We start from the raw sequence: 576,716 nt of genomic DNA, 5'->3' as shown, positions 1-576,716 counted from the left end.
CTGCTGTGGCCTCTCCCGTTGCGGAGCACAGGCTCCGGACACGCAGGCTCAGCGGCCATGGCTCACGGGCTCAGCCGCTCTGCGGCATGCGGGATCTTCCCAGACCGGGGCACGAACCTGTGTCCCCTGCATCGGCAGGCGGACTCTCAACCACTGCGCCACCAGGGAAGCCCTTAAGTGCTTTTTGTAGTGCTTGGCACAGAGTTCGCATTTAATGAACACTATTATTATTATATCAATACATTCAAAAATTGCTGAATAAATGAATAAATCAATCAAGCAAGCAACTAAATGGACTTCACAATGGAGAAGCGGGCATACAGAGTGCTAGGTCATACACAGAGACCTAAGGGTGGGGGTGAGGAGTGTGGCAAGAAGGCGTGTAGCAATTCAACTCTATCTTTTCTTCTCAGCACATTTTCAAAAACTCATCACATTTAATGGGACACCTGACTAGAACAAAAGTCTTAAAACAGCACTAAAGTAGCAATAATTTAGACTAACAATGTTTCACAATGTCAACACCATGCACTTGTCATCCTTCAGCCCCATGTAGCTGTTTAAGTAAAACTATGTATGGGCTCTCTGAAATTCTTATAAAGCAAAGCCACGACATGCTCCAGTAAATACATACTCTTTCTTTCACACTTTCACACACATGTCACACGACATGATGTTAGTCGGGCCTCTGACCTCATGCAGGTCATGTTATACTCCGTGCTACATCATAAAGAAGTGATATTTATTGAGAGCTTACTATGTACTCAGCATGTTTCTAAGTACTTTAAATGAAACTATTTATTTAATACAACTCTATGATATATGTATTCCTTATATGGAAATAATCATTATCATCTTCAATTTACAGATGAGGAAACTGAGGTACATGGAATCAAATAACAGCAAAGGTCGCAGAGGTAGCAAGGGCTGCAGTGGATATTGGAACCCAGATGGGTGGACTCCAGAGTTCTTAACCACTATGTTAAATGCCCCACAAGACACACTAGTTCCACCTGCCTATTACAGGCACCGTCCTAGCATATTTGTATACTGCTAGTATACAAATATACATAGCAGTATCTGTATATTACTTTGTAGTTAATAAATTTTTCCCACTGGTGGAAATATAGCTGTGTACCTGGGGAGGATCTGCACCAAGAGCATGAACCCTACCGGCAGAGGCACAGTACCCTATAGGCAAATTCTACTTAAATCACAAGTACACCAAGGATCAACGCGCCAAGCTGCGGAAGTGGGGCAAAAGTTGACCACATTCTCAAACATATAATTCCCAAAGGAAATGTTGCCTGTCGTGAGGTCTCAGCAATAATCCCATTTCTACCGACACTGTTACTGAGGGCTTCGTCAACCCAGTTTCCAAATTTCCTGCCAATGGGGCGGACCTACAGGGAGCAGCTGGACAATTGTGAAGCATAGCCAGAGCTCCCTAAAGCCTCCTACCTAAACTTCCAGCAATTCCTCTCTCAATGATCTTTGCTTAAAAATAAACTTGAGCATGACAGCCATTGAAAGAAAGCGCAACAATTATTGAAGACAGCAAGCAACATGGGAATACAGAATCTTCCCTTCAGATTGTGTTCTGGGCCCAGGCCTGTGCACCTGCCTGTGTACCAGTAAGGTCTTGTCAGTGTTGTCATACACCAAGTTACCGCCTTTAGGAATTTTTCTCACACATACTTTATATTTGTGCATGAGCTGGTTAATCAGCTCCCCATTTTGATTTCTTGCCCTTGGACTGATTATTTCTAGATGTTAGGATTCAGCAGTAGCATCCATTTTCTATTTTCTGTACAACAGCAGGATTCAGTAACTCCTGCCTAACTGAGATTTTTTAAACTACTGCAACTGTACACTGTATTGCATCCAAATAAAATGTTAGTTTCTGTCCTAGAATAGGCAGATTGGATTACATATTTATTAAAATTTGGAAAACAGGCCAAGAACTTTGGGGAACTCAACTTTGTTACTCCTGGGATCTTTAAGGTTGCAAACTACCTCTCTCCTGAGCTGAAACAGTCATGATCAGGAATGGAGAACTGGTAAATTTCTTTGAGAGCCTCAGTTGAAAAGTTCTTAGTCCTTGGAATACTTTTAATGTTGCTTATCACCTTTCATCTCTAGAGCTGCCCTGTTGATTCATTCATCCTCTCTTCTGTCTCTTAATTCAGAGGACATTATGATCCTTAAAAACAAGGAGCATCCCCACTTGGCAAATGGAGAAAATGGGTTTCTGATTGGTTCTTCTCTACTCACATAACCAGTATTCCGGAAAATCATGCAGCACAGGTAGAACCCATGTCACGCCTTGAGTGCCAATTCAAAAATCATCCTCATCCTCAGATCCCATTACGGTATCTTAATACCTGGGAACAGTATTTGCAGTAAGATAAAGACTGTAGAACTCTACATTTGTCATTAAGCTTCAAATATCCTAGTGGTGCACCCAAGGAGTGGTGACTGGTCCAGAGGGATTTCTGCCCCTCTTATAGCTATATGCCCTTAACAGGAACCAGCTAGAAAATCGACACCAGAAAATAAGGACAGAGGAGGGTAACATTAGTCCAAGTTATCATCATCTCTTACCTGGATGATTATAATACTTTCTCTGCCACCATTCTTGCCTACCCCAATTCTTTCTCTTCATATAGACCAGGGTTATTTTTACAAATACCGTATCAGATGATACTCCCGTCCTACTTAAGACTTTTAATGGAATCCCATTACGTGAAGAAAAAAAATGCTAATTCCTTAGCATGGCCTACAAGACACTATAAGCAGCCCCTGCCAACCTCTGCAATGTCATTTTCAGCCCTTTATCCCTTCTCTCATATGTTCCAATAACACGGTCAGCCCTCCATATCCATGGGTTCCGCATCTGCAGATTCAACCAACTGCGATGGAAAATACAGTAGCCAAAAAAAAAAAAAAAGGCAAGTTCCAAAAAGCAAAATTTGAATTTGCCCTGCACAGGCAACTATTTACATAGCATTTACATAGTGATAGGTGTTATGTGTTATCTAGAGATGACTTAAGGTATGCAGGAGGATGTGCGTAGGTTACATACAAACACTATGTCATTTTATATAAGGGACTTGAGCACCCATAGATTTTGGTATCCAAAGGGGGGATCCTGGAACCAGTCCCCCATGGATACCAAGCGGCAACTGTATTCACTACCTGTAACTTCCTGAGCCATGCCAAACCATTTCCCAAATCAGAACACAAACTTTTCCCTCTTCCTGGAACACATCTTTCCCCTTTTAATTCCCCCTTCCAGATGACTGCCCTCCCTCTGACTCCTCCCATGAATGGCATCTTATTTTTCAGGTTTGAACTTTAATGTCCTTCCTGAGACAGGCCTTTCTTTATTAACCTAGGCAGATCTCACCTACTCTTCCCTATCAGAACATCTTGTTCATTTTTTTAACAAAATTATTTTGTGTACTAGTATGTGCCAAAAACTGTGTTAAGCACCGTGGTTACAACAGTAAACAAAACAGACAAAAAATCTGTGCCTTCGTGAAGCTAACATTTTAGTCAGAGAAGCAGAAAATGGGCAAAATAAGTAAACATTTATATACTCAGTTTTCTTTTAGATATAGGCTGGAGAAAGTTTTACTGAGAGGTGACTTGCGAGAAAGGACAGCCGGGGTCGGGGGTAAGCCTTACTACCCCCCAAGGAAAGAGGCAAAGGCCCTGAGGCAGGACAGTGCCTGAATTGTCTGAAGAAGGCAAAGAGCTGAACTGGTGAAAGCGAACTGAGGTGGGGGACAGTTTAGGAGATGAGGCTGGAGAAGTAACCATAGAGTCAGATAGAGTAGAGCCTTGGGTGTCGCCGAAGTGCGTTCTTTGGCTTTTACTTTGACTGAAATGGAAAGGCCTCGGAAGCTTTTGAATGGAGGGTGATAAGATCTGCTTTGCATTATAAAAGGATCACTCCAGTTGCTCCTTGGGGGGAATAATTTGAAGGAGAGAGTTATGGAATGAATGTTTGTGTTCCCTCCACCCACAATCCATAGGTTGAAGCCCTAACCCTCAAGGGGGTTCATCCTTGGAGTAAGGGCCTGTGAGGAGGTCATAAAGTTAATGAGGTCATAAGGGTGAGTCCCTAATCTGATAAGGCTGGTGCCCTTATAAGAAGAGGAAGAGAGCCAGAGCTCTTTCTCTTTGCACACAGGCACCAAAGAAAGGCCATGAGAACACACACCAAAAAGGAGGCCAGAACCTAACCATGCTGGCACCCTGATCTCAGACTTCCAGCCTCCAAAACCGTTAGCAAATAGACGTTTGTTGTTTAAGCCACCCAGTCTATGGTGTTTTATTATTGCAATTGAAGCTGCAATATATTTTTATTATTTATTTTTATCAAAGATGGGATGCAAGAATGGAAGACCTTCTTTCCTTCATAGCATTTAAGAGAATGTGTAATTTTAATATCTGCCAGTGCGTACCTGTTTTAAACATTCTCCAATCAACTGTAAGCTTTAAGAGGCTGGGCTCTTCGTCTCTCTCAATCACCACTCTACCTTCACTTCCCAGTACTGTACCTGGCAGATTGGAGATTTATAATCATATTGCCTGACTCAGTAATTTGATGAGTTTAGGGTTTCCTCTAAGGGCCCATACATTTAAGACATGCACTTTCCAATTAAAAACGTTTTGCTTTTGTTCAATTTATTTATTTAGAGACTCCTGTGAACTGATACTATGACACTTTATATTAATCAACTTTCCCCTTTTGCATTCTTTCATTCATTCCACAACCATTTATTGAGTACCAGCTATAAACCTGGCACTGTTTATAAACTGGCACTTCCCAGCCAGGGCTGGGAAGGAAGGATGCACCTTCATTGTTTCCTTCAAGTTGTTAACAGATTTTTATGTTTGTATTATTTAATATTATGCCACTTACTGATAATTCGATATGCAAAACAATGCAACATATTTTTACCAAAGCTGCGTAGCTTTAATTTCTGAAACAGTTTTTACTGGACTACTTAGCAATCGCCTCTCAGAACTCAGATGGCACCTAGTCAAAATGTAACTTTTGTACACAGTAGGCTACAGTTTTAAAATCTGCATCACTTTCATAGACTCTTGTATTAGTTTCCTAGGGCTGTTGTAGCAAAGTACCACAAAGTGGGTGGCTTAAATAACAGAATTTATTGCCCCACTGTTCTGGAGCTAGAAGTCTAAGATCAAGGTGTCCGCAAATTTGGTTCCCTCTGAGGTCTGAGAAGAAGAATCTGTTCTATTCCTCTCCCCTAGCTTCTGTGGATTGCTGGCAACTTTTGCCTTTCCTTGGCTTTGCAGAAGCATCACCCCAATCACTGCCGTCATCTTCATACGACATTTTACCTGTGTGTCTGTGTCCTAATTTCTCCTTTTTTATAAGGATACCAGTCATGTTCGAATAGGGGCCTATCCTACTTCTGTATGACCTTGCTTTAACTAGTTACATCTACAATGACTTTATTTCCAATAAAGTCACATTCTGAGGTACTGGGGCATTGGTTCTTCAACATATGAATTTCGGGGGTGTGTGTGACACAGTGCAACTCATAACAACTCTTAATAAAGGAATAAGCAAAAAGTTCTTCTCAAAGACTCCTCCACCTTTCAGCCTTTAATGATTATTTGTCTTTGGTAAGTGCTGGGGTTGAAAAATAAAATTCTGAACTCTACAACTTTCCTAAGAAAAGCACCATATGGTGTAGCCAAGAAAACACTCTAGCAGGAGTCATAAAGGTCTGGCCTAGTCTCACGTATCTGATAATATCTGATTCAGCTAATCTTATTGAGGGTATCAATGCGTTTCCTCATACATGAAGAGCGGAGTCAACTTTCATGATCAATAATGTCTCAAACTGTCCCAAAAGTATTATTATTTTTGGTAGGCAGAATTCTACAATGACCCCCGTGACCTGCACCTCCTTGTGTCAGCTCTGTGAAGGTTCCTTTGTATGGCAAAAGGAATTTTGCCGTTGGTAATTAAGGTTACCCACAAATTGACTTTATCATAGGGAGATTATCCCTATGGTGGGCCTAAACAATCACATGAGCCCTCTAAAAGCAGAGTTTTCCCCCAACTCATAGGTGAAGAGAACATCAGACAGATTCTAAGTGTGAGGGGGATTCTTGTGAGGGAGGTTCTCCATTGCAAAGTTGGGGGAGGGGAGGCACCACGGGGGGCAAGGACCTGAGGGTGGCCTCTAAGAGCTGAGAGAGGAATCTGGCCAACAGCCAGCAGGAAAGCAGGGTCCTCAGTCCTACAAATAAGTGCAAGGCACTAAAGCCTTCCAACAATCTGAACAACCTTGGAAGTGGATTTTTCTCCAGATAACCCAACATTTTGAGACCCTAAGCGGAGAACCCAATCAAGACACCCACCTGGACACTGACCTATGGAACCATGAGCTATAAAGCGTGCTGTTCTAACCTCCTAAATTTGCAGTAATATGTTATGCAGCAACAGAAAACTAAGACATTATTACCTTGTGCTAAGGAGAGGAATAGCGCAAGCAGAGGAAAAAAAACAGGTAAAAACTGAGAGGACAGGGCACTATCAAAAGAAAGAAGCGAGGAAAGAATAAAGACAGAAGGAGATAAGATATGAAGTTATCCTAAAGTATTTCTACTTGGTCAGAGCTAAAACATGCTTACATTTGTTTCTTTGACTGCCCTCCTTTTTGTATGGAGTGGTGACAGTGGATCTGACTTGAAGCACATAACGCTCTGTACAGTTAAACCAAAATCACACTCAGTTGATTACCTAGGAAAAGATCACGTAATTTAAAAATGGAAGGGATACAGTGTGCTTTTTGCACACATTAAGAACAGTAGAGGAAAAAAGAGAGATTAGAAAAGAAGAGATGAAAAGACGTAAGAAAGGGAGAAAAAGAACAGAAGGAAGGAAGGAAGGGAAGGGAGGGGAGAAGGGCAGGAAAGTGCGAAGAAGAAAACCTTTTTTAGACAAATATAAAATTCTGTATTGAAAATTAGACTAACGTGTGTCAGGGACAAGCATGGTGGTATCAAATTTCTCTTGAAGTTCTCCAGAAGCAATAGAGAAATGCTGTTTCCATTCAGCTATTTCAGCCTTTTTGAGCTTCACTGGTTCCCTGGCTGCTTAAAACAGCCTTCAATGCCATCAAAGGAAGCGAAAGCTCCAAGACTCCACAACCATGATGTTTAAAAAAAAAAAAAAAGTCTTTACTTCACGTAGGTATTTCTGAGTCCAACAATTAAGAAAACACAAAATCACATCTGTTTGAAAGAGATGGGCAGGCCAATAGCAATGTTAGACATTTCCAGTAAAATTCAGTAATTGAAAATAAGTTTTATTAGGAAAACATCATTTCTGGATTTTCCCTCAGCAAGGCAGAGAAATAACTCTGACATGGTCAAATCCCAACGAGATGTTTTTCCTATGTCCTTAATGGTTCTGTGGCTCCTTTAGAGTATGTGGGGACATTTCACCCCATGTTCAATGCCCAGTGACACAGACCAGCATCAGCTCATTGAAACAAAAACACACAGACCAACCTGGTGGAGAATTTACAGTAAAAAACAGTAGTGAGAGAACCAAAGTGGCCAGTCAATTAAACAAGCACACACAAAAATGAGCAAGCTATGCACAGACTTCCACTGCTAGTTTTATATGTAAGAATTCTTTTTTTTTAATTGAGCTATTAAACATAAAAAAGAGTTGAATACACAGGACAAAGTTCAGCTATACAAACTGGCATCCAAATAATGAATAAGAAAAAAGTGAATATTCATCTAGCAACTTCTGTTCTGGGTTCTAAGGAAATACCAACTCTATTTGCTTTGTTGAGGACTACCAATATTATTTGTAAAGCATTCTCAACAAGTTGGTTAAACGAGATCTCTTTTCTAGCAAGAGGTGAAAGACCTCTAATGGAAGTGTGCTTTCAGTAGCTCCTCTTGCTGTTCTCAGGAAATTCTGCAGGATTACTGCCATTATTTCCTATGTAGACGACTATTATATAATTATCTATTCCCTGTCTTGTGGCCTTGGGAGGACTACTGATGTGATGGTTGATGACCAGCCAAACCCCAAGACTGTCAAGTGACCCAAAGAGTTGTTTACGCCAATCTCAGGGAGGAAAAGTACCACATAATTACAAAATAACATATTTAGACGAGGGGTCAGCAAACTTTTTCTGTAAAGGGCCATAAAGTAAATATTTTAAGATTTCAGGGCCATGTGGTCTTTGTCGCAACTACTCAAGTCTGATTGTAGTGTAGCCATAGATGATATGTAAATGAAGGAGTGGGGCTATGTTCCAATAAATCTTTATTTGTGGACAAAAATTTGAATTTCTTGCAATTTTCTTGTGTCAGAAAATATTACTCTTATTTAGATCTCCTTCTTAAAAATGCATTATAAAAAACGATTCCTACCTCACATCCAGACAAAAAACAGGTGGTGGGATGGGACTGCCAGGAGGGTCCTAGTTGCCCACTCCATAGTTATACTATTTTATGTGTTTCCAGAATATAAATACATCACTTAATTATATTTATAGATTGAATACCTAAAAAAAAAATAAAAATTGTTTACAGTTATATACAATGGGTACCAGATGTACATTACTGAATTTTGTGAAATATTAATAGAAGTTTACCTTTTCTAAAATGCTAAAATTCTATTTACTTGGTGTTTATAGAGCTTACAGTCCATGAAGAAAACACACTGTAGAAAATTTGAAAGTCCCAAACAATTTGACTACCTGTCAACTGCCAACTTTTTGACACTGAAATATTGTGTAGTGTCATAAAACCCTGAGATTTGTTTTCCAGCGGACAGAAATTATCTCAGAATTATTTGGTGTTATTGATTCAGCTGAGAAGTATCTCAGAATTAACTGATGATTTATCCTGTGCAGTAACACAATTACAGGTGAGCAGTAGTCAACATCTGCCTTGCCCTTAGTCCTCTGATATCAGTGATAGAATTAAATGGATAAATCCAAAGAATCAAGGTTAACTTCATTTGAAAGCCCTGGAGACAGCTGTAGCAGGAGTTTTAATGTAGCTGTTCCCATTATCCACACAGTGTGATTCATAGTTTAAGGCAACACTAGCTATTGTTGGGGTGGCTCTGTTTGTATGTGTGTTAAGTTGTTCAACGTGTATGGCTTCAATTCTTCATATTAACGCAAAATAAGGTGATTGCTAAAGAGCTGTCTAAACTAGTTCAACCCTATCGGTTAATTAATCAACAAGTATTTGCTAACTCTGTGACTTATCCAAAGCTTCACAAAATTCCATTTGTGCCTTTTTTCCCCTAACATACCAGTGCAAGTTCTCTCTTACTGTTCAGTAGATCAGACAATTATTCAATACTTTTCCCAAACTGTCATTTCTCTCTGACAGCTTAATAGAATTTAAATTTCAGGGATCTAGCTAGGCTCCAGTACCAAGAGAACATGATTCAAGTGTTTCAAAAAGAAGACAAATCCTAGCTTTTCAAGCCCTTTCATTCTCAGAAGGAAAATGTACCTTCATCTTGGTTATAGAGAACAAATGCCATCATCTTTTGTCTTTATCTCTGATTTATTCTCTCCTTCAGTTCTTCCTCATGGTCCTTCACTGTGTTTCTCTAACTTCCTTTTCTTCCCTTCTTTTATAGTCCCCAATTTTTCTTTTTTCCTTTCATATTTTTCAATCTTTCTTCCTTCCTACAGACACTGATTGACTACCAGGCCCTAGGCTCAGCACCAGAAATACAAAGATGAACAAGACACAGATGTATGATAATAGGTGGTGACATAAAGTGTACCAAAGAGTAAGATGCAGTTTGGACCTCAAAGTCTACTCCTCTCTTCAATCTTGAGACCCTGTATGCCTCATTTTCAAGAGGCCCATGTCGTATCCCCCATGTCTTCAGTCTTGACATTTTCCCCCTTTCTTAGCATCCGCTAACTTCAAATATAATTATGCCTCCCCAAACTGAAAAACACTCTTCACTTTCATGTTTTAATAAAATATTTCAAACATGTATAAAGTAAAATAGCAAGTCATCCACCACCTTAACGAACATGTTAGTGTTTCATCTTACTCAATTCAGACTTTAAAAATAAATAAAACATTCCCAGTTTAAAGTTTTCTTTGTAGCTCTCCTTGAACACATTCTTACCTAACATCTCTGCCAACCCTTCCCCCCACCAAGTAACCACCACCCTGAATCCTTACCATTCAGTTTTTTATGCTTTTGTTACATATGTATGGGTTTTATTATGTAGCTTTACTATATGTATACTTAGTTTTTTAAACAGTATCCTTTTGATCCTTTTGTTTTTAAAGTACATTATATCACACTATATGTTTCATTCTGAAATTTGTTCTTTAAATATATTTTATACATTACATACTTGAGATGTATCCATATTATTGATACAGATTCAATTCATTCATTTTACCTGGTAAGTACTATTTATCATATAAATAGAGCACAAATTATTTATCTTTCCCTTACTGATGGACATTTATATTAATTGTTCACTACCAAATATAATGTCAGAGTGGACATTTTAGTTCATGTCTCTTTGCGGACACGGGAAAAGTTTCTCTAAGGTACTTAACCAGATGTGAAATATCTGGACCTTATGCCATGTGCGTTTTCATCTTCACTAGATACTGTGGATAGTATCAGTTGCCCCTCCAAAACAGTCGTTTCAGTGGGCTCTTCCACTGTTAATGTATGAGGCTTCTTTCACAGCCTTGCAGTAATTGGTATCATCAGATTTTTACATTTTATGGTGTCTAATGGTTTAAAGGTACCTTATCATTGCTTTCCAATCTGGTTTTCACCCTTATTTAGCTATAAATCTGTTCTTTCCATGGATATCTAATAATCACATTCTTGCCAAATCTCAAAGACTTCATTTGTACTCATCATTCTGCTTGACCTCAATGGCATTTGGCCTACCAGTAACCACCCAGTCCAAACTCTCTGCTCCCTTTGCTTACATTTAACAGTATTCTGGGGAAGAAGAGGCAGAAAGCAAGATGTTCCCTTAGAAGTTCAGATGTAAATCTGGTAGATAAGTCAGGCAAGGTACTCTTTAAAGAAATATATTTAATAAGAGAACTGCGAATTTGGAAAATCAAAAATATATATACAGGTAGCTTTCATAATATGAAATACAAAAAATTGATATCAAAACAAATACTTCTAAGTTTGGGGGGTATGCAGAAACAGCATCAGAATACATTCATAATAAGCACTACTTTTAATGTAACACATAGTAATTATTTCTTAATTATGTTCCATGTAGCTTATGTGTGTGATACATTTTATGTTGATAAGCTTATTGCTTATTAAAAATACCAAACATTTAGTGTTTTATATTTGAATCTACCACAATGTTCAAAAAAGGGGGCTATGGTTCTCATAAAGGTTCTTTATGATGCATCTCCCATTTCCTTTCCCATCAGCTATAGTTCATGCTCTATGCAAGCTAGAAAACAGATTTAAAAATAAGACCATTTGGATCTGGTCCTAGGAACATTTAAATGGGTCTACATGGGTAGCTATATATGGAAAATTATCTAAAATATTGCTTATTGGATGATCATGCATACCTGAAGCAGCCAGCCCCACCACTGACATCATTGATGACAGACTAACAAATATTCATTTAATACATTCATTCAACAGATATTTTCTGAGCATTGACTCATTGATTCTTCTAGGTAAGGGGATTGAACAATAAATAAATCTCTTCCCTCACACAACTTAGATTCTAGAAAAAGATTCTGTGAAAGTAACTCCAGGCTCTGATCAGCATCTCCAGACTTTAGAAGTTTTCTGAAGGTTGAGGGATGGAAAGTTTTGTTTTGAGGAAACATTAGGGTAGCTGATAATGTTGGCAAAAATAAAATTCTTAAATGTGATAAGGCTCATATGAAGTAAACGGTCACAAACATTGTAAAAAGCTGATATCCAGATTTCTCAGTATAGTCTAAAAATGCAGAGCAAGGGAACCAAACAAACTTGAATGATATTTGAGTAAAGAAGATGCGGCACATATATACAATGGAATATTACTCAGCCGTAAAAAGAAACGAAATTGAGCTATTTGTAATGAGGTGGATGGACCCAGAGTCTGTCATACAGAGTGAAGTAAGTCAGGAAGAGAAAGACAAATACTGTATGCTAACACATATATATGGAATTTAAGAAAAAAAATGTCATGAAGAACCTAGAGGTAAGACAGAAATAAAGACACAGACCTACTAGAGAATGGACTTGAGGATATGGGGAAGGGGAAGGGGAAGCTCTGACAAAGCGAGAGAGTGGCATGGACATATATACACTACCAAACGTGAAATAGATAGCTAGTGGGAAGTAGCCACATAGCACAGGGAGATCAGCTCGGTGCTTTGTGACCACCTAGAGGGGTGCGATAGGGAGGGTGGGAGGGAGGGAGATGCAAGAGGGAAGAGATATGGGTACATATGTATATGTATAACTGATTCATTGTTATAAAGCAGAAACTAGCACACAATTGTAAAGCAATTATACTCCAATAAAGATGTAAAAAAAAAAAATTAAAATTAAAATCATACAAGTCCTGAAAAGTAAAAGACTATTCTCTGCCCAACACATGAAGTTGGCAATTACTAAAACCTCTAAGAATCTTCAAAAACTGTGAATATTTTATAAGAAATAGCCCCTATAATTGCAAAAGTAAAAACCTTATTTCTTTGGTGACTCTCGTCAAACCTTGTATTCAGAATGTTTCCAAAATGTTTCTAATAGTGTTTCTTTATGGGAAAAGTAGTGTTCTATATCAAAGAACATTATGGTGTTTCTTTGTGTTAGTCTTGTAATCAGTCTTTAAACAGATAACTCAGCAGAGAATACCACAATTCAAGTTTGTCAAAAATGCAATCATTACCTTTTATTTTCTTTGTTTGACTTGTTATGATTCTACCAGTGGGAGAGTCAATTCAACTATTAGTTTATTTTGAATATTTAGCTAAATATTCTATGGAATAAAAAATGCTCTTTTTTCAAGCCTTGGCAACTACCAAAAAGATGAATTATCTTCATGGTTCTGTCAAAGTTTTTCTAAATAAAGGAGCAGAATTAGGGAGGACGATGATTGTAGTATATGCTTTTACTATTCTAGAAATTTTGGGTTGACAATCTAGATTGCTAGCAAAAAAAAATTTGGAGTGAAAGAAAAATCATTGGTTTAGATGCCCTATACCATTTGCCCCCAAGCAATGATTGTCCAAATGCTGCCAAGATCTTATAAAGAAGAATTCGCCTCACTATCAAGATAATCAATCATGGGAATAACAATATACGAAACACCAGATTTTCTCCTTTGCTTTGTGAAGATACATATTTGGGTTAAAAAATGCTTATGTTCTTTGATTCCCAAAAGGAACTATTCTTGGTTAAATTTATGAGCTGAAAGACCAAGTGGCCTATTTTTGGAACACCAAAGAAAAGATCAACTGTGTCAAACCTGAAAAAATTATAACTGTCAGTGGATCTTGGCTGTTTGGCATATATACTTTAGGCATTGAGTATACTGAATCTGAAATTTCAAGAGAAAATTTCCAACCTCATTTCTCATTATAATAAATTTTAAGCATTTATAGCCAAAACCCAGATATGGATACAGCATATTAATGCTAAAAAAATCTAATTATTGTCTCAACTTGGTGAATATTTCAAGGACAATATCTTAAAAGTGATTTTTAAGGAGGGAACATTGTGTCTCATCTACTCCTACTGTAAGAAAAATGTGGATGGTATTTTCTTGATGTCATGGCAAAAATCCCTTTTGGAAACTCACAAGAAATTTTTTGTAGGATTGGACCATATACAACTAACTCTGAATATTTTTAAAATTATGCTTAATACAGTTTCCAAAATTAATTTTTATATAATCATGAGTGGAATAAAATATCACCCTAGAGGAAGTAAACAGGCTTTGCTTGTCACTATTCGATGTTCATCAACATAGACATGACACACATTTTCTTCACTTTTGGTCAGCAAGAAAAATAACTGTACAATTGATTTAATATTTAAGCATACTATAATATCCTTCATTTTTCACAAAACCTACCATAGAAAAGTTTAAAGCAAGCACGCATACTCACTTCTCACATAATCAAATTTTTAAATTATTATTTAGATGATTAGAGGTAGTTTTTTCTTCTGAAACTACCACTGAAATGTTGTCTTTATCTAACATTTTTAAATTGTAGAAACGTTATGCATTAAAGCTACTATCTAATTGATACCACTTTTGTGGGTTCCTTATCTTGTTACACTTCCACACTAGAAGACTTTCCCAAGACTTGGTCCTTGGTCATTTTCTTATCCTTCTTTCCTTCCTTTCTTTTCTTTCTTTTGTGACACTCCTTCTAAAAACTTACCACTTACCACATTTTGAACTATGATCTCTGTGCAGAGGACTTCCAAATCTGTGATCTTAATGTTTAACAAGTTCTCCATTATTATATATTTATTTATTTCGAGTCATTCACCTAATATGTATAGGGCACTTACTGTATACAGATCTTTCCACAAGTAACAGAACACAAAGCAGTCAGTGCAGGTACAGTACCTTCGGAATCGTCTGCCAATGAGTAACCTCTTAGATGTCTGCTCAGCACATTGTATTCGACATTCATTAATTAAAACTCACCATCTTCTGTTCTACTTGCACTCTTTCTTAATATTTTTTGTCAGTACTATAATCACTCTCCTATTCATTCAGATGTGTAACTGTGGGATTAACTTGAATATTGGAAGGAAGTACAAGAGAGGACTTTAGTTTCCACTCCACAACTATCCATTTTTAAATTTCGTATCTGTTCTTTCCTATCATTTTTTAATTGACCCCCTTGCATTCAGGGTCTTCTCATTCCAATCCACTCTGTATAAGGCTGGCACATTATTTTTAGAATATCATCCACATGATGTCACATCCCTGTTCAAAACCTTCATTGGTTTTCCACTATCTATGGAATAAAATCTAAACCTATTATTCAAGCATTCAAAACAGCCCACAAAGTATAAGATACTTCTCAACCTTATCTCCTATAACTCTCCAATATATGTTTTCTGCTATAGCCAGACCACTCTCCTCACAGTTCACAAAACATACTTTAGCATTTTCACCTCCAAATTCATCACTTCCTGGCATGCTCCAATTTTTTTCCCTAGCTGACCAGGTTTCACCAAATTTAAGATAGACCTGTAGTACCACCTCCTCCTGAGGTTTTTCTTAACTTTTCCAACCAACATCCAACTCTCTCAGAGAGCATGGACTATTTTGTCTATCTTGGCACTCATAATGATTTAGCTTTTCTTAGAATGAATATATTTTACCTCTGAAATCAAATTCAATGTCTTTATGTTTGGGGCCTTTATTTTTTTACTTTTTATCTTACAACTTTTAATGTTGTGATTCTGTTTGTCTAAAGGTTGACATTATAGAATGACTTGGCCTTTTATAGATGTGGATTTTCCACAGACTATTCATATCCTCTTAAAACTGTGCACAAGTGAAGTATCATGTAAGATGTTTAGCTTTTTATGAGGAGCACAGTTGCATCCCCTTACAGCAGTGTTTTAATGGGATCTCCTACATGACAGTATTCCTTCTGTTAGTTTTAGGTCTCAAATCAAAGAATAATTCAGTGCCCCCATCCATACCATCCATAATGATCCAATCAGTATGGCTTTCATGTCAGCTGTAGAAAATTAGACACTATTTCCCATCTTTTACGTGACTACAGAACGAACAGCAAGAATTGAATTTTGATTTTATGTTCTCTTCGTGAACTAAACTTAGGCATTTGATTCTATTAACTGAATTAGTATGTGGAAAATCTTGTGAAAGAAAGTATATAAACACCATTTGCTCCCTGCCTAAAGGAGGAATGGTGAGAGTTACAGATTAAGGAGCAAATATCAGATGCATTTACTGTGACTAACAGCACTAACACGGCCCCGTTCTTGCTCCATGACTGTTTATTATCTGCTTTTCAACAGTGCTCTGCACTTTCTCCAAAGATTCTGATTTAGAGACAGGCAGAGTGTCCCTCAAGCAAGAATACACTCAACGTGCAGTACAATGATAGCAAAGTGCTGATGGATGTTATTCAAGAATTTTGATATGTCAGGAACTGTACCCCTCTGGCTCGTAATGGGAATCAAATGCAGCTATTAGATTGATTTGCCTTCGCCACACTTCACTTTACTCTGGCTGACAGTACCAGAAAAGACAGAGGTCCTCACCCAGTACCTCCCAATTAATATGTTTACAATTCCTGTCATTCGACTAAGCAGCTTGTACCTGCACGTCACAGATAATTCTGTGGTCACAGTAACCCTCTGAAAGAAAATTAGTGTCCAGTTGGCCAGTAATGTTTCTGAATGGACTCCAAAAGACTTGTGAAAAGGTCATGGAACTAAGATCAGCATAATCTAAAAGAAGAGAAATCTAGGCTGGACCAGAACAAAGACAATTCCCTAGGATATAGGTTTTCAACAGTTTTACATTAAGGAAGAACATGAAGCTTTATTAGAAGTTTATCTTTTTAACAGCTTTATGGAGGTATAATTTACACAGTGTTAGTTCACCCATTGTGAGTGTACAATTCAGTGGTTTTTAGAAAATTTAGAATTGTGCACCTATCATCACAATACAGTTTTAGAACATTTCCATCACCTCCAAAAGTGCCCTTGTGCCCTCATTTGCAGGTAATCCTATTCCCATCCCAGCCCCCAGCAACCACTGATCTGATTTCTTTCTCCATAAAATTTGTCTCTTCTCAATGTTTCATATACATGAAATTATATTATGCATAGTCTTATGCATTGGAATTATTTCACTGAGCAAAATTATTTTGAGGTTCAATTATGCTGTCGTACATACAGTAGTATACTCCTTTTTATTACTGAGTAGTATTCCATTGTATGTTTCTTCATTCACCAATTGATGGTCATTTGAATTATTTCCAGGTTTGGGCTATGATGAATAATGTTACTATGACTATTCATATACATGTCTTATATTTGTGTGGATATGTTTTCACTAAAAATCACAATAATCTTTCTCCCCTCAACACTGGGTTTTTTTCTAAATGTCATAATTCTATTGGAATGGTCAAAACCCACAGAAAACAGTACCACCAGCAAGATTTAAAAAGAATGAAAAGCTGGACCTGATTCATTTCACTCTGCTGAATTCTTTACCTAACTCTTCCTCATTCTATGTCAAGGTCAGTGTACTCAGAGAAATGACACAAGGTCAACTCAAAATGCTAGAAAAGGTAGCCTTTATCAAGGGTTATGTACTTTTTTCTTCCAAGTGTACAACTGTCTAAATAACACAATAAAAACTTCTCTGGCATGAACTCATTCAATGCCACAGACTTCTTGAGGCAAACAGAACAACAAATCTATTTAGACTTGATTCCCAGTTTAAATAAGTATTCTAAGAAGTACTCAGCTATATGCTATTCATCTCAAAACAGAAAAATTTGCTACCAACTTATGGATATACAGAGCATTTTCCTGGCAGGTAGACTATTCCTCTTATAGACTGAATGCTGTGTTCCCCCAAAATTCATATGTTGAAGTCCTAACCCCCCAATATGATGGTATTAGGACATAAAGCTTCGGGGGGTGGGTAATTAGGTTTAGATGAGGTTATGATGGTGGGGTCCTCATGATGGGATTAGTGCCCTTATAAGAAAAGACTAGAGAGCTTACTCTTGTTCTCTCTGCCATATGAAAATATAGCAAGGGACAGCCATGTGCAAGCTAGGAAGAGGGCCTTCACCAGAACCCTAGCATGCTAGCACCCTGATCTCAGATTGTCAGCCTTCAGAACTGTGGGAAATAAATATCTATTGTTTAAGCCACCCAGTCTATGGTATCTTGTTATAGCAGCCTGTGCAGACTCCCTTTCAATAATCCTCACCCAACCAACCCTAAGAGAATTTCTTCTTTTCTCAAGACAAAACAAAATAATATAAACAAAACTATAAAAAAATTAAGATGAATATTATTTTATTGTTTGTGTCTAGTGTAACTTCTTATCTTGAAATTTTATGAAATTAAAGAAGTTCCAGCAAGGTATTTCACTTATTTCTGGTATCTTGTGGGTAATTTTTCAGAGGTCCCTCTTTCATAATAAATACATTATTGCAGGGTTTTTCACGTTAAAGAATGATTTTAATTTGCCTTAGTGCCAATATTTTTAATGAGGGCACACATCCTTGAAATTATAATGCAAATCAGTAGGAAAATGTGATTTCCTTTACAAACTGTGTTCAGAGTGATCCTTGAGAAGCATAACCCTTGGTAAATTGATGTGCACCCACAATGGGCATCATCACTCTAGTGTATGTAGATTTAACTGAAGCCTCTGATAAATGTCCCTTGGTTAGCTGGCAGAAGATGCACAAGGAAAGAATATGCTATCACCACATGCCTCTTGGGACACTCTGCCTCATAAGCCTAAACTATGTCAAGCATTACCACAGCAGTGACTTTGTGTGTGATAAAATATAGAAGTATGTCAAAAATTCTGTACAACCAAAAGAGTATTTAGAATATTATCAACAGGATATATCTCTGGGACAATGAGGAAACAACTAAGACTGTGGGAACACCTCTTGTAAAGGCACATGGCCAGACAAAAAGGATACAGGAAAACTTCAGTCATAATCAGCATATTTACCTTTCAAAAACAAATCATTATAATTACAAAAACGCTACTGTCTGCAGCCAGAGAACATTTACTTGAGGAATAGGAGTTTTAAAAGGAGTTCAATCTTGCTTCCTTTATCATATTCTTGGTTGTCAGAAAAAAATAAATGGCATTCTTTTTGTACTCTGCTGGTATAGGAGCCACAGGGGTTTAGGCTATATTGAATATGAGGTGGCCATAGGATATCAACATCAGGGAGTCTATCATTGGAAATACCCGGGTGGAGCTCAGAAGAAAAATCTGGCTGGAGATTTGCAATTGTAGTTCATCAACATAATGTCAACTGAAGCCATGGCAATGCATACACCAGTGAAAAGATAATTTTCAGGCTGAGCGAAGAGCCAAGAGAAAACCCTCCAAAGTATTCAGATATAAAAAGCATGCAGAACAAGAAGAGTCTGGGAAGGCTGGCAGGCTGTCTCAGAAGCCAAAGGAAATGAGTGTATAGAGTACATGGATGAGGAGGGGTGCACCAGTGCTGCCAAATGCTAGAGAAAAGTCACGGGTGAAACATCCTGCAACGCAACCATTTGATTTAGCTGTTAAGGGGTTGTTAGTAATCTTAACCAGACCACAGTAGAAGGAGAAGTGGAGACAACAAAGAGATACAACGAATGCAGATTATTCTTTCAAGATGTTTGGAAAGAGATATGTCAATAGCGGGAGGAAGAGAGGATATGAAGTTTAAGACACTTACTTAGTGATTTATTTAGCTAAACTCAGTAGACTAAAAGAGGTTTGGGTACTAATGAGAAAGAATTAGAGAGGGAAGGATGGAAGACACATGAAGGAGAGGGATTCTTATAAATTTTAGATACTCAACAAGTAACAAGCATAAACATGAGGGATCCCATTCAATGCCTCTCCATTTTAGATACAAGGATCCTAGAGCTCAGAGAGATTAGTTTATTTAACTAGTTATGCTACTAATTAGTGGCAGAAACAAGGTTCCATCACAGGTCTTACCATTTCACATCCCAGGGCATTCCCCACTGTACCACTTCACAGTATTTAATCCTAAGGATCTGCCAGCTTGTGCATCCTGTGGTGAGATGGTGGATAGAGCAGCGTCAGTAAGATCTGAAGAGGACACACTCTAAAAAGTCTAAAAATTCCTGATTCCTGTTACAACCAGGAGCTCTAACAGCTTCCCTATACTGAAACAGGTTTCTCCTAATTTTCAAGATCCTCTTAAATCCCAATTCATTGTGTATGTTTCTCCTTGCCCCTCAACTTGCCTGCCTTGGACCCATGACTCTACCTTGACATCTACATGTGTCATACTCTCTAGGTAAAATTCTGTCATATAAATACAAATTATGTCACATAAATAATAAAATTATGTCATACTCTAATAGATAAAGTTTAGGATGCCTAGTTAAACTTGAATTTCCAATAAACAATATGTATGTATTTAGTATAGATATGTCCTGTTCAATAATTGGAACAATATACAAACAGCTCATACAACTCAATAGCGAAAAGACAAACAACTCAATCGAAAAAATGGCAGAAGACTTAAATAGACATTCCTCCAAAGAAGACATACAGATGGCCAATAGGAACATGAAAAATGCTCATCATCGCTAATTATTAGAAAAATACAAATCAAAACTACAATGAGGTACCACCTCACACTTGTCAGAATGGCCATCATTGAAAGTCTACAAATAACAAATGCTGTAGAGGGTGTGGAGAAAAGGGGATCTACCTACACTGTGGGTGGGAATGTAAATTTGTGCAGCCGCTATGGAAAACAGTATGGAGGTTCCCCAAAAAACTAAAAATAGAGTTGCCATACAATCCAGCAATCCCACTCCTGGGCATATACCTGCAAAACTATAATTCAAAAAGATACATGCACCCCTGGTTATAGCAGCACTATTTACAGCAGTCAAGACATGGAAACAACCTAAACGTCCACCAACAGAAGAATGGATAAAGAAGATGTGGTATATATACACAATGGAATATTACTCAGCCTTTAAAAAGAATGAAAGAATGCCATTTGCAGCAACATAGATGGACCCAGAGATCATCATACTAAGTGAAATAAGTCAGAAAGAGAAAGACAAATACCATATTGATATTACTTTTATGTGGAAACTAAAATATGACACAAATGAAACAGAAGCAGACTTCACATATAGAGAACAGACTTGTGATTGCCAAGGGGGAGGAGGGATGGGGGAGGGAAGGATTGGGAGTTTGAGATTAGCAGTTGCAAACTATTCTATATAGAATGGGTAAAAAACAATCTCCTACTGTATAGCACAGGGAACTATATTCCATGTCCTATGATAAACCATAATGGAAAAGAATATGAAAAAGAATATACATAAAATAATATATATATAACAATCATTTTGCTGTACAGCAGAAATTAACACAACATTGTAAATCAACTCTACTTCAATAAAATTTTTAAAATAATAATGGTTGTAACGTATCTATTTATGCTATAAAGATATTCATGTTTATCTGATATTCAAATTTGAATGGGCATCCTGGTCTTGGTTTGGTTTGGTTTTTACTGTTGTTGTTTTGCTGAATCTGGCAATGTATCCAGGGACCAGGTAGCTGATGGACTTTCTCCTTCCCATCACTTCTACTCTACAGTGTGCAGCAGTTAGTTCATAACCCTGTTCCACAGTCACGACTACCTGAGGCCCAGGTTGAGAAATATTCATAAGCTCTGCTGGTATAGAAGTCTCCCAATAGCTGATAAACCCTAAATCACATGTTTGTCTTAATGCAGTCTAGGATTTTTTTCTAGATTTGCTTCTTTACTTATGTGTGGTTTCAATAGATATTAACATTTCTTCTAATTAATGGCAGATAAAGTCTATAGAAATGGCAGGGAGGAGAAGAAACTGCCTCATATTTTAATTTTTCAAGTAATTGACAAAGCAAATAAGGAGTGATGATCACAATCACATTTAATCCCTGCTGATTGGCTGATACACAAGGGGCAGTTTAGGCAAGAAAATCTGGGTTGTATCCTCCTCATCTGGTCTCAGAGGACTGCCTGGAGGTCAGCAACTCCTGGCACTCACAGTTGCTGACCCAACATGATGGCTTAAATAATAAATACGATGAAATAAGGGCTCAGTTAATTTATGCAATCCTGCCCTGATCTGTTAATCCAAATATATACTAAGTGCAAATGGGAAGGAGCAGAAGTTCATGGTGTTTGGCCTTTAAAAAAAAAACCACAAAACACATTTTGCCCCAAGCATTTTCCCCTTCATTTAAAAGTTAAATTGTGTATTTCAAAGATAAATCTAAGCCATGTGTCTCACTTCTTCCCTCTAACAGCAAACTGTTGTGAAAGAGCTCACTGTCATATCAAGGACTTCTAGAATGTCATTTTTATTCCAAATGAGAAAACTACATTTTTTTCTAAACACACAACAACATTCAATCTCAAAGCTACATACATATGGCTTCAACTCATATCTCATGGAAGCAGTAATAACCCATTTTCAACTGATCAATTTATATTCTTTCTGAAGTTACTTGTCATCTGATCAACAATGTCAGCAGTTTAACATTTATTAAGAGCCTATTACATGCCAAGCACTAGGCTATGTACTTTACAAACATTAGTTGTAACCTCAGTCACCTGGTGGGGACATATTATTAACCTACATAATAGATAATGGTACTAAAGTCTCAAGGGGTTATGTAACATGTGAAGCAAATGAGAGGCTAGCACAAGTTCTGCCTAACACAGAAGCCCATGGTCTTCCCATTTTCCCAGATGGTAGTATGTTCCCCTATAGGTAAGAAAGGCTAAGTCAGGACTTCCCTGGTGGCGCAGTGTTAAGAATCTGCCTGCCGATGCAGGGAACACGGGTTCAATCACTGGTCCGGGAAGATCCCACATGTTGTGGAGCAACTACTAAGCCAGTGCTCTAGAGCCCGTGCACCACAACTACTGAGCCCACGTGCCACCACTACTGAAGCCTGCGTGCCTAGAGCCCATGCTCTGCAACAAGAGAAGCCACCACAATGAGAAACCGGTGCACTGCCACAAAGAGTATCCCTTGCCTGTCGCCACTAGGGATAGCCTGCACGCAGCACCAAAGACCCAACGCAGCCAAAATAAATAAATAAATAATTTTACCCTTAAAAAAAAAAAAAAAAAGGCTAAGTCATCCTTATTTTCTGTAAGTTGATAGTCTTAACAAAAGACTTAAACAAGAACATATTAACACAGAGTTGACTAACCCATATTTAACTCAGTGGAGAACAATGCACTAAGATGATACGTGCATGTATCTCAAAAATCAGCCTTTTACAAGAAATTAGACTGTAAAATTCACAAAAATGAAACACCCAGATTTTCTTTGTTAAGATGACATATAATAAATCCTATCTCCAGTGCAACTTATTTGAGGGGTAGTAATTATGTACGGATTATATTTTTTGGTATTATGAGGGTATAAGGAAAGAGAAAGTCTTCTTAGTTTCTAAGTGTATGCATTACGGAGAGCCAATAGGGAGGAGTGAATAAAAACACAGGTTCAGGATCCCGACACTCTTGGGTTCCAAACCGAGTAATGCGGCTTGCTTGCTGGTCATTCAATTATGGGCCCTTTGCTCAACTACTCAGTACCTCAGTGTCCTCATTTACAAAATGGACATAATCATACCTATCTTATAGAACTGTTATAACAATTAAATGAGATTATATTTGGAAGATAATTGGCCTAGTGCCTGGGTCATAATTAGCATCTTACAAATGGTGGTTGTGGTTATATCTAAACAATTGAGTAGAAAACTTTGGCAGTCATACTACAGTCATAGGGGCCAATGAGGCGACATTTTCAAATAATCATAGCCCGTGGGTAGGAAAAGGAGAAACCTGGCTAAGTGCTTGGCAACACTGGGAAGAAGTGAGGGAAAAGGTGACTGTCAGAATTGGCACATGTAAAGACAAAAAGAGCTTGACAACAACAAACTTGCTATGTATAACAAAGACATGCTACTTATATTTTGACCATAAGTGAATGTTCCATATAGAAAGAAAGAAAAAAAAAAGACATTAAAGAGAAAATTTTCATTGGATTAGGAGATCCAGAGTTTATATGGCTTAGCCATAAAAATAAGCATTAACCCATGTGCCTTTTGCCTAAAAGTAACCATGGGAATCATATATTGGAACTTTCAAAAATGGAAAAGGTACGTAATTGTCTTTATTTTGTGTTTATTTAGTAATAATGGAAATCTGCCTTCAAGAAAAAAACCTGAATATAACCACTTGTTATTTGTGTGTTTTCTTAGAGTAAGAGCTAGCAAACTACAGCCTGTGACCAAATATGGCCCACTGTCTGTTTTTGTAAATAAAGTCACAGCCTCATTCACTTTTTTATTTACTGTTTATCGCTGCTTTTGTGCCACAAGGGCACAGTTGAGTAGTTGTAAAAGACTGTATGACCTGCAAAGCCTAAAATATTTACTCTATGGCCCTTTACAGCAAAAGTGTGCCAACCCCATTCTCAGAGCTTTGAGGTAAGTATTCTGCCTCAGGCAGCTCAGGCTGTTGTAACAAAATACCACAGACTGAGTGGCTTAAACAATAGGCATTCGTTTTCTCACAGTTGTGGAGGTTGGAAGTCAGGGTGCCAGCAGGGTGGGTTTCTGCTGAGAATTTTCTTCCTGGCTTACAGAAGGCTGCCATTTCATTGTGAGCTCACATGACTGGTGAAGGGGGGTGGGTAGGGGCAGGGGGAGTGAGCTGGAGCATCCCTGATGACCCTTCTCTTAATGACAACAATCCCATCCTATCAGGGCCCCACCTTATTACTTTCCTTAACCTTAATTACCTCTTTATAGGCCCTACCTCTAAATACAGCCACACTGTGGGTTACAGCTTCAACATATGAATTTTGGGGAGACACAATTTATTATATAGCATATTCAAGCTGACAAAATCTGATTTAGTCTGAAATATCCATGGTCTTTCATTCCCCATGTACCTGTCTATAGGCTCTTCTAAACACATCTGAAAAATAAGTTGAAAACAAAGTACAATGCAAACCTTCCCCACTGACTATGAATAAAGAGACTATCCTGAAATCTTACCCCAAATATTACCCTTAGCAAAGTATTTGAGCTTGGAGAAAAATAGAGATGAAATGACTTCTGAAGGGCAGAACAAATTCCTCCATTCAGAAACTGAAAGACTCCTATAAATCCATACCCCAGATGGCAGTTTCCATCATACTGATGCCCTTTTATCTTACTGAGGAAAACAGCAGTGAAAATACTTGGGGATAATCTGTGACCAAGTGGGGTTAAAAGATTCAAATAAGCATTGATGGGTCAAAGTCAAGTTGTAGGCCTCATCGTTCTTGCACTATTTGTAAAGAGGATATAACTCTATTTTTCCAACAACCACAGCATATTTTAAGAGTCACTACTTCATTCATCTTCTGAGTACCCTTTGATGTAAGTGTCCCATATTTTATTTCTATTTTATAAGTGGAAAAACTAGGGCAGGGAGCAGTTATATGCCTCTCCCCAGAGTGAATCAATCACTAGAAGAACTAAAGATAGAACAATTTTAAGTCCCTTGTTCTTTATGCATTCAACCACGAATTAGTGTATTAAAGATCTCTCCATAAATAAAAAGTGTCCTGTGCTCATTGTATAGGTATTACTCACACTATGATCATGGCATGTATTTCCTGCCATGCTAATATGGTGGATGACTCTCTCAGTCTGGCACTTTCAAGGATTCCCTTCTCAATTTTAAGCAGAGAAACAAGAACAACGATAGGAAAGAAATGTTAAACCAAAATAGACTGTGGCCAAATCACGAAAAGTAATACTGGATTGAGCTCCTGGCACCATACTGCTTCATGACATGGAAATAGGTTCTAGCACCATCTAGTGGGAGATCAAAGTAACTCATGGTTTATTAAGAGGGTTGTCTGTCATCCTGAGGGTTTCTTTCATCAAGAGGTTTGGATTATTTCCAGATTAAAGCTTCCTTGGGTTTACTCCTAAATAAGCAAGTGTATCTTTCATTGAAGTCATTGCAAAAGTACACCAAGGGTTGGTGTCCACAGGGTTGGTTCTTTCTGAGGACGTGAGAGAAAGATCTGTTCCGGGCCTCTCTGGTTAGCTTGTAAATAGCCATTTTCTCCCCGTGTATTCTCATATTATCTGTCCTAATTTCCTCTTCTTCTAAGGATACTAGTTTTATTGGATTAGGGGCCACCCTAATGACCTCATTTTAATTTAATTATCTCTTTAAAGACCATATCTCCAAATACAGTCACATTCTGAGTCACTAAGGGCTAGGACTTCAACATAGGCATCTTTGTGTGCGTTGCAGGTGCTGGGTATAGAGGGGGCACAGTTTAGCCCATAGCAAAGCACAATAAGCAGACAGCCACACAGCATGTGAATAGTCGAGGCAGGGTAAATCCCAGACTTCACCCAGCATGACGCAGCCATGCTGCCTCCGAGAGTCCTAAGTAGGAAAATACAGTTTTCCAGATCAAATGAAAGATCCCGTCTACTTTCGTTTAAGGAGAACTGTGAGATCTTTTTCCTCCAGGATCACAGGTTTCTGAGATAAAAGGGCCTCTACAAGCACAACAATGTTTTGTTGATTACAGCAGGCCCCTCAGGCACCCCTGGCAAAAAAGTAGGCGGAATCGAAACGTTTGTTCCGTCCCCTAAATGGATTGAATCCATGATTCCGGAGTTATTATGCTACCCACCAGTGCTAAATCCACTTTGCGAAACTTCATTTCAGCATTTAGCTGACTCAGGAAAGGCTTTTTGTAACTTCTAGCTAATCTATAGTACAGTTCAAAATGTTCAGCTGCTAAAAAACTGCACTCTCCAGTTTTTATTCTAAAAAAACTGTCTGCCAGCACTTTCAAAATATGTTCTGTGAGGTGCACATATGTTAATATAAGTATAGCAAAGATCGTCCACCTCGTTGCTCTCCTATTAAGCAGATTTCCCTTTACAATCTCCCACATAGCCAGCCTCTGCACTTCAGGTTTAGAGAGAACAGAACTGCAATGCGTTCCTGGCCTGCTGTACCGTGACTTTACCACCTTTCTCTCCTTCCAATCTCTCCACTACAGCTATTTGCGTACTTGGTATCCAGTCTTCCTCTGCCTCGGACCAAACAAAAAGTCATAACAATAAAACACAAACAGGAGTTTCGGAATCCCAACCAATTGCACTCTCTGGTTTTCATTATCATTATTACCTCCGTTTATATTTTAAGTGACTATTTCAGTTGACTTCATAAAAAGAGAGAAAACTCAGTGCAAAGATAGAAATATCAAGCAGTACTCGGTTTTGAGAATCCAAATGAAAGTGGGCCTGAAAGGTCAGCTATGAATTTTTCTGGTAGAATGGCATATCATACTCCATTTCAAGGGTGCTTGTTATAGATTTACCTCAGGGTCTCATAATCAGTTTTACATGCTTGTGTTGAGTGGCGATGCCTATTCATGCACCGTGCTTCACGTGGGTACCCAGTAGGTGCCAGGCTTTACCTCCAGCTTCAACACAGCGTTCAATCCTCAGCTATTGTGGAACCCACTTCCTTGGTTCTTTTCTCCTCTTTATTCCACTTGACAGCTGATCTCATCCTTTCCCTGAAGCTGACATAGTCCCACTATGCAAACATTACCGCTTTTACACCCAAACCTTACTGCTTTTACACCCAGCACCTAGATACTGGTTTCTAATACCATTCACCAATGAAATAACAAAAACTGGGGCAGATTCTAGGTCTGGGACAGGGGGTACACAAGATGAGCCTGGAGCATCTTGAAGGGCCAGAAAGTACTCAAAGAAAAAAAATTTTTTTTAAAGGATGGAGCCTGTCAAAGAAACAAAGGAACCAACCTGAAAGAGTTCTGGTGGCCAAATCTGGGACAATTTGAGCAACAAAATAAAAAACACAGAATTGGATTATAAGACAAAGTTTATAAAATAAATGTACACAGGTCCATACTGATATAAATAAATGATCAAATACATGTAGGAGAAGAGACAAATTGTTTCATACAGAAAATTACAAATAATGTATGTAAATACTCACCCCCTTGTTATGGACTAAATATTTGTATCCCCCCAAAATTCATATGTTGAAATCTTAGCCCCCAATGTGATGGTAATAGGAGGTGGGGCTTTTGGGAGGTGATTAATTGGAGCCTTCATGAGTGTGATAGTGCCCTTATAAAAGAGATTCCAGAGAGCTCTCCCTGCTCTCTGCCATGTGAGGATACAATAGGAAAACAGCTGTCTATGAACCAGGAATTGAGCTCTCACTAGACACCTAATCTGCCAGCACCTTGACCTGGTGCTGGACTTTCCAGCCTCCAGAACTGCGAGAAATAAATTTCTGTTGTTCGTAAGCCACTCAGTCTGTGGTACTATGTTATAGCAGCCCAAACAGACCAGGACACCCTTCCCAAAGGTAGAGGTTAATCTCCCGCACACCCTGCTCTGGATGTGAGCTGGATTTATGACTTATTTCCAAAGAATAGAGTATGGAAAGACAAACTTAGAGTGGAGAAACCTGGCAAACTCTAATTTAAGCAAGTGATCAAGATCACTATTCCTGGTGTTAAGTCATATTGATACCATGTACCCCTCCACATGTGTCATAAGAAAGGGGTGTTACCTCTGATATTGTCCCCCAAGCACATAACTCCAGTCTAATCATAAGACAAATATCAGACAAACTGAGGAACATTTTATAAAATACCTGAACAATTTTCTCCAAAACTGTCAAGGTCATGAAAAACAAGGAAAGAATGAGACTGTCACAGATCAGAGGAAACTAAAGAGATGTGACAACTAAACGCAAAGTGTATCCTGGATTGGATCCTGGTACAGAGAAAGGACATCAGTGGAAAAAAAGCTGTAAAATCTGAATAAAGTCTAAAGTTTATTTAATGGTAATATCAGTGTTAATTTCGGGTCTTGGTCCAAAGGCTGTGTAAGATGCTGACATTAGGGGAAACTGAGTAAAAGATATACAGGATTTCTCTGTATTATCTCTGCAAATTTTCTGTAAATCTAAAATCACTCTAAACTAAAAAGATTATCTTTAAAAGTTAAAAAGCAAAAATAATTCTTGTTTTTTAACATTTTGTTCATCTATAACTTTAGTTTACTACTATAGAAACCTCCTTTAGGAAAACATAGTGAAAGGTAGACAAATGAAGAAAATGACTAAAATGAAGACAGCAATAACTTTTGAGGATGGAAGCATGCTCACCTCTATAGATACAGACGTAAGTCACATGCCATAAAATGACACTTTTAAAGTCTACAATTGATTGGTTTTTAGTATATTCACAAAGTTGTGCAACTATCACTACTATCCAATTCCAGAATATCCCTTTAAGGTCACAAAGATTCACACCTGTTCTTTTCCAAGACTTTTGTAATTTTAGCTCTTACAATTAGGTCTCTGATCCATTTTGAGTGCATTTTTGTATATGGTGTGAGGTAGGGGTCCTCTACAATACAGTTTTTAATTTTAATTTTTAAGTTAATTTTTATTGGAGTATAATTGCTTTACAATGTTGTGTTAGTTTCTGCTGTACAGCAAAGTGAGTCAGTTATACATATACATATATCCCCTCTTTTTTATATTTCTTTCCCCTTTAGGTCACCACAGAGCACTGAGTAGAGTTCCCTGTGCTATACAGTAGGCTCTCATTAGTTATCTATTTTATACATAGTGGTGTATATATGTCAATCTCAGTCTCCCAATTCATCCCAACCTTGGTATCCATAAGTTTGTTCTCTACATCTCTTTCTCTATTTCTGCTTTGCAAATAAGTTCATCTGTACCATTTTTCTAGATTCCACATATAAGTGATATTATATGATATTTGTTTTTCTCCCTCTGACTTACTTCACTCTGTATGACAGTCTCTAGGTCCATCCACTTCTCTGCAAATGGCACTGTTTCATTTCTTTTTATGGCTGAGTAATATTCCACCGTATTTATGTACCATATCTTCTTTATTCATTCCTCTGTTGATGGACATTTAGGTTGCTTCCACATCCTGGGTATTGTAAATAGTGCTTCAATGAACATTGGGGTGCATGTATCTTTTTGAATTATGGATTCCCCCAGGTATATGTCTGTTTGTCTATGTGGTATCATAAGCAATCATTTGTCTTAGAAGCAAAATGCCAAAGCTGAAATGTCAGGTCCAGCAGTTACCAGTGTTAAGGTGTTTTCCTTTCTTAGGTTTCCATTTTCTCACCAGCATTGTAAATTGAACATCCTCTGTGGAACCTGTTTCAATTTTACTTGGGATTTTTTAACCACCCAAATTTCTATTAATTGCAGAGTACATATGGGTTCATCATACTACTGTCTGACTTTTTTTAATATATTGGAAAAAATTTAATGGGAGAAACTGATACTCAGAATTGCCAATATTTTAGGCTGCCAAGTAAAAACATATTTTAAAAACACTACCATCTATTATAATTATAATTTCATAAAAGAATGGCTTACACCAAATAGTAGGGGGAATACCATCTTTATATAAAGGGAGTTTTTTCAATGTGGGAAAAAAATAGCTCCATAAAAAACTCATTGCCCTGTCCTTGTATGTTTCACTTAGCCATGGACCAGTACTGATCCCGAGTCTCATATCTGAGAAGCACTGAATCAGATTACAGTTCTGAGGAGTTAGAACCATATAGGCTCAGGCATATGATTCAGTTGATTTTTGATAAATACAAAGAACAATAGCATGAGTGGGGGAACTAGATGTTCTCGGGTAGAATCCTGTCGATGCCAAGCTGTCAATAAACCAGAGAGTGCTGGGCTGACGAGCAATAAGCTTCAGCTTTATTCACCATATAGTAAAACTTCCATGAAGCTCTCATGACTACGGATTAAATCACAGTAACTGTGAGGCAGGGAGAGAGAGAGAAGGGAACTCTCATCCTTTATTGGGGGGGGTTTATTAGTTTTATTATGGAAATTATGCATGGGCTTGTAACCGAAAGTGGGGTGCGGCTGCTCACCACTCAAAAGCCAATGAAGAGGCCAGGTTGGTAGAAAGGAAAGTTTGCTTTATTTTGGAGGGTGGATGCCTGTCCAAAGGCTGACTCCCCACCACCACTGACAATCAGGGAGCAAGAGCTTTTATAGACAGAGGGAGGGGCTACATGCAGAAACAATACAGTCAGCTCTGACAGTCATCTTGAAATTGGTCATCGGTGGTCTGACCAGCGTCATCTCGATTATTTTAGGTACAATTAATCTTCACTTCCAGGGTCGGTTTGTTTCCATTTCCTTGAGGCCAGTTCTCAGAATTGTGGCAGCCTATGTCATGGCTACAGCCTGGTCATCATGTAGTTAACTTCTTCCACCTGCTGGGGGTTTCAGTATCTATAAGACAGCTCACAGGATACGACTCAGAATATTATCTGTAGCCCTTAAGGAGGAACTAAAGGTTCTTGACTATGCTTAATGACTAAGCTATCATTATTTGGTCTCCTTTGACTGTTTTCCTTTGTTTCTGCATTTTCTCACTTCTCTGATTAAACTTATTCTTTGGCTAAAGTTTTTCCACAGACAAAAGGCAGGCTGAGGACATGGTGTGGGGGGCAAGGACCACAGGGCCCTGCTCTGTTTCAGGCTCAGATGCATTGTAGTAAGTCTTAATTCCATGTCATTAATTGAACATTAATAAAAATTCTAATAATATACAAGAGTAAAATCCAGCAGTAGAGATCATTCATTTATAAAATCCAACATACTAGAACTCTTTGTGTTATAGAAACCACCGTAATGTGACAGTGTTGATTTATGAATGCTTTGAGGAAACAGAATTATAATTTTCAAAACAAAAAAGAAATTGGATTTTTCTCTTCTTGTCTTTGGCCTCCTAATGATCTCTAGACCAATAGCAAGTTAGAGTCTCCACTGGCTCAATAAATTTTAAACCCTTTTTTCCAAGCAAATTCTGCAAAAGTAAAGTTGAACATGATAGATAGATAGATCACTTGAACTCAAGATTGAAATGGACATTAAACCCATACAACTTTGAACCTGTCCTAAATGTCTTTATATCACTAGCATTTAGTATGTTATATATTTCCTAGGTAATTCTCTGAACCTTCATATTATCCCTTCCATCACATCTTTTTGGGATTATCAAGTCTTATAATCTTTACTCAGGAATTCCGAATTTACAAAATACTTATTCTTGAATGAATAGTGTAATATTGCAAAATGAATCAGTTGTAATGTATACATTTTATAGCTGAGAATTCTGAATTATTGAAAATGTCAATGAGATGCTTTTCTCAACTTCCTCCCTTTTCCTACCCCTGTGCACAACTTCCAGCCAGCTCTCCTTTGAGTTTAGATCGCTTTCAATTAATTATTCAGCAAATATTTATTGGGTACCTACCAAGTGCTAGGCATTATTTGTGTTCTATGGATACAGCTGTGAAAAACAATAACAAAACATGGAAAAGGCCCCTGCACAGATGGAGCTAGCAGTCAGGGGGACAAGACAGACAATAAACAAAGGAATAAGATAAATGTAAGTATATACTATGAAATATGTGAGTCATGTAATGTGCTATGTGGGAATTAAGAAGAGGCTGATATGATAGAACATAACTGAAAGAGAGGTATGACTCTCAAAGGGGTGGTCAAAGAAAGCCTCTTTGAGGAAAAAGCATTTAAGCCAACAGTTGATCGTTAAGAAAGAGCTAATTAAAGATCTGGGGAAGGCAGAGGGACCTGCAAGTGCAAAGACCTTGGGGCTGGAAGGAGTTCAGCCAGCATGTCTGAGAAAGTGGAAGAAGCTGAGGTCAGATTGTCAGGGCCAGGGCATGCAGGAACTCATCCAACATGGTAAACAGTTTGCAATGGGAAGACATGGGAGGGTTTTAAGTCCAGAGAAGAGAATCAATCCATCTTTAGGGGAATATAAGGAATTTTATTTCAGTAACTCATACAACTCATCACTAATTTAGCCTTCTAGTTAGCCCTACTATGACCTTATGTCCTATATTTGGTTCATGAGCTTTTCTCTTATACCCTGATACAGGTTCATATCTTGTACCTTTACAAATAGTTTGTCTCTATGTAACTTGATATTCCAAAAAGATAATGGAGAGGATAATATGAAAGTTCAGAGAATCACCCAGAAAATATTTAACTGCTACTAAATGCTCAAGACATAAAGAAATTTAGGATAGGCTCAAAGTTGTACTGGTTTAATGCCCATTCCATTCTTGAGTGCGAAGTGATATATAAAGCAGAAAATGTTCAACCTAACTTTTGCAGAATTTATGAAACTTATCATCATCGTGCTTGGAGAAAAGGTCTAAAATATATTGGGTTAGTGGAGACTCTAATTTGCTATTGGTTTAGAAGTCATTAGGAGGCCAAAGAAAGAAAGATATGACTCTCAGATCCTCCAGGCAATACTTTTATGGGATTCCTCCCTTAATTTTTCTAGCCCATTGAAGGCTGGAGTCATACTGACTAAATCCCCATCATTCAGCTGGTGCCCCATAACTCTTGCCAAGATCCTTCTTTGCTGGATCACTTTAACACTGATTGGCAGCTTAATTGTCAAGTGCTATAAATAGCACATTCCCTTGCTTGGCTGGGCATCTTCCACATCTGTTTAGAATAGTTCTAAAATACCAACTCCCCACCTGCCCACCCAACCACCTGAGAGGTTGGGGTTTAGAGGTGAGTTCATTTTGCTGGTGTCTAATCCTCCTGGTCGGGCTGTCTCTTAAGCTCAAAATGTCCTTCTCGAATATAACCCATGCCTACAGACACAGGCAGAAACCCAGATGAGATTACCAACCAAAACTCAAGAATCCCTTAAATAAGCTCAATTACTGATGCTTTCCCAAAGTTTACAACATTCTGCCTTGGAAATTTGGCATTATCTAAGTGAATGGGTATTAGAACTTTCCACTCTTTTGACACCGAAGTAATGGCTATATTGTAATTATTCCACTGGATTAAATTCAAACATTTGAACATGCAAAAACAGGATTTTATTCAATAAATTTTATAGTATTCAGAAGAGAAGTTATTCCTAAATTGTGGGTGCCAAGAACAAACATCAAAGAAATAATTCAATAGCAGTGGCCTTATCAATTGAAGATGGGGTTTTTGAGGTCAGGGTTGAGGTATTTTGGCAGCAAATGGCATGCACATGGGTCCACAGATCACAACCTCCCTGACCATGCCAGAGTCACTTTGGTTAGAATATTACAAGGGTGGGGGATGGGGACACGTATCTAATCATGGCTCTAGAATGAAATAAATCAGCTTCATCTCATTACCATTTTGTCTTTTTGTAAAAAAAAAAAAAAAAAATTTACTCATTTCTGAAAGACAGTAATATGGGAAACTTCTCCAGCATCCAAATGTTTGTTAGAAAATTTGTCTCTCGATTACCCTCCCCATCCACTCTCCCTTCCCCATTCATAGTTTTGCTGAAGCAGCAACAAGCAGTGTCTCTTAACCCATAGTGAGGCAATAAGTGTGGCACTGCTACAGAGAGAACAGACAGAAACCAGAAGGCTAACTGGACGAGTGTCTGTCAAAGTGTGACCACTTCAGAATCATGTTTATGAAATGGTTCCCAAGTGCCATCTGAGACCAACTGAGTCAATCAGAATTCTGAAGATGGGATCAGGATGGCTATATTTTTGGGAGATGGGCTTCAGGAAGTTAACCTTGCTGACTCTAAAATATTAAAGTCTGAAAAGTATTAATAGCAAAGACAGAAGGGAGCCCTAGGGGTGAAGCTGGTATTAGTAGAAAGTAACTGACTTTGGCAGAGAGAAAAGGTTCAGGAAGCTTGAACTGAGCGTAAATAATAATAGCATATGTCATCTTCTTGGGTCATGAAAAGGGGTCTTTGCTCACACATACTTCAGAGCCTGAAGGAATAAAGCAAAAATTGGTAGAAGACAACACCCTTAACTTAGAGCAAGGGTCCTTACGGTCCAAGTTGCTAGAGGAGGCTTGGTCTGGGAGAGGTTATTACGGGGTATAAGGAAAGAAGTAAGGGAAAGAGGGATAAACTAATAGAAATAAGATGGATTGCCTTTGTGGTCATAAAGCAAATAGCCAAGGAGTGAATGTCTATTGCGTTTTTTGTGACACCAATGCAAAAGCCACAAAAGTCTTCAAGAAAACAGCAAGCATAAAAAAGATACTCTGCTCAGGGTAAGGCAAAATCCAGGTAGAATGACTTTGCTCAGAGTAGCCATACTGTCTAAAATTCAGAACCTCCTTTGATTTGAAAGCAGAAACAAAGCAGCACATGTTTCTACAGTGATGTTGTCTATCATACAGACAAGGTGAAACTATATGAGGAGTTTAATTTCTCAGTGTGTATTAATGATTAACCTACTTATTAGGCTTATTACACAGGATTAGTAGTACCTAATTGGAGCAGAGCAACCACAAGGCAAATTATCAAAATAACAGATGGAAATTTCTTTCTTGACTTTAAAAGATAAAGCTTGGCAGCTCCAGATATTTACGTGTCTAGTATGAGAAAAGAATGGAGAAGTTTTGGTCTTGAAGAACTGGAAAGTGTAACCGCTTTGAGATATTCAAGGAAAGATTGGATACTCTGAGTACTGAAGTAGGGTTTGATACAGATGCTGGCAAGAAAGAGTATTTTTTAAGTACATATTTTATCTGGTGGGGGATGTTGATAATGAGGGAGACTATGCACGTGTGGGCTCAGGGGCATATGAGAAGTTTCTGTACCTTCCTCTCAATTTTGCTATGAACCCAAAACTGTTTTGAAAAAAGCAGTTCTTAAAAAAAAATAGATATGTTTCTATGTATTGACATAACAAGTCCTCTACCTAGCACGTGAGGCCACCAAATTGCTGGTCACTACTGATGCCATAGTGGTAAGAAGACCACAACAGTGTATGGGTATAGGAATACATTTATGTAAATTAACTTTTAAAAACTATATTTGACATGGCTTTGGTCTCTTGAAGTCTTCCAGACTTAATAAATAAATAAAGGTGTCTTTCAAAAATCCACCCTTGAAATTTTAAACTAGGATATTGAGGAAGAACAAAGTTTGCCAAATACAAAAATAAGTGATATTAAAGATGATTGCATCTATTATTTTATCTTACCTTTTCCTGCCATCCCAAATATTACCAAATACTTTTAAAGCATTATGAACTATGGCCCAGCTCTTTTTAGATTCTGGGTTATCTTTGCTGATTTATGCCCTACAATATTACAGATTTTAAAAAATCAAAATAACTCTTTGAAAAATGCCTGGCTCCACCGATTTTGTGGAGAGGCTCTTGCTTGGCTAAATTTAATTTAAATGTAGTTCTTTGTTATTGCTTCAAGAGGATGACAGTCATTTCTAACAAGCACAAATTATTCAGAGCATGACCCTAAATGCTGTATTTCAAATAGCAAAAGAAAACAAGCTATCCTCTAACCTACTTCGCATTGCAGGAAGAGAAGCTGTGTGAAAAGAGCTGCAAAAGGACAACCTGACCCAGAGAGATTCGCCCTCACCGGGGCCCTCCTCCCAGCTTTAGTGGGTCTCTGGATGGGCCAGTTGCACAAATACAAGAAGATCAGGCCAGCATCCTGGAAGGGGGAGGGGGCTTGGTATCACCCTCCTTGGATTGCTGTTTGCCAAGTTCTAGTTAACCCAGTTACAGTAAAGCCATTGTGGACTCTTTAGTGGAGCAAGCCTCAAATCTACATGGCATTCACGATTTTTGATGGCCATGGCCACAGCCAGTAACTGCAATTTAGTGGCTTACACATTATCATGAAAGGGGGCGGGCAAAGGCTCAAGAGCAGTGGATTTTACAGCAATAGGAAATAGGACACATTTTGTGCAGTCGCCAACTCCTTTGCATTTCTGAGGATGAAATGCCCCCTAGATCAAAGTGACAAAGTGGTTAGGATATTCACGGGACAGAAGACAAAAGGAGTTCATTCACTGCCAAAAAACAGCCTTCTGTTAAGTATTTAGAAGTTTAATAACAGTACTTACATGAGAAGCAGAATGCAGGAGGGTAACTTGAAAGTGTGTGGTTTAACAGAAACTGGTCGCTCTTCACGAAGCAGGCAGCCCTCATTCACGCATTCACTCAGCACACAGATACTGGGCACCTGCTACACGGGGCCTGCGTCAGGTATTGTAAAGAGTATAGGAATGCGTAACAAAAGCCTCTGCCTTTAAGGAGCTTGCAGGCCTATATAATAGCATATAATACATATTTATACAAAATAAAATAAATATGCACAAGTCGAGGTGTCAGACCACCTATACAGTACTTGCAAAAGACAGGGACAGGGATAGAAGGTGATTTTGCAATCTTAGCCCCACCCCCTCCTCAAGAGAATACAAGGATTGTGGTTAAAGAGGAAGGGAGAGAGAGAGACAATTCGTTTGGAGGATCTGTTGGTATTTTGTGCATTTCCCTCTCCACATGCCCTTACCCTGCCAATGGTGCATCGTCCTCCCTCTTTACTTCAAGTCAAATGAAAGAAGTTTCAAGAGAACTACTTGGGGAGCTTGGCCTGTATCCTTTTAGAGTTTTGGAGGTACAGGGTCTGATGCAAGACACGTACTCAAAAAAATCTCTAGGCAAGACGCTGACTAAAGCTGCCTATAGTGTGATTTGAAGGCTGTACTGAGCGCAAACTGTTCTTCCACTGATGGCAGAATCAAGGACGCATACAAGTTTCCCAAGTACTACACATGGTCCGCGGCACATGAGAAAGGGCTGTCCTAGAGTTATTTGAGGTCCTTTACAAAAGAGGCTACGTAGAGAGACAATGGGTTTAAAGAATGGAGGAGGATTCGGGGAGTGGAAAATAAAGATGCCTTCCGTCTGCAACCGATGGAGATGAGCACACTTCGTTTAGTACTTGTAGTACATTAAGGTAGAAAGTCTAAATCACTTTAAGATCATTATAGACAAAGTGTTATAGGGAAAATGTTTTTAAGTCAGCTAAGACTTGTTATACACTACTAACGTGTCACTGAATAAAGGCTGGATCTAAGAAGGTTATACCTATTGACCCAACTAGCCAAATAAAAAGTGAAATTTTAAATTGTTATCCAGATATTTAGCTTGCAAGACTTCAAGGTGTTAGAAACTTACAGAGTTTGGAAGTTTGGGAGACTATAATTTTTATCTACGTGTCTAACATATGAAGATATGACATGAATAAAGAATGCAGGTTCAGACTTGATCCAAATGTATTTGGTCCTTTAGCATAAAAACCCCTTAGAGCGATGCCTTTTAAGGGTGAATCATATAGGGAGTTATAGAGGGCTTGCATCCCCTTTCCTGAAGGAGCTGGGATGGAGCAGAAGTAGGAAAGGCAAAAAGGCAAAGCCAGCTTCTCTAGTGTTAGCCCTACTCCTTAGAATGGGGAGGTTAGGACATTCGGAGAGCAAAGGACAAAGCCTGCCTCCTTACCCCCAGCTTCTCTCCTTCTTTACCCCATGGGAAAGTTCCCCTCCCCACTGCCTTGCTTCTCAACCCCCTTGACTGCTCAGTCAAACAGGCCATGGCTCTAGTAGTCCTCTCAAGGCTGAGGCCATGGTTTGCTGCTGTCCACAGACAGCTCGCATATAATCCGGAGGTCATGAGGTCTGCACCTCTCTGTTCTAAGGCTCAGAGAAGTTAAGTGGCCCACACACCACAGCATACTGGTTGGTGGCAGTGACAGAAGGAGAATACTGATCTTCTGCTTCTCTAATAGGGCTCTTTTCTACACTACATTAAATGGAACGTGCAAGAAGGAGTGCGGGTCACATGTAGATATACACACACCCACAAAACAGGTAAACACTGTCCTGCCCCATTCCACACTGTAGTTAGGGGTCGCAGTTTCAAGCAATTTTATTTGCAGCAACCAAAAAAAAGTACTTTGGAAACTTCAGAGAAATTTATAGGACCACTTCATATGCTATGAAATTGTACCGTGTGCCATGAATCAAAAAAACGATTAAATAAACTGGGAACGTCATGAAAGTTCCATTAGTGCTCATGTTATCTCTGCCTAGAAAAATCACTAGATTAAGTAAATTCTGGAAAAAAAAAAAAACATTTTCATAATCTCCAGTCACCACAATTCTTAGTATATAAACATATGAATCTTATGTGGTTGCTGTCCAGTCTAGACTGATGTTTCAGGCAAAGGGCCACGGCGTTGTCTGCAGAGCCTGCATGAGACTTAATTTAGCTCTCTGCAGGGTTCCCATTCCTACGATGGCGCATGGGTCCACAATTCCTAGGAACCATTCTTAGATAAGAGTCAAGATCAAGACTGGCTGAGTTCTCACTCTGCAGTTTTCCAGCCTCACACCAGTGCGGCAGCCCTTCACAGAGAGTCCTTGCTGTGAAAGCAAAAGGCTGAACGAACAGAACCGACTGCTAAGAGAATCTCCTACACTTGGGGGCGCATTCCTTTATTTCATCAAGGAGATAAAACCAAATAGCTCAAACACATCTCAGTCTTCCCCTGCCAACTCTTCTTTCAATGGCAAAAAAGCAATTTTTTCCATACCATGAATAATTTAAAAAATAGGTACTAATGAGATTTACGCAATATTGGAAAAAAAGGATTAAGACTAGATAATTACACTTTTAGGAGATTTACAGATTTCAACCAGTTAAGCCCCAGGGTATAATTATCTCATTAGTCCTGTGCACTCAGAATAAATATAGAATCGGTTGGGTATGACCAGTGAACACCACTTTTTGCCAAAAACTTGTAAAGAACAAGCTGTGGATTCAGAAGGGTATGTAACAAATGTTACCCAAGTGGATTTCATGCTTACGAAAGGCAAGCGGCGCCTGGCAGAGCCAGCTCTCCACGTTCGGAGCCATTCACACATCTGCCACGTTGCCAGGCTCCCAAACAAACCACTTTGTCTCATCCCCATCCTGGGCCTCCACTTCTCCAAGTACTTCAAGTTCTCCGTGTGCCGTGCTGAAAATACTGACCTACCTCTCCCTCAGGCCTTCTCTGTGGCTTGTTCCTTCAGCTGTCCCTGGAAATGAATTTATTCTCATCCACTCTTACTCCTGGAAGTCACAGGAGCAGTGTGAGCCCTGGCGGCCCCTAAAAGTTTAAACCTACTATTTTGCTTCAATTAGATCCTACTCTGAAAGAGTTCTCGTGAAGAGGGAGAGCTAGGAAAGGCAGAGGAGTTCTGCTTGAGAGAAATACTCATTAAACAAAAAGACTGAAAAAAGAAGTAGCAACTGGTCAGAACTGGTAGCACTCCTACATCAATAATGACTAACACTGAATGATCCCCTATATGTGCCAGGCACTCTTCTAAGAGCTTTACTTACGTCGAGTCATCTAATTTTTCTCAACAATGTCATGAGATAAATGCTCCTAAAATCCTCATTTGCAGAGGAGACAATACAAGTACAGAGAAATAAAGTCAATTGTTCAAGATTAGAATGTTGGAGCCAGACAGTCTGCTCAATAATCACAATAAAATTAATCGAACGCTCAATTGGTTCCATTACTGTTTGTTATACGCCAGACATTGCACTATATGAGTTATAGGTATTATCTCATGAAATCTCTGCAAGACCCCATGAAGTAGGTACTCTCATGATGATCATTTACACATTGTCCTTATTTTACATCTCAAGTTTAGAAATGTGAAACAAGGGAGCCAGGACCCAAACTAGGGTTAGAGTAAAGAAAGCCTTGGGTTTTTTTTCTCCTCACTATTGCCTCTACAAAGTTATACCCAGCTAGTCCCTAGAGAGGGTGGGTGGGATGCTTCAGAAGACATGGAGTGCCCTGTTATCGGAGATGGACAAGGAGGGGTGAGACATTTACTCAGATGGGGTGGCCTTTTGAAGTCATTTCCATATTTCCACATCTTAGGGATATATCCTTACCTTCATTCACGTTTTTTCCACGTCTTGTGTTCTTTTCCTACCACGTTTCTAATTTTTCACCTTGTGGCTGCAAACTGCCTTTTCTTTTTCATTTTTGTTTTCCCACAATGTCTGGGTGCCATGTTCAATAATTCTTGCTGCAGCAGCTAAGAAATTTAGGATTACGGAAGGCCCTGAAAAACAAGTCTGAATTGTCTTCTTACGAAACAGACATTTTTCCTTGCTGTGGGTTTTCTGCCCAGAGCAAGGATCACATTGTTCAGACTTGTAATGGACTGGGTGCTCCTAAGACAGCAACACCGTCACCACACCCATGTGTTACCTCAGGGGTGTTTGTTTGCTTTTCCTTCAGATTTGGATCTATAGGATGATGTTAGGTCCTTGTATACTTGGAACTTTGTGATCAGTCACCAATTAAGGAGAAAATTGTTCCACAGTGATGGCAAGTCACTAGGTTCTGAATCCATTATTGTAATGGAGTCAGTTTCCCCAAAAGGGAGGACATCAAAACGAGTATAAAAATGATCATAATTAATATGTATTACACACTAACTGTGTGCCCCTCACTGAGCACTTTACATTTATTGTCTCGTTTAATCCTCACGTGCAAAAGAAAACTGAAAGAAGTACTGAGATCCATCACGATTTACGGGTAAGGAAACTGAGACTTTGGAATATTAAGAAACTATCCCGGGGTCACACAGCTGTGGGAAATGGAAATAGTATTTTAGAACAAGCACTGCCCTTCGAGAATCCTCACCACCATCCAACGCGGCTTCCCACCATCGCAGTATAATCGATGGACTCAGCATCACAAAGCCGCACCAACACAAGAGCACTGCGGATGCTGCTCATAGAACTCTATGAGAGCCTTCAGAGTGGGAGCAATTTCTCACTGGAGCTAAGTTCCTGCCACACGGATTGCTAGGCCAAAACGGCCTCGAAGCAATCAGACCCTCACTGGGTAGGATCTTACTGTTCTTCCAAATGCCATCAAATCCATATACTGTGGATTTAAATGCACAGAATATGGCTTAAAGCCCATCTTTCATAGGAGCTTCCTCTCTCCTTATATGCTTATGTCCCATCATCCTCAGAACTATAATTTGCTGAGCTGGAGACAGGATCTTCTATATACTACAAGGGCCTCATTTTTTTTTTTTTTTTTTTGGCGGTACGCGGGCCTCTCACTGTTGTGGCCCCTCCCGTTGTGGAGCACAGGCTCTGGACGCGCAGGCTCAGTGGCCATGGCTCACGGGCCCAGCCACTCCGCGGCATGTGGGATCTTCCCGGACCGGGGCACGAGCCCGTGTCCCTTGCATTGGCAGGCGGACTCTCAACCACTGCGCCACCAGGGAAGCCCCTAAAATTTTGGTCGTTTGTTTTTTACAAAATAGTTTTAGGGTATACCTTGTGGCACTGATACCCTAAAACCATGGAAGTCAAGGAAATTTTAAAATATTATATACAAAAGGACAATAACCAACTAGATGGAGGTTTAAACTAAATATATAAAACATTAAGACTATGGCGATAGAGCCAGCAAACTAAAGATATACGGAATCTAGACTCTAGATTGGCTCGAAATGACAATTTTATGGAATTTTTATCCTAAAACTCCCTTAGAAATGAGCTATGCCATCACCCCCCACTACCAAGTGAGAAAAAATGAAGCCTATTGTGTTGGGGAGACTGGTTTAGGATCACAAAGGTAGTCAGGACCAGAAGCAGGGCCACATTTTGTGACTCTTTGTCAGGCTTGTCACTTATACCACTTATGAGTTTTTGTTTCCTATTTTGTTTTATCCCTGACCTTCTCTCACTTCCTTCATGAAATGATATTTTTCATTAAAGAGCATCCTGGCCCATCTGGCAAGAAATCCACATTCAAGTTCCACCTCTGCCACTAACGTATTGTGGGACAAACTTCCATGGTGCTGGCCCCTTGCTGTAACTTTGCTCAGCGGCCTCTCTCTCTCTGGTTCGTCCCAAACCAAGGGCAATGACTGCATTGCTGATGGACGAACCCTAGAGCACAGGCTGCATCAACAGGGACAACTGACTCACTGTGAATTTTACAATTTGGGAAGCCCTTGTATCTCAGCCAGTTCCTTTTTTAAACACCTGGAAGCTACAAGTGATGTAACATGTTCACTTGATGACAAGCCAGAGACGAGATTAAACATTGGTCTTTCTCATGGACATTCAGCCAGAAGTCAAACAGTACCTTCCCCCTTTACTACGGTGAAGTAAAATATTTGTGCCTGATGGTTTCGGTGTATTTCATCACCCTAGATTTGATTTTTCCTTTTTTTTTTTGCATAGGAACTCTTCTGTCAGAACAGACAGTGCTCGTCAACTGACGCCAAGTTCCTCAATAGCCAATAGCAGAGACTCTGCCCTAGATGCTCCTCTTGCCCTCTTCACGCCACTGGGGGAGCAGAGGGGACTCTTCACAAGCGACAGCGAGGAGGAGAGGGGTTTTTGGACTTTTTGCCGGCATCAGAAATCTTCTCATACTGTCTCAGGCAGTGTCCCTAACTACCACTGGAGATGGCACAGAGAGGAGTGCCAGCTGGTAACCCACCTGCTGGCTGGCACTCTGCAACAGGTTCAACTAGTTAAATCCAAGTTAATGGCCAAGCCAAGATTATCCTGACCCTGCATTGGAAAAAAGGCCGAAACCCTGCCGCTGAAAGGAGGTGGCAGGGAGCACGGAGAGGTGCTTCTGGGTGCAATGATTCTGGCTGAGCAGATGCATCTTTTGCTCACTAGCTATATCTTACTGGATCATGTTATGGTTTAATTGAGTCCACCAAAAAAGTCGTATATTAAAGTCGTAACCCCAGTATCTCAGAAAGTGATCTTATTTAGAAACAGGGATGTTACGGATATCATTAGTTCAGATGAGGTCATACTGGAGTAGGATGGGCCCCAATCCAATGTAACTGGTATCCATATAAGAAGACGCAGATACACAGGGCGAACACCATGCGAACATGAAGACAGAGATCAAGGTGATGCCTCTACAAGCCAAGGAATGCCAAAGATTGTCAGGAACCACCAGAAACTAGGAGAGAGGCATGGAAGAGGTTTCTCCCTCCTAGCCCTCTGAAGGAACCAACCATGTGGACACCTTGATCTCGGACTTCTAGTCTCCAGGTAATAAATTTCTGTTGTTTAAGTCACCCAGTTTGCAGTACTTTGTTATGGCAACCCTCAAAAAACTAGCACAAAGTTTTGAGAAACTTAATACAAAGCTCTAGCAATCTGTACATTCCAGTAGCTAGCTGCTAAAACAGAAGGTTTATAGAATTCATCATAATCAATATTTCTCCTTATTGCGATACACTGTTTGTCTATTTCTACCCAACAATACCATCACTTGAATGTCTCAAAATAAACTAAAACAACAAACCAAACCACAAGCTTATTAATAAAACTTAGGTCTCTCTGCATAATTCTTTCCAAAGCAGAGCACCATTTCCAAAGTATAGTTAAGACCAGCTAAGGACTGCCCATGACTCAGCTAGTACACTTGATATATATTCTTTCCTGTCCCACAATAAATACTGTGTATCTGCTGTATACCAGTCACTATGAAAGGTATTAGAGACACAATAGTGGTCAAAACAGGTAGTCATTGTCTTCACAGTGGCCTATGTGCATTGAGGAAGACAGATATCAATCAAACAATCACTCAAACATACACAACTATTAACCATGACAAGCGCAATGAAGGAGAAGTACCACCACACTTCGTACGCAGCTACCTCCCCTATGAACTGTGGACAGACAGAGCGAGGCAAGGCTAGGCATACTCTGTATTCCATTTGAAGCCTGCAATACTATGAGTTTTCTCCCATGAAAAGAAAACACTGAATATTACATTCAGAGAACCAAACCATCCGCCAAAAATAATCATCTTAATAAAACATGGGCCCAAAGCGAAGGAGGGGATAGGTGCTGAAAAGTGGTAAAGAGAAGCAAAGTGGCAAATAGGACATGGAGAGAGTTAAATAAATAGAAAACTCAGGGCAGAATGCTGACATCCAGCCCCCCCAGCCCCCCGGGATTCAAGAATAAGCGAGTGAGGACATATGCCCAGCACTGTGAGTGTGGCAGTGGTGAACGGCATGTGGTCAGGCATGAGATTTTGTGCAGTTGAAAGGATCTTACCCGAGATAAAAGCCTACCTTTGTCTGAAGCTCTGTCTTTTTAAACTGGAACATCCCTGTTCAGCATGCTCCTTGCTCTGTGCAGTTGTGAGCACTTGAGGCTGCTGCCAAACGACGTAGCTGGTCACCAAAGAAGCTGCCGAACGCTGCTGAAGACAGGGAAGAAAATCCATTGAATTCATCCCGAACATGGCAACAGCGGCTGCCTCTCTCAATTACTTTGTCAAGTGCCATTATAACTGTAGCTTTGATCACATGCAAGGTTTTCCCACGGGTGGGGATAGAGTCAGGATCCTCAAAGTGCCGGCATGTCTCCCCAGGCCACTGTGGACAGGTCTGCAGCCACTATGTCACTTGCCCTTGGTGGAATTTAACAAGATAAACTGCTTCCTTGGCATTTATATTACACTTAGCATGGGTTGTGTTTACACCTCTTGCCTCTTGGTGATGACCAACTTGGATTATCTACTTTGAGATCTCCCAAACAACCTAGGCATAACTGATTTGAAAATACCTTTAAAACAATAAATCCATCACTGTATGAAAACATACACTTCTGTTTTCCAAGGTAAGTATTCAGGGATATATGATAGTTGGGGGTTGGGTTAATGAGCAAACAATACCAGTAGGGCAAGGAACTCCACCATGGAACAGAAATAAGCTTGTAGCCCAGCACAGAATTCTACTATGACCCTTGATTCATCCTTGTCTGAGTTTGCATAATTCCAAAGTGTGGCTGTGATAGGTGAAGATGTCAAACCATCCTTAGGTAACTAGTTGCATCACTATGATGCCCAGCTGAATAATGTGAAAGGAAAACTATTTTGAACGTTATTATGTTAGATGGTAAGGCTTAAGTATGTTTGGCATATTTAGCATCAGATTTGAAAATGGTATCAAAAGAGAAAAAGAGAAGAGAAATATACTGCCTGTGAACAACAAAAAACAGAATGTTCTGGGAATGGGAATTGATGGCTGGTTAGAGCAATGGTTCTCAAAATGTGGTCCTGGGACCACCAGCAACAGCAACACTGGGAACTATTGGAAACACAAATTAGCAGGACCCTCCCTAGAACGAGAGAGAGAGGGAGAGAGGGAGAGAGGGAGAGAGGGAGAGAGGGAGAGAGGGAGAGAGGGAGAGAGGGAGAGAGGGAGAGAGGGAGAGAGGGAGAGAGGGAGAGAGGGAGAGAGAGTGAGAGAGAGAGAGAGAGATTAGGTAGGCGGGGGAGGAGGGGATGCCAACAAGCCATAGTCTAATAACCCAGCATACTCACCTTTGAGAACCACTGAGTTAGGGCATGAAGACCAAAGCACATTTAAGAGAAAAACAAAACAGAGCAAACCATTTTCCCCTAAGCCCATTATCAGGGCAGAACTTTAATGACTCCAGGAAAAGAACTCTAATCCTGGAGTCTGTAAATTATTAGGGGGCCTAACAATGTAAACAATCATGATAAAGAGATGAAAAAGTCATTAAAGTAGACAGTTAGATGGCTCTTCGGCTGAATGGGTGACAGACCTGATCCCTGTCCTAGTGACATTTGCAGAATTTCTGCAAGTTCACTACAAACAGTGTTTTCATCCCCAGATTCCTTAGTGACTGAAATCAGCCTTAAGCCCAGGCAGCTGAAGTTTTTGTGGTCTGGCAAGTATTTGGTATGACTCCCTTCACCTGAATCTGAGCATTTTCCTTCTGAAACCTTCACTGAGTGAGAAGAATTTGAAAAGGAGTTAATAAAACACATTCTTTGAGGTTGGAAAAATACAATCTCCTCTGATCATAACACGGGTAGGCCAGTACAAGCAAATGACATACAGATAAGAAACACAGAAGACTTCTGAACTGTGTAGTCTTCCAAATTATTATACACACCTGGGGAAATCCCTAGCAGAGGTCACTGGTCAAAGCCAATGTTGAAGGGATTGTAAATCCAGGAAAGAAAAAATATATTATAATAAAATTGTAGAGTTAATGTGGCTTGTCCAACCTAAAGCTGAATGCCAGAGATATTTCTCCACCCTCCTCACCTCCGCCAAACTTACAAGCAACTCTTAGCTCTGGGATATTAGCAAGAAAGAGTTTTATGTGAATGGAAGTTTCTTTTTCTTTTAAACTCTTTCATTTAGCGTGCACCAAAAAGACACTTGTGTGCTTAAAAGTGACATCCATTTGCTAGTTCAGTTCCCCCAGGCTAGGAAAATAAATGGATGTTTTGGCAAAAGTCTTAACTAGCACTTAAAGTTGGATGCTTGAGAAACACTATTCAGTGTTCCCCCATAATGGAAGGTGATGCAAGATTAATTTTAAAAAGGCTGGAAATATTCTAATGAAATTTCTTTTTTTGATATGCCTAAATTTTTTTAAAATACTATTGTGAACCTCTTATCTCTACCACAAATACACATTTCAAAAGATCCCTTAAAATGATCACCCAAAGGTGTTAGCTTCAGAGCCATCAAATCAATTTAATTCCAGCTTGTAGAAGTTGTTTCACTGAAAAACTAACATTTGCTTAGCCAGTCCCAACTCTTTGAGTCCAGGTCCTGATTTTTCTCCTAAATTCAACTCTTTTTTTTTTTTTGGAAAACAAGGGCAGCAGCCTATAGTCATATCTCTGCCAAAACTTTTGAGGGCACAAGAAAGAAAAGTACAAGAATAGTAATTTAATATTTTCCACCTGTAGATATAACACTTCTTTAGTACTTACTGGTCTCATGCTGGCAAGACTCGTATGATGCTTTTGATGTACCTGCATTTTTAACTTTCCCTACTGTCTTACTCATTGCCAAGAATATGCTAATTGTTCATCTCTTGTTTTAAGACAATGCAACTTTAGTCTGGGGTGCCATACCGACTCTATGGATCATCAGCCAAAGCTCTAGTTTAACTTGTTCACTAGTGGTCTTCAAAGCTAAGATGGAAAGGGAATTACAGTTTGGATACTACAGATCTCATGACAGCTACTGATGGGATCAGTCCAGAGAGTTGCTCAAAGGCATTCATAAGTTTGACCTGGCTAAATATCCTTTGGGACTTAAAAAGCTGACCAGTTATTTGAACTGATTCATAGCCAGCTTTACCATGATCTTTTTCTTAGACTCCCTAGGCAAGTAGCTTTCATGTGATTTGAGAAAGCCAAAAACCTCAAAGAAAGGAGGATTCAGGTATCTCCCTCCCGCCCCCACCTCTCTCCCTCCCTCCCTCTCTCTCTCCCTCTCTCTCTCTCTCTCTCTCTCTCTCTCTCTGTCTCTCTCTCTCTCTCTCTCACACACACACACACACACACACACACACACACACACACACACACACACACACACAGTGTCTAGGAACTCAAATTCCAGTGGTGGGGTATTTCTCAACCTCAGAGGCACGGTCCTCTTTTGTTTTGTTCCCTCTTCTTTCCATAATCAACTAAATGGGGTTTGAAAGTAATTGGAGCCACATGGATTGTTGTGCTTCAGATTTTGTCAATTATATAAAACTTACTTTCCTTTCTTCACTTTCCTCTAAATTTGCACTTTTACCATATACATGGTATATGTTGAATCTCATTACAATAGAAACCTTTGAAAGACATCCCAAACTTCTCAATCGTGAATATTTTTTATTTTTTCAGATAATACACAATACAATAAGCTTCCCTATAACAAAAAAATTATCTGGACAGTCTTTGGGAATTAGTCCGAAAGAAATTAATAACCAGAAGTAAACAAATAATCTGAGAAGAAACTAAGTCTTGCCATTGACATAGCACTCATTTTTTTTTTTTAATTGGGGTATAGTTGTTTTACAATGTTGTGTTAGTTTCTACTGTACAGCAAAGTGGAGTTCCCTGTGCTGTACATTAGGTTCTCATTATTTATCTATTTATACCTATTAGTTAGTGTATATATGTCAATCCCAGTCTCCCAATTCCTCCCACCCCACCCCTTTCCCCCTTGGTATCCATACATTTGTTCTCTACATCTGTGTCTCTATTTCTGCTTTGCAAATAAGATCATCTATACCATTTTTCCATTGTATATATGTACCACATCTTCTTTATCCATTTGTCTGTCGATGGGCATTTAGGCTGTTTCCGTGACCTGGAGCACTCATTTTCTTAATATTGATACCATTCCGTAAGTTCTGAGTATTGTTTACTGATTTACTTGGAGATACAATATACAGGAATGTTTTCAAGTAAACCTCACTTTGCCCTCCATACTGTCTCCTGGTTCCATTACTAGTTTATATAAATGATTATATCTCCCTTGTACAAAATGAGGCTGTTGGCCTATGTTGTCACTAAATTCTTTTCTGAGCCCCCAAATCTCTGATTCTCCTCTAATAAGCTCAAAGATTCGCATTCTTCAGGATATTTCATGAACCTTCCCTACCAAGTTCAAGCTACTCCATTTAATTCAGGTAAATTCATTCATTTAGTCATTTAACAAATAAATATTGCACATCTACCTATGTTCTAGGCATTCTGCTAGACACTACCCTTAAGAAGTTCATAGTCTAGAATCTTATATGTTTTATATTTGATACATATTTATTTTTAAAGAGGATGTATACACTCTTATGTAGCACATCATCCATTTTGTTTATGTGCATCAGTGCAAATATGCCCAACTTGGTCTAGCACACTTAAAACTAAAGACATCAGACTTCCCTGGTGGCCAGTGGTTAAGGATCCACCTGCCAATGCAATGGACATGGGTTTGAGCTCTGGTCTGGTAAGATCTCACATGCCATGGAGCAACTAAGCCCGTGCACCACAACTACTGAGCCCGCATGCCACAACTACTGAAGCCCACGCGTCTAGAGCCTGTGCCCCACAACAAGAGAAGCCACCGCAATGAGAAGTCTGCACACCGCAACAGAGTTGCGTGTGTTGCCCCTGCCTGCCGCAACTAGAGAAAGACCGTGTGCAACAACGAAGACCCAACACAGCCATAAATAAATAAATAAATAAATTTATTTTAAAAAAACTAAAGACATCTTCAAGTGCAGAAGAATATTTTATGAATTTTGGCACCATTAAACAAAGAGGTTGAGACAATCTATATATTTAGCATAAAAACAAAACATTAACTTATTCAAGCAAATTAAGGAAATACAACAGATATTTTTCTTAAAATTTCCAGGTAAGATAGAAATCAATAATTCAAATCCCTGATTGTGAATACAATTGGAATGAAATTCAAATGAGCTTTGAGGAATATATTTGCCAACAGGTTATTTCTCACTAATCCTTAACAATTACCAATTATTACTTATATTTTGTGCAGAAGTCCAGTATAAGGTTAGATCAATTAGGCAAATAAATTCAGATTTCATTCTGATAACTTTTAAAATGAAATTCTAGTAGGTCTTAAAGACCATTAGTTAGATTTAGAATTCTAATCTAAGTGCTATGAAACCCTATAAAGTGAGCTTATGAGTTAGCTTATCAGCATTCCTAGGTATGTCAGAATATTATCTTTTTATTGTTCTCCATCTATATCTTAGCAAACATAGAGCTGTTCATAGGTATAGAAATCTTAACTACATCAGATTTAAGAAACACTAGACAAACCAACATGCCTCTGAATATTTCCCCAACCTACAGAAAATCATCTAATTTCTCCATTAAAGGTGGCTTCTTTTGGGTTCAGACACTGAGTCATCAAGGGTGGCCTGATTACAATAATGATGTCCATTCAGTGAGTGCCTAGTCCATTCTAGACACTGTGGCAAGTGCTTTACATACTTATTCCCCAAAACATCCCTGTAAAATGAAATCTTTTCCCAGATGAAGGAAGCGAAGGTAGAGTGGTCACCTAGCCAATAAGTACTGAAGCCAATATTCAGCCCCTATGTTCTTCCACTGTGCCACCCTGAGTCCCTGTATTAATCCATTATCACTTTTGGTGGTCTATCGTACGGAATTTTACGATATTACACTTCAAGATAGCTGAAAATTATGAGAAACAGTTTTTACTGGAGTACAGTTGATTTACAATGTTGTTTTAGTTTCTGGTGTATAGCAAAGTGCTTCAGTTTTTTATATATATATTTATACTTTTTTTAGTATATATATACATATAGATACTTTTTCAGATTCTTTTCCATTATAGGTTTTTAAAAGATATTGAATATAGTTCCCTGGGCTATACAGTAGGACCTTGTTGTTTATCTATGAGAGAAACATTTTTAATAGCAGAGAAAAAATCAAGTGATACATCTGGGGAATGGGGCATTTATCATGGTGATAGTAATAGAATTGGTCTCTTTAGAGAAGAGTGGTAGAAAAAAGGTATACACAAGGCTGCACAATTTTGAGGACATTAATATAACAATAATTATTATAGCTAGCCTTCACTGAGGACTTAAGGGTGCCCATTCACTGTCCTAAGTATCACACATATCTTATCTGATTTAAACTCCCTAGATGAGAGAAGTGTCTCAAATTTGGAGAAATCTCAGGGAATCACGGTGACAGGGAAACTAAGACTTGCCCAACAAACTTTGTCTACTTCAAGGACATTCCTTTTAGAAAGCTACCTTGAAAAGCCACCTTGTGATTATCTGGACACATCACAGGCTTCTAATCTAGGACCTACAACCTTAAAAAAAAGTGCTTATAATAGCCATTCTAATGGATTTGAGGGGGTATCTCATTGTGGTGTTGATTTGCATTTCCCTAATAATTAGTGCTGTTAAACACCTTTCCATGTGTCTGTTGGCCATCTGTAGGTCTTTGGAAAAAATGTCTATTCAGCTCCTCTGCCCATTTGTTAATTGGGTTGTTTTGTCGTTTTTGTTGTTGTTGAGTTGTATGACTTCTTTATATACTATTTTGAAGGGTATTATGCTAAGTGAAATAAGTCAAATAGAGCAACACAAAAACTATATGATTTTATATATTTTTTAATATGTAAAATACTAAATAAATTAAAAAGCAAACAAACAAGAACCAAAACAAATGCATAGATACAGAGAACAGAGTAGTGGCTACCAGAAGGGAAGGAAGTGGGGAGACGGCAAAATGGGTAAAGGGGGTCAACAGTATGGTGATGGATGGAAACTAAACTTTTGGTGGTGGTGAGCATAGTGAGGTGCACACAGAAGTAAAAATAAAATATTGTACACACGAAACTTACATAGTGTTATAAACCAATTTAAAAAGTACTTATATAATGAGCAGGGACAGATCCAGGTTTGTTAGGCCTAAAGTTTATGTAATTCGGGGGTCCTTATTTTTAAAAAACACACAAAATTGTGAATACAAAATTGTTTGTGAAACCACACAGTGGTTAAAACTAGTCATGGTTAGATTAGCTTATATTTTCAAAAGTTACAAACACATGTGATCACGTGAACACACTGTAAGAGCTCTTGCCAGAGACTTGGAAGGGGTTTGTGTGAGGGGTCTTAAAGCTTGAGTCTCACTGGATTCACTGTCTCTCACAATGAACAAGAGTGAAGTGAGCTCTTGCCAGAGACTTGGAAGGGGTTTGTGTGAGGGGTCTTAAAGCTTGAGTCTCACTGGATTCACTGTCTCTCACAATGAACAAGAGTGAAGTGAGTACCTTCAGCAGAATGTTGAAAAAGTAGTCATCAATGAAGTTGTAAGTGGAGGGAGGATATCCTTCAAATTAACCACTTGCAGCCCATCAATTTAACAAAATGAACTTTATAACCAGTAGATCTTGGGAACTGAGATAAATGTTGCAACTGATCATCCAGCTGGAGACTGAGGCACATGTTATCAGGTTCAAAAGTGAGGGTAAAGGTACTTGACTGGCAGAATGACAGAGTGGCTTATTGTTACACTCCTTAAACCCCTTCTGGGAAGCAGCAACCACCTCTCCTGCCTGAATGTGTCAAAACACATCAGAGCGTTAGACAAACAACTCAGACGTTTCCCACATTTCCATTCTTGTATATTGACCCAAGGGACAGGGAGCAGCAAGGCCTGGTGAGGCAGTGAGCATCCTGTTACACATGACCCTCCCAACAGCGCACAATTCATTTCTTGAATTGCTATCACACCCTGGGCCCCTTTGTTTCTCAATAACAGACTCATTTTTCCCTCCACCTTGTAAAATCCACTTAGAAGAAATTTAATGCAGTCAGAGAGCATTAAAAAAAAATTCCTTAGTGGGACCACCCATTAATAATGTTACCCTAGAAGAGATAAAGAAAAATGAAGTATAGATACAAGAATCAAAGAGATCAGGTGAACCAGATGCTAATGGCTTTCATAGAGAATGACCTAATGAAATGCACTGGCATGGTTTTCCTTTCAAAAGCAATCTTGAAATGAAAGAAAAATATCTTAGGCAGGCTGAAACATACATTTTTAGATGATGGACACAGACTGACTTCCTTATTTGCACCCTTAGAGTTTTTGGAAGGCCAAAGAGATTGAACCCTTCCCTGCTGTTTATTTGATTTGGTCTGAGTTGAAGCCAAGAGATGTGGTGATGGAAGTTTTGGAAAAACAATTAAAAAGAAATGTATGCAGTGGTTTTTCTGGGATCCTAATTAACTGGCCCATTTCTAGGTAACATTAGGGAAGTTGTGGGCAGTGATTATTATCTCTTTAAAGTCCTAATTAAAACGTCGAACTGTAAGATAGAATGTCTTCAAAGCTGCATGTAATTTGATTGTGTTGGCTTACTGGGAAAATGGCCTTGGAAATACAAATAAACCAGCCACTAAAAAGATCCCAGAAGTCCAGGCTTTATTCCAGAAGTATAATCTGTTGAACCAATAGCATTTCATAACTAACCACTCACCAAGTGGTAGACATCCAAATGTCAAAGCCAGTTTCATAACACGGTTAACACATAACATGCTGCACAAGAATGCCTCGCCATAGCACACTTGGGTTTCAAAAGGGTGTTTGGGGTTAGTTCACCTAGAAATTCTTATCAGCCAGCTTTAAATGTTCTCATTTGATGAGTTTCAGAAATGGCTGGCACCCTATCCACTTTTTAATTAGCTCTAAAAGAATTCCTGCATACAATGGCAGATTTCTGTTACTCTCAAGCATTAAGATCTCAGGCAGACTGGAATCCCTATCACATCTGTGCATGACCATTAGTAAAGCTGTCCTTCACTTAAGAAGGTTATGACACTTTGGAATGCAAATAACAAAAAAGCCCATCAAAAAATGGCTTAAACAATAAACATTCCTGTTGTATATCAAGTACAGCAGTTGATTCATACAGCATCTCAACAACGTCAACAATGATCCATTTTTCCACACTGCCACTCTCAGTATGCCAGCTGCTCCCCTCACTGTCACACTTTGTTTGCATGAGCTCCAGCATCACCCCCTCATATAACCACATCCAAAGGGAGAGAAACAGGAATGTTGCCTTTCATGCATATCCTTTTATCCTTTCCTGGACACCCCGCAGCAGGCTTGCCATAACATTTCCTTGCCCATAATTGCATCACATGCCCATGCCTAAACCAAACAGTGTCAAAGGGAACTACTATGACTGGATTCGCTTAATCAAGGCTCATATGCTACCCCCACAGCTAAGGGGAAATCCAGTCTCCCTGATGCACATGTCATACTGATGCTGCAAAACAAATCATAATTCTCTTTGCAATGGAAAAAAATGGAACAGTGTCCACCCCAGAGGTAGCATGTCTATCGCACCACTGGCAGTAGGGTTGAACACTGAGTTGCATTTCCAGTGATGGGCAGATTTACTGACACGTTCACTCATATTCTCTCTTCTGTCCCCACTCATGGCAACACTTATACAAAATACCTAGTCGAGAGCTTTGTCCATGAATACGAGAAGAAAACTATTCACACCTTAGAACTCATCCACTCATTCACTTGTTTATTCACAAATGTAGTTTGAGCATCTACTAGGTGATGAGCGCTGTATTAGAGATATAACAAGAACAAGTCAGACATGGTCTCTAATATCAGAAAGCTTATAGCTGAGTGGGGAGAATACATAAAGGCAAACAGGCAGAATAATATCATAATCCCTGATGGGGAAAACACAGTACAGTAAAGTACCTGAATACTATAGTATCGTAAGTGCTTCGATAGCAGAAGTCCTGGGCACTATATAGATGCACAGAGAAGATGTACCTCACCCAGTCTCCTAGAGGAAGAGATTCCTGAGGTAAGAAATGAAGAATGATATGAGGATGGGTTGTAAATAGAAAGAGTTAAAAGGAGACTAAATGAACCCCACAGCCTTGGCCCTCATCTAATTAATACTGAGTAATTATTTCAAAACTTCTCATATATATATACACCACTAATTTCTCAAGGGTACCTATACCACTAAAACAGGAATTCTTAATCTGAGGTACATAGATGTAATCCAGAAGATTAATGAATTTGGAGAAGAAAAAATAGATCATCAGCCTCTAACTGAAATTTAGCATTTTCTTCAATAATAAATATGAGCAAAAAAACCCCACAGTCGTGTTATCATCACCCATGACTTTGGTAACAACAGAAATCACAGGTATTTCATATTACTCTACAAGATGATGCCGATGTATTAAAAGTGTTCAAAATTGCGGTACTTAATGACTACTGCTAGATATTGTTTTTAAAGCATTTATTTTAAAGAACATGATGGCTTTTAAACATTTTGACTGCTGTATTTCAATATAATTGGCTTCCTTTTTGATTCTATATATTTTATTTTATGCATCTAAAAGCAATAGTCTGAGAAAGGGTTCATCGATTTCACCAGACTAATAGGGGTGCATTTCTTCCCAGGTCAGACTCAGTACTTGTACATGAGAGACTTGTGAAAGCTATGAATTTAACTTTTGCTGTAATTGTTCCTTATGCCCAATTAAATTTTTTTTTTTTTGGCGGTACGCGGGCCTCTCACTGTTGTGGCCTCTCCCGTTGTGGAGCACAGGCTCTGGACGCGCAGGCTCAGCGGCCATGGCTCACGGGCCCAGCCGCTCCGCGGCATGTGGGATCTTCCCAGACCAGGGCACGAACCTGTGTCCCCTGCATCGGCAGGTGGACTCTCAACCACTGCGCCACCAGGGAAGCCCTGCCCAATTAAATTTTGTATTTGATTCTCAGCAATGATAGCCCAGTGGCTATAAAAAATATTATTTTAGGGCTACAATAAAGGTCCCTGAGTCTCTGGGTTTGTTGTTTTCTTTCTGTACGAACTTCAGAACAATCAGAAAATCTACCCCACACAAAGTCCTTGGAGTCGTCATTACCATCATAATGGTCAGCTTCTTGGGCACATGCTGTAGTAGGCACTTCACCACAATCAACATTGGTGATAATTTGATTAAATGAGATGTGACTGCACACCATGGATTACTAGTACCTAATTTCAGCATTGTATTCAAGTACAAAAACATGACCAAACCAATCCTCAAATCCCCATTTGGAGTGTCCATTTCCCGGGACCACGTGTGGAACCAATATTTGTATCAGTCAGTGTCCAAGCAGGATCTAGAAACCACGTCAGTTATATGAACAGAGAGAATTTAGTATAAAAATTTTTTAATTTTTATTGTAAACTTAACTAAAAAGGCAAGAGTAGAACACTGTGGCGAGGTTCAGTAAACTTGTTGTACAAAGAGCCAGACAGTAAACATTTCAGTCATATGGTCTCCATTGCAAGTACTTGACTCTTATAAAGCAGCCATAGGTAACACAAACACACGTTTGCCTGCCACTGCATTAAGGGATCATGGAAGTATCAGTAGCAGGAGGCAGCCACACACCTTCGCCTAGCAGAACAAATAGGAGAGGCTGGAATTTTAAAAATCCCGGATCTAGAGGAAAGACCCAGTGGAGATGAAATTCAGACTTCTGAGAAGGTGCTAGCTGGTGCTGCTATCTCTGAGGTGGTGCCATAACCCAACTCTGCCAGCGTTGGAAAATCTGCAAAATGAATCCAGCTGTTGTTATGGGAAGATAATGCTGACGCAAAGGTGAAGAAGTATGGCACGGTCATAGGAAATAAACAGGAAGCCCATATACAACAGACAGGAAGGAAAAAAAATCCCTTCTCCCTCCCCCCGCCTTGCCATCTCCCTCTAGTGGCCTCCTTTGGTATAGCCTAGTAGGGAGCCAAGTGCCATGCTGAAACGTGGTATGGAAAGTCTTAGCTTCACCATCACAAAGTGATGTTTAGAAGAGTAGGCTTGGAGCTAAGAAACAATAGCTTTATACCTGGCACAGGAGTTGCTTTATAAGCTTCACAGACTGCTAAAGGATGTTCAGTATATAAAAACCAGTTCAGAATGAACTGGCTCAACTTTTACATGAACTCTGATTACTGAATAAGCCTATTAAGTAGACTACCTGAACTCCTTACCTCAGTAAACATTAATTTTTACCAAAAGAGTATTAAGAAGTATTGTCTCCCTTGTTACCAATTTGAAAGAAGAGAAAGAACTATAATCAGTAAAGGCAATGACTCTATTCAGGTCACTTTTAAAAAAGAAGAAGGCACCAAAGCTGAGGCTGGTTCTCCTGCTATTATAATTACCACTTCTGGGCATATACAGATGGTACCATAATCTCTTCAAAATCTACTGGGAAATTAAAAAGAATACTAAATTAATGGAGCATTTTTAATAAAATAGTAATGTTTTTTAATGGAGTCCTTCATTGCTATGGGTGGCAGAAATGAACTGGAGACAGAGAGATGATAATTAGTTAGCTAATTTCTTTATAGAAACTAGTCTTTGGTAAAAAGGACCACACATTTTTTGCCCTAGGATAATCTCCACTATTAATAATCATAGGGATTCTGAGAAATAAAAGAAAATAAAGTACACTCCAGGTTGACATGCCATGGTTGGAGGATCCATCAAATATTCCAGATTCCAATTTTCCCAAGGATGTTTACACCAAACAACACAGCAGACCATGTGATATTTGGAATTTTTTCCCCTATTTCTCATGCTGTGTCTTTGAAGAAAGAAAAAAAAAACCTTTGCAAAATTATATTACCCTCCTGAAACTATCTCTGATTAGTATCATTCAAGGCTTGATCACTTCCCTATACATTGCATCACTGTGACATTTTTCTTTTTTAATATGGTTTCTTCCTCAGTCACAATCAGAGGCTGTGCTAACTGCTCGGTGCCCAGCATTGCCTGAGGTACTATAGGATTCTTAGAATGGCTCCCATTGTCAAAATGTTTACTATATGGTTTGGAAAGCAGAATGGAAACATATGAAACTACTGGACTCAACAGAATGTTAAATGAGGTCATTTCTTTCCCAGCATCCTAGTTAACAGGCTTATATCTTGGCAAAGAGAAAATGAAGAAACATTCATGAGCTGAAGTATGCTGCCCAAGGTTTTAAGTTAAAAATATGATTTAGACCAGGCCTTGAAGGATAAGTAGAATCTAAACCAAGGAAAGTGGAGCTGAGGAAACAGCTGAGCAAAAGCACAGAAGCAAAAATAAAAATTCTGACTTAAGTGAGACAAAGGCTTATGATTTGCGAAAAGAACTGTGTGAAATAAGGTTCATAACAGTTAATGGAAGCACTCGAAAATGGTTAAGCATGAACTTGAAGCAGGAACTTCAAGTAGGCAGGATCACACATGCTGAAAGTGGGGCTTTGAAAAGATTGATCATAAGTATAAAAAATAGTTAAGCAAAAAGAGGGCAGGCCTTGTAAGGGATGTCAAACAGGGGTCTACTCTAGTGGCCCAGGCATACGTAGGTAATAATCCTACTAGAGTAGTAGCCATGAGAATAAAGAGTAAGACTCTTGGAATCCAGAAATTGAGGTCACAGCGGAAGCTACACACCAGTAGTTGACTGCTTTGATAGCATGTTTCTCAGCACCCTGGGTCCCCTTCTAGTCCATCAGCCTTACCATGCCCCTTCCCAGCCTCATATGTCGATTGCTCCAGGATCCAAAGACAGCACCGTGCCCCTGGAGGGAGACGATGAGCTCTTCTGAGGGTCGTGCTGATGCACAGCTTTTAGTCTTTTTTGCAGTGTTTCCCCACTCGGTGTTTATAGATCCTAATAACTCCTAGAAATCTTCCCTTCTTTCCCCTAAACCGAGGGAATGATTATCCTTCCTGCTTTATGATTGGATGGAAAACCAAGGGACACAGGAGAGCATAGCTGATCCCTCCATGCTTTCTTCTCAAACCCCCATCTTATCCAGAACATCTGGCTCTTTGCACGACAGGATACATTCTTGTCTTACCTGACTTTTCTAGTCACTACCCTCATAGCTCTTCAAAAGTATCTCCACATATTATATAGGTACTCAATGTTTTGGTTTGGTCTTGGTCTTAAGCAGTTTAGTTATATAAGGCTGTGCAATACATTTTTATACTATATCATTATAAGCTTGTTTTAGTCTATTTTTTTTTATTTATTTTATTTTTGGCTGTGTTGGGCCTTCATTGTTCCACGTGGGCTTTCTTTGGTTGCGGCAAGCAGGGGTTACTCTCCCTTGCTGTGCACGGGCTTTTCAGTGCGGTGGCTTCTCTTGCTGCAGAGCACGGGCTCTAGGCGCTTGAGCTTCAGTGGTTGTGGCACGCAGTCTCAGTAGTTGTGGCTGGTGGGCTCTAGAGCACAGGTTCAGTAGTTGTGGCACACTGGCTTAGTTGCTTGGCGGCATGTGGGATCTTTGCGGACCAGGGATCAAACCGGTGTCCCCTGCATTGGCAGGCGGATTCTTAACCACTGTGCCACCAGGGAAGCCCTAGGTGTTGCCATTTTGCATCTCAATAAGTGAAAGTAAACATGCTAATCTTTTGCATGTTTACATTTCTTGCTAAGGTGCTAGAGATGCAGAAGTAGGTGTCTTGATAAGAAACTTTAGAATTTCTAAACTTTAAAAGGCATGGAATTTACTAACAGGTGAGTAAAATTTCATAAGAGCATCTTTCTCTTTAATATGTGCTAAGAGATAAATTGTATATAGGCACCTCAGGATTTGAAATGTCACATTTTGAAAAGGCCCCTACAGTATTCCTTGGAAAATAACTTTAAAGGAAAACAGAAACCAATCTGAAGATGCTTCTCTCTCTTTTTTAAACAGTGTCATTTATTCTTTAGCACAGCAATCCCAAAACAGCAATTTATAATACTGTACACTCTAGTCTCAGACTATTCACAGTTAATAACCATTATCTTTTCCTGTTTGATTCACCAGGCATAGATTTTCATGAATTTTCTCTCCTAGTCTTTCAGAAGGTTCCTCCCCTCCCATTCTTTAAATCAGCTTGTTCCTCATAGTTTCCTACCTCTGAAATCTGTCTACTAAACACACCCAATTTCTCAATTTGTGTGTATCGAGTTGCAAGATTTTGTTACTACCTGTGATGATTGTTTAGACAAGCAAAAGATATTCATTCAATCCACCTATAAACTTACAAGAAACTAAACTTTTACCAACTACATTTGTTTACCAACCCTGCACTATTTAAATAACGTATTCTTAAGGGCTAAGTTCCTGATATGCCCTTCTCTGCCTGGATTAGAAAGGAAAAAAAAGATGGCTTGAAATATCTTTGATAATTAGAAGTAATAAATGTAAAATAGAGTTGGATAAAAAGAATATACAAAAAAATTTAATGCTATCAAAATGTGTGTATATAGTAGTTTTATATAATAAAGGCATATAGAAGGAAAGTAATCAAATCATCTTAGATATATCAGGGAAGTTTAAGAATGAATACTTTGTTGCAAAGAGATATCCAGTCATTTAAATATTCTCCCTAATCACCTTCAGGTGAATGGTCCTGTTGTAAGTATCCTGGGTAGCCTATGGAGATACCCAGTAGTAGGCTCTTTTCTCAAAGAATCTGACAATTCAGTTGGAGAGAAAAACAAGTAGAATAAATATTAAATTAAATTAGAAAAATCTATCACAGGTGCATAACTTTTGACCCAGATATGTTATTTCTCAGATTTTGGCCCAAATAAACAATGATGTATAAAACCATATGGGTTTATAGAATAATTTTTAGAATAACTAATCTTGGATAAATGACAAGATAATTTTAAAAGGTGGCCACATGCAATAAAATGGCATGTAGCCACTACAGTGGTATACAAAAGACAATTTAATGACAGACAACTGTTTGTGGTATGTTGGGTGGAAAATCAGGCTAAAAATTAGCAAACCTGATATGATCCCCTTGGTGTGAAAAATATACAAAAGGTCATTTACATAAAACCCACAACTAACATCATATTTAACAGTGTTAATGAAATTAGAAACTAGACGAGGGTGTCTGCACTTTCCACTTCTCTGCAGCATTGTAGTCGAGGTCCTAGCCAAGGCAATTAGATAAGAAAACTAAATAAAAGGATCCAGATGGGAAAGGAAGAAATAAAGCTATTTCTATCTGCCAATGACTTAATCTTGTAAATAGAAAATCCTCTAGGAATCCACTAAAAAACTATTAGAGCTAATCAATGAGTTCAGCAAGGTTGCAAGATATATCAAAATATGAATATTATTTGTATTTCTATACAGTAGCAATGACCAAATCAAAAATGAAGTCAAGAAAATAATTCCATTTAAAATAGAATCAAAAAAAATATTTAGGAATAAATTTAACAAAGGAAGTACAAAACTTACACTCTAAAAACTGCAAAACATCATTGAAAGAAATTAAAGACCTTACTCAACAGGAAGACATTTGTTTTCATGGACAATATTTATTGTTACAGTTGCAATACTCCCCAAATCGATCTACAAATTTAATGCAATCCCTATCAAAATACCAACTGAATTCTTTGCAGAAATGGACAAGCTAATCCTCAAATTCATACGGAAATGCAAGGCATGCAGAACAGTCAAAACAACCTTGAAAAAGAAAAACAAGGGACTTCCCTGGTAGCGCAGTGGTTAAGAATCCACCTGCCAATGCAGGGCACACGGGTTTGATCCCTGGTCTGGGAAGATCCCATGGAGCAACTAAGCCCCTGTGGCACAACTACTGAAGCCCGCGTGCTCTAGGGTCCATGTGCTGCAACTACTGAGACTGCGTGCTGTAACTACTGCAGCCCACATCCCTAGAGCCTGTGCTCCACAAGAGAAGTCACTGCAATGAGAAGCCTGTGCACCACAATGAAGAGTAGCCCCTGCTCACCACAACTAGAGAGAGTCCGCATGCAGCAACAAAGACCCAACACAGCCAAAAAGAAAAGAAAAACAAAATTAGAGGACTCACATTTCCCAATTTCAAAACCTATTACAAACATCCATTAATCAAAACAATGTGGTACTGTTGTAAGCACAGACAAATGGAATAGAATCAAGAATCCTGAAATAAACCCTTATATTTATGATCAATTGATTTTTAGTAAGAGTGCCAAGGGTTGGACCATATATACATATATCAATACATCACACTATACACAAAAATTAATGCAAAATGAATCAAAGATCTAAATGTAAAAGCCTAAACTATAAAACTCTTAGAAGAAAAGACAGGAGTAAATCTTCATGCACTTAGATCAGGCAATGGTTTCATAGATATGACACCAAAAGCATCAGCAGCAGCAACAACAAAAATAGATAAATGGGAAATGTGCCATGTTTTGGTTAGTTTTCTGTTTGTTCTCTGTTTTTAATTTCTGTTTCCTTTTTCTTGTGTTCTTATGGGTTTCTGTAACAGTTTTTAGAAACCCATTTTAATTTATCTATAGCATTTTTTAGTTTCTTTGTTCAGATTTGTTAATGGTTGCTCTAGGTATTACATTGCATATACGTAACTTATCACAGTCTACGTGGTATTGTCATTCTACTAGTTTAAGTGATATATACAAACCTTATCTGGATTTACATCTTTATCCTCCCCGACTTATAACTGTAGTATATATTTCCTTTACATATACTTAGAGCCGTTATCAGACAGTGTTATAATTTTGTTTCAATCATCAATTTCTGCTTAGAAAACTTCCTTTAGTCTTTCATTTAGGGTAGATTTGATGGCAACAAATTCTCTTAGTTTTCCCTCATTTTAAAATGTCTTGATGTCTCCCTTCATTCTGGAAGTGTTTTCTCTAGGTATGCAATTTGGGGTTGTAAATTCAGATTCCTAGGCCCTGAGCGTTGCATGGGAAGGAGAAACCGCACCTTAAATTTTAAAGGGTCACAGACTTTTCAGTGGTAATCAGTGAATCCCACACCTCTGAAAGCCTAGCTGGCCTTGCATAACACCTGTAAATAAGGACGGAGTCCCAATAATAACCCAGCATGAATGTATCACTATCTCTGTGGTATCGAAACTTAGGGTCAGATTTAATTTGGTTTGATTTAAAGGGAATAAAGTAATATTATATGCCTTGCACACTTAGCTTTGTAAAATACAATTTAAATCTCTTATGTAGTTTTTATTTTTACCTAATAAAAGAAACAGGAAGCTTTGATCCCAGAACAATTATCCTTATGCCTTCCTTTTATTTTTTTCTAATTTGTACATTTAATTTCTAGATCACTGTAGCCTTCTGTGATAACTGTATGCTCTTGGTTTTAAAAAACACATCTAAAATACATCAGGTTTTCTTACAGAGCTAGCATTACACACTGTGGAACTACTTTAGCCTGGGCCCCAGTGTTCAAAGGAAATTTATCAAAGGGGACATGGGTTTCAAGTGTGATGTTTCTCTCACCTTGTAGTGGAATGTCATCTGTGACTTTAAAGGTAAAAATTCCTCCTTTTATACTCTCTATTCCCTCTGTGGTCTGGGAAGTGCAGACATTGCCTAGACAATGTGAATCTACTTTTGTAGTTTTACAGACATAGTGGACATTATTGGTTCTACCTGAGATTTCTGGTGTACCGTGTTCTCTTCCCAAGGCTGCATTTTCTACAGTTATTTTCTGAGTCGTCCTGAGACTACCATTCTCTTCTTCTGCTTAAAATCTTTTTAAAGCTATTTTTGGCTCTCATTATTTCTAGTTATTTTCTCAATTATTAATTTTTTAAAAATGTGGGTGCCCCAAAGATACCAGAGTTATAAATATACTCCTGACTATCAGATATTTATCTCAAGGTTAAGTCTGTCTCTGTCTCCCTGATGTCAGAACTATATAACCTCTCCTGCTACATATGGAAATCTCCTTGGGGATGTAGCAATTATACCTCAGGCTCAATACCTTCAAAACCAGACTCTAACTTTTCCATTAAAATCAGTATCCTCCTATGATCCTCATCTCAGAAAATGGCACCACTGTTTATCTAGCCACGTATCCAAGCTATCTCCTCACCCACTTCTAAATCAAACTGTTATGAAGACTTAAAACCTAAATATCATACAAAATTCTTCTCCCCCTCCATCCCCACTGCTACTTCCTTGGTTTAGCTTCCAACCATTTCTCATCTAAACATACTACTACTTTTACTGCTATTTCTCCTCTCCCTCCTTGTGCTACTACTGCTACTACAGCTACTAATAATAGTGCTAATAAAATACTATAGTAATAAGAGCCAACATTTATTGAGCACTTTCTATGATCCAGTGCATAACATGATTTGATTGGCACTCAATAAATACATGTGATTGAATAAGAGAATTCCTGTGGACTGAATTCCTGAAATCAAGAGTTGATTAAAATTAGTTACAATTAATTTCTACTAGCTTGTACACATCAGAAGTCAGCAACTTCTAAAACAATTCTCAAAGTGAGGTCCCAGCATAAGCAACACCTGGATACTTGTTAGAAATGCAAATTATGGAGCCCCATCCCAGACCTAGAGAGTTAGAAACTCTAGGGGTGGTGCCCATCCATGCATTTATTAGCAAGTTCTCCAGGTGGATTTGAAGTACAATAAAGGTTGAAAGCAACTGTTCTTTATATATTTATGTATTTATTTATTTTTATTTTTGGCTGCATTGAGTCTGCGCTACTGCATGCGGGCTTTCTCTAGTTGTGGTGAGCAGGCGCTACTCTTTGTTGCGGTGCGTGGGCTTCTCATTGTGGTGGCTTCTCGTTGCGAAGCATGGGCTCTAGGTGCGCAGGCTTCAGTAGTTGTGGCTTGCGGGCTCTGGAGCGCAGGCTCAGTAGTTGTGGCACACAGGCTTAGTTGCTCCACGACATGTGGTATCTTTTTGGACCAGTGCTCGAACCCGTATCCCCTGCATTAGCAGGCAGATTCTCAACCACTGCACCACCAGGGAAGCCCAAAGCAACTGTTCTAAAGCAATGGTTTGCAAACTTGGCTGAACATTAGAATCACCTGGTGTGTTTGTGAGTGTGTGTGTGTGTATTATTGACTGAATATTTGTATCCACCTAAAATTCATATGCTCAAGCCCTAATCTCCAATGTGATGATATTTGAAGGCAGAGTTCTTGGGAGATTATTTGGTTTAGAGGAATTCATGAGGTGGAGCCCGTTCTCATGATGGCATTAGTGTCCTTAGAGGAAGAGACTGAAAGACTAGACCTTTCTCTGTCTCTCCCTCTCTTCTCTTCTCTCCCCCTCTCTCTCCTTCTCTTCCTCCCCCCACCTTCTCCTCTCCCTCTCCATCATCCCCCACCACCAGGTGAGAACACAGAGAGAAGGTGGGCTATCTGCAACCCAGGGAGAAGGTCCTCACTAGAACCCGACCATTCTGGCACCCTTATCTTTGACTTGCAGGCTCCAGAACTGTGAAAAATAAATGTTGCTGTTTAAGCCACCCGGTCTATGGTATTTTGTTGTAGCAGGCTAGGCAGACTAGCACGGTGTGTGTGTACATATATGCACAGACCCATACATACATATACATATATATCAATCCTTGGTTTATCCTCAAAGAGCCTAATATAATGGGCATGGCACAAGCACTGCTATTTCCTGGAACTCAGAATGCTTGGGGTAAGTCTCAGAACTCCCACGTTTGTTCTAAGAAGCAGTTTATGTTCTGAAGCTCACAGATTTTTACTATTCCCCAGAGCAGTGCATTTTCTTCTTCTCTCCCCTTCATCCTTCACTTCCTTATTTTTGGACGCACTGTGTGCTGGGATAAAAAGAACATGGACTTTGAAGCCAGAGACACAGATCTTGTACATATCCCAGCTTTACCACTTAATGGCTTTGTGAGCTGGAGAAAAGTCACTTAGCCTTTCTTAGCCTCAGTCTCTTATCCAGAAAAAGCGGGGTGGGGGTGGATAATGGGATAATACCTACTTTCCAAACAATGTCAAGATTAAATTAAATTAAGATAATGTATGTAAAATTCTAGCATAGCATATAATGCAAAGAAAATGCCAGTTATCTTATAAATAAGCCTTCCTCTTAAAGATATTATAAATTTAAAGGCTTCCCCAAATTCCATAATCATAACAAAAAATAAAAGGGATATTTTTGTCATTTCTGACATGTGCATATTTCTTGATAGTTTTTAAATTAAATAATTTAATTTTTAGTTTTTATTAATTAATTTTAATTTTTACTTTTGGCTGCCTTGGGTCTTTGTTGCTGTGCGCGGGCTTTCTGTAGTTGTGGAGGAAGGGGACTACTCTTCGTTGCAATGTGTGGGATTCTCACTGCTGTGGCTTCTCTTGTTGTGGAGCACGGGCTCTAGGCGCACGGGCTACAGTAGTCGCAGCACGCAGGCTCAGTAGCTGTGGCTCACAGGCTTAGTTGCTCCACAGCACGTGGGATCTTCCCAGACCTGGGAATCAAACCCGTGTCCACTGCATTGGCAGGCAGATTCCTAACCATTGCGCCACCATGTAAGTCCCTAGAATTACTTTCTGAATTGGAAGCAATATCTCTGATCAACCAATATAATTCCTGCCTCATAGAGATGAGAAAACTGAATCTAGAGACTATATAAGTGACCCAAGTTCACACAGCTGGTTGGTAATAGAAATGGTACTAGACAACAGACACCTTGAATGTGAGATGGTCTTTTTTCACTAACTCATGTCAGACCTCAGTCCAGTTCTAGTTTCAGGTGGATCACTCCTATGCATGGAGAGGTAGGCATCACTGTGCCGTTCTCCAACAACCTTCTTAGTGCCTCTCATATTTTTTGTGCTATTCTAAATATTTTCTTTCATCATGGTCTTAAAGACTGTCTTTTCAACTCATTACCAGGTTCTCAGAGGTTGCTCTCCAGTTGCTCCCTGACTACTCTCCTCACCTTTTAGCACAGTGTGGAAGCTTATGGTACCCTGTTTACTGTTCTTCTGTACCCCATTGGAGGATATCTTGGTATTTCAGCCTTCCCACTCTGCAATGAAGAGCTGCTTCATTAAGCAACCTAAGTGTCCATCAACAGATGAATGGATAAAGAAGATGTGGCACATATATACAATGGAATATTACTCAGCCAAAAAAAGAAACGAAATTGAGTCATTTGTAGTGAGGTGGATGGACCTAGAGTCTGTCATGCAGAGTGAAGTAACTCAGAAAGAGAAAAACAAATACTGTATGCTAACACATATATATGGAATCTAAAAAACAAAAATTGTTCTGAAGAACCTAGGGGCAGAACAGGAATGAAGACACAGACATAGAGAATGGACTTGAGGGCACGGGGAGGGGGAATGGTAAGTTGGGACGAAGTAAGAGAGGAGCATGGACATATATACACTACCAAACGTAAAACAGATAGCTAGTGGGAAGCAGCCACATAGCATAGGGAGATCAGCTCGATGCTTTGTGTCCACCTAGAGGGGTGGGATAGGGAGGGTGGGAGGGAGATGCAAGAGGGAGGGGATATGGGGATATATGTATATGTATAGCTGGTTCCCTTTGTTATAAAGCAAAAACTAACACACCATTGTAAAGAAATTGTACTCCAATAAAGATGTTAAAAAAAATAAAGTTGCTTCATTAGACCAAAATCCTGATAAAAATGGTGATCCTTTCTTCCAGAACAAGCATGCATGCACAAAATAGGCTATATTTCTTGTTAATTTTCATACAAATTTCTATTAGTAGAGAAAAACATGCTTCAGTATGTTTAGATTTACATTTATTTTTGGCACTTCCTTCATAGTAGAATTGTGTACTGTGGAATATCCAGGTCCCAGCAGACAATGTAAATATAAGTTTGTTAGTCTTTCTTCCTTTCATCTCCCTCTCTCTCTCCCTCCCTCTCCCTCTCTTCCTCCCTCCCTTCCTTCCTTCCTTCCTTCCATCCTCCCCCAGCTTTTCCTTTTTTAATTTTATTTACCGTGACAGAAAGAATTCCCATCTTCTCTGGTAGACTGAATTACTTCTCTTGTTTGTCTAAACTATGCCCAAGGTATATGCAGCATACCTTCAAATTGTTAGACTTGCTTGTTTTTACATCCTCTCTGGCATGTTAGACATTGTTATAGCTGCTGAAGATTTCCAGTGCATTTTATGCAATTATTCCTGTTATTATTTTGTTGTCTTTCTGAAGGGTCCTCTTGAGATCTGAAGACCTTCATCTTCTTCTGTTAATGGTCTTTTGGTTTGCCTTAATGTTGTTTGATCTTTGTTATTACCAATTGTTGCAGAATCATCTCTCCCATCTTCTTCCTCTCTTCTTCCTTCTTTCCCTCTCTATCTCTCTATTGCTTGCTCTCCCCTTCCTTCTTTCTAATGTAGTGATGAGAGATGAGACACTACCTATAAAATGCTTATAATAGTATCAGTAGATATTCAAAAATGTTAGCTTTTACTATTATTTTAGGCAAAATAACCTCCTGTCTTACATCGTAGACAGATATGAGAATTTTTAAGACTACACAAGCTTTGGCAGTGCCTTCCTTATCCTCCTTTCACAATTTAGTCTCCAGTCCTGTGGATAACCAGGATAACCAAGAACCCTACTCCAAGTGACTGGGTTAATGTGCCTTTGGTCAGCACAGATGACTTTATTATTTTCCTCTCTTCTTTTGTCTGCTAGGTAAACATCATTTTTCTAAGGTTTTTGTTTGTTTTTGAAGACTACTCTTCTTAATACATTTTTTTCCTTGATCTATTTATAATCACACTGCTATCCTTGACTTAATGGTTGACTTTTACCTAACTACAGAGTCATAGGTGATGAGCTCTGGTTGGGGCCACACCGTTCAGAGAGACCATTGTACATTTTCTTAAACCAACTTTAGTTTTTCAATACTGCTTGAAGTTCATGAAAATTATGCTTTTTTTGGTCTCTCTTTCCAGCCACTTATGTGGATGGGAATCTCTCAGTGTTTTAAAGCTTTTGGGTTTACCTATTCATTGACACCTTTTCTGTATGTATTTTTAATTCATGTTACAAAGTTCCTGCATCTTGCTCCCATGTTTTCACTACTTCCTGGTATATCTAACACTTTTCGTTTTGGTTGTATAACTGTCTCATTTCTAAGCTTTGGGAAACTGATTTTTTACTATACTGTTGTGTGAATGGAGAAGACAACTCAACATTTCATTAGGCTCCTTATCTCTTTCCTTCCAATCTGTTGTATTTTTTCCCCTGGAAAGAAGGGAAGGACTATGCAATTCCAGACTTTTTGCCTTTGATCAGTTACAATTAAATTTACATTTGTGGGGTCTTCCAATTTAGATTTCAGGTCCTTTTGACTTCTTGGGCTGGTGGGGCTTACCTCGCCCTTGGAGCCTCCCCTTGGAATCTGGGCACCATGTCTTCCTCTGCGTATTCAGATTTGTTGTTGAATTAAAGCAACCTCCACTTTTTCTTCTCTCAGAGCTGGGCTTCTAGCCGTTGGTATTTAGAGCTATTTCTTTTGTGTTACATGTTTCTATCTGTACTTTTTACATTTTAATTACTCTATCAAGACTTCTTTTGAATATTTTCCCCGTCTCCTTTGATTCCTCTTTCTGCGTTGTCCATTTATCTCAGGCTGAGTTGCTACTATCCCTACAATAGTTCTTCCTTTCATTTATTCAATGAATGCCTTGAATAAATGAATGCCTACTATATGCTAGGCACTGACCAAGGACTTGGAGATACAAGGGCAAACATGGCAGACAGGATCTCTGCTCTTATGGAGAGTTCATTTTAGTGTGGAAGACATATAAATGAATAATGTGATTTCAAATAATGACATACGCTGTAACAAAAATAAGGTAGCATAATGAAGTAGAGAGCTAGGTTTAGTTGAATATGTAAGCTATTCTTTTTAATAGGATGATTAAGGCCTCTCTAGAAGGTGACTCTGAGCTGAGAAGAGAATGACATAACAACTGGGGAAAGAGCATTCTACGTAGCGGGAACAATAAGAATGAAGGCATTGAGGTGAGAAAGGACTGTTCAAGGAACATAAAGAAGGCTACTGTGGCCGTAGTGTAAAGAGGGTAAGGTGGACAGGAGCTGAGGTTGGAGAAGTGGACAGGGGTCAGGGTACACCGGATGCTGTTGTCCATCTTACTGGAGGCCCCTATAGAGTTGCTTATAGAAGACAACTTATAGAAGTCTTGGTACTGATTTTGGAGTTTATTCTAAGGAGGCCACCAGATGATTTTAAGCCAGGGAATGAGAAGATCACTTTGGCTGGTGTGTTGAGAATAAACTGTGAGGGGAAAGAGGAGAAGCAGGGGGATCAGTTGGAGGCTACTCTTTTTAGTTAGAAAGGTATTTTGATTTGTTAAATCCAAGTGACACAGACTGACTTACACAAGGACGTGTTTCATTTCATATATAAGAAGTCCAGTTGCAGGGTGAACTCCAGGGTTGGTTGTTTCAGAAACTCCATGATGTCATCAAGGAGACCCCTCTGCCATCCCTGGATTTTGTTTCATTCTCATGTTAACCACAAAATAGCTGTTATGCCTCTGAGAGTTATGCTCCCAAATCACCAAGACCAGAGGTAGGAGAGAAATTAGTATATCATGCGGCAATCTCTTAGCAAGTGTCCTCTCTTCTAAATTTGCCCCATACCTCTTTGGTTACTCCTGAACCTTTCACTGACAGAAGTTATGGAATTATTAGTATTTACTTGGGCTAATACTTTGGGGTTGGAATGGATAATAGGGAGTCAGCCTCTGCTGCTCTAGTCCAGAGAGAAATAAATAATGAATGGCTAGCCAACTGTGTGTATATAGCAGGACCTCAAATAAAAGTAAACCAAAATCAAACAAACAAAGCAACCCTCCTACTTTGGACCCTTCAGAAAAAAACAATATTCCCCTGACATTTCTCTTTCCAAATTGTGCTGTCCTCCTTGTAACATACAAGAAGATATTCAACTAACTTTTCAAGTTTGCTTATAAAGAGAGTGAATATGTGAATGTCTCTTATATGACAGGTAATACTCGGGGAAGTTTACAAATGAGAACTGTGTTAGACTTTACAAACATCTTATTAAGTAAGTATTTCTAAATCCATTTTGCAGAACAAAAAGCTGGGCCTAATTAAATTGATGAAGGTCACACAGCAATTTTTACCATTCTCCAAAGTCCATGTACGTTCTTCTACAATTTTAAGAATAAAATAAAAGAATATGTATGGCTATAGTTGAATCTGAATGCTTGAGCCTTTTTTCAGGATTCTGCATAGATAGCTTGCCTAGATCTTGATAGCTGGATCTCATTTTTAGCTTCCAAGGGCTCACAGGCAATATGAAAAGCAATAATCTTCAAATTTGAACTAATAAAGGTCAGAAGTGATATATATCACCCAGAAGCAGACTCCAGAGTCATATCTCTTTCTGTTTGGCAACTCACCTGTTATAAAGGTAGTGCCTAATTATTTTAAAAAATCCTTAGGTGGGAGGGTTTCCTTGTGGATGTTGAGATGCTAATCTTTTATGTAGTGGGTATTATGAAAGCAAAGTCGACAAAAATACAGACTCTTTCCACCTGAAGGCAAGTTATTTATTCCACTCAGTTTGGGGTTTTCTCTTTGTGTTTTTAACCTTTGCCTCAGCGTATACTCTGCACAGATACTGACCAAATCATAGCTGCTGGGATGTGAAATTAGATGATTTAAAGATTCACTTCTGATTCCCAGGCTATGCTTCAGGACATACTGTGATGTGCTTTAGGGCATGAAATGATCTTAAGCTGAGGTTAAGGGGGAAAAATCTCTGCAGTAACAATAAATATTGCACAGTGGTAAGGTGGTTAGAAAATAATGTTCTTAAATTTCTTCTGAACAGCTAGCTATACTTGTCATAAAATCAAGTTATAAGGCAGGAAACCAAACTGTATCAACTGTTGGTTTATTATATATTGGAAACTCCTTAAGTTATTCAATATGTTGTAAATTGTTCTCATCAGTTCAAAGATGAAATTCACTTTGTTTTTTTCTAAACTAGCTTTGGACCAATGTGTAGAGCTAAAAATAAATATAAAACTTCTGGGAGAGTTTTGATACACCCAGATTTCAATTTGTCCATGGTAATGAGGGAAAAAGGAGATGGTAGCTCCTGAATGTCCAGTTCTAAAGAATGGAGTATTGGTGTAGAAAACAAGATAATTCTTCCAGGGCTTTGATTGATCTGTCATTTGCATAATCAGGAGTAAAGGACAATCTTAGAGTATAGTCTCCCAAATAACTTTTATCTGTGTTACCAGAAAACAATGAAACATTGACTCAATGCTTCCTGAACGTGTTCCTTTCTACCCTCTGGCAGAGCTTCTAATAAGTGAACTGATCAGAAAACAGTGGAGGAAAGTAGGCAGAAAGAGAAACAAGGAATCTGGGTTAATTTCCAAACTGAATAATCAGCTTCCTACTAAAAAAGAGAATTGGCAAGGCTGTATGGAAGGTTCCATGATTCCTTCATTCCCATTGTGGCAGCAGTATGTGAGCTGGCAAGAGAGACCTGCAAATACTATGGATAAACCTAATCATTTCTCAAAGGCTCCCATTTAACTCACTATAATTTAAGATTACACAGCCCTACTTGCCCTGCATACATCCTCTTCTGTGTTGAGTCTACAACTTTGCTTGAGAACCGAGCAATCATTGCCCTGAATGGTGTGTTAACATGGAGTGCTTTGTAGTTGGTGATACACTTGGGAATTTGCAAGCTTGGCCCGGGAAAAAAAATTCTGTCCTCCCTCTCTGAATCTTGGAAAAACTTGGCCACTATCCCAGTGGCCCATATCCCCTGATTCCCTACTCCAGCCATCTTTTTATGATTAAAAAAAAAAAATCCTGCTCCAGGTTGGTGTAGAATAAAGATCTGGGTGGGGCTAATGGGCTTCTGTCCCACACAGCCTAGCTACTGCTCAACAGAGCAGAAATTACTGAAATCCTTAGAAAGCCTGCATTGCTCTATTAATACACTGAGTTTACATATAAGGGAACAGAACTCAGAGCATTTAAATGACTTACCCAACTTCACACAGTTAGTACTGGAGTCAGAATTCAGACACACACGCTGGTCTGACGCTGAAGACCATACTCTTTCCGCTACACCATGCTATCTTCCAGATGTATATAAAGGGAAAAATGTAAACACGAAGAGGTAATGTGGAAAGTTTTCTCTAAAAGGTATGTGGCATGTAATAAGCATTTAATAAATATTTCTTGAAGAACTGTATTAACAATTGATTTTTGGTTTTTTTTCCTTTATACTTGCTAAATTAAAAAAATGAATATTCACTACTTTTACAATTACTAAAAAGAAGGAAATGAAAGAAAGAAGAGTTGCCCTTTTCCACAGATGCAGAAAGTAGTTCCAGAAATTAAAAATGCCTTTAAAGAAATTTTGGATGAGAAATATTCTTTAGAGGTCAAATCATCACTATTAGCACAGGGTCATTTATTGTTGGTTTAATGGATTCAATTCTTAGAATGGTCAATGTCACACAGTGACCTTGTGGTTCTCTTTCCCTTGGTCTCTCCATCTGTGAGCAGATTTTAATCCCTGTCACCTACCCAGGAGAATGAGATGTTCTAGTGAGTACAGAAATATAAAGTACTCTCCAAAGTTTGGATGAAAGGCCTTGGGATTAGAGAAAAGTGTTAAGTTGCAAGCCAGTACACATTCAACAATTACTTGATTTATAGTCCATAAAGATTTAGACAGATCATGGAGAAGTACAGAAGGGAAAGGAATGACTGCCAATGTGCATCCACAGACCTTGATATTTCATAATTGCATAAGAAGAATTACACTCTGTGAAAAGTCAGCCTTTGTCTTCCTAATGTAGATGGAGAGCCACATCTAATCTTTGGATCTCAAGCATAAAGTAAGAGAGATACACATAGATTCTTGAAATTTGGAAAACAGAATTTTGGAAGGGAAATCTCCTCTCCCCATGATCTCTAAATTTAGAGATGTGTCATCATGGAAAATACTGGGAACAGAAGCTTAGCTTAACAAATCACACAAATGACTTAGGGCAAAAAGGCTCAACTCTACGCAATGCTATCAGTTGCATGAAAGATTTGTCCTGTTGTCTAGAGCAGCACTGTTCCACAGAACTTTCTTTGATGTGGGAAATGTTCTCTTCTGAACCATCCAAAACAAAAGCCACTGGCTGTGAATGAGCAATTAAACTGTGGCTGGTGTGACTGAGGAACTAAAATATCAATCTTACTTAATTTTAATTGATTTGTATATAAAGTTAAATAGCCACATAGTGCTAGTGGCCCAGGTCTAGAGACAAATTAATATACCAGAAGTTTCGATTTCATCGCTTCTGGCTTAAGTAGGATTAATTCCAATAGCTATGCTGGCTTGTCAAACTCAGTTGGGTCAGAAGAGCCCTCTCAGAAATTAGACTTCAATGGGAGAAAATTCTCTCTCCATTATTCCATGACTCTAGAAGTTCTTAAACCAGGGCATCCTCTCACAGTAAGGAACACAAAGGCCCCTTCAAGCAATTGTTGGCTTCTTTATTGAGTGGCTACTTCTCTGTAGATAACGCTGAGAGACTGACATAGGACTTCTCAAGAATATTTATTCCATGTGAATCATTCTGTATCCATTAGTATTCATACACACATTCATTCATTCAAAAAATATCAAGTGTCTACCATGGGCCAGATGCTGTTCTCGCAAAGATAATTTTCCACTGTTACCATATTGATGTGTTGCCTCTACCTCATACGCACGTGTTGGGGCAGCATGGCATGGAGGAAGGAGCTTTGGAATCAGAACAACCTGAAATAGCACTATTTCCTAGAACAGAGTTTGGCAAAATTTTTTTTGTAAAGAGCCACATAATAAATGTTTTAGGCTCTGTGAAACACAAAATTTCTTTCACATCTATTCAACTCTACAGTTATGTCAAATAAACCATGAACAATACATAACCATATGAGCTTGGCTGTGTTCCAATAAAACTTTATTTATGGGCACTGGAATTTGAATTTCATGTATTTCCTGTATAACAAAATATTATTTTTCTTTAGATTTTTTCAATCATTAAAAAAGGTAAAAATTGGGCTTCCCTGGTGGTCCAGTGGTTGAGAGTCCGCCTGCCGATGCAGGGGACACGGGTTCGTGCCCTGGTCCGGGAAGATCCCACATGCCGCGGAGCAGCTGGGCCCGTGAGCCATGCCCGCGGAGCCTGCACGTTCGGAGCCTGTGCTCCGCAACGGGAGAGGCCACAACAGGGAGAGGCCCGTGTACCGCAAAAAAAAAAAGGTAATTATTTCTTAGTTCATGGGCTGTACAAAGACAGGTGGCAAAATATGTTTAGCTCATAGTTTGCTATCATAGTTTGCTGACCCCTGGTTTAGAATATAATAAATGAGAAAGTGTCTATGATATAATGCAACTAAAAACGCTTTATGAACATTTTAGTGTTTCTTGAATATTCTATCCTGTGACTGTGTATGTAGAGTGTGTGAGTTGATTTTCTTTATTTTTGGATTTTTAGGATTTTTCTAAGTTTCAGTCATTAAAATTAAGATGAACATTTGTTCATAATGACTTTTATTGTGGATTATTATGCAAGTTGGAAGGTGTAAATATTTTAAGATTTTTATTATGTTATTGCCAGCTCACTTTCAAACAGTTTGTACAAGCTATGTTCTGCAATAGCCCTCAGTAGTCTTTTTCAAATTTCATAAGATTTAGCCTTTCTGCAGGTAGCTCTGCAGCTTCATTACCTAGATTCTTAATTCTGTATTTTAGAAGGTCCTTCAAAACTACTCTAAAGACAAGTAGACTGAAATATCCTAGCTAAAATTTTCCCAAACAACTGAAAAATGGGTAAATATTTATTAAATTAAAAAAACTCCTACTAGGGGGCTTCCCTGGTGGCGCAGTGGTTGAGAGTCCGCCTGCCGATGCAGGGGACGCGGGTTCGTGCCCCAGTACGGGAAGATCCCACATGCCACGGAGCGGCTGGGCCCGTGAGCCATGGCCGCTGAGCCTGCGCTCCGCAACGGGAGAGGCCACAACAGTGAGAGGCCTGCGTACCACACACACACAAAAAACTCCTACTAGGAATCTGGGTTACTGGCTGGGTTAGAAAGATTTAACAGTGTATTAAGGGTCAGAGAATGTGACTTTGCTAACTTTGAAGATGGGTAAGAAAGTAATATACATACCGTAAAAGTCATCTGTTTAAAGTGAAAAATTCAGGGAATTCCCTGGCGGTCCAGTGGTTAGGACTTGGCACCTTCACTGCCGTGACCCGGGTCCAATCCCTGCTGGGGAAACTAAGATCCCGCAAGCTGTGCAGCACAGCCAAAACAACAACAACAACAACAAAAGTGAAAAATTCAGTGGTTTTTACCATGATTACATATGCTGTAATTGTGTCCCTACAGATTTGCCTGTTCTGAACTTTATTATAATAGTCATACAATATGTAGTCTTTTGTGACTATGATGAGACTTTATGTGACTTAATCTAATGTTCTTGAGGGTTATCCATGTTGTAGCATGTATTAATACTTCATTCCTATTTATTGCTGAACAGTATTCCACTGTATGGACGTACCACATTTGTTTATCCATTCATCAGTCGATGAGCATTTGGGTTATTTCTACTTTGGGGTAATTATGAATGATGCTATTACTATCCATGTGCAAGTTTTTGTGTGGACATAGGTTTTCTATTCTCTTGGATATAACTAGGAGTGGAATTTCTGGATCATATGGTAACTCTATGTTTAACATTTTAGGAGCTACCAGATGGTTTTTCAAAGTGGCTGCACTGTTTTATATTTCTACCAGCAATGTATGAGGGCTTCAATTTTTCCATATTGTCACCGTCACGTGTTGTCTGTCTTTTTAAATTTTATTCATCCTAGGGGATGTGTAGTATCATATCATGATTTTTATTTGTGTTTCCCTGATGACTAATGATGTTCAGCATCTTTTCATGTGCTTATTAGCTATTTGAGTAGTTTATTTGGAAAGCTAGTCAGATTCTTAGCCTACGTTTAAAATGGGTTATTTACTTTTGATTGTTGAGTTGTAAGAGATTGTCTTTATATTTTCTAGATGAAAGTCCCTTGTAATATATATGATTTGCAAATACTTTCCCCCATTCTGTGGGTTGTCTTTTTTACTTTCTTGATAGTGTCCTTTGAGAGTGTGAGTTGTTTGTGAAGTCTAATTTATCCAATTTTCCTTTTGCTGCTTGTGCTTTTAGAGTAATATCTAATAAATCACTGCTAAGCCAGGTCACAGACATGTATTCCTTTGTTTTCTTCTAAGAGTTTTATAGTTTTTAAAACCTATTTTAGGTTTTTTATTACATTTAGGTCTCTGATCCACTTTGAACTAACTTTTACACATGATGTGAGGTAGGTGTTCAACTTCATTATTTTGCATGCAAACATCCAGTTGTCCCAGAACCATTTGTCAGAAAGACTATTCTTCTATTGCATTGTTTTGGCACCTTTGCTGAAAATCAATTGACCATAGATGTTAAGGTTTTATTTATGAATTCTTAATTAGAATTAATATATTTCATTGATTTGTCTCTCCTTGTGCCAGTACCACCCTGTCTTGATTACCGTAGCTTTCTAATGTTTTGAAATTGGGAAGCCTGAGTCTTCCAACTTTTTGTTTTTCTTTCTCAAGAATGTTTTGACTATTCTGTCTCCACATTTTCATACAAATTTTAGTATCAGCTTGTCAATTTCTGCAAAGAAGCCAGCCAGGATATTGATAGGATTTCCAGGGAACTTGTAGATCATTTTGGGGCAAATCTTAACAAAGTTAAATCTTCTGATCTATGAGTATGGGATGTCTTTCTGTTTATTTGGATCTTCTTTAACTTCTTTCAACAATGTTTTGTAGTTTACAATGTGCAAGTCTTGCACTTTTTTGGTTAAGTTTATTTCTACGTGTTTTAAAATGCACCCACTGTTGCAGCATAAAAAGCCAAAAGAGGGAAATGCAGAATGGTCTGACTCCTTCACCTAAACTCACCAATAAGGCAATTCATTTCTTCTCTGACAAGAAAAGATGGAAGTGGGAAGAGGAAGGATAGAAAGAGAACTGGAAGTGTTATTTCTTTTGTTATTTTTTTAAAAATAAATGTATTTATTTTTGGCTGTGTTGGGTCTTCATTGCTGTGTGCTGGCTTTCTCTAGTTGAGGTGAGCGGGGACTACACTTTGCTGCAGTGTGCGGGCTTATTGTGGTGGCTTCTCTTGTTGCGGAGCACGGGCTCTAGGCACACAGGCTTCAGTAGTTGCAGCATGCAGGCTCAGTAGTTGTGGCGCACGGGCTTAGTTGCTCCACGACATGTGGGATCTTCCCAAACCAGGGCTTGAACCCGTGTCCCCTGCATTGGCAGGCGGATTCTTAGCCACTGTGCCACCAGGGAAGTCCCTGGAAGTGTTGTTTCAACACAATTCTTTCCTAGGACCAAAAAGTTCCTTTCAGGCAACATGACAGAGGAAAATAGGGATTCTCTCTATTAGAGAACTTGGTGATTGACTAGATATGACAGTTAAGGAGAAGAAAGTATCAAGAATAATTCCACAGTTTCTTGTGTGAGCAACTGGATACATAGTAATACTAGTAGATGGGGGAAGATTCAGAAGAGCCATTTCTGAGAGAATATATTGAGATTGGTTTGGACAGGTTAGCTTTAAGATGTCTCTGAAATGTGTGAACAAGGATGAATATATAGCTAAGTGTATAGATATGGACCTCATAGAAGGCTAGCAACAAAGTTAATTTGGCCTAATTAGCATATTAATGGTAAATTAAAATGTGCAGAGCAGTTGGAGTCATCTAGGGAGAATTTATAGTTTTACATGAGAATAGAGCCTAGAACTAAGTTTTGGGAAATTCCATCATTTACTGGAGAGGTAGGGCACGATGAGTTGGGGAAGTCAAGAAAAAGAGATATCAACTACAGGAGGAAACAGGAGATTGCTGTGTCCTGAAACCAAGAGTAGAGAATGTTTAAACAGGAAGGAGTGTGTAAAATACCACAGAGACGTCAGGTAGACACAGCTAGACCAATTAATTTTTTTTTTTTTTTTTTGTGGTACGCAGGCCTCTCAACTGTTGTGGCCTCTCCCGTTGTGGAGCACAGGCTCTGGATGCGCAGGCTCAGTGGCCATGGCTCACGGGCCCAGCCGCTCCGCGGCATGTGGGATCGTCCTGGACCAGGGCACGAACCGAACCCATATCCCCTGCATCAGCAGGTGGACTCTCAACCACTGCACCACCAGGGAAGCCCTAGACCAATTAAATTTGATGACATCAAGGTCTTCGGTGACCTTGGCAAGAACTGTTTCAGGGGATTTGTGGTAGGATGGAGGACAAGATTCTAGGGAGCTAATATAAAAGAGAAAGGGGCTAAAATAGACTTAGTGACTGTGAATAAAAACATAGAGAGAGGTAGCTGGTGGGGGAAATACAGCTGAAAAAAGGTTTTTTTCTTCAGAGAAGAGAAACTTGAGAATGTTTGAATGTTGATGGCAAAGAGGCCACAGAGAGTAAATCAAATATACCTCAATAAAAATATATAAATAAAAGGGAAAAAAGAACAATTAAGATGGTAAAAATGTATACACTAGGTTTCAAAGACTTGATATAAAAAAGAATGTAAAATATAACATTACTCATTTGTTGTATTGACTATATGTTGAAATAATATTTTAGATATATTAGAGTCAATAAAATATTTAAAAAAGAGGCCACAGAGAAAAGAAGGATGAAGATGAGTTAATCCTATCCTAATCCATAGGATTAGGTTCTTAAGAAGGCAGGACTATTAGAGGATCCATAGTACAGGCAGAGGGATTATCCTCTTAAATAAAGAGATCATTCATTCCTCATTGTGGAAGGATGCAAGATACATTGATGCACATACCTTTTAGGTTTGCTGTTGGTGAAGGTTTGCTGTTTGCTGTAGTGCTTGTTTCCTTGCTGGAAAGGAATAGGTAAGTGGGGGAGGCTGGGTATTTAAGGAGAGTTGAGATTATGACAAATGGAAGAGTGGGTCAACAAAAGAGATATCACAGTCCTGCTGGATGGTATGGAGGGCTCAATGTTTGTGTGTGCAGGAGGGGCTATTTTTGAGGGAGACATGGACATGTGATGTGATGGAACCCAAATGCAGATGACTGGAGCAATAAACCTAAACTGAAGAGGTGGTGGGTTTAGGCTAAGATTGCTTCCAACTCTTTCTTTTGTTTCCAAGCAGTGGCTGAAATTAGAGAAGGACTGGGTGGCTATGAGTGACAATAGCCAAATGCCTGTCTTTATTTTCCCACAATACTAGACAGTGTTTCCAGTTCTGTTCTATTATAAAGAGAGAGCCAAAGCTGGCTTTGTAGAACAAGGATTCCTACCTTGGTTTCCTCCTCCAGCTGCCTGGTGCTAACAGCTTGGAGTATTTTATTACAGTCATACGACTGGTACCTACAATTCAGAGTAAGAGCCCAGACAAGAATTTGTGCCATCCAATTAGAAAAGGTCATTGTACTAATCCTGAGCTGGAATGGGGGTAGAGGGAGATGTAACTGGCAAGGCTCATTTTGTCATGTGGCATGCAAGCGCATGTGGCAAGTTGATGGTCTCTGCCTTACCTAAGGTAAGGGCCCATAACCCTTGGCTGTGATCCTGTGTATGAGGAAGGAAACACTTACACTAACAATTACCATGAGGTTGTATTCAAGAGCAAGCCCACAAGCTTTCCCTAGCCATAAACAATCCCAGAATGCCATGGCAGTCTTGGTATATTATCCTCCTCATCTCCTGGTGAGACTTTGTGTCTGTGCCTTGGCGACCTCACACTTACTCTGTGAATCATGTTGCAGCAGCAACATTTATCACATTATGTGCTGAGAAAAGTAAAAGAAATGGGAGTTGGCTGAAATGAACAAAGTAAAGCAGGGATTGTTGATTAAGGAGTCAAATTGCTAACTCTCAGATAATACCCATGTGGTAAAGATAATTGTCACAGGATCAAAATATTAGTGGTGTTTCTCTCTGAATGTGTTTAAAAAAGAAATTAGTTGTCTCAATGTGTTGCAAGGAAACATGACTAGTGACAGAGTATAAATCAACACTTTTCATGGAAGACTATAATGCATTTTAATTAATATTAATCTCCCATGCATCTTACATGTCCAGTGTCTAGAAGTGACACAATCTCATTTTTGATTAGGAGGTTTGGAAACATTTTACTTTCAAATAATTGGCTCAAGGTAATAATGAAAGTATTACTGTTGGTCGTGGTAATAATAATGATAATAAAATTATTATAGCTACCATTTATAACTCACTTGGTACCAGACACTCTGCTAAGCATTTTGCAAGTGTTGTGTCATTTAAGCCATACAACACCCTCATGAGCTGGTACTGTTATTTTATGGTATTTATTTTACACAAGTCTATTTAACCAGCAAGGAAGCTAGGCACTACTAAAATGTCAGAGCTGGAAAACACCCGGGTGTATCTGTCTCTAGACTCCATGCTCTGCTGTATTCTGCCATTTCCTCTGTTACCCTACTATCTCCATGCCTCAGTTTCCTCTGTATAAAATAACTAATTGCATCAGTCTCACTGGGATTTAAGGATTAAATGAGACAATACATGTAAAACTCTGATAATAATACAAGTACATAGAATATACTCAAGTAAATGCTACTTGCATGGCTGCACTAGAGTAAATGATGTATCCATTAGAAGTCTTACTGGGTGTGTTGTCTCTCCTGATAATCAAGCAACTTGCTCTTTGAACTGCTTTTCTTGCAGTAGCTTGAACAGGGCTGACCTAACCATAAACTCTTTCTTGGGATCAAAAGCTAACAATAAACTGTAGCCCTGTGCTACAGTTTAAAGAAACAGAATAAAGTAAAGCCTAAGGAGCCCATAGGGAAACCATATTCCTAGCTACAAACATGTAACAATATACTGTATTCAGCTAAACAAAATCTGTTTAAAGGAGAGATGGTGTTCAGCAACAGGCGCTTTGAGAAGAATTTGGTTCCTTAAAACTACAGCTTTCTAAAATGTGGGAGCAAAATCAGGGCCAACATAAGAAAATTTGTGAAGGTCCATTGGTGTGAGGATTTCTAGAACGTGAGGTCATCCACTTGGTCTTCACTTTCCCATGTTTTCAGGAAGCTGCCATTTTAAGTCTCACTTGGGAATAAGACTCAGCAACAAAAAGGAAGGACCTATTGATCCAAGCTACTGTGTGAATGAGTTTTAAAATAATTATGCCCAGGGCTTCCCTGGTGGCACACTGGTTGAGAGTCCGCCTGCCGATGCAGGGGACACGGGTTCGTGCCCTGGACTGGGAGGATCCCACATGCCGCGGAGTGGCTGAGTCCGTGAGCCATGGCCGCTGAGCCTGCGCGTCCGGAGCCTGTGCTCCGCAACGGGAGAGGCAACAACAGTGAGAGGCCCGCGTACCGCAAAAAAAAATAATAATAATAATAATTATGCCCAGTGAAAGAAACAAGACAAAAAGAGGACATTCTGGGCTTCCTTGGTGGCGCAGTGGTTGAGAGTCCGCCTGCCGATGCAGGGGACACGGGTTCGTGCCCCGGTCCGGGAAGATCCCACATGCCACAGAGTGGCTGGGCCCGTGAGCCATGGCCACTGAGCCTGTGCGTCTGGAGCCTGTGCTCCGCAACAGGGGAGGCCACAGCATAGAGAGGCCCGCATACCGCAAAAAAAAGAAAAAAAAAAAAAAGAGGACATTCTGTATGATTTCATTTATATAAAATTCTAAAAAAAGAAACAATAGTGACACAAAGTAGATCACTGGTTGCCTGGAAATGGGCAGGGATGTGGAGGGAAGCATTGCAAAGGAACATACAGAAACTTTTGAAGGGTGATGATTTCACAGGTGTATACATATGACGAAACATATCCAACTGTACACTTTAAACATGCAGTTTATTGTACTTCAATTATACCTCAATAAAGCTATTTTAAAACTTTCACAGGATACTTTAGGAAACGCTTTTTATAAATTGTAACTTTTATAATATTTTCTTTCAAAGATATTGTCAATTCTTACTCTTATTCGTTAAGACAATTTTGGGTTTTCTTATAAACTTGAACTTCTTTATTGAAGTCAGAATTAGCTTTCAGGTTTTACTTATTCACTTATACATGCATGGTTGCACCCCTACCCTCCGACACAGATACCCATACACACAAACCTGCTAAGATTTTGATGAACTGCACTGAACTATACATTAATTTTGGAATAAAAGACATTTTTATGATATTGTTATGAACCATGAATATGGTATATCTCCATTTATGCAGGTCTTCTTTAATGTCTTTCAAGAGTTTTACAATTTTCTTTATATAGGTCTTGTACATTTCTAAGTATCTATGATTTTACTACTATTGAAATGATATTTTTAAAATAAATTTTCTGTTGAAAGTTTATAAAAATACAAATGATTTTTAAATGATTTTTAATCGTTACCTTTTATTAATTATTTAGATTTTTCTGATTTTGTTGATTCTTTTAGGTTATTTTATGTAGACAGTGATGGCATCTGCAAATATCAAGAATTATTTATACTTCCTTTCTGATTCTCAAAACCTTTATTTCTTTCTCTTGCCTTATTGCTTTGGCTAGGTTCTCCAATACAGGCATGAATATAAATGGTAATAGATTATTTTTTCTTACCCCATTTCTAATCTTAAAGGAAATGATTTTAATATTTCATCATTAAATAGGAGTTTACTTTGTTTTAAACCACTGATTCAATTTTTAAAAGAGTTATAGGACTATTTTCTGTTCCTTCATTAGTCAATTTTACTAAGTTACATTTTCCCAGAATTTGTTTTCAAATCCATTACCATAAAGTTGGTCATGATATTCTTTTACATCTTTAGTTGTGATTTCTGTTTTATTCCTCATTTTGCCTGTGAAAGCATTATCTTTTTTTCCTGATAAACCTTGTCACTGTTTTGTCAATTTTATGTTTATAAGAACTTTTAACTTATTTAAAAGCTTATAAGTTTATAAGAATTTTATAAGAAACAACTTTTAAATTTGCAGATTATTTCTCTTTTATGTATGTCCCAAATCTGTACTAACATTTTTTACCTTCTCTCCTATTACTGTGAACAGACTATCTGTGCTCAAAGCTAAGTCTAACCCCTTCATTTGTGCATTAAATTTCATTCCCTTCTCCTACTTAAAAACACTGGTCTGACAATTCTCATTTCTTTCCCTGCATCATCATATTCCCCCCCTTATTATTGTAACATTTCCATCAACATAAAATATACTATTATTTCTTCAACTTACAACAACAACATCAATGTTCTCCTGACCTCATTACTTCCAGATGCTGCCCTATTTCTCTTTTTCTCTACAGCAAAACTCCTTTAAAAAGTTGTCTGTACTTGCTGTTTCCAATGTATCCTCTCATTTTTTTTCTTGAACCCACTCTACTCAGGCCTCTGCACCAGCCACTGCTATGAAACTCCTTTTCTCCAGGTCATCAGTATTGCTAAAATCCAGGTGCAATGTCTTGGTCCTTTTCTTATTTGCCTGATTAGTAGCATTTGACACAGTTGCTTATTCTCTTTTCTTCCCTTGGCTTCCGGCACACCACACCACACTCGCCTGCTATCCCTAATCTATTTCTTGCTACTGCCTCTCAATCTCTTTTGCTGGTTCCTTCTCATATTATCAACATCTAAAATTTGAAGTAGCTCTTGGCTTAATCCTTGGACTTCATTTCTCTATCTACACCACTGTTTGGTGATGTCATCCTGTATCATGGCTCCTAAATATTCATCTATATTCTAATGACTCCAAAATTATATCTCCATCTCACGTGTTTCTCCAGCACACCACTGTTAACTCCATTTGCTGCATGACCACCATAAACCCCCAATAATGACTGGCAGGCCAAGTGGCATTTAGGGTTCCTAGAAGTCAGAACCAGTTCAAAGCCAGTGCCTCATAGTTCCCAAAAGATCTGGGTACTTCTTTTTCCCATAGCATGTTCATACTAATAAATGCCTACAGTTTCCTTTGGAAAAGGCTTGAAGGAAGATTCATAGTATATATGTATGGCAGGGTAGCAGGCTCTACCTTCAAATGAACTTAACCTCTCCCCTTCAATCAAGGGGTTCTAGGCTTATATATAGAAACTGGGTGAGAGGTTATGACACTGCATTGTGTCAGTCCACACCTAGTTTCTCTCAGACATTTGAATTGTTTCTATTTTATAGATCAAGTAACATTTTAGTGACCCGTCTATACATTTTTATCCCTAGAGACACTGTAAACAATTTTCCACTGCCAAAGATATTTGCAACTCAAAACATACTGATTACCAGTTTATTCCTTCCGCCCATTATGGTAAACACATCCACATTGTCAGTTAAGCACTGATACTTGGCTAAGTGTCAGTTAAGCCTCTGCAAATGCAGTTTCCTACTGAAAATCAGAGAGCACATTTCAATGGCAGTATCACCCTCTTTTGTACTTATAAATAACAGCAACCAGAGAGCTTTCCCAAGATTCAGGTTCTCCCCTCACCAATGTAAATGGGGTGTCCTTGGAGCCTTCTCAGTGAATGCAGTGTGGGTTAAAGGTAACGGAGGGGTGGGACTGTAGGTCACAGGTGATAAATGTCTCTAACATTCTTTTCTCCCCAAGCCTTTTGGATCTGCTTTTCTACATTTTCCCAGGGGTGTTTTGGCATCTCAATCTCATTAAATGCAGGCTATCAAAGAGTCAGATGTCACTCATTCAAAATAAACTATTAGAACCACCTCCAATGAACACATTCAATCCAGAAACACTCATAAAACCATCAACATCGATAAGCTTGGTTCTTTCTGGAATTCTGTTCCTTCCTCCTTGGGCAAACACCCTTAGAATCCATTCACAATATTCCTCATTTTCTCTCTGTAAATGTTCCAATGCACACAGACTCTATCCTTCACCACAGTCCTTGTTACCTTCCTTGCCACAGTGCTGAAGGACAGTAACCCTTTGGTTTTCTAAGAACCTGCTTCAGTCAGCATTTTACCATCAATCACAAGTGAGGCTTTGACTGATCGCATGTCAGTTCATGTCATAGATCACTAACAATGCATTTTCCATGAACAAGTAGCTCAACACTCAATGCAAGCCCACAAAATGACCAAATTAACCCTAAAGTACTATGTTTGATGGTATGTTTCATAGGACTACTCCTAGTGCCAAAATCTTTATCAGTCGGGATCCCCTCAAAAGCAAAGCATATCAATGTTTTGAAATGAATTGACTTAACGGAATGAATTACTAATTATGTCTAAAGTTGTATTTTATGTAACAGAGAAACAAAAAGAGCGAGCACTAGAGAGAGGGAGAAAACATGAAGGTGTCATAGAGGCAGCAACTGAAGGAAGCAGTTACTACTCTTAGGGCTGGGGGTGGGAGACAAGGGGGAGAGTTTGGAATTTTTAAACCCTAGAAGCTGGAAGGAGGGCCTGTGGTGCTGGAAGTCAGACTTCCAATGACAACGTGGCTCTGCTTAGCTGGTGCAGATATCTTTTTGTGTTGGGCTGGGGCAATGAGGGGGGTGGGAGTGGGTGATGGGGATGTTTCTACCAGTATGGGAAAAATTAAAACTGGATTCAGCTGCTGTTTTTGAAAGGGACTGCTGCTTCCAAGGTAAACAGTACTGCGAGGCAGATGCTTACAGGAATAAGAACAGATAGGAATCAAATAGGAATCTTACGGTAAATAATTTGCAATACTTCGGGGCTCATTCTTACCTTGCAATCAAACTACACTTTAAAGTTATAGCACAGCAATTCCTTGTTAGGGAAAAATAAAGACCAAATTCTTAACAACAAGTGAAAATAGCACACATCCAATATAGACAAAACTGTGGTAGAAGACGTTACTTTTTCGTCCCTCTTACTTTGCGCACGTATCTGAAAGCAAAACATCTGTTTGCTGCACGTGTATGCAAGCAAAATATTTTGGGTTTATCCAAATGGGCACACAATTTTTATTTGTTTCCATAGGATAGTCCTTGGCTAGAAAGCACTGTGCCAAGAAAATTAGCCAGGGTATAATGTCAAAATATCACCTTTAATTGTGTATTTATTTATTGTGATTTTGGGTGAAAAGAGATATTATTCTGAAAAAAAAAAAATAAAGAAAGAAAGAAAGTTGTCCACAATGTGATTTAATTTTTCAGGAGCTATAATGAAGCACTGCTAAATGAACATACTTATTGTATGAGGTAAAATTTCACTTGAGATTTAAGTGTTGCTTCTGGGACGGAGAAAGTAAAGCCACCTTTATTTTCAGGCCACAGAATTTTGTTGAAAATCTGAAGAAAAATTCTACAAAATTACTGGTTGATACGAATTTAGCAAAGTTGCAAGATGCCTGGCCAATGCACAAAAATCAAGTTTATTTCTATATATGAGAAATAATCAATTGGAAAGTAATATGTAAAAAGTATCATTTATAATAAAATGAAATACTTAGGAATGAATTTATAAAATATGTGTAAGACCTGTATACTTTAAACTGTAATAGAAAGTAAACTAATATTTGCTGAAAAAAAGTAGATATAGTATTAATCTTAAATTAATTACATTATTAAATTAACACATTAAATTAAAATACTAAATTAATATAATTAATATTAAAATGTTTTAAAATTATGTTTTTTAATATAAAACAATTTCTCATAAAATTATTAGTTATCAGAAGAATATAAAATTAAACTACATCATCTTTTTTTTTTTTTTTTTTCTCGGTACGCGGGCCTCTCACTGCCGTGGCCTCCCCCGCCGCAGAGCACCGGCTCCAGTGGCCATGGCCCACAGGCCAAGCCGCTCTGCAGCATGCGGGATCCTCCCGGACCAGGGCACGAACCCGTGTCCCCTGCATCAACAGGCGGACTCCCAACCACTGCGCCACCAGGGAAGCCCAACTACATACATCTTTAGCTAAATGTTTTAAATCAACTATACACCAATAAAAATTTTAAAAAATTAAACCACAAATAGACACTACAGTTACAATGTAATGGCTAAAATTAAAAATACAATACAAAGTGCTGGTAAGATGTGGAAATAACAAAACTCTCACACACTGCATATGGGAATACAAGAATGGTACAGGCACGTTGGCAGTTTTGCAGTTTCTTATGAACTAAAACATATACCCACCATATGACCCAGCAGTTCCATTCTAACTATCCAAAGAAATGAAAACATATTCATGTCCACATAATAAACTGTACAGGAATATTCATAGAAACTTTGTCCATAATGGCCAAGAACTGGAAACAAATCAAATGTCCTCAAAAACATAATGCTAAATAAAAGACATCAAATACAGAAGACCGTATGATTCCATTTATATGAAATTCTAGAAAAGTCAAAACTACAGTGATATAAAGCAGACCCTTAGGCTTTAAGGTCTGGAGTTTGTTGGGGTGGGGGAAGGATTAACTGCAAAAGGAAAAAGAACTTTCTGATGTGATGGAAATATTCTGTATCATGATTATGTGGTATTTATACAACTGGGTACATTTATCCAATCTCATCAAATTGCTCATTTAAGACTGGCAAATGTTATTGTATGTAAATTATACCTCAATAAGCTAAATTTTTTAAATTTGCAAGAGAAAACTAAATTTTCTTTCATGAAAGTAAGAGTAATTTACCCTTTCACTAGGGATGTCACCTAATGCCTCTGGCCAATTTCTGAGGGGGCAAAGTGAGACGACAAAGAGAGAGCAAAACTCAAAATTTCCTTTAGCTCAGGGGAGTAAAACCATAAAATGTAATTTCTTAAAATGTGTTTAACTATAAAATGTATTTCCAAATAACTTATACTTGTGACTTACTGTAGCATCAGTATTTGGACACCTATTATACCGATAGTACCGCAGGCCAGCTGTGTTGGCCAGAGAAGCAGACAGTCTACAGAAAGAGAATAACTTGGGCAACTGAGTCAAGAAACATCTGCCATTCCTCTACCGTGTCTCCCAACCTTCCCTCAACACCAGAGGTCACAGACCTTGAAAAGAGAATGAGAGAACCAGATCATGACCCCGATTCTCAACCAGCATACACCCACACATGCCACACGGTGCCAGGGCGAGGAGTGGGAGAGGACTGAGGGGAAACCACCACTCTTCCCCTCTGGTCCCTTGAGCCCTAGATGTAGCTGTTGATCAGGGGAGGAAAGGTCTGAACTAGAGTTAAGACTGGAGTTGTAAATTGGAGAGTCTTTTAACACCAAAAGTGACTGGGAAGGTATAAATCTGCCGGAGATGTGGCTAAAGAATTTATAATCAGGAAAGGAAGGGGGGATGCAAGATAGGACACTGAGGAAAGTGTTTAAACAAAAATAATTCCTGTTTCATGTTTGAGCTGACCTATTCAATAAACTGGTATTTTCAAATTCTGGCCTGTTCACTTGCAGCTGTTGACCTTAGGCAAGTTACTTAACTTACTTTTGCCCTATGTATGAAATGGGAATTCATGAGATAAGACGTATAAAGCTTAGAAAAAGCACTGAACCCATAATGTGTTCAATTCACACCAGCTTTCATCATCATTATAATTCACATTATCTCATTAAACTCAATGGGCCTGGCAATAAGCGGTGATGGGATTAACAGGGGACATATATGCATTCCAAGAAATGGAGTGTGAAAAAGGAGAGGTAGGGAAGGTAAGGAACTGGAGAGTAGATGACCTACCTAACAGATTCAAATTCAAATTTTAAAAGATCTAGATGGGCCAAACAAAACCACTCTACAGACAAATTCTGCCCTGGAGACTGCAATTTCCAACATAATTTCAAGATCTCATTCAACTCCAACCTGGACCTGACCACCCAGTCAGCTTTAACCCCTTCTCCCGTATTGCCTCTCTATCCTGTCAATTCCCACATCCTATTCGTGCCTCCATTCAATGAATCCTTAGCTTTCTCTCCAAAATAAGTTCTGAATACTTCCTCTCTTTGCCCACTTCCACACCTGTATTGGTCAGCTTTTCCTGCAAACCTAGGGTCTTACAACATTAAAGGTATATTTTTCTTGTTCACTCTTTGATGGTCAGCAGAGGCAGATGTGCTTCTGTCTGTAGTTGGCTGGGCTCCAGACTTTGGATCAGGAACAAGTTTATATCACGTATCTCTCATCATTCTTAGACCAGCAGCTATCTGGGGCATGTACTTCCTGTGGCAAAGGGCAGGAGCACAAGCGGGTGAATAAGAAAAGCACAGTCTCTCTTGAGTTCTTAGCCCGAAACGGGCATATTGTGACTTCTTCCCTCTTTGCAATGACCAAAGCAAACCACACGGCCAATCTCAACATCAGTGAGGCTGGGAAATATACTCCATTCACTCTCGTGGAAGGTATTGCAAAGTCATATGGGGAAGGGTGTAAATGTGTAATTCCAACAAAGGGAAGGTGTGGATAATTGTGAACAATGAATGAATCAATTGACAAAATCCCATCTTTTGGTCGTAATTATTCATGTCCCTCTCATACCCAAATTATACTTTAGTCCTCCCCAATTACCACCACAAGGATGGAGACATGTGGAGCAGAACTGAACCCAACCCCAGCCTAGAGCCAACTCCAACTTGGGTGACCTGCAACCTGAAACAGAGCTACTTGGCTAATCCAGCCTAAATCAGCAGACCTATATGTGTGAAAATAAGTGCTGATATAAGACACTGAGTTTGGGGGTAGTTTTATTAGGTAGTATTTATGTGGCACTAGCTGATTAATATAATGCACTTTCTCATAATTTTTCTATGTCCTTGACATGACTTCAACACTTTCTCCATCTTCTTAAATCCTTCCTATGTCTCAGATTGACCCAGATGGTCTTTCAGTTCCTATAGCTTTATCTCATCTCCAATAACATCTACAGAGGCTATGCTACTTACTTTGTACTTTAAATATAGTCATTCTGTGTATTTTTGAAAACTTGTTATTCACTCATATTTCAACAAAGATTTTTGAACCCTTACTATGTGAACAATGACAAGAGCTGGGAATACAAGGATGAAAACAGGATCCAGTTTCTTGGACTGTACAATCTAATAAGAACAAAATAGTAGCAACTAAGACGGTACATGAATGCTCTAATTCCAATGTATCAGTTTTAGATGCTTAATTAAGTTTTAAGCTAGGACAGAGTTAAAAGTGAGGATTATTATATTCTTTCTTGATCCCTTTATAGTACTAAGAGACAGAGCTTTTCTAGAGTAAGTTTTCAATAAGCAGTTTTTTTTTTTTTGTGAAATGGTCACTTCATCACAACTGCCTTTGTGCTATGTCTAGCAGCTGAGTCTTTCATCCACTGTTCCCAAACATTTGCTGAACGGCTATTATGTGCCAGGCATTGTGCAAGGCCAAGGTGGTCTTGGCTGCCAAGGAGAGTATAGTCTGGATGAGACTATACTCATCCAGGCATGTATACACATAATTATGATAGCACTTAAGATACACAAGAGTATCAAGAGCAAAGAAGAGTGGCCAAGTTCATTTGGGGAAGTAACTTTATAGTTTTATATTATAATTGGATCATTAAAGTGTAGAAATTTTTCAGGCAGGAAAAATGGGAAAGGCTACTGTAGGTCACAAGAACATCTTGTACAAAAGAAACTAACACACCACTGTAAAGCAATTATACGCCAATGAAGATGTTAAAAAAAAAAAGTACATCGGCATGAATAAGCAGATGGGTTTGGAGATTAGCAAAGCATTAAGTATGCATAGAATTTAGGTTGGGTGGGAGCTGAGTGATGAGCGATGAGGCCACAGCTGAGCTGAGAAGAGCTTTATATGCCAAAGTAATAAACTGAGATATTATTCTATGGAGGTCGAGCAACAAATGGAACATTTTAAGAATGAAAGAACTGTTATTGGATACTTTTATTTATTTGAGGGTGACCACCTCATGACAATGTAGAGACTGGAAGCAATAAAGATAACTTGATTATAAAAAGACCAGTTAGGAAACAGTTCCAGGCCCAATATGATAAAGGCTCAGCTAGGCTGGAGGGTGGACTGGAGAGCTGTTTCTGCAAGAGTTGACAGGATATGCCGAGCCGGTGGATGGGAAATATAGAGGAGAGCAGGGTAAACCAGGTCTGCATTGTGTCTAAGCTGGGAGCCGAACGGGACTTTTATGACTTTATAAGATAGGAGGCAAGGCAGGTTCTGAGTAAAAAGAGCAATCCAGGTGTAAATCCTGTCCTACCCATTTCTCTGCAATTTGGGTGAGGTATTTCACTTTTCTGAACTAGAGCTGCATCATCTATAAAATGGAAAAATAATATCTACTTTATGGGATTGTCATATAGGTTAAATAGGAGTAAAACATAAAAGCATTGAGCATACTGCATGGACAGAGAAGGTGCTTGATAAATATTTGTTGAATGAAGGAAACTGACTGAAGTAGAGTGAATAGCGAGACCAGCGTTTTAAATGAGGCTTGATTATGTGACCTTGAGCATGTTACCTAACCTTGATGACACTCAGTTTCCTCACATGTGAGACAGGGAAAATCTGTCCTACCTCGCTGGCTTGTTGGGAACATTAAATCTGAAATCCTACGCAGAGCCTGATGCAGTCACTGGCACATAATCGGTGCTGAATAAATGCATTGAATGAAAGTAAAAATTCATTCAACTGTGCTCAGTATACCTGTTTTAAGGAGACAGAAAACCACCTCAGTTTAGTAAATATTTACATTCACACTTAGACAAATACACACAAAAGAGGATCTTATGTTTGTTTCACATCGAATTTAAAATGGTAAGCTTCCATTATTTGGAAAGTTAACTTAGAAAAGTTCATTCTTCAATAATGTTAAAAAAAAATGGCATGCCTCTCTAATGTACTTGTGTTATATAAAAACTAGAAGCTACCTTCATATCTTCTCATTAGAAACAAAGCCATGTACACAGCTAAATCTTTGTGCAGAGTGTAGGTGACCTGTGTAACTTTTACTCCAAAGAAGTGGTACTAGACTGAGAAAACTTGAGAACCACTATTTTTAAATAACACAAGTACTACCAGCATTAATTCATTTAATTGTCTGAATGCCTTTGACGATTCACTGTGGATACTATTCCTGCTTGAATGAATGAATTTTACTTTGTATACTGTGGCTGTGACAGATGCTGGTATATGGTCTCCAGTATCTTTCCTTCTCCACCTTCTTTTAATAGATGAGACCACCCCTCCATCCTTCCTCCTCCATCCCATCTTTTAGAAACATGGTCTCCCAGCTACAGACTACATTTCCCAGCATCCCTTGAAGCTAAGTAAGTTCATGTGCTAAAGTTCTGGGCAATGGGAGAGGAGAACTGATATCTTTCATTTCTGGGTCACCTCCTTAAAGACACTTGCCCTGGACTCTCTCCTATTCCCTTCTTCTACGGGCTGTAGCACAGACGTGGTAAAAACCCAGCTTTGGTAATGCTGATGAGCACATCAGGGAATGGTGATGCAGCAGAAAGGAAGAAACCTGTGTTGTTTAATGACCTTCACCACCTGGACCAGAGGGACTGTAATGTGAGAAATACATTTCTATCTACGTAAGCCACTACATTTGGGTTTTGTTTGTTTTTAAAACATTTTTGGGAGGGAGGGTTAGAGCATCTCAACCTCTACCCCATGGAATGCAGGGTTTTACCTTGTTTTACAAGAAAAAAAAATTGTTTCAATTGTGAAAATTGCCCTTAAGACTTTATGGGACAGATTTTTAAATATGAAAGTCCGAAGTGTCAGGCTGAACTTTCTGAATACTCATTATTACACCAAGGTTACTACAAGGGCTTTTCCATCACTCCTTATTTGGTAACAGTATTTTGAGTTCTAATGGGGAATACTTGTCAATTTGGTTGGTTTTGATTATGAGTATGCTGTTGTTTGTAATGAAGTAGCGGTTTCCCATTTCTTTTACTAATCCTGCCAGTGAGTGCCGGTTGAAAAAAACTAAAGACCTTTCAACTTGCCCTATCTCTATGAAGCTTAACCATAAATTAGATAAAGGAATGGGTGTCTCAAAAGAGAATATCTAAAAAAAATGGTTCATCAAATTTTAACCTTGAAATAATAGTGTCAATTTTGTATACCATAATCACTGATTTCCATTAAAAAAATTTTGTTGACTAAAGGACAATATTGGAAATAGAATTTTATTGTATGATTCAAGATTCTAGTTTTGTATACCTTCAGTAATAGGGTACCTTGCATCAGTATTTTTATTACTAGTGTAATGAATAGCTATGAGACGGTTTATTTGTCAAAAATAAAGTTAATAAAAAGATAGTTAACATAAAAGAATTAGAGCACCACGTGATGGTGGAATATAGCATAATATAGCCAGAACTCATCAAAATTATCATACACAGCCACTTACATAACTTAACTCAATCACACATAGGACTGTCTTAGATCAACTGACTTTGGAAAGTAACTGCACTGCTGATATTTCAGTCACTATCAATAATTCTCAACTTCAGAGAAGTTAAATCAGTTTCTTCCCCTCGGCTTCCCAATAACCAGTGACAGCTGTTGTAGTGGAAAGAACCCTTGGCTAGGAATCAGGAAACTTCATTGCTAGCCCTGGCTTTCCTACTTACTAAGTGTGAATTTGAGCAGGTCATTTAACCTGTATGCAGGGTAATTATGAAGTTCAGAAAAAGATAATCTATAAGAAGCATTTTGGAAAATAAAAATCTTTATACAAATACACAATAGTATATATATATATATACACATACGTATGTATGTATGTGTGTGTTATGTAAGGAAGGCATTATTAACAATATAAAGCCACCTATAAATGTGTTCATATATATACATATGAACACATATATACATGTGTGTTTATAAAGATATGCACACATCAGCTAAATTGAAAAGTTTTACTATTTAGGATTTATTTCCCGGCTGCTTCTAAAGTGAGTCAAGGCAGTTATAGGTTAGCACACAATGCAAAGGTGCAACGAGACACTTTAAAACAAAACAAAGTCCATGCAGATGACACTTGAGAAGCATGTTTTAGTGGAGCCCTCCTGCTCTTCATTGATGGCTAAAAGCAAAGCAGATAAGGGGACTTTCGTTCCCTTATTAGTAATAACAGATTACTAATAGTTTATTGAACACTTGTGAACTGCCCCCCACAAATAAAAGTTGGAATCTTAATAATGACCTACATCTAATCATACAATGTCACCCATATCCCATTACTCTGTCACTGGCTCCCTGGGTGATAAAGTTAATAAGCCAACTCTGCCAGAGTTCTCTGGAAGTAACATCTGAGAGGTGTCTAGTTCCCATAGTGGAATACAAGGCACACATTAGGCTTGTACCCTAAATTCAGCAGGACTGTTATAACATTCTTCTGAACTTTTTTCCTTAGTGATCATCTTGAATCGTGAGATGATAAGAATAAGAATGACTAATCTTTCCTTTTCCTAGTCCCACACCACCTGTTAGTTTTAAGTGAGCTACATTCCTTTTTATATACAGGTAAATAAATTAGGAATTAATTTCATTGTGAGGTGGAGGGTTAATACAAACAACTTTGATTCATCAGCTCAGGCAATACCATTCTATTTGAAACCATCCATCAATTCCCTTTGATCTTTTCAAAAAACATGCAAAAGTAAAGCATTGCATTGTATGGCCTTAGTCCTTAACACGAACAATGAATATATTAGACTGTATTTTTATTGGACAGATTAGTATTGACGGTCATCTAACTCAAACTGAAAATCTCAGAGTAAAATCATTAGGTTAACGCTGGAACTAGCAAAGAATGGCATTGGGGATTCTCCCCCCATGCCCCAGTCTTTTAAGAAATGATAACAGATAATAAAATGGGTTAGAAATCTCTGCACAGATGGCATGGAAACAAAAAAGCAAGAGCTGGTCATTGACTATCACTTTCATACTTCGTTCTACTGGTGTGCTTGGCCTCATTGCTTAACCAAAGCATCACTCCAAAAGGGTCTACAGGCATTAAAAAATACTCACGACTGGGATATAGGTCTTTCAGAAGTTGGAATTTCTGGGTGGGATGAATTGGGAGATTGGGATTGACATATATACACTACTATGTATAAAATAGATAACTAATGAGAACCTATAGTATAGCACGGGGACCTCTACTTAATGCTCTGTGGACCTAAATGGGAAGGAATATGTATACGTATAACTGATTCACTTTGCTGTACAGCAGAAACCAATACAACATTGTAAAGCAGCTATACTCCAATAAAAATTAACTTAAAAAAATATTTCCCCTACCCCCAGTCTTGTGGCTGATGCCTGAAATTCCACTATTACAGGCTCCTTTCATCACTTCAAAATATTTGATCACTGTGTAAATAAAAATGCATATTAGAGTAAAAATATTTTAAACAATTATGTATAAAAAATAATTTGGAATTTCTTCTCCAGTCTAATATTTCTATTTTCTGATACTTACAAGAAAAAAAGTTCCTAAAGAAGAATTCTGCAGCAATATATTCACAGTTTGCCACCTTAGAACTGAACCATAATATGCCTTTCTTCCAAAGGAGGCCTCCAAATGCAGCCTCATTTAGTATCATGGTGTACCTGCCAAACAGGCTGCAGAGAGCGCCAGCCCCGTCTGACAAATGGAGGCCTAAGTGTCATTCCAGGCTCTCCCTATGCAGAGAAAACGAGGGGAAGCAGTGACAGCCACATATTCTACTCATTTCTTGAATGTGCATTTGTGAGCTCACATGTCAATGACAGATTCCTTAAGCAGGTTCAGAGTAAACAAATAGAATACGTTGGGAATGCCAGTCATTGTGATTCAAAATTTAACCAGTCTCGCGGAGCAACTGCAAAGGGACAAAATGTATGCAAGTAAACACAGTCTAGTTGACCTCGGACTCACCTGACTCCTCTTGTCCTCTTGGAGTCCTAAATACCTGCCCCGATTGGCAGGTGTCTGCTAGAACAGAGACAGTGGAGAGGGAGAGGAGCCCCAAACACTTAGTCTTTATATGCCCCCCTCTTTCTGTTCAAACATGCTCTTCACTCTGATTGGCTTCTGGTTCTCTCACTGCCCCTTGCCTTTGACGTGTTCTCCACTCAGCAACACTCAAGGTTAATTGTCTCCAACTCCCCCAAAGCATCTACGCATGTCCTGGGCACACATGTGTATTTCCAGTGACCCAAAATGACAGTTAGTGGGAAGTAGCTTCTTGTAACTCCTTTTCCTGGAGACTTGTCTCTCCTTTGCACTGCTTGTCTTCTAAAACGCTAAGGGAGGTTATCTATTCTTTTCACCCACAGGTTATAAAACACAACACGGTTCTGTTTTAGAAGGATGATCAGCATGACTGGCATATCACTGCTAGAAAGAAAACTCAGGTTCCATATTTGAACCCCTAGCTCGTCTTCCAAATCAAGCACCTCCAAAAAATTATGAACCCATTACTGCTTTTCTCTTTGTCATTCCTACTCAGATTAACAGTATTTTCCTCTCCTAATACGTTCTTTTTTCATTTTTCTTCTTTACAAAGTTTTCTTTATAAAGTTTCTTCTCACAAAGTTGAAGCTATGGGTTATTTTTCTGATAAAAGAAAAAATCTTTATCCCTAGCTTCACACACCATACTATAGAATGAACACATGTGATTTCCAAAGAGCAATAACTGGAATAGCTTGTTTGTCATTCCATCTTCATTTCTTAACTGAGAAAATGAATATTCAGGTCAAATTCTGTGGTAATGGGAATAAATTCTGTGGTAAAGGGAATTTCCAAGTTCGTTTCTTAGAATGAAATTTTATTATACCTATTATTGAGTGAAAGCAAAAGAGAAGCTTAGGAATCATTCAGCTATGCGTTCTTTGCTCTTATAATGGTATTTGCTGAAAGGGCAGATATCCAATATACCATTTTTGAATTCCATCATGACCATTTCTGGTAACCAGAATGTGACAGCATGATCACCTACATGTAATTGAATTTTACAGCTTTGGTCTTCACAGTGACTGTGAAAACATTAAAAAAAAATCACGTGTAATTGAATTTAACTGATTTCTGCCAAATAGATAAATATCAGCTTTCCCTCAAGTCTTTATTTCAGTGAAATTCAATTAGTAATGAGATTTAACATTTCCAACAATAAATTTATAACATACTAAATTTAATCTCTTGAAATCTTGAAACAAACTAACGCATCCCTCCCCCCCAATTCCTCTACGTGGAGACGTATTGAATGTCCTCTCAGAATTCTCAAATGTTGAGTTATTTTTGATTCAGAACATTTCCACTGGTTGCCCTTGAGTAGACCTGCCATATTATCACATTACCTTTGGAATCTCTTTAGACTGTGACTGACATTCTCAGCAAGGCAACTAGATATGAACACCTTCTCCATCGACTTTTTTTTAATAATAAAATGACATCTCCCTTGAGTAACTGGTCACCTTGCAAGGTCTCAATCCATTGAGTTGAGTACATGTGTTACTATTCCAATGAACTATAGGAATTTCTTTTTTTTGCTCAACTTAGAAGTAACAAGAACTTTGTTAATATCTCCCCACATATTTGAGCTGTGAAGTTCACAATATTTTCCTAGAGAATTACATTCCTCAATATTTCTTGTACTTTTTTCCATCCTCCACCCCAATTGTACATATACAAGTACCACCTGCTTTTGGAAAGTTTGCTTTATGCAACTCTGCTTTTACAAAAGACCTACATTAGTACCTGTTTTCCCTAACCAGAAGAAATCCAAATAGGATTTTCGCTTTTATGAAAAATGGTATGTAACCGTTTCTTTGCTTTATGCCATTTCGGTTTATTAAGGTTTCATAGGAACGCTCTATTTTATGGTAGCAACGGAAGTGTGTGTGTGTGTGTGTGTGTGTGTGTGTGTGTGTGTATGCATGCGTGTTCTCATACATCTATAGTTAAAAATATAAGTTCTACATCAAGTCCCACCTATCTCACAATTTAGACTTTGATAAAATAAATGTTTTTAAAGGGGTAGAAAGGTATAAATTTCCAGTTATAAAATAAATCAGTTATAAAACTATTATAAAACCAAACTATTGGGTGTAAGACAGGCTACAAGGATGCATTGTACAACACGGGGAATATAGTCAATATTTTGTAATAATTGTAAATGGAGTGTAACCTTTTAAAATTGTATAAAAAGTTGAACATTTTTTAAAAAAGAAGAGGCATCAGTGAGATATATACTTAGAATTATTTAGAAGAATGTTGCTAAGAAAAATTCCAGAAAAAAAGTCATAGGGATGTAATGTATAGCATGGTGACTATAGTTAACAATCCTATATTGTATATTTGGAAGTTGCTAAGAGAGTAGATCTTAAAAGTCCTTACCACAAGGAAAACAATTTTTGTAATTATATATGGGGAATAACTGGTCACCTTGCAAGGTTAGATGGAGACAGATGTGGTGAGAGGCAGACTTACTGTAGTGATCATTGCTCAATATATACAAATATCAAATCATTATGTTGCACATTTGAAATGAATATAGTGTTATATATCAATTATACCTCAATAAAAATAAAATTTTCAATAAAAAATGAAAATTTTCATTAAGCTCTTAACACTGCTCTTTGTGGATACAGGTCAGGGTATGCTATCTTTCATAATCATCTTTTTCATATGGTCTCTCTGAAAAATATCTGTGAAGTCACTTTCGCCTTGTCTTCATCTCCCCATTCCAGGTACCCAAACTAGCCTTCAGAAGTATGTTTAGCTAACAAAGACTTCAAATGTTCTGTCTACGCCCAAGATACCTTCATTTTAATCAAGAATGAGTCTTAGTGAATTTCTAAAGAGGAGGTCTCCAGATACCCTTGATGGGGGTAGGGGGGGAACTGGGGTGGAAAGACTGCAAGTGCTCTGAAAGGGAGAAAAAAAGAAAAGTGGCCAAATATATATAACTTGTAATTTTAAGGAGCAAAACTGTACCAACTAAAATAGTGTTTTGATACATTATTTCTAACCTTTACCCTGCAGAGCTGGCATTATTATTAGCCCCATGTTTACGAATAAGGAAGCCGAAGCTCCCAGTTGTTACGTGCTTTGCCCAGGCTCAGGCAGCAGTGAAGCGGACGAGCAGCACTCACACCAGGTCTGTGGGTGCTCGCGCCCGCTCACCTGCGTCTGCATATTTTTATTACACTGTCAGGAGGCTTTGGGGAAGGATAAGTGAGAGCTCAAAATCTCCAAGTATCAGCTCCAAGTAGTGTGGAATTTGTACAGGAAGAGAGGTTGGACCAGAAAATGTATATGGAAAACCTAAAAATGCCCCTCCCTCCATCTTTCTGAAACCCAAGGCAAGTATCAGTAAAATAGGATGAACATGGACTTAGAAGTCAGAAGGCACTGGGTCAAATTCAGTTTCTGCCAGTTATTATACTAGCTTGGGTAAAATTACTTACTTCTTTGGTGCCAAGTTCTCTCATAGAAAAAATGAATATGATAATATCTACTCCATCGGCTACAGTGAAGATTAAATGAAATAACTTATGTGAAAGTCTCAAGACGAGTGCCCCACTCATAGCATGATTTTAATAAACGGTCCTTGCTAATCCTTTCATCCATTGTTATAGTTTATTTACAACCTTTAAATAGACGCAAAGGAAGAGGCTTTTAAATCTGTAACAACATATTCTCATGAGCACTGGACCACAGGTGTACCATCATGCCTAAGAGCATGAATTCTAAAGCCTAACTTCTGGTTAATATCATGGCTCTACTCTTTAAACGTTGTGGAATCTTAGCACAGTTGCTCAACACTTCTGTGCCTCGGTTTCCTTATCTGTAAAATAGAGTTAATGATGGAACTTACCTTGTGAGATTTTGTAAGGTGTGAATTTATTAATGCAAGTGAAGTGCTTATTACAGTGACTGGCATTTACTAAGTGCTCCATAAATGCTAGCTATAATTATTAACCAAGCAAATAATAGAGTTAGAACACTAATTCTCAACCAGGGGTGATTTTGAGCCCCAGGGAACATTTGGTAATGTTGAAGATTTTTGGTTGTTACAACTCAGCAAGGAAATGGCATCTAGGGGGCAGAGGCCAGGATGCTGCTAAACATTCTAATATACACAAGACAACCCCCATGACAAATAATTATCCAGTCTAAAATATCAATAGTGCCAAGGTTGAGAAATACTGAGCTGAGAAAAATCATCCCTGGTCAACAGAGATCCTGAGATATTTCCCCATGGGGCATAAGAGGTCACGAAGCAAAGATTGCTGGAAAACCAAAAATATCCCTACAGAAACTACAACCCATTTAATATCCAGTAAGCTAACACTGGAAAAAGTAAAAGTAATTATTGACTGTATGGGACTGTAACAGCATGTCTTAGAGTTATTTTAAAATGCTCTTTTAAGAGTAATATTCCTCATTAGAATCACTATTCGAAAATTCACTGAATAAGAATTCTGAGAGTGAATGAACAAGGATGCATAAGCGCTTTAGAGACCACACCATAAAAATTAATGTTGGCAAATTTATCCGGATTCCCTCTGCCAGAGGACCTTGCAAGTGAAAATGGTCTGCCAATAATGGATACTGGGTAGGAAAGAAAGTGGGCACGAATTTTCATGCTCCTTATTTATATTTTCACCCTCCTCATCCTCGCTCAGATACTTTGTGGGTGATGGGATTAAAGAAAGCTAAATGTGAAGGACTCAGAGCATCTCTTTTCTCACAGTCTCAACATCTCAGGTGAATTCAGCAGGATCTCTAGCTGGGAGAATTCCTTATCAATCCTCTCTGCGTGTTTCTCTACTTCTCCTCCAGCCTGAGTTGAAGAAGGTATGTTGGCAACTTGAACCAGAAACCAGTAAGCCCAGGGGATGGCTTTTCCTTACCAAAAACAAAAAATAGGCTTCAAAGTCTGAGGAAGAAAATAGGGAGCTCTCCATGAGGAACACACCCTTGGTCCTGACCGTCATTATTTGGGACTTAATGGTTGGTACTCAGGTAACTGGAAAGTTACAGTGAAGCCTCTTTTCCTTCTTCAGTCACTAGCAGGGAGGTATTGCTCAAACACAGAGCACTGTTCCAGTGAACATAAGACACATGAAGAGGTATGACTCCTTTCTCATGCTTGCAAGTGAGATCCACCAGAGAAGGTCATATGTGTCTAGGATGGACTTAATGATGTCTGCCGTATGTCAAGGGAGGACTCTTTGTAGTAGCCTGATTACAGTGGGTTGAATAATGGTGCCCAAATATATCAGGTCCTAATCCCTGGAACCTGTAAATATTACCTTATTTGGAAAAAGGGTCTTAGCAGATGTGATCCTTTGCAGGATCTTGAGGTGGGAAGTTTATCTTGGATTATCTGAATGGGCCTTAAACGTGATCACGAGTGTCATTTTTTTCCCTTAAGTATATTGATTTACAATATTATATTAGTTTTAGGTGTACAACATAGTGGTTCACTATTTTTATAGATTATACTGCATGTAAAGTTATTATAAACAATAGCTCTATTTCCCTGTGCTGTACAATATATCCTTGTTGCTTATCCATTTTATACATAGTAGTTTGTATCTCTTAATCCCCTAACCCCATCTTGCCCCTCCCCTCCTCCCTCTCCCCACTGGTAACCACTAGTTTGTTCTCTGTATCTGTGAGTCTGTTTCTCTTCTGTTTTGTTGTATACCTTTGTTTTACTTTTTAGATTCCACATATAAGTGATAACAGAGTATTTGTCTTTTTCTTTTTCTGCCTGACTTATTTCACTAAGCCTAATACTCCCTAGGTCTATCCACGTTGTTGCCAATGGCAGAATTTCATTTTTTTATGGCTGAATAATATTCCATTATATATCTATCTCACATCTTCTTTATCCATTCATCTGTTGATGGATACTTATGTTGGTTCCATATCTTGGCTATTGTAAATAATGCTGTTATGAACACTGAGGCGAATGTATCTTTTCAAACTAGCGTTTTCATTTTCATAGATGAGTATTCTTATAAAAGAAAGGCAGAGAAAGATCTGATACACTGGGAAGAGGAGAAGGTCATGTGACCATGAGACAGAGATTGGAGGGATGTGGCCACAAGCCAAGGAATGCTGGCAGCCTCCAGAACTTGGAAGGGTCAAGGAATGGATTCTCCCTTTGAGCCTCTGAAGCAAGTGCAGCCCTTGATTACTGTCCGGTGAAAAGGATTTTGGACTTCTGGCTTCAAGAACTGTGAGACAATACATTTCTGTTGTTTTAAGCCACTGGTTTGTGGTAATTCGTTTCAGCAACAACAGGAAACGAATATACTCGTCATGACTGTGGATTCTCTTCTCACAGACCTCTATTAGCCTAACCTAAGGGAAAGAGGAGGTGGAAGAAAAAGAAAAATTAAGAAACAGAATGCAAGCAAGAGATAAAGGAAGAGGAGGAGGAGGAGAAGAAAGAAGAATCAGGAAAAAAGTGGAGGAGAAATAACTCACTGAATGGTACAGGTCATGTGTGAATCATATTGGGGAGAAGTTCACATAGCCCCTGAAGTCCACTTCTATCAGTGTGGTGGGTATTAAGGCTATGCCCAGGCCTGGGTCAGAAGAGGAATTTGTCTTTAAAACTTCTTATGATTCATCCAATAGTTGTAACGTGGCTTACTGAATTTTTTCTCATCGAGGTCACCAATGACCTCCTTTTGGTTAAAAAGCAGTAACCCCTTAGTCATCAAGTTCTTTAACCTGACATGCCAACACTATATATCCTTCAAGGTCCTGCTCATAACCCACTTCCTCTACAAAATCTCCCTTGACCTGTGTTATTTTTCTGAATTCCTATTACACTCACAGGAAGTATGTCTGTTATTATTTCTGCCCCTCTAAAAAGAGGCCAGAACTGCTTACTGCTAAACATCCCAAAATGTATAAAACGCCCCCTACAGCAAAGAATTATATTTTTATCCCCCTTCAGCAATTTTCACAGGGCTGGTCTGTAAGAGTCCTGTGGTGACTGACTATCGCTACTTTGAGTCCAGCAATACAGATAGTCTCATCTCTTTCATTTCTACCTATTTATTGTATTGATGATCGATACATATGGTGATCGATATTAGAATTATGTCCCTGTGGCATGCTAGGTCTAAATCATAAAAAAATACGTTGACCAAATTCACTGTCTTGCTGGTTAAGAAAATCTACTCATATATTTCAGAAAGTTTTCCAACTAGAAGAGTTGAGGCCAGAAAGCATTTCTCATTCATCCTAATTTAACCCCAAAATGCAATTAATGGCAACCCCTCAAGTCTTTAATATTCAAAGCATCTGAAGATTTACTTTATTATCAGAAGAGTTACAGGTTTGTCCTAAAATACACCTGCTTTCTGGTATTTATTTCCCAACATGTGGCAAGTCTCATATAATGGAAGCTTATTTTTTAATTGATATATGCTCCTGGCTTAGCATTTCCAAAAGGAAAGTTTTCATTCTGGGGCCTATTTATACTTTTAGTATTGCTCATTTGCATCCAGTGTAACTGAAATTGAAGCTCAGTTCAGGAAACTATCCCACGGTAAGTGATCAGATAATTGCCCACATGCAAACCATTATGCACACACATGGCTAAAGAATCTAGTCAAGGATATACAACTGCTTGTGAGCAGTCCTCGTGATTTCACTTTTTTATTTTTTAAGCATAAAAATACCAAAGGCACATTGTGGCATTCCCATCACATAAAAGCAGTGAATATAAACCACATCATACAATTAAGAATCACAAACACACAGAGAATGGTAATAAATTAAGTAAAACAACTGAACTAATTAACATACTTCCAAAACAGAAAACCAAGACTTAAAACATTATATACCTTAGTGAAATAACAGCTGCTCTTATTACAAACCATATATTCCATTAGTGTGGTATTTTGTAATTTATTGCCTTTCCCACCTTGGAAAAATTATGTTACAGTTATAAGGCCATATTAACATTTTTTGGCCTTCTATAAGTAACAGCTTTTGAAACTGGACATGCAGCTATCCATTAAGTCAGTTGCCTGAAAAAAAGCTTTTTTTTTTTTTTTAGCTCTTTCAGAATGCTCCAAAAGAATGATTCAGCGAAATCATAAAAAGATTAATTCATAATAATGAAATGATGAACTTCATAAAATATAACTGCCCTTCCCACCTAATGTGTTATCTATATATCTAAAGCACGATGCAGTCACAACATCCACATTTACCAGATTTCTATTCTGATGACCTTAGTTAGTCTGGAATAATGATGAGGATCAAAAGGCCCACACACCCTGGAAAGCTTCGAGGGCTTTAGGTAGGGAAAAGGGTTCTTGACTAGGCTGGTATTACCAGGTTCCTTTTTTCAACTTTCCAAAGAGAATCCTACAGGTTGTACTGTTTTCCTGTTTGCTCATGATAAAATGCTTAGTATTCTACTACCACTTTCTGACACTCAAACTTCACTCTGCCCCTGAAAAAGGAAAATCATTTTCTTCAACCAGGGCCTTCTTCCTTGCATTAATATTAATATCCCATGAGAATATTAGCTCTGGAGGAAAGAATGTGGTGGCAAAATTCCGTATTTTCTCATGCAATTCACTCCCAACTTCCACTCACACATGAATAGGACGGTCAGGAGAAAAGCTCGCCATTCCCCCCGGCCTCTCTTCACACTTCCCCTCAGCTTCTTCTGACACCCACTCTGTTTTTATTTTTCTTTCCTACTGAACCAGAAGCCACTTTTATTAGTAGAGGCTCTTCTTTAGGCAGAGTATATTTTGTATTTATTAGAGCAAACGAAGATTTAAGTTTAAAAAAATTGGTTGGCACTGGCTAGAGTGTAGAGACAGAAAATGGAGTCTGCTCAGTCCCCTAGGCTCTAAGCCCACCTGACGGCTCTTTCTCCCCTCTCTTGGGCTGCAGGAAGGATGTATCAAAACCTAATGTATTATCAAGCCTTAGTAATATTTAAGCAAGGTCAGCGGAGTTGACAGTTGTTGCCTCTCTTTTTTTTTTTTTTCCTAGAAATGCTATTTAAAAGACTTTCTGGAAAAAAAGAAACTCCTTAATGCCATTAATTCTTCTGCATTTTAAACATCTGAATTTTGCATTTAAAAATAAAAATCATTAAAGTGGCTCTTTGCAAATGTGGCCGAGTGACAAAATACATGCATTCAAATGTGGGCTCCATACTTATGAATGTATGATTTTGAATAAGTTATTCAACCTCTCTGTCTCAATTTCCTCATGTGAGATATAATTCTGAATGAAAATGATAAATACCAACCTCATAGGCTTTTGAGTTAAACTATGGAAAGTATTTCAGCATAGAGTTGGCACTCAAGAAATATTTGATGAATTTATACAATCTAACAGAATAAATATGCTAATTACAGAATCCAAATACTTTCACCTCTGACTGTTGTATAGTTTGAGTGATCTGTTGCTGTTTAGTAAAAGGAGACAAGAATCTGAGCTCACTGGAGAATTTTACAGATTAAGGGGATCAGGCCTAGATGTTAAAGAAAAGTTAGAAACTTTTATGGAGAACCAATGTGTGCCATGTTCTGAGCCTGGCATTTTTCGTGTGCCATTACACATAAGTCTCTAAACAGTTCTTCTGAAGGAGACACAATTAGTTCCACTGTGCAGATGAGATAAATGAGCTCAGAAATGTTAACTACCCCAAATCACACTTACCCCAGCTAGTAAGTCAGTGGTAGAGGTAGGATTCTAATCCCACACCATTTTAAAACCAAATATAACATGGAAAAAGGAGGAAGGCAGACTGTGCAAGTAAAATGATTTTATGAAAATGTCATTATTGAAGAGATCACTGACAAGGTTTGTTTAGAATCCAAATATGGTTTGGTATCTGTCAGAATTAGCTTCAAGGTAGAGATTCAGACTACACACTGTTCAGTTTTAATCCAGTGAAGAACGAATGCCATTGTGTTTTTCAACAGCAGACTCACAGACCATCAGAGATAGAAAGCGACCCAGAAGACCATTTAGTCCAACCTCCTCCGTTAACACCTAAGAGACACAAGAGGTGCAGTGGCCGGCCCAATGTCATACAGGTGATTAGTGGCTGAAGTAGCCAGGATTCTTCTGGACCCAACACTCCTCCCCTTGCAGCATGCAGGATAGCCAACTGGGACACCATGGTTTTAAATCCATCCATTTAGATGCATGTAAATTCTAGTTCATTTTAAATACCCCAACTCCTACTTTAGCACTTAAACCTAAAAAGAATATTAGAGTGACTCTTAAAATTATTTAGGAAGATATAATAAATAATGAGAACATTCTCTAGTGAAAATAAGCTTCTATGATCTAGAATCTTCTTTTTAAAAACTGACTAAAATTCTGGGATTGTTGTATTTTATCAAACAAGAACAGGGCTTCCCTGTGGTGCAGTGGTTGAGAATCTGCCTGCCAGTGCAAGGGACATGGGTTCAAGCCCTGGTCTGGGACGATCCCACATGCTGCAGAGCAACTAGGCCCGTGAGCCACAACTACTGAGCCTGTGCGTCTGGAGCCTGTGCTCCGCAACAAGAGAGGCCGCGACAGTGAAAGGCCCACGCACCACGATGAAGAGTGGCCCCCGCTCGCCACAACTAGAGCAAGCCCGCACACAGAAACGAAGACCCAACACAGCCAAAAATAAATAAATAAATTTATATAAAAACAACAACAACAACAAAAAACAAGAACAAAAATTAAATATTGTCTGGGTAGAAGAGCCCTTTAACGGAAAGTATTGCTCTTTATACAGAGAGGAATTAAAAAGATCTTTAACTTTTTGTTGTTGTTGCTGTACTGCATTCATTCACCAAATGTTTACTGAACGTCAAACAGCTATGACAGCAAGAGTTCTACTTTCCTTGCATATTTCACAGCACTCATTACAGTGCTGGGCTTTTGGTAGTCATTGATTAATTGGCGGTACCTTATCCTATGTTCAGTATATTAAACGGCTTCAGGACAAAAGTCATTGAGGTTATGTCAGCTACTATTTATTTCCTCCTACAGAGGTGAAGGAAGGACACAGCTCTTGACTATTCCAATGCTTGTGTTGCCCCGAACCATGCAGCATGATATGCACTTTCTTAGTTATAATATCATCAGTAATGTAAAGTCCAACGTTTTACATGTGCATGTACTGTCTCTTAGGCTGGCAACCATCAGGCTATGTGATGGTAGCCATACTGAAAAAAACTGCACTATCTAATTATGTCATAGTACACAGTTCTATCATAGGGCCAAGCTTTGTTAATGCAGGTTATAAAAGACAGATGAAAAGCACAGTATCCATTGCTTCAGCAATAGTGCATTATTACAAACATAAGAAGAAAGCTAAAAATGCCAGATCTTGGGAAGATCAAACTTTTGACCTAAACTTCAAAATATGCAAAACATTACTTTGGTAGAAAGGGTTTTGGATTGCAATAGCAATGTGGAGAGAAAGGAAGTACTAAAGGTAAAGACAAAGAAGGATGGAAGTACACAATTCTAAGTGATTTTTATGGCAGACACTTAGCCAGGTCAGCAAATAAATTGTTAACTGACAAGCAGTTGTCATATGAACTAACTGAGTTTCTCAAGCCAAACATCCTGAAATAAAGGAAGGCTGGTGGGCTGAATAAGCAACGAAACCACAATTAGCCACAAATTCGCTGGATATGGGCAGGCCTCTATAAGGCCTAGCAAAGATTTACCTGCCTTATTGTGAAAAGGGTGAAGCATCTTCCTGCAGATGATACTGAAAAGTCAACAATCATGGAGCAATTGATCTTAATTCATCACGTGGGTCTCTCCACTTTCCCTAAAGTACCGTACAGCAAAATTAACTTGGGATTTAAAGGACTGACCTTACAATCTCAAGGATTTTGTTCTACATTATCCATCCAGTGGAAAAGTTCTGGCAAACTATGTGATGATGATAGGAATCTCTACAAAAATCCACAAATATCATGGCAACACATACTCAGGCCTCAGCTATACACTTATAGAAACACAAGAGATGGTGCATGCAATGATAACACAGATACTTAACGGATATCCATTATGGAAAATTCAGCACATTTCATGCTCAGTAAATTAGTTATTAATATTGGTGACGTAAGGGTGTTATCCGATTGGTGTGGTTTTCCTGCCATCAGGGCACTGAAGGCATAATTTCAACCATTAAGTGGAAATTCCAAGAACACTATGATTTGAATTCTCATGAATACAATCAGGCAACTGGGTTGTTAAGTGATGAAAGACTCTGCAAATCTGGCTATCAAGATCAGTCAATAAACACCATTTGCTCACTGTAGTAGGGAAAGATGGTTGACAGCGTAGGTGTGGTTAGTTCAGTTATCAAATGCATTCGAAGACTGAAAATATGCCATCCACTGTGCTAGATAAAACACGATGCCTTTATTTAAAGAGCTTACTGTCTAGTGCAGCATCTTGTAATTTAGAAATATAGTAATTATATTTAGAGCATATATACATAAATCGTCAATTAAAGATGCTTTCTAGGTACCACTGATTGCATTCAGCAATTTTCTACATAGATTTCAAAGATTCTGATTCTCGATACAATAATGATTGAAAGAGTTAAGAAGATGTCCAATCTATGATGATATCAAAACTATAATAAAAACCTAACTCTTGGTTCCTATTACACACATTTTTCTATATGCCAGACCTTTGGCTCATAATTATAAAAATGCACTACAAATATTAAACTGGTGATGATTTCCTTTGGTCTGACCTTCCCAAGTCCTACCTGGATTTCAGATATTAATAAACGTCTCTTCACACAAGTTATGGGTAACTTGGGAATTAGCTCCCATGATGCTACCAGCAAAAGGTAAGTAATTCTGTTGGTAACAGTATTACTTTTGTAAAGTTGATCAAACATTTGTATAAAGTTATGGTGTTGAGACCAGTACCAAAATAAATATGAATCTTAGTCTGGTGTCTGTCACTTTGATGAGCATATATCATATTAGGAAAGTTTGTAGGTTTCAAATGTGTTGTCTGCACATGTGGAAGGACAAAGAAGATTCCTTACACATCCATGCTTTCAATATATAACACCCGAGTTACAAGATACCAGAAGATTTTAAGTTTTTCTTCTTTAGATGCCTACTTTGTTTCCAGTTCACTTATAATCACTCTCTGAGAGGAGCAATAAACACTAAATATTTAAGGGTAATGAAAATTTAGCCTGAACATCTACTTGCATGAACATCACATGGGAAAGTTTTTTCTTTAGCTGCTCTGTGGTACCAGTGTCTGTGACCGTACATCCCACTGAGAAATATAGAGTCCCAAAGGGCAAAATTAAGGGTAGAGAACATCTGACTTCAATCACGGACGTCAGGATAAGAAATGCGTAACACATGGTCACAACTCAAAAGCAGTGATCTCGAGGTTACTGCAGAGGATGGCAGCTGTTCAGTTGGACATCTGGATCTCTGTGGCTCCAGAAACGGATTGTTCTCACATGAGATCTGTCTATGAGAAGCTCAGCCTGTCTTCAGTAACAATTCTAACAATTTGAATGAAAGCTTCATGTAGTGCCCAACAAATAATAAATTTTCACAAATACACAATATCCTTGTTTCTGGAAAGTAAATGTTGCCCAGAAGCAAAATATTAAAATTAGAAGGATCATTTTGGGGTTCTATGGCTGTGTCCAAACTGATCCTTCACCTTTAGTGTTTACCCTCAAAAGATTATCAAGGGTAATGTAAGGGTTTTTACATACTGTCTTCCTGTATTATTTGACACTATCTGAATATATATAACTTTTTGCTTACTTTTCAAAAGTTCAGTTTCATTCTCTTTTCTAAGAGCAATAATCAGCAAAAGGGGCATGAAAGGTTAGCACATGCAAGTCTAGTTTAGTATGCAAGTCTAGTTGTATCAATTTCAAACTGTGTATAGCTATTCTAATTGGTAAGCAGGAATTAAGAAGTATGATCATATTTAAACATACATGTCCAGCTAATCAACTTTATCAGTGCACTAAGCGAAGAAATTATACTTAAATTCTTTACAATTACAAGGTTAAGATTGGTAATACGTACAGAAGACCTTTTTTTAGCCAATTAAACAAGACATAATAGATTCACACTAATTCATAACGATGTAGAAATGGATAGACGATTGAATTAATGGAAATGATGCTTTCTTGGGTGGAAGGCCACTAGTCCTGAGTAACTTATGAACCTGAGTATGGGGTTGGCACAGTCCCCATTCAACAGTGGGAAGATTTTCCAAGGCATATAGCAGCAGGTGTAATAAAATGCATCTGTATATTCAGTCTGTTTTTATAAAAAATTATCTATATAACCACTTGGTACAAATTTCAAACCATAAAAAAACTGAAGACACTTTAAACACAGTTGAGGGGTTATGCTATTTGCTCAGCTTACTTGGTTTTGTTATTTATGCAAGACCTGTACATTTCAGTACTTTTCTTGCTGCAGTTGGCTAGCTGGAGGCGGGGGGCCCCTCAGCAGAGACTCTGAAGGGGCCTATCACAGTGTAGCTGCTCCAGAAACAAGCGCTCTTCCAAAAAACACACTTTCTTTGATGTATGGCATAGTGTAATATTTAAATCAAGTGTTCAGAAACTGAAAGAAGTTCCTGAAAAGATTTAGTTAAGATACATTAGAATTGGAAAATTCTGAATAGCTTTTGATTTAGTCCATTCCTAAGTAAATAAGGGGAAGAGGAAGCAACTTAATTTCAAACAGTTCAAGTTATCAGTGATACATAATGGAGGGTACAAGATGTAAGGTAAAAGGCCAAGACAAATTATATATGGCCATTAATTATCAGAGGACAACGAGATGGAATGACATAATAAATCCCCGATCTCAGTTGTAGACAGTGAGGAAAAGTTGGAAGAGACTTAAATGTTCAACAGTCATTAAATCAAAATCTTTCTTAAGGTGACAATGTCAGAGGCTGGAAATGTTACTCTGAAATGCAGTGGATGCCTGTGAGCCACTGGCACAGACGGGAAAAACGGAAAACCCATGTGAAACGATCATGCAGAACTAATACCCCAAATCGGATTGCTCCCAAGTTCCTCGGAGGGAAGGAAACAGGATTAAGAATTCAGCCCTGACGAAGTTCACACCCTTTTGATAATCAGATACTAGCTTGCACTTCAAACCAGAGAGAAGAGCTACACCTGTAGGTCTTGATTTAACTGGATGCCTTCATAACAATCTTGGTGAATGGTTGAAGGGTTCTGGTTAATAGAAGCCTGCTAGGAGAAGCAGGTGGAGAAGTGACCTCTAATAGTAAATCAAGCATCTTTGGAAGCTGCTTTATGTCCTTAACCTGGGTGACCCTCAGGCCTGGAGTCATAGTATGGATACCTGGGAGAATATATATTATTAGAAACCAAATAACCCTTGCACAAAACCAGGGAAAGAATTTTTTTTGTTTTGTTTTGGGATAGAGACTAAAACTCAGAGAAGGCTATAATCAAATGAACCTTTAAGGCATGGCTCTTGAACTCCAGCATTCACCAGCATCACCTAGAAGACTTGTTAGAGCACAGATTGCTGGCTCCATCCCCAGGGTTTCTGAATCCCTAGGTCTGGAGATGGTTGGAGAACCTGTAGTTCTAACAAGCTCTCAGGAGCTGTTGGGGTGCTGGTACTGCAGGTCTGGGGACCACACTTTGAAGACCAGCACTTTAAGGGATACTGAATAAAAGGATATGTATCTTCCTCACAGAAAACTATGATTTGTCCTCAATGGAATCTAATCAGAAGGTTTACACGCAGTTAAAATTTTAAAATGAGCAATGACCACTACCGTTAATTTGGAACAGTCCAACTAACCTCACAAAAGCCTTCTGCAATGGAAAAAGTAGGAAACTCTTTCCACGGTACACACTGGCTTTACTGGCTGTGGTCTCAGTCAAAGCACAGAATGAACCTTGGCCAGCAGCATGAGGTCTCTCAAGCTTGCAGCTGTTGGGAGGAGGCTGCTCTGCCAGTGACTCTGGGCAGGAAGTTCCTCGTTAGAACTGATGCTTCTCTTTTATTCAGCTCGGAGGGAAAAGAAGAAAAAGAGGCAAGAGCCTCTAGGCTTCTCCAAACTTCTTTTAACTATCTGACCTCCCCAAAGCCACCATGTTAGATGGTGGCTTTGCTGCCATGGCTGCTTGACTTGTGGTAACTGGCAGCTCGAGGTTCAGGGTGATGCTAAGCCATAAATCACACCTATATCTTCACTCATGGTGGGCTTACTGACAGCATAAATAAAATGAAAATCCAAAATGACAGACAAGCACAGCGTACTGAGACCGAAAAATATCTGAAATAAGGTCACTGTGCACCTGATCCAAACTGCCAGCCAGCAGTCCATAAGGAGCATTAAGCAACAGTGTAACTTTCATCAGAAATAGGACTTCAGAGCGCACATCAAGTTCAACGGGACTTCTCACAATGCTGCTTTCCAGGACCCTGCCTCAGATAAAGAATGGAGCGCTCCCGCAGTTTTTTCTTTCAAGTAAACAGTTTAAAATGTATGTTGTTGATGACAACACAGCTTCCGTGTTCATACCCTTTTACAGGACGCCTGCCATTCTTCATTCCCTTATTCCACCAAGTGCTCAGCAATAACGGGCCAACAAAATCGTAACTAGCATTACCACTACCCTAGGGATACCACCGAATGAGAGTTACGCAGTATGATCTGGTAATAGCTGGCTTCAAGAGCTGAAAAGGAAAAAAATGTCTTGTAAAGGGGATATACTAGACATTTAGATTTTAAATCCTATGTGCAACATGACACACAGTTTGGGAATTGCTCTTTTGGCTTTCAGGTAAAAAAAAGTGATAGAAATAGGTTATGATATATGAAATACATATAAATACTGCTTTAAAATATAGCTGCGCATCATCACACAAGGATGAAGAGAAACAATCCTGTTTTACCAAGAGAAGCCTTTCGTACCTGGTTAACAGACCAGCCCACATCATTAGAAAAAAACTTAAGCGTTTCATGTGTTAATCTCACTAGCTCTTTATGGTGCCATTATCCTGATGTCTTGAATGGCATACACAGGACAAGCGAGCATGACTCCAGTCCACAGGCTTGCCCAAGTCAAGGACATAAAGCTCCTTCCAAAGGTCCTTGAGGAAATGACTATGGATCCCGGGGAAAGAAATGCGAGACAGTGGGAGGGAAAAATATTTCCAATTGAAATATAGCATGTCAAGAACAAAGAGAGGCTGCCTCATGTGTCAAAGAATACAACGTGGATTTAGCCTTTCTTTAAAGTTTGATAACTTTTTATGGGACCCTGTGAATAAAACTGATTTTTTTAGTAAAAAAAAAAAAATAGAGAGGTGCACTATAATGAAGTACAAATTTTCACACTACTGGCCAAGTTTTTTTCTTTTAAAAGCCAGTTGAACTCTCCGTGGCTTCAGATGATTCAGAAATCCACCTGACTCTAAATTGAAACATTTGTAAGGACAAACAAAAGGAAACTAATATGATGGAAAACCTGATACTTAAAACATTAGACGTGTCCTGTTGTCACAGGAAAAGCCCATAAACAATCCCCAGGAAATAAAAATAGAATCCGGGTAATAAAGTCTAACCTTTTTTCCGCGTGGTGCTTAGTCTAGCTCCACTGGCCCACAGGGTGCCGCTCGCAGAGGCCTCCAATCCGGCGTTTCAGACCAGCGCTCCCCGTGAGAAACGCCTGCCCCGACACCTCAGCTCGGCGGACTGTGTGGAAAAGGGCTGCTCACGACCCTGCGATTCAAGATGGCGGACGCGGGCTGTGCGCAGAGACTCTGCGCCCGGCACCGTGATCTGGGGCCTGAGCAGCACCGCTGCACCTGCCTTGCAACAGCTCCGCCTCCCTCCCCTCTGCCAAGGTCCCTATAAAGCGGGCCGGCCCACGGCCAATCGGCAGATCGCGTGCTCTAGAGCTCTGCCTCTCCATTCTCTGATTAAAGAGTAAAGCTTGTCTTTGCTTCTGAACCAAACTTGGTCTTGTTCTATTGGCTTGATCAACACTGGGCAGAAGGACCCTTGCTGGGGACTGGCTCTGGAGGATTCGTAACACTTAAAAAATAAAGGTATGATTTTAAGAAAACATTAAGTCAGGATTTAAAGGAGACTGTCAATTAGTGACAAATGAACATATAATATTATCCTACTTTCCCTCAGAATAAGATATTTCCTCTTAATTTATAACATCTGAACTGTTGGTAGTTTAATATCCACTACTTTTGTTTAAAAAAAAACTGCTTCAAGCTAGTATTCTGATCTTTTATTTCCAGTAGAGTATACAGCTGACACAGAGCTCCTGTATTTAAGGATAAATAGTAATTTTTGTTTTTATGTAAATAATGCCGGTCAAAATGCCTTACCAAAGAATAAAAAATGAGAGGGTGTCAAGTCGTGAGGCTCTATGGAGAGGGGATAGAAGACAGTCTGGGCATGAACGTCCAGCATCTGCCAGTTTGAGAAAAACAGAGCATTCATTCCAGGGAATGGCAAGTATGCAATGTCAATGCCTTAAAACATAGCAAGTTATTGTTAGAATTACAGGTGATAAATGTATGGCTGTATTTTGACTACAGCAGCATTTTTTCCCCCAGATTCCCACCTATATGCTCAAAAGCATAAGGTTTTACATTTTGAAAGGTGGAGGTCATCAGATTATATGTTGCTTTAACTATTCTCCTGAAAGGGATCTAACATGCTGCTATGTTTAGAAATCCAATATACTCCTGCAGAGAGCAAGGTGGGAAGTTCACATCCACAGCTGTCTCATGGCTTTGGACCACGTCAGAGTCAAGCTGTGTTATGGAAGAATACCTAGCCACAGAAGTATTCCTGGGCTTTCAACCACGAGAGTAGTCAAGGACACGTGACGTTCAAATCCCTTTCTTAATTGGCTGGCTCTGAAAGACATGAAGGTGCTACAAACCCCAGTCAGCCAGCCGCTTCATTGTAGGTTTTTGAGGTATCAAACACCAGAGATCAACAGTAAGGGCTGACTTGGTAAAACACTCAGAGTGACTTGGGTTGGGTTTGGATTTGGGTAGGATGTGGGCATAGGATAGAGCAGGAGAGGCTAAGATGGGGACAGATGAGGTTAAAACGTAAAGGTTCAGCTGGTTTTACCAGAGCAGAGCAGATTCGTTTACTTTATTAATCAAAAGCAAGGGAGACTTCTCTGAAGTTTGTTTGGGGGCTTGGAATCTAAAATTCTGCTTCTAGATGTAAGCATTTCTCCTAGCCTTAACCTAGATGTGTCGTGTTTTGTACGGAAATGAAACTAGACGGAATCTTTCATGGTTTAAATTTCTTTTTTCAAATAGGGATAAGCTGATACGTTTTTACTGCTAAACATCTGAGAACTTAAAAGTTGAAAGATGTAACTATTTTTATATCATACTTCAGAGCATGAAATGCCTTTACATACATACTTTCCCAAATTTACTTTCCAGCTTAAGGTTCATGGTTTAGTTTTTTTTTTTTTTTTTTGTGGTACACAGACCTCTCACTGTTGTGGCCTCTCCCATTGCGGAGCACAGGCTCCGGACGCGCAGGCTACCAGCCATGGCTCACGGGCCCAGCCGCTCCGCGGCATGTGGGATCTTCCCGGACCGGTGCACGAACCCGTGTCCCCTGCATCGGCAGGCGGACTCTCTACCACTGCGCCACCAGGGATGCCCCATGGTTTAGTTTTGATCCAAGAAAACCAGACGCTTTCATGAGGACAGCTTCCTCATTTGAAGGCCATGAAAAATCACAAATTTTCTGTTTTGTTTTAAATTGAGAGAAAATACTGGGACAGTTTGTTTGAAGAGGGGGATAAGAATCTTGGAAAAGGAATAACTTCCTCAATGATAATTCACATCGTTGGCCACCATATGATGTGTAGCTGGGCTTATGGTACAAATACTGAGTAAAACAATTTGAGATATTTACCCTTTCCTAAAATAGGGTTTGCTAAGTAAATATACCACCTAATTATATGTAAGAATCTAGTCCCACATAAAACAATTATTTTTTAACTGTAAGATTCAATACAGATTAGAGAAAATGTAATAAACACTGTGATTCTAAGTATGCTTTACATACCTCTGACTTGAGCCTCATGCATTTACCACAGTTGAAAGGAGGAGAATGAAGAAAAATAGGCTTAATTGTTTTCTTAGCTAAGTAGGTAGGCATTTTTTATCCACATAACCTTTAAATCCAAATGCCTTATGTGCACTATTATGTTAAGCTATAGATTTTATCTCTTTATTGGTAAAAATATGTAAACTATAACAAGAAGGAAAATTCGTGATTCTGGGAAACGGCATAAGATGTTATATAACCAACTGGTTTCCAGCCTTCAAATCAGACATTAGTCAAGGAAATAATAATGACCTTAGCCAATGGGAAAAACATCAAGCCAGATTCCTCCCAGCTGTGTTTCTCCCCTCTGTGGCCTTCAGTAACTTCAATGGAAGTTTAGTATGTTTAGGGAGAAAGGTGGCCAGAAGAATCAAAATTATTAAACCAAAAAGGTCAATCTTCAAATTAAGTCTTGGACCATGATCATTTCAAGAATAAGGTTTATCCCTTCCAATGTCCTAGTGCTACAAGCAATATGGCTGACCAACCACTCAATGGGGCTGATATCACACATTATCTTGCCAAAGGGGTGAGTAAAGGAAAAACAGTTGCTGGCTTTGAAATGTACAAATCAAGCTATTAGTGTTTCTTTAGCATTCCTTTTAATTTCCAGCTCAAGCTTATGGTGACTGCAAGAGATAGGAAAAATCCTCAGAGGAGGCAGGTCCTTGGATTTAATTCCATATAAACAGAGGGCCAAGGAATTTTGACAAAATTGTTGCTCACAAAAAGCTAACTTTGCCTTTGAAGTTCTTGTGTGTTCCATACTTAAAGTCAGACACCTTTATTCATCCAACCATAGTATGCGGCCTTCAATAATATGATATCATGCTTTATTTTTTTTTAGATTAAAAACAGTCTTTCATAAGATCCCTCTCTGTTATAAAATCATCAGCTAACATGTTTTCAAGGATTTGCCAAGTACACAATCTGAATTACCTTCACTTTTCAGGCCTAACTGGCCTGATGTAATTTTTTTTTTTTTTAATGACCACAGATGTGCTAATAATGCTTTAGATCAGTTTCTATTAAAAAGAATGGACCACATGAAGTTCTTCCGAACACATTAAGTGAAAAGCTATCTAACCATTATCTGTAGGATTTAAATAAAACCTGTTAATTTTCTCCCTTATTTCCTTCCCAGTTAGTCATTTAGATCCAAGGAGATAAAATATCAATATTATGGTACTGGTCAAAACATCAAGGAAAAAATACTGACATAATTTTTCAATACCCCAGATATTACCATAGAGTGATACCACGCCCACTAAAACCTCTGGTGCTCATTAGCACATCAATGGCTCCAAGTCTTAAGGTTAGCTACAAACAAATCAAACCTGCTTAGTGGTGTCTACTCCAGAATTTCTCCAGCCAGCCTGAACACATCACTCCTTTCTCACGTAATTCCTAGTGCCAAACAAACTTTGGGACATACACACCTGTACTTATGTCTCTTTTTTCCTTCTTAACACCATGACTGGTGTTTACTGGTTTACTGGTAATAACTCAGTAAAAGGTTTTTGGAATGAATAAATGAGAAAATGCAAGGCTGTACTATCAGAGGTTATGTAGATTGTACTGGTAAATTTTGAAATAAAATATCTCTGTCTTCCGTAGTGACCATTGAGTTCCAGTTCATGGAGAATGCCATTTCTTCTGCACATTCAAATGTGGTAAGTTAGGAAAACGTATCTTGAGTAGAAAAAGAAGCATCTTCATGAAATATGAGAAATCTAAAAAGCGAGTAGATGTTAACAAACACAAAATGTAATGCACATTCCAAAGATATCTCTTTATTGTCCTTGTCTCTGTTCAGAATCTTTCCATTATGACTCAGTGGGATTTAGTTCCTGGATGTTTATTCTTATTTAGCATTTAATAGAAATCTTTCTCCACTGGTAGATCAGCATGTAAAGGGGATAGGTTCTTAAAAACACTTTGATGTCGAGAAAGGCTAAGATGCTGAAAGCAGATAGATAGTACCAAATTATACTAGAACTCTTGGCAAGTAGATGTCATGGACACAGGAGTTTGGTGCTGTGATTTTGGTCAGAGTAAACCAAAGATGGTCCAGGATATGACTGGAGTGGTCACAGTGGGATATTTGGCCACAAAGAGACAAATAAATAAATTGTGCTACGAATGGATTCTTTAGAGCTCTACAATTCAAATATCATTTGTAAATTCTTTATTGACATAAAAAATGAATGATTGGAAAAAAAATTTAAGATACTGCACGTAGTAGCAGACTGCTGAGATGATGGATGTAACAATCCTGAACATTTGTAAAGTGGACTGCCTAATATTATATATGCATATCTCCATGACATGTTATAACACATGATAATTTATGAGGGAGAAAGCATCAAAATAAAATCAACTGTATATAAACACTCCCTGAATTTAAAGTGCTGGCAACTTCTGCCTCAAGGGGTACTCATTTTCCTCCTTTTTAGCCAGTCATTTTTGAAACACCTCAATTATAAATCCAAATTTTGGTCAGAAAAATGTGACTGACGACACCTGAAAAAGGAAAATGCAAGGTGAAAAATATTATTCTTTCTCTGCTGGTATAAGTTGCCAATAAATTAGTTGCATGTCATTCACGAGCTGATATCATTTGGATTGGTTTAACTTATATCATCCACAAAGACCAACTGCACTGTTATTTCAGTCAATGGTTGGCAATGCTGAAGAGCAGAAGCTACAGATAGTCTGCTAGATAATCTGGGCCAAACTGTGGCAAGGATACATATGCTATTATTTACAAAACACTCATGTAAAGCAACTAATTACATTTTGCTGTTTTTGCTTTCGTATTCCTCCTTTTTGGACTGTGGACTTGTTCCATCCATCAGTAAACTTGTGGCATCTTCCTTGATTGAAGGTGAATCTGGAGCAACTGTTCTTTGGATAAATGCTGGCAAGGTAGGAGAAAAGAGAAAAATAAACCTAGATGAATAGAATCCCTGGGCTGACAAAACTGTAAGTAATCACTGCATTTGATCTAGTTTTCTGTAAACTTTACATGGACTAACAAATCTTCGATGTAGGAATAAAATAGTTTACTATGTTTTTAAAAACACATATTCATGGGATTTAATTTTGTTTTAGATTTGAAGAGTGAGGGTGGAAGATGTGTGTTTGTTCAGTATATAGTGATATTAAAGCATTAATATGCTAATTAATAGCATTAATTCTGCTAAAGCAGAATTTTGAGGGTGAAATCTTAAGGGCCTCCTTTTCATAGAATCCTCTTTTTTACACAGAAGGAAACAGACTAGATCTGGAATGTAGGTTTACTGTTTTTCTACTACCTGTTCCCTCTCTTCTGAGCTCCAGATGCCTATATCCAAATGTCTATGTCAAACACTCCCACCTGATCTATAATCTCTGACGTCTGCCCATCGCTTGCTCTCTTCATCTTAGAAAATGATACACTCATCCACCCAGTTTCTCAAACCCTGGTTCCTTCTTTCCTTTGGCCGGCCTGCTCGACCCATCCAATTTAAGAGTAAGTTCTGAGGATTCTACCGCCCATTTCACCTGATTCCTTCTGCTTCACACCACCTCTGTTACCATCAGCCCAGCCCAAGCCACCATTTCCTCTCTTTCTGTTTTCATCTTGCCTCCTTCTCCACACACCAGAATGATTTCACATTCTAAAAGGTAAATCCGATTATGTCACTCTACTGCATTAACCCTTCCCCCCCCCCACCCCGGCCTCCCAGCGAAATTAGAATAAAATCCAAACACCTGATGGTGGCTGAAAAAGCTCCACCAGGACCTCAGCTCCCACCACTCTCTCTCCCAATCACTCTCTCCCTCACTCATTCTCACTCCCCCTCCTTCTCTCCCTCCCGCCCTCCCTCTCTCACTCCTTCAGTGTTCCATCTCTCTAGAAGACCATACCCCTTTCTTCTCTGGGGCCTTTGCACTTACTGCTCCCTCTATCAGGAAAACTCTTCCCACCCAATTTTAACTCAGCTGGTTCTTCTTGCCATTCAAGTTTCAGGTCAACTGTAACCTTCTGATCACTAATATATAGTTCTGGTCCTGGTACCTTCTATGATTTCACCTTTATAGCACCAGTCACCATTTTGCTTGTTTATTGCTTACTACCTGTTTCTTCCATGAGATGAGGTGACCTTTTCTGTCTTAGTCACTACTGTATTCCCCCAGAGCCAAACACAGAGCCTCGTGCATAGTCTCTTAGTAAATGTTGTTTGAAAGCGTGAATATATTTTAAGGGATTTCAAAACGATAGTCAACTGGGGATTTTCTAGCTGCTTTCTAGAAAGCATTTATAGAGTACATACCTTGTCAAATCGCAATAATCAGAACTCAATTATTTAAAAATATCTGGCACCTAACTGGTCAGTGAAAAGATAATCACCAAAAAATAAAAATAAAAAAGCACTATCACATACAATGAACCTATAAGATGGAGAGGTAGAAAGATTGTGCTTTCATGAAATAAATAAATCCTATAAAGGACAAGAAATAATATTTTACATCAGCAGTACCCCAACATTTTTATTGCTATAAATCTTTGGCCCTTTAGTTTACAAGTTTGAGGACAGACTACACATGAAGCATCCATTCAGTTAGCCAGGGGGATCCTGAAGTACAACACAGAAGTGAAGAGTATTGCTGTTCTCGCTGTGATCAAGTCCCATCTGAGGGACTTAAACCTCCACTAAAGGAACGTCAGAAAACAAATTAAGAATACTAACTTTTCTTTTTATAGCGACATATTCTGAAGTAAGGAAGTGAAAAAAAGTACTTGTTAGTAACTTTCATTGATTTGCTTTTCTAAGAATATCAAGTTAAATTAATATGTGAGATTCACTTCCAGCTCCTGAAGTAGTCTGCAGATAACATTTCCTCCCCCATGAAAAATCACTGTCCTTTCTTTTTGGGATTATTTGTTTATTTAAATAAACATTATTTACCATAATGTTAGAATTGTGGAAAAATTGCAATCTGCATTTATTTTAAAAATTGAGTTTATAGATACCAACTCCACAAACATTTAGCATTTGAATCTCAAAGAACTCGAGATTTCGAGGAGTCATCAGTTTACTCCAGACTTCATTCAAACCCAGTCTGGTCCGGGCCCCAGGAGTGTGGGCCCTGTCCTGAGTTGTGTTCCTTTAGCCTAAAAGGAGCTATACATGGAGACCAGTGGTCAGTCACTACTTATAAAAAGTAAAAATGACAGTTTCAAAAGCTGGCATTATGAGTCTCTCTTACTAAGCCCCCACTGTCTACAGGCTGCAGGTAATGGAATCCAAGCCTCCTAAAAGAGTGTCCTGAATCATGGCCATAGCTTCCAGCCAGCCAGGATAAATTTGGTAGTAATCACGGCTCTAAATAATGGATTTCTGTGTTCCTATTTCCAATGGTAATATAAACTTACAATTTATATATTTCTTCCCTTCTTCCTGGCAGGAGGAATCTACCTTTTCTTGAATTGACCTGAACTACACAAAGCTGACATAAATTACTACTTAAAACAAACTTTCATTAATGCTGGATCATTTCAGAGACCACAAATTATGCAGTATTTTCCCATTTCCTTTGTTTTTTCCATGATCAGTGATTCTACGCTTTCGTTTGGTCACAGTTTTGACAGGGCACCTAAGTCAGCAGAATGAGTGCCTTAGCGTCAACAGCACAGACAAAAGGGCCTCATCCAGTACCAATCCCGACCTGAGTAAGAAGGAGCCTGTTCTGTGGGCTCATAAACTCATGTCTGCCTCAGCACCTCAGTCACTCCCCGGGTCTCCATACAGGTCTCAACTGCTCTAAACTCCAACCCCCAGCTTTCATGCTTCATTCAGAGGTTAAGAAAATCCAGTACTCGCTAGTCAGACATAAAAGCTGGGGTTTTCTCAGTAGCGTTTTATTTTTGTAAGATTTCTTTTTGGCCAAAGCGTACATACATACACATATCAAATAGCACCAAAGGGCTACATAGAAAGACAGCAGTCTCTTGCCCCATCTCTCCCAGCCCCACATTCCTTCTCCCCAGACTCAACTGCAATCAACCCTTTATTTTTTATTTTTATTTTTCGGTACGCGGGCCTCTCACTGTTGTGGCCTCTCCCATTGCGGAGCACAGGCTCCGGATGCGCAGGCTCAGTGGCCATGGCTCACGGGCCCAGCCGCTCCACGGCATGTGGGAATCTTCCCGGACCGGGGCACGAACCCGTGTCCCCTGCATCGGCAGGCGGACTCTCAACCACTGAGCCACCAGGGGAGCCCACAATCAACCCTTTTAGCTTTATTTTCTGTACTTGCTTCAATTTTTGAAAGAAAAAGCTGATATTGCTATTTTCTGATTTATCATTTTTAGACTTATCCACACCCATCCACTTTCCCTCATCCCATCCTCCCTATATAGTTACATCTGGACTTGTAGTTATGTCAATAGTATTTACATTATTATGACTATGTAAATATGGCTCACACAAACCTAATAGGTCTACTATGACAATGTTTCTTGCTCATTTTTTCCTGGAGTTATTAATTGATTATTTATTAAAATTCATTAACAAATTAATTTTTGTTTTTTTATTTACTCTTTATAACCATTCTCAATTGTTTCTAATAGCTCAGTTATACCTATAATAATCATATGTCGATTAGTAGTTTTTCTAAGCACTCAAATGAATCAAATAATCTATCAGTTTGTTTATTTCCTAAAGATTCTCCTGAGGGAATCTTTTCTTTCTTCCTTCACTATGATAGAACTAAAGAATATGAGTGTCCAGATGAAAAGCTCCCCCCACAACCCTGCCCCAGCAAATAGTTAGAAAACTCAATAAACCAAGACCCACAGGGAGGCATATCATCACAAAACTCACTGGGGTTAAAGGGACAATCCTAAAAGTTGCTGGGCCAGGGGTGAGGGTGGGGCAGTGGTGGTGAAAAGGATCACGTCAAAGGAATGGGAGTCAAAACAAAAAGACATAAGGTTTTTCGACAGCAACACTGGATTTTGGAAGATGACTGTGCAATGGCTTCAGAAGAAAAGTCCTTTTTAACCTAGAATTTTATAGCCAGCCAAAGTCTCAGTCAAGTGTGAGTGGAAGAAACCCATTCTCAGAGATACAAAAACTGAACATATTTACCTCCCTTTCTTGGATGTGCTCCCACAAAAGATGTGCAACAGCTGTTTGTTGGGTGAGCCCTCATCATCCGCCCCGCTTCTGGCCTTTGTTCTGTTTTCTTTGTTCTCTCATCCCAGGACTCTCACTAATCAGGCACTGTCCTCCTTGTATTGATTTTCTGAATATCTTGTCTTTTCTCTCCTATTGTCCCATTCTTTCTTTTTCCTTATCTTCTACTTTGTAGGTTTCTCAACTTTGTTTTCCACCTTTCTAGTTCATATTTTAAATTTCTGAGACCTCTTATCCTGTGTTCCTTTTTTATAGCATCTTGCTCATATTTTTACTAAATGTACTATTTTCTCATTTCTCTGAGGGCATTAATGATATTTTTAAGATATCTTCCATTCCCTGTATTATCGAATTACTGTAGGCTCCATTTTTCTCTTTGTTGATCTTGACAGATCTCCTTTTTAATTTTGAAGTTTCAAGAAAAATTACAGGACAGTTTCTATAACTAACCTGAAATTGTTTGTGCTACAAAAATGGAGAAGTATTCAGGATGATTCTAATTCGCTTCCAAAAATACTACATCATGAAAAAGATATAAAAAATTCAAGGTTCATCAGAAAAGCAAATAAGAATAAACATTATTTCTAGAAATAAGTTTATTAAATCACTTAAAATGATTAACAATAGTACCTATGATTAAACTTTTTAAAGTAACCTTAAAAACATGGAGGTAGGTATGGGAGGAAACTCATAAAACAAACTTGTCAAAAAGAACAGTAAAACTGTGTAAATAAATAAATAATTTATCAATAAATTAATAAAGAGGTTTACTTTCTAAGCTAAATTTTCAGTCAGATTGTACAATATAGACTATAATAAGTATTTTCTTATCCAAATTATGTTCTCAATGATATTTTTTCCTATTCTTATTTAACTTTATTTTTTTTGAGCCAGTGTATTTATATAGAAACCTATGGCAGCCTGTAAGTACTATATCTTAGAGAAATGACCAGGGCTAGTCATGAAATGTTACTGAATGAAAAGCTGAATACAGTTTCTTTTATTGCCTGTCACAGTAATAAATAAAATTCTAAAAAATTTCATGTTTTCCCCTTAATGTCTTCTAACCACTTTCTTCTAGGTACCTTTCTAGGGAGCCTTATGAAAGTCATAATGGCAAAATTAAATACCAGTAGAACAATGACCTCTGTGCTCATATCATGGCGCTGTTTATTTCCAGGCTCTTAAATGTCTTAATGGATGGGATATGATGTTTGATGGTGCTCTGTCCCCACCCTCCTCCTCTTCCATGCTTACATACATCAAACAGACCTGAGGAAATTTTTCCATTGCTTAATATGAAAAATAAAAATTTTATCCTATGTGTATATCACATTCTGAGGTACAGTAACCAAACCTGAGATATGATCCAATTTGAAGGGTGACTGCCAGATTAGAATAGCAGAGGGTTTATGAAAATATATAGAATCACTTGGTAAAATGGTTAGGACAGGAAAGGGAAAATGCTTAGCTTTTGCAATAAAATAATTATGATATAATGGAAGCCAAACCATTTATCAGAAACCAGTAAATATTTATTTGATGAATCTATGAATATAAATCAGCAAAAATGAGAGTTATCATTTTTGGATTTGACCTACTTCCTTGTGGCTAATTTTGATATTTTATTTTATAGCAGCCTAGTTTTTTTAAATGACAGCATTGTCAAATTGAATGTACAAACTCTATGTCCATGGAAAACTGAAGAGCTAAATGGTTATCTAACTAAGAATCTATTAACATTTGAGTCCCAAATGGATTGGATAAAAGTGGACTTGAGATAAAAAACTCATACACTCATTCATCTAATATTAATTGAGCCTTTACTATGTGCCAAGTTCTATATAGGATGCTGAGGAAACAGTGGTGCATAAAACAGACATCACTCCTAACATCATGGAGTTCACTCTTCGGTGAAGAGAAGAGTCAGTAAACAAAATGTCACTCAAATAGCAAATAATTCCATAATTAGTATGAGGAAGGTTTTAAAGGAAAATTGTAATGCTTTGTGGGCACACATAACAGAAACCATACTTAAAACTGTGGGTCCTGAAGGCTTCTTTAAGGACATTACATCCAAGGTGAAGCATAAGTGGTTGGAGATGGTATCCTGGGTCAACAGACTCACACTCTGTCAATGTGTGTGACATTTTATCAATATTTACACTGTATTGTTCACAGAATGAAATCGGACGATAATAGTTTTCATATCCTTTGCTCAAAATTAGATATTTTTGAACAGTTCTATGCAGAGATTTTCTACTTTCTGATGACTTGAATTTTATTACAATACCATCTAACTTCCTTACCCACTCATCCATAGTTACGAGCAATCTCCAGGCCAAAAAAAAGTTGCTTAATTAAGATTTTTACCTGGGGTAATTCATTTTCAGTTTTTATGAGAAGTGTAAGGTCTAAAAAGAAGCGATTCCATATATTTTTAGTAAGTTAGGTAATATTATAAATGTACTTGGGTATTATTTGTATGATTCATAATGAACATTTTTTCAAGCTTACAACATGAATATTACTATCATGTACTGGCCTTATGCTTTAATCTTTCCATGAGATGCATTTTCTTAAATCCAATTTAAAAGCTGGTACAGGACATCATTACTTACAGTGCAAGTGTGAAAATTGAGGACTAGACAGGAAGCAGCTGTGATCCTGCCAAGAGGATGACTGATCTAACCCATGAGCGTGGGAACTTTCAGCAAAGTTTCTGTCATCCTAAAAAAGAGAGCACAGCATTTTAGTTCAAATCATTGAAAAATGTAAGGCTTGGGATTCACGTAAATGTACTGAAAATAAAATTGAACCTCGAGATACCAGCTATGTTACACCACAGTTTAATATAATTATAATCCTTGTAAAAAATAAAATGCGTGGATGTTAAAGAAAATATGAAAAAATGAGAGAGAAGGAAATCATCTGTAGCCATAACAGCGTAACATATTTCTTTCCAGTCTTTTTTTTCCTGTGGATAAGATTTGTAAATATTGTTGTAAAACTCTGTTATTTATTTACATTTAATAATATAAACATTTTAAAAGTCATTAACCTTTAGCTTCATGTTACTCATATACTGTCTAGTGAATATACCATGCTTTACTCAGGTATTACTCTTCTGGGCATTTAGGTGGTTTCCAATGTTTTACTCCTATAAACAACACTATGAGAAATACCTTTAAATATATAACCTTTCCCATATTTAGGTCTATTCCTTATGACAAATTCTTGGGTGGAAATACGGGGTCAATAAAAACAATGTGATGTTTTTAAATACATTTACCTAGACTGCTTTCCTTAATGATTATACAAATACTCATTCAACAAATATTTAATACATAAACCAAAATGAATACAGAAAAGGTCCCTCTCCTCATGGACTGTATGAATGTGTCCTTTTCCCCAAATCTTAGCTGAAAAACGGAATTATATCTTTGAAAAATTTTACTAATTAAATAGGTTAAAAAACAGGTGCTTTAAGATACATTTACTTGATAAAAAATCGCAATTTTTTTCTCTTAAATGTTTTCTAATTATTTACTTCACTTCATTTTTTCTTTCTTGCACTCATTCATTCATTCAACAATCGTTTATTTGGCACCTACTATATGCTGGTCAAAGGGCAAATAAAACACTGGTGTATATGATCATGAAATCTTCAGGATTGCAGGAGAGAAAGGCATTAAACAAACTATACAAAACACAATATAGTTTAAAACTATGATAAGAGCTATAAGAAGAAGAACGGGAAATAATAGGCAGAACTACAGTTAGATTTGGGGTCCAGAGACGTTTCCTCTGGTAGGTGATATTTAAGGCAATAATTTGAATGCTGAGTATGAATCAATGGGTTAGCCAGATGAAAACTCATAGGTGGAGGACGGAAAAGTGGGAGGTAAGGGGGAGCAGAAGGGTGGTCAGGGAGTGGTGCTCTAGGCTCGTGTGAAGGTGCTAAGAAGGTAAGAAAGAGTTTGGTGTGTTTGAAGAACTGAAGGAAAGCCCATGGCTTAGGCACACTGAGCCTGGGGAAGTGGTTACAATGAGATCCAGAGGTGGGATTTGGATGTGGGTTTTTTCTTACTTAAGTACAATCGGAAGGCAATCAAGGGTTTTGAGGAGAGGAATGACATGCTTTGATTTGTATTTCTCAAAGATTACTCTGGCCTCTTTGTGGAAAACAGACTGAAACAGCACAAATGTAGAAGTGGGAATACCAGTTAAAAGACTGTGACTGAGGACGACTGTGGGGTCAAGGGAGAGGAAGGGATCAAGAATGGTGGCAAAGGTTCTAGATGAAACAACTGCTGGTTAGGTGGCCTAAACAGATTCTTCAAAACAGTAAGGCCTCATGTAGCATGACTATCTGATGAATTAGTTGTCGTTCTCTGCACTAAGTACCAAGTTTATATTTTATTTCTTTGTCACATATATGTGTATGCAAACGCAAAAGAAAGGCCAAAAAAGAACAAGTCTGTGTGTGTGTGTATATGTGCACACACACATGCAAACTCACACACACGCCTGTAAAAGACACATTTATTCTGAGCTAAAAGCATGGACATAATCCTAAAATGACTTAAGATCATCAGTTTTCATGTACCAAAAGGGAGTTTAGGTTCATTTAGGATGAAGGCCCTGTGGTTTTTAACCAAGTGATTTATAGTTTTCACTAATTACGAGAATTTCATAAGAAACTGGAAGTCATTCATTGTAGGATTCCTGGAAAGGAAAGGATATGCAGTTGGCGCTTGAACAACGCAGGGCTTAGGAGCACCGACCCTCTGTGCAGTCAAAAATCCACGTATAGCTTATAGCTGGCCCTCTGTATCCATGGTTCTGCAACTGTGGAGTCAATCAACTGTGCATTGTGTAGTACTCTAGTATTTACTACTGAAGAAAAATCTGCATGGAAGTGGACATATGCAGTTCAAACCTGTGTTGTTCAAAGTTCGACTGTATTAAACTTCCTCATTTTCTATATATGAAAAAAAAGAAATGTGAGTGGTTGAATAAGTCAACAATTTTAAGGGAAAGGGATAACAGTCCTAAATTGTACGTACATATTAACACAGTGCCAAAAATATATGAAGCAAAACTGATAGAACTATAAGGAAAAAACTGACAAAACCATAATTATAGTTGGATATTTCAACATTCCTCTCTCAGTAACTGATAAAACAGTAGGCAGAAAACCAGTAAACATAAAGAAGACTTGAACAACACTACTGGCCAGCTAGACCTAATTGACATTTATAGAATACTCTACCCCAAAACAGCTGATTACAAGTATTTTTCAAGCGCACATCCAATATTCTCCAAAACAGACTACATGCTGGGTGATAAAACAAATCTCAGTAAGTTTAAGATGACTGAAATTATACAAGGGATGCCATCTAACCACATGGGGTGAAAGAAGAAATCAACAACAGAAGGATATCTGAAAAATTCCCCCAAATTTAGAAATTAAAGAACATACTTCTAAACAGCTCATGGGTGGTTCAAGGTAGAGATCAAAAGAAAAATGAGAAAATATTTTAACTATATGAAAAGAAAAGCATAATTTATCAAAATTTGTGAGAGTCAGTTAAAACAGTTTGGAGGGAAGTGTATAACATTAAACGTGTATATTACAAAAGAAGAAACGTCTCAAATTGATAATCCAAGTTTCCACCTTAAGAAACTAGAAAACAAAGAGCAAATTAAACCTACATTAAGTAAAAGGAAGGAAATAATAAAGAGCAAAGATCAATTAAATAGAAAGCAGAAAAGTACTGAAAAAATGAAACCCATACTGTTATTCTTTTTAAGATCAATAAAATTTAAAAACCTCTACTGAGATTAATTAAGAAAAAAGAGGGAAGATATAAATTGCCAATATTAAGAATGAAAGAGGAATATTACTAGAACATCTATAGACATTAAGAAGGTAATTAGGAAAATATTTTGAACAACTCTGCCAATGTATTAGACAACTAAGATAAAATGGGTACAAATAAACAGCCTTAAAATGTGTCATCCATGGGCTTCCCTGGTGGCTCAGTGGTTGAGAGTCCGCCTGCCGATGCAGGGGACACAGGTTCGTGCCCCAGTCTGGGAGGATCCCGCATGCCGCGGAGCGGCTGGGCCCGTGAGCCATGGCCGCTGGGCCTGCACGTCCGGAGCCTGTGCTCCGCAACAGGAGAGGCCACAACAGTGAGAGGCCGGCGTACCGCAAAAAAAAAAAAAAAAGTGTCATCCAGTATACTTCTAGGCATCTATATTAGGTTAATAAATTAAAAATACGGACAAAGATTTTTATACCAAGATGTTCATCAAGTGACTACTTATAATAGAAAAAATCTGAAATTAACCTTAAATTTCCAACGATAGGAGATCAGGAAAGTAAAGTATGGTAGAACCATAATGATAATGATGATGATAGAGAAGATTCCTACATATATACAATGTTACATGAAAAAAGGAGGAAATAAAATTATCAACAAATGGTGATTTCAATATAAAAAGATATTTATAAGTAAGAGCTGGGAAACATACACCCTTAAATTACACAAATAGGTTTTTAAAAATATTTGTTGGATTATTTATTTTCTTGTTAATTTTTTTTGTATTTCCTAAATATGCCATATTTTTAACTGTCATATGCCAAGAAGCTGGTTGTATAATTAAAAATATAAGTGGTTCTTTTTCTGGTAACAGAAAAGATATAATCTATGGTTTGATGCCAGTTGATTTTGTTTTAGAAATTTAAAACCATACCTTGGGAAGAGCGAATAGGATTTGACTATCCTGCGTACTTCATCCTTCCTCTGGGAGGCACATTTTGAGGCTGTCATTGCGCCATCTGCTTCATTCAGCAAGACGCCCAGACTTACACCTCCACTCCTGTCCTTTCTCACTGTCTTTCTCAGCCCAGGTGTCAATGGGCAAAATGTGAGTGTTTGCTTTTCCTTATTTTTTCCTTTCTCTTACTGGCCCATAATCAACTAAGCATCTCTTAGCGGGAAACCATAGATTACGCTTTTCTCTTTCACATTTTATATAGGAACCATGATTAAGTGGAGATTTATAGCATTGATTGAAAGCATAATTCTCCTTTCTATCTGTGTATCTTCCAGCTCCACCCAGGCCTTTAGTATGGCACAAATGAACTATAATAGCCAGATCCACAGCTCTGCCTCTAGTTGGCCCATGTCAACTCATTCTAAAGTAGCTATTGGAATACACCTGGGACTCAATGAACAGCTGACCCTTAAACAACACAGGTTTGAACTGTGTGTGTCTAGTTAAACACAGATTTTTTTTCAATAGTAAATACTATAGTTCTACATGATCTGCTATTGGTTGAACCCAAGGATGTGGAAATGTGGATGCGGAACTGTGGATGTGAAGGGCTGACGACAAGTCTGATTTTCCACTGCATGGAGGGTCGGTGCCCCTAACTACTGAGCTGTTCAATGGTCAGCTGTATGTCTTTAAGTTCCCAAATTTTCTAAGTCTTCAAAAGACTGTCAGAATCCCCAATGCTACCTTGAAAGATAAGTAATGAAATGAACCCTGAAAGAACATACTAAAAGAAAAATATTTCACGATCCCTTTGAACAATCAACATATCAGAATATGAAAACAATATCTTCATATTCTCCAATTATACATTGATTAACTTGTGGAATTTCTATCTAAGTAAAGTTTACAGGGTGACCATAAGATGACTGTTTCTTTCTAATTCCTACCTGTTTTTCAGTTAAATACTTAAATATTAAAAAGGAAGTACTGGTTAAAAAGGAAGATTCTTTGCAATTTTAATAATCCTAGCTTTTGCTTTTTGCCAACTCTTATATCCTTAGCACAGGGACCTATTTTTATTTCTGTCTTAAGTCTCAACAAGCTATTTAACCAGAATTCCCTGCAAAAATTCCACTGGTGAAGGAACTTGCATTTTCTAATATTTTCCCTGGGTTTCTTCCACTTCTCTTTCATAACCCACATTGTAATTGGTTTCTTAAAAGTTGTTCCAACCCAACTAAATCTTTTTGCTAAACTGATCTCTAATGATTAATATTTAATGATGCCCACCAAGTATTTTTCTCTCAGAAATACTCTAAGTTCGAAGTTTATAAGACAAATGATGCATTTAATTTTTTGTAAATTTTAATTTATCCAACTCTTCCCCCAGAGAAAAGGAAAAAGCACTTATGTGTTTCTGAATCTGTGGCAGAAATGTTTTCCTGAATTTGTCTCTAGCTTAACAATGCACTCTTCCCCACTCTTAATTCCCAATTCTCCATCAGTGCTCGAAAAAGCTTAACCACTTCCTCAGTAAACTTTATTCCTATTTGAAACTTCAATCTGGACAGACAGTTTACTTAAAGTCTGCCCTCCATAACTCAATCTGCACGGCTGCTATTATATAGCATTTTACCTCCATGAGGGTGGGGCTTTGATCACCTCTTTCTACCTACCAATCCCAATATTCCACAATTTAGCACAGTGCCATTTGCAACTCAATAAGAAACTCAATAATGATCATATATAATTATTCTTGACCGAAGTATAGAAATGAAAGTTTGCTATGTGGAAGTTGGGAAGAAGGAGACTGTCACTCTCACATTCTCAGTTTCTTCATATAAGGAAATGAGGGCGCTGGACCACATCATCTCCTAAGATTTCTCAGCACTAACGTTTTCTAATTCTAATCTACCCGAGCAGAACCACTGAACAACCAGTACATCTAACTATGCAAACTATCTTTTCCAAATTTATACCATAATGCTATAAACATGAAGCCACTCTCATGAACAGACTCATGTAAATACCGTGTTAGATCAGGAAATTTGATAAATTTACCTTTATGCAATTGATTATTTTATGGTATAAAATTTAATATTACTAGTGACTCACTAATGAAAAAGGTCATACTCAGTTTTTGTTTTGTTTTGTTTTTTTACTCATTTTGGACTTGGCTCTACATGACTTTAATCCATTTTCAGAAACTGAATATATTCGTAGTGGGTAGAAATTTGCCATAAACAAGGATACTCAAAAAGATGTCACTGCCTTAAGAAACAAAAGCAGAGATGCAGAGATATTTTGTAATGATGGTGCCTCACTGGAATCAGTGCTTCCTCTCTTAAAGTGACTATTTCAAAGGAAAGAGTGATTGTTTGGATGAATACGTTATAACATGTTTATTTAAAAACTAATAAGACATTTAATTGGTATTCCTTATGTATCTAGTATTCATATCTAGAATTTTGAATTTGACATGATTAACAATGGTATCTTTATAGTTAAACTCCTTCATAATCTTTCCTTTCTTAATGTTCTTGTTGAGTAAATTATTGGGAAAGGTGAAGAAAGCATGTGGCTTGTTAGGGGAACTGGGTTTGGTAGAGTTATGTGCTCATCTAAGTACCCATGTTGATTCCTAAATAAGCACTTTTGATCCATTGCTAGTTTCAGGTTTTATACCAAAGAAAAATACCAACTCATTTGGCAACCTTTTGTTTAACTTTTAAAGAGCAAGATGTAATCAACTAGTTAAATATTATGGCTGGATCACTTCAAAAGCATAAAAACTGCTTCAGAGTTCAGCATGATTTGATTGCCTACGAGGTTTCAGATGTGTCATCTAAGCATTACTGGAAAAATAGCAATTAAACTTTTGTTAGAATTCCATAAAAGGCTAAAGTTAGAAAAAAGAAAGTTTAATCACCAATTTAGCATGAATTGTGTATTCTGGAGCCAAAGATAAGGCAGACAGTGTCTACCCTCAAAAATCATACAATCCAGTAGAATAGCATTTCCCAGATTTCAGTATTTACCTATAGTTATCTTACTATTTCTTTTATGTTAACTTAAAGATTAGCCTTGGACCCTAAATCTGTATATAGGAGAGGCTTAAAGGATGGCAAAATTGCTTGGGGTCGGGGGAAGCATGGAGTTATATTTACGTAGGAGATTACATGGGATTTCTTAACAAAGCATGGAGAGAGGTGGTTATAAATGAGATAACTGGGGTATTGTGGGGTTAAAGCTCCCTCAAGTTCCCCCATGATTGCTACTACTGTTCCCAAGCAATATTTGTAAAATTATCTGAATAATACACTGGTGATATATTTTAGTAGTCATTAAATAAAAATCACCTACAGTCTTCAATTGCACGAGGAGTTATGCATTGCGTGCTTCAGAAGCTACAATTGTAGAAGATTTAAGATATGTACAGAAATAGCTGACCTTAGAAAGAAAGTGCTAACAGCCGTTAATTGCTATGAGCAAAGCATAAACAAACCACGGAGAGATTCAAGGAGGGAGAAATAGCTTCCAGGAGCAAAGCACATTCTTATAGCATACACATGCTTACATTGAACAAATATGACAAAGGGCTTAGGCAAACTCTGGCTTCAAAACCTGTGCTGAAAGCCATTATCAACACTTCCTCACCTACCTCATCTTATCCTGTAAAAATTTGCTTCTTTAAAAAGAAATTGCATATGAACTCTTCTACTGGAAATTGAAAATCATGATTTTTTTTCAGGAGGAGGAAGGATGGGAACAAAATATGCCTTTTGTGATTTTACTAAAAAATCCACTGCTAATTAAAACCATATATTTAGCATGGGTAGAGAGTAAAAAGGGCAGGTAGCAAATGGGAATATCTTGGACAAAACCATGCTCTTTGGTGAATTCAGATTAGCAATGCTGTGTTATTGGCTGACTTTTGAACATTCTGTTCTATTTGAAACAGCTGGGACAGCAAGGAAGTCTGTATGTCCTACAGAAACCCAGTTAGGCCTCATGAACAAGAAGCTGTGAAATGTTTCTCTTGTCTACACAGAGACAATCTGGGTCAGATTCAGCTTTGAACTGAATTCTAAATTTTTAGAATTCTAAACTTTTAGATCAGGCTTTGACCAGTTAACTTGGGTAAGCTTAGTACAATATTACATTATGCTCTCAGCAGTTGTGGACATTGGTCCTGCTAAAACTCTCAATAGGTTTCTAGAAATCTGATCATTTGGTCCTGGTGATTGCCATGGGAGTAAACAGCAGGAGTTGGTTCTCTTTCTGGATTGAGAGAGAACCTGACTTGTACACTTTCTGCTACACTTCCCCTCCACCAGCAGTGTGGCCATATTGGATGTCTCACTGCCTTCTGACATCAGCAACGACATGAGAGCAGCCAGCTGCCAATACAGTTCTGCTAGTCCAACAGTTATTTGTCTGCTAACAGTAATACAGTCAGGGGTCTACAACTGTAATGCTAACAGTGATCCTTTTCCCTGTACCTTGTCATCACAAGCCTCTTTTCAAGACTTGAGAGCATCTTTCTTCTCTGAACTCCCCACTGCAGTTTTTTTGGGTCACCCTTACAGCATGTACCCCTTTCTCCTTTGTACTACAGTTGTCTGTGTGAAGACTCTGGGTTCCTAAGGACTGGCAATGGCTCTTCTTACTATGCCGTCATCCTCTCCGGCTTCCAGCACAGTGCTTTATACACAATGTAAACCCAGTAAAGGTTTGCTGAATGTTGTATTTAACAACAACGAGAACAAACCTGAACATCTCACAACTAGAACAGAAGCTCTAAAAGGCAGGGATCTTTGTTTTGTTCATGGACGTGAGTCCCAGGGGCCTAGAAAGTTCCTGGCACATAGCTGAAACTCAATAAATATTTGTTGAATGAATGGATAGTATTATGACTTTATAAAGAGCTTGGGTAGTACGTTTTGGTAAATAAAGAAAAGAGAATATTTTACATAATGTGTAAAGGAAGTAGGAGTAGATTGGTAATTTCTCCTTTCTCTAGACCAGGAATTGGCAAATTTTTCCCGTAGAGGGCTTGATAATAAATATATTAGGTTTCCTGGGCCATACAGTTTCTGTTGCAACTACTCAACTCTGCCACTGAGTATGAAAGCAGTCACAGACAACACGTGAATAAATAAAAGTGGCTGTATTCCAATAAAACTTTACTTACAAAAGCAGTCAGCGAGCAAGATTTGGCCCATGGGTGGTAGTTTGCCAAACTGTGCTCTCAAACAACTGTGCAAGAATTATCTATAAGGATTAAGATGACTAGATTACTATTCCCTACTTGAAGACCATGCCTTCTGCATGTTTGTACATCCTGCCACTCCCACCTCCAACGGGTAGTGCAGTGCTTTTGCAATATAGTATCTGTATAGTCTATGTCTGTTGCATTAAACTGAATCCTACACTAACTGATTTCCTGGAACCAGAGTTTATAGTAGAACCAATGAACTCAAGAGCCTTTTCTTTGAACTCTGTCCTAGCAAAATATGACAGAAGTCAAGAGCTGCTGAAATAACATCTTATGAAACTGGTGTAGTAAATGGGATGCCTTATCCCTTGATAGAAAGAGTCTCAATGCCTCTTATTATTTTCTTCAAGATGTCCATAGTTAATCAGAGGTAGCTTTTCTGATTATCCATGCCTCCCCTCTCATTCTTGATAAATAACTTATTTTCATAAAAAGCATATAAGCAAATGATCATTGGTATCTACAATTCACAAAAATGCATTCTCACATTTTTCTCAACAATGACTACAAAAGATGTGATATTCTCATGAGTTTTACGTTAGATCACTACATTATTTCAGGCCAGACTTCAGCTACACGTGATAGTAACCTACATATTCATCAGTAAAATGGATTAACATTTAAAAATGTTTAGTATTAATGTGGGACAATGTCATCACAAAATGTGCTTTGTGGCTCTTCCTTATATTTGTACTGCCTATTTGCAAAATTTTCAACCTTATTTCTCATTTTGATAAGTGTTGGCCTCACAAACCAGGCTTGATTTCCTCTTCAGCTGCAAATGTAATTTTAAAGAGAACTCCAATGAGATTACTGGCTGAACGTGTTAAACATTCATAGCTTTGCCATATGCTGTTATGGAAATTGCATTGATTTATAGCAATTTGGGTGCCACTAGACAGCACTGACTTACCTAATACCGGATCTAACTGTATTGGGAAATAATGTTTTTAATGCTTCATTTGCATCCAGACCTCTATTGAATTAAGAGGCATATAATGTGTTTATGTACTTTTGGAGACAACTGACTTTTATTTATTAAAGATATAGTCCCTACATTTGGTGACTTCTAAAAAAATTAAGGAATATCAGGTACAAATTTATACTATAATAGCCTGCTGCTCAAGGATATAGATTCTTGAAGCCAGGCAGATTTAGGTTTGAACCCTGATTCAACCACTTAACTGCCCTATAACTTCGTTTTCTTCAATGGTAAAAATGGAAAAATAATGGTGCCAACTGACAGGGTTGCTGTGAGGATTAAATGAGGTAATGCACATAAAGCATGAGACATACAAAAAGAGCAATTTTATGTAGTTTGTTCTAGTATATGCTCAATAATGAGTCGTTATTATTATTAGCTCTTGTTAGCTAAGCCTTTCACTTCTGTTTAAAGTTAGTGACACTCCTCTCAGTGGTGGAGAAATGCTTGAGTATATGGGACCTGATGAGAATGTTGGAAGACAATTTAAAATTCACCATATGAGACAACAAGGTCACTACTATAGTAAATGATACCAATATAAAAAGCAAAGGTAAAAAAGCACAAAGCCCCAGGACGCCCTCTTTACAATAAGGGTATAAATAACATGGCATAACTGTGTTAAATTTTTGTTTGAGATGGAGAAGAGAAGTGCTCATTTTAAGCATGCTAGGGAGGACTTATGTAAATGAATACTGTCTTTATATCCACTGAGCATTCTATCCAATTACATTCAGAGGAGGCAAGAAGCATCTTAAAAATAATTATATTTGGCTGAAATAAGTGAATATATACAGTGTAATGAATATTCATATATATTGAAGTTTGTAAGAATATAAAAAAGCCAAAAGGACCTTTAGTGTTTTTTTATTTTCTAAATCGACTTGGAGTGTACATTAGAATATAGATGGATTCTCTCTAGGTCAGTGTTCTCGATGGGGGGCAATTTTGCCCTCTAGGGCAGGGATCCCCAACCCCTGGGCTGTGGACTGGTACCCGTCCATGGCCTGTTGGGAACCGGGCTGTACAGCAGGAGGTGAGCAGCTAGCAAGCAAGTGAAGCTTCATCTGCCGCTCCCCATTGCTCCCCATTGCTCCCCATCGCTCGCATTACTGCCTGAACCATCCCTCACTTCCCCCCACCCCACCCCCTGCCCTGTCCGTGGAAAAACTGTCTTCCACAAAACTGGTCCCTGGTGCCAAAAAGTTTGGGGACCGCTGCTCTAGGGGATGTTTGGCAATATCTGGAGACACATTTAGATGCCACAACTTGGGATGGGGAATGCTACCGGTATTTAGTAAGTAGATTCTTAGGGATGCTGCTAAACATCCTACAATGCATAGGACAGCCTCTACAACAAAGAATTACCTGGCACAAATGTCACTAATGCCGGGGTTAAGAAGCCCCGCTCTAGGCTAATAACTGTTCAGGGTCAAATGATTTTAAAGTCACCCATACCCCACATGGATCTTGGACAGACTCTAGGGAATGGTAGGCTTTTTGTCAATATGGTCAGATCTTCCCACTCTCCTATGTTGATTCCACACTAGTGAACCATAGGCTGAAGTAGTAATATGGAGTTCTTATTCTTATGAAAGGAATGACTATAAATGCTAATGCTATGAAATACCATATGTTACTTCACCTACTGGGGATCTCAGCACCGAGAGTAGTTGAACTTACATATTGAGAGGGGCCACCATCCACACTAAGCCTCTGACCAATGAAGAGACCAGAGGTTTCCTGGCTCAGGATTTCTTAAGCAGCATCAATTCCCATAGACAAATAACATATTAAGCAACAATGGCATAAACTTAAAGATGAGTTCTCAGGTAAAAAGTTATAAACACAGTCTTTGGATTTTTATTTTCTACTTCTACAGAATTGAAAATCTATCTCCTACATCAAGAAATTTCTTTTATAAGTAGTACCCTTACACAAAACCTGCAAAAGCTACTTAGAAAGCTGTAGCCATAAACATGAATAATGCCCAAAGACTGAAAGCGTATATAAAGGGCATTACTTTGAAGCTTGGGATTCTGCACTTGGTGTCATCCAGGCGCTGCTGAAGAGACTCTCTGTGAACTCTGTACTTAGAATATCTCCCGTCAATTCTGTCAGATAAACTGCGCGAACCCTGCAAAAACAACAAAGGGTCTAAACTGGTAGATGAAAGAAAAACCAGTGCTTGAAATTAAAACAAGAAAGTTTTGATATGTAGATGATTAATCATTATAGCCGTTTAGAGAGATATATAGAGGAGTCATAGGTTCCCAAGGATAAAGAAGAAAACGATCACTTTGGATGCTATCATAAAAATAAAAACAGGGTCCCACATTGGTTATTTGCATTTCTTTTCACTGCTAGTCCCCATGCCAATCTGAAATGACTTCCTTCCTTTAGTTGAAGGAAGGCAAAAAGGTTTAATTAACAGTGAGTTGTCCAAAGATGGAACTTAATGATACCATGCCACTTTTGGATGTTATATACTATCCCTTGGAATTTGTTCAACATTCTGACTTTTAACTATTACATCACATAGATTTTTAAATCTAAGGATAGCTCATCTGCCCTCAAAAGCATAAAAAAATTCAGGTAATAAATTAAGACAGAAAAAATTTCCAGGGCCTGCCTTCCTTCCTTTCTATTTTTCCTTCATTCTGGGGAGAGAGGATAGAACACAGCAAATAAGTCACCACAGCCAGTTTTTTAGACATTTCTATTATGAATTAGGGAGAAATTAGAATAAGAGTTAGGGCAACTGATTTTCATATGTAAGAAAAATCATCTATGGGATTTAGTTCCCCAAATAGCCCCAAAGAACTTTCTGAATGTTCAAACTGGAAGGGGTATTAGAATTCCAAAGTTCTCATTTTTATTAAAAAAAAAAAAAAAAAGTTACAGCCCAGGTAAGTTAAGAATGACCTGTCCAAGGCTAGGCAATGTGTGGCGGCAAACTGGGCTTGGAATCCAATGCTATTCCCTCTCCTCCATATCAAATATGTAATGTTTAAATGTAGGACTGTCGAGTTGAATCACTTCTTTCAAAATAAGGGGGAAAAAATGAGAGAGAGAGACTATGACACCTTTAAATAAGAATAAAGTCAAAACCATCTAAATAAGTTGAGGTTTGTATTCATACTTAAGAGTCATAGACTACAGTATTGCCAAAAAAATATGTGAAATGCATTTTCACATATATGCTAGTGATGCCGGTGTGAGGAGGAACGACAGAGATAATGTTGTTCAAGTCTCTCATATTTTATGGATGAGGAAATATTCCCTGAGATATTAGGTGATTTTGTCTGGTGCATAGGCATAGAACAGAACTTAGGTCTTTGAACTCTTGTTAACGGCGTACTGAATTTTAGAAAGTTTTGGGTTTTGAAAAATATAATCTACGTCTAATAACCTAAAGGCTTCATGTATTTTTATTTAAGGCTATGTTTAGTTGTTTTCATTAAATTGATTACATGACCTCTTTTTAATCATACAGATGGCTTTAGAGTACATATAGAATGGGTTTCAAGCTACAGGCAGTAGGGCAAAGCAGATGGGCTTTGCTGTAAACACAGAGAAGTAGATCGTAGATTTCTCTAATTTACATACCCCAAACCTCAGTTTCCTGAGCTGTAAAATGGGGGAAAATAATGCCAATCTATAGGGTGTCTCTGAGGATTTGAAGAAATGTAATGTAAAGTACTTAGCTACTGCCTGCCACATAGCAGTGCATAATACTTGCTAACGAACCCCTTTCCCTTTTAAAGGTAAAGGTTTCAATTTTAATGACTAATACTGGAAAGTACAATTCTGAAATTTGAAAAACACTGTCCCTAAAAATTTCACTATATAGGCACCTTCCTATGTGAGTGTGTGCACATATAAGCTAGATTTGTAGATAATCACTAGCCTATAAGATGAAAAATAATAATAAATTTTTTGGCAATAGCAGAGAACACAGCTTTTAAATTACCCTTATGAACATTCTGTTTAATGTAGACCACTGAGGGGAAAAATGAGCTGTCACTGGAGGTTAAACTCTATTTTTTTTATGCTGGTATAACACAGGCATTAGTTTTTCAATGGCAAATGCCACTTGTTTCTAATACCTTCTGGTGCCGGCCCTTCATTCACTTAGATAACTTCTATTAGCTAAAGAAGAAAAAAGTGGAAAGGACATGGGTGTAACATATTGTCTGCTTTCCATATCGGGTCATATAAGGGTGAAAAGAAATTACATCTTCTTGAACACTGGTTTCATAATTCTTTGACAGAGATTTAGACTGCAAATATGCAATTAAATCATGAGAAAGAATTAAAACTTTAGTAAAATATACTAGAAACACTTGGCTTTATTCTATAAGTGATATTCTAGATTTCTGGATGTGTCAGCTCAACCCTAGATCCCACTCAAAAATGTTTAGTTACTGAACTAGCAAAATACACTTAATGAAATTTTAAGATAGTGTAGACCTTGAAAGTTACATCATATCAGTACCTCTAATAAATCAACATGGCATGATCTGGTTATATTTCTTACTCACTATATCCTCAAATAATATGTTAGAGTTAAGCAGAATCTATATATAAGTTATATTTTAAAGCTAACGTGAAATAAACAGTTAAATCGTTTTCAAAGAGAAACTCTCATCTCTGTTTGTTCATACAGGGTCAAGAAATTACAAATCACTAAAACTGTCCATTACATATGCACCCCTATGGGGACATGTGCTGTCTGGCCTGGACCTTGTCTGGCAGGACTGGGTGGCAGGGTTATATTTACAGTAGGTAAATTCCGACATGTAATTAACTGGCTTGATAATAAAGTCCTTTGTGGTTAGAGTTCTATCAATAAATAACATTGGATATAAAATCTAAAATTCTATGTGGATCTGAATTCATATATTGTAGTACAGGGATAACCTGTGCACTACTGTATCTCTAAGACAAACAGTACTCTGGAAATTTATAATTTAAAAAAAGAAGATAATTCATAAATTAAAATTGTTTATCAAAAAAGTCATTTAATTCCTTTAAAAGAATTAAAAGGAATGTGTAATTCCTTTTAATTCTTAGGTTTTTCTAAACTATAGTTAAAGCTTTAGGGGGCCAAATGAGCGTCTGGTAATAGGGTAAAAGCCTCTATTTTCCTATATTGTGCTAATATGTAAGTTCCATTATTTTCAATGCTGGCATCAGAAATGTCAATAAGCTCTGATAAGATTAAGTGTTAAGAGTCCCCAATGTTTTATGGTCTTTCCTCCCTCCCTACAATTTTCTTTGCACATCAGGAAGATGTCAAGTGCTTTCACTCAGATAAAAATACTGAAAGAGAAAAGCCAAACTCTTTCTCACTCTGAAGCCTTTGAAATCTTCTAGTAGGCTCAGTTTCTCAGGCACAGACTCCAGATGGTCTAAGGCCACTCGGGTACTCTAGAAAACACAAGGCAAGCAAGCATTATGAAAAATTGATTAATACTTTCAGAATCCAAGTACTAAAAATCAGTCGTACCATTGGTATAAGCAGTTCAGGCTGTAGATTTAGAGAGTCAAATAACAAATAGTATGTCTAAGATAAATGTATCTACATGAGAAAAAATTTTTTCAAGAAGAATATGAGATGCATTTGCAAGACTGATTTGAATATAAAGAGCCTCCTAGATAACTGCTTGCAACTGATATACTATCAAACTTTCTATAGAGAATTTCATATTAATTTAAAAACCTGCTTCAGTGAACATCAGAAATAAATCGTAAGGTAATACTGAGAAATAGATGAATTTGCAGTTACTTATCTATGGAGCATATTAGAGATCCTCACATGTTGCCATTATAAAGAAGAAAAGAGCTCTCAACAATTATTTTAGTTAAAAAGGAAAAGAGTAGTTCTCAAAAGACTTGGAAGAAATAATCTGAAATTAAATATGTGCGACAGGGACACAAGGTCCTGCTGATAACAAATCAACAACTTCTACAGTCTTTGATTAGCTAGTCACTGATTTACACATACTGATATAACCACTAAGAGGGAATGCTCTGAAAATTATTTCAAAGCAAATGTTGAACTAAGAGGTTAAATGGTAGAATAACCTTGAGACCAGAGACTGTACCATATACACCTCTGTATTCTTAGTCCTGTCACAGGGTAGGCACACAGATAGTAGCTTTTACATTTAAAACAAATTGTAATTATTCAATGAAATAAAAAATAAACCCTAGGGCTGTGCTTGGGAAGAAAGTGTCCTGCAGGAACCTGGACATAAGTTTGCACAGAGCTATCAGGAAGTTAGTGACCACCCACTATTCCATGTACTTCCCTACATCTCCCACGTGAACGGTTCTGCACAATAGATTACGAATGAAAGTGACATGTGTCACTTCTGGACTGAGACAGTTAAGAGTCTGTGTGTTCCCTTTTCCACCTCAGACCCTGCCATAAGGACCCTGGAAGCCACATATTCCGGACGGCAGAGCTACAGGATTGAGGAGAGCCGCCCACCATACTGGACTTAATGTGAGTGAAAAATCAACTTTTATGGTGCTAAGCCATAAGATTTCATGGTTTGTTAGCTACCAATGCATAGCATAGAATTTATTGCAAATAATACCTGAGAATTATGTAATTTAATAATAGGCTAATCAGGTGTCAAATGGCTTTTTTTCTTTTTCTTTCTTTCTTTTTTTTTTTTTTTTTTTGGTGGGAGGAGGCTCCAAATTATATGTGCGTCAGGGTTTTTTTCTCAGGGGAGTTCAATTTTTTTGGAACTAGCCTGGGTTAGGAACTGGTGTTCTCATCATCTGGTATACTCACTTTCATTTACTCTTCCTATCCCTATCTCACCCTGATGCTTTGTCTTCACCTCCCATCCAGAGCTTCTCCAGAGCATAGCCTTACATCTCCTGCAGGGTTTCTGGAGGAGCAGGGATGGAGACAGACAGTGGAGGGTCTAACTCTTCCCTGAAGACACTTTCAATGTACTCATTTCCACTCTCTCCTGCAATAAAAGGGTACCACTAGCTCAAAAGCCTTTCAGAAATTCTACAGGGTGAATAAAATTTGCTTTCCATAGCTATCCCCTTGACAGGCATTTGGGTTTCACCTCTGTCATGAGGCATTTTACCCTTTTTCTTTCGATGTTCTTTGACTTGGCATTATAGATGTCTTCTAGTTGTCAACATGTAAGCCACTGTTTCTCTCTCTTCATATTTGTATTCTTCTAATGTGATTTTTGAGAGAGTAGTAGAAACATCCTCACTTTGGCCATTTTGAAATTGGAAGTTGTACATGCTGTTTCTTCACATTCATAACTTTTCGAGTTCCACTTAAACTTCCTTTTCGAGTTCCATTTAAAAGACTTAGTATTTTGTTCCTTCCGATTAACACTTACATTGTTAGTCTTTTTTGTGGCATGTGCTCAACTCAAACTGCCATGCATTTTAAATAGATTTATTTAATTATTTCATGAATAGGAAAGATTAATCAAAATAACATGTTTCTTAGAGACAGACTCACAGACATGGAGAACTGGCTTGTGGTTGCCGGGGGTTGGGGGGATGGGGTGGGGGGGGTGGGGAGGGATGGACTGGGAAGTTGGGGTCAGTGGTTGCAAACTATTTACACATAGAATGGATAAACAACAAGGTCCTACCGTATAGCCCAGGGAACTATATTCAATATCCTGAGATATACCATAATGGAAAAGAATATAAAAAAGAATGTGTATATATATGTATAACTGAGTCACTGCTATACAGCAGAAATGAACACAACATTGTAAATCAACTATACTTCAATTAAAAAAATGACATGTTTCTTAACATAGGCCCTAATGTGTAGATTTAGGAGAACTAGTAGTTTTAGTCACCATATATGCTATATTCATTTAAATAGTAAAATTATAGCTTTCCTCAATAATTATATTGGCCCTTGAATAGTAAAATCCAAATCAATGCCATGGTGATTTTAAAGCAAAATTTTATGCATTGGATAAAATCTTCTTCATAAACAATTGTTTCGGTACAACTTGTAGTTTTAAAACTTTATTTCCTTTTTTTTCATCACATAATTTTTTTCATTCAAAAGTGACCCTCTGAACCTGGGTTAAATATGTTATACTTATTTTGATCTTAAAATAAGCAAATGATCTCTTTCCCTACTGTAAAGCTAGCAGGTTATGTAAATATTTTTGCTTAAAATTTTCAATCACTCAGGTGATGCATTAAAAAGGTTTTTTCCTAGCATGTTTACACATACTGGTTTATTCTATTTGATTATGTTTTGGGGGTACATATTCAAATGGCTAATTTTTTTTGAGTAAACCTTCAACCTTAAAAATTTGCTTGGCTTCTTCTTTCTTAACCGGTTATTTTTCTACTTCCTTCCCCTAACCCCCCACGTCTCCATTAACATCTTTATACTTTCTCTTCATCTATTGTAGTTGTGATTATTTTATATTCCATTTATGGATTGTTTCTCAATATCTTGCTCAATATCAGAAATACTTTCTGGTACACATGTCCTTCTCTTCATCCTTATATTCTAGTCAGTTAAGTAACACCAAATGTATATCTAGATACCACAGAAAGATCCGTAAGACGTAGATGGCACACTTTCTCTTCTGCAGGAACTTTAAATTTACTGGAGGGAGAATATGCATATGTAAAAGATGTAAGAATTATACAAAGAAGAAAGTTAATTGCATTTATTTTAAGGAAATTACATGTATAGATGCTGAGATTTCTAAGGCATCTGCAGCAATAAGACATAAAGTAATGAAGATAATGAGTCCAGGCCTGCAGTCACCTCAGGCCTCATAATTTCATAATTAAGTGGTATTTGGAGAGCACATTTATTTTCTGGCCTTCTCTCCCTCTATGTGTATGTTAGTGTGCTTAAACCTACCACGTTGTCATATAGATTTAAAAAGTATACATACGCAAATTCAAACTCTGTCTTCTTTTTTTTTTTTTCCGTCTTTTGTTTTTTAATGTGAGATTGGCTGGCATCCTGTGCTTAGAGTCTTGTCACATTACATGGCATTTTAAATTCACTTTTCCCCAAAAGCTAACTGTGCTAGAGAGACAAGGACTAATAGCAGATGGGAAGTCTAAACAGGGAACTTGCTTGGATTTTAAAGGTGCCAATGAGGACCTACAGCATGCTATTTCCTAGGGCAAAATATCTCATGCAGAGTCAGGGAAACTTTTTATTTTTTAAGTTGATTAATTACTACTGCCTTACATGGTCGAATGCATTAAAGGGCACATATGAGTCTCCACTGGTAGAATTAAGGGAACAATTTCTCAAGTTTATGAATAATGGCACCAGGAAATGACAGGTGCTTAACCTGTCTTTAATTTTCTTAAATCAATTTTCTAGAAGAACTAAATTGGACATTCACATAGGGGTTTAAAGAGTGTTTCTCTTTTGAAAATGTTACAAGATAATAAATTTCGTATCTAACTTGAAAAGAGAGAAATTCACAATTAAGACTCCATTTCATAAAAAACTGATACAATACGCTGATTATAGTACTTGCTTTATCTCAGAGGCTTAAGGAGCTGGACTTCCACTGGTCTAGGAAGCAAATGATCAATTACTCCTAATCCTGTTTAGTAGGATAATGAAAGACTAACTATAAAAATGTAATTCAATTTTGAATACAACTCTTAATCCTCATTCCACTGTATAATGTAGATACTAAGGTTATCCCCATTTTACAGATGAGACAACTGAGGACCAAAGTGTAAATAACTTCCTCACAGTCATTTGGTGGCAAAACTGGTATGCAAATCCAAGCAGTCTGAATGCAGAAATGTCAGTGTTATTATATAAATATTTTCATGGCAAATCACCAATTGAAAAGGACAGCAACCAGTAGCTGTAATAGTGCATGCTTTAGGTAAATTCCTAATCCCTTGTTAGCTATCAACTCTTAGTTTAGCAGCTAGAATTTTGAAGATATGTCCTTGATGAGCTCGTTTCTGGAAAAGGAAGTCTTAAGATGAACCCAGGAAGAATTTCATCTTGCCAGTGCTGAAGGGTCTGTGCTCAAGACCATGCATCCAATATATATACACACACAAGGGGTCAGGACAGTCTTTCTGTTGATTAGAGGACGTTAGGTATGAGATTGAGTTTTATGATACTAATACCCCCTTTTCTTTTACTGTAACATTTAGCACTAGGATAGCACACTATCTGTCCACAAGAGGTGCTTCAACAAATGTTGGCCACATAAAGACAAAGGCAGAGTTACCGTGTTCTAATCAACCCGTGAATCTTGACCTCTGTATTAAAAACCTAGAAGCAAAAGTTTGCTATTTCATTTATTTTCTCTAGACTAAGGGCAAGATCCAGTGGCGGAAACAACAGTGAAATTCAGAAGTCCTGTCTGTTAGGACTTCCGGCTTCTGTACGTACGGGCGTGTTTAGATACCTGTTGGAAGGGGCAATGAATCAGCTGGCAATGTTACTATTTCAAAATCTTCAACACACACCAAACTGCTGTGGGGTTGAACAGTTTGTACTGGTCCACAGTATATTTTTCTTTAGGTGTTCCTTTGCGTCAGACTTGAGGGAAATTGAATAATATAGTATGACAACATAAGTAGCAGCTATTAGGAATTAGAAGGGGCTTCACTGCAATTCTTAGATTCCTGTCTCCTGTAGAGAAAGCTTACGAAACAGAACATACTTTTCTTTGTAAAAATGTACATGTTATTTTCTTATTAACATATAACAACCACCATTTTCTTATAGTGCTATTGAAATCATATGTTTTGAGGTTTTGGATGATACATAAAGGATATGGTGTCTACATTTTTATTTTAAAAATGTGTGTGCATTTTTGGCACTATATAGATATTAAATACATGAGGTTATGAAGCAGTTTATTTGGGTTCAAAAATGCAATTCCATTTCATTTGGAAAGAGATTCACTTAAAAACTTTTTTGACAAATGGCTGAAAGATGGTAAAAGGACCTGAATAAACAAGTTTGAAGGAGAGGAAGAGTGAGATCATGAAAAAGAGAGACTGTCTGCCTTTTCACTTGAGGTGACTAGATCCAGCACAGCTATATTGGCTTCACAGGGTCCTCTTTTCATCCAAACTGTATGACACTTGCTGGAACCAAGTGAAAAAGTATCAGAGGCTGGGCTGGCAAAGTCATTTCTAGACACACATCCTTCAAAGAGCCTCAGAGCTCAAAGTCATGTGGATTTCTTGGAATATCAGAGGAGTCCTCTATTTCTAGATTGTGTACTTTTGATACCAAGCAGGACCCTGTGGGGCTCCTGGGCACAAAAGCCTTTCTGTGTCCTCCATGTCTCGATAACAGGAAATAGGCTTCATTCAGCCTCCATGACCTTCCCTGAGTTCCAGTGAGAAGGTTCAAACAGTTGCTAATTAGGGAAGGGAGGGGATGTGGAGACAAGGGAGGAACAGTCAAGAGAAACAAAAATGCAGCCTCGGGGCAGGGTTCTTGTTCCCCATTAAGGGATATACATATGTAACAATATCTGAGCTGTTCTGCAGATACTGAAAGCCCCACAAGGTGGGAGAAATTAATGGTATGCTGCTCTCAAGCAGGCAGACCACAGACGGGTTGGAACCAGAAGGTTGATGATGCTAACTCCCACTTACCTCACCACCAACCAATCAGAAGAGTGTCTGCAAGCTGATCACACCCTCTCTGAACCATTACCATGAAACTTCTCACTATCGCCTCCATGTTGAGACACACAGTTTTTGAGGCAGAAGCCCGCTGTGGCCCCTTTGCCTGGCAAAGCAGTAAAGCTGTTCTTTTCTACTTCACCCAAAACTCTTGTCTCCAAGATTTAATTTGGTGTCAGGGTACAGAGGCCGGGTATGGCTTCACTTTAAGAGAGTTTTAAAAATCAGACACCCACTTAGAAGTGTTTACATGTGTCTCAGGGTAAGAGGGTACATAAGGCTTGTTAAAAAGACAAACAAAAAAAAATACCAGTTAATGTGGCAATATGGCATCAGTGACTCTATTTGATCTAAAATCCAGAACTTTTGTCAACAACAAATTCTATTTGTGTCTTCATATAATACCATTCTAATCAAACATGGTAGAAGATCTCCTTTAAAAAGCACAAATTTATGAAATTTGAGAATAGGTATAATATCTTCACTAGAAAATTTGAATAAAGAAGGCTTTCTAGGTATTTTCCAACTCTCGTTCACAGTAATTTTTTTCAGTGAAGAACTATAAAAAACCTAGAGAATCTGTCATTCCAGATTATTGCTTTCTTGTTTCTAGACATAACCAAATGATGAGTTACAGTCAACCCATGATCTTATTATTAGCTTAATTTGGGGATTTTTTTTCAATAAGAGAACACCAAGAATGAGTTGAAGGAGAAAGGAATACAGAAGGAATAAAGAAACATATCTCTTCCCCTTGAGATCCCCTCTTTAAATATTTTTCCTGATATAAAGGAAAAATAACACACAAAGAATAGTGAGGACTAGTTTAGTGTTCCCTGTATGCTAGATAACGAACTGGGCCCTTACAACCAGTCTATAAGGAGGAGGGTCTTGAGATCCACACTTTAATTTCTGTGAAATCACTTCATTTCTTAAAATTGAAAACTAAATGCCCTCAACAAAGGAAAGAAATTTAAGAACTTTTGCCCCCAAAATGTGATTGCATGTTAATAATGGGCAAACAGTATAAGCAAGTGTTTGCTGAAAGAGACAGAGTTTAGCAATTTCTGCTTAAGGTGGCAGATAAAGAAACTATGTTTGTGGGATTTACTGGTCCCAGTCACGTGTTTCAAGCTGGCTGATGGAGGACAGTGGTGAGGTGGAAGGGATGCTGAACCAGAAGTCAGCCTATCTCATTTGTGGAGATGCACAGTTCCAGCAACATTAATTGTATTTTGTGGTTTCCCCTGCCCTTCTAAGCTTCAGTCTTTTATTTGCAAAATGGGGATAAATAATGATGGTCTTTATTATCCCGTACTCATACAGTAACTGTGATAATCAAGTAAGAGTGAATGTGAAAGTACATTGAAAACTGTCAAGTACTTTCTAAATAGTATTTAAAAAACCTGATTCTGTGAAATACTGTCAGCTCAAGGATTCTCAAATGGAGAAAAGGAGGTCAGTGACAATCTAAATTTGACAATCTAAAATTACTAATAAAAATTAGTCAACAGAGTACAAAGCAGAAACAAGGCAAACTTAATTAAAACTATATCCAATATTTAGAAATACATTACTGTTCTAAAGACATCGTCCAAAACATAAAAGTAATAAAATTGTAATGGCACACAAATTGCTTTTGTACATACTGTGCCCTCGGTGGAGAATGTTCCCTGCAGTCTCCTTATCTGGTTAAAACTTTTCCCCCCAACATTATGAGCATTTTCAAGCATACAGGAAATCTGAAAGAAATTTACGGAGATCACACAAATACCCACCACCTAAGTTCTACTATTAACATTTTGTTATATTTGCTTTATCACATATTCATCTATCCATCCCCACGTCTATCCATTAACCCAACTTACTTTTTGGATGCATTACAAAGTAAACTGTGTACATTAGTACACTTTACCCTGAAGACTTCAGCATGCATACCATTAATTCCACTTGAATATGTTTAATGTAAAATTTACATTAATTTGTAATGAAATGTATAAATCTTAAGTGAACTGGTTAATTTTTATTATCTTTCATCACTTCCTCAGGCAAGGCACCCATGCCTTCACTGATTTCTGTCAAATAAGCTCTCAGTTAAATCATGAGCCTTTCCTTTGCAACAAGTATTAGAGTACTAGTGTTCCATTTATTTGTGCAGTTATTTAATTAATGCTTGTGTTGACACTGGGCAGTAAGCATCCTCCGGGTGGGGAATGTCTGCCTTTGTTCCCCACTGTACCCACAGTCCACCCAGTGCTTCCACAGAAAAGGTATTCAATGACTGCTTCTTGAGTGAACAAATGCAATTTACTCAATGAAGGGGAGGGATTTATCCATTTATTCAATCTTCAAGCATTTACTAAACACTGACTCTATAGCAGACACTGTTCTACAGGTGAGCTGAGGGAGGGCCCAAGATGAGGCTGAAGATGCCTGTGATAAGATCTTACAGAGCCTTTAGGCCACAGTGAAGTAAGTGTATTTAATTCTGAATGAGACAGAAGGTCTTCTGAGGGTTTTCAGCAGAGGAGTGACATGCTCTAAAAGGAACCTCTGATGCTGTTTGCAGACTGCTGGCCCCTGAGCCCCAAGCAAGGGAAGAATTGGTGGAGTTTGGGAGTATTGTGAGAAGGGGGCAAGGCGTCTCACTCCCAGGTTGGGGACCTGCTGAGCAGTGGAAACTCTGAGACCCACGTCAGGGGTACCATCTGGGTGGAGTTCCCTGAGAAATTTATTGGGAGAATGTACTGAAACCCCAGAAGGGCAATGGTGCCACATCTAAAGCTCTTGATTTACCCCAAATACTCTTACATCTCAAGAATAGTCATTCTGACCATAAACTCCTGAAAATGTCTTAAATGTCCACAAAATAGTTTCTCTAATAATGATAAATTATTTAGATTACTCAGATAATATTTTTATTTGTGGTAGCCTTCTGTTTAAGGACATCAAGATATATCTGAGGCAGCAAGGTACAGGGGAAAAGATCACTGAGTAGCAATCAGGAGATAAAAAGTTATATCTCAGGTTTGCAATTACCAGTTATATGAACTTGGGAAAATCATTTAACCCATGGATCTCAGTTTCCAAATCAGGAAAATGGGAAAGAAGGATCTAAAAATCTCTAAGAGCCCTTCTGGCTCTAGATTTATTCTGCTGTAGTTTTAACTTCTTCCCATAGTAGGTTGGGAGCTTGAAAGGTTGGAAAGAGTAAGAAAAATGGCTTTCTATAAAGAGAAAGTAAAATAAGGAGAAAACCATTTAGGGATTACTATTTACCCAAGAACACCTGAGGGGTGGAAAAACCTTCATTCTTCTGTGGCAGAAAGCAAAGTCAATGACTGCATAAGGAAAACAGGAAGAAAGATATTTCTGTCATCTTGGGTATTTGCCCTATCAAATTACTAACTCCAAATATTTTGTATTTTTAGAACAGATACTTCCAAAAGCAGGCAAAGAACTTGCTTTTCTTTTTTTTTTCCATTTTATAACTGTCCTAATTAAAAAAAAATTAAAATTAAAAAAAAATTAAAATTAATTAATTAATTAAAAAAATTAAAAAAAAATTAAAACAGAAAAAAGATTTTACAGTTTTGCCCTCATCTAGATGCTGCTAATTAGCTTCTGGTTCTATTACCATAAATGTTATTCTATATTTTTGCTTCTGTCAAAGTTTCTGTGCCATCATGACTTTGCACATTGTGGACCAAACAAATATTGCTGCCATTCTGGTAAACAACAAATGTAGCCTTGCCAGCAATCCATCAGCCAATGCAGCCACCTCCAATGATGTGCCCTGAGGGGCATTCAGGATGGAGATAAACAGGATGCTGGCCCTAGATAGTTAAGATGCATATCTAAGCAATCATTTCAATGAACCTGGACCCATTCATCTTCCCATACATAGAAAAAACACTAAAATCATTAACTTGAGATGGCTGTTTTTTGTGATTAGCAGCAATCTTTCGATGTTTGACTTTTTCTTTTTTTTTTCCCAGCAAAAACTCCTATATATCTTGGCTCCTTCCTTACCTCTTTGAAACAGTTCCTCAGAGCTATCTGAGAGCCTATATCCCGATTATATAGTCCTCAGTAAGATTACCAAAGAAAACATAATTCTCGACTTTTAGGTTGTGCTTTTTTGTTTGTTTGTTTTGTTTTGTTTTTTCAGTGGACAACGCAAAGGCCCATCTGTCTGGAATATCCTCTACACGCTGCTTAAATTAGCCCACTGATTGTCCTTCTGCAAGACTTGGCTTGGTTACTACCTCCTCTAACATGGCAGTTAAAAGCATGGCCTCTTGAGTGGTTCGAGTTGAAACCCTGATTTAGTCTCCTACTGGCCACGTGTGCCTATGGAAGTTCCTGATCCTTCTGCACTGGGACTCAGTTTCTTCACCTATAAACAGGAATGATAATAACACCCATAGCGTAGAACTATTTTAAGGATCAAATATATTAACATATGTAAAGTACTCAGAATGGGGAAGGGCACTAGTAAGCACTCAATAAACACTAGCTATCATTACAACGATAATACTAGTTATTATTCCGTGAACATCTCTCCTAAAGTGTGTGTTGGGTACCCATCCTCAGAGCTTCCCATGCACACACATGCCTCCTATCACCTGTCTAATCGCTTCCTGTCTATTTGTCCCTTTCAGTAGACAGCAAATTTCTTAAAGGCAGGACTATATTCTTCCTTAATTTCCAGGGCTGAGTACTTGCTATTATACACAATAGATTTTAGTTTTATGGGGGAAAAGAAAACAACAAAAAACCTTCTCAACGCAAAGATCAATAAATACTCATTTAGAACTTATAAGTGTTGTAGAAACATATATGTAGCACAAATTATTTTCTAAAAGTACAATTTAAAACCTGACTTGAGGGACAGTGAATGTTTTTAAACACTCAAAATTAAATAAACAAATGGAAGAAAACGAGGGACAGTAAAGTTGAGTTGAATGGTCCAGACAGAGTAAAAGAGAGGAAGATGAGAATAAAATCTTTTGTGGGCCTAATAATGTCCTAATAAGGAAATGTGGGACGTGAACAGCAAACTGTCTCCTGTGGATGAGCTGACAGGGGCTTAGCCACTTGAGGCCACGAAGACTCTGGTCACAGGGCAGATACTGAGAAATGCTAATCATTTCCCTGAATACTGCAAGGCCCTTGCCCCAAGCCCTCAAGATATGCGAAAGCAGGCAATTACATTTGCCTCTTCCATATTTAACATGGAACAGAGGGTCCTGATATGGAACACTGATAAGGAATGATAATTGTTCTGGCTGAGGTAGGGTCCAGGCTAATTTACTTAAAAGCTCCTTGGTGAGGTGAACATAATTAATCTTCTCTGTTCTCAAAGTAAAGGGTTATTTTCTTTTAAAGAGTTGTCCTGTGTTCTAAAAAGGAACGACAAAACAAATTAATCATTTTCCATTACTCCGCACACAGCACTTGGATACTGAGAGAGCATGTGAACAGTTAATCCGCCTATATGGATGAGTTTCTGGTGACAGGCAGATCAGATCTAAATAGAAATCAGGCAAGGTATTTTATTTTTATCATTGTGGCTTTGAGACTTAATTCAAAAATAACTGAGACCAACTCTGACTATACTTTTAAAGTTTGCTTTCATAATTAATCCTTTTTTGAACACTTAGAAACACTCTTTTGGATCCTGTACAAAGCATTTCCCTGGCCGACCGCTGCCAAAGCAGACAGAAGCAGAGACTATCTAGAATCCTTCAAAACTATTGAAAATTCAACTGAACTATCTCTTAAGGCCATACTTAGTTCAAAGTACCAGTAATTTGAAGTTATAGCAATACATTTTGGAAGACAGCCCACCTAAACAAGTAATGTTCAAGGTGAATTCTAAGTATGTTTGAGAGGCTCTGTTAAGGTACGTCCTGAATGGCTGAACAGAAGGGCAAGAGAGGATAGGTGAAGTATATGTGAACAAAAGTATATATTTTTAAATAAATTCATCGAGTTTCTGAATTTGCAAGCCCTGGCTGAGAAAGATGGACCATGAAAGCCACTGGGCATTACACAACTGACAATATTATTTGATGAGCAAATTCATCTGACATTTGCCACAAACAATCGTCTTCCTGAAACTTCAATTGCTAGAAAGGTTTTTTTCTTTTTTCCAAATGAAAGCCATGTATTCATTCAACTGGACAACAATGAAGCTTTGTGGCCTGGTGGTTAGTATGAAAAGGAGTTGGTTTTGCCAAAACAATTTGAAATTTTGAACTTAGTCTCCCTTCCCCCACTTCTTTTTTAACATACTCAACTAAAATGAACGAGTTCTGTAGCCCTTACTAGACACATTAAAAAAAAAAAAAGAAACTAAACAAAAAAACAACCAACAAACCCCCTGAAGTAGCCAAAACCACATGACTTTGGACATTTAAAATATGTTGTAAAAACTTAGAAAACATGCAATACTCTGGAAATTAGTCAGGATTTCACAGCATTTATTATACAGAAACTGGATAGGACATCTGGCCTTCCCTTTATCCAACAGCATTTACTAAGTACCTACTATGTACAAATCAAACTATAACATCACTACATCAGACTTCATTTTGCTAAAGCTGATTAGATTTAGTTCAAGCATATTCTTTTGGTTCCTGAATGAAAATAAGTTATTAGGGCAGTAGAGAGAAATATTTATAATTTTTTGTTAACTGCCTTTTCCCATTAAATTGGAAAATTTTAAGTATAGGGATTAAGCCTTACTTACTATTCTTTAAATCTATGGTGTTAATATATAATAGCTACTCAATAAATATTTATTGAATTTGGTGCTATAATTGCTTCTCAGTCATCCAGTAACTACATATATGCAACAATATTTTAAAAATTTGCTAATGTGAAAGATAGATAATTTATATTTGATTTGGGGATAATTCCATATCCTGTCAAGTGAATGTGGGTATGTCAGGAGTTCTGGAATATACTCTATATAATGAAGTTGCAACAGTAACATCAATTACATGAGACAGGTACTCCACTTCTTCTTTGAGGACGCCTGCTCCCTAAATTTTCTTGAGATATTCTAGGACATGACACCCACAAGGAATACCAGTTAGGAAGAGTAAATATGAAGTATTACATAATATTGCTTTCCCTGTCCTTCCTTCCCTCCCACCCAACTTTAGTTGGAGGCCAAAGGTAAGAGCTTTGCTCTGTATTATTTCTAAGAAGGTACAGACATAGGTACATATCACAGCCATGCAGAGCTCAAACTTTAAATATATATATGGTCTCTTCCTCTTAAACTTAGAGAGAATCCAGTGCTTTAAAGGAACTTTCTGGAGAAGCAAACAAGATGCCTATTGATAGTGAAAACTGGGTCTATCAAATTTATGGTAATAGGTAATATCGCTCGAAGTCAGTTGCAATTTGAACATTGTGGGAACTACAGGAGATTCATTCATAACAAAAACAAACAAGCAAACAGAAAACAAAGAAACAAGGAGATGGGAATACAGAATGGCAGTTTGTTCCTAGATCTTGGAACACAACAGCATTCTTTTGCTTAATCTTTGGTGTATCGGTAATAATTAGTCATCACCATTTACTATTCTGGTCCAACGGGTGAAGTTTCTTTTTTTTTTTTTAAGATTTTTTAAAAAATTTAATTTAATTTATTTTTTGGCTGTGTTGGGTCTTTATTGCTGTGCACGGGCTTTCTCTAGTTGCGGCGAGTGGGGTCTACTCTTCGCTGCGGTGCATGGGCCTCTCATAGCGGTGGCTTCGCTTGTTGTGGAGCCTTCTCTTGTTGCGGAGCACGCATTCTAGGCACAGTACTTGTAGCACGTGGGCTCAGTAATTGCGGCATGTGGGCCCTAGAGCACACGGGCTTCAGTAGTTGTGGTGCGTGGGCTCAGTAGTTGCGGCTCGTGGGCTCTAGAGTGCAGGCTCAGTAGTTGTGGTGCACAGGCTTAGTTGCTCTGTAGCACGTGGGATCCTCCTGAACCAGGGGTCGAACCCATGCCCCCGGAATTGGCAGGCTAATTCTTAACCACTGTGCCACCAGGGAAGTCCCCAACAGGTGAAGTTTTAAAAATATATTTTAGCTACTTGATAAATAACTTAAAGAATATAAAGAGATAGTAAAAAAAAATGTCATTAGAAGTTTTAGTAAGAAGTTAAGCACGTTATATATTCTCTTGATTTAGAAGGTATGAACGCAACGGACTACTGAATAATTGTCATCCATGATTCTGGAAAACACCCATCTTGTAAATACTGATTAGAAATTTCAAATATATTTCTAATGAGTTCTATTTTATCATTACTTCTGGCTTGTTCTCTTGCACTTGCTTCTTCAAAACACAATACCTCTAAAAATGTGACAGCTTCTAATTTGTTTTAATATAAATTTATTTATTTATTTGTGGCTGCGTTGGGTCTTCATTGTTGTGCACAGGCTTTCTCTAGCTGTGGTGAGCGGGGGCTACTCTTCTTCGCGGTGCACAGGCTTCTCGTTGTGGTGGCTTCTCTTGCTGTGAAGCACGGGCTCTAGGCGCACATATGGGCTCAGCAGTTGTGGCTGATGGGCTCTAGAGTGCAGGCTCAGTAGTTGTGGTGCATGGGTTTAGTTGCTCCGCCACATGTGGGATCTTCCCGGACCAGGGCCTGAACCTATGTCCCCTGCATTGGCAGGCGGATTCTTAACCACTGTGCCACCAGGGGAGCCCTGCTTCTAATTTTTTAAAAATTGATAATGCAGTTTTCTTTACTACATAATTGCAGATTTTTTTTCATTTTTTAGATTTATAAGTATAAATTAGAATGGTCAATCCAACAAAAAATTTCATTTCTATATTATCTTTTCCTTTCAATCACATTTTTATACAACCTGCTTTCAGCGTTTGCCCATTTATGAACCATGTGAAGTAAATTATGGTGCACAAACATAACTAAAGATGAAAGAGTACTGTCACACATTCTTTCAGCAAATGCACTGCTCCAGGTTCTTGTTGCCAAATGTTGCATAATGAAGTCCTTCTTGTTGAGAGCACCCTATTTCCTCTTTGTCCTCAGAAATAGATTGTTCATTCATTGGTTTGCAAAAAATTCATCTATGATATTATCATTTGAAGACTCATAATCTGACTTTTGCTTATACAATCAATTTCACCATCATCATTAGTATCTGGAATGCCACTGTCTGTCTCTTTATATTCATCTTCTGATTCATCTAATAAGTATGAAATGTCTTCCTCTGTCAGTTTCCTTCTCTTTGTCATTATGGGAGAAAATGAGAAATTCTGAACTATCAACCTGCATCCAATAAAAGTAATAATAATAAAGAAAAAGACTATAAAACTTCTTCTTGAAAGATAATACAATATTTTGATGCAAGGTACTTCTCCGTGGCATTGCTACATGTCTTATGATGGCTTTTATCCCACAATAGCTTTTCAAGAATGTTTCTATAGCAAACAGATTTGGAAATACACTGTCTTCCTCTTAGGCAAAGGTTCGGTAGAATTTCTTGTAGCTCCCTTTATAAGACTGGGGTTACATAAGCTCAGGGTTCCTCAGCTATAACACAAATTCACTGCATGTGCAATGCCCACCCGGACCCATCTCCATATTGCCCCTGAGGGACTTGGGAGGCAAAGGGAAGTGATACAAACATGCAGCTCATGGGGCCAGCTGTGCTGTGACTAATAAAGTCCTTTGTCTCATGTCTTCTTCCAGCATCCGTAAAAGTATGGCAGGCTAACTTGGTAACTGGTGAGAAGGGTAAAATTCTCAGACTCTTCAGTTCTTGATATACTTTGGACAACACAATAAGAAAATTGAAATGTTATGTAACAGTGATGATTTAGGTCACTTATTGCAACATCCTTCTGTGTGATCCCCTTATCCCTCCATCTTCATATGATTTTGGTCTCTTCTAGCATATTTGGGAACAAATGACAAGTACCAATAAGATAATTTCTAGGATGATGAAATAGGAAAATGTTTCAAGAAAATAAGATCACCAAGATTCATTATACATCTTGGATTTATAATAGGCTTCAATAGACTCATGGTGTTTGCAAGACAGAATTAATTTTTTCTATCTTAAAAGTGAGGAAAATTTCTCTTTGCTCTTTGTAAGAACTAAAAAAAAAAAAAGAAAAAAAAAGAATTAAAAAAAAATCAATCCTTACCAAAAGAAATTAATAGACTAAGATTGGGTCCAAATGGCCCTGATGGTATAATAAAGATTAAACCACCGTTGAAAAACTCTTTGCCTTTAATCATCACCTCTCAGATCCTGTTCATCCTTTAGTACCTAATTTCTCCTTCCTGGGAGCCTTTGTAAACTACTTCTGTGGAGTCTGATATGAAGTCTGGTAGTTCATGAAGTACTTGTCCTATGCTGCCTTGCAAGATAAACCATGCTTTATACTCAGTCCTTTACATGGGTTAGTTGGTGGTCATTTGTTGAATAGAGAAATGAATGAAAGAAATGAGTGGAGAAATGAGTGTGATTTCACAGAGGGGGGAACTAACACAAAAGTAGAAAAGAGGAGAAACAAGAAGAGAGATGAGAGAGGTAGGTAGTCAAAAGAAAACTGATTGAATAGCCAATTTGCTCAATATACTGATTTAAAAAACAACGTATTTGTTTTTTAAACTCTTTATATGGTTTCCAAAAATACTAGTTTGTAAACTGGACAATTCATTAAGGTTTATTAAAATCAGAGAATTAAACATTTGGTGAGCTCATGACTGGGTAAATTTGCCCTTGAAGTTAGGCCCAACAAGGTTACATTTTAGTAAGAAGCTACAAGTAAGCACACGAGATTCCTGGAAATTTTTAAAAAAATAATGTTTGAGAAAGAATCTTATGAATGTTGTTTTGGTAGATTGGAAATTATATGTTGTAGGCACAGAATACATGATGGTATCAGTAGAAAAGGCATGAAATTAACTCAGTGGAAATTACTAGGACTACATCCAACAGACATGAAGGCAGAGTAACACCAGGCTCTAGGGGATGGACTGTAAAGGCACATTCTTAAAGGGCACAAAGAAGATGGCTTAAATCAGTGATTCCCACACATGACTGCACGTTAGAATCATCTGAGAAACTTTAGAAACTACTGGGTCCTATCCCAGGTCAACTGAATCTGGAGGCAGGAATGTGTTGAACTAAAATTATTAGGATTATTAAATAAGAACCATAAATCTAAATTTCTCAGACCCTAAATTTGAAATAATTAAATTGAATTTTGGAGGTAAAATGTATATAACATAGAGTGCCAAGACACATAACCAGTGTGACAAAACTAGGACCAGAATGCAAATATCCCGATTAGTCAGCCAAATCTTTCTAGTCCATGTATTGCTCCTGTGACTGGGAAAGGTAGTGCACACATAAGAGAGGATTATTTGTTTTAAATTAGAAATGGACTTTCCATCCATTACCTCATTTGATCTTCTCAGCAAATCTGTGACACAAATAGGATAAGTAATAGGCCCATTTCATAGATAATAGAAATTAGGATCAGAGGGGTTAAGTGAGTTGTCCATGTGAAAGAGCCAGGATTCACAACCAGGTCTTCGAACTCTCAGGGCACCAAATTCTAATCATTCTCTAAGAAATGTGGAGATCACCTGGCTTTTGCCTTACCCTCTCAGTCAACTCCTTCATGTCTGGGAACAAATACACTCTTCTTCAAGGAAAAACTAATGTCTAATGTGGAGTTCTGGGGTATTACAAAGCAAAACAAGTTCTGAGTTAGAAATGATAGGGATAAAAGCTGAAAACAGTAAGTTCTCTGACAAGATATAAAGGGAGTACTTCACAGAATCTAGGTGTTTTAAGTCAGTGAGTCTATATTTAATATGCTTTAGAGTATCTGGTTAATGTCTGATGACAACGAAACAAACAAGTCAGGATGTGTTCTATTGGCCTTTGCTACGGATATAGGTAGAGTGAGATCCTAGTAGAGAAAAACATTGAAGAAGCTCCAGAAAATCATTTACAGAGCATGAACTATGCGAAATAAGAACAGAGCCTAAAGACAATAATGAGGCAAGGGCTACTCTGATGGCCTTTCACTGTTTGATGTTCAAGTATAATGTATTTGGGGGCAATGATAGGATAAAATCGTTCACTAATGTTAAATGATTAACACAAGACCACTTTGGATATTTATATTAATAGTGCTAATAGTGACAGTATACTCTCTCCAGCCTTTCATCTGAGATCAAAGTTTGTTAAAAGCCCTAAACAAACTTTATAAACAGTTGTGTAAGAGGAATTAGAGTATAAAATTAGAAAAAGATCGACTGAGGCATTTAATATCACTGAGCAAAAGCTCAGGACACAACTAGTAATGCAGCCAAGGGGCACGCCAACACTCTTCAACATTCACAAGGAAGAAAACCAGATCAAAGCTGCTTTATTAAACTCCATGTACCAAGAGGTCGAGGGCATATTTTGACAATTCTAAATATGATTCAAGAATTCAGTGTCCTGTTTATGACTCTACTTGCCCAGCTCAAGGTAAATATGGGATCTCGTTGTTAATTGTCTTCCTCTTCACTTAGTATCATTCACTAGGTACTTACTTATAAAGCATTCCTTACTCATGTCTTCATTACTCTCAACATTCACAAGTGGAGTATGTGGAATGGAAAGAACACGGAACCACTAATCAGGACAAATGAATTCTAGCCCTTGATTTGCCATATTTGGCTATTCATAAATTCCTCTGTCCTCCATACTTCTTATTTATAGGGTGAGGGGTTTTGACAAGGGTCTCTAAGAGTCCTTCCATTTGTAACATTACCTAGAATGTGAGATCCACGGCAGCAGGGACCCAATCTGCTATATGCCCGAGGACACTGTCGGGATATGGCAGGGATTCAACAAGTATCTGTTGTATACAATTACGTGATTAAATCAGGGTAAATTGTTTGAAAGCAACTATTCATAGGGTGGAAATTTTTTAATGAAGATAATTTTTTTTTAATTCCTCCTAGACTAGAGTCTACTAAGTAAAAGACTTTTAAAATATGACCCAGTCCAGCACAATTAAAAAAAAATTTAAAAACTGAAATGTAGAGAGGTTAAACAACGTGCCCGGAGTCATGTGCCTGGTTATCGGGGAGGATATGACCAGAACCCACCATTTCTGACTCTAAATCAGATACTGTTGTACTATATCACTTTCCATCATTTAAAACTAGGCATATAATAATTTTCAGCTGAAACCTGTATGCACTTGGTTAAAATTAGGTGCACAAAATGAAAAATTCCCAAATTAGCTTTTTACGTAAAGGCTACTTCAAAATGTGTGTAACAGACACTACTCCCACCAACTATATATTAAGGGTGTAATACCAATATTTCATTTTATAGTTAGATTAGGTTCTTAAAAAGATGTAATACATTATTACTCTGAGATTTCACCCAGATATGCTCTCTTAAAGAGAACAGAAAGCATTTCTTATATGTATTATATTTTTCAGAAGGATACTTCAGAAAGTGTTTTGTAATATATACACTCATTATCTTCACAATACAAAACAAGCGCTTTTTACCCATAGAATGCACTGTTATTGATAGTGTTTGGAACAGGACTATAAAACACATCATCAAGCAAGGCAGTTAGGCAGTCTGACCACTTATCGGCATCAACTATGAAGCTGTCAGACTGACCTCCAAACACTGAGGAGTTCAATAATACTAAATTCATCTGCTGGTGAAGCTGCATTCATTATGTAATTTCTCAATGATACTTTCCCTATGTCACCGCATTTATGAAAAATCTGACAGCGCTGTGAGAAACGACCTTTGCAGGCTGAAGGAAGTCTTACATTTTTAAATTGGTCATCACCTTTTGCCACAAGGTTGCAACTCTGTATAAACAGCCCACTGGTTTCAGCACCATTTTCTTCATTTTAACATAAGCACAGTCATGTTTTTGCAATTTAACCCTTTGAAGATGACCCCATTATTGGAAAATATACACATTTTAATACTGACTAACACAGAATACAGACTCTGTATTTTGGGACAAGGTGGCGAAAGGAGAATGTCTAGATTGTTTCAACCAAGATCCCTCATGAGAGATTCATGAGGATATTTCCGTTTGCCCTCGATGCGAATATACAGAAGGTAGACTAACATTAGAGCAGTGGGAAACTTGGCAGAACGGGCTAGGACAGGGTTTGTGCAAAACCTTTTTCCGGTTTCAGTTTGAATGGGTTCCCAGGAAGTGTCAAGTTCGAACAAATCCAAAATTTTACAATGCAGCTCAGCCAAAACTGCTGAGATTCACCTGATTCTGGGTCAAAACCGTACAGAGCACACTGCGTTTTATTTGGTGTAAAGCCAATTTGACTGAACCTTTCAGGCAACTTCAATGAGAGGCTTATAGCCTTGGCAAGACCAAAAATGAACCTGGCTTGATCTTTGGTTTTGAAACAGCAAGTTCTGGCTTTATAAAGAGATAAAGGCAAGTTTTACCCAGCTTCAAGATTCTTACAAATACTTAGAAGAGGCGCTGCAGATAATTAACTGTTATTTGGCCACATTTACATACTCCAGTCAGTTATTTCCTCAGCTAAACCAGGACACTTTAGTTAAATACATTAACACTATTGGGTCCATATACTCCTAACTGCCCCAGAGCAGATTCTGGTGTCCTAACAAAGAATAATGGTCCTTCTTCAACAACTTATGTGCCTGTAGACTGGCTTGCACACGTAGTAGGGTGAAGCACAATTAGTGTTAGATCCATAGTGGGAAGGGAAGGAAATTGAAAGTAAATCCCCAACAATCAGTGTCTAACAGTAGACAGGTGAAACCAGAATATGCAGCATCACTTAGTAATTTCCAGAGACATACTGGCATACTCTTGTACGCGTGGATACCAAGATCTTGAAGATCAACTGGTATGCATACTTCAAGTCTGGTACCACTAATATAAGCTGAATGAATCCTTTAGAGATGTGCTTAAGCCTCTAGCAGTTTTTTAAAAATAGAAATCCTATTTCTAACAGTTTTCCTGTGTCTTGTAATTCTTCTCAGATAGGCAAATTTGTGCATGTTTTTCTCCATATAGCTGCAGGTTAGGATTTATCCTGTAAATTATGTTATCTCTGCAAGTATATCCTAAAAATACAGGAAGCTTAGATTGTTTTAAGTAACTTTGGTTTGAGAAGTTGATTAAACACTGACAAATTGCAACTACACAGTTACACATTTGCTCTCAGTCAACACTTTTCAACATTTTGATTACATCCTCCTTAAATAATTTTTAAACTGTATATCTCCCTTACTCTTCCCCCTTCCATACACACATTTTTAAGTTGTCAGAATGTTTTCATCATAAGTTTAGGTAGCTGTAAAGGATGAAAATTCTGGAATGTAGTAAATATTGTCATTTTCAAATAAAACTTTTATATTACTCATATAAACTTATCCAGTGAACTTTAAATCTCATTAATTTGTTACCACCATTTATCCACTTCCAAAATAACTAAATACTATCCTCTTTAAAAGACAGATTTTATATGATTCCTTTTCCCTTTGAATTTATTTCAAATCTGTTTTCCCTCACCGACTTTTATCCTAATATAAAATATACTTATGCTTGCAGGCCTATTTATTGGTTATCCTATCATACTTTATCCTTCTCTATAACAAAAACGTATACATATATCCAGAGAGAAGAACTGATTTTTAAAACTCTCTGTAACCATAATGCTCTAAGTGTTAAACATTATTATGGATTGAATTATCATATAATTAATATTAGGTATATTAAAATTTTTGAGAAAAAATTAAATGTGAAATGTCAAAAAAACTCAAGGCTTCCAAATGTATATCTCTTACTGGGATGGATATAGCTTCCTCTTCTCCGGTACTCAATTAGCTCATGTATCCATGGGTAAATGCTAATTTTGTTTCAATAAGACAGCGTTCCATTTCTATTTCTGTTTTTTGTTTCTATAGATTTACTCACTGAGAAGTCTTGTTCACATAAAAAAGTACGTGAGAATGAAATTAGTTTTGTTATAACAATGTCACTCAATTTCTTGAATGCCTTCCTAGTTTTATAGCAAAGAATACACAGTGATCTGTCATCAAAAATTAATTTAAATGATCTACCAGCTCGATTAGGTCCTCTTTCAATTTTGTTGAAAGCAAAGAATTAGAAACCACTAGACTTGCCAAAGGATTGTAATGTAGTTATTAAAGTCATTCACTTTCCATTTCTGGAAGGTAAACCCAAAAGGCTTTACTCACCAAGACTTAAATGACTACAACTGTTCTTTTTTCACTTAGAGATATTTCATTGAACTTAACACATGCAAAAAATAAAAATCTCAATTTCGATACCATTCTATCAGTATGAAATTTTAATATATTTATTTTATCTCAGCATTAAACATATCTGCATCCAAAACTTAGAGCTGCAGACTGGCAAAGCCAGTCCTCATTGTCAAATCAATCAGCCAAATCAGCAGTACTTTCTGGCAGAAAAAAGTCTGACTTCATTTTTCAATTCTATGTAATGTGTTGATGTGTGCTCATGACAACCGTCTCACTTTTGAATCATAATTCTAAGACAGATAAATAGATAAGGCACGGAGCCGGACCAGAGTTTGTCACCTGGATGAAATAAGACACTGCGGCTTTCAATGATTTCTTTCCAACACATCTTAGCTTTGTTTTCTGGAGCTATACATTCTCTGATTATAGTAGGTGGTGGAAGAGGTGAGGTCATTAAATAAAACTGTCTTTACTCCTCCTCAACATCCATCAACAATACATGTCGATTTCAGAACAACCCATTCTCAACACCCCAAATATCTAATACAACCCTTTGTTCTTATCAAAAATATATGGATGACTAAGAAGGACAAGAAGCCTTACCTTAGTGACCTGATTAAAGGAGGACATGAAGGCACCCAAATCATAAACTGCCCCTTGTTTGGCACCCTGATGTGCCTGGGGGAATTTGCCATCATGGGACCCTGGATGGGTGAGAAGGAAGCCTTTCCTCTGCAAAGTGGGAGGGGGCTGATTATGAAAAGTAAGAGGGCCTCTTCAAGCCGAGCTATTTTAAGAGAACATGCAGCTGAGGATATAAAAATGGATTCTCCTAAACCTACTTGTGTCTTGACTGCCCCTTGGAAGATCTTTGTGTACTCTTGGAGGTACTCTACCGGAAGACTGTGCTGTACCTCACCAGTTCTCTTTGAACCTTACTGTCAGGGACAGCATTAATCATTTCGTTGTAAAATTAAAAAAAAAAAAAAAGTGCTGCTAACATGTTTCAATTTCCTTTGCTTTTTGGTAAAATGTGTCATAGATACAAATGAGTACTAAAACATATACATAAAGAAAATGACAATTTTTGTGGTTTTAGTCATCATTTCCCTGATTATGAATGAAGCTGAATATATTCTTACATGTTTCTTCTTCAACTGAAATGCCTGCTTATGCCTTTTATCCTTTTTCTTTTTTCTTTTTTTTAAATCTGCATTGTTTATCTTTTTCTAATTGCTTTGTTGGCAATAAGATTTGGATACAAACTGATTTGGATACAAACTGCTAGTCAGTTATATCTTCTGCTACAAATGTGTTCCAAGTGTGGCTTTTCTTTTCATTCTTTTTATGTTGTCTTTTGATTTATGGAAGTTCTTAATTTTGGTGTGGTCAAATCAGTCATTTCCTTTATGACCTATGTTTTCAGTGCCCCTCCCCTCACCCCTAGAAATCCTCCAAAGTCCCAAGGTCATTATGATACTAAACTATACTTCGCTTTAAAGCCTTACGGTTTCATCATTCACATTTAGGCTTTCACCCACTTTTGCATCTGAGATAGGGGTTCAATTTCATTTTTTTATACCATCTATTAAAAAGTCCATCCTTACTCCTCTGATATGTGATGCCAGGTATGTCAGACATCAAGTTTCTATGTACACATATTTGTTTCTGGATTCTCTATTTGATTACATGAACCTATTTATATATTCCTGTGTCAAGACTACACTATCTTAATTTCAATAGCTTTAATAAGGTTATATGTATGTTAGGAAAACTCTCCCCACTTCCTCTTCTTCAGAAGTATCTTGACTATTCCAGAGTGTCTTCTCTATAAAGGCTCGAATTTTTTTTTTTTTTTTTTTTGCGGTACTCGGGCCTCTCACTGTTGTGGCCTCTCCCGTTGCGGAGCACAGGCTCCGGACGCGCAGGCTCAGCGGCCATGGCTCACGGGCCCAGCTGCTCCGCAGCATGTGGGATCCTCCCGGACCGGGGCACGAACCCGTGTCCCCTGCATCGGCAGGCGGACTCTCAACCACTGCGCCACCAGGGAAGCCCAAAAGCTTGAATGTTTTTGTCAGATATTTTCCTGTATACTTTGTATTCTTTGTTACTTTTGTACTGATATAGTAACTTTAATAACATTTTCTCAGCGATTGTTGCTGGAGTTAGAAGGAAAAGGGACTTTCAAGTACTGGTTTCTATCAAACTTGTTCAACTATTTTTCATAATTTAACTATGAATTCCTAGAGCTTTTTATACAAACAATAATATTACTTTCAAATAATGATAGTTTTACTGCTGTGGTTAATACCACCAACACAGTGTCTAACAGAAACTGTAGAATGGGGCATCCTTTATTTATTCCTGGTCTTAAAGAGGGACTTTCAAAATGCTAAGGTGAGGTTTGCCAGAGATTTTTTTTCACATGACCTTTATCAGATTAAGGAAGTTCTCTTCTATTCTTAGTTTTCTAAAAGGTTTATGAGGATGATAATGATATCATAGGAATAAATCTTCTTATTCATCTATTGGGATGACCTTATTAAATTTATTTCTCCTCAATCTGTCACTATGGTGAATAACACTGACTGAGTTTTTAATTTTAAACCAACTCAATTCCTGGAATAAACTCAATTAATTGATGAATTGGTAATTTGTCAGTGTTCATGAGTAATTTTCCTTTTTATACCTTCCAGGATTTATTTTGCTAATATTTGTGTATAATACTTTTGTATCCATGTTAATATGTGAGAAGTTCCTTAATTTCCCTTATTTATACATTCCGTCTGGTTTTGTCTCAAAGGTTATGCCAATTCCTAATGAGTTGGGCATGTCCTTTCTTTTATTTATTGACCTGTGAGTTGTTTAGAAGTTTACTTTGAAATTTCCAAAAGTCTATAGCTTATTTCGTTCTTTTTGAATCTTAAAGCTAGTTATAATCATGTCACTAAATTCCGGTCCACGGAAATGAACAGAAATGATACGTGCAAATTCTAGTTTTCACTAAAGGCAAGTTACATACATGCTCTCCCTTTCTTTCTTTCGTCTAGTTACAATATTAATCTAAGGGCTGGAGTGGAACAGGCATCTTAGATCAGGAGGCAGAAGCAGTATATTGAAGATGGTAGAGCAAAACAACAAAAGAAGCCTGGGTTTCTGACACCATACCTGCCATGGACACCATATATTTGGATTGTTAAACGAGAGTGAAACTAATTTCTATCTGACTTAACCCATAATTCTTTTTGGATTTCTCTTAACTGAGGTCATGCTAACTCTAACTAACACAAAGGTATCGAGAATCTAAATTATCATGGCATTTATGGAAATGAAAATAAAGACAGATCTGAGGTGCGATATGACAAACAGAATTTGTATCTCAAGCTGAACAGCCTTCCCTTCCCTTTCATTTCCTAAAATGACCCTGACTTCTTATTGTACTGCCTATATCTCCTCTTCTCCCTTGACCTCCCACTTACTAAGTTCACTAGTGCCTTTCTATAAACAAGGGTAATCACTCTAACCCTGCCTTTCTGGCACCAAACTGTCCCAATTCCTAATTTTCCTAGCACAGTCCTAAAGTTGTATTACCTCCACATGCGCTTTCCCTCTTCCTGCTTGCAGGCTCTCACCACTCCACTCCAGTGGAGTGGTGGTTTTACACCACCACTCCAGCTGTACTCCTGCACACCACATTCACCACGCCACAACCCCTGATTGAAAACCATTAATGACTACTTATTGGCTAAATAGCCACGCTACCGCCTTCCACCTCCCAACCTCGTAATGGACACAACAGAGAATGCAAAGCAATCACAGCAGTGCTCTCCAAAAGAGCAGCCCAGAATCCTTCCCAAAAGAATGTTTCAATAGCCAGTACTGACCAGTAGGAACTGGCACTCAGGAAGAAACCCACTTGTATCCCTGATATAAAAGATAAAATCTAAACTCCTTGGTTTGTATTTCAAAACCCCGAAGTGTCTATTACTCTCTCAAAGTTTTACAGACAATGAGGCTATAAAAAAAAAAAAAAAAAAAAGATGTGAAAGCCTTTGAAATGGAACAAAAACTTACTGGGTATTTTCAATGAAAAACTAGTTTTTGCCTCGCGGACGCTTCTGGGTTTTTTGGTTCTACAGGATCTCTGTATCAGTCACTGTCTTTGAGCTATTTATAACTCTGTGAGTTATAGATGACTGATTGATTGCTATGCAAATGATTCTTGTACATAGACATGAAATAAATTTTGTCTGGGGAGGTTCAATTGATTTCCTTCCTCCACTATGGAAGAAGACAGTTTTGCCTCTATTTTAAATTCACTTCAGTACTCCAATGCTCTTTGAATGTTCCTTTAAGTGAGTTGTAACATCTTGCTCATTCTCTGATTAATTAATGAGTTAAACTCATTTGTCATGAGTTCATTTTATATTTGTATGAGAGTCATGATTTCATGATTTTGCCTTAAAATTTTTTTTTTAAATATCCTTTTAGCTAACTCTTTTTTCTTTCTTTTTTTTTTTTTGCAGTACGCGGGCCTCTCACTGTTGTGGCCTCTCCCGTTGCGGAGCACAGGCTCCCGACGCGCAGGCTCAACGGCCATGGCTCACGGGCCCAGCCGCTCCACGGCATGTGGGATCTTCCTGGACCGGGGCACGAACCCATGTCCCCTGCATCGGCAGGCGGACTCTCAACCACTGCGCCACCACGGAAGCCCTAGCTAACTCTTTTTTCATTATTGCCTTTAAACTTTTATTACATCCCCAATATAGAATGTCTTCTCTGGCTCTTTCTACCTGACACTACTGATTCTTCCCATTTCAGAGAGGAAACAAATCTCCTCTGTCATGTCCTCAAACTACAAAAGCCATGCTTTTCCATGACGAACCTAGACTGCAATGATGTTAATTTATTTTACAATTATTGTTTCTTTGTAATGCCTTCTACAAAATGCACTGTTTCATCCACATGTTGTAGACAGTGCATATTTATCTTACATCATTCATTCATTTATATGTAAGCAACTTCTCTCCTCAATTAAAGTGCAAGCTCCTTGAGAGAACTGATCACAATTCCTTTTCCTTTTCTCCTCTTCACTGTCTACCTAGTACCTTAGTGCACAATAAATATCCACTCTGAGTCCCCAGTATGTGTAGGAAGGATGCTTGCAAGCTGGTAACCACTAGTTTGTTCTCTGTATCTGTGAGTCTGTTTCTCTTGTTTTGTTTTATACCCTTGTTTTACTTTTTAGATTCCACAAATACTCTGTTATCACTTATATGTGGAATCTAAAAAGGATCCTAAAAAGGATCCTTCCAACCAAGATTTTTTTCAGGTAATCACTTAGCTTTATTTGGGGAATCAACCTACTATGTTTTGGCTGAAGGTGGTTCCTTCCTAGGAGAATTCACACTAAACTTTAATGAAGATCATGGGAGCTTCTGTGAAACACCAAATAAAGTGTAACACTGATCAGAAAGGCTAGGGAAAAATGAATAAATTGATATGCTTCTGGGTACTTTTTTCCCTCAACTATCAGTACTGTGTATACCTATATTCCTAAGAATAGTCTATGTGAGGATTATATACATTCAGTTCAACATTCATTCTTTGATTTTACAAATGTTTATTGGTTGTCAACTGTATGTTAGAAATGTTTTGCAGGCCCTGGGGGTGCATTTGTAAACAAAATGTAATTTCTATTCCAAGAAGCTTACCTGCTAGTGAAGAAGGAGAGGGAAGTATTGAGAAAGAAAAGGGAAACAGACACAACTGCGACCTGAGCATATAGATAATTGGTGACAAGCCAAATCAAGTTGCTCGTTATGACAAAAAAGACCTTCTTATTTTCAGGTATTATAACTACTAAACCTTTAAAATTAATCTATTGTAAATACTAATGGAATAATGAAATTTCAAATTTTGCAGATCTGTATCACCAGGACACGTACCCTACATTCAAAGCCTTACATACCCTAATACCACCTAAACCAAATGAGAGACCACCAACATTTTTCTATGGTTTAAGTGCTAAGTTGGGAGAGACTAATAAATGGTCTTGAGACTGCTTCCAGCATATTTGATTTTATGAACTATAAAATACTTTACCAGCTGAACAGTCTACCAAGTATATTAAATCCACTCTTTATAATGCCATATGAAGTCAAAGGATTTCATAACATTTGAGCATTAACATTATTACTGAGCATTTTCATTTTTCATTCATTATTACCGAGGTTTTACTTATAATTATTTCAAATTAAAACCATCTTGAGAAAACTGCCACTGTAAAAAACCTAGTTCATTTAACCAGTTTTATTTTTCTCATGATGATTTTTTATTTTTTACCTTTATTCTTAGAGGAACCCTTAGAATAAGGCATTTAAGATTTTATACCATAGTACTATGTTAGTAAAGAGATTATGTAAATAAAAAAGACCAACAAATACTAATAAAAGTTACAGGCTTCTTGTTGTTATTGATAATTTTCAGCTTCACATGACATACTAGTATAATCAAAATGATTAAATAAGAAATAATAAGCAATCACTTAATGATAATGATAACCTAACACTTGTCAGGTCCTAAATATTTTCACATATATTTTCTTTCTTAATTCTCACAACAGTGTGATAAAATATGTTTAATTCTATTCACTTTTACAGACGAAGGAATCAAGAAATAAGCGATTTACTAAATGTTGAAGTGGCATTTTGTGTACTGAACCCAGATCCTCAAACTCAACATTTCTGTTTTGGTTCATACTTTTAAAAAGAGCATTTAATTTACAAGCCAAATACTGTTGGCAAGACACTTTCTAAGGATAAGTAAAATATATGTGGAGGAACACTAAACATTTTATTCACTTACAATGTCATCATGCTGAAACCAAGAAAGTCAGTGTACTTTCCCAGTGGCCTGGTTAAATCTAAGGAATAGATTATTTCCCAGCTATGGTCTGCACACTGTCGATCAAAATCACTTGCTTACACAGGACTAAAATACTCTCAATTAGCATCTTTCCTTTCCTCACACTCAAAATATAAATGTTTTATTCTTAATTAGCCTTATTGTTTAAAAGTTTCTTATTTTTCACCTGCTCATTAAAAACATTAAAAAAACATCACCACTAGACCCAAGTCACTCAATATTTTGTGTGTTTTCAAAAGTTTTAAACACAAAATATGCATATTCAATATTTGCATCATACTCTCTATATAGCTTTAAATACCTCCCCCTGTATATAATAGCATGTCAATATTTTCTTTTTGAAAATATGACTTTTAATGGCTGAATAATATTTCATCGTTAGGTGGTACCATAATTTATTTTACCATTCTTTCAATTCATGTGGTTTTTATTATAAAAATGTTTATTTATAAAGTAATCTAACCATGTTTTTTAAAACTTGAGGAACAGAGAAAGGAATGATATCACAGCCCTAATTCTTGTCTAACAAGTCGCTATTATAAGATTTGCTTGCTTCTATTCTTTTTTTTATACACCTATCATCACATGTTATCATTAAAGTACACGTAATTTTACATCTTGAATTTGTTTCCATTTAACATTATATAATAAACCTTTTCCAAAATCTTTGTGTCGTGCTGGGTGGAAATTTCACACTTTATCTATAACCATTACTTTACTGCCGAACAATAAGTCATCTCCCCTTTTTTTCTATAAAAATGTGTATCATTTTCCAATGAATATTGCAAGCATGTAATCTTTATATATTTGCACTTAAAAAAATGATTTCCTAATATCAGATTCCTACAAGTAAGATTACTGAAAAAAAGGCTAACCAGCTTTTATCATTATTTGGATATTGTAAAAAAAAAATGTTGACTGCCCTTCAAAGTATCAATAGAAACCTAATCTCAGTTTCTTATCAACTAGTCCTTTTAGTGATTGGGAAATACAGAAATAAGCATAATTACATTTAAGCTAATTATGTTTTCCATAAATTAGTGCATCACCTGTCTTGAGAGAGCAGTGACCACTTAAACACACACAATTTTTTTCTTAATTCTTTTTTTTTTTTTTTTCATTTTAAAAGTTTGTATCTACATATCTTTCTGGTATAGTTTAGCTTACGTTCCCCTTTGAATCTTAGATATAGTTTTAGAAATGCTTTCCAGAACTGCTTCCTTTGGGGAGTGCTCTGAAATCCACATCAGGACACAGCAGTAATCCTGATAGAAGGACAAAGAAAATGCCCCAACTTACCGTTTCTAACGCATGTACACGGTCCTGCAAATAAAGCATAATACATAATTATTAAAACAAAGCTATAAAAAATCATTTCAAGTTCACTTAATTTTTAGATTTTCTATTTATCCTCTATGAACAATAACATTTAAAAAATGTAAAAAATGAAAATTCCTACTCAGGATAATCTCTCCAATAGAAAAATAGTCACAAAAGAATCACTTTCCTCATCTCAACTAGTGTTACAAGGTTTAATTTAATAGTAAATACCATAAATTCAAACATAGTTACTAAGTGGAATAGATTTTATCACTTTTGCATTGGTAAAATTATTTATCTATTTAGTGAAATATAACTATTAGATCTGAATATATGAACCACTAGACAATAGTAGTGATTTAAAAAAGGAATTTAGCACATATACCAGCTCTCAATAAGGTATACAGCACAAAGTATGCTCTCACAGGAAGTAAAGTTCAGACATAAGAATGACTTCACCAATTAAAATTAATAAGTACACTGTTAATTGAAACAAGGCAGGAAAAGTAAATGAGAAAGATATGTCACATGCAGCCAATCCTGAACCCAGATAGGTCTTCATTACCTACAATATCTCAGAAGGTTTCATAGAAATACTGGTTTTACAAAGAGTCAGTGATAATATCGCTTTAAAAACTAAATGATTAAGAATGGTTTCATTCTCAATCCAACAGCTGTGTTCTCAACTGTTCCCAGAGCTAACAGCTACATACTAAAAGTTTTTACCAAAAAAAAAAAAAAAAAGCTGACTTGAGAGAGAGGAGACTGAAAATTCAAGGAAGTGCAAAGCCATCCTTTTTACGAGGGTCAAGGCCACTTTTCTTTCTATTCTTTCATTTTAAGTAGTTGGAGGAGATATATAAAATCTGGATTTTTAAAAATGAAATTGTTTGCGCTAAGAGGGAAAGGAAGGAAAATGGTGCAGAGGGCCATTCAGCTCAGATCTCTGTGACCGTACAGAGACTGACAGAGACCCATGACACTTAGGAGCATAAACTTGGCTCTCCCCTGCATTCCCCCAGCTTCACCTAACACACAGAGGCCTTGCCTTTGAGGACTTCTGCAACCCAGCCTTCAACCCTCAGACTGTGAAACTGGGTTGAACATTTCTGCCTCTTTAAATATTTGGCTACGTGGGCACAAGCTAAATGAATATATTATGCAAAATCAGCCCAAAGCAGATTGTTTTTAGCAATATAATCTGTTTAATTACATTTTGTTGGCATACTTGAGAGAACCTCACCCTTGCCCCCATAATTTTCATAAAACAACTGCTATTTTATTGGTGACTTGTGTACTGTCACATTTGAGTAGCTCGTAATAAATGCATATAATGCCTCAAGGGGGCTTTGATCTGTTCTTACCAGGCATCTTATTCACAGTGCATCTGGGACAAAATCATTCAGCAAAGTGTTATCATCACTTGCAGACTGAACAGAACCTCATTAGACAGTCTTTGGGCAGTATCGCATTTATATGAACCATCTTGGAAGGCTGAAAATATTTACAGCCACTATTTGGGCCTTAAGTTTTCCCCACACCATGTACCTATGGGGCTCATATTATTTAGAATTAGCATATTTTAAAAGCACACATACAGCTGGTTTGAAATCCGTGGTATCATATGATGCCAAAATAGTACAACTGAATTAAATTCCATTTTAATTCACAGCTCACAGTTTGGTAAAGATAAACTGATATAATTTATGTATTACTGTCTTCATTTTACTTAAATATTTGTTACAGGATTTTATAATACGCACTGTCACGGATTACATGTTTGTGTACTCAGAATTCATGCACTAAAACCCCAATCCCTAATGTGATGGCATTTGGAGATGTGGCCTTTGGGAGGTAACCAGGTCATGAGGATCGAGCCTTCATGGGATTAGTGCCCTTATAAGAAGAGACACAAGAATGCTTGCTTCTCTTTCTGCTCTCTGCCAGGTAAGGGAATAAGGAGAAGATGGCCATCTACAAGCCAGGAAGAGGTCCCTTACCAAGAACCGAATCTGCCAGCACCTCGACCTTGGACTTGCCAGCCTCCAGAACCGTGAAAAATAAATGTCTGCTGTTTAAGCCACCCAGGCTACAATAATTTGTTATAGCAGTCCCAGCTGACTGAAACATATGCCTAGTCTATAAGGCTAAAACGCAAATGGTCAAAAAATCTCAATTTCGTTAAAATATAAAGATCAATAATCTATTTCAATACAATTTACTTATGTCTGTCTATAATCTACTCCATTCCAAAATGGTACTGCGATAGCTTTCAATGAAAAATATATATGTTAAGAAAATGAGAAAATTAGGGAAACAAGAAATTCAATTCATTAGTCTGAATTTAAATAATTCCGTTTGCCAATCAACAACAGCTAATAGGATACCAGTCATTGTTGCCAATTAGTGAGCTCTGTCTAAACTGCAGTTTTGTTGGCCTTAATTGTAGGCCATAAATAAAAACAAACTACTCCTAATCTTTATGAACTTATTAACTTGCTTTTTTTTTTAACATCTTTATTAGAGTATAATTGCTTTACAATGGTGTGTTAGCTTCTGCTGTATAACAAAGTGAATCAGCTATCTGTATACATATATCCCCATATCCCTCCCTCTTGCATCTCCCTCCCACCCTCCCTATCCCACCCTCTAGGTGGTCACAAAGCACCCAGCTGACCTCCCTGTGCTACGCGGCTGCTTCCCACTAGCTATCTATTTTACGTTTGGTAGTGTACATACGTCCATGCCACTCTCTCACTTCGTCCCAGCTTACCCTTCCCCCTCCCCATGTCCTCTAGTCCATTCTCTATATCTGCGTCTTTTTTCCGGTCCTGCCCCTACATTCTTCAGAACCTTCTTTTTTTTTTGTTTTTTTAGATTCCATATATACGTGTTAGCATACGGTATTTGTTTTTCTCTTTCTGACTTACTTCACTCTGTATGACAGACTCTAGGTCCATCCACCTCACTACAAATAACTCTTTTTATGGCTGAGTAATATTCCATTGTATATATGTGCCACATCTTTATCCATTCGTCTGTCGATGGACACTTAGGTTGCTTCCACGTCCTGGCTATTGTAAATAGTGAGGCAATGAACACTGTGGTATGTGACTCTTTTTGAATTATGGTTTTCTCAGGTTATATGCCCAGTAGTGGGATTGCTGGGTCGTATGGTAGTTCTATTTTTAGTTTTTTAAGGAACCTCCATACTGTTCTCCATAGTGGCTGTATCAATTTAAGAAATGTATTGCGAAATTTAAATGGTTGAAGTTGACTTCTTTTTTGGCAGAAAAGATTAGTTATTATAATTATGTATATAAAAGAATTAGGCTACTGCAAATCGCTATTCTCAAACAAAATATTTGCATACTTCTGCTCCTGTTCTTATCATTAAAATATCCAATAACTTAAGCCAATATTGTGGCACTGATACAGTCTATGAAAACACATGCCAGTATACGTCCTGGAATGAATATATAATTATACCAAAATATATTCTCCCTATCCTCTCCCACTCTTACTATAACTGCAACTGTAGTGTTTTGTTGTTGCTGTTTAATCTTCAATTTTCATTTCAACAGATTTTATCTTCAAGCTTGGCCTGCAGGTTCAGCACTCTCCCTCCTCTCCTACCACATACACACTCCTAAGGTTAGATCCCCAAAAGAAAAGAATTGCTAGGATATTGAAAGGGGGGAGAGTAGGTGAGAGGAGTAGAGGGGGAAGACAGAAGTAATGAAGTAATGAAGACACTCTCAGTATAATCATGACATTTCAGGTGGTTTTAATAAATCAGTGGTTCTTATTTTTGTAGCCATGGACTTTGAGAATCCTTTCCCCAGGAAAATGTACACTATACACAACACACAGAATTTTGTATATATTTTTAGGGGAATTGCAGACTCTCTGAAACCCACTCATGGGCCTCCAAGTGCTTTTACTCCAAATAAAAACACTTGAAATAAGATGTAAGAATTATTTTATTAGACCAAATAATTTATTTTAAATAAATTATTTTATTATGCCAAATAAACTATTTTATTAGACCAAATCTATTTATTTCTCCTGTATGAAATATTTCTGCATAACAAGGAAAGAAACAATGGGGAGTGGAAGGTTAAAAATTGGAGGAGAGAGTTCCTTCAAATGTTTTGAAGAAAAAAGCTCTTAGGGAAAAAATATGTTTTATCGTTACCAGTTTTTTTGTGATTGGAGAGTCCCTTTCCCACTATTTTTTAGTGCTATTTAAGATGGGGAAAGTCTAAGAAAAACCTAAAATGGCAACAATTATTTTAATGTTTACTCTTAAGGATTATACATACAGTCACTGCATAGTCCTTGAGTTACAATGAAGAGTACTAGCTGTTATTATCAGTGTGAATACTACATACCATTTCTAAATGAAAACAATAATGCTAGAAATCACATTTTAATTTATTCTGGGCTTGACAGATAGAGTAAGGTGAGTTATATTTTTGAGAAGGACAATAGCACATGCACTATAAAAAAAAGATGTATTTTAACTTTTTATCATTAGGTTAGTAACCTGTCTTGAGCTGTATATATTCCTTTGCTACCTGGTCACAGTGGGGCATACATTAGAGTTTATGAATAAACCAAAGCAAATTCATTAGTATCACTGGAGATGGGAACATATTTGTAGGCTGTTAGGAAATGAACGCTACGTGGAGAGTTGGTATCTGAATCCTTGCTCATTAACAGTTTATTTGACTCAGCTGAGCCAATCAACTAGCCACATTGATTCATCCATCCCATCTAAGAAATGAAATAGAGACTCACAGGTCTGAATACTCAGAGTTCTCTCCCCCTGATAAATAGAGCTGTACAGGTCTAGTGACTTTATCACAATAATGCAGCATTTTCCAAAAGTGCTTTAAATACATCCATTAGCATACAAAAAAAGCACAATACTGGCGTAAAAATATAATGAAAGTCTCTATTGCTTCCGAGTCTAAGAAACATTACAAGCATAGACTAATTCTGGAAACTTCTCTGTACTGAAGGGCCATGATGAACATATAATTTTCAAAAAGAAAACCCACAGTGAGGACTCCCTCTCATCACTGTTCTAAATGCACAAAGCCTGTTTTCTGGAAGAAAAATCCACTGAGCTTCACCCAGAGAGACCACTGCAGGGCATTTTTCCTGTCAATGTTATCTTGGTTTAATCAACACTCACACTTTACCTGCTGTTTCGTACATGAAGGTTATAAAATGAAATGCATTTTTCCTCTATGCATTTTTCTACATGACAACCCATTACATTTAACAAATTGTCAATCATTTTTTTAAATAATTCAAAGAGTTAGAAATAATTTCATTATTTCATATGTATTCTTTTCCACATATTCTTTTCCACATATTCTTTTCCACATATTCTTTTCCACATATTGTGAATATGAAATATTCACAATATTTCATAATGTATTCTTTTCCACACTTCAAGATATTAAAGTGAAAGAAAAGGAAAAGGCTTTTATTAACCACCTCAAAAAAAGATCAGTGTTTCATAGTCATTCTAAAAAATTAAAACAAAATAGATAAAAATCGTAAACAACCTCAATGTTGCAACACCAAAGTTTTAAAATATAGCATAAGTTGGCTTTGAATACACACAGAAGTCAAAGATCTGTACATAAAATTGCATGTTATCTATTAAAAGTCAAAGTTACTCTATATTTTAAAAACCTTTAGAATGAATGACATTAGGGCAGCATGCAGTGGTTTCCCATCATCTGGTGTTCAATTTAGCCATCATTAGATATTTCTGGTCAATCTTTGTTAACTCATTTCACTAGCTGCTTATGTGCCTTTTTCAAATAATCTACCTCAGGGTTCAAAATAACAAAACAGAAATGCTGAAAAGAAAACCACAACAAGGCATCAGGATTTTACCTAAAAAGTCATCAATAAGAAAACCCAACATTTGGGTTATCAAGAAAAGCCAGTTTAAAGGTATGTATTATTTCCTAGCCTAGTAATGATCCTTGTTATCTACCTTTCACTTGAGGACTGGAAAATCAGAAGCAGAAACAATGACAAAATTTAACAACAAAGCCGAAGTGTGTGCTCCACATTTCTGACCTGTTCTCTCATCCACTACCGTTGCCAGATAGGGACCTGAGGCAGCCAGTTTTGCTTCTGTAGCTTTCTTCTGCTGTATTCTCAGGCTAGCGGTTTGGTTTGCGGTATTATGAGGCCGTTGTTGACTACTGCACTTCCATTCAGTACTATTCAGGAAAGGCTGAGGTTGCACTTACACTGAAGTGGGATGTGTACATGGGTTTGCGGAGCAGGGAATACAAGTGGGGTGAAGGAGGAAAATGAAGAGAAAGCATGGAAATGGGGCTCTGTTGGTTTGTTTCAACAGATTTCACACTGGAAAATGCAGCCAGAAAGGCTAGGTAAGGGTTTTGCTTAAAATCCCTGTAAGCATTTCTAGTCAACAGTACAAAACTAATACCAAAAAAAAAAAAAAAAAAATCTCAGATTTACCCTTTATATTTTAGAACACAAAGCAAGGCAATGAGATTTCTTCCCCCTGCTCCCCTTTAAAATAAAGAATCACTGTAAGTTTCTTCTTTAATGCACAATGTAATACGGTGCATAGGTGTGCGCCTACAGGATAAGACTGCAACCCAAATGAAGGGCAAAAGCCAGAATTCTCTTTCTGTTGGTACTGCTCAGTTCCACAGTGAAACTGCTAGTAACAGGTAACAAAAGTTCAGTGAGTGACATCTAGACTGGAGAACACCTAAAAGTTATTTGCAGATAATATAAAGGCTATGATCGTGGTTAGGGGTAATGCAAATGATAACCAATGTAACTTCAAAGATTGTCCCCAAAAGAGATGCAGGAACAGGAGTTGAGTAGCAGGGGAAAAAGCTAACAATCCAGAAACCAACACACCACATTTTTTTTCAAGGATTTACACCTTATGAAATAAAGTACATGTCTCCAGTTGTGAGGCCTGTCATATATCAGCTGAATATGCTCTGAACTCTTGTGCAAATCATAGTGCAGTGGTGATTATGGCATAATTTATGAGTAGGTCTGTGTCATGCATAACTTGTGGAAAACAACTGGGTGTGCTTTTTTTTTTTTCAGGGTGTGTATCTGACTGCCACCAAACATAGCTGATCTAATGAGACTCCCTGAGGCTAACATCTCCTTTGTTTCCCTCAAGTGTGCACATCTCTTGGGTTTCCAAGTGAAGCATGTTCACAAGGAAACCCATATAATCACAGAACCCTTTGTCCCAAGCTCCTTGCTCTTGAATATTTGAATTGCAACACTTGATTGTTGACTACTGTGCATGTCACATGGCTGAGTCATTAAATGGCAAAAGCAAACAGTCCACCTTGGGAATTAAATTGTAATTCCAATAGTCCACATCCTAATTTACATGGAAAGTCATTTACTCAATTCTTTTCAGGAATTAAAGCATAAGGAACATTATATTAGATACTCTCCTTTTCACCCTCATTCCCATATTCCTTCTGCGGGTTACGGCGCACAGTTATCTCTCACCATTCTATACAGAGAGAGAGGCTGCTGCTCAGAATGAACGAGCAAGGCATAGACAGATTGTTTTAAAATAATGTATTTGGCTGACATAACTCAGGCTTTTCTTGCTTCCTAACTCAGTTTGACTCAGCTTAGAACTATTACTAACCTCCCTTTTGTAATACACAAGTACAGGCAGAAAGGGAAAGGTGATTAAAGGATTTAAAACTAGCCTTAGATTATATGTACTCTGATAATCAATGGTGCACTATTCTTAGTATCTACAAAAACTGAGAGAAAAAACCCAACAACATAGTTTTCAGTTGAACTTCTGGGAAGCATACCTGAAGGCTGACTTACCCTGTATGTCCTGAAATAAAGCAGATGTATTTTGACTATTCAGTTCCAAATATTCTAAATATTTTACCTATGAAGTACTTAACTGCTTTTTCTTCAAATTGAGCTTCATTCTGATTTCTCATTGCGGTCTGACTAGCATCTTCCGAAGGTGGCATTTTAAATAGTAGCTTTGGCTGTTTAAGAGAGATGTGAGTAAAGAAAAAGAGTTGGAAAGCTCTATTGTCTACTTAAAGCACTATAAATAGTAACAGCTATAAAAATAACACCAATAGGACCATAATAATTTCTAATGATTTTTAAAGGACCTTTAAAATGTTCCTCCAAATAACTGTTTACCCAACTAAGGTCACAAATTTTAGGGAAATCATTATTTGAAATTTAAAATACTTTACTCTTCAGGATTATAAATAAAGAATAGTGATTCATTTCAAAATATCTCCAATTGTCTGGCTTTCAAAATCATCCCAGGAAGTAACTGATCCTAAATTCCAAAGTCTATGAAGGAAGGAATAAATAAGATGTGAGCTTGTTAACAGACGCACCTGGGCAGTTTTAGCCAGTAATGAAAGCTACTTTTAACACTCACAACCTTACCTGTGGATAATGGCCCACTAATGGAGTGTGATTTTAGGAGTTCAGGAAGGTCTGACTGATTACCCAAAATTATAGTTTCCTTCTATTTGCAAAATTATTTAAAATTCTACCAACAGAAATTTATTCTTTGAGGAAGAGGTCAAAATTTTACTCTTTGACTCTTCCCACTCCAGTTCATCTTTCAAAAGACAAACATTCTTGAGACAGATAACCATTAAACTGTAGTTCATTCCAAGGCAGGGTCAGCAAAGTACGACAGAAGGTCACTCCAACATGCTGCCTGTTTTTATAGGTCTGCCAGCTAAGAATGGTTTTTACATTTTTATGTGGTTGAAAAAAAATGTCAAAGTAAGAATAATCATGACGTGAAAATTACATGAAATTTAAATTTCACTTTCCATAAATAAAGTATTATTGGAACATAGCCCACTCATTTCTTTACATATTGTCTATGGTTGTTTTCATTCTATGACGTCAGAGATGAGTTGTTGGGTGAGAGCATATGGCCTGTAAAAGTGAAAATATTTAGATACTGGTCCTTTACAGGAAGTTTGGTAACCCCCTTTTCTAAGATATTGGTGTCCTATAAGAATTACTTCCGGCCTCACAGAGGTCACCCTGTAGGAAACCCTGTATGTTGCTGGAAGCAGAGGATAAGGTGAGACATGCTGACCAGGGATAAGAAACTAAAATAAGAACCAGAAAATTTTTACCCAACTTTTAAACTTTAAAGCAAAATTTAAAAGTTGTATGTGCATAAATACATATGCCCAGAATATAAACCATTCCTCAGGCTATATACGTTTCTTCCTTTTGTCCTTTATTCCTTTTATCCATTATTTTTTCTTTCCTTCCAATTTCTTTCCCTACATCATTGCTTCCTTCCTTTCTTTCTCCTCCCTCCCACTCATTTATTCATTTAATTAATTCATCCACGTTTACTGACACAGACACTATGATAGACACTGGGTACACAGTTATTAACAAGAAAGATAAGGTCTCTCTGCCTTCATGGAGCTTACATTCTAAAGGAGAAGACAAGGACATAAATAAAGAAGACACCCAGGAGCTACGATGTGGGGTAAGGGCAGAGGTTTGCCTTAGACAGGTTGATCAGGTTAAGTTCTCACAAAAAGGTGACATTTGAGCTGAAAACTAAAGGATGAAAAAGAGCTGTCACCGAAAGAGTTAAGGGAAAAGCATTATAGAGAGAGGGAGTGGCAAAGGCAAAGGTCCTGGGACAGCAAAGAATTTGCTTAGTTTAAGGAACAAAAGGGACAGTGGTATGTGTGTTGTGGTTGTTAATGAAAACATTCCTTTAAATCACCAGTATCATAAAAATCAACACCATTTATTAAAAGCTTATTATTTGCAAAAATTGTATTGGGTGCTTCTCACATATGTTCTCATTTAATGTTCACAAAAACTCTCAACGGTGAAAATGACTAACTTCATTCATTTAAGTCAGAGAAACAGACTTCAAAGATATATGTATTGAATTGTACATTGTGATTAAATGTTGGCAGTTAGACTGTAATCCAGGTCCACCTGATTCAAAGGAGTCTACATTAACTCCGAAAGACAAATAAAAGGTCACGTTAAAAAAAATGTGTGTGTTTATTTAATATGTTGACAAAATGGAGTAGTGGAAATACCATATGCTGACAGAGCAGTTTTATGAGCAAATAGCCAATAAATGCCAATATTACCACCAGGGCTATTTTTATGTGTGTGGTAGAGGTTAGAGGATATACTGGATAACTGTTCTGCAGGCTTTTCTCAAAATTACACATGCCAGAAGAGCATTCCAAAACCTTATTTTTAACAGATGTCATGTGACAGTGTAACAAAACACATACTATATCACAAAATTTAATGTTCAAATAAAAACCATTATTTGTACACATTTTTATATTTATTTTGGTATATAATAAAAAAAGATTATATTTTTGGCATATGCCTTTCTTAAGTAAGTTGCAACTCCCTCTGACTTCTGGGTCTGACATTAGGCCAGCTGAAACACACACAGTCAATACCACTGGGGAAAGAGCAGAAGAAAGGATAAAGGAGAGCAAAGATCTACACTCAATTAGCGGAGATGTTATGCAGTTAAATGGCACGTCTATTGTGCTGGTCTCCCAGTTCTTTTAGATCTGAGCTGCAGGAGATTAGTTTCATCACTGAGCTCATAAATGGCCTCTTTCCTCCACCCCTGTTCCATTCGTGACAAATTTATTAGTTCTTTCTAACAATGAAATGAGAACCAGGGATTTCAATTACCACCAGAATGTAGTAAAGGCATGGAGTCCCTTGCAGGTAGTATTTTTCTATTTCATTTTATGGGCAAATACAGAAACATTGTTAACAGACATTAAATGTTATTTATTAGCATGCTAATAAGCCTTCACACTTTTAAAAGTAAACACTAAACTTCTAACAAATTAAACTTAGAATAGTGAGTGTAATGCAGATACTCTGGAAAAGGAATGCACTTCAGAAATAATTTTTTAAAACCAAAATAATCACTGAGTATGATAAAAAGACAAAGATATAAGAGGAGATGCTTATTAGTCATTCTTTCAGCTCAGTTTAGTTTTATCACCTTTTGCACAATTTAAAATTTATGCAAACGTTTTCAATGTTGCCTTTAATTTTTGCCAGAATATTTTGAACCTGGCTTAAAACTGAAATTGAAGAAGCCCAAGGAGGGCTTTAATAACAACTTTCTTCAGTCTGTTTATTTAAAACATGATGAATAAGCAAAAAGAAAAGGTGCAGAACTGAAAAAGAAAAATGATCCCTTCTCCTTCCTAGAAGTGTTCAAGATTACTGGATTGTTCATAATCTTGCACCAGGAATTAAAATCTTTCTCACGTGCCAATAGCTAAATATACATATAACACTGTCCAGTCACCATATACATGTGAGCTTAGAGCCTAAGGGTTTATAAGTAGTTTTAAAGTTATAGAAAGGCAGGAAGAAGTTTCACTACTTTTAAGACCCCAGTGTCGCCTGACTTATTTAATGCGCTCTCTCAAAATTGTTTAGCTTCTTATAGTCCTTTTCTTGAGGAAGTAGGAGGTCAGTTAGTATTTTACCACACTAAATGCTTAATATCTTTACTAACAAATCATTCTCATAGAAAAAAATAGAAGAAATTTAAAGGAACATTTAAAGAAATGCCAGGAACCTAAACAAACAAACAAAAAAAAGTGAAGAAATTCTGTTCTTCATAAGCTCACAAGGCATTTAAGCACAGTAACACAGAAGACAAGCGAATTCTAACGCAAGTACCAGCCTGGCCACTAACTGGCTGAGCAAGCTATGCGCCTTAGCTTTTTTATCTGTAAGATGAGAATAAAAGTATCTATCTTATAGAATTGTTGCAAGGAATAAATGACATATATTTAGAAGTTTTAGCAGTGTAGGACACAAAAGAATTGTCTGGTAGCTATTAATATCATTCATTAACAAGACAGAGGGTGATTTTTTTTCTTCTCTAATGTACAGATCATCACCCTTTGGGGTTGATTTAGCACAATCTTGACAGGAATTAACAAATGCTAAATAAGTATTTGTTAATAGATTGAAACATAACATTAGTGAGTTTCCAAGATCCCAGACTGGGGAAATCCTCTGTTTCTTTATATTCTGGAAGATCAGCCAGGGATGGGAATTGGAGATAGCCCTTGAAGCGAGAACTACAGTTTCTTTCAATGATCTCCTCTTAATACTTTGAACCTCAGAGATTTGTTTTATGAGTCAGCAGAAATTGTTTCACCCAGATATATATTACTGCTGAGCATTTATTTCCAAATCTGTTGTACATCACAGTCATTACTTAAAATATTGCTTTTCACAACTGTCACTGTTATCAGGAGATGGAAGACAATATAGAGAACACAATGTTATGCCCTAAATGTTTGTGTCTCCCCGAAATTCATAGATTAAAATCCTAATCTCCAATGTGATGATTTTAGGAGGTGGGGCCTTTGGGAAGGGATTAGGTCAGAGGTGGAGTCCTCATGAAAGGATCATGCCCTTATAAAAGAGACTCTAGAGCGCTCTCTGTCTGCTGTGAACCAGGAAGCACGCCGGATACTGAATCTGAATCTGCCAACACAAATACTGAATACACATAGTGAATCTGCCTTGATCTTAGACTGCCCAGCCTTCAGAACTGTGAGAAACGGGACTTCCCTGGTGGCGCAGTGGTTAAGAATCCACCTGCCAATGCTGGGGACATGGGCTCAAGCCCTGGTCCGGGAAGATTCCCACATGCCACGGAGCAACAAAGCCTGTGTGCCACAACTACAACTGTGTGCCACAACAAAGCCTGTGCGCCTGCACTCTAGAGCCCGTGAGCCACAACTACTGAGCCCATGTGCTGCAACTACCGAAGCCCACGCACCTAGAGCCCGTTCTCCGCAACAAGAGAAGCCACTGCAATGAGAAGCCCGCACACCGCAATGAGGAGTAGCCCTTGCTCACCGCAACTAGAGAAAGCCCAAGCGCAGCAACGAAGACCCAACACAGCCCAAAATAAGTAAAATAAATAAATTTATAAAAAAAGAACTGTGAGAAACAAACGTTTCTAGCTTAAACCACTCAGTCGCTGGTATTTTTGTTACAGCAGCCCGAAGGGACTAGACACATGGTTAGTTGTCCCGAGTTTGAGGCCCATTTAGGGATGTGACAGGAGAAGAACAAGCAGATACACGTTATGGAGCATGGTGTTGAAATGATCACTCCAACTGCAACCCAAATGAAATTGCCCCAAATCGTAAGGCGACAGTTGACTCTGGAAACATGGCAAAAACTCCCAGACAAGTTCAACACTTGCAAAACGTCATAACGTGCTTAGATGGTTTTCATTTTTCCCAAGAAAATACAAGTTGTTCTTTACATCAGGCCCAGTGCCCAAGGAAACCAGAGCTTGGACACTGATGAAGGTACCAGGGGATGTTTTCTGGAAGTGTTGCTTTTTACAGTGTCAACTGCGAAAGGGATGGTGTATGGAGACAGATAAAATAAATTCCCCCCTTGAGGCAGCAATTTACAAAATCTGCAACACATACTTAGTTCATTTTCACTACTGAGCTTTTAGTAAACCTTCTGTCACAGGGTAAAATCTGGGCTTTTGAGTTCAAAGACTACACTTTGTCTTTGCATTTTTAAAATGTTTCCAAATGGCATCTGTTTTTTAGAAGCTTTTTAAGAAGCTTGATTCAAGGAGACTGCTGAATCTTTAGGACTTCTACTTTGCATCCCTTTGGATAAACAAAACCAGCCACAGTTTTATATTTTTTATTCTCAAAAGAAAACAATCTAGTCAATCAACTTCCATACACTCAGACACAAGAATACTTCATTCTCAGGGTATTCTATTTTCCATTTTTATTGTCATAAATTTGAAATTAAGTTGCAAATTTCACGTGAAAGAGGGTGATAAAATTTAATGATCACTAAAATTTCAAGTGGAATCTATTTTACTGATCTTGGTTCTCTGCTCTCCTGAGGCCTCTTGACATAGTAAATTGAAGTGTGCAAATATAATTGGCTGAGACCCTGCTTGACCCTAATACAGACTGCTAACGTTTTATCTCTGCTAAGAACTGATACCAAATTTAAGGCTTGGTAAGCCTCTTCACCTTTTGAGAAAATAGAGATTTTAATGAGCCATTAAGTCACATAGCCCTGAAAGGGGCAAAGTGTTGCCCAAGCCTCCATCCCCTATAATCGCCCATGTTTTAAGTCATTGCTTAGGACCATTATTTTTTAATCATACATCAGACAAAGGAAAAGATACAAAGAGATTTGCCTACATTTTGAAGACTGCATCTTGGGAAGAATAAGTACATATGCATTACATTTTTGTTTCTGGAATTATAGAAGTTCCATTATAACTCTCAGGAATTATCCGAGGGATAAGCAGGATATTGCATTTACCTTCCAGTTTAATAAAGCCTTAAAAAGTCAATCCCAGTTCACCAATTTATTCAAATTGGGCCTTCTAAAAACATACTTTAGGGGCTTCCCTGGTGGCGCAGTGGTTGAGAGTCCGCCTGCCGTTGCAGGGGACACGGGTTTGTGCCCCGGTCCGGGAAGATCCCACATGCCATGGAGCGGCTGGGCCCGTGAGCCATGGCCGCTGATACTGTCAGCCTCTGCCAGGGCAATTTATTTGCCCATGTCAGTTTTCTGTCTTTGGTGGTTTTTCTTGCCTAGTTTATCTCCAACGACGTGACTGCCAACTCTACACTGGAATTCTTTTCCATAATGTAATACAACTATATTAATATTTATTAGACTTGTTCCAAAAGAACTAAGAAATTCGAGTTCTATTTTTTTCTTCAAAACACCACACTGCCATAGGCTACTCTATAAGTAGCTGTAATGAAGTAATGACTGAGGAAAAGATTATCTTCTCCTTCCAGCTCATTTCAGATGTTTGTGCCTAAGCATTGTTTAGATGACAAAAACAAAAATCAAACACCTGCCCCTCCACTCCCAAAACATTTCCAAAAAACTAAAATCCTTCAAATGAAAGATCTCAGAATATATTTTTAAAAAGCTGTCTAGGACAGAAATTAAACATAATTACAGGTCATCGGAAAAACAACAAGTCGATAGTGCCACTTAATGTCCTTCAAGGGCATAGCTTCTGAAATGTCTCCAAAAAAAAAATTACTTTTTTAAAGAACATAAACCCAATTTTAAAAAATTAAATGAAGGATTCAGCTCATTTTAAATGAAAGTACTGATACTGAAGAAAGTGTCCAGAAACACTTTTAGATTATAGATGCTACAGTTAAAATGTTCCCTTTTTCCTCTTAAAATAATGAGACTGATATTCATATGTAGCCCACATAGTCAATTTCATTACTGCCATATTGTGACTTTTTTCACTTTTTCATTATATTTAGTAGCCATCCAAAGACGTAACATTTCCTTTAGCACAATCATGGTTGCCTAGTGGAAGAGAGAGGAAGAGAGGAGAGGAAGAGGGAGGGGAAAGGGGAGGAAAGGAGATGGTGAGGGAGTGGCTCCACGAGGGCAGGTCTCATGAAGGCAAGGATGTTTACTGTTTCAATGCCCAGCATGCAGCATGCCTGGTACATAGTAGGTGCAAATAAATAGTCCGCGTGTGGAATTCATATTTATGGAGGACCTGCCAGATACCAAGGTTTATACATTTCTAACCATAGTTAATCCTCTCAACAGTCTTATGAAGTCAGCAATATTATTGTCTCCAATTTATATATATATGAATACTGCCTCGAAATAACCTAAAGATGGCCTAGTAAAAGAGGACAATGAATAGGAAAAATCGTGTTCATAATCATCTATTTTTATCTCATTTAAAATAAAACCAAAAGCCAGATTATGGTAAGTCAGAAGAAGACGAGGGGCACATGTATATTCCAGACACTCTGTTAAGTGACTGTCATAGGTAGCACTTTGAAGCTTTTCATAATGAAGCATGATACTCTTTTGGTGTGCTTTGCATTCTGGGCTTCACAAAGTGAAACGGGGGAGGAAAGCAAGAAACTGGTGAGAGGTGAGCCAGGTAGGCTGGAAATTTAAAAAATAAAAACAAAAACAACAGCAACCTTACCACTAGCAGCCATCACAAGTAAGGTGTCAGTCACGGAATACGTTTCAACTAAAGTGAGGAAGGATGGATTATCTTTTGTGTCTATTTAAAATGTTTCAGCTGATCTGCAGCAGATTAAAGAAGGGATTTGCTTGTTTCAACGTACCTCAAACCCATATGCAAATAGGGCTGTGATACTGTGCCACACATTTATAGTCAAAGACAATACTTTGTTTTTAAGAAGAGCAGCACAATGTAACTGCACATGAATGTCACACACACACACACGCGCGCGCACACACACACACACAAAGCCAGACAACGTTAAGCTCCAGTGAAGAATTTTGGTAATTACCAGCTGTATTGTAAAAATCACCCAATATGTTTGTCTCCATTGTTTGTGATTCCTCTGAAGATTGAAAACACTCTCCTCTCTGCTGCTGTCCCCACCCTCGCCATTTTATCATTTTCTGTTCCCACCGATTCCTACCACTGGGACAAATTACTCACTTACTGACCTTTTGTTTCAATATTACACTCATGGAGGGAGGGAGAGCAGAAGAGGATACAGAGAAGGAGGGAGAGTGAAAGTAACTGTATGTGTGTGTTTGTGTGTGTGTGTATGTATGTGTACAGGAATGATAGAACCTGGAATTTGCCCCCCAGTTTTTTAAACAAAAATGAACTCTAGGACAGGGATGGTGGTTGTTTTTTAATGGGTAGACCTTAAAGAGAACCAGGAATAGGTTCTGTGTAAACAAGAGACCAGCAGGGTGGTATTCATTTGTTTGTTTAGTCAACAGAAATTTAATGAGTACCTACTATGGAAAGGCATTATGCTACCTAGTGGATATTTACAAAAGTGAATGATTTGTTTCATAAATATGATAGGAAATTACAATTTTTTATTTTAAAATAATTTTTTATTTTAAAAGCTAAACCCCTTAGCTAAGTGGATTCAAGGATTAAACAAATATTTATTCAGCTTTACTGATTATTTGCCCTTTGAAATATTATTTGTTAAGCTTCATGACACTATGCTCCTAGAATTTATTTTCTTTAGATCTTAGACTCCTTTGCAGGATTTTCATCCTTAGCCTGTTATTTAAGTGTTGGTGTTCCACAGGGTTAAGTTTTCATTTCTTTATTCTACACACTTCCCTGGGAGTTCTCATTGCTCCTATGACTTTTATTCATTTTTAAAAATGTATTTATTATTTATTTTTGACTGTGTCGGGTCTTAGTTGCGGCACTCGGGATCTTTGTTGAGGCATGCAGGCTCTTCATCGTGGTGCATGGGCTTCTCTCTAGTTGTGGTGTGCGGGCTCCAGGGCGTGTGGGCTCTGTAGTTTGCGGCACGTGGGCTCTCTCGTTGAGGCACGTGAGCTCAGTTGTTGCGACACGCGGGCTTAGTTGCCCCGTGGCGTGTGGGATCTATAGTTCCCTGATCAGGGATCGAACCCCTGTCCCCTGCATCGTAAGGCGGATTCTTTGCCACTGGACCACCAGGGAAGTCCCACTCCTATGACTTTTAGTATCATCTCTATGTGATACAGAGACCAGATCTGATGACACCAAATTCTGCATGTCCAGTTCAATATAGGACATTGCCACCTGGATGTTTCAAGGTGCCCAAACTCAGAATACCATAAAATTGAACTAATCAACTTCCTCTTATCTCATGACCTAGCACAGCCATCCATGAAGTTGCCCAATCAAGAAACCGAAGAGTCATTCTTAACTCCTTTCTTTATACTCCCTAACAATCTAAAAGTTCCCTAAATTTTTATATCCTAAATTATACTAAGAAACCACCCATTCCTCTTCACACACTCTGCTACCACCCAATCCAAGTCACTGTCATCTCTCGGCAACATTCTCACGAACACTTGCTTAATTGGTCTCCCTGGTTTCAATCTTGCCTGCCCCCAATGGTTTTGGACTTTATAGCCAGTTACTTGTTAAAAATGAAAATTTGATCACATTGTTCTCTTGTTTCAAACCCTTTACTGGCTTCCCATATACTAAAGGTAAAATTCCAACTCCTTTATGAGATCCTTTAGACCTCTGTTTACCTTACAAACTCTTGTCTTGCCTCTCCTCTCTCAGACACTATACTCCACCACACTGAAATTCTTTCAGTTCCTTAAACATGAAATTGATGCTTTTACCTCAGGCATTCCCATATCCTTCACACTGCCTAAAACTTACCTTTACTCCAAACCCACCAATGCTAACTCCTGGTTATCATTTAAATACTGGCTTCCTTTGGGAAGCCGACTTGGGTTGCCACTCCACCCCTGCTCAACCTACCCACCTTCAACCCCCTGTACTTGCACCCAACCTACCTGTATCTCTACCAAAGATAGGTCCTGTTATATGTTCCTACATACATCCTCTCTAATATCATTTTTTAATATTTTATTATAAACATCTATTTAAAATTCTTTTTCTTTAATTCTGGTATAAAGGGCGACAAACTATCTAGCATAAGCAGCTTGCCCACTACAGTGCCTTGCACAGAACTGGTACTCAATAAATATTTGTTCAATGAGTAAATGGAGCACCTTTTATTTAAAGGAACTGGGAAGTGTTTAGAGATAAATACACACCTCCTACCCTTAAGGAGGATAACATTAAATGTAGAATGGCTGTTATACGTAATTATATGATGATAATGAGTAAATAAAATTGACTTCAATTTGGATACATGGGGATTTGCTAACACTGTAAATTGTAATGAAATATTTAGCTCTCCCTTCTGGGATAATCTAATGCACACTAAACACTTCTGGAAGACAGTTTTACGATTTTATATTACAGGTAAGAACATAGGCACAGCAAAATTACTCAAGGTTACCTAGTGAATCGTAAGAAGAGCCAAGATTTAAAACTCAAAGTGGTCAATAGCCAGTATTTAGTGCTATGATTTTTTGTTTTGTTTTGTTTTTTGTTTTTGCGGTACATGGGCCTCTCACTGCTGTGGCCTCTCCCGTTGCGGAGCACAGGCTCCGGACGCGCAGGCTCAGCGGCCATGGCTTACGGGCCTCTGCGGCATGTGGGATCCTCCCGGACCGGGGCACGAACCCACGTCCCCTGCATCAGCAGACGGACTCTCAACCACTGAGCCACCAGGGAAGCCCAGTGCTATAATTTTTAAAAAACTACTTTTTCTTTTTCTCCCCAGAGTTCTATTTTGTGATTGTAAGACTTCTACCTGTATACTTTAATAATCTTCTCAAAAATATCACCTGTGATATTTATATTTGAATATGGCAACTCAGGAACGGAGGCCCTTTTCGATGGATTTTCCTCTAGTCTTTAAAATACAAGGCTTTGTGTGATGTGTCCCTGCACGCTTGTACGCTCTGAGAGGTATTAAGCTCCTTCTTTGCTCTTAACAGTGTTAGTATTGGGCACTAATTGCTGCTACAAAGTGCAAACGTTGAACTCTTCTGCTGTTGGACATCAGGTTGGACACTCTATGTTTAAACATCCATAGTTAGTTGGCTGGTGCATTCTAGTACACTCAGTGGACGTTTTGGTAGAAAATGCTGCCAGTACTTAATAAATACTCAAGAAACAACATAGGCTATTACATTTAACAGGATTTCTGGTTCTAACATTCATACTGTGAGAGAAATAAACTAAAAAAAGGTTTATGATGCCATTTCAAAAGGCCAGATATGTACTAAGTACTCAATAAATATGCTTATTCTCATTGTGGTATTCTGGGGCCAATGGTAAACTTAATGCATAACCAAAATGCATAATAAAGCCTTAATCACCTTCTCACTATATACAATTAGTACACAGATATACCTTTGCTCTTTATAACAATAAGCATTGCTGACATTAATTTCTCAGAGATAGACAGGGCAAGTATACACTTGAGATTTTTTTCCTAACCCCAGATTGAACTTTCTTTTTTTTTTTTTTTTGCGGTACGCGGGCCTCTCACTGTTGTGGCCTCTCCCATTGCGGAGCACGGGCTCCGGACACGCAGGCTCAGCGGCCATGGCTCACGGGCCCAGCCGCTCCGCGGCATGTGGGATCTTCCCGGACCGGGGCACAAACCCGTGTCCCCTGCATCGGCAGGCGGACTCTTAACCACTGTGCCACCAGGGAAGCCCTGAACTGTCTTTTTATACCCGAATACAGCACAAGATGTTAAAAGAATTCAACCTGTACAAATTGTGGCTAACACTTGCTACTTTTATTAGGTATGCAGAACACACTCCTCTTAATCATTCTTCAGTTCAATTATACAATTTTCTCTCACCAGATACAACATCAAATAGAAGAACCCCCAATTAAAGAGCATTTCTCTTGCTCTTTGAACTTTGCTTAACTCATCTTTTGTTCACCACAAGCAAACATCTCTACCCCTAAAGCACTCAAGCCAGCTCATTATATCACTCTCCAGTCTTGCCTTGCAGCTCCAGGCCCAGGAAGAACTTTAAATGTCCAAAGTATTTACTGTTCTTAATCCCCATTGTGACGTTAAGTGAATTGGTTCTGTCATGTGAGTATAACTGACTTTGTTTCCCCTAATAAAGATAGACACTCGAGTTACCCATTTGTAAGCTAGCCCAATGTAAAAAGAAGAGAGAACTTCTGTCAGATGTCAAGTTAACATCAACTGCTCATACCATGGAAATGTCAATTAAAACTCAGTGCAATCTTTCAAACACAATTTTCCAGTCCAAGAAATGTGTATACATCCATAGTGAACGGAGAGGCATACAAGGATAAGCTCAATATATGTGTTAATATTGTTGGTTGGTCATTAGTAGATGGTATTCATGGAGTCAGAATACTTTTGATCTTCACTTGAAAATGTAGATTCCATGAATTCATCCTCATTCATTAGCCCTGCTTTTGGGGAAAGGACTTTGTAAAGATGTTGCTTTCATTTCCTAATGCTGCAGTTCCTACTAAGCTATACCAGGGAATAAAAGGTTCCTTTCAAGAGTAGCACAGAGACTGAGTTGGCTTCCTGCTTTCAGAGATTATAAATGTTCTCAACACTTCCAAAATGAAGGAAATTCCAACTTGGGTTTCAAAGATCTTTTTATTTATTTATTTTTTTACTCCATTTGCCTTAGTGGTCTGAATGTGACAATAATGAAGGCTAACAGAGTAAAAACAAATGTTTAAACCAAAGATACCTGCCCTATTGGAGAATTTACTTTACCTGCAGAGATTCCATTTCTTCATCTTTTCTGTGAGTCTCCTCCAGCAGATCTATAATAAGAAAGTAAAATATCCATCAAAATACAATGTCAAAATGCATTGCCTCTTACTTTCAAACTCGATTCAGTCAGTAGCTTGTATAAACCGTTGTCCGGAAAGAGAATTTGATATATTTAAGTATAAGAAGCAACATGAAAGAAATGCCCTCTGATCCCAAATGGTGAGATGCGGTAGAGATCTGGATTCTGCCAAACCTAAGCTAGCTAAGAAGCCCTGGGAGGTCCTAGGTCTGGTGGCGATACCAGAAAATGAGACCAACTCAATTACAAATCCAAAATCATACCAATGTTTTAGAAATCTGGCCTAATGCTTATGTAACTCAAAAGCAACGCAAAATTTTCTTTAAAAAAAAAAAACCTGGGGCTCCCCTGGTGGCGCAGTGGTTGAGAGTCCGCCTGCCGATGCAGGGGACACGGGTTCGTGCCCCGGTCCGGGAAGATCCCACATGCCGTGGAGCGGCTGGGCCCGTGAGCCATGGCCGCTGAGCCTGCGCTCCACAACGGGAGAGGCCACAACAGTGAGAGGCCCTCATACCGCAAAAAAAAAAACAAACAAAAAAAAACACAAAAACTTTTTTCTTTTGAAAGAGAAAAATAGAAATAAACCATTCGCTCTTAAAATAAGCTCCCAAGCCAAGTTCCACCTCCAGAGTCAATTTTTTAACCAAATTAAAACACCCTGGAATAATGGGTGTTATGAATGGAAGTAGAACACCACCTTAACTGTAAACTCATATTAATTATCATTTCACACTGAGAGGGTGGGAAGCATTGATGCTACATCTGACCAACTGTCTGGCACCATCTCAGAGAAATTAGTGGCTGGAAGAGAGTTCTGTCTAAATGCATGCGTATAACCATGGTATCTCAGTGCCCTAGACTAATTTATGAACTTGCTATAAAGGAAAATGAATTTGGCAAGCAGAATTTTCTGCCTGCAGCTATACCACCTTGCGCTATGATCTTATTAGATCTCACAAACCTAAAGAGGGCTGGGCTGAGTTAGAACTTGGATGAAAACTGGCAAGAAATACCTACAGCAGCGTACATTAACATTAGCATTTGCCTTACTCTGTGATTGACATAGCTTACCAAGAGGCTGTGCTGCATAAAAGGAAAATATAACGTACAGAAATTCAATATGTACCCCAGAAAGGCAAATGCAAATGTTTTTAGCAAGTGCTACTAGGTGGAGCGGGAAGCAGTAATATACTGGGTAACCAAGTCATGCTGGTATATGTCATAACTGGACAGGCAATATCCTGAAACTTCAGGAGACCTGGTAGATGATATAATTGATGGTGATGGCCCTTTGAGATTGCACAGCTAAGAGAAATACAGAGGAGTGGCAAGCAGTCCCCTCAAGACACAGTGTACTGGGATTAAGGATGAAAGTTAGTTTTTGCTATCTGTAGACGGCTGATGTTGGCTCCCCAAACACCCATAATCAGAGTTACATCAAGAAAGTTACAGGAGCATACCAATGTATTAGGGTGTATTTTTAAAGTGTTTTTTGTTGGCACATCAGGATTTTTAGCTATATGGTACAGAAACCAACTTGGGGTGTGGTAAATTAAGTGCCCTCAATCATTCCTCTTTCTGCATCCTTACTCAATTGCATTGCGACATTGTAACTACTTCCATCAAGAGGTCACATGTATCTTGCATCTAGGCTTGCCTCCTGACTTGATTTGGTAAATAGAATACAGCAGAAGCAATTCTGTGCCAATCTGCAATAAGGGTTCCAAAAGGCCTCATGCGTTTTCACTTTTCCACTTGGGACTCTTTCACTACCATGTGAACAAGCCCAGGCCAGCCTGCCAGATGACAAGAGACATACGGTCCAGTATTCTTTCCACCCCTGACACCCTGCAGGTTGCCCCAACTGGTAGCCTGCAAATTCCCAGAAGCATGGATGACTCAGATGGGAGCCCAACTGAGACCAGTCAAACTGCCCAGCTGAGCCCAGTACCGACTTCAACTCAGAGAATCATGACCTATGGAATAAATGGAATTGGGGGATGCTTTGGTACACAGCACTTGCTAACTGATAGCAACCAGCTGCTAACTGAATAGCAAGCATTCAGAATTTATTAGAAGGATGTAAGAGTAACTTATCAATACATCTAGTAACAATAGATAACAGAAAAGTGGATTCAGACTCTGGAGAGAGTAACAACTAGTCTGGGGGTGTAGGGATGAAGGTAGCATGAACTAATGGGCATTTTATACTGGGTAACACTAATCTGTGCATTACTCCACTCAAAATGAAATTCCATAAAGAGAAGAGCTAATGAGACTAGCTTAGATCTTTTGCCTACTGCTTGGCCAGGGGAAAGTATGAAGCACTTTCACTGATAATCCCAAAAGGATTGGATGAAGAACAGAAAGGACTGTTTCCAAACATCAGGGTACTATTAACAAAAGGAGGAGGTGTGGATATCAGACAGGCCAAAACAACAGCCAGTTTTAGTAATTCTATCTTCAGTACAACTCTTATCAATATTTGTGAGACATAAATTACTTCAATATCTTGGCTATCGTAAATAATGCTTCAGTAAACATGGGGGTGCATATATCTTTTTGAATTTAGTGTTTTCATTTTCTTCAGATAAATACCCAGAAGGGGAACTGCTGGGTCATGTGGTAGTTCTAGTTTTATTTTTTTGAGGAACCTCCAAACTATTTTCCATAATGGCTGTACCAACTTACATTCCCACCAACAGTGCACAAGCGTTCCCTTTTCTCCACATCCTCGCCAACATTTGTTTTTGTTGTCTTCTTGATAATATCCATTCTAACAAGTGTGAGGTGGTATCTCATTATGGTTTGATTTGCATTTCCCTGATGATTAGTGATGTTGAGCATCTTTTTATGTGTACGTTGGCCATCTGTATGTCTCCCTTGGAAAAATGTCTATTCAGCTCCACTGCCCATTTTTTAAATCAGACTGTTTGTTTCTTTGAAATTGAGTTGTGTGAGTTCTTTATATAATTTGGATATTAACTCCTTATTGGACATATCATTTGCAAATGTCTTCTCCCACACAGGGGGTTGCCTTTTTGTTTTGTTGATGGTTTCCTTTGCTGTGCAAAAGCTTTTCAGTTGGATGTAGTCCCATTTTGTTTATTTTTGCTTTTGTTGCCCTTGCCTGAGGAGACAGATCCAAAAAATATCGCTGAGACTGATGTCAAAGAGCTTACTGCCTATGTTTTCTTCTAGGAGTCTTACGGTTTCAGGTCTTATAAAGTCTTTAATCCATTTTGAGTTTATTTTTGTATATGGTGTAAGAAAGTGTTCATGAATGAATAAAGAAGATGTGGCACATATATACAATGAAATGTTACTCAGCCATAAAGAACAAAATCTTGCCATTTGTAACAACACAGATGGACCTAGAGGGTATTATGTTAAGTGAAATAAGTCAGAGAGAGGAAGACAAATACTGTATTATTTCACTTATATGTGGAATCTAAAAAACAAAACAAAACAAAAACATACCCAAAAAACCCCAAAACAAAACAGAAACAGACTCATCAATACAGAGAACAAACTGGTGGTCCCTGGGGGTAGGGGGATGGGGTTGGGTGAAATAGGTAAAGGGGATTAAGAGGCACAAAATTCCAGTTATAAAACATGCAAGTCACAGGGATGTAATGTACTGTATAGGGAATACTGTCAATAAAATTACAATAGCTTTGCCTGATGACAGATGTTTACTAGACTTATAGTGTTGATCAATTTGTAATGTATATAAATGTCAAATCACTAAGTTGTACACCTGAAAATAATACAATATTCTATGTCAATTAAACTCCAATTTTAAAAATTAAATTAAAAAATAAGTACTTGTGAGATACAAGATCACTACTGCGTCTCTATGTGGACGTGGCCATTTTGTTCCACTATGGATATTAGGAGGTTCTCAGAGCTGAGCCCCTTGTAATGAATTGCATTGCTTAATGATACAGTGGAGCTGGAATGGTGGATAGTGGGGTCTATCAACCATTAAAGAAAACTGATCTAGTTCCTCCAGAGTCAACTTGGTATGGCAAACACCAAACCCCTTAGCTAAAACTTGGAGTTCAGTCTACCCTCAGAACTTCACAGAACTACTGCAATTTAAAAATCATGTTCTCAGTTTTCTTCAAATACAAAAAGGTCATGCTGCTCTTCCAAAAAGCTGATACCAATAGCGACGCTTGCTTTTGAATGGCTGAACAAAAACTGCCAAGGAATTCCTATAATTGATATTTAAAATACAAAATCCCCTTCTGTTCACCCCCACTGACTCTCATCCCAGCTTATATCAAGAGTATAAGTAGACACTTGTTTTTGTTTTTGTCTCCATGTCACATCCCTCCCCTTTGAGAACTTCATGTTCTTCTTTTCCATGTGATTCCTGTGAACTTTCAGTCAAGGGGTTAACTTCTTTGGCCACAAAAGTAGGTCATGACCCAGAATGGCCAATTAGAGCACCCTACCTCCCTGCACATATAAGCTAAGCAAGGCCAGCAGTGATATGGATACCAGGAAAGAATATCTCTTTCTGAAGCTGCAAGCTTATATGAGCCTGGAGCTTTCAAGGCTCTATTTTCTACTATGTCAAAGGAACTTGTACAACAATGAAGCTGGTAAAGAAGAAAGCAGAGCCAAGAAACAGAGAGCTGGTTCAGGACAGATATACCCTTATCTGAAGTCCATGTAACTCCTGAACTTCTAACACTATTTTTTTTCTTTAGTAGCGGTAGTTGGATTGCTGTCATTTCTAAAAGTCTCTGGGGATGTGGCTGTATTGAACCTTATCTCTATGCAGAAACTTGGAGAACTTAGAGTTAGCAAGAACTTTCTATTCCACAGTGAAACATTTCATTTTGCAATAAAGAGATGAAGACATGAAGCTCAAAGAAGGCAAATGGTTTGCCTGCAATTACCTAGTTAGTGCTAGAGACACAACTAGAGCTTTGCTCTCCTGTTTTCCTACCCCATCTATCATATCATGCTCTCTTTGGTACCACTCAGTACTTATTGTACCTTTCTTCATATGGTTATTTTTTAAATGCACACATTTGTATTCCTCTCACTTACCTTAGGAGTTCACTGATGTCAACAACCAGGGCTTTGATGTCTTTATACCCATAGCCTCCCTAACCACTGCTTATCTACCTTTGCTACTTAACTTGGATCCCCCCAAATACCTTTCTCTGCCTACATCACTTCTCTATGCAATTGCTCACTTGTTAAGTGCATTGTTCAATTACATGCATTTGGGATGATTAACAAGGTTATCAACCTGTGCTGATGAAATATGGCTACTGGGCATCACTGACGAGTGACTACTCTACCGCAGACAGACACAGGATGAGAGAACCTGTCCACAGGTGAGACCTCTGGACAGTTGACGTTACATAATGCTGTGACACCTGAGTGTGATGAGTGCACCTGGATATAATGAGTAAACTTGCTGTTTGTTCTTCCAGCATCAGAACAAACGATCGGTATGGAAAAAGCTGAAGGGCTGCTCTGCTCCCTTGCTCAGCACTGGCATGTTCGTGTTTTGCTTTATTATTCTCTGGTTTGCTGTTCTATACAAACAGAATTCAACTGCCATGCAAATTGCTGTGGCTAAATGTGCTTCCATCAACATTAGTAAATGAAAGATATTTTTGGTGAAAAGGGCAGCCATTCTGTGTATTTTCCTTGGACAGGCTCTAGCCAGTTTAAAAGAGCTGATACTAACTCATTATGACATATGGTTATTAGAGGAGGGAAAAAGTCCCACTTAAAAAAGCAGGACATCATGGATGAGAACTGGAGAATCCTGTTGTTTTGTTTTGTTTTGTTCCACGTTGCATTTCTCTGGCACATGCAGGGTAATACATCATGATCATGTTTTTGGCTAAGACTGTCTTCACCACTTCCTTCGCAACTAGTGGTCTGGCTATTTAAGGAGGTTTGACACTTTTTATGTTGATTCTGGTTCCTAGTAGCCAAGGAAACAGATCGGTTGTTTGTTTATTTGCTTTTAAAAGGAGAATCATGTTCAGGTGGGCATAACCAATGCACTCATCTGGCAACTTGACCCTTCACAGAAAGGTTGGCAATCATGTTTAGAAAGGAGTAGTGTTTCTTTTCTTCTCTTCTACTATAAAATATCTCATCCTTATTATAACTCAGCCCAGCTGGTAATGAAGAGAAAGTTATAGAAACAAGGGTTTCAGACTCCGCAACATTTATAACAACAGCACCGGACACAGTAGCACTGGCAGAAGAATATGGTGAATTAGTGACTGAGGTTTAGGGAAAAGCATTTAGTCTCTGGCTCCTGTATCTTCACTTAGTAATTCAGCGCACCTTTTCAATGCTACTCTATGTGTCCTGACATTCAGTGAAAACAAGAGATAATGTAAATTCTCAAAAGAATGCAATACTTTTTAAAAAGTAAATTTGTGCCATTCCTCTTTGCGGGTGGCGGTCGCAATATAATGAAATTAACCAAATTAAAGAGCGCACTACAACCCTTAAAAGGTCATAAACGATGGACCTAGCATCCCACGGTTACATACTAGATACTCCAGATTTTATCTACATGCTGAAGACAATGGTTGATTTCTCTTTTCCTTTCCTGGCTCTCTAGTTATTTAGGATTACTGACATTTTAGGGACAGAAGGGACCGCTGAAATAACCTAATGCCAAGGTTTTCAGTTTTTTTTAAAAAAAGAAGTAGGATTCTGCCTTACAAGTGAAATCACACACACTTTCAAGTGTATATTATGAATGAACCATTAAGAAAGCTGCTTTGGTGGAAGCAGAAGTGAAGGGCCTGGAGGCCAGACCACTGGACTTCCCTCCTATCCTGGGGGCAACCCCTGTGGTGCCGTGGTGAGGCAATTAAGCGCCACACTGCGCTGATTGAAAACCACTGATCTAATCCCACCTTCTCACATTTTGTAGATGAGGACCGAGTTCCGAGAGATTAAAAGCCTCTGGCGACATCACATAACTAGTAGATAGAAGTCTGTGAACCTGAGCCTAGGGCTTCTGAACTGGACCAGGGTCTGATACTTTGTTTCATAAAACAGTGACTACCTTCCTTTGCCTTTCAAGGTTTCTACTGAAACGACATAGTATTTCAAGCCCTACCGTGAATGCCTATACATTTTCCAATGCCTCCCCAAACTAAATTTTGCTAAAGCACTTGTGTAACATCAGCAGTCTATGAGAAGACCTACAGTTAACAGCTGTGCACAATAAAATTCCTCACCTCTAGGAGATTACATCAAAAGATGTGGCTTTGATGGAAAGCAAATACCTAGACACTTGAAAAAGCAGTTGTTTTTGGCAAGATGTGTTCAACATACAACATACAGAATATCTCACAACATAAAACAAAAAAAAAATCTGTTTAAATGAATGGGTAACAGTTGAATAGTTTCTCAGCTTAATATAACATTTGCCAGTCAATGTTTTTCCTATTTTATTGTACTAGTAAACGTAAATAGGATAAATGAATAACAATATGACTCTATAGTAGACGAAATACCTCAAAAAACAATAAAATGTGTTGGTTTAAAATTAACATAAGTAAAACACTTAAAATAGTGTCTGGTACTTAGTAAGAGTTTATATATATATATGGTTTATTAAAAAAAATTACCCTTCAGTATGCCTGCTAAAATCAGAAAAATGTGTGAAAAATAATCACCTGCATTTTAAAACAAATAAGCAAAAAAAGCCCTCAAGCATCCTGCTTTTAGATTCCATCCATAATTGGTAGCTACATTATTTAGAACTCTGCCATATCTACTGCCACCCACTGGTTCATATCTGGATATACCACAATGAGTTAAGAGCTTTCTCATAAGGTCTGACCACAGAAAACACACAGGTTGAAATGAAGAATAACATTCAAAAAGTATGGCTATCCTCTGTGGTTTGTCTCAGACGCTGAAACAACATGCTGGTCTACAGATGGAGCCCAAATGGTCTAATAAGTGAAAGGTTTATAATCCACTGTCTGTCTTAGGTATGTGGTAAAACATCCAAATACAGGTACTCATGTTTTATTTGATGTCAGTTCACTTCTGGTGAAACTTTCCATCTTGACAACTTTACAGAGATTTAAAACATCTTCTCCACAAAACTGCTACACTACAGAAAACAACAAAGTAATCTACCCCATTCTGCCTAATTCTTGGCTCTGGCATGAAGAAACAACAAGATATAGATTGAAAGTTCCGATTCAATCAACTATTAAGATTTTTAACATTTCTATTAGCAACAAGAGCAGAAAAAGAACATATTCATTAAGAGACAAGTAACCTGTCTTAAATCGGTCTAAGGGCTATCTTGGTCAAAAGGACTGCATGTGACAATTAGCAAAATGAGCAAGAGACGTTTATGATCTATTATAAACACCACTTCAAGAATAAGTTTCATATGCTCAAACCCAGGAACAAAATCATGTTCCTTCCTACATACAATATCTCTAAATTACAATCACCTAATGGAAACTTTGGCTTTTATTTAAATTCCTTTATCTTGGACTTTGTTCAGGTTCTAAACTCATAAGGTGCAAGTGGGTATGTATTTTGGGGCCTATAGAAATTCTGGGTATTTGACTTGTTCATCTCCTGTTTACAGAAACTATAAACGTTTGTGCTGGTTTCTTTTTTTTTTTCTTTTTTTTTCTTTATTTATTTTTTATTTTTGTGGTACGCGGACCTCTCACTGTTGTGGCCTCTCCTGTTGCGGAGCACAGGCTCACGGGCCCAGCAGCTCCATGGCATGTGGGATCTTCCCGGACCAGGGCACGAACCCGAGTCCCCTGCATCGGCAGGCGGACTCTCAACCACTGCGCCACCAGGGAAGCCCTGTGCTGGTTTCTTGATGCACCTACTAGTAAATTAGATCTAGCTTCCTAGGCCTTTCAGACTCCTGGGTCTACCCTAAATCTATTCTAAATACAGACCAAGTCCTGAAAACCAAACATAAAGAACAAATCTTGACAGCAATGAAAGATAAATGATACCATAGTTATAGGGGGGAAATAGAATGCTAGCTAATTTCTCATTATAATCCATGGAAGTCATTACATTTTTAAATGCTGAAAAAAAGAAATGACAACTCAGAGTCCTGTATGCAGTGAAAATATCCTTCTAGAATGAAGGTGGACTCAAGACATTCTCAGGAAGAAAAATTAAGATAATTAGTTGTCAGCAGACCTACACTAAAAAAACAACTAAAGAAAAGTCTCTAAAAAGAGAAGAAATGATAAAAGAATCTTAAAAGATCAGGAAGAAAGAGCACAGTAATCAAATATGTGGATAAATCCAACAGATTTTCCTTCTCCTATTTAGCTTTTAAAATTATGTTCGATAGTTGAAACAAAATATGTAACATGATATGATGTGATTCTAAATGCATATAGAGGAATATGTAAGACAATTAAATTATAAATAGGAAGGACAAAAGAACATGAAGGAAGAAAGTCTTCTACAATTCAAACTGATAAAATGACAATGCCAGTAGACTTTGACAGCCATGTATATGCAGTGTAGTGTTTAGAACAACCACTGAAAAAGCTATACAAAGAGATGTACTCAAAAACAGAATTGAAAAATCAAAATAGAATTCTAAAAAATGCTCAAATAACCCATAGGAAGACAGAAAAAAGGCAGAGAAATAAAAAACACAGAAAACAAACAAAAATGGCAGACATTAAGTCATAACATCAATTATTATATTACATAAAAATGGTCTAAATGTACCATTTAAAAGATAGAAGTTGGCAGACTGGATTAATGATGACTCGGCTATTAATCCATGACATTGCCCATGGACCCAACTATATGCTGTCTGTAAGAAAGTCACTTCAAATATAATGATACAGGCAGGATGAAAGTAAAAAATGGAAGAAGACACACCATGTAAATATTAAAGAAAAAAAGCAGGAATGATTATATTAATATAAGATAAAGTAGATTCCAGAGCAAAGAAAATGATCAGAAACAGAAAAGAACATTATATAATGATAAAAAGGGTTAATCTACCAACTGATATAACTGAAAGGAACAATAGAAAAAATTCAAAATTAGAATTGGAGACCTCAACACCCTTCTCTCAACAATTGGTATTACAATCAGACAGAAGATCATCAAAGATATATATATAAGCATATGCCAAGGATATATATAAGCATAAATATAACAGGGAAAACACGTGGAAACTAAACACTTCTAAATAAAGCATGGGTCAAAGAGAATGTCTCAAGGGAGATAAAAATATTATAAATTGAATAAAATGAAAACACAACATGTCAAAGATTATGGAACACAGTCAAAGCAGTGCAGAGGAGAAAATCTTAGAAATAATGCATACATTAGAAAAGAAGAAAAGTCTTGAATAAATACTGTATGCTCCCACCTCAAGAACCTAAAAAATTACAAAATAAATCCCAAGCAGTGAAAGGAAAAAAATATTCAGATAACAATAGAAATCAATGAAATTGAGAATAGGAAAACAAGAGAGAAAAATCAATGAAACAAAGAGGTGCACCTTACATAGTTCAACAGAATTGACAAACCTTTAGCAAGATTGATGAGAGAAAGAGCATGTGACATCAGTAATGAAACGGATTTCACTACAGATCTTGCAGATATAAAAAGGATATTAAGGGAAGACTATGAGCAACTCTTCACATATAAATTTGACAACTCAGATGAAATGGACCACTTCCTTAAAACATATAAGGTACCATAACTTACTCAATATGAAATAACTAATTTGAATAACCTTGTAAGTATTAAGTAAATTATATTTGTAATACAAAAATTCCCAGAAAAGAAATCTCCAGGCCAGAAGGTTTCACTGGTGAATTCAACCAAATGTTTAAAAAAGAATTAGCACCAATTTTACACAATCTCTCCCAGAAAATAGAAAAAAAGGAATACTTTTTAATTCATTTTATCAAACTAGTATCACCTTGCTACAAAAAATATACAATTAAAAAAAGAAATAGAAAGAAAACTGCAGCTCCCTCCTAAATACAGATGCAAATAACCCTAACAAAATATTAGAAAATAAAATTTAACAACATATAAAAAGAATTATATATCATGACCAAGTTGGGTTTATTCTAGGGATGCAAGGTTGGTTCAATATTCAAAAATCAATCAATGTAATCCATCATTTTAGCAAGCTAAAGAAGAAAAAAAATCACATAAGTGTATCAATTGATGCATAAAAATTATCTGACAAAATTCATCATATAGTCATGATTAAAAAAACTTCAGAAAAAATATAGAACTTCCTCAACTTGATAGAGTGCATCTATAAAAACCTGCAACTAACATATTTAATGGTAAAAGATGAAATGTTTTCCCTGTAAGATCAGAAATACGGCAAGAATGTTCTGTCTCACAATTCTTATTCATCATGATATTTGAATATCTTTTCAATGCAAAAAGCAAGAAAAGGAAATGAAAAGTATATAGATTGGAAACAAAGAAATAAGTGTCCCTATTTGCAGATAACATGATTGTCTTCACAGAAAATCCCAAAGACTCTAACAACAACAAAAACCCAAACAGACAAAAACTAGCTCTTGAAATCAATAAGTGAGCTCAGCAAAGTCACAGGATACAAGATAAAAATACAAAAATTGATTATATTTCAATATACTTTGAATGAACAGGCAGAAACCAAAATTAAAAATTAAAATACCAATTTAAAAGACTCTCCTCCCAAGCGAAATACTTAAGTGTAAATTTAACAAAACATATAAAGGACTTACATGTGAAACGATGATGAGAAATACCATGTTCATGGACTGGAAGACTCACATTGCAAAGATATCAATTCTCTCCAAACTGATATAAAATTCAATAGAATTTCTATAAAAGTCCCAGCAATATTTTTTTGGTAGCTAAAGACAAGGTTATTCTAAAATCTGTATGGAAAGGTAAAGGAACTAGAGCAGCTTAAACAAATGAGCGAACTGAGTGAAATCAGTTTATTCAAGTTCTAGACTTGTTACAGAGCTACAGTAATCAAGACTGTGTGGTCTTGATAGAAGTATATACACATAGATCAATGGAACAGATAGAGAACCTGATTATAGAAATGGAGAACAGATCAGTGGTGGCCAGAAGTTAAGGATGAAGTGGGGATAGAAGAGAAGTGGGTGTAGCTATAAAAGGCAACATGAAGGATCTTGGTGTTGATGGAAATGTTCTGTATACTGACTGTATCAATGTCACTATTTTGGTTGTTATACTATACAATAGCTTTGTAAGATATTTCTATTGGGGGAAAATGAGTAAGGGGATCTTTGTGTATTATAGGATCTCTTAGTATTCTCACTTCATGTGAATAGAAAATTATCCTTGAAATAAAAAGTTTAATTAAAAAATTCAGAAGGGCTTTAGATAAAATGACAGAAAATGGATATTAAAAGTTAATTAACTAATTATGTTTTGAGGTCAATACCTCAACATGCCCTTTACCATCTATCCATCCTCATTGCAACTGCCCTAGTCCAGACAGCCATCTTCTCTTTTCTAGGCAACTACAATTACCCATATTTCTAGAGCAAAGTGTATGGCTGAACTCTCTACTATTACTAAAAGAAAGAAAAAAAAACGTTGGACACGCTGAGGAATATAGGGTATAAGCCTTGGTGTCAGTCACTTGGATATATAATCTTATCCATCTACTCTTCTTTCCTCCAGTCTAAAATGGGGGCAAAAATGCCAACATTCTAGGACTGTTATAATGATTATAGAAGAAATATACGTAACTTTTCAATTACACTTGACCTTTGAACTACACAGGTTTGAACTGTGCAGGTCCACTTACACACAGATTTTTTTTCGAGAAACTTGTATCAATACTACAGTACTACACAATCCATGGTTGGTTAAATCCATGGATGCGGAACTGCAGATATGGAGGGTGGAATGCAAAGTTATACGCAGATTTTTGACTGTGTGGAAGGCTGGCACCCCTAACACCCACATTGCTCAAGGCTCAACTGTAATAGTAATTATCATCATCATAATTCTTTCATCACACCTGTACAAATTATAATTATTGTTACTATTAATTATGAATACAAATTGTGTTGATGATTAGAGAGCCCCTCTTTTGCAAGAAAATAACTGGATAAAACTCCACACTGATGGGATAAAAAACATTTTAATTATTTAAACATTTTAATTATTTAAACATTTTAATTATTTAATTTTATTCTCTTGAATATTGTATTCTGTTCTGAAGACTGAGACTCAACAACATTACTGCCTCCCTTTCATTATATCTTATAAACTAGAAATTAAATCTTTTCTTACTGATTTGAATTTGTGGGAGCCAACATAGTGGAATTTGTGGGAATCAATATAGTGAAATGTTGTGAAACATGCAATTGAGGTTTTACTAAATCCAAAATGGATGGATGGGGGGAAATTAGTACAAAAATTTTTAGAAAAGCTATGATATCTTCAAGTTCTATACATTCCATTTCAAAAACATATCTTGAAATTCTCACCTGAATTACTACAACAGCATCCTACCTGTGTTCCCTAGCCCCAATCTCCTCTTACTCAATCTTCCCCTACACTGTTCCAAATTATGAATCTAAAACAGAGATGCCATGTCACCCTCCATTCAAAAATGTACTGAACTGTTAATAGTATTGGATTCTATTTGTGCTGCTGAAAGTGATTGGTCACGGCTTCTTGTAGCATGTATGGTCAAGTATTCTAACAATATGCCTAAGCTCAGTAGAAAGAAGTTTCTTAAATTCAGTTTTGATGTCCTCCATGGATATGGGGTGGGGGGAATAACGAAATGTAGACATCTAGTATTTCCCATGCTGAGACACATAAAGTCCAAACTCATTAATATGTCCTTTATAAAGGATATGTCTACAAATTTACTTCCAAGACCATTGTCTTCTCTCATCACTGCAATATCTCCTTGCATTAACTGTAATGCCCTTCCTGGACTTCACTAACTAGAAAATATCTAACCATCCTTCAAATCCCAGCTAAAACAAATATCCTCTGTTGACTTTCACCAACTATCCCATACCCACTCATATTCCTGGAGATATTGCTTTAGCTTCTGTATCCCAAAGTACTTTGTTTCTACTTTTATTATTTATTCTATTATAGTAACTGCAAAATAATTATTCTGAAGTTATAACTACAATTTACTTCATTACATTTTATGTTATTCCTCTATATTTTATCTCTTCTAATTCTCCTGAAACAATTGGGGCTTCCTATTCCAAAAGTTGGTATCCTCTGGCAAAAGTCAGAAGAATCAAGTCAGACCTGAAATCAGGATAACTTGAAAATTAGGACAATAGCAAAACCATGATAATACAGGCCAATCAGTAACGTTGAGGATCATGGCTAAGTTTTGACCAAGCCCATCCAAAGGAGGTATGGTTTACTCAGTATGATGAAAAAATATTAGAATGAGAGAGTCAGGAGACCTGGGTTCTAGCTCTTCCTCTGCTATTAGTTAGCTAATTAGATTTGTAAGAATGGTCACTTAATCTTTCTTGGCCACAGTGATCATGTCAATAAAATAATGGGAGTGGACTAGATTACTGCAAAGAGCTCTCTAGCACTGAAAGTTTAAGCAATGTACTTTAGTAGATTGCTGCATGGTCTCTAAATGTTAGCTGTTGTCTCTTAGTTGAGTGCCTCAATCTGGATGAGTAACAATTATTCAGAATCAACATGGATGACAATCATCCCCCCAAAACTTTTTAAAAACCCAAAGAGATTCTTCACTTAGTTTAAGTAATTATTCTTATTGTTAGGACCATTTATAGATAATAAGGACACATGACAAATTCATTCTCATTCACCTCTAATATATATTTGTTTTCTTTTACACCCAAGGTAAACATACTTTTAGATAATTACAAATCTTCCCTTTTGGTTCTTCAAATCCTCACAATTACAATAATTCTTCTCTATCTTCTTATTCAGAGTTCTTTTAAATTCTAACAAATAAATTAAACCAACTGTTTTATCTGGAAGTAGAAAAACTTCACAAAATGGATTTTTACACAAATGAACTATATAACACAAATATTTTCAGTTGTCATATCAGTTTATTTTCTTGTCAGTGACACGGCAAAAAAAAAAAGACTGTGAAAGTCCCCAAAGGACAGCTTTCTCCCAAACCAGTCATCATACAGATCTTCTAAAGATCAGTCAGGTATACCAAACCTAGTTCATGAATAGGGAGAATTAGGATTTTAGTGGTTTTAGTCCCTTCCCATTCATGAGAATGAAAAATGTGTGTCCCATTTAAACAAAGGGATTCAACAAATACCCAAGTAACTAGCAATAGAAAAATGAAAGTAAACCAATACAGTTGTCAATGTAAGGTTATGGCATGAAAAGAAAAATCTTAAATGAGTGTTTTCTTAGTTGTTATGTTCAGATGGCAAATGGTTTTCATGGATAATCTCACAGGTCGTTGCTTCCTTTAATTAGTGACTCTTGCTAAACATAAAAAGAGTCTCAAGTAATTTTTAATACTGATTACAACTGTCTAGCCCATTAACAAATCGTCGTATTAACACTGGCCACACTGTACTGCGTATCTTTAAAGGTTACTCATTTCATTTTCATAGATTTTAATCAGCTTTTCCTTTCCCACTAGGGTTGATAATTAAACAGTAATAGAGGCATTTTGCCTCTTTTGTTTTTGGATCTGCAGCATCTTGACTGAAAAAGAGGTCCATAAAATGCAAAAACTGTGGATCCGAAATTGGATGGTGGTGGTGACTTACAGATATAGTCAAAAAGCCAGGCTCTGTGAATTCCACCAGCAACCTGACTGAATCAATTTCATGTTGCCACAATACTTCTGGAAGAGTCTTTAAAATTCCTCTTTCCATCAGCAGCTTCTCTTATTTTCATTAGCTGGGAACAGTACATAATCATAACTGACAGGCTGGAGGGAGTTTAGGCTTATGGAACAGGGAGAGGAAAGGAAAATGTTCATTGTTCAGATTCCCTAAAATAGAGACTGCTATCTTTGTTTGGGAAACAGAATGTACTGCATTTGTAGTCTAATCCCTAGGGGTTAGGCAGGTCTACCAGTTTATAACAAACCTCAAGGGTTCTACTCTCAAAAAATGGCCTCTTTCCCCCCAGTACTTTCATTTATAAATATGTGCAGAGAACAGGACAGCCTGGCTCTTGAACACCATGTTATTACATATATATGACCTCTGTTCAAATGTCACCTTATCAGAGAGAACTTCCCTGGTCTAAGAGAAGATCTAAAACAGTACTCTCTATACTCCTGCCTTGATTTGATATTGATATATATACTATATACAAAATACGTGCACATTTTATATATACAACATTTATGAACATCAAAGGCTATGTATCTAAAGACAAACATACAGCTCACTTTCAACATAAATGTGTACCCTAAAGAAAATAAGTATATACTAAGAAAAGATTGAAGCTGCACAATAAGTATGACCAGGGTAAACAAAGTAACACAAAATTAGAGAACGAGGAGGAAGGAGATAGAGTGAGGAATAAAAGAAAAGATACATGGGGAGGACTACTATTCCAGTAGCTTTTCCCTGCTTTTCCTAAAGTAGATTTCAGTTTTCAATTCTGTCTGCACATATGCGACCATCCTATCACCACCTCCATCGGTTCTCTTGCTGCTCTTACCTATTGCAACTCTCTTCTTTGCAGTCTCAGCTCTAGTCCTACTTGCTTCCCTGCTCTTCTGGGAATATGCCATTATCACTGCGGCAGGGTCTTCACCAAGAACAATGAGTCTTCTGCCTAGAACAAACTTCCCATTCACTCCTTGATTGCATTTAAGTCCCTGCTCAAATATCACCATACCAGAAAGGACTTCCCTGAACTAAAAAGATATAAAAGGGTACACACATCCATTCTGTCTAACTTATGCTGCTTTTATTTTCTTCTTAGTACTTTTTGACACGTGGAACATGATTTGTATATTTGTTTAACTGTTGCCTTTTCCCCTCCGCGAGAAGGAAGCACCACGAAAACAGTGATTTTGTTTGTTCAGGTCACTGAAGTATCTCAAGCACCTAGAGCACTGCCAGGCACATAGTAGGTACTCAGTAAATAACTTGTTGAATAACTGAATCTAATTCTAGCTTTTCTACTAACATAAAATTGAACTTTATTATATAGCACAGATTACATCTCATTTCACATCTTCCTCTAACACCAACCTAATGTTGCTTAAAATATCTTAATCACTTCCCAGTGGTTTGAGAATATAATCCACATTCCCTTTATGGACTGTTCTTTGTTTAATTTTCCAGTTTTATCTTTCACCACTCATTTTCGTATTCTAAATTCTGGTCATACTAAAAGTATTTGCAGTTCTAAAATGTAGGATTCTCCCCTCAACCTCTAAATCCTACTCTATTTCTTCTGCCTGGAGTACACTCTCTATTCCATTTACCCTGACTAACTCCTAGTTGTCCTTCAGAATCCAGCAAAGCTTTCCCATTTGGGGTTAGATACCCTTAGTAATTGCTCTCACAATCACTACCCTGTGCTTTGCTTTAATATGGCATTTCCACACTATTTTTAAAAATAATAATGGTCTCCTTATTTATCTGTTCCTCCTTCCCCATTTCCTGAAGACTTCAGGAACTGCAAAGGGTCTCTTTGCACTTACTCAATACAGTACCTGGAACCCAGTAAACAAGTAATGAATATTGACTAAATGAATGTATATGATAAATTTATATTAAAAACTAAATTATTCCGGGTTTTGAGATTTGAGAGATTTCTGAATAATGACTTGAGAATACTGGTGACATATTATAATACTGCAAAGACTGTAAGATCACAAATTTCTACATGAGAGCCTTCATTTTCAAAAAAAACTACATAAGCAAATATTTGGTATATGTAATTTCAAACATAAGGCTGAGATATTTTAAACTTGGTAAAGCATTTGGATAAGTAAATATTATGTAATTGGGAAGGGCTAAGCATGACTCATTTTTTTTTTCCCAAAAGTTACCTTGGTTAATATTTCAGGATTTGCCTATAAATGGAAATTCCTTCCCTGTAACTGACTTTGAACCCTTTAAAACCAAAACATTAAATCATATATCTTGGACAGCATAAATAGCATGAGTTTTGTTTAAGATGTCAATTTAAAGATTCCATTATGATAGCCCCCTCCACTGTCTGCTGGGTGAGCTTTTGGGTGTCCATTTTCCCACATGGTGATAGATTTGCACTTTGCTTCCTCAGGTCTTCACTGGGCCAAGAACACATTTTAGATGTAATTATGGGAGCAGTCTGTGGCAGTGGAAAACCAAAGTTAACTGAACCACATGGAAATAAAACCCATGTCATTGGTGTCATTACCAGTACACTCTAACCAACAGAGTTAACCTCAATGTAAATAACAGGCAAAAATAGCACAACACTCCATCTTTTGGAGAAATCAGTCCCTTTGGAAAGAAAGCAATAAGAAGGAAACACCTGAACTCATATTTTTTGGACCAAAAGAGGACAAAGTTATTGATTTTTTAAGATTATATATGTACATGGGTAAAAACATTTCAAACTGTTGAAAAAAAAGTTTACGATGAAAAGTAAACTTCACCAATCTACATAAAGAGAAGAGCACCGAAGAAGGAATAAGTGAAGGTAAAATAAAAACTTTCATTTTTCTTATTCTCAAATGTTCTAACAAATAACAGTTTGTTTAAAATAATAATAGCAACAAAGTATTTGATTATATATGGCTTATGCATATATCTTTATATATAAATAAATATATATGCTTATATATTCTCATATGTAAGTGAAATGAATGACAGTAATGATATATCAATATGATACAGGAGGGAGGAATTAAAATTATTGTTATTATAAAGTATTCACTACTCTTGAAGTGGTACAGTGTCATTTGAAAGTAGACTTGTATTAGTTGTAAGTGTATATTGCAAACTCTAGGGCAACCACTAAAAAAAGTAAAAAAAATAAAAAATAAAAAGTAAAACATATGCTAAGAAAGAGAGAAGATAGAATCATATAAAATCCTCAAATAAAACCACAAAAGGCACGAAAATGGTGGAAGGGAAAACAGAAACAAAGAATAACAAATAGAAAGCAGTAATAAATATGCTTGATGTTAATCCAACTACATAAATAATCTCTTTGAATGTCAATGTTCTAAATGCATGCAGAAACTGTCAGAGTGAATTAAAAAACACCATGACCCAACTATATGTTGTCAACAAGAAATCCACTTTAAATATAAAGACACATATGGATTATAAGTAACTGGATGGAGGAAAGTAAACCATGCTAACACAAATTAAAAGAAAGCAGGAATAGCTATATTAATTTCAGACAGATCAGACTTTGAGCAAAGGAAGTTATTAGGGATAAAAGGGCATGACATAATAATGAAGGGGTCAATTCCCCAGGAAGATATAACAACTCCTAATGTGTATGAATCTATCAACAGAGCATCAAACTTGTGAGGCAAAAACTGATAGAATCACAAGGAGAAATAGATGTATCCACTATCATAATTGGATACTTCAACAACCTCTATCAAAAATGAACAGAATCAGTAGGCAGAAATCAGTAAGGATGTAGTTGAACTCAACAACACCCATCAATCCACTGAATATAATCAACACCTAGAGACTTCATCCAGCAACAGCAGAAGATATAACTCTTCTCAAGATCACATGGAACATTCACCAAGATAGACTACATTCTGAGCCATAAAACACACCCTGACAAATTGAAAAGGACATACAATGTCTGTTCTCAGACCACAATGGAATTAAATTAGAAATCAATAATATAAATAACTAAAAATTCCCAAATATATGGAGATTAATCAACATACTTCTAAATAACTCGTGGGTTGAAGAAGAAATATGAAGAGAAAGTAAGAATTATTTTGAACTAAATGGAAATGAAAACACAACTTACCAAAATTTGTCAGATGCCATGAAATTATTGCTAAAAGGGAAATCTGTAACACTGAATGCATATATTAGAAACAAAGAACAATCAATAATCTAAGTTTCTACCTTAGGAAATTAGAAAGAGAGGAAATTAAATCCAAAGTAAACAGAAGAAACAATAAAAATTAAAACAGAAATCAATGAAACCGAAAACAAGAAAACAACAGATTTTCTACCAACAAAACTAAAAGCTGGTTCTTAGTAAAGACCAATAAAAGCAATAAGCCCCTAGCCAGGTTAACTATCACAAAAAGAGAGATGAGACAAATGACTAGAATATCAGAAATGAAGGAGGGCACATCACTACAGTACCCATGGAAATCAAAAGGATAATAAAGGAATACTATGCACAACTCTATGCTCTCAAATTTGATAACCTAGATGAAACAGACCAATTCCTTGAACAGTGCAATCTGCCTAAACTCACACAAAAAAGAAACAGACAATCTAAATAGGCCTAAATCTCTTAAAGAAAGTGAATCAATAATTAATAACCTTCCAAAACAGAAAGCACCAGGCTCAGATGAGTCCATTGGTGAATTCTACCAAACATTTATGGAAGAAATTATACCAATTCTCTACAATCTCTTCCAGAGGATAGAAGCAGATGGAGTACTTCCCAACTCATTTTATGAAACCAGAATTATCCTAGTAGCAAAACAAGGCCAAGACATTACAGGAAAACTAAAGATCAATATTTCTCAAAAAAAGATACAAAAATTCTCAACAAAATAATAACAAATTGAATCTGACAATGCATAAAAATAATTATACATCACAACCAAGTGGGATTCATCCTGGATATGCAAGGATGGTTCAACATTAGAAAATCAATTAATGTAAGCCATATCAATATGTTAAAAAAGAAAAATCACATGATCATATCAATATATGTACAAAAAGGGCTTGACAAAATCCAGCACATATTCATGATAAAAATCTCTGAGTAAGTTAGGAACAAAGGGGAACTATCTCAACTTGATAAAAAAATTCTACAAAAAACCTACAGCAAATTTCATACTTAATGGTGAGAAACTTTACGTTTTCCCACTAAGATCAGGTACAGGGAAGGCAAGGATGTTCCCTCTTACCATTTCTTTTCCACACACTACTAGACACCCTTACTAATGCCATGAGGCAAGAAACTAAAATGAAAGGTATATAGATCAGAAAGGAAGTAATAAAACTGCCTTTGTGCACAGAGGAAATAATCAGCTATGTAGAAAATCTGAAATAATTGACCAAAAAAATACTGCAACTAATAAGCAAATATAGCAAGGTTGTAGGATATGAGGTTAATATACAAAAGTAATTGTTTTCCTATATACTTGCACAGAACAAGTGGTATTTGAAATTAAAAACACAATCCCATTACATTAGCACCCCCAAAATGAAATGCTTAGGTATAAATCTAACAAAATATTTGCAAGGTCTATTTGAGGAAAACTACAAAACTCTGATGAACAAAATCAAAGAATGAAATAAATGGAGTTATATACCATGCTCATGGATATGAAGACTCAATATTGTCAAGATGTCAGTTCTTCTCAATTTGACCTACCGATTCAATGCAATCTCAATCAAAATCCCAGAAAGTTATGGATATTGATACATGGACCCAAAAGTTTACATGGAGAGGCAAAAGGCCCAGAATAGTCTATACAATATTGATGGGGAAGAAAAAAGTTGGAGGAGACTGATACTACCTAACTTCAAGACTTACTGTAAAGTTATAGCAATCAAAACAGTGTGGCACTGGTACAAGAATAGATCAATGGACCAGAATAGAGAGCCCAGAAACAGACCCACATAAACATAGTAAACTGATTTTTGACAGAGGAGCAAAGGCAATACAATGGAGCAAAGACAGTCTTTTCAACAAATGGTGCTGGAACAACTGGACACCCACATGCAAAAAAAAGAATCTAGACCCAGACCTTACATTATTCACAAAAATTAACTCAAAATGCATCATGGACCGAAGTGTAAAATACAAAACTATGGAAGTTCTAGAAAATAACATAGGAGAAAACCTAGATGACCTCGGGTATGGTGATGTCTTTTTAGAAACATCACCAAAGACAACCCAAGAAAGAAAAAAATGATGAGCTGGACTTCATTAAAATTAAAAACTTCTCTATGATACACAATATCAAGAGAATTAGAAGACAAGCCAAAGACTGGGAGAGAATGTTTGCAAAAGACATATCTGACAAAGGATGGTTATCTAAAATATACTAAGAACACTTAAAACTCAACAATAAGAAAACAAACAACATGATTATAAAATGGGCCAAAGACCTTAACAGATACCTCACCGAAGTAGATATACAGATAGCAATTAAGGATATGAACAGATGCTCCACATAATAGGTTGTCAGAGAAATACAAATTAAAACAATAATATACGAGTATATACCTATTGGAATGGCCCAAATCTGGAACACTGAAATCAACATATGCTAGCAAGGATGTGGAGCAAAAGGAATGTTCATACATTGTTGGTGGGAATGTAAAATGGTACAGCCACTTTGGATGACAGTTTGATGATCTCTGACAAAACTAAACACACTCTTACTACAAGATCCAGGAACTGCAGTCCTTGGTATTTACCTAAAAGAGCTGAAACTTCTGTTCACAAAAAACCTGCACAGGCATGTTTATAGCAGCTTTATTCATTATTACCAAAACGTGGAAGCAATAAAGATGGCCTTCAGTAGACTGGATAAATAAACTATGAGACATGCAGACAACTGAGTATTATTCAGCACTAAAAAGAAATGAGCTACGAAGCCATTAAAAGACATTGAGGAACCTTAAATGTATAATAAAAAGTTAAAGAAGCTAATATGAAAAGACTGCATACTGTATGATCCCAATTATATGACATTCTGGAAAAGGCAAAACCATGGACACAGTACAAAGATCAGTAGTGCCAGGAGGTTGAGGATGGGGAGAGATGAAAAGGCAGAGCACAAAGGGTTTTTTAGAGCTGTGAAAATACTGGGTATGGTATTATAATGATGGATACACGTTGTTATATATTTTTGAAAACTCATAGAATGTACAATACCAAAAGTGAATCCTAATGTAAACTATGGAATTTGGGGGATTATGATTTGTCAATGTAGGTTCAGCGAATGTAACAAATGCACCACTCTGGTGGGGGAGACTGATAGTGGGGCAGGCTATTCATGTGGGGGGGTGGGGGGTATATGGGAAATCTCTTGCTATCAATTTTGCTAAGAACTTAAAACTGCTTTAAAAAATAAAGTCTTGGGCTTCCCTGGTGGCGCAGTGGTTGGGAGTCCGCCTGCCGATGCAGGGGACACGGGTTCGTGTCCCGGTCCGGGAAGATCCCACATGCCGCGGCAGCGGCTGGGCCCGTGAGCCATGGCCGCTGAGCCTGCGCGTCCGGAGCCTGTGCTCCACAACGGGAGAGGCCACAGCAGTGAGAGGCCCGCGTATCGCAAAAAAAAAAAAAAAAAAATAAAGTCTTAAAAATTTGTTTTCAAAGTAAGCTTCATTCCCCAGCACTCAAATATTGACTCCCCATCCTTTAGTTACCTTCAAGAGTCAATATCTATTACTACTTTCTAAATTTTATTTCTAGCTCAGTGTATCTGTATGTGTGTATGTGATATGTGTGTGCATATGCACAGTCCTCTTTAACAAATGGTAGCAAGTTATGTACCTGCTGTTTGTTTCATGTGTAAATCTTTGATCCATCTGGATTAATTTTGCTGAAAGGAATATAGATCACACTTTATCATTTTTTCAAGATAAATGTCTAGTTGGCTCAAAACCATTTACAGAATTACCAATCTTTTCTCTATGTATTTGAAATGAAGCCTTATTGGGAACTAACCTCTGTATGTATATGAACATATCTCTGGAACTACTACTGCTCTTATAACCTGTTTGCATAGTTATTTGTTATTACCATTGATTTAACATTGCTTTATGGTTTTGTTAACTCAGAAGAGGTATAAGAATCTAACAACGCATCGTGCAGTAGGTGACACAGACTGCTAAATGTGCCATTATGTTATGAATATTAGAAACTATAATTCATGGGGTACTCTCATCAGTCCTGAATCCTATGTATTTTTACATAAATTAGGGATAAAACCTTTACTTTAACGTTCAAGTAAAACAGTATGAGCAAACTCGTATTTTCATGCATTCCTAGTGGGAGTGTAAATCAGTATAACCTTATGGAAGGAAATTATGCAAGCTTTACCAAAATGATCAATCTACATAACTTTTGCTTTACCAACTCTACTTCTGGAAATTTATTCCACAGCTATACTTGTGCAAATGACAAATGTATATTGCTATTCACTGCAGTGTTACAGCAAAAGCTGAGAATATCTTAAATTCATATCAGTAGGGAAACTTGTTGAATAAATTACAGCATTTTCACACAATTTCTACAGAGTTGCTAAAAAATGGGGAAGTACCTTATACATTAATATGGAAATATCTCCAAAAAAATGTTAAGAGAATAGCATAATGTTGAATAGTGTGTAGTGTGCCACCATCTGGGTAAAAATCAATAGAAAAAGAATATGTATTTTTATTTGCTTGTATATGCTAGGTTATTCCTGGCAGGATACATAAGAAAATAGGAGTAGGACTGGGAATAAGATTTTTCAATAAATCCTTTAATGTATCATTTTAGTTTTAAACCTTGGAACCAATGGTAAACATAAAGTATTTATTGAGAATCTACAATGTTCCATGAACTATATGATATGGAGTTTTCACTTTTGTTATTAAATTATTCAATCCACCTTGTTTAAACATTAAAAGACTAAAGAGAAAATATTAAGAACCTAACATTGCCATGAATTATTGAGAGAAAAAAAGTGAGCTGGATATTACCATCAAGTAACCAAAAATCATGAAAAATTTTTATCTAGAGTAAACTTTAGTTTGGAATGAGAAGGAATGTATCTTATAAATTATGACTAAGTAAATCAGCAGTGAATTCTAATGAAAATACCTCAATGAGAGATATAGATAATTCAGTTTCACACAAATGTCATAGCATCTTACATTATGGCTCTTTTAAAGTAAAAACACCTTGATAAAATTACTGCTTAATTTCAAGTATTCCTCAAAGTTAAATGATATAACAATATTAAATATTTTATATAAGAGAAATCAGTAAATATTGTTCTTAATAACTTAGATATAAAGGTACCTATTAGCATAATAATGGCTATGACCTTGCTGTTTTATGCTGGACAAGCCACAAAAATGTAGTCTGCCTTTTAATATTCTGGTAAGCATTTTTGCATTACATAGCATTACATGTAATGCATTACATAGCATTACAATGGTAAGCATTTTTGTCCAGAACTGTTTTGATAGATTTCAGAGTTCTTTTGTCTCTGATGAAATTGTGTTAAAATCACCTCTGATATCTCAAAATGAGTGAAAGGGTAAAAGAAGAAAATAGAGAGTTATGCATACATATATAATGAAAGAATAAAAAGGAAGAATTTTCAATTCTAAGGTTAGGAATATTATGGACAAACAGAATGATCATATTAATTTGATCAATGTACTTCTCTTGTTATGCATACCATCCTTGGTGACTAATTACCACATTAAATCTTACTAGATGAGAATATTATGATTTGTATTCACTTTAAAAAGTGCCATATACTTTAATTTGAAAATTAACCAGAATTGCAATTTAAAAAATATCAAAGGACACAATACGAATCAGAAAGATCCCAAAGATCATCCTACGTAAGGGTCTAGCTGGGCTCAGGTGCTTTACTCCTTTCCCTGATCTTTCAATCAACCACCACCTGATCACCACCACCTGATCACCACAGGACTCTTCAAGTCCTGCCCAAGGATCTTGGTGCTCTTTTCACACGTGAGACCACTGAGCCTCGTCTCTGAGTTCTCATTTACAAAGCCAAGATATGGAAGCAATGCAAGTGCCCATCAACAGATAAGTGGATAAGGAAGATATAGGGTGTGTGTGTGTGTGTGTGTGTGTATATCTGTGTATGTATGTATATATGTATATATATGTATGTATATATGTATATATATATGAATAAACACACACAATGGAATATTAGTCATAAAAAGAATGAAATTCTGTCATTTGCAGCAATGTGGATGGACCTAGAGAATATTATGCTTACTGAAATAAGTCAGGGAAAAACATACTGAATAATATCACTTATAAGTAAATTTAAAGAATAAAACTAACAAATATATATAGCAAAACAGAAACACAGATATAGAACATAAACTAGTGGTTACCAATGGGGAGAGGGAAAGGGGAAGGGGCAAGATAAGGGTATAGGATTAAGAGACACAAACAGCTATGTATAAAGTATAAGCAAGAAAGATACATTGTACAGCAGAGGGAATTATAGCCATTATTTTGTAATAACTTTTAAAGGAGTAAAACCTATAAAATTAGTAAATCACTATGCTGGACACCTGAAACTAATATAATATTGTAAATCAACTATACCTAAATAAAATAAATCAGTAAAACAAACCAAAAATAAATAAAAATATAATATAAAAGGATAATCATATTCTTTGAGAGTCCATGATACTGTATCTTGGAAACTGAAAGCAAACTGGTATCAAACTAGTAATGAAAACCAATCTGAAGAGGAAAAATGGACCTAGTAAAATTTAGATACCTTAATAATATTAGTGAAAATTAAAATAACAATACATCCAGGTTTACTGTTGACAATATGGAATTCAACTGAATCCAGGAAAGCTCCAATAGATCTGATTACATTTTGATCCTTAAAGATCAGAGAAACCAGAAACATTGTTCTGAAAAGCTTAAAAATAAAAGTACCTGCTAGGTAACGATGGTTGTGATCTCACAATTATATGTAGCACATACTATATACAGTAACTTCAGTCTGCCTCAAAACTATTCCGAAATAACAGAATGCATTTTTTAAAAGTATTTTCCAAAATCATTATCCAAACAACCCTTTACCAGAAATGTTTCTCTCCTCGTCTCTCCCCAACCCCTCCATCTCCATATATATATATATATTCCTAAATATAAATTTTAACTGGCTTCAATTTATTTTGATGAAAAGTCATTTTGAATTAAGATAGGAAGCTACCCAGGAAGAGCACTAGAGCGGAACACTGGGCAGAAAACTGTAGTAAAAAGGCCTTTCAGGAAATAGAGTTCTTTATGATGGGAAAGTTCAGATATGTGCAAATCCAAATACACCTCTTCATCATCATAATAAGGAAAGTAAAAAGGAAACCACTTAATTGTTTACATAAAAAGCTATTCTCATTTAATAAAGGAAAGGTGAATTTTATATATAATTTTCTATAATAAAATCATCTCCTATATTTGACAAGACAAGGTTTTTAAATAATAGGCGGGGAATAGTCACAGAAAAGGGAATGATAGATATAGAATTAATAAGCAAGATACATAAAATATAAATAAAATGGGAAGGAAAAAATTGAGGTGGTTAAAAAAAGAAAGGATGAAAAAAAGAGGGCAATGACTTCCAAATGACAAAATGACTTAGGAATAATAGTTTATTTTGTTTACAAAATTATATTATCATTACGTAATCTCCATACTGCTGCAGCCAATGGACATTTTTCTATCCCTATCTTATTTGAGATCTTTGAAGCATTTAATACCTCTGACGACATTCCTGTGCTGGAGACTCACCCTTTCCTTGGCTCACATGACAATGCTCTCCAGAGATCTCTCCTATCCTTTTGTCACTCTTTCTTTTGAGTATCTTTTGAGCAGTCACCTTCCCACGGCTAAACCTTAAATATTACTAATTAATGAGGTCTGTTCTTAAACTCGTCAGGTTAACATCCAGCGTCTCTGAAGATCTGATTCCAGAAAACAACTAGCCTAACTTCAGACCCCATGACCCACCTCTAACCATACAGAAGCCTGTCCCATCCAGGCAGGCTGTTTCATGAGATCTTGTTTCATAACGTTGCTCCTTTCTTCTGAATGACTTTCTTTGCTTGGATAACTTCTACTTAACCTTTAAAACTCAGGTATAGTGTCATCTCCTCTAAGAATTTTCTCAAAAAAACCTAGAATAGGATAACATTTTTTTGGTGCTTCCACAGAAATCTTCTCATGTAATAATAGCATTCATCACTGCTTAAAAATCACTAATTCACACATCTCCTTTCCTACTAGACTATAAATTCCTTGAGGTCACAACTTTCATTTTTTCATTTTTTTTACTAAGTATAAAATGTAGATAGCAAAGGTTATCAAATGCACAGTTCAATGAATTATCACCAGGTGTATAACTACTCCCAGAAAGATCATATTAAAATACGATCTTTCAATTTGCATCCTCAGTGATTAGTATATAATAAACACTTAATAAATATATGATAAATAGTAACAAATGACATTAATCAGGTTTGGAGTATATTAATCATTCCAAGAAATCAGCCCAGTGCTATGATTCAAAAATTGGATTTTTAGATACAAAGATTAAACATAATTTACAATGGGGAAACACTACAGTCATGTAAACTAGCAACAGTATAAAACTAAAGTTCACAATTCAACAAATACGATGTTAAGTAAGAACTTTGCCATGAAACCGAAAATACAGGGAGCTTGGCATCAATACCCAGGGAAAGATCAAGGTCCATCAAATATTACTTTTGTCAGCACATGATCTGAGCTAGCCAGTTCCAGGAGGGAATAGCTATATGAGATCTCTAAAAAGTAAAAACAAAAGATGGGCATTCTACCAACAGCTAAGCAACTTAGCTTCTCAGCACTGGACATGTCAAAAGGACTGATGAAGCAGGAGCTATCCATCTGCATCACGATGAGTGGACGTGGAAGACTGAGCAGGGTAGGCAGGAGAAATGTCAGAGGGACGTGGAGAGCACAACTCCATGAGTCAAATGTTTGGAAGGGACAGCAGCAGACAGGCCCACACTGGTGTACAGGACTGAGAGATAAATTGTCTCAATTTATGTCACAACAGTCTATAGCCTGGGAGGCTAAACAGCAGAAGCTTAAATACGGAAAGGCTATATAAGCAATAGCAACAGATTCTAAACGATGGGACTAACTACAGATGTACTTCACCTAGAAAGGGCTAAAGGCTTCCGGTGGCCTGTTCAATTTCACTCTTGCTGATATGAACAGTGTCCCTGACAGACTCAAATAATTATTTAACAAAACTTAAAAATTTGCATTCGGTTTCAGTATTGCATTTTTACTTCCCTGATAGTTCATTCAGTGAGAGCTATAATACAAAGGAAAGATGCTTAATAGGAATCATAGTGATAATGACCATAATAATAGCTAAAATTTACGAGTGCTTACTGTGGTCCATATACTGTACTAAAGGTGTTCATGCATTTTCTCATTTAATCCCTACACAATTATGTAGAGACTATCACTTTCCCCATCTTACAGAGAAGGAGACAGGTTGAGAGAGAAACTAACCTTCACGACTGGGAATTAGCAAAACTGGATATCTAATTCAGAATGGACTGAGAACCTGCACTTTTCTCTGTTATGTTAAATCACCCAAATTCAAATGATTTCTTTCTGTGATAAAAGTATTTAAAAAATCAAGTGGTCACATTTCTAATCATGATGATGGAGGCTAATGGGATTCTTAGGAAGCAAATAGCAGAAGGGTCTTGTAAGATGTCCAAGTTTACTTTAGTTCTCCCAATCATTTATAAATGGTTCAAATTCACATCACTATACATCACAAAGAACTATATGGAGTCTCACTGAGGAAAGAGTGGAAAAATTAGATTGAATCATCAAGAACTAACAATCTGTAGTTTTAAAACCTAAATTATTATAACTACTGGTATTGAATTAGAATGTCAGAGCTACAAGGACATTTAGAGATGATGAAGTTTAAAAACAAAAAAGAGAAAACTGAAACCCAGGGAGAAGAGGTGACATAAGTAATGGCCCCACAGTCTAGTCTGTATAGAACAAAGACTACATATTTCTTAGAACACAGTCCAATGATTGATTCTGTTACTCACAGGGCCCCAGTAAAAATTACTCAGCCCCCGATACAAAAATCTTCCAATAGTTGGGCTGGCAATTTTGCAATCAATAAATCATAGTATAACCACAGAGGAAAAGATCTTGAACTAAGTAAGTTGGCCTAGTTACCATACGAAAGACACTTGGGCAGCAAATAGACCTGGGTTCAAATTCAACTCTGATTCACTAGGGCAAAATATTTAATCTATGTAAAAATTATCTCTTAAGAAACATAAAAGGGTGGGGTGACTAGTAATAACTACTCATCGGATTACTGTAAGTGTTAAAGAGGAAATAGGAGAAAGCAGCTAGTATGACACACAAAACATGTTTGTTCAAATGCTGTTTTCCTTTCCTAAAATGAAATTGTGGTGTATTGGTTAAAGCATCAGCTGTGTAGTTGAACAGCATGGGTTCAAATTCCACTTCACATAATAGCCACGTGATTTGAGCAAGATACCTACCCTCTCTGTTTTGGTTTTCTAACACACAAAATGAGAACGGACTGTTTGTAAGGATTTAATTAGATGCATAGTAAAGCACTCAGCTCATATCCTAAGACATAATAAGTGTCCTTCATTCCATTCTGTAGTATGCAAGAAATATAAGTTCAATACACCCATTTACTTTTACTCTCTAAAAGGCACTCTGTGAATACCTTTGCTTCAATTTTTATTCCCATATCATTTTTTTCAGTAAAATTTAAATGTGGTCATCATGTAAATACAGTAGATGCTACAAAGAATCTAGTATAAAATAGAGAAAACTGAAGCCAAATATCCATTCTCAATATCCAAATTTAAAATAAATCACAATGTGTATTTACCATTCAAAATAATATCAATATACAACACGAACAATTTAGCTAAGGCCTTTGGCAATAAGATGGCTCTAGCTAAGCTAGAAGTCTTCTTACTGCACACATCTTGAAATTCTGAATAAGACAAATACACAAGAAAACAAAAGGAAGTCCCCAGATGCACAAAGAGTTAAATGAAAACCTGGGAGGTAAGAATAAGTTGTTGCTGTAGCAGACCCTGAAGTGGGGATAGGATTTCAGGGGAGGCCCTAACAGCTAGAGTTCTGAATTTTAACACCTATTAAGTGACAGGAAGGTAAGTCTTGGACCCATCCTGAATGAGACAGGAAGTTGGAACTCAGATTCCTGCAGGAAGCTGAAATCCTCTTTAAGGCCATACTTGCCAAATTTTAGCATCCAGAAGACTCACCTGGAGAGCTTATTAAAACCTCCATCCATTTCCAGAAATTCTGACTCAGCAGGTCCGGGAATTTGCATCTCTATCCAAGCTCCTAGGTAATGCTGATGCTTCTGCTCCACAGAACACATTTTGAATAAGCACTGCTCTAAGAGCTGCATCATCAGTGAAAAAGATCCAAAAAATGATCTTTCCTGACCCAGAAAAATAATAAGAAAGCTTATCTCCGACCAGTGCTCCTATGCTGTATACTGGTTTGGAGTAAAAATATACACTGCCTACATGGTATATGAGTGCTACACCTAAGAAATTAACATTAAAAAATTGGTGCTGGGTTGGGGATTCTTCTGAGGCATATGAAAGAAGTAAACATAAGACTGCTCTGTGGAGAAACTTTCACAAGCCAGATTACATAAAATTCCTATCTAAATAACTCACAACCAATAATTACAAAACACACAAGGAAATGTTTACCATGAACAAAAGTGTACACAAATAAAAAAACAGGAAGATTGGCACCCCCAAAACTTAATAGAACAGTTGAAAACCTATAAAATAAGTTTTCAATTATTTAAAGACACATGAGGGAATAGAAAACATAAAAAAGTAACTTCTAGAAATGAAAAATAATAGCCATCATGCAATTAAAATTTCCATAGATAGGTTTTAGACATTGGTGAAGAAAGAACTGGTAAATCAGAAGAACTACCTAAAGAAATTACACAGAATACAGCACAGGGGATAAAAAGATAAAAGATACCAGAGAGCAGTAAAAGTATACTAAGAGTAGGATGAGAAATTCTGACATGTGGTTAATGGGAGTTTTATGAGTTGCACAAAAATAGAAGTAATTTTAGAATAGTTAAGAATCTTGTAGAACTGGAATTCCAGGATTAAAGAATCATAGAGAGAACAAAGCAAAATAAATAAAAATAAGCTTATACTAAATACATAAAATGGTAACACTGCAGAATACATTGGCAAAAAGTATCTTAGAGGGATGAAAAAGATAAGACAACTCTTTGCAAAGAAATTACAATTTGGCTGACAGAAGATAGATAACAATGGCAAAACAGAAATTGAAAGACAGTAAGATATCTTTTAAGTCTTGAGAGAACATAACTGTCAGCCTAGAATTCTCTACTCAGGTATACAATCATTTAATAATTAAGGAAAAATAGGGGGAGACCTTCAAGATGGCGGAGGAGTGACACGTGGAGATCGCCTTCCTCCCCACAAATACATCAGAAATACATCTACATGTGCAACAATTCCTACAGAACACCTACTGAACGCTGGCAGAAGACCTCAGACTTCCCAAAAGGCAAGAAACTCCCCACGTACCTGGGTAGGGCAAACGAAAAAAGAAAAAACAGAGAAAAAGGAATAGGGACGGGACCTGCACCACTGGGAGGGACCTGTAAAGGAGGAAAAGTTTCCACACACTAGGAAGCCCCTTCACTGGCAGAGACGGGGGGTAGCAGAGGGGAAGCTTTGGAGCCATGGAGAAGAGTGCAGCAACAGGGGTGCACAGGGCAAAGTGGAGAGATTCCCACACAGAAGATCATTGCCAGCCAGCACTCACCAGCCCGAGAGGCTTGTCTGCTCACCTGCTGGGGCGGGTGGGGGCTGGGAACTGAGGCCCGGGCTTCGGAGGTCAGACTCCAGGGAGAGGACTGGGGACAGCCTGAAGGGGGCTAGTGCGCCACAGCTGGCAGGGAGGGAGTCAAGGAAAAAGTTTGGACCTGCCTGAGTGGCAATAAACCATTGTTTTGGGGTGCGCGAGGAGAGGGGATTCAGAGCACTGCCTAAATGAGCTCCAGAGACAGGCGCGAGCCGCTGCTATCAGCACGGACACCAGAGACGGGCATGAAATGCAAAGGCTGCTACTGCAGCCACCAAGAAGCTTGTGTGTAAGCACAGGTCACTATCCACACCTCCCCTCCCGGGAGCCTGTGCAGCCCGTAACTGCAGCCCACTGCGGCCAGGGTGCCGTGATCCAGGGACAACTTCCCTGGGAGAACACACGATGGGCCTGAGGCTGTTGCAACGTCACACCGGCCTCTGCTGCCACAGGCTCGCCCTGCATTCCGTACACTTCCCTCCCCCAGGCCTGAGCCAGAGCCCCCTTATCAGCTGCTCCTTTAACTCCCTCCTGTCTGAGCGAAGAACAGATGCCCTCAGGTGACCTACATGCAGAAGCAGGGCCAAATCCAAAGCTGAACCCCAGGAGCTGTGCAAACAAAGAAGAGAAAGGGAAATCTCTCTCAGCAGCATCAGGAGCAGTGGATTAAATCTCCGAAATCAATTTGATGTACACTGCATCTGTGGAATACCTGAATAGAAAATGAATCATCCCAAAATTGAGGTGGTGGACTTTGGGAGCAATGATACATACATCTTTTCCTTTTTCTCTTTTTGTGAGTGTGTATGTGTATGCTTCTTTCTGTGATTTTGTCTGTATAGCTTTGCTTTTACCATTTCTCCTAGGGTTCTGTCTGGTTTTTTTTAGTATAGTTTTTAGCATGTGTTATCATAGGTAGATTTGTTTTTTTGGTTTGGTTGCTCTCTCCTTTCTTTCTTTTTTTAATTTTTATCTAATTAAAAAAATTTTTTTACTTTAATAACTTTATTTTCCTTCCTTCTCCCTCCCTTCCTTCCTTCCTTTTCTTCTGAGCCATGTGGTTGACAGGGTCTTGGTACTCCGGCCGGGTGTTAGGCCTGTGTCTCTGAGGTGGGAGAGCCGAGTTTAGCACATTGGTCCACCAGAGACCTCCTGGCTCCATGTAATATCAAACAGTGAAAGCTCTCCCAAAGATCTCCATCTCAACGCTGAGACCCAGCTCCACTTAATGACCAGCAAGCTCCAGTGCTAGACACGACACGCCAAACAACTAGCAAGACAGGAACACGACCCCACCCATTAGCAGAAAGGCTGCCTAAGATCATAATAAGGTCACAGACACCACAAAACACACCACCGGACGTGGTCCTGGGCACCAGAAAGACAAGATCCAACCTCATGCTCCAGAACACAGCAGAGTCCCCTCCACCAGGAAGCCTACACAACCCACCGAACCAATTTTAGACACTGGGGACAGACACCAAAAAGAATGGGAACTACAAACCTGCAGCCTGTGAAAAGGAGACCCCAAACACAGCAAGTTAAACAAAATGAGAAGACAGAGAAACACACAAGAGATGAAGAAGCAAGATAAAAACCCACCAGACCTAACAAATGAAAAGGAAATACATAGTCTACGTGAAAAAGCATTCAGAGAAATGATAGTAAAGATGATCTAAAATCTTGGAAATAGAATGGAGGAAATACAAGAAACGTTTAACAAACACCTAGAAGAACTAAAGAGAAAAAAAAAAAAATGATGAACAACACAATAAATGAAATTTAAAATTCTCTAGAAGGAATCAAGAGCAGAAAAACTGAAGTAGAAGACTGGATAAGTGACCTGGATGATAAAATAGTGGAAATAACAACCGCAGAGCAGAATAAAGATAAAAGAATGAAAAGAATTGAGGACAGTCTCAGAGACCTCTGGGACAACATTAGATGCAACAGAATTCGAACTATAGGGGTCCCAGAAGAAGAAGAGAAAAAGAAAGGGACTGAGAAAATATTTGGAGAGATTATAGTTGAAAACTTCCCTAATATGGGAAACGAAATAGTTAATCAAGTCCACAAACCGCAGAGAGTCCCCTACAGGATAAATCCAAGGAGAAAGACGCCAAGACACCTATTAATCAAACTAGCAAAAATTAAATACAAAGAAAAAAATATTAAGAGAAGCAAGGGAAAAACAACAAATAACATACAAGGGAATCTGCATAAGATTAACAGCTGATCTTTCAGCAGAAACTCTGCAAGCCAGAAGGGAGTGGCAGGACATATTTAAAGTGACGAAAGGAAAGAAAGATTACTCAACCCAGCAAGGATCTCATTCAGATTTGACAGAGAAATTAAAACCTTTACAGACAAGCAAAAGCTAAGAGAATTCAGCACCACCAAACCAGCTCTACAACAAACACTAAAGGAACATCTCTAGGCAGGAAAAACAAGAAAAAAGAAAGACCTACAATAACAAACACAAAACAATTGAGAATACGGTAACAGGAGCATACATATCGATAATTACCTTAAATGTAAATGGATTAAATGCTCCAACCAAAAGACACAGACTGGCTGAGTAAATATAAAAACAAGACCCATATATATATGCTGTCTACAAAGACCCACTTCAGATGTAGGGACAGATACAGACTGAAAGTCAGGGGACAGAAAAAGATATTCCATGCAAATGGAAATCAAAAGAAAGCTGGAGTAGCAGTGCTCATATCAGACAAAATAGACTTTAAAATAAACACTACTACAAGAGACAAAGAAAGACACTACTTAAGGATGAAGGGATCAATCCAAGAAGAAATAACAGTTGTAAATATTTATGCAGCCAACATAAGAGTACCTCAATACATAAGGCAAATGCTAACAGCCATAAAAGGGGAAATTGACAGTAACACAGTCATAGTAGGGGACTTTAAAGCCCCACTTTCACCAATGGACAGATATTCCAAAATGAAAATAAAAAAGGAAACACAAACTTTAAATGGCACATTAACGAAGATGGACTTAACTGATACCTATAGCACATTCCATCTAAAAACAACAAATACACTTTCTTCTTAAGTGCTCACAGAACATTCTCCAGGATAGATCATATCCTGGGTCACAAATTAAGCCTTGGTAAATTTAAGAAAATTGAAATCATATCAAGTATCTTTTCTGACCACAAGGCTATGAAACTAGATATCAATTACAGGAAAAAATCTGTAAGAAATACAAATACATGGAGGCTAAACAATACACTACTTAATGACCAAAAGATCACTGAAGAAATCAAAGAGGAAATCAAAAAATACCTAGAAACAATGAAAACATGATGACCCAAAACCTATGGGATGCAGCAAAAGCAGTTTTAAGAGGGAAGTTTATACCAATACAATCCTACCTCTGGAAACAAGAAACATTTCAAATAAACAACCTAACCTTATACCTAAAGCAATTAGACAAAGAAGAACAAAAACCCCCCAAAGTTAGCAGAAGGAAAGAAATCATAAAGATCAGATCTGAAATCAATGAAAAAGAAATGATAGCAAAGATCAATAAAACTAAAAGCTGGTTCTTTGAGAAGGTAAACAAAATTGATGAACCATTAGGCAGACGCATCAAGAAAAAAAAGGGAGAACACTCAGATCAATAGAATTAGAAATGAAAAAGAAGTAACAACTGACACTGCAGAAATACAAAGGCTCATGAGAGATTACTACAAAGCAACTCTACGCCAATAAAATCGAGAACCTGGAAGAAATGGACAAATTCTTAGAAAAGCACAACTTTCCAAGACTGAACCAGGAAAAAATAGAAAACAAGCACTGAAATTGAGACTGCGATTAAAAATCTTCCAACAGGGCTTCCCTGGTGGTGCAGTGGTTGAGAGTCCACTGACTGATGCAGGGGATGCACGTTCGTGCCCCGGTCCGGGAAGATCCCATGTGCCGCGGAGCGGCTGGGCCCGTGAGCCATGGCTGCTGGTCCTGCACGTCTGGAGACTGTGCTCCACAACAGGAGAGCCCACAATAGTGAGAGGCCCATGTACCATAAAAAAAAAAAAAAAAAACCTTCCAACAAACAAAAGCCCAGAACCGGATGGCTTCACACGTGAATTTTATCAAACATTTAGAGAAGAACTAACACCTATGCTTCTCAAACTCTTCCAAAATATAACAGAGGGAGGAACACTCCTAAACTCACTCTACAATCATTCACTCACTCCACCATCACCCTGATACCAAAACCAGACAAAGATGTCACAAAGAAAGAAAACTACAGGCCAATAGCACTGATGAATATCGATGAAAAAATCCTCAACAAAATACCAGCAAACAGAATCCAACAACACATTAAAAGGATCATACACCATGATCAAGTGGGATTTATCCCAGGGATGCAAGGATTCTTTGATATACACAAATCAATCAATGTGATACACCATGTTAACAAATTGAACGAGAAAAAACCATATGATCATCTCAATATACACAGAAAAAGCTTTCAACAAAATTCAACACCGATTTATGATAATAACCCTCCAGAAAGTAGGCACAGAGGGAACTTACCTCTACATAACAAAGATCATATATGACAAACCCACAGCCAACATCGTTCTCAATGGTGAAAGACTGAAACCACTTCTACTAAGGTCAGGAACAAGACAAGGTTGCCCACTCCCACCACCATTATTCAACATAGTTTTGGAAGTTTTACCCACAGCAATCAGAGAAGAAAAAGAAATAAAAGGAATCCAAATCAGAAAAGAAGAAGTAACGCTGTCACTGTCTGCACATGACATGATACTATACATAGTGAATCCTAAAGATGCCACCAGAAAACTACTAGAGCTAACCAATGAATTTGGTAAAGTAGCAGGATACAAAACTAATACACAGAAATCTCTTGCATTCCTATACACTAATGATGAAAAATCTGAAAGAAAAATAAGGAAACACTCCCATTTACCACTTCAACCAAAAGAATAAAATACCTAGGAATAAACCTACCTAAGGGGAAAAAAGACCTGTATGCAGAAAACTATAAGACACTGATGAAAGAAATTAAAGATGATACAAACAGATGGAGACATATACCATGTTTTTGGATTGGAAGAATCAACATTGTGAAAATGACTATACTACCCAAAGCAATCTACAGATTCAGTACAATCCCTATCAAACTACCAATGGCATTCTTCACAGAACTCGGACAAAAAATTTCACAATTTGTATGGAAACACAAAAGATGCCAAATAGCCAAAGCAATCTTGAAAAAGAAAAACGGAGCTGGAGGAATCAGGCCCCCTGACTTCAGACTATACTACAATGCTACAGTAATCAAGACAGTATGGTACAGGCAAGAAAATAGAAATATAGATTAATAGAACAGGACAGAAAGCCCAGAGGTAAACCCACACACCTATGGTCAATTAATCTATGAAAAAGGAGGCAAGAATATACAATGGACACAAGACAGCTTCTTCAATAAGTGGTGCTGGGAAAACTGGACAGCTACATGTAAAAGAATGAAATTATAACACTCCCTAACACCATACTCAAAAATAAACTCAAAATGGATTAAAGACCTAAATGTAAGGCTAGACACTATAAAACTCTTAAAGGAAAACATAGGCAGAACACTCTACGACATAAATTACAGTAAGATTCTTTTTAACCCACCTCCTAGAGTAACAGAAATAAAACCAAAAGTAAACAAATGGGACCTAATAAAACTTAAAAGCTTTTGCATAGCAAAGGAAACCATAAACAAGATGAAAAGACAACCCTGAGAATGGGAGAAAATATTTGCAAATGAAACAACTGACAAAGGATTAATCTCCAAAATTTGCAAGCAGCTCATGCAGCTTAATATCAAAAAAACAAAAAATGCAATCCAAAAATGGGCAGAAAATCTAAATAGTTATTTCTCTAAAGAAGATGTACAGATAGCTAACAAACACATGAAAGGATGCTCAACATCACTAATCATTAGAGAAATGGAAATCAAAACTACAATGAGGTATCACCTCACACCAGTCAGAATGGCCATCATCAAAAAATCTACAAACAATAAATGCTGGAGAGGCTGTGGAGAAAAGCTAACCCTCTTGCCATGTTAGTGGGAATGTAAATTGATACAGCCACTATGGAGAACAGTATGGAGATTCCTTAAAAAACTGAAAATAGAACTACCATACGACCCAGCAATCTCACTACTGGGCATATACCCTGAGAAAACCATAATTCAAAAAGTGTCATGTACCACAATGTTCACTGCAGCTCTATTTACAATAGCCAGGACATGGAAGCAACCTAAGTGTCCATCGACAGATGAATGGATAAAGAAGATGTGACACATATATAAAATGGAATATTACTCAGCCATAAAAAGAAACGAAATTGAGTTATGTGTAGTGAGTTGGATGGACCTAGAGTCTGTCATACAGAGTGAAGTAAGTCAGAAAAAGAAAAACACATACCGTATGCTAACATATATATATGGGAAAAAAAAAAAGGATATGAAGAACCTAGGGGCAGGACAGGAATAAAGACACACATGTAGAGAATGGACTTGAGGACAAAGTGAGGGAATGGCATGGACATATATACACTAACAGATGTAAATAGGTAGCTAGTGGGAAGCAGCTGCATAGCACAGGGAGATCAGCTCGGTGCTTTCTGACCACCTAGAGGGCTGGGATAGGGAGGGTGGGAGGGAGACGTAAGAGGGAGGAGATATGGGGATACATGTATATGTATAGCTGATTCACTTTGTTATAAAGCAGAAACTAACACAACATTATAAATCAATAATACTCCAATAAAGATGTTAAAAATAATAATAATAATTAAGGCAAGATAAAAGAAAATTCCAAGACAGAGAATTTACCACTCATTGAAAAAACTAGTAAATGGTACTTTTCAGTAAAAAGGAAAGTGAGCCCAGAAGGAAAGACTGGGTCACAGGGACAATCATGAGCAATGAAAATGGTAAATATATGCGTAAATCTAAAAAAGCACCATGATTAACAACAATAACTAATTTAAGAAGGCTTTAAAACAAGATGGAACTAAAACTAGGTAATTCTAATATGTAAAATGGGGTGAGTGAAGAGATTAAAAGGACTCTAAGGTCCTTTTCATGTTTGAGGATCCAGATACTGAGTGACTGTATATTTATGTCAAGGAGTCATGTTATAGTTTCAAAAGAGTGTACTAAAATAATAGAAATAGGAGGCAATACTTCCAAATATGTAGACATGAAAAATGTAAAGAAAACTGAAACAAGTTAAGGATACGTACATAAACAGTAAAAGTATAAATTATACACACAAGAATGATATGTAACTGAGTTCAGGATAGTGGTCACAACTACAGACTGAAAGAAGGAAAAGGAATATGCTTAGGATCCTAACAATAGACAGCAATATTTTCATGCAAATATGGCAAAGTGTTATCATCTGCTAAATCCAGGTTGTGGGTACATGAACTTCCACCATTTTGATTTCTGTCTACTATGTGTTTGAAATATTTCAGGATGGATATTTTTTTTAGGTGAAGAAAGCAAAGTTTACCTAAGGCAACATAATAAGAAAGGCTTAGTTAGCTGGATAGAGCTCATATTTATTTCCCAAAAGAAGTCACAGTGGGCTAAATTAATTGGGTGGCAGGCCCAATGAAAACCAGGTTTAAAAATCTATAATACATATTCTCTCTCCTCTTGAATCTCTATCTATTTGGTTTGTCTATGAGTCTTTGATTATAGAAGAGCTTATAATGAAAAATATATATACCAAAAAGTCGTGTTTCCATCAGTGATCAGAAGTGGAGATGAATGAATAAGAGATGATATTAGACATGATTTAAAGCAAATTATACAAATCAAACAAAATTTTGTAAAACTGTCTGAAGGACAATAGTACTATACTAACCAGCTTAAAACATACACATAATCAAGTCAGAAAGGCTAAAAACAGTCTGTGGGCTTCCCTGGTGGCGCAGTGGTTGAGTCCACCTGCCGATGCAGGGGACACGGGTTCGTGCCCCGGTCCGGGAAGATCCCATATGCCGTGGAGCGGCTGTGCCCATGAGCCATGGCCACTGAGCCTGCGCGTCCGGAGCCTGTGCTCCGCAACGGGAGAGGCCACAACAGTGAGAGGCCCATGTACCGCAAAAAAAACAAACAAACAAAAAAAACAGTCTGCATTCTAGATTAGTCTTTGAAATGTATTAGTTTTCTTATTTCTCAAATGTCAAGCTCCAAATCTGCTGTGATATATTTTTTTGCTTCAGTGGATCTCCAATCTCGGCATTTTTCACTGATAACTCAATCCCTCTCCTACTTGTAAGGGTGTTTTTTGTTTTTTTTTTCCACTCAACATTATATAAAACTCATGCTTCTTTTTTCTTTAATGACTCATATTTACAGTATGTTGTTTATTAATTCCAAAACAATTCCTGTTAGTAACTGTTATTATATCCCCAGGAGAATGAAGGCTGAAATTAGACCTTTCGACTTCCACTTCTTTCATGAGCAGGTATGTGCATGCTTGACCTTTCCCCTGTTCGGCTGTTTATTTCTTATAAGGCAGCAGCAGAAGGGCAGAAGTCAGAAAAATGTAATTCCCTGGCTAGCTTCTAAAATTAAAGTTGACAGGTACAATGGTGTAAAGGAAAAACATGTGCACACAGATGTGGTGATAGAGTTTAGGGAGCTGTTTATGGTATTATTTATGCAGCTAAAAATAGGTATCTATATTGGAGTGTTTTTTGGTCTTGTTTTGGGTTTTTTGTTTGTGTCTTTTGTTTTTACCTGTAGACAAAGATGGCATCTTCAAAATACTTCTTTTTCATTGAAATGAACCTGTCCTGTCCCTTGCTAATCTCATATATTAAGGTTTAAAGCACTGTCTGTTTCAGGTTTCATCAGCTCTGGTCAGAAATATAAAATGCCATAACTTACATTTATATTTTTTATAACAAAATATATTTGCCAATGTCACGAAGCAGAAGAATAGGAAATTGGAATGTCACATGACTCTTTAACACATAGGAGGTACTCAATAAACATTTGGTGAATTTGATGCTGAACTAGAGCAGAGGTCAACAAGCTTCTTCTATAAATGAGCAGATAACAACTATTTTAGATTTGCTGGCTGTATGGTCTCTTTTTCAAATACTTTACTCTGCTATTGTAGTGGGAAAGCAGCCTTAGACAATACATACACAGATGAGCATAACTGTCTTACACAGTAAAACTTTATCAACATTGAAATTTGAATTTCAAATTTTTTGAAAGTGACAAAAGAGTTTTCTACTTTTGAATTTTTTTTTTTTTTTTGGCCGTGCCATGTGGCTTGCAGGATCTTAGTTCCCTGACTAGGGATTGAACCCTAGCCCCCCTCTGCAGTCCTAACCACTGGACCGCCAGGGAATTCCCTTCTTTTGATTTTTTTGACCTTTAAAAATGCAACAACTATTCCTACTCATGGGCCACACAGAAACAGGCAGAGAGCCAGAACTGGCCTGCAGATCATAGTTTACTGATCCCAGAAACAGAGTTTAGTGACTTCATAAGCCATCTGATCTTATTCTTCAAAATTACATGTGGAATATAAAGGATTAAATTGTACAGCATAATAAATGTGTACAACAACTGAAAGCATGAGCAAAGTAGTTAAAACCACTGGCTCATTTGAAGTGTAGACACAATTACATATGTATTTTTCTTTTTAAGTAGTTTCACAAGAGACTAGTAACCTTTGATTCACGTACCTGCAGGCTGAGAGTAACACATATCTTGAAAACATAGATACACCGATTTGAGCTGAGTTTTATAATAGAAACCTAAGGCTACATCTAAGGCAGAAATTCTGAATCTGTGACCTATACATCTATGCTTAGAATCAATGGCTAGTCTTTAGGGGTTCCTTGAATTCTTGATTTTGAAGTTGTAAATATTGGTTTATATGTGCATTTTTCTGTGGACTCTGGAGCTTTCATCAGATTTTCAAGGGGTCAGCGGGTTCAAAACCCAGTAACCTAGCAGATTGGAACTGATTACCTAATAGGTTCAATTACTATTCCTTTGAATCTTCAATACCCAAAAGCAAAATCATTTTTTAAGAAAAGAAAATATCTAAGTCTTGATATTCCATTTAGTATTAAAGAAACACATATTAAAAAATAATTTCCTTCTAGGAGCGATTTTTAAGGTACCAGATTAGTTCTCTCATTCCTATAAAAATCAAGGGTACTCATATTACTCTTCAAAGCCACAAAATACTAAATAGGAACTGTAGTAGGTTGAATAATGGCACCTAAAGATATCTAGGTCCTATTTCGTAGAACCTGTGAATATATTACTTTACATGGTAAAAAGGACTTTGTAGATTATAAGGATCTTGAGATGAAGATGCTACCCTGGATTGTCTAGATGGGCCTTAAATGTAACCACAATTATCATTATTAAGAAGCAGGCAGAGGGAGATTTGTCTACAGGAGAGGAAAAGCCAATGTGACGATGGAAGCAGAGACTGGAGTGATGTACTTTAAAGATGGAAGAAGGGACCACAAGCCAAGGAATACAGACAACCACTAGAAGCTGCAAAAGGCAGGAAAATGGATTCTCCTCTCAGATCTTCCAGAAGGAACCGGCCCTGTGGACACCTTAACTTTAAGCCAATGAAACTGATTTCAGACTTGTGACCTCTATAACTGTAAGAGAATAAATTTGTGTTGTTTTAGGTAATGACCTTGTGGTAGTTTGTTACAGCCATTAACAAAGTAATATAGAAACTATTTATTCCTGCTTCCACCAGTAGGTACTAATTGGTCCTGTACCTTTTCACCTTAATTTTTATTGAGTTTAATATCTGGCACCTGAGAAATCAAGATATGAACAATTTGATTTTGAATTTTATGTTTATGTTTTCCACAATTAGAGAAATATACAAACCAAAATGACAGTTAGTAAGGGTCTAAACCTAGCCAACTTTTTTCTCCCTAAAGCAAATCCTACGAATGTATTTGTAGAATAACTACTGAGAACTTTCATGTAAGTTATGTCTCCAATATTTATACTGAAAATACTCATCTGAAAAAGAAAATTTTAGAAATTATTAGAATACCATGTGCCTTCTCTAAATACCTCGTGGTCTCAACAGTTAGAGTGCAGTCATGAAAAGAAAGCAATATCATCTCTCCAAAGACATCCCACTTTACCTTCCTCCCATCACACGTATGCATATGAAATTGAGGGACAAGGGAACAATATAAGTAGATAAAACAGCTGCCCTAAAATCCATGAATCCAAAAAATCATACATTTTATTCACAGATAGAATCCTCAAGGTTTTTTTCAGAGTGTAATGACTTTTATACTCCATAAAATCCCAGCCAAGTAATTTTTTAGGCCAAAGTATATTTAAAGAAGTCAACCATACTCAGGCATATAGAGATTCCGGGGAACTAGTAACAGAACACATTGGGATCACTGGATGAAGCAGCATTTCAGAATTAGAAAGCAAAGAGACAAATGTTAGAGCATGGTACAAGAGCAAGTAGCGCTATATTTATTCTCAGTTGATGCTGAGGACAATTATTGTGTTACAGTATAATCATCAAGGTTGGCAACAATGGACCCAAGCCCTTAAATATATGTTCAGCATATTCTGCTTAAGAATGTAAGGGAAAAACAAGAAGGTGTAAGGATCTTATCAAAAGACTCTCAGATGCAATTAAAACAAATATTCAAGCTTAAGCAAGTAAGTGTCAAGTACTGAAACATTTATCTGTGTGTAGCACTTCATTACTAATGCTGCTGGTAGGACACTGTAGATGTTCGATTAACATTTGATGGGTAGATCTGTGAATAAGTAGTGCATTAAATGAATATCATTTGTTGAGGATGTGCTGATAACAAATGCAATCAATTATATATTTATTCAATTTTAGTTAATAGAAATCTTCAGAAATTATCTCTTTCAAGAGAAGCTTTGGAAAAAAAGAAGAAAATTAGAGAAAAGAAAACACTTAGAAAAATAATTTGAAGTCCGTTTCAAAAAAGGTTTAATGAGCAGAGATTGGTTCAAGATGGCAGAGTAGAAGGATGTGCTCTCACTCCTCTTGTGAGAGCACTGGAATCACAACTAACTGCTGAACAATCGATAGGAAGACACTGGAACTCACCAAAAACGATACCCCACATCCAAAGACAAAGGAGAAGCCACAGTGAGATGATAACAGGGGTGCAATCACAATAAAATAAAATCCCATAATTGTTGGGTCAGTGACTCACAAATGGGAGAACACTTATACCACAGAAGTCCACCCACTGGAGTGAAAGTTCTGAGCCCCACATCAGGCTTCCCAACCTGGGGGTCCGGCAATGGGAGGAGGAATTCCTAGAGAATCAGACTTTGAAGGCTAGTGGGATTTGACTGCAGGACTTCGACAGGACTGGGGGAAACAGAGACTCCACTCCTGGAGGGTGCACATAAAGTAGTGTGCGCATGGAGACCCAGGGGAAGGAGCAGTGACTGCAAGGGAGACTGAACCAGACCTACCTGCTGGTATTGGAGAGTCTCCTTCAGAGGCAGGGGGTGGCTGTGGCTCACTGTGGGGACAAGGACACTGCCAGCAGAAGTTCTGGGAAGTACTCCTTGGCGTGAGCCCTCCCAGAGTCTGCCATTAGCCCCACAAGAGAGCCGGATAGGCTCCAGTGCTGGGTCGTCTCAGGCCAAACAACCAATAAGGAGGGAACCCAGCCCCACCCATTAGCAGACAGGTGGATTAAAGTTTTACTGAGCTCTGCCCACAAGAGCAACACCCAGCTCTACCCACCACCAGTCCCTCCCATCAGGAAGCTTGCACAAGCCTCTTAGATAGCCTCATCCACCAGAGGGCAGACAGCAAAAGCAAGAACTACAATTCTGCAGCATGTGGAAGGAAAACCACATTCACAGAAAGATAGACAAAATGAAAAGGCAGAGGACTATGTACCAGATGATGGAACAAGATAAAACCCCAGAAAAACAACTAAATGAAGTGGAGATAGGCAACCTTCCAGAAAAAAAATTCAGAATAATAACAGTGAAGATGATCAAGGACCTCGAAAAAAAGTGGAGGGAAATATCGAGAAGATGCAAAAAATGTTTAACAAAGACCTAGAAGTATTAAAGAACAAACACCTAGAGGAATTGAAGAACAAACAAGGAGAGATGAACAATACAATAACTGAAATGAAAAATACACTAGAAGGAATCAATAGCAGAATAACTGAGGCAGAAGAATGGATAAGTGACCTGGAAAACAGAATGGTAGAATTCACTGCCATGGAACAGAACAAAGAAAAAAGAATGAAAAGAAATGAAGGCAGCCTAAGAGACCTCTGGGACAACATTAAATGCAACACATTCGCACTATAACCGTCCCAGAAGGACAAGAGAAAGAGAAAGGACCCGAGAAAATATTTGAAGAGATTATAGTCGAAAACTTCCCTAACATGGGAAAGGAAATAGCCACCCAAGTCCAGGAAGTGCAGAGAGTCCCAGGCAGGATAAACCCAAGGAGAAACACGCTGAGACACATAGTAATCAAATAGACAAAAAGTAAAGACAAAGAAAAATTATTGAAAGCAACAAGGGAAGAACGACAAAAATCATACAAGGGAACTCCCATAAGGTTAACAGCAGATTTCTCACCAGAAACTCTACAAGCCAGAAGAGAGTGGCAGGACATATTTAAAGTGAAGATAGGGAAGAATCTACAACCAAGAACTCTACCTAGCAAGGATCTCATTCAGATTCAACGTAGAAATTAAAACCTTTATAGGCAAGCAAAAGCTAAGAGAATTCAGCACCACCAAACCAGCTCTACAACAAATGCTAACGGAACTTCTCTAAGTGGGAAGCAAAAGAGAAGAAAAGGACCTACAAAAACAAACCCATAACAATTAAGAAAATGGTAATAAGAACATATGTAGAGATAATTACCTTAAATGTAAGTGGATTAAATGCTCCAACCAAAAGACATAGACTGGCTGAATGGATACAAAAACAAGACCTGTATATATGCTGTCTGCAAGAGACCCACTTCAGACTAAGGGACACAAACAGACTGAAAGTGAGGGGATAGAAAAGGATATTCCATGCAAATGGAAATCAAAAGAAAGCTGGAGTAGCAATACTCATATCAGATAAAATAGACTTTAAAATAAAGAATGTTACAAAGACCCGGAAGGACACTACATAATGATCAAGGGATCAATCCAAGAAGAAGATATATTATAAATATATATGCACCCAACATAGGAGCACCTCAATACATAAAGCAACTGCTAACAGCTATAAAAGAGGAAATTGACAGTAACACAATAATAGTGGGGGCTTCAACATCTCACTTACACCAATGGACAGATCATCCAGACAGAAAATTAATAAGGAAACACAAGCTTTAAATGACACAATAGACCAGATAGATTTACTTGATATTTATAGGACATTCCATCCAAAAACAGCAGATTATGCTTTCTTCTGAAGTGCACACGGAACATTCTCCAGGATAGATCACGTCTTGGGTCACAAATCAAGCCTCAGTAAATTTAAGAAAGTTGAAATCATAACAAGCATCTTTTCCAAACACAATGTTATGAGATTAGACAATTACAGGGAAAAAATGTAAAAAACACAAACACATGGAGGATAAACAATACGTTGCTAAATAACCAAGGGATCACTGAAGAAATCAAAGAGGAAATCAAAAAATACCTACACATAAATTACAATGAAAAGACAATGATCCAAAACCTATGGGATGCAGCAAAAGCAGTTCTAAGAGGGAAGTTTATAGCTATACAAGCCTACCTCAAGAAACAAGAAAAATCTCAAATAAACAATCTAACCTTATACCTAAAGGAACTAGAGAAAGAAGAACAAACAAAACCCAAAGTTAGTAGAAGGAAAGAAGTCATAAAGATCAGATCAGAAATAAATGAATTAGAAACAAAGAAAACAATAGCAAAGATCAATTAAACTAAAAGCTGGTTCTTTGAGAAGATAAACAAAATTGATAAACCTTTAGCCAGACTCATTAAGAAAAAGAGGGAGAGGACTCAAATCAATAAAATTAGAAATGAAAAAGGAGAAGTCAGAACAGACACAACAGAGATACAAAGCATCATAAAAAGCTACTACAAGTAACTCTATGCCAATAACATGGACAACCTGGAAGAAATGGACAAATTCTTAGAAAGGTATAACCTTCCTAGAGTGAACCAGGAAGAAATAGAAAAGATGAACAGAGCAATCACAAGTAATGAAATTGAAACTGTGACTAAAAATCTTCCAACAATCAAAAGTCCAGGACCAGATGGCTTCACAGGTGAATTCTACCAAGTATTTAGAGAAGAGGTAACACCCATCCTTCTCAACCTCTTCCAAAAAATTGCAGAGGAACACTCACAAACACATTCTGTGAGGTCACCGTCACCCTGATACCAAAACCAAACAAAGATACTACAAAAAAACAAATTACAGACCAATATCACTGATGAATATAGATGCAAAAATCTTCAACAAAATACTAGCAAACAGAATCAAACAACACATTAGAAGGATCATATAACATGATCAAGTGGAATTTATCCCAGGGATGCAAGGATTCTTCCATATACGCAAATCAATCAATGTGATACACCGTATTAACAAACTGAAGAATAAAAACCATATGATCATCTCAATAGATGCAGAGAAAGCTTCTGACAAAATTCAACACCCATTTATGATAAAAACTCTCCAGAAAGTGGGCACAGAGGGAACCTACCTCAACATAATAAAGGCCATATATAACACACCCACAGCAAACATCATTCTCAATGGTGAAAAACTGAAAGCCTTTCCACTAAGATCAGGGACAAGACAAGGATGTCCACTCTTGCCACTATTATTCAACATAGTTTTGGAAGTCCTAGCCATGGCAGTCAGAGAAGAAAAAGAAATAAAAGGAATACAAATTGGAAACAAAGAAGTAAAACTGTCACTGTTTACAGACAACACTATACTATACATAGAGAATCCTAAAGATGCCACAAGAGGTGCAGTGGTTGAGAGTACGCCTGCCAATGCAGGGGACACGGGTGTGTGCCCCGGTCCGGGAAGTTCCCACATGCTGCAGAACAGCTAGGCCCGTGAGCCATGGCTGCTAAGCCTGAGCATCCAGAGCCTGTGTTCCGCAATGGGAGAGGCCACAACAGTGAGAGGCCCGCGTAACGCAAGAAAAAAAAAAAAGATGCCACCAGAAAACTACTAGAGCTAATCACTGAATTTGTTAAAGTTGCAGGATACAAAATTAATGCACAGAAATCTCAATTAATCACATAAATTTCTGATTCAAAAGATCAGAAAGAGAAATTACAGAAACAATCCCATTCACCATTGCAACAAAAAGAATAAAATACCTAGGAATAAACCTACCTAAGGAGGTAAAAGACTTGTTATCAGATAACTATAAGACACTGATGAAAGAAATCAAAGATGACAAACAGATAGATATACCATGTTCTTGGACTGGAAGAATCAATATTGTTAAAATGACTATACTACCCAAAGCAATCTACAGATTCAATGCAATCCCTATCAAATTACCAATGGCATTTTTTACAGAACTAGAACAAAAAATCTTAAAATGTATGGAGACACAAAAGACCCCAAATAGCCAAAGCACTCTTGAGGGAAAAAAATGGAGCTGGAGGAATCAAACTCCTTGACTTTAGACTATACTACAAAGCTACAGTAATCAAGACAATATGGTACTGGAACAAAAACAGAAATATAGAGCAATGGAACAGGATAGAAAGCCCAGAGATAAACCCACACACCTATGGTCAACTAATCTATGACAGGGGAGGCAAGGATATACAAAGGAGAAAAGACAGCCTCTTCAATAAGTGGTGCTGGGAAAACTGGACAGCTACATGTAAAAAGAATGAAATTAGAACACTCCCTAACACCATACCCAAAAATAAACTCAAAATGGATTAAAGACCTAAATGTAAGACCAGACACTATAAAACTCTTAGAGGTAAACACAGGCAGAACACTCTATGACATAAATCACAGCAAGATCCTTTTTGACCCACCTCCTAGAGAAATGGAAATAAAAACAAAAATAAACAAATGGGACCTAATGAACCTTAAAAGCTTTAGCACAGCAAAGGAAACTACAAACAAGACGAAAAGACCAACCTCAGAATGGGAGAAAATATTTGCAAATGAAGCTATGGACAAAGGATTAATCTCCAAAATATATAAACAGCGCATGCAGCTCAATATTAAAAAAAACAAACAACCCAATCAAAAAATGGGCAGAAGACCTAAACAGACATTTCTCCAAGGAAGACATACAGATGGCCAAGAAGCACATGAAAAGCTGCTCAACATCACTGTTACATTACATCACTATTACTATAACATTATTAGAGAAATGCAAATCAAAACTACAATGAAGTAGCACCTCACACCAGTCAGAATGGGCATCATCAGAAAATGTACAAACGACAAATGCTGGAGAGGCTGTGGAGAAAAAGGAACACTTTTGCACTGTTGGTGGGAATGTAAATTGATACAGCCACTATGGAGAACAGTATGGAGGTTCCTTAACTAAAAATAGAATTGCCATATGACCCAGCAATCCCACTACTGGGCATATACCCAGAGAAAACCAAAACTCAAAAAGACACATGCACCCCAATGTTCATTGCAGGACTATTTACAATAGCCAGGTCATAGAAGCAACCTAAATGCCCATCGACAGACAAATGGATAAAGAAGATGTGGTACATATATACAATGGAATATTACTCAGCCATAAAAAGAAACGAAACTGGATCATTTGTAGAGACGTGGATGGATCTAGAGACAGTCATACAGAGTGAAGTAATTCAGAAAGAGAAAAACAAATATCGTATATTAACACATATATGTAGAACCTAGAAAAACGGTATAGACGAACTGGTTTGTAGGGCAGAAACTGAGACACAGATGTAGAGAACAAACGTATGGACACCAAGGTGGGAAAGTGACGGGGGATTGTTGTTGGTGGGATGAACTGGGAGCTTGGGACTGACATGTATACACTGATGTGTACAAAATGGATTACTAATAAGAACCTGCTGTATAAAAAATAAAGTTCAAAAATTCAAGAAAAAAAAGCTTTAAAATAAAGTAGAAAGAGTGCTCACTCAGATATTTTTGGTGTTCGGCACAAAAGAACTAGAGCAATACCCCACTAGGCTCTAAAATGAAAGTCCCATATCAGAGATTGCATTTGATTTCCCTTAAGAGTTTTTCAAGTAACCTAAAACATTTATCTTGCTCAGGCTGTGTGTGTGTTTAAATCATGTTCAAAATCTCCTCAGCACAACCCTACTGAAGGCAGTTTAGTTCCCAGGAGTAAGCACACTTGTGAAAAAGCTTAGACTGCAAGGGCAGAAAATTCAGAGAACTTCATACTGTTAGAGACCCATATGGTGGTTTGACAGATCAAACTAACCTCCAAAGGGAACTTGCCGTTTGATTAGTAAGTAGATGATTATGGACATGTGCCTGAGGTTTTATTTAGAAGCATAGATTAATGCATCTGTTATCCTAAATAGTGAATGTTGGCAAGAAAGATTTTCGTTTCCCTCATTTGGGAGCACTATAGATATGTTTATTGGTACCCTCTTATCTTATCAAAAGAATGTACATTTCCTTCAGTTTCATTGCATGTCTTTAGACACAGCATCAAGTTATCAAGTTAGGAAAAGCACACTGCAAAAATGGCTATATGTAATGAAGCTAAAGAGAAGTGAATTTATTTCAACGTATTTAAACCAATTTCAAAACATGACATAGCTTTAATTAATAGGCTAAATTCCCGACATAAAATACAGCTACAATGGATGTGTATTCTCTTTGCCTGTCCAGCCTCCATTTTCTCCTTTTCCCTAAAGAGGGTGCCCAGATTCTGCTTTGGCAAACACCCCTCCCCACACTCATCCTATAAAGCTCTAGCAGGGCTAACCACACTGTCTGGTTTTAGCTTTGGACAAGTGACTGAAACCTGGTCAATGAGAGTACACAACTGGGAATAGTTTAAGGGTAGCATACATGATCAGGTGCATCAATGTCAAGGAGCATCAGCATCTTTTACTGGAAGTACTGGGAAGCAAGGCTTTCCTTGTGAAAGATGTAAGAAGCCTATAGCTACCGAGGCCAGGCTGCTGCTACTTAGAGAAAGCCAGACGGAGAGTGAAGTTAACACAAAGGGAAACTTTAAATTTTAAAGTGCTGACAGGTCAATGGAGTAAGATTTTTGGATGCCACAAATAAATTCTCTTGTGCTCAAGATAGGGGCTGAAACTACAAATGTAGCCTAAGTCAATAAATAACCCCAACTCTTCCTTTACCTTTCTTTTTTTTTTCCTTTTTGCTTAAGCCATTTTTTTTTTCCTTAACCAGGCTTAATGTTACTTCAACCAATGTTCCTGACTAAAACAATAGCTCCTACAATTATTTTTCCTCAAATAACTTTGAGATTTTACTAGTTTGCAACAATCGAAAGAATTGCGCTTTGACTTCTCAGTGAAGCCTGAGTTCTAATCCTAGGTTCAGCAATGCAAGTTGTGTGGTCTTTGACCATCTGTGTCCTCTGTGGCTGGTTTCTTTGTGTGTAAAATACACAGAAGAGTATGTACCTTGCAGGATTGTGGTGAAGATTAAATGCACAGTGTGTCCAGCACAGCAGAAACTTGGCAAATTGCATTTCCTTTCCCTTTTTGGAGAAACAGAAGGACTTTTATATATTTATCTTTTTTTTTTTTTTTTTTTGCGGTACGCGGGCCTCTCACCATTGTGGCCTCTCCCGCAGTGGAACACAGGCTCCGGACGCGCAGGCTCAGCGGCCATGGCTCACGGGCCCAGCCGCTCTGCGGCATGTGGGATCCTCCCGAACCGGGACACGAACCCGCATCCCCCGCATCGGCAGGCGGACTCTCAACCATTGCGCCACCAGGGAAGCCCTTATATATTTATCTTTATATTTGTTACATTTCATAAGTGGAGTGACAAAGTTTCCTCTGAGAAAGGGTTCTCAAATGCAAAAGACAAAGGTAATTAATCCTTAACACACCAATAAGAAACTTTCTTTTAAAATCAACTATATTTCAATAAAAATGTAAAAATAAAAAAGTAAAATAAATTTAAAAATCAGGACAATAATTTGAATCAGGTTTGTGGCCGTAGGGATGCTAGAGGAAATGAGCAACAATAATTCTGCTGTTTATTAAGTTTAATAAAAGGTATGTGTGGTGTAAAAAGAAGAAACTTTTTTTTTAAAAGGTAAGAACACCCTGTCTTGGGGAGCTAAATAATATTCTAGAAATAGGTCATTAATAAATGACCTAGTAAAATTGTTTCACACAAGCAAAAGCCTTAGTAACGTACATCAACATGAGGTATGATCTAGGCAGGCCTAGCGTTTGTGCAGAAGTTTTTCTTTGTGATTTTTATTGTTGATTTTAATTGGTGTGGGGCTTTTGGGTTTTGTTTTTTCTTTTATTTTCTGTAAGTGACTCTCTCAATCTGAGTGTCTGCAACTTTGAGTCACACATTCCTGAGATACTATAGTTCTAACAACATGAGAACTAGGTATCCTGGTAACAAAACATTTTGAGTTGGTTTTAGGTAGACAAATCTATTTAAGAGTGAATTGAACATGTTTTAACCATGTCGTTTGCTATTCATTGACCCAATTAAAGAACTCCATAATGAATTCAAGAAACTTGTAAATTTCTAAAGCCACGTCAGCTAGCATAAAAATTTAGAATATTTTAATTTTTCTTTTACCTTTGAAACCCAATCTAGATGATATTTCCAAATTGCTGTTACATACCCTTAAAAGAAAAAACAATCTGTGCTATTAGGTATAGAGCAGTCCCTTCTGCTTTGTTTAATGTTTCTTTAGGAGTGGTCAGTATAGACATACTCCAGTTTCATTGGTGGTCTAAAAACTAATAATCAACTATTACTCTTAAATATTCACATACTTCTACAAACTGTGTTGGATACTTCTCTTACGTGGCATTAGATTATGAATAAAAATACATTCTATCAGCTCAAAGCAATTTATTGTAAATTATCTAACCTGTTATTTTTCAGAAATCATAGAATTCTATAAGCAACTAAAACTAAATACTTGTTATTGAGATTAAGTGGTATGGCAATGTGACATAATATTTAATATTAAAATTTTCTATAGGGTTTAGAGTTTACGCTTAGATGTGAATTCATTAGGATACTACTTTGTAGGTAGTCAATTTAAGGGTTAACATTATGAAAGATTCTTCAGCATATGAAAAAGAAACTTTTAAGAAACATCCCCAAATCTGCCTTTGTAAGAAATTGAGTCATGGCAAAAACCACAAGTTACCATAGCAGTTGACTTGCTACAATAATACACACATTCTTTCTGAATTATATGGACAACAACAAAAAATACTCCAGCTCTCTAAGCCAATAAACAAGTATTTATATTAAATTTTCATTGTTTGATCTCATGGCAGAATCTAAGCAAGTTTTTATTTTGTAAGGACTAATCAATATAATGAAAATTAGTTAATCAATCTAGATGGAAAAAGACAAATAACTCTGCAATAATTTAGAATCACAAAAGTACTATCAGGGCACAACCTAATATAATGTGGACAGAAGGTAACATTAAGATTACGAGACATAATCTTACAATGTCAATTCTCCATAACATGTCTTATTTAGGCTTCTATTTTTTACTCATAGGCAAAAGCAAAAGAAAATCTGCAATGTCAACTTTCTGAAGAATAATTTTTACCTTTATACCAACACACTTAAAAACATTCATACTTTTTTGATCCAATAATTCCACTTAAACGAATAATCAGAAACATACAGAATTACATACAAAGATTATCATTCTCTTGTTACTTATAATAACGACATTTTCTAAAGGACCTAATTTGGCAATAGATTAGATATCACCTCCTTTAAGAAGCTGATGAACCCTAAGGAATAAATATACAGTTGACCCCTTAAAAACGTGGAGGTCAATCTGTGTATAATTTATAGTCAGCCCTCCGTACCCTTGGTTCTTCCACATCTGAGGATTCAATCAAGCACAGATCATGTAGTACGGTAGTATTTACTAGTGAAAAAAATCCAGGTATAAGTGGACAGGCACAGTTTAAACACTACTGTTTAAGGGTCAACTGTATACATTTGCTTTGCTTCTATAACACACATGCACGCAGGCGCACATACACACACACACTGAACACAATATAAAAACTACACTGTCATCTAACTTTGAAATTATTAAAGGAGTCAATAACAATTTTGTAATGTATAGGAATAACTTTTAGGATGATGGAAGAAAGAGAATGCAAAGTTTTCAGAGAAGTAAAAAAATGCAGTACACTTACTACTGAAATTAAAATGAATGGTCTAGAGAAAGAAAAAATAAAATTCAAAAATTGAAGGCTAAAAAAAATTTTACTCATTTCTATTATTCATATTCAAAGACAACACTACAATATCAGTTTCTATATATGATTCAGTAGCTGCTAAGATCAATGACTGAAGCTCCAAGAAAGCTGATCTTTGATTTGAGTTGTATTAACTGTGATTAACAAAACCTGAAGCAATTTGTATTTCTCTTGTTCCACAGAAGTACAAAGTACAATGTTCATTTACTCAGGCAATTCAATTCCATAAACATACCTACTATGTGCCAAATTTAGGTGCCAGTTATACAAAGAGGAATAAAATACAGAGCCTATATTGCAGGGAGCTCACCATTTTAAGGAGAATTATCATAAAAATTTATTTCTAACAGCTAGAATGTAACCTGCATAAGGACAGGAATTTTTGCCTGTTTTGCTCAGTGACATATCCTAAGCACCTAGAAAAATTTCACGATTAGTAAAAGAGAGAGGCAAAATTTGAACCAAGGTTTGTCTGACTCCAAATTCCCTATTCTTAGCCAACATGTAATTCGGCTCGACAGTATTGACTCTTTACTAAGCTCCTGAATAAAAGTTGGCTTCTTCTAAAATACATAAGTTATACATTTGAAACACAACAGCAGGAACACTACATAATAATTACACAGAAATGTCAGAAAAATAGCAAGAATAGATACAATGACCACTATTATTCGGGCTCATTCTTGATAGTTTTCTACATATGTACATAACCCTAAATAACATTGTTTCCTTTTCCTTTTAACATTTTATAAATATAATTATACTGAATGTGTTTTCTGTGACCTGCTATTTTCACTCAACTTCATACTTCTGAAACTACTATGTTGGTGAGTTGATATGTATAATGCATTCATTTAAACTTTTTAAAGTATCCTGTTGTACGGCTATACCAGTTTTTAAATTCTTCTATGGGTGGATATGTCGGGTTTTTTTCAATTTGCTTTGCCATTACAAACAGCGAATATTTATGTGCGTAATCTCCTGGTTTAGGTGCACAAGAGTTTCTCTTGGGTGTATACCCAGGAGTGGAATTGCTCAGTCATGCGGCAAACACACATTCAACTTTATAAAACAACACTGAGTTATTTTTCATTCTTATATTTATAAACTGGGGTTATAAATATGTCCTAAAAGTGAATGAAAGTTCTATTGCTCTCACTCTCATCTCATATGTTATTATATATTTTAAAATATTTTAAAGTTTGCTAATCTAAAAAAGAAAGACAGGAAGGAAGCAAATGGTTTCCTTTATGACTTTCCTCCAGAGGGATAATAATATTGGCATGAGAGGTCTGCTTTATTAATAGTATATTTTTCACTGTGAAACTTTCATTGTAAAGTCTCATAGCAATATTAAGATACAAATCTACTCACATCCCTCCTTGCTTAAAGCATAAAAGACATCACAGGGGATGTATGTTCAAGCTAATACTCCTTGCGCGGTTCAGAAGTTCTCCTAGCTCTGCTGCTAGCTCCTGCCTGCTTCTCCAGCCTCTTCTGTCACCACTCTTTCTCCCTCTCCCTCTCATGAGTGCTGGTGACAAACTGAACCTCTTCCAGTTCCTCCAGTGAAACTTCCAAGCTTAACAATCAGTAAGCCTCTGCCTCTCACACACCTGCTCCCACACCCAGGACAAGCAGAACATCCCACTATGTGCTCCCATCAACTGGCTGAACTATAGGTTTTAAGAAGTTGGGGATCACATCTCCCTCATTCACCACTGTACTCCTTTGTCAAGCTCACTGTCTGGTTCAGGTTAGGTCCTCAATAAATATTTAAATGGATGATTATATATTCCTACTTAAAATAAATCTGCTCCTTATGAGAGGTAACCATTCTTGGTGTGAAAAAAATCTGAATCCATACGTCAAAGGATCAGTCCCTAGACCATGGTGAATTTATAAAGGTCAAGGGCTACCTATAGAGCCCCTTGGGTCAAGGAGTCGTCTTTGGGTATGTATGTCCATGACAGGAAGCACCACAAATGTCCTCTTTAATATTTGCAGAAATACAACATTATTCCTCCCCCCAAACCTGTTCTTCTAGTGTTCTTTCTGCCAGTGAGTAGCAGTACACATAGTCCTTTGGGTCTGCATGCCAAAAATGTACCTCTCATTCTAATCTATCACAGGGTCCTTCTGATTTAAGCTCTCTCTCAAATTTAGCTGCATCTCAACGTTTCCGTGACCACTATGCCAAGCTGATAATATATTTTCTCTGGTACTAGAATAGTCTCTCAAGTGGCCTCCCCACTTCCATTTTTGCTCCCAGCTCTTCTCCACATTTAGTTGGGATTATCCTTTCAAAACACAAATCTGACCATATAACCCCAGCCTGATTAAAATCTAGCAATGGACTATCAGTGCTGTTAGAATAAAACAAAAATGATTGACGTGGTCTATCCTTCCTGTGGTAAGCAGAATAATGGTCTCCCAAAGATGCTCACATCCTAATCCCAGGAACCTAGGACTATGTGTGGTTACATGGCAAGACAGAATTAAGGTTGCAGACGGAATTAATATTGTTAATTAGCTGATGTTAAAATAAGAACATTAGCCTGGGTGACTCATGACCCAATGTTATCAGAAGGTCCTTAAAAGTAGAAGAGGGAAGCAGAAGAGTGAGAGAAGGAGGTAAGAGGACAACAGCAAGGTTGTCAGAGTGATGTGATATGACGAAGATTCAGTCTACCTGTAGGGCCACAAGCCAAGGAACGTGGGCAGACTCTAGAAACTGAAAAAGCAGGAAAACAGATTCTCACCTAGAGCCTCCAGAAAACAATGCAGCCCTTGTTTCTTGAGGTGAAATTGAATGGCTATAAACTTCCCTCTTAGAATTGCTTTTGCTGTGTCCCATAGGTTTTGGGTCATTGTGTTTTTGTTGTCATTTGTTTCTATGTATTTTTTAAATTTCTTCTTTGATTTCTTCAGTGATCTCTTGGTTACTTAGTAGCACACTGTTTAGCCTCCATGTATTTGTGGTTTTTAACAGTATTTTTTCTGAACTGATTTCCAATCTCATAGCATAGTGGTCAGAAAAGATGCTGGATAATGATTTCAATTTTCTTAAGCTTTCCGAGGCTTGATTTTGTGACCCAAGATGTAATCTATCCTGGAGAATATTCCGTGTACACTGTTGGTGGGAATGTAAATTGACACAACCACTATGGAGAACAGCATGGAGGTTCCTTAAAAAACTAAAAATAGAACTACCATACGAACCAGCAATCCCACTACTGGGCATATACCCTGAGAAAACCATAATTCAAGAAGAGTCATGTACCACGATGTTCATTGCAGCTCTATTTACAACAGCCAGGACATGGAAGCAACCTAAGTGTCCATCAACAGATGAATGGATAAAGAAGATGTGGCACATATATACAATGGAATATTACTCAGCCATAAAAAGAAATGAAATTGAGCTATTTGTAGTGAGGTGGATGGACCTAGAGTCTGTCATACAGAGTGAAGTAAGTCAGAAAGAGGAAAAAAAAGTACCGTATGCTAACACATATATATGGAATCTGACAAAAATGCTACTGATGAACCTAGTGAAAGGGCAGGAATAAAGACGCCGACATAAAGAATGGACTTGAGGATATGGGGGTGGTGGGGAGGGGAAGCTGGGGCAACGTGAGAGTGGCACGGACATATATACACTACCAAATGTAAAATAGATAGTGGGAAGCAGCTGCATAGCACAGAGAGATCAGCTTGGTACTTTGCTATGACCTAGAGGGCTGGGATAGGGAGGATGGGAGGGAGGCTCAAGAGGGAGGGGATATGGGGACATATGTATACATATGGCTGATTCATTTTGTTGTACAACAGAAATTGACACAGCACTATGAAGCAATTATACTCCAATAAAGATGTATAAAAAAAATAAACAAAGAATGCAGCCCTGTAGATACCTTGATTTTAGCTCACTTTGGGCTTCTAACCTCCAGAACTGAAATTTACAGAAAGAAATTTGTATTGTTTAAGCAACTAAGTTTGTGGTAATTTAGGATAGCATTAATAGGAAACTAACATGTCACCTAACACTTCTGGTCTAGGCCCTCTCCTTCCTCAGAGGCGCCATGCTCTCCGCTGCGACAGGGCCTGCGAGGATTTGTTACACCTGTCTGTGTAATCCTTGGATTAATAATACCATGCCTCTAACTGATGGTAAACTCAGTTTACCACAGTAGAGATAGTATCTCCAATTTGTTCACCATCCTGTCCCAAGCTTTCACCCCAGAGCTTGACAGAAAGTAGGTTAAATAAATATTTGTTGAATGAATGCATCCAGCATATAGGTACCGTATCGAATCTTCGATTACAGCCCTCTAGTGGACTTTTGCTCCAGTATTTCTCTTCTCTGATACATCTGCTATACCAACCCTGCACAGAGTCTGCTAATTTACCAAGCACATAATTCCTCAGTTTAGGAGTTCACCATGTCTCAGTACCTGTTCATGGATTAAGGTCACATAGAGAGATGGACGTAAGTGGAGCACACCGCAATTCCTCCTTTTGCTACTTCTTTGCTGAGGTAAGTGGATTTAGACGACTTAGTTAACCCCTCTGGCCTTCAGGTTCTTCACTCTTAGGTCACAATAATCTCGTGGAGGTTGAGGATCTGGACAAGGAATACATGACTCGACAGTATCCAATCCTTACATTATAGGCTCTCTGTTTTCTATCCCTACCTTCCCCTCACCTTCACCTCATTTATAAACTCTATAAGGTCAAGGGCTGTGTTTGCTTTTGTGCCTCCCACTGTGTCCTACACAGTGTCCACTGCAGACATTCAGAAAATATTTTCTAAATGCATGAAGACAATCAATAAATATATGCTAAACAACTGAAGAAAATATTCTGAGTAGACACATTTTTATCAGGTCAGTCTCTGTACTGTGTAATATTCTTATCTTCCTTATTGTGGGCTGAATGGTGGCTGCCGAAAGATATCAAGACCTATTCCCTGGAACTTGTGAATGTTACCTTATATGGAAACATTTTTTGCAGATGTGATTAAGTCTAGGATTTTGCAATGAGGAGATTATACTGGATTACCCAGACGTAACTGAGTGAAACATCTTGAGATGAGGAAATTATCCTGGATTATCCGGGTGGGCCCTAAATATCATCACCAATGTCCTTATAAAAGAAAGGAGATGAGACGCACAGAAGAAGAGGAGACAATGTAACAATATAGATAGAAATTAGAGGGATACAGCCACAAATCAAAACATGCCAGCAGCCATCAGAAGCTGGAAGAAGTAAGGAACAGATTCTCTATCAGAGCTCCCAGAGGGAATGAGGCCCTGCTGACATCTTGATTTTGAATCAGTAAAACTGATTTCAGATTTCTGGCCTCCAAAACTAAGAAAGAATAAATTTCTGTTACTTTAAGCCAACAGCTTTATGGTAATTTGTTACAGCATCCACAGGGACTAATATACTCTCCTTTGGACTTCTGATCATATCCTTTCTGAAATGCCTTTCTTCCTTCTCATGTGTCAACAATATTCAGTAAATAAACAACAATGAAGAGCCAAATCATACATTCCATCAAGTGTTCTTTCTTCCATAAAGTATTCTCTAAATACTTCCAGCCATGTAAATCTACCTCATCTGTGTATAGAGACAATAATTTCTATAGAATTTTATAATCTGGGGGCTTATGTATACCCACGGGTATATTTTTCTAATTATCCCACAGAAGCAATTCAGTGTTTAATTTTTTCTGGTGTCCCTCAGATTGTGCACAAAGCTTTATTTAGGGGCACAAAGGGCCTGGAGTGCTTTCCTCCCAGGTGCCCACAGGGCTTCATGCCTCTCTTCTCCTCAGATGTTTGCTCCTCTGTCATCTTCTTATCAGAGAGGCCAGACTGAGGGAGGAGATGGATGGGCCCCAGGCTGAGCAGCTGGAATCTGTCCCCTGTGGACAGACACTCCACGATAAAGATAATGGCAGGAGTGAGGAGGAGTTGAGTCCTGCTAGGATAAAAGATAAGGAGACTATATATTTCTCATTCTTGAGGTCAAGGAGACCTCCCCGACTACACATGCACAGAAAGACTCCTTGTCAAAAAAGGAGGAGGGGGCTTCCCTGGTGGCACAGTGGTTGAGAGTCCGCCTGCCGATGCAGGGGACACGGGTTCGTGCCCCAGTCCGGGAAGATCCCACATGCCGTGGAGCGGCTAGGCCCGTGAGCCATGGCCGCTGAGCCTGCGCGTCCGAAGCCTGTGCTCCGCAACGGGAGAGGCCACAACAGTGAGAAGCCCACGTACCGCAAAAAAAAAAAAAAAAAAAAAAAAAAAGGAGGAGGCACCACCCCAAAATAGGTGATGTCAACCTTCCCATAGGCCTCTGCACTGGAATCCATTTTGTCCAAAGATGCGTACATGTGCTGGAGAGAGTCCTAGAACAGGTCAGGTGTGGGGAAAAAAATGAAATAATTGGCCAAAGGTAAATGAAGATCCGGAAGAACTGCCCTATATAAGTGATGTGAATCACCTCTCTGGTGCGCTTCTCCTCATTAGGGGGGACGCCCACACCCTTTCTCTCCAGGTGTGCATCTCTGCCTTGCTTCTGTCTTAACTAGACAAACTTTTTCTCTGTGTGCTCTCCCACTTGTTGTGCTGTTTTTCTAATAATAAACTTTGTACCTGTTTTTACAATTTTAGCCTCCTTGAGAAATTCATTTTTCAGTGGGAGCAAGAGCCAGGGAAACTTTGCCTCCAGCCTCTAGGCCCCGGTGGACCAGCAGCTAGGATTCCTGGTTTTCACCCAGGCTGTGCAGCTCCAGTTTCGGGGCAGGGAACTAAGATCTCACTTCAAGCCACTGCTCACTGCTGTCCCCTCAAGATCAAGACCTGACCATCCAATCTAAAACTAATATCTCTTCCATATCTTTCTACCTCCTTACCCTACTTTATTTTTCTCTATAACACTTTTCATACCACCTGATATAATTCTTGTTTATAATGTCTCTTCCCCTTCCACAATAAGACAGTGAGCCCCAAAAGGGTAGGGACAGTGCTTAGCACATAGTAGGAACTCAATAAATACTTACTGAATGAATGGCTGCATGTAAAGAAATGCCAAATATTAATATTTTTATTAGCTTTATGAGGCTAAGTAGTCTGAACATAGGTGACTGAAATGATAGCTCCCGGTATTTGAAAATCTATCTCTGAATTCAACCAAGGCCCAGTATTTCAACTCTAGGAGTCCCTTTATTCAGTTTCTTCTAAAGTCAATAACCCATTACAAAACCACCTAGAGATAAAAAATACAGTCCATTTCTCTTCTTTTCATTCCATTATAGGAAGCTCTGAAAGGCGACATGAGAAGAAAAAAACATGGAATGCAGGCCCCCAACTCTGTATTGCATGGACGGTTGGTTAGAATCTATGTACAATGTCCAGCAATCACAAGTTGACCATTTGTCAATGGAGTGTGCTATGTTAAAAGGTGGTATTGAACCAAAGAACTAACCCATATTAAAATCATACTTGTTTATCTACTTCTGCAAATGAGAGTTAAACTTATCTTACCTTCAAATAACCGAAACGTTTCTGATTATGAAGTTAAGTGTACAATATTAAGTCACATAGTACTCATTCTGGCAGATAGATACAAGATATGGTTCAGAAGCTGAGATCAGACAATACAGTTTTATGCAAAGGCTACCAAACGTATGGGATAAGTTACCAAGAGAACTGCTGAAGCAAAGAACACCAGTGTGTTCACTGAGAGCAAGAAGGGTAGTTACACATGATTCAAGTGAAGACTGTGGGAGAAGAGTAAAATACAAGTTTCCTGGAGAACTGGAACTCTCCCCAGCAAATGTGTGCCTGAGGTAAACTCACTGTCTCCGTTATAACTGAAAGACAATGACGGATTCTGTGCCCTTCTTAAATATAATTATGGTTGGCATTTGTTAGATCGCTTATAATGAAAATCTGTGGACCACCCATATCTTTCTATTCTAATATAATTGGTCTAAAATTAACATATTACTGGAAATAATACTCTTTGTATGTCTTAGAAACAGCTGAGTACCATCTTTCAATAATAACTGGTCTTTACCTTGTGGGGTGAAAAAGAGGAGTTAAGAAGGTAAAATGCAAACGTCCCGCTCCTTTGCGTAGAATCATAACCTTACTTGGAGCCATGGCTTGTTCTGATGGAGAGTTGTGTTCTTAGACTGGAGCTGGTAAGAAGAGCTGACAGTAATTATCACATGCTGCCAGAACCGAGGAATAAACAACAAAGTTTAACTCAATCTCTCTGACTACAAAGGCAAATAACACATAATCAAATTCTTTCTTATAGAAATTGACTTTTCCATGGACCGAGACCAACAAAAGCATTCACTGCATGAAATTTATAAAAACCTCAATAACAAAAGCATTGCTTCTAACCACCGTCCTTTGGAATATGGAACCATCTTTGTTGTTCTACTCCGAAAGGGTATTTACAGTAACACATTTTCATTTCAAAAGTGATAGACCTGTGATTAGTTCAGCTGGTGAGATCATAGTGCAAATAAGTCTAATTCAGGTGTATAGGAGGTACCCTCATCTTTCTTTTCTAGATTACAAAGTATGTTGTTCATGATAGGTGGGATCAAACTAGAGATGGAGGATAAACTTCTTTTTAATCCACCATGATTATTGCTAAAAAAACAAGTTTCAGGACCTATTAGTAAAGGGTAAAGACTACTACAATGACATATGGAAGGACAGTATATTCATATTATTTTTTACTATCTCATCTACTAATTCCTCAAGTTACTATAAAGGGGCTCTCACCTCTTTTTAAAGCCACTACCAATTCTCTGCCGATGTTGAGTCCAACGGACATTTTAGATGACTTACCTAACTTGACCTATATGTTGCACTGAACACTATGGACAATTTCCTCAAATTTTTTTTTTTCCACAACATTCTCTCCCTTTATCTCCCGAATCCTCACTTCTCTGTATACTTTCCTGGATCTCCTGCTTCTTTTACCATCCCTTTAAATGTTGATGCCCTCCAGGGTTCCATCTAGAGCCTTCCTCTTTTCTCACTCTTGACTTGGCCTCTGGACAATCACAAACATGAAATGTGGCTTTGACAAGTGCCTGTATGTAAACAGCTCCCAAACTGGCCCTCTCAAAAGACCTATCCCTTTTTCTGAGCTTAAGTTCCAAATTCCAATAGTCTATTAGCCAACCTGATACTTAAGGGTGCTTCAAAGCCAGCATCTAAGCCTGAACTTGTTACCCACCACTGTCCTCCTAAACTCTAAGAGCATGAGTGAAATACCAGGAGAAAACACCCAGTTGTGTCACTGCCTACTTAAACTTATTTATATTAACTTATTTACATTCTTTGAGAATTGACTCCTAGCTACTGTGAAGGGCTGTTATTATGAGAATTAAATTAAATTGGTAAACACAAATTTCCAAGTTTCATTCTATTTCCCTGTAGTCTCTATCTCAGTTGAAGGTACCCTGCCCACCCAGACAGCAAGGCAGAAACCTGAGACTCATTCTGGACATCTCTCTCTCTCCCAGCATCCATAACCACTTAGCAATAGACTCTGAACTGTCTACCATCTGTGTATCTCCAGCATTTGCCCCCTTCTCTATAACTCTACACTCATTTTAGATTAAATCCTCATCATTCTCTATTGCAACCGTACACTCACATCCATGCTTCTAACTGAACCTTTATACTATTGCTCTAAACATAAAAAATACCATGGCTCCTTGTTTTACAAAAGCTAATGTTTTTTATCCTTAGCATGGGGTCCAAGTGCCTTTTCCACTTGGCCTCCATATACCTTTACAGTTCTATCAAGTGTCGATTTTCCTAGTACCTTAAGCTTCAGTCACAAACTGCTGAGGTGTTGTCATTACTTCACTGTTCCTCTAGCTTTGAGTTATGAGCCCATCCTTCCACCTTTTTCCTAGAGTCTGATACACTACCTGGTATAAAGTGTGCACAGAATAAATATCAACACTTGTTGAATTAAAATAGATTAAAATCAAGTTTTAAAATATTGATAGCTGCTGAAGAGTGCTTTCTGGGTTTAATGTGAATGACTGTTAAAAGGTTCAAAAAGGATATTTTTCCCTACTTAAGAGTATTTATCTCAACAGTGAAAGAGAGCTCTCTTGTAAATAATTAAAATAGCCATGTCAGAACAACTTAGCAATATAATTCAATTTAGTACTGCATGTGTGGGATGGGGAAGATACAAAGAAATAGGGAGATGGCCCTACCTTGAACTTAACCTGCAAACTGCTAGGAGTCACGTCAGCCCAGAGATATATGAGCAGTAAGTAGAGAAGGGCCTGCCAGGAACCACTTCACATGAAAGATGGAAGAGTCTCCTGGAAAGACCTCATCCTAAGAAAAGAGGGAGTCAAACTTGGTACAGTAATAAAGCTTTAGCATTAATGGAAACAGTCATTCTTAATACAACACGGGGTGTATAATTAGGATTTATTGCTTTTGAACCTACGTTAACTGTGTAAGAATGCTGTTAGGTTCCACAAGTTTCCCAGGCATGAGCGGCGGTGCCACTGGCCAGCACACGGCAGTCAGGCCCATCAGTAATGGAGGTCGGCAGGCACCACGGCAATCAGCAGGGAGAGTCAGGAGGCCTCAGCAGTGTGGCGCACACCCGAGCTTAGGCAATGAGGTTTACCAGTGATGGTGATATATGAAATGCACAGCAACGTGCCGTCAAAGGGGCGCTGGTATCCGACAGAGGCAGCAAAGCCTGGTAGGAGCAGTAGCATATGGCAGAAATAAACACAATCCGAGCCAAGCGGGTGGAGTGCTTGGCTCATACCAAGTGTAGTAAGTTGAACGGTGATCTGCCCAAATGCACGTCCACTTGAAACCCCAGAATGTGACCTTATTTGGACATCAGGTTAATTAAAGATCTCAAGAAGAAATCATCCCGGGTCCTAAATCCAACGTCTGGTGTCTTTATAAGAGAAAGGAGAAGGAGATTTGGATGCAGAAACACAGACACACAGGGAAGAAGGCTATGAGATGACAGAGGTGGAAATTGATGAGTGCTGCTATAAGCTATAAGCCAAGTAATGCCAAAGATTTCCAGTCGCCACCAGAAGCTGGAAGAGGCAAGAAAGGATTATTCCCTAGAGCCTTCAGAGGGAGCATGGCCCAGAAAATACCTTGATTTCTAACTTCTAGCCTCCAGGACTATGAGAGAATAGATTTCTGTCATTTTGAGCTACCCAGTTTGTGGTACTTTGTTACGGTAACTCTGGGAAATCAATAGAGCATGTGTTACCAATTAGACAAACACTTAGACTCCTCAAAATACTTGCAGCAACAGGAGAAAAGACTTTACTGTGAGGGTGAGGCCTGCAAAAGCAAGTAAGGACAAGAGCTAGTAAACCGGGGGTGTTACACTGTCGAGAGAAATGCAGTCCACTTTGTTTTATCTCCAGTATTTTTTTTAACCACCAATTGTTTCGGTTGTTTCAAAAAGAAGATACTGTCCTTCTCAGAGATCTCACTGACACACAAAAAATGAGAAATCAAAGCTCAAATATCAAAAGAGCAATTAGTAATGACCACTACTAATATTAGCCTCTTTTGTTAATATTCAACTCAAGGAAACAACACAAAATAGTATTAATATAAAACCATTCTTTCAAGGTAATCATTTAACCACTCTTTATTTCTGCAAAATTAAGTTCGCTAGAAAATGAAAGGATGTGAGTCATGACAACTGGACTTTAGTTAATGTCTCATGATTAATTAATTAGATAATAAAGATACAAAAAGAGGCACAGTAACATATATAGTTCACAGTGTTATTTTAATGAAATAGAACATTTTCAATAATACATTCTTAAATTACCAATTTGCATTTTCTAGAAACATAATCCATTTTCATGGAACAAAACGTATCCTATTTCATTCAGTAAAAAGGAGAGAGCAATAGTACAGTTTTGAGGAAAGACTACAAAGGGTGATAAATGAGACATATAATTCTACCTATGCGACATGGGCTGAATTATCAAAACACTCTGCATCCTAGATTCCTCATCAGTTAAGTTAGAAAGCTAATGAGGTTACTTTTCACTCTAACAAGCCATCACTCTATGAACCATATATAAACATACACTATTTTACCCACTTCTCAACAAAAATGAAGCAGTTGAGATACACTATGGGTATATTGCTAAATGGTTTTCCTTTTGAAAAAATGATTTTCATATATGAAAATATAACCCCAATTCTTTTATTCAATAAATGTTAGTTTATATTTTATAGAAATGCATTAAAGTATTGTACCTTGCATAAAAAATGGCTGCTGTCATCAAAGAGTTAATATTCTAATAGGAAAAATTAAGCAAGAAATTAGCAGCACACAGTAAGTCTAAATAAGTTGGTAAAATCCACCAATTGTGCTCTTTAGTATTAACCCAAATAAACTGCAAACCTATGTCCACATAAAAAGCTGCACAGGGATGTTAATAGCAGCGTTATTCATAATTGCCAAATTTTGAAAGTAACCAAGATGCCTGTCAGTAGGTGGATGGACAAATAAACTGTACTACACCCAGACAATGGAATATTATTCAGTGCTAAAAAGGAATGATCAAGCCATGAAAAGACATGAAGGAACCTTAAATGTCTATTACAAAGTGAAAGAAGCCAATCTCAAAAGACTGCGTACTGTATGATTCCAACTCTATGACATTCTGGAAAAGGCAAGACTATGACGACAGTTAAGATAATCAGTGATTGCCAAGGGTTCAGGAGAGAGAGGATGAACTGGGAGAGTACAGAGAATTTTTAGGGCAGTGAAAATACTCTTTATGACACTATAATGGTAGATACATTTCATTGTAAAATTTTCAAAACCCATAGAATGTATAGCACCAAGAGTGACCCCTAATGTAAACTATGGATCTTGGGTGACTATGATGTGTCAATGCAGGTTCATCAAATATAACAAGTGCACCACTCTGGTGGGGGATGCTGATAATGGGAGAGGCTGTGGGTGTGTGGAAGCAGGGGGTATAGGGGAACTCTATGTACTTTTCACTCACTTCTGCTATGAACCTAAAACTGCTCTAAAAAATAAAGTCTACTTTTTAAAAAGCAAAAATTAGTGGGAGGACTTGGAGGACAATACATTCCAAGCAAACATAAAAATATAAACAAAGGGTCTTCCCTGGTGGCGCAGTGGTTGAGAGTCCGCCTGCCGATGCAGGGGACGCGGGTTCATGCCCCGGTCCGGGAAGATCCCACATGTTGTGGAGCGGCTGGGCCCGCGAGCCATGGCCACTGAGCCTGCGCGTCCGGAGCCTGTGCTCCGCAACGGGAGAGGCCACAACAGTGAGAGGCCAGCGTACCGCAAAAATAAATAAATAAATAAAAATATAAACAAAGGCATGGAGTGAGAAAAGCACAGTGGCTATTAAGGGTTCAGGTGACATTCAGATTGGTCAAAACACACAGTTCACCTACATCAGTAATAGAATTGATCTTTAATGAATTCTTTAACGAATTGATCTTTAGTGAATAATTGATCTTTAAGGAATACATCTTAAATGTAAAACACACATGCACTTTGGAAACATACATCTCTACATATATATTATATATATCATATATATGATATATGCGTATATATAGACACATCATTCAAAACAGGTGTGTAGTATTCCACTAAATATATTCATGAATGTAATCAACAAATATGACTGAGTTCCTACTGTGTTCAGGCACGTTTTAGATATCAGAATTTATTCAGCATTCTCTACTTTGGCCAATTATGTTGATTTCATTTGTTTGTTATCATAGCACTGAGATGAACATACATGTATATAAATTTTTCACAGGTTTTTTCACTTTTCTAAGAGCAATTTCTTAGAAGTAGGTCAAAGAGTACTTTCATTTATAAGGCTTAATATATATATATGAATGAAAATTTCACTCTAGAAAGGCTGTATGAAATGTTTAAGAACACTTACATCACTACCTCTTACCAACACTATGTACCACCAGTTTAAAACAAAATCTGCCCAAAATTTCCACACAAGGAGATTTTACCTATCTCCTTCTATCTTTTCACTACATTTTGCTGTTTTGTTTTCTCTGCACGACTTATCCCCTTTTCCAACCCCCTTCATTTGGAGGCCTTGCATTCTGTTGAGTACATCGAATAATCTAAGAATTATTTTTTTCCTGGAGATTGAACTACATCATTCTCAAAGTTGTGCTTTTTCTCTGAGTTTTTGGGTAATATTTTCTTTCCCTTGAACTACAGTATTTTAAAAATAGACTCTATATTGATTTCTTCTCCTTTACTGATCCTTAAATAGGGCAATAGCTGTCAAGACTCAATCACGCCCCTTTCGAGACCTACTGTTGCAGTGGTCCTCAACTGGGGGCAATTTTGCTCCCAAGGGACATTGGGCAATGTCTGAAACACTTTTTTTGATTGTTGAGACTGGGGAGAGTGGGTGCTCCTGGCAGCTAGAGTAAAGGTCAGGAATGTGGCTAAGCAGCCTGTAATGCATAGCCCAGGCTCCCCAAACAAAGAATTATACAGTCCAAAATATCTATGGTGCTGAGGTTGAGCACCTTTCTGTTAAAAAACCAGTTTATATTCACTGCTTTGGATCTAATTCACAATATTTTGCAGGCACTCATTAACATCATGTAGTTTTGCCAAGGTGGATATTGCTCTTAATCTCACTGCTTGGTTCTCAGACCCTCTAAACTAGCAGGGTATATGGAAAATTATATTTCCCTATTTGCCAAATTTAATTAGCTCCAGTATGTTTCCAGCTTTACTATAGAGAATATAGGTCAAAATATGCATGTACCCGTCCACCCCGTATGTCCTGATGAATTTCTCGAAGTTACTGCTTCTCAATGGACACAGAAATACGGCTACCTAAAAAAATCAGTGAGAGTGAGAGTTAGCTGGTTCATGGTTACTGCAGAAACTGGGTCTCTGAGTCATGAGAAAAGGTGGCGGTTAAGCAGAAGTGTCTCCCCACCTCTCTTCAGAGGGTCTTTAATTAAGGAAGTAAAGCCTGATTCAATTTTCCTCAATTCAGTTTTACCTGCCATGTGTCTATGGAGTTTAATTCTAGATTTCAGTATTAGGTTATCTGTTAGTCTTGGTTTTTAGTATTACTGATAGTTTCTGTCTTGGTAAATAGCTTGATAGATGTTTTGGTGGGGTGTTGGAATAGTCTTCATTGGAGGCGGCAGCTAATACGCAATTATGAATTAAAGCCTGAACTATGAAGTTCAGTTATCAACAACAATATATGCACCAAACTAAACTAATATTACTAATTTTTCCTTGCTATTCTTTACTTACATTATTCAACTAACACCTATTTCAAACTTTTCCTAAAAGAGATCATAAGATGGGTACATAAAAATAAAAGTATGCTAAGGAAAATACCAATTAATAAAGGGCATCTGTAAAAGAGTATCTACGTATCTGTAAACTTTAAAAAAAAAAACAGAGTTGTAGCCGTTCATCTGTTTACTCATTCTTTCACTCAGGTATTAAATATTAGTTTAAATATGAAATTGTATTAAACATTAATGGATCAAAGGAAAATGAACAACATACTACTTGCCTCTGGGACCTTATGAGTTTTGCAAGGAGAAAGGTTAAGATCTAATTTCAGCAAGCAGGAAACAATGATACAGTAAAATATAAGCTGGCTCACAGTAAAGTACAGATAGTATCAAGTGGGTTTCCAACACGGCTAAGAATTTCTCCGAAAGGGTTTGAAAGTGTGTTTGGACCAGTGGAGCCTGGACGAATCGAGACGATTTAAGAAAGTGTAAAATACTGACATGAAGCACATTAGCAGCGACAAATGAGAAGTAGGAAAACTTAACCATAACGTTCACATGAACTTGTGGAAGAAGGGGCCTGGCAAGCAGGTAAGATCCTGCATTTGTTTCCTGAAAATGTACAGAGGTAGGGAGACAGAAATGGGGTGGGTGAGGGAGGTGGATGGGCTCCAAAGGTAAATACGAAGGACGAAGGACGGTGGTTCCAGCTGCACTCTCCAATTTCCCCTCCGCCCCACCCCCACCCCTGCAACTAAGAGGTAGTACACAAAGACGGGGCAGGTGCCACATCTGTCTTCCGAGGCCACCCATAATCTTACTTGTCCTACTTGATACTAATCTGCTGGTGGAGGTAAAAAGAAAGAAAAAAAGCCTGAAGAGCATGTCTCTAGTTTCTGGTTTATGACAAAGGATGTGACATTTAGAGAGCATGAAAGAATTAAGTACCTAAAAAATAAAACTCAAAAGAAATAAAGATGCTGCTGCAGTGGAGAAAATGCGAGCCTGGTGGAAAGAATGGAGGGCAGATGAATGAAACAAAAAGATGAAGGGGAAGAAGCAGGACCTCTGAGCCTCTGCAACCTCAGGAAAAAATGATGCAAAGCTTCCCAAGATCTGGTCTCCAGGCCGCTTGGATGGGGTGTACATGGGTTAAACAGCTGATTTTAGGGCCTCATCTTGCAATTCCAAAATCAGAATCTTTGAGGAATGGGGCTCAAAAATCTATATTTTTACAAAGTCCCTCCAAATATTTATGCATATTAACTTTTGGGAACCACTGGAATGGAGGAAGAATCTAATTCTTTCAATTTAAAAGCAATCTTCCAAATCTCATCTGACATTTTTTAAATTGTGAGATGTGACCCCTAAGTGGATCATTATATCAATTTTCTGTGTTCGGTAAGTTTCTTTGTAATGACACAGAAGCATGGAAGAGTATTAAGAAAAAAAAAATGACATCCTGGCATAAGGAAAGTATTGCTTCACAGAACTTTTGTTTTAGTCATAAACACATGTACAATGTATCTGTGTGTGTCCACTACACACGTGTACCAGGTAGTGACAAAAAGTGCATTTCTTATGGAAGGTCATGGTCAAAAAAATTGGAAAAGACATTATTTTATAGAGCAATAAGAGACATTCTTAGGCAATAGCAGGTCATTTCTTATGGAAGGTCATGGTCAAAAAAATTGGAAAAGACATTGTTTTACAGAGCAATAAGGGACATTCATAGGCAATAGCAGGTTTGAGGAATTCAGCACTTGACCTCAGGAAGAAGAGTTGGGTATTTGTGATTGGTGATTTTCTTCTATATAGGCCTGACATGACAAATTAGAAAGTATACTGTTTCCCTGTAGCAAATATGAGATATGTGACCTGACAAGGCTTATCAAATCCACTGGCCGGTATTTATTATTTCTGATTCACTTGGCCATGAATAAAATAGTGAGAAAAAAAATGGAATATATGTATAGTGACTCCAAAGCCCAAGATAGGAAGCTGAAGGCCTTGGCAGATAGAGTTTTCATTTCTTCTTTTAGTTGAAGGTCAGGACATTTAAATAGAAAGGGGGATATGGGAAGTGAAAAAATAGCTATATAGCTGATATAGGACAAAATGAAGTTAGTTTTCTAAACTAAGGACATGAAGCCAAAATGGGCTTCTGGCAGGGAAAGAAATTTATCTCATCATTACTAGGAAGAAAAATTTGGTGGGATTTTTTTCAGAATGCCAAAGAGGATTTTGACCTGAAATGTGGGTAAGTGGAAAAAAAGTTTCAAATAAGATACTATGTGAATCACTGTTCAGGGTGAGTGAAATAGTTTATAGGAGAAAGTAACCCATGGAAAGGTAAAGGACTATATAAATAGTCATGGACATCTACATATCATTATGGAGAGTACTGGTGATGGTCACTGTGAACTTCAGAGGTGAACAGATGGAGATAAAAACTATGTCCTAAGTTTTATCAATGAGACTCACTTATTCAACAGATACTCAGTCTCTTCTCTTATTCAGAGAAGAAAGAAACGGCTTTACCCCTAACAAAGTTCTATTTTAGGAAAAGAGGCACCAAATATATAAAATTATATTAATGGAACAGGATTGGTATCCAAAAAGATGCAGATAAATTACAGTGAGAGTTTAGAGAAAGAAGAAAAGACTTGGGAGGGAAATTAGGGAAAGCTTTCTGCAAGACACAGCTTATTTTGAAGTAAGTCTTATAAGAGAAATTAGACTCAAAAATCACGGCTCGAGTGGGATAATGGAATAGTAAGAATTATTTTAGAAACCGAATCTAATGAAGGGGTCAGGGAGTAGCAATATGTTCCATTATGCTTATATACTTATTCGTATATACGCATATTGCCATAAACATGAGTACAAACACATGAATAAAGGTAAGGAAGTACAGGGAACACCTTTTTTGTGAATAAAGGAAAGAGAAATAAATTGATATTTCTGGGGAGGATACTATATCCTTCCTTGTTAAACAGATAACATGGAAGATGCCATATCAGAACTTATTGTAAAGCCAGACCACAAAGCAAGATCTAGTAGGGAAGGAAGAACAAAAATACTAATACAATGTCTCACCTTGTCAGCAACTGTGTCTTACTTATCTCTGAATAAGTCTTGAAAGAATGAAAAAATAAATGGATGAAAGTTTCTAAAAAGGGAGCACTGGATATATTCTCGACTAGTTGGACTGGAGAGCACAGGACATAATCAGGAAACGGCATGAATTTTAATTTGGCTGGAATACTGGGAGCATGTAGAAGACCATAATGTTCACCCAGGGGACTGGTGAGAAATTAACATTTCAAAGTTAGATTTGCTCTGGTTAGATGACTTGAATCCAGGCTTTACCACCTGGCTTTGTACATTTATTCATGGGAAGCCACTGAGGATACCTGAGAAAGAGGTGATGTGATCTAAAAGAATTCTAAGAAAATTAATGTGGTGATAGGTAATAGGCTGGATTTGGAGAGACTCTGGGCTAGACTGAAGGATGTGAAAATTGTCATGGTTGAAATTATGGGAGTAGATTAGGTCCCTTGAAAGAAGTCCAATGACAGAGCTTTAGAGACTTCTTCTCACCAGAAAACTTCCTGAAAGAATAGACAGTACGTGACGTTTCCACTTTCTTAACACCTATTTAACTCATGTACTTTGGCTTGAAATGGTCTCTCAAATATCAGTGGTGACCTAATTGGTAAATGTAATGTCCTTTCCTTTTCCTCAATCTTCATCTTTAACTTTAGTGAGGTATTTTATATGACCCTTTCTTTCTTAAAACCTTTTCTTTACATTTTTTTACTCGAGGTTTACCTACTTCTCAGATCAATATTTTCATGTCTTTTTGGTCTCTTCTTCCTATTTCTCCCCACTGCTACATGTTGGTATTTTTCAAGGTCTTATTCTTGACTTTTTTTTCTCTTTGTAAGTCTTTTTTTTTCTTTCATCCATTCTGTGTGAACTGAATCTCCATATGCATGATCTAAATCACCCTCTATAAACTGCAACTGCTCTTCTAAACCACAGTTTTGCCATTTCAGCTTATGTTCTAATTGTCTTGAGGATGCAATTTGTATAAGTAATCATCTACCTGACACCAAAATTATTTTTTTCTCTAAATGTCACCACAGTTTTCATAGTCATGGTCTAAATAAATGTCACTTTCCTCTTTCTCCCTGTTAAATGAGTTAGTAATTCCTGTTGATTCTTTGTTCATATACACTCGCATCCGATCTCTTAACCTATTGGTATTGTTTCTACCTCTGTTTATGCTCTTATTATTTCATATTTCATATCTAGGCCTGATTGCCAAGTAAAGGTAGGGGGTTTGGAGGTACATAAGATTATATTTTGGAACTGAGGAATAAAATATCATAACTTTCATATCACTACCCCTATATGTATAACCCTATCCTTATCTATCTATCTATCTACCTACCTACCTATTCTCTTCATATTGCCAGAGTGATCTTACTAAAATATAAATCTAGTAATGTCATATCCCTGTACACCCTTCAGTGAGAGATTTACAATGATGTGCAAAATCCTTAGCTAACATGAAAGATTGGCCATAATGTGCCTACCGTATCTACTTCTAGTCGAGTCACTCACCACATGCCGTTCGCTATAATATGTCCTTCTTAATTCTACTCTGTTCCTTCCTGCTCCTCCTCTGTCTGCCTGGCATCTTGCCAAGGGGCAAGTACATGACCCAGACCTGGCCATTCATAAAACAACATCCTCTTGGCCACAGTGACTGGCTCCCAGAACTACAGCTGACTGAGTTAAGGAGGAGTCTCCAGGGAACTTCTGTTATGACTTGTAGGAGAGAGGCGCCTTACCATTGGGATTGTACGGCTGGTAGAAAGACAGATGGGGGATATTGGTGGTTATCATTGCCACCACTTGGCAGAAATGTGCCTGAGAGACACAAAAGAAAATGGAAAAGAGACAAAAGCAGATTCCTGACAACAGACCTTTGCTGGCCTTTTGGGTGACATGAGTCAATGGAAATCCTTTTCCTTTTGTTTCAGCCAGATTGAGTCTATCTTCCTTTCCGGCAACTGAAAGTATCCTACTGATAAGACCTACTCAGGCAAGCCCTCACCGACCTAATCTGTGTTACTCACCCTTCCATGCTGCACATGGCTGTTTCTCCTCTCCAAATACCATGAATTTAGTCACACTCAGATGAAAACCGGAGCCTTTCAAAAACCTAAGGAGAAATTTTACATCTTTGGCAAAATCCAAAGTTAATTTTCTATAATAAAGTTCTCCATTGAGATGTAATGGATAAGGGAGTCCGAGGTGGGGGGAGGGGGCTGAGGTCAATATAAATGTGAAGGATTCTCAAGTATTTCTTGAAAAATCCAAGTTTATAAAAGAAAACACACTCAGGACAACAGCTCCCCTGCTTTCAACCATCTTCTTCCTATAGTTTGAGTTACAGGTTGCATTTACTCAACCTTGTTGAAAGCAAGGGCATGCAGCCAAGGGTGGCATCCTAGAGCACTGCGTGAAAACAAATAGGACTGGAAAGATGGGGCTCCTTTTTCTTTTTTCCAGCTAGAAAGTTCTTAGCCTTCTTAATCATGGAATTAGTCAGACACTAAATGTGACAAGTTCTAAGATGCCTCTGGAGAAAATTAAATTAGGTTCTATTCCACTTAAATCTAATGAGAAAATTGTGAATAAGCATACTTAAAACAAAATCAAAAGAACACCAAATCCAAATTTAACTTTTGGTCATGAAGAAAGAGACCAGAATTAATATTTACAGCATGTTACTAAACTCCCCTCCTCTGGTCATCCCCTAATATCCATGTTCCTATTTTTTACTGGCCCTGAATCCACCTGAACTCACTCATACAGACCTTTCCTGTTTTGAGCTGTCCTGGCCTAACCCTAATGTGGTGTAAATAGCACTAAGCCACCCAGCCAGGTTTGACTAGTGGGAAATCCATTCATTTTCTAAGAATAAATTGAACGTTTTTTTTTTTTTTTTTTTTTTTTTTAATGGTGGCATCTCATTTTTCTCAAAAGGCAGAAGTCTATTTTGGTCTTATATTTGGTGGCCATTAAATGGAGATTAAGATTCTTTCAGAGAAATGACACAAAGAAGTAGTTGCACTTCATGTGTAATTTATACATGTAATTCCCATTAATACTAGAGAACAAACATGTAAAAAGCTTGATGGAAGAAAGGGAGGGGAAAAGGGAAGTTTGAAAGAAACTGTTTTTACTAAGACAGCCAGAGGTCAGCTTTGAACAAGAACAAGAAATCTTTTGTAACCAAAAAAAAAAAACCAACAGGTGACATGTACTGATGTTAAGCAAGACAATAAAATGTACCTTTAAAAATCATTTTTGGAGGCAAGAACTCTTGAATAAACACGTTTCAGCTGAAAATGCCACTGAACATCCTGTCTCCTGTTACTGTGTATACTTGAAGTTCTTAAAAAGCTATCACCAAAGTAGGGTGCTTCACATTGATAACTTAGATCTTCCAAGAACATGGAGAAAAAAATGAAAAGTTACTTGGTTTTTAATTCACCTAGTACAAGTTTAAATAGGTAATTTTTCATTTTTGATCTGACGTTGCTTATGGGCATGGCAACTATAGAAGAATTACGGTAAGGGATATAGAAAGAGATAGAGGAAATTGGTTTTGAGTCTTAGGTTTTGCGTAACATTCTTTTGTTGTTGTTGTTTGAAAGCTTTATTGCCCTATTCATATTTATGCTTGTCAGCAAATTTCCTTTGGCTACATTCAAAAGGCAGCTGTTCATCCACAGTCCCCAATGAATAAAGAATTTATCAAAGCCAATTCTTGGCCCAGTGACATGATCTGATTTCTAGAAGAGCTGCCAGCTTCCTCCTTTTGAGAGGAGTGTGTCACAGTGTGTCACTGGGACCCAGCAGCTGGCATATTTACTTATTTTTAAATTATCTATTACTATATTCCAATGACAATACTTCGAAAGTAGGATAATCATGTAGAGATTTGCAGGCTCAGAGCAACTAGTAATGCAATTTTTTAAACATCTCTATAGATATAGAATGTCTATAACGTCTTACAATAAGAATGATGAAGATTCCTCCCTAAAAGATGAGAACAGGTATAACAGATGTGGTACCCTTGTGAGTAGAATAGGTATGGTCGATCAAGAAACTGACAAAACCCGGCTCATGCAGTATATCAAGAGCTATTTTTATATTGGAACACCATGGGCAAAATGATATTAACTATAAAGATTTTCTGCCACCATAGATGAAGATCCAGTTCCCAAAGTAATGCTTAAAGCTACATAATGAGACTGCTGACAGAGGTCAGGGAGCAACCAGACTGTACAACAAAGCTTTTTTCCATGTAACTGACCCACCTGAACATAAAGTGTAAACATGGCCTGTGAACACTTGAGGAAATGAATTTAGAGCCATTTTTAGAAAGACAGAGTACTATGACAAGTGTTAAAATGACTTCACAGGACAAAGCTATTGAAGACCTTTGTTCCCTTCAAGGAAATGGCAGATCTTTTAAATGAAAATAAGCTTTGCTAATTAAGACAAAAGTCATAAAGTACACATAGGTCACAGTTTCATTGGAAAAGATCTCTAGAGAGAAAAGTGGCAAGATTTGGTAATAATTTTGTCCCACCACAGGAAAGGAGTCAAGAAAAAAATATAGGTTCCAAAATGCTCCTCTCTGCATCAAAATAATTTATCTTAACATTACTTTGCAATTAATTATTATTACCTGCTTAAGGGCCTGTCTTTCCCACTGGACTGTATGCTTCCTGAGGGCATGGGGCTCGACACATACCAAGTGCACCATAAATATTTGTTAAATGAAGGAGGATATGCATGCACTGGTATGCAAGTAGAAAATCCCAGCCATACTGCCATCATTTATGGCTTTCCTTCATGTAACAAGCCTGAGTGATATCTATAATTCCCCAGTTTACTCAGTTGAGAGCTCTGCCACTTTAAACATTTGAAATTCTACTAAATATAATGAAAAACACTTGCTGATCTAAATAATTATGGTACTACCACTGAAACATGATGATAATATTTATATTTTAACTAATAGAACAGGTCAATACCAGTCTGTTACAATGGAAATTAGTGAATCAGGTATGTATTTCATTAGCAGCACCTGTTTTTTAAAAATTCATGTAAAACTATTCTAAATAATAATGACACCCATTTTCCAAGTCAGATGTGCAATTACTTGACAAATCAGGAGTACTTATAACTCTTTAATTATGATGATGGATTTTGACTACCCATGTCCCTTATCAGGTGGTTTGAGAGGCCTTTTACTGAAGTACAAAGCTAAACTTTCCCAGAATCCAGGCCCTTTTGACTGCAATGTTCCCAGAGCCATACAGTGTATGCTAAAGGCTATGTTTATCAGAGATCACAAATTTGAGGTACATGACAAATACTTACAAATGGATAGGTAGGTTTTCTATGTACACTAAAGATACCATGAATTATCAAAACTGTAACATCTTCAGTGTCTCAGTACTTTATTTTCCCCTCTTCTTTACCCAGATACTCTAAATACCTCAAAGACAGAATAGAATATGGCTTTGAGATATGAAGAAAGAGGTTTAAATAACAGGATGGGGCTCACAGCATTTCAAATACTTTGTCTATATTTTGTCATTGTAAAATTAAAAATCTTCAATGTGTACATATCACCTGAATTAACATGTCAACTCATCATATGTTAAAACATCATTTGCTTATTGTATCGTACCAATTAGTTCAGAGATACAAATGCGGTAACTGACACTAATAACTGTTAGTCTTGAGTAAGTTATGTACCGTTTTCTACATTAGACATACTTGCCAATTATACAGAACATAAAATTACTTCTTCTATCAGATTTTGTGATTGCGGAGATAAATCTAGAAGAGTTCATAACAAACATAAATTTAGCCTACATCAGACTTAGGTACAGACACATGCTAAACAGCAATTTAAAAGCATTAACAGATCACTGTCATGTTGACTAGAATGCTTCAACAACAACATTTACTAAATGTTTGTTATTTTTAGGTACTATGCTAAATACAGTTAATCTTTACAACAATCTTATGAGGTATATAGTATTATTTTACTCACGATTTATGCATGAGAGGAAACCAAGGGTCAGAAATGTTATATAACACTGCCAAAGTCACATGAGAAGTAGTAAAGGAGAGCCTGACTTTTTAGCCATTTGGCTATTCTGTGTCTCTAGCACATTTTCCTTAAACGTATACCCTGAAACATATGGAGATGTTTTATCTAAATTAACCATTTTACCTGAAAAACATTTCTACCCAAAATCTTTAGTACTTCTTTGGTTGGAAAAAATAAAATCCATTTTCTTATCCACTGACTTCCTCATCTCCTTCTACAGAAAGCACATGCATCAAGATTCATATAAATGCATCCCCCAACCCTATACTGATAAGAGTAGCAGGACTTTTCTAAGCCACTTGCTTTCCCAGTAGTCTCTGGAATCCCTCTGTGTTAGGGTCTTAATTTGAGGGGGTTCATTTCTTTGGGCAGCCCACTAGGAAATGTGAGCCCAGGGATGTCTCTCAGGATAGTGTCATACCGCCACACGGCACCTGGCTGATACAACATGGTTGTTATTGTCGATGATCATACTTTATCTTGCCATGACCTGTCTCATCACCTCTTGGACACTTCTTGTGAAAAAATTTTTTCAAAAGCACCGTTGAACATGGAGCAGAAGAGGAAAGACTGATGCTATTGCTTTGTCTGGTAGGGGAGCACTTATTATTTAATACTCTTTTTATAATACTGGTTCCATTTTGGGAATATGGAAAACTTAGTGCCATCATTATTCAGTTTCTTCAGAAACTGAAGAAAAAAATGGACTCAGGTAAAAATGAATTACCTGGGTCAAGCTGAGGACAAATTCAGTATTGGGTAGTGGAGAAATTGTGTACCAAGTTATGAATTTTGCACAATAGATCTTAGAATGATGGTATTCATTTGAAATATGAAGTTGTGGAGGGAGATTCACATCTCTAAAATATTTTGATGTGAAAATGACCAGGACTCCTATGAAAACCAGGATAGTGCTAACCACCAAGGTTCGATGGAGGCTTAATTGCTGAGTGAAACTTCATTTGCCTGAACTCAGACTTGGTCACCCAATGAAACAGAAATACGGGGTTAAAGAAATAGAACTAGTAAGTATTATAAAAAGAGTATTAAATAAAAACTGTTCCCCACCAGACAAAGCAATAGCATCCAGTCTTTCCTCCTCCTCTGCTCCACTGCCAATAGTGCTATGGCTTTATTTCCTCCCATCTGGTTAAAACTAGAGCATACTGGTTTGTTGTGCTAATGTTTGTTATTGCTAGGATCACCCCTACATCTTACCACCACCATCAATATACTTCAAAGGTGCAGGAGGCCCTGGACAACCACAGAGGAAGTCGGCAATTGTTCTTTCTGCCTAATGGTCCAAGATTATGAATCTATTTTAATTGGAGATATGTTTCTGCTTATGATAGGGGCTAAATTGAAGTCTCTCTCTTAAGAATAACAAGAAAAATAGTGCAAATTGTTTTCAAGGGGAATATTTATACAATTGAAAGACCAAACTGTTTGCAAGAATTTCAGATGTGCTTGTTAAGTACATACATGTAAACAGACTGTAAATACAGGCCAATATTATCCTTTAAAAAGATACTGTGAAATTATAATTCTTCTTTTCATTAAAGAAGGTATTTCCTGGGCCGTTTGACTTCAAATAACTATATGTATTAAGCAATATAAGTACATTTTTCCAGAATGTTTTTTCTTTTATAATTCAAAATTTTCACTAATGCTGCCTCTCAACCCCAACTAATGAGATTTAAAAAGTGATCAGAATAACCAATAAAATATGAATTCAAAGTAGTGTTGGGGAGGGTGGCTGAAATTGCTTAATGGACTAAAGGACATCAATTGCTTAATTATACAGAATACACTGGGTTGAAACAACATCACTCAGCTTCTATCAAACTTCCATCAACAGAGAGAGAAGCTTTCCGGCTGTTTAGACAAATGCTTTTTCCAGACTTGGTAATACTACAAGATTTTTAGATATGATTAACTTGATCTGAGCTGAACACATGAGAAACAGCAGTAACAACATTTCACACGACCCCAGCAACAGAGAATAACATTTGTTGAAACATTCAATAATTAATTAATGGAAATATACATCATTTGTGGGTACTAAAATATTTAGGAAAGGTAGTCTAAATAGTTTATCTCATGAAAGGTGGCTGACTTACATGTTTTACAGTGGTAATTATTTCTGTTTAGAATATAAAATATTAAGCACACTTTCAAACATTAGATTTTAAAGTCTAAAATTAAATTTATACCTAAAACATAAATAATATTGCAGTCTCTAGAGATGGTTATTTTACTACATTTTCTAATTCATTACTGATGAAAAATTCTTTTAAAAACCACCTATCTTTAACAAATTATTATTCACTGTGACCTGTCATTGTAAGAATCAAAATGGATTATCAAAAATCAGAAAAGAAAAAGTAATGCTGTCACTGTTTGCAGATAACATGATACTATACAAAGAGAATCCTAAAGATGCTACGAGAAAACTAGAGCTAATCAATAAATTTGGTAAAATAGAAGGATATAAAATTAATGCACAGAAATCTCTTGAATTCCTATACACTAATGATGAAAAATCTTAAAGAGAAAATGAGGAAACACTCCCATTTAGGATTGCAACAAAAAGAATAAAATAACTAGGAATAAACCTACCTAAGCAGACAAAAGACCTGTATGCAGAAAACTATAAGACACTGATGAAAGAAATTAAAGATGATACAAACAGATGGAGACATATACCATGTTCTTGGATTGGAAGAATCAACATTGTGAAAATGACTATACAACCCAAAGCAATCTACAGATTCAATGCAATCTCTATCAAACTACCAATGGCATTTTTCACAGAACTAGGACAAAAAATTTCACAATTTGTATGGAAACACAAAAGACCCTGAATAGCCAAAGCAATCTTGAGAAAGAAAAACGGAGCTGGAGGAATCAGGCTCCCTGACTTCAGACTATACTACAAAGCTACAGTCATCAAGACAGTACGGTACTGGCACAAAAACAGAAATATAGATCAATGGAACAGGATAGAAAGCCCAGAGATAAACCCACGCACATATGGTCACCTTATCTTTGATAAAGGAGGCAAGAATATACAATGGAGAAAAGACAGCCTCTTCATTAAGTGGTGCTGGGAAAAGTGGACAGCTACATGTAAAATAATGAAATTAGAACACTCCCTAACACCATACACAAAAATAAACTCAATATGGATTAAAGACCTAAATGTAAGACCAGACACTATACAACTCTTAGAGGAAAACAGAAATAACACTCTGACATAAACCACAGCAAGATCTTTTTGGACCCACCTCCTGGAGTAATGAAAATAAAAACAAAAATAAAGAAATGGGCCCTAATGAAACTTAGAAGCTTTTGCACAGCAAAAGAAACCATAAACAAGACGAAAAGACAACCCTCAGAATGGGAGAAAATATTTGCAAATGAAGCAACTGACAAAGGATTAATCTCCAAAATTTACAAGCAGCTCATGCAGCTCAATATCCAAAAAACAAACAACCTAATCCAAAAATGGGCAGGAGACCTAAATAGACATTTCCCCAAAGAAGATATACAGATTGACAACAAACACACGAAAGGATGCTCAACATCACTAATCGTTAGAGAAATGCCAATCAAAACTACAATGAGGTATCACCTCACACCAGTCAGAATGGCCATCATCAAAAAATCTACAAACAGGGCTTCCCTGGTGGCGCAGTGGTTGAGAGTCCGCCTGCCGATGCAGGGGATGTGGGTTCGTGCCCCGGTCCAGGAAGATCCCACATGCCGTGGAGCGGCTGGGCCCGTGAGCCACGGCCACTGAGCCTGCGTGTCCAGAGACTGTGCTCCGCAATGAGAGAGGCCACAACAGTGAGAGGCCGTGTAACACACACACACACACACACAAAATCTACAAACAATAAATGCTGGAGAGTCTGTGGAGAAAAGGGAACCCTCTTGCACTGTTAGTGGGAATGTAAATTGATACAGCCACTATGGAGAACAGTATGGAGAACAGTTGGTGGGAATGTAAATTGATACAGCCACTATGGAGAACAGTATGGAGGTTCCTAAAAAAACTGAAAATAGAACTACCATACGACCCAGCAATCTCACTAGTGGACATATACCCTGAGAAAACAAACCATAATTCAAAAAGAGTCATGTACCACAATGTTCACTGTGGCTCTATTTACAATAGCCAGGACATGGAAGCAACCTAAGTGTCCATCCATAGATGAATGGATAAAGAAGATGTGGCACATATATACAATGGAATATTACTCGGCCAAAAAAAGAAACAAAATTGAGTTATTTGTAGTGAGGTGGATGGACCTAGAGTCTGTCATACAGAGTGAAGTAAGTCAGAAAGAGGAAAACGAATACCGTATGCTAACACATATATATGGAATCTAAACACAAACAAAAAAAATGGTTATAAAGAACCTAGGAGCAGGATGGGAATAAAGACGTAGACCTACTAGAGAATGGACTTGAGAACACAGGGAGGGGGAAGGATAAGCTGGGACAAAGTGAGAGAGTGGCATGGACTTACATACACTACCAAATGTAAAACAGATAGCTAGTGGGAAGCAGCCGCATAGCACAGGGAAATCAGCTTGGTGCTTTGTGACCACCTAGAGGAGTGGGATAGGGAGGGTGGGAGGGAAGGAGATGCAAGACGGAAGAGATATGGGGATATATGTATATGTGTAGCTGATTTACCTTGTTATAAAGCAGAAACTAACACACCATTGTAAAGAAATTATACTCCAATAAAGATGTTAAAAAAAAAAAGAAAATGGAGATAATTCACAGGATAAGCATGAAGAAAACATGATAGGATATAAGCAATTCTGATCTTCCAAATGACCAGAATCACTGTTTAAACGATTACTCTGTTCTCTAAACTCTCCTCCTCCTCAAAGGAAGAAAACCAAAACAAAACACTTAACAGATACAGGTGCCTTACATTAGATAGATAGAAAAAGATACTTTTCTTAAATAAAAGAAAAAAAAGGTGGGAGAATTGAATCAAGATGGCCGAGAAAATGGACCACTCTCTACTCCAGATCCCAGATCATAAAATGACAGTACGAAATGAAGTAAAGAAAAAATAAATAAGACCAAATATTATCTAAAAGAGGACAGAAGAAAATCACCTTTGAGGTATGAGCAATTCCATGGCTTTCCCAACTTTAGAGTAAAACAATTATTTAAAAAATCAGGAGAGGATGACCACCAGGGTAGATAACTTTACAATGCCATTAAACTAATTCAATCAAGTCTGTTCATAATGAGCAGCAGAGGGGAGTGATATGTGTCCCCAGGATAAACCCCTAAGTAATCCTTTTTACAAATCACTATTGATCTCAAGAAAGAAAAACAAAAAAGCTGGAAGCATTTTTTTTAAGTTTATTTTATTTTTTTATTCAGCAGGTTCTTATTAGTTATTATAATTAGCAAGCTTTTACTTTCATATCTCAAGATCATATATCAGCTTCTTCTCCCACTAAGTTCACCATAAAATGGTGTGCTTTTTTTAAGTTTTGAATTTTATTTATTTTTTTATACAACAGGTTCTTATTAGTCATCAATTTTATACACGAGTGTATACATGTCAATCCCAATCTCCCAATTCATCACACACACACAGCCCACCACTTTCCCCCCTTGGTGTCCATATGTTTGTTCTCTACATCTGTGTCTCAATTTCTGCCCTGCAAACCAGTTCATCTGTACCATTTTTCTAGGTTCCACATATATGCGTTAATATATGATATTTGTTTTTCTCTTTCTGAATTACTTCACTCTGTATGACAGTTTATAGATGCACCCACGTCTCTACAAATGATCCAATTTCGTTTATTTTTATGGCTGAGTAATATTCTATTGTATATACGTACCACATCTTCTTTATCCATTCATCTGTCGATGGGCATTTAGGTTGCTTCCATGACCCGGCTATTGTAAATAGTCTTGTAATGAACATTGGGGTGCATGTGTCTTTTTGAGTTTTGGTTTTCTCTGGGTATATGCCCAGTAGTGGGATTGCTGGGTCGTATGGTAGTTCTATTTTCAGTTTTTTAAGGAACCTCCATACTGTTCTCCGTAGTGGCTGTATCAATTTACATTCCCACCAACAGTGCAAGAGGGTTCCCTTTCCTCCACAGCCTCTCCAGAATTTATTGTTTGTAGATTTTTTGATGATGGCCATTCTGACTGGTGTGAGGTGATACCTCATTGTAGTTTTGATTTGCATTTCTCTAATGATTAGTGATGTTGAACATCCTTTCATGTGTTTGTTGGCTATCTGTACATCTTCTTTGGGGAAATGTCTATTTAGGTCTTCTGCCCATTTTTGTATTGGGTTTGTTTTTTTGATATTGAGCTGCATGGGCTGCTTGTGAATTTTGGAGATTAATCCTTTGTCAGTTGCTTCATTTGCAAATATTTTCTCCCATTCTGAGGGTTGTCTTTTCATCTTGTTTATGAAATTATGCTCCCTAATTTCAAACTGTATTACAAAACTACAGTAATTAAAACAGCAGGCATTGGCATAAAAATAGACACAAAGATCAATGGAACAGAATAGAGACCCCATAAATAAAACCACACATATGGTCAAATAATTTATGACAAAAGAGTCAAGAATATACAATGGGGGAAGGATAGTCTCTTCAATAAATGGTTTGGGGAAAACTGGACCGCCACATGCAAAACAAAACAAAACAAACAACCAAAAAACACTTGTCCATTATCTTACATAATACACAGAAAGTAACTCAAAATGGATTAAGACGTAAATATAATACCTGAAGCCATAAAACTCCTACAGGAAAACACAGACAGAAAGCTCCTTGACATAGGTCTTAGTGATGATTTCTTTGAATATGACACTAAAAGCAAAAGCAACAATAAACAAGTGGAATGATATCAAACTAAAAATCTTCTGCACAGTAAAGGAAATCATCAACAAAATGCAAAGGCAACCTACTGAATGGGAGAAAATACTTGCAAATCATATATCTCATATGAGGCTAATATCCAAAATATATAAAGAACTCATATAACTGACTATCAGAAAAACAATCTAATTTAAAAATGGGCAGAAAATCTAAACAGACATTTTTCCAAAGAAGACAAACAGTATGTACATGTCAATCCCAAACTCCCAATCTATCCCTCCCCTCACTCTTCCCCCTGGTAACCATAAGCTCATTCTCTAAGTCAATGAGTCTGTTTCTGTTTTGTAAATAAGTTCATTTGTATCATTTTTTTCAGATTCTGCATGTAAGCAATATCACATGATATTTGTCTTTCTCTGTCTGTCTTACTTCACTTAGTATGATAATCTACAGGTCCATCCATGTTGCTGCAAATGGCATTATTTCATTCTTTTTAATGGCTGAGTAATATTCCATTGTATATATGTACCACTTCTTCTTTATCCATTCATCTGTACACACTGTTATATTTAAAATAGATAAGCAACAAGGACCTACTGTATAGCACAGGCAACTCAGCTCAATATTCTGTAATAACATAAATGGGAAAAGAAATTGAATAAGAATAGATCTATGTATATATATAACTGAATCACTTTGCTGTACACCTGTAACTAATACAACACTGTTAATCAACTATACCCCAATATAAGATAAAAATTTAAAAAAAAAGACATACAGATAGGCAATAGGTACATGAAAAGATGTTAAACATCAGTAATCATCATGGAAGTGCAGATCAAAACCACAATGAGATAACAACTCATACCTGTTAGACTGGCTATTATCAAAAAGACTAGAAACAACAGTGTTGGCAAGGATGTGGGGAAAACGGAACACTTGTGCATTGTTGGTGGGAATGCAAATTGGTGCAGCCACTGCGGAAAACAGGAAAATTGTGACTGTTAAAAGCTTCCGCATGCCTATCCAAGATTTTATGTGAGATTTTAACATACTCTATCATAAATGAATTAAGAAAAAACCAGAAAAGATTCTAACAACAAAACTAATAAGCTAAATCATTAGATATATACAAAATTCTTACACTACAAACAGAAATGATATATGCATATATATATTTTAAATATACATGAAATACAAAAGTATGACAGGCACTGGGATATAAAGGAAGTTTCAATAAATTTCAAGGGACGAATATTAAAAACACCAGTTATCTGATAATACTGCAATTAAATTTAAAATTGGCATTGGAAATGCAGTGGAACAAAAACAAAAATTTGAGGGACTGAAAAATCAAGTTGTACTCCTATATAATTCATAATGGAAATTATAAAATATTTATAAATGAACAGCAAAGAAAGCACCACATATCAAAACTCAGGGAATACCACTAAACACAAATAAATGTATTACTTTAATGCATTAATTTAAAATATTGGAAGTAAGTTAGTTTAAATATTCTCCTTAAGAAACTAGAAAAAGAAAAAACAGAATAAATATTGAGAGAGTAAAAGGAGTGAAATAATAAATATAAGGGCAGAAATTAATGATACAGATAATGAAAAAAGATTAGAGGGACAAGAATACCAAAATTTCTCTCAGAAAGGGAAAAATGCTAATCAACTGATCAGAAATTGATAATGGTAAAAAAGAAAATTAAAAAAATTGTTAGAAAAAAAGTACGTGCCAGTTATAAATGTAGTTGAGTTTCTTAAACTATTAAGAGAGTACTATAACCAACTTTATGATAATTGGCTTAAAAAAGAAATAGAAAGCCTCAATAAATGCATAATCATTGAAGGCAGTAAGTGAGTAATCAAAGGTTACTGAAGTAACTCTAAAAATGAATGATGGTATAACTGCAGTTAAAATGAAGTAAGACTAGAGTATAGGACTTCCCTGGTGGCACAGTGGTTACGAATCCACCTGCCAGTGCAGGTGACATGGGATCGAGCACTGGTCCAGGAAGATCCCACATGCCGCGGAGCAACTAAGCCCATGCACCACAACTACTGAGGCTGTGCTCTAGTGCCCGTGAGCCATAACTACTGAGCCCGCCTGCCACAACTACTGAAGCCTGCACACCTAGAGCCTGTGCTCAGCAACAAGAGAAGCTACCACAATGAGAAGCCTGCACACTGCAACGAACAGTAGCCCCCGCTTGCCGCAACTAGAGGAAGCCCGCACACAGCAACAGAGACCCAATGCAGCCAAAAATTAATTTAAAAAAAACCCTACAGTATATGGTCAACAGAGTAAAAATTAAAAATTTGATTATTATGTGGAAAAGTAATCTGTATAAAGCTTAGAAATCTATAATCAATAGTATATATTTTGTTGACAGACAATATGTAGTAATAAAAGGACATAATATGTTTAGGAATGATAAACACCAAGTTCCAATAGTGGTTACCTCTAGGTTTTCTCTTCTCAGAAAGAACAGTGGATTTGGGAAGGCGTAGTAATTAGTTATAGAGGCATCAACTAACTTCTTTAAACATCACAGTAGAGTAAATCAGTAAAACCCAAAGCTGTTTCTTTTTTTTAAGACTAAAAAATGAAAAATTATTTGTCAAGTCTGATTAAGGAAAAAAAATGAAGCAGAAAAATTTAACAACATTGAAAGATAGGAGGCCTAAGTATCTGTGAAAGTCTCATACCTTCTGGTATGAGCTGAACTGTGTTTCCCCCCAAATTCATTATGATGAAGTTAACCCCCAGTACCTCAAAACGTAAGTGAATTTGGAGATAGGTCCTTTAAAGAGGTGGTTAAGGTAGGTAATTCCCTGGTGGTCAAGGGGTTAGTACTGCCAAGGGCCCAGGCTGACCCCTAGTTGAGGGACTAAAATCCCACAAGCCACGTGGCTTGACCAAAATAAATAAATAAAAGAGGTGGTTAAGGCAAAAAGAGGTCACTAGGGTGGGTCCTAATCCAATATGTCTGGTGTCTGTAAAAGAAGAGATTAGTATACACAGAGAGGGAAAAGAAGGGCTTAGTATACACAGAGAGGGAAAAGCATGAAGACAGAAGGAGAGAGAAGAGGGCGCATATGGCCTCCACAAGTATGGGAAACATCTCAGAATGTACCCAACCAACCCTGTCGGCACCTTAATCTTTGATTTCTTGCCTCCAGAACTGTGATAAAATAAATTGCTATTGTTTAAGTCACCCAGTCTGCGGTACTTTGTTATGGTAGCCCTTGCAAACTAATACACATGGGCAAAGGAAGTTCCTTATTAATTGAGACAGTGTGTGTTAAGCTTTTCTGTCACTGTAACACTTGTGAGTTCTCTAATACATTGTCATTTTATTTTGGCAGACCTTTAAAAATGTCCTGAAAGGGCAAGACATTTGATTTACTGCAAACACATTTTAAATTATTAGCAAAATTTATAGTACTTGAGTAAAGTACGAGAAAAATGTTCTGAGAGGTTCAAGTATAATTTATATATGAAGAAAATACAGGATGTGACTATAACTTTACTTTAAACCTCTATGGGACTTCCCTGGTGGCACAGTGGTTACGAATCCACCTGCCAGTGCAGGGGACATGGGTTCGAGCCCTGGTCTCGGGCGATCCCACATGCCGCGGAGCAACTAAGCCCGTGCGCCACAATTACTGAGCCTGCGCTCTAGAGCCCGCGAGCCACAACTACTGAGCCCACATGCCACAACTACTGAAGCCCGAGCACCTAGAGGCTATGCTCTGCAACTAGAGAAGCCAATGCAATGAGAAGCTCGTGCACCGCAACAAAGAGGAGCCCCCGCTCGCCGCAACTAGAGAAAGCCTACGTGCAGCAATGAAGACCCAACGCAGCCAAACATAAATAATAAATAAATTTACCAAAAAAACACCGTCTCCTTCGCTAAAGAACTGCAACCCTGGCTTGACCAATATCTTTGGTGGAATAACATTTGTTGATTATTTAAAGGCTGGTGCCTATTTAGGATGTATTTTGTGAAGACTGAGAGGATCAATTGAATTCAATTACTGATTTTGTTCCAACTTTACTATAATAAAAATCTAAAAAATTAAAGCTTTACTAGCTCCAATAAAAAAAAAAAAAACAAATCCAGAAAAAAAAATCTGGCTGCTCATTGTATCTTAAATATAATGAAAAGAAATTATCACAACAAATTACTAATATTTCTAAGTGCCCTGAGTTGCAAACAGTTTTAAGGGAAAACAACATTATCTTCAAAGTGGCAATTGGAAGCTTAAGACTAGATGAACATACACTTTCTAGACATCTGTTAGAAGTCTGAGGAGATCAGGAAATTTTTAAAGACAAGAATTTGGAAATAATCAACTGAAAATAAATGTATATTTAATTAATGTGGCCAATGCTATTATATTTATAGATCTCACTCCAGAAAAATTGGAAACTGTATTCTGGTATTCTGTGCTACAATACTCGTATTGTATTGTTGGAGGCTTAGTTTTTTGAGGAAAAAGAAATCATCTTGATGCTGCTTTTAAATATAGAAACATAACTCTGGTTTACTCTGTCTCCCAAGGTTCTTACTGGTTTGACTGCTTCCTGGTACTTGGATTTCTACTAATAAAAAGTATGTTAAAAAAGAGTTAGAAAATTTGGAAGAACACAGCTATCGCAACATGATTATCCAATTTCACTGAGAGGTTAATAAAAGGGCACAGGACTAAATGTTTCAGCGTTTCTAACCTGCAAATGTGAGTCAGAACTAAAATTCCAGATATTCAGTGTTATTATAACAGATCAATATTTTTAAAACCTAAAGCCGTCACACTTCATTTATCAGCTGCTGGTACCTAACTCACCTCCAACTTTCAGTTCATTTTGATAAAGATCCATCACTATTTAAAAAAATATATAAATCTTAAAAGTATTATTTACAAAGGTTTTTTATTTACAAAGGTTTTTATGTGAGAAAGATTCTATACTTGCCTTTCCATATAAATTTGATTCAATGATTATCTCGAGGCATAAGTTATCTTGAGCCATATCACATTCAGTTGTTTTTACCTTCTTACTTTTAAATTTTACTAAATCAAAGAATCCTTACTTAAACCAAGAGGTTGTCAGAGGAACGACTATAAGCATTTGGTGGCTCCTTAGATAATCAGATCAAACAGAGATCCAGAAGGAGAAGAGGAGTTTGTTATAGACGACGACACCCAGCATGTTATCAGATGGTAAGTTATTAAATATAATACACTGAAAGTTAGAATGCTAAATATTTCCACTAGGGAGATAAAGGTAAACAGATTTATAAGCTGATTATTTTTGAATTAAAATAACACATGAGAACTACAAACCACTGCTCCGTGATTAAACAGCCTTGGATTACAGGTAAAGTACTGCAGGTATCAGACAGTCAAAAATGCCACATTCTTTGACAGACTTCTCCATCAGTTAGTTACATACGGTTCATCATTAATAAAAATATCATAAGGCAGACTTCCGGAGAAGAGTATCCAAACTAAACCTAAGATCAATTCAGTCATTCTCAAACCTTGTGTCATGCTAAGCCACAACACAAGACAATCACTGCCTCTACAGTGAAAACAGGAAGCATAGTCCTTTTCTACACCTTATAAATAAGATAAAATCCCCTTTCTGTAACAAAGACAAGTTATGGGGAATAAAGAGAACTAAACAGGGAATTGACTGATAACAAACCAAAAAGAGTTTAGACATGTGAACAGTAAGAATTGAAATTCACCACTCTTTTTGCAAGCTGGGCAAATTGGATGCTTTACTTTAATGAACCACGGAGAAGGACTGATTGTTTATAGGGGATGTTGCTTTATGGTTTATTGTTCACAAATCACTGATATCCTTATTGTATTGTCTATATATAGTAATCAGTTTTCTCCTTCTTGCGTTTTGGGGAAAGTGCAGAGGGGAAAGGTTAGGGAGAATTTTACATCTTCAAAATTATCCTGGGCTTCCCTGGTGGTGCAGTGGTTATGAGTCCGCCTGCCGATGCAGGGGACACGGGTTCGTGCCCCGGTCCGGGAAGATCCCACATGCCGCGGAGCGGCTAGGCCCGTGAGCCATGGCCACTGAGCCTGTGCTCCGCAACGGGAGAGGCCACAGCAGAGAGAGGCCCGCGTTCCGGAAAAAAAAAAAAAAAAAAAAATTATCCTCACATATCAAAACTGACAGGTTCTTGATGTTTAAAAGCAACTTTCACAATTCCAATTTAGTAAAAGCAAAAACAGAGATTTACACCAAAGAGATGACATATAAACTGACCTTGAGGCCCAGTGGCCTGCCAATTATAAATTACAGATTTCTAGGCCTATTTTTCTGGCAATATCAATAGAATATATATATAAGCTAGTTACTGGCTGTAAAATTAACAAATCTATACAATTTATTATAAAAAAGGAATTTACACTAGGAAAAACTATTGTTTAAAATATCTTCACAAGAAGCATAGTAGTCGTCTCTTGTTCTGTGAAATTAACTTGACAGCATTAACTTTTGAGATACTTATTAAGCAACGAAAGTGTACTTAACATGAACAGAAAAATCTTTTTAAAACAAATAATGTCATAGAATTGCTAATACTAGAGTCAGTATATTAAAATACTTCTCGAAATTAGTTTCTATAAAAAGGAACTACAAAGATAACCAGCAATCAAACAAACAAATCCAATATAGCTAAGTTTTTTAAGGTAAAGTATTTAGCTACAAAGCATAGGGGGTTGGGGATGTGCGGAGCCATAATTTTGAACCAAGCTCCAATGTTTTTAATACTTTCCTTTGCCTCTTGTTTTCCATTGTCATTTATAGATACGTATTTGTGCCCGTCAAATGCCCATCTGTAATATGGTCTATTTTCCCATTTTTTTCTAAAATTTCTTTGACCTCGAAATCAGTTTCATTTCACAAGAACAGCTTATGCTTTCTAATTCAATTGTTATTTTCTAATTCAGAAAATACTATAGCATTGGGAAGAATATTATATCACATGAAAACTAAGCAAAATCAAAAGATAACACTTTTCTGTATAATTATTCCACTGAAGTTGGTAAAAGTAAGTTAAGTGAAAGCTATCAGTGGCAATTTAATTCCTGTCTTTATCCTCTCAGAATAATTTGTTCTAAAGCTCAAGGTTCTAAACTTTTGTCTCTAAGATATTCAAGGTTTAAAAAAAGAAAGTGTAATTGTTAGAAACCTTAGAAAAGACAGGCAAACGTTTATGTGTAGTATGATCTATATAATAGCACGTCTCATATTCAGGGTATTTTTTTCCCCTGAAATCTATGTTAGGCCCGCAATTAACAATAAAAAGGAAATTTATAGTCTTAGCAAAATTTTAAAATTACCATTCTAGTAAAAGATTTACATAATTATAAATCATTTTAAAACACCTCCATTCTGAAATCATAAAGGAACACTTTGTGGTGGTTGTTTGCACAAAGAAAGCCAGGATATTCATTAAAAGAAATATATCAGCATTTCTTGTCTCACTAAAACTATTGTTTCATTAATGAGCTGATAAGCATTTTTTAAATGCATTAAAGCAAAGGAATAATACACACAGAAATGTAAAACTGCTTACAACATATAATCCTGGCCTACCTTTGGTTTTCCTGAAGAAGACATGTATGCCTTTTTTTTCCTTTTCTTTTTTTTTAAGCATCAGAACTCTAGAAAAGATAAGCTTCCATAAACTCCCCCAAATTAATTAATAAATCCAAGAAAATGCTATCTTCACAGCAAAAATAATAAAGGATTTTGAATCACTTGTCCTTTATAGGAAATAGACAATGCTTCTGACTGGCAAATTTTGAAGCAACTCAGCAGAGAAAATAAAACAATTATATAAATAGGATTATGAAAAAGAAGTCCATTTACCTTTCTTTTCCTAGACAAAAGATTTTTTTAGAAAGTTTCTTGAATATTCATTCTATTTTTTATTCCACTTTTTTTTTTTTTTTTTTTTTTTTTTTGCGGTATGCGGTCCTCTCACTGTTGTGGCCTCTCCCGTTGCGGAGCACAGGCTCCCGACGCGCAGGCCCAGTGGCCATGGCTCATGGGCCCAGCCGCTCCGCGGCATGTGGGATCTTCCCAGACCGGGGCACGAACCCGTGTCCCCTGCATCGGCAGGCGGACTCTCAACCACTGCGCCACCAGGGAAGCCCTATTCCACTTTTAAAAATGTATATGTTTTTGGTATAGAGAACTGATAAAGGGCTGAAAGATTTTAATCAGAAAACCTGTATTCCAGCCCTAGCTTTGACCCATATCAATTGTGTGATATCTGAACTTAAAAGGATAACAGTATCTAAATCAAAGGACCTTTTTTTTTTTTGGCCATGCCACATGGCTTAGTTCCCGGACACAGGGATGGAACCCATGCCCCTTACAGTGTGCAGTGGAAGCACAGAGTCTTAACCACTGCACCAGCAGGGAAGTCCCTAAATCAAAAGACAGTTAAAAGGATTACTAAAAGCAATTAATACTATGCTTACTGAATAGCCAGCAGTCATGAATAATGTTATTATAGTAATAATTATTCCTGTAATTATTCACCATCATTATCATCATTATTACAGATATTTTAGATATTATATCTTTATAAATATTTTCTACTTCTGCTCACCAAGAAGTGATCCTACAGCACTCAAAGTCTGTGACATATCGCATTATTTCTATAAAATGGATTGGGAGGTTCTGAAAATATTCAGTCAAATGCAAAATGTATTTTGGAACAGGGAAAAGAAAATGTTCAAGGGCTTAATTTTCTTCTCTTTATAAGAAAATGTCTTTATTGAGTCTTGGAAAATTCTACAGTTTCAAATGAAGAAAAAAATATGTCTCAAAAATGTATGTGTGATATACTGAATATATATGTATAACAGTACATGTGTGAATGAGATAGAATAAAAGGGGTACAGTTCATACCAATTTGCTTTATTTTATTTCAACCATATATTCTGGCACTGAGCTTCCTTTATTATAGAGAAGGCAGTAAGGTAAAACAGTCACATTGGCTTAACCACTAGAGAAGCTTATTTCATATTTTCCCCTATAAAGAGACCCAGACACCTTGTTCTACTGCATGAAAATAATATACAAATTCTCAATTAATCCATAAAGATACTACTATGTGTAGCATAATACTTACATCTTGTTTGAAGTACAGAGCTGTTGTAAGGTTCAAATGGAAATCGCATTCTAGCTTAATGAAACCATTAATTACTGCCATTCTGCTATAGTCTCATAATCACTCCCACTCCTTTTTACACTTTCCTGCTCCCTTACAGGATCTTAAACATACTCTTAGACACACCACTTGTTATACATATGTAAGAGGTTCTCTTGAGTAAATACTCTGGAGTAATATTACTAGAACACACAGTATGTGACTGTTCAACTTTATAAGGGAATACAAATTTTTATTGAGAGGTTATACTAACTTATATTACACCAACAGTTCATAAGATACTGGTGACCCATATCCTTTCCAACCTTTGATATTGTTAGATTTAAATGTATGCTAAATGAGAGAAAATGGGATTTTATTGAATTAGTAACCTGCAGTTACCTCATTATTTCTTCCTGTTTATTGAACCTATGTCTTTCTTCTATTAAATATTTATTCATGTTTTATGCCCATTTGGATTGAATTCTTTTTCTTATTGATTTTTAGTTCATTTATTCTTGATATTAATCCTTAGTAGGTAAAATTTTAGAATATCTTTTAATCTGTAGTTTATTTCTTTTCTTTTTTTTTTTTTTTTTGGCTGTACACGGGCCTCTCACTGTTGTGGCCTCTCCTGTTGCGGAGCACAGGCTCCGGACGCGCAGGCTCAGCGGCCATGGCTCACTGGCCCAGCCGCTCTGCGGCATGTGGGATCTTCCCAGACCGGGGCACGAACCCGTGTCCCCTGCATCGGCAGGCGGACTCTCAACCACTGCGCCACCAGGGAAGCCCTATTTTTTTTTTTTAAGTATCCTTTGATGAAAAGAAGTAGTTAAGACTGCCAAAACTGTCAATGAATAAGGGATACTTTAAAAATTTTTACTATATGGATCAACCATTTTTCCCTATCACATTTACTGAATACTCCTTCATTTCCCCTTAAAGTTTCATGTAAACTGTCATATTTCAAAGTTTCATGCATATATATTTTTTTCTTTTCCTCTGTTGCTGAGATTGCTACTGAATTGTCTATCCTTGAACTGATACCACCCAAGTCTTGACTACTATAGTTTCACATTAAGCTTTGGCATGTATTAGGATTAGATCCCATACTTGTTTGCTTCAGAATTTCTCTAAGCTACATTTGTTCACTTACATATCCTTAAACATTTTAGTATCAACTTATCAAGTTATATAAAAAGCACTTTGGTATTTTAATTAGAATTAATATCACCAAATCTATAGGTCAATTTGGAAAGGATTGAAGATATTTATGATATAAAGTTTTCCTATTCATAAACATGATATATTTCATCATTTATCATTCAAAGTATTTCAGTAGTTTTATAATATGCATGTGAACATCTTACACATCTTTTCATAGATATATTCCAAAGTGCATTATCATTGTGCTGCTTTTGTAAACAGAATCTTTAAAACTATGTTTTCTAATTGCTCACTGTTAGTAAATAGAAATGTAATTGATTCTACATGTTGAATTTTATATCCAGACACTTGTTAATTTCTTCTATCATTAGTAATAATTTTTCTGTAGATTCTTTTTCTTTTAACAGTCAGATTATCTATAAATCATGACAGCTTTATTTGCTACTTTCCTATCCTTACTGCATAATTTCTTTACCTTACTTTATGGCACTGGCTAGCAGCTCATACTAATAAAAGGTTGAATGGAAGTGGTGATAATGACTATTGTTCCTTACACTTGTTTTTTAAGTATCTTCCTATTTTAAATGTTGTTTTTAAGGAATATTTTGGTAGATATTTTATATCAGGTTTAAAAAGTCCTCTAATTTACTAAGAAAATTTTTTAATATGAATTTGTGTCAAACTTAATCAAATACTTTTTTTCCTACAACTACTGATAATGATCATGTGGTTTTTCTCATTTAATCCTTTAATGTGGTAAGTGGAATTTATAGATTTTCTAATATTAAACTGTCTTTGGAGTCTGGGACAAAGCTAACTTAACCATATTATCTTTTTCATACGATATTAGGTATTTACATTTACATTTGTGAGTGAAATGAGTCTAAAATACTCCTTTCTTATACTCCTTCTTTGTCTTTTGTATTAAAATGATAGTGACCTCATATTTGAGACCTCTGGGAGCCAAACTGGAAAAGCACTATATCTAAGATAAGACTTTTATATATGAAGTAGTTTTAATATTAAATTACCTATAAAGAGTGTACTTCAACCTTTCTTCAACTTGGAGCACATGTGTGTTCATGTGTATTTTTCTGCTGCTTCTCTGTTGATAATCTGTTCCTTATTTATAGACATATTAACCTTAAAAATAGCTAGAAAGCAATTCTCCCACCCAGGTGGTTTTAATCAAAAGAAAGTAAGTTTAACCAAAAGTAGACAACAAAGAGTGAAAGAAAGTAATGTTATTTAGCTCAAAAAAACTAAAATAACAATTTAAGGAAGTCACTTCAGTTACACAAGAAATAGAACCCTTTGCATATTTAAAGGAAAAAGTATTCTTCCTCAGGTAACAATCTACATTACAGGAAATGCACAACTTGCTTAAGTGTGGCTGAGCCTAATGGAAAGATAAAGATATAGCTATATATCAAATGAAAAACAGAGCAGTATTATTTATCTCACAATATATTAAAACCACAAAACCTTCACTGTAATTGGGGTATTAGACTGGCATTAACACAACAAATAATTTAGGAGCTTTAGCAAGGAAAATGTTTGGCTGCTCAAATGTTTTTAAGAGACATCTTTCATACATTTTGGAATTATATAGTAGAGTCCCTAATACAGAAAGCTAGGATGAGCTAACCTATATTTTTCTGATTTTCTTGGCTTAAGGCTGTTTGTCAACTGCTATCCACCCTCTATTTTCAACATGGACAGTTACTCTTTAAGAGATATATATGCTTAAGGGAAAATTACACAGCAGCTGCAGTCATGAAGAACTGCCCATCAGTTAGCATGGATTCCCACAGTTGACCTGAGAGCCCCATTTCAATTAAAACGAAAATAGAACAGCATGTATACAGTAGATTCAGACTCTCCACCACTTTTTTCTTGGATACAATCATTGAGGATAATATGTAATCCTGCTGTGAAAGGAAATAACTCAAATGCTACTTTCATGTAAAAGATCGTCTATCAAAAATATCAAAAACGCTTTTACAATGCTTAAGCCAAAATGTTCTAACTACAAAAAAAAAAAAAAAAAGAAAGACTCTAAATAAGTATGAGGTTAACCAGTTAGAAGCTAAAAAGTAAGAGTGAACTCTCCCCAGAAATGAAACTCTAACTCATGCTTGAAAATGAACATCTGACCATGGAATGCCTGATGACACACCACATTCTTTAGAAAAACTAAATACATAACAGATATTTTTTCAGGTGACAGATATAATATATATAGACTTGGAATTAATAAGATTTTTTATAAATTGCTGTATGAAAAACCTTAAACCAATTATTTGCCTCCTTTCTTTCTTTCTAATAGTTGCTTTACTTTATTCTGGCTTGACTTTTAATAGACAGATAAGACAGACAGATCAAGTCTCTGTCTTATTATCTATGTCTAGTTGTCTGTCAGAGCTTTTATAAAATACAGACTTGCCAGTATTTCAATTTAACCTCATCCTTAAATATTTACCCTCTACCAAAATGCATGCTTCTCCAAACTCTACAATGATTAGAACAAGTATTAAATATTATATTAACTTTATTTAAAACAAAAAATGTTTCTAGATGATCAGTAACTTCTTGACGTCTCTAATTTTTTCCAATCCTTATGCTTTCACCTGGACTGGTCCAGACTCCATACTGACCTTAATTCTCTGCTCTCCGCTACGTTATTCTCATTGTAAAAATAGCCTTGCCAACAAGTACAAAGAATGCATAAATTCAGTTATTCACTAGCCTATTTATTCTATATCCATTAACAAAAATAAATGAAATCAACACTCGCTACTACGACTTAACAAATAGCATCAACTTTAGCAAGAAGCTCTTTGCAATAATAGTTCTCAAACCCAGAAACCTAATGTTTCTGTACTGAACAAACTTTCATGTTTGTTTCATTTTGTTTCCCTGATTGTTCCCTGATCAGATTAAGGCATCACACAGGAAGCTCACGGGAATCCATCCCCAATCTCCCATTCAACTTCCTATTAGTTGATGACAGCAAATAGAATAGTATTAAAATGTTGGAAATATTTCCTAATGGTGGTTGAGAAACAATAATGGAATTATTATTCTATCTCTATTTCTGTAGGAAAACAAGTGAGGATATCCTTGCTTTATAAAGTTTTGGAATAACTATATCAGATAATTTTAATATATTTTATTATAATTATTATAATTTAATCTATACAGTTTCTTACCATCAAGTCTGAATTATATCAAATCCTTTTGAGGGCAGACTTCAATTGGGTGGAAAAAAAAAAAAAAGACCAAGAGTTAAAGATGAAGGAATCATAAGGTAGAATTTTTATCAGCAAACATAATTATCCCGAAATATTCATCAAGAAACTGTAATGGTCTGTATCTCTGCCTTGCAAACAGGTTCATCCGTACCATTTTTCTAGATTCCACATACATGCGTTAATATACGATATTTGTTTTTCTGACTTACTTCACTCTGTATGACAGCCTCTAGGTCCATCCACGTCTCTACAAATGACCCCATTTCATTTCTTTTTGTGGCTGAGTAATATTCCATTGTGTGTATATATATATATATATATATATATATATATATATATATATATATATATATCACATCTTCTTTATCCATTTGTCTGTTGACGGGCATTTAGGTTGCTTCCTGGTTATTGTAACCAACGACCTGGTTATTGTAAATAGTGCCGCAATGAACACTGGGGTTCATGTGTCTTTTTGAGTTATGGTTTTCTCTGGGTATATGACCAGTAGTGGGATTGCTGGGACATATGGTAGTTCTATTTTTAGTTTTTTAAGGAGCCTCCATACCGTTCTCTATAGGGGCTGTATCAATTTACATTCCCACCAACAGTGCAAGAAGGTTCTCTTTTCTCCACACCCTTTCTAGCATGTATTATTTGCAGATTTTTTTGACGATGGCCATTCTGACTGGTGTGAGGTGATACTTCATTGTAGTTTTGATTTGCATCCCTCTAATAATTAGTGATGGTGAGCATCTTTTCATGTGCCTTTTGGCCATCTGTATGTCTTCTTTGGAGAAACGTCTATTTAGGTCTTCTGCCCATGTTTTGATTGGGTTGTTTGTTTTTTTGATATTGAGCTGCATGAGTTGTTTGTATATTTTGGAGATTAATCCTTTGTCCATTGATTCGGTTGCAAATATTTTCTCCCATTCTGAGGGTTGTCTTTTCGTCTTGTTTATGGTTTCACACAGATGTAGAGAACAAACGTATAGACACCAACACAGGAAGGGGGGATGGGATGAACTGGGAGATTGGGATTGACATATATACACTAATAAGTATAAAATAGATAACTAATGGGAAAAAAGAAAACAATAAGTAACCAACACTATGTAATTCTCAGTAACCAACTGAACCATCTAATCAAGCTTTATAAGGCACTAAATAAATAAATATCAATAAAAATGAAATATATTGTTAAAAAAAAGAAACTGTTATGGTACCTCACAATACACCAAGCACTAGAAGTACAAAGAAGATACAAAACACTTTTTATCCAAGTTGCTCACAATCTAAGTAGGAGGAGGTCAAGCTACATCAATCTACAATTTGGAGGCAACACTGAAATGCAACGAACAAATGAATTTAGAGGGACCATCATAAAGAGAGAACAGACTTGGACTTAAAGAGGGCAAGAACAGTGGCAAGAATTCTATGCTACTCAAACTGCTACATATTTAAGTATTATTCCCAAATTTATACAGGAGATACAACTGTATGTAAATTAAAAATTGCTCAAAAATTTACTGAATATATGTTAGACTCTTAGAATACAAGCATTAAAAAGCATAAAATATATGTTAGACTCTTAGAATACAAAGAATTAGGGTTTGAGAAACTTATACATTTATGTACATATACACATATAATTTGTGCATAATACAACAGGCTTATTATATTAGAGGCCAAGGAAGTTCTTTTCTAAAATGGATAATATATAAAAAATATTTTAAAGTAAAAGCATTCTTAACTTGTGCATCCATCAGTTAATTTATATATAATCACAGAGTCAAATTTTAGTGACTTCCTGAACTATATACTCTTTTTTAAAAAATCATATAACAACTTGTGGAAAAGGACAAGAAGAGGGAGAAATGTACCAAAGCAAGAGAGTAGGTCTATGATACTGAATACAAGGCATGGCAATCTTGAAAATATCAACCATCCATCCTATTCTAACCCCTTCCACTTGAATTAGTAAAGCGGTCTTTTTGGTAAGTTGTTCCAAGCTTTTGAAGTAAAGGGCTTAATGTTTAAATTAGGTTCATTATTTTATACTGCTTTATGTTTATGATTGACAGAAAACATAGTTTGGCAGACTTATATTCTCAGTTACATTACTCAGAAGAGAGTTTGATGATAAGTAGCTTCAGTCTTCTGGAAATTAAATTTCTCACATTGGTTGGCCCAGGTGTAGATAAAATCACTGCAAACACACTCTAAGACATTTTAAGACAAGTGTTAAAAAAAAAAAATGAAACCCTACATCATGACATACACCTGAGTAACAAGAAAATATATTTCTTTTCATGTGTGTGCAATTTCAAACCAGTGTATAAAGCCTCACCTTAATGTAAGAATTTATTAACAAATTCAACTATCAATATCCTATTTAATACCTTACTTAAATAACTACTGCTTTATGGCTTTCCCACATCCCTTTACTGAACTTATATCTCTTTATAACAAATCTATTTTGGAACTCAAAATAATTTCATTATATAGTATACTGAAATACTGATTATTTTCTTGCATTTTTTTCATTCATTAAAAATAAGTAACCAATGTTAGAAATAAAAATTTAAATAGTTGCCACAGAATTTTAAAACACAACATACTCTTAATAATAGTTGTGCAAAAAGGACAATATTGTAATGTTTTTCCTATTCTCCATCACAACATAAATCTACTCTAACAGTACAGTATTAAATAACTCCACAAACCTTTCTATGTTCAATTAAAACATGTATTGTGACCTATAAGTACATGTAGCATTACCTCATTGTAAAACATTAACACAGAAATTTTGTACCAAAATCCACATACCAATAAATAGAGATACCAATTTTTCTTAGATTCCTGGCCTTCCCAATAAGTGTCTTTATTTTTCTTCTTTTTTTTTTTTTTATAGATCTTTTTGTTACAATATTGCTTCCATTTTATGTTTTGGTTTTTTGACCAAGAGGCATGTGGGATCTTAGCTCCCTGACCAGGGATCAAACCCACACCCCCTGCATTGGAAGGTGAAGTCTTAACCACTGGACCGCCAGGGAAGTCCCTATCTTTCTTCTTCTTTAAATGGGGTGAAATTTACTTTAAAACTTAACTACAAGCTGAAAAAGACAAATGATATTAATCAGAGGAGTCAATTCTCTGTTTAAAGAAATAATAGCGGTCATGTGGATACCTGGGAAGAAGAGAATATCATAGGTAATCCCCAATCACAGTTAAACCACAATCTTCTCCCCATTATCTGGGATCAGACTCTCAGGGGAGGATTAACCACAGCCAAGTGACAGAGAGACAGACCTAGGACATGGTCACCTTACCCACAGGCCTCAGCAACTAATCAACAGTTGACTGGGGCTGACTGTCTGGCAGGGAGAAAGAAGAGCAAACTGGTTTATTCTCCCACAAACAAGGCAGACCTTCCCAGACTTAAAAAAATTCCAACTGAAAAAATATTACCCAAAGGAAAAAAAAGTAAACTACTCATTAAATCTTCATAAATAAAGGGCCAATGAACTAACTGCACACCTCTAGAGTTGAACCAAGTGAAACTGCAGTTCTGTAGGTGTAAATGATTCAATCTAAATTCCAGGAAGATTAAAAATTAGGATATGGTAATTAAACCTAAATGAGGTTTTTAATATCTTGAATTTATTGTTAAGATATAATAATTTAAAAATATCCCACACCCAGAAGTATGTAATAAAAATTTTAAACTATTGAATTAGGTAAAGTCAGAAATTTGACAGGATGAAAGGCAAATAAACTATGCAATGCATACAAAGTAAATAGGACCATCCCATCTCGGTCATGGTCCGGGTGGATGCAAAAGGCCCCCAAAAGACAAACTGTATAACTAATCGCCTACTTAGAAGGGTTTTGAACAGAAGGTGGAAATTGGATTTGGGGATCTGACGGTTTGTTGAAACAGAAATTAAGGTTAGTTGTCAGGAAAGGCCAGGACACAAGATTCAGCCACAAGGAGGTATCAGTCAGCATATTATGAAATGGAAAGGAATGACACAATACCTATAACGGTGATGTGAGTAAAGTGATATGTGAAGAAATTTGGTTGGCTAAGAAATTTTGGAAGAGTAAAAAGGTCATGGTTCTGAATCACATCCAGAAATCAACTTCCATTAGTCATCTCTAAACTGGCAAATCTCAGATAAACTCTGCATGAAAAGTAAAATCAACCTACTGAGTTCAATTAGTCATGTGGCTATCATGATGATACCAAAGAAAGGATATGTACTCTGAATGTTAAAAGTATAAACAGGTGCAATTCACATGAAAACTGGCTATCATAACAGACTCAGGAGAATGTCCACATGATCTGGTGACACTGAATCCTGGAGACTGGAGAAAACTTCACAGGTAAAATTAAAAAGCCCAAGCATGGAATGTCCTTCTATACATCTAGTTAGTCATTAAGTGGTATTAATTATTCTAGACTATACAAAGCAGACTATGATCTCAGGCAACAATCAATTTTATTCAATAAATATTTTATTTTGGGGGGTGCTTAGACTTCTGGTTATGAAAAGATAGAGTTGGGTTAGATTATCTTTGCGGATCCTTCCGGATTTACAACAACATGATTCTGCATGGACCACCTCCCTCCACACATCAACTCGCCTCTACCTCGGTTTTCCTCAGATAAGGAGAGTTTGCTCATGTGCTGTGGAATTGCCCAGAACCATTTTTACAAGGAGGCTTCCTATATTTCTCTAATTTGGGAACATAGATAATATCCCCACTGGTCTAAGGCAGTGCTTCTCACACTCCAACGTGCATTTGAATCACTTAAGAGATCTTGTCAAAATGCAGACTGGGGCATGAGATTCTATATTTCTAATAATCTCTCAGGTAATGCACATGCTGCTCGTTCATGGACCATACTTTGAATTGCAAAGGTCTGAGATACTCTGGAGGTCTCTGTGGCTTTGAAAAAAGCAACAGCAGCGTACACTAGATTTCCTAAAGTCTGTAGAGCAATAGTTCAATGAAATATTCATATTTTAGATGAAATTTAAGGCTTATTTACAAGTTCAATTTGTTTTCAAGTCCCCTATAACAAAGATACAAATTTCCATTCCATTGCTAATATTTCACTTTAGGACAACAATTTAATCGAGTCAGTTGGAAAGAAAACCACACCTACGTGTCATTTATGCAGTAGTTCTCAGAAAATACAGGTTGTAAATAGCTATGTTCTATTTCAGAAGCAATAGTATTTATTGACAGTTGGAGTTTATTTTCAAAAAAACGGACTTTATCCTTTAATGAGACATAAAGTACTCTTCCAAAGCTCAACTGAAATCCAATTTTTTTTCTATATGGAATTAATTTTTGGTCATTAAAAATAAACTGGTATCATTATTTCCCTTAGAGAAAAAAAAAAGGTCATCAAATATTTTATAGGTGCTCTACAAAACAAGAATGAGAGGCCATACTTTCTTTAAAATAAAAAAACAGAGAGAACCAGAAAGCATCTAATATTAAGTTATGAAATCTAAAATTCAAAAATATTACAAAAAGGCAGCTCCAGACTTACTAATATGTTTAACTGTATCTATAAGTCAGTTGTGTGAAACTTAGACCATAATTTCCCACTTTAAAATTCTGTTGTCCCTAGATCATAATGCCTACTCAACTAATAATTTAGTTGAAATATTGTTGTTTGCATTGCCAAAATAAATATACATCTGAAAAACAGCAATAATTTAAAAGAAAAATACTGCAATTAACTATGAAATCATTTTCAATTTACATTAGATGCTAATGTTTCAAAAGGGACATCTGAGGATGAAGAGGGATATAGCGGGATGTCTGTGTTTTCTTCCACAAGTGCTTTAGACTCTTCAGTTCAAAGTTTTATTTTTTTTCCTCAAGGCAGGAGATTTTACTTGCATAGTTTCTGTACATTAACCATAACTATGGATTACCTGTTGCTTAAACTATTAAGCTAACCATATTATTAACAGTTTATGAATAGGAAAGTTAAAAAAGGAAAGGGAGTAGAGATGTTGCTGAGAGCAAAACTTGGAGTAGAAAGAGAAAACATTTGTTGCAGGGGTTGCATCTGGGCCAATGAGAAAGAGGTTGCCTAACTGTGGAAAACATGAAATGCAAGACAGGAGAAAAGCATTGGAAAGCATGCAAATACATTACCTCATAAAGGAGAAAACAGGGTTTGGGAAACATGGGGTCAGAAATTTTTTCACTGGTCCTGACAGAAGCTGGGCAAAGGCCAGGCACTGTTGCAGAAACTGGGTGACATATACGTTGAGCTTTGAGAAATAATTAGTTCACCAGTAGTTGAAGACGGAATTTGAAAGAGAGAAAAAGCATTTCCAAAGGGTCATGATATAAAATGGCAGGATGTGTTCAAATAAAGTTGGTGTTGCTGGAAGGCAGTGTCTGGGAGAGTAAGAGTATTAAGAGACTCCGAGGTAGCCAGAGCTGGAGACGCTTGGGTTCTGGGGTCACAGCTCTGCGGGAGCACAGAACACTGGACCAGGAAGGAAAAGATGACCCCTGGTGCCACTGTCAGGTTTACAGCACTGTCCCAGCTCTCTGCTGTGACCACCACTAGGCAGTGGCTGGCTGGCTGCCACTCACCATGACCACTCCCCCCCAAAAAAAAAAGACTTTCAAAGGGTCCATATAATGTGTCCCTTATACAACAGAATACTATGGAAAGGTTTTAAGCAGGAGTAAACATCTTCAGGATTGTTTGTGGATCAAGCAGACTGGTATTACAGAATAACAGACTGGATGGTGGAAAGACTTAGATACAGGGAATGTGCCACAGGTAGTGTGTGGAAAGTCTGAACAACAGTTCAGTAGTAATGGGGTTGGGGGGAGGAGAAAGCAGTGGTGGAGGGGTTGAGGAGTATGAATTTTCAAGCTATGAAGAAGGTAAATGAGGACCACTTAATAATAGCTTGGTTACTGGGATGGGGCTAGGGCATGGGTGGCGGGGTGTGGGGAGGGGAAGGGGAGAATGGATTAAGAGGAAACTGGAAAGATCTGGAGGTTTCTAGACTGGCTGAGTGGGTAAATAAGGAAGAAAGGAAGAAAAGTAGTATGTGAAAGAATATAGTAAGCTAATACTCAGACACAATGCATATGAGCTACTTGCAGGACATTCAAGCAAACATATATTTGAGAGACAGTAAGAGACCCAAATCTGATATATTTGAGAGACAGTAAGAGACCCGAATCTGAATCCTGAGGAAGAGGCTGTGGCTAGAGGTCATGAGCATTTGGATATTTAAACCATGCGAGTGGATTCAATCTCCCAAGGAGCACATAAGGTACGAAAATATAAGAGGATCTATAATCAATATTTAGGAAACACCAAAATTTAAGGAATGGGCAGAGTAAAAGGAGCTGATAGAGGAGCTTGGGAAATGTTTAGGAACGTACTTAGTAAGCAGAGAAAAGTGGTGTCAAGAGAGTTTGCTGAGGGACTTCCCTTGTGGCACAGTGGTTAAGAATCCACCTGCCAATGCAGGGGACAATGCAGGGCTCAAGCCTTGGTCTGAGAAGATCCCACATGCCGTGGAGCAACCAAGCCCATGCGCCACAACTACTGAGCCCTCACACCACAACTACTGAGGCCTACGTGCCTAGAGCCCATGCTCTGCAACAAGAGAAGCCACCGCAATGAGAAGCCCATGCACCGCAACTAAGAGTAGCCCCCGCTCACCGCAACTAGAGAAAGCCCGCACACAGCAATGAAGACCCAACGCAGCCAAAAATAAATAAATAACTTTATTTTAATTAAAAAACGAGAGAGAGTTTGCTGAGAAGAGAACAGCTATCAACGTCAAGGGCTAAAGAGAGATGAAATAACAAGGGCACTGAAAAGTGGCCTGAGGATTTTACAATTAGGATACCACCCCTGATCTTAGTGAGAGTGGTTTCACAAAAGCAGTAAGATGAGAAATCAGATTTCAGTAGGCTGAAGAAAAAAGGGGGCGGGGGGAGCTGAGAAAAAGAAAAAAAAAACAATGCACAAGATGGTTCTTCAGAGGTCTTTGAATAGGAATAAAATAAAACTGTACCTAGAACTGTATGAGGTTCAGAGAGGGTTGGTTGTTTGTTTGAACAGGACAGACTTGAGCACATTAATATACTGCAGGAAAGGAAGCAGTAAGGACATGCGCATAAAGATATAGAAGACAGTGAGGATAACTGAGGTAGGAGATCATGATTCAGAGCAAAGATGGAAGGTGGTTTTCAAGTGGAACCCCATCACCAGACTGTGCACATTATCTGGATGAAACCTGAGACATGACTCCTTGATATCAGCAGTTTATTTGAATTTGGGTCATAGCAAATCACCAAATGCCAACAACTGAAATTGAAGAAATAGAAAAGTTTTCTCAACATTGAAAGTAAGGAACTCTGGAAATCAATGAGACCTTTCAGAGATACAAGGTTTCCCTCTCTTATTTTAGCTTTATTCTAAAACACATCTTATCGATGGACTAGGAGTATAATGCTTGCTCTTCTCACACAATAAAAATAGTTTAGAGGTACTAGGAGTAGTTAATGGATTTTCTATTTTCATGCCATAATTATATCTCCCAAAATGTATCTAACAGTCATTCAAATGAATATCTTAAACACATCTTGAAATATCTGAGATTAGGGATTTCTAATGAAATAGTACCTAAATGATCTATTTTTCCCTCTCTAAACTTATTACTATTAAAATCAAATTTGAAAAACCTTATTTAATGGATTTCATTCTTAAAATAAGAAGGCACAGCAATTTTCTTTTTTGTCTGCACTTGTATTTTGTTTTTAATAATGCAGGCTCACTTGGAAAATGCTGAATAGAAAACAGGCTAACATTTTAAAATAGAAATATAGAGGAACACTAGAACATCTGCTCTATTTGCTTACCTCAAAATGTGAAAATATGTTAAATCAGACTTTGAATGTGCTTTGTTTTATTTTATTAAATAAGAGTTTAGGGAGTATTACAAGAAGATTCATTGAACAAAGAGTTGTCAAGGCAAAAGTTGAAAACCAGACATACTTCAACATTTTCAGACATATCGTTATGGCATCAAACATGACCAAAGAAAGCTATTCACAGGACTGTGTACTTGTATTTGTTTAAAAAAAAAAAAAGATATGTCAGAGACCATATATATTGTAGCTGTAGATTTTCAAATTATTATTTTTTCCTTTTGTCTTTCTGAAAATGTGGGCTTTGCCCTAGTCATTCCAAAGCATCTATCTGACTGAGTACAGGTTACAATTAGTAACTCAGGCTTTTGTTTTGAATTAGGATTACTTTAGGATTTTGTGACCTAAGGAATTCAAAGAAAAACAACAATGTAATATTTGGCTTCTTTCACACAAAATAGGATTTATGGAGCCAGACAGGCCTTGTTCAGGACTCTGAAAAGTAACTGCCCCATAGACTGCCCCAGATGGCAAAGCCACACCACCTTGGAGGGAGAGCATTGTCGGGGAGGAGAAGGAGGCAAGGTTTAATCAGCCTTTTGTTCCCATGAGGTCTGAAAGGGAAGCAGAAGCAGCTGAGAGCCTGGCTGGAGCACCTACCTGAGAGGCTGCCATAATGTAGGGAGGCTGCACAGCAGACAGTTCTGTGGAATCAAACCGGACATATATCCAGGTCTGAGAGGAACTGAAGGCAGCAGCAGGAGTAGAGGTGAAATCAAGTCAGCCAGCGCTACAGGGAACGCTGACCGAGATGAAATGCAGCAGACGACAAGTGACACCAGCCTCAGACTCCAGCAGTGAAAAAAGCACCACCAGGGAAGCAACGACCAGACGGATGAAGAACTTCACTCAGTGACAGGGGAGGCAGGGGAGCTAAATTTCTTCTGCCTCAAAGATGCATAAGCTGACCTCTGCCAGGATGCAGAGGAGGCTGTCTGAGAGACTAAGCTTTCTTGGCCCAAGACAGACTAAAAGGGACTATTTTAAATTTTAAACCCGATGTGAAATTAGTTCTCTCTTTCCCACTAGTTTTCTTTGCTGCTCCACCACCGGTCTCCCCACCTCGGACATGAAGAGTCCATTGTTTAAGCTAAAAGCTGTCATCATCTTTGACTCCTTTTTCTCAAACTCCACAACCATGCTCCCCTGTGCTCACTCTGCTCTAGCCACACTGGCTTCCTGGCCATTCCTCAAATATGCAGGACACAGAGCTGCCTCAGGGCCTTTGCACTAGTGCTTCTCTCTACTTGCAATGCTCTTCTCCCAGATATGCATGTGAATTTTTCTCTTGTATTCCTTGTTCCAATGGCACTTTCTCAATGAAGCCAACTCTGATGGTCTTATTTAAAACTACACTTTGCCTTTACTGGCATTCCTCGTGCCTTCTTTGTTTTTTCCCCATGGCAATTATTATCTTCTAAAATACTCTATAATTTACTTGTTTTTGTTTATTGTCTGTCTCCTGCCAAGAGAATATAACCAACACAGCTGCAAGAATTTCTGTGTATTTCATTCACTGCTGTATCTCTATTTCCAAGAATAGAGCCCAGCATTACAGTAGGCACTTGACAACTATTTGTTGAATGGATGATTAACCAAAGGTTCAAGATTCAAGAGGAAAATCAGATTAGTTATATACTGAATTAAGGAAATCACATTTCCCTATATATCCATTTGCCCTTGACATTACAGGTGCTCAAAGATGATTTATTGATTCCTTGTGTATCTACTCCTGACCATATTTTTATTATCACTCTTGCCCATTCACTAGTACAGCCTTTGGACCAAGCAATGTCTAATGAGAGTAAAACCAAAACAAAGAGTCACGTATAAAAATAGCAATTAACATTTACTGAATACATTCCAATCAATTTACCTATATCAGTGCATTTGATACAACCACCATTCCAGGCAAACAATATTATTAACTCCACCTAACAAATGAGACAACTAAGGGACAGAGAGGTTGGGAAAGTTTCTCAAGGTCAAAAATGCGGTAGAATCAGGAATCAAACCTAGGCAGTGGGAGTTCAGAGCCCTTGCACTTCCAAAGGTCCCTTGGATACCTTGTGGCAACTACCTGCTTATTTTGTGAACTACACTATAATAAGAGCTATTCCTTTAAAATCAAGAAAAAAAAATTTCTGAGAGGTACAGTAATACAAATACATAAAGTAAAACACTACACAGAAGATCCATATATAGCAGGGTTATTTAATCATATAAATGTCACCACCCAAAAATGTACACTATAAAAAGATTATTTGTTTTTACCATTCTTATGGTAACTCTGGACAGAAAAGAACTAAAGGAAAAGTTCTTAAAATAGAGAGTGAAAATATACAGATTGACAGATGATGCAGGAAAATGAAGGGCAGAGATTAAAGGTAGGCAAAATCAATCACTGCTTTGTTAAAACAGTAAAACCTTAGAAACATCACTTAATCTTTCTGGGTCCATTCCTCCATTTGTAGCAGAGACAGTTATAAACACGTAAGGTATAAAAGGACCCTTCCAGTTCTCAAAACTATGATTATCGGGCTTCCCTGGTGGCACAGTGGTTGAGAGTCCGCCTGCCAATGCAGGGGACACGGGTTCGTGTCCCGGTCCGGGAAGATCCCACATGTCACGGAGCGGCTGGACCCGTGAGCCATGGCCGCTGAGCCTGCGTGTCTGGAGCCTCTGCTCCGCAACGGGAGAGGCCACAACAGTTAGAGGCATGCGTACCGCAAAAAAAAAAAAAAAAAAAAACTATGATTATCTCCTAGTCCAAATTAAGTTGGGCACATAAGTTCTTTAGCATCTAACATTGAGACTTCATTCTCTATAGCATCCCAGTGTGTTAACATGCCTTTAGTCACTGACTTTCACATTTGTCATGGCACATTTAAAGATCTTTTTACTGAACAGTATTAGTTTTTAAGAACTTATTAAGGTCCTATTCTAATTTAAATTTTTAAAACTTCAAAAGCTAAAAAATAAGAAATTAGAAATGTGTTCACTCTTTTAACTAGGTTTGATATCTGATTTTCTTATATCAATCATTTCCAATTCAAAATATTAGAATCAATGTAATCTATTTTTCACCTTTTTATTGTGAGATAATAAGAGACTCACATGCAGTTATAAAAAATAACAGAGATGACTTATAACCTTCGCCCCTTTTCCTCCAACGGTACCAGTTTGCATAGCTGCCATTCAATACCACAACCAGGAAGTTGACATGGATACAATCCACAGACTTTACCTGGATTTCATCAGTTTTTACCTGCACTCGTGTGTGTGTGTTTAATTCTATGCAATTTTATCACTTCATCACATGGGCAGATTCATGTGAACACCAACACAGTCATGATACAGAAAGTTCCTGCACAAAGATCCCTCATCCTGCCCTTTTACAGCCACAGATACCACCCTCCTTCCCTATTTTCTTTCACAATAAAAGAAAACCAAAGAAAATCGTCTGGGCAATAACATCTTAATTTAGATTCAACCCACAAAATAATTATTGATAAAACTTTAAACTACCAGAATTAAGAAACTATTTTAGATTAGCAAGACAGATGCTTATGTAATGGGGGAAAACACACTAAAAATAAAACCTTTATTTGTTCCTTACCACAGAATCAAATATAGAATGACAGTATCTCTGGGATACAATTTCAATATGTAGCTGTAAATCATTAGATTTTACTAAGATTAAACTGGGATTTAAGCAGCCGGTATTCATTTGGAGAATGAAGAAAACCATCAAGCAAACATTCCAGAGAATAAGTTAACATTTTAGCCAAAAGAATGCTCAAATTAAATTTTCTAAGAGGAAGAAAAGAGGTACCATATACTAAATAAAATTTAGGATTTCGTTACTTGAAAATAATTATTTATGGGTGTCAAACAAATGAGATGTCAGATAGATGCATATGTTTTCATATTTTATATACAGATACATTATTGTGTGATGATTATATATACATTAGAATTCTGAGGCTCTAGTGCAAGTACATATATTTTCCCACCATATCTGTACTTCAACAAATGCAAACAACTTATAGAGATTTTCAGGACTATTCCTCATAAGCTAAACAACTATAGAAGAATCTTAGGCCCACATTTTTATGCTTGAAAAATGGAAAGGTATGTTAACTATAATTTTCTATAAAATTAAGACAGCAACAATATTGAATTATGCCAAAATTTCGGCTACATTAATTCCATCTTCCCTTGTCTCAATCTTTCCAACCCTTTCTTTCTTTCCTTCCTTGCCTCATTTCTTCCTTCCTTTTTAAACCTTTTTATTATGGAAACTTTCAAACCTATTCAAAAGCAAAGAGCTAGATCAGTATAATGAACTGACACACACATTACCCAGTTACAACTTTTATCAATACCTGAACAATCTTTTTCACATACACCAAAGCCATCTGCATCACCCCATTCCAATTATTCTGCAGCAAACACCAGACTATATCACGTCATCAGTAAATATTTATTTTGAACATTCTTTTGGCTAAAATAAAACGATTCTTATTGTTTAAAACATAACTACAGGGGCTTCCCTGGTGGAGCAGTAGTTAAGAATCCACCTGCGAATGCAGGGGACACGGGTTCGAGCCCTGGTCTGGGAAGATCCCACATGCCACGGAGCAGCTAGGCCCGTGTGCCACAACTACTGAGCCTGAGCATCTGGAGCCTGTGCTCCGCAACAAGAGAGAGGCCGGTGCACCGTGATGAAGAGTGGCCCCCGCTCGCTGCAACTAGAGAAAGCCCTCGCACAGAAACGAAGACCCAACACAGCCAAAAATAAATAAATAAATAAATTTTAAAAAGATTGACTATGTAGATTAAAAAAAAAAAAACATAACTACAGCACCTTAGTCACACCTAAAAAAAAATTCTTTAATAGCAATATCACGAATGCTATTACGCAGTGTTCTTATTTCCCTGTCCTTTTTTTTCATGTTTTTTGGGACCATGCAATGCGATTTCATGCACTGTGTTGACTGATAGGCCTCTGAAATCTCTTTTAACCTATAGATTCTCCTTCCAGCTCTTTTTATTCTCCTAATTTTTTTGGTTGAGAAAACAGATCTTCTGTCTTGTAAAGTTTTCCACAGTCTGACTTCTGCTGATTGAAATGATTCCTATATATTTACCATACATTGGAAATTAGATCTAGAACCTTGATCAGACTCAGATTCAATTTTGTGCATATGTGTGTGAGAGAGGGAGCGAGACTACTTCACAAAGAATAAAGGGCATGGTGGTTCTGAAAACACCTGAAAATCTTCAACACTTCCCCCACGGAAAGGTGAAACATGGGAGGTGGGAGGAGGGCTATGTCCCCCTCCTTGGATATGAATAGGCTTGAGTAGCTCGTAACCTACAGGGTGCAGGAAAGTGATGCTGTGTGACTTCTGGGGCTAGTGCAGAAGAGGCAATGCAGCTTCTGCACTATTCCCCCAGGGACACTGGTGCTAGGAGTCCTGAGGCTGCCATGCTGTGAAGAAATGGAGCCACGCAAAGATTCTCTTGTAGGCAATCCTAGCCTCTGAATTCTCCCGGCCCAGATACCGGACACTGAAGAGGCATTTCTCTTCATTGCTGCACATTACTACACATTCTCTTTTCTACCAGTCCCATACTGACAGACACTGGGTTATTTCCTCTTTCGCTATTAAAAAGTGATGCAAAAAACAGCATTATGCAGTGGGCGTTTGTATCGTTGCCACTGTATCTGTGACACAGATTCCTAGAAGTAGGATCGAGGAGTCAAAAGTAAGTGCTTATGAAAATTAACTAGATTCAAAGGCACCTTCAAAAGGGTACCATTTTTCATTCCCAGAAGCAATGTATAAAAGAGCCTGTTTCCTCACCATTCCCAGCCTCACTGTTTATATAATAGGGATATAAACTCCTGTATATGGTAAGAGTTGCAAATATTTTTCCCAATCTGTAATTTGTCTCTTTATTTTGCTTATAGTGGAGGCTTTTCAGCCATAAAAAACAAAAAACTAAAACAAAAAAAACCTTCTATGCAATCAAATATATCAATGTTTTATCCCCGTTGCCCTTGAATTTTAGCTAGTAGGTAACTTTTGCCTACTGCCAGACTATAGAGGCACTGCCCATGCTTCTTCTAGTATTTGTATAATTTCATTTTTTACACTGAAATCTGATCCATTTAAAAAATATTCAGTGGATGGCATCAGGAATGGATCTAAGTTTATATTTTTCCATATAGATATCCAGTTATCCCAGTACACTTATTAAAAAGTCTATACATCTGCACTGATTTAAAATTCCAACCTTACTGTAGACTAAATTTCTTCAAGCATTTGGGTTTATTTCTGGATTTTCTATTCTGTTCCATTGGTCTGTCAATTATTTTTTTAGATAGGTTTAGAACTACCTTTTTCCCTTGCTCTTCTTTTTCAGATTTTGCTGGATATTCATGATTTTTCTTTCTTCCAAATGAATTTTATAATTAGCTTTCCAAGCTCAAGTTTAAAAAAAGAAAAAAATGAGATTATATGCATATGGGTTTGCATTAAAGTCATAAATTAATTGAGAAATAAATGATATCATTATGATATTTGAGTCTTCCTATCTGAAAAAACGGTATGCCTCTTACTTCTTCCAGTATACTTCCATGTCTTTCAGGTGTGTTTTACAGTTTTCCTCATATGGGTTTTCACATGCCTCGTTAAGGTTAGTTACACCTAGGTATTTTATTTTCTTTTTTGATAAATGAATAGAGTCTTCACTTTCATTCTATCAACTGGATTTTTTTCTGAATGCTTCAATTTCTTATAACCAACAACTTTGATAGTTTACAAGTAAAATATCAAATGAAACATCTGCCTTGCTTAAGGATACTATCTGATCAATGTAGGATCCTCTAATTGTACACAGGACATTAAGAAGTAAAGCATAATGTGGAGCTGTAAGAAAGCTGTAATGGGATCAATATGTATTTCACATTTGTCTCTATAAACAATTCACAAATGCCACAATCAGACTGTCATCTTTCTATTTCAAACTACAGAGCAATGTGGCATATCTAATAACTAGGAGAGTAACTAAGAATAAGAGAATGGCTAAAACAAGAGATCTCTTGTTAAAAAAAAAATAGCCAGTACAACAATTAATTCTGGACTAATAATTATTTTTGAACCTTGACCTTTGGGGAGGCAGAAACAGATATTCTATACCTATAGCTGTTTGAAAAACACAGCTATTTGTTAAGTGTAGATATGTACAATCTCAGAATGATGAAATCATGTTGTAAATTGGTGCAAACACAATCTCCATTACCAAAGGGTTTTAAACACCCACTGAAACAGTTTTTGTGTTCTTCTCATCTGCCTTCTTTGATAATCTGTTACTAGGCAACAGATCTTATTGACTTTTTCTCATGGGAGATCCCACAATTATAGTATGAAATCAATATAACATACTGAGTATAGAAGAAAAGTTAAGAAATACTGATTAAACACTAAGAAACAAGATATATCTATTCCCATCTATTTCAGAGTTTACTGGATTCATATATATGTGTGTGTGCATTATATATATAGTCTGTACCACCTATTGAAATAATAAATATGAAAAATATATTGTTGTAAAAAAGTAAAAATAACTTGTCCATATCATAAAACCTAATTTCCCAGACTTTCATTCAAGTTATTCTAGAACATTATAAATATTAAAGGAATAGATATTTCTATTGACATACTCTCATTAAGGAGTATACAACTGAATACAAAATAAAGCAAGCCACTTATAAAGTTCTCTGAAAACAAAAATCATCTAATTAACCCCCTGTTGTTGGATCTACATATCACCCAGGTCAAACACCCCATAACGAGTCAGATATTTTACCGCATGCACATTCCATTTACTTTAATTGGATATTTTCCTGAGCAGAATTTTTAAAAAATCAAAAGTGATTTAGAATAACTAGAACTGACAATGTGCAAACTCCAACAAAACATTTGCATAAAACAATTGCAAGACCATAATATGACTGTGAAATAAACCATCGGATACTCAAATTGTCCAATAGTTTTCTTTAAAGTGATAAAAAAAATTACAGGCTAAAATCATTAACTTGCATACTCCAGAGCATTAAAGTAAATCTTGATAACTCACCAAATATAATAAACACCCATCCCCTTTAGAAAACAAAGCATAGCACCCCAAAACAAAAGAGCTCTTTTGGCTTACAGGAGAAGTTATCTAATTTTGTTTGTTTTTCTGATCTCCAAAAATGATTTTCATTGTTTATACAGACTGAGGTAAACGTTGAACTGAGGCAATATAAAACCAATGAATCCACTTAGGACACCTTCCCTGTAACTACTCTAAATCAGTCCTTTATTACTTGTTCTTTTTCTTTCTAATGAAGGAAAAAGAACATTCCCTTTAAAATGTGGTCTGAAAATTGACATATGAGACTACATACAGTGTATATATATATATATATATATATATATATATATATATATATATATATATAAACTATGTGTGTATACATATTTTTACCACACTAATATGATACTAATATAGCATCAAATAAGACATAAAACAATTTCCCTTCAAACATAAGCAAGAAGCTATAGCATAAAATATACATGAAATTGCAGTAGTAGTGTATTTGTTTTTTAAAATGGAGTGAGAATAATTCTACAGGCCTAATGGTATTTCCTTATTTAACTCTTTGCATGCCAATTCATTTTTTATTATCTTATTCTACTACAAACGCAAGTACATGAAAGCAATTTGTTCCTTCTAGTCTAATTCCAATGATTACACATGGCCATCTTAAGGAATTAGTGCAAAATAGGATAATTCAATAATCCTCTTTAGAAATAAACTTTTTAATTTGAAACTTTGGGGGGGGAATTAATATAAGAGGGTAGAAAAGTTTGAAAATACAATCAAACTAGACTTAAAATCTGCCTCCAACACAATAAGGGGTTTGAGACAGATAACTCCAATGAAAAGTAGTGTACACATTCTCTGAAGAGCTCAAAATGACAAGCCTCTTGATCATTTCAGCTTCTGTACTTCCAACTGACCCTATCAGATCCAGGCAGGCTTTTTTTTTTTAACATTTTCATAGATGTAAAAGGAGGCTCTAGAGCCTGGGCCCTTCCCGTCCCACCCCAGATTCCATTTAACACCCTAAGGGGCCTCAGGCAGACGAGTGCAGAAACCACTGCACACATCTGACCTCTGCTGCCTCCTCAGACAGCTACTCTTAAGCTGCCTCTTGAGCCTAGGGGTATTCACACTGTCCTTGCGAAGACAGATCTAGGGAAAGGGCCTGAACTTTTCCTCCAAGTAGACTCTGGCAGTTTGATCAGAGAATTCTGGGGTCTACTACGCAGAGTATGGTCTAGAAAAAGGAGATACTGGCTTTATGAGTGGGTAGCCATGTATCCATGGCCCCATATACGTCTCATCCCATAGAAGGCGTTCTGAAGTAGAAAACCCAAGGCAAGCATTCAGATGTATCCTCAAAAGGCAGCTCGAGATCACAAGATCTCAAGGACTACCACAGCTGTTCAACTAGAAGCCTTCTTAAAGTTCTGCCAATCAACCTATCTCAATCAGAAACACATCAGCTGCTCCATCATGAATATCCTGAAATGACAAATAACCAAATCAGTAGCAAGGGTGCACTTTCCCTGAGCCTTGTATTTCCCTCAGGCTGGACCAGCAGTGTACTTCCAAATGCCATACAACCTACAAACTCTAAACTGTAAAATTCAAGGTTAAACGAACTCCATCTTTTGCCAGATAATGCCCTATCTGGAAAGAGTACAAAATTTAATCATATCACAGGGCAATCAAGGTAGACACAGGTATACTAAAATTGAACAATACTGTAGTAGTAGCTACAGTATTATTACTACTACTAATAGAATAGCTATCAAGAAAAGCACTTTATACAGAAGCCATTATAGAGGAAGAGCATTTTTTCTATTGCTCCTAGCATCATTCTACAAATAAGAGGAATCATCACACTCATTCCCAGAAAACATCTGGTAGTTAATATAAAACACTCTTGATAATCTGATACCAAACCACACACATATATATATATATATATATATTTTTTTTTTTTTTTTTTTGCAGTGCGGTCATCTCACCGCTGTGGCCTCTCCCGTTGCGGAGCACAGGCTCCGGACACGCAGGCTCAGCGGCCATGGCTCATGGGCCCAGCCGCTCCGCGGCATGTGGGATCCTCCCGGACCGGGACACGAACCCGTGTCCCCTGCATTGGCAGGCGGACTCTCAACCACTGCGCCATCAGGGAAGCCCCCAAACCACATTTCCATGCTTATTTTATTTTCTTCTTCCTCTCCCGCTTCTCCTCTACTGAAATTTACTCCTGCCCCACATCTAAGGAAACCATTTTCTATTCTTGGCTTCCTGAATTCCTTCCTATTTCCTGGGCAAGCATGGCCTTTTCAGAAGTCTATGACTCTTGTATAGCTTGTTTCAGTTGCCTACTTCTTCAGCTGTCAAACTCCTATTTAACCTTCAGAGTCCAACTGAAATAGCTTTCTGTTCCTCCAACTCATCCAGGCAGAGACAGTATTTTCATCATGTGTGTATACAGCACCTTCTTAGTATCTACAGCAATATATCCAAAGGCGAATTGAAGTGAATATCTAGACTATGGGGCTATAACCTCCTCTAGGGAAGGGTCAGGGTTTTATTATTCTTTGAATCTCCCCAACCTTGCATATAGTAGGTTTATTTTTGTGTATGTATTTAAATCATAAAAAGTTTTTAAATAAGAATAACTTCTGTGTAGCATCACTTACAGGTACTGGAAAAAAGAGAAGCTTGCAAATAATAATAGCGATTCTGTTTCTAATTTTATGTCGATTGTATTCATCATCCTACAACCACCTGATCTGCACAAAGAATCAAGAGTCAGCTGCATGGAAAATCTTGGTTATTAGAAACTATGTAAAAGCAACTGGAGCCTAGCCATTCAATGCTGCAGTTTCCTATTCTATTTTTTAGCACCTAGTGTTTATCTGTCTCACTCTGCTGAGTAGTGAAAAGTTAGCAAATTCAATTCTATGAATATTATTTATGCACATGGGATCCAATTTTAATATTCTGAAAAAATAAAGCTACTTGTAAGAATATACTGAATACTGTATTATTTTTCAATATAGCAGACACCAGCAAAATATCAAAATGTAAATCTCAGACATCTAATTGTACAATATAATTCTCCTCAAGAAGCCAATGTTTTCTTTAGGATGTGTGTACACAATTGGAATCTTTAACTTTCCACATGAGTGTCCATGGTTGCATCACTCATTCAAGGAGTAATAATATATGCACACACACACACAAGGCTATTTCTCTCATTAGAAATAAAAACAAGGTGTGTTTTTGTGCATATGCATTAGCACACATGAGCACATAAGTGTGTGTGGGCCCAACTAAATAGAAGGCATGATACAGCAGGGTTTCTCAATGCTAACTTAGAATCAACTAATATCAGACAGGAAGCGACCGAGAAAATTACCCAAGCTCTCTCATATTTGCTCCATGCTGACTGTAGCTGCATCACTTCAAAGTCCCCATAAAACCAAGAGCTGAGAAGTGTTTTCCCCACTCCTTCACACTTTCTATTCACACCTCCACCTGAGAAAATCAGACCATATCCTAGACGCAGCACATTAATACCTTAAAAAACATGGAACATCTTAAAAATAGCAGTATTGTCCAATCACTCAAATACTGTATTATCAAAAGGCCAGCTCCCAACTTAAACCAATTGAAGGTCAAAATGACACTTGGAAAGATATCAATTACATAGGATTATTTTATTTTTAAAAAGTAATTATAATAATAGCTGAAAAATATTATTTCAAGTCATTAGGGCATCAAACAGTCTTCCCACATGTGCTTCATCCTTTGAAAATTTGCCTCAGCCATATTTTGAAAAACAAAATCCTAACCTCCCACAAGTCAATAAACAAATAATTTTTGAACTCTTACTGTTTGTCGGGCATTATTCTACTAGGCAGGGGCAAATCTTATATGATTAAAAATAAGATAATTTCAAACACTGACAGAAGCAATGAAGAAAATATATGAAAATGTGAAAGCAAGTTGGAATTATTGAAGATAGCTTTCCCGTGGAGGTGATAGGCAAAAGGAAAAGTCTGGGGTAAGAGCTTTAAAAAATAGAGAGAGAAAGGAACAAGTACAAATGGCCCAAGAAAAGAATGAGACTCTCAGACTAGAAATTAGTAAAATAAAGAGGGGTAAAAAAACTGAGTGAATGTTAAGCCAAGGAATGCCTTCGTCTACTTTATATAACAGCCATTTACTTGCTGTATGGCCTCGGGCAAATTGCTTGACCTCTCTGTACCTGAGTTTCCTCATCTATAAAATGGGGACCAGTAACAGCAACTACAGCATAGAGTTGTGGTAAGGATTAAATGAGTGAACATTTTCATACTTAAGAAAGTATGAAATACTTACGTGGCACAGTAATTGTGAAATGACTTCACTGCTATTTCATTAGCATTAATATTACCCATATCACCATCAATTTAAAAATATTCACTCTGCCTGGCCTGCAAATATTTGTAGATGAAACAAATAATTCCATGAATGCAAGAGTGTAGACAGGTATAAACCACCTAGGAGGTCACTGCAATGATATCCAGGCAAAAGTTGATTTTGAACCAAGACTATACAAAGAGGCAGATTTGGAATATAGTTTATAGGTAGAGCTGATAAACTGTTTAAAGAATTAGATATGCATAGTGAAGGAAAGAATAGAAATTAAATAACACTCCTAGTTTTTAACAGATTAATTGATACACTATATGAATCACCATTTAACATGTACAATTCAATGGCTTTAAGTGTGCTCACAAAACTGTACAACCATCACCACAATTTTAGAACATTTTCATTATCCCAAAAAGAAGCCCTGTATACCTTAGTTGACACATCTCAATTCGCCCATTCCCTCCACCACCTTGGCCCTAGGCAACCACTAATCTGTTTTCTGTTTCTATAGATTTGCCTACTGGGACATTTTTTTCAATTTATTTTTTTCAAATTGAGGTATACTTGATTTACAATGTTGTGTTGCCTATCAGGGACATATGCTATAAATGGGATCATACAATATGTAGTTCTTTGTGATTGACTCCTTTCACTTAGCTTAATGTTTTCAAGGTTCATCCATATTGTAAAATTTATTAGTGATGCATTTCTTCTTATTGTTAAATAATATTCCATTGTATAGCTAAACCACATTTTATTTACCCAATCACCAGTTGATGGACATTTGGGCTCCTTCTACTTTTTGGCTATTATGAACATTTGGCTGTTATGAATATTCATGTACAAGTTTTTACGTGGACGTATGTTTTCATTTCTTTTGGGTATATACCTTGGAATAGAAAAGCTGAGTATTATGGTAACTCTATGTTTAATGTTTTAGATAACTGCCAGACTTTTCAAATTGGCTGCACCATTTTACATTCTCATCAGCAGTGTATGAGGGTTCCAATATCTCTACATCTTTTCCAACAGTCATCATCTGTCTTTTTGATTACAGCTATCCTGGTGGGTGTGAAATGGTATCACGTCGTGGTTTTGATATGCATGTCCCTGATGGTTAATGATGTTGAGCATCTTTTCATGTGTTCATTAGTCATTTTATATCTTCTTTGGAGAACTGCCTATTCAGACCTTTGCTCATTTTTTAATTGAGTTATTTGTCATTTCATCATTGAGTTGTAGGAGCAAAGCAAAATACCTTAAGCAAAGAAAAGGTTATTTGAGATAGAAATAATGGCCAAATCCAGCATGTCATGATAGTTCACAAAATTTGTAACCTCTTAAGGGCAAGAACTCTGCTCTGATTCACTTTGAATGATATTTGTCCCTTGCAGAGTGACTAGCAGAATTGGAAGTTTAAAATTTTAAAAAGCAAATGAAAATAGAATACTTGAAGCAAGAAGGAAGAACCATTATCTTCAGTTTTGATAGAAAGCTATAACATTTAGAACTTATTTCCTACACATATTAACAACTAAATTTCACTACATGGGTCAATTCAAATTAGTTGGCAATGGCTACCTAGAGCAATGTTTTAGGAGGGATACTGAAGTTGTGCCTGACCCAGAGGAAACCAACTTTAGTAATGTCTGCCATGAGCATCAGAAGATGAGAATGGTAGCATATGTGGCAGGGCACCATCCCTAAGAAGGTTTATGTATCTTGAAAATATAAAAGCAACTGAGAAAGACTTTTTTAAGCCATACAGGTTTAATTATTTTTTAAAAATTAGAGATATTTAGAGTATATTCTTCAATTTCAAAATGACCAAATGAAACATAAGGACTGTGCTTCCAATAAAACATCTACATGGGGGCCATTATCAGAATCAGAATATTGAGTCAAATGGATCATTGATCTAATTTAGTATGCCATTTCACATGCATCTCTGCAGAGCCTGTATCTCCTAATCCTCATTTCCATGTAACACAACAAAGCCAGAATGGTGAGTCTGTTATTTTCCCACGAAATTGAACATATGAGTTAAACTAGAATATGAACAAGTCACACAATTCAAGAGCAATGACTTGACTAGTATAAATAAAAGTCTGTACAAATTATCAATGCCAATTCATTAATTCTAGTATAGGGATAATTTCACATTAATAGGTATTTATATCACTTTCATCTTTTCAACAAAGTTTCATAGTATTTACTTCTAAATTTTAGTAAAAATAAGGCTGACTCAAAAAAAAATTAAACAACTAGTTTCAATGGACCCAAAATTTATAAGGCACAAAAACACAATAATTTTAGCAATAAAATGATACAGTCTACAAGTATATAACCATTTTGTATTTTATATATATGTATATATCACACATAGATATCTTACCTCTCTAGGTTTTCAGAAATTGAAGGAATACTGAAAAAATTCTAAATAGAAAATACACAGCAGCAAAGTGGAATCATCTTATCCAAACTAAATAAAATTAGTTCAACATGACCTTGTAGTGATGTTGAGAAATATTTTTTAATTTAACCCAAGAAAACAAAATGGATTCTGATAACCCCTTGCTGTGGATATTTAGGGATGAGATTGGGATTGTTGATCTGTCAAGACTCTGCTTGTAAGGGAGGTAGAGCCACGGTTCACTATTTTAAGCCAAAAGGGAAGAAATGAAACGCAGCATCTTATCAAGAAAGGCACAGGCATGAATGAGGATAAATGGGTACAGGGGCTTGACACCAGCAAGCCTATCCCTTGTCTCAAGTCTTTAGTTTTTTTCTGAGTGTTGACTTATTTCTCTATCACAGTTTTCTCCTCTTGACATGGAATATGATCTCTGACAGAGAACTCTGTTACCTTTGGATACCATGTCCAAAGCATAAAAGGAGGTTCTCCTACTTTGAGCTTGACATTTTCAATCAAGGAAGGATTCAGAATGGACTAGACTGGATCTCTTGAAACAATCCCTGTGGTGAGGGGGAGCGAGCTACCAGGCCAGCTCAGGCCCGGCTACATAGCTGTCTATGTGAATCAGGAAATCAGATACTTTAGGACAAAGAGCGGGATAGGGAGCTAGAAAGTCAAACCAATTGGTATTTATTACAATTTGGCAACATTAGCAGAAGAAACAGAAAAGTAAGAAAATGAAGTTGGGAAAAACAGTTTAGGATGCAATTATGGCAATCCAGGTACCAAAAGGCAAAACAATAAAATAAAATAAAGCCAGTATAAAATGTGTCTAGAACTTAATGCTCATGTTGAGAGGGGAAATGGACAAAGCTGGAGAGTAGATAGAAGCCAAACTGGGAGGGATATTGCCAATCATGGTAAAGAACTTGGCTTTTTTCCCCCTAAGTACATGAGTTATTGAAGGGTTGAGGTAGGGTAATAAGATGGTATAATTTATGTTACAAAATAACTGCTCCAGGCTGCTGAGTGGTGAATGACAGGTATGAGTCACAGTTGAATGTGACAGAATAAAGAGGCAGTAATTCCTGCGCTCCCAGTCAAGCCACATTTTACAAAGGAATCCCTTTACATTATCCACTGATCCAAAGGCCTGTCACTTAACCTCCATGAGTTTCAATTTCCTTGGTAATAAATCAGGAATAAAAATACCTATCTCAAATGAAAGACTATCTCTGAGAAATTATGTAATGTGTCTAACACAGAACTTGGCATGTGGTAGATACTCAGAAAACATTAGGTCCCTTTTCATTTACTTCCTGTGTAACTAATAAAAACCCTTCCAAATTCATTAGAAGGTGCTAACTTTTGAAAAATGAAAAGCTGGAGCCAAACAACTTGGTCTAGGCAGTTGAAACAGAGCCTAGGCAATTTAGACTCTGTAGTCTGAATGGAAAATAACCTTGACCTGAGCAAAATATTTACTAAGCTCTACACTCTAAACCAAAGACAATATGCCCTGCATGCTCCAAAGAATGAACTCTCTATTTAATAACTATCCAAATTCTTTACTGAAATCTATTCAACACACAGAAAAATCTAGGTAAAGAAGGCAAATAAACCTCCTTGAAATGTCCTTCCTTCTGATCTGCTAAAGTTATCTTCGTCTACTGCCCAGCTACATAAATAATTGTGTTATTCACTACCATCTGTTTTGAAACAGATGTATAGAAGATTAGAAAACTCAAGTAAGCTAACCTATGTAAATTATTTCTATACATCTTTAATTTTCCTTCACATATTTTGGTATTCTGGTATAGTCTTACTGTAAGATGCCTTACATCATTTTTCACATATAAAATTTTTCCATAAAGAGAAGATAAGAATATATGAGCTTCTGTTTACGTTCTCCACCTTGGACTTCCTAAAGAGTTCTCAATAATCCTAGGAATCCTACTACTACAGATGAATCTCTCATCAAAGGAACGATGAGATGAAACAACAGTCAGTACAGAAGGTCTTCTAAGGCTGCGCTGTCACATACATTGCCATGAACCACATGTGGCTACTGAGCATCTGAAATATGGCTGGCTGGGGCTCTGAGATGTGCTGTATGGGTAAAATACATGGCAGGTTTCGAAAGCTCCATAAAAAAAGAATGTAAGCTAACTCAATAATTTATGTTGATTATGTGTTGAAATGATCATATTTAGAATATAACGGGCTATATAAAATATATTATGAAAGCTAACTTCACATTGTATTTTTACCTTTCTTAATATGGCTTTTAAGTAACATATGTAGCTCATATTTGTGTCTCATTTCTTTGGGGCAGTATTACTCTGTAATGTTGCATATTTTTATTTAAATCAACTCGGTGTACATCTGTTTTATAAGCCAGGATATAAATACATGAAGATGAATAAATAAATAAGTGGATGAATAAATAAGTTTATGAGGGACTTCCCTGCTGGCAGTTGGGAATCCACCTGCCAATGCAGGGGACGCAGGTTCAAGCCCTATTCCGGGGGGATCCCGCATGCCGCAGAGCGACTGGGCCTGTGCGTCACTGCTGCTCAGTCTGCGCTCTGGAGCCCGCGAGCCACAACTGCTGAGCCCGTGTGCCACGACTGCTGAGGTTTACGTGCCTGGAGCCTGTGCTCTGCAGCAGGAGAGGCCACTACGGTGAGGGGCCCACGCACCGTGGCAGGGGGTGGCCCCCCGCTCACCGCAACTAGAGAGAGCCTGCATGCAGCAGCGAAGACCCAGCTCAGCCAAAAGTAAATACATAAATAACTTTTTAAAATAGTTTATGATATCTCTGGATAAATTATTTTACAATATTGCTTAATAATTGTCTGAGGAAAATGCTATTCAAATAATTAGGTAAAGGTCAAAGTTAGTATTACATTTCATCTGATGAATAAACATGCATTAAATTAAATGCTTATGGGTCACACACTGTGATAAGTCATGGAATATCAATATATTTAAGACAAGGTCCATGCTCTAGTGTGATTCATAGCTTTCTGAAAGGATATAAACAAGAAAACAAGTAAGTGCAAAACAATTTCCGGTGCTTTGTGAAAGGCATCTAGAGCTCTAAAAGAAAGATGTAGAGGCCTTTTTCTTGTTTCAGGGATAGCGCTGGTGGTATTTAGTGTTTGGAGGCTGGGATAACCAAATGTCCTTCAGTGGGTGGGAGCATCCTGTACCACAAAGAACTGTCCAATTAAAAATATTCATAGTGCCCCTGAACTACTCTGGCTCCTGAACATTGTGGCGATTCCAGAGCAATATACTCAGAGACTCCATTCTAAGAGTGCAGTCATAAGATTGCACTAAAGCATCTCTATTCTTCGGTGTATAAATATACATACACATACATAAATGTATCACATACACTTGTTTCTTTTTAACATCTTTATTGGAGTATAACTGCTTTACAATGGTGAGTTAGTTTCTGCTTTATAACAAAGTGAATCAGCTATACATATATCTCCATATCTCTTCCCTCTTGCGTCTCCCTCCCTCCCATCCTCCCTATCCCACCCCTCTAAGTGGTCACAAAGCACTGAGCTGATCTCCCTGGGCTATGCAGCTGCTTCCCACTAGCTATCGGTTTTACATTTAGTACTGTATATATGTCCATGCCATTCTCTCACTTTGTCACAGCTTACCCTTCCCCCTCCCCGTGTCCTCATGTCCATTCTCTAGTAGGTCTGTGTCTTTATTCCTGCCCTGCCCCTAGGTTCTTCATGACCTTTTTTTTTTCAGATTCCATATATATGTGTTAGCATACGGTATTTGTTTTCCTCTTTCTGACTTACTTCACTCTGTATGACAGACTCTAGGTCTATCCACCTCACTACAAATAACTCAATTTTGTTTCTTTTTATGGCTGAGTAATATTCCATTGTATATATGTGCCACATCTTTATCCATTCATCTGTCGATGGACAATTAGGTTGCTTCCATGTCCTGGCTATTGTAAATAGAGCTGCAATGAACACTGTGGTACATGACTCTTTTTGAATTATGGTTTTCTCAGGCACATACACTTATATATATGGTACGTCAATAGTAACATATTTTGCCATTTTCAGTCTAAGAAAAAAATAGGTTACTTGAAGCATTTAGTAACTATAAAACAGAATTTCCATATATAAGCAAATAACTTCTTTAAAAAACTTTTCCAACTTACAAATAATATTTTTCTCACTGAGCAGGAATACCATCCTTGGCATTCTGACCTGACTCCCAATTGAGAAATAAGCAGAGAGAGGGGGAGGGAAGAACCTTCTCCATCATTTGCCAGAGAGGTCACTCTTTATTCCTTTTAACCACTAGAAAGGATATTGCTAATCTAGAATAGTATGGTGAGCAAAAGATAGGTACTACTCAATACAAAATGTTGGATTCATTAAAAGAGAAACAAGTCAAACTACCATAGATAGAAATTAAGGTATTCATTATTTGATAATAATAACTTATAAGTATGTATGAAATCTATAAAAATGTCATGCCTCGATGTCAAACCCGCTCATCTCTCCCACACAAATCAAAGAAAGATCCTTTGAAGAACTGACATTCTAGAATCTTATTCAGCCTTGAGGCAACAGGAGTATTTCAATCCATGCTTACATCTAGGGTAGCAAAGCTATTTGCCTCAAAAATAAGGGTGTAGTACCCTTTTCAAAATGCATTACTACATAATTTAATTATCTCTATAAGAAGAGAAAAACTCTGAACCATAAATTATGGAGGGAAATCTAGCATAATGATGGAATAGTGTCCAAAAACTGATACCCCTTTTGCATTAAAATATTCAGGGCTAATTGTGATTTTAGCACTTGTTTTTATCCTTGCTTTGTTCATTGGCCAAACTTAAACACTTCTCATCTCCTTCAATGAAAAGTGGCACTATTATGTTCCTGGAAGCATGAGCAGGGTTCCTCAAAGCCCAATTTTAAGGTCTTAATTGGCTGAGGCAATGGGAGACCATACAAAGCCCACTTCACAGAGAAGGGCAAGATTGCCAGGTCACTTGAGAAAAGATGAAGAGCTAACTGGAAACTATTGCTGAAATCTTAGTGTTCTGGGAAGTTTTACCAAATAGTAACTTAGCAGAGAATGGAACACAATCATCCTTCATGACACAGAACCCAAAGGTGCTGAAGTCAGCTTGTAAAAACAGAACAATTAAAACAGAAACAGTTACCGTCACTTAATAATTGAATATGATAACAAGCCAAGCAAGCTTTACGGAAACTGGGTACTTGATTGGTTCTGTGTGTTGTTGATATCAAATATTCAATTATATCATCTCATAAACTCTAAGTCCCAAAAACCATGTGCTCACAAATCAAGTGAGTTGTTACTTACTAACACTTTTGTTTTATTTGGTACTACTGGACCTGTAGTCTACTGTTACCTTTGTGAAGTTGAATAATCACCATCCATCCATCCATCCATTTACCCTTCCAACATTTGTTGTGTGTTATGTGATAAAAGACACTTAAGACATTGAATAAAATTATCTTGGCCCTCAAAGAGTTCATTATTATTTAACTAATAATAATTCATAAACATACAACCATTATAAAAACATCCAATTTGGATAATTTTAAGTAAATTAATACTTTCATCATCAACTCTAACCACCGATGACAGGTTCCCAAAACAAACCAACAAAACCAAAGAAGACCAATTTATATTTGTGAAATTCAAGACTCTACGAAAAAGAAAAGTTAAAGGTCCAGAATTAACCTAAAAAAACTTTTAAATAATTTTATGTTCACAAAATCAATAAAGACACATAATTTTAAAAAAAGATATCAAATGATATTTTAACGCTTTGGGGGGCTGATAACAGTGAAGACTTGCTACTGGTATCCATATACTATCAGATGCTAAAATGCTCATAAATCTGTTTTACTTTGCTGTTACAAAAAATATAAAAAGAGGCTTAATTTTTTTTCAGGATACTTCCCCATGCAATTAATACTTTCTGATTATTTACTCTGGACTACTACCCTACGTGTCTGCTCCTCTGTCCATTTACTTATTACTTTCCTCAACAACTATTTTTTGCATAGCTAGTATATGCTCCTATAAATAACAAGGAAAACCAAGGTGCCTGTTGTCCAGTTCTACCTCCACTTGCCCCCGTTATATGACCAAGGTTTTTTGTTTATTTCTTTGATTTTTTTTCTCTATCAACCACTGGAATTCAATTCTTAAGTTCAGGTATATTCTATCTTATTCTTATTTTCCCAGGGCCTCTTATACCAAAAATTTACTACATTATTTCTATTATCCATACTAGAACAAAAGTTCCTTCTTTTTTCAATCATCACCCATAGGTATTAACCACAATTGATGAAAATTGAATATACAAGCAAGAAAAGTTCTATAATTCCAAGAATTAAAATATGCTAGAATTTAGCACAAGAGAAAGTTCACATAGATCAGGGGATACTGTAATTCACAATCAAAATTAAAGTCTAAAAGAAAAACCTCTTGGAGAAAATATGCAGCATTAAAAAAAAAAACCCGAAGATCTTATTAAGGGATCAAACCAAGAAGAAGATATAACAATTATAAATATATATGCACCCAACAATAGGAGCACCTCAGTACATAAGACAACTGCTAACAACAAAAGAGGAAATTCATGGTAACACAATTATAGTTGGGGACTTTAAAACCTCACTTACACCAATGGACAGATCATCCAAACATAAAATTAATAAGGAAACACAGGTTTAAATGACACAATAGACCAGATAGATTTAATTGATATTTATAGGACATTCCATCCAAAAATAGCAGATTACACTTTCTTGTCAAGTGCACACAGAACATTCTCCAGGATAGATAATGTCCTGGGTCACATAACAAGCCTCAGTAAATTTAAGAAAATTGAAATCATATCAAGCATCTTTTCCAACCACAACACTATGAGATTAGAAACCAATTACAGGGAAAAAAAACATAAAAACACAAACACATGGAGGATAAACAATACATCACTAAATAACCAAGAGATCACTGAAGAAATCAAAGAGGAAATCAAAAAATACCTAGAGACAAATTACAATGAAAAGACAATGATCCAAAACCTATGGGATACAGCAAAAGCAGTTCTAAGAGGGAAGTTTATAGCAATACAAGCCTACCTCAAGAAACAAGAAACATCTCAAATAAACAATCTAACCTTATACCTAAAGGAACTAGAGAAAGAAGAACAAACAAAACCCAAAGTTAGTAGAAGGAAAGAAATCATAAAGATCAGAGCAGAAATAAATGAAATAGAAACAAAGAAAACAGTAGCAAAGATCAATAACACTAAAAGCTGGTTCTTTGAAAAGGCAAATAAAATTGATAAACCATTAGCCAGACTCATCAAGAAAAAGAGGGAGAGCACTCAAATCAATAAAATTAGAAATGAAAAAGGAGAAGTTACAACAGACACCACAGAAATACAAAGCATCGTAAGAGACTACTCCAAGTAACTCTATGCCAATAAAATAGACAACATGGAAGAAATGGACAAAGTCATAGAAAGGTATAACCTTCCCAGACTGAACCAGGAAGAAAAAGAAAATATGAACAGACCAATCACAAATAATGAAATTGAAATTGTAATTAAAAATCTTCCAACAAACAGAAGTCCAGGACCAGATGACTTCACAGGTGAATTGTATCAAATATTTAGAGAAGAGCTAACACCCATCTTACTCAAACTCTTCCAAAAAATTATACAGGAGGGAACACTCGCAAACACATTCTATGAGGGCACTGTCACCCTGATACCAAAACCAGACAAAGTTATTACAAAAAAAGAAAATTACAGACCAATATCACTGATGAACATAGATGCAAAAATCCTCAACAAAATACTAGCAAACAGAATGCAAAAACACATTAGAAGGATCATACACCATGATCAAATGGGATTTATCCCAGAGATGCAAGGATTCTTCAATATATGCAAAGCAATCAATGTGACACACCATATTAACAAATGGAAAAAACCATATCACCTCAATGGATGCAGAAAAAGCTTTTGACAAAATTCAACACCCATTTATGATTAAAAAATCCTCCAGAAAATAGGCATAGAGGGAACTTCCCTCAACATAATAAAGCCCATATATGACAAACCCACAGCCAACATCGTTCTCAAAGATGAAACACTGAAACCATTTCCACTAAGATCAGGAACAAGACAAGGTTGCTCACTCTCACCACTATTATTCAACATAGTCTTGGAAGTTTTAGGCACAGCAATCAGAGAAGAAAAAGAAATAAAAGGAATACAAATTGGAAAAGCAGTAAAGTTGTCACTGTTTGCAGATGACATCATACTATACATAAAGAATCCTAAAGACACAACCAGAAAACTACTAGAGCTAATCAATGAATTTGGTAAAGTAGCAGGATACAAAATTCATGCACAGAAATCTCTTGCATTCCTATATACTAAAGATGAAAAATCTGTAAGAGAAATTAAGGAATCACTCCCATTTATTTACCATTGCAACTAAAAGAATAAAATAACTAGGAATAAACCTACCTAAGCAGACAAAAGACTTGTATGTAGAAAACTGTAAGACACTGATGAAAGAAATTAAAGATGATACAAACAGATGGAGAAATATACCATGTTCTTGGATTGGAAGAATAAATTTTGTGAAAATGACTATACTACCCAAAGCAATCTACAGATTCAATGCAATCCCTATCAAATTGCCAATGGCATTTGTTACAGAACTAGAACAAAAAAATCTTAAAATTTGCATGGCCAAAGCAGTCTTGAGGGAAAAAAAATGGAGCTGGAGGAGTCAGACTCCCTGATTTCAGACTATACTACAAAGCTACAGTAATCAAGACAATATGGCACTGGCAGAAAAACAGAAATATAGATCAATGGAACAGGATAGAAAGCCCAGAAATAAACCCACACACATATGGTCAACTAATCTATGACAAAGGAGGCAAAGATATACAAAGGAGAAAAGACAGTCTCTTCAATAAGTGGTGCTGGGAAAACTGGACAGCTACGTGTAAAAGAATGAAATTAGAATACTCCCTAACACCATACACAAAAATAAACTCAAAATGGATTAGAGACCTAAATGTAAGACCTGACACTATAAAACTCTTGGAGGAAAACGGAGGAAGAACACTCTGACATAAATCACAGCAAGATATTTTTTGATCCACCTCCTAGAGTAATGGAAATAAAAACAAAAATAAACAATGGGACCTAATGAAACTTAAAAGCTTTTGCACAGCAAAGGAAACTACAAACAAGAAAGAAAGACAACCCTTAAAATGGGAGAAAACAGCTGCAAATGAATCTACGGACAAACGATTAACCTCCAAAATATATAAACAGCTCGTGCCGCTCAATATTAAAAAAACAAACAACCCAGTCCCAAAATGGGCAGAAGACCTAAATAGATATTTCTCCAAAGAAGACATACAGATGGCCAAGAAGCACATGAAAAGCTGCTGAACATCATTAATTATTAGAGAAATGCAAATCAAAACTACAATGAGGTATCACCTCACACCAGTCAGAATGGCCATCATCAGAACCTCTACAAAGAACAAATGCTGGAGAGGGTGTGGAGAAAAGGGAATCCTCTTGCACTGTGGGTGGGAATGTAAATTGATACAGTCACTATGGAGGTTCCTTAAAAAACGAAAAATAGAATTACCAGATGACCCAGCAATCCCACTACTGGGCATATACCCAGAGAAAACCATAATTCAAAAAGACACATGCACCTCAATGTTCATTGCAGCACTATTTACAATAGCCAGGTCATGGAAGCAACCTAAATGCCCATCGACAGACCAATAGATAAAGAAGATGTGGTACATATATACAATGGAATATTAGCCATAAAAAGGAATGAAATTCGGTCATTTTTAGAGACGTGGATGGATCTAGAGACTGTCATACAGAGTGAAGTCAGTCAGAAAGAGAAAAACAAATATCGTATGTTAACGCATATATGTGGAACCTAGAAAAATGGCACAGATGAACCAGTTAGCAGGGCAGAAATAGAGAAACAGATGTAGAGAACAAACATATGGATACCAATGGGGGAAAGTGGTGGGGGTGTGTGTGATGAATTGGGAGGTTGGATTGACATGTGTACACTAATATGTATAAAATGGGTGACTAATAGGAACCTGCTGTATAAAAAAAATAAATAAAATTAAATTTAAAAATTCAAAAAAAAAAAACCCTGGAGAACTTAAATGGTGTTAATTGCAATTAATTGACTTGCATGGAATAATAACACATTGGTATTTTTCATCTATATTTGCAAATCTTTAGAAATTACAAATCAGGCACATGAGATCTTAAAAAAATAACTGCTGTCCCCCCTAAATAACTCTTCCCCAATAAATGCTCTAACCATTCAATTATTCTCTTCCTTCACCTAGAATAAGAAAAAAGAAGCAATATAAGGTACCATGCAGAAAAATAAATAAAAACCCCTATAAGATCTTTTTTGTAGTACATCAGCATGTCTCCCCTTTTCTTTCCCAATCTCCAAATACCCCAAAGCTAGGCACTTCCTTCATTTCCTTGTATCTCAGAAACCAACCGATATCTCCTATCTCCTATTACCTATTACTATGACATATCTGATTTAACCAAAGCAACAAGTGTTAATAACATCTGACTAATAGGGAAAATTCCTAATAACAAAATGACGAAGAAAAACTTCTCCTTATGAGTTTTACCATGATCTACACAATTTATATTGCCTCAGGGCAATTTACAGCAATTCATAGTTACAGAAGACAGAAGAAACGATCCCCTCAGTGGCTCCTTCTTCTGAAGCACCAAACCTATGTGAAAAGAAGAATTCTAGAACCAACCAGAGCCACTCCATCAATAGCTTTTCCCTTTTGTGAAGCGTACATCCACAAAATCCTTTTCATAGTCTTACATGTAAACTCTTCTGTGAATCCTTAACTGAACTAGAATTTTAAATTTAAAAGACACTGTCTCTTTCACATATGGAATCCAACGAAACAACACACACTCCAAAGACATTGATAGGTAGTCACTGAAAATAAGTCACTTTTGGTTTTCCTATGGCTTGCCTAAGCAAGGAAAGTAGTTTCGTTAGCACAAATTGAACTGAAGGAGTTACAAAGTAAACTATACAGCCAAATATGCACAGCAATGAATCTCATTTAACACTTCTGTCCAGGTGGTAATAAGAATAATGGAAGGGAGGACCTTCAAGATGGAGGAGGAGTAAGATGCAGAGATCACATTCCTCCCCACAAATACATCAGAAATACATCTACATGTGGAACAGCTCCTACAGAACACCTACTGAACGCTGGCAGAAGACCTCAGACCTCCCAAAAGGCAAGAATCTCCCCACGTACCTGGGTAGGGGAAAAGAAAAAACAGAGACAAACAAATAGGGACAGGACCTGCACCTCGGGGAGGGAGCTTGAAGGAGGAAAAGTTTCCACACACTAGGAAGGCCCTTCACTGGCAGAGATGGGGCGGGGGAAGCTTTGGAGCCATGGAGGAGAGCGCAGCAACAGGGGTGCAGAGGGCAAAGCGGAGAGATTCCCTCACAGAGGATCGGTGCCGACCAGCACTCAGCAGCCCGAGAGGCTTCTCTGCTCACCCACTGGGATGGGGTGGGGGCTGGGAGCTGAGGCTCGGGCTTCGGAAGTCAGACCCCAAGGAGAGGACTGGGGTTGGCTGCGTGAACACAGCCTGAAGGGGGCTAGTGCGCCACAGCTAGCTGGGAGGGAGTCCGGGAAAAAGTGTGGATCTGCCAGAGAGGCAAGAGACCATTGTTTCAGGGTGCACGAGGAGAGGGGTTTTAGAGCACCGCCTAAATGAGCTTCAGAGACGGGTGTGAGCCACAGCTATCAGCACGGACACCAGAGATGGGCATGAAACGCTAAGGCTGCTGCTGCAGCCACCAAGAATCCTGCGTGCAAGCACAGGTCACTATCCACACCTCCACTCCTGGGAGCCTGTGCAGCCCGCCACTGCCAGGGTTCCGTGATCCAGGCACAACTTCCCCGGGAGAATACACGGCGCGCCTCAGGCTGTTGCAACACCATGCTGGCCTCTGCTGCCGCAGGCTCACCCCGTGTTCCATACCCCTCCTTCCACCCAGCCTGAATGAGCCAGAGGTCCCTAATTAGCCACTCCTTTAACCCCCTCCTGTCCTGGCCAAGAACTGACACCACACGGTGACCTACATACACAGGAGGGGCCAAATCCAAAGCTGAACCCCAGGAGCTGTGCGAAAAAAGAAGACAAAGAGAAATTTCTCCCAGCAGCCTCAGGAGCAGTGGATTAAATCTCCACAATCAACTTGATGTACCCTGCATCTGTGGAATACCTGAATAGACAAAGAATCATCCCAAAATTGAGGTGGTGGACTTTGGAAGCAACCGTAGACTTGGGGTTTGCAGTACGTGACTAAATAGTTTCCGATTTTTATGCCTATCTTAGTTTCGTTTTTAGCATTTGTTATCATTAGTGGATTTATATATTGGTTTTGTTACTCTCTTCTTTTTTTTAATCACTTTTTAATTATCTTATTTTAATAATTTCATTTTTTATTTTAATAACTTTTTAATTTAATTTAATTTTATTATTAGTAGTATTTTCTTTTTTTCTTTTTTTTCCTCCCACTTCTTCTGAGCCGTGTAACTGACACGGTGTTGGTACTCCGGCTGGGTGTCAGACCTGAGACTCTGAGGAGGAAGAGCCGAGAGCAGGACACTGGCCACCAGAGACCTCCCGGACACATGTAATATCAATCAGTGAGAGCTCTCCCAGAGATCTCCATCTCAACACTAAGACCCAGCTCCACTCAACGACCAGCAAGCTCTACTGCTGGACACTCCATGCCAAACAACTAGCAAGACAGGAAAACAACCCCACCCATTAGCAGAGAAGCTGACTAAAATCATAATAAGTTCATAGATACCCCAAAACACACCACCAGACATGGTCCTGCCCACCAGAAAGACAAGATCCAGCCTCATCCACCAGAACACAGGCACCACTCCCCTCCGCCAGGAAGCCTACACAAGCCCCTGAACCAACCTTACTCACTTGCGGGCAGACACCAAAAACAAAGGGAACTACAAACCTGCAGCCTGAGAAAAGGAGACCCCAAACACAATAAGTTAAGCAAAATGAGAAGAAAGAGAAACACACAGCATATGAAGGAGCAAGGTAAAAACAAAACAATCCCAAATTAATTGAGAAAATGGTAATAGGAACATACATATCAATAATCACCTTGAATATAAATGCATTAAATGCTTCAAGGAAAAGACATACACTGGCTGAACGGATACGAGAACAAGACCCATATATATGCTGTCTACAAGACACCTACTTCAGACCTAGGGACACATACAGACAGAAAGTGAGGGGATGGAAAAAGCTATGCCATGCAAATGGAAATCACAAGAACGCTGGAGTAGCAATACTCATATCAGATAAAATAGACTTTAAAATAAAGACTGTTACAAGAGACAAGGAAGGACACTAAATAATGATCAAGGGATCAATCCAAGAAGAAAACAACAATTATAAGTATTTATGCACCCAACACAGGAGCACCTCAATACATAAGGCAAATGCTAACAGCCATAAAATGAGAAATCGACAGTAACACAATACTAGTGGGGCCATTATAACACCCCACTTACATGAACAGAAAGATCATCCAGATAGAAAATAAAAAAGGAAACACAAACTTTAAATGACACAATAGATTAGATGGACTTTATTGATATTTTTAGGACATTCTGCCCAGAAGCGGAATGACACACCTTCTTCTCAAGTGCACATCGTTCTCCAAAATAGATCACATCTTGGGTCACAAATCAAGCCTTCAGAAATTAAAGAAAATTGAAATCGTATCAAGTGTATTTTCTGACCACAATACTGTGAGACTAGATATCAATTACAGGAAAAAAACTGCATAAAATACAAAGACATGGAGGCTAAACAATACACTACTAAATAACCAAGAGATCACTGAAGAACTCAAAATGGAAATCAAAAAATACCTTAAAAAAAATGACAATGAAAACATGACGACCCAAAGCTACAGGGTGTGGTAAAAGCAGTTCTAAGAGGGAAGTTTATAGCAATACAATCATACCTCAAGAAGCAAGAAACATCTAAAATAAACAACCTAATATTACACCAAAAGCAATTAGAGAAAGAAGAACAAAAAGTCTCCAAAGTTTGCAGAACGAAAGGCATCATAAAGATCAGGTCACAAATAAATGAAAAAGAAATGAAGGAAATGATGGCAAAGACCAATAAAACTAAAAGCTGGTTCTTTGAGAAGATAAACAAAATTGATAAACCATTAGCCAGACTCATCAAGAAAAAAAGGGAGAAGACTCAAATCAACAGAATTAGAAATGAAAAAGGAGAAGTAACAACTGACACTGCAGAAATACAAAGGATCATGAGAGATTACTACAAGCAACTTTATGCCAATAAAATGGACAACTTGGAAGAAATGGACAAGTTCTTAGTAAAGCACACCCTTCTGAGAGTAAACCAGGAAGAAATAGAATATAAAAACAGACCAATCACAAGCACTGAAATTGAGACTGTGATTAAAAATCTTCCAACAAACAAAAGCTCAGGACCAGATGGCTTCACGGGCGAATTCTATCAAACATTTAGAGAACAACTAACACCTATCCTTCTCAAACGCCTCCAAAATATAGCAGAGGGAGGAACACTCCCAAAACCATTCTATGAGGGCACCATCACCCTGACAGCAAAACCACAGAAGGATGTCACCAAAAAAGAAAACTACAGGCCAATATCATTGATGAACATAGATGCAAAAATCCTCAACAAAATACTACCAAACAGAACCCAAAAGCACATTAAAAGGATCATACACCATGATCAAGTGGGGTTGGTCCCAGGAATGCAAGAATTCTTCAATATATGCAAATCAACCAACGTGATACACCATATTAACAAACTGAAGGAGAAAAACCATATGATCATCTCAATAGCTGTAGAAAAAGCTTTCAACAAAATTCAACACTCATTTATGACAACAACCCTCCAGAAAGACAGAGAGGGAATTTACCTCAAAATAATAAAGGCCATATATGACAAACCCACAGCCAACTTCATTCTCAATGGTGAAAGACTGAAACCATTTCCACTAAGATCAGGAACAAGACAAGGTTGCCCACTCTCACCACTACTATTCAACATAATTTTGCAAGTTTTAGGCACAGCAATCAGAGAACAGAAGGAAATAAAAGGAATCCAAATCGGAAAAGAAGAAGTAAAACTGTCACTGTTTGCAGATGACATGATACTATAATTAGAGAATCCTAAAGGTGCTATCAGAAAACTTCTAAAGCTAATCAATGAATTTGGTAGAGTAGCAGGATACAAAATTAATGCACAGAAATCTCTTGCATTCCGATACACTACTGATAAAATCTGAAAAAGAAATTAAGGAAACACTTCCATTTACCACTGCAACAAAAAGAATAAAATAGCTAGGAATAAACCTACCTAAGCAGACAAAAGACCTGTATGCAGAAAACTATAAGACACTGATGAAAAAATTAAAGATGATACAAACAGATGGAGACATATACCATGTTCTTGGATTGGAAGAATCAACATTGTGAAAATGACTCTACTACCCAAAGCAATCTACAGACTAAATGCAATCCCTATCAAACTACCAATGGCAGTTTTCACAGAACTACAACAAAAAATTTCACAATGCGTACGGAAACACAAAAAAGCCCCTGAATAACCAAGGCAATCATGAGAACGAAAAATGGAGCTGGAGGAATCAGGCTCCCTGATTTCAGACTATACTACAAAGCTACAGTAATCAAGATAGTATGGTACTGGCACAAAAAGAGAAACATAGATCAATGGAACAGGATAGAAAGACCAGAGATAAACCCACGCACATATGGTCACCTTATCTTTGATAAAGGAGGTAAGAATATACAATGGAGTAAAGACAGCCTCTTCATTAAGTGGTGCTGGGAAAACAGGACAGCCGCATGTAAAAGAATGAAACTAGAACACCCCCTAACACCATACCCAAAAATAAACTCAAAATGGATTAAAGACCTAAATGTAAGGCTAGACACTATAAAACTCTTAGAGGAAAACATAGGCAGAACACTCTATGACATAAATCACAGCAAGATCCTTTTTGACCCACCTCCTAGAGAAATGGAAATAAAAACAAAAATAAACAAATGGGACCTAATGAAACTTCAAAGCTTTTGCACAGCAAAGGAAACCATAAACAAGACCAAAAGACAACCCTCAGTATGGGAGAAAATATTTGCAAATGAAGCAACTGACAAAGGATGAATCTCCAAAATTTACAAACAGCTCATGCAGCTCAATAAAAAAAAAAAACAACCAACCCAATCCAAAAATGGGCAGAAGACCTAAACAGACATTTCCCCAAAGAAGATATACAGACTGCCAACAAACACATGAAAGAATGCTCAACATCATTAATCATTAGAGAAATACAAATCAAAACTACAATGAGATATCATCTCACACCAGTCAGAATGGCCATCATCAAAAACCCTACAAACAATAAATGCTGGAGAGGGTGTGGAGAAAAGGGAACACTCTTGCACTGCTGGTGGGAATGTGAATTGGTTCAGCCACTATGGAGAACAGTATGGAGGTTCCTTAAAAAACTACAAATAGAACTACCATATGACCCAGCAATCCCACTACTGGGCATATACCCTGAGAAAACCAAAATTCAAAAAGAGTCATGTACCAAAATGTTCACTGCAGCTCTATTTACAATAGCCCGGAGATGGAAACAACCTAACTGCCCATCATCGGATGAATGGATAAAGAAGATGTGGCACATATATACAATGGAATATTACTCAGCCATGAAAAGAAACGAAATTAAGTTATTTGTAGTGAGGTGGATGTTCCTACAGTCTGTCATACAGAATGAAGTTAAGTCAGAAAGAGAAAAATACATACCATATGCTAACACACATATATGGAATCTAAAAAAGAAAATAGTTCTGAAGAACCTAGGGGCAGGACAGGAATAAAGACACAGACGTAGAGATGGACTTGAGGACATGGGGAAGGGGAAGGGTAAGCTAGGACGAAGTGAGCGAGTGGAACTGACATATATACACTATCGAAGTAAAATAGATAGCTAGTGGAAAGCATCCACATGGCACAGGGAGATCAGCTTGGTGCTTTGTGCCCACTTAAAGGACTTGGGATAGGGAGGGTGGGAGGGAGAAGTAAGAGGGAGGGGATATGGGGATATATGTATATGTATAGCTGATTCACGTTGTTACACAGCAGAAGCTAACACAACATTGTAAAGCAATTATACTCTAATAAAGATGTTTAAAAAAAAAGAATAAATGGATATTTCTTTCAAAAAAAATTTTAATAAAAAGTTAAATTAAAAAAAGAATAGATGGATATTTCAAGGAGAAGGGGCTGAATGTGAACATAGTTAATTCCTACAAACCAATTTCTTACAAAATGGACTTTAGGACTGAGATGCCGAAAGAGAACCAGAAATGTAAAAGGAGGGAGACATTTCAAGGTGCTCATGGAGAAAAACTGAACTAAAGAAAGACTGTAAAAAAAATTTCAAATGAAAAATAAAATAGAAATTCAGATGGAGCTAGAGCTGTAGAAAAGTAATGAGATGCTCAGTCACCTGGACATGGTTATGGAAGCGTGGAAATTGAAAGACCAATACAAAATCATTGTAAAAAAGTTCAGAGTGGTTTACATGGAGACGTACATTGGAGGCCAAACAACACTTATGTCTTGTCTAACGCCAGCCTTACACCAAGACTTACACAAAAACAAGGTTACAATTTGACCTGGGGAGGGGTGATTGTAAAGAAGTTAAACAGTAAGGTACTTTAGTTTAACATGGAATGAAGATCAATTTACAGTAACCCTTAAAAAATAATCAATCAATGAAAAAGGTTTGCAAGCAGAAGCCTCAGGAGGAAGTACAGACACTCATCCCAGCTCATTCCAGATGTCAGAGAAAGCAAACCCTAAAGCACCTGTCTGCCAGAAAGTATATTTTAAATATTTGCTCCACAGATTTCAAAAGAAGAGGAAAAGATGTACAGGTACACATTTCTATGGCAACTGTATAGAAAGTGTTAGTATCGAATTCAAATCCAAAGAGCAGAAAGTATTTCAAATTCTTTTTTTTTTTTTTTTTTTTTGGCACACCGCACAGCATGCAGGATTTTAGTTCCCTGACTAGGGATCGAACCTGTGCCCCCTGCAGTGGAAGCACAGAGTCCTAACCACTGGACCTCCAGTGAATTCCCTCAAATTCTTAATTCGTATTCCTAATGTATTTAAATCAAAGCTTTTTTTATTATGTCTTAATAACTGACAGATTATTTCCCTGCCTGGATTGAGAGAAGAGCAAAAAAAAGTGATAATTTTTAGATTTAAGTAGAAAATTAGTATAAACATATATGCAGATATCAATATTGCAGAACAGTGTGAATACAGTAGGCCTGTGTTTTTACACTGATTTCCAAGTGGAATGTAAACACACATTAATTACCTGTATTTTCCTCTTTTAACAGTTTATTTTTTGAGAAGAACTTGTACATGAAGAATGTTTGCTTGAAAACTTGTTATTTCATTGAAATTGCATTTGCCTTTCCTCTCCTCCCTTAATGAACACCATTATGATAAGCATATTTAGTGAAATATTATGAGAATTTGTGTGTTTAGAGAGTATCTCTGAACATGTATTACACACAGCCGCCATTTTCTCTTGCCTGTGCTGCCCTAAAAATCATTTTAACCTCACCATGAACAAAGATACAAATATTAAACTAAACCCATCGGAGGCCTCACTGATATGGAAGAACAAGAGTTCATGTTACCTAGAAATATACCTCGGTGAAATGTTCACATTAAACAGCCATCGCCACAAAGTGCCTGGAAAGCAAGATCAGTTCCTTGTTTAAATGAGAGTTCACAATTTCAGTTAAAGAAAGAATAAGAAAACTAACTCCTCTACTTGTTCATAATCATTAGCATTTCACTGCTGCTAAATCATACTACATAGATGTCTCCCCTTCTGAAGATCTTTGAAGAAAAAACTCCTTCCAACTGCCATAGACATTTTAGTTTCTAGTAACCTCAGAGTTTCAAAATATCTTTACATCTTAGCTAAATCCTTCAGCTGCAGTTTACATCCCCCTTCTCAAGATGAAAGTGCTCTGTATTAAGGTGTGTTGAGTCACTACAGTCAGAACCGAAGAAGGTAGAGGGACGTTAACCTGAGGGCAACTGTTGATGACACTGCCAGACTCGAATGAGGTTCTAGTGGGGAGATATGACCATGTTAAGGGAGGAAAGAAGGAAGAAACTGTGAATTATAAATTGGATACACACCTGTCCTGAACCCAGTGAACTCTGAAACCTTTGAAGAGAGCCAAACTTCTCATGACCAAAAAAGTAGATGGTTTGAACTTAGTTCCCTATTTATGGGAGAGAAAGGATCTATTCCATATTAGAATTAACTTCATTAAACGGGCCTGAGGCTTGCTATTCCTAGCCATGAAATTATAGACTACCACATGCTAAAATGACGTGAAAGAAAATTCTGGGAATATTAGAGCTATCACAACTAGGGAGTTAATGTCCAAACAGCAAAACTGACCATTTTTTTCTAGAAAAGCATTTTTAGTGGTTTAGTTGTTATGGTAGCCAAAAAAGATATTTCGACAGAGCAATTTTCTTTCTAACATTCTTAATAAAAACTTGATCTCTTTACAACTTCAGGAACTAGATCCCCAAAAAGTGAGGAAGAACAGGTTGTTTCCAGTTTGCAAGGCCCACTGAAGTTGACTGTGGAGTGCTGATTCATATTGACATGTGATATGATAGTAGGAACACAACCCTGAGTTTCACAAAGTCCTCTCCCATCTGTAATTCACTGTCCCATATTGTGAGAAACAATCTAACCCCACTGCTTCCCAGACTCAGCTGCCCGACTGTAAAATGCGATTAATAACCTCTCATGGTTGTTTTAAATATGAAATAAGACATATAAAACATATAAACAACATATAAAATCCTGAATATTAGCAAGCCCTCAAGAAATGTTAGCTTCCTTCATTCGCCTAAGGATATCTCAAAGACAATGAGGCTGAACAGTTGAACATAGAGATCAAACATCACCTGTAGGGGACTGTGGTGAGGAATCTTTTCAAAGTGTGACATGATTAAGAAATGAATTTTAAATACTAGAGAACAAAGTGAATAGTTTCAATAGGAAATAAAGCAAGTCTGTAATCTCTCATGGTTGATGTGATGAACTATTCATCTAAACTAGGAAAGAGAATGTGTGTATCAAAGTCTTTCCAAATTAGGGAGAACTTGAAGGACTTGACTCTGGAAAGATAAATAGCGGAAAGCTTCTCTTATTGCCAATTATCCTAGTTTCAAAAGATATATTGAAACAGCTTAGTTAATACAGGACATCATCAGAGTAGTTTGGTGGATAATTCCAAGTTGTCTATTACTTCATGTTTATTCCCGTGTCTTGAAGAAGCAGAAATAAGAATAAATCAACACTGATGTTTGTTTTCTTTTTGATTGGTAGAACAGACCTAAGTGTCTAAGAGTAGATATGATAAGGGGATATAGCTTCTGATGAAGACACCATAATAAATGGGATAAAGAAGAAGGATGCTAAATCTGTGCTATCCATTTATCTATTGATCTATCCATCCATCCATCCACCTGCCCACTTACCCAGACATTCAGTAAGTATGTTTATTTCCTGTTTAAATATAAAACATGATGCTAGATGCAATGGGAAAACAAGGGTCTAAAAACAAGAGATTAAAAATATAAAGAGACATATATGCAGATAATCAGAGGAAAGGGCAGTAAATGGCAAATGTCATGCAATATCCAGAAGTTTTAACAGTAATAGGGTAGTAAAAGGAAAAATGTTCCTAGCAAGGGTGATAACAAAGAAAGAGAGGGAAAAAATGATGGGGCACCTGTAAGAGTTTGAACATTAATTATTCAGCAGGGAGAAAGCCACAGAAGGTATCTGAGCCGAGCAGTCATGGGCTCTAAGCTGTGTTTAATGAAGATGCATCTGGCAGAACTGATTAGAACAGCAGTGGTGTGTGTGCACATGGTGTGTTTTCTCCAATGAAGCACTACTGGGTGGAGATCAATTATGGGGTGTGTTGCCAAGTAATTCATTATAAAAGTTACAAAATCACAGTTTTAAAATGATTTCCTGTTTTTGTAGTAATCTAAGCATATTCAAGGTTATTCCTAAAAGATGTCAGTTTACCAAGTGCTTTATTAAATAGCAGAGAAATAGATGGAGGATATCTGGGGCCCAGGGAATGGTGTGAACTTGAACACACCCATAGGAGTGTGCTTGCTTGGGAAAGTCATCTGTCTTGGGGGCTCTGGCAGGCTCAGAGGTAAAGACCAATCAAGTAGAAGACAGCAACTGGAAGTCAGGAGGACCTTACAAATAAGAAGCTTCAGCAACCTTAGAAGATATGAAGGAATAAGGAGCTAAATAAGACAGTAGTCTAAATGCAGAGGGAGGAGTAGATAGGTGAGAAACCACCAAAAAAATCTTGGTAAAGTCACTAGTTGCAGGAGACGAGGAAGTAGAAGAAAGCAATCTTTCTTTCAAATCATAAGTGTAAGGGTAGGTTTTAAATGCTCTCAGGAAAGCTTTCAAATTAATAAATTAAGAAAATTTTCCTTGGAGTTTCAAATTAAAATTTCATAGCTATAAATCAATATAAGCTTTATATACAATATGTTGTCATCCACTATTTTAAAATATTTCCATTTTAAATTTCACGGCACGCATGTTTATTCTCAGCCACCACATCTGTTATCTAAAGCATTATGGATCCCAGCTCCATCAACAATAAAGAATAATCAAATTTCAAATACTTAGTCAAGAATGCAACCACAAATTGAAGCTTAATATCTACCAAATGTGTACCAGTCATCTGAAAATTGAGTTCACTGTAGGGACAAATAATTTTTTTTAATCTAGTAGGTGTATAACATTAGGTCAACCACAATCTTTGTGTCTGCACTTTAATTTCCTTATCTCATTATGTTCCAGCCAAGCTCCTTCCCACTTCAGCCCTTCACACACGTGGTTTCCTCTGCTAGGACAACTCTGCCGTCATCCCTTGCCTAGCTCATGGCTACTCAGACTCAGGTTCCCCATATGTAACTTCCTAAGGAAACCCATTATCAGTGTCTCCCTCACCACCAACTGCACAGCTAGAGCCCCCAGAGGACCTCAGAGCATAGCCTATACTCTTACATCCAGCCTATACTTTTCCACTAAGCACAGTAGGCACAGCGTCTACAGCCAATGAAAATGTCTTCATCTTAACTGATTATAAAGCCAGAAGAAAAACAAATATAATAATGAATATATAATAATAAACCTAGCCTGGATTATATTCATCTTCATACCCATGTAGTCAAAAATCTAATTTTCTTTGAAGGGACCCATGAAGGCAAAAATGCCTAAGGGACCATATAAGTCATAATGTGGGGCTTCCCTGATGGCGCAGTGGTTGAGAGTCCGCCTGCCGATGCAGGGGACACGAGTTCGTGCCCCGGTCCGGGGGGATCCCACATGCCGCGGAGCGGCTGGGCCCGTGAGCCATGGCCACTGAGCCTGCGCGTCCGGAGCCTGTGCTCTGCAACGGGAGAGGCCACAGCAGTGAGAGGCCCGCGTATCGCAAAAAAAAAAAAAAAAAAGTCATAATGTGTATCTAGTTACTTTGTAGTATTTCTTCCAAGAAAAATAAACCTGACTGTTTTATTTTTTTTGAAAGCTGGATGATGGTACCTATTTGGGAATAACTGAAATAATAAATTGCTTAAAGCACTTAAACAGTATCAGGCACACAGCAATAAATGTTATACGGGTGAATATAATGAAATTATATTCATTTTGAAAGTACCACATTTCACACATTTTGAGAACTGTCTCAGTGCATTTCAAAGTTAGTTTTAGTAGACTGAAAGTAATATACATATATTCTTAACTTTCTGACAAATGTCCAAAGATGGGCACATGTACCCAAAGAGGTTCAAGCAGGCTGGAGAATTACTTGACATAAACAGAACTGAGAACCAAGAGACAGAGAAACTATTACAAATCTCTAACTTCATGATTTTATTGGTGTATTAGTTTCCATGTACACTGTAAAAAATTACCACAGACTTTCTGCATTAGAACAATGCAAATTTATGATGTTACAATTCTGTACATTAGAAGTCCTGTACAGGTCTCACTGGGCTAAAATCGTGGTGTCAGCAAGGCTGCATTCCTTTCTAGAGGTTCCAGAGAAGAATCAATTTCCTTAACTTTTCTAGCTTCTTAGAGACCAGCCACATTCCTTGGCTTTGGTCAACTTCCTCTATCTTCAAGGCCATCAATGAATGGTACATTGAGTCTTTCTCACATCGAATCATCTGACTCCCTTTTCTGCTTCCTCTTTCACTTCTAAGAATGCTTATGATTACAGTAGGCCTAAATAGATAATCCAGGACAATTTCATCTCCTCTAAACCCTTATATGAATATAGCTACAAAATCTCTTTTGGCATATAATGTAACATATTAAAAGGTTCTGGGGATTAGGATGTAGACATCTTTGCGGGAGGTGAGCTGGTATTATTCTGCCTACTACAATCGATAACGAATATATACAAAACGAAAATAGAAAAGAAGCATTAGCTTAAAAGAGCTCAAACACAGCAAAGATATGCTTTGAATTTAATAAAAGCTAATTACTAACCTAAAAACTCACATCAAATCATTTTAGCACATGCAACTTTATCTTATTTTTCTCCCTGAATATGCTCATGATTCAAATTTAAGTAGACCAGCTTTGCTGTCATATGAAAGAGCAGAAAATAATACAAATAATCTATAAAAGGATCAAAGAAGAAAATCTAAGAATTAATTTGTATAGTATATTTAACATTTATGGATTTTCCAGAATACAGAAATACATCCAATAATTTAGGAGAGGAAAAATGTAAACTTTAAATATCTGAACTCTCCATTCAATCAATACTTCACTGTTGCTAAAAATATTACTTAAAATATTGAAAATGTTTGTCTCCAAAATTAAGTTTAGCCAATAGAAGTAGTACAAGCATCAGGCTCATTACCCACATGGGCAGGTGGGTGGAGATATTTATACCTAACTAAAGAATAATTAGGCATAACTTTCTGTTGTCAATTTACTCACTAACAATGTGAATGTTGATTATATAATTCAAAGTTGACACCTGCATAGATCTGGTTATCAGGAGCTCCAGGCATATCATTAATTTATTCAATGCTGGTCCTAGGAACATTTAGCCAATTGAGTTTAATTTCAATCCCTGTTGACCTTTGCCCTGGCTAGATTTTAAATCATAATACTAAACACATGAGAAGTAAAATTATTGTAATGAAACATATATAAGCAAAAACACAGATTAAGATTAAAATGAAATTCTGATTTGACTCAAATAGTGGACATAATTTTTTAAAAACCCACTGTTTTTCAATTGGTTTTTGAAAATAATTATGAAGAAAGCCTGAAAATACATGAGGGAAGACATAATTTCACATTAAACAAAATAATAGTTTAATGAGTTCAAATAATTTCCTCAATCAATTAAAATAATCTTTCATTATCTCTAATGATCAAGATCACTAAACTTCCGAACAAACCGGTGAAATGTAAAATACAGTTCTAAAATAACCAGAATCCAAATAAATTACATGACACTTAGAGATTATCCCTTAATTTAGAATTTTTAATTATACTCCAACAGGCAATAGAAAAAATTGGTTTTCCTTGTTATTAGACTAGACAATGACTAACATTTATATAAGTTGCATGATCGTCAAATATTGTTTCATAACAACGAAGAATTTCTAAGTCAAAGATAACTGATGAGAACCCACTGTATAGTACAGGGAACTCCACTTCGCTGTACAGTAGAAACTAACACAACACTGTAAAACAACTATACCCCAATTAAAAAAAAAAAAAAAGAAAAAGAAATTCTAAGTCAATAACTACTAAACTTCTAAGAGGTCCAAGACATTAACTTCTCAATAGGTTTCCTCTCCTGGAACACTCCAGCTCCAACCTACAGGCCTAAAATAGCCCAGGAAACATAAAACAACTCAGATCTACAAATCTGGCAGCACTCACTGATAGAAACTCCTTGTACATGGGCCTAGGTTAACCTGGCACATGTCAGTTAATATGACACTAAATCAAACTAAGAATATTAGTGCAGAGAATGGTTATTCCAATGAATAGAAAGTTTCTCTGTCATGTTTCACTTATAAATAGGTTAACATTGTTCTACTTAACAGACAAGTTCATAAGATAGTGAAGGGAATCAAATATAAATTTCTACAACAATTAACTTTGATACTTCAGAAATATCTAAATTTAATCATCAGTTTGGCTGTCCTCCACCTCTTCTATGTATACCATTGTAAACAAATGCTGAAATATGCAAGAAGAGATCACTATGCAGATAACCCCTGGAGAGAAGTTTTCCTCCTCCTCTTTCTTATAGAAATCCTGCTGCACTTTTCACCATGTAAATCAAAAGACATGTCCTACAAAAAACCTCCCCATATGGGCCTTAACAGAAGTAATCAGTACTCCCCTTTTCTCCAGGAACATGGTGCTTATATTTCTAATAACATATTTATTTCATCCTACTTCCTAATAGATACATTTGTAAGTAGGCAACTACAACAGCCTTTGCTTGGTCTTCATTACCCATATTAAGTTCTCATTATTTCTGAATCACCAGGTAGCACCTAAAACATCTTACACCTAATACATCTTATACCCATAAGGCAAGAAATTACCATATCATCTCTCTGTCACAGAAGTTTGGGTCTTCCTGAGACCTTTTTTTATGATTTTAAGGAATAGATAAAAACAGGATCCCTCTTGTTTTCCCACCAAATCAGCTCCTCCTTCCCAACTTTGCTATTTCTCCCAATGGCAAAACCACTAAGACCTTAGAGTATCCTGTGAGTCTTCTCTCTCATTCACCTACACTGGTCAATCCTGCACTAATTCCTCCACAAAATCTTTTGCATTTGTTGCCACTACTAATGTCCTCTGTCAGTCCCTCTTTTGCTTTTACTGAGACTTACAACAGGCTCCTAACTAGATGCATTTCCACAATCAATACTAAGGTGGGATCTAATAACTGAGTTTCAAAATATTTGGAGAAAAAAAAAAATCACACACACAAAGTAATAGCTGGATATTTTAGAAATCCTCCATCAGTTACTGATAGAAATAAACAATTTCAAAAAAAGAAATTAACAATATCAGTAGGGATATAGGAATCACCAGGGACATAGAACAGTGTGAAACAATTTAGCATAAGTGATTTTTACAGAACATTTCACAATAAATTCAGAACATAACATTTTCAAGTGCACATGGAAAATTTACTAAGATAGACCACATTTGGGGCCATAAAACGAGTCTCAGAAAAGGATCAAAATCATTGAATCAAGAGTATGTTTTATGACTGCAAGGGTACTAAATTTAGAAACTGATGATAGTATCTAGAAAACTACATAACTGGAAATTAAGTAGTACACTTCAAAAAAACCCCATAGGTCAGAGAAGAAATCACAAGGAAAATATTTTCTAATTCAGACTAAGTGATAATAAAAAGACAAGATACCAGAATCTGTGGAATGCATTTGAAGTATTGCTAAGATGGAAATTTATAACTTTAAATGACTATATTAGGAAAGAGAAGTATTAAAATACATTTTCAACTTGGGAATCCAGGAGAATAACAAATGCTACAAAAAGGAAGTAAAAGAAAGGAAATAAAAATAACAATAGAGATCAATAAAACATTAAAAAGACAAACAACAGAAAAAAATTTAAATTTGAAGGCTGTTTCCTTAAAAATAGTAATAAAACCCTCAGCAAGACTTATAAAGAAAAAAAGAGAAAACAAATTACCTATATCAGAAATATAATAAGAGACATCAGCACAGATCTTACAGAAACTAAAAGAATTAAAAAGGGGATATTACAAAAAGCTTTAAGCCAATAAATTTGACAACTGCAATAAAATGGAAAAATATCTTTTTAAAAGGCACACAGTAACAAAACTGACTCAAGAAGAAGTAGAAATTCTGAAAAACCATACATCTATTAAAGAATTTAGGTTTAAAATTAAAAACCTTCCCAAAACAAAAACTACAGGCGCAGAAGATTTCATTGATGAATTTTATGCTACATTTACAAAGAAATAATACAAACTTTATACAAATGTTTCCCAAAAATAAAAGGGAAACACAACTCATGTTAAGAGTCACTGTTATACTAACATTCAAATCTGATAAAGACATTACAAGAAAAGAAGTTATAAACCAATATTCCTCACCCACACAGATGCAAAAATTCTTAACAAACTATCACTAAATCAAATCCAGCCATATGTAAAAGGAGAAATACGTTTTGACAAATTGGAGTTTATCCCAGGAAAACAAGGTTAGTTTAATATGTACTGAAGGTTCCAACCAGTTGATTAAGACAAGGGAAAAAGAAAAGAAAGAAGAAAGCGAAACTGTCCTTATTTGCAGAGGACATGATCATGTACAAGGAAAACTCTAAGTGCAAGGAATAAACAACAACAACTACTAAAAGCTACTACAACTAATAAATGAGCTTAAGGTTGCAAAATACAAGTTTAATATACAAAAAAATCAATTGTATTTATACCTACTAGAAAAGAATGTTGGAAATTCAAATTTTAAAGTTATTTTATATAACATCATAAATTTTAAAAATAGGAATAAATCTAAAAAGGATGTGCAAGACCTGTTTGCTGAAAATTACAAAACATCATGAGAAAAGTTAAAGACAACCTAAATTAATGGATAGATACACCATGTTCATAGATTGGAAAATATCATCAATATTAAGATGTCCATTCTCAAATTAATCTATACACTTAACATAACCCTATCAAAACACCTGTAGGTTCTTTTCTAAGATTGACGAGCTGATTCTAAGATGTATAAAAGAATTCAAGTGCTCTATAGAAATAAAGGCAATCACTTTGAGAGATTACAAACTTCATACCTCACCTTCTGAAGCTTTTATGAAAAAGCTGGGCATTTGATATAATTATCTAAATGCACAGATATGTGGTTCTTTTGCATTTCTCCCCAATGACAGTTTTATGATTTTATAATAGACTACTGCATATTCCTTATGCAAAGAAATGACTTACACAGTGCCAATACTGATAAATATTTACTAAAAGAAAAATGGGGTTGTAATCTAGTGTTAATTAGTGGATAGGCTGTGACATATAACATGTATAGAGATCATATAGTGTTTTATCTTTAAGTTCCATAACAGATTCTACTGTACTGTCTTTAAAAAAAAAATTAAAGGGCATCCCTAACTTTTACTATTGGCACAATTTACATCTTTCAATTGCACTAGACCAGCAATTCTCAAAGGGTGTTTGGGCACCATCCAAGACCCCTTAATTATAATACTAAAATGTTACTTGTCTTTTCCACATTCAATTTCTCATGAATGTAAAATGCAGTTTCTTCAGGCATTACATGACAGGTAATATAACAACAGATTAGATGAAGAAGCAAAACTGAAAATGCAGCCATCTTCTTTTAAGACAGCAATTAAAGAGATTTCCAAACGTTCAAAAAACAAAGTCACTCTTTAATTTTTTTGTATTGAAAAACAGTTAAATTTCATTGATTTTTATGTTAGTATGAATGGATTTATAATTATTATTTTAAAGGTATAAATATTTTCAAATACCCAGTTTTAATTTTTAATATGATAGATATTGATATACACAATGTACATTAATAAAAGATCTTTGAGTTCTGAAAAATTTTAAGAATGTAAAGTGATTCTGATACCAAAATTTGAGAATCACTGCAGGACAGTAATAAACAATTTTTAAGTGGTATGTGTAGAGAGAATAATCCTGATCACTAAAATAAAAAACAAAAAAATTATTTTAAAAAGAATTATCATATGTTAATGTTTAGTTTTTCTTAGTGGGACACTATTTGACTCCTCTTTCTGGTTCTTAATAAAGTTTAGCAAGAGAAAAAGCCTTGGATTTCCCTGGTGGCACAGTGGTTAAGAATCCACCTGCCAACGCAGGGGACACGAGTTCAATCCCTGGTCCGGGAATATCCCACATGCTGCGGAGCAACAAAGTCTGTGAGCCACAGCTACTGAACCTGTGCTCTAGAGCCCACAAGCCACAACTACTGAGCCCGCATGCTGCAACTACTGAAGCCTGCACGCCCTAAAGCCTGTGGCCACAACAAAAGAAGCCACCGCAATGAGAAGCCCATGCACCACAACAATGAGTAGCCCCTGCTCACCACAACTAGAGAAAGCCTGTGTGCAGCAATGAAGACCCAACACAGCCAAAATAAATACATAAATAAATAAATTTATATATTAAAAAAAAGCCTAAGGCCAACACAACATAAGATACACATAGGATTCCTATAACTGATGCTATTTTTCTTCTTCCCATTATATCCATCCCTAGTAGAACCAAACAGAAAGGTAATTTTCCATGACTCTTGTCTAACTTTTAAAGTTAAGTATTGCCTACATATTAAACCCTGTGCCGTGCTCTCCCAAACTCTCCTTCCCTTGCTCTACTGCTTTCAACAACGTGCTTATAACCTCATATATTACATAATTTACTTATTTATCACATTTATTTTGTCACCCCACTCAATATAATGTAAGGTAAACAAGAGTAGGATTTTTGGGACTTTCCTGGTGGTGCAGTGGTTAAGAATCTGCCTGCCAATGCAGGCGACACAGGTTCAACCCCTGGTCCAGGAATATCCCACATGCCATGGAGCAACTAACCCCGTGAGTCACAACTACTGAGCCTGTGCTCTAGAGCCTGCGAGCCACAGCTACTGAGTCCACACGCCACAACTACTGAAGTGCGTGCACCACAACTACTGAAGCCCACGTGGTCTAGGGCCCGCGTGCTACAACTGAAGCCTGCACGCCTAGAGCCCGTGCTCCGCAATAATAGAAGCCCCCGCAATGAGAAGCCCACGCACCACAACGAAGAGTAGCCCTCGTTCGCCGCAACTGGAGAAAGCCCACACGCAGCAATGAAGGCCACCCAACGCAGCCAAAAAAAAAAAAAGGAAGAGTAGGATTTTTTTTCTCATTTACTGATAATATCCTTAGCACCTATAATAGTACCAAAGACAAAATAGACACAAAGTAAATATCTGTTGAATGAATTAATGGGTATTTCACTGAAGTAAAATATAAATTTTGGCATTTTACCAGGGAAGAACAAGCATGTCTTAGCAAATTAGCACTTGCAAATGGACAACAGACACAAATGCTATCTATGTACACAGGAGGGATACAGTAGCTGAAGGAGAAATTCTCAAGGAGAAACAGTTTTCTCTTCTAGACCCAGAAATGAAGATAAGGAGACAAGAGACAAGGAAAGGAGACAAATTTGGAAATTCTGTAGTTCAAACCAGAGCCAAGAGAAACAGAATTTTTTTCCCAAACATAAGATTCCACAAATATAAACAAAGAAAAATAAAAGAGTAAGAGCAGTTAACACACCTCTCTTCTCCCGATGTATTTCTTCCAGAAGCTGCTCCTGTCTTTCTATCTGTTCAAAGAGACACTGAAGCTCAGCCTCCTTGTTTTCAGTCATGTTCCCGAGTTGTTGTCTGCACAACATCAGCTGGTGCCGTAGACTTTTCTCTCTGTTTTCTCTCTCTCTCAGTTCCTCACAGAGCCATTGAAGTTTAGTCTAAAAATATGACAGTTACATCTAATTTTTTTAAAAATCTAGAAAACAGTAGCATTCCAAAACATGAGAAAGTCATGATAATCTGCATTTAGACAATAACTAACAAATTTAAGCAAAATTTTAAAATACCCATAATGTTTTAATTTGCATAATGGTTTATATCAGTTAAAAGTTTGTGCAGAAATGATTTCCTTGGATTTTTATAAAATATTTGGTATACTCTATCATCTTTGGAAAGGCAGTACTACAGAAAAGTTTGGCCTCCTAAACTTCCAGGTGTAATACAATTAACCCCCTAATTTGATATATAAAGCAGTCTGGTACAAGCATTTGAAGATCCAAAACACCCCATAATAGACCTAGAAACTGGTTATGAAGGGAATTTTAGAGATTAAAAAATAAGATAAAATTCCTAGTTTTGTTTCTAAAAATGCATATCCCCAAGGGTCTAGCTAATCAGGTAGAGAGAGAGATTCTGTATGGCATGAGGCAGATAAAGTCTGCATTTGTCCCATTTAAAACTAGGAAATTCAATCAAAGCAACTCTCTTTTCCATGGACTCTAACCTCACCAACTCTAATACTTAGATATTTAAAACAGGGATGAGAAAAGAAATCTTTCTTCCACCTTCAATAGAACAGAATTTCAGTCGGGTCTTAGGACCTTCCCAAGTGAGACTATCATCCAATTTCTAGTTGATTTTAAATAATCTAAACAGTCTTCACCTCAAAGAAGCAAAATAGGGGAAGTCATGAACTAGAAGGGAAAATGAGATTAAGCAAAGGGACAATTTCCCTGAATAGCATGAATCCATAAGCAAGAATATTCTAGGCCTCTAGAAGTCTAGAAGGGTCTTAGGACATGCCCCAGTATATTAAAAGTAGCTGTGATAGAATTAGCCTACGATGAAGCAGAACTGGGATATGGCCCTTAGACTGGGGTCTCCCCACATACATCAGCTTTCGAACATCCCCAGAAATGAAGAAAAAGGCAGTTCCTTTGGTCAGAAGGTCTAACAGATGGTGACATAGAACAAAATACTGTCATTAGTCAAATTATGGATAAATTATACACTTATATTGTAAGGTAACAAATGTATAATATGTTGGGTGAAGAAAAATGGAAATCATGCTTATAAAGGCATGATTTATTAATAACAAAGCACTTTTGATCAGACCAGAGCTTATGTTAATGAGGTGGCGTAGGGTGGGGCCCCCAGATAGCCTCCATAAGGGGCTGATCATTAGAGAGTTGATACTTACAATCCTACTCATCAACCTCTAAGAAGGGGGATGGGGGACAGGCAGGGGAGGACTGAAGATTAAACTCTATAAAGACTCCTGAACAATGAGATACTATAAGCTTCCAGGTTGGTGAATACATCCACATGCCAAAAGGGTGATACACCCAAAATTCCAGAGACAGAAGCTCCACTACTAAGGACCCTTTGGGACCTTGCCCTATATACCTCTTCATATGGCTGTTCATATGCATCCTTTATAATAAAGTAATAATAGTAAGTCAAGTATTTCCCTGAAATCTGTGAGCCATTATAGCAAATTAATGAACTATGGGAACCCCAATTTGAAGCCAGCTCAGATAGAAGTGTAGGCAACCTAGGGACTCAATACCTGTGACTGGCATCTGAAGGTGGGGGAGGGGGAGTCTTGTGGGACTGAGACCTTAAACTGCAGGATCTGCACTAACTCTGGGTAGTTAGTGTCAGAGCTGTAATTAGGTTGTAGGGCACCCAGTTGGTGAATGCAAAAAATTGAAAAATTACTTGATGTGGAAAACTCAAACTTCTGGAGTCAAAAATGTTGTGAGAAGAAACATCATAATAGTAGGTATTTCACAGGAAGGGCAGACCACTAGGAGTTTTCATCTTCACAGCTCTGATTTGCACAAGCTAAATTCTTGGTAACTGCAACAGAAATATTGGGAACTCCCTCCTCCACCAACTCTCCACTAATAGGGTGGTCACTCTACTGCAAGTGACCAAGCAAGCTAAGAACACTGAAGTCTCAACTGTAATTTCCCCAGATTGTTTACAAGGCTTCAGTTATGAATATAACTTATGAATAGATATTTTTTAAAATCTTTAACAAAATACTAGCAACCAGAATCCAGAAACATACAAAAAGGTTTTTACAGCATAATCAAGTGGGATTTATCCCAAGAATGCAAGGCTGCACTAATATCTGAAAATTAATTAATGTAATATGCCATATTAGTAAGAATTAGGGACATAAAGCCACATGATCATATCAAAAGGTGCAGAGAAATCATATGATGAAATTCAACACCCATTCACGATGGAGACACTCAACAAACTAGGAATAGAAGGGAACTTTCTCAACCTGATAAAAGACATTTATAAAAACCCCACAACTACTATCATACTTAATGGAAAAAGACAATGCTTTCTCCCTAAGATCAGAAACAAGAAAAGAATATCTGCTCTCACCACTTCTATTCAACACTGTATTAGGAGGTCATGGCAGGTAAATTTTGCAAGAAAATGTAACAAAATATATCCACATTAAAAAAAAGAAGTAAACATATTTGCATCTTTTTTGCAGATAACATGCCCCTGTATAAGAAAATCCTAATGATTTCACTAAAAACATTAGAATAAAATAGTTCAGCAATGTTGTAGTATATAAGGTCAATATACATAAATCAATTGTATCTCTATATATTTGAATGATCAATCCAAAAATAAAGTTAAAAGTCAACTGCATGTACAATAGCATCAAAAGGATAATATACTTAATAATACACCTTTAAAAAGAACTGCAAAACACAATCTGAAAATATCTGAAAGAAAAATAACTCTACAAAACACTGTAAAAAAACTTTTAAATACCTAAATAAATGGGACCATATCCCATGTACAAAGATCAGAAGACTTAATATAGTTTAGACAAAAATACACCCCAAACATCCTACAGATTCAACGCAATTCCAATCAAAATCCCAGCTGGTTTTTTGGAGAAATTGACAAGCTGATCCTAAATTTCATATGGACATTCAAGGGACCCAGAATAGTCAAATAAAGCGTGGAAAAATAAGAACAAAGTTGGAGGACTCACTCTTACCCATTTCAAAGCTTACTACAGAGCTACTGTAATCAAAACAGTGTGGTACTGGCATAGGATAGACATATAGATCAATGAAATAGAATTGAGAGTCCAAAAATAAAACTATACATACACAGTCAGCTGACTTTCAACAAGAGTGCCAAAACAATCTGATGAGGAAAGAATAGTCTATTCAACCAGTGGTGCTGGGACAACTGAATAGTCACATATAAAAGAATAAAGTTGAACCCATACCTCATACCACATAAAAAAATTAACTCAAAATGGATCAAAGACCACATGTAAAAGAATAGAGTTGAACCCATACCTCATACTACATAAAAAAAATTAACTCAAAATGGATCAAAGACTTAAACGTAATTGCTAAAAATATGGCTACAAAATAAAATAAAATAAATAATTAAATAAAAAATTTAAAAATAAATAAATAAAAATATAAGACTCCTAGAAGAAAACAGGGAAAAGTCTTTGTGACTTTGGTTTGGCAATCATTTCTTAGACATTACACCAAAAGCACAAGCAACCAAAGAAAAAAGCTGATAAGCTGAACTTAATCAAAATGTAAAATATTATGCTTCAATGGTCACAATTAACAAAGTGAAAAGACAACTTACTAAACAGGAGAGAATACTTATAGATCACATATCTGAGAAAGGACTTGTATCTAGGATACGTAAAGAACTCAAATAATAAATTAAAAGATAACAAATTAAGCAAAAGATCAAAATAGACATTTCTCCAAAGAAGATATATGAATGGCCAATAACCACATGAAAAGATGCTCAACATCACTAGCCATCAGGGGAATGCAAATCAAAACCACAATAGAATTCCATTTCACATCCAGCAGCATAGCTATAATCAAAAAAAAACCAGATGATAACAACTGTTAGTGTATATACAGAGAAATTAAAATTCTCATATACTGACAATAGCAATGTACAATGGTATAGTCACTTTGGAAAAACAATCTGGACTTTCTTCAAAAGCTTAAACATAATTACTGTATAACTCAGCAATTCTCTCCTAGGTATGTACCTATGAGAAATGAAAACACACATTCACGCAAAAAACTTGTACTCAAATGTTCATAGCAGCACTATTCATGACAGGCAAGAAATAAAAATAATAGAAATGAACATCAACTGGTAAATGAATGTGGTATATCCATACAATGGACAGTTATTTAGCAAGAAGAAGTAAAGTAATGATACATACTACAACACAGATGAACCTTGATAATATTCTGCTAAATGAAAGAAGTTAATCATAAAGGATTGCATATTTTATGATTCCATTCATAGGAAATGTCCAGAACAGACAAATCTATAGAGATAAAAGCAGATTACTTGTTGACTAGTGCTACAGGGAGGGTGGGATGAACAGATAAGGATGTGATGGCTAATAGTCCAGGTTGTCTTTTTGGGGTGATAAAAATGTCCTAAAATTCACATAGTGATGGCTGCACATCTATGTGACTATACTAAAAACTACTGAATGGTAACTCTAAATAGGTCAAATGTATGGTACATGAATTATATCTCAACTTAGCAGTTATGTAACAAAAGAAAGAGAGAGAGGGAGGGAGGGAGGAAGGAAGGGAGGGAGGAAGGAAGGGAGGGAGGGAGGGTGGAAGAAAGGAAGGAAGGGGAAAGTAAAAGGGGATAGATCAACAAAGCTAAAAGTAAACCTCCCTGCAGAGATGAGATCTGGCTGACCTGGCTTTAGTACTTGCTATACAATTTTTAGGCCTCTGTCTTGTCTATATGTCACTAGATAAATACAGGAAGTCCTCAACTTAAATTAGGATGTGAACTTCCAATTATGACTACAGAAATTTAATTAAGTCTGCTTCATTTCCCAATATCCACCTTGAAATACTATTGCAAATAGAAAAAGAGAAAAAAGCTTCCATAGCACAGAAAACATGGTCAATTCTGCCAGATTAAAGGAGCACTTTCTACTATAACATTCCACTAATGCATTTAGGAAGAAAACACGGTGAGGGTGAGGGATATACCATCATCCCCAACTAACCACAATATGAGAGACAAGGATGTGAATTGGACTGCTCTTTAGAAAACATACTCTCTATGTAGAGTGGAGCAAATATCGGAGGCTGGAAGTCAGGAGGCTATTACAATATGCCAAACAAGTGAAAATGGTAAGGGTTGAGCCAAAATGTATGTATTTGGTCTTAAATGTGAGGGGGGTAAGGAAGAGAAAGGAATCAGTATTGATGGCCAATTTTTAGCTTAAACTGAAACAGGAAACCTAGAAGAAGCAATGATTTAGGGGTTAAGAAGTTAACATTAGGATGAAACATATAGAAGTTGTTAGGAACAAAAGATACAGAAGCATAGATGACTAATTGGATATCTAATTATATATATATAGCTCTAAAGCTCAAGAGATATGGCCAAGAGATACAAACTAAAGAATCAACAGCCTAAAGGAAGTTAACGGCATAGGAAGAGATAAAATAGCTCATAAAGAATATCTACAGAGAAAATAGAAGGGGGTTTAGAAGAGATAAACACAAGAGAATTTCAAAATAAAATGGAGATGTAGATAGAAAGTCGGGAGGAAAATACAAGAGTCTGGGGCAATAGAACCCCAAAGGAAGAAAATACTACAACAAGGTGGATATCCTCAATGTCAAAGACTCAAAAGGAAGGGACAGGTACATCTAAAAATATACATTTTCGTCAAAAATAACTGCAGCTCAGCCCATTAGATCAAAATAGGACTGAAAGCATGAACACCAAACTGTTTATGGTGATTATGCCTTTATACCTACAAAAGATGAGTGTAAATATCGAAATTTTATTCTCAATATTGCTATATTTGTTACTGTTTATTCCTCCATTTAGCTATGTTAGTTTTTCCTTTAAATATTTAGGTGCTCCAACATTGGGCACATATCTACAATTGTTCTCTCTTCTTGTATTGATTCCATTATAATGACCTTCTTTGTCTCTTTTTATCATTTTTTGTTTACAGTCTATTTTGTCTGATATAACTAGAGCTACCCTTGCTTTTTTCGTTTTCTCTTTTTTTTGGGGGGGGATGGGTTACCATTTGCCTGAAATGTCTTTTTCCATCACTTCACTTTCAACCTATGTGTACCTTTAAGGCTAAAGTAAGTCTTTAATAGGCAGCATATTTTTGGATCTTGTTTTTTCCTATCCATTTGGCTATTCTATGTCTTTTAATTAGAGAATTTAATCCATTTACATTTAAAGTAATTATTGATAGGTAAGGGCTTGCTATTGTCATTTTGTTAATTGTTTCCTGGATGTTTTGTAGGTTCCTTGTTCTTTGATTCTTATCCTGCTGTCTTTTTTGTGTGTGTTTTGTTGTCTTCTGGTATCAGTAGGCTTTGACTTCTTTATCATGTTGTTTTATGTAATTATTATAGGATTTCCCCTTGTGGTTACCATGAGGCTTACATAAAATATCTTAAATGTGTATCACCCTATTTTAAACTGATAACAACTTAACTTCAATAGAATTCATAAACTTTACACTTTTACTTCTCTTCCCCCTCACATTTTAGGTTATTGCTATTACATTTTTTTAAAAAATTCTTTAACTAAGGTTGTGTGTGTGTACAGTTAGTTACAATCTAACTGTAGTTAGTTGTGTGTGTACTGTTAGTTACAATCAAAATGAGAATGTATTCAATGCACTAAATAATAAAAATTATTCTAGACAATTATTCAGTAAGTTTGATACAGGTCAGTTGGAAAATGATTCTAAAACATTACTACTTAAGTCATTAATTTATTAATTGATATTAACTAGGAAAAATAAGGAAAAGCCTATGCTATCACTGCTTCTATATTAAAACTACAATCTGAATTTGTAGACCACACCTTCTATTAACCTCATCAATCTTTGCCAGTTCCTCAAGAAAAATAAATAAAATGAAAAGCCCCGGTGACTATCATACTATTATTGGTATGATGCAAGGAAATAGGGAAAGGTTAGATGTACAGTTTCTGGAAAAGATATATTTTCAACAAAGTCTTTTTGCTGTTTATTTGGCACCTCACACATACACACATCTTTATTCTTGTATGTTAAAGAATTTAATATAATAAACCCTCAACACATTTTTCAAGAATTTTATAATAATATTCTTCGATTAAAATCTCCTAGGGAGTTTCCAAAACAACCAACATACGTGCATGCGCACACACACCCACACGCACATTACAGCTAGTTTTGCACATCATGAGGTCCTGACACATGTTATTAAGTGAACAATTAGATGCTGTTAATTTTTTTTGGAAAGACATAGCACCTTGCATCTAAGTAATAAAATAGAAAAAGAGAATGGTATCTTGAAAACAGAAAAAATCCAAAGTTCTTTTAGTTTTAATATATTAAGAAAGTTTAATTAATATTCAAAAGTAACACATTTAGGACCTGAACACTATCAATTTGAATTATAAAAAATACAATCACAAAGAAGAAGGGCTGAAAGGATGTACATACAAAAGCCCTGATAACTCTATGCCATGTAGGCATGGTCCTAAACAGCAGCTTTCAGATGCTAATCCCCTCAGGATTAGTCTAAAATCAGATAATTAATATTATCACAGATGGCTAGGTATTAGAATATAAATTGATGTATTAGTATGTTGGAGACAAGTAAATGAAATAACCTTGACATACAGAAGAAATACATACATGCAAGATGAAATCTGAAACAGATTAACCAGAAGGAATGCACTTAAAAAAATCAAATATGGATTGATAAAAGGTATGAGGTTCACAGTTGACCATAAAAATCCTTGTGAGGAAAGAGTAAAAGGAGTCAGATTATTCAACCTCTTATTTACAGGAAGACCAACATGTTCTAGGACGAAGTCCCTATTAGATATTATAGGAGTTAATTTCATTGGTTTACATCAGAGACATCAAATGTACATGCTAAAGGTGCCAGATAGGAAACATCTGTAAAAGTACATAGAAAATATGTTCTCTTTTGTTTTTCTTGAAAAGTTCAATTCAGGCTACTATGTTACTATTTACTATTTTGAACCACGCATGGATACAAGAGATAAATCCACTTCTCTTCAATCGACTTCAAAAAAAATAATGTGCAAGCCTAAAGATAACATCAAGTAATACTTTTCTTCCATATTGGGAATCAACAGAAAATGATGGTGATTATGTCAAATGATAGTTAACTATATTAAGAAAGCTTAATGAACAGTCAAAAGTAACACATTTAGGATCTGAACATTATCAATTTCAAATATAAAAATTTAACCACAAAAAAGAAGGGCAAGAAGGGCACCACATCTAATGTGGTGTCATGTCCATGGTTCTTCTTCTTAACTCTGTTTTCTACCACAACGGAATGAAACCCTAGTGTTATCAGATCCTCTGATATCTCAAAAGGAAAACAATTTCATGTTGCAATAATACACTTAATTGATTTTTTTTAAATGTTCATTACCAAATCAATTTTTTTAAACTCATGTGGTCCAAACAAAATGAGTCCCTGGGGATCACCAGCTTCAATCATCTGGTTTAATCTGTTCTTTCCCAATGATTTAATGGCAAATTTAGAAAATACCTTCACATTTATTTTTCATAATGCTTTCCTACTTATTCCATCCCAGTCTTTGGCCCGTGTTCACTACCGTTGCTAAGAGATGATAATAAAAAAACAATTCTGTTTTGTCATAACAATAATCCTACTGGTTCTGATAAAAACAAAACAATAACAAAAAATTATTTGCAACAAAGCATTAATCAGGTTTGATCTGTGTTATGGACTGAATTACATCCCTCTCAAAATCATATGTTAAAGCCCTAACTCTCAGTGTGACTGAATTTGGACACAGGGCCTTTAGGGAAGTAATTAACGTTAAATGAGGCCATAAGGGTAGGGCCCTAATCCTATAGGGCTAGTGTCATAAGAAGAAGAGACACTCTCTGACTCCTAACCTTCAACTTCTCCAACCATACCGCCAGCCCCCACATGAGAGGTGGCCGTCTACAAGGCAAGGAGAAGTCTCACCAGAAACCAACCCTGGCAACGTGATCTTTGACTTCTAGGCTCCAGAGCTGTGAGAAAATAAATACCTATTGTTTAAGCTACCCAGTTTTGTTATGGCAGCCCTAGCAAACTAATACAGTATGACCTATGGCTCCAGTCAATTCCTATTGAGCCTTTATTCCATTGCCATACAAAATTAAAAATAGGTTATAGTTAGATGCTTGATATGAATTGAATAAGTATCAGAATATATTATTAATCCTATGAAACAAATTAACTTATGGAAATTTAATCACCAATAATCAATTAAGAGAATCAGAGTCTGTTAGAGAAACACCCGGTATCTATCATTCATTAAGTATCTTGGAGAAACAGCTTGGAACACAGTATAGGAATAACTTTACCAATTCCAAACAATAATTTGCTGACAAGGCTATTAGTCACAGTGCAAACACCATTCTATTAACCACTCACAAGAGCATCTTACAGATTACATAATAGGCTTATTTATTTAACTACATCAACAAGTATCGCTAAGTAAGCCAAAATAGGGAAAGAATTTCTAAATAAGGTAGTTTTTTACCTTCTTAGTTGACAGCTTGCAACTAGGTGGGAATATTTTGAAGTACCTAGTAAAACAATCAAAATGATCTTTTTAATCTGTAAGAATCCTCTAATGAGATTCACTGGAATAATATACCGAAAGTCACTAAGGAGTGACTCAAAGCTAAAAACCAAGGAAAACAGAAAATTCAAATAAAACATTATAGTTGACAGAGTTAACAATAATATCAGGAACCATAATTTTGCTGCTTTTAACTACTATGCTTCCTTCACCAAAACTCTAAAAACAATTTTGAGAGAAAATGCTTACGTAAGAACCAGAGATAAAGAGGATGGCAATTCTTTAAAATGTGCTAGATCACCAAAACAAGAATTAAACCAGAACTGCAAAGTTCAAATCTAAATCAACCTCAGAATATAATTTTCAATTATACTTTCTCCACTTTTCTGCTTGGTTTGAAAATAATCTGGAAGAAATATACCCATAATCATAGTACATATTTAAAAATACAAAATGCTTCCTCCAATTAAGCTGAGTTTGTTCCCTGTATACTACGTAAGGATATTTCCACCACGTGAATGAAGATACCTGAGTATTTGTATCACATTTTGATGTCTACACTGGAACGATAAAATACTAGATGGTCATTTGCATCCTTCAACAAGAATTAAATACAGTAGGTCTAATACTTCTCACACAATAACTGTCTTTAAAAAATCCACATCACTAAAAAGACAATATATAAATGTAAGGTTTATATTCAAGTGTAGGTCACACAATCAGTAGAAAAAAACAATGGCACAGAGTTCAGAGATCCAAGTTCCCAAACCCTTCGCAGAAACTAGTTTTATGTCCTTAGATAAAACTCAAAACTCCCAGGACCCGTTTCTCATCTACAAAATGAGAAAGTCAAACTTCACAATCTCTAATGCTGCTTCAGTTACAATGCAAAAACAGTAGGGAAAAGCAAATGCTTGTCAACGCGTGAAACACGTTATACTGATACTATAAAAAGTGTGACTCTTTGGGATGATACCAAATAGGATAATATAGGAAAATCCCCAAATAACTTGGAAGTATATTTCTTATTTATATAATCTTAAAATTTACAGTACTGATCAAAGAAAACCAATATTTGAGAACTGACATATTTACTGAAATCTAATCTGCTTGTTATTTATTCATTGGTGATACTTAAGCTGAGGAAGTAACCTGAGTAGGAAAAGGCAGCAAGGCTAATTACTCTCTAAAAAAAAATATTTATTGAGCATTTAGCCAAGCCTGTGGTAAGCACTAAAGATGCAATAGGAACAGGATAGACACAGGTCACCCCTCATAACGCTTACAGATTAAAGAAAGAGGAGAAGAGTAAATGGGAGTTTCAATACAGTGGGATAAAGGCCAAGAAGGAAAAGAACTTCAGAGCCAAAGAAGCATATAAATTCTCCTAAGATACACCTTTGTGCATCTTAAGAGAATAATTAATACCAGACTCCCAGAATTAAATGTGCTCTCTAAACAAAAGAGTACTGAGACTCCTGCATTGTGCTGAAGAGCAGTTGACATCAGCTTTTTTATTCACTATCATAAAATGATCAGTTAAGATCTGGGATCAAGAGTGATGCTTGCTAGTATTGTGGTTCCATCCTGAAAGTGACTGCCTGATGGCTCTAGATTTGATGATTTGTGCCTACTTTCTCACTGCAAGTGTCTTAGCTACTTCTCATTTCTCTCCATGATTTGAAGCTAAACTCTGCTCTATGCCTTTGTCCTTGCTTCTCTTTAGGCATTCCTGTCCAGATGGAACTTTCTGGATATCAATCCCTGTGGTGGAAACTCTTCCAATACTTCTGCTAGCTTGCCTACCTAGGACCCTGCATGTCTGTCTATTCCAATACTAACCTTTGACTGTAGTCTTCTAGTTTAAATGGAAAATCCTGGGCACCTCCTTCTCCATCAGCCTCTGACATAACATTAAACATCACTTGCATACTGTCACCAAAATGTTTCTTCAGTCTGTCCCTTCCTCTGAATCTCTACAATTTCCTAAATTCAAACTTTCACCCTACCTCAACCAGAGTCCTGGGTCTCACTCAAAGACCTCTTAACTGGTGTTCCTGCCTTTGGGCTTCCCACCTCTAATCTACCTTTCACAGCACTATCAGAGTGATGCTTCTAAACTATGAATACGAACATTTCACTCTCCTGTTCAAAACTCCTTCATGATTCCCCACTAAATGCAGAGCTGACCCAACCTTTGAAAATGGCATACAATGCTCTTCTTGATGGATCTAATCTCTCCCTCCTTCTGGAGCCTCATCCCTGACATTCCCTGACTCACATTTCCATACTGTATGTAGTACTGCCAAATCACTTGGGGTTTCTTTTGCATTTATCATGCTGTTTCTCTTCCAGGCCATTCCTACAATTGTTTACTCTGTATGCATGTTCCTTCCTCTTTACCTGGCTGGCTTCAAGATTTATCTGCGACATCAGCCTCCAAGACAGTTTTTACATACCTCTGTTACAGCTCTTACATATAATGTTGAAATTATCTACATAAGTGTCGACTTTTCTAGGGAAAACATGTTCCTCAAGAGGAAGGATCATTCCTTTAATTCATTCGTTATATCCACAGCATGTAATATAAAATTGGGGCATAGTAGCTACTTAGAAAATTCTCTGCTAAACTGAATAAAACTTGGCCTCTGCATGCCTTGTCAGGATTTATGATAAACACAAATCCTTTATCTATGGGAACTCCTTGCATAACTTAACGACCACCTCAACCCTCTTCCTCCCTGCAGTGTATTATTCTTACCCTTTATTGGTCATTTTATCTATGAACCTGGTCCAACTCTTAGTTGGGCTTCATGTTTATGTTATGTCACCAATGCCAACCAAGCAACAGTGACACAATTCCCACCCAGTCCCTTAGTTCTTCTACAATTAACACTAAAAGAAGAAATTCATTTGGCAGATTTATGAAAACAATTACCAAATGCAATCAGAGGTCCTTCCAATACAGCAAGATGTCAGCATGGACTAGCTGAATAGCAATTCTACTTTCCATGTAGTTTTTGTCCTTTGATGTCAGATCTTATCTTCAATACTTATAGAGCTGTCCAGTCATAGTTCACGGGAATTACAGTATTGTAGCCCATCAATAACCTAAGCCATCTTTCTAGTAAATAGAGTCAATTCCTCCTTAGTCAGTTGGTCAGCGTAGCATTGCTTATCATGACCCTTTTACCCTGTAGAGGAACAGTTGCCTCATGCAGTATTAAAACTTGTCTGATCGGAAGTTCAATCCCATTAAATGATAAGGGAAAACGGCTCACTCGCTCCCAAATTAAAGAGCTATGATTAAGAGTCATCTCTGGCTCTCATAATTTAATTGAACAACAGCAGTGAAAGCTTTCTGTTCAGAAATGATAAAGATTTTAACTTGAAAGAAAATTCCAAGTACATTGCTCTGCTGTCAAAATTGTGGAGTTGGGAAAAAAAGAGAAATTCTTTATTAATGCACAAGAAGTTTCTATCTAAAAAATTCTGAGACAGCAAAACATGTCTATTCTAAATTTACTATACAGGTAGCATAAATACAAGTTTGCATTTGGTTCTATCAAAAATGGTTAGGTATGCACGGGATCACTGTATTTAAAGTAGGAGAGAAAATTTTATAAGGCTGAGTAAATTTCAATGTTCAATCATAATACTGTTAGTTTCTTATTAAGAATTTTTTTTTAAAGAGGCTTCTCTAATGAATATCTGGTTTTCAAAAGTGAACTCTGTTTTTGCACCACCTCCCACCTGTACCTTACTCACAAATCTCAGGGCCTTATCTGTGTTGACTCAAATATTCATCTTCCTGCCACTGTTATACTTAGCCAATTAGAGTACTTCTACATATTGTGTGTATGACTACGTTTAAACATTGTATTTCTGCAGAAGCCTTCTGTGACATGCTGGCAGTGTCATACCCTCCCAGCCTCCCAACATGAACACCATAGTTCTTCCTTCTTCTGTGTTCCTTTGTCAATGTTTACATATTTCTATAACAATATAAAACACTTTATGGATTTCTATAACAATGTAAAACACTTTATGGATTTCTAAAATTTGTTTACATCTACATTTTCCCTATTAACTTTCACAGCTTGCTAACACTTACTTAATATCCCCAATGTCTGTATACAAAACAGTACTCAATCAACAAATCTTGGCTGAATGAACAAAGACTTTAAATCGTAATACACATAATAATAAGAATGTTAATTGTGAATCTGACATGGCATGTAATACATTTTCCCACTCTTTATATGGCACTGAGAAAGTCACATACCTTCTCAGAAACCTCACTTTGCTCATATTTTTAAATAAGGATATTGTACAAACTTGAAGTTTCTTTCTTGCAATAAAATCCTAAGTTGGACCACAATTGGTGAGGTTTATAGTACAGTTGGTTTTCTTATAGAATTTAAATGGGATGGAAGATTTTAGTAATTTAAAGCTGAAAAAAACTATTCTAAAAAGGAATGCAAGTGCTTAAGTATTGATAATTGAATAAACAGGTATCAACATCTTATATGGTCATAACTCTCTATATATTTCAATTAGTGAATTTCTAAGTTGATTTGATCTATGAAGATAGCTGATAACTATCTCACAGTGTAGAAGAATCTTTTTTGCTAAAATGAGCAAATTGTTCAATTGATTTATTTTTGGTTACCTTCCACTAAATTTAAATCATAATGCCAAAGAATCATGAAGCAGCAAAGTTATCTTCAGAACACAAAGCTTACCCCTCCCATTTTGTAAATGAGAAAACAAAGACACCCAGAGAGATGACTGATTTGCTTGAGCCACAAAGAGATTTGGCAGGCTTTGAGCTAACCCTCAAGAATCAGAATATAAGTATATATGTGTAAATGAAGGTTGGATACAGCTGCCCTGACCTTTGTGCACCTCCAGAGACAAGGCCTATCCCAAGGAAAAGGCAGAGGAATTTGTCTCTCCGACAGTCTAATTCTGATATTTCAACAGTTTTACTTACTGTCATTTATTCTCTCATTCCATGCCTATATATTTAAGCTAATTTTTAAATGTTAAACTAAAAGAACATGGAAGTTTCTGGAATGCATTACAATGATATCTTTCCCAGCAATGAAGTATTATGCTTTCATATGCTCAGTTATATGTCAAAATATATGACTAGCCCAAATAGGATGGCTTGAATGTCATAAACATTATGAAAACTTTAGGATTCAAAGATTAATTACCTTGCTTTCTGCTAACCAGCGATGTGGGTCATAATTAATATCAGGACCAGATGAAAAAACCTACAAAAAAGAGGAAATCGTCTATTAGATTTTTCTCTGAGGTGAACTTACATAAATGAAAATTCTTCATCATTACATCCAAAAGTTTAGTGTCTAAACTTAAGGGTTTAAAAAGAAGAAAGTTCATACCAAGTATGAAACCAATTCCAAACCATTATTTATTTAACATGCCTATTTATGTAAGCATGTATATATGTATCCATGTATGTATGTATGTATGTATTGACAGTAAATATTTAGCTCACATAGAGAGACATGAATCACCTTTCAAGTGCTATTACTGCTTGAATCACTGAGTCTGATTCCATGGAGTTCTGCATGGCAGGCAGCCTCATTTAAACCAATTTATTTCATTTGTGTTTGTTTCTTTTCCTCAGTTTTGTCCCAGGTAATGTATTTCACAGTGAGTTAGATGTAATTACATAGAAACCTAATTCTTTGTCTCATTTTTCCTTCTCTAATTTTATACTATGCGGGCCATTTTGTCTCATTAATGGTTGTGCAGAACTGACAGAACCTAATCAATATGACTTCATACCAACATCGCTTTGTAATTCATGATGGTAACAAAATTCTACCTTCACACCAACTCATTTATAAAATCCCTTGTCCTCTGGTTCTGCCTTATTACTGATAAAACTACACTCAAAGGTTGTCAATGGCTTCCTAATTTTAAACACAAGTTTTTCTCAATGCCTACCTTCTTTGAACTCTGTGCTACCTATGATATTTTTGCATCACTTTTTCCTAGAAATTTTCTGCTTAAAAATATCCTATCCCTTTGCAAGAGATGTCTATTCCTATTCTCAAATACTTCTATACTTCTTAATGTGTGTGCACATCATTCCCCTAAGGAATATCATTAGGTAATTCATTTAGACATATGATGAATGCATAATGAGCGCTGACTACATGCCATATACAAGAGTATTATATTCTTATAGCCAACCTTTCCCTCATCCATGTTTCTCATTATCTAAATCTCACTCAACTCTTGTGCCTTGCCCGCCTTTTCAGTGAGATTTCCCTTAATCACTCTAGTCCATAGTGTTTTCTTCCTCTTCTACCTCTGTACCATGTTGAATATTTGTAAACATCAATTTGTCATTGATTATGATGTTTTTATTATTCTTTTTCATGGATCTATGTCATAGTCTCAAGTCTTCAGTGATCTAAGGTATAGTGCTCAAGATTAAAGTCCAAAATAATTTGAGATAAGTACAATGTTCATATTTTGTGACTTGCTTTACAAATTTATATATAGTTTAGTATTTAAGAACAGTCACTTGATCACTTATAAGTGGTGTGACTTAATTCCTCTAAGCTGTAGGTTACCATCTGTAAAGTGAGTAAACTACCTCCTCAGGCCAAGGTATAAATTAAATAAAATGGGTGTTAGCACAGTGTCAGGCATACAGAACACCATTATCACTACTAACTGCGTATCAAGATATAAGCATCAATAAATACACTTCAGGGCTTCCCTGGTGGCACAGTCTTTGAGAGTCTGCCTGTCGATGCAGGAGATACGGGTTCGTGCCCCGGTTCGGGAGGATCCCACATGCCGTGAAGCGGCTGGGCCCGTGAGCCATGGCCGCTAAGCCTCCGCGTCCGGAGCCTGTGCTCCACAACGGGAGAGGCCACAACAGTGAGAGACCCGTGTACCACAAAAATAAATAAATAAATGCACTTCAAAGTCTATTATGACGAGCACTGTAACAGGTATTTGTCATAAAAAGATTAGAGAAACAGAAGCCATATACATGGTAATATGAGTATACTACAAAAAAAGCTCTACATAATAAGGACAGCTATCATTAGTTGAGTATCTACTAAGTGCAAGATACTTCACACTATGATGTGCACCTTCTATATCTATTTTTACTTCATCTTCATAATAACCCAACTTATAAATGGGACATGAATTCTTAGAATAGAGATTACATAACTCATCCAAGGTCATATATTAACAATCTGAACCCACATCTGTCTTGGTCCAAAGCCTATCCTCTTCATGCTCCACAAATAAATGTTAAAACCAAGTGTTAGGGGAAAAGCTCTGGAATTATCAAAGATTGGTCAATGAAAATGTTGTATCTTTAATTCAGACACTTTTCTAATTGCTTCATAATAGTGGTGGTTTATTAAGTGTCTAACCATAGGTTTTCAATCACTGCATGCACTTACTAATGTGGAATAATAAATATGGCACTGAAAAAAGAAAATATAATTAGAAATAATGTCAATATTCCCAAAGACTTTTCTCAGACTCATTTGCTGCATATCTATTATGCAATCCATTCCATAGACAGTCACTTTCTACATAAAATGGCTGAAAATTTCATGAGCAATATTTCAAAAATGAACAAATGACCAGGAATAATTGGAATTATTCCATTTTTGAAAACATTTTACAAGGACCACCGATCTCCCCTATATTTCTGAACTATAAGGCAAAGAATCAATTTTATTTTAACAAACACCTTGGTGGTTTCTGTGAGGTGAGAGCAAGTGTTATGTTCTTGAGTATTCCTCTCTTTTTTTTTTTTTCAATTTTATAGGAATGAAACAACAGAAGTTATTAATGGAAAGAGACCCACAATGAAAAAAAAAGAATTCTTAAAAAAAAATCTTAATAGAATTTCCATTCTTTTAGATTTACTTTCCACCCATCACTAAGATTGAATTAGTCTTTCTCTAGGGGAAGAGGTGTAAAGACCTATTACCACAGTCACTGCATTCTTGAAAGCCTATTAAAGAATAGGGTACTTTTCAGAATATTGGAAGGATAATTTGAACCTCATAAAGAAATAAAATATTTAAGCCATCTGCTATCTGCACACTATGCTTTAGCCTGTAATTGGCCATAACAAGGTTTATATATCTTATAACACAATCCAAATGTTTCCATTTTTACATCACTACTTGACTGAAAACAAGCCATCCTGACACAAATTCTTAAATACAGAATAAATAGTGCATTGTTAATCTGTGCATCTTTGTGATAAAATTAGGATTTCAAGGCTTTAAATATATGTAAACAAGACAAGTCCCAAATAAAGCATCATTCGACAGGGAAAAGAATAAACCAGCATTATAACAGGACTGAAAGTTGGTTTTCCCCTAAAGCCAATTACTTCTCGTACTTGGCTCAGAGTCCTCTCAAACTGACGTCTGAGCCTTTTAAAAAATGTATATAAAAATATATATTGTAGAAATTCCATCAACTCCACCAAATTCTACCAGCTGAAATATTTCTTTTAAAGTTGAATCCTAAGGCACAAGTGTAGAATTATCATTTGATTTTCTTTAAAACATTACTTAAGGAAAAAAAAAAAAAAAGATGGGCAGGAAGAGAGGAACAGCAGGAAGAAAGAGGGGAAAGTAGTTTAGGGAAGAGTATTTTTTTTTTAATTAATTTATTTATTTAATTTTGGCTGCATTAGATCTTCGTTGCTGTGCGCAGGCTTTATCTAGTTGCGGCGAGCCAGGGCTACTCTTCGTTGCGGTGCATGGGCTTCTCACTGTGGTGGCTTCTCTTATTGCAGAGCATGTTCTCTAGGCACGCAGGCTTCAGTAGTTGTGTCTCGCAGGCTCTAGAGCACAGGCTCAGTAGTTGTGGCACATGGGCTTAGCTGCTCCGCGGCATGTGGGATCTTCCTGAACCAGGGCTCAAACCCGCATCCCCTGCACTGGCAGGCGGATTCTTAACCACTGTGCCACCAGGAAAGTCCAAGGGAAGAATATTTTACATGAGAAAAAAGATGAATGACAAAATAATAAGAAGAAACATCTGAAGAGGTTTAAAAAAACCTTTATGCATAATATCATAATTCGAGTGCTGTCATATCATCAAATGAAATAAATACGGGGTAAATGATGGGCTAAATTATAATGTACTCTGGTTATACCATATTAAAGCACTGCAATGCTCTTTGTATGTAACACAGCAGTACTAGAACCTAGAGTCAGAAGAGGCGCTTACCTTCAAGGAATTAAGAACATCCATGATTAACATGTTTTTATTTATCATTTCACTAGGACTACATATTGAGTAGCAATAAGCCATTTTAAAGATAGGAAAACGAAAGTAAATGTAATTTTTTTAAATAGGGAAGGCAAATAGCATAGTGGTTACTTGTTTAAGCTCCACAGTTGGACACCCGAGGTTTGAAGTCCTAGTTCTAGCTTTTGACTAGATACGTGGCCAGGGGCAAGTTACTAACCCTTCCAAGCCTTGTTTTCTCTTTTCTAAAATGGATTTAATCTGAGTACCTAAAGGATAGAGTGGTTTCAGCAATTAAGGGAGAGAATGCATACACCGGTACTTACTTACACGGTATCTGTAATATAATTAGTACTCAAAAGATGTTAGCCAGTAATATACTAACAACAACAAAAATAACCAGTGATAATAAAAAATTCAAAATCCAGGCTTCTTCACTCGAAGGATTTTGTTTTAGTCAGAACTGCTGCTTCCCTTGTAAGACATTTTCTTTTACAGAGTGAGATACAGGCAGTTCAGTGGAATAAAAGCATACTATCTCTTACCATGAATGTACAATAGATAAAATAGCTCATTCTAAAAAATGCAAGATATTATTTTGTTTCATAAAACCCTCTGGAATAAAAATGTGACTACCATGTAACCATGCATTAAAATCTTCTTATAATTATATATTAGGAAACTAACTGAAAGGCACAATGAGAACTCATAATTACTTTCAATTTCTCCATTGAGTCCCTGGAGAAGGTTTTACAAGCTGCATCAATTTCCTTTCCTATCACACCAAGAATGGATTCCTGTTCAGTCTCCAGACAAAGAAGTTGATCCTTGAGCTGCAATCTGGCCTCTTCCATCCTCCTTGAGTGCTCTTCTTCATTGTTTATATGTTTTTCCTAAGGCATTGATAAGAAATAAAAACAGAAGTTAATTATTAAGTGGAGACAAGAAACACGTGTAGTATCTGTACAACCAACTCAAAGAAGCGTATTAGAAAACAGCTTTCAATAAATATTAGTAAAACGCTAGAAAAGGCAAAATGTCAAATAAGACAGTGCTTCTTCATTTCAGGAGAAAAAGAAAGTGTTACTACTACCTTTACCTCATTAAAACAGTTTTTTAAAATGTCTATGTTTTCAAATGCAGTTACACTGCATAAATGCTTTGAGTCATGAAAATTTGATAGAAGATGGAGGTACTTTTCAAGTAAGCAAATATACTTAATGAAAAGGGGTTTCTAAAGAACCCTTTAAGACAGGGGTCCCCAACCCCCAGGCGGTTACCGGTCCGCGGCCTGTTAGAAACCAGGCCGCACAGCAGGAGGTGAGCGGCGGGCGAGTGAGCAAAGCTTCAAGTGCCGCTCCCCTTTGCTCACATTACCGCCAGAACCATTCCCCCTGCCCCACATCTTGCACGAAAACGGTCCCTGGTGCCAAAAAGGTTGGGGACCGCTGCTTTAAGAGATTACAAGGACTTAGGGGCCCCCCTAGACAAAACAATTCTCCATCATTATGATTACACAATTTAATTGAAAATTTATTAGAGAAATTCAAGTGGTATTACACAAGGCTTGGAGGAAAATAACAGAATCACTAGAATTCTAAGTATAAACAGTGGACCAAAAAGTCATGATGGCTGGCTAGTTATGCCTTCAGTCATTACATAGTAGCCTAATCATCTTTACCTACCCTAGTAAATACCACACAAGCAGGAAGATGATACGGCCAACAAACCAGCTTGAATTTAAAATAACAAAGAATTTTTCAATGAAAAGTAATCATGAAAAGTGGAATGGCATTCGAGCAGAATAATCATACATGATATTTCCTTGCAATTCAACTTACTTTAAAAAATGAAAGAAACACCCTCTGCGCAAAAGAACAGAGTCCTTTCACAACCTGTCTTCAGCCGTTCTCTCCAGCCTCATCTCCCTCCTTTCCACTCTCTCATACTTTAACTACTTTCAGCTCTCAAGTAGGTCTACACATGTCTCCTCCGCCCGCATCTCATCTGAACAACTCACTCTGAAATTGCACTATTTCAAAATGGAACTGGCAGTCATGAGACAGCATTTACCTTCATGAGTACATCATCCCCATCTGGAGCTCAGCTTTGTAAACCTAGGAGCTGGATCTTCTTTTCTTTTTGGTACTCCAAGTTGAGTCATGTTTCAGCAGTAGAGTACATTAAGCTCACAAGAGACAAATGCACACACTAGAATACCACTCAATTAACTACGTTAGCTTACAGTGAGAACCATAACTGCTACATGGATCAGAATGTAGGTATTGTTGTTACGTACCTACCCACCTATATACATCTTATCCTTCAAAGTTTATCCTTCAAGACCCAGTCTCCTTTCTTTCCTGATCTCCCAATGCAGAATGTTTCCACAGTATATTATGTATCATGTAGTTTTTTTAAAAATGTACTAAGCTATACGATAATTATTTGGTCTTGCACCTGTCTGCCTTAATAAACTGATAATTTCAGGAGACCACAAAACGCGATTATAGTCATCTTTAAACTCCTCCACTTTGCTAAATACATGATTTAAACATTTTTTGCAGACAAATTCAATACTGTAAAGATCATTTCATCAACTACCATGCAGATCTATATACTCAAAGGCCACTGAAGTGTGCTAGGTTTCCTCTATACAAACATAGGCCTCCAAACAAACATAGGCCTGCAGTGTTCTCGCTGATGTAATATTAATAAAGAAAACACTCTATCAGGGGTTGCTGACATACTTATGGGACAACTGTTCATATTCGAAATCCACACAATTCACAAGGATGTTCTAATTGATCTTTCTTTTCTCTCTTCCCTCACAGCCATCTTTCTTTTTCCACTGTCACTTTTCTGTGCTCTCTGTTACTTCCCTCATTAAAAAGAAGACAAAACTATTTCTACATTTTGATGTTCTTAAGAATGCTGAAATCACTTTAACAAAGACTGAAAATTTCATTATCCACTTCACTATCCTCTGTGAGACAGCATACCATGTCCAATCTCCCTTTGAAGTGAAACTCACAGAGCTATAAACTCACATAAACCTTAGAGAGCAGTGGGTTCAACTATCTGCTCTTTCAGGATCTCCTTCTTTGACATTTCTGACAGATCGTCATCCAACCCCTACCTACACGACCAACTCAAGTTTCAAGGAAAAGAGTAATTGACAAAGCTGCAAAATCCTTCCATTAGTCTAAGTGCTATACTCAAAAATTAAAGTAAATAAATGAATCCTCCACCCCTACTGAATCTTCTGATGTTCCAGGCAAAGGTCCAGGTTCTTTTATTTAACTCGGTTTCAGACACTGCATCATACTGGTCCTCCATCCTTTCTGCATGCCCTTCAAGACCCTAAATCTAAGAGTTAAATAAGCTCTTCCATTCTGTACCTAAGCAACTGTAATTTGATTTCTTCACTCATTCTACAAATTTTTATGGAAGGCCTACTATGGCAGTACACTCTTCTGGATGCTAGGGATAGAGTAAATGAGATAGCTAAGGCTTTTGCTCTCACAGAGCCAACAAATTTCTCCTTGAAATTTCTGGCTTGAGAATATCAATTTAAACACTAATTATGGCACCCAAAGAATTAGCTGTTTCTCCCACTTTCATGTTTCAGAAATAGCTCTACCAATGGAGCAAGCACAGCTAACTCTATGGGAGGAAGTTAAACTGGCTGACATTAATTCAATCAACCATCTCATTGGGGGCATATAGATTAATAAAAGCAGATGATAATATTTAGGCACTATTATGGCTATTCCCTGGTCTTCTAGTGAAATCAGAGGGAGCAGTAACTCTACAGCAACATTAACAAAACGCTATCATATTTCAAGAGAACCAGAAGTAAGACGTGGTATTTCAGAGACTATTTAGAAACATGGAAGACACAGATAGTCCAACTTCAATGTTTCAGCGTAAATGGACACAGATGCCTGGGTCTTGGGAATATAAGGAGTTTCTTTGCAGCGGGTAGGGGGATGGGGATAGACTAAGCTGACTATGACAGTCTATATGATCCAAGAAAAGGGATATCAGTCCTAGACCATGACTGAGTTGGAGAAAGAACCTTAGAAAACAAACCCAACCCTTAATTTTATGAAATGAGGAAGCCAAAGTTCAGACAAAGCAACTTGACTGAAGTCAAAGAGCCAATAACCCGTAAACTGAGTCCCAACTCCCTCACTAGTGCTCTCTACTGAAATGCTATAAAGGTTGAGTTCTTAAAACTGAAGTTTAGAAAGCCAATGTGAAAAACTCAAAAAAGTTGTCAGTAGGTGTTAGGGAAGGTAATAGTCTTGTTCAGGCTTCAGAGGCAACAATAGGCCTCTGACCAAACAAAGACCCTGAAGGGAGCTACGTGCCAAACTGCTGGATCACGTAGGTCAGCAGAAATGGCGCTAGCAAGCCTGAAAACCAACAGATAAGGAAGGGAGTAAGTCACGAAGCTTCCTGGGCCTTGGGAATCTGGCCAGTTCAGCGGACATTCCGAGACTTACGAAGAGAGAGCAAAGCATTTCTGATAATGGCCAGAGCTGCATATTTGCGCGTAAGCTAGTGATTATCATCTGCGGCTTGGCGTTACGAGCAGGACTCCTTTGAGCAGTACTCTGAAGTCTCAGCCGTGGGGTGGACGCACTGCTCGGGACCTTCCAACTGGGACTCCAGATCACTGTTCCAAGTATTTCCCAGCGCTGCTTGGATCTGAATGTAGGGGCTTCCCCAATTTGGTGATGTATGTACATGTATCTCTCTATATACATATATTGCTTGTCCTCATATTGTAACTTACTAATATAATAAATTTCCTTATTTCTTGCTTATTAAAGTGTGGAGTGGTTATTTTACCAGTGAATCCTCTGAACCTGAAGCTGAAAGTAAGTCTTTGGGCAAAACAGTAGCTTATATGGGGGCTAACGTAGTCATAAAGTAGAAAGAATAACTCAAAACTATTTCTGAATAAGCCTTATCACTGCAAATGAAAATATATGACATACTGGCAAATTCGGAATAGACCACAAAAAAGGGGGAAAAAACCCATCAAGCATGCACAGTATCCTAAACCTTTAGGGGCTACTGCGTCCTCTACACTGGAGATGTACCTGTGTACACATAAAATCTGCTCTAGATTTCAGTTCAAAAGTATACCTAATACCACACTAAACAAGGTACGGTGCCACAGTCAAGACAGCAGAGGTTTCATGAAGCTTCCACTTCAAGACAGGAAAGGCTTACATTGTTGACGTTTGTGTCTAAGGGAAACAAAAATCATACTACTTACAATGTCATCATACACACACACATGCACACGCACACGCACACACACACACACACACACAGCTTAATCAATGAACCTTTAATTCAAAGGATAAGAAGTGCTCCTCTAATTAGAACATTCACTCTCCCAAAGGCTATAAAGATTACAAGGAGACACAATCTTAATGAAAATAGAACAACTTCAGTAAAACTAGAGCATGTCCAAAGTGTTATCTCCTTGGCCAAAGCTTATGAGATTCCTTCAATGTCTTAAGTATTCCAGAAAACCCACTTTATTTCCAATACGGTTATTACATAAAATGAAAACAGTTCTTCACACACCTTAAGAGAAACATTATAGCAAATAAAGCACACTCACACCACTAAATAAATCATTAATTTACAAAGCTAATGTTTTTCCTTTACTGAAAACTAACTTGAATAAGTGTGCAATATTTCAGCCCCAAGGCCATCTATAATACATGAGCAGGGGGTGGGAGAGACAGAGAGAGAGAAAACAGTAAGAGAGAAATCAAAGTTAAGGGCTGAAGTTAAAACTAATGCAATGTAATTCAAAGTTACTGGAAGCATGGCTTATTGAAACTATAGTCCTGCGCACATCACCTAAAAAGTTTTGAGGAAGAATATTTCTGTAACTCAAGATAACTATCATGCCTAAGCCTTAAATCCAGGATACTAGCATTATAAGGCAAATTATGAAACTATCCTGAACAAAAATTGGATCTGTCTGGAAGCCATTTATCTGACTCTCTAAAGAAGGCTCACATTACTTCTGCCAACAGAGCTGACTCAGCTGCAAGGAAGCTAAGATACAATATGAAATGCCAACCAAGGCAGAAACTGCAGCGTGACTAAAAGAGAAGGATCTACTATGGATATTATAGGAAATTTGAAAAGAGCTTAATCTGGAAAATTACTATACTGCAGTTCAAGCTGTCTGACAAAACAGCCAACAAATAAATAAATAATGCATTAATTGCTGACAGATGTAACTACTTTTTTCAAACATTTCTTAAAAACAGAAGATCGTACATGAGTATGGATTTCTTAAAATTATGGCTATATATTAAACACTTAGATGGGTATCAAAAAATTAAAACCACAATATTTACAAAAATATTGTAAAACCACAATAAAGCAACAACAATTCTAAAATCAATAGTTAAGATCAATTTGAAAGAGTCCCCATGAATTCAACCTCCGTATATCCTTTGCCTTCTGTGAACCCAACACTACTCTGGAATAAAGAGGACAAGGGAAGGTCATAAACTGAATTTTTTACTTGTTATGAAAGTCCAATAACATGCACCTACTTCATCACTCACATGATTATTATAGCAATGGCAAGTAACCTCAGTTCTTAGGAATACTAGGTGTTCCTTCTCTATGTTCCTGTGGCACTTTGTATGAGCTTCTGCTGTAGCACTTACTACTGTGTGTCTTTTATGTCTGTCACCTCAACAGACTGTGAGTTCCTCTAGGGCAAAGATCTTATTCCTCTTCATTTAAATATCTCAGCACCCCTCGTACAATGATGGTGGAAATGTAAACTGGTGTAGCCACTATGGAAAACAGTCTAGAGGTTCCTCAAAAAATTAAGAATAGAACTACCATATGATCCAACTATCCCACTTCTAGGTATTCATCCGAAGAAAACAAAAACACTAATTAGAAAAGATACATGCACCCCTATGTTCGTTGTAGCGTTATGTACAATAGCCATGATATGGAAACAACCTACATGCCCATAAACAGATAAATGGATAAAGAAGATGTGGTGTGTGTGTGTGCACACAGACACAAAATGAAATACTTCTCATAGATAAAAAAAGATGAAGTCTTGCCATTTGCAACCACGTAGATGGAACTTGAAGGTATTATGCTAAGTGAAACAAGTCAGAAAAAGACAAATACCGTATGATTTCACTCATATGTGGAATATAAAAAACAAACAAAATAAGTGAACAAGCAAAAACAAACATATAGATACAGGGAACAAAGTAATAGTTACCAGAGGGAGAAGACTGGTGGGGAGGGCAAAATGGGTAAAGGGTAATCAACTGTATGGCAACAGACGGAAACTAACTTTTTGGTGGTGAGCACACTGCAGTGTATATAAAAGTAGAGAGTCGTACACATGAAATTTATATAATGTTGTAAACCAATGTTAGCTCAATAAAAAGTAAATTTAAAAAAAGAGAAAAAAATCACAGCATCTAATAGAGTGTCTCACATAGCAGGCAATCGATAAATCTTTCTGAAACATAAATATCCTTTAATGTTCCATTCATTCCATTAGTGTTTCTTTTTTTTTTAGTGTATTTTCTATGTGCCAGGCATAGTCCCTAACTACACAACAATGAAGAAGAAAAGAAAAAAAAACCCAGAATCTCTAAACTCAATAACTTCTTGTGTTTCAGTAAGTTTGTTTTTGTAATACATTAATTAGTCAAATCATTGAGGGCAAGCATCTTGTAAGTAGCAGGTTATTATAACCATCAAAGTAAGCTTATGTCAGAAAACTAAAGGCTCTGTCAGTGGTAAGTAAATCAGAATAAATTTTGAGGATAGAGGTAATAAGATTTGCTGATGAGTTACGTATAGGTCTATGTGTGAGAGAATAAGAGAGTTCTTTACATGTATTTAGAAAGCAAAAGAACATTGTAATTCCTACTAGAAGATTAAAATCAAAATGCTACTATTTTTTGAGTTAGATATACACTTCCTTCTCCTCTGTAAGTATATACTTTATACTATTTCCTTCAAAGGAGGGAAGAAATTATGATTAATAGTATATAAGAGTAAGAACTAAGAGCATTAGTAAAACAGTAAAGTTAATTGAAAAAAGTAATGGCATAATTAGAAAACAGGATAGATGATTTGATGCATGTTAAAACTTGAGTGTGGAAGACTTTCCAATCTATAACCTGGTCTTAGGCAGGCTTAGGAAAGTTATCCATAAAACAGAAGTCAAAAAATGGAAATTCAAATTTAAACTTCTAACCCCATTTAAGGAAATTATTCCTGCCTCAGGCTTTTTAGTATCTTTTTCTAGGAGAATATTGAGCAATACAAAGATCATTGGCAGCACAATCAAAAAGGTGTTAGGATATGTATTGGATACATTCCTAGAAATTAATATTCACAGTTGGAAACAAAAATGCCTCTAAAGGGTATTTTATGCATTCATTAACTTTTAGGACCATTTTGTAATTATGATGTATTTCTCTTAAGTCAATGCCTGGAAACAGAAATAACATTCGTTATTTAAAATCAGCCACTTTTGATGCATTTCTATTTCTGAAACAAAATACGGACAAGGAAACAAACAACTAGAGTTTCAAATTATGCATTTGGAACGAACATTGTTTAATTTTCAAAAGAAAAAAAGTGCATCATTCATTTCCAGAGAAATGTTTATAAGCTTACGGTGTCTTTGGAAACCATCAGAATTTCTTCCTCTCCTCTATTTTTTTCTTTAAAGGATGCTTAAGCATGCATTTATTCTTATGAAATAATATGGGAAAAAAAGTTTAAAAACAGATCTCCAAATAACATAACTCGTGTATACAATAAGCACCTTCTAGTTATTGGTTTTGCATTAACTGAAAGAACATTGCTTGTTCAAGATTAAATGATAAAATGGACTGAGTGAATTGGTGCTTTAAATGGTGATAAAAGAAACACAATATAAACGTACCAGGACATTCATCTTATGTTCCCTTTTAGGGTCTACCAATGCAAGCTAGGTCTGCTCAACATCCAGCAGAGCACTGACACAGATGCAATAGAGATCTTTCATGTGGCCTCTTCCCCTTGGCTTTACACACCACAAGCAACTGTAGGTATTATTATTTAGCCTAACTCCTACACCCACAGGATGTGTATCACTCACAGTTTCACAAGGAAATGAAATCAAACTAGTAATAGAGGATTTTAAAGGCAAGTGCCCAAAAGGACTTCTTTCTTCTCAAGCCCTTATAGTTATCAACCACTCAGCTAAAGATTAAAATGCCTTGAAATCAAGTCCAAATCAGGGGTCATAAAGACACAAACTTGGACTTCACTCCTTAAATTCACTTAAAATCAACCTCTGTGAGTGTAAATAGTTGGTGAAGAGGTCACTGCCAATGGAGGAGAGTTTGGAAATGGCTTCTCCACGCCTGTGTTCCAGTCTGGAAAGTAGACCAAATGTCCTTCTATACATCTTTATATCTTGACCCTCCCTCCGCTGCAGCTGTATGTATAACTGGGCTCCCTCGGCACTGCACAATCACTCCATCTTTGCATTCTAAACTTGTTTCTTAACACCTGGCAGAGTGATTCGAGTGATTCATACATGGTAAACACTGGTGTTTCTGTCAATTCTCTGTGAAAGTAAGGACTACTGTGGCTTCAATGACTATCAGGGATTCAATTAAAATCACTTTATAAACGGCAAATGTAAAATTTATAATGTTACCTTCAATTTGACAATTTTATTATTATTTTCATTGTTATTGTTTTTAAATGAGAGAAATCTGACAGGAACTTACTCATAGTATCTTAGTTAGTGTTTATTTAATGTATCTGGTTTAAGTTTGCTATAGCTTTACTCTACTCACACTATTTAAAATAGACGAAGCACCAAAGAAAGAGCACAGTCTGCCTAAAAATGGCGTAAAGTGTAACCATTAAGTAAATGCTAGAAGTCAACAGCTCATTTGCTTCAATTTCTTTCTCGTACTTGGAAAAAAAATAGAAATCAGAGAATTCTGCCTGCTACTATCTTAGTAAAATATGTGAAACCGTGGTTTTTGCAAAGTAGTGAATACTTTATAGAAGAGACATCTGACAATCATATATATTTTTCCACATCATGAGAAAGAAACAGCAATCCTAAACAGATGGTCAAATTAGAAACAAAACACAAATTTCAACAACACTGATTCATTTTTTCCAGTCACAGATATCTTTTATGTGGAAATATCAGGTTTTAATTAGACTTTTCTAACAAAATCATTGATGACTTCTATTCCAAAATCTGTGTCAGGCTAAAAAACATAAGAGAGGATATGGTAATGTGTTGAATATAATAACCCTAAATTTAAATTCAACCCTAAAATTTCATTGAAAAGACACAAATGTGAGTCATTTTACTGGCAGTAAATAAAGGGAAAAATACAAGGAATTTATGCTCATATCCTGTTTTCCACCACAAGCTATGCAATGTTCGGCAAGTCACTATACTACACCCTCGCCCTCAGTTTCCACCATCTGTAAAAAATGGGCATCATAATTACACTTGCAAATGTGAATTATAATTACCATTTCTTAAAGATCCACATTTTGTATAAGAAAATTATTTCCTAAGTGCTTTCAGCCAACATAGCCATAGCTTTAAATATGTTGCTAGGTGTCACTTCACAAATGATTTCAATAAAGGATTTCATGAGAAGGAACAAAAGTACATTTCTACAAATCCTAATCAATTCAACACTTAGGTTCCCGTGAACTGCAACTGCCTTAGATGTCTCAAAATTTGTCTCCTAATTGTTTCACTGCAGCTTTCACACTTCCCAAAAGAACTAATAATAGAAAATAAAGGCAAAAAAAAGAGAAAGTCTTCTAAAAAAACTTAAGTATAACTATGGAAAAAACCAAGTATTCACTGAGTTAGCTAAGCATCTCAGACAGCCTGCATAACCTATACACTGACCAGAAATGGTTCTTACAGAAACCCTTTTGATTAGAAAATCCTTTAATCCATTAGGCCCTATTTATCAAGTTCACTCTATTGCTTAAATAGTAGGAATCTTTGGGATATAAGTCATGGGTTTTTTTTTCATTGAAAACATATTTTTGTCCTGTTTTCTTGTTTTTATTTCCCCCAATCCGGTCAAAATATACACACTCGGACTTCTGGGAAGATGGCGGAAGAGTAAGACGCGGAGATCACCTTCCTCCCCACAGATACACCAGAAATACATCTACACGTGGAAAAACTCCTACAGAACACCTACTGAACGCTGGCAGAAGACCTCACACCTCCCAAAAGGCAAGAAACCCCCCCCCCCCCCACGTACTTGAGTAGGGAAAAAGAAAAAAGAATAAACAGAGACAAAAGGATAGGGACGGGACCTGCACCAGTGGGAGGGAGCTGTGAAGGTGGAAAAGTTTCCACACACTAGGAAGCCCCTTCGAGGGCGGAGACTCTGGGTGGCGGAGGGGGAAAGCTTCAGGGCCGAGAAGGAGAGCACAGCAACAGGGGTGCGGGGGGTAAAGCATAGAGGTTCCCGCACAGAGGACTGGTGCCGACCTGCACTCACCAGCCCGAGAGGTTTGTCTGCTCCCACGCCCGGGCGGGCGGGGCTGAGAGATGAGGCTCAGGATTTGGTCGGATCTCAGGGAGAGGACTGGGATCGGCGGCGTGAACACTACCTGCAGGTGATTAGTGCACCACGGCTGGCCAGGAGGGAGTCCTGGAAAAAGGCTGGACCTGCCTAAGAGGCAAGAGACTTTTTCTTCCCTCTTTGTTTCCTGCTGCCCGAGGAGAGGCGATTAAGAGTGCTGCTTGAAGGAGCTCCAGAGACGGGCGCGAGCCACGGATAAAAGCGGGACCCCAGAGACGGGCATAAGACGCTAAGGCTGTTGCTGCCGCCACCAAGAAGCCTATGTGCGAGCACAGGTCACTATCCACAACCCCCTTCCAGGGAGCCTGTGCAGCCCGCCACTTACAGGGTCCCGTGATCCAGGGACAACTCCCCCGGGAGAACCCACGGCACGCCTCAGGCTGGTGCAACGACATGCCGGCCTCTGCGGCCGCAGGCAAGCCCCGCACTCCATGCCCTTCCCTCCCCCCAGCCTGAGTGAGCCAGAGCCCCCGAATCAGCGGCTCCTTTAACCCCGTCCTGTCTGAGTGAAGAACAGACGCACTCCAGCGACCTACACGCAGAGGTGGGGCCAAATCCAAAGCTAAGACCCTGGGAGCTGTGAGAACAAAGAAGAGAAAGGGAAATCTCTCCCAGCAGCCTCAGAAGCAGCAGATTAAAGCTCCACAATCAACTTGATGTACCCTGCATCTGTGGACTACATGAATAGACAGCGAATCATCCCAAATTGAGGAGGTGGACTTTGAGAGGAACATTTATGATTTTTTCCCCTTTTCCTCTTTTTGTGAGTGTGTATGTGTATGCTTCTATGCGAGATTTTGTCTGTATAGCTTTGCTTCCACCATTTGTCCCAGGGTTCTATCCGTCCGTTTTTTTTCTCTTAATAATTATTTTTTATTTTAATAACTTTATTATATTTTATCTTACTATTTTATTTTACTTTATCTTCTTTCTTTCTTTTTTTCCTTCCTTCCCTCCTTCCTTCCTTCCTCCCTCCCTCCCTTCTTTCTTTCTTCCTTCCTTTTTCATTCTTTCTTTCTTTCTTCTACTAATTCTTTCTTTCTACTTTTTCTCCCTTTTCTCCTGAGCCGTGTGGATGAAAGGCTCTTGGTGCTGCAGCCAAGATTAGTGCTGTGCCTCTGAGGTGGGAGAGCCAACTTCAGTACACTGGTCTAAAAGAGACCTACCAGCTGCACATAATAACAAACAGCGAAAATCTCCCAGAGATCTCCATCTCAACACCAAGACCTAGCTTCACTCAACGACCAGCAAGCTACACTGCTGGACACGCTATGCCAAACAAATAGCAAGACAGGAACACAGCCCCACCCATTAGCAGAGAGGCTGCCTAAAATCATAAGTCCACAGACACCCCAAAACACACCACCAGACGTGGAGCTGCCCACCAGAAAGAAAAGACACAGCCTCCTACACCAGAACACAGGCACTACTCCCCTCCACAACCCACTGAACCACCCTTAGCCACCGGGGACAGACACCAAAAACAACGGGAACTACGAACCTGCAGCCTGCAAAAAGGAGACACCAAACACAGTAAGACAAGCAAAATGAGAAGACAGAAAAACACACAGCAGATGAAGGAGCAAGATAAAAAACCCACCAGAACTAAAAAATGAAGAGGAAATACACAGTCTACCTGGAAGAGAATTCAGAATAATGATAGTAAAGATGATCCAAAATCTTGGAAATAGAATAGAAAAAATGCAAGAAATATTTAACAAGGACCTAGAAGAACTAAAGATGAAACAAACAATGATGAACAACACAATAAATGAAATTAAAATTACTCTAGATGGGATCAATAGCAGAATAACTGAAGCAGAAGAACGGATAAGTGACCTGGAAGATAAAATAGTGGAAATAACTACTGCAGAGCAGAATAAAGAAAAAAGAATGAAAAGAACTGAGGACAGTCTCAGAGACCTCTGGGACAACATTAAACGCACCAACATTCGAAATGTAGGGGTTCCAGAAGAAGAAGAGAAAAAGAAAGGGACTGAGAAAATATTTGAAGAGATTATAGTTGAAAACTTCCCTAATATGGGAAAGGAAATAGATAATCAAGTCCTGGTAGCACAGAGAGTCCCATACAGGATAAATCCAAGGAGAAATACGCCAAGACACATAGTAATCAAACTGTCAAAAATTAAATACAAAGAAAACATATTAAAAGCAGCAAGGGAAAAACAACAACACACAAGGGAATCCCCATAAGGTTAACAGCTGATCTTTCAGCAGAAACTCTGCAAGCCAGAAGGGACTGGCAGGACATATTTAAAGTGATGAAGGAGAAAAATCTGCAACCAAGATTACTCTACCCAGCAAGGATCTCATTCAGATTTGATGGAGAAATTACAACCTTTACAGACAAGCAAAAGCTGAGAGAGCTCAGCACCACCAAACCAGCTTTACAACAACTGCTAAAGGAACTTCTCTAGGCAAAAAACACAAGAGAAGGGAAAGACCTACCATAACGAACCCAAAACAATTAAGAAAATGGGAATAGGAACATACATATCGATAATTACCTTAAATGTAAATGGACTAAATGCTCCAACCAAAAGACACAGATTGGCTGAATGGATACAAAAACAAGACCCATATCTTTGCTGTCTACCAGAGACCCACTTCAGATCTAGAGACACATACAGACTGAAAGTGAGGGGATGGAAAAAGATATTTCATGCAAATGGAAACCAAAAGAAAGCTCGAGTAGCAATACTCATATCAGACAAAATAGACTTTAAAATAAAGACTATTAGAAGACACAAAGAAGAACACTACATAATGATCAAGGGATAGATCCAAGAAGAAGATATAACAACTGTAAATATTTATGCATCCAACATAGAAGCACCTCAATACATAAGGCAAATACTAACAGCCATAAAAAGGGAAATCGACAGTAACACATTCATAGTAGGGGACTTTAACACCCCACTTTCACCAATGGGCAGATCATCCAAAATGAAAATAAATAAGGAAACTTAAACTTTAAATGATACATTAAACACGACGGACTAAATTGATATTTATAGGACATTCCATCCAAAAACAACAGAATACACATTTTTCTCTAGTGCTTATGGAACATTCTCCAGGATAGATTATATCTTGGGTCACAAATCAAACCTTGGTAAATTTAAGAAAATTGAAATTGTATCAAGTCTCTTTTCTGACCACAACGCTATGAGACTGGATATCAATTACAGTAAAAGATCTGTAAAAAATACAAACACATGGACGCTAAACAATACACTACTTAATAACGAAGTGATTACTGAAGAAATCAAAGAGGAAATTAAAAAAATACCTAGAAACAAATGACAATGGAGACACAACGACCCAAAATCTATGGGATGCAGCAAAAGCAGTTCTGAGAGAGAAGTTTATAGCAATACTATCCTACCTTAAGAAACATCTCGAATAAACAACCTAAGTTTGCACCTAAAGCAATTAGAGAAAGAACAAAAAAAACCCCAAAGTTAGCAGAGGGAAATAAATCATAAAAATCAGATAAGAAATAAATGAAAAAGAAGTGAAGGAAACGATACCAGAGATCAATAAAACTAAAACCTGGTTCTTTGAGAAGATAAACAAAATTGATAAACCGTTAGCCAGACTCATCAACAAAAAAAAAGGGAGAAGACTCAAATCAATAGAATTAGAAATGAAAAAGGAGAAGTAACAACTGACACTGCAGAAATACAAAAGATCATCAGAGATTACTACGAGCAACTCTATGCCAATAAAATGGACAACCTGGAATAAATGAACAAATTCTTAGAAATGCAAAACCTGCCAAGACTGAATCAGGAAGAAATAGAATATAAGAACAGACCAATCACAAGCACTGAAATTGAAACTGTGATTAAAAATCTTCCAACAAACAAAAGCCCAGGACCAAATGGTTTCACAGGCAAATTCTCTCAAACATTTAGAGAAGAGCTAACAACTATCCTTCTGAAACTCTTCCAAAATATAGCAGAGGGAGGAACACTCCCAAACGCATTCTACAAGGCCACCATCACCCTGATACCAAAACCAGACGAGGATGTCACAAAGAAATCTACAGGCCAATATCACTGATGAACACAGATGCAAAAATCCTCAACAAAATACTAGCAAACAGAATCCAACAGCACATTAAAAGGATCATACACCATGATCAAGTGGGGTTTATTCCAGGAATGCAAGGATTCTTCAATATACGCAAGTCAATCAACATGATACACCATATTAACAAATTGAAGGAGAAAACCCATATCATCATCTCAATAGATGCAGAGAAAGCTTTCGACAAAATTCAAACACCCATTTATGATTAAAACCCTGCAGAAAGTACGCATAGAGGGAACTTTCCTCAACATAATAAAGGCCATATATGACAAATCCACAGCCAACATCATCCTCAATGGTGAAAAACTGAAAGCATATCCACTAAGATCAGGAAGAAGACAAGGTTGCCCACTCTCACCACTCTTATTCAACATAGTTTTGGAAGTTTTAGCCACAGCAGTCAGAGAAGAAAAGGAAATAAAAGGAATCCAAATCGGAAAAAAAGAAGTAAAGCTGTCACTATTTGCAGATGACATGATACTATACACAGAGAAACCTAAAGATGCTACCAGAAAACTACTAGAGCTAATCAATGAGTTTGGGAAAGTAGCAGGATACAAAATTAATGCACAGAAATCTCTGGCATTCCTATATACTAATGATGAAAAATCTGACAGTGAAATCAAGAAAACACTCCCATTTACCATTGCAACAAAAAGAATAAAATATCTAGGAATAAACCTACCTAAGGAGACAATAGACCTATATGCAGAAAATTATAAGACACTGATGAAAGAAATTAAAGATGACACAAACAGATGGAGAGATATACCATGTTCTTGTGTTGGAAGAATAAACATTGTGAAAATGACTCTACTACCCAAAGCAATCTACAGATTCAATGCAATCCCTATCAAACTACCACTGGCATTTTTCACAGAACTAGAACAAAAAATTTCACAATTTGTATGGAAACACAAAAGACCCCGAATAGCCAAAGCAATCTTGATAACGAAAAACGGAGCTGGAGGAATCAGGCTCCCTGACTTCAGACGATACTACAAAGCTACAGTAATCAAGACAGTATGGTACTGTCACAAAAACAGAAAGGTAGATAAAAGGAACAGGATAGAAAGCCCAGAGATAAACACACCCACATATGGTCACCTTATCTTTGATAAAGGAGGCAGGAATGTACAGTGGAGAAAGGACAGCCTCTTCAATAAGTGGTTCTGGGAAAACTGGACAGGTACATGTAAAAGTATGAGATTAGATCACTCCCTAACACCATACCCAAAAATAAGATCAAAATGGATTAAAGACCTAAATGTAAGCTCAGAAACTATCAAACTCTTAGAGGGAAACATAGGCAGGACACTCTATGACATAAATCACAGAAGATCCTTTTTGACCCAACTCCTAGAGAAATGGAAATAAAAACAAAAATAAACAAATGGAACCTAATGAAACTTCAAAGCTTTTGCACAGCAAAGGAAACCATAAACAAGAGCAAAAGACAACCCTCAGAATGGGAGAAAATATTTGCAAATGAAGCAACTGACAAAGGATTAATCTCCAAAATATATAAGCAGCTCATGCAGCTCAATAACAAGAACACAAATAACCCAATCCTAAAATGGGCAGAAGACCTAAATAGACATTTCTCCAAAGAAGATATACAGACTGCCAACAAACACATGAAAGAATGCTCAACATCACTAATCATTAGAGAAATGCAAATCAAAACTACAATGAGATATCATCTCACACCAGTCAGAATGGCCACCATCAAAAAATCTAGAAACAGGGCTTGCCTGGTGGCGCAGTGGTTGAGAGTCTGCCTGCCGATGCAGGGGACACAGGTTCGTGCCCCAGTCCGGGAAGATCCACATGCCGTGGAGCGGCTGGGCCCGTGAGCCATGGCCGCTAAGCCTGCGCATCCAGAGCCTGCGCATCCGGAGCCTGTGCTCCGAAACGGGAGAGGCCACAGCCGTGAGAGTCCCGCCTACTGCAAAAAAAAAAAAAATCTAGAAACAATAAATGCTGGAGAGGGTATGGAGAAAAGGGAACCCTCTTGCACTGTCGGTGGGAATGTAAATTGATATAGCCACTGTGGAGAACAGTACGGAGGTCCCTTAAAAAACTACAAATAGAACTACCATATGACCCAGCAATCCCACTGCTGGGCATGTACCCTGAGAAAACCATAATTCAAAAAGAGTCATGTACCAAAATGTTCATTGCAGCTCTATTTACAACAGCCCAGAGATGGAAACAACCCAAGTGTCCATCATTGGATGAGTGGATAAAGAAGATGTGGCACATATATACAATGGACTATCACTCAGCCATAAAAAGAGACAAAACTGTGCTACTTGTAATGAGGTGGATAGACCTAGAGTCTGTCATACAGACTGAAGTAAGTCAGAAAGAGAAAGACAAATACCGTATGCTAACACATATGTATGGAATTTAAGGGAAAAAATGTCATGAAGAACCTAGGGGTAAAACAGGAATACAGACACAGACCTACTAGAGAATGGACTTGAGGATATGGGGAGGGGGAAGGGTTAACTGTGACAAAGCGAGAGAGAGGCATGGACATATATACACTACCAAACGTAAGGTACATAGCTAGTGGGAATCAGCCACATTGCACAGGGAGATCAGCTCGGTGCTTTGTGACCACCTGGCGGGGTAGGATAGGGACGGTGGGAGGGAGGGAGACACAGGAGGGAAGAGATATGGGAACATATGTATATATATAACTGATTCATTTTGTTGTAAAGCAGAAACTAACACAACATTGTAAAGCAATTATACTCCAATAAAGATGTTAAAAAATAAAAAACAAAAAAACATACACACTCATAGAGGGAAGGGAAATGGGGGAGAGACAGAGAGGGGGAGGGAGGGGGAGGGGGAGAGAGAGGGAGAATGAATGTACATACATATCCATAGGTTATTGATATTTTTTATCATCATGTAAACATATGTGTACGTACTTGCGTGTATACACACCTATCTCTTCAACCACAATTTACTTATAAATTACCTACCATGGGCTTCCCTGGTGGACAGTGGTTCAGAGTCCGCCTGCAGATGCAGGGTCCGCGGGTTCGTGCCCCGGTCCGGAAAGATCCCACATGCCGCGGAGCAGCTAGGCCAGTGAGCCATGGCTTCTAAGCCTGCCCGTCCAGAGCCTGTACTCCACAACGGGAGAGGCCACAACAGTGAGAGGCCCACGTATCGCAAAAAAAATTACCTACCATGTGTCAGGCTCTCGGCCTCGTCTTGGAGATAAAAAAAACAACCAAGACTTGGTTCCTGTCTTCAAATAGCAAACATAATTACAAACCTGCCCACCTGTTTGGTTTGCTTAACAAACATGCCTGCAATATCACTTGCTGATAGAAATGCCAGCTCTTCCCACATCGGTGCCTCTTTGTGGACCATCATCTGAAGTGATTCAACACAGTCGGGCTGTAAACTTCCAATCAGCATAGTTCCACAGTAAGTCTTACTCCCAGTTCCCTGGCCCTTAATACCTGACACATTATTGGGTAGTTAATCAATGCTTGCTGATTTATTGCTGGGCTGAACCATTAATTGGCATCTATTTGGTAACAAAACAATAACAAAATAATGGCAGCTGCTAATCGATACCTTATCAGGTATCAGAAATTCAGCCAAGCACTTTATATACATTTTCACATTTAATTCAATAATAGAGTTTATTATTACACCTGTTTTAAGGATGATATAACTGAGGCTTTGAGTTTTGTTTTGCTTTTTGAATTTTATCTTTTTATACAGCAGGTTCTTATTAGATATCGATTTTATACACATTAGTGTATACATGTCAATCCCAATCTCCCAATTCATCACACCACCACCACCACCCTACTGCCGCTTTCCCCCCTTGGTGTCCATATGTTTGTTGTCTACATCCGTGTCTCTATTTCTGCCCTGCAAACCGGTTCATCTGTACCATTTTTCTAGGGTCTTTAGATTGATCCACGTATCTACAAATGACCCAATTTCATTCCTTTTTATGGCTGAGTAATATTCCATTGCATATATGTACCACATCTTCTTTATCTATTCATCTGTCAATGGGCACTTAGGTTGCTTCCATGACCTGGCTATTGTAGATAGTGTTGCAATGAACATTGGAGTACATGTGTCTTTTGGAATTATGGTTTTCTCAGGGTATATGCCGAGTAGTGGGATTGCTGGGTCATATGGTAATTCTATTTTTAGTTTTTTAAGGAACCTCCATACTGTTCTCCATAGTGGCTGTATCAATTTACATTCCCACCAACAGTGCAAGAGGGTTCCCTTTTCTCCACACCCTCTCCAGCATTTGTTGTTAGTAGATTTTCTGATGATGCCCATTCTAACTGGAGTGAGGTGATACGTCATTGTAATTTTGATTTGCATTTCCATAATAGTGATATTGAGCAGCTTTTCATGTGCTTCTTGGCCATCTGTATGTCTTCTTTGGAGAAATGTCTATTTAGGTCTTCTGCCCATTTTTTTATTGGGTTGTTTGTTTTTTTAATATTGAGCTGCCTGAGCTGTTTACATATTTTGGAGATTAATCCTTTGTCCATTGATTCGTTTGCAAATAGTTTTTCCCATTCTGACGGTTGTCTTTTCATCTTATTTGTAGTATCCTTTGCTTTGCAAAAGCTTCATTAGGTCCCATTTGTTTACTTTTGTTTTTATTTCCATTACTCTAGGAGGTGGATCAAAAAAGATCTTGCTGTGATTTATGTCAAAGAGTGTTCTTCCTATGTTATCCTCTAAGAGTTTTATAATGTCTGGTCTTACATTTAGGTCTCTAATCCATTTTGAGTTTATTTTTGTGTATGGTGTTAGGAAGTGTTCTAATTTCATTCTTTTTCATGTAGCTGTCCAGTTTTCCCAGCAACACTTATTGAAGAGACTGTCTTTTTTCCACTGTATATGCTTGCCTCCTTTGTCATAGATTAGTTGACCATAGGTGCATGGGTTTATCTCTGGGCTTTCTATCCTGTTCCACTGAGCTATATTTCTGTTTTTGTGCCAGTACTATATTGTCTTCATTACTGTAGCTTTGTAGTATAGTGTGAAGTCAGGGAGTCTGATTCCTCCAGCTCCGCTTTTTTCCCTCAAGATTGCTTTGGCTATTCGGGGTCTTCTGTGTCTCCATACAGATTTTAAGATTTTTTGCTCTAGTTATGTAAAAAATGCCATTGGTAATTTGATAGGGATTGCATTGAATCTGTAGATTGCTTTGGGTAGTAGAGTCATTTTCACAATGCTGATTCTTCCAATCCAAGAACATGCAGTATCTCTCCATCTGTTGGTATCATCTTTAATTTCTTTCAACAGTGTCTTATAGTTTTCTGCATAAAGGTCTTTTGTCTCCCTAGGTAGGTTTATTCCTAGATATTTTACTCTTTTTGTTGCAATGGTAAATGGGAGTGTTTCCTTAATTTCTCTTCAGATTTTTCATCATTAGTGTACAGGAATCCAGGAGATTTCTGTGCAGTGATTTTGTATCCTGCAACTTAACCAAGTTCATTGATTAGCTCTAGTAGTTTTCTGGTGGCATCTCTAGGATTCTCTATGTATAGTATCATGTCATTTGCAAACAGTGACAGTTTTACTTCTTCTTTTCCAATTTGTATTTCTTTTTCTTCTCTGACTGCCACGGTCAGGACTTCCAAAACTATGTCGAATAACAGTGGTGAGAGTGGACTTCCTTGTCTTGTTCCTGATCTTAGTGGAAATGCTTTTAGTTTTTCACCACTGAGCATGATGTTTGCTGTAGGTTTTTCATATATGGCCTTTATTATGTTGAGGTAGGTTCCCTCTATGCCTACTTTCTGCAGGGTTTTTATCATAAATGGGTGTTGAATTTTCTCAAAAGCTTTTTCTGAATCTATTGAGATGATCATATGGTTTTTATTCTTCTATTTGTTAATGTGGTGTATCACATTGTTTGATTTGCATATACTGGAGAATCCTTGCATCCCTGGGATAAATCCCACTTGACCATGGTGTATGACCCTTTTTATGTATTGCTGGCTTCTGTTTGCTAGTATTTTGTTGAGGATTTTTGCATGTATATTCATCAGTGATATTGGTCTGTAATTTTCTTTTTTTGTAGTATCTTTGTCTGGTGCTGGTATCAGGGTGATGGTGGCCTCATAGAATGAGTTTGGGGGTGTTCCTTCCTCTGAAATTTTTTGGAAGAGTTTGAGAAGGATGGGTGTTAGCTCTTCTCTAAATGTTTGATAGAATTCACCTGTGAGTTTCTATTTCTTCCTGGTTCAGTCTGGGAAGGTTATACCTTTCTAAGAATTTGTCCATTTCTTCCAGGTTGTCCATTTTATTGGCATAGAGTTGCTGGTAGTAGTCTCTTAGGATGCTTTGTATTTCTGCACTGTCTGTTGTAACTTCTCCTTTTTCATTTCTAATTTTATTGATTTGAGTCCTCTCCCTCTTTTCCTTGATGAGTCTTGCTAATGGTTTATCAACTTTCTTTATCTTCTCAAAGAACCAGCGTTTAGTTTAATTGATCTTTGCTATTGTTTGCCTTGTTTCTCATTCATTTATTTCTGCTATCGCCTTTATGATTTCTTTCCTTCTGCTAACTTTGGGTTTCGTTTGTTCTTCATTCTCTAGTTCCTTTAGGTGTAACATTAGATTGTTTACCTGAGATTTTTATTGTTTCTTGAGGTAGGCTTGTATAGCTATAAACTTCCCTGTTAGAACTGCTTTTGCTGCATCCTGTAGGTTTTGGATCATCCTGTTTTCATTGTCATTTGTCTCTAGGTATTTTTTGATTTCCTCTTAGATTTCTTCAGTGACCTCTTTGTTATTTAGTAATGTATTGTTTAGCCTCCATGTGTTTGTGCTTTTTACGTTTTTTTCCCTGTAATTGATTTCTAATCTCATAGCATTGTGGTCAGAAAAGATGCTTGATATGATTTCAATTTTCTTAAATTTATTGAGGTTTGATTTGTGACCCAAGATGTGACCTATCCTGGAGGATGTTCCATGCACACTTGAGAAGGAAGTGTAATCTGTGGTTTTTGGATGGAATGTCCTATAAATGTCAATTAAATCTATCTGGTCTATTGTGTCATTTAAAGCTTGTGTTTTCTTATTAATTTTCTGTTGGATGATCTGTTCATTGGCATAAGTAAGGTGTTAAAGTCCCCCATTATTACTGTGTTACTGTTGACTTCGTCTTTCAGAGCTGTTAGCAGTTGCCTTATGTATTGAGGTGCTCCTATGCTGGGTGCATATATATTTATAATTGTTATATCTTCTTCTTGGGTTGATCCCTTGATCATTATGTAGTGTCCTTCCTTGTCTCTTGTAACATTCTTTAAAGTCTATTTTATCTGATATGAGTATTGCTGCTCCAGCTTTCTTTTGATTTCCCTTTGCATGGAGTATCTTTCTCTATCCTCTCACTTTCAGTCTGAATGTGTCCCTAGGTCTGAAGTGGGTCTCTTGTAGACAGCATATATATGGGTCTTGCTTTTGTATCCATTCAGCAAGACTGTGTCTTTTGGTTGGAGCATTTAATCCATTCACATTTAAGGTAATTATCAATATGTATGTTCCTATTACCATTTTTTAAGTTGTTTTGGGCTTGTTTTTGTACGTACTTTTCTTCTCTTGTCTTTCCCACTTAGAGAAGTTCCTTTAGCATTTGTTGTAGAGCTGGTTTGGTGGTGCTGAATTCTCTTAGCTTTTGCTTGTCTGTAAAGCTTTTGATTTCTCCATCGAATCTGAATGAGATCCTTGCAGGGTAATCTTGCTTGTAGGTTCTTCCCTTTCATCGCTTTAAGTATATCATGCCGCTCTCTTCTGGCTTCTAGAGTTTCTGCTGATAAATCAGCTGTTAACCTTATGGGAGTTCCCTTGTATGTTGTCATTTTTCCCTTGCTGCTTTCAATAATTTTTCTTTGTCTTTAATTTTGCCAATTTGATTACTATGAGTCTCGGTGTGTTTCTCCTTGGGTATTTCCTGTATAGGACTCTCTACACTTCCTGGACTTGGGTGGCTATTTCCTTTCCCATGTTAGGGAAGTTTTTGACTATAATCTCTTCAAATATTTTCTCGGGTCCTGTCTCTCTCTCTTCTCCTTCTGGGACCCCTATAATGTGAATATTGTTGTCCCAGAGGTCTCTTAGGCTGTCTTCATTTCTTTTCATTCTTTTTTCTTTATTCTGGTCCACAGCAGTGAATTATACCATTCTGTCTTCCAGGTCATTTGACTGTTCTTCTGTTAGTTCTTATTCTGCTAGTGATTCCTTCTATTGTAGTTTTCATTTCAGTTATTGTGTTGTTCATCTCTGTTTGTTTGTTCTTTAATTCTTCTAGATCTTTGTTAAACATTTCTTGCATCTTCTCGATCTTTGCCTCCATTCTTTCTCTGAGGTCCTGGATCATCTTCACTATCATTATTCTCAATTCTTTTTCTGGAATGTTGCCTATCTCCACTTCATTTAGTTGTTTTTCTGGGGTTTTATCTTCTTCCTTCATCTGGTACATAGCTCTGTGCCTTTTCATCTTGTCTATCTTTCTGTGAATGTGGTTTTTGCTCCACAGGCTACATGACTGTAGTTCTTCTTGCTTCTGCTGTCTTATCTCTCAAGGCTTTGAGTTTTAAGCAACTTGCCTAATGCCACACAGCTAGAAAATGATTTATACTCAAAGTTCTGTCTATAGCCACTAATTCTATACTACTTTCTGAAGAGAATGGCCCTATCTGTAGATGACTGAACCCAGTGAAACTTCGATTCATAGCTAACTATACTAAGAAAACAGGCCAACACAAACCGCTAAGTCAATCAAAACTACATAGCAATCATGTACACAAAAAATATTAAAGAAAAGCAAGCATATATGCTGTGTATATTTATATATGTGTGTGTGTCTATGTATCCTTAAGATTATTTACCATTTTAGACGTCATAGACATCTTTTCTCTGCATTAGGATCCATTATCATTGACTATATAGTTTTAACAACTGAAAGGCGATTTTGCTTTTAATGATCCCACTAGAAGCTTTCAATTGCAGATCTGTGTCTTATCTATTGATATATTCCATCCCCAGCATCCAGCACAATGCCTGCCACATACTAGATTGTCAGTACATAGCAGAGGAATACAGTACTCCCCCATTATCTGCGAGGGATATGTTCCATGACCCCCAGGGGATGCCTAAAACTGAAGATAGTACCAAACCCTATATATATTATACATACCTACCTATGATAATTTAGTTTAGAAATCAGGCACAGTAAGAGATTACCAACAATAACTAATAATGAAACAGAACAACTGTAACAATATACTGTAATAAAAGTTATGTGAATGTGGTCTCTCTCTCTCAAAATATCTTACTGTACTGTATTCACCCCTCTTGTGATGATAAGAGACGATACAATGCCTACATAAAATGTGATGAGATGAAATGAATGAGGTAGGCATTGTGACATAGCATTAAACTACTGCTGACCTTCTGATAATACCTCAGAAGAAGGATCACCTGCTTTGGGTGATCCTGGATCATCAAGCCATGATGATGTGGATGGTTGGATGTTAGGAGCAGAGGACTGAGATAGGTGGGGATCACAGGTGTTAGAAAGTGGGACAGCTCAAGATTTCATTATGCTACTCAGAACAAAGTGCAGTTTAAAACTTATGAATTATTTCTAGAATTTTCCATTTAATCTTTCTGGACTGCAACTGGTCCAAATTTGGTAATTTCAGTTACCGTGGTAGGTAACTGAAACAATGGAAAGGGAAACCACTAATAAGGGGGGACTACTGTACAATCCTTAAATTTTAAAACTCTGTTCTAAGGTGAATGTTCCACTTATATGAATGTATGACAATGCATACATACCTGGAACGTCACAGATAGTGGAGAAGCATTTATTTTAAGCAGAACAAGGTAAACTTTCAACATAAAATTTCCCCCACCCTTTCTTAAATGCAAATAATTAAACACAAAACATGTTAATACAATCTTCTGGCTAACTTTTAATTATGGAAAAGTTGGAAAATTTAGTATTATCTTCAAAGCAACTACACCCTGGCAACAGATACATTAATTATGTGTGAACATTAGACTTAGTCAAAACAAAGCATGACATAAGAACTGAATTACAATTGTCAAGATTGTAGGCCTAAATTTAGCAACTTAAGCACATTTAATCATAAACTCCAAACTAACTTAAATTTTATTTCCTTGATTTTAACAATTACTAGAAAGGTAAAAAATATATACAAAATACAGTGAAACAACAAAAAGAGGAAAAGATGAGCAAAGCATGAAGAATGTTTCTTCTAGAGGTTGATGACACCCCACCCAGTGATATTTCCTTCAACAAAGGTGTTAGTTAGTAACCCTTATCAAGAACAGGAGTCATCTGGCCCAGTCTATCCTGCCTTATCCTATTATCCATATGTTAATAGTCTTTTTTTTTCTATTTGACTTCTATCACACTCCAATGCAAATCCTTTTAGGAAGATGGTAAAGACATAGAATGCAAATTTAAGTATTCTGTCTGCTATTCTTAGTTGACTTTTGGCCACAAAAGTAGTGACTCTAGAAGTCCCTAGTATTCTACCCAATGCCTGGTATATAGCAGACACCCCCCAAATTTTACGCATCTACTGATAGGAAAGCAGTGAGCCTGCTGGGAACATTCCAAGGTTGCCAACCTTCTTAAGTTTCAGTCTCTTTAACTGCAAAAATGAGCAAAATAGTATTGATTTCATAACATGACTATGAGCATTAAAAGTGCCTAGTGCACAGTGACCACCTCATCTGTTATATATTGTACCTCAGTTTCTTCATAGGTTAACAGGGATCAATAAAATCTAACCCAAAGAGTTGTGAGAATTCAATGAGTATACATATGTAAATCAATTGGCATAAATACTTGCCATAAAGTAGGTCTTCAATAAACCATAATTCCTTTCTTTGCTACCTTGCCTCTAAATGCCTATTTTAAGATCCAGAAGAAATTTAAAATCAAAAGTATTAGAAGGTTACTAGTTGGTTGAAAGAATAAAAATCACAGCATTCTAATAAACTTCTATGATGTCTTCTGGCACCAATACAAATTGCTATTAAAGCCTAACAATTAGCATTTAGTAGTACATAAACTATGTTCTAGGAGAAACACTAGAAGAAATTCAAAAAAGTCTTTTAAATTAGAGTTCATTCACATTTTTACCTTTTCTTCTAGTTGGTCCTTCAAACACTGGTATTTTAGCTTCAGTTTTTTGTTCTCATTTTCATTCTGAGTTAATTCCTCTGTCAGCCTGTCATACTGTGATTTCAACTTCTCTAGCTGAGAACGCTGGACTTTAGCCATATTCTTATCTTCTAAGCTTTCTGCCTGAGAGAAAAAGGAGAAAAGAGAAAGTCCACTGGCCACAGCCAAGCTGTACACAAAACAAATTCCACATTATATCAGTGGGCAAACACTTTGAGATTTTACTACCTCTAAGCGTTCACACATAAACATACATGCAAAGGAAACATTCTTTGCATGTGGTCAATCTCTCCTTAGCATTCACTGAGCAACCAATTAAGTGACAGGTACTCTACTAGGTGCTGAAGATAACAGGCATGAACCGTAAAAGAGACAGATACAACAGTCAATTCTGACAACGATGAACAAGAAGTGCTTAATAAAGGTGCAAGCAGAGGTATGTGCAACCCAAAGAAGGGACACTAACTGCTGAGAGGGGAAGGGTTATTAGAGAAATGTCCCCATAAGGATATACTATGGGACATTACTGCCTGATTAGTCTCCTCATCTATAAAAGGAGCTTAACAATATCCCTATTCAAGCTACACTCTCGTTTTTGTGAAAGGCTTGCGTATTTTTTGTACAATGTAATTATTAATACCACTCTTGTGGGGCTAAAAAGATTATGGATCAGAGTAGCCAAAAAACTATAAATAACTTAATATGAAAGAGTTTTCCAGTGATTATTTCAGTACCAATAGTGCAATAAAGTACCTCGTTTTCATTTATTATTTGGAATATAACCAGAATCAGCTTTAAAAAAAAAAAACAGGAATAATCTGTGGATGGGATTCAATAAGGATTTGCCAGGCATATGAAGGATGGGATTCAATAAGGATTTGCCAGGCATATGAAGGATGGGATTCAATAAGGATTTGCCAGGCATATGAAGTTAAAGACTTAAAATAACAACAATATAAATACTGACTATATGTCAGGCACTGCTCTAAGACGTTTTCGTATAGTTGTCCCTCATTCCATCCTCACCACAACCTGACTAGGGAGACACTGTTATTGTCTCCTGTTTTGAAACTGAAGCAGAACAACACTAATCATTTGCCGAAGGCTATGTAGTGAGTAAAGCAGAGCCAGGATTTGAACGCAGGAATTCTCTCTACTGTCCATGTTTTCAGCTGCTCTGCCTCACTGCCTTTAAAAGGTACGTATATCGTACGGTTTTAAAAACCAGCTGGGCCCAACTTGCAATGTTAACTAGTTACACCTACCAGTTACTGACAGCCTGTAAGCACCCACATAGAATCTGTTTAAATTACATGTTTCAATGCCTAAAATATATTTGTTTCTTTCCTTTGTATAAGTTTATTATATGTATATAATCAAGTACATAGGAACGTAATTGCTGGAAGCAATTTCCCAAAAGGAAGAAGTTTTGTGAGTTTCAGACAAGAATCTATACCTTATTCACCCCACAAATTTCAGCTAAGACTTGATGCCACTTTGAGTTAACAAAAGAACTGATGTTTTTAATGAGGAATCCTGTATTCACTACCCAAAAATAAACTTACAAGATAAAGTCTCTTATCAGGAAAATTGTTCATTATTTTAAGTTTCAGTAGAATACTTAGCATTTTTTGTGTCTTATAAAAAGTGTAGGTATAGACAGTTTTCCCCCAAGGCCAGTGGTGTCTGGGCCAGCTCATAGAGACACTCAGGAACCAACTGTGCTCATCTCTTCCCAACTCTGCCTCCAGTGATGTTGTTTGATAGCTTGAAAACAGCCAAAAGGGGGGTTTTATACTGCTGAACTTGGCAAATGCTACAAATCAGGGTTCCCCTCTTTGCCCCCGGAGAACCTATTTTTAAAACAGTTATAAGCACAGTAATGCCTAAGTTTGACTAAGAACTTACTTCTTGTTGTAGTTTCATTATTACATTTACATTTCATTTTAGGATTTACAAAGTGATATAACACTCAAAAAAACCCTGTGATAGAGAAAGACATTACTGTTTCCATTCTACTGATGAAGTACAAAAAGGTTAAGTAACTTGACCAAGATCATATGGCCAGCAAATGGCAAAAATATAGAACTCCACTCTTGGTCTTCTGATTCCAATAAGGGCTCCTACAAAACTATTTTTGTTGAAATCGTAATAAGGTGATAACCCAATATCCTTCAAATATTAATAGCAACTAGAGTATTTCATAAAAATAGTTTACATTTAAATTTAAAAACAGGCATGAGGGCATCTTTGGTGGCGCAGTGGTTGAGAGTCCGCCTGCCAATGTAGGGGACGCAGGTTCGTGCCCTGGTCTGGGAGGATCCCACGTGCCGTGGAGCGGCTGGGCCCGTGAGCCATGGCCGCTGAGCCTGCGCGTCCGGAGCCTGTGCTCCGCAACGCAAGAGGCCACAGCGGTGAGAGGCCTCGGTACCGCAAAAAAAAAAAAAAAAAAAAAACAGGCATGAGAAGGGTAAATCTAGATGGGGAAAAATATAACTTCTGCAGAGAAAAAAATATGGGTAATGTATCACACTTATTAGACTCAGAAAAAGTAACAGATTAAGGTGAAGCCAAAAGACAAAGAAATGTAACATTTACAGAGCTATTTATCTAAAGCCCTCTTATACATAACTCAGTATATTAAACCTTCGATGACAACCATTGCTATCAACTCCTGTTAATTAATATAAATGAGTCAAAAGTACGGAATTATATTCATAAAATAGCATGAGGTGGGGCTGTTCCTATGGGTAACTTATTCGGTTTAAGAGAAGAGTAGTGGGCTTTCATGATCTCTGGTTCTCCTGTTAAGCTCATATGCTTCTTTTGTACCACATTATAGAGTAACTATAATATCCTTCCGCATCTCAGTCTTCCGAATTAAAAAAAAAAATCTAAAGTTTTTGGAGAACCTACAGAATAGTTCTAAACGGTGTCTTCTTTATATACAGGTAATTTCTTAAAGCTTTATTGTCACCTCACTATACACAAATACAAAGCACTTCCTTTGGATGAGGAAAGCAATTTTACCACATTACAGGGAAAGAGCCAAACCAGACAGATCACAAAGCAAGTCAGCAGCAAATCCTCTGATTTCTAGCTTTTCAAACATTTTAACCCAACATCCACGGAACATGTTCTGTATGTCTCAAACATCATGCTAGACGCCATAAGAGGATGCAAAAATGGCTAAGACCTGCTACCTGCCCCTCTGGAGATGTATGAAGACACAACAAACACACCATAATATAAGGCAGCCTAAATGTGCTGTACTAGCAGTTCCAAAAAAGAGCTATGGAAACACAGAGAATAGAAAGATTTATCCCAACCTCAGTTGAGATATATGCCATCTTCAGTGAATCCATAAAAGAAGTGAAAAATTAATTGGGCCTTGAAAGATTAGGTAGCCTTTTTCCTCCTGCAGATTGAGGGAAAAGACAATCCAGTCCTCATGGTGTTTTCATACTAATAAACAGAGATTAAAAAATTAAAAGTATGGAATCTATATATGATGATGAGTGCTATGGAGAAAAACTAAAGCAGGAAGGAGGGATAGATTTATCACACTCCTGACAATCATGTTATGAAATGATTCCCCTGCATGGTGATATTTCCCCAAATGTAAGATCTCAATTATGCATTTACCCAGGCAACTTTGATTTGGAAAAGAAGGGGTAAATCTCAAAAGCCTTGGGTTTACAAAACCCATAAGCTGATCCACTTTAGTTACCATACCAATAAGGACCATGGTTATAGCTTCTATGGCCTTGACAAGTCTTTGCCTTTTATATTTTAGGAGATCATAAACGTTGAATGAGGGCACGTTTCAGGTCCACGACTTACTGCCGCCTCTGCCTTTCCTGAACTCCCAAAATAGCTAAACGTTCTTTTTAAAGGGCTTCAGTGCTCTGAACTAGGTGCTTCCAGGTGGCTGCTATAACTCATTTCAACCTGGCCGAACAGGCATGAATAAGCCTCTTTATTGTTAGTTCTATCTTCCCTTCAGTGCTTGGGAATACAGAATGATCTCTAAAAGTTTACGCTTTATTAACTTCATGAGCCACCAGAAAATTTCCTCCAGTATCATCAGGATAATTCAGTGCGGGTACCTTCAGTGTCCTAATATGATTCTCGGCCTCACTCTTTTCTTTCTTGAAGTGCTTCATCAGCTCCTGGATACTCTGTTCATGTTTAGTTTTCATACTCTGCAATGAGAATGTGAGATCTTCCAGCTCCCTCTGGTGAACATCTCTTTCCAGCTTTAACTGTGTAACGATTGTAGCTGTTTCTTCGTCTTTGGATTTTGCCTGTGTCTTGAGGTCAGAGAGGTTCTTGAGTACCTCTTTCCTGGCTCTCTGTTCCTCTGCCAATTTATTGGCGAGATCTGCCCGGATGGCACTCAAGTCCTTGATGGCCTCTTGCATCTCAAGAAGCTGAGCTTGGTCCTTGGCCTGGCTCTCCTTCAGCGCTGCAATTTCTTCCTCCAGGTGCGCTTTCTCAGCTTTCATCTGGCTTTGAATCTTACTCTGCGTTTTCAATTCACTTTCTAGCCTATGGATGGTATCCAGGGAATCCCTGACTTCTAGTTCAAGGTCAGCTTGATGAGACTTAACATCACTTAGTTTCTGCTCCTTACAGTGAAGCTCCTCCTCTTGAAGGGCGCGCCTGGTTAGCACATCATTCAATTCCTTTCGAAGATTCTCTATTTGTTGTAATGCTGCATAAAGCTGGCTTTTCAATTCATCCTTTTCTTTTAGAATCTATTGGGTTAGGAACAGAAAGCAAAAATTACTGTAAAATTCACCATATACACTGCCAGAAAACAAAAATAAGGTTTAAGCCACAAGGAGAAGAAAACTTCATAAAATAATATTTTGTACTTCTTTCTGGTTTTTTAATGAAAAATACTTTTTAGGCTAGAAAAAGGAAGAAAAGTACAATTGCTCTGAAGTAGTACCACACTGAGACATATGTTTCAGATTTTCATCACCAAAACATATCAATCCATGATCATAAATAATTATTTAAATGTAAGATAAAATTGATCAAAAGAATGGGGGAAAAAAGGCTCCAATTATAATTTACCAGAGGTTGAAATAATACAGTGTTACTTAAAGTAACATGATTTGCATTTCAATGGCACACTTTTTAAAAGGAGAAACCTCAAAACAGATACAAAACAGATTCGGAAGATAATACAGGGAAGCAAACAAATATAATCTACGAAAGGTTTTGGTACAATCAGTCATTATTAATCAAGTAATGTTCACAGTGACAAGAAACACACCAGTGTGTGTTTCTTCAAGTCCCATGAAGGTAGAAATGAGTTTAAGATTAGGAGAGGCTGGGAAAGGACTCACAAGAAAACTCAAAGGACCAGAAGGCCATCTCCCTTTGCCAGCCTTTTTAGGGGGTTAGGGCTGACACTGAGGGACGGCAGCCAAGAACTAACCTGCTAATCCTCACCATCCATCAATGCAAACAAAAAAGCCAGCAGCTAAGGAGGCTGAAACTGCCCCCCCACCCCCGCCCCAACACTGGCACCAAGACCATTTCTATACCTGGTTACTGATGCCTACCATGGCTTGAACCCGGAAAAAAAAAAAAAATTAAGATTCATTTTAGAATTAGAAATAATGAGTTAAGATGCAAACAGTTTCAAGGCATTTTTATACTTGACATTTTATACTGCAGTGTGAAACAATTCATGATAAAATGTAATGAGTCAATCACTCCAAAAAAAATAGTTTCCTCAAATCCCTCTCATTTTAACTGGGAGAATCAGCATGAAGCTAACATAAGAAATAATAAAAGGAGGGGATTAAGCAGTTGAACTCTGACCAGGAGAACGGAATTTGATTCTCAGTCCAGTCATAAGCAGTTCTATGGCCTTAAAGAAATTATTTATCTTTATAAAGATAGTAATAAAAGCTACATCAAAGGGTTGTGATAAAGACTAGTGGGAAGGGAGAAACAAAAAGTGGGGGTGGGATTTAAGTTCAAGGAGAAACCAGGATATCAGGGAGGTACTTATGCAAGATAGTGATCAAAGCTGTGAAGAGAGGGGATAACTGATAACCCAATGTCCCTGGGTTGAAAAGAGTCTGGAACACAGATGACAGAGTTTACTCTAGAAGAAAGATTTTAACGCAGGAAAAATGGCTAGGAATATAGATAAGCCTAAGGGTGGATGTATTATTTTTCTATTGCAGTGTAACAAATTCCAACAAATTTAGTGGCTTAAAACAACACCCATTTATTATCTCATTGTTTTCCAGAGGTCGAAAATCCTGACAAGGTATTCTGCCTCTGGTCTCCTAATGCTAAAAGCAAGGTGTCAGCTAACCTGGGCTTTTAGCTGGAGGCTTTGGGGGGAGAATCCACTTGCAAGTTCATTCATGGTGTTGGAAAAATTTAGTTCTGTGGACCTAGGACATGTTTCCTTGCTAGCTTTGGGCCAGGGGTTTTTCTGAGCTTCTGAAGGCCACCCACACTCCTTGGCTCATGGACTCCTCTGTCTCTGCAGCCAGTAACACCACACTGAACCCTTATCATGTTTTGAATCCTTCTGACTTCCCTTTCTCCCAACAGCCAGAATAATTTATCTGCTTTGAAGGACTCCTGTGATTAGATGAGGTCCATCCAGATAATCTCCTTATCTTAAAATCAACTTGCCAAGTAACATATCATAATCATGGGAGTGATATTTCATCTTATTCACAGGTTCCAGGAGTTAGGCTGACACATCTTTGGGAGGTCACTCTACAAACCACACAAAAGAAGACAAAAACTGACAGAATCCAGTCTTGGCTGTAAGGGTAATGTGGGAGGGACCTTAGAATGAGGGGAGGGTGCATAAATATAGTGACTAATGTTTGGAACAGATAACATAGGCCCCTGGCCCTGAGTTAAGAGACTTCCATGTAGCCCTGAAGATAAAAATCATATTTCCAAGATGGTCCTAGCACATAAAATGTCTTTGATTTCAAAATACCGTAAGGTGGTTTAAACAGCAAGGATATTTATTTTTCTCACATGATGGGAAGACCAGAGATGGGGTGTCTCAAGAAGAGTCCTTCAAAGCTCAGGCTCTCATACTCTACAACTCTCCATGTTTCGCCCTCAGCTTCAGTGTTCCAAATATTACATCAATTCATGACCAACGTGACAGCCTTTGGGTGGACAGTCTCCGACTATGTTGGTCAAGTTTAGAATTTCTTTGGCAATATAGATACTAAAAGCTAAGTAAGTTCTGTCTATTTTCTTTTGGTTAATGCTTGGCTAGTAGCCATAGCCCAACATTTTGTCTAGACATTGACTCCGAGTCTGAAAATGTCAGTGTCTTAACCGCTACCTCAGTATCCTGGACATTCCCAGGGGCCCTCAGTTGACTAGCCTTTATCTTGTGGGAATTCAAAACAATGGACTTGGGTCTCCTTTGTCTGGCCAGAAGCACTTAAATAGGAGAACTTGAAAGGGGCCTGAAAAATCAGGCTTGTTTTTTTTTACCTCATTTAAATTTCTGCTAAGTTTCCTACCTCTCTCTCTTGCTTGGACTAACTTCAGCATGGATAAACAATTTGGCTTTTCCAACTCCAAATTATCAGATTCCGTAAATGCGGATTATAGATTGCAGATTTTTCAGTCTCCCAATGCCCCCAAATCTTGCTCTCTGCTTTTAGACAGATCAGTTTCAACCTATACTTGTCTTTGCCTTCCAGGACTTTTCTGAAGGCTGCAATAAGTACACAACAGACTCCAACATCCTAAAGTTTATCTACTGGTCACTTAATACCATCCCCTGAAGCACAGCATCAAGGTCCCAAGGTATGACTTCTGATGGTTCAATCAACAGCATGGCAAGGTTTTCCAATTATTCCTTTAGAGAAGTACGATCCTCTCTGTCCTGACCCCACTTCTCCACTTAATCAACCTTACATTTTAGGTTCTTTAACTTATAGCTCCTTACTCCTAGAACTGATGTTTCACATAAGCTTGAATTTCTTCTGCTGAGAGCAAGGGAAAACTCCAGTTCAAGCTGGCTTAAACTACAAGGTAATTTATTATCATTCCAGGCAGAACTGCTCCACAGTATGTCAAAGCTCTAGATCCACCTCTCTGCACTGTTCTCAGTAGTACCCTCCCTTGGAGTGAGGCTTCATTCTCAGGACCATAGCAAGATAGCTTCAGCCATTTCAGACATCACAGCCAAATATAACAATGTTCAGAGAAGAGGAACATCTCCCTCTTAGTGTTATCTCTTTTTAGGAATGAGTAAATGTTTACCAGAAGCTCCCCAACAGACTTCATAGTTCATTCTTCAGAAGAAGAATAGTTCTTGATCAGACGAGGGCTATATGCATAGTAACTGGCCTACATTAATTTTTTAATGTAATGGAATGAATTGCGGTGCGGTCAGGGAGGTAACCAAGACCACTATAGGAGCCAACTGATATCCTACGTAAGTTTTGCTAGTACCACTCAAGAGCAGGAACAGAAAAACTAGAGAGTTGGGTTGATTCCAAATTGAACATCAGTAAAATGTGTGAGGTGGAAGCAAGAAATTGAAGATGCTGGTGAACATGTCGTCAGAGTAGCTTTTCACGAAGTCCAGTCTGACAGGAAAAAAACCGATTCCAGGAAACAGCTGGTCAACCAAAGGAATGTGGAAAGATCCAAAGCAGATGGTAACAGTTAAAAGAGGAAAAGGGAATAAAAGAAATGTGGACAGAGGCTGAAATGTTAGAACAAAAGATCTGAACACAGAGAAATTACAGATGATGACAAATCTTAGCCATTGAAATTAGCTGCTGAGTGATTTGAAGGTCACCATAAAAGAGGAAATTAGTGAAGTATAAGGATACAGAGTTCAATGGGTTGCTGACTTGAACTTGGAAATCACCGAAGATACTGGCAAGAATTACATGTAATGAAATAGGCTGAGGGGAAGCCAGGTGTGAAAATCCTTGGGAAATGTGGAGGCGAAATGGAGAAATGAGTAGCAGTCAGGAACAATGGGAAGGGAATGTTCTAACCAAACACTGCTTCCATAGAAGAAGAGCTATAAGGGAAGATTATAAGACGAGGATTGAAAATGGCTGGCGTAAAGCCAAAAGAATGATACGGCCTAAAACCATGGACATTATAGGAACAGGAACCAATTCCTCCAAGGCCTGACTGCCCAGTATATATAGTTTTTTGAATTAACTAAAAGGTACAGAAGAAAAATTTTTAAAGAAAAAAAGGTTATTTTTCTGCATGTGAGGGAACATGCAGAAAGACTACCGGATTATACTAACATATCAGTGCTCTAGCCTTTCTTAAATTGTGTATAACAATTACACATTAAAAAACTATGCACTTTAGCACTGATCCTTCTTACTTTTCAACCATTAAGAAATTCAAATATTAAAAGACAGTATATATTACATATAGCTCTTTTATTTCCCTCAGCATGAAGGCAATACACAGAAGGAAAAGATGGCAATTTAAGATTCTTGAAGTCAAATACTATCAAGCAAAAAGCTCAATACATGGGCAAGCCAATTATTCTGCCAATTCAACAAGAAAAGCAAGACAAAACCAAGCCAAACCTAGGGATCATTCCCATTATCCATGTTATAAAAAAGAACATGAATTTGGAAACATTCAGAAAAGTATACATTATGATCAAAATCCAAGTTCAGATTTTTTCCTTTATCATTTTCAAAGCACATATAAAAACCAATGACTTCAAAAAGCACTTTAAAAGAAAAAGGCAACGAGGGGAAGATGACGGAAGAGTAAGACGCAGAGATCACCTTCCTCCCCACAGATACACCAGAAATACATCTACACGTGGAACAGCTCCTACAGAACACCAACTGAACGCTGGCAGAAGACCTTACACCTCACAAAAGTCAAGAAACTCCCCCACGTACTTGGGTAGGGCAAAAAAAAAAAAGAATAAACAGAGACAAAAGGATAGGGATGGGACCTGCACCACTGGGAGGGAGCTGTGAAGGAGGAAATGTTTCCACACACTAAGAAGCCCCTTCGCGGGCGGAGACTGCGGGAGGCGGAGGGGGAAAGCTTCTGAGCCGCGGAGAAGACCACAGCAAGTGGGGTGAGGAGGGTAAAGCGGGGAGATTCCCGCACAGAGGATCGGTGCCGACCCACATTCACCAGCGTGAGAGGCTTGTCTGCTCACCCGCCGGGGTGGGCGAGGCTGGGAGCTGAGGCTCGGGCTTCGGTCACAGCGCAGGGAGAGGACTGGGGTGGGCAGCATGAACACAGCCTGCAAGGGGTTAGTGTACCACAGCTAGCCGACTAGCTCGCTAACCTGGATGGAGTCTGGGGAAAAGTTTGGACCTGCCTAAGAAGCAAGAGACTTTTTCTTCCCTCTTTGTTTCCTGGTGCCCGAGGAGAGGGGATTAAGAGCGCTGCTAAAAGGAGCTCCAGAGACGGGCGCGAGCCTCGGCTAAAAGCGCGGACCCCAGAGACGGGCGTGACACGCTAAGGCTGCTGCTGCCGCCACCAAGAAGCCTGTGTGCGAGCACAGGTCACTATCCACACCCACCTTCCGGGGAGCCTGTGCAGCCCGCCACTGCCAGGGTCCTGGAATCCAGGAACAACTTCCCCGGGAGAACGCACGGCGCGAAACAGCCTGGTGCAACGTCTCGCCGGCTTCTGCCGCCGCAGGACTGCCCCGCACTCCATGCCCCTCCCTTCCCCCCCCACCCCGGCCTGAGTGAGCCAGAGCCCCCAGTCAGCGGCTCCTTTAACCCGATCCTGTCTGAGCTAAGAACAGACGCCCTCCGGCGACCTACAAGGAGAGGCGGGGCCAAATCCAAAACTAAGTCCCTGGGAGCTGTGAGAACAAAGAAGAGAAAGGGAAATCTCTCCCAGCAGCCTCAGGAGCAGCGGCTTAAAGCTCCACAATCAACTTGATGGACCCTGCATCTGTGGAATACCTGAATGGACAACGAATCATCCCAAATTGAGGAGGTGGACTTTGAGAACAAGATTTATGATTTTTCCCCTTTTCCTCTTTTTGTGTGTATGTGTATGCTTCTGTGTGAGATTTTGCCTGTATAACTTTGCTTCCACCATTTGTCCTTGGGTTCTATCCGTCCTTTTTGGTTTTTTTAATAATTATTTATTTTAATAACTTTATAATATTTTATCTTATTTTATTTTATTTTATCTTCTTTCTTTCTTTCCTTCCTTACTTCCATACTCCTTCCCTCCCTCCTTTCTTTCTTTCTTTCTTGTTCTACTAATTCTTTCTTTCTACTTTTTCTCCCTTTTATTCTGAGCCATGTGGATGAAAGGCTCTTGGTGCTGCAGCCAGGATTAGTGCTGTGCCTCTGAGGTGGGAGAGACAACTTCAGGACACTGGTCCACAAGAGACCTCCCAGCTCCACATAATATCAAGTGGCGAAAATCTCCCAGAGATCTCCATCTCAACACCAGCACCCAGCTTCACTCAACAACCAGCAAGATACAGTGCTGGATGCCCTAAGCCAAACAACTAGCAAGAAAGGAGCACAACCCCACCCATTAGCAGAGAGGCTGCCTAAAATCATAATAAGTCCACAGACACTCCAAAACACACTACCAGACGTGGACCTGCCCACCAGAAAGACAAGATCCAGCCTCATCCACCAGAACACAAGCACTAGTTCCCTCCACCAGGAAGCCTACACAAACCACTGAAGCAACCTTAGACACTGGGGACAGACACCAAAAACAATGGGAACTACAAACCTGCAGCCTGCAAAAAGGAGACCCCAAACACAGTAAGATAAGCAAAATGAGAAGACAGAAAAACACACAGCAGATGAAGGAGCAAGATAAAAACCCACCAGACCTAACAAATGAAGAGGAAATACACAGTCAACCTGAAAAAGAATTCAGAATGATAGTAAAGATGATCCAAAATCTTGGAAATAGAATAGAAAAAATGCAAGAAACATTTAACAAGGACCTAGAAGAACTAAAGAGGAAACAAGCAATGATGAACAACACAATAAATGAAATTAAAAATACTCTAGAAGGAATCAATAGCAGAATAACTGAGGCAGAAGAAAGGATAAGTGACCTGAAAGATAAAATAGTGGAAATAATTACTGCAGAGCAAAATAAAGAAAAAAGAATGACAAGAACTGAGGACAGTCAAAGAGACCTCTGGGACAACACCAAACGCACCAACATTCGAATTATAGGGGCTCCAGAAGAAGAAGAGAAAAAGAAAGGGACTGAGAAAATATTTGAAGAGATTATAGTTGAAAACTTCCCTAATATGGGAAAGGAAATACTTAATCAAGTCCAGGAAGCACAGAGAGTCCCATACAGGATAAATCCACGGAGAAATATGCCAAGACACATAGTAATCAAACTGTCAAAAATTAAATACAAAGAAAACATACTAAAAGCAGCAAGGGAAAAACAACAACACACAAGGGAATCCCCATAAGGTTAACAGCTGATCTTTCAGCAGAAACTCTGCAAGCCAGAAGGGACTGGCAGGACATATTTAAAGTGATGAAGGAGAAAAATCTGCAACCAAGATTACTCTACCCAGCAAGGATCGCATTCAGATTTGATGGAGAAATCAAAACCTTTACAGACAAGGAAGGAAAAGCTGAAAGAGTTCAGCACCACCAAACCAGCTCTACAACAGATGCTAAAGGAACTTCTCTAGGCAAGAAACACGAGAGAAGGAAAAGACTTTCAATAACGAACCCAAAACAATTAAGAAAATGGGAATAGGAACATACATATCGATAATTACCTTAAATGTCAATGAAATAAATGCTCCCACCAAAAGACAAAGATTGGCTGAATGGATACAAAAACAAGACCCATATATATGCTGTCTACAAAAGACCCACTTCAGATCTAGAGACACATACAGACTGAAAGTAAGGGGATGGAAAAAGATATTCCATGCAAATGGAAACCAAAAGAAAGCTGGAGTAGCAATACTCATATCAGACAAAATAGACTTTAAAATAAAGACTAATAGAAGAGACAAAGAAGGACACTACATAATGATCAAGCAATCGATCCAAGAAGAAGATATAACAATTGTAAATATTTATGCACCCAACATAGGAGCACCTCAATACATAAGGCAAATACTAACAGCCATAAAAGGGGATATCGACAGTAACACATTCATAGTAGGGGACTTTAACACCCCACTTTCACCAATGGACAGATCATCCAAAATGAAAATAAATAAGGAAACACAAGCTTTAAATGATACATTAAACAAGATGGATTTAATTGATATTTATAGGACATTCCATCCAAAAACAACAGAATACACATTTTTCTCTAGTACTCATGGAACATTCTCCAGGATAGATCATATCTTGGGTCACAAATCAAGCCTTGGTAAATTTAAGAAACTTGAAATTGTATCAAGTATCTTTTCCAACCACAATGCTATGAAACTAGATATCAATTACAGGAAATGATCTGTAAAACATACAAACACATGGACGCTAAACAACACATTACTTAATAATGAAGAGATCACTGAAGAAATCAAAGAGGAAATCAAAAAATACCTAGAAACAAATGACAATGGAGACACGACGACCCAAAACCTATGGGATGCAGCAAAAGCAGTTCAAAGAGGGAAGATTATAGCAATACAATCCTACCTTAAGAAACAGGAAACCTCTCGAATAAACAACCTAACCTTGCACCTAAAGCAATTAGAGAAAGAAGAACAAAAAAACCCCAAAGTTAGCAGAAGGAAATAAATCATAAAAGTCAGATCAGAAATAAATGAAAAAGAAGTGAAGGAAACGATACCAGAGATCAATAAAACTAAAACCTGGTTCTTTGAGAAGATAAACAAAATTGATAAACCGTTAGCCAGACTCATCAAGAAAAAAAGGGAGAAGACTCAAATCAATAGAATTAGAAATGAAAAAGGAGAAGTAACAACTGACACTGCAGAAATACAAAAGATCATGAGAGATTACTAAAAGAAACTCTACGCCAATAAAATGGACAACCTGGAAGAAATGGACAAGTTCTTAGAAATGCAAAGCCTGCCAAGACTGAATCAGGAAGAAATAGAAAATAAGAACAGACCAATCACAAGCACTGAAATTGAAACTGTGATGAAAAATCTTCCAACAAACAAAAGCCCAGGACCAGATGGCTTCACAGGCAAATTCTATCAAACATTTAGAGAAGAGCTAACACCTATCCTTCTCAAGCTCTTCCAAAATATAGCAGAGGGAAGAACACTCCCAAACTCATTCTACGAGGCCACCATCACCCTCATACCAAAACCAGACAAGGATGTCACAAAGAAAGAAAACTACAGGCCAATATCACTGATGAACATAGATGCAAAAATCCTCAACAAAATACTAGCAAACAGAATTCAACAGCACATTAAAAGGATCATACACCATGATCAAGTGCGGTTTACTCCAGGAATGCAAGGATTCTTCAATATACACAAATCAAACAATGTGAAAAAACATATTAACAAACTGAAGGAGAAAAACCATATGATCATCTCAATAGATGCAGAGAAAGCTTTCGACAAAATTCAACACCCATTTATGATTAAAACCCTGCAGAAAGTAGGCACAGAGGGAGCTCTCCTCAACATAATAAAGGCCATATATGACAAACCCACAGCCAACATTGTCCTCAATGGTGAAAAACTGAAAGCATTTCCACTAAGATCAGGAACAAGACAAGGTTGCCCACTCTCACCACTATTATTCAACATAGTTTTGGAAGTTTTAGCCACAGCAATCAGAGAAGAAATGGAAATAAAAGGAATCCAAATCGGAAAAGAAGTAAAGCTGTCACTGTTTGCAGATGACATGATACTATACCTAGAAAATGCTAAAGATGCTACCAGAAAACTACTAGACCTAATCAATGAATTTGGTAAAGTAGCAGGATACAAAATTAACGCACAGAAATCTCTGGCATTCCTATACACTAATGATGAAAAATCTGAAAGTGAAATAAGGAAAATACTCTCATTTATCATTGCAACAAAAAGAATAAAATATCTAGGTATAAACCTACCTAAGGAGACAAAAGACCTGTATGCAGAAAATTATAAGACACTGATGAAAGAAATTAAAGATGATACAAATAGATCGAGAGATATACCATGTTCTTGGGTTGGAAGAATAAACATTGTGAAAATGACTCTACTACCCAAAGCAATCTACAGATTCAATGCAATCCCTATCAAACTACCACTGGCATTTTTCACAGAACTAGAACAAAAAATTTCACAATTTGTATGGAAACACAAAAGACAGAACTGGAGGAATCAGGCTCCCTAACTTCAGACTATACTACAAAGCTAGAGTAATCAAGGCAGTATGGTACTGGCACAAAAACAGAAAGATAGATCAATGGAACAGGACAGAAAGCCCAGAGATAATCCCACACACATATGGTCACCTTATCTTTGATAAGGAGGCAGGAATGTACAGTGGGGAAAGAACAGCCTCTTCAATAAGTGCTGCTGGGAAAACTGGACAGGTACATGTAAAAGTATGAGATTAGATCACTCTGTAGCACCATACACAAAAATAAGCTCAAAATGGATTAAAGACCTAAATGTAAGGCCGGAAACTATCAAACTCTTAGAGGAAAACATAGGCAGAACACTCAAGATCCTTTTTGACCCACCTGCTAGAGAAATGGAAATAAAAACAAAAATAAACAAATGGAACCTAATGAAACTTCAAAGCTTTTGCACAGCAAAGGAAAGCGTAAACAAGACCAACAGACAACCCTCAGAATGGGAGAAAGTATTTGCAAATGAAGCAACTGACAAAGGATTAATCTCCAAAATTTATAAGCAGCTCATGCAGCTCAATAACAAAAAAACAAACAACCCAATCCAAAAATGGGCAGAAGACCTAAATAGACATTTCTCCAAAGAAGATATACAGACTGCCAACAAACACATGAAAGAATGCTCAACATCATTAATCATTAGAGAAATGCAAATCAAAACTGCAATGAGATATCATCTCACACCAGTCAGAATGGCCATCATCAAAAAATCTAGAAACAATAAATGCTGGAGACGGTGTGGAGAAAAGGGAACACTCTTGCACTGCTGGTGGGAATGTGAATTGGTTCAGCCACTATGGAGAACAGTATGGAGGTTCCTTAAAAATCTACAAATAGAACTACCATATGACCCAGCAATCCCACTACTGGGCATATACCCTGAGAAAACCATAATTCAAAAAGAGTCATGTACCAAAATGTTCACTGCAGCTCTATTTACAATAGCCCAGAGATGGAAACAACCTAAGTGTCCATCATCGGATGAATGGATAAAGAAGATGTGGCACATATATACAATGGAATATTACTCAGCCATAAAAAGTAACAAAATTGAGCTATTTTTAATGAGGTGGATAGATCTCGAGTCTGTCATACAGAGTGAAGTAAGTCAGAAACAGAAAGACAAATACCCTATGTATATGTATAACTGAACATATGTATATGTATAACTGATTCACTTTGTTGTAAAGCAGAAACTAACACACCATTGTAAAGCAATTATACTCTGATAAAGATGTAAAAGAAAAAGGCAAAAGTATCACCATTTATGATTAGATTATTTATATCAATAAAATTTTAGACCTTCCAATATGCGTTCATCTACATATCTCTAAAGAATATCATGATTCCCTGATATAAACATCCCTGTCATTGTCTTTTTTCTTCCCCCCAACATCTTTATTGGAGTATAATTGCTCTACAACAATGCGTTAGTTTCTGCTGTGTAACACAGTGAATCAGTCATACATATATACAGGTATCCCCATATCTCCTCCCTCTTGCGTCTCCCTCCCACCCTCCCTATCCCACCCCTCTAGGTGGTCACAAAGCACCGAGCTGATCTCCCTGTGCTATGCAGCTGCTTCCCACCAGTCATCCATTCTACATTTGGTAGTGTATATATGTCCATGCCACTCTCTCACCTCGTCCCAGCCCACCCCTCCCCCTCTCCGTGTCCTCAAGTCCACTCTCCACATCTGTGTGTTTATTCCTGTTCTGCCCGTAGGTTCTTCAGAACCCTTTTTTTTTTTTTTTTTTTTAGATTCCATATATATGGGTTAGCATACAGTATTTGGTTTTCTCTTAAGGAAAGTATACAACCTTACCTTTCTGGGTTTTTTCTGCAATAATATGCTATTTGTTTGATATTACATATTCTTCAGTAATGACGTAGTTTTGTGATATAATATATATCTTATAATCTTACCAAGATTCCAAAATGTAAAGAGCAGAAAAAAATAAATAAGAGCAATTTTTAAGAGAATAAAAGCCTTTGGCCTTCTAATGAATTTTTAAGTGGCACAGCTTAAAGCAGAAAATAAATTAAGCTGGAAAAGAAAAACAGAAGTAGGCACAGAACTATTTTGAAAATCCAAGAATTGCATTATCTGAGCATATAAAATGGCTCAACAAGGCTACTTATTAAACAATTAACTCATTCTTTAAACTATAACGTGTTTTATTTGTAAACCAGTATCATTTTTATTTTAACATACACTTCCAAATATACCCTGGAGTCATTTTTGGAAAATAATTAGTCCTAAAAAACAAAAAAGGAGTAGGCTGTATTACTACTGCCCTGTGATTTTATTAAAAATTAAATACTCTTTAGAGGTATTATTCAGTAAGATATTAAAAATATATTTTTTCCAGGGCTTCCCTGGTGGCGCAGTGGTTGGGAGTCCGCCTGCCGATGCAGGGGACACGGGTTCGTGCCCCGGTCCGGGAGGATCCCACATGCCGCGGAGCGGCTGCGCCCGTGAGCCATGGCCGCTGAGCCTGCGCATCCGGAGCCTGTGCTCTGCAACGGGAGAGGCCGCAACAGTGAGAGGCCCGCGTATCGCAAAAAAAAAAATACTTTTTCCAAAGTTATTTACAATGTATTTCCACATCACAGACTTACTGGACACTTGAATTTGCAGTGAAATATCTGTTACCCTTTCTTCCTTGATTAACCGTTGCTCTAACTGCGACATGCTGCATTAATTTTTAAGGCTTTTAAAGTGGAAATTACAATGCCTGCTGTGATAATTGTAATACTACCCTAACTGTGGCAATCACTTTAAAACTACTTCTTTGCTTATCATTAGCAATGCTAAGTGATAAAAATAATTATATCAAGAGTATTCTGGGAAATGACTGTTTAACAATTTTTAATATTCTGAAAAGCTCAATCTAGATAACTCTCAGTACCATGGATTAGGATACTGTCTGATGGCACGGACCCTTCTAAATTTCCTCTAATTAAGTAAAATCCCCAGATGGTTCTCAATCAATCAATCCCCCCAACCCCTCTTCTCTCTAGCTACCTCCCTTATAGCCAGGCTCATTGAACCAGCTGCCAAACCAGGCTGACAACAGAATAATCAAGGTAGAGCAATTTCCTGGGATCAAATCAATTCAGATTCAAGCCTGAAAGGCTTAGAGCTGCTTTACCTTTGGGCAACTAGTAATCCAGTAAGTGTCAGATGGGTTAAAGTGAAAAGCACTCCACAATGAGTGCAAAGTGATCACTTCCTCCATCTTTTATATGTCCAAGAAATTCATACGTAAAAACGAAAGCATCTTTTCCATGACAGCTCATCTGTCATGAAATAAGCATCTGTCACTCTTAAGTGCTGACAATTGATTTTATAAATATAATTGCCCTACATTTTGCTTTCTTTTGAAAGAAAGTCGACTTATCCAAATGACTGTTCTTCTGGAACACTCAGAGTTCTTGACAAGTGACAAATGACAAAGCAGAAGTGATAAACCAAGACTAAACATGAATAAAAATCAATCATGACTTTCCTGCTTATTACCTTAGAAACATCTGGGTTTAATTCAATGCAAAGATACAGTTGAGAATCAACATAGGAGCATAAAATCCATTTAAAGTAACTGATTATACAAGAGAAAAGATGATGTGAAATGCATACACAGATCAATGAAATGCTTTTTGTCGCTATCAAAGAGGCACAAAAGTCTTAAAGAGGTTTGAGATCTGATAATACCGTCAGCGAGATTATCAATGTCACCCACTTAACTTATAGAAGCTGCCAGAAAATGCTCCAGCAGTAACGGCTGCATTTTAAACGCTTCTTTCTAACCAATACTGAAGTTGAAATATACAAATAAATGAGATTTTAAAATAAATGCATTGGGGGAAAAGGCATGTGATATTAAGGAAGATTTTGTGATTCTCTTCCATTTGGATATTAAAGAATAATTTCAAATTAGGGAACTAAAAGCTATACTAGAGGAGGAGAGTGGATCTATTTTAAGCGTAAACTCTGGAAAGCCACAGAATGTTAAAAGATTACAAAGGCTTTAAAACGCTTTTAAAAACTAAGTTACCTTTTACCTTGAAATAGTCTAGACATAAAGACTCTTCTATCAAGAACATCTTGATAGGTTATATGCACAGCATAGCATTCAAGTGTTTGTTCAAAGGACATATGAATGAATGGTTGGTCACAGCAAAAACCAGTCCTCAGGAATCTGGCTTTTATACCTGATTATTCTTGTCCGTCAGCTGATCAAGAGTTTCAGATTGTTTCTCCAGTGCTCGCTCTAACTTCTTATGCTTAAGCTTCCACTGCCTAATGGACTCCTGAGCTTTCAGCTTCAGCTCTTCTCTCCTCTCCTCTGCCACCTGTCTCAGGGCCTCCGACTGCTGGAACTCAAGGAGGTACTGCTCGGCCTGCTTGGTTGCATCCTCAGCATGCTGAGTCAGCTTTGAGATCTGGAGGTCAGCGCACTTATGTCTGGCGTCACATGTCTCAAAGTGATTCTGGATCTCCTTCAGTTCATCCAACATCTCTAGTTGCTGTTTCTCCCTGTTCTCCAATTCACATGTTAAATTCTAGGAAGAAAGCATGTGAGATATCAGGAACACGTTCTTGTCAAAATTAGATGCATAACATATCATCAAACAAGAATCACCAACGTCACTAAATTAGCAATCAATCTAGAAAATATGATCTTTTTCCATGTACTTTATGATCACATTAGTTGAGAATAATTTTTTATAAAAATATTTTCTTTTTTAGACTACTTCATTATCCAAAAAGGAAAAATATTTTTTTTTCCAATTGACTGTCACTAAAATAGAAGGTCTTGCTGATGAGAAAAACAATGTGCATTACTTTAGTAAGAACCTAGTGTTCTGTACAACTGAAGAAACGTCAATGTTTTAAAATTTGTCAGATATCAGAGCAATTATATGCAATCATACGTAATGCTTCACTTTTTGGCAGCACCTAAAATTTTGTTATAATAAAATAAAACTCTGTAACAAAAAATGAGCATTGATGATAGAAACATCAGTAATAGATAACACTGTATGTGAAAGTCCATTTAAAAGACTCTATAGATAGGTTATTTCCAGCTAAATCAACATAATGTTGTAAGTTGATGAACTTACCTCCAGCTTATATAAATCACTGCAGGATAGATTTTTAAATAAACTTACATTTATGTGGAATACATACCTAATCAAGAAAAGAACCTAACTTTTTTTTCTTTTTTTTTTTAAGAACCTAAACTCTTAAAAGCTAGCTTCCTCAAACCAAAAGTGGTCAATAATACATTTGGAACTTAACACTTAATCATCATGATTCACACATATTTTTAATCTGAGAAGAATGGGCAAAGATGGATTGTTAACTTCAAAAGTGAGAGGACATTATATAACATTCTATACAAATAAAAGAATGAACATAATCATTAACATTAAGCCATTCTTGTAAAACTCTGGAAGGGAGTGACAAGTTCAAATACAAGTGCTTCCAATGTATCCCATAAGCTGTCCCTCCTGAGCCTTAGTTTCCAAATACCTGTGGTTACAACGGTGACATGAAAATGTCATGTGTCCAAGTAAGACTAGGTTCAGAAGGCTAAGATGATGCTGCAAGCTGGACAAACAATAAATATCATCTACACTGTCCTGAAGCACCTACAGAGACTGGAAACATTTAAAAACCTCCTATGACTCTAACAGCAGAACAGTTCAGTTCCAGATTCATCATCCCTGAACTGTGGCTCAAATAAAGTTAAATTTCTCTCATGATTAAAGTCATGGTGTGACATCATGGCAATAACATAAAAATAATGCCTCGAAAACAAGAGGTTTGCATTTGCTCAGTTTGCTAAATTCAATGCAGCCTGGAAGAGATGAGTCACTCCTTTATCCACCCAAACAAAACAGTAAATTGAGAACTGTGCACTTGTTTGTGTGGAAAATTCTAAAATGAGATCAGAAAACCCTAGTGATGGTGGTTTACCCCTTTGCCCTTATCTAAAAGTTTTACCACTATGCCAGAAATCAGCTTTATTAACAAGCAGTAGTCAAGTGGTTTCCAGATCAATAGAGAGACACCATTTTTTTCCCCACAACAAAGACTTGGGAGACTGGTTTCACTTGCTATGTGTTAGGCAGATAATTTACAGAAAGGTTAATAAGATCTGGCTACAACACCAAAGAAGATAATAATCTAACTGTGGAGATATTCAGACTATCAGCTAAATTACAAGAGTGGATAGTACAAGGTGACGACAGACAGCTACTTGAACGGGTCTATATTCTACAGCGTGGCTGGGGAGGGTCTCTTAGGAGGTGACATATGAGCTGAGATCTAAATAAGAAGGAGCTGGCAATAATAACAACAACAACTACTACTACTACTACTAAAGTTTATTAAGCAGTTAAGTTGTGCAAGGGATAGTGCAAATGCTTTATACGAATTACCTCATTCAATGCCACCACAAAACTAAAGTAAGGCACTCTTACTATCTTGGTTTTACTGAAAGGTAACGAACACTTGGAACTTGCCCAAGTTCACATACCTAACAAGTGAGAGCACAGGATTCAGACCCAGATAGTCTGACTCCAGAGCCCATGTTTTCAACTCTTTACTAAGCTTTCAGATTCCCAGAGGACCCTAACTCCATGCCTCTTAGGTCACCCACTCCCATAGTCCTATCCTAGGGTTTTTTTCAGAACTGTCACCTTTGAAGCAAAAGGTATGTCCAACCCCACCCCTCCCCATTATCTCCCCCTCAGGCCTCTGGCTTTATCTACCAATCTTCCCAGTTCCCTTTTCTTCTCCTTTTCTTCTGATACATCTGTTCCTCATTGTCAAGAGGATGACCATTCCCTTGATATTCCTTTTGCTGATTTTAAATTCCAGGCTCTTTAACCTAATTTTCTTAATTTCACTTTAGCCACTCCCTTGCTCACATCTCAAACTCCCTTTAAAAACTGCTCATCTACTGAACTTGAACAGCAAAACCACCAACTCTGGAGGAACTACAAAAATCTCCTATTTCCTATATCAGGTTACTCAGTCCTCCAAGGAAAATCACACATGAGTATCAGGCGATGTGATGGGACACTGAAAGCCATCCTCAGTGCCCAGAAATTCTTCTGCAGGCCCCCACCCAGTCCATTGTACTATCTCTGAACCTAACAGCTTTTTACTCACTGTAGGATATAACATAGCTCCCCCGTGAGAAATAAAATTGAGGCTATTAGGCAGGACACCCCCCAAATTTCCTACATGTACCATCCTGAATCTTACCAATGGTTACTCTCTCCTCCTCTCTAGGCTCTGAGGAAAAGGGATCTTTTAGAGAAACTAGCCTACCTTTGCTATTTCCTTCCACATCCATCAAGGGATTCACTATACCAGTTATGTCCTCTCCTTCATGTACTGAACCTCTCTTTCCCTACTAGATCATTCTTCTCTACTTCTCCCACCTTAAAAAACACAGTAATTTTTTTTTAAACTAAACAAACAAAACAACCTTTATCAATCTGACATGATCTTCTAACCAGCACCCTGTACTCTTCCCTTCCTGTTAAACTCCTGCAAAGAGCAATCTACACTTGATGCCCCACAATCTTATTTCCAATTCACCTCTCGATTCACTGGTACCGGTCCCGATACACAATTAAAATAACTCTCATCAAGATCCCCAAAGATAACCTACAGCCAAATACAATGGACTCTACAAATCTTTCCTAATATCCTTGTTGAATGTGGCACTGCCAATTACTTCTGCTCATTCTTAATCTCTCTTCTTCCCTGACTTTCATAATATACTCTTCACTAGTTCTCCTTTTTCTTCCTGTTTTTTCATAGTCTCCTTCCCTGGGTCTCTTCAAATATTTGGCTTTTAAATAGAGATAACTGTATAGGGTTCTAGTATTAAGCATCATTCCATCTAGACAATGCCTTTGGTGGTAAGTATATAGGTAAACAGAGATATAAGTGATTCCTAATTCAGAGCCAGACTCATCTTCTCAACTCCAAACCTTTAAATATCTAATTACATAATGACTTTCTACACTTGGTAATTCCACGGGCATCTTAATTTCAGCACGTCAAAAAAGTGAATTTATTGGATGCCCAACTCCTAACAAAAAAATAGTCTTTTTAAAATAGCAGTAAAGGCTCTCCGCTGAGGAAGGATAAAAATGGAGGTGGACTTGTGTATTTAAATACAGTGAGAAAGTTGGAAATAACTGCTGTAGGAAAAGAGAAAATCAACAAGAGATAAATGTTTAAAAGCTGACAGATATAAATGAGGTTACAGTTAGACAGTCTCAAATTTCTAATGGATCCAAGAGTATACAAAATTCTTCGAATTTCTCCAGCATTTCTTTTGAATCCAGAAATAAAATAAGTTCAGCATTATTTATCCTTCTGTAATTACAGAGCACAAGAATAGGCACAGGATTAATATATGCAAGCCCAGAGCTTAACAACATAATAGGAAGATACTATTCAGTCACTCTTTTGACATTCTCTTTAATCCATCTTCCTCAAAAAACCAATCAGAATAATCTCATTGTAATAAACATTTCTCCCCCACAAATCAAAAGATTATGCTATAGAACCCTCATAACAATTCCTCCAATAAACACACACACTCATACATACATACACACAGATCACACACATATACACAGAGAGAGCACATGAAGCATACAAACACATCATTATGCATGGATAAATGCTTTCAAGGTAGGCACGTATAGTAAATATTAGTATCCTCCTATGTACTACATGAAACGTTAAATGGAAGGCAATTTTCTTATTTATTCCATTATGATGATTTTCAATGCCAACATTACTGTCATACATTCCTGGAAGCACCTTCTACCCTGAAGAACTTTTTATATTTAAATTGTGTGAAATTATCTCAGCTACTAAAGCTGGTTAAATTTCATATTACTTAATTAAGCCCATTATTTATTTCTCACTATGTAAGTAACCATCAAAGATAAGAACAATCCAGAAACACACTTTTTACCAAGAATTCCTTCCAGTTGGAGGGGAGGAAAAAACTTCAGAATCCTAAAGGGAACCTTTTTAGTTTCTGTGGCTGGGCCTGAGAATTAAACTAACATAAGACAGATTAACAGGAGAAAAGAACATGAATTTTATTTAATACTTTTATGTATACATAGGAGCCTTCACAGAAAAAAGAAGATGCAAAGAAGTGGTTGGGACTGAGCGCTTATATACCTTTTTAACAAAGAATTTATGGAGAGATGACAAGACAAAGGAAAAGGGATTTAATAGTGGGAAAGTGACTAGGAAATATATGGGGGAATGAAAGATAAGGGTTATTTTAGGTTTGTTTGTACAGATTCATTTTGGCATCAACTCCCAGTCTTCAATGATGACAGTGTTCTTCTCTTCCTGGTACAGAGAGAGCACCTTCCTCATGGGAAATACTGACCTGCTTTTAGGTAGAAACAGGAGGTCAGAGAGCCCTTCCTGCATCTACTGGTTCTCAAGTGCCCTTGGCTGAAAATACTCAATATGCCAAAGTGGCATATTTTCAGGTGGCATGTTCTGATTCCCTTCACAGTACATTACCAAAAGATTTATAAAGGCTCTCCAACTTACTAAAACTTCATACATTTGAATGGATTTCTTTTCTCTTTCCTTCTTCAGGTGGGAAAATATATTAATGGGTAGTTGTGTTGAGGGTCTCAGGTTTGGTGATAGCTAGAAGGGTTCACAGAACTAGAAGCATATTGAAGCATATAGTGGTACTTATGGTAAGATTTATTAGAGTGAAAAAATACAATGCAAAATCAGCAAAGGGTAAAGGACATGCAGTGAAGACCAGTGGAAACCAGGTACAAACTTCCAAGAGTCTTCTCCTTCCCAGTGGAAACACACAAGACATGTTCAATTCTTCCAGCAGTGAATTCTGACAACACGTGTGAAGTGTTGTCTACCAGGGAAGCTCATCAGAGACTCAGTGCCCACAGTTTTAATTAGGGGCTAGTCACTTAGGTACTGTCTGCCTAGTATGTACCAAAATTCCAGACTCCCAGAAGGAAAGCAGGTGTTCAGCATAAACCACATTTTGTTTGTACAAAAGGTCCAGTCACAGTGAGCTACCCTTATCATTTAGAAAAGGTTTCATATCAATGTAGAGAAATGATTATCACTCAAGTTCCTAGATGCCAGACAAGGGCCTACCTTGCAAGCAGGCCCTCCTGAGGAAAGCTGTCTCAGGCCTATTAAGTTAACTCTTCTCTTCCCAGTAGTAAAATGGCCAAAGAACAGAAAGGAAAAAAGATAATAACGCCCTAAATAAGTTCTTAATTAAAAAACAATTAACTATAAATAATACCTGTAAAACAATGCATTTAGAAGTTGATAGAAAAGAACCCTCTCCCTTTAAAATTGGTTGGCTTTGGCTGCCATTGGCTCCCTCTTTAATAGCTGCAGTGGTTGTACTCAAATTCTAAGAAAATTATAGACGGCCTACTCATATGAATAAGGCATTAAAACACAAATAGGAAAAAAAAAGAGAGATATTCTATTAAAAAATAATGTAGATAGGACGCACCATAAATTCTAGCATTAATGGATCACACATCTAAGATCATAATTTTACATATTTTGATTACAAGGGATATTTATCAAGTTGAAATTACAAAAGTGGAAAAATTGGATGAGGTAGGAGAATAATGGAGCAAGTATACAGAATAAAGAAATCAGCTCTGTCTAGCGCACAAAAATCTTTCCACCCACCTTCTTCCCATTTCTCATATTCATGAAGAAGAATTGCTAAGCCTACATTTAAAACATTTTCCATGAGGAATTAATTAAGGGAGAAAAAGTAGACTATGGTGTAAGTGGCAACAATGATTATTTGTTCAACGATGTAACTAAAATACAACAAAATACAATTTCTCCTCTACTCTTAATTGACAGTCAACACACACAAAAGATTAGGCACCTTAGTGAACATTTAAAAGTAAAAACATGAAAGAAGATGTGGCACATATATACAATGGAATATTACTCAGCCATAAAAAGAAACAAAATTGAGTTATCTGTAGTGAGGTGGATGGACCTAGAGTCTGTCATACAGAGTGAAGTCAGAAAGAGAAAAACAAATACCATATGCTAACACATATATATATGGAATCCAAAAAAAAAAAAAAGGTCATGAAGAACCTAGGGGCAGGACGGGAATAAAGACGCAGACCTACTAGAGAACAGACTTGAGGATACGGGGAGGGGGAAGGGTAAGCTGGGACAAAGTGAGAGAGCGGCATGGACATATATACACTACCAAATGTAAAACAGCTAGTGGGAAGCTGCATAGCACAGGGAGATCAGCTCGGGGCTTTGTGACCACCTAGAGGAGTGGGATAGGGAGGGTGGGAGGGAGGGAGATGCAAGAAGGAAGAGATATGGGGATATATGTATAGCTGATTCACTTTGTTATAAAGCAGAAACTAACACACCATTGTAAGGCAATTATATTCCAATAAAGATATTAAAAAAATAAAATAAAATAAAAGTGAAACCCTGCCCCAAATAAGCCAGGGTACAGTGAATGGCATTTATTTTAAATAAACATTTCCATATACAGTATTATGTACTTCATGTGGAAACTTGTAATGGTAATGAGAAAACAGCTAGACTTAAAAGACTCCAAAGTAACACCTATAGGGAGACGGTGGCATACCACGGAAAGAGCATGGCTTGAGTTCAAATCCCAGCTCTGCCAGTCTATGACCTTAGAAGAACTGCTTACTATCTGTGAACCAAAGTAACAAGTGAATTTATAAAATGGGCTCAGAAACATTTACACCACAGAAGAATGATGACCTACATGAGATCACTTAGATAAAACAGCTGGAAGAGTGACTGGCACATTTCAGAAACTCAACAATGATAGCTCATTATAACTAACTAGAAACAATGTTAGAATTAAAGAAGCAATCCAATGCCTACATTTTAGAGATAAGGAAATGGAAGGCAGCAGAAGATAAAGTGATCAATCCAAGATAAGGGAGATAGTTTTCAGCCACAGGTCCCTAATATTCAAACCAATATTGATCCCACATCAGTATATTACTGACTTGGATACTAGCCAACCTTCTTAATAATTAAATAAGTTGCCATGCTCCTTCCTGAGACAGAAGGAAATCCTGAATAGGAATTATACAATCTCTGATGCATAGAAGTTTCTAGAACTTTTTCTGAAACAGAGAGAAAAACCACAGGATAAGGTTGACTTGGGTTAAAAAAAACCAGAAAAGTACTGTAAGAGAAATACTGATTGGGGCAAATATGACCAAGCAGGAGGGAAGCAATATCAACGGTAACTACTAGAAACAGGATTTAAGTTTGTAAATTTAAGAGAAACTATTCTGATCAGCAAGACCTCATAAAGAAGGAGACAAAGTAAGGACACAATGGACAAACTAAAGTGTAAAGAAGAGAAAAGACTGGGTCACTGATGGAAAGGAGATGAGCATCCATGACCAATGATAGCATGCACAAGAGCCGCAGAGTGGGCGAGCCATCTGAGGCTGCTCATGAAGAGTAATAGCTCAAGAGGGCTAAAGAAGACTGGAAGGTAAGTTGAGAAATCAGGTTGCGGGGATGCCAAAATCCAGTTTAAGCTTTCAACAGTTTTTAAGCAAGGGTGTAACATGATCAGACATGTGCTTGAGAAAGATTAATCACCAAAGGACATTATCCTAACACTAGGATAGTAAAATATTATAGCAACATTAAAAATCATTGAAGATCATCCTTTTAAAGCAGGAAAGGACTTTGAGAACCAATTCTTCTCTCATCTAAGTTCAATTTCAGCAATCAAATTCGATGGAGCTGGTTTACAACAGACAAGAAGGAACAGTGGCATTTAAGAGACAAGAAAAAAAAAAAACACTATTGACACTTGTCAGTCTTCCTAAAGAAAATACAGATATATTTCCCTTCAGTCCAATAAACACTTACTGCATTCAGCAACAACCAAGCTGCCAAGACACAAAGCTGAGTAAGACAGTATGGTTCTATGTTCTACTCCTCTGGAGAACCATACAGCCTAGTTGGGGAAGCAGACATGTAAGTTATTTTGAATAAATGTGATAAATATGAGCAATTCTTTCTTCTCTATTTCAAATTTTGCCTCTTCCCCATTTATGCTACCAAATATATACTTATGTTTTATTCTTCTATGTCTTTACCTGATTATATAATGTTTTCTAACAATAATTATTTGTCCAAAGAAAAGAGCCCCGAACAACATTAGGGAGTGACAAAGGGAACAAAAAGAAGATAATTCAAAGTTGCTGCTGAAAGTAATAAACAGAGAGTGAGAAAGAGAGGGAAGGATGGGGAAGAGAGAGACAGAAACAGAGATAGAGAGACAATGAATGCTCATGCCAGCCAATCCCAGAACTCAAACAACCAACAGCACTACGGCAAGAGCATGCCTAGCACTCCTGCCCTGTTTCCCTCTGATGCCTTCTTTCAGGATGGACATGGCCTTAACATTGGTGTTGGTAGGGGAAACGGGATTGAAAGGAGTACGGGGAAGAGGAAAAAGATTAACAAGAAAATCTGATCAATAAGACACCTTTCCCAAATATTCACAAATAAAGCCTTCTGTAAGAATTCAAATAATTTGATTCTGTAATGTTTGGAAAAAATACCAAAATAGGGGCAAGCCAAATGGAAATACAATCATGTGTAAAGACTCTATTTACTAATGAAAAATACAACAGTTGTACCTATACATACACACTTTTTCGTGTGCTAAACACACGCACTGTAAAATTATGTGGTGTTTGTATTATACTCATTTTACCAAAAATAAAGAATATTTTAAAATTTTAATTATTATAGAGATTAAGAATTTTTACATCTTGGCATCAATGACAACTTCATTTTAAGCATAAAATATTTTGGTTTAAAAACCCTTGGTTGGAAACACAACTCTTAATTATAATATTTACCATTTAAAAACACACAAACCACAATAGAATAATCTGTTTTACAATACAGTTCCTAGAAACCCAATAGAATAAAAGTAGTAACTGTTTGAATGTACCAAAGTGATACACTGAAACAAAAATGATGTTTAAAGCATAAAGCTCAGTTCATTACAAGGGAAAAAAAACAGTGACATTAAAGCTAATAAATAACAAGCCTCAAGTAGAATACCATTTGAAATAGAATTCAGTTAATCATCTTTAACACTATGTGAACAATGTATTTGTTCACTAATTCCAGCCCAAAATATGACTTCCTTAAAGCAGGGACAAGATGAAAATGCTGACTGAAGAAAACAGTAACATTATATCCAAAACGAGATGCAAAGAGCCCAGTGAGGAAGATGATTAACTCAAGTAACAGGAAAAAATATTAAAATTTTATTTTTTTTTGTTTTTATTGAAATTAAACTCTTTTCCAGCATGTTGGAACATTTTTGTTTTCATGTGACCAGTTAATTGTATTCATAGATGATTTAGTTTCAACTAAAATGGACAGGAAGCTTTAAAAAAAAAAACTGTAAAGAAACTACAGGTTGAATATAACATTACTAATGCATGGATATGTGTTTGTAAATGTGATATTAGGTCTAACATGAATTCAACCTGTGTTTGCCAAGTACCACCAGGTTAGGCTCAAAAGCTATGAAAAAGATAAGGCAAGGTCATGTTTCTCAACAGAAAGAAAAACCTGATTACTGCACTGTTGTGTATGACCCAATAGTAGTCAGCCTCTAGCCCCACTTCCTAATATACTCTCCTATTCCATGGAGGCTACAAAACCAAATGCTCAGCACTCCCTAGAGCTAGGTTCCAGGGGCAAATCAGATGCAATGCAGAGAGATTTAGAGATTTAGAATGTGGAAGAGAGGTAGGGACCATATACTTGCTAATTTGGCTTTTTACTTCTTGCCATCAAGGTCATAAAAGATAAAATTTATTCTGTTCTGTAGTGAATCTCTCCCTTTGTGCTATCCATCCTTTCTTGGAAGCCTAGGCAGGGCCACATCTGCCAACATTATAAACAACTATTGTATAAAATACCTAAAGCAGTTCTATTTCCCATACTAAACCCTAACTGATATTATAAAGTTTTGCCTTTACTGAGTAAATAAAAGAACTAACAGATTTAATAGGATTTCACCAGAAATTCTCAGATTCTCAATTAAGCCATGCCCCAATCACCTCTACTGGGAAATTAACTTGACATATTCTTACATGTCTTGATGAACTCATTCATTTCGGCATAATTCAGGTGTTTTATGAACAGATACCGAGAGGACAACTAATCAATTTTCCACAGTAGGAAGAAATAAGGCAAGTCTCTTTTAATAAAAGAACTCAAATCAGTCAAAACAAGTGTGGTAGCACTGAAATATACCTACATGCAGTTAAAATAGGCCACCACTCATTGGGATCATACTATTTAAAACTTTTTTTTAAAGTCATGATTGGTTAAAATCTATGAGTCAATTATTTTTAACTCAAGCAAAACACGTATTAATAATCTTTAAAAACTGCTTCAAACCCTTAATGAGTGAGGGATCAGCCACATAAAACATCAGGGGCCATTATGGTAACCATGTCACAAATATTCTTCCTTTAAAAACATTAACCTTCTGCCTTTTCTATCATACTAATTTTGACCACATATACTATTATCATTTTCTTTTCCCCCAATGAAGCAGAGACACACAAAGGATGTTACTTCCAAATAATAGGTTCCTCAGTCTTTCTCAGTGATTAAAAATAATTATTTCTCCACAAGTCCTATGAGAACATATCTGCTTCATACAATTACAGTTTCCTTGTACTTTTTAATGAAACATGATACTAAGCTTAAGCAAAGTACACAAAGTAAGGTTCAATTAATTAAATACATTCATCTCTTTGTGAAGAAATAAAATATTAACTTCTGCTTTATTAGCAGTGATGTTCACTACACAGAACATTTTAAATACACATTTCTTCAGAGCGTTTAACTTAAAACACAGGGGGACATATAATTATCATCTAAGGCCCCAGCAACACACTAGGGGAATTCTGACCCTGGCACACATATCTCAAAGTACATTTGCGTTTTCTTAATTTTTCTCATACTCTATAGACTGATAAATTTAACTCTGCAACTCTGATGTTTAAAGTAGGCACTCTGGGAAAAGAAAATTTGAATACAGATAGGATAAAACTGTTCTAAGCAACTGCTTTAAGCAGATTGGTATTTGGGACAACCCTTGTTGGAGGTGGAACAACCTGTGGTTACACACTTGCTATGAAATGCAACAGCCCAAAGCAGGTATCGGAGAAAGATGTTCACCTGTGACTTTCCAGTGTTGATGTGGCAGCTTAGAGGATGAAGATAAATTATGTAGTTCAACTAAAGAAATATTATTCCTAATTATATGACATATCATGAAGAGGAGAAACTAAGTGTAACATAGCACAATACTATTGCTCTACATCATTATAGAGCATTACGATTTATTTGAAACAGATCAGACACATTGTCTTATATGATACAATAACCTTGTGCAATTGGGAGAAATCAATTTTTCTATTTTAGACAGAAGGAGAAAAGAGAAGCTAAGGAAAGCTAAATGAGATAAAAGAGGCCTATTTTCTTTTTGTAAAGTGTTTTGAACAAAACTAATGATCCCTTGAGATACCACCTCACACCCATTCAGGTGGCTACTACTTTAAAAAAAAAAAACAAACCAGAAAACAGAAAACAAGTGGTGGAGAAATTGGACGTCTGTGCACTGTTGATGGGAAAATAAAATGGTACAGCGGCTCTAGTAAACAGGATGGTGGTTCCTCAAAAGATTAAACACAGAATTACCATATGATCCAGCAATTCCTCTTCTGGGTACGTACCCCAAAGAACTGGAAGCAGGTCTTGAAGAGATGTTTGGATACCCATGTTCAAAGCAGCGTTATTTACAATAACTAAAATGTGGAAGCAACCCAACTATTCATCAACTGACGCATGGATAAGCTATATATATATATATATATATATATAGATATAGATATAGATATAGATATATATATACACAATGAATATTATTCAACCTTAAAAGGGAGGAAATTCTGCAATATGCTACAACATGGATGAACCTTGAGGATATGAGGATATTATGGTAAGTGAAATAGCCAATCGCAAAAAGACAAATACCATATGACTCCGCTTACATGAGGTATTGATATTTAGAGTAGTCAAAATCATAGACACAAAGTATAGTGGTCATTGCCAGATGCTGGGGGGAGGGGAGAATGGGGGGTTACTGTTTTAATATGTTTAGAGTTTCAGTGGGGATGGGGATGGATGATGTGATAGCTGCACAGCAATCTGAAAGTATTTAGTACCACTGAGCGGTTCACTGAAAAATGGTTAAGAAGTTAAGTTTTACGTTATGTGTACTTTACCACAAAAAAGGAAAAATAAAAATAATCCCTTTTTTAACTATGGTAGACATAGAAGGGGATGGCTTTGAGAAATGCTTCTATAATCAGCCCCTCAATAAAGTCAAAGAATATGATCCTCCCCCCACACAGCCAGACCACATTCAGACAATCAAAGTAAAATCAGTGTTTTCTATACCAATGAGAATTCAAGATATGGCTCCTAAGCCAATTTCATACCATCTAATCACATTGCCACCTGTTAATTCCACTGATATTTAAAGTTCAGTAAAATTAAAAATTCAGTCACACTGACCTCATTTCAAGTGCTCAATACGTACATCTGGCTAACTTGTGTGGACACTGCAGATACAAAACATCTCTATCACTGCTGGAGGGCTACTGGACCCTGCTAACCTAGAGCAACCACTTGATGTTTTTTCTAATTTTTCTTATCCTTTATATCTACAGGTAGAGCCTTTGTTTCTAATGTTGATCATGTACATTCTCTTTTCTAAGTTTAAAACAAATTGCATAAATTTTACTTGAGTGAAAAAAAATTTTTTGTTCTCAATAAAAATAAATACTTAGGACAATATGTTTTGTGGGAGCAATGTGACTGAAAATGATTCACTGGGTTCTTTTGCTTGTTTTTGGTTTAGCTTTAAAGCTCTGGTCAAAGTTCATTTTATTTTGACATTTGATTTTGTGTCTTAACTGAAATATATCACTTCTTAATGTTAGTAATTTATCTCTATAGCCTGTTGGATTTTTAAAATATCAATTGGAAATAAAGACAGCATAATTCATTCCTTTCCAAAGAGATACCTTTCTTTTTCCTTTCATTATTGCCTGGACCAGGAGTCCCAGTATGTTGTTGAATAAGAGGGAAGTGCTTGCCTCATTTACAACCAATAATTCACTGTTAAGCATGGTGTTTGCTATAGGTTTTCAGTAGGTACTCTGCAGTATCAAGAAGTTTCCCTCTCTTCTTCTTAACTAAGAGTTTCCCTAATTAATAGATGTTGAATTTTCATAAGTGCTTTATCTGTTGAGGTAATAATGGTTTTTTTCTCTTATGCTGGTTACTCTACAAACTTTATTTAAATCAACCAGGCACTACTGGAATAAACCAAATATACACAAATGATATATAAAGATGACACAAGTCCTAACTTGAATATGTGTACTGTAAATATTTCCTCCCAATGTAGCTTGTTTTTTTTTTCATTTTCCTAATGGTACCAAGCATAAAGCAGAAATTTTTAACTCTGTCAAAATCAAATTTATATATTTTTTCATTTATGATTCATGCTTTTGGTGTTCTAGTAAGAAATCTTTGTTTACTGGATGCTGTGAATGCTTTCATTTTCTTCCCCTGTATTAGTTATTTATCCATTACTCTTCTTTTAGTGGCTACCCTAGAGATTTCTATATGCATCCTCGACTTATTAACATTTAGATTAGTAATTTTACAACTTTCTTCATCTTAGAACCAAGGACTTTAAAAACACTTCAACTTAATGTACAATTCCCAAATTAAGCAGTATTATTGATGTAATTTTAATTTTCTAAATAATTTAAATCAGATATTATTACAACTGGTTTTAAGTCAATATTCATTTAGACTTTTCCCAAATTTTTACCCCATGTATTGGTCTTCATTCCCTGCTACATTTTTCTTCTTTCCTCTTCAAAAAATTACCTTGACCGTATCAGTTCTGCTAAAAATGAATTCATCAGTTCTTGCTGTCTAGAAATATCTTTACTTCACCTTCACTTCTGAAGAATATTTTCACTGGGTATGGATCTAGACTGGCAATTATTTTACTTCAGTACTTTGAAGACATCTTCCTATTCTTCTAGTTTCCATTTTGATCATTTATGGTAATACATCTTCTTTCCCCTCTAGCTGCCTTTGAGGTTTTCTCTTTCTCTTTGGTTTTACTAATTTTACTATGACATGTCTAGTTGTGATTTTTATTGTATCTGTCCTGCTTGGGATTCTTAGGACTTCTTAATTATGGGAACTGATGTCTTTTCTTTTCAAATATTGCTTCTGCCTCTCTCTTCTGCTTTTAAGATTCCAATTATATATACATTAGAACTTCAGAACCTTTCATTATGTCCCACCTATCTGTTACAAATGTTTCCATATTTTCCATCATTTGTCTCTCTGTGACTCAGAGTGCATATTTTTTTCCTAATTGGTACACTATTTCTCCCAAGGAGGAAGACTTCCCAAATGGCCATGTAAGGAGGTTAGCAGACCCTATTCGCAGCAAAACAACCAGTTAACTGGTAAAAATTATTTTAAAAAATAAAAACCATTTAAAACATCTGGAAATTGTCCTAAGAGCATAGAGCAGATAAAGAAACATTTATTTAAGAAAATCTACTAAATCTTGGTAAGAATAATGAGAGGCTGTGGCATCTCAGCCACAATCTATTCCAATGTACGCTTCCCTAGCTAAGTGTGAATGAAGCAACACTCCAGGCAAGTATAGCCCAAGAAGACAGGGCTTCTCCTAAGTCCAGCTCCCAGTCTAGGGCTACAAATTCACCCATAGAGGGGCAGGCCCCCAGATCAGAATTGCAGAAGCTCTATCCCAAGAAGACACAGCCAACGGACAAGTCTCCTTTCCCCCAACCAACCCCCACTTGTAGGGCAAAAGGCATAGTACATCTAGATTTCCCCTGCCCAGGTTCACTCAATACAGTGAAGGATCCATAACAGAAGGGGCAAACTGTGAAGATCAGAGACTACCATTCCTACACAACACCACACCTGAAGAGCTGGAGTATCACTCCAGAGGGAAACAAATTATAGTCCCTGAATTCAGCTCCAACGCAGGGATGCAGAGGTTCTGCTGAGAAGGAGAGAGGTCATATGAACAGAAAGCTCAACAGCTCTGCTGTTATTTGTGACAGAGCATAAGAAAATTCATTTCTAAGGATGATGTCAAAAACAGTGGCGGTCTTGAGTGTGAGCAGTTAAGAGGCTGGTGGTTTCCATATCACTAGTAGGAACAAGTGAAACAACAGATCAGATAGAAGTTTAATAGAATCAAGTAAAGGATAGCTAAGGAGAGCTCTCTTGGGATCAGAGAATGCCCCAAAGACTGGCAACACCCTAGCCTTGCAAAGAGGCCCAACCTTAACTGAATCAGACTGTGGAGCAATTTATACCAAAGGGCACTGTCAAAAAAAAAAAAAAAAAAAATCAGCTAGCAGTTAGTGGAGAGGCTGAAAGCTAAGTGAGATAACAACAAAGTCAGCCTAGCCAGAGCTGAATGGGAGGAGCAGGGAAATAGACAATCAAAGAGAGTCCAGCTAAAACAATAATCATCCCTGGTGGTCATGGAGGCTGTGCACATACCCAAGGCTACAAATATAAATGAAGAGTGTGACATAATAATGAAATCACTAAACCTGTAAAACTATGAAACCATTCTTTCAGATTTTCAATCACCAAATACCAATTTCTATTTGAAGATATTTCTGCTGTTTTGTCTTCTGATGACTCTTTGCCTTTATATATATATAACATATATAATATATAATAATAATATATAAACAATATAATATATATATTGTTCTGTCCTTGGAGGGTAGGAGCCATCTTGGTGCAGTAGGGATGGAGGAGCCTCATGCCCACTTCCAAAGGTTCAAGGCCCCAAGCCCATACCCCTGGTTCTCCATTTTAAGCCTCACAGTGATTCTGCCCGCCCACACTGAAGAGGCCTGGTTTTTCTAGCGAATTGACACTTCAGTGCTAAATGCAAGTTCAGTGATTGTGCCTTTATTGAGGGCAATGTTGATTTCATTTGTGTACACCCAGATCCTAGCACCAGACCCAACACCTAACAGGCCCTTAATCAAAATTTATTGAATGAAACGACTGCATAAGTTGTTTCTCTCATTGCCAATTAGAAAATAGAAAAAACAGAACACAAAACCAGAAACCAAACCACATACTATATTATACATTATTATACATCCTAAGCATATATGTGGATGGAGGCCTCATAAAATTCTTTAGAGAATTAAGAAAAAAAATAAAATTCTTTGGAGAATTAAGAAAAAAAAATGTATCTAATCTTCCGTTAAACTCTACCTACCTATCCAGCTCTTAATTTAGTTATTATATATTTCAATTCTCAGATTTCTAGTGATTCTTTTCATAATGTCCTATTCTCTGCTAGGATTAAATATCTTATAACCTAATTGCTTAACATATTAATAACCATCGTTTAAAGTGGAGTTCTGTTAACACCTATATCTGAATAGTCTATCTGCTGGTTTCTATTTCTTGCTTTTTTTTCTCTTGCTAAAAAGTAGTGTGGTTTTGTTTCCTGATCGGCCTGCTAAGTTTTGATTAAAGGCTAGACATTGTGTGACAAATTATAGAAACAATATCAGGGCTCAGGATGATCATACCTTCTCCCCCAAACGGTTTACAGTTGACCCTTGAACAACACAGGGGTTTAATTCAAGTATAATTTATAGTTGGCCCTCCGTATCCATGGTTCCTCCACGCCCATGGATTCAACCAACCACAGATCATGTAGTACTGAAATATTTACTATTTAGAAATATCTGCATATAAGTGGACCCATGCAATTCAAACTCATGTTGTTCAAGAGTCAATTGTACTTTTGTGTAAATGGGCAGTAAGGATAAGGACAGATAAAATCAAAGCAGATTCAAAGCTATGTTACAGTCTTTGTGACTGTTAGTGTATTTTCAGTTCACCCAGACTCCTGAAGTTTAGCCCTTTGGGTATCCCAACTGAAACTGCAAGATGTTCACCGGGCTCTTCCTCTTCAATGGACCTAAGCTCTGTTGTAAACTCTGCGCAAATTGCGATTCAGAACCCATTACAAGGGAAAATGATGCTAAGTGTCAGGCCCATCACTTTGCACTCCACTCCTTAACAGAATACTTGATCCCTCTTGTCCTTGTCCCTCTTGTCCTTGTCCCCAGATAACTCTCTGATAACTTCAAACAGATTTTTTAAATATATGTCTTCCCCAGCTTTTCTAGTTTTTCTTAGTAGGAGGTACTGTTCTTTAATCAGAATTGCCAAAAGTGTGCCTAATTTATAATCTTCTTTAAGGAAGAGCAAACAGTCTAACATTTTATCATTACAGGTTCCCCCAAAATAAAAGACTGCATAATATAAACACACACTTCACCCAGGGAAGTACTAGAGACTAAATGCATTTAATAGATTTGAAAAAACTTGCTAACATTAACCTTTATGTTAGCCATGGATACTTATTAAAAACTAAAAGAATGTTTTCTCAGTGCATATGAATAATTTAATTTTCTTACAAAGATAATTCATACTATTTGAACATTTCCAAGAGTATAACGAACATGCTGACTTTTCTGTGGTTTAAGGCTCAGTACAATTTCATTTCCACTTGTAGAGAGTTGCCTGAAAACAAACACCTGAAAAACAATTTAGTTTTCCACTTAAAATGATATGCTATCAAATTAAAATCACTCTAATGATAAGGTAACGATTAGGACTACAGGTATAATGCAAGAACAGTTAAAACTGTATTATTATCAAGTCTTCTTATCCCCCTTTTAATGGCATCTGTGGTAGTCAAGAAATGAATAACCATCAATTACTGAGGCAAGAACATTACCTCATTTGTTTCATATCACCCATTTTTCTAAAGCAAGTCCTTCAATCATTATTCCCAAGGCTATATTTTATCTTTATAATTGCTTTAAATATTAAACCTAGAGCTAATATATGTTTTTGATACGTCATTATTTTGTGAGGAATGTAAGCTCCTCCCTCTCTCACCACCACCTCAAGCATGCATGCACACACACGAACAAGCACACACACATCATATACACACAAAGAATCAAAGGCCTACGTATTCAATTTATATGTAAAACACGATGCAGAAATCATCATGATTTCAGAAAACAAAGAACTTGAAAATGGACATTTTTATTCCTAAATTATTTCTTTATTCACCACATTCAAGTGATAAGTTATAATAAATATTAGTGATCGTTTAAAAGCAAAATTAAAATGCTCATTCCACTTCTACTTTCTGGCTTTATGGAAATATTCGTTGCAACTCAGTTACAGAAAATAGAAAAACGGCCTTTCTTCACAACTCCTAAAATTCCTATTTTTTCCATATAGATGAAAGACCTTGGAGTTAAGCTAAATCTTTCAGGAAGCGTAAAGGTTTGTTGAGTTTTAGTTTTTACTTGTACAGCATCTGCGCCAACAATCATCTTTTTTAAGAACTCGGAGTACAGTGCATCTACGGCCTTAGCCATTGTCCTAATGGGAGAGTTAATTCGGTTAACAATAGTGGCAGACTTGATCTCTGCTAGGTTCCACAATTTGAGCCTTTCTCTATAAAGTTTTGCTACCGATATTTTTCTTTATAATCTAACCTGTATATTAAATATTACTTATTGCTCAGGTAATACCTTATTTTATAACATGCCCTTGGATAAGGAAGAAATTATTAAGATTTTAAAAAAAGAAGTACAATAGGAAATTACAGACAAGGTTATTAAGATGTCTAAGACCGCGGGTCTCTAAGAAGGGTTTAAAAGTAGTATTGAAGTGGGCATTACTGCATAGGAAAGTGGCCAGCTTTATATAAAAAAATGCAAACATCAAAACAGTTTATCCCAAAAGCACGCATGAAAGGAACAATCTTCCTTCTGTTTCTACTGTACTATTCATAAAAATGTTATTATTGATTATCATTTATTTTCCACAATCTTCTCTCTTCTTAAAAGGAAATGCTGGCACTACAGTCCCAAGTTTCTGTTAATGAATAATCATGTCAGTTGTCACTCAATTATCACTTTCAAAACTTACTCTACATTATGTACAACACCTTGCTTTTTCTTTGAAGTTCTTCATTGAATTTAAAAGTCAAATTTTTTTTTTTCCCCCAAGAAGAGTAAGTTGATGGAACATGGAGGCTGAGATTAAATCAGGAGGAATCATTGATCAAGGATGCTTGGAATTCTTATGAATACAAATAGCCTATCAAGGTTAATGAGGTTCAACTCAAGTTTAGAAGAGAGAAAAACCACACTTAGTATTTTTTATGCACATACAGATTTAAGGTCTTAGATAGAATTTGAAAAGTAAATTATGCAAACTCAAACGTAGCTTTCATTTGGGTTTCTCACAAGCTATTTCCACTGTTTTTTCCCCAGTGTAGAACAACTGCTTAAAATATATATTCTGGATCAACAAAAACTAATGCAATTAGTGAGAAAGAGCAAAGGTACCCCCTTGAATACTGACAAATCTTCCAGAAATTAATGTGCTTTTAAGGAATGACTGGACAACAAATGTTAGCTTTGAAAATTAACCGTAAAATTTTTCTACAATATATTATTTCAGTCAACAAATATTAACTGAGTGCCTAAAATGGGTGAGACATTGTTTGCAGGGGTTGCGTAAAAGGATATTGAGATAAGACCTGGTTCTTACCCCATACTCATTTATGATTTGAAAAGGGTCTAAGTCTTTAATTCATAAGTGGCTCCCAGAATGCCACAAGTTTGAATTATAACATCAATGCATACTGGTAAATGGCCCAGAGCAAAATCTGTGCACAGCAACATATCAAAAGAAAATGTAAACAGAAGGTTAAGCATCAGAGTGGAAGCACAGGAGATTGTTAGAAAGACAGAAGAAATCAGTTCAACATACTCCAGGAATAAAGACAGAATCTGCTAAAGTAAACAGGATCTCTGGGTACAAGAATGCTGTTCAAGAGAGGCAGAGGGTGGGGGAGCCTTACCATAGCCATGAACAAACAGTCCTTTCGACATTACTCTCTGATTCTGTGTTCACCAACAACTTTTTGGTTACTAATTCAGCTTTCTAAAATGTACGTACAGAAAATTGGGAGACTGGTGCCCTGCACAAGAGAATAGTGTATAAATATCCACGTAGGATTCCCACAGGGTACATCAATGAACTGGCACTCTTTTATATACTGTTCTCTTGCAAGTGTCACTATTAATATGAACCAGCATCCTGGGTCACATTAATTCTAGGACACAGAAAACTCAAGTTTCCAGATGTCTTGTCCAGAGGACAAGACATTGAAAAATAGTATCTTTACCAGGTAGGAACATCAAGGTCAGATTTGTCTTGGTGACAGGACCGCTTTCTTCTGCAGCCCCATTTCTCCTTTATTTCAACCTGCTTTGAAATTTTAAAGAAACATACCCAGATTACTTTAAGACAGTGTGAGATGGGTGCCATAAGATCCTCAGTGACATAGGCAAAAGGATGGTTCAGAAAGAAGGATTATCACTTGCTGTGGATACAATCCAAGAAGGCTTCAGGGAGGAAAAGTTTTAGAATTTCCACAAAAAGAGGACACTACGGAAACACTGAACAACTAGAACAACAAAAGATGGAAATGAGGATGGAAGATAAAGAAAAAATGAGTCTACAAGACTGTATACGGTTCTGCAGGAGAGGTGTTAGGTCAAGGTTAAAGAGAAAGACATTAATGATCACAAGAAATGTTACTATTCAAATGTTCTTGGGCCTGATCAATAATCTCATTTTATGCATCTTTTCTTACTTACATTTGATTTCTAAAAAAGCAACTAAAGGAGATTAATTTCCACTTTTTATGGAACGTATAAGGCAATACTCCATACCACCAAAAGTAAAGCAGAGACTAAATGTTTTTCAATTAAATTTCAATAAATTTTCCACTGTTAGGGATTAAATTGAGTGATCCATGACCTATATATATCTCTCACAAAGTCTATACTAGATGTCACTTTGAGAATAGCTTAGGAATAGATATTCAGAGGGCCTCCGCAAGTATAAAAAATAAACAAGCCATAATCAGAAGTGTCACTAAATCTAAAACAACTGATATAAATTTAATTAATTATTTTACTGTTAAAAATGAGAAAAATCAGGGAAAACTGATAAATGGTAATTTCTTCCAGGATGAACAATGTCTTTTTGTGATATGCTTTTCAATGGAAATTAGGAAAAAAATATTTCATCCCCCAAAAGGAATTTCAATTATACTTGCAACAAACTCAAAGAACATTCTCTGTCAATTTTAGAATATCATCTTCATAGAACAGGGAAATCTGAGGGGTTTTTGTTCATTGCTATGTCACCAGTAACTAGAACAGTGCCTGGCATGTAATAGATGGTCATTAACTATTTCATATGTGAGTAGATGTTCAATCTTTCTCTCCAATTGTGTTTCATATCCAAATCTATACAACCTTACCCCAACTAACCCAAGAGAATTCCAACTCTTCTGGTAACACATGTGAAAATGTAAAAGAACTATTAATTTAGGACTTTAGGGAAAGCCAGCCTCTTTCAATGAGAGCATTATTACATTATAAATAATTTTTAAATGTCTACATACTTGAGGTTTTTTCAATTTATTCCATAAATGGTACATAAAAAGAAACAATGGGAAGGAAGGGAGAAGAGGAAGGAGGGAGGGAGCACAGACCAACATGTGGTTTTAAACAACTCAGCAAAGAGATTTTTCTACCTCTGGCATCATTAGCATAGTTGTTTTTTTTTTAATATCTAACTTCGACAAAATAATCATATATTTTACCACATTTGCCAGCAGAATAAAAGGCTAAATAATTCTCATAAAAAACCTTTAAAAGTCCTACAATTACAACTGCTCTGAGAATATTTCTAGTAAGAATTTATTAAACATGTAGAGAGGAAGGCAAGATCAAGATGGCAGAGTAGGAAGACCTTCAGCTCACCTCCTCCCAAGGACACACGAAAACTACAACTACTTATAGAACAACCATCTCTGAGAATGACCTGAAGACTAGCAGGGTAGCTCTTCCACAATTAAGGATATAAAGAAAGAAAACCACACCAAGATAGGTACAAGGGGAAGAGAAGTAATTTAGTCAGAACCCAGAAGGTCAACCCCCAGCAGGTGACCCAAAAGAGAAAGGAGACGTCCTCCCTAAGGAGCAAGGGGTTCAGTCCCAACTTCGGGTACCCCAGCCCTGCAGACTGGCACCTGGAAGACAAGCCCCCTTAACTGGTTTTGAAAACCAGCAGGGCTTACAGCCAGGAGAGCTAGAGGGCTGTAGAAAACTGAGACTTTGCTCTTAAAGACTGGCAACACAAACTTACTCCAAGTCCCAGAACAGAGGCAGCAGAGTGACAAGTGCCTGACACCCTAGCTGTCCTGCCAAGACTGCCTCATCAGACCCCCCCAGCCCACACAAGCCTCCCTCTCCAGTCCCCCACCAAGGTGGCAATCCCTGGCACACCCCTGGAGAAGCCTTGGTTCATGCTGGGCTCCAACTCTAGCCCCTCTGGCTCCAGCTCCCTTGCCAAGGTGGTGGCCCTCTATGGGCCTTGGGCGAAGCCCCAGACCACACGGCTCCAGCTCCAGCACCCCTACCACCAAGGAGCAGCCCCCAGTACACCCCAGGAGAAGCCCAGGATCACTTCGGCTCCAGACCTTCCATAAAAGCCACTGGACATACATAGCCTGTATAAAGACACTCCTACACAAGGACACATCTTCAAGACATGGAGAGGTAACTGTTTCTCTTAATTCATGGAGACAAACACATAAAGTCAAGCAAAATGATAAGACTGAGGACTCTGTTCCAAACAAAAGAACAAAATAAAACCCCAGGGAAAAAAAAAACCCACAAAACTTTAATGAAATGAAGGTAAGTAATTTACCCGATACAGAGTTTAAAGCAATGATCGTAAAAATGCTCACTGAACTTGAGAGAAGAACGGAAAAACACAATTAGAACTTCGAAAAAGAATTAGAAAATATAAAAGAGAAGGAATCAGAGGTGAAGAATACAATAACTGAAATGAAAAATACACTAGAGGCGATCAACTGCAGATGAGGTGATGCAGAAGAATACATAAGCAACCTGGAAAACAGAATAGCTGAAATCACTAAGTCAGAACAGGAAAAAGAAAAGAGAATGTTTACAAATGTGGAGAGCTTAAGAGACCTCTAAGATAACATCAAGCATAGTAACATTCACATTATAGAGGTGCCAGAAGGAGAGGAGAAAGAAAGGGGTAGAAAATGTATTTGATGACATAACGGCTGAAAATGTAACCTGCCGGAAGAAACAGACATCCAGGTCCAGGAAGCAAAGAAAATCCCAAACAAGATGAACCCAAAGAGATCCACACCAAGACATACCATAATTAAAACAGTAAAAGTTAAAGAGAGAATTTTAAAGGCAGAAAAAAAAAAAAATCAAGTCACATACAAGGGAAGCCCCATAAAGCTATCACCTGATTTCTCGGCAGAAACATTGCAGGCCAGAAGGGAGTGGCATGATATATTTTATTTAAAGTGATGAGAGGAAAAACACCTACAACCAAGGATACTCATGTGGCAAAGTTATTCAGAATTGAAGGAGAGAGAAAGAGTTTCCCAGACAAGCAAAAACTAAGAAGAGGTTAACACCACTAAACCAGCCTTCCAAGAAATGTTAAAGGAACTTCTTTAGGTGAAAATGGAAAGGCCCTATAAAGGTAGGAAAATATATGAAAGGAAAAAACCTTACTGGTAAAGGAAAATATATAGTAAAGGCAGTGAATCAACCACTTAAAAAGCTAGTGGAAGGTTAAAAGTCAGAATATCAACTGTAACTACAATAAACAGTTAAGGATACACAAAAAGATGTAAAATTTGACATCAAAAACATAAAACATGGTGGGGCGGAATAAAAAATGTAGAGATTTTAGACTGTGTTTAAACTTAACTATCAGCTTAAAGCTTATTAATTAATTAACTAAAATACATTTTCTATTGATGCACAGACAAGATGAAAGAGAAACTCAGACTGCAGTAACATTAAATATTTCCTTTGGATTATATAAAGTTATATGCTTTTAACACCAATTTTCTACCTTTCATTATTATTTAGGAAATTCTTCAAATGTGGCAACTTATTACAATTAGAACACAACTTCACTAATAAGAACGGAGTAAGACTGATACATATCTATTTCCAAATGTGTCCTCCATGTTTGATCTAATTTGCATAATTAAAATAGGAATTAAGCCATTTTCTTTTTATGAAGTTCTCTCCTTTGGTTTTTAATATTTTCTGATACTTACGCCATCTGTGCTAGATAAAAGGCACCCTGGAAATGGTAGCTGCCTAGTTACACTTCACTCATGGTTACCACATCATTCATGACTACTACACAACTCTAAATTGATGGAGGCATCACAACTCTACCTCATGGAAAACAGCTGGAGATTTGAAACCCTTTATGTTTCCAAAGAAAAAAACATCAGTAATAACTTTTTGCTGTGCCTTCTGCCAGTTTCACCCCCTAAATAACCGTTCCTTCAAAGAAAAAAGGACCCTCTGTCTGAGGGATGGGCTCAATTGCTACTGGAACAAGAATATTTTCAAGTTTGATAGGTATCCTGACTTTGAGGTCCCAATGAAGAGAAATGAATTCATAGAAATTTTTGTATGTAATTAAAGTGGTCATCTATATAACTTTACCTTATCTATATCCAAACTAGAGTTCATAAAACATCACAATCTTTATATTAAAATTTCATTAAGCAATTCTATGAAACAGAACTGAAGTACTCTGAATACAGCTTAAAAACAGCAAAGTCACCTCTACTTGTGCTGCCAGATGTACTCTCTCCTTGTCTTTTCGCTCCAAGCACCGCTTCACTTCCTCTAACTCAGATGCCACTGCACTGAAGTTCAGCTGCACTCTCCAATCTGACATCTGCTTCTCCAGATCCTCTTTTTCCCGCTCAACCCCTTAAAAGAGAAAATGTAAAGCTTGATGGTTGTTCGTTACTCACAGGATAATGTACTTTCGAATGGTATGTTTTAATATTCTACCTAATACATCCACTTATTAACTGTCACTGTCACCCAACAGACTTCTCAGAATTTGTCATTCTATTGTTTCAAGTCTCACACAGTTTTCTAAAATATACACATTGCTGTGTCATCCAATAGTATCACATTTTGATACTAAACTTAAAGTGTTATCTGATTTCTAGTACAAGTTATTTCAAGAAAATTCTATGCATTTTTTCTTTAATTTGCCTTACATTCCTATATTACCCCCAAACTCTAAAACAAAAATACTGAAAGAATTTTCAACTAAGCTTCTCCACCTAACTGAAGTTACTGAAGTTCACACAACAAAACACTTTTCTTGCAACATAAACAAATGATGCTGCTAAATTTTGATTGTGTTATGACCTCTAATCTATTAATTCTGGAAACTACTACCTACAATTGTATCACTGAACAATATAAATTGACTTAGTATTTATTTTTAGTTCAACATGAAATACTTGGTATATGATGAACAGGACACTGTTAACACCATCTTTTTCAAAGATAAATAACACAAAAATCCTTTTCTCAATGAGCTTGCACTCCAAGAATAGAAAGAAAACATAAAAATAAAGTACTTCCATGAATTTAAGATGTCAAAAATTGGAACATATATTATCAATTTAAAACTACTCTTTTTCTAGTAGCTTCCTTTCCAGAATAGGAAAGAAGGAAGGAAACACTAGCAAATCCAATTTATAGATCATGTGTAAGACACATGCTAACTTTAGAAATATTAAAATGTCAAAATTGTACATTTTGGATGAAAGATACATAGGTATTTTAATAGTGTGATAAGAGCACTTATAGATACTAGACAAATAGTTCTCTATATCTGTATAATTTCTGGATAATACATGGTTATTATACAAAAATAGTCCAAAGGATAGAATGATTAACTCTATCTTAATGAGAAACGGAGGTAGGAAGAACTGGTTACTATGGTAGTTCTAAAAAATAGATACAAAATTTCACCAAGCAAAGGAGATGAAGTTGGGGTGATATTTCAGGGAAAGGAAACAGGATAAAGCATAGAGGAACAATATTGGATTTCATATTCAGGTAACTGCACACACAGGAGTTCTACATAGCTAATACGTATGAGGGAGGGAAACAGGAGAGTCAGCAGGGAGTTATGCATTGCCAGGGAGCTTAGAAATTAGCCTACAGACCAGGAGTTAACAAACATTTTCTGTAAAGGGTCAGATAGTAAATATTTCAGCTATATGGTCTCTGTCACAACTACTTATCTCTGATATTAAATTGCAGAAGTGACCTGGACAATGCATAAATGAATGGGAGGAGCTTTAGTCCAATGAAGTTTCTTTACAAAAACAGGGGGAGGTCTGGATTTGGTCCATGGGCCATACTCTGCCCACCCCTGCTAGGACTTCAACGTGAAAATATGCATATTTTTTATGTGTAAATGTATTTGAAAAATATACACTTTCATTCATCTTATAAATACATTTTTTATTTTATAAATTTATATATGCATATGTGTGTGCATATATCTCTCTATAGTACCTATCTACATATAGACATAGACATGTTTCATGATATATATAACATTAGTGTATACATACATATACAAATTAACATTAGTATGAATATATTATACAAATTATGGAGATAATACATATGAATATGTGTATAAACACATACATATATGTATATTTATAAAACACATATGTATTTGGTGTGATGACATAATACTTTGATATGTTTCATAATATAGATATAAAACATGAGTGTGGATATATATAAATATATAGATATACACACATATATACATATATAATGAAACATTTATCAAAATTAAAATACTTAAAACATAAAGTATAAAATACAGTGTTACAAACACTCTCCTCCCACACCCAGTGGGTTATATGCTCCATTTTAAAGAACTCTTGCCACAAACAATGATGGGTCAGTACAGGATAGCAGTTAAGAGTTCAAGTCTGGGTAGAAAAAAGACTTGGTCTGCTACTTCCAACAAATGTAACTTTAAGCAAGGCACTCAATTTCTTTGTTCTTTAGTCTTTTTTTTAAGTCATTAAAATGGAAGTAAGAATCTTCCCCCCTCATAGAATAGTTGTAAGAACTAAAGGAGACAGTGTAAAATGAGTAGCATAATGCCCTGTAAGAACTCAATAAATTATAATGAGAGGTTTTAATCAAGAGAATAACATGAAAGGTTTGTGTCTTAGAAGGGTCCCTTTAGTAGCAGTACAGAAGACAGATCACAGACAAGCTATTCAACAGAGTAAGACAAGTTAAGAGGGTAACAGAGATGAAATGAAGCATGCCTAAACTGGGCTAGGGGGAATAAGAAAGAAGCAACTTCAAGAGATATCAGGATCTACAAATAGACAGGAGGTAGAGACTAATTAGATGGAGGTGAGAAGGAATAAGTTTGGATGTTCTTTGTATTTTAGGCTTATCTGGATAAAGAATGATACGATCAATTAAGATAGGAAATAAAAACAGGTTTTGAGGAAAGGATGAATTCAGTTGTAAATCAGCTGACTGAGCATTCTGGAAAGGCATATATTGATGCCCAATGAACAACTCCATCTGGAGGGTTGAAGGTTAGGAGAGTGAGATGAGCTAGATTTAGGGATCATCCTTTGTAGGTGATAGCTAAGGCATAAGATTAAATAACAACCCCTAGGGAGAGGTACTAAGTGAGAAAAACCATAAATAGGATTCAAGACAACAGAGGCATTTAAAAGACAAACTGTAAACAAAAGGAAAAGATTCAAATACAAAGACTGAAAGCAATTAAGACAGAAGAACCAGGAAAGAGTAGGAACAATAAAGTCAGTGGAAGAGTTCTAAGAGGAAACAAACAGGAGTCAAGTAAGGCAAGTAATGGAAAGATTCCTTTGAATTTGACAGAGAAGACCACTAGTAAACTAAGCAAAGTCAATTTTAGAAGTAGAAGCGGAAGTCATTTTGCAGTGGGTAGAGGAACAAACAGCAAGCAGAGCGTGATGAGTGTAATTTCTTATGTAGAATTTTTTAAAATAATACAAGTATTCTATAAAGATGAAAACTCTAGAATTGTTAAAAGAAGGTGAAGAAGTCCACTGTCACAATGACAAGAGAACTTAAAGGGTTTTTTTTTTAACCTGGGAAGTAGTTAAAAAAAAGAGATTCTTCTAGTCCTCAAAGACACCAAAAATAACTAGATTTTATGAGACAACAAAACATATAACAAATGTACCACAGGATCTTTTTCCAAACAAAATGAGAGTTCCTATGTGCATCTTTATGAAATTTTGATGAATAATCTAATACCTTATATTTTACTGTTAAAAATAAATTTTAAAGTATTTGATGTTAAAATATGATTAAATTACAACATCAAATGAAACTTAAGCAAACTTAATGGCATGCAAATATATTAGGATAGGTATGTCAAAATTTGCCATCCAGTGAAGATTTTCTGGTAATGTGGAAATTCTAACTTAGGCAACATATTGAGTTATGTGTAGGGAACCTGGGGAATTTGTAACATCAGATGCTTAAAAGAGTTTCTACAGTAATTTAGGCATCTGAGTAAGAAGCATTAATATTTAAATAGTCTGAAATAGTCTACCAGAAACCATTATAAAATTTCAGTATCACCATTTCTGTTAAACACAAACTTTCGAAAAGAAATACATCCAGAGTAATTAAATTCCACAGCCTAAATCAATACCTCCACTGAAAAAGCATTCTAACAGTTTTCAAACACAAAGTCTTCCTAATCAACATAAGAAAAAGCCAGTCATATTGTTCATAACCACTTCTACAATGTGATTAAATTTCGTCACCAATCTCCAAGTAACAAAAATATAGAATCTTAATTGTATGCATATATTGGGGAAAAAAATGTGTGTGTGTGTGTGTACGAATCTGAAAAAAATTCCACTACTGCCTTGCTGTCTCTTTCTAAAAGACTCATGAGATAAGCAGGTCTGACAACAGAAATGGGTTTAAAAATCAAGAAGAGAAGACATTAAAACTGGATGCTAATATCAGCAAAAAACAAGTGAAATTTGAAATTGAAGACAATACCATTTACATTAGCATCCACAAAAAATTAAATACTTAGGTATAAATCTAACAAAATATATATGATGAAAACTACCAAACTCTGATGAAAGAAATCAAAGATTAACAAAATAAATGCAGAGATATTCCATGTTCATGGACAGAAAGATTCAATATTGTCAAAATGTCAGTTCTTCCCAACTTCATCAATAGAAGCAAAGCAAGCGCAATCAAAATCCCAGCAAGTTATTTTTTGTATATTGACAACCTGATTCTAAAGTTACATGGAATGGCAAAGAATCCAGAATAGCCAGTGCAGTATTGAAGGAGAAGAAAAGAATTAGAGGACTGACACTATCCAACAAAACAGTGTGGTACTGGCAAAAAAGAAAAAAAATGGTCAGGTAGATACATGGGACAGAAAAGAGAGTCCAGAAGTAGGCCCACATAAAACCAGTCAACTGATCTTTGCCAAAGGAGCAAAGGCAATACAATGGAGAAAAGATAGTTTTTCAACAAATGGTGCTAGAACTGAAGACCTACGTGCAAAAAAATGAATCTAGATCTTAAACCTTTCACAAAAATTAATTCAAAATAGATCACAGATTTAATGTAAAATGCAAAATTATAAAACTCTTAGAAGATAAGAGAATGATTTGGGGTTTGGTGATGGCTTTTTAGATGCAACACCAAAGTCACAGTCCATGAAAGAAAGAAATGACAAGCTGGACTTCATTAAAAATTTCGGCTCTGTGAAAGACATTGTCAAGAGAATGAAAAGACAAGCCACAGACTATGAGAAATTATTTGCAAAGACATATCTGATAAAGAACTGCTATCCAAAATATACAAAGGGCTCTTAAAATTAACAATAAGAAAACAAACAAGAAACAAATAAGAATAAAACAATAAGAAAACCATACTAAGAAATGGGCCAAAGACTTTAATGAATATCTCACCAAAAAAAATACACATATGGCAAATAAGTATATGAATAGTGCTCCACACCACATGTTATCAGGGAAATGCAAACTAAAACAACAATGATATGCCACTACAAACCTATCTGAATGGCCAAAATCCAGAACACTGACAACTTCAAATGTTGAAAAGGATACAGAACAACGGGAAATCTCATTCACTGCTGGTAGAGGGAAAAATGATATAGCCATTCTGGAAGACAGTTTGGAAGATTCTTACAAAACTAAACGTACTCTTGCCATATAATCGAGCAATCACACTCTTTGGTATTTATCCAAAAGAGATGAAAACTTACATCCACACAAAAATCTGGACGCAGACATTTAATTTACAGCAGTTGTATTCATAATCGCCAAAACTTGGAAGCAACCAAGATGGGCTTCTGTATGTGAATGGATAAATAAACAGTGGTACATCCAACAATGAAATATTATGCAGTGCTTTAAAAAAAATTTCTTTTAAAAGAGCTACCAAGCCATGAAAAGACATGGAGGAAACTTAGAGGCATATTACTAAGTAAAAGAAGCCAATCTGAAAAGGCTACACACTGTATGATTCCAACCATACTAGGTTCTGGGAAAGGCAAAACTATGCAAACAATAAAAAGATCAGTACTTGCCAGAAGTTAGGGGAGAGAGGGATGAATAGTGAAAAACAGAGGATTTTTAAGACAGTGAAACTACTCTATGATACTATAATGGTGGATACATGTCATTATGTTTGTCCAATCCTGTAGAGCACACAACAAGAGTGAACCCTAATGTAAAATACAGACTTCGGATGACAATGATGTGTCAATGTAGCGTTCATCAGTTATAACAAGTGTACCACTGTGGAGAGGGGTGTTGATGGTGGGGGAAGCTGTGACATGTGGGAGCAGGGGTACATGGGAAATCTCTGTACCTTCTGCTCAATAGTGCTATAAACATAAAATTAAAAAATTAAGTCTGTTTTAAAAAAACTGGATGCTAAATTATGATTAACTTGGAAAACCTTGTAGTAGATCAAGAAATAGGATGAAAAGAATATATAACATAAGGAAAGCGATTCTGAAAATGGGAAATATTTAAGAAAGATCAAAAAAGCCCCAGACATTTATAGATCAGAATTATACCTCTTCTAAACCTCCAGTCATCTTCTTGTTCGTCCTGATGGTTTGACTGTTGCTTGGAAATCTGAGATACTTGATGTACTAAGCCTTTTTGATCACCTTCTGCTTTCATGAGCTGTGTACGGAGTTCTTCTACCTAAATACACATAGTCAAAAATGAAATTTTATCAGTTTTAAAAGCAGGAAAAGAATAACTGAACTTACAAATTATTTTTCTAGGGAAAAAAAATGTACTTCCAATGGGCTACTGTAAGCACAAGTTGAAGCCAAGTTAATCTCCTTGTTATGCCAAGCACAGTGGAACAGTCTCTTGCTCCATTTCTTTATTCCTCCCATTCCTTCCACAAACAATGAATGTTCTTTCCCCTTCTCTGTGTCTACTGTGACAAAGAATTTGACCACACTTTTTTTAAATCCCTATTTTCACCTCAGTCCACTCTACTGTTAATTAACCCAAACTACCTCCAATTAAGTACTATACATTTTTATATTTTTCACTTATTTTCTTTCATGTGAACATAGTCTATTGGTTGGTAAAGTCAAATGAAATGATCACAATTTAGCACACTGTGATATCAAAGTACTGCTCAAAATAAATAAGCAATAAAAGCTGTTGAATAAACTATAAACTCCTTGAGGTAAGGTACCATTTTATTCTTCTTTGTATATCTGGAGACTAGCAAGCATGTCCACAATGACCTTTAAACAAGTCAGCAGTGGCAGAGACAGGTAAAGTCACAATGACAACTTTAACACATAAATCTCTTATTTCAGAAGATAAGATTAGAAATTACAAGGCAGAGTTCAAAAAAAAAAATCAGAAGGAAATGAATACAAATATAAACTTCCAAAAAAGAAACTCTAAACTCTGCCAACATTAATTCCATTGGACCACTGGCTGCAAAACAAAGCCATTACATATTTTTAAACATTTTGTAAAACAGGAGCTACGGTGTTTCAGATGCTTCAGGGTTAACTGTCAAAACGTAATACTCCTTCTGAACGTCTAAGATGTCTGACAACTTTGCCTGCCTAGCATATTATGTAGTGAGTTATGTAAGCCACACCTCAAAACAGAGGAAGTTACAATTGCAATTTATATTAAACACAGGCAGAAAGGTAGTTAGAAACCCACATGCCTTTACCCAAATGTGTATAAAATGGCTATTTCAAGTTACTGAACTTTAGATATCAGAAGCACCAAACTCCTATCGGCTAATGGGCTGCAAAATGTTATGCTTTAAAATTAAGCCTTATCTCTGGTTAAAAGGAAGCAGGGCAGGTAGCAGCTTGAAAATGTGAATATAAGACAGTGATGCATTCAAAGTAACTTGAACATGCAAGGTTTGTTTTATGTATTTTACTTCCGCCTTCACTCTCTAACGTCTCCTTGAATAAAATTAAGCTCCTGGGAAAATTTTATCTTACACATCCGGTCTCACTTTTACACTGGTTATGCTAAGAGAGATAATTCCTAAACTGGAAAAGCAATCAGCAAGATATGCTGTCACAGTGGGAACCTGGGCTGGTGTTTTATATTGGCTTTCTCTGAATCTTCCTGAAAGGATTTCATCTTTTGCTTATGTGTGTTAATATACATTCCTTAAGGAAAAATACTTCTAGATCTAAGGTTTTTTTCCCTTTCACAAAGACATTTAATAGGGAAAGAGACTCAATCCTGATTTAATTTAAAGCAGATTATCATAGCTTGCATAGACTTACCTGATGCAAAAGTGTTTCTCTGCTGCCTTCTGACTGATTCAATAACCTTCGAGATAGCTCCAATTCCTGTTCAAGCTAGAGTTTCAACAAAGAATAAGGAAAAATGTCCAATGGGGCAGAAAATAACTAAACTATTACAGGCTCAGTTTAAGAGGAGAAAAGTGAAAAAGTTTTCAGATTTTTACAGCTAACATAAAAGGAAAAATATCTTGCTATAAACATATATCAATGCTCCCATTAAAATAATGGTAATTAAATAACAAAAAGTGAACCAGACCAGACTGAAGGAGGTCTTGGCTCTAGTCAGTTCCGTCTCAATTATGACCCCCATTTAAATCTCTTTTTCTTAGGCCTCCTTTCTGTCACCTCTACATTAAGGATTTTATATTAGATAATCTGAGATCCCTTCAGTTCTAAATCATTTTAATGTAAATTCTGAAGCAGTTTTTTCTTTAAATTACTACATGTAGTATCATACGAACAAAATTAGAATAAAAATTTCAGGGACCCAATGACTCAAAGTATATTTCATCCAACTGGTTATTTTTTATATTCTTAATATTCTTATATTCCTAATATTTCCAATATTCCTAACATTTCTAAAAATTTTAATCAAAATAGATATTTTAAATTTCCCTAATAATATTGCCATTAGGTAAGTATCCACAGAAAATGTGCCAGTTAGGTGACTAAATACCCTACAAAGTCAACGTGCTTCGCTTACCTCAAGCTGAAAAATATAACAGGATGTGAAGGGGAGAAGAATATGCCACTCCAAAATATGCCTCTTGGCACAAGTATTATTCTGAGTTGATGGCAATCAAAACCCAACAGACTCAGGAAAAGCTTTTTACCTTCCCCTAAATTGCATTTAAAAACTTAAAAAGGGGGCTTCCCTGGTGGCGTAGTGGTTGGGAGTCCGCCTGCCGATGCAGGGGACACGGGTTCATGCCCCGGTCCGGGAAGATCCCACATGCCGCGGAGTGGCTGGGCCCGTGAGCCACGGCTGCTGAGCCTGCGTGTCCAGAGCCTGTGCTCCTCAACGGGAGAGACCACAACAGTGAGAGGTCCGCGTACCGCAAAAAATAAAAAATAAAAAAAAATAAAAAAAAATAAAAACTTAAAAAGGAGGTCTGTACCAGAAAGAGAGCTGTTACCAAAGATAACTTTCTATATCTGAAAGACCTCTTCACGGCAGGGCAAACATTTGTTTACCATACATATACTCTTCTCATCTTCCTGTGAACTGTGTTCCTCCCCTTTGAAGCCCCAAGCCCCTATTCCTTGTCTTAGTTCAGGATGGTAGATAAGCCTCAACTGCCTAGCTGTCTTTGAGTCTCATATTTTTATGGGGCTCCCATACATACAAAATAGACTTGTTTTTCTCCTGTTAATCTGTTTTATGTCAATTTAATTATTATACCAGCCAAAGAACCTAGAAGGGTAAAGGGAAAATTATTTTTCCTCCCCTACAGATGGGACACTTTTGTTAAAAATCCACAGCTTACATATGATGGACATGTTTGCACTTTGTAAGGGTAAGGTTGTTTTGTGAAATCACAAATTTATATTAAGATGTTATTAAGTGCTTTGATTTGTAACAGTTATCCTAAATTATCATTTCATTTGAACAAACTACTATCTATACATTAGTCTTTCAGAAATTGTACATGTGGAAGGTGTGACTATTGAGGAGTAGCATGAGGGAACACTGTGGTGATGGAACAGTTCTGTATTTTGACTATCGCGGCAATAAGACTGAGACTCATGAGATAAAACTGCATAGAAGTACACACACACAAACACACACTTAACACACAAATGAGTATACACATAAAGCTGGTGAAATCTGCATAAGCTCTGTACATTGCAACAGTGTCAATTTCCAGGTTTTGATGTTGGATGGCAATTATAGAAAATGTTATCACTGAGAATAACTGGCCCATGGTACATTTTTGTTTTGCAACACCTATGAATCTATTATTATTTCAAAATAATTTTTTCATACAGTTATATAAGTTTTTTAAAAGTGTACAGCAGCTCATAAAATAACTATCACATATTTTTAAAAGTACAGTTGACCCTTGAACAACATGGGTTTGAACCGCACAAGACCACTTATACACGGATTTTTTTTCACTCGTAAATACTACAGTACTATAGGATTGAATTCACATATGTGAAACCATGGCTAGAGAGAAACTGCAAATATGGAGCGCTGACTACATGTTATACTCGGATTTTTGACTGCACAGAGGGTCAGGGCACCTAAACCCCCATTGTTCAAGGGCCAACTGTAAGTCAACTATAAAGTACATGTGGAAGCAGAGAATCCACACAAAATATTATCTGACCTGTTCTCTTGTTTCTATAAATAAATAAAAAGGGAAGAAATCGCACTGAAGTCAACATGGTTTCAAAATCTACCAGGGTCCGTACTGGTCATGTTTCCTGGGTAGTATCAGCATCTACAACTCCCAAAGAGCAAACGTGATGACCTGATGTACCTTGCTTACCACCGTAAAGACAGCAGGGATGCATCATGCAACTTTACATAGGTTGGTGAAATAAAATAAAGGAGGTAAGGGTAAATAGAAAAGGCAATACAGAGTAAAGAACATTATATCAGAAGCAAAATTTCACTTTATCATTCATTACCTTGGGCTTGGCCTTTAATCTACTCATTTGCAAACTGAAGAGAGTTGTTTGGCCTCTGAGTTACTTTCTAGCTCTAAAATGCTATGCTCTATAGCCTCACAGACATGAATTCATATCAAAGATACTTAATATTTAATGAGAATAGAGGATTTTTTGGAACTAGGCTGGTAACTGTTCCTATCTTCTATAACAAAAATGAATAAATACAAAATATTCAACCTTTAAAAAACAGGTCTTTCCCAACCCTACCGTAAAGTCAACCTCTTTAAACGTTCTCCAGCAAAGAATGGTCAAGTTTAATTCACCTCTAGAAAAGGAGAGCGGCCAGGAGAGAAGGTAGCGAACTACCTGTGTATGTTTCCAAGAGCAAGTAGCAGAGAGTGGCAGAGCCCTCAAGCCAAGTGACTCCACATCAAAACATAAAGGCTTCACTGCACTCTAACAAAAAACCTCAGGGACACTTTCCAAGGTACTCAATGAATATCACTGGCCCCAAACAGCATTACACTTGAAAAGTTAATTTTCAAAGGGGAGACAGCAGAAGCAAGAAGAACTACAATTCTGACCCTGTGGAAGGAAAACCACATTCACAGAAAGATAGACAAGATGAAAAGGCAGAGTACTTTGTACCAGATAAAGGAGCAAGATAAAACCCCAGAAAAACAACTAAATGAAGTGGAGAAAAGCAACCTTCCAGAAAAAGTATTCAGAATAATGAGAGTGAAGATGATCCAGGACCTCAGAAAAAGAATGGAGGCAAAGATCAAAAAGATGCAAGAAATGTTTAACAAAGATCTAGAAGAATTAAAGAACAATCAAACAGGGATGAACAACACAATAACTGAAATGAAAACTACAATAGAAGGAGTCAACAGCAGTATAACTGAGGCAGAAAAACGGATAAGTGACCTGGAAGACAGAATGGTAGAATGCACTGCCACAGAACAGAATAAAGAAAAAAGAATGAAAAGAAATGCAGACAGCCTAAGAGACCTCTGGGACAACATTAAATGCAACAACATTCGCATTACAGGGGTCCCAGAAGGAGAAGAGAGACACAGAAAGGACCCGAGAAAATATTTGAAGAGATTATGGTCGAACACTTCCCCAACATGGGAAAGGAAATAGCCACCCAAGTCCAGGGAGCACAGAGAGTCCCAGGTAGGATAAATCCAAGAATAAACATGCCAAGACACACAGTAATCAAATTGGTAAAAATTAAAGACAAAGAAAAATTACTGAAAGCAGCAAGGGAAAAATGGCAACATACAACGGAACTCCCATAAGGTTAACAGCTGATTTCTCAGCAGAAACTCTACAAGCCCGAAGGGAGTGGCATGATATATTTACAGTGAAGAAAGGGAAGAACCTACAACCAAGATTACTCTACCCAGCAAGGATCTCATTCAGATTCGACAGAGAAATCAAAAGCTTTACAGACAAGCAAAAGCTAAGAGAATTCAGCACCACCAAAACAGCTCTACAACACATGCTAAAGGAACTTCTCTAAGTGGGAAAAACAAGAGAAGAAAAGGACCTACAAAAACAAACCCATAACAATTAAGAAAATGGTAATAGGAACATACATATCAATAACTACCTTAAACGTGAATGGATTAAATGCTCCAACCAAAAGACACAGGCTCACTGAAAGGATACAAAAACAAGACCCGTATATATGATGTCTACAAGAGACCCACTTCAGACCTAGGGACACATACAGAATGAAAGTGAGGGGATGGAAAAAGATATTCCATGCAAATGGAAATCAAAAGAAAGCTGGAGTAGCAATAATCATATCAGATAAAATAGACTTTAAAATAAAGAATGTTACAAGAGACAAGGAAGGACACTACATAATGATCAAGGGATCAATCTAAGAAGAAGATATAATAATTATAAATATATATGCACCCAGCATAGGAGCACCTCAATACATAAGGCAACTGCTAACAGCTCTAAGAGAGGAAATCGACAGTAACACAATAACAGTGGAGGACTTTAACACCTCACTTACGCCGATGGACAGGTCAACCAGACAGAAAAGTCATAAGGAAACACAAGCTTTAAATGACACAACAGACCTGATAAATTTAATTGATATTTAGAGGACATTCCATCCAAAAACAACAGAATACACTTTGTTCTCAAGTGCGCATGGAACATCCTCCAGAATAGATCACATCTTGGGTCACAAATCAAACCTCAATAAATGTAAGAAAACTGAAATCATATCAAGCATCTTTTAGAACCACAACGCTATGAGATTAGAAATCAATTACAGGGGGAACAAAGTAAAAATCACAAACACATGGAGGCTAAACAGTATGATACTAAATAACCAAGAGATCACTGAAGAAAGCAAAGAGGAAATCGAAAACTACCTAGAGACAAATTACAATGAAAACACGACGATCCAAAATCTATGGGATGCAGCAAAAGCAGTTCTAAGAGGGAAGTATACACCTATACAAGCCTACCTCAAGAGACAAGAAACATCTCAAATAAATAATCTAACCTTACACCTAAAGGAACTAGAGAAAGACGAACAAACAAAACCCAAAGTTAGCAGAAGGAAAGAAATCATAAAGATCACAGCAGAAATAAATGAAATAGGAACAAAGAAAACAATAGCAAAGATCAATAAAACTAAAAGCTGTTTCTTTGAGAAGATAAATAAAACTGATAAACCATTAGCCAGACTCATCAAGAAAAAGAGGGAGAGGACTCAAATCAATAAAATTAGAAATGAAAAAGGAGAAGTCAGAACAGACACAACAGAGATACAAAGCATCATGAAAAGCTACTACAAGTAACTCTATGCCAATAAAATGGACAACCTGGAAGAAATGGACAAATTCTTAGAAAGGCATAACCTTCCTAGAGTGAACCAGGAAGAAATAGAAAAGATGAACAGAGCAATCAAAAGTAATGAAATTGAAACTGTGACTAAAAATCTTCCAACAAACAAAAGTCCAGGACCAGATGGCTTCACAGGTGAATTCTACCAAGTATTTAGAAAAGAGCTAACACCCATCCTTCTCAACCTCTTCCAAAAAATTTCAGAGGAAGGAATGCTCCCAAACTCATTCTATGAGGCCACCACCACCCTAATACCAAAACCAGACAAAGATACTACAAAAAAATTAAGTTACAGACCAATATCACTGATGAACATCGAAGCAAAAATCCTCAGCAAAATACTAACAAACACACTGAAAGATCATACACCATGATCAAGTGGAATATATCCCAGGGATGCAAGGATTCCTCAATACACACAAATCAATCAATGTGATACACCATATTAAAAAATTGAAGAATAAAAATGATATGATCATCTCAACAGATTCAGAAAAAGCTTTCGACAAAATTCAACACCCATTTATGATAAAAACTCTCCAGAAGGTGGGCACAGAGGGAACCTACCTCAACATAATAAATGCCATATATGACAAACCCATAGCAAACATCATCTTCAATGGTGAAAAACTGAAAGCACTCCCTCTAAGATCAGGAAAAAGATAACGATGTCCACTCTCACCACTATTATTTAATATAGTTTTGGAAGTCCTGACCACCACAGCAATCAGAGAAGAAAAAGAAATAAAAGGAATCCAAATGGGAAAAGAAGAAGTAAAACTGTCACTGTTTGCAGATGACATGATATTATACATAGACAATCCTAAAGATGTCACCAGAAAACTACTATAGCTAACCAATGAATTTGGTAAAGTTGCAGGATACAAAATTAATGCACAGAAATCTCTTGCATTCCTATACACTAACAAGAAAAGATCAGAATGAGAAATTAAGGAAACAATCCCATTCACCATTGCAACAAAAAGAATAAAATACCTAGGAATAAACCTACTAAAGGAGGTAAAAGACCTGTATTCAGAAAACTATACGACACTGATGAAATAAATCAAAGATGACACAGAGAGATATACCATGTTCTTGGATTGGATGAATCAATATTGTGACAATGACTATACTACCCAAAGCAATCTACAGTTTCAATGTAATCCCTATCAACTTACCAGTGTCATTTTTTACAAAACTAGAACAAAAAATCTTAAAATCTGGAGACACAAAAGACCCCGAATAGCCAAAGCAGTCTTGAAGGAAAAAAACGGAGCTGGAGGAGTCATACTCCCTGACTTCATTATACTACCAAGCTACAGTAATCAAGAGAATATGGTACTGGCAGAAAAACAGAAATATAGTTCAGTGGAACAGGATAGAAAGCCCAGAGATAAACCCACACACCTATGGTCAACGAATCTATGACAAAGGAGGCAAGGATATACAATGGAGAAAAGACAGTCTCTTCAATAAGTGGTGCTGGGAAAACTGGACAGCTGCATGTAAAAGAATGAAATTAGAACATTCCCTAACACCATACACAAAAATAAACTCAAAATGGATTAAAGACCTAAATGTAAGACCGGACACTATAAAACTCTTAGAGGAAACCATAGGAAGAACACTCTCTGACATAAATCACAGCAAGATCTTTTTTGATCTACTTCCTAGAGTAATGGAAATAAAAACAAAAATAAACAAATGGGACCTAATGAAACTTAAAAGCTTTCGCACAGCAAAGGAAACTACAAACAAGATGAACAGACAAACCTCAGAATGGGAGAAAATATTTGCAAATGAAGCAATGGACAAAGGATTAACCTCCAAAATATATAAACAGCTCATGCAGCTCAATATTAAAAAAACAAACAACCCAATCAAAAAATGGGCAGAAGACCTAAATAGACAGTTCTCCAAAGAAGACATACAGACGGCCAAGAAGCACATGAAAAGCTGCTCAACATCACTAATTATTAGAGAAATGCAAATCAAAACTACAATGAGGTATCACCCCACATCAGTTACAATGGGCATCATAGAAAATCTACAAACAACAAATGCTGGAGAGGGTGTGGAGAAAAGGGGACCCTCTTGCACTGTTGGTGGGAATGTAAATTGATACAGCCACTATGGAGAACAGCATGGAGGTTTCTTAAAATTAACTAAAAATAGAATTACCATATGACCCAGTAATCCCACTACTGGGCATATACCCAGAGAAAACCATAATTCAAAAAGACACATGCACCACAGTGTTCGTTGCAGCACTATTTACGATTTCCAGGTCATGGAAGCAACCTAAATGCCCATCGACAGACGAATGGATAAAGAAGATGTGGTACATATATACAATGGAATATTATTCATCCACAAAAAGGAACAAAATTGGGTCATCTGTAGAGACGTGGATGGATCTAGAGACTGTCATACAGAGTGAAGTAAGTCAGAAAAACAAATACATATTAACGCATATATGTGGAACGTAGAAAAATGGTACAGATGAACCAGTTTGCAGGGCAGAAATTGAGACACAGATGTAGAGAACAAACGTATGGACACCAAGGGGATAATGGCAGGGGTGGTGGTTGTGGTGGGATGAATTGGGAGATTGGGATTGACATATATACGCCAATATGTATTAAATAGATAAGTAATATGAAACTGCTGTATAAAAAGATAAATTAAATAAAATTCAAAACTTTAAACAAAATGTTAATTTTCAAAATCTTACTTTACTCTTTTCAGTTTCACTTTGTCTTAGCTTATTTTTCACTACTCCCTCATTCTCCTCTGCTTTAGCTTCTTGTTTCTTCAATGCCTAGAAAGAAAGACGTGGGAAAATCAGTATTATTCCAAAATACATATAAAACTGAAAGATATTACTAGGATCTATTAAGAAAAGGCTGAGGAAGATGATTATGAATTGTACAAAATATACACAGGAATTACAACCTGCTCATTCACTGAAGTCATAAGATCATTTCATTGGGGCTCAAATATAAACAACTTCCCGATCTACCTAATCAAGTTCCACTTAGTTTCACTTTTTCCCATCTTTAGGAATTCTGTAACACATTTAGAGAGCTTAGACAGCTAAGAGTTTTCTTGGAAACAAACAAATTTTACCTGCCGAAATAATAGTATTTAAAAGTTATATTATCAGCTCAACAATTTTGACATAATACCTAAAACCAGTTCACTAGTTTTTCAAATTCTGAAAAAATATCAAGGTAGAAACATGCTTGCTGCATCATTATCACATACATGACATTTTATCACAACATATAACTTGCTCTTCAACCATACTTTCACACAGAGCAAAGAAAAGCATTCTTTTCTACATTTTTCTCTCTTTAATAAATTGGAAAAAAAGGAACTTTAAGATAATACAAATTTCAAAAGTTAACCACATAAGTGTTTGTTTCTATGTTAAAACAAAATTAAACTTAAGGAAAAAAATTTATATTAAGAGCAATCTTTCATAACATCTAAAAGACATTCCGTTTGTTTAAAAAAAAATTCGACACTTAGCATTTAGACTTAAAAAGGTGTATGTGTAGAGGCCATCTAAGTTGAGAAAAGCCAAATTTCCAGAAGTCTTTTCCAACAAGTTCTATGATGCTCAATAGAAAAACTATTTTTAGGCAAACAGCAAAACATGTTAAAACTGTTTTGATGCAAGTATAATCAATCATATTCCAATTTCATTAACTCACATATCCAACATATATCTCCAAAGTGCATATATATGCATATATAAAAGAACAATGTCCCCCCTACCCATGAGATTACAGCTCCCTCTGCATGGCTCCTGCTCTCACTAATAAAAAACAATTGAGTAAAAACGCGGAGAGACACCATCAAATAAAAATAATTTTGATTTGAGTATAAATAATATAGTGTTTACTATGTCCGGGCATTCTTCTTCTTCTTACATATATTAAATAAACACATTACATATATTGAATATATACATTTAATCTTTATGATGGTTCCATGAGTTATTATTAAGTCCATTTTTTTTTTTTTTTTTTTTTTTGCAGTACGCGGGCCTCTCACTGTTGTGGCCTCTCCCGTTGCGGAGCACAGGCTCCGGACGCGCAGGCTCAGTGGCCATGGCTCACGGGTCTAGACACTCCGCGGCATGTGGGATCTTCCCAGACCGGGGCACAAACCCGTGTCCCCTGCATCGGCAGGTGTACTCTCAACCACGGCGCCACCAGGGAAGCCCATTAAGTCCATTTTATTAAGAGGGAAGTTGGGGCTACAAGGAGTTGAATAACTTGCCCAAGGTCATTCACCAAGGTCGTGACAGAGTCAGGACATAGACTCAGGCTGTGTGCCTCTTAACCATTGAATGGCACTGCCTCTCCACGTTGAAACAATATCAAGCTTATAGGGTGGATATGAAGACTAAATAATTTTATACTTGTAAAGCATTAAAATATACAATAAAAGACAACTATTACGATTACTAAATTGTTAACAACTGATAAAGTATTACAAAACATAATGCTTTTCAGGTAGCTATCAAATGATTTTGATGTTTATTATTTGTTCTTTACTGTAGCCTAAGTGGAATTTGTAATAATATTTACTTAAGTATGTATAATCTATTCAGTTTTGGCTGGTGGGATGTGTTTATAAATTTTTCCTGAACGAAATTATCCTAGAAACTTGAAAATTACTGCTGGCATCTTCATTTTTCCCATGCTTCCTCGGTCTAACTCCACCTAATATGTGTGTGTGTGTGTGTGTGTTTCTGTGACAGAGAGGGAGAGGAAGAGGGAGAGGGAAGGAGGGAGAACTATTTTTTAAAAAGATATGAATTGTTGCTGTACTTTTCATCAATTCATTTTACAATATTTGAACTATCTTATTCCTCAACATCATCATTCAACCTAGCCCTGTCACCTGTTTTTCTTTAATGAGTTAAACTTAACTGGTTATCTTTTCAATATTTTTTTTCCAGTTATGTCATACACCTTTTATTGCCAAGTATATTCTTCATACCAAATATATATTTGCAGGTTCTCTAAAACTTAATCTAGTGCTGGTCTAGAAGTAAGTTACTGTAGAAAGCATGCTGCTGTTTTTTAAACAAACAAAATACTATTTTTTCAAGGTTCATGGATTCAGTCAATATTTTTTCATTGAACTAAAAACCAGCCTGGGTTTTTCCACAGAGAAGAGATTATGAGGAAGACTTCCTCAGGCAGTTGATAAGTTTCATCAAACTGTAAATAGTCAGCCTCCCATTCTGGATTCAAACTCCTGGGCAGAAGCCACTCCAAATGAGTATGCAGTGAAGGCTCACCCAAACCCGGTGACATCACTTAAGGCCATAAGCAACTTCAAACAAGGTGGGCTTGTCCCAAATATAAGAGCCATTCACTTCCAAAGCCAAATTCAAAATCTACCTTGGAAGACTCTGCAACCTTCAAACAGTAGCTGCTAAGATCCTTCCAGTGTGATTCTGTACATCTCTCCATGTTCCAAGTTGTTTCCACCTGTGTCCTCTGCTTACTGAGGTACGAGAAACAGAAGGAGTCACCTGCTAAGCTTTTAAAACTTGACTTAACTGCATGCTGCAACTCTAGGAGTTTAACTTACTAAGAATTTAAACCCCAAAAATTCTCCAGTGAAGAAATTTTTCCATTTTACTAACTGGAATTAATCCATTTCTGTCCCTTTCTCATGAGTTCCAAAACTTACATTTTAAAAATCCTATTACATTTTACGTCAAAAAAACAAGAAAGACCTATTAACATTTCCCAAGTGTTTACATACTTTATTTTGATTAAGTCTATTAAAATGTGCTTAATTCATTTATATGCTTATTTTTACTTAGATAGACATACAAATAATCGTTGTTTATCTAGAGGTTTACATTTCCAAAGAGTAATATAAAAGATTTGGTGTCACTAAGGTGTAAGCTTCAGAAGGCCAGGGACCTCATCTGTCATGATCATATTTTAACTCTAACACAATACTTGACACGTTTTAGGTGGTAAACATATGTTATCGAATGGATGAATAAATATCCCTTTATAATTCCTGAATAACAACTTCACTTTGCAATTGGCCAATTCTGTTCATCACATATATGAAAGTTTTCCAGATTTCTCCCATCTTTCTTAACCACCATTATTTTCTCAAGCACCAAGCTGTCTTTCTTTCTGTAAAAACAATTATTACGGTGTAGTGATGTTGGAAAATAAATATTTACTTGGGGATTTAAGTCAAAGAGTTAATAATCCTTTCCTGTTTTCAAAGTCATCATTTTAGTCTTTTCCTTAGAAAAAAATCCTCTGAATAGGTTTAAGTTTTTTTATTTTTTAAATAATCCAGATTTACAGAACAGTTGTAAAGACAGCTCAGAGTTCCCATATACTTTTCACTTAGCTTCCCCAAAAAGTAACATCTTCCATAACCAAGGTAAGTTTATTGAAACTAAGATGTTAACACTGTTACAAAACCAAAAGCTACAGACTTTACTCAACTATCAAATGTTCTTTTTTGTTCCAAGATACTTCAGAGCAGCTTGTCTCTTTAGTCTCCTCCAATCTGGGAAAGTTTCTCAATCTTTCCTTGCTTTTATGATTTCAACATTTTCGAAAATATTTCAGGTATCTTCAAGCCAGGTATTTTGTAGACTGTCCCTCAATTTGGGTTTTTCTGATGTCTTCTCATGATTAGACAAAGCTCATAAATTTGGGAACAGAATACCACAGAGGTAAGCCGTTCTCAATGCATCACACCGGTGGGTATGTGTTATCAACATGACTCAGGCCTAGTGATGTTAACCTTGATAGCTTGATTACGGTAGTGTGGTGTCTGCCAAATCTTCCTGCCATAAAGTTAGTATTCTTTCCTTTCTAGACTCTGTTAGAAGCAAGTCATTAAGTCCAGCCCACACTCAAAGGGAGAAGAATTAAGTTCTACCTCCCAGAGGGAGAATATCAAAGAATATGTAGAACTATGTTAAAATCACTAAAGTGATGAACAAATATTTTGGTAGATAATTTGAGGCTATGCAAGTATCCTTAAAGTTTTACCCACCAATTTTAGCTCAAAATCAGACCAACTATAACATTATCAGTACTTTTTTGGCCTACAAACTTTTCCCCCATCAAACCTTATGCCTAATGCAACCCAGACTCCTAGTAAGTTAACTCATAGCCCAGTGCTCACCACTAAGTAGAACGCTGAACCCCTTTGCATTCACCTCCAGATAACCTACTTACACCAAAAACATTAATGAGTGATGTAGAATTTACGTAAGACTGTATCGGTGGATGGGGTACACTCATCAAGTCTCTATATAATCCTAACTCTCCTGGGCTACTCCACTAACCAGGAATTCTCCTTCCCCCGTTTCCCTACATCTTCTTCAGCTTCACTGTTCAGTTTCTTTGCACCTTCTGGGCCTTCCCAACAGGCTTCTAAATCTCCCTCCCCGAGTTACGCCGAGCAGTGTGCCTCTATTCCAGTTCTCAATTTTGAATGCTGACACTGATCACCATGCCCAGTACCCCATTTTCCTCACCACACAAAGAAAAGACCTGTTACCAGGATCCATTCCCCTTAAAGGGCGGTTGAGAAATAATTATTTTCTTTCTCATACTAATAGATATTTAATATTCATTTCTTATAATTAGTATAAATATTAGTAATTTTACTTGATGTGAAAGGAATAAAAATCAACAAGCTGAACTTTAATCAAACTGTGTTTTCTAGTACATGGAATTATGCCCTATAAAAACATAGTTCTTCTGAAAGTCAACTATTTTTTTTTTAATTTGAATTTCCATGTATGAGCTGTTGAATAAAAGAACCTCTGATTCTCTTGGATATCTAAGATTTTGCGATAAAATTTCCTTTCCTCTGAACTTTCCACCTTGTACAGCTGACCAGTTATTTATAATATCACTTTTCCAAAATAATGTATGTCTCTACTGTAGCTAATACTCTAAGGATATGTAAGTCTTGGGAAATTGAGGCAATAAGAACTTAAATTCTATTATTTTCAGCAGAGGAACAAAAGTCAGGTACTGAGGAGCAACCCAAAGTAAATTACTATATTTCCACCTTATCATTTAGAAAAGTCAAACTTTAAACAACCTATAACACACCTATTAACTTTTTTTTTTTTTTTTTTTTGCGGTACGCGGGCCTCTCACTGCTGTGGCCTCTCCCGTTGTGGAGCACAGGCACTGGATGCGCAGGCTCAGCGGCCATGGCTCACGGGCCCAGCCACTCCGCGGCATGTGGGATCCTCCCGGACCGGGGCACGAACCCGTGTCCCCTGCATCGGCAGGCGGACTCTCAACCACTGCACCACCAGGGAAGCCCACACCTATTAACTTTAAACCTACCTATACAACATAAGCCAGTAAACAACACACAAGCAATATTCTAGCCCAGAACACTGAACCCATTTTCTATATTATCTAGTTTAAAATGAAAGACAAAGAAAGAAAATCTAACTCTTAAGACCAAGTAAATATAATGCACTTTAAATTTCGGAAACACAGATAACAGTCAATGAGAAATAGTTTTAAAATTAACTAAATCAAAATTACAAGTCATTTCTTCAAATCTTATAACAAACTTTAACTCATTTACTACCTTTTTTAAGTGTGTAAGGCTGCGCTGGATTTCTTTTCCATTTGACTTAGATCAAACAATTTAGAATTATATTAAAACTGACCCAGTAAAAGCAGCTATAAAAAGAGGGAAAAAATCACATGCCAATGAATTTCTATTACTATGTTATTTTGCCCTTTAAAGCTTGTTTTTTTCTTAAAGCAGTTCAGCTATAAAGCTATCATGTGCCCTGCTCCTGGATTCAGATTGTCTTTTACACATTTAAGATCACAGCAACAACACTGAGCCTTAATAGAGGGTCCCTGGAGCACATTTAAATTTCTAATAACAACAATTTTTCTTCTTTTCCTTAAGTGTGCCTATTTCCATTAAAAAGACTAACATATTGAGTCTTGTACTACTGCAGTTCTTTAGAGGTAGACGATTTGGAATTCTCACAAATATAATTAAAAAAATACAGCCTTTCCTTTTAAAGAGTAAGGGAAAGGAGAAAAAGAAAATGTTTGTAGACCTCTCATCTGACCATAAAAACTGCCACAACTTTGACAATAGGCATGTTTATCAAGAGGCTCTAAAAAATAACACACTCAAAAATGTAGAACAAATAGGGAATTAAAGGCCCTTTGTCTACTTTAAATGGACCAGCAAGCTTGGGTAAGAATGATGGAGCTGGAATGAAATAAAGGTCACATGTTAACACCCACACAGGCCACTGAAATTTCCAAAACAACAAAAAAAATTATGAACATAAGCTATCCTGTCTTATCCTAATCACTCAGCAGCACTACAATTGCATGCCTTTGGTCACAAGGGCAAGAATATGTTGATGATTCACTGGTAAACCAACAGGACTATAGAAAAACAAGTCTGTGCTCATATTGAACAATAGGTCTGTAATATTATATTAAAGGTACAAACTTTTAAGTCATATTTTTCCCGTAACAAAGAATGAAAGTCATGTTACTGAGAATTATAAAAATACTTGCTCTTAATATATATATATGTATATACATATATATATATATTATTTTTTTAAAGACTATTATTTTAGAGCAGTTTTAAGTTCACAGCAAAATTGAGAGGAAGGTACAGACAGTTCCCATATACACTCAGCCCACACACATGCATAACCTCCCCCATTATCAACATCCTCCAACAAAACCTCCACCTTTGTTACAAGTGATGAACCTAAATTGATGCATCATAATCACCCAAAGTCCATGGTTTACACAGGGTTCACTCTTGCTGTTGAACATTCTATGGGTTGGTCAAATGTGTAATGACATGTATTCATCATTATAGTATCATACAGAGTATTTTCACTGTCCTAAAACTCCTCTGTGCTCCACCTATTCACCTCTCCCCTTCCTACCCCATCTCCTGGTAACCAATGATGTTTTTACTATCTCCATATTTTTTTTCCAGAACGTCACGCAGTCGAAATCCTACAGTATGTGATCTTTTCACATTAGCTTCTTTCACTTAGTAATATGCCTTTAAGCTTCCTCTATGTCTTTTCATGACTTCACAGTCATCTATTTTATAATCATTCTTCATGTAGGTACAAAATAAAATTCAGCAAATATTTTAAGCTTCACAATATAGTGATATTCTGATCCAAATTAGACCACATAAGCTATAAACTGAAGTTATAAGTTGTCTATGTTTATGTATTTTAAAAACTTAAATAGCCTTAAGGACATGTTATATTTCAAATCAAGGAAAAACATTACTAAGTACTCAGTATGTATAAAACACTGTAATTGGAACCTGACTTAACTGGAATTTTTTTTTAATATAAAAATCTGGTGTCCATTTCCAAAATTCTCTTCTGTAAACCTAAATCACAGCTCCAAAACCAAACATCAATAGAAAAGTACGCATTTTGAAAAGGAATATATACACATAATACAGCAGGATTTTATTGCTCATAACTAATACTACTCATTTAAATTAACATAGATTTTATTTCTGTCAAGTTCTGTGAATTTCTAAATTTTGTTTTTTCCTAAATCAAGTTAGAGATTCCTCCCACATGAAAACTAGCTAAAGTCATGGAAAATTTTAGCCTTTAAGTTCATCCAGTTGGGGATTATCTGTGCCAACAAAAACCAAAACAAAACAAAACAAAAAATTAAGTTTCTTTTCAAGGCAGAAAACAATACATTCATATTCTAAATCCCTGAACCAATATCTCAGAAATAGCTAAGTGATTGCTACTTAAATTACTCAAAGAAATTTATTTTTCAGGCAATACCAAGGAACAAAAATTCCATACCAACATCTACGATTTTAAAACACTTTAATAAGTGAAAGTAGAACTGCGTGACAGAAGTCCGAAGAGAATCCAATATTGATCATCACCATTATGACACCATACAGATTTTGGGGATATCAAAGGGAGGGATTCTAAAGACTTGCTGCCAGGTGAACTATGTGTATTTTCCAGATGGAAGTGGTAAGCACATAGTGAGTAGAGTCACAAGTTGCAACCATCCTTGTTTTGCAAAGAGTAGAGTAATATCAGGTATCATGTGGTTAAGTAAGATTTATCAGTAGTTAAGTACATTGGTATTACTTCTGATGGTAAGTGTAATCCTAAATAATGTTCTTTAAAGATACCTGAGGTTTTGAAACATAAAACTCAAAGCTTCTCTTTGAGAAGGGCCTAGATGTCTTTTTCTTTTTTTTTTTTTCCCTCCTTCTTCTTATGATAAGGTGATCATTATTTCAGGAATCCAAAAAGCTTTATAGGAATTATTGTGGTAGAACAGATGAGCACATATTACTGACCTATGTTCCCTGATAAATAAATAAACTTATTGGTTCCACTACATCCATATTTATGGAGTCTGTGACTGGTTAGGGTACCCTGTGCCAGTGAAGCCAGCCAAGGCCATGGGTTCAATCACTACGAGAACCAATTCCCTTTGCTCTCTTCCATGGCCATAGCCTTTACCCTAAACCTTAGCCAAAGGCCACATGGAAGACTAAGCAGGCCAGAGACCATGGATGAATCAGCGAAAATCCATTACCATGACTATAAAAATAACGCAAAAGTAAAACCCCTATTGACTAGTGTCAGGATTTCGTTCTTCAAACGTTATTAAATTTGCCAATCTGCAAGACAAAACCTTAATTATTGCCTACAAAGTTGGTATGCTGAAAAGACATATAAGTCCTTTGACTTCTTTAATTCAAAAGCAACAATGGTAATGAGTATTATTCTCCTAAATGCCATTGCTTTTACTGGAATGGATTGTATTTTTATGCAATCTTTTACTTAATAAAAATCTTGCAAGTAAAGTTAAATGTGAGCCCAACAAGTACACTTTCCAGGATTTCCTTCAAAATCAAAAAGCAACCACTCTTAGTGGAGGGTCTGTTTTTATCTGAGTAGTTTCCTCTCAAAAAAGAGACTCATAGTTTTATTAGAAATCCCAGAGCAATATGATACTTCATTTGACTTTCTAAATGCAGGACCACGGAGTTAGAATTGTTGACAAACAGAAGATCATAGATAATTATGGAAATTTAATTTAGAATTTCTCAAGTTTTATATGTATTTGAGCAGAATGTCCTGTAAATATACAACATCTTTCATTGTTCAGAGTTAGAGGGTATTATTTTACGCCTTTGGATTTTGGGGGAGAGGGGGTTGTTTCTTTTGCTTTTTTCTAATCAAAATAAAACAGTACCAAATCTATGAATAAGCCTATTTGTAGCAAAGTCATCTTTGTTTGCACAATATTACTATGCACTCAGTAGTTACCCAATAAATATTAATTGATAATGACGGAAATAGGGCTTTATAAACAGATGGTCTAGGATAAGTTTGCTGAAAACATAGATAGAAACATTCCACTCTTCAAGAAAAGCATAAAGTAGAAATTAAACAAGTCCTGCACTCAGAAAATCTCAGTCTATTGTCAGACAGCTGTTCAGTCAACAAGAGCACAAACATTTTTCATCATCATCATAGCATTAACAGAATTAAATGTCTATTTTCATACAGTCCCTACACAAAGGGACTCACACAGACTCATGCTAGCCTTATTTGTTATAATTTACAATGACAATATTGGCAAGAAAAAATATGCACACATAGGAAAAGAAATGTGATTAAACAATACTTTGAGATCTAATCATATGTAGTATGAACATAAAATATGTGCCAGATTTAAATGCAACTCACAGAAGCAATGTATTTATCTATAATGTAAATCTCAACTATTTCCAATGAGAATTCGAGATGCTTTATAAGAACTCCTACGCATATGCTGAAAGAACAGGTGAAACAAAAAATGAGTCAGAGACCATAATGGCCCTAATAGAATAAGTAGTAACTCTTCGAGAACCGAGAGCAAATAAGCAGGAAAAAAAAAAAAGAGAGAAAAAAAATTGTATGAGGACTAACTTCAATGAGGGTAGGACCAAGGAAACTACAAGCAAAGTGATCAACCCAGAAAGACACTCTGAAAAATGCACACTATTCGAAAACACTTGAATAATAAGAAAATGTAAGTTAGTATACATGGGAGAATTTTGGAGAAAGTTGAAATGGGGAGGTGAAAGAGGATAGAAAGTACATTACAAGCATGTAATGATTAAAAGCCTTAGGTAATTTTTTTTTATAAAGTAAAAAGCCTAACAAGACATGACATGAGTGTTAATTATATAGAAATGAGACTATAAGAATTTCAGGACAACTTACATACACACATCCTCTCACAGAACTGCACCCTTCAAAGGAATCCAAAGGCCTTAACCAGCAGGCTAACAGTTGACATGTTACCTCTTCTCTGATGTGGAATACATTTCTAAATGTTCAGCTTTTGTTTTATCAATATTAAACAGTAGGCCCCTGAAAAACAGTATCAAAATGGAACATTCTTTAATCCAGCTAGCGATTATTCTCAATATTTCCCAATATGAAAAAGATAGTATGGCTTGTGGAGACTTGTCCTTAATATCCACAAACCATGCAGGAAGTTTGCACTGTGAATGGAAATTCAAGTACTGGATGAGTACAAGGTTGAAAGAGACAACATCTAAGATCTCTTCCAACTTCTGTAAGAAGTTCAGGGAAAAAAATACTTTCCACACAAAGAATAAAGTGTTTTGTTGTCATCTAAATGATCAAAGCCTAATAAAATAGACTTTATGTTAAATAAGTGGGTGGGCATGTGAGGCAAGTGGGGGGAATCAAGGAAAAGACTAAGGAAGAAGACTAAAGAACACGATATGTCTGGGACTTGCGCATTTCCAGCTGTGCCAAATAGTGTTCAACCAGCTGTGAAAGACAAATCCCCTAATATCCAGTCATTTGTTTCCATCTACTTCCTTTCTTTCAGCATGTTGACATTAATAGATTTTTCACAACCTTACAGAAAAAAAGTATTTACTCTAACCTTGCAAAGAAAAAACTAATCCACAGATAACAAACATAAAAGAGAGAAGAAAATAGCATGGCATAAAATAAGACAAAGAGCTATGTTGTGAATCAAAAGTATAGTGGGTCAGAATTTAAATTAGTATTTCAGCCACAGATTGGTAAAGTGCTTATCAAGTAGCAATAAGCCACGGGGTAGAATCACATTCATAAAAGAACTGCCTAAAATGATTTGAAAATGCACACTCTCTTTCACCCAAATTTTCCAAAGGGCAGAGAAGGGGTAACTATTTCCTGTACGGGCTAGTCTAGAGTCTATGCAAAGCTGAAATAACACACTTATTGAATTACAATGACTGTTAACATTTCTATTTTCCCAACTAAACTGAGAGCCCTAAAGAGCAATACATCATTTTAAGTGTTTTTAAATCCCTAGTCCCCAGCACAGCACCTGGCACATGGTAGGTCCATGAGGGTATTGGCCAAATGAATATTTCACTGTGAATAGTTCTGACAACATAGCATATAACATTCATTCCTTCAAGAAACACTTACTAGACCTATGCCAGGCACTGTTCTAGGTGCTGGAGATACAGCAATGAGCAAAACAGACTAAGTGCCTACCTTCATAAAGCCTGCATTCTGCTCAGGGGGACAGATAGCTGACAGATGACAAGTAAGGAGAAGTGTTATAAAGAAAAAAAATACAGCAGTGTAAGGGGCTCAGGAGTGAAGAAGGGGTGTATTATGTAGAATAACTAATAAGGCTTTTCTGAAGTAGAGCTCTGAGTGATAGGAGGGCATAAGCAATGCAACTGTTTTCAGAGTAGAAAATCCCTGGCTCTGGGAATGGAAAGTACAAATGTCCAGAAGCAAGAGGGTGCCTGACATGCCCATGGAAAAGCCAGGCGAGTGTAGTTGGCCTAGAGTAGGCAAGTGGAAGAATGACAGAATCAGAGTAAGATGGCAGGCAGGGACCACCTCAGAGGGGCCTTTTAGGCTGAAGATTTTAGATTTCATCCTGAATGTGATAAAGAAAGCACTGAAGGGTTTTGAAGAAAGAAGTGGCATTATCTGATTCTATGGGGAAAAGACTGCAGGGAAGTAAGAATGGAAGCAAGGAGGCTACTCCACTAGCCCAGGCAGGAGACAAGAGTCACGGGATGATAAATGAGAGTAGAAGTGATAAAAGGAGTGAGTTGTTATCAATTAAAATATTTTCAAGATAGAGCTGACATAATTTAATGATGAACTGGATGTGAAGAACGGAATAAACAGAGACGGCGAGGACATAAAAGAAACACAAAAAATTTTTCATATAAAACTAAAAGTATTTTACTATCAAGATAAGTAGCCATCTTTTTAAAAAGAAATAAATCATATGAGCTACTTATTAAGATGAACCACACAAAGAGGTAAGGTTTAGCAACTTCTATACAAGTTCACAAGTCAGGAGGGGAAGGATCAGGAAATGGAGCTCCAGAGATCAAGTCTGCCCAGGCTTTGTGGCTCTGAATCACAGAATCACTCTGACTTGATCCCCATCCAAGACTGATACTGGTGAGCAGCACTTCAGGTTCTCAACCTCAGAAAATAAACATGAAAAGGCGTAACTTTTTCTCACTGCCATATGAGGCCCACCAAAAAACTACATAATAAGGTTACAGCTGCAAATACTGTTCTAACCTGATCATAATATGGGCAAGGGTATGTTAGAAAAACCTAAGCAGTTTCTCTTTTCTTGAGCAATAAATAAAACTACAGCTGCAGTATAAAAAAAGAGAGAGAAAAGAAGGAAGAAAGGAAGGAAGGAAGAGAGGAAGGAAGGAAGGGAGGAAGGAAGAAAAGAAAGAAAGAAAGGGAGGGAGGGAGAGAGGGAGGAAGGAAGGAAGGAAGAAAGAAAGAAAGAAAAAAAGGATCCAGGGTACTGAATAAAAATGTAAATTCACTAGAAATGCAATGAGTCATGACAGAGCTAAAAAAAAAAATGTGTTCCTAACAAGTAAAGAAAAACAAACAAGATTAGCCAGACGAAGAACAAACAGCATTAGAACATCAGTGGAAAATGAATATAACTGGGGTGAGTAGACAACAGGGTGCAAAGGCAATGATTATTAAGGAGAAGAAAATGATAACTAGGGAAAAGTGTTTTAGATCTATGTAATATAAAAATTTAGAGAACGTGTCTTTGGTATACTTCTGTATAGCTTAGAAATATGAAATGTGGTAAGTGGCATAAGACTATATGATTCCAGTGGAATAAACTCTCATATCAAATTGTAGTCTTTGTTTTACTACACATAAAAAGATTTTTCCTCAGCAGGAGGGAGAGAGAGAGGAAGAAAGGAATTATAACCCTGAATAGAAAGCCTCAAAAAAACTCTGACCAAAAGGCATAGAAATGACAGTTTTAGTGTTAAATATAACAGATGTCTTAATATGTAATACTCCACATGTCATATTTTATTTTTCAACAGTAGAAAGCAACACCATTTCAAATTTAAGTTTTCAAATAGCAATAGTTAAATAATTAGATTTTTCAAGTTGCAATATCTGTGGCCAAGTGTATTTTCAGGGAGCCCTAGGAGATGAGGTATGTGTATATATTATAAGCATTTTTCAACAAAGTTTAGCAACTTTAATAAACAATGCCTGCAGGGTCACAACCGATGGTTCAATACTGACGACTAGTGGTCAAAAACATGTACTAATTCATTCATACTAAGTATTTATCCTATGATTTTTATCATCAAAATTTGAAACATGTAATGCAAATTATGTGAAAAACCTTAAAAGAACTTTCCTTACACACGTCTTGAAAATTACAAAAGAAAAAACTGTATCTGCAAAGTCTCTTAAAAAGTCTTTTCTGTCCATTATTTGCAATGTCCCCAAACCCAAGTCAATCAGCACTAGCTATTGACCCATAATGGGAAAATTCCATAAAGTGTCATTTATCTACATCCACACAGCTGAATTAACATGGTTTCAGAAATCCATAATTATTTCAAGAGGTCTTACTTTTAGATTTCATGTATCTGTGCAGCTCTAATTCTTTTTCTAACTTTGTCTGCTAGACACAAAGAGAGCAGAAATCTAGCTGTCCTAAATTTTTGACATAATTTGAAAAAACAGTAACCTACTATAACAAAATGTTTTTATAAAGTTGAAATATTTAAAACTTAATTGTGATTGTCTGAATTCTTGAAGAATGTGGGATTTGGTTTAAATCTTCTTTTAACAAAGAAGTTAAAATTTGTTGATTTGCACTTCCTGCTCTGCAAGAATAAGATCCACAGAATAATACAGAAATGTATACAAACCTTTGAAAGAAAACTTTTTTTTTTTACCAAGAACATTATATGCAGCTAAGTGGTTATTTACATTTGAAAGCAGCCTTCATTTTCCAACGACTATTCACAGAATGTCTGTGGTGTGATAAACACCATACCACAGCCCCAGAAACAGGCATGATGGATGAAGTTCCTGCCAGTGGAGGAAGAGCTATTCAATACAGTAACCTAAGTAGTTATGCTATATGAGAAGACACACAATAACATAAGTAAACAAATCACAACTATAGGTGATGTAAAGTACTATTAAAAAATAAAGTAACATGACAATGACAAGGAACAACGGGGCAGAAAGGGGCTATTTTAGAAAAGGGGGCAGGAAAGTTTTCTCTGAAGAGGTGGCAATTAAACCTGAAGGATGAAAAAGGATAAGTTACACTGACAATCAGAAGAAAAATGGTCGAATAAGACAATAAGAGGAAATCACTGTGCCTGGAATATGTATTTCTTAGAAAAATTTGTAGCGTCACACATAAACATTAAAAAAAAAAAAACAGAAAATGTTTAATTATTTTACTCATAAAATACCAAGTAACCAACAATGGTACTAAGCCAAATGGGAATTTTCAACAAATTTCAAAGGAATTTAAAGATAAATTGTAAAAAGTTAAAAATTAAGCATACATACATATTTGAAAATTCCAAAAGGCACTCCTAAGTCTTGAATTATAGAAGAAACCATAATAGAAATTATGAAATTTAGAAATAAACTATCATAAAATAATAGCATCTCAAAACACAGGGTAATTTGTTCATGAATTTACAGCATTTATTTTAAAAAACAGACAAGTCAATTATTTAACTTGCAAGTCTGAAAAATAAAACAGCAATCCTAAAAATGAAAAATCAGAAAAAAAGTAATAGCATTAAAGGCAGAAGTTGATGAAGTAATAAACAAAGCTAGTCAAAACGAAAACTAATAAAATAATCATGTCTAGTAAGACTAATAAAGAAAAAGAGAATATTAAGGATACACAGCTTCAGTACCAGATTGAAAAAATAATATAGCAGGGCTTATGAATGCTTCTTTAAATATCAAAACACAACAAAATGGATAACTTATCAAATCAGGAGGGCTTCCCTCGTGGCGCAGTAGTTAGGAGTCCGCCTGCCAATGCAGGGGACACGGGTTCGTACCCCGGTCCGGGAAGATCCCACATGCCGCGGAGCAGCTAGGCCCGTGAGCCATGACCGCTGAGCCTGCACGTCCGGAGCCTGTGCTCCGCAACAGGAGAGGCCACAACAGTAAGAGGCCCACGTACCACAAAAAAAAAAAGAAAAGAAAAATCAGGAATAATTACCAAACTGACTTAAAAAATAAAAAGGTTATATTGATATAAACCAAAAAATACTGAAGAAGTTGAAAATCTCAGCCACCAAGAAGACAACAGGTACCAATGATTACATGAGTGAATTTTAACACACATTCAAGAAATAAACAATCCTTCTCTTAAACAGCCAGGGAAGAGAAAAAGAAGGAATCTATCTAATTCATTTTACGAGATTAATGTAACCTTGCTTTCAAAACCAAAAAAGGTAATGCAAAGAACATACAACTGATCTCAATCATAAACATAAATATAAACATACTAAAGAAAAGACAAGGAAATTAATTCAGCAATGTACAAAAAAATAATAGATTATGGCCAAATAAAGCTCTCAGGAATGCAAGGAGAGCTCAGCATCTACTGATAGAGTCAAATGTATTTAAATATTTAAAGAGAAAGACAGCAGCAAGAATATTTGATAAATTTCACAACCCATTCATGGTTTTTTTAAAAATCAACCTCTCTTGGCAACCTACAAATAGAGGGCAATATTCTCTATCTGATAAAGGATAGCACTCAAAACCAGGAGCAAACACCAAACCATAAGGTTAACACTTTAGAAGCATTTCTATAAATATCAGAGTAAAACAAGGATTCTTGCTATCTTTGCTTATATTCAACATTGCATTTGAGTTTCTAGCCAGTGCAATAAAACCACAACAAAAGAGGAATTATAAGGAAAGAAATTAAATTGCCTTTAATTTCAAATGATATGATTAGCTACACAGTAGACAACACTGACAGGATATGTCAGTAAAGCTACTGACAGTAAAGCTACTAACAAATTATAAGAGCTAATAAGATCATTAAGCAAAAATGCTGGATAAAAGAGGCACATACGAAACCAACTGCCCTCCTGTATACTACAAATAACCAATCAGAGTCGCAATAAAAGAAAATATCCCCCACACACAATTAAAAAGAAAAACCATAAGGTACCAAGGAATAAGTCTAAGATGTATGAGATTGTTATAAGACAATTATAAAACATTACTGAAGAACATTAGAAAACACCTTCTCTTCAAATTAATCTACATATCTAATACAATTACAATCAAAATGCCCCAGAATTTTTCATGGAACATGACAAGAGACTTTCATTATCATTTACCAAATTATAATGAAAGTTCTAATAATGGAGACAACATGTTATCAGCTCAGGGATAGACAAACAGATCAAAGCACATAGAACTCAGACAGATATCATGCAACACTGTAAAGCAGAAGGCATTTAAAACAGAGGGAAAAGAAGGCATTATTCAGAAAGGATGCTGAGGCAACTCATCAGTCACATAAGAAATAACTTAAGACTCCTTCTTTCTGCCATTAAAAAAGTTAAATTCCTGGAAGAAAACTCAAATAATCCAGTATTTTTAAATGAGCAAAATTTATAAACAGGCCATCTGTATAGGCACAAATGAAAACTGCCAGCAAATCTGTGAAAAGATGTTCAAATTCACTAATAGGAAATGCAAATAAACATAAAAATGAGTTAACACTTAATCCTCATCAGCTTGGCAAAAATTAAAAAGAATTATAACCACTATTAACGGGAGGAATGCGGGGAAAAGGGCCACTCTCAGCCATTTTGCTGACAGAAACGTGGAGAGTTAGAACTATTTGGAAAAATAATCTGGTAACATCTATTATAATAAAAGATCTGTCCATGGTAATAAAAGATTAAGTTGGAACAACATCAGCTAGTTGGAGGAATTTCCAGAGAGTATTGATGAGAGAAGAAAGCAAGATGCAGAAATGTATATACAATGTCATCGGTTTTTATTAAAATAAAAACATACCAAAAAAAGCCCCTATATATATATATATATATATATATATATATATATATATATACACAAAGGTGTATATATTAATAGTTTATACGTATCTGTCCAGGATAATTAAGAGCACAAAGAAATATATAAAGGGATATCCCAGGCTGTTTACACTAGTTCTTTTTATTTTAGGGAGTAGGGGTAGTGATTGATGGTGAAAAGAACAGAGGGGAAGAAACAGGGAAAAAATGAGCCAAGCAAATAAATAAATAAAGATGCATTTAAAAAAAGAGGCTGTTTGTACAAGCATTTATGATAGGAACACATTTAGTTATGCATTTATTTAAATTAAATATAAAAAATACTTTTTATACTAAATGCAAATGTTAAAAGAAAACAACCATATGAGAAACAAAACTAGTTAAACACTGGATCAAAACAATGCATCTCAGGGTCTTCCCTGGTGGCATAGTGGTTAACAATCTGCCTGCCAGTGCAGGGGACACAGGTTTGAGCCCTGGTCCAGGAAGATCCCACATGCTGCGGAGCAACTAAGCCCGTGTGGCACAACTACTGAGCCTGCGCTCTAGAGCCTGTGAGCCACAACTACTGAAGCCCACGCACCTAGAGCCCGTGCTCCTCAGCAAGAAAAGCCACCACAATGAGAAGACCATGCACCGCGATGAAGAGTAGCCCCTGCTCGCTGCAACTAGAGAAAGCCCGTGCACAGCAACGAAGACCCAACGCAGCCAAAAATATAAATAAATAGATAGATAAATTTATTTAAAAAACCAATGCATCAGTACGGTCACTACTTAAAGAATTCAACAAATATTTATTAAGAGCCTACTATGTTAAATGCTAGAAATAAAAAATTCTCCAAACAAGTACAATTAAAAGCAACAATACACCAAGAAATGGTAATTAACAGTAATAATCTGAGACTAAAAACCTCACCTCACATAGTATATATTACCAGAAACTGAACAGTGAAAAGAAAAAAGGCCATCTTTGCAGAAGAAGGAGAAAAATAGTCAATGGGATTAAGGTTCATTAAAAGAATAAAAATCGTGACTCAAAATAAGGCCAATTTCTTCTACACAGTTTCACCCCCTAAAGAACGAACACTAGAGCATAAGTTTTTGAATTTTCCCTTGCTACGCACGTTCTCCTACAGAGTAGTACATACGTGGTTTTTCTGGTGTGATATTCAGTGCTTTCAGCCCCTTGTTAGTCTGGGGCCCTGTGTGTCACCCTGCCTGGGTCACTCTCTGCCTATTATACTCCACCTGGTCACCTAAGCCTGACAAAGGACTGAATTCTACAGCTCATATCCCAACAATTGCAAAACTGAGGTGCCTCCTCCGAGCTTTCCTTGTGCTTTCCTCAGAACTTGTGTTTTACTTTTAAACTCTCCTTTACTTGTAAATTCCACTGTTTTTTCTCAACATCCAGGGAGGCTATTGGTATGTTCAATGTGAGGATGATTTAATGTGCACTTAAAAAAAAGTATCTAATAATATCAATCGGGAAAGGGAAGCTTATACTATGAAGTAAATATGTGAAAATGTGGGGCATACCTACAAAAGTTTTGCAATTCATCCTTGGAAAGGTAAGTGAAGGGAGTCTAAAATCTAGCAGACTCAGAAAGGCCTCCATAATTCCAAATCAAGTAGGGGAGTCTCTAAAGGAAGAGCGGGAGAAAGGGTTAAGGAGGCCATGTTAAAACATTTAGCGGACTAGGATCTCCTCTGAACTGGCTCAGAAGTCTCAAGGGAGATGGTAAAGCTATTAAGAGGACATTAGGAAAACATTCTTGGCTTCAGTGGAAGCTTCTCCCTTAATGAGTCCAAACTAAATACATTAATAAACAGTACCCAAGGCTTTTCTTAGTTGAAGTAGCCATATCAGTCAGCATCTCTGGAGCCACAATGACATTTCTGGGAAGGAACGAATAGCTGTTTGTTCATTAGGTTTCTCACAATTGATATAGATGCCAAAAGATGAAGGAAAATACTGGGGGAAATAAATCTATCAATTAATTTTTCTGTATATGGCCTTATTTTATTGACGAGACTCACATAATCTGGTTTTCTATCAGAGCACAGACTGAAAACCACTGAGCCTAGCTCCCACATTACACTGAATTCCTCACTTAGACTTCACTATCTTCTATTAAGATTCCATGCCTTGCCTGCCCCATTCTCCATGAAACAGTTTTAAACCTTAAGGAACCTGATTCACTTTAGGTTATATGCAAGCATGGAATATTCTTGGTGGGGGAAGATCAGGGAACTAGTATTTTAATATGCTACAAAATGCTCTGAAAAACATATACACCCAGTATTTATCTCATGTTTTTCATTTTATGGAATTCAATTGAACAAATAACATTTAATTTATAAGAAAGAGCTAATAAGAAAAACAAATCAGGAATTCCCAAGGTGCCATAGTCAAGAGTTAGAAATGTTATCTAAGATTTATGTAAATTCTGTACCTGCAAAAGAGTTCTGATTTGGGCTTACCATCTAATAAATACCTCTTTCATGTCCGTTCCTACCTCATGCCGCTAAATTTAACTAATCAAAGTTACCTTACTATCAAGTGTCTGATCAAAAGGAATTTGTAATACGATAAATGTACTCTAATGTTAAACAAACACTTTATTGTTTTCACACTGGTTCAACAAGGAAAGACTGATGGTTACAGGCTTAATATTTGAATGCAATTAGTAAAAGTTCAGAGAACAACCATTCAAAATTTAAAAGAGCTGTATGAGTGGTGCTGGGAAAATTGGACAGCTACCTGTAAAAGAATGAAATTTGAACATTCTCTAACACCATACACAAAAATAAACTCAAAATGGATTAAAGACCTAAATGTATTGGGTTGACCAAAAAGTGCACTTGTTTTTTTCCATAAGATGGCTCCAGTAGCACTTAGTTGTCTTTAACTTCATTCGAAACAATTTTGTTAGACTGTATTGTGACAGCTGTCATATCAGTGTGCATTTTAAAACAAACTTACCAAAACTGGTGAATTTTTGTGTAGCCATTTTAATATTGAAGATGGAAGAAAAAAAACAATGTTTTCAGCCTATTATGATTTATTATTTTAAGAAAGGTAAAAATGCAACTGAAACACAGAAAAAGATTTGTACAGTGTATGGACAAGGCACTGTGACTAAGTGAACATGTCCAAAGTGGTTTGCGAAGTTTCGTGCTGGAGATTTCTCACTGGTCAATGCTCCAGGGTCGGGTAGACCAGTTGAAGTTGATAACGATCAAATAGAGACATTTATAGAGAACAATCAACGTTACACCACATGGGAGACAGCTCACATACTCAAAATATCCAAATCAAGCGTTGAAAATCATTTGCACCAGCTTGGTTATGTTAATCGCTTTGATGTTTGGGTTCCACATAAGCTAAGCAAAAAAACCTTCTTGATCATATTTCCCCATGCGATTCTCTACTTAAACATAATGAAAATGTTCTGTTTTTAAAACAAATTGTGATGGGCAATGAAAAGTGGATACTGTACAACAATGTGGAACGGAAGAGATGGTGGGGCAAGTGAAATGAACCACCACCAGCCACACCAAAGGCCGGTCTTCATCCAAAGAAGGTGAAGTTGTGTACATGGTGGGAATGGAAGGGAGTCCTCTATTATGAGCTTTTTCCGGAAAACCAAACGATTAATTCCAAAAAGTACTGCTCCCAATTAGACCAACTGAAAGCAGCACTCGACGAAAAGCATCTGGAATTAGTCAACAGAAAACGCATAATCTTCCATCAGGATACCGCAAGACAACATGTTTCTTTGATGACCAGGCAAAAACTGTTACAGCTTGGCTGGGAAGTTCTGATTCATCTGCCGTATTCACCAGACATTGCACCTTCAGATTGCCATTTATTTCGGTCTTTACAGAATTCTCTTAATGGAAAAAATGCCAATTTTCTGGAAGACTGTAAAAGGCACCTGGAACAGTTCTTTGCTCAAAAAGATAAAACGTTTTAGGAAGATGGAATTATGAAGCTGCATGAAAAAATGGCAGAAGGTAGCGGAACAAAATGGTGAATCCGTTGTTCAATAAAGTTCTTGGTGAAAATGAAAAATGTGTCTTTCATTTTTACTTTAAAAACCAAAGGAACTGTTTGGTCAACCCAATAGGAACAGATACTCTAAAATTCCTACAGGAAAACTTAGGCAGTACACTCTTTCACATAAATCACAGCAATATTTTTTTGGATCTGCCTCCTAGAGTAATGGAAATAAAAGCAAAAATAAACTAATGGGACCTAATTAAACTTAAAAGCTTTTGCACAACAAAGGAAACCATAAACAAAACAAAAATATAACCTATGGAATGGGAGAAAATATTTGCAAAGGATGCGACCGAAAGGGGATTATTTTCCAAAATATACAAACTGCTCATACAGCTCAATATCCAAAAAACAAACAACCCAATCAAAAACTGGGCAGAAGCCCTAAAGAGACATTTCTCCAAGGAAGACAAACAGATCACCTATAGACACATGAAAAGATGCTCAACAACACTAATTATTAGAGAAACGCAAATCAAAACTACAACGAGGGACTCCCTGGTGGCGCAGTGGTTGAGAGTCTGTCTGCCGATGCAGGGGATACAGGTTCGTGCCCTGGTCTCGGAGGATCCCACATGCCGCGGAGCAGCTGGGCCCGTGAGCCATGGCCACTGAGCCTGCACGTCCGGAGCCTGTGCTCCGCAACAGGAGAGGCCACAACAGTGAGAGGCCCATGTACCGCAAAAAAAAAAAAAAAAAAAAACTACAATGAGATATCACCTCATCCCGGTCAGAATGGCCATCATCAAAAAGTCTACAAATAATAACTGCTGGATAGAATGTGGAGAAAAGGGAACATTTCTCCTACATTGTTGGTGGGAATGTAAATTGGTACCGCCACTATGAAGAACAGTATGGAGGTTCCTTAAAAAACTAAAAGTAGCATTACCATATGGTCCAGCAATGCCACTCTTTCCATATATCTGGAAAAGACAAAAACTCTAATTTGAAAAGATACATGCACCCCGATGTTCAAAGCAGCATTATTCACAATAGCCAAGACATGGAAGCAACCTAAATGTCCATCAATAGAGAAATGGATAAAGAAGATGTGGTACATATATACAATGGAATATTACTCAACCATAAAGAAGAATGAAATAATGCCATTTGCAGCAAAATGGATGGAACTAAAGATTATCATACTAAGTGAAGTAAGTCTGAGAAAGACAAATATCACCTGATATCACTTATATGTGGAATCTAAAAAAGAAAAATGATACAAATGAATTTACAAAACAGAAATAGACTCACAGACATAGAAAACAAACTTATGGTTACCAAAGGGGAAAGGGGGCAGAGGACGGATAAATTAGGAGTTTTGAATTAACAGATACACAGTACTATATACAAAATAGATAAATAACAAAGTCCTGCTGTATAGCACAGAGAACTATATTCAATATCTTGCAATAACCTATAATGGAAAATAATCTGAAAAAAAATACATACATATATATATATATATATATATATAACTGAATCACTTTGCTGTACACCAGAAACTAACAGAACATTGTAAATCAACTATACCTTAGTTAAAAATATATAGAGATTTTTTAAAAGGTATGTGAAAAGAATATTATTGCACAACTAATAAAACATTCATCTCTCTAAAGAGACCTCTACTGAGAAATGAAAACAATGTTGTTTAAAATGTGATATATGAGTTCTGAAGGCCAGGGAAGGCCCGCACCAAGTTAAGAAAATCTGACATTCATGTGCCAGCAGTAGCACATAAGTAGTTGAGCTTCACCAAGGGAAGTGGATTCCAGAGCATGTGCTTAGCCCTTTTGCTTAGACCAGGAAGAAAGAAAAGAAGGAGAAGAAAAAAAGGAACAGAAAAGAGTGAACAATTCTTTAAAAATTCTAAACAAGAAAAGGAGAGTGGCTTTCCCTCAACCAATTTCCAATGACTAATACTGTGATTTTCATTAAATGGGAACAGATAAAGCTCCAAGGACCTAAGAACCTCATTAGATCACTAAAAAGAAGCAAGTTTTATTAGCCAAAACCACAGATTGACACCCTATAATACATTACACCTAGAAATCTCCAACATTCTGGAATTTTTAATGATTACTGCTAATTACGAGATTATGACTTTTGAATGTCATAATTTTCACTAACACTGAATTATACATTTTAGGGAGGCAGGAGAACATAGTGGCTAAAAGTCCAGGTCTACTTACTCACCTACAGATTCAATTTTTCACCATAGCCAGAAACAAAATATATAAATTACTATTATCATACAGTATAGATATAGCCATAAGTATTTTTTAATAACAAAAAGAAAGCAAAGTATTTTCTCTCCTTAAACGTGACCCTTCCAGAATAGTCTAAGCCACTTAACTTGTGAGTAGGAAAACGCATCAGGCTAAATTAATCCTTTCCAGTTTCCATTGCACTGTTTAATCCAAAACCACCTATTAAAAGCATATAGGTCACCACTTATATTAAAGTGACAAAATATGAAATTAAACATTTCTTATCAATAGTGATCCTCTATTGTACTGTCAGAGATGGAATTCCAAATCATTGCTCAAGCTTTTAGTCAAATTGACAATTACAATGCAAATATTCAGGCTCTGGTTTCTCAAGAATAGGGGTGGGAAGCAATCTTCCTCTCCCTCTTTCTTTGTAATTTTGTGCATTCTGCAAAGAGAATAGAATATAAGCATGGAAAACTTCTCTAATTCTCTCTCGCAAAAAAGAACAATTGTCATTTCAGTACTATTCTTATGCTCACCAGATGCAATGTGCTTTGAGAACAAATGTATAAAAATCAAGGTTTAAAAAAAAGGCTACCCACATGCTGTATCTAATTATTCAACAAAGTATCCTCTTCAAAGTAATTACCAACTAACAAGGGTATGCTTCCTTTTGTGAAATAGAATTTTAGAAAGATCTGCTTTTGTTTTCTGTCAGCTTACATTACAATTTCAGGTTTGCAATTTTTGTTCCTAATTTTCAACTGGCATGTCTCCTAATACTTAAAAAAAATTTTAATCTGTCAATTTAAAAGGGTTAATGATCTTCAAGCACACATAAGTGCATGTGTAGAATATCACTTTTAGAGAAAACCACTTTGTAAAAGAAAAAAACGTTCATTTTGTTTTTAAATCTTTTGGTTTTCTTGCTGTTTCTAATTTTTTACACTTTATAAATCTAAGAAACATTTAAAAGGAATCACAAGTTTTCTAGGACAGTTATAAAACATAAACAATATAATGAGAATTCACAAACCTATACCAATAATAATGAATGAATGAATGAATGAGTGGAGAAAAAGACAAGCCCTTCCTGAGAGTAGGAATCCAACTAATAAATGTGAAAGGAATGACAGAATATTTTTTAAATCACTGTTTAGTATCACCTATAGCAGTAACTTTCACAAAAGAATCATCAATAGCTGCTAAAATTTGCAGGTGAAAATTTGATGAGAAATAAGCAATTTTCAAGTTTTAAAGAGCCTCCCCATAAGACAAATAATTTAAAAGGCATAATATAGTAACTTCACAGTAGAGAAGCCTGGCAAGCAACACCTTAACCAATGTTCAGTTTTTACCAGTATTGGGACAAATCAACACTACATGCCCCCTGATATGATATCCTGGGAAAAACGCAACAATTCTCTGGGTTTCCTGCCAAAAGCCTATAACCTAATCTAGTCATGAGGAAAAAAATCAACAAACCTAAAACAAAAGACATTCTACAAAATAACTGGCTAGTACTCTGCAAAACTGTCAAGGTCATAAATGACAAAGAAAAACTGAAAACCTGTTCCAGATTAAAGGAGACTAAAGAGACATGATGGTCAAATGCTATATGTAATCCTGTATTGTATCTTGGACCAGAAAAGAACTTTTAAGTGGCAAAATTAGAATGAAACCTATAGGTTGGAGGGTGCTTCAAGATGGTGGAGGAGTAAGACATGGAGATCACCTTCCTCCCCCAAAATACATCGAAAGTACATCTACATGTGGAACAACTTCTACTGAACACTGGCAGAAGACCTCAGACTTCCCAAAAGGTAAGAAACTCCCCACATACCTGGGTAGGGCAAAAGGAAAAACAGTGACAAAAGAATAGGGATGGGACCTGCACCAGTGGGAGGGAGCTGTGAAGGAAGAAAGGTTTCCACACATGAGGAAGCCCCTTCACTGGCAGAGACAGGGGGTGGGCGGGGAAGCTTTGGAGCCACAGGGGAGAGCGCAGCAACAGGGGAGCAAAGGGCAAAGCAGAGAGATTCCCGCACAGAGGTTTGGTGCCAACAAGCACCCACCAGCCCGAGGCTTGTCTGTTCACCCGCCGGGGCGGGTGGGGGTTAGGAGCTGAGGCTCGGGCTTCAGAGGTCAGACGGCAAGGAGAGGACTGGGGTTGGCTGCATAAACACAGCCTGAAGGGGGCTAGTGTGCCACAACTAGCCGAGAGGGAGTCCAGGAAAAAGTCTGGAACGGTCTAAGAGTCAAGAGACCATCGTTTCGGGGCGCGAGAGGAAAGGGGATTCAGAGCACCGCCTAAACAATCTTCGGAGACAGGCACGAGCCGCAGCTATCAGTGCGGACACCAGAGATGGGCATGAAATGCTAACACTGCTGCTGCAGCCACCACGAATCCTGTGTGCAAGCACAGGTCACTAACCACATCCCTCCTCCTTGGAGCCTATGCAGCCCGCCACTGCCAGGGTTCCGTGATCCAGGGACAACTTCCCTGGGAGAACACACAGCATGCCCCAGGCTGCTGCAATGTCATGCCAGCCTCTGCCGCCACAGGCTCGCCCCGCATTCCATACCCCTCCCTCCTCCCGGCCTAAGTGAGCCAGAGGCCCCTAATCAGCTGCTACTTTAATCCCCTCCTGTGTGGGCAGGGAACAGACACCCTTAGGCAACCTACACACAGAGGTGAGGCCAAAACCGAAGCTGAACCCCAGGAGCTGTGCAAACAAAGAAGAGAAAGGGAAATTACTCCGTGAAGCCTCAGGAGCAGTGGATTAAATCCCCAGAGTCAACTTGATGTACCCTGCATCTGTGGAATACCTGAATAGACAACGAGTCATCCCCAAAGTGAGGCAGTGGACTTTGGGAGCAACTGTAGACTTGGGGTCTGCTGTCTGTGACTGCCTTTTTCTGATTTTATGTTTGTCTTAGTATAGTTTTTAGCACTTGATATCATTGGTGGATTTGTTTATTGGTTTGGTTGCTCTCTTCTTCTTTCTTTACTTCTTAATTTTTTATGTTAATAATTATTTTACTTTAATTATTTTATTTTTTTTAATTATTTTATTTTTTCTTTCTGTTTTTCTCCCTCTTCTTCTGAGCCATGTGGTAGACAGGGTCTTGGTGCTCCAAACTGCTGTCAGGCCTGAGCCTCTGAGGTGGGAGAGCCAAGTTAAGGACACTGGACCACGAGAGACCTCCAGACCCCACGTAATATCAATCGGCAAGAGCTCTCCCAGAGATCTCCATCTCAATGCTAAGACCCAGCTCTACTCAAGAGCCAGCAAGCTCCAGTGCTGAACACTCCATGCCAAACAACTAGCAAGATAGGAGCACAACCCCACCCATTAGCAGAGAGTCTGCCTAAAATCATACCAAGTTCACAGACACCCCAAAACACACCACCGGATGTGGTCCCACCCACCAGAAAGACAAGATCGAGCCCAACCCAACAGAACACAGGCACCAGTCCCCTCCACCAGGAAGCCTACACAAGCCCCTGAACCAACCTTAGCCACTGGGGGCAGACACCAATAACAACGGGAACTATGAACCTGTAGACTGAGAAGAGGAGACACAAAACACACTAAGCTAAGCAAACTGAGAAGACAGAGAAACACATAGGAGAAGGAGGAGCAAGGTAAAAACCCACCAAACAAAAACAAGAAAAATCTCAAATAAACAACCTAAACTTATACCTAAAGCAATTAGAGAGAGAACAAAAAAACCCCAAAATTAGCAGAAGGAAAGAAATCAGAACGATCAGATCAGAAATAAATGAAAAAGAAATGAAGGAAACAATAGCAAAGATCAATAAAACTAAAAGCTGGTTTTTTGAGAAGATAAACAAAATTGATAACCATTAGCCAGACTCATCAAGAAAAAAAGGGAGAAGACTCAAATCAACAGAATTAGAAATGAAAAAGGAGAAGAAACAACTGACACTGCAGAAATACAAAGGATCGTGAGAGATTACTACAAGCAACTCTATGCCAATAAAATGGACAACCTGGAAGGAATGGACCACTTCTTAGAAAAGCACAAGCTTCCGAGACTGAACCACAAAGAAAGAGAAAATATAAACAAACCAATCAAGCACTGAAATTGAAACTGTGATTAAAACTCTTCCAACAAACAAAAGCCCAGGACCAGATGGCTTCACAAGTGAATTCTAACAAACATTTAGAGAAGAGCTAACACCCATCCTTCTCAAACTCTTCCAAAATATAGCAGAGGGAGGAACACTCCCAAACTCATTCTACGAGGCCACCATCACCCTGATACCAAAATCAGACAAAGACCTCACAAAAAAAGAAAACTACAGACCAATATCACTGATGAATATCGATGAAAAAATCCTCAACAAAATACTAGCTAATAGAATCCAACAGCACGTTAAAAGGATCATACACCATGATCAAGTGGGGTTTATCCAAGGAATGCAAAGATTCTTCAATATAGGCAAATCAATCAATGTGATAAACCATATTAACAAACCGAAGGAGAAAAACCATATGATCATCTCAATAGATGCAGAAAAAGCTGGACAAAATTCAACACCCATTTATGATAAAAACGCTCCAGAAAGTAGGCATAGAGGGAACTTACCTCAACATAATAAAGGCCATATATGACAAACCCACAGCCAACATCGTTCTCAATGGTGAAAAACTGAAACCATTTCCTTTAAGATCAGAAACAAGACATGGTTGCTCACTCTTACCACTATTATTCAGCATCGTTTTAGAAGTTTTAGCCACAGCAGTCAGAGAAGAAAAAAGAAATAAAAGGAATCCAAATGGGAAAAGAAGAAGTAAAACTGTCACTGTTTGCAGATGACATGATACTATACATAGAGAATCCTAAAGATGCTACCAGAAAACTACTAGAGCTAATCAATGAATTTGGTAAAGTAGCAGGATACAAAATTAATGCACAGAAATCTCTTGCATTCCTATACACTAATGATTAAAAATATGAAAGAGAAATTAAGGAAATACTCCCATTTACCACTGCAACAAGAAGAATAAAATACCTAGGAATAAACCTACCTAAGGAGACAAAAGACCTGTATGCAGAAAACTTTAAGACACTGATGAAAGAAATTAAAGATGATACAACAGATGGAGAGATATACCATGTTCTTGGACTGGAAGAATCAACATTGTGAAAATGACTATACTACCCAAAGCACTCTACAGACTCAATGCAATCCCTATCAAACTACCACTGGCAGTTTTCACAGAACTAGAACAAACAATTTCACAACTTGTATGCAAACACAAAAGACCCCGAATAGTCAAAGCAATCTTGAGAAAGAAAAAAGGAGCTGGAGGAATCAGGCTTCCAGACTTCAGACTATACTACAAAGGTACAGTAATCAAGACAATATGGTGCTGGCACAAAAACAGAAACATAGATCAATGGAACAGGATAGAAAGCCCAGAGATAAACCAACACACATATGGTCACCTTATCTTTGAAAGGAGGCAAGAATATACAATGTAGAAAAGACAGCCTCTTCAATAAGTGCTGCTGGGAAAACTGGGCAGCTATATGTAAAAGAATGAAATTAGAACACGTCCTAAGACCACACACAAAAATAAGCTCAAAAGGGCTTAAAGACCTAAATATAAGGCTAGATAGCATAAAATTCTTAGAGGAAAACATAGGCAGAACACTCTATGACATAAATCACAGCAAGATCCTTTTTGACCCACCTCTTAGGCAAATGGAAAAAAATAAATAAACAAATGGGACCTAGTGAAACTTACAAGCTTCTGCACAGCAAAGGAAACCATAAACAAGACAAAAACACAACGCTCAGAATGGGAGAAACATTTGCAAACGAAGCAACTGACAAAGGATTATTCTCCAAAATTTACAAGCAGCTCATGCAGCTCAAGATCAAAAAAACAAACAACCCAATCCAAAAATGGGCAGAAGACCTAAACTGACATTTCTCCAAAGAAGATATACAGATTGCCAACAAACACATGAAAGGATGTTCAACATCACTAATCATTAGAGAAATGCACATCAAAACCACAATGAGGTATCACCTCACAACAGTAAGAATGGCCATCATCAAAAAATCTACAAACAGTAAATCCTGGAGAGGGTGTGGAAGAAAGCAAACCCTCTTGCACTGTTGGTGGGAATGTAAGTTGATACAGCCACTATGGAGAGTAGTATGGAGGTTCCTTAAAAAACTTAAAATAGAACTATCATGTGACCCAGCAATCCCACTACTGGGCATATACCCTGAAAAAACCATAATTCAAAAAGAGACATGTACCACAATGTTTATGGCAGCACTATTTACAATAGCCAAGACATGGAAGCAACCCAAGTGTCCATCGACAGATGAATGAATAAAGATATGGCACATATATACAATGGAATATTACTCAGCCATAAAAAGAAACAAAATTGAGTTATTTGTAGTGAGGTGGATGGACATAGAGTCTCTCATACAGAGTGAAGTAAGTCAGAAAGAGAAAAACAAATACCATATGCTAACACATATATGTGGAAACTAAAAAAGAGAAGAAAAAGAAGGGTTCTGATGAACCTAGGGGTAGGACAGGAATAAAGACGCAGACGTACAGAATGAACTTGAGGATATGGGGAGGCGGAAGGGTAAGATGGGATGAAGTGAGAGAGTTGCATTGACATATATACACTACCAAATGTAAAACAGATAGCTAACGGGAATCAGCCACATAGCACAGGGAGATCCGCTCTGTGCTTTGTGACCACCTAGAGTGGTGGGATAGGGAGGGTGGGGGGGAGACTCAAGAGGGAGGGGATATGGAGATATATGTATACATATAGTTGATTCACCCTGTTGTACAGCAGAAACTAACACAACATTGTAAAGCAATTATACTCCAATAAAGATGTAAAATAAAAAATTTTTTAAAAACCTATAGGTTAAATCATAGTATTGACCCAATGTTAATTTCCTGTGACTACAGAAGAGAATGTACACACCGTATTATTTAGATTTAAAAGTATTTACATCATGTCAGCAACTAGCTCAAAAAAATTTTTAGATATATATGGAGATACATATATAAAACAATAAAGCAAGTCTGGTAAAATATGAATACCGGGGGAATCGAGGTAAAGGATATACAGAAATTCTTTGTTCTAATTATTCAACTTCTTCATAAGTGTAAAATTTCGAAATAAACAGGTTACCTAAAGTGTACGTAACCTCCGTTTTGAATTGGTTTGATGATAGTCTAGGCCAGGGATCTGCAAACTTTTTCTATAAAGGGCCAGTCAATAATTTTAAGCTTTGTGGGCCATATGGTCTTTTTCACAACATCTCAACTCTGCCAACGGTGTGTCCCAAAAGCACCCACAGACAAACTGAAAATGAATGGGAGTGGCTGCGTTTCAATAAAACTTTATTTACAAAAATCGGCAATGGAACAGATTCAGCCCATAGGCCAGTTTGTTTACCCCTGGTCTAGTTCACACCAAAGAAAATTAATCCAAATAATTATACTTCCAGTTAACATGTATTCAGCACATGCTAGACACTACGTTAAGTGCTTTACCCACATTAACTTATTTACCCCTGCACCAATGTGATCAAGTAAATACTATTATTATTTCCATTTTCCACAGAGGAAATGGGCCTAGAAGTGAAGGAACTTGCCCAAGGTCACACAGCCAGTAAGGCGTAGACTCTGGGTTTGAACCAGGTAGGCTTGTCTTCACACAATGAACTATAACCAATATGCTATACTTCTACAGACTGAACTATACTTTCACATGCAACAACTAAAGAATTATAACGATTTTAACAATAGCTAAATAACCACCAAAACTCAATATTTACATTCCGAGAAGGTATTTTTCACAAACCTCCTGTAGCTGCAAAGAAATAAGTCCCAGTTGATCCTGCCGTCTTTCCACCAGCTCTCTTTCTGTACGCATCTCTCTTTCTATTTCTTGAAGCCGTCGCTCTACCCGATCTGAAACCTTAACATGAATAAAGAGAAAAGTGAGATTACAGAACTGTTAGGCAAAAAAAAGACTAAAACTGAAGAGATATTTTACGCCAGATACACTATCGCCTAAAGCATTTAAGATTGGCTTATTTGTAGAATCCTTTTTTAATGACACTATTATAAAACAGGTCACAAAAAAATTGACTGAAAGTTGCAACAGTAAACAGTCATTAGTCTCCAATTAATCCAAATCTGGATCCCAATAAAGGACTTAAATTTTCCAAAATAGAATATAATATGTCAAAAGATCAGAGTTAAAAGTAATAAACTAGAAAATAGTGCCCTCTGGTGAGTTAGAAGAAAAATACCAATTTTGCCTACAACTGCATTTATTACTCTATTAATGATAAACTGTTCTATCTATTTAGTTCTTTTTCATTTTAATTATCTATGAGCGTGACCTGCCTAGGAAGGTTTTGATATTTATATGCATCAAATAATTGAAAGGGCTTGTCAATCTTTGCTACTATGATCTGCTAAAAATAAACCAGCTGTAAAAGATCAAAAACTAAAGTCAAACTGCAAAGTGTTTAATTGGGACTCTCTAAAATAAACATGAAAGAATTTTCTCTCTGATGCAAGATCTTCCTTGCTAAAAGTTGTGCAAATGCAAACACACTTCAGAAGCATCACTATACGGTCCCCTAAATAAAATATACACTATTTGACTATTTGTGTATATTTCACAGAGGAGGTACAGTAGATAGAAGAGAAGCAATAAATACAGCCCTGTTATAAGAAATCTTTTGCCATAAATTCTATAGAGTCAAGAAAGGTCCTGGTCACAAGGGATCTTACTGGGGCAATAGGAATGTTCTAAACTGGATTATGGTGATAGCTGCACAACCCAGTACTTCACTAAAAAATCACTGAATTTTACACTTAAAGCAGATTAATTTTATGGTAAATTACACCTCAAGTCAGGTTGTTTTTTAAAAAGACATTGGTAAACATAAGTTTAATTAGTCAATAAAGGCTGAGCAAAAATATTCCATCAAAAAATTAGCAGTTAACATTTACCAAGACTGGTAAGTCTTGGGTTTCCAACTTCGAGTGCTGAAAAACAATTAAGATGTTTCCTATGATATTCACAGTGCCTTACTAAAACTTCAAAATAGCCTTCAGCATCAAGCTTCTAATTTATCCTAACAATCAACCCTAATATCCCAACAATTTATTACTGCATCTGAAATAAAGGCAGTACCTGCTGTTATAGAGAACATTATAAATAAATACTGAAAAATAAAAAGTTGTTAATTCATTCCATTTTTACAAAATGGAAATATCTTTATCATTCACTCAATATAAAAATAGCAACACTTATCAAAAATAAATAACAGGGAACCACCTCAAGCACACTAGGATGGCTATTAACAAAAAACAGAAAACAAGTGCTGGGGAGGCTGCAGGGGAACTGAAACCCTGGTGCACTGGTGGTGGTTTGTAAAAGTGGGCGGCCGCTATGGAGAAGAGTGCGGTAATTCCTTAAAAAATAAAAACAAAGGTACCATATGATCCAGCAATTCCATTTCTAGGCATATGCCTAAAAGAACTGAAATCAGGGTCTCAAAGAGATATATGCGCACACCCATGTTCAAAGCAGCATCATCCACAATAGCCAAAATGCGGAAGCAACTCAAGTGTCCATTGACAGATAAATGGATAAACCAAATGTGGTTTATACATACAATGGAATATTATCGAGCCTTAAAAAGGAAGACATCCTTACACTTGCTACAACATGAATGAATCTTGAAGGCCTTATGCTAAGTGAGATAAGCCAATCACAAAAAGACAAATACTGTATCATTCCACTTATATCAGGTATGTAGAATAGTCATATCCATAGAAACAGAAAATAGAATGGTAGTTGCCAGAGGCTGGGGGAAGGGGGAATAGGTAGTTGTTTAATGGGTGTAGTTTCAGTTTTGTAAGATTAAAAGAGTTCTGTATTTGGTTGCACAACCACATGACGGTACATAACACTACTAAACTGAACACTTAAAAATGGATAAGATGGCAAATTTTAGGTTATATGTATTTCACAACAATTAAAAATAAACCAACAAATATAGAATAAAAAACTTTTTAAATCTGCTAATAGCACGAAAAATATAATGCTAAGTACTTTGTTGTATACTTCCAGAAATTTTTCTATGCATATGTGTATGACCAGTCAAACACATATCAATTTCATTTAAATTTTTAAACAAAAATTGGGTGTTATACATAGTATTTTATAGATTTTTTCAGTTTATATATATATATTTCCATATTTTTTTCCCACAGATCACAGACAACTTTCCATGACAACAAATCTACATCCTCATTTTTAGCAAAGGCATAGTTCTCTGTAATTGATTAAAATAATTCCCTGTTGATAATGGGATAACAATGAATATGTATTTTTAAATATGAACATCTCAGTGATGAGATGTTACTTCCATGATTAGGTTATAAAAATTCTAACTTTCAATCCTGCTAGCATGTTCTCTCTTGCCTTCTCACTTGCTTGCTCTAATGAAGCAAGCTGCCATGTTGTGAGATGCTCTGTGGAGAAACCATGTGGCAAAGAAACAAAAGAGGCCTCTGACCAACAGGTCATGATGCTTGATGCTTCAGTCCATTAACCTACAAGGAACTGAATGAGCAAGGAAGCAGATCCATTCTAGTCAAGGCTTGAGATGACTGCAGCCTGTGAGAGACCCAGAGCCAAACAACCCAGCTAAGCCATGCCTGCATTCCTAACCCACAGAAACTGTGAAATAATAAAAGTTTTAAGCCACTGAGTTTGGGGAGATTTGTTATGCAGCCATAGATGACTAATGCAATTTTAAATTGGTTTTCAAATAAATCCTCACCCAAGAAATAAAGAGTCTGATGAAGAAAAAAATACATATATTCTCCACTCCTTCCACAAAATGTCTATCCATTTCATAGAATTTGGTTCTCCATTTCAAACTATTACAGCTCACCATTTCTTCCATGGTAAAGGAATTTTAACTAGACAGGTGGCTACAAAATATAATCAATACATTTTCTGGCCTCTTCAGCTGCTAGCTGGCCATGTGACTTAAATTTTGGTAAATGGGATACATGCATAAGTGTTGTGACAACTTCAAGAAATTATCCATAAAGGATAGCACATAGGCGCCTTTTGCTGTCATACTCATTCCTTCCTCTGTCTTGCTGCCTAGTACACAGATGCTGCCATCTCCGACCATAAATTTGAGACCATAACAGCAGGAAAAACAAAAAAAGCATGACAGGAAGAGCCTGAAACTATTACATACTGTAGATCAGTACACACCACGTGGAACCCTGAACTCCCTACTTAAGACTTTCCCACAGGAGAGAAATAACTTAGTCTTTTTTTCCCAATCACTATTATTTGGGGTTTTCAGTTATTTACGGCTGAAGCTGATCTTAACTGACAAAGAGAAGCACTTAGTGGAAGGCAAAATGCTAAGCAAATACAACTACTGCCTTATACAACCATCAGAACATGGGAAAATAGTCATTACCTGCTCTGTTTCAGTCAAGCCTGAAGAAAACTATAATAAAATGAATAGGCACTATAGCTAGTCAGTATTGAGGAAAAATAAAACAGATACACAAACTAGCATGATTGAAAATGAATAAACACAGGAAGTATTTTATGAATTTCAACAGTGGTAGAATTATAATCTAAAGTATCTTTATCGACCCAATCATCCAGACAGATCAATATGCTCAAAGTACTTTCCTTTTCCTACTGCTAATACACTGATTTACCCAACTCCAACTAAGTCAGCAACAGCCAAAGACCCAAAATACACATTTCTATAACTCCAGTTTTCTCTTTATCTATTCTTTCTCGTCTATGTCTACATTACATTCTGTATCAGTTAGGGTACAGTCTAGGCTCTCTCAAAAAGATCAAACATACATCAGCTAAAATAAGATTAGTATTACATGCGTGCTCTCTCATCTTACAGCCCAGAAGAAAGCAGGACAAGCTGGCAGGCCACTCTGCTCCCTAAGGTCATTCAGAGGTCCAGGTTCCTTCCATCTCTTGTTCCACCACCCCTAGGTAGTTATCCTCACCTGCCTGGTTTAAGCTGGGTTAGTGCTACATCCCCATTTCAACCCACATAAGGAGAAAGAAAGTCCCAGACAAGTGGCTTTGTTACAAGGAGACAACCCAGAAGTTGCATGTACCACTTTTACTCACACTTAGTCACATGGTCACGACTTAGCCACACAGGAAAACTGAGACATGTCATCTCTACCTGAGTAATCACATACCTAGATAAAACTGCCAGGGGTGTGGAGAGGGCTGATAAGGGAAGGAAGATGCAGATCTGATACTAAAGGAAAGAAGAAACTCAATAAAACGGGCCAATGAGAACTAACATAACTTCAACACACATATTATAATTTTAAGGTAAGCCACCTTTCATTCTTTTTTGGAAAAGAGTAAGATAAATGCTAATTCTCAGATGAAAGTATTAAAAAGAAGACATTTAAAATACTAATTATAAAATTGAGCAGTATGTAACAAATTACAAATGCACATAGACTTTAACCCTGTAAATCCACTTCTAGAAATTTATTCTACCAATTTACTTTCCCATGTGAAAAATGGTACATGTACAAGATCAATAATTGCAGTGCTGTGTATAAAAGAAAAGATTTAAACCACCGAAATGTCCATCAATATAAGACTGGTTAAATAAATTTTGGGACATTCATTCAATAGAATGCTTTAAATATTTAAAAAAAAAAGGAATTAGGAAGCTCATGAGAGGCTAATATGGAACAATCTCAAATCTCAAAAATACATTAAGTGAAAAAGGCAATATACAGAACAGTGTGTTTATTAGGTTAACTGCTAACAATTAAATAACAAAAAAGGAAGAGCAGGAGAGGCCTCTCTCAGGGTAGCGACATTCAACAGGAGCCTTGAATGACAAAAGAGAGCTAGCCATGCAAAAAACTGGGGAAATAAAAGTGAAGCCAGTGCAAAGACTGTAAGGTAGGAATGAGTTTGGCAAATTCGAGGAACATAGAAAAATCCAGATAATGCAGGCAGTATAGGCTATGCTAAGGAATTTGAAAAAGAAAAAGCTCAGGTAGGATTTTAAAAAGCATGGGGGTAATTCACTGTGATGACAATTTTTAAAAATCACTTGGGGGAATTCCCTGGCAGGCCAGTGGTTAGGACTCTGCGCTCTCACTTCTGAGGGCCCAGGTTCAATCCCTGGTCAGGGAACTAAAATCCCAAAGTCTGTGTGGCGCAGCCAAAACATAAAAAAATAAAAAGTAAAAATCACTTGGTAACTGTCAGCACAGATATGGGCAATTGTAGGAGGTAAGAGACCAAGTTCAATGCAGTCTACTGCAGTGAACTCAAAAAAAGTGACTGAACAGAAGTATTAAGCAGATACAGATGGAAATGAGCAAGATTTCAGAAATAAAAAGGACAAGATTTGATAATGGATTGGAAGTGTGGTATGTAGAAAAAGATGTGGAGTGAATCCTAGGTGACCACTGGATGGATTGTGATGCCCTTTCCTGAGACAGGGAAGACCAAAGCAAGAGCAAGTAAAAACAGTTCTAAACAGAATGGCATGGACTTTGTACCTAAGGACACAGCATATATTTGCAACTTTTGAATGATAAGATAATTCCCAATAATAAAAATTATTTTAGGACTGCATTTATTATTGCCTCCTCACATTTACTTTCTATTTGTAAGACCTAAGGGAAAAATATTAACAACATCACCCAATACTAAAAAATTCATTTTTATCAGAGTACGTACCAATCAATCAAATTTACTACTAAGATATCAAAAAGTCCTGAATCTCTAAATTTACTTATAAAAATAGCAAAATAGGGACTTCCCTGGTGGCGCAGTGGTTGAGAATCCGTCTCCCAATGCAGGGGACATGGGTGCAAGCTCTGGCCCGGGAAGATACCACATGCCGCAGAGCAACTAAGCCCATGCGCTACAGCTCCCGGGCCTGAGCTCTGCAGCCCACAAGCCACAACTACTGAGCCCACGTGCGGCAACTACTGAAGCCACATGCCTAGAGCCAGTGCTCCACAACGAGAGGCCCATGCACCGTGGTGGAAGAGTGGTCCCCACTCGCCACAACCGGAGAGAGCTTGCATGCAGCAACGGAGACCCAACGCAGCCAAAAATAAATAAATATATTTATTAAATAAATTAATTAAATTAATTAAAATAGCAAAATAACAGAATAAAAATTAGAATACCTTTAACGTTAGCATTTAATGAAAGGAGGTGAAACAAAAGCAAAAGCATTCTGTTTATAGGATTGTATTCTGGCTTTTCAATATGTTGATTCCTCAGATCTTTAATAATATCTGCTGGTTTAAAATACATTCCAGGGCTTCCCTGGTGGCGCAGTGGTTGAGAGTCCACCTGCCGATGCAGGGGACACGGGTTCGTGCCCCGGTCCGGGAAGATCCCACATGCCGTGGAGCGGCTGGGCCCGTGAGCCACGGCCGCTGACCCTGCGCGTCCGGAGCCTGTGCTCCGCAATGGCAGAGGCCACAACAGCGAGAGGCCCGCGTACCGCAAAAAAAAAAAAAAAAAAAAAAAATCCATTCCGGTATTTGTTACTTATCCTGCTGTTGTAATCTGTGCAATAACTCTCTGACTAAACACAGTGTTGAGAAAGTTTTTAGAGTCAATTTATGATCAACTCTTCCAGAAGTAGCTGGATCCACGTTTACATTTTTAATTTAAATAGTGACCCTCCTACGGAAATCAAAATAAAATTGTCTTTTTCTTCCATAAATAATCAAACTTAATATGCACTCATATCACACTCAAGCGGGTAAAGCCTAGACAACTAATAGACTAAAATTTCCCCTGTGGTATGAGGCGCACAAAATATTGTTTATTATCACGATTGTTAACAGAAAATATTTGCCATAGCATCATGCTATAAATAATATCTCCCTTCCAATGGGCAGTTTGAAAAAAGAACAAACAAAATTATGATTCCCAAAGGATTAACAAATTAAATCTTGGCGTGTTTGATAGGAATACTTTTTGCCCCTCAAAGAAAAATGTGTTCTATAAACTTTCAAGATGTATTTTAGTTACTGAGAAAATTCATGATGAACAATTGCAATCTCAGAATAATGCACAATAATTCTGATTAACAGGAGTTACCAAAAGGAAGTGAAATTGGTGGGAGATAGGAGCAGTCATTCATTTTTCTTTATATATTTGTACAATATTTAAAAGTTTGCCGCAGTGAATGTGCCTCACTTTGGTAATTTTATTTTACACTTAAACCTGGAGGGGGGAACACAGCTGCAGCCTCTGAGAAGTTTAATGCTCAAACAACAAAACCGCATCTTCCCTGACAACATGCTATCATGAATTCACAAATACAACACAATATGTCAAACAGTTATAAAATGTAAATGTTGACTTCAGTTGGAATAAAAGTGAGTCACAATATCTATATTAAGCCTTGCACAGGTTGAAAGTAAACACCATGTGACCTTCAGAAGACCTTCTAAAATTCCACAATATTATTTTTAAGTTTTGCATTAGGCAATTGTTTCTTAATCAGAACTACATATACCCATGTGAGGTTTGACATGCTCTCTGTACAGTTATGAGACAACCCTACTTTGAAAGCAAATTACAGAAAGCACAAAACAAGGTGTAACATCACAACTTGATGCGAGGAACTAGCAGATGAACAATTCAACCAAGTGCACAGTTAGGTGTGTATGATTTTCCAGGTTTTGACAACATAAAAAGATGTGCCCTGATGAGCTGGGCCCACTGGACAGTTGAGTAAACAAGCAAGTTGTATAAACCAATTACACCAAAGAACTGAGCACTAGTGAGGTATGACATCTATGGAATAGCTGTGCAATCATAGCTTTTATCTGATGTGGGATAATTTTTGATGCATAGGAATGATGAGAGAACTCAGGCTTTCTCTGAATTCAGCTGCTAAGATTGAACTCAGTGGTTATATTTTAGACTCACATTAACACTCTAGACTATATAGACAGTACTTGCTAACTTTACTTGCTATATGAAAGAAATATAAATGAAGTAGCTCAGGTTCTCTTGTAAAAATGGCAAAAGGTGAAACTTAAAAAATGTAATGTGCATTATGCAAATTAGCATTTCAAACTCCCCAAACTATCCCACCTATCTAACAATGTCAAAAACCAGCATGACCATTGGATATGTCCACGGCTTAGTCAGATCTATAAGGATCTCAGCAGAACATTGAAGATATCTGAGTTTGGATCAACTCCCTCGATACAAGCATGCTCACAAGTTGTATACCTATGTAGCAAGAAATAGAAGCCTCACACAAGTGCATTAAGAATCACAAACATAGTAATGGAATCTGATAGATATAGAAAGATTCAGGGAGTTTCACTTCTAAAAATGACAGACTAGATAATTCAGACCAATCCTTCCACTGAAAATAACTTAAATAGCAAGAAATAATACTTTAAATATCTGTTTTAAGGCATTGGAAAGCTAAAGAGATAAAGACATATGAGACCAAGATGCAAGAGAAAAAAGAAACCCTATCCTTTCTCTCTCAAATATCAGCCCATTTCAGAAAAGGCAGCAGAGACACTGAGAAGCTTAATAGTTTTTCAACAGATGCATAGGGTTAAAGAGGAAAAACAAGTTGAGAGCCCTTCCCAGGAAGGAGGTCCCTGGTTAAACTTCTCCATCCCCACAACCCAGCCTGTGGGCTGGAATCCTGAAGGACTATACACTAGCAGGAAGGATGAATCAGAAATAGTTGAAACCTGGCACTAAAGTTTAACACTGAAATATCTCAACAATAAATGATAAGGTAATTCATGAGTGCTATGGCCCCTAATCTAATCTGTAACCAAAAGGAAACATGTCCTTTCATACATAGTAATTACCAAATTATCTATGCAAGTTTACTTTGAAGAGAATGAAATAGTTTCTGTCATCAAAAATAACTAGACAATCAAAAGTAAACAGAAGGCAAAAACAATGTGATCAAAATCCCAGGAAAATAAGACATAATAGAAACAGACCTATAGAAGATCCAGATGATGGAGTTATGAGACACAGATACACAGATTGAGGATTAGAACTACGAAGTAAAAGAAAAGAAATAAAAATTCTAGAAATGAAATTGTAATAAGTGAAAATAAAAATCAGTGGGTGGTTTTAATAGATTTGATTCAGCTGAAGAAAGGGACTAAATGAAAGGTCAGAAGAAAACATTCCAAATGAAGAATGGAGAAACAAATTTTAAAAATCATAAAAATGGGGCTTCCCTGGTGGTGCAGTGGTTGAGAGTCTGCCTGCCGACACAGGGGACATGGGAAAAGATGGAAAATGAACTAAATTAAATTTTAACAAAAGGTTCCATTAAGAGAGTTTTAAAAATAAGAAGCAGCAGCTGTAGAATAGGACACAATATTTGCAATACGGATAACTGACAAAGTGCTTGTATACTAAATATATAAAAACCTCCCACAAATCAATAACAAAAAGACAATCAAGCCAGTAAAAAAGTGGGCAAAAGAAGCAAACTGGCATTTCAAAAAAGAAACTAGCCAATAGCCGACAAACATACGAAAAGATGCTCATCAATGAGCTCATCCTTGAGCATCATGAGTAATCATGAAAATGCCAATAAAACCATGCTGAGATACTGTGAGCACCTAACATAATGGCTACTAATGAAAGACTAATAATACCAAGTCTTTGAAAAGCAACACAATTTCTCATATGCTGCTAAAGAGTGTAAATTAGTGAAGCCACTTTGAACACCTGTTTATCAGTATCTACTAAATTGGAAGGCACCTAACAATTGCACTCCATGTTATATACCAACAGAAATGCAAACACGTGCACTAAAACAATAAGATTGGTAGCAGTACATTATGCGTAATAGCCCACAATTTGAAATAATTCAAATACCTATCATAAAATGTTAAAATATATTGCAGTATATCCGTACGATGCAATACTAAGGAGCAATAAAAAATGAACAAACTGCAAGTACATGACACGTCACCCAGAAATATCACAATTATGATCAGCAAAAGAAGTCAGACACACAAAAAATGCCCTACATGGTTCCATTTATATAAAAAGTTCAAAACAGGTAAAATTAATCTATAGGTTTAAAAGTCAAAATAGTGGTCAGAAAAGGAGAAATTAGTGGTTGGGAGGGGGAATAAGGAGGCTTCTTGTGCACTGGCAATGTTCTATTTCTAGATCTGGGTGGTGGTTTCATGGGTGTGCTCACCTTGTAATAATTCACCAAGCTATATAATAATACATGTACTTTTCTATAAGCACATTGTACCTCCAAACTTTTTAAATTAAAAATAAGAGAAAATAAGTTGATCTCTTTAAAAATAGAGCATATCCATATCTTAGCATATGTGGCCAATAAATTCAAACTCCAAAATAAATTCAGCACATCTATGTAAGAAACTGTAAACACAGTAACATCTGGAGAAAAATTACAACTGGAGAAAAATTATCTGCTTTTATTAGGAAACTCTCAATTTTAATAAAACAAGTTAAGAAAATTCTGCTACTATCCCTTGCCTTACAAAAACAACGTTTTTGTGGTAAATGAATGAATATACAATTGCTCCTGAAGTGGATAAGTTTGCAACAGTTTAGTGACAATTTCTAATGATATTTTTCTCCTAAAAAAAGAAAAAAAACAACCTGATGATGCAAAGAAATGGACAATGTATGTACTTCATTTTTTATTTTAATTCCATCAAGAATAGTGATTTGATAGAAAGAAATCACTTAATAATGAGTGTCGGGCTTCCCTGGTGGTGCAGTGGTTGAGAGTCCGCCTGCCAATGCAGGGGACACGGGTTCGTGCCCCGGTCCGGGAAGATCCCACATGCCGCGGAGCGGCTGGGCCTGGGAGCCATGGCCGCTGAGTCTGCGCGTCCGGAGCCTGTTGCTCCGCAACGGGAGAGGCCACAACAGTGACCTGGCCCGCGTACCGCAACAGTGAGAGGCCCGCGTACCGCAAAAAGTGAGAGGCCCGCGTACCGCAAAAAGTAAATAAATACAAACAGTGAGAGGCCCGCGTACCGCAAAAAGTAAATAAATAAATGAGTGTCAACAATCTGAGTTTGAGATAATAAAACTCGAGAATTCGGGGTTTTTTTCAATCAGCACCACGTCAAACAAAAAACAGAGAGCAAGGAGCTCTTTGCAGCAATGCTGATTACACAATTCTGTGAGATGACCTGAAAATACTTAATGGGGAGTGCTACAGAGTCACTACCAAAAAATTCTGTATATCTCAAATATCATTTAATAAAAACCACAATATCACTGAATCAATAAAATTTTAAATCTCCTTCAAATATTCATAACTCTAAAAATTAATTCTATCTCTAATATACTACCACTATAAATATTTCAAACTTAAATACCTAAAATTCATGAATATTTTATAAGAGGTGCAAGAACATATTTTTAGACAAAATGCATATACTGCCCAAAAAGTTAAAATCTAGTAAACTTCACTGTGATTACGACCAGCTCAATCACTCTACCACCTGTGTATGAAATAAAACTTTCTATAAATAAAGAGTTCTCACCACTTGTTGTTTTTGGGTTTCATTAAGTTTTTCAGTCAGTTCTTCCAAAGCCCTTTTTGTTTCAGCATCGGACCTAGGCACATAACAAAAAAAGAGTATTTTTTTAAGTTGGCTATTTGAGAAAATATACATAATTCATGAAATTTACAACATCATAATATGTTATTACATAATACTCTGCCGCAGTGGTTCTTAGACGTTAGCAAACCTATGAAACACCTGGAGGACTTGTTACAAACACAGTATCTATCAGTAGATATGCAATGGAGCCCAAGAACGTACATCCCTACAGATTCCTAGGTGATGCTGATACTGACAATCTGGGGACTACACTTTGAGAAACAATGCTATACTAGATCACCTTGAATAAACAAACACACTGAAATATCTCCCATTTTAAATTAAGAAGAATGAAAGAGGTAAGGAGGACAAAACTCTTGATCTCACATCCTCTCCAGGAATTCGTAATCAAATTACATCTGAGTGTGCTATACAAACTCTGTCCTCACTCATTTATCTCCCATTACCTTTTTCCCATCAAATTAATAACACACATGATAAATAATCAAATCGTACAGGGAAACGTATAAAGAAAAGCAAAGCCCTTTCTCTCTCACACTTATCTGGTTCCAACCCCCGCTGGCAACCATGCTCAACTAATACGTTCTCAATTCTTTTGCGGGCTACCTCCATCATTTTCAACTCGAGATATTTTCAACTCTGTTTTGAAATATTTAACTCACACTCCTCTTCAATTTCAGATAAATTTATTACTATTTTCAGTTCTTCTATTGGTTACCTGTGTAACTTAATACATTTATACCCATTATGAATTACTCCATCATAGAGAATTAATGCTTTTTGCTTACATTCTATCATGCTCACATTTTTGTCAGCTTCCTAGTTGGATCACTAACTTTCCTGTGCTTTCTTTTTTTTCTAGAGTTTTCCGTTACCTTTTGGCCTTACACGGGCCTTATTATCACATCATTGATGTTTTTCTCCCACTTATTACTCAATCATCTACTAAGAATCTACTCCATTCTTCTTGACTACATTCTTCTCAAAGGACACTTACTTCCTGCTCGAATTCAGTGATTACTTTCTGGGCCTGCTATATGGCTATCATGCTGGAAATTACTTTCACTGAAGTCTCGGGTTAGTTTTACTATTTCTTATAACCTATATCTTCCTTTTTCTTGGTTGCCATTTTATTTGACTCATATGCCCTTAGTAATTTCCTCAGAAAGAAGTTACCTTAAACGGTCGACTTTCTAACTCTTTAGATCTCTTAGAAAGTCTTTACTTGTACTTCTTTCTTGGCTTTTGTGATTCCATGTGCTGCTGGATTTCCCATACCTCACTAGCTCTTTCTTCTCAAGCCAGCTCCTCTTTTTATATGACTTCTAAATATGGGAACTCCTGGGCATTCAGCTCTGTCCTTGATGTTCTCCCTACAGTTTCTCTCTAGATATCATCCATTTCCATAGCTCCAAATACCACTTCTATATGCTTACCACACTTAAATTTATCTCTCTAATGGAGACTTCTCCTTTGAGTTCCAGAGTAAATATCTGGCTGCATATTTTACATTCCCACTTGGATGTCTCACTGGCATCTGAAACCTAACATATCCAAGGCCAAACTCTTAATTTCTATGCCTCACCTACCCCCACCAGTCTTCCATATTTCAGGAAGTGGATTTACCATCTATTCAGTTACTCAAGTCAGAAATCTGAGAGTCATCCTTGGTTTATTTTCTCTTACCCCTCATAACCAATCCATTGCCAAATCCTAGCTCTCTGTTCTCAAATAAAAACTTGAAACATCCCTGTTCATCTCTCCCTTACCATAAACCTGGTCAAGCCATCATCTCTCATGCTAATGCAACAGTCTTCTAGTTCGCCCTCCTCTAATCAATTTTTCATATGGCATCCAAAATACGTGAGTTCTCAGTTAACTTTATACAATCCTTTCTAAAAGTTTGCTTTCTAAAAGTTTACTTATAATAATAAGAGTACACTTATTATTATAAATAATAAGTGTACTCTTATTATTTATGTACCTTTTACAATAAATGTCATGAAAAAAATTAAAAATTAGTAAGTAAATGAGAATATCAACCTTTCTGAATCATGTAGGAAGTTAAACCTAACAACTTCCTACCCAGAATTTTTATAAACATGAATTAAGAATTGTGGTCTAAGTAAAGCAGAACTGGATCCTAAATCTTCCTCATCCACAAAGTTAAGCCACCAAGATTCAGAAGAAAACTGACTCTTATTTTGGCTCTAATAAAATTTTTCTGCCTTACATATGCCCCTAGGTCACACAAACTATTACCAGATGGTACCAGCCCATGGATCAGAAGATTCCCAGTCCACCACTGCATGTCCAAATGACCATTTAAACTAGTCAACTAAACCATCCCTGCAACTTCCCCTGTATCTTCCTACAGGACAACTACTTCCTGAAACTCGTGTTCCTAATGCTTAATTTATACCCTTCCTTCAAATGTGGAAAAGCTACATAATAAAGCCATTCCAAGAACATACTGTATTAGAATATTAATGCCATTCTGTTGAGTTTATCAACTTGTCAGAAATAAATACCTAAGTATTAAATTAACCCTTGCCATTTAAAAGATTAATAACACAGCTCAATAATATAGTTTAAAATTCAGGAATTTAAATGCCTTATTCATATCAGCTATATGTGAAAATGATCTTGAACCACAGTGTACTGTAAGTGGTAAAAAGCAGACACTCTGGGGCCTTACTGCCTAGATTTGAATTCTGACTCCACCACATCCCTCCTTTGATCTCCAACAAGCTGAGTTACTTCATCTCTCTGTGCCGTTTCCACAACAAAAAAAAAAAAATGGGGAAAATAATAATTACCACTTCATTAGAACTGTTGTGAGAATTAAACCTAATTCTACCTGACATGAAATAAGTGTTCAATAATATTTACTGGTGGTAGTAGTAATAATGGTAACAGCAAGGTCTTTTATTCTTATTACTAAATTTCCTGCCTTCCTCATACAGAAGCAGATAAGTTATGCAGACTATAGTTGATATTCAGATTTAACATTTACAGCTTTGACTCTTTTTGCTATAGCAACACAAAACTGTCATGTGGAATGATTTCATTAGCTCGAGTACGAGTTAGCAAGTGAACCTAGCAAGTGAACGAATTTCAATTCACCTTTTTTGTTCTCTAATCATTGCTGTATATAGATTATGACTTTTGAGATGGTATAAATGTTTATTCCGTGAAAAATATGGTCTCTAAATGAAAGTCACCTGTCACCACTGATGATGAAAATGAAGACAGTGAAGAAATCTTAAATAAAGTGATACCTCTTAGGGAATACCCAGAATTGACAAAACTGCAAAAACTGGGCAGACATAAACAACTAGCTTTTGAAGATTTCAACTGAAAGATAAAATGTCAGATTCTACAATGGCTCATGTCCACTGACAAATTCCACATTATGCTTCTATTTGCTCCAGGGTCGATCAATGGGTCTCTCTCTCCAATGTATTTGCAAATCTACCTCTTTACGAAGGTCTTGCAACATATCTCTCCGTAATGTCAGCATGAAATAAAATGTTCTTAAAAATATGAAATTAATTTGTCTAACACTGAGTCATGATACATTGTAAATTCAAAGGGTTTTGAACTGTTCTATGAATATACTTTAAAATACTAGTATAAAAACATAGCACTTTTTTTGGAAATTCATATAAACATGTCAATTATAGAACCTATTTTATTCTTCTAATAATTCACCCCTCAACAAAAATCATATTCAGCTTTTACCGGCTTCTTCTGGCAAGTTCCCGGTTGAAATCATCTCCAAGGCGAACTTGTTCACTGCTGAGGTCTCGGAGGGACTGATGAAAAGCATGAAACTAATAAAAGCAAAACAAAGTTAGCCATTTAGGATTCTGTTGAATTCTTCCATAAAGATTCACTGACGGTAAGAATAAGAACTTGCTCTTTGCAATAATACCCGTATTTTATAATGTTATCAAGACCTAATAAATTTTTTTCTCTCAAAGAAAAGTTTTTAAAACTATATGTAACATTGACCATTACATCCTCTATAGTGCACTATTTCACTCTTTATAGATACTCTTGAAAAGAGGTCTGGAAACTTTTTCTGTAAACAGTACAACAGCATATATTTCAGGCTTTCAGGTTCTATGGCCTGTGTCATAATTAGTCAACTCTGCCATTATAGCACAAAAGTAGCCATAATCAAATGAGCATGGCTGTGTTACGGAACTTTATTCAACTAGACCACATGCCTCAGCATGCCAACCCATGCTGCCAAGAAACCCTTGCCCACATGCATGAGGAACCATGAACAAGAATGTATGGAGCAGGGCTTCCCTGGTGGAGCAGTGGTTGAGAGTCCGCCTGCCGACACAGGGGACACGGGTTCATGCCCCGGTCCGGGAAGATCCCACATGCCGCGGAGCGGCTGGGCCCGTGAGCCATGGCCGCTGAGCCTGCGCGTCTGGAGCCTGTGCTCCGCAACGGGAGAGGCCACAACAGTGAGAGGCCTGCGTACCGCCAAAAAAAAAAAAAAAAAAAAGAATGTATGGAGCAGCACTGTTCATGATGAGAACACTAAAAACAAACCAAAGTCCATTAAGAATGAAATGGAGATAAACTGCAATATATTCCTCCAGTGGAGTATCACACAGCAGTGAAAATGAAATGATCAAACCTACCTACACTCCAAAAACAAAACATTAAATGGAAAAGGAAAGTTACAAAAAAAGTTACACTGCATTATTCCATCTATATAAAGTTGAACACAGGCAATACTAAGCAAGATATAAGCAGTAAAAATATTTTAAAAATCAAGAGAATGATTAACATAGAAGTCAAAATCGTTGATAGCCCTTGGGGAAAGGAGGAGTGTAAAAGAGGTTTGGGGTGTATTATAAACCTCTATTTCTTGGCCTGGGTGGTAGTTACATGGATTTTTCATATTGTTGTACTTTTAATGGTAAATATGTATGCTATACATGTATGTGTAGGCTATAATTTATAATAAAAAACTAAGTTATACAGACTTGCAGAAATAAAAAATTGATTCATTTCAACAAATTCACATTGTGCAACTAACCGGTGCCAGCAACTGTGCTGGGAAACAAGTGTCATGGGAGACAGATATGTAAACAAAACCACAAATGCTGCACTGGGGCATTAAGAAAGTACACAGTCATATGGAGCTAAAGGTCATCATAAGAAATGGACTAAAACAAGGAAGAACAATTAAAAAGAAAGGAGTGGAGGTAATACAGCAGATGAACAACAGACCATTCACTTAGGTTTTGCTGTGATGATTTTCCAGTTTTGCAAAGCAGAATCCTAGGACTCATCTTTGATACCACCTTTTCACTCATTCCCACCCTCCCCAAATGGTCATCTGATCTTCAAGACCTTTCATTTTACCCACCAAATAGTTTTTAAATCTACCACTTTCTCTCCAACTCCATTTATCCTAGTCCAAGTGGCCATCAGCTCACACCCAGAACACAGCAATATCCTTCTAATTGGTTTACCCACACTGACTCCATTTTCTACACTAGAGCCAGAGTGATCTTTTCGAAGTAATTGTCACCCTCTTACGTGGCTGTGCATGGTCTCAGGGTTTCACACTTCTTTAGCCACATGGCCTTCTTTAAATTACTCATAGGTGCTATCTTCCTTCCTGCCAAGGTGTTTGTTCTACCTCAAATGACTCTTACTCAACTTTCGGATCTCAGCTCAATCAGCCTTTCTTTGGGAAGCCTTCCCTAACTGCGGCAGGTCCCTCTATAAACACTCCTATAGCCCTATGCTTCCTTCCATTAGAGCATGCATCTCGGCTCATAATTATGGGTGTATTTACATACTTTTTGATTAGTATCTAGCTCCCCCTCTAAATTGTAAGCTCTGTGAAAAGGCAAGGTTTTTGCTCATCACTGTTTCCAAGCCCAAGCACTGTCCCAGGACAAAGGCACTAAATAAATAAAATGAAAGAGTAAGTAATATTAGGATATTGTTCTCTGCTCTAGGTTTTATCACATAATCCACACTAGCAAGTTGCACCTACCAAAAAATAACACTGTCAAGGAAAAGTTTCTACAAGGCATCTTCTAATGCACTTGGTTCTGTTATCTCTTTATCTTATGTTATAATAAGGGAAAGCTATAGATGAGTATCCTAACAAACTCTGAGTCCTCAATCTTAAAACTACCAAAACAAAGATGTCTAAGTCAGCAACATCTCCTAGTCCTTATCTAATTAATTTAGCTACCCAACACAATAACAAAAAAAAATTTTTTTCAGCTCTTGCATAGAAGTTTAAAGAAGCAGAAAAAGAAATATAGCTATAGAACTAATACCTTCAAAATCTTTAGTGAATACATAGAAAAAGCCTAGAATTCCTGCTTAATACAAAATGGCTCCATCAATGATTCAGCAATCAGAAAAACACTAATGGAAAAATCAATAGGTTAACCACACAAAGACTAACTTATTCATACTAAACTAAACTTAGAAAAATAGAAACTAGCTGACTTAGCAGAGCTTGGAAAAGAGCAAGCCATCTGAGCAAGGAAACAAAACATGTCCAGCTAAACTCACTTTTAAATGTTCTACAAAATATAATCCTCCATAACAAAATTCAAAATAAATGTATGATGATGATCAACACATTGAAAATAAAATACTTTACTTGGTTTAAAAAAAAAATCATTACAAAGTTAGTGATGATCAAACTCTTAGTTAAAATACAGCCATAAAATTCAAGTGTTAGTGATTTAAATAGAAATGCAAGGAACCAGACTACAGAATGGGTACAAAATACCTGGCCCACGTCATCAGTCTCCCGAACAAATCGGACACCAGTTCTGGACCTATTTCGTTTAATACCCTGTTGATCCCCATAGTCCTTCAGAGGTGAGGTAGGTGGAAAATGGTGGCTCTCTTTACAGAAGAAAGAAAAGGGAAAGGATTAAAAACACCACATGAGAAGAAACGATCTAAAATTTTACTCAGGAAATACACAGCAGACATGGATATATACATGTGCCCTCAACCTGGATTATTTCCCACAGACAATCACAAACAAATATCTTGCTGTGGCCATAAAATTCCACAAAATTGGCACTTATCTTGCTCTTAAAGCAGATAAAATGAACAACTGAAATAACCTGGAACTAGAACACATCAAAAATTCTAATTGGCTGTACTTTTCAAAGAAGCAATATAGTATTTTCTCTTACATAAAAATAGTAAGTTGCTAAAAAAAAAATAACTTTTATGACTCCCTAAAATAATACTAATAAAACAGAATTTTTCAAATAACAAATTATCTAAAATCTGAGTGGTGTTTAAAAATCAGTATAGGGCTTCCCTGGTGGCACAGTGGTTCAGAGTCCACCTGCCGATGCAGGGGACACGGGTTCGCGCCCCGGTCTGGGAGGATCCCACATGCCGCTGAGCGGCTGGGCCCGTGAGCCATGGCCGCTGAGCCTGCGCTTACGGAGTCTGTGCTCCACAACGGGGGAGGCCACAACAGTGAGAGGCCCGCGTACCGCAAAAAAATAAATAAATAAAAAATCAGTATAAACTAAACTACATAAAGAAATATAGCTGATTGTGATTTTTAATCATTATTATCATGACCAATAATGATATTAACAACACAAGCTACTAATGTTCACTCTGTCTAAATCGCCTCTCTTCACTGCAGACTTTTCTAAGTCTCTTCTATTCAAACATGAACCTCAGTGCTGTACGAAAGTATAATTATATGCAAACTAAGTGTTATCACCTTTTATGTAGCCATTGAAATAGAGCTGCACACCAAGGATAAAATTCCCCTTTATTAACAAGTGTCACAGGATATTTCATGATGAGACTTTTGAAAAACTATGAACCTAGGACAAGACTTCTAATCCAGAAAGTACACCAACCAGTAAATCCTATTTGTGTGTGTGTTTTGACTGGAGGCAGACAATTAAATAAGGTTCTGTCAGGTGAAGCTCTACATGGTCTACAGAGCCTGAGAAGAAAAAAGTAACAGACTCAAAATATCAAAGTCCCATTGAACATACTTCAAAGTATTCACTCTAAAACCCTGACTGCATCTTCTAACACCTTATTTGTATGACTTTATCTATGGGTTATATTTGTCTAAATACTACATGTATCCAATATGTACTTCAGGAATATTTTTAAAACAAAGAAAAGGTTTTCAGAACATCTGAAGAGTTTACCTGTCACAGTGCCACCATCGAGGTCACTTGTACTCAGACTTGTAACAGAAATACTTCTCCCTCCTGAGTTTCTCAATAACCGTTGACTCCGCAGTTGGCCTATTGATTGCTCCAAGCTTTCTTTTAACTAAATTAAAGGATACAATGAAGTTTAAAAAACGTCCAGATACAAATAAGCCTAGAGATTTTAAAGCTATTCATGAACTATCTGGGTTCCCAAAGAGAATTTATATCAGAGAAAAATTTGAACTAAGTTATATTAATAGAAATATAAAAATAGTAAACAAAAATATTTTAAGACCCAGTTCTAACATCTGGTTTTAAATAGCATCTGTCACTACCTATTCCATCTTTCTATTACCATCAGATTGATGTGCCCATGCTTAGAAACATAACAAGGCCAACACATCTGAAAAAGAGAAAGCCTTCCTCCCTTCTAAACATTCCTTCAGAAACCTCAGATCTATAATAAACAGAAAAATGAACAGCTGTCACAGTGACTTCTGCTTTGAAAAAAAAGTGCACTGCCCAATTCTGTAGCAGAGTACCTCTCATTCATTCAAAGATTTCAAATCCCGGAAAACCATGTGGTCAGATGTTGGACTGTTAGTACAAACTAGGATCACAGTTGTCCAAATGCTCTCTTCAGGTTATTAGGGAGTTAGCCAGCAGGGAATATAAGACAACATCTTTTAAGACCTAAAGGGCTACAATAAATAAAATCACGCTTAATACTGAGAATATAATCCAGAGCTGTACAGAACTATTGACCTGAAAAGAGGATTCAACAAAAACCCAAAGGAACAAAGAGTAAAACTTAGGAAAATCCACGTACCCTGAATTGCTGAGCAACTTCTGGTCTAGACATTTTAGCCAAGGATGAATAAAAAATAATATTAATAAAAATAATGTATGGATCCAGAAAACAAGTCATCTATAACTCTTTAAAGAGAATGTCAAAACAAAACAATTGATTTGAGAGGGCTTCCTAAATTCAGCCAGAATTAAAAGGTAGAACACCACTGATGGAGGAAATAAGTTGGTTTCCTTGGGGAACTGTGCAGAAAGAAAGTAACTTCAACTGAAGGAAGAGCACAGCTGAAACAATATGAGTCACAAATGAGCAAATCCTTTTTCACTTTGGTTGTTTGGACTTAGCTGTTCTGGAGAACCAAGGTTAAAATAGGCTGAATTAAAAGAAGCAGAGTTAGAATTTCAACAATTTATCTCTATTACCACTCTCATTTCTGGAAAAAAAAAAGAAAGAAAGAAAAAGCTAATATTTCCATACCCTCTGTTCCCTGCTTCTCTAAACTGGCATTTGTGCAATACCATCCTGCCTGAGTGTTCACCAGCTGTAGGACCTAGACTATCAATCCAGGAAACATACAGATGAGGCCTGGGAGAACTAAGGTCTACCTGGAGAGTAATTTATACACAAGTAAAATAAAAAACTATGTTTAACATGTAAGTAGTCAAGAGGTCTTACACAGTGAACACAAAATAGCATATCAGTAATCTATGACAAAGAGTCAGAATAAAATTGTACAATGTTAAAATTAAAAAGCTCAAATCCAAACTGTAACATTAAAAAAGGACTAGAAAGGTAAAATGACTTTAGATCACATAAGTTAGTGACAGAACCAGCTCTACTAACTTTTCCTGTGTTTATTATTTGCATCTTTCAAGCTAAGCCTGATGTCAGTATCCTTTATCATAGTTTTTTTTTTTTTTAATTGAAGTAAAGTTGATTATCCCTTTGGAAGTAAAGTCAGCTGACATTTCTAATTATTGCTTCTTTTTGAAGGTACTTTGCCCCTTACAGCTCTGGCTCTTTTTAAGATTTTCTCTTTGACTTTGAGTGTCAATGGTTTTACAATGATATGACTATGTACAGCTTTACTTGTAGTTATCCCATTTCTGACCCACAGAGATCATGGAATCTGTAGCTTAATCTCTTTCATGTGTTGTAAATTTTCAGCCACATCTCTTCATTCTTTCTGCCTCATTCTTTCTTTCCTCTCCTGGAAATCCAGTTGGATTTAAGTTTTATCTTTTCTACCAAATCCCGTGGGTCATTTATGCTCTTTTCTGTATTGTTCATCCATTCCTCCATTCTTCTTTTTGGATATATTATGCTGATCTATCTCTCAATCTATTAATTCTCTCTTTAACTGTATACAACCTGTTACTTAATCCATCTGTTGATGGTTTTTTCTAATTTATTTGTTTGTTTATCTTAGTTATATTTTTCAGTTTCTGTAATTTTCATTTTTTGTCTTTTTTGTTTGGTTTTTTTTAGAGTTTTCAATTGTCAAAATTCTCAATCTTTTAATTTCTTTTTTTTGCGGTACGTGGGCCTCTCACTGTTGTGGCCTCTCCCATTGCGGAGCACAGGCTCCAGACGTGCAGGCTCAGCGGCCATGGCTCACGGGCCCAGCCACTCCACGGCATGTGGGATCTTCCCGGACCGGGGCATGAACCCATATCCCCTGCATCGGCAGGCAGACTCTCAACCACTGCGCCACCAGGGAAGCCCTCAATCTTTTAATTTCTTGAACAGGTTAATCATAGTTATTTTATAATCTCCTACTTGTTTCTCTTGTCTGTTTTTTCCCTTGGTTTTCAGTCAACTCTTGTATTTTCTTATGCCTGAGTATTTTTTTATCATGTGATAGACATTGTATATGAAAACTGTAGAGCTATTTAAAGCTCTGGATGATGACGTCTTCCTTCAGAAGGGATTTGGGTTTGCTTCTATCAGGAAGTCAGGCTAGGGTCACTAGGAAACCCAATGTACCTTAATTCATTAGAACTGAGATGATTCAAAGCTGGGCTTCTGTCCCCATCAGCACTGGTCAATTTTCAATTTATCACTGCTCTGATTTTCAATTCACCATTTTTCCTAGGCTATCACTCTTTGGGGTCTCAATCAAAAGCTGGAGGGTTCCTGAACTCCAATTTTGGTCTCTCTAGCCTCTTTGAGTCTACAGATAGTTCTAATCTTATCTGCTTCTAAGCCACCTCTTTTGAAATCAGCTACTGCCTTGACAGAGAAAGAGTCCCAAATGTAGGACTCTTCCTTCTGGACTTCTATTTTTGCCAGATCTTGACTATAACATTCCTCACTGCCTTGGTAGTTCTCTGATGGTTTCATAATATTATTTTTTACAATTTTTTTGCCTTTCCAGTTGATCTGAATGGGAGAGTTGATCCAAAATAATCTTATCTACCAATGCCAGAAGCAGAACTTGCCAGCATCCTTTTCATGTGGGCTTATTTGCTAACAAATCCTGAGCTGTAACTAAAAGCTGATTAAGAAGATGAATTTTCACACACACATGCACACACACAATATCACTGCTAACAACAACAAACAACTCACCATGGAACATATGGGAAAATATTGCAGAACAACAGAAATGATACATTACCCCCAAAATCTAGGAGGAATAACAGATGTTAGAAAATTGATCATTTCAGAAATAAGATAAAAAGTTAGACAAACTATTTGGCAACCTCATTTTAAAACTCTCAAAAGATGTATCATAAGCCATTGAACAGATGAACAGGCTAATACATAAAGACCAAAAAAATGAACTGTAAAAGGTAAATGAGTGAGATGAAGATTTCTTTTAATCACTCCTACAAACATCATGGCAAAAACAGATCCTCCACCTAAGATACAAAACTAAACATGTAATAAAATTAGAACCTACACTTAAAGTAGCAATAATACAACAGACACGGCACAAAATCTATTCATGATGTACAAAACCAATTTGATAACTCCTAAAATACAAAAACCAAAAGATAAAATTTGTTTTAAACTCTTTAGGATTATAACTTCTAATTAGGTGCAAAAGCAAACCAAACTCGAAATTTCATAAAAACAAAACAACACTAATAAAATTCAATTTAATATTAATTTATAATACTATGATGGATAATGCTATTTTGCTGAAACTAAATCAGTGTTCCACACAGACTGTGGTACTGACTGCCATGGTGCAGATTCTAAAAGTTTATCATGAATACCTCACCACATACCAAGTGTTGATTCCATTTCCCCCACTTTCCCCTATATAAACTACCGCAAAACCAGCATCATGGAACATGTTATGACATATTTTCACCTCAACTTGATATAAATGTACCATTTACATATTAGGTCTATTCTTTTATCTCTGTTCATTTGACATTAGACTAAAACAAATGAAGCATTACTATAATGTACCAGTAAGAATAAAAATAAAACTTGGGCACTGAAATTGAATGGCAATACTTGTTTGCAAGGTAGTTTATCCAAATTGTTAAGACATGCTTTTAAACACAGAAGTCAAATGGGAAATCTCTCTATAGCCAAAGATGAAATAATTTGGGCATCGATAAAAATATTAACTACAATGGAATAAAGCAGTTCAAATATGAATAAATTTGTGAGTTAATGATACTCAAGGAGAAAAAAATAGTCACTGGTCACCAGCAGAGAATGTTAGGGAAATAACTCATTATTTTGGAAACTAGTAAATAAATTTAAAAAATTTTAAACCGTATAAGCTTTTAGATTAACATTAACTTACCAAATTTTAAAATCCTCATAGAGATCTCTGAAAGCCCTGTGACATCTCTATTTGAAAGTCTGATTTGAGACAAAATATAAGTCAAGCTTAGAGAATCGAAAAACACACACAACTCTGAAAAACTGACTATACTGCGCACCAAATCTATGAAAAGAGATCATCTAGGCAGCAATGGGCCCTCCATATAAGAAGTGTGGTCATTAAAAACATCATGATTCACAAGGACCAGAGGAAAGCCTAGCAGTACTTTCCTCAGTTCTACTCCTTTTGTTTCTGTTCCTGTTGACATATTTCACACCCTAATATTTTATTTTGAGGATGAAATAAGATTATGTAAAATAATTAGAGCAATGCCTAGGGAAGATTAGTTTGTTGAGTAAATGGTAGTTTTTACTGGTATGACTACACACAATGAATATAAGAGCAAAAGTAAATGAAGAAATGGGATGTTTTAATCTGGAGAAGCTCTCTAGAAGAATGGCATTCCCTAAAAATGACTTCACTGAATTCTTCTAGTTGTATATCTACAGGCTCTTAAACAGCAAAAATATCAATATTCTCACTATCAGCTATTTCTTTTTAACCCCACATCTAACTCCTCCATAATACAATTCAAATTTCATTCCAGCATTATCACTTTTCATTTCCTTGCCACACTTTCACCTTTTTGACCAATTCCTTTATTATTATTATTATTATTTATTCTCGTAAAATAGCATGCAGGTTTATCATTGGGAGGCAAGGAGGTATCACAACTATAATTTTCACTGTCTGCGACCCATCAGCAACAGACTTCAAAAGCAGCAATTTGTTATTTATACAATAATGTGTGGACTGAAAAGCCAGCAGTAAAGTTTGTCCTTTTTGCAGTTACTCATCGTTAATATACTGTTGTGTTAGCTGAAATGTGAATTGTGTTGTTTGGGGACTGGTGTTATTTGACCAAATAGGGGTAATGAAATTCATGCACATCGAAACCATGCAACAAGGACCAACTGTCTTTACTTTTCAGCATTCGGAGAGGTTTTATAGCTGTATTCAGTGGAAGAGTATGCTAAACTCCACCGCGCCTGGGACCAGAACTCTGGTTTGTTTGTTTAAGTAAAAAAATATTGACTTTCCAAAATTCATTAATAGCAAGCTTCTTGACCAGTTTCTGGGAAGGTAAGGTTACAAGCAACTGTAAACAACTAAGAAACTAGGCACCAACTTCACACACACTATCAAAAATGCCTAAGAAATAAGTCATATTCAGTAAAATTTGACTTCAATAAGACGAGATGAAAAAAGGCAAAGAACCACATGGGTAAACTTCGTTGGTCAATTTACAGTTACTGATACTAATAAACAGTGTATCTCACGTATTCACATTCTCAACAAAACTAATCACATCCTTGACTAAGCTCACTGTGAGAAAGAGAAAAATATATCACACTAAAACTAGTCACTAGGAAATTCTTAAAAGATATCTACCATTACTTCCACAAAGAGACCATAATAAAAATAAAGTAGGAACAATGATTACTCACACATAAATATAGTAGCTATCAAATATTCAAATAATTAACTTACATACAAATGAAAAACACAACTTTAAAAAAAAAAACCTTGATAAAAATTCTAAATGCTGCAATTCAAAGTCAGCTTAAATTCTGAAAACATTAAAGATCCTATTTAGTTTCTCCAGATACTTTCTTACTCCAAAGTATCCCTTATTTTCATACTAAGAAAATATATCCCCTAACATAACACAGATTATACAGAAATGCATGCAAAGTATAGGTAACTGCATTCACTTAGCTGCATAGTTGAGCAGAAATTGGAAACATCTGAATATTTCATCTAACCATTTAGTTTTGTTTTCACCTGACAGTAAAGATTCAGTATTTAGCAAACATTCACAATGTATATAGCACTGGTAACTATGGAGACAGTTTGTGTAGTAAGTTTAGATATACCTATAATGTTGACATTAGAAACAAAAAAAAAAATTAAAGTACTTTGATTTACAAATCTTAGGGGTCAACTTGGCAAAATCCAGGGCAAGAGTAGAGGCAGAAAAGAGGTCATTTTAAAAAGTTTGTCCTGGGTAATAATGTCAACCGTAGGCACGTTGATTAAGTGCTTTCTGCTTGACTTTCCTTCACTGCCTGTTTCTCCACAGAATGCCAAGCTTGATCTGGCAATACACTGCAAAATAGATTGGTTGTAGAGCTAATTTTATCAGCTCTATTTTGGTTCCTTACAGTCTATTAAAACTAGAACAAAGAGAAGGAGGAGGACAAAAAAGGAGGTAGAAGAGGTGGAGGAGGGGAGTTTTATAAAATCAGAGTGCAAATTTATGGTTTGCATACTTTTCTGGTCCCACCATCTGTTGCTGAAATGTATTTTTTTAAATGGTTGCTGCTATCTTATTTTTTATTTACCAGAAAGATCATTAGCTCTGACTGCTATCCCTAACCTCTCTCCATAGGCTGATTTATGGAAATATAAGTCTATACTAATAGTTCTGAAATTTAGAAATTCCCTTTCAAATGATACATCATATTTGTTTATGTAACTATTTTATTTTTAAATGAGATCTCATATATTCAAAGCCCACATAGCATACATATTCTAACAATTTTTAAAATTTTTTAAAGTATTTCCATATAATATTCTGAATGTTATTAAATGAGCATACATGGGGGCTTCCTTGGTGGCCCAGTGGCTAACACTCTGAGCTCCCAATGCAGGGGGGCTGGGTTCGATCCCTAGTCAGGGAACTAGATCCCACATGCTGCAACTAAGAGTTAGCATGCCATAACTAAAGATCCTGCATGCCTCAACTAAGACCCAGTGCAGCCAAATAAATAAATTATTTTTTTTAAAAACAAAAAGAGCATGCATGGAAAATGGAATGTGTTCTTAATAGTACATTATTGTATTTTGGGTGGACAGACAATATAATCATGAACATAAGGGGGAAAAAGCAGCATTATGTATGCTGCCTAATTTGGCATATACTTTGAAGTCAAAACAATCAGATACACCTATCACTGTGAACGTTACAACATATTATGTTGTTTATAGTCACAATAATACATAAAAGAAACTGAAGTTAGGCCCAGTGAACTCAAGGAAAGGAAAGGAAGAATACTCAGTGCCTATAATGTACCAAGTACTTAGTGTCTATAATGTACCAAGTACTTAATCTATATTAAGAACATAGCAAATACTTGAAGATAGGGATTACTGGATGAATTAAAGAAGTAACAAGAACATAAATGTTTAGCAAGTGTCTAAAACAGCGTGACTACTTCAATAAATGTTAGTTATAATAAGGCATATATAATTATGTTCATTTTTCAGATGATTAAATTCAAGTTCAGAAAGGTTTAATAACTTGCCCAAAATCACTGAAATGGTTTCTAGTGGAAAAAAATCAGGATTCAATTTTAAGTCTGACTCCAAAGTCTACATTTTTCCACTAGCCTCAAAGCAAAATTTTGTAAAAATTATTCTCCTGTCTAGTAGTTTCATGAGAAACTTGGCAATAAAAATTTAAACATAAGACTCTAAGAACCTAATTCCTAAGATCTGAAATATATTTACAAAAAAAGTTCCTAACAGAATTCAGTTGTTCCATTATAATTTCTTACCCATACATTCTCACTACTTAGCACTGAAGTTGTTAAAAGATGGAACAGTTCTCACCTTTAGGACAATTAGTAGAACTCAGCCTGAGAGAAAGGGATGGATACCTTCAGCTCTGGGATATTACAAGTGGCTTGTGCCTGGCTCCAAACCATTAACATTAAGCTTCTGGGCTGTCACTATGTATATCTGACAACTGAAATCCATTGAAAAGAAGAAAAAACCTGGACTTTGTTATTTAACATTCAAATTCTTCCAAAGTTCATATATGCCAGATGGTAACGTCCTATTACTCCCAAAGGGAAATTTTAATCAGAGTACTTAATTAGAAGAAAAATTACCTATTAATGCAAGTCTCTAAGCTCTAATTTGATTTTACTATATTTTAACCACTCTTTACCTTAAAAATGTACTTAATGAATCTGCTGATTTGAATCAAAAGAACTGTATCTTTCTTTTATACCAAATATTAACTACTTTAGCCTCATCAGCTGCAGTCCAAATTTCCACTGCAGAAGGTATTAACTTTTTATGTTGAATATTCTTTGTTGAGGGCATTCCATTTTTATGGCATTAACATAAAAACAGACCTGTTCTCTCATGAATAGGAACACACAGCTCTAGATATGTTCTAAACATTAAGCTAATCAGTTGCACTATTTAACACAGGAGTATATGTTCCAAATATTCCCATATAAAACCAACCGCACAGGTCCTCTTTGGACCAAATGTTCTCAGACCTCCCAAGAAATTTACAACATGAGAAATAATGCAGGATGACACTTACTTAAGGTCATGAAGTTCATTAAGACCAAAAGATCCTAAGTCATACTATCCAACTTAATATGGCTGATTGGTTGGGCTGGCTACAAGAAAGGCTTGTAAAAAAAAAAAAAATCAGTGGTTGTTACTTAGGAAGAAGGGGGAAACCAGTGCTGGTGTCGGCAACCTGCAGAATCCACCACACTGCCTTAAGTGGCAGCTAGAACAGCCAACTTTGGCAAGCCTTCAATGCCAGTCCTAGCTCAGCATCAGATTATTTCCCATTCTGTTTCTGTATTTGTTCCATCTAACTCTCATTCTGGACATTGCACCAGCTGTAACATTAATGACTTGTGTGACAATGGGCTTTGGTTTTTCAATCAGTTAAGATAATCTCCAGAATCTAGTTTATAAATGTAAATTATATAACCCTTCAAACTTTGAATCCAAAATTCCAATTTTCAGAAAAATTAAATTCATATCATCATTAAAATGTGAGCAAGCACAACTCAATGATGTGAATGAATCCTGATGCTGGGTTTTAGGATAATATCCTATCCTTGGCTCTGTCACTGACTAACTGTGAGACTGTGGGCAAGCTAGTACCCATTCTGTGCCTTAGTATTTTTATCTTATAAATGAGGATAATAATAGTATCTACCTAATAGGACTGTTGAGAGAATTAAATGAGTTACCACACAAAAAACAAAAAGGTACCTGTAAACTAAGCTTATGAAGATATTCCCAAAGAGAATATGAAAAGGTAGATGCTACTTCTCTATGAAACACCACACACCCCATTGCTGATCCTCTAACACTGCTCAACTCCTCACAGAGAGAGGCCTTCACATATTATAAGCAAATAAATAAATTTAGAGTTGGAATAAAGATTCAAGAAAACAACAGTGAAATTATGTACATTTCAAGAAAAGGTAGTCAAAAAAGTGACTCATCACGACTCCTGACCCTTACAAAACCAACAGGAACAATTCTCACAATTCTCTTGTTAGGGCAGATCGTCTCAGGAGGAAAGCATTGCACTGAATATTTACATAGCTCCTCACTCACTGGCGAATTATGTTCACAAAACTGAAGCTCCATAAAATAAATATGTGAGTTCATACACAGTTGACCCTTGAACAACATGGGTTTGAACTGCACTGTTCACCTGAGGATTTTTTTCAGTAGTAAATACCACAGTACTACATGATCCAAGGTTCGTTGAATCCATGAACACAGAATCACAGATACAGAGGAACTGCAGAGAGGGAGGAACCTCAGATACCAAGGGCCAACTATAAGTTATACACAAATTTTCAACTGTGTGGAAGGCCAGAGCTCCAAATCCCATGTTGTTCAAAGGTAAACTGTGTATCACTTGTATCCATTTCCTAAGGTTTAGCATTAGTATCATTTATAAAATCTAAGTTAAAAATAAAAGTTCTTGAGATACCCTCATCCACCAGAGAGCAGACAGCAGAAGCAAGAAGAACTACAATCCTGCAGCCTGTGGAACAAAAACCTGTGGAACATTCACAGAAAGATAGACAAGATTAAAACGAATAGGACTATGTAACAGATGAAGGAACAAGATAAAACCCCAGAAAAACAACTAAATGAAGTGGAGATAGGCAACCTTACAGAAAAAGAATTCAGAATAATGATAGTGAAGATGATCCAGGACCTCGGAAAAAGAATGGAGGCAAAGATCAAGAAGATGCAAAAAATGTTTAACAAAGACCTAGAAAAATTAAAGAACAAACAGAGATGAACAATACAATAACTGAAATGAAAACTACACTAGAAGGAATCAATAGCAGAATAACTGAGGCAGAAGAACGGATAAGTGACCTGGAAGACAGAATGGTGGAATTCACTGCTGCAGAACAGAATAAAGAAAAAAAGAATGAAAAGAAATGAAGACAGTCTAAGAGACCTCTGGGACAACATTAAATGCAACAACATTCGCATCATAGGGGTCCCAGAAGGAGAAGAGAGAGAGAGAGAGAGAGAGAGAGGACCAGAGAAAATATTTGCAGAGATTATAGTCATAAACTTCCATAACATGGGAAAGGAAATAGCCACCCAAGTCCACGAAGCACAGAGAGTCCCATACGATAAACCCAAGGAGAAACATGCCAAGACACATAGTAATCAAATTGGCAAAAATTAAAGACACAGAAAAATTATTGAAAGCAACAAGGGAAAAACAACAAATAACATACAAGGGAACTCCCATAAGGTTAACAACTAACTTCTCAGCAGAAACTCTACAAGCCAGAAGGGAGTGGCAAGATATACTTAAAGTGATGAAAGGGAAGACCCTACAACCAAGATTACTCTACCCGACAAGGATCTCATTCAGATTCGACAGAGAAATCAAAAGCTTTACAGACAAGCAAAAGCTAAGAGAACTCAGCACCACCAAACCAGCTCTACAACAAATGTTAAAGGAACTTCTCTAAGTGGGTAACACAAGAGAAGAAAAGGACCTAAAAACAAACCCAAAACAATTAAGAAAATGGTCACAGAACTTACATATCGATAATTACCTTAAACATGAATGGAGTAAATGCTCCAACCAAAAGACACAGGCTTGCTGAATGGATACAAAAACAAGACCCATATATATGCTGTCTACAAGAGACCCACTTCAAATCTAGGGACACATACAGGGGATAGAAAAAGATATTCCATGCAAATGGAAATCAAAAGAAAGCTGGAGTAGGAATACTCATATCAGATAAAATAGACTTTAAAATAAAGAATGTTACAAGAGACAAGGAAGGACACTACATAATGATCAAGGGACCAATCCAAAAAGAAGATATAACAATTATAAATATATATGCACCCAACATAGGAGCACCTCAATACATAAGGCAACTTCTAACAGCTGTAAAAGAGGAAATCGACAGTCACACAATAATAGTGGGGGACTTTAACACCTCACTTACGCCGATGGACAGGTCAACCAGACAGAAAATTCATAAGGAAACACAAGCTTTAAATGACACGATAGACAAGATAGATTTAACTGATATTTATAGGACATTCCATCCAAAAACAGCAGATTATACTTTCTTCTCAAGTGTGCACAGAACATTCTCCAGGATAGATCACATCTTGGGTCACAAATCAAACTTCAATAAATTTAATAAAATTGAACTCATATCAAGCATCTTTTCTGACCACAGCACTATGAGAGTAGAAATCAATTATAGGGGAAAAAACACAAAAAATACAAACACATGGAGGCTAAACACTACATTACTAAATAACCAAGAGATCACTGAAGAAATCAGAGAGGAAATCAAAAACTACGTAGAGACAAATGACAATGAAAACATGACAATCCAAAACCTATGGGATGCAACAAAAGCAGTTCTAAGAGGGAAGTTTACACCTATACAAGCCTACCTCAAGAAACAAGAAAAATCTCAAATAAACTACCTAACCTTACACCTAAAGGAACTAGAGAAAGAAGAACAAACAAAACCCAAAGTTAGCAGAAGGAAAGAAATCATAAAGATCAGATCAGAAATAAATGCAATAGAAACAAAGAAAACAATAGCAAAGATCAATAAAACTAAAAGCTGGTTCTTTCAGAAGGTAAACAAAATTGATAAGCCATTAGCCAGACTCATCAAGAAAAAAAGGGAGAAGACTCAAATCAACAGAATTAGAAATGAAAAAGGAGAAGAAACAACTGACACTGCAGAAATACAAAGGATCATGAGAGATTACTACAAGCAACTATATGCCAATAAAATGGACAGCCTGGAAGAAATGGACAAATTCTTAGAAAAGTACAACCTTCTGAGACTGAACCAAGAAGAAACAGAAAATATAAACAGACCAAACAGAAGCACTGAAATTAAGACTGTGATTAAAATCTTCCAACAAACAAAAGCCCAGGACCAGATGGCTTTCACAGGCAAATTCTATCAAACATTTAGTGAAGATCTAACACCTATCCTTCTCAAACTCTTCCAAAATATAGCAGAGGGAGGAAAACTCCCCAACTCATTCTACAAGGCCACCATCACCCTGATACCAAAACCAGACAAAGATACTACAAAATAAGAAAATTACAGACCAATATCACTCATGAATATAGATGCAAAAATCCTCAAAAAAATATTAGCAAACAGAATCCAACAACATATTAAAAGGATCATACACCATGATCAAGTGGGGTTTATTCCAGAAATGCAAGGATTCTTCAATATATGCAAATCAATCAATGTGATACACCATATTAACAAATTGAAGAATAAAAACCATATGATCATCTCAATAGATGCAGAAAAAGCTTTTGACAAAATTCAACACCCATTCATTTATGATAAAAACTCTCCAGAAAGTGGGCATAGACGGAACCTACTTCAACATAATAAAGGCCATACATGACAAACCCACAGTAAACATCATTCTCAATGGTGAAAAACTGAAAGCATTCCCTCTAAGATCAGGAACACGACAAGGAGTCCCCTCTCACCGCTATTATTCAACATAGTTTTGGAAGTCCTAGCCATGGCAATCAGAGAAGAAAAAGAAATAAAAGGAATACAAATTGGAAAAGAAGAAGTAAACCTGTCACTGTTTACAGATGTCATGATACTATACATAGAGAATCCTAAAGATGCCACCAGAAAACTACTACAGCTAATCAATGAATTTGGTAAAGTTGCAGGATACAAAATTAATGCAGAGAAATCTCTTGCATTCCTATACACTAATGATGAAAAATCTGAAAGTGAAATTAAGGAAACACTCCCATTTACCACTGCAACAAAAAGAATAAAATACCTAGGAATAAACCTTCCTAGGGAGACCAAAGACCTGTATGCAGAAAACTATAAGACACTGATGAAAGAAATTAAAGATGATACCAACAGATGGAGAGATATGCCATGTTCTTGAATTGGAAGAATCAATATTGTGAAAATGACTATACTACCCAAAGCAATCTACAGATTCAATGCAATCCCTATCAAACTACCAATGGCATTTTTTTATGGAACTAGAACAAAAAATGTTAAAATCTGTACAGACACACAAAAGACCCCGAATAGCCAAAGCAGTCTTAAGGGAAAAAACAGAGCTGGAGGAATCAGACTCCCTGACTTCAGACTATACTACAAAGCTACAGTAATCAAGACAATATGGTACTGGCACAAAAACAGAAACATAGATCAGTGGAACAAGATAAAAAGCCCAGAGGTAAACCCACGCACCTATGGTCAACTAATCTATGACAAAGGAGGCGAGGATATACAATGGAGGAAAGACAGTCTCTTCAACAAGTGGTGCTGGGAAAACTGGACAGCTACATGTAAAAGTATGAAATTAGATCACCCCCTAACACCATACACAAAAATAAACTCAAAATGGATTAGAGACCTAAATGTAAGTCTGGACACTATAAAACTCTTGGAGGAAAACAGAGGAAGAGCACTCTTTGACATAAATCACAGCAAGATCTTTTTTGATCCACCTCCTAGAGTAATGGAAATTTAAAAAAAATAAACAAATGGGACCTAATGAAACTTCAAAGCTTTTGCCCAGCAAAGGAAACTATAAACATGACGAAAAGACAACCCTCAGAATGGGAGAAAATATTTGCAAACGAATCAACAAAGGATTAATCTCCAAAATATATAAACAGCTCATGCAGCTCAATATTAAAAAAAACAAACAACCCAATCCAAAAATGGGCAGAAGACCTAAATAGACAGTTCTCCAAAGAAGACATACAGATGGCCAAGAAGCACATGAAAAGCTGCTCAACATCACTAATTATTAGGGAAATGCAAATCAAAATGACAATTAGGTATCACCTCACACAAGTTAGAATGGGCTTCATCAGAAAATCTACAAACAACAAATGCTGGAGAGGGTGTGGAGAAAAGGGAACCCTCTTGCACTGTTGGTGGGAATGTAAACTGATACAGCCACTATGGAGAACAGTATGGAGGTTCCTTAAAAAACTAAAGTAGAATTACCATATGATCCAGCAATCCCACTACTGGGCATATACCCAGAGAAAACCACAATTCAAAAAGACACATGTATCCCAGTGTTCACAGAAGCACTACCTACAATAGCCAGGTCATGGAAGCAACCTAAATGCCCATCAACAGACGAATGGATAAAGAAGTTGTGGTACATATATACAATGGACTATTACTCAGCCATAAAAAGGAACGAAATTGGGTCATTTGTTGAGACATGTATGGATCTAGAGACTGTCATACAGAGTGAAGCCAGTGAGAAAGAGAAAAACAAATATCGTATATTAATGCATATATGTGGAATGTAGAAAAATGGTACAGATGAACCGGTTTGCAGGGCAGAAATTGAGACCCAGATGTAGAGACAAACGTATGGACACCAAGGGAGGAAAGCCGTGGGGGTGTGGGGGTGGGGGTGTGATGAATTGGATGATTGGGATTGACATGTATACACTGATGTGTATAAAATTGATGACTAATAAGAACCTGCTGTATAAAAAAATAAATAAAATTCAAAAATTTTTTAAATAAATAAATAAAAATAATAAAAGTTCTTGTCTTCCCTAGAGCAGAATGGCTGATCCCATTTCCTAGGAAATGTCTTATATTTTAAAAGAGAAATGCTAATTTCAATTAGGCAATGGATATTTAACATGGAGAAATTTTTTTAACAGTTGAACACTGATTAAAATGGATTAACGAAAATTCAATATCCATTCATGATAAAAACTCTTACCAAAGTGGGCATAGGGGGAACATATCTCATAATAATGAAAGCTATTTATGACAAACCCACAGCCAACATAATACTCAACAGTGAAAAGCTGAAAGCCTTCCCACTAAAATCTGGAACACGACAAGGATGCCCTCTCACCACTCCTATTCAACATAGTATTGAAAGTCCTAGCCACAGCAGCCAGACAAGAAAAAGAAATAAAAGGTATCCAAATTGGAAGGGAAGAGGTAAAATTGTCATTATATGCAGATGACATGATACTATATATAGAAAACCCTAAAGACTCAACACAAAAACTACTAGAACTGATAAACGAATTCAGCAAGGTAGCAGGATACAAGGTTAGCATACAGAAATCTGTTGCATTTCTTTGCACTAACAATGAAATATCAGAAAAGGCATGTAAACAAACAGTCCCTAACAATCCCTTTTAAAATTGCATCCAAAAACAAGAAAAAGTACTTAGGAATAAACCTGACCAAAGAGGTTTTGAAAGACTTTTATGCTGAGAACTATAAAACATTGATAAAAGAAACTGAAGATGACTCAAAGAAATGGAAAGATATCCCATGCTCTTAGACTGGAAGAATTAATATAGTTAAAATGGTAATACAGCCCAAAGCAATCTACAGATTTAATGCAAACCCCATCAAAATACCCATGACATTTTTCACAGAACTACAACAAATAATCCTAAAATTTATATGGAACCATAAAAGACGCAGAATTGCCAAAGTATCCTGAGGAAAAAGAACAAAGCTTGAGGCATAACCCTCCCAAACTTCAGACAATACTACAAAAAGCTACAGTAATCCAAACAGCATGGTATTGGCACAAAAACAGACATATAGATCAATGGAACAGGATAGAGAGCTCAGAAATAAACCCACATACCGACGGTCAATTAATCTACAACAAAGGAGGCAAGAATACATGATGGAGAAAAGACAGTCTCTTCAGCAAGTGGTGTTGGGAAAGCTGGAAAGTCGCATGTAAATCAATGAAGTTAGAACACTCCCTCACACCATACACAAAAATAAACTCAAAATGGCTTAAAGACTTAAGACATGACACCATAAAACTCCTAGAAGAGAACATAGGCAAAACATTCTCCAACATAAATCGTAGCAATGTTTTCTTAGGTCAGTCTCCCATGGCAATAGAAATAAAAGCAAACGGAAACAAATGGGACCTAATCAAATTTATAAGCTTTTGCACAGCAAAGGAAACCATAAACAAACTGAAAAGACAACCTACGGAATGGGAGAAAATATTTGCAAACAACGCGACAAAGGATTAATTTCCAAAATAAACAAACAGCTCATACAACTCAATAACAACAACAAAAAATCCAATCAAAAAATGGGCAGAAGACCTAAATAGACATTTCTCCAAAGAAGACATACAGACGGTCAATAGGCATATGAAAAGTTGCTCAACATCACTAATTATTAGAGAGATGAAAATCAAAGCTGCAGTATCACCTCACACCAGTCAGAATGTCCATCATTAAAAAGTCTGCAAATAATAAATGCTAATGGGGGTGTGAAGAAAAAGGAACACTCCTACACTGTTGGTGGGAAAGTAAACTGGTGCAGCACTATGGAAAAAGGTATGGATGTTCCTTAAAAAACTAAAAACAGAATTGCCATAAGATCCAGCAATCCCACTCCTGGGCATAGCCAGAAAAAACTCTATTTCAAAAAGATGCATGCACCCCAATGTTCATAGCAGCAGTATTTACAATAGCCAAGACATGGAAGCAACCTAAATGTCCATCAACAGATGAACGGATAAAGAAGATGTGGTATATACATATATACAATGGAATACTACTCAGCCATTTAAAATGAAATAACGCCATTTGCAGCAACATTGGATGAACCTAGAGATTATAATACTAAGTGAAGTAAGTCAGAAAGAGGAAGACAAATATCATATGATATCACTTATATGTGGAAACTAAAATATGATACAAATGAACTTATTTACAAAACAGACTCACAGACATAGAAAACTATGGTTACCAAAGGGGAAAGGGGGTAGGTGAGGGATAAATTAGGAATTTGAGATTAGCAGATACAAACTATTATATATAAAGTAGATAAACAAGGTCCTACTCTATAGCACAGGGGACTTTATTCAATATCCTATAATAAACCATAATAGAAAAGAATATTAAAATATATATGCATGTGTGTATAACTGAATCACTTTGCTGTACACCAGAAACTAACACATTGTAAATCAACTATACCTCAATAAAATAATAATTATAATAACAATAATTTGAAAATGAATTAGCCTGTTACAGGCTGTTGAAAAAAAATAGCAGGTTCTACATCAAGAGAACTTGCATGAGCTGGAGCACAGTCTCAAAAAGAAAGAAACAAACACATCACTCTCCAGGGTCCCTCCCTAAACAGAACACACAATAATTAAAATTTTTAAAATAGAGGATAATACTATCATGTACTTAGAGGACTTAAAGAATACAAATAGAAAGATTCAGATAAATCACATGATAGTTGGCACATTACATACACTCATTTTTAGGTATGCCCATTTTACTGCTATATGTCGTAACAGTAAGTATTTTAATGCTAAGAAAGCAATTTTCACTGAGCAGCCCATCAGATTCACTTGTTGTGAGAAATACTCTTTCTGAGTTGCACATCTTCCCATAGATTACAGCAGGTGCCCCCCCAGGTTACTTACAGGTGGTAGGGTGGAAATCATTGCTCTATCGAGAGAGTGTAAATATAAGGCAATGAGTGACATCCCCCTCTGGCATGCTGGGAGCAGAAATCATTGAGAGACAACTACTTTCAGAACAAGAATTTGAGGAAACTAAGGGGAAGACTCTAGACCAGACAAGGAACAGCCTAAAGTAAAAGGAAAGAATCTTATTTTCCTGTGTCCTATTTTAAATGAGTGGCTTTGCAGTTTAAGTACTTACAACTCAGATGGGAAAGAAATACCTGTTGAGCTTATCTACTTCTCATGTATAAAGCTACTCTCCCAGAGCTCAGCATTATTCAATTCTAGGCCTACCAATTCTAGGAGAACACATTCTGTGTTTTAAAAGCTTACCTGTACAGAAGTTTCACTTAATACATAGTTTTATTTCCCAATTGCTCAATTCAAGGGAAATTCGTCTAATATTCAACCTGACAAAGTAGGTTTTTCTCTGCTACTAGTTAATAATGTTTTTATTTTTTTACTAATAAAGAGCAAAGAATTAACTCCCATTATTAATAAGGTAGTTAAATCTAAAACATTTCATGAGCTACCCAAATATATAAAATCTATGGCCCCATCTGCAAATATACCATAAATCATAAAAATTTGGTAGATACAAGAAAGTCCAAGTTTATTTTCTAAATGAAAGTAGTAAAAAAAAAACCTTATGAGAGAAAATATGTTCCCTGTGCTCAAGCAATTAGCTTCCGATTACAAGCAAATGATGACTATACTGCTTTGTAAAAAGAAAATAACAAATAATCAATTAAACTTGGGGCTTATGTGACAACTCAGTACAGCACAGATATATATAAAACTACCATTATAGCACACATGTAATACTAATCTTATTAGAGTGTATACTCATAATTAGAAACATGAAGGAATAAATTTCTTTGGTTTTCTAAGAGTTTACAGAAGATGAGTTAGCAAATTCCAAAAGAAGGAAATAAGAGACAGAATTAGCAAAATATTAATTAAAAAAATATTCATTTTAGGGAATTCCCTGGTGGTCCAGTGGTTAGGACTCCATACTCTCACTGCCGAGGGCCGGGGGTTCAATCCCTAGTCAGGGAACTAAAATCGCACAAGCCATGTGGCACAGCCAAAAAAAAAAAAAAGTAAAGCTTTCAAATTCAATAGAATCTATCTATATAGACTAGCTGGCAAGCCATCTGACAAGCTAAATTTAAACTATAAAATAATAAAGCAGTTGAAAAGCTAAAGCTATTCACAGTGGTTACGTCCTTTATCTCACATCCATACTCCTCAACAACTAAATTTCCAAAAAGGTGGGTAAGAGTAAATGCAAACATATGTAAACATTCTTACGTGTTCTATAGCCCCCGCCTGTCCATTACTATATTCTCGATACTGTCCAAGCATCTGGTCAACTTGCCGTAGGTTCCGACTAGTGTCCTAAAGAAAGAAAGTGGACTTTATTAATTGCTCCAAACAATGTTTTCCCCAATCAATCTTAGCGGCATATCAAACAGCTAGGTCACCCATTTGCAAAAGGTACAATTTATATAATAATTAAGTTGGGTAATATACTTCATAAATATCAAATAAATCTTATTAACAGCACTGACAGAGAAACTCAAACCCATCTGCAATTTACTTGTGTGAAATCTGAAGCACAAAATTTCAATCCTTATCCAAGGTTCCATAATAAGTAGGCAACAAAACCATAAATTGGAAAAGAATCCTCATCGTCAATTTGTGCACCTCAACTAATTCAGACCCTCTTTATAGAAGAGAAATCCTGAGAAAAATCTAGTCGATTGTGTTCATGACAAGCAAATCATTAGGATCAATGTTATTTCAGTTATTACTTTACCTCAAGGACTCCATTAAGAGAAAAGAAAACAAAGTATCCTTTAACTTTTAGCTATAAAATTTGTTTGTAATTACAATAAAAATGGTTTCCACCTAAATATGCTAGGTTTCACCTGAGAGGTAAATGGAGACATTTCTTTCAAAAATATATACTTACTAGTATGTTTCAGTAGTGGGAAAGTACAAGAATTTGTACTGCAAGAATCCAATATTATGTTAATTTAAATAAGTTTAGAAAGAAAAAGGCTCCGGAGTTTTAAATCAAATTATGGTTTCTCCACCAGAAATTAGCCTCTTCTTATCTAAGCATACTAACCCAAAGCAATTGAAAGCCAAAATCCATGTTTATCCAGGCAAAACAGAAGTAAGAGATTAAAGGGTAGGAAAAAAAGTCTGAGTTTCCTTTTTGCCCTTCCTCCACCTCTTTTCCAAAGCCCTTTCCTATGCAGGGAATGTAAACTGCTGCCACTCAAACTTCCAAACACTGTCAAAAATTAGCCTCTAAATAAAAATGGCATCTCAGTATCATTAATCCATGAATAAGTTACCTACCCAAAATATGAACAACTTCTCTAAAGGCAAATGTCCACAAGAAGGTAAACTATGATAATAATTCCTATTGGTTGCACTCCCACAGTACTTTATTTGGAAATACTGCCTTATCCCAAAACATTTCCACAACCTATCATATATTTCAAATATATCTTTACTGACTGTGTTAGGCAGAATAATGCCCCCAAAGATGTCCAAGTCCTAATCCCTCGAACCTATGTGTATGTTTCCTTATATGGCAAAAGGGATTTTGCAGCTATGATTACGTTAAGGACCTTGGGATGAGGAGATTATCCTGGATTACTGGGTGGACTCAATCAAAAGCATCCTTAAAAGTGGAAGAGGGAAGCAGAAGAGTAGTCAGAGTGATATGATGTAAGAAGTACTCAACCCACCCTTCCTGGCTTTGAAGAGGAAAGAAGGGGCTACAAAACAAGGAATGTGGGCAGCCTCTAGAAGCTGGAAAAGGAACAGATATTTCCCTAGGGCCTCCAAAAAAGAATACAGCCCTACTGACATCCTGCTTTTAGTCCAATGAAACCAGGGTCAGATTCTGACCTACAGAACTTTAAGAAAATTAATTTCTGGGTTTTTTAGACATTAGTTTTGTTCAAATTTGTTACTGTGGCATAAAAAACTAATACACTGACTGAAACCATTTCTTAGCTCAACCTAGTTAAAATCTATTACATGCAACCATTGCTAAACTAACCTGTAAAGTACTTGTTATAGTGTTGACCTTCTCCGTGACATCCACAGTAGGACGATTTCGAGTTTCCCTGTGTATTGAACTGGCAGCCCATCGACCCAATCGGTCATGAGAGCAGAAGTGGTCTGAATCGTTGGAGGATCCTGCCATTGAGGTGCAAAAATCCTTAAAAATAAATCCAGGTCAAGGTCAATCAAATGGTAAGAGCACAGAAATAAGAGATTAATTTAACTATGTACTTTTTGATCTTTTAAAGTATTTATTACATTAGCCCTTTGCCATATCATAATTTCTAACACATAGCTTGAAAACACAAGTCATTTCCACATGTAATTCTCCCTCCTTTGTTTCTTCTGGTTTATGAGCAATTCCTCAGACATTTACAACTCCAAATAATAATCACTTAATTTTGTGCAATGCTCCTAAATTTTATAAGCTCTTTCACATACAGTATCTCACATAACTCTACCAACAACACTGTAAGGTATATGAGACACATAGATTGGTATCTCTACAATGAAGAAAAAAAAAAAAACACAGATATTCTCTAAGGCTAAAACCTGCAGATCTCAATATTAGTCTGATGTCCATTCTTTTTTTTTTCTTTATTTGTTTTATATTTTTGGCTGTATTGGGTCTTTGTTGCTGCGCACAGGCTTTCTCTAGTTGCAGCGAGTGGGACCTACTCTTTGTTGTGGTGTGCAGGCTTCTCATTGCGGTGGCTTCTCTTGTTGCAGAGCATGGGCTCTAGGTGCACAGGCTTCAGTAGCTGTGGTGCACAGGCTCAGTGGTTGTGGCTCGCGGGCTCTAGAGTACAGGCTCAGTAGTTGTGGAGCGCGGGGCTTAGTTGCTCCGCGGCATGTGGGATCTTCCCCGACCATGGCTCAAACCCACGTCCCCTTCATAGGCAGGTGGATTCTTAACCACTGCACTGCCAGGGAAGCCCTAGTCTGATGTCCATTCTACTAAGCTATAAGAACATGTGTATCTTTAAACAAAAATACAACACACACAGAATGACCTAAAATAAAAGAATTCCATTCACTGTACAGTGAACACTCTCATACACCTTAATTTAAAATATAGTAGAATTAAACAAATGCAGTAATAGAGGTACAAACTCTACAATAACAAGTGTGTGAGAAGATGGAATCTTCAACATCTCCACCAAAACAGAAAGCCAAACATCCTGAATATAATCTCATCAGTAGAAAAGTCTCTAAATATGCTTTCCTCCTATCCTTACCTCAATTTTCAATCTAATGCAAAAGAAAATTATTTCACGCAAGACGATCTCAAAAGTTTCAAAATACCTTTTACAGAAATTGAAGAAATGAAATATATTTGTAACAAAGAAGCATCAGAGAAAATTCAATTATCAAAAGTGAAAGTTTGAGTATTCCAATAATTTCATATTCTGCTTAATAGAAGGTTAACATAATCTTTATTTTAACATTAATTGTTATAATCTTCCTAAAATCTGTATGACCAGTTTTCTGGCCTTTTAAATACAGTATGATGAAACCTCTCTTTAATAATCAAGAATATTCTGAAATTTTTGGATCTTTATTCTGAATGCATCTGGGAAGTACATGACCATACATCTAAAGCCAAGATAAAGGGAATTTGTTAAATATGTATAGATTCTCGAGCATTTAATGAAAGTAGTCATGTTTTTAATATATTAAATAAAATAAAACTAAATAAAAAGATAAGCAAGGAAGCTTGCTGTGAGTTTAGGTTTTTCAAAGTGAAATACAGTCTGTCCGTGTAGCACCAGGAAAAGAATCAACGGAACATCCAACTTCTTCGAGCTGGCTGAGACAGGGCTAGCAAACACCTGTCACACTCGAGCCTCTCCTCTGCCCAGGCCTCTCAACTTCCTTCCTCACCTCTCTTCTCTGGTTCTTGCCCCCTTCCCCTGTCTAGAAGTACAAAGGTACAGTGCCCACGATGTAGCTCTCTAACGTCAAAAAACATGAACAAGAAACAGGCTGAAGCAATTGTTTGGCTATGATTTTGCAGGATCACAACTGTTTAAATCCAAAAGAATAAACTTAAGAAGAAATCTTAAATGTAAAGTTCACCTTTATACTTAGGAAATCACGGGTGTGTGTGTGTGTGTGTGTGTGTGTGTGTGTGTGTGTGTCTTTGCACACCTGTGCGCACTCATGTGAGCACACCCATAAATCTATGTATGCCACATGACCTAAAATCATTTGCTCTATGTAAATGTACATTCCAACATTTTCCATTAGTGAAAACAGGAAAAATCAATTTTCTGAGAGCCTGCTACAACGCTAAGTACTATATAGATGCTTACACAGACAATCCAACTTAATTCTCTTAATAACTTATTAAAATGGGCAGTTAACCCCTAATCTATCGAGGATGCTGAGGGGGAGCTGTTAAGTAACAAGTCCAACACCATATAATGATTTTAAGTAGCAGACCAAGGATGCAGACCCAGGATTCAGCCAGGCTTCTCTACCTTCAGTATTCTCTTCATTCTACTTTGCTCTGCTGTCCCCTAAACACTACTTACGAACAATCTTAACAGTTAGTAAAAATCATTACAGGCAGCAGCAGGCCATGGTTCACATGTTGTCTACAGCCTCTTCAACCCCCTCTCATTTCATTTAAGCATAAAAATATCAAAATGAGGGAGGCTGGGAATCAAGTAGCAATATAAAATCTGTATTAGGCACCAGGAAAAAAACTAAGTGACATATCTATGCTGCATATAATAAAGAGCCTTAAAAACAAATCAAATCATTGGCCTCAGAGTAAAGGGGTTTTTATTTCCTGTTCCTTCTACTTTTTGTATAATGGAAAATAATAATTATGCCTAGATCTGTCAAAATTTTGTATCTAAAAGTATAATGAATATCATTTTAATAAGTCAAAATTCTGGAAACTAAATTGGAGTTAGGATACCACCACGCAGAATGAAAAGGTAACATTGGAAACCAGATGTTAACTATAATGGCTACTGGTGAGAGCAGGAAACAAGATAACCATCTATGAGACAACCTGATTTTTTTGAGTACCAAACTTTTAATAATAATCAGTTATCTACACACAACTTCAATGGATATAAATGGTGTATCAGACTCATCTAATGAGCAGACAGTCTGAGTTTCAATTTGACTACAAACAGTGATAACTGAAAATTTTATGGTTATTTTTTAAAATTTGAGAAAATATAAAATAGTAGAGACTAATATAACAAGCATGCATGTATCTACTACCTAGAATGTTATTATTATTATTTTCTATTTCTGTCTTCTTTATTCTATTTCTATCACCTTATTTCCCTATTATTGTTAAGAATATATTCTTAATATTGTTATTTCCCATTCTGACACGTGTGCTTCTAATATTTTTAATAAAATATTTAGAACGCTATAAATAAAGTCTTAGTACCCTCTCACACTACCCTCCACCCAGTACTACTCCTGCCCCACCTCCCCTGGGATAACTACCAGAATGATTTTGTGTTTAACTTTCCACACCACACTTCTATACTTTTACCGCGGGTATATGTACCTTGCAGTCTTTCTTAATGGAAAACACGTTATAATCAGTTGATAAATATTAACAAGTAAAGACATGGGATATGTGAATTTAAAACAGAAAATCTTAGCAGCATTACACAAAATTAACAACAGCATTAACTAAATTATTTGTAATTGTCACATTAAAAAAAAAAAAAACCTCTCACCCCTATTAAGGATTACATACTTTTAATAAGAAAAAAATCACACTTTCCAGCATGAATTTCACTATTTCACACACTAAGTCTTCAGCTTTTAATTTCAATTACTTTGAGCAATAAAAGATTTTCAAACTCCTGCATCTGATGGAACCCCTGTAGAAATATCAAGATTTTAAGGTGAGCTATATCTGAGAATTTTGCATGGTTTTTTTAATAGCTTATGAAACATTCACTTTTATAGCATATGAAAGGACTTCAATTACGTGTCATAAGGGTTGAAGGACTTTAAAGACATTAAAGAATCTGATTATAATAAAAAATAGAAATTAGATTAGTATTTTATTGTTGATAAAAACTTAGCACTTTCTAAAACTATTACTGACAATTCAAAAGGTCAAACACGCCTCTCATAGGTAACAGAGAGAGCACCTGACCCTAAATGTCACAAAGCAGAAGGCAGATATGGTGGCAGAGGTCCAATCTTACCAAAAGATGCCAGTCAGCCAACACCTCCACTCCCCAGACATGGAGTTGACGGAGGAAAAGAGAAACAAATGAGAAAGGAGTGGCCACTAGAGTTAGCCCATGAAGATAGTTCCCAAGAGCTCCTTAAGATAACTAAGAAGAGAAGCACAAAACAGTAAGCGCCAATTATACACTCTTCACTGACCATTAAGAATGTACTATTTTATACTACAAGTAAAAAATTAATTTTAAAAAAGTACTGTTTACCCTAATATCAGTGCATTAATGAAAATAAGATTTTCAGGCCTCTGAAAATCTTCCCCCCAGTGAAATTGTGCCCAAAGTATTAGATTCATTCCATGTTGATAAAAGCATACTGAGCAGTAACATAAAAACAACAAATATGCATGGCCATGCAAAACTGTTCTATCTAAAACCTAAGAAATATAAATTATCAGTGAGATGCTTTTCTAGACCATTAACTTGTTTTCCTTTAAATAATTATGTCTATGTTAGCCAGGTTGTAGGGGAAGGAACACTCCTAACCTCTCCTACTGGATATGTGTAAGTTGATATAAGTTGTCTGTTATGTCAGCAGTTTGTACATTTAACCTACCAACTACACTTCCAAAATTTCCCCTAACAAAATCATCTGAAATACATACAGAAATTTATATATAAGGATATTTACTGAGAAGTGATAATACAGGGAAAATAAAAACAACTTATATTTCAAATTATAAGAGAATGGTTAAAACACAGTACATACAGGTAGTAGAACAGTACACAGACATTAAAACCCTGTTACTGGTGACATTAAACAGCAATGCAAGGGATAAAAGTATGAATCCCAATTTTGTAATAAACATTATATGATGTCTGTATGTGAATGCAAATTACCCATATACCAATTTAGAGGAGCAGGAAAGGACGATGACAAAAGGGGAAGAAAATAAAAGTATATGTATTTACCATGTAGAGTTTACAGCTGATTTCTATTTTTTAAACATTCCTATCCTTCCTGAATTTTCTACAATGACTGAATAATCAGAAAGAAAAATATATAGTTAAAAGAAAGAAAAACAAATATAAAGATCCCCTTCAGAGATAGCAGATTAATAACAAGTTGACAACCTGGAAAATGTGTTTAAATAAAAGCTATACATTCGGAACCCCCTTTTTCCTAGCAGCTGTTTCCTTTTCCTTCCTGGCAACTTACCTGACCATTCTTCCTAGTCTCCTAACATCTATCTAGGTAGGGTCATGTCACCAGTTCTCACCAATGAGCTAAAGAATTAGGATTTCAATGCCAATCTCTAACGTTTCATACTGAAGAGTACTGGCTGGCCAAAGAAACCATTTATCATGAGTTTGTGAGCTAAAAGAATGATTTTTTTAAATTATGTATGATTCTTTCTTTGCAATTTTGTTGAATAGTCATTAGATTCAAAAAATGATTCTCTTAAACATACTAAATACTGGAATGAACTTAAAAATTGAAGGACTATGTGAAAATATATTAATGTGTACTGGCATGGCTTATGCAATCAAATTCTGCTTTGGAAAACAAATTTAAAGTGGTTCATGAATGATATTTAATCATTACTACAATTTGAATTCCAAAGAAGAATTATTAAGACTAGTAGAAAAACACCTAGTATGCTCAAGAAAAATCTTCATCATTATTTTTAAAGAGTTAAAAGAAAAAAGTTCAGTTGGATTAGAAATGCATTCTTATTACCATAAGAAATTTCAGCATGATGTTTGTTGACAAAAGAAAAGAATTGCTAAATTTGAAGAATGATTAAAGAACTCTTAAAGAACAATTTAAAGAAACTGAATCACATAAATCCTGGTTAAATGTGAGAAAGGCATTTCCTTTAACTGGAGAAAAAGCAGTAAATACTCTCTGCAGCTTACTACCACCTACTGGTACAACAAAATTTACCATTGATGGGAAAGCAGTACTATTTACATTGTCTGCTTTTCAGATGCTGAGCTTCTTCCAAGACTCTGGAGAGGACTAAGATGGGTGACCTTGGGTGAAAGTCTCCAGAGACTTAGAGAAAGCTCTGGGTCTGAAAACAGATGGTACAATTCTTAGAATAGTTTATTTAGCTGCTCCCAACACATCAGTATTTAAAGGCATAAATATTGTTGTTTCTGCCTTAATGAACCTTATAACGAAGACATACGGCCACCAGAGCAAGTAATGAACCCTTCATCAATTCTCTCCCACTGAGGATCTATCCATCAAAAACAAATGCCCATATGCAAACCTGAACACTGCAAGAGAAGAAAACTGCATTCAGCCCTGTAATTTCAACCCTTTAATAAGAGAACTTGCAGTGAGTCTTTACAAACTTTCAAGTCCACCTCTTTTTTTATTTGACCTAAAGAGCCATCAGATTGTCTTCATTATAATGGTGCACATTTGTGTGTATGAGAGCTGTAATTTATTGATTCTCAAGCCTCTTTTCCTCAGAGCCAGTTTAAAACAATTAGGATTTGCAAGCTGTTCCATAAAAGATAAGCAACCAGCATCAGGGGTGATGTGTCACAAAGGCTGACTAGTGCATGTTAAATAGGTGATTGCCTCTGTGGCCTCCAAGTGCCTCAAACGTCCCTGTCCAAGGCAGGTGTCCTCAAAGAACATATTCAAGGTAATGATGCTGATACTTAAAGGAGGTCAGGGGAGCTAGGGAGTGTATTTTAAGCCTAATCACTAACCAAGTTCAAAATTTTTAATACATTTCTCACTGTTTCAATAGCTGTAGGACGTGTGATTGCCTCATCCTTCAAGAGAAAAAGTTAACAAACCAGCAGAGATTACCATGTACAAACAATTATCACCTGTATCTGTCATCTTTATGTCAGTCCTCCTCTGTAACTTAATCTCCTCAAACCCTTTTGGTAAATTCATATAAGATCAAAGTTAGATTGGAAGAATCAATACTGTCAAAATGACTATACTACCCAAGGCAATCTACAGATTCAATACAATCACTATCAAATTACCAATGGCATTTTTCACAGAACTAGAACAAAAAACTTTTTAATTTATATGAAGACACAAAAGACCCCAAATAACCAAAGCTATCCTGAGAAAGAAAAATGGAGCTGGAGGAATCCAACTCCCTGGCTTCAGACAATACTATAAAGCTACAGTAATCAAAACAGTATGGTGCCGGCACAAAAACAGAAATACAAATCAATGGAACAGGACAGAAAGTCCAGAAATAAACTCACACACTAATGGTCAATTAATCTACAACAAAGGAGGCAAGAATATACAATGGAGGAAAGACATTCTCTTCAATAAGTGGTGCTGGGAAAACTAGACAGCTACACATAAAAGAATGAAATTAGAACATTCTCTAACGCCATACAAAAAAATAAACTCAAAATGGATCAAAGATCTAAATGTAAGGCTGGACACTATAGAACTCTTAGAGGAAAACATAGGCAGAACACTCTTTGACATAAATCACAGCAATATCTTTTTTGATCGACATCCTAGAGCAGGGGTCCCCAACCCCCGGACAGTCCATGGCCTGTTAGGAACCAGGCCACACAGCAGGAGGTGAGCGTCGGGTGAGTGAGCAAAGCTTCGTCTGTATTTACAGCCACTCCCCATCGCTCACATTACCGCCTGAGCTCCGCCTCCTGTCAGATCAGCAGCGGCATTAGATTCTCATAGGAGCGTGATCCCTACTGTGAACTGCGCATGTGTGGGATCTAGATTGCACACTCCTTATGAAAATCTAATGCCTGATGATCTGAGGTGGAGCTGAGGCAGTGATGCTAGCACTGGGGAACGGCTGCAAATACAGATTATCGTTAGCAGAGAAGTTTGACTGCATGGAGACCATAACAAATCAATTGTTTGCAGACTCATATCAAAACCCTATCAGTGAGTGGCAAGTGAATACAAGCTCAGGGCTCCCACTGATTCTGCATTATGGTGAGTTGTATAATTATTTCATTATATATTACAATGTAATAATAATAGAAATAAAGTGCAAATTAATGTAATGAGCTTGAATCACCCTGAAACCATCCCCCCTGCCCTGGTCCATAGAAAAATTGTCTTCCATGAAACCGGTCCCTGGTGCCAAAAAGGTTGGGACTGCTGTCCTAGGGTAATGAAAATAAAAACAAAAATAGACAAATGGGGCTTAATTAAACTTAAAAGCATCTACACAGCAAAAGAAAGCATAAACATGAAAAAAAAAGCATAAAAATGAAAAGACAACCCACAGAATAGGAGAAAATATTTTCAAACAAAGAGACCAACAAGGGGTTAATCTCCAAAATATACAAACGGCTCATGCAGCTCTATGTCAAAAAAACAAACAACCCAATTAAAAAATGGGCAGAAGATCTAAATAGACATTTCTCCAAAGAAGACATACAGAGGGCCAAAAAGCACACAAAAAGATGCTCAACATCACTAATTATCAGAGAAATGCAAATCAAAATGACAGTTAGGTATCACCTCACACGGTTCAGGATGGCTATCATCAAAAAGTCTACAAACAACAAAGGCTGGAGACGGTGTGGAGAAAAGGGGACCCTCTTGCACTGTTGGTGGGAATGTAAATTGGCACAACCGCTATGGAGAACAGTATGGAGGTTCCTTAAAAAACTAAAAATAGAACTACCTATGATCAAGCAATCCCATTTCTGGGCATATCCAAAGAAAACCATAATCCAAAAGAATACATGCATCCCAATGTTCACTGCAGCACTATTTACAAAAGCCAAGACACGGAAGCAACCGAAATGTCCATCACCAGAGGAACGGATAAAGAAGATGTGGTACATATATATATACAATGGAATTTTACTCGGCCATAAAAAAGAATGAAATAATGCCATTTTCAGCAATGTGGATGGACCTAGAGATTATCATACTAGGTGAAGTAAGTCAGACAGAGAAAGACAAATATATGATATCACTCATATGTGGCATCAAATTTTTTTTAAAAAGATACAAATGACCTTATTTACAAAACAGAAACAGACTTACAGATATCGAAAACAAACTTATGGTTACCAAAGGGGAAACATGGCAGGGAGGGATAAGTCAGGAGCTTGGGATGAACACACACACACACACACACACACACACAACTATATATAAGACAGATAACCAACAAGGACCTACTGTATAGCACAGGGAACTTGACTCAATATTCTGTGATAACCTATATGAGAATCTAAATAAGAATGAATATATGTATACGTATAACTGGCTCACTTTGCTGTACACCGGAAAGTAACACAACATTGTAAATCAACTATACTCCAGTAAAACTAAAATTGAAAATAGAATATTTAAGAGTAACTGGGATTGAGAGAGCTTTTTTAGAAAAAGTGGTCAGGACAGAGGTCTCATAATCAGAGAACTTAATGATGAGAAGGAACCAGTCACACGGACATCTGGGGGGAACCGAATTCTAGACAGGCGGAAGAGCAAATGCAGAGCACATGAAGTAGGAAGGAGTTTGGCAGGTTTGAGAAACAGCAAAAGGCAGGAGCACAGAGAGCAAGGAGTAAGGTGGCATGGGATGAAGTCTGAGAAGCAGGCTAGGGACAGCACATGGAGAGTTTCAAGGCTGAGAGAAGTGTGGATTTTGTTCCAGTCCTCATGTATGTTCTATGAGGGGAGGCATTTACTCTACGTATTCACTGTTGACACCACAAGGCCCAGAACTCTAACACACCTGGCACTCGGAGGAGATCCGCTGGACTGAGAGTGACTCAAGAACACCAAACGTCAAGCCATCAACTGCCCACAACCCAAGGCCAGCTCCATGTGGTGGGGACATTTTCCAAGGTGACAGAGTGGTTGAGATCTCATGCCAAATCTTTAGCTTAAGACTGCTTGGGCTACTCAACAGCATCTATTACTACCTATACGAGGACACATAAGAGGGAGCTAATTATAATGTGTCTTGCCCTCCTCCTGAATAATTAAATGTTTCATTGTAATGTTACAATTTGAATTTATTATCTTTTGTTGGGGAATAAAATTAAACATAATGAGGACTGCTAGTCTCCTCACAAAAAAAGATCCAAGTCAACTGTCCAGTCCAGTAGCTAGTTCTCAGTTAAGCCAGGAGATAATAGAAGCCACAGGAACAGAATCAAAGAGGTACAACAGATTCATGCATTCGTCATTTACTGAATCGTCACTACATCAAAAATGAAAGATGAAAGTAAATAAGTCACAGTCCATGATGGGAGAGAAAGACTTGTAAAAGTTCTATATATGGTGAACTAAGTAACATGACAAAATGCCAGGGGAGTCAGGTTAGGATCTTTCCACCCATCTGGAAGGATGAGAAGAAGTTTGACAGATGGATGAGACAAAGAAATGAGATTCAGGTGAAAACCATCTGTCTCTGAGGAACTAGAGAAGAGACAAATAAGCAGAGCTCTCCCATCCTTCCACCAGGGCATGGCTTTAAAACTGTCTCCGGATATTCCTAAATATCCCCTGGGGCAGGAATGGGGTGGGTAAGTAAAATCATTCCCAGTTGAGACCTTCTGATTTACAGAATTAAGTATATATGTATACTAACATACATATACTAATATTCCAAATACACTAGATTTGATTTTTTATTGTATGTTTCACTTATTCCTGTTGTTGCCATCCATTTCCTCTCTTCCTCTCTCCTCCTTCCTCCCTCCCTCCCTTCCTCTATCTCTCTCACACACACATACCTCTACTCCATGGATGATGCCTGGAGGACTCAGCCCCCAGGCTCCATTTTGCTCCCCTTGCTGGAGTTAAGAGGGCAGAGTCACATGGACCAGGACCCATCAAGCAGGGGGCAGGGGCATTTCTGGAAAAGGCTATGTGGCATACAAAATGACTGTTTACTCAGACATGGAGATAAAACTAGTAGCTGCTTGATTATATATCTGCCAGTTGTTAAAAATTAGTGCAGTTTTAAAAGAAAATAAAGTTACTTAACAACTCTTACCCTGTCTCACAGATATTTTACTCTTACACCTACACATACTTCTAAAATAAATGAGGCAGTTTAAAAAATTAAATTAAAACATGTCAAGATAAAAAACAATAAACAAAAACCCAAGAGAAAAAAAAAACAGAAATGGATGCTAACAAACAGAAGATGGATTTCTTACTTGTAGTTAAGCCCTAGAATTGTACTCTCTCTATTTGCTGACAGATAAAAAATAAATACAAACTACACTATTCCCGAAACAGCAGACAATAATGCAGCCCTCTAGGGGTGCAGCCAACCCCTAATAATTGTCCAAACTGTTCCAGATTGGGCAACAGATCAGCCTGGGCAAAGACAGAGCTAGGATCCCCGAGTTTCTAACACCATTCTGTTTAAATCAGAGGATGAAAAGTGGAGACTATAGACCAAATCCAGCCAACCAATATGTATTTTTAAATAACACTCATTGTGTTACCTTAAAACCTTAATTTGAAAACAAAGAGACTTCACTTAAAAAATCTAATTTCCAGTTTTTCTAGAAAAATCCAAAGATCTGGCAACACTGGGGATGAATTTTCCCATGGCAACACAGACATAAATAGTGGCTGCCCTGGAGTTTGTCATATACCTTCCTCTTGCCCTTTGCCCTTTGCAGTCCCCACTGGGCCTGCTTCAGCAGTGTGTTACCCAATTAGCAGTTGAGTTTGTAACCCTATTTTGGATAAAGAACCAAGACAAAGGAAGTTTATCAGCCTCATTCTCCAGTTAAAAATGAGCAATTCAACTGTGAAGAATTAATCAAGGTTAAATGCTCGAAAGATAATGCTTTCCTCTACAGACCAGAAGGGAAATAGTGAGTAATACAGCTTCGATATTAGCCATGCCTATACACTGTAAAACCAGAACAAGATACAAGCATTGAGCATAAGGACTTGATTTTCAGCAAACTACTTAGAATGTTTTCACACTATTGTATATAGAAGAAATTAAATGCAGAACAGTGTTGTACCTTGCATAATCTGGCTCCAATTCTTCACCCCTCCCAAGATGCACTGCCCTCCCACCATAGGTAGAGTTACACCCTGTCTCTGAGCTCAGCTATTTGACCTACTTTGGCCAATTGGATTTTCGCTGACATGGCACAAGCAGATGCTTGAAATGGGATTACGCACTGGAACCTACTCCCCCACAACTCTTCCATCACCATGAGGACATGCCCACGCTATCCCACCGGAAGGTGTGGGAAACGTGGTTGCCCCAGTGGCTTCCAGCTTGGATCAGCAGGCCAGACAGCTGAGCTCAAACAAATGAGTCTAGCCAAGATAAGCAGACAAAGTGTACTGTTGTATACCGGCAAGGTTTTATTTATTATGCAGTAAAGGCCAACTGATATATATAGGTTACTAGTAAGTCATTTGATTTGGTTCAGAAGATGGTTAATTTCCTGATGTTTCCTCTCGAGCCTGCTCTTCTTGAGAAAACAGGTTGGTTTCAGCCTCTTCTAACCGTAGAAGCAAAAAAGGACAGGTTCATACTAGGATGCACAAAATAAGCATTAACAATTGATATAACAAGTGACAGGCCACCAATTTTTGAGAAAGTAATCATAAATATCAGTTGGAGCTATTTATTTGTTCCCTGTAACATTAAGGTTTTCAAAAGAAACATATGGGCTTCCCTGGTGGTGCAGTGGTTGAGAGTCCGCCTGCCGATGCAGGGGACACGGGTTCGTGCCCCGGTCTGGGAAGATCCCACATGCCGCGGAGCGGCTGGGCCCATGAGCCATGGCCACTGGGCCTGCGCGTCGGGAGCCTGTGCTCCGCAACGGGAGAGGCCACAACAGTGAGAGGCCCGCATACTGCAAAAAAAAAGAAAAGAAAAGAAACATACTATTTCTTAAGTGTATTATAAAGCTTATTTGTTTTCTTCCTATTAGTTTTTCAAGTAGAAACAGAAACTCCTCTTGACTTTCCTAGTGAACAAAACATTAAAAATTTTAAGAAAGGGAAATATTTCTTATTGCTATTTGTACCTTAAATTTGCATATTGCTTTATAGCTTACAAAGAATTTTCATTAGCATTTTCTCTTTTGATCTCCACCTGAATCCTATAAAGTTGGTATAATTACAACCCTTTGCTTTTGTTGCTAAAGGAAAACAAAGTTTTAAGTAAAATACTTATCCATGATTGCTTTGATAAAGTTACAATAACAGAACTGGAACCTAGATCTTGTGTCTCTAAGCCAGTGCCTTTTCCACAGCATTCTTAGATGCAAAAGAACTGTGTAAATTCCAAATACACTGTCCAATCACTGAAATGTCTGGGGGTTCTTTTGTCCTTCCCTACCATATTTCTTACGATCCATTCCCCCCACTATACACATACAACCAATGCATTTAAGGCCAAACTATTCCATATGTACCCATTTACTCAGAACTAAAGGTTTATATAATGAATACAGTATAAGATAATAAAGTATTAACTATGTAAATCTGCTATACATCCAATTTTCTACAGCTATTTTTTTTTTTTTTTTTTTTTTGCGGTACACGGGCCTCCCACTGCTGCGGCCTCTCCTGCTGCAGAGCACAGGCTCCGGACACGCAGGCCCAGCGGCCACGGCCCACGGGCCCAGCCGCTCCGCGGCACGCGGGATCCTCCCGGACCGGGGCACGAACCCGCGTCCCCCGCATCAGAAGGCGGACTCCCAACCACTGCGCCACCAGGGAAGCCCTACAGCTATTTTAAGATGAGTTTTAAATAATCCTGTCTCGTATTAGGAATATTTACAACCTCTCTCAAGCTGAAAAGCATTCCCTTTTTTTTCCAGAAATCATATCCTAAAGCCTTAAACTTAAAAAAAAAAAGTATTATGAATATTTTTCCTCCACTCTTTCTCAATCCCCATATTTATTTTTTCCCCACTCTTCTTTTACTTTATATCTTTAGATCTCCCTTTAACTCCTCTATAATAATGAACTGGAACACTTTTTTACTGTACTTAGAAATATGATTACTCAAGAGTTTGGTATTTTTTATTCTTAATTTTTAAAGTGGGTAAAAAGAATGATGTACATATTCTTTCCAAGATATAACAAAAACTTCTTTTTTTTTTAAAAGGTGATTGGAATACTTTGTACCATGAACTGTTTCCTTTAATATTTTTAAATGTATACATAAAAATTTTAAAGATATAGAATTAGAAAGGAATCCAACTATAATAAAATACAGCTCAATATCATATAAAACCAGTTACATTGAAACACTGAATTACTGCAAGTACATGGATGTAAACTCCACTTAAGAACCTCAATTTTAAAAACTTTCAAAAAACAAAAGTTGAAATAATAATGCTGAATAGCTAATGCTCTAACATCACAGCTTGCTCTATGACAATAAGCCTACAAAGTAAGTACCATTGTCATCATGATATGTAGATAAGAGGCTTAAAGAAGCTAGGTGAGGTACCCAAGGTTACACAGCTTCCAACAGCAGAGCCGTGTCGTGAGCCTTTCTTCAAGGCCCAGATTCCTAACCATGTATGTATCCCTTCTCATTACCACCAGCGCCATTCATAATTCAGGACTTTTCTTAACTCATTACTAGCCACTATAATGGTTTCTCTGAGTCTTTTTCTATCCATTCCAACCTTCACTGACACTCCACTGCCCATGTGATTGAGTCTAGGTTCTTGAATCAGGAATTCAAGACCCTAATCAAGCCACCCTTCTCTTAACGAAAGAATCATAGAAAATATAAGGCCTACATTTAGCTATTACACCAGCTATTCTCCTACCACTTCCATCCCTCACTAATGCCATTAGGTCTGACTGAAATGCCATCTGCTGTCGACCATTGCCACCTATATAAATTCCACCCATCTTTCCAGGTAAAAGTCAAATAATACAATCTCAGCGAAGCCTTCCATCTCCAGCCAGAAGTGATCTTTTCTCTGTCTGCATACTTATAGTTCCCTACTTATAGCAAGACAATAATTAAACATGTCCATAGTATGTAATTATTCCTGCCACAGAATCTTTTTCAATTTCTCAAATATGTTATGCTCATCTCACCATTATACCTATGCTGGAGTCACCACTAGAACATTCTTTTCACTCCTTTTCCTTTCGCTAACTCTTACTTGTCCTTCAAGTCTCAGTTCAGAGGAAACTTCCTCTAGAAAGCCTTCCTTCACTGCCCCCACCTTAACCCTGGGCCAAGAGCCCACCTTGGACACCAACTCCTCACAGCCCAGACATAGAGAGCTAACTGGCTGTTTACTTGTCTGTCTCCCTTCTAGTCTCTAAATCTCATCATAGACTCCATTTACTTTGTTCATGGCTGTATTTCAACACCGACCATAGCGCCTGGTGTGTAGCTGGAATATTTTTTAATGAATTTACAATTAACTTCTCCTTATTACACTGTCTGATTAATCCAGAGACAAATTTCAAAGTACAGGACTTTGCAATTGGTGATTCTAATTAAATAATTGTTGGATGAAATAATTTTTGCAGTAAATAGCCTAGATTAATTATCTTAAGTCCTCAGACAATATGGATTGAACTGCAAAACGGTATAAATAAGAATACTTGATATGTCTTTAGAGTAAACAAGGATAATCATTTCAAATTCATTTGAATGTGTTAAAACTTATAACTGAATCAAACCTAGGTTTGCTTGAATTATTGCAAATCACTTTCTCATTGCTATTTGCAGCTACCTACATTCCTCAATTATTATTTATTGGTACTATAAAGCTCTACACACTCCAAATTACCTAGGCTCTTTACTATCTGTGTCCATTCTCAGTACTGTTTTAATGTACCAATTACCACTCATAAGCTAACACGTTTTTGCCATTTTAAAGCCTTCACTCTCCCGCCATCGAGCTTTTTCCTTCTTCCTACAATCTATAAAATTATCTCTTCTTTTTTCAATTTAACGTTTTTTTAATAAATCTATGTATTTATTTTCAGCTGCATTGGGTCTTTGTTGCTGCACGCGGGCTTTCTCTAGTTGCGGCGAGTGGGGGCTACTCTTCCTTGCAGTGCGCAGCCTTCTCATTGCAGTTGTGGAGCACGGGCTCTAGGCACGTGGGCTTCAGTATTTGCAGCACGTGGGCTCAGTCGTTTTGGCTCGCGGGCTCTAGAACGCAGGCTCAGTAGTTGTGGCGCACGGACTTAGTTGCTCCGTGGCATGCGGGATCTTCCCAGACTAGGACTCAAGCCTGTGTCCCCTGCATTGGCAGGCCGATTCTTAACCACTGTGCCACCAAGGAAGTCCCTCTTTCTTTTTAAATAATCAGAGTTCACTTCTTCCAAGAAGTCTGTCTTCACTAAAAGCCTAGTTCAGGCTTAGCCTTAATTCACCTATTCATTCATCTATGAGCTCATTCATTCATGAGTACCTGTTTCATGGCAAACACTGTTCATAAAGTAGATTTTAAATGTTCATCAGCTAAATGGATTCATGTAACCACAAATACTCCCATCTCCCAAACAATCCAAGTACCCGTATTGTACAGATATATATCAAGGGTTATATGAATTTCAGGGAGGTGCTAAATATCTGATAAAGACCTGAGAAGCTTCTTAGGATCATTCATAATTATTAATAAGACACCAGAAACAAGGTTGAAGAACTAAAGTAAAAACTCAGAAAAATATTTGGATTATATGAAAACCAAAGAATTTATCATCTCTTTAAAAAAATAGAAAAAAGAACATTCCAGTAGTACAAGGTCCACAGGATAAACAGGCAATTCACAGAATACATGTAATATATTCTATTTCACTAATTAAAGAATTGCAAATTAAAGTAATGATATTCCTTTTTATCTGTTTTGTACCTGTGAAAAAAAGCCTCACCACCAAGGGCACACCTTGCTGTAAGAATATTAACTAGGATAGCTTTTCTAAAGAACAATCTGGCAAGTAAAAATAAGTAATATGCACATGTTTTGACCCAGAGATTCTACTTCTATAACTATATCCCTAAGAAAAACAAAAGGAGATGTATGTATAAGATGTATGTATACCCTTAGATGTAGATGTCGGTAAAAGAGCTTCATGGCAGAATTATTCATAGTAGTAAAAAGAAAAAAAGAAAACCACAAATCCACTGATAAGGGATACATTAAATGTATCTAGTCATTTGGGATACTATGTAGCAGTTAAAAGAGACAAGGTAAAATTTTATATGTACATTATTACAAGAAAGAAAAACACTATAGAATAGTATGAATATATTGAAACATTTCATATTAGAATCAACCCAGTGAAATTATTACATGGATTACAGTGAATCTACTCTAGGTTATTTTTATATTACTCCCAAATGTGTTAAGACTGCAGTTGAAAACTTCTGGACTAAATTATCCTAACAGGCCCCTCCAGCTCTAATATTCTTTCATTCTAAGAACCTTTTACACATTTATCTTAGACAAAGTGTTATGACAAGACCCCAATCGGTCTTCCCTACATGTTTAAGTGCCCTTTATCTAAATGAAACGTGAAAATGCTAAAGTGTCCCGAATTTTAAATCTATGATGCAAAACCTGAGTTAACACTATCCTCTTGATTATCAATGACAATTTATGTTGCATACATACACTTATAGAAATCACAGATACAGTTACCTCTTACCTCAATAACATAAAGACCATTATATTGATATCTTGAAAAAATAACTAAGAAAGATAATAGAAGCCTTTGAACATTTAAAGAGATGAATAACAAGAAACGTGGCTTATATGGTACACAATATAAAAATACTAACCGCAAATCAAACCCTATTAGAGGGCAATCAGAGACCACAATGTGGCCTCTGTGTAGTGGGCAGGACTGGGATTTAGAGTCAGAAGACCTGGGGATGAAGAAAGACCACTCTTTTGGCTGCAGAATCCAAGCAAATCAAATAACCTATCTGAGCCTCAATTGCCTCATTTCTAAAATAAACAGAAGGATAATAAATGTATTATATACAACATGTAAAAGGTGCCTAATACAGGGCCTGAGACAAAACAGGTTCTCAAATACTTGTCTAATAGAAGCAGGTGCATTATTATTGCTTTTATTAAGGTATCTAGTTTGTTCCCCTGAATTTTTGTAACACTGCATGTACAACCATCCTATTTAATTGTGATACTGCATGTTAGAAAGGGGTTTCTTGCTCCTTAAAAGCCTATTTGTTGCCATACTCTTTTCCACTATAAATATGCAAAAATATGTTATCTCAGAAACTCAGGGAGGAAGCATACTTACAAAGCACACCCCCAAAACTCTGTGTTGCTGTCCTCTGAGCTCAGTGCTCTTCTTAGGCACGTAAGTCTGCCTCCTATCATTTCTTCATGAGGTTCAGGGCAAAAGTCCTAGTCAAATGGATGATCTTGGTTTGCCCCTACACTTTTCCCAAACCACCTACAGATAAATGAAACAAGGAGTAAAACACACCCACAACCTTAATTTTTTTTAAACAATTAAAGATAAAAATAAGCTCACCCTATGTACAGTTTGTGTACACAGCAGAGAATATATCACATCAAGTCAGAGAACAGAGAAAATGTTCCTTGGATCATGCAAAAGCCCCACTGAAGTCAAAGGAATTCTTCACACCCAAGTGCCCAGCCAGCATACTCCTCACTGGTGACTTCCGCCCATACCTGGTCATGCCTTGGGCTGGCTAGAGCATGTCACAGTGTGAACTGTAGCCCAAGTCTAGCCAAAGGTACTATCCCTAAGCATGTCTCTCAGTGGGTAAACGAAGGCGGGTAACGAAATTAATATGTTACTTCTGAATTTAATGGCCCGACTGTATTTCCAAGCCAGTAAATGAACTACATGCTAGCACTCCTAAAGGAAATATTTTATAAACTGCCCAGCTCTTCCTACATTTAGTATTGCAATTAAATAAGTAAAAGTAAAATGCCTTTGGTTTTAAGAGCTGTGGACAGAAATATTCTCAGTTCTTTGTGACGCCTTTCAAAGTAGTCTGTAAAAATCCACTGAAAATTATCCACAGAACTGCTGGTTGTCCACAGAAAAAATAGATCTGGGAATACATCTATCAACCACTCCAAGAAAAAAGGTATTCTCTTAATCAAAACATACAGTCAAGAGAGAGTTCAAGTTGACCCAGAGGTCATGCAATGGCAGAGAGGACACAGGTATGATGCATGTTTAACTCTTTTAACAAAGCAGCTACTACCTTCATTCTGTGAGTCACAGACACCCCCAAATTTCTGTGCCAACATGAAACTACCAAAATTTTAATCTTCTATCTGTGCTGTCCAATACAACAGTCACTAGCCATATGTGGCTAATGTGCTATAAATGTAAACTAGATGCAATACTTAGCACCATTTCTTAAAGTTTTTTAGGATGTAAAATATCTCAAGTTTCACACTGACTACAGGTGGAAATGAAAACATTTTGGATCTACTGTGCCAAACCAATTACTTAAAGAAATTTCACCAGCTCCTTTTTACTTGTTTAGTGTGTGTGAGCACTAGAAAATTTCACCTTGCAGTGTGGCTCACACTATGTTTCTATTAGCACAGCTCTGTATAGTTAATAAAAATAAATAACAAATACTGAGCACTCCCAATGGCCCAGGCCCTGTGTTAGATAGATACTCTACGTAATACTTGGCACAAGGATACAAAGCGGTTTTACAAGATGTCCGCGGCGGTGACTGAGCTTCATCAAACCGACAAAGGATGCAGCTGGAATTCAATGTCAGGTGTTTCTACGAAATAACTCAAATACGGGGCTGTTAAATAGCTGACACTGGGGCAACTCCCATGTTGGCATAGGAAAGACAAGTCATTGATACAGCGTTCCCAAGGGTAGCAAATTTTTGTGACTCTAAAACGTGTACAAAACGTCCAACTATATCCCAGGCCAGGCAAGTACACGCCAGAACGAGGCCAAACTCCTTGACAGCTCAAGCTTCACAGCTCCTAGTGGCAGGACAAGCTGCTCTCAAAAAGAGAACAACGAAGTTCAAACTCCCTGCATGACTTGACCAGGACCTGACTGTGGACACCCACACCGAGGGAGGGGGGCGTCGGGGTGCCAGGCACGCCGTCTCCCCCAACTTTAGCACACACACCACACATCCACGGCCTTACCCCAGATCTCCGTGCGGCTTTGGCGTCCCCACCCCTGGGACGAGGGGAAGCGGGACCTAAAACGTCTATGACAGGATAGGGAAGTGGTAAAGAAAGAGCGAGGGGACGGTGAGGCGCAGGTACCTGAGACAGAAGAGGACCCCAGGTCCTTAATGCCGGATCATTGCCGAGGCCCCACCCGGCTCCCGCGGCCACCAGCGACCCAGAAGGTGTAACTGACTGGACGCAGCGACGCAACCGACTCTGCTCTCCCCAGACTCGCAGCTATGGCAACTTGAACTAGCCGCCCAGCCGCGGCAAGTGTACAGTGCCCCGCTGCTACCACTTGGTCCTCTGGGGGTTGTAGTCCGTCTCATGCTCAAAAGCAAGGAGTTACTAGGGCAGTGCGGCCCCAAAAGAAACTGCATTTCCCAGGATGCCATACGACTGGCCTTGGGGTGACTTTTCCGGAAGAAGCCGAATTAGCTGGCACCTGAGTCCCTCGGCCGCGCCCTCTTGCCCTGGTCTTTATTTTTTAAAGGGCCAGTAACTCCTATAAGCGACAAACACCAGATAATGAGCTGAGAGCTGCTTCAGCCCTGACTCTAGCATAATCAGAAGTGTCTAAAATATTTACTTTGTAAAAAATAACCAAAAAATCAAAGCAGCTGCAATACTAACACAAACTATGTTTCTTTTACTCCTTGGGGAACAGGGAAGCGTAACTTCCAGCACTGAAATGTAAAAATCCCCTTAATACCAGGACCCGATGTATTTTTCATTTCTTTTTCTTTTTTAATTTAATTTTATTTATTTATTTTTATACAGCTGGTTCTTATCAGTTATCTATTCTATACATATTAGTGTATATATGTCAATTCCAATGTCTTTTTCTAAAGGCTCACAAATTCTTAGAACTGGAAGCGAACAGGGAAGATTATCTAATTAAACCTTTTAGGCCTGGAAAGAGTAAATGAGTCGCCTAAAACCACACAGTTCTTTAATGGCAAACCCAAGGTATATGAGACTGTCACTTCATGGCTGCTGCTACCTCAGTCGTTCTAGAACATGAGAGAGACATATTCCACTCAGAGAAGCTGGTTTCAGTCATGAAAAGGTGATGATAAAAACCTCGACAAAAAAATTGATCTTTGGAAAAGCTACGAAGACGGGAAAGTCAAATTAGTCAGCTGGAGCTTTGTTCCCTTCTGCTCTGCCAAAAAGAGCATTGATTCTTTCCTCCTCAAGGCTAAAATCAATTTTAACTTTATCTGTGACAGCTTTCCTGGCTACCTCAAGAAGAGCCAGATCACATTTTTAAACTATGCAGTTTCCTTATTCTAATAATCTGTACCATAATTATCCATTTCCCAGTTGGTCTCTTCCACTAAATTCTAAGCCCCTCCTGTGTTTACAGGATCTTAACCTATTAAAATTGTTATTTCTCTTCTCAGCCTTTCCTCACTTCACACTCTTCCTTCATATTTCTCTCTCTCTCTCTCACTCTCTCTCTCTTTTTCTCTTTCTCTTTCTGTCTCTCTCTCTCTCTCCCCCACTCCCACCGGGGCAGGCATGCACACAAAATCATAAATAATATATATTGGAATTATTCAAATATTTTCTCTGGACAACACTGAGGTAAAGTTTATTTTATATTCAGCTTCAATATAAAATAATTCTTCTAAAGATCTACCTATGTACTTGCATCTATCTTCAAGCTATTTGCTCAAAGTTGTGTTCAAGAATGTGCTCCACCTGAAATTAAGGTGATTCAGAACAGCCTTAAACTTGCTCCATATGCATGTGGAAGCATAATAATTACTCCATTTATTCACATTTTGATTTTCAAAACAAATGTATCAGTCATTTAATTCAGCAAATGTATGCTGAATCTTTCTATGATCCAGACATTGTATTAGACACTGAAGATGCAGTAAAAATGAGGAGGTAAACAACATAGCCTCTGCCCTCATGTTAGAGTCAAGTGAGGGAAATAGATTATTAAACAAATTATTACAAACCCAGGTGAGAGTACCACATAGGTTTCTATAGATAGACATAAAAAAAACTTCCTGAGGAATTGATATCTGATTAACTGCAGGAAAAATGACTACCCAAAAAAAGCTAATGTAATCTTGGGATGAATTAATAAAAGCTGATTTTTCCACAACCTCTCTTCCCTGGTTCAACCACATTTAGAAAATTGGATTAAATTCTGGGGACCCCATTTTTAAAGTGATATTAACAACAAAAAAGCAAAATCAGAGTATACAACTGGGACTGATGGATAGAGAATCAGATTTGAGTTCACTATGATGAAGAAATTTTAAAATACATTATTAAATTTATAGCAGCTTTCTGTCATATGATGTGCTCTCAAAACACAGATATGATATCCAGAAAAAATACAGTGCAGTTAGATCATAGACTCTTTCTCCTTCTTAATAAAAGAGATAAAATAATAAAGCCAATTTAAAAAAAAAGATTTGGGCTTCCCTGGCGGCGCAGTGGTTGGGAGTCCACCTGCCGATGCAGGGGACATGGGTTCGTGCCCCGGTCTGGGAAGATCCCACATGCTGCGGAGCGGCTGGGCCGGTGAGCCATGGCCACCGAGCCTGTGCGTCCAGAGCCTGTGCTCCACAATGGGAGAGGCCACAGCAGTGAGAGGCCCACATACCACAAAAAAAAAAAAAAAAAGATTTTACACAAAATGTGCCTGTAACTACCAAATGACCTTAATTGCTTTTAACTGATATGGTGGGCACACATTATCCAACCCCAAAACCATAGTCAAGATGAATCACCTGAAGTTAGAGGCGGAAAAACCCACAAGGATTACCACCTGCAGTGCATAGTCTTTTTTCACAAACAATGTTAAGAGAGGCACAGAGAGGTTACATGATGTATTTAGTTTGCTAGGACTGTCATAATAAAATACCACTGAATGGGTGGCTTAAACAACAGAAATTGATTTCTCACAATTCTGGAACCTGCAAATCCAAGATCAAGACGTCAGCAGGTTCAGGTCCTCCTGAGGCCTCTTTCCTTGGCCTGAGATGGTTTTCCTCTCTGTGTCCTCATGTGGCCTTTTCCCTGTTTGGGCAGTTGCCTGGAGTCTCTCTTCTTATAAAGACACCATCACATTGGATTAGGGCCCCACCCTTAAGACTTCATTAAACCTTAATTACCTCCTTAAAGGCTCTATCTTCAAATATTGTAACATTGAGGGTTAGAGCTTCAACATATGGGATGGGGGAGCACAGTTCAGTGCATAACACATGACTTCCCCAAAATTGTACCTATTCAGGATTAGTGTCATCAGTGATCCTCCCACCACACAATACCTTGATAAAATTAGATGTGCTGGATATTTTTTACATACCTCACCCACATTTCACCTTTACTGGGAATGCTCCTACCCATAGCATTGGGCTCCTGAAGCTTTGTTTATATTATACAAAGCCCCTATCTCTCTGACTGTGGGTGGCTGGACAAGGGACAGATACTTGAAATAATTTGGGCCAATTATGCTCTTTATCCTTTAAAACTGGGACTCAAGCATTTAATTTGTTACGTGATGTATAGGTACAAGCTGAAGTTGTCGTAGGGAGGTGACCATTTTCAACTGTGTTCAAGAAGAAACAAAAATCTAATCCACAGAGAAAGAGAGAGAGAAACAAATGGGTAAAGCAGCAGGAGTAAACTGTGCAGCCCCAGAGGAAATAAGCCTAAGAGAAGAGGGCCTTGCTTCCGGACAACTTCCAAGTTCCTGGCTCCAATCCCACTTGTATTATTAAAAGTGTTATTCCCACCTGTATATCCTGTACTTGTGACCTAGGATACACTAGAGGCAGCTGGAGGTGGTTAAATGAACAGATTTTGGAGCCAGACCACTCCGGTTCAAATCTTAGCTATAATACCTATCAACTGTGTGACCTCAAGCACATACTTAATCACTCTGTGCTTTCAATTCTTCCTCTGCAAAATGTGGATGCTAAGAATAGTACATAATGTGTAGGGTTGTTTTGAGGATAAAATTAATTAATGTGTGTGAAGGATTTAGCCCAGTGCCTAGCCCATAGTAAGCAGTCAATACAGTTTAACTGATATACACTATGATATCCTAAAATGTTAGTTCCATGAACATTGGGACCTTGTTTATTGCTTTGTTTTAGGTACTTAGAATGAAGAATAGACATGTTGCCTTGTGATGATTTCCCTTTTGAAGCTTAAGTTCTACTGACTAAAATTCAAAGAGCCTTGACTAAGATTACACTGGTGACGCCTAACTGTCCAGCCTGTGAGATTTGAGGTATTAATGCCACATCTAGCTTTTCTGAGCAATTTCATCAAAAACCCTTTTGAACCACACCAAATATTAAACATCTAGATAGGCTAATCAATAAAGAGGTTGTGGGATGAGGCTAGCCTGAAAGCATTGACATGAACCTCACAACCCAACTCTGCTGTTGTGTGGCAGACAGAGGCAGTGGTATTTCAAGTAGAAAGGGCAGAAGTTTGTTCTACCCACATCTTGCAAACTCATGCTACTGTGAAATAACAGCAGAAAACTGATTATTTCTATGTGACAAGAAAATATATTTGAAATACTAACCAAATTTTCCCCAAGTATTTTCTTGTCCGCTTGGTTCCCTCAACCACCCACCTCCGTTTCAGCCAGCTAAGCTGTGCTGTGCTTATGGCTCAGAGAAGGGATGTGACCACAGGAATCAGAAAGGGAGAGGAGGCAAAAGAGAATAAAAAGAAGAAAAAGAGTAGCGTCTTCCTGACTCTTAAGCATTAAGCCTAAAGATCCTCAGGTAAGGAGGATCTGGCTATATAATTTGTGAGGCCCAGTGCAAAATGAGAACATGAGGCCCTGTTCAAAACTGATTAAGGATGTCAAAATGGCAACAGCAGAGCATTAAACTAAGATCAAGGTCTTTCTGAGTGCAGGGCCCTGTGCAATTACACAGATTACAAACCCATGAAGCCAGCCCTGCTTTCAGAAAGGAGTTGTGGTATAAGCAAAGAATTTGGAAGCAAATATGAACAAGAGAAGTCCCCACAAAAGAAAAGCTATTCCTGATGGGAATTGTCATAAGAAACAGAGAAGAGAGCCCTAGGATGGGAGGTTGGGGGTTGAGGGGCAGACCTGATGGTGTTGGAGGAAAGCCCATGTCCATAGAGCACACAGCCTCCACTTAAGCAAGTACCATTCACAGCCTGAACCTGGCTGTCCTGCCCATTGGCATTAGGGGAGGATGTCCCTTCAAAAAGCATGCATTTTGGGCTTCCCTGGTGGCGCAGTGGTTGAGAGTCCGCCTGCCGATGCAGGGGACACGGGTTGGTGCCCCGGTCCGGGAAGATCCCACATGCCGCGGAGCGGCTGGGCCCGTGAGCCATGGCTGCTGAGCCTGCGCGTCCGGAGCCTGTGCTCCGCAATGGGAGAGGCCCCAACAGTGAGAGGCCCATGTACCACAAAAAAAAAAAAAAAAAAAAAAAAAGCATGCATTTTGCCCAGTGATTTTCCAGTCCAAGTAATGACCATCTGTACCATTAGACTTTGCTTGGTTCTGTCTAGCCATCACAGATTGTCAAGCTCCCTCATAATATCACAGGACAATTATAAGCCCTAAGAAGGAAGATGGATCACCAAAGTGGGATGCTATTGGGAAGGTAAAAAGGAAGTCCTCAACATCCTAATTAGTTAGGACTGAATGAAACTACTCAAAATTCTCTCTGAACCAAGACAGTGGTGAAAGCCACTCTCTTTACACCAGCATAAGATGATCATAAATGGTCATTGACTCTCTTTTTTATTATTATTATTATTTATTTATTTTTGGCTGCGTTGGGTCTTCATTGCAGTGTGTGGGCTTCTCGTTGCAGTGGCTTCTCTTGCTGCGGAGCACAGGCTCTAGGCATGCGGGCTTCAGTAGTTGTGGTTCATGGGCTCTAGAGCGCAGGCTCAGTAGTTGTAGCACATGGGCTTAGTTGCTCCGTGGCACGTGGGAATCTTCCCAGACTAGGGCTCAAACCCATGTCCCCTGCATTGGCAGGCGGATTCTTAACCACTGTGCCACCAGGGAAGCCCTGTCATTGACTCTTTATGTATCAAGTTTCAAGATAACTGCAAGTCTAATAAAAGCTGAAATAAAATATAAGATGTTGCAAAAGTGGTATCACCCACTACTCCAGAATCATCTTCAGCCATTCATTGTGTAGAAGCACTGTTGATCCTGTAATATTCTTTCTAGCCATACACTTCCTAATTATAGGTATTTGTCACTGCCAAGAACATCACAAATATAAAACAGCAATTTTTATGCATTTAAATCAAAATGAAAAGCTATTAATGTACAAAGCCAAAATTGTAAGACATTTTTGTAGCTAAATAATATAGCCTATGTTCCACTTTAATAGGCACCTTTTTTTTTTTTTTTTTTGCAGTACGCGGGCCTCTCACTGTTGTGGCCTCTCCCACTGCGGAGAACAGGCTCCGGACGCGCAGGCTCAGCAGCCATGGCTCACGGGCCCAGCCGCTCTGCAGCATGTGGGATCTTCCCGGACCAGGGCACGAACCTGTGTTCCCTGCATCGGCAGGCGAACTCTCAACCACTGCGCCACCAGGGAAGCCCTAATAGGCACCTTTTGAAAAAAGACAAAACACATAGAGTAATTCATTGCTAAGTACCACTTTCTGATATTTGAACCATGCTAATGGTCGTCCTACATAAAGGAAAATATAATGTTCTATAGCCATTTGCATTTATCTGTTGTATTTTAAAGGATTTTTTTGTGTTTAATGGATCTGAGTGCAAACGCTTCCCTTTATTTAAATGGATTCATCTTCTCATCCTGTGTGTTTATTTGCCCCAGTTTAAAAGTTATGCTAAGGAAAGAAAATTGCTTTATTATCATACCAATTTGTTGAGCAGGCTATTAGAACATAGCCATTCGCCGAGGGCTTGTTCTAGTTTACTAAATCGAAGCTGGTTGACATAGGGAATTTCACCTACATTATGATCACCACTAAGCCAATTTTATGCTGTCTAAATCTTGATTAAAATGTTACAGATTTCAATGTACCATTTCTGTTCCCAATAAAGATGGAGTAGGAGAGACCAGACTTACCCTACACCTGAATCAAACAAAAATACAGGCAAAATATACGAAACAATGCTTTTCAAGACAGTAGACATCAGACAAAGAAGGGCAGAGAGATAGGAAACAAATAAGGTAAGCCTTATGATTGCCACAACTTACTGCCTCGAGAACATTTCCTGGGCATGGTGCAAGGAGAAGGAACTCAGGAAGAGCCCAGCAGATGCTCTAAATTGAAGAAACAGAGCTGAAAGTCAGGAAAGACCAATGTAGCTGGAGTTTGCAGAACAAACGAGTGGAGAGAACCACATAGAGAGAAAGCTCCAGAGAACTCCATGAAGTGTTCAGCAGAGTATGAGTCATCACATTTATGTGAAGAAACTGAGGCTGGAGACAGAAGCACCTTACGACAGTGGAGGGAAAAGTGCCTGTCACTCACAGGACCAGGAATAGTGACTATTCCTACCTGCCAGATTGAAACTCCTCATAATTCATGGAGCATTAGGTAGAGTACTCAGAAGAGTCTTATCTCAAGGCTGGGGAATAATTAGCAACAGATTAAATGCTACTCTGGTCCCACCTAACAAACCTTGAAAGCAAGATCGCAAAATATCAAAGTTTCCAAGTAATTTAATCATATCTGACAACAAATCTCAACTTTATGTGAAATCTAATAATTCAGTACCAACGGGGTTAAAATTTACATCAGCCATCCAAATAAGGTTATCAGGCATATAAAGAAGAATGAAGGGCTTCCCTGGTGGTGCAGTGGTTGAGAATCTGCCTGCTAATGCAGGGGACACGGGTTCGAGCCCTCGTCTTGGAAGATTCCACATGCTGCGGAGCAACTAGGCCCGTGAGCCATGGCTGCTGAGCCTGCGCGTCTGGAGCCTGTGCTCCGCAACAAGAGAGGCCGCAATAGCAAGAGGCCCGCACACTGCGATGAAGAATGGCCCCCGCTTGCCACAACTGGAGAAAGCCCTTGCACAGAAACGAAGACCCAACACAGCCAAAAGTAAAATAATAAATAAATAAAAGAAATGCATTTCCATAAAAACAAAGAAGAAGAATGAAAATGTAACCCATTTAAGAAAGAAAAATCGGAGTTGAGGAAGATGGCGGAAGAGTAAGACACAGAGATCACCTTCCTCCCCACAGATACATCAGAAATACATCTACACGTGGAACTACTCCTATAGAACACCCACTGAACGCTGGCAGAAGACCTCAGACCTCCCAAAAGGCAAGAAACTCCCCACGTACCTGGGTGGGGCAAAAGAAAAAAGAATAAACAGAGACAAAAGAATAGAGACGGGACCTGTATCAGTGGGAGGGAGCTATGAAGGAGGAAAGGTTTCCACACACTAGAAGCCCCTTCACGGGGGGGGGGGGGAGACTGCGGGTGGTGGAGCGGGGAAGCTTCGGAGCCGCGGAGGAGAGCGACGCCACAGGGGTGCGGAGGGCAAAGCGGAGAGATTCCCGCACAAAGGATCGGTGCCGACCAACACTCACCAGCCCAAGGCTTGTCGGCTCACCCGCTGGGGCGGGCAGGGCTGGGAGCTGAGGCTCGGGCTTCTGGTCAGATCGCAGGGAGAGGACTGGGGTTGGCTGCGTGAACACAGCCTGAAGGGGGCTAGTGCACCACGGCTAGCCGGGAGGGAGTCCGGGGAAAAGTCTGGACCTGCCAAAGAGGCAAAAGACATTTTCTTGCCTCTTTGTTTCCTGGTGCTCGAGGAGAGGGGATTAAGAGCACCGCTTAAAGGAGCTCCAGAAACGGGCAAGAGACGCGGCTATCAGCGCAGACCCCAGAAACAGGCATGGGATGCTAAGGCTGCAGCTGCCACCACAAAGAATCCTGCATGCAAGCACAGGCCACTATCCACACCTCCCCTCCAGGGAGCCTGTGCAGCCCGCCACTGCCAGGGTCCCGGGATACAGGGACAACTTCCCCGGGAGAACACACGGCGCGCCTCAGGCTGGTGCAACGTCCTGCTGGCCTCTGCCACCACAGGCTCGCCCCGCAACCGTATCCCTCCCACCCCCGGCTTAAGTGAGCCAGAGCCCCCGACTCAGCGGCTCCTTTAACCCCGTCCTGTTTGAACAAAGAACAGACGCCCTCAGGCGACCTACACGCAGAGGCGGAGCCAAATCCAAAGCTGAACCCCCGGAGCTGTGCGAACAAAGAAGAGAAAGGGAAATCTCTCCCAGCAACCTCAGGAGCAGTGGATTAAATCTCCACAATCAACTTGATGTATCCTGCATCTATGGAATGCATGAAGAGACAACAAATCATCCCAAATTGAGGAGGTGGACTTTGGAGCAAGATATATTACTTTTTCCCCTTTTCCTCTTTTTGTGAGTGTGTCTGTTTATGCTACTGTGTGAGATTTTGTCTGTATAGCTTTGCTTTCACCATTTGTCCATCTGATTTGTTGTTGTTTTGTTTTTGACTTTTTAAAACAATTTTTTTCTTAATAATTATTTTTTCTTTTAATAACTTTATTTTATTTTATCTTACTTTATTTTATTTTATTTTATCCTCTTTCTTTCTTTCTTTCTATTTTTTCTCCCTTTTATTCTGAGCTGTGTGGAGGACAGGCTCTTGGTGCTCCAGCCAGGAGTCAGTGCTGCACCTCTGAGGTGGGAGAGCCAACTTCAGGACACTGGACCACAAGAGACCACCCATCTCCACGTAATATCAAATGGCGAAAATCTCCCAGAGATCTCCATCTCAACGCCAAGACCCAGCTTCACTCAATGACCAGCAAGCTACAGTGCTGGACACCCTATGCCAAACAACTAGCAAGACAGAAACACAACCCCACCCATTAGCAGAGAGGCTGCCCACAATCATAATAAGGCCACAGACACCCCCAAAATACACCACCAGACATGGACATGCCCACCAGAAAGACAAGATCCAGCCTCATCCACCAGAAAACAGGCACTAGTCCCCTCCACCAGGAAGCCTACACAACTCACTGAACCAACCTTAGCCATGGGGGACAGACACCAAAAACAACAAGAATTACGAACCTGCAGCCTGCAAAAAGGAGACCCCAAACACAGTAAGAAAAGCAAAATGAGAAAACAGAGAAACACACAGCAGATGAAAGAGCAAGGTAAAAACCCACCAGACCTAACAAATGAAGAGGAAATAGGCAGTCTACCTGAAAAAGAATTCAGAATAATGATAGTAAAGATGAGCCAAAATCTTGGAAATAGAATAGAGAAAATGCAGTAAACATTTAACAAGGACCTAGAAGAACAAAAGAGAAAGAAAGCAACAATGAACAACACAATAAATGAAATTTAAAATATTCTAGAAGGGATCAATAGGAGAATAACTGAGGCAGAAGAATGGATAACTGACCTGGAAGATAAAATAGTGGAAATAGCTACTGCAGAGCAGAATAAAGAAAAAAGAATGAAAAGAACTGAGGACAGTCTCAGAGACCTCTGGGACAACATTAAATGCACCAACATTCAAATTATAGGGGTCCCAGAAGAAGAAGAGAAAAAGAAAGGGACTGAGAAAGTATTTGAAGAGATCATAGTTGAAAACTTCCCTAATATGGGAAAGGACATAGTTAACAAGCCCCTGAAGCACAGAGAGTCCTATACAGGATAAATCCAAGGAGAAACATGCCAAGAAACATATTAATCAAACTATCAAAAATTAAATAAAGGGCTTCTCTGTTGGTGCAGTGGTTGAGAGTCCGCCTGCCGATGCAGGGGACATGGGTTCGTGCCCCGGTCCTGGAAGATCCCACATGCCACGGAGTGGCTGGGCCTGTGAGACATGGCTGCTGAGCCTACATGTCCAGAGCCTGTACTCCACAAAGGGAGAGGCCACAACAGTGAGAGGCCCGCGTACCACCAAAAAAAAAAAAAAATTAAATACACAGAAAAAATATTAAAAGCAGCAAGGGAAAAACAACAAAAAACACACAAGGGAATCCCCATAAGGTTAACAGCTGATCTTTCAGCAGAAACTCTGCAAGCCAGAAGGGACTGGCAGGACATATTTAAAGTGATGAAGGAGAAAAACCTACAACCAAGATTACCCTACCCAGCAAGGATCTCATTCAGATTCAATGGAGAAATTAAAACCTTTACACACAAGCAAAAGCTGAGAGAGTTCAGCACCACCAAACCAGCTCTACAACAAATGCTAAAGGAACTTCTCTAGGCAAGAAACACAAGAGAAGGAAAAGACCTACAATAACAAACCGAAAACAATTAAGAAAATGGGAATAGGAACATACATATTGCTAATTACCTTAAATGTGAATGGATTAAATGCTCCAACCAAAAGACACAGACTGGCTGAATGGATACAAAAACAAGACCCATATATATGCTGTCTACAAGAGACCCACTTCAGACATAGGGACACATACAGACTGAAAGTGAGGGGATGGAAAAAGATATTCTATGCAAACGGAAATCAAAAGTAAGCTGGAGCAGCAACTCTCATATCAGACAAAATAGTATTTAAAATAAAGACTATTACAAGAGACAAAGAAGGACACTACATAATGATCAAGAGATCGATCCAAGAAGATATAACAATTGTAAATATTTATGCACCAAACATAGGAGCACCTCAATACATAAGGCAAATACTAACATCATAAAAGGGAAAATCGACAGTAACACAATCATAGTAGGGGACTTTAACACCCCACTTTCACCAATGGACAGATCATCCAAAATGAAGATAAAGAAACACAAGCTTTGAATGATACATTAAACAAGATGGACTTAATTGATATTCATACGACATTCCATGCAAAAACAACAGAATATACTTTCTTTTCAAGTGCTCATGGAAATTCTCCAGGATAGATCATATCTTGGGTCACATATCAAGCCTTGGTAAATTTAAGAAAATTGAAATCGTATCAAGTATCTTTTCCGAGCACAACGCTATGAGACTAGATATCAGTTACAGGCAAAGATCTGTAAAAAAATACAAACACATGGAGGCTAAACAATACACTGCTTAATAATGAAGTGATCACTGAAGAAATCAAAGAGGAAATCAAAAAATACCTGGAAACACATGACAATGGAGACACGACGACCCAAAACCTATGGGATGCAGCAAAAGCAGTCCTAAGAGGGAAGGTTATAGCAATACACTCCTACCTTAAGAAGCAGGAAACATCTCAAATAAACAACCTAAAGCAATTAGAGAAAGAAGAACAAAAAAACCCCAAAGTTAGCAGAAGGAAATACATCATAATATCAGATCAGAAATAATGAAAAAGAAATGAAGGAAACAATAGCAAAGATCAATTAAACTAAAAGCTGGTTCTTTGAGAAGATAAAACAAAATAGATAAACCATTAGCCAGACTCATCGAGAAAAAAAGGAAGAAGACTCAAATCAATAGAATTAGAAATGAAAAAGGAGAAGTAACAACTGACACTGCAGAAATACAAAAGATCATGAGAGATTACTACAAGCAGCTCTATGCCAATAAAATGGACAACCAGGAAGAAATGGACAAATTCTTAGAAATGCACAACCTGCCAGGACTTAACTAGGAAGAAATAGAAAATACGAACACACCAATCACAAGCACTGACATTGAAACTGTGATTAAAAATCTTCCAACAAACAAAAGCCCAGGACCAGATGGCTTCACAGGCGAATTCTATCAATCATTTAGAGAAGAGCTAACACCTATCCTTCTCAAACTCTTCGAAAATATAGCAGAGGGAGGAACACTCCCAAACTCATTCTATGAGGCCACCATCACCCTGATACCAAAACCTGACAAAGATGTCACAAAGTAAGAAAACTACAGGCCCATATCACTGATGAACATAGATGCAAAAATCCTCAACAAAATACTAGCAAACAGAATCCAACAGCACATTAAAAGGATCATACACCATGATCAAGTGGGGTTTACTCCAGGAATTCAAGGATTCTTCAATATATGCAAATCAATCAACGTGATACACCATATTAAAAAATTGAAGGAGAAAAAACATATGATCATCTCAATAGATGCAGAGAAAGCTTTCAACAAAATTCAACACCCATTTATGATTAAAAAAAAAAAACCCTGCAGAAAGTAGGCATAGAGGGAACTTTCCCCAACATAATAATGGCCATATATGACAAACCCACAGCCGACATCGTCCTCAGTGGTGAAAAACTGAAACCATTTCCACTAAGATCAGGAACAAGACAAGGTTGCCCACTCTCACCACTATTTTTCAACATAGTTTTGGAAGTTGTAGCCAAGCAATCAGAGAAGAAAAAGAAACAAAAGGAATACAAATTGTAAACGAAGAAGTAAAGCTGTCACTGTTTGCAGATGTCATGATACTATACATAGAGAATCCTAAAGATGCTACCAGAAAACTACTAGAGCTAATCAATGAATTTGGTAAAGTAGCAGGATACAAAATTAATGCACAGAAATCTCTGGTATTCCTATACACTAATGATGAAAAATATGAAAGTGAAATTAAGAAAACACTCCCATTTACCATTGCAACAAAAAGAATAAAATATCTAGGAATAAACCTACCTAAGGAGACAAAAGACCTGTATGCAGAAAATTATAAGACACTGATGAAAGAAATTAAAGATGATACAAATAGATCGAGAGATATCCCATGTTCTTGGATTGTAAGAATCAACATTGTGAAAATGGCTCTACTACTCAAAGCAATCTACAGATTCAGTGCAATCCCTATCAAACTACCACTGGCATTTTTCACAGAACTAGAACAAAAAATTTCACACTTTGTTTGGAAGCACAAAAGACCCCAAATAGCCAAAGCAATCTTGAGAACGAAAAAAGGAGCTGGAGGAATCAGGCTCCCTGACTTCAGATTATACTACAAAGCTACAGTAATCAAGACAGTATGGTACTGGCACAAAAACAGAAATATAGATCAATGGAACAGGATAGAAAGCCCAAAGATAAACCCACGCACATATGGTCACCTTATCTTTGATAAAGGAGGCAAGAATATACAGTGGAGAAAAGACAGCCTCTTCAATAAGTGGTGCTGGAAAAACTAGATAGCTACATGTAAAAGTATGAAATTAGAACACTCCCTAACACCATACACAAAAATAAACTCAAAATGGCTTAAAGACCTAAATGTAAGGCTAGACACTATCAAACTCTTAGAGGAAAACATAGGCAGAACACTCTATGACGTCAATCACAGCAAGATCCTTTTTGACCCACCTCCTAGAGAAATGGAAGTAAAAACAAAAATAAACAAATGAGACCTAATGAAACTTAAAAGCTCTTGCACAGCAAAGGAAACCATAAACAATACCAAAAGACAACACTCAGTATGGGAGAAAATATTTGCCAATGAAGCAACTGATAAAGGATTAATCTCCAAAATTTACAAGCAGCTCATGCACCTCAATATGAAAAACACAAAAAACCCAATCCTAAAATGGGCAGAAGACCTAAATAGACATTTCCCCAAAGATGATATACAGATTGCCAACAAACACATGAAAGAATGCTCAACATCATTAATCATTAGAGAAATGCAAATCAGAAGTACAATGAGAGATCATCTCACACTGGTCAGAATGGCCATCATCAAAAAATCTAGAAACAGTAAATTCTGGAGAGGGTGTGGAGAAAGAGGAACACTCTTGCACTGTTGGTGTGATTGTAAATTGATACAGCCACTATGGAGAACAGTATGGAAGTTCTTTAAAAAACTACAAATAGAACTACCATACGACCTAGCAATCCCACTACTGGGCATGTATCCTGAGAAAACCATAATTCAAAAGGAGTCATGTATCAAAATATTCATTGCAGCTCTATTTACAATAGCCAGGACATGGAAGCAACCTAAGTGTCCATCAACAGATGAATGGATAAAGAAGATGTGGCACATATATACAATGGAATATTATGCAGCCATAAAAGGAAACGAAATTGAGATATTTGTCTTGTGGTGGATGGACCTAGAGTCTGTCATATAGAGTGAAGTAAATCAGAAAGAAAAAAACAAATACCGTATGCTAACACACAGTATGGAATCTAAGAAAAAAAAATAAAGGTCATGAAGAACCTAGGGGTAAGACGGGAATAAAGACAGAGACCTACTAGATAATGGAGTTGAGGATATGGGGAGGGGGAAGGGTAAGCTGTGACAAAGTGAGAGAGTGGCATGGACATATATATACTACCAAACGTAAAACAGATAGCTAGTGGGAAGCTGCCGCATAGCACAGGGAGATCAGCTTGTTGCTTTGTGACCACCTAGAGGGGTGCGATAGGGAGGGTGGGAGAGAGGGAGACGCAAGAGGGAAGAGATATGGGAACATATGTATATGTATAACTGATTCAGTTTGTTATAAAGCAGAAATTAACACACCATTGTAAAGCAATTATACTCCAATAAAGATGTTAAAAAAAAAGAAAATAAAAAAAAGAAAAATCAACCAATCTAAACTGACCCAGAGCTGACAAAGATATTAGAATTATCAAACACTGTTGGGGGTTGAATTATGCACCCCAAAAAGATATCTTGAAGTTCTAACACCTGGCACCTGTGAATGTCACCTTACTTGGAAATAGAGTCTTTGCAGGTATTCAAGTTAAATTGAGGTCAGAGTGGATTAGGGTGGACCCTAATCTAATGCCTGGTGTCCTTATAGGAAAAGAGAAGTATGGACACAGAGATACACAGTGAGAACATCTTGTGATGATAGAAGAGAAATTGGAGTAATGCAGGCCAAGTGAGGCAAGTCAAGGATTGCTGGCAACTATCACAAGCTGGAAGAGGCAATGAAGGATCCTTCCCTAGAGCCTTCAGAGAGAGAACACCCCTGCCAACACCTTGATTTTGGACTTCTAGCCTCCAGAACTGTGAGTGAATTAATTTCTGCTGTTTTAAGCCACCAAGTTTGTGGTTCTTATTTTTTCAGCAGCCCTGGGAAACTAATTCAGATATCAAAATAGTTACTGTGATTTAGATGTTCAGAAATTTACATAGAGACAAGGAAAATACGTTAAAGCCCAAATAGAACTTCTAGATATGAAATCTTCACCTGAGATGAAAAATACACTGGTAAGACTAATGGCAAATTAACTCTTTCAGAAAAAGAAAAAAAGAATACTGAACATGAAAACATAGCAAAAGAAACTGTCTAAATGAAAAATAGAAAAAGAAAAGTTTTGATATAAAAAGTATCAATGAGCTCTTTGTGGGACAACTTCATTCAGCCTAATGTAAGTGTAATAATTGGAATCTCCAAAGGAGTAAAGAGAGATAAGGGGATAGAGAAAGTATTCATACATGAAGAAATAAAGCCTGAAATTTTTTCAAATTATAAAATTTGAAAACCATAAATGCACAAATCCAAGACCCTCAAAATACTGCATAAGAAAGATGAAGAAAAATACATCAAGGTACATGATAAAATGACTCTTAACTAGTGATAACAAAAGTCTTAAAAGCGTCCTATGGGAGAAAAAAACATGCTGCAAAAGAACAAAGAAAAATGACAGAAGATTTGCCCTTGGAAATGATGCAAGCAACAAGACAATGAAGCCATATTTTGTAAGTACTGAAAAGAAAAAACTGTCAGTCTATGACTCTGTACTAAGCAATGATACCCTTTAAAAATAAAGGCAAAACTAGCACTTCTCAGACACACAAAACCTGGCATAATTTATAACCAGAAGATCTGTACTACAAGAAACGTTAAAGTCTTTCAAGCAAAAGCCGGGTGACAGGAGAAAATACGGCTCTACATACACTCAGGAATGAAGACCAAAAAGGATAACTAAATGAGTCTTTTCTTATGACTTAAATTTCTTTGAAAGATAAGGGGTTATCTTAACAAAGATAATAAGAACGTACTGTAGAGTTTATAGCTTATGCATAGGTAAAATGTATGGCAACAGAAGCATACAGGCCAGGAAAGGAGAAATGGAAATAACACCGTTATAGGGTTCTTAAACCATACATAAAGCAGTGTAATAGCAGCTGCAGGTAGACTCTGATAACTTAAAGACATCCACTATAAACCCTAAAGCAGTCACTAAAATAACCAAACAGTTTTAGCTAAGAGTCAACAAAGAAGATGAAATGGAATCATAAAAACTCCTGAATTAATCCAAAGAGGTTAAAGAAAGAAAAGGAAAAGGGATCAAAGAATAGATGGGATGAATAGAAAACCAGGAGCAAGATTACAGACTGAAACCTAATATCAATAATGGCATCTTGGGCTTCCCTGGTGGAACAGTGGATGAGGGTCCGCCTGCCGAGGCAGGGGACACGGGTTCGTGCCCCGGTCCGGGAGGATCCTACATGCCGCGGAGCGGCTGGGCCCGTGAGCCATGGCCGCTGGGCCTGCGTGTCAGGAGCCTGTGCTCCGCAATGGGAGAGGCCACAACAGTGAGAGGCCCGCGTACCAGAAAAAATAAAATAAAAAAGTAATAATAATGGCATCAAATGTAAATGATCTACACAATCCAAATAAAAAGCAAATATTGAAAGCAAAACCTGCTTTCAATCTGCTATTTATAAGAAATGGCACTTCAAATATAAGGATGCAAAGAGGTTGAAGTAAAAGTATAGAAAAAGACTAGCATGGTAACATTAATCAAAAGAAAGTTGGATTGTCTCTATCTATAACATTAAAAAGTCAATTAAAAAGAAAAGGACATCACAAGAGATAAAAAAGTACATTTAGGGGCGGCTTGAAGATGGCGGAAGAGTAAGACGCGGAGATCGCCTTCCTCCCCACGGATACACCAGAAATACAGCTACACGTGGAACAACTCCTACAGAACACCTACTGAAGGCTGGTAGATCTCAGACCTCCCAAAAGGCAAGAAACTCCCCACGTACCTGGATAGGGCAAAAGAAAAAACAGACAAAAGAATAAGGACGGCACCTGCACCAGTGGGAGGGAGCTGTGAAGGAGGAAAAGTTTCCACACACCAGGAAGCCCCTTCGCGGACGGAGACTGCGGGAGGCGGAGGGGGGAGCTTCGGCACCGCGGAGGAGTGCACAGCGACGGGTGCGGAGGGCAAAGCGGGGAGATTCCCGCACAGACGATCGGTGCCGACCGGCACTCACCAGCCCGAGAGGCTTGTCTGCTCACCCGCCGGGGCGGGCGGGGCCGCGAGCTGAGGCTCGGGTTTCGGTTTTGGACGGAGCGCAGGGAGAGGACTGGGGTTGGCCGCTTGAGCATAGCCTGAAGGGGTTAGTGCACCACGACTAGCCGGGAGGGAGTTCGGGGAAAAGCCTGCACCTGCCGAAGAGGCAAGAGACTTTTTCTTCCCTCTTTGTTTCCTGGTGCGCGAGGAGAGGGGTTTAAGAGCGCTGCTTAAAGGAACTCCAGAGACAGGCGCAAGCCGCGGCTAAAAGCGCGAACCCCAGAGACGGGCGGGAGACGCTAAGGCTGCTGCTGCCGCCACCAAGGGGCCTGTGCGCGAGCACAGGACACTCTCCACACCCCTCTTCCGCGGAGCCTGTGCAGCCCGCCACAGCCAGGTTACCGGCATCCAGGGACAACTTCCCCGGGAGAATGCACGGCGGGCCTCAGGCTGGAGCAACGTCACGCCGGCCTCTGCCGCAACGTCACGCCGCCTCTGACGCCGCAGGCCCGCCCCGCACGCAGTGCTCCTCCTTCCCCGCTCCACCCCCGGCCTGAGTGAGCCGGAGCCCCCGAATCAGCGGCGCCTTTAACCCCGTCCTGTCTGAGCAAAATACAGACGCCCTCCAGCGACTTACACGCAGAGGCAGGGCCAAATCCAAAGCTGAGCTCCAGTGAGCTGTGAAAACAAAGAAGAGAAAGGGAAATCTCTCCCAGCAGTCTCAGAAGCAGCGGATTAAAGCTCCACAATCAACTTGATATACCCTGCATCTGTGGAATACCTGAATAGACAAGGAATGATCCCAAATTGAAGAGGTGGACTTTAGGAGCGAGATCTATGATTTTTTTTCCCTTTTCCTCTTTTTGTGAATGTGTACGTGTATGCTTCTCTGTGAGATCTTGTCTGTATAGTCTTGCTTCCACCATTTGTCCTAGGGCTCTATCCGTCCATGGTTATTTAAAAAATTTTTTTTCTTAATAATTAATTTTAATTGTAATAACTTTATTATACTTTACCTTCGTTCTTTCTTTCTTTCTTTCCTTCCTTCCTTCCTTCCCTCCTTTAGACAATGAATCACCCCAAATTGAGGAGGTGGTCTCTGAGAACAAGATTTATGACTTTTCCCCCTTTACCTCTTTTTGTGAGGGTGTATGTGTATGTTTCTGTGTAAGATTTTCTCTGTATAGCTTTGCTTCCAACATTTGTCCTAAGGTTCTATCCGTCCCTTTTTTTTCCTAATATTTTTTAATTCAATAACTATATTATACTTTATTTTATTTTTACTGTATCTTCTTTCTTTCTGTCTTTTTTCCTTCTTTCCCTCCTTCCTTCCTTCCTTCCTCCCTCCTTCCCTCTCTCCTTTCTTTCCTTCTTTTCTTCTTTCTTCCTTCCTTCCTTTCCTCCTTTCCTTCTTTCTTTCTTCATACTTCTACTAATTCTCTCTACTTTTTCTCCCTTTTATTCTGAGCCTTGTGGATGAAAGGCTCTTGGTGCTCCAGCCAGGAGTCAGGGCTCTGCCTCTGAGGTAGGAGAGCCAACTTCAGGTCACTGGTCAACAAGAGACCTCCCAGCTCCACATAATATTAAAAGGCGGAAACCTCCCAGAGACCTCCATCTTAACACCAGCACCCAGCTTCACTCAACGACCAGCAAGCCACAGTGCTGGACACCCTATGCCAAACAACTAGCAAAACCCCACCCATTAGCAGAGAGGCGGCCTAAAATCATAATAAGGCCACAGACACCCCAAAACACACCACCAGACGTGAACCTGCCCACTAGAGAGACAAGATCCAGCCTGATCCACCACAACACAGGCACTAGTCCCCTCCACCAGGAAGCCTACACAACCCACTGAAACAACCTTAGCCACTGGAGACAAACATCAAAAGCAACGGGAACTATGAATCTGCAGCCTGCAAAAAGGAGACCCCAAACACAGTAAGATAAGCAAAATGAGAAGACAGAAAAACACACAGCAGATGAAGGAGCAAGATAAAAATGCACCAGACCTAACAAATGAAGAGGAAATAGGCAGTCTACCTAAAAAAAGAATTCAGAATAATGATAGTAAGGATGATCCGAAATCGTGGAAATAGAATGGACAAAATGCAAGAAACTGTTAACAAGGACCTAGAAGAACTAAAGATGAAACAAGCAACGATGAACAACGCAATAAACGAAATTAAAAATAGTCTAGAAGGGATGAATAGCAGAATAACTGAGGCAGAAGAACAGATAAGTGACCTGGAAGATAAAGTAGTGGAAATAACTACTGCAGAGCAGAATAAAGAAAAAAGAATGAAAAGAACTGAGGACAGTCTCAGAGACCTCTGGGACAACATTAAACGCACCAACATTCGAATTATAGGGGTTCCAGAAGAAGAAGAGAAAAAGAAAGGGACTGAGAAAATATTTGAAGAGATTATAATTGAAAACTTCCATAATATGGGAAAGGAAGTAGTTAATCAAGTCCAGGAAGCACAGAGAGTCCCATACAGGATAAATCCAAGGAGAAATACGCCAAGACACATAGTAATCAAACTGTCAAAAATTAAATACAAAGAAAGCATATTAAAAGCAGCAAGGGAAAAACAACAAAAAACACACAAGGGAATCCCCATAAGGTTAACAGCTGATCTCTCAGCAGAAACCCTACAAGCCAGAAGGGAGTGGCAGGACATACTGAAAGTGATGAAGGAGAAAAACCTACAACCAAGACTACTCTACCCAGCAAGGATCTCATTCAGATCTGATGGAGAAATTAAAACCTTTACACACAAGCAAAAGCTGAGAGACTTCAGCATCACCAAACCAGCTTTACAAGAAATGCTAAAGGAACATCTCTAGACAAGAAACACAAGAGAAGGAAAAGACCTATAATAACGAACCCAAAACAATTTAGAAAATGGGAATAGGAACATACATATCGATAATTACCTTAAATGTAAATGGACTAAATGCTCCCACCAAGAGACACAGATTGGCTGAATGGATACAAAAACAAGACCCTTATATATGCTGTCTACAAGAGACCCACTTCAGACCTAGAGACACATACAGACTGAAAGTAAAGGGATGGAAAAAGATATTCCATGCAAATGGAAACCAAAAGAAAGCTGGAGTAGCAATTCTCATATCAGACAAAATAGACTTTAAAATAAGGACTATTAAAAGAGACAAAGAAGGACACTACATAATGATCAAGGGATAGATCCAAGAAGAAGACATAACAATTGTAAATATTTATGCACCCAACATAGGAGCACCTCAATACATAAGGCAAATACTAACAGCCATAAAAGGGGAGATCGACAGTAACACATTCATAGTAGGGGACTTTAACACCCCACTTTCACCCATGGACAGATCATCCAAAATGAAAATAAATAAGGAAACACAAGCTTTAAATGATACATTAAACAAGATGGACTTAATTGATATTTAAAGGACGCTCCATCCAAAAACAACAGAATACAAATTTTTCTCAAGTGCTCATGGAACATTCTCCAGGATAGATCATATCTTGGGTCACAAATCAAGCCTTGGTAAATTTAAGAAAATTGAAATTGTATCAAGTATCTTTTCTGACCACAATGCCATGAGACTAGATATCAATTACAGGAAAAGATCTGTAAAAAATACAAACACATGGAGGCTAAACAATACACTACTTAATAATGAAGTGATCACTGAAGAAATCAAAGAGGAAATAAAAAAAATACCTAGAAACAAATGACAGTGGAGACACAACGACCCAAAACCTATGGGATGCAGCAAAAGCAGTTCTAAGGGGGAAGTTTATAGCAATACAAGCCCACCTTAAGAAGCAGGAAACATCTCGAATAAACAACCTAACCTTGCACCTCAAGCAATTAGAGAAAGAAGAAAAAAACACCCCAAAGCTAGCAGAAGGAAAGAAATCATAAAAATCAGATCAGAAATAAATGAAAAAGAAATGAAGGAAACGATAGCAAAGATCAATAAAACTAAAAGCTGGTTCTTTGAGAAGGTAAACAAAATAGATAAACCACTAGCCAGACTCATCAAGAAAAAAAGGGAGAAGACTCAAATCAATAGAATCAGAAATGAAAAAGGAGAAGTAACAACTGACGCTGCAGAAATACAAAAGATCATGAGAGAATACTACAAGCAACTCTATGCCAATAAAATTGACAATCTGGAAGAAATGGACAAATTCTTAGAAATGCACAACCTGCCAAGACTGAATCAGGAAGAAATAGAAAATATGAACACACCAATCACAAGCACTGACATTGAAACTGTGATTAAAAATCTTCCAACAAACAAAAGCCCAGGACCAGATGGCCTCACAGGTGAATTTAATCAAACGTTTAGAGAAGAGCTAACACCTGTCCTTCTCGAACTCTTCCAAAATATAGCAGAGGGAGGAACACTCCCAAATTCCTTCTATGAGGCCACCATCACCTTGATACCAAAGCCAGACAAGGATGTCACAAAGAAAGAAAACTACAGGCCCATATCACTGATGAACATAGATGCAAAAATCCTCAACAAAATACTAGCAAACAGAATCCAACAGCACATTAAAAGGATCATACACCATGATCAAGTGGGGTTTATTCCAGGAATGCAAGGATTCTTCAATATACGCAAATCTATCAATGTAGTAAACCATATTAAAAAATTGAAGGAGAAAAACCATATGATCATCTCAAGAGATGCAGAGAAAGCTTTTGACAAAATTCAACACCCATTTATGATAAAAACCCTGCAGAAAGTAGGCATAGAGGGAACTTTCCTCAACATAATAAAGGCCATATACGACAAGCCCACAGCAAACATCATCCTCAATGGTGAAAAACTGAAAGCATTTCCACTAAGATCAGGAACAAGACAAGGTTGCCCACTCTCACCACTCTTATTCAACATAGTTTTGGAAGTTTTAGCCACAGCAATCAGAGAAGAAAAGGAAATAAAAGGAATCCAAATCGGAAAAGAAGAAGTAAAGCTGTCACTGTTTGCAGATGACATGATACTATACATAGAGAATCCTAAAGATGCTACCAGAAAACTACTAGAGCTAATCAATGAATTTGGTAAAGTAGCAGGATACAAAATTAATGCACAGAAATCTCTGGCATTCCTAAATACTAATGAAAAATCTGAAAGTGAAATCAAGAAAACACTCCCATTTACCATTGCAACAAAAAGAATAAAATACCTAGGAATAAACCTACCTAAGGAGACAAAAGACCTTTATGCAGAAAATTATAAGACACTGATGAAAGAAATTAAAGATGATACAAATAGATCGAGAGATATACCATGTTCTTGGATGGGAAGAATCAACATTGTGAAAATGACTCTACTACCCAAAGCAATCCACAGGTTCAATGCAATCCCTATCAAACTACCACTGGCATTTTTCACAGAACTAGAACAAAAAATTTCGCAATTTGTATGGAAACACAAAAGACCCCGAATAGCCAAAGCAATCTTGAGAACGAAAAAATGAGTTGGAGGAATCAGGCTCCCTGACTTCAGACTATACTACAAAGCTACAGTAATCAAGACAGTATGGTACTGGCACAAAAACAGAAATATAGATCAATCAAACAGGATAGAAAGCCCAGAGATAAACCCACGCACATATGGACACCTTATCTTTGATAAAGGTGGCAGGAATGTACAGTGGAGAAAGGACAGCCTCTTCAATAAATGGTGCTGGGAAAACTGGACAGGTACATGTAAAAGTATGAGATTAGATCACTCCCTAACACCATACACAAAAATAAGCTCAAAATGGATTAAAGACCTAAATGTAAGGCCAGAAACTCTCAAACTCTTAGAGGAAAACATAGGGAGAACACTCTATGACATAAATCACAGCAAGATCCTTTCTGACCCACCTCCTAGAGAAATGCAAATAAAAACAAAAATAAACAAATGGGACCTAATGAAACT

General features: G+C 37.2%; 1 protein-coding gene across 1 annotated transcript; it reads right to left on the bottom strand.

Annotated features, from left to right (window-relative positions):
* Positions 1-120,183: 120,183 nt before the first annotated feature.
* CEP128 (centrosomal protein 128) lies at positions 120,184-532,410 on the bottom strand. Its single transcript, XM_065871644.1, has 23 exons — positions 532,264-532,410; positions 530,493-530,579; positions 510,685-510,811; positions 509,271-509,389; positions 506,222-506,313; positions 502,397-502,469; positions 490,611-490,727; positions 458,674-458,760; positions 450,417-450,491; positions 448,698-448,830; positions 442,320-442,471; positions 416,429-416,779; positions 400,977-401,627; positions 396,826-396,990; positions 370,539-370,715; positions 365,757-365,816; positions 350,594-350,786; positions 195,147-195,196; positions 173,848-173,871; positions 142,986-143,063; positions 139,654-139,767; positions 127,200-127,308; positions 120,184-120,311 (listed from the first exon to the last, which is right to left on the bottom strand). The coding sequence occupies exons 1-23, from the start codon at positions 532,408-532,410 to the stop codon at positions 120,184-120,186; spliced, it is 3,309 nt and encodes a 1,102-aa protein (XP_065727716.1).
* Positions 532,411-576,716: the final 44,306 nt, after the last annotated feature.

The sequence above is a fragment of the Phocoena phocoena genome, chromosome 2 (assembly GCF_963924675.1).
Source record: "Phocoena phocoena chromosome 2, mPhoPho1.1, whole genome shotgun sequence".
NCBI lineage: Eukaryota > Metazoa > Chordata > Mammalia > Artiodactyla > Phocoenidae > Phocoena > Phocoena phocoena.
Note: the sequence above shows the minus strand (reverse complement) of the source record. Positions and strands in the feature narration are given on the sequence as shown.

Excerpts from the sequence above, each read along its gene's own strand:
- CEP128 (XM_065871644.1), bottom strand. The coding sequence starts at position 532,410 with ATGGCAGGATCCTCCAACGATTCAGACCACTTCTGCTCTCATGACCGA. Across the intron at positions 530,580-532,263 it reads CTATAACAAGTACTTTACAG|GACACTAGTCGGAACCTACG; the intron begins GTTAGTTTAGCA and ends TTCTTTCTTTAG. Across the intron at positions 510,812-530,492 it reads AGGCGGGGGCTATAGAACAC|TTAAAAGAAAGCTTGGAGCA; the intron begins GTAAGAATGTTT and ends CCTTTAATTTAG.